We start from the raw sequence: 576,716 nt of genomic DNA, 5'->3' as shown, positions 1-576,716 counted from the left end.
TAGCATTTATTCTTGTCATTCTTATCATTCTTATCATGCATTCTTATCATTGCAGTCTAGCATTTATTCTTATCATGTAAACAAGCAGGATTTGGGGAAATTAGGCATGTTGATGTATGAAAAATAAATTTCATCCTGACTTTTTGCAAAGTTTAGGTTTTCTTAGCATTAGAAACAGTCTAACCTAGCTTTAATTGAAACACTGAAGATATAAAGGGTATATAAAGAAATCCAACCAGTCTCAGACTTTTACAGTCTTTCATAATTAAAGGACATGAGCTCACATGAAGATAATCATAGATAAATTTCAAGCAAATGAAATGAAATATTTCCTCACAAAGCACTTAGATTATGCTGGAGGTCAGAATCAAAGAGTGGGGCTGCTCTTTTAAAAAACACCAGCAAACTTTATGATCATCCATAAAACTTCTGGCTTACCTGATAGACCAGGTTAGTCTGAGTTCATGGTTCAGAGCATTAGCTGATTACAAAATTATTAAAAAATATTTTTCTTTTCCCTATGCAAAGCATGGTCTTTTGGCACAGTCAAAAAAAAAAAAAAAAAAAAAACCAACAAAAAACCAAACACCAACTGAAAAAAATTAAATTTGCCTTTATTTTTTAGCAATGCTTTGTAGTAACAATACAGACCAAAAGAGTTATGTATTGCTAAAAGAATGATGCATGTAGCCAGGGCAATTTGAATTGATTTGACTTCAAACTGTTCTCAGAGTATATTGAAGTGACATGATGTTTTTTATTTGAGATGTCACATTCATCTCTTGTCCTGATAAAATTATATCCACATGTGTCTTGCTCTACCTTAACATACAGTTTTAAGCTAATACTTCTGTTTGTTTTCCATCTTTTTTCATGCTATTATTTCAGATTTTATTAGGGTGTACTTCTTCAGGTTTAATAGATCATCAGCATAACACTATTTTGTCACATTAATATAGAATGCTTTAAAGTATTTCCTGTTTTAAGAAACTCTGAAACCTTCAATTCTTCTAAAAGTACTATCCCTTTGAAAACCAGCTTTGTCATCTTATCCTCTTGCAATATGTGATCATACTGTGTCTGTAGGTCTACAGAACATTTTATTCAAAGATACTTTGTGTCATTAAGGTAATACCATAATGCAACTGAAGTTCAGAAATTATATGAAGTTCAGAAAATATATGAAGCTGAAGGAATTGGAAATAGCCTGTTTTGCCTGGAGCACATCACCTCTGATGTCTTCCCAGGTTCACTAAAATCCAGATTGTTTCACTGTATGTATGGCTGCTAGAGCTGGGTCAAAGAAGGTCCTAGGAATGGGAATGCTGTGTGGAAACTGAATGTCAGTAAGGTTGTGAAACAAGACGTGGATGCTCAAAGCCTTTTACTCAGTGTAAGATAATGAAGAATAATTATCAGGATCAGTTTCCAGAAATATTTCTAACGGTACAAAAGTCTCCAAAAATCCAAGCGATCCCTAAGGTCCTATAAATAGACCGTGGAATCACTGTTGACTCAGAATAGTTGTCAGCAGGGAAAACAGTGGCAACTGCTGGTGAAACTGCAATTACCTTGATGGAAAGGATGCAGTAATATCTGAGACACCTTCGCTGTTGTATGGCTGGAAACACAAAAAGGGGAATTGTTTTAAGTCTTAGGACACTTAAACTAATCAAATATTGCTTAGTTCTGGCGACACTCTGATGTTCAACAACAATCTGTAGCAATTCCTGTGGGGTTGTGGTTATTTCCATCAGAGTACCCTCAGGAAACTTAACTTTGGGCTCTTACCTGCTGCCTGTATCCTCCACTTGTGAAAGAGATGCAACTCCTGGCTGCAATGAATTCCACTGCCTGCTTGGAGAGCAGTGACCTTCCCCATTGCAGAGGTGACTCCAGTTTGTTCCTGTGCTGTAAGCAATAGAGGATGTTGCAAAGTGGAGAAAGGAAAGCAATGAGGGAGGGGGAGCCCCTCAGATGCATACCCAAGGTAAAAGGTTGACAAGGGTGCAGAGAGCTATTTTGTTTCATACTGGCAATTTTCAATCTGCAGGACGGCTGGGTAAGTGGGAGAAAAGTGACCCATGAGTTTGAGACTGAGCAGTCTCTTGTTCTGGGGTTACCATTTAAACCCTTGAAGGAAAATTTAAAATTGTGAGTTCCTCAGCTAATTCTGCAGTGAGGAGGGAAACTAGGAAAACAGCATCTTAACATGAAAAGATCCTGATCTATTTTTTTCTCCAGGCGTATTTGTTTGATCATGCTGGAGCTTTGAGGCCAAATAGCCTGCAAATTGCTTTCTCATTTCAGATGTTTCCATTGCTGCAAAACAAATACTTTGTTTTGCAGCTTTTAAATGATCCTCCCTAGCATTTCTCCTTAGCCCGTTTCTCTTCCTTGTTTCAGCGTTTTCACTGCTGCTGCCATTCATCTGCATTTCTTTCTTCTTTGATATTTATGAACTCAGCTTCAGCAGCAGAGTTCACAGAAAACATTCCCTCCTTCTCTGTGCAAGACAAGCCATGTAAAAATAGTTTACTGAAATGAAGGAAGAAGACCAAATTTCTTACTGGTAAATCAGGCCCTCAGGCCAGATTTCACTGTGATGTGGGGAGTATTACCTAGTTATCTCCCAGGGGAAGACGTCTGGAATTAACCCTCCTTCCTTCTGAGATGTAGAAAGATGTGTCAACCCAATTTAAACTCTTCCCAGGAGGAACGGCCCTCTGGGAGTCTCACAGGGAGAGCAGGACAGGTTTCAGCAGAGTGAGGGGTTTCAGTGGCTGAAGGGTTCTAATGCATGAGGCCTTCCTGCTCTCTCATGTTCTTCTAAACAAGTTCTTCCATCCCTTTACCACTGTGTTGTTTCTCCCACTCCTGTTTCAACAATATACTTTGACAAAAACTTGTGAAGAGGTCTGGGTGTGAGTAGTCCTGCCTTAGGTCTGCCTTGAAGGCAGGTATTAGTGTTGTTGTAGCTATCATTACTTTCATTGCTGAGGTGCCTAAAAGACACCCAGTGTCCATGTTTGTTTGATGTATGTTTAGAGATCCACTTGATTATTTTTCTTCTTGTATTCTTTCTTTCTGACTGTGGGATAATTTTCCAGCCCCTAATGAAAACAAACAAAAAATATCCTAGATTTGCATGGGCAGGAATCCATATTGGAGCTAGAATTATGAGAAGGAAAAGAGAGAAGGAAGTTTCAGAAATTGGAATAGGACAATCTTCTCTAGTTTTGTTGTTGTTTGGTGTTGTGTTGTTTAAATTAACATTCACAGTGAACAGGCTGAGCTCCCAGAAAACATGAGTGTGACAAACATTCCTATCTCTAGGTAATAAGATCATTTTCTCTGAAGCACCCCTCCCCTAGCTGGAGGGCTGGAGGCATATGATGCATGAAGGGAAACTGGCAGCATTTTCTGGCAATTCTTCACTGATTTTGTTTTTTTTTTTCTTTCTGGATATTTGAATTATTTTAAATATTCTGGATAGCTAATTTCTGAGTTTGTGTATCTGTGTGTGTATGTGTGAATATGAAATCTTGAACACTTTATTTATGCATAAGATTTTTCTTTTTCTTCCGCTGCTAGAGTTACTGCATGAAATCCAGACAAATGATTCTGTTATATGAGACATCAAAATAAATAGTGTGAACAATCTCTTGCAGCTTTAAACATCTATGAATCAAAATCTATTTGCTCTCTTCATTGTTATGTTCCTACATCTCGATTAATGAGATTTCTGAACAACAGTCTGGGAGTAAGAGGCTTTAATAGAGTAGATAAACTGAAAAAGTTGAAAAGAAAATAGCCTGAGTGGGAACAAAAAGGGACTGTCTCCATCTCTTGGATTGTTAATATGCCTTTCCTGTCTAACTTCTTCAGACATTCTTCTTGAGATCAATTAAGTTTCATTTTAAAGTTCACATTTCCTCACATTTCACTTTTCTTTCTGGTTAACACTTCACATTTTCAGACTTATTAGCTGTGTCCTGAATAATCCTGTGTCCTCCTCTTATTAGTAATACTGCCATGAAAAGAATGGTTGGGACTTTTTGTCTGTAAGATATTTAACACTTTCATTTATCTAAGGGTGTATTGCAAGATTAAAGACACAGCAGAAATCAGCCTGGACTCTTACCAAGCCACACAGGACGGAACTAGAAGGAAAATAGCATCCCCATCAACCAGCAGTGGGCTGGAAAGGGGGATTGTAGGTGATGCTGGGAATCACAAATAAACGTGCAGGCTGGTAATGCACAGTATTTGATGGTAGACAGCATTTCACTCTTTTCAGTTTAACTTCATAGTTTGCTTTTGTGTCCAAACATCTCGCAGATGCTTTGACTTCTTCCTTAGTCTCCATAATGTTGGCTGGAAGGACTCCAAGTGCCTGAATGCTTTATCAATTTGTGTCCCCTCTATCAATTACTGCTCTGTGTAAGGGCACAGAGCAGCACAGAGAGTACTCTGCTCTTCCTGTTCAAAACCACCACCATAGCTATTACTGTGCTAGAGGTACTGGTTTAAGCTGAGAGCAAGTTAGGATTTAACTCTGTTAATGTAACATCTTTCCTTTCTCTCTTTGGAAATTCCACAAGCTGAATGTATTGAAATAGTTGAAGTCCTTTTGTGTGTTTCAGAGTGTGATGGGAATGGGGAACGAGCTCTTCATGACCAAACTTTAGGGCTGGAAGTTCCCTGAGCCCTCTAACTTTTAAATTTATCAGTCAATTTCAATAAGATACAGCAGATCCACAAGAGAGTAACTTCCTACAAGTTTTCTGACAATCAGGTGCTAGAAAGACAAGGGACACCTACAGAGAGAAGTGTACAGGCAGGTCAACTCTCAGTGATTCTAGTTTGCTTAGTAAGAATGGCCAATGCACGAGTCAAAATGCAAAAACTCAAGGCAAGCCAGAGCAAACTGGGCTTATTTTTCAGCTATGGTTGTGGGGAGGAGATGACAGGGAGGGGGTGAGGTCCAGAGATCTTAACAGAATCTTGGGTATTGTCAGGGGTGCTTTAGTGGCAGCAGTCTGAGGAGGAGACTGCAGTCTGCAGAACTTGCTAACAGGTTAATGGATATAAACAACACAATTTTAGGAAAAAAACTCCAGCTTTTCTGTGACCAGTGTAATAAGTTGTATTTGTGGCTAATCATTGATTGTTGTGTATCATTTTCACTTCAAACCACGATGTTCAACTCTTATGGGTAAAGATGAATCACACTGCTTTTATTTCCAGATGGTTTTACAGCAGGCAATTAGAGAGAGTATAAAGAAACAGTAATAAAAAATACAGAAAACTGCAGGCACAGAAGAATCTGGAGGATTAGGTATATAATTCATGTGGATATGTTTCTAGGACAATCATTCATTTCTTTAAAATATTTTCTGTTGTTTTAAACATTTTCTGATATTCAGTGGCTTACAATGGGGCAAGTTTTTAATTAAGATTTCTAGCTATAATATTTTCACTGTAAACTCCCTTAGATTGCAGCTTCCGTTTGTTATTGAATTTCAGAAACCGTATTGTAAAGTGGTGCAACCACCATTTCTAGGACTAAAATAATGAGAGGCAACTTATGAAATCCTGTGACATTTCTGAATCTGCTAGAAATTTACTGAAAGTGAAAACAATTGATGTCAAGATTTTTTTTCTTTCCCTTAATACATTTTAAAGAGCTATAATTTCAGATTGTTACAGTATATCTGGAAGAAAGGAGAAATGTGACTTCAGATTTCAGCACCACCCAAAACAAGCATAGGATAATTGTTAATGTAACTTAGCCAATGATCAATCCATACACAAAATGATAAACAGCCCTCTCTGGAATGGTCTCTGTTCTTCAACTACTTCCCCTACCACCCATTTGTTTTATTTGCTTCTCCCAACAGTCTCATGTTTTTCTGCCTGTGTGACAATTTCTATCTAGTTCATACCTTCCTTAGGTTTCAAGGTTTCATCTGATTTTTTTTTTTTTTTTTTTTGCTTCTTCCATCTGATAAATACTATATTCAGCAAATTTAAAAAAATCTAACTTAAAGCTAACCCAAAAAAAGCAAAGAAATAGGTCGGAAAAAGTTGTTGGTTTGACTATGTTTTGTTCCAGCATACTGAATTCTATGAATTTTTTTAAGATTTTGGAAGTGCAGGATAGAACATATTCAAAAATAAGAGCAAATGCATGTGCTGTGGGAATTGTTTGTCTACTTACCTGCTTTGAGCAGGGAGGTGATTCTGTGTATAGTCACAGGTAAGCACATGGCTGAGCTCTTGTCATTTGTATAGATTTCTTTTTTCCTTCATTAACTCTAAAAAAAAAAAAAAATCAGGTTTTTAAAAATCTGTTGCAATTAACTGTCAAAACATTAGAACTTCCTAATAAGGTGCAATTGGTTTCCAAGTAAACCTAACTTGAACTAGGTATTGCTTTAACTCAAAAGCAAAATCTTTTTTTACCCCACAGGGCTATCTTGCTGTTACATAGAATACTGGTAGCTATGAAGGTAATCACAGATTTTCACCCAGGAAATCAATAAAAAGCTTTTTAATCAGCTATTGTGTACTGACAAATAGTTAACTCGAGCAGCCTGTTACCACCCACTGACTTCTATTTTTAAGAGGAGTACATCCTTTGTGAATATTTTCCTGGGGATAGTTATGTCTAGATTCTTCCTGTAAGGCATACAATAAATCCTTCTAGTCTGCAGTCTGCCAGCATTTGATTTCTGCATACTCAGCCCAACCCAGCCCCTGAAAGGTGAATGCAAAACTATGAGCTAATGAATCAAACAGACGTTCAGTTTTTGTAGGAATTTGCATGGTGGTAATATTGGAATAAATTATAAATTCCAAATGAAATTCAATGAGACTGAATCAGCCTTTCTGAGATTTATCTGTGTTTTTCTCCTTGGAAAGTATCTGAGAGCAAAGTGTTTATTCTTTTTTTGTTATGTTTGTTTGGATTTAGTGTTAGACTGGATCAGACCCAAGCTCTGCACTGGCCAATATTTTGTCTTCATCATTGACCACTGACATCGACTTCAGAATAAGGCAAAAGAAATCTGTAGGAAGCTGTCATGGGAGTTTTGCTCCCTGTTTTATGACAAGGTTATCCCAAGCTGCAGATCACTGAGGCTGCCCCTAATTATATATTCAGCTGTGTTCTTCACTTGAAGGTGTCCTCCACAAGCAGAGGAGCTCTGGAAATCCCAACATAAATGAAGACATTTAGACGCTGCCTTCTAAGCTTGTTCTATGGGCTCTCTTGCTGGTTGATAGAGAAAGATGGGCTCTTGTAGGATGCAGTTTATCTTGCTATATGGCAGACATCCAAGAGATCTGTCTTGTGCCTAGGAGAGACATTCAGTGAGCTGTATCTTAGATAAGTCCACTTCTTTCTGCTGATTGCAAAAGCAACCTGTAAAACTAGCTCAGAAGTAGACAACTACAGCTGTGTGAGATTAGTCTCACTCTTGTCAGCTTGAAATATGTAGGTAGGACGTGGTGAATTTTTCAACTCTAAAACATATTTTATCCTTTCTTATAAAATGCTGTTAGTTTAGGAGTTCAAGAGTTATTAGAAACAGCGGGAGAAGATGACCGGAGATCTCCAGGGCTGAGAAGACAGTGATAGCAATGAGTATTGATGTGCAGAAAAAAGCCCAGCTATTGACAAACACAGGAGTGAAACTGTTCTACTGTTGGTTGGTTCAGTGTCTGCTGCATGTGACATGCCACACCAAGATAAAAACAAAAGAGGACAGGCAGGACACAAACCATGGGAGGTGATGAAAGTATGCTGGAAACCCTACCCCTCCTCCTCCCTGATAGCAAGATAAATGTGAAGACAATGGAGAAAGCAGTGGCAAAATAGTTCCTGGAGATGAGCACCAAGGGCCAAAGATCAAATGTAGCAAATACTTGGGTCTGTGTGGAAAGTCAAGCCTGGTTTCTGAGAGAAGAGAGATGTCACTCCTTTAGGCAGTATATATATAAATATCTTAGCCTTTTATCAAAGCCTTTTGTCACCTTATTTGGAGGGAAATTCTTTAATGGCAAGTTACCAAACTGCATCTGACTTGTTGTGACTGGGTCACACTTGCCCTAGGTCAGAATCAGAGGAAAGTTTTTTTCCTTCCTTTTCCATTTCTTCTGTGTCAAAACTTGTATGTGTCTCTAAAGAAGGTATTTATGTGGTTGTTTCCACATAAATGGAAATGCTTTCCATTTTCACTTTCCTCTTTTCACTTACCAGATTTATTTCAAATCCATGTTTGGTAAACTTGGAAAGAGAATCTGCTTTATCCAGGGAGATACTTAAAGTACTTTTAGTACTCTTTCTCTTCTCTTTTCTTGCACTGGACAATGCTTCCAACAGGCAGAGAAAAAGATACTTCGGGCTTTCTATAGAGAAAAACTTGCTGGATACTTTATGTAACACTTCATCACTGCCTGTGTACACAGAATTCAGCTAACTTTAGGAAGCAGCATTTTGGTATCGTTTTTTTTCTAACAGGACATGTCCAAATAAGAAAATAATTTATCTTTTCAATCTTACTCTCATGTATATTTTCCATTTTGGTTTAGCTTTCCATTCATCATGTGGCACTGGTGCATATTGTATTAGGGTATTAGATCAAACTGTCAAAAAGCTGACTTTTTTTTTTTCCCCTAAGCATATGCATTTTTGGAATAGTAATTAATTCAACCAACTGGAAGTAAGTAATTAGTGGCTTTTTTCCTTGTGGTTATTGCAAATTTTGATATTAAGTATTTTTAGTAGGCTTCAGTTTTAACATCTAAAAAGCCCTTATTTTTGGGTACCTTGGTTATACAAGATGAATGTGTGATCTTAGGGAGTACATTAGCACATATGATGCTAAGGATGGTTTTTGGAGTGAGAAATGCCTAATGACCTCAGAGAAGAGCCTTGTGGATGATCAATGGCTGTCTGCATAGGTGGTTTGAATATTCATGACTTCATGTTTCATAATTATAGCCAACTACTGTGACTACATGTAGGATTGGTGTGTTCCATTCCTGAAGTTCTATATGCTGTAGGTGACAGAAAAGTTTCTTTAGATGAACCCCATGAAAAGCCCAGCTGTATGGGACCAGTGAGATTGTGACTGATAAGCAGCAAGATAATAGACTCAAAGGCAGAATGTTCGTGCTCCGAAAGGACTGGAAAGCTGTGCACAGGAGGATAATGCTGACAGGACAATGTACAAATATGGCAAAGAGATGTACACAACATAAACTGAACCCAAAATTATTTAAAAGATGGACTTGAAAGTATGAAAATTATGCAGAAAATCACTGACCTATTTTAAAGAATGTCTAGTGGAACAATGGCAGATAATGGCTGGCAGGAGAATGACTAACACTGCAGAAAAGGGCCTGATTCATTGTGCATAGGAAAGGAGCTGAGGTTTGAATTCAGGATGCTGGGCACTGAATGCCCACTGTGGGCTTTTCAGCCATACCTTTGCAATGCTGAGCTTCCTGCCTGCTGGCCTGAATAGACAAAGTTGTGCATAAATCCAGCATCCCATTATGTTGAGTGAATGTTGGTACTGGGAGTGAAGTATAAGGCAAATGTTTGAAATGGTTGCTAGATCCAGAAGGTGTTCTCTCAGCTTAGAGTACTGAGTCAAGTTACTGGGAATGCCTGGAGGACCAGGAGTCCTGGGACCAGAGAGAGTACAGGATGGCCAATGTAGAGTATTGTTAAATTGTTCAAGTGATGCAATAAATAAGCAGAGGATACAGATCTGCTCACCTCCACTTCCATTCTGATCTATAACTTTAATAAAGATCCTTTAACCTACAATTGTCTGGGCTGAGATATGCTCACCTCTCTTACATTGTTTCAACCTGTGACTTTGGTGTATTTATACAATAATGTGAAGAAATAAATTTAAGGATGGTGAAGATGAGTCATTATCCATTTACTATAAAGGGAAAATTTGTGACCTAGATAAGATCCATTATTTCATTTCACATGACTTGAGGTTGCTTAGTTTTCTTTAGCGCAGCAAAAGCAAGAAAGGAAAAGAAAAGCTTTGTTTAGGGGTTTTTACTGCTATTATTCCCAACCATATGATATTTGTTTCCATACCACACGATGTGGTCCCCAAACACAAGGCTTCCTTTTCCCTTTACTTTATTTATTGAAAAAAAGGATTCTTTTAAAAAAAATGTTACTAATCTATAACCTGCTGAAATAATTTCAAATACCTGTTTAGGCTCCATAAATGCTGAACAAAATCCCCACCCTGTTTTACCAGTTTGGACATGGGGTGAAAGCTTCTTTGAAAAGGCTTTTATTTTCATGTGATATTTACCTGACCTCAGACCATTAGAGTCTCATCCTTAGTGAAGAGCCGGACAGTTCTTTTATGTCAGTCTAAAGACAGTTCAGTTTTGTTTTTTTTTTGATTGGTTGGTTTTTCGTGGCTTTTTTTTTTTTTTTTTTTTTTTTTTTGGTATTTTTTTTCTTGGTCTATTAAAGATCTGAAATAAACTGTTAAAAGAATAAAAGGTCAAACGTGTTGTTTCCTTTTACAAGGAGGTGAATTAAAGGGAATGAGATACCTGGGCTTCAAAGGGCTAGATCTTCCAGCTGCCTAGCTGGCAGAAAGTAGATAAGCTGTGGTCATTTATGAAAAAAGAGAAGAGTGAACCCAGGGCTTTGTCCACCACTGTGTTCCTCATTTGACCCCCAGTGAGTTGCTTCATGTCAGTGGGATTGGGATAATGGGCTATTCATGCTTTTGTAGGAGAATGGATTATTGACTTCTTTCCCCCCAGTATTCAGGGAGGCATGTTATTGATAAGAGTAAAGCATTCATGCATGCAGGTATATGTGTGTGTCTGTGTAGAAGTATGTGTATTTGTACAATATAATTTCTGTTAATATCTATGTAGTGTTATTCTTCCCATATCCCTTGTGTGACCTAGTCTAGAAGACAATAAATATAGTATTAACCTTGCTGCTTCTGTGATTTTTTTAAACTTTTTCTAGCTGTTTTAATTTTCTTATTGTTAATATCTCCTGTCATTCAGGCACAGTGCTACCCAATTGCATGGCAATTTGGAGCAGGGGGGAAGTCAGGCTCTTTAGTGACCTTTTCACTAGAAATTCCTCATGAAAGCAACTGTTAGCAAGTTTGGATGTGCCTTTTTATAACCTTTACAGTTCAGTGTGTGTCCTTCTAATGAGCTATTCAATAACTCAGTGCCTCAGCTCTGCTAATACTAGTCATATTTAACACGTGGTTGTGTGGCCCTGAAATTCATTCTTTCTTTTTCAAAGCAGAAGTAAGCAATGCTGAGAGTCTGGCAAACAGTTTGTACAAAGAGTTTTGTTGCTGGGAACACCTAAGATGCCTCTGATTCAACTTTTGAAAAGTAGACAGTAGAAAATACCTTCACATCATCTTAGCATATGAATAAGGCAAACAAATAATGATTCTTACATTCTCTCCCATCTAATCTTCCATAAATTTTTAGAGCTCAATATCTAGTAGAACTTGATCATGGTATTTTTATCCCATGATTTTATTAAATTAGGTTTGAGACAATATAAGTTTTGAAAAATTTCAGAATTATTCTCCTAAATGCATGTCACCTTAATTCTTTTGTTGGTTTTGTACTAATAAATAAATATGTTGGAGATTTCCCACCCCCACCTGATTCATCTTTTTAGCCATTACAATACCTGGTTACAGAGCCATATTTTTTATCATTTTGTGTGTGGCTGGTTCTGCCCAAGGGCTCTTTCTGAACAGAATACTAAAAGTCTTATCCTGATCATCTCAGAAATATTAGTGTGGCAAAATTTGCTGCTTGCCAGTTTCTTTCTAAATTTAATGATTTGTGATGTATTCCAAACTACTGTCTCTGGTGTGATTTGAGCCTGTTTTTTATGTGGGAGCACTGCTAAAGAGAAAAAAATTCTTTTGAACTTGACATTTAATCAGAGGTTAAAATGCTGACCTGTGGCTAAAGAAATTTAGGTTTCATTCCTAACTTTAAAACAGTTTCATTATTTGATATGAAATTTGTTTCTCCACCTGCTTTATTTGTTCCTAGTGGGCTGATAGCAGTTCCTTAACCTGCAAGGATATTGCGGTAATAAATTTCGTAAAACATCAAAGGAGCTTGGATAGCAGATTACTGAGGGCTGATGAAGTATCTAAGAAGAGCAATAGAAATCAGTTACATGCATGCTTTTTTCAGCACCGTACTACAGTACTTTTATAAAAGTGTAAAAAGCAAAAATTATTTTACCAAGTAGTCTTAGTAAGTTCATGTTTCTCCATCATCCTTCTCTGCATATCCTATTGTGTGTAACAATAATTTCAAAGATAAAAAGACCCAGAAAAGTGCAACTCTTAAGAATTGTAGCTTCCAATCATGTTGGTTTGGTGCTTTGTAGGCTTTTCTCTTAGGGTGTTTCTGTTCTGAATTGCAAGCAGCATGTCAGATTCCCTACATGCTCATTTGGACCTGCTGCTGTCTTTGACACAGCCTCTGGTCCTAGCTGAAGAGTTTCATGGCTGTCTCTTTTTTTTCCTTTTCTTTTCTTTTATTGGGGAATCTTGCTGGTGTGAAGGCTTTCTTTTGATGAAAAGTAACACTTTGAGATAATATGCATCTGTGGGTCCCTTATCAACAATAACAGCCAATTAATAATCAGGAAAAATCATTACTGAAGCTACAGTCCAGCTGTTGAAATAAAGCTGTTCCTCTCATCCGTTCCATTCAGGAGAAGGAAAAGATTTCTTCCCCCATTGTCTGCTGCTGACTAGGGGATTCATTTGTCATTCTAGATGCATCATATGGTGAAAATGTGGCCTGGGGCCTTTATTCTGGATAGTTCAATGACTTTGACGAAACTGGAGGGTTTATGTTTTGTGGAGTACTCAGCCAGTAGAAGCTGTGTAAGACCCATTACCTCCTGATGGTGACTATGCTCCTGTAATGAGGGAACATCCTGATCACAAGTGCAGAAGAGAAGAACCAAAGGCAGGATTTCCACTCAGCACCCCTGCCCCCCTCCTTCTCTTGTACAGAACTGATCAGAATCACTTCCTTGAGAGGGAACTTTGCCATTCTAATCTCATTTTATCTGTAAAACTCTCCTTTTGCATTATTTATTTGGGGTCTTTATTACAGGAGTAGGCTGGGGATGTTCATGAGTGATTACAAATAGAATATAATTTCCTAATTGGCTGTTGTCTCTCACTTGTAAAATTCTTTTGTATTTCTTTGGAAATACAAAATGTCTCTCAGCTACTTTTCATTAGAGGAAAGTACAGGTGCTAACTCTGAAATAGAAAAATGTATTTTCCCTTATAGTTTTCTTGCCATTTTTGGATTATCAATCCTTCGGGGTGAAAAAACAATCTGGATTAATTTAGATATTTTATTCAGAGTAGCTAATGCAAAATAAACAGCTCTATCATCTTTTCCCTCTTTTCCTGGAATCCAGCCAGATTTCCAGCAGAAAATAATTGTTGTCAAATAATATCTACTCTTTCAATTAACATTAGATACAGTGCTTAGGCAAACTAGAACTAAATTGCAGTCACCCAGTCTCTTTTCTCTAAAATCAGAAAACTGCAATTTAGAAACTAACTTCAGGCAGAAATTGTTTTTAACTGTGGAATGATATCTGTGTTTTACAGACTAGCCACCAAGATAAACACACGCTTTTCTTTATTCTGTCTGTGGGCTGTCAGGGTGTTATACAAGCTGAAAACCAGGTATGGGGTCTGGTAAATGAAGACAACGCAGCTGGAACATGAGCTGTCTGGAATGCTATTTACTGTAATGCTCTTTCTTTAGTAGACTTGCTATTTCAAGACTACCTGTAAACCCACAGATACTGAAATTTAAGAACAACTTGTGGTTACACCTGTTACTAATAAAGCAGACCCATTTTGGTGGTGTTTTCAGCCTAGGTTCTAATCATAAATCAAATCCACTGTGCATCTGAATTTGCAGGTGCAAAGTTGGCTTGCTGAATGTGAAACTAGGTGGAATCTTGTGTAAAATAAAATGTCTCACTGCCCCTCACAAAGAAGAAAAAACACTAAGGTAACATGAATTTGTTGTTGACTTAGCCAAAAGCAGCACGGAAATCTGTAGTGATAAGTATGTTCACCTAGAAGCTCTGTATGCAAAGGGCAAAGTTGCACAGTTGACAAGCTGGGTGTTTTGAGATGAGTTTTGCTGCTGAAAAGCATGAAGAGTGTTAGGGCTTGTTATATTTTTTTCTGAAAAACAACTGGTGACACACTCTAAGGTCAACATGTAATACCTTTTCCATGCTCTTCTAAAAAGTCAGATCAGTCCTTTCAGCAGTAACCTTTCTCACATTGAGTATGTTTGCTTCCCTGCCTTTAAAATTCATCTTCTCTGTTTGTGATTCTGACAGCTTGTAGGATTACACTGTCCATATATCAATGTAGATGTGCCCTCTTTGTCATATTGTGATTAAAAGAAGTATACTTTTACTTATGCTAAGATAATATAGTGTACAGCAGATATATAACCTTTTAGCAAAACATGTTTTTTTTTCTTTTTTATATTTTTAAAGAACCTTCAGATGCCATTTAACTATTCAAGCTCAATATAGTAATCCTGAAACAGGATTTGGTGGGTTGAAGAAAAGATTGTCACTTAATCTTTAGATAGATACAAAGGAAACCAGGGAAATGTGAAATAGAAAAGTCCTTGGGAAAACTTGAGTAAACATATATCAAATATTTCCTATATCCATTTTAGAAATGATCCAATAAAAACGTGTTCATTGCACTCATTGCAACTTACTTTATAGTAGATAACACTTTTCATTTTGAGGGCTTTCACATCCTAGCACAAAAGCCATGTCTGCACACAAACATGTTGTTCTTGGAACATGAATCTGAAAGAGACCTCCTGGGCCACTAAGTCCAGTATATTAACTTTTTTAGGCAACTATACCATTTATATATCTGTTTATTTTTCAAGTGATTATCAAAAAGAAAAAAAAAAAAAAATTTGTTTACTCACCCAGCACAATATGTTTAAAAAACCTATAATAATATATTGTATTCATTTTTATTTAAATATAAAATCACCAAAGTGAGACACGGTTTAATTATCATTACTCTGAAGAAATTTGTTTATCTGATTTTGAACACTTAATTATCTTTTTTTATTTAGTTCTTCCAGCTGAAGGGAAAAAGTGTGATTATATGGTGCGAATGATAAGAAATCATCCTTTGTTCTAAGCTAATTTATAAAATATGTCCTAGTTCCAACGTATCACTGTTTGTTATCAGTTTTACTAGGACTGAATGATATTACTGATGTTATTTTGCAAAAAGACATTAAATATCTAAAAGGAAAGTAATTTCTCTAATTGTACCAAACAAGGTGATAAGATACCTCACTGGAACCAGCCATCCCCATAAGCAGTTGTGTCCCTGTCTTTTGGGCAAGCTGCTTCCTTTCTGTCTGCTTTGCTCAATGTCTTGTATTGAGTTCTGTAGGAGGTTTTCAGTCACATGAATCGTTTTTATTATGGGGGGCTAAACAAACAAGGCTTACTGTGGGTCTGCCCACTCTCCAAATATTTTTGAATCTATTGATCAGCTACCACTAGATTTAGGATTAGGTAGATGTCAGCAGTCTGTGGTAACGTAGGATTGGGCAGGACATACATTATCCTGATTTTACTTTTTTTTTTGTGGGATTCTTACCACTAAGTGACTGTTTTCTGCCTTAGAATGAGCTTTTTCATTTTCTCTATACTTTTCATTAGGTCTAAGCTGTGCTGCTTTATTTCCTCACTAGCAGTGACCTTGAGGTTTCAAAATTCTTTTACCTTTCAGTCCTGTGTAGTATCTGAAGAGAGCTCTATTATCGCCACTTTCCTGGCTAATCAAGGTGAGATCTTTTAGTCTCTACAATGGTTTCTAAGTTCCCATGGGTATCCTAATGGCCGGTCTCTTCATCTGTTACCATTTGAACAAATTTTTCTCCAATATAGGTGGCCAGAATTATGTTCAATATTCTGGATAGAGGCTTTTAGACATCGTTAGTAACTTGTATCACTACTGGAATTACCTCATCTTTTAGATCCTAGCAGTGATCTAAAGATCCTAGCAGTGATTTGGCTTTTTCATGATCACACCAAATTAATTGCTTCTCATCATCCTCTCATTCAAAAATGCACATCAGGTCTTTCCCCTCTATTTTTTCTAACTGATGAGACATCAGCATAGATCAGATAGTCTTGATATTGGTCCCTATGAGTATGACCTTGTACTTTATGATAGCACAGGCTACATAGAGCTTATTAATGCCTCAGTTTCAGACCATAAGGACTATTAATTAGCATATGCAGGCCTGGGTTTGCTGGGGAAGAGGGAGGAAAAGCATCTCTGCTCCCATCTTCACTAGCACCATCTCATGCTGGGTGTGCTTTCACATCATCGGCCATGAGGCTGCACAATCATTCTGCACAGACTGTGATTGTGTTAGCACTTGCATTCTTACTTGCAAGGATGAGCTACAGCTCTCCTATCTTCAAGATTACATGTTTTTTTTTTTTTTTTTTTTTTTTTTTTTTTTTTTATTATTATTATTATTTCAGTTGCTCTCCTATGTTACAATCAGGATCATAGACCTTGGAGTAAGACTGTTCCCTTGAATCCCTTCAGATGGGAGACACCCTCCAAGATGTGATTCCTTAATTATAGGAGAGGGCTGTGGAAAGACTGCTATATATTTGGGGAAAAGCTTAGGAAAATTCAACAAATCTATGCAATGTCTTATGGTCCAAATGAACTAGTCACATTTTCCTGATGAACTGTAGGCTTCTAATGGGCGCCAAAGTGTTTTCAATTTCACTGGATTTTAGCATTTGTTGAGCTTTCCCTGAGTATTCATTAATCTAATTGTGAGGCAAATGCCAACTTCAGACTAAAGGTGACCTAAATGTCGCACCACTTTTAGCACTAAAATAAAGAGTGTTCAAGAATTAATGAGTGTAGTGGCCACATTTCTTATGCATAGCAACTGGTGAATCTCAGCTGATGTCTCTGACACAAAATGCTCCTCAGTCAACTCTCTGTTTCCCAGGTGAGTTGCTTCTCTTGCAGTTGTCAGATAGCTGGTTTTTATCAGTTTATGACAAACCACAGGGGCTGTGGATCATAGGAGTTGGGGCTTTTGATTAGTTCTATGCAATATTAGAAGTTTCCTTTCCTTCAATTAAATCTGTTCAGCTTTCTTTTTAGTGTTTTCTCCAAAATTACAGGATATACTTACCTTTCCCCTGAGATACTTGAGAATAGCAACCTGACTCCTTTCACTTTTCTTTTCAGATACAGTATTTCTATTTTCTTTCCTCTTTCATCTTGCTTTTTATCCTTTGTGAAATTGCAAAGGACAGCACTATGACTAACAGGGTAGCAAGAAAAAAAGGAGGAAAAGACATTTTGAAGAGTGATGTGAATTACCCAGTTAACAGGTCATAGATTTAGAGAGGCTTATGTTGGAATAATAATAATAAGTCTTAAACGTTTTTAACATGTCTGTGGTGTATATGAGAATTAGGAATTTGGGTACCTGCAATTACAAGAGACAAACTTTGGCTGGAAAGGGCAGGGAGCTTCTCACTTGAACTGAGTGTCTGAGTAGCCATTGCTAGGGGGCAACTTTAACCAGTGCTAGGTAGGAACACAGCTGTAGGGCAGCACTTAACAGGGACCTGAGCAGTTATTCCAGAAATCTCACTCCTTAGTGGAAATGAGCAGTCATCTCAGACCCTGTTGTGTTTTTGGTGAAGCAATCACAAGGTTCTTCAGCACTTCCATGGAGTCTGCCATTTTTTTTTACCACAGGATAATTTTTATTGGCAGAAAGCTCTCTTGGTTTGAAAAGAAAGGTGTCTGCTAAGGAAGGCAGGAGCCTCTCTTGAAGATGCCTATGGAAAGAAAAATTACTAAAGCCAGATAAGTGGATAGCTAGGACAGCAGCACAAACTGTGCTGATCTGGGTTTGTGCAAAGAGGTGGAATCCTGTCCCCAGGACCTGTTAAGAAGTGTATGGAGAAAGTCTAGAAGATATCACATGGTGAGGGTTTGAGGACTGGGAAATGAGGGCAAAGACCAAAGGGACTGATGTCTTGCATGAATAAGGGTGCAACTTCCTATTGTAGAGAGGAGAGGACTAGGAAAGAATGATTTGGTCCAGAAGTGTCAATGTTTTTGGACCTGACGACATCAGCAAGTCTTGAACTCTTTCTGCTCTATCTCACAGTTACAGCATCCCCATGGTATTTGTAGTCTCTTCTTGGCCATCATGCTGTGACTGCATTAAACAATTGATATTGCTGATTACTAACCCTCTCACTCTTCTGTCATTCAGTGCAATTCATATGTGACAACTTCAACTTTTAATGTCCTGTGCCACGGTTTCATTAATTCTCCAAAACTCCTTTCACATCCTTGGAAAATATACAGTCAAACTTTTGGGGCTTATTAAGGGTGATTTGCCACTGAAATTCTGTGTGCAGTGGCTGTCCCATCTTCAGAAGAATCTCTGACAGGCAGCCATATTTGACAGATGTAGGGCTTAATGTGTATAAGTCTCTTAATAACTGATTTAAGCTTCAAATTCTAACACTGCCCAGTGATGTCAAATAAGAAAACAGCTTTTAACTTGTCATGCTGAATAATATTTGACATTATTCTACTATTTTCTTCCACCTTCAGCCTGTCAGCAAAGAACAGTGATGAAATCTAGCCATCCAGTTTTAACGTTACTATCAATATAATCCATTTATTTTCCATTTATAATACATTTAATTTCTGTCAAATGCATATCATAGCATTTTGCAGTTACTGAGGCAGTTATAGCATCACAATATGTAACATTGCAATTAAAATTTAATACAGTCTTTTTTTGATCTTTGTTGAGGGAGAAGAATGTTGATGATGGTGAACTGCAATGATACAGTGAAGAGTTAATCTAAGAAAATTTTTTTCTCAATCTTTTAATAATTTTTCTTCAAATCTCTGTGAATTCTCTCATAATATATATGATCACATTGTAAAATAAACATTAAAACATGTGATAGAGACTTAATAGTACATGGCCTCTATGCTAATGAGTGATGATAAAAAGTAAGAAATTTCAATAAATACATATACTCACAGATATCTAGAGAAATAGTCTAATCAGTCCGCAGTCATTTTGAGTAGCATGCTCTAACTTGTAAATTTAGGGGAATATGACAAGGTCTCATGCTTTCATAAAATTTGGATACTACTTCCTCCCTACAAGTGCTTAGCTTAATAATTACCATATCATTACTGAAATGGCTGCCCTTTCAAGGTCTGTCTTTTTATTAATGTGCTTTTCTGGTAGCTGGCCATTTAAATGTGGCCAGGATGAGCTGTCACGCAGTGCAGTAAGTGGATATTGCAGTTTTCTCCCTCCCATCTATGCAATACTTTCCAGCTAAAGAGCATGTGAGATCGAGAGGGATTCCTCAGCAATGAAAAATGAAATAATGGTGTCAGAAGGATTTTCAATTTATCAGAGAAAAGGCATAATGAAATCCAATAGCTGGAAGAGAAGGCAGAGACAGACTTATTAGAAATAGGGTGTGCAATGAAGGATAGCTGTCTATTGGAAAAGCATATCTAAAAATGCAGCGAGATCTATGCTACCTGGAATCTTGATGTATAAAAATTGATGACTTTTTAAAATATACATTTTTACTTCAGGAGAAAATATGAGCCTCTTGTCAATTTTTTTTAAGTGATATCCTCTGTTCTGTTCAGTAGATGAAAAAAATAAGTGATAACAATAACTATTTTCTCATTTCCCAGCTGATAAATATATGTTCTACTGCTTCTCAAAACTTTCAGTTTTGAATAAAATGAAGAGGGAGTGGGGGGGAAACTGTAGCTGCAGTATATGTCTTTATATTTTTAATCTTGTTTTAATCCTGTCTCTTTTTGATACTTTTTGCCTGCTGAGAAGGAGATAGAGAACACTTCTTCACCCAGAAAAAAATTATTATATTGGGAAGAAAAAAACAAAAAGGTGATGACATTTAAAATAAATTTTCATTTAGAGGTGAGCAAGGAAAACAAAATAGAACACCCAATCTGTAACTGTTTTAACTAGTCTTCTGTTATATTATTTTCAGAATGAACCAGCACAAACTAATCCTAAACATGTGGTAGGTGGCTGACTGGCACATCTTAAGCACCTAGTCCAGCAACTTCAAAGAGAAGTAATATATGTTCAATTATATCTGAAGCATGTCAGAAAAAAAGGTGCTCACTAAATATTCACACACCATTTGATGAGGCATGAAGATGGCCTTTCCTACCACTAGTTCAGGATTTTTGCTGGAATAGCATTTTTGGATGGAAGGTTAATAAGGAGACAGGATGGGTTTTATCAGTGGTATTTAGCTGCTTTTTTTTCCCATCATTTCACATGTCATTCCTCCAGTTGACTGTGACTGTTTGAAGGATTGCTTTATATGTACAAAATGAGTTATCTGAGTTTACCTACCCTTCTTTTGTGTCAAGAGATCTGGTCAAGCCTTTCTCCCTTATAGAAATTTCCCATTGATTGTGATCCATAGTCCATGATGGAAGGGAGTGCCATGGGTCTAGTGAAGAATTTTCAGGCCATCACTTTTCATGGTAAATTTAGAGATTGCTTCCTATAAGAGGTGTATCTATGTATGAATGAACCTGTGATCTTTAATTTTTGATAGGTAAACTCATCCATCGAGCAAATAAGAGAGACTATTGCTGATGACATAGGCCACCTACACTTTTTTTTTTTTTTTTTTACTTAATGGCTCCATATGCTGGGCAGAAATTTTTTTTTCAGTTTTCTTTGTCCCAGATATACATAGTATCACCATTAATATGTATATGTACTTTTATAAAAGGAAACTCCAATGTCAAAATGACACATTTATTGATATAAATGCAACAGGCTGATATTTTTTCCCTTACTGAAGTGCTACTGCAAAATTTATGTGTTTCTGTAAAAAGAAACATTTTGGAATTTGGAGTGGTGAGTCATGCCCCTCTCTCCCAGAAAGGGACTGCAGATAAAGGACATTTCTTTAATTGCAGCTTCAGATAACACTTTTCAAGTGTTAGGTACAGGCCAGCCAGGCTAACATGGAGCTAATAGCAGGTGGCTGAACCAGCTGGAGTAGAACTGCCACCTGCTGCGACATCCACCATTAATTAACTAACTCATCATTAATTGCATGGCCTTCTAACTAAGACCACGTGGAATATCTGTATACTATCTAATGAAATCTATGCTTCTGAATGATAAATCTGAACTCTCAAGGGGACTGGTTATGACCTAATGCTGGAGACACTGGATGTGTGTTTAGAGAGAAGCCAAAGTCCCCAGAAATGTGGAGTTCACAGAGCCAGATCCCAAGCTGTTTTGTTTGGGCACAGTCCCAAGTCAGCTGCCCTTTGGGGTCAGTGGGGCAAAATCAATTTTGGCTTTCTGAGAATCCCCATCTGGAGGCCTGTGCTGAATGCAGCTTCATCCCACTATGGATGATCTACTTCTCCTGAGACAGAAGGTGATTATCAATCACAAAAGGACCTCAGTGCTCTGCAGTTCTTTACTGTAAATACTAATCAATAGCAACTCTATTGTTAGCAACCCAGAAACTTCTGGTCTCTTGGCTTCTGTCAGATGGTGAGGCTTCTGTATTTTCCTGTACCAGTTACTTAGGTTACACCTCCTTTTGTAATGAGTGTCAGTCATTTTGAAGAGCAACATAAGTCAAAGAAGCAGGGGTCAAAGTACCAGCAACAGGCATAGCTTTGAAGATGCAAAATAACAATTTGAAATTAGTTCAGGAGATCTCGCTAATTTCTAATACAGCTCCTTACATTCTATCTAAAAATTAGGTTGATTTTTCCTTAAACATTTTGTTGATAGAAGGCCAGGGAAGATCTTCAGAAACCCAGCTACTGAAGCAGCACTAGTAGTGACTGAAGACAGAATGTTTAATACTTTTATCTTGCCAAAAAGGAAGATTTTTGGCACTTTGAGTAAGTCCAGTGTTCACCTACTGTATGAGCAGCTGAGATTTCTTGTGTGCAGCACTTATGAAAGAGCAATCCAGGGGAAGGGAATTTTCTCTTCTGTGTCTATTTAGGCATTGAAATCTTAACCAATATGGTAGCAAATTGGAAACTACTCAAGTAAACTACCAGTGTAACCTAGTATGTTTGGATGTTTCAAGACAGCATTTCTTTTTTACATTGAGTGTGCTTGATGTAAAGTCAGCATTTTTGGGTCCAATTCTACTGCCTATGTAAATCAAGTGTAAGTGGGAAGTTATTGCTAGGGGCACTTTATGCAAGTTTTCTGCTTGACAATTTCTATGATCTTTTTTGGCTCACAATCAAAAGCAAACATTGTGGTTTCACTGGAATAAATAATACAACAAGCCTGATCAGCTCGGGGAAATGGCAGGTTTCTGCATTTCAGGTTAATCTCAAGCCAGTAATTCATTCTGATTCTTAGCTGCTGTTCTTGCTGTCATGCCAAAATACCAGTTCCTAGGCAGATATATTCACATTCTAATTTTCCAGTAATTAGTGTCCTCCTGAAAATGGGTTCTTTTTTCTTTATTTTCAATCACAATGTTTAATTGAAATTCAGAAGGGAAATGCTGCATCATATTTATGGATTGAAGAGTGTGTGGTAGACAATTATTATGACTTTAAAATACAGCTTGCTTAGAAATAAAAAATAGGTGTTCTGAGTTTGATTCATTCTTTGAGTTTGAAATGGAAATTATTATAAATATATAAATAACTTGAGAATGAAATGAAATTAGTTTTCTATTTTTGTCATTGAAAATGAGGAAAAATTAAGCTCAGATGTTAAATGTAATTATTTTTAATCATTAAAAAGAAAGTAATAAACAATTGCAAAAAGCAGAAATTGCAAAAGAAGTTGATCAGGAAAACCTCACAAATCCAGGGCATAAAGAAATTCTACATGAAAGATAGGAATTTTAATATGTTTATTTAAAAATTCTTTAAATCTACAGAGCCAAGGACAGTGCTGCTCACTGCAGAACTAGTTCGAAGAGAAGAGAAAAGCAATTGTCTTTATGCAGAGCATTTTAATGCACATTTCTACACCTTTTAGTTCTGATCTCAGGTAAGTTGACAAGCAAGATATTGAGACTGTTCAAAGCCCTTAACATGGGGCAAAGGAACAAGATAATTATTCTGATTTGCGAATGAAATAGGTGTTCAGACAAAAACCTGGTGTTTCATATTAAATGGTCCTTTCTCATTCTCACTAAAAATGAGCTTGTGTGTCTTTCTCTTACAGGAATGTGCAACTTTTTTTTGAACAGCAGCAGTAGCAATACTGGTAACATGTTTAACACATTAAACGTGAGCCTGACCACTGGTGGTTTTGGAGTAGTTTTTTTGGGTTTTTTTTTTGTTGTAAAATGAATGCATTTTTCATAAGAAGAAAATGATAAAGTGGGATGTGTGGAATGGCATTAAGCTGTTTGCTCAGGGTTGAATGACATGACATGGTCATCAATAGGAGATTAGTGGAGAAAACTTTCAAGAGAAATAATTTTTTTTCTTACACTACAATGCCCTAGTATTTCTGTAGTTAAATCATAGAAGATCTAAATGATTTTAAAAATTGATGAATAAAAATAATTCTAATCTCAACTTGGAATTTTTTCTAAATGTCAGAATTATAGCAGAACAGGCAATCCCTTTGGGAACCATTGCAAATCTGAACTCACCAAGATATATTTTTTAATCTCAAGATCAAGAAAACCCCCCAAAATAAATAAAACCCCCATCCTAATTGGAATAAAATTGTCTTTTGATTATCATGTTTTGTGATATTCAACCTCATATGGTCCCTGATTAGGTCCAAGATTGCCTTTTACTCTCAACATGGCCAAACCTTGCTATTTTGTTTTCAGATTTCCATGCATTATGCCATCTTTTGTAGCTGTAATTTATAATCCAGCCTTGGATCTTGCCATATTATGGCATCTCCCACCTTTCACAGGGATGGGATTTATTTCCCTGAAAAATAAGTATTTTCAGCTTTCCTGGTGATCTAACCTTCACACTGATACTCTAAAATTTGAGGAATAAATATTCTGAGACACGATTTGAAGATCTTTATGGCTGAGGTTGCTTCTATCTAAAAGAAATCTCCTTCTTTTCTTTTCCTAGACCCACATAGCACCTAGGAAGTGGCAGCTTTGGAGTACACTGTGTTTTATTGGAAAAATGTGCTGCACTACATCTATGCACAGGGCTTCCTTTTATCGTCATTCAGACTTGTCTTGCTCCTCTCATTTAAAACACTTTGAATTCTACTTCTCAGCAATATGATTAGGCATATATTATTATGAGACAAAATGTTAATAGAAAAATAAAGGTTGTTTAGATGACATGGGACTAATTTATTCCATTAATTAGAGTGAAATTTTATGCAGTTATTCAAAATAAGTAGACATGCAAGTTATTCACATAATAAATTGCCATAAAGTCTACTCTAAATCTAATATCTTTCAATTCCTCTAAGATGAACATTCTGATATCAATGACTTCAATAAATTCTACACAGGCAGCTTCACTTTGGCATAAACACAAACAGTAATAGAGTTAATAGGAAGTATATCTCTACATCAATTAAGTTTGACCTTGAGGACCAGAAAGTCAACTGATATGATATGGTGTATAGTCTTTTTAGGATATTTCATAGTATTAAATCCTATGATGATATAAATGGAGTCTACAGGGAATTAACTTTTTTTAATCTTTCTAAAACCACACTGAAAAATGATTAGTTCCACAAACCTTCCTAAAATTAGTTTAAAAGTTTTCATTCAGGACTTTTGTTTTGACAGAAAAGGACATTGTAGGGTACCTTGGTTAGATACATTTTCTCAAATTATTTTCTGTTAAAAATGAGATTTTCATAATATGTATTTTCAAAAATCTCCTTTATCATGATTTAAAACAAAAGAATTTATTTTGTTTCTGCATAAATGACTTATTTTGATCTCTAAATTAGAAAAAGATTATTTCATTCTGTTCTACAGAGCAGCTTCATCTAAGAGTTTTATATACAATAATAGAGGACTTCAACTACTGCAGTCATCAAACATTATTGCTGTATCATGTCTCAAAATTGTATATCAGTAGTATATGTTATGAAATAAATGTAAAAATAATTCTATATAGGAGGTATTTTTAAATTAGTTCATTTTTGAAATGTCACATATTAGCAGCCAACTTTTAAGAAACTAGGATTTTCCACAACTTCCTGAGTTGTTGTTTTTGTTCTTGGCAATTTGACATGAAAATAAAAGTTTGAATCATTGAGATTTTCAGGAGAAGGCAGGGTTTGGTTATGTTTTGTTTTTTTAATCCTCTGATCTTTCTGCAAAGCTTTGTAATCTCACAAATCCAGTTTGGTTGTCAGTGTGCAAATAATCACATAAAAGTTAAATTAAGTGTTTAACACTGTTTAAATCTTGTGCTCAGGTAGTGGGTAGCTGCTGTTTCTTGTGACAATGATCCTTATTCATTCTTCTCTCAAAGACCAGCTCTTGTTTAGCCCAGAGCCTTAGCGAGCCCACAGCAGCAATGAATGAGTGGGCCTTTCCAGAACCTCCTGAGCTCAGGTTTCCTCAGCTTCTTCTCTTTCCTGGATGGTTACAAGTACTTGTCTGATTTCTCCTGAGTCTGAGCTGAGCATCTGTCTCACAATTAAATGGTAAAAGTCTTTAATAAATTACTGAAACATAAATTAATAAACACGCGGCACAACACTATTGTCTGGTGTTAAATGTTGGTCCAGCTATTTAGTTAATGAAAGCACGTTAGCTCTTGCCAGCTTATTAGTGTCAGCTGATTGCTTTCTGGGTTCAAACCCCTCAGGCATTCAGTCTGGAAAGCAAGGACCAAGGCAACAACTGGATTTAAACCTGAATGCTGAAGACTAGACATTATTTTTATGCTGCATGCCTTCATAGCAGTAGGAAGACAGCAACAGTGGTAGTTAATATACACCCTTCTCATAGTTTTGAAATATGTTTTAATAATCAATATTACTTCAATATTTTAACGTGAAATTTTTGTAATAATGATATCATATTTTTCCCTTACTTGTCAAAATTAGTTGTTTATATGTTTTATGAATGTGCCATCCAATTTAAGATGAATTATTTAGAAATACTCTTATATAGTATCTTCTCTTGTGCTAATTTAATCAGAAAAACTGATTTTGCCTAAATCTGAGCTCTTCAGAGAAAATAACATTTCCTGAAAAAATTGGATTCAACAACTGGTATCACTTGTGTTGTTATTAATGTTTCACTGGACTAGTATTATCTGTAAAGTAATAAGGGCTTGTCTGTGAATCAATACTGAGGATAGGTCTTTGAGAACAAGTAAGCCTGTTCATTTCAAAGTGTATTACTAACCTGAATTAAGATTGTGAAATAATACTATCAAAAAGAATTAAAGCCATTTTAAATTGCTTTAACATAATTCACTTTGGGAGACAACAGAATTAAATTTTGTTGAATTCAGACTTCTTTATTTATTTAACGTGGACAGGCCTGTCCAGAGCAGGTCTCCAGTGACAATGGCTGTTAGATATGCTGTGATTTAAATGGGCAAAGCAAAATGCAGAGCTGGGGCAACCTGCCCTGTGGGTGCTGAAGGCCAGGGTCCTCTTTGTCCTCCCTGCCTGATCTTCCAAGGAAGGAACTCTCTGCCCACACTGGTGTGCTATTACCTTCACCTGTGGCTCCAGCTATGGAAAACACATGGAGGGAGGTGACCTTCCCAGCAAGACTGTAAAGCTTTCCTTTAGCTGTGTGCTTGGATGACAACTGGATACATAACTCATCCCATAAATTGTGAGATCAGTGGATTTAGGTACTCCCTCAAATTCACCCAATAAATCAGTGAAAGCAGCTTTCCAAGATGCGTGCTTCTTGCTCTAACAACAGGTTGAACGCTGGCAAAGTAGTTAAATGTGGATGGTCCGTGTGAAAGGGGAGATGCAAACAAAATGTATGTGATGGGAGAGGATGGCAAGTGGGGTCCCAGCCTGCTCTAAGGGCGATGGATAACAGACAGAGATGGATGATAAGCAGCAGAGCTGTGAATGTTCTTCCTGGCCAGGATAAATAGCTTGGGAGTTGTGTATTGAGGGCAGCCAGAGTAGATATAGTGATAGGAGGAGTGAGTGAACAGTAGATGCACCACCTACCCCTCTGAAATGGCAGTAGAAATTTCACAAAATTTCAAGCTAAAGCCACAAGATTTTTGAATTTTTTTTTTGTAGAAAGAATACTTTTTAAGTGTGTGTGTATATTGATATATATATATATATATATATATATATATATATATATATGTGTATGTATATGTGTATATATATATATATATATAAAAGTAGAATCCCCTATATATTCTTCTGGAACTTTGAAGTTGGTTTCAAATGGTAATACCACAACTAATTTTTTTTTTTTTTTAATTTCCCCTCAGCTTTCCTGTCCTCAGAGGAAAAAAAAAAAAGGAGCAGGAAGATACTAAGATTATGAGTGGTGAAGGGGCTCCTTTTCCCAAAGCAATTTTTTAAAAGCTACAAAAAATAAAAATGTTAATAGTGTTGAAGTTAATAGTGTTGATATTTATTCTAGGAGAGAAAAGCCTCCAAATAATAAGAACAGCAGGGAGTTAATTCCATTCAAATTCAAATAGATATGAATAAATAAATAAGCCACAATATCAGAGTTTTAGCTATTGGACGAAACTACCAGAGGAAATTGCAGGTTTTGTAGATTTTGAGTCTGCAGACAAGGTTTGTTAGCAAAGTTTTTGATGATCTGTTCTATAAGCCCTTATTGCTTTGAAATAATTGAATTTCACATTGTTCTTAAGGTAGAAAGTTTTGGAAAGGAACCTGTCAGGTGCAATCAAAACCACCTTGGCAGTAGCAAGCAAGTGATCAGGCAGCAAACAGGAATGCACTTTCTGAATTTTTTACCAGTCAAGTCAATGCCCCTGCCTCTATCCACAAATTTCTTGGGCAGAAAATTACTTGGGTGGCGGCAGAGTAGGACAGAAATTGAGAGGGGTGGGGGGTAGGAATGGCAGGCTGGGTAGCTGCAGAGCAGATGATCAGGGATGTGCCTTTAGAAACTGGGCAAGAAAACAGCCTGGAAGTCATGCAGGAGGCTGCAGTACTGTGTAGCACATGCTGAAATTAAATTTTTCACTATCTGTGTTGCTTTTTTGTTTCTTAACAAAACCAGCAAGTTTCCTGCAAGACTGGGTGTCTGTTGGGAAAAAATGAGTTTCAGTGAAACATCAGGGTCCTTCTTTTTCTTTTTCAGCTCACTGAAGGTAACACAGTAAAAGGTAATGTTTGGTGAGGCGTCCTGGACCTAGGTCCTGCAGGGAAACCCGCCGGTCGCAGGTCTGCAGGAGCCCCAGATGACTAAAGCTCGAATCCACCAACAGACGGGTCAGCACACGGAGCGCTGCGGTTCTCAGAGGTTTATTCAGAAGCAGGAAAAGGCAGGAAAAGGTAAAAGGAGCAAAGGGAGACAACCTCTTGAGAGGAAAGCTACCCTGAGCGCCTGAACTCCGAGGTCTGGGTAACCAGAGCCCTCAGAGCCCCCCCCGAAGGAGGGGACAGGGGTTATATCAGGGAGAGAGGAGGCAGGGTTGGGATACATACCTCCAATATGGTAAGATCTTGTGGGAGGGATAAGGACAGCACAAACCAATGGGAGACAAGGGAAGGAGTGGTTATAAGGAGGGAATCAATTACAGAACTTAGAACAAAGAACCTTCCAGAACCTGGGATGGTACCATTGCTTAACTGACATTAACTGAGGAGGCTACACCAAATGATGGACATGGGGGAACGCGGGAATCCTATTACCATGCCCCTACACCACAGTAGTTTCCCATGGTAATCCCAGCAGATCTCTTCCGAGGCCTCCTCCCACAGTTTGGCATGCTAGATGGGAAGAAAAACTTGATGAACTAATGATCCCTTCTAGCCTCAAATCTATGAATCTATTACCGGCTTGACTTATCAAGATTAAATGTTTGTTTGCCCTCCTTTTCTCTTGTACAACAAGAACAGCAAGGAGAATATTCATTGTGTTTGGACTGCTGAGGAAAAAGTGTTACAGAATTACAATCTTACTTATCTTTTAATTTGCTTTATCCCAGATTTTTTTGGAATAGTGTCTTACTCTAATTACAATTAATAGTGTTCTGAGGTAAAAAATGCATAGCAGCAACTAGAATTCAGGAAACTGTAACAGCAAAAGCTTGTCAAGTGATTAATGCATATGTGGAATTTAGGATGGCACATTTTTATAACCTGTCTAGGAAGCACTGACACTGGTGGATAGCAAGCTCTCAAAGAGCAGTAGAAGATGATTATAGATAGGGTCGCCATTGGTTACAATGATGGAAGTACCTGATTAATGACTTGCAAGTGTAAAGAAAGACCAGAGATTAAAGTTGGCAAGGCAGTCAGCCTGTGCTGATGGAAGACAGATAGTTTCAGGAGAGGAGATGATTTTTGTAAACCAAAAAATATGTGAGTGAATATGTGTGATAGCAAAATTGTATAGAATTAGATTTTTTTGTGTTATGAATGATTTGTGTCTCAACTATGACCTAATGAAAGATCAATTAAGGTAACACAAATAAATATATCTTATTTAAGAAATTGTACTTTCTGAAAATCAAGCTGGCATCCTATAGGAATCAAATGTTCACATGCTGGAAATCCCACAGTTCAGTGGGATAATGTTTGCTCATGGCATTGAAGAATCTGTTAGGGGCTTAAGATTCCTTTAGCAATGACATGGTGTTTTCTTACCCTCCACCTGAAATCAGCATCCACTAAGTAAGGTAAGCTGGTCTCTGAAGGAGCTGTAGAAGCATTATTAACATCAGCACCACAACTTTTACCTACTTTGTGATTTTATTATCAATGACTGCGATATTCACCATATTTGCTTAGCACCTATTCTAAGCAATTAAACTCCCTTCTGCTTGTTGCTCATTCAAGAATGGTTAAGTTTTTTCTTCATTTCCATAAAAGCTTATGCTTCTCTAAAGTGTTTCAAGAACTTCCCTCTTCTGAGGAGTTTCTGATCCATCATGAATAACAACTTTTTTAGCCTAATTGTGTTCATTATTTCCATTACATCTAACTGGAAATATATGCCTATAAAAAAAAGGTGTGTAGCTCCTGCTCTGACTCCAGGTTGTTTATGGCACTCTTTATTTTTGCTATGAATTTAGGATAGGTCATTGGTAAGCTCCATTCATCCTTGAAAAAGTAGCTTGTGCATTTCAGTGCAAGAGCTATGACACAAGGCCGTGACAGCTTTGCTAGGAAAGCAATGTGTCAGGGACAACCTTGTCAATTATCCTACAGTCTTTACTGTAGGATTTTCAAGGGGTGAAACTTGAACACCTCAGGAGTCCTTTGCCTTCTCTAGATCTGATTTTAGCAAAGATAAATTATCGACCATGTGCCAGACATGCTTTGTGGTAATGACAGAAGATAAAAGCCAAGACAGTGATAGTGATTTCTGCTTGTGCCTTCAACCCTTAACAGTGGTAACAAAGCTCTCTATGTCAACGGGAGATTCTGTTTTGTAAAATTTGTAAAACAATTCCATTTTTCTGTAGGAATCTTGAAATCACTGGAAATCCATTTAGTTGGAAAACAAAGATCAGTATTGCTAAAAGGTTTTCTGGAATTCAGACTGAGCATGGCTTTTGATTTTCTTTTTTTTTTTTTTTTTTTACTTTCTCTTTTTTTAAGCTATTACCACTCGTTCTGTGGGGTAGTTATTACTTTGCTGTGCCTTAGTAGTTTGATATATTAGATCATAGTATGATCTCAGGTCATCTCCTGCTGAATGTGTGCATGCTTAATATCTGTTTGTAACCTCTAGTGTTTGAATAAGGGTTATTTGGTTTTTCATATGACCTAAGAATTTATTTTGCATTTCCAGATGCCTTTCACTCATACACACAGAAATAGTTAACTAGTAAAACTTACACTGTTGTTTTAATAACATAGGTCTTTAGAGATGAAAAAAAAAAAAAAACAACCAAAAACCAAACATAATTGTAAAAGCAGTGGCAGCCCTAAGGTCAAATCCAGGAGATTACATCTCAAGGATGGTGTTGGACCATTTTTTGGATACAAAACCAGGTGTACATTTACCAATACATACACTTTTTCCATTTCACAGAGCCTCGGTACCATCTTCAGTGAAGGCATGATTAAATGGGCTAAAGGCTGGGAGAAGAGCAACAGGTATGAAAGAGTTTACTTGCTTTAAGTGATAGATCAAAAATTATAGTTGGTACACACCTACAGCTGCTTTCTTTTGAGGATCAAGAAAAGGAGGTATGGCAGGAGAGAATGGTGAGAGCAGTATAATTTTCAGTATTAAATTATGTGTATTCAACTGATGCAGAGAAGTTGAAGAAATCCATTGGCCCATGTTAAAAGAAGTAGTTGCAGTCTGCTGTGGAAAATGTATTGATGTGCCTGTGCTTTGAAGCAAAACCAGGGATGTGCTTTTAGAGCTCTTTATAATATTGGTTTACATATGTTTCGTAATTCCTTAGATCTTTAGCAAATAAATTCCACAAAGAAAATGTGTTCCAGTCTAAGGAGTGCAAGAGCTGCAGCCCCCAGGGATGCTGAGACCATGGTGCACATGGGCTTAGGCACACTGGATGAAGAACACAGTCTCTCCAGCACTCTGTAGTGCAAATTTCAGAGGGTGACGAAACAGGCCAGGAGGATTTTTGTGCAGAGGAAGAAGGAGGCAAGATCAGGATTTGAATTTTACAGCATAGGTTTGAAGAAGGCATATCTGAGATTCATTATTATAATTCTTTATTTTCTGCTTTGAAAATTCATCCAAGCTTTAGGTATTTGTCCAAAGCACCTGCACACCTATCAATGCATCATTGTCTGCCTCCAGTACTTCTGTTGGATCTTGCCAGTTCTCCAAGCATATGCAAAGCAGTTGTGTGTAAGAGTGACAATTCCTGAAAGTGTGGGAGATTTGCCTTCATGTGAACTCTTCTGTTGATTAATGTAGGTGTTAACAATCTGATCTTTCTGAGGATCACTGTGTTTATTTAAGTGCGTAGCTTGTATTTCTATCCAGGAAATTCAGTGCAGGCACCACGTCCAAAGAACTATTTCATAGCTCATGTTGTCTTTAGTTTCTTAAGAGCATCCAAACTCTCACAAACATCCTGCACAAAGAAACCCAGCAATTCATGATTATAGTCTGCCATAAATCACAAATGCAATGAGACCACTAGCTTCTGATGGAAAGAGCCTTACATGATCTGCCATCAGAAAGGATTTTCTATTTTCTGTAGGTATCTACACTGAATTGTGCTTCTGATGGGAAGGTTTTCTTTGATCTGACTCTGAGCTTCTCCTAATGGGTGATTTTATAGAGCTCCTCCAACCTACATATCAAATAAGTATTTAAATGAGACATTGGAGATTATTTCATAAAAAAATTTAAATCTTAAGGCACCAGTTATTTGAAGTACAGACCATAAAGTATGTCAGAACCTTCAGCCTTTTGCTAATAGAGGCTCTTTGCCTGTCTTAAAGTCTGGGGTAATCTATATACTCTATTCCAGCTCAGGTCATTAGTAGCCATTTCATCAGCAGGTTTTGTGCTAAAGCTTTTGAGAATGTTTTGTACTTGTTTAGACTGTTTTCTTTCCCAAGCCTGTCTCTCAGGCTTGGGAATGATACCAAGGTTTATTTTCTTTGGTTTGGGGTGGTTTTTGTTGCTGTTTGGTTTTGTTTGTTTATTTTGTAAAACAGCCACCTCACCAATCTAGCAGTTAATTTTTATCTAACCAAGAATAATGCCAAAAAATTAGCCAAAAATCTCATTAAATGAGATCCAAAACACTTAGCAATATCCTTTGAAGCCTACCTGCATATTTGTCTCCATTTTACTCATCTTTCTCATTAGATCTATTCACAAGCTAGTACTGTATAATATATAACAAAGAGAGCAATATTATTCTGGTCAGACTAGCAGGCAGAAGTGAAAGGTACTATCTGTCCTACCAAGTTACTCAGTTGAAAGGATCTCTCCAGCCTAACCTGTCTTTTTCTCTTTTCAAGTGATATCAGGTGATGTCTGCAAGGTTGCTGTACACCCTGGTGCTAGTGCCTACCTCTGAAAACTTCACCAAGCAGAATTTACAGCCTTCCAGAGAGATAAGACCAGCCATCACTGCAATCTTTAAATTATGGTTTTAGCTGTTTCAAATTCAACGTTGTTGGTCCTTTGCCAACCAACACATTAGCACAAATTTTATGCATTAGGTGTTTGCAGCAAAACAATTCAGACTTGAAATGTATAGATCTTCCAAGAGGAAGTTTCCCTGATATTTATGTTACTAACCTTTGCAATTTTGTTTTGCTCTTTGAGAGAGTGTAGTCTCTATAAATAACAGAGGTAAAGTTCTAGGCTTGTAATCAGTCAGCTGTTATTTAAAGGAATTGAAAAATGCTGGTTTCAAATTCAGCCCAAAATAAGTATCAGTGTCTGACAAAGCTGCAAGATTTCCTGTAAAGCAAGATTAACTGTCTTTATTTAAGACTGTAATTTCTGAAAAAATCTAGACACAGCTGATCTTAAAAGACCACAATTAATTTGCTGATGATTTGCAATATTCTCAGGGACCCGTTTCTCTTCTGACTGTGAGTCTATTTGGGCGTATCTACAGCACCTTTAATATAATGTCATTGACATGGAAAAAGTGCTAATTTGACCTTTTATTTTAGTGAGAAGTATTTCTGACATATCAGTGAAAATTGAATAAGCTTTCTCAGTTTAATACAGGCAGATTCATAAAGCTGCCTGTATTTCTCAGCTGTATGATAGCTGAGGCTGGTGCAAACTTTTGCAGATAGCTTAGCACTGAAGACACTGTCACTTAATGAATGAAACAGAAGAAACTATTAATGTAGTTTATACAGAGGTTTTCTTTTCCTCCTTCCTAAACTAAGTGCTTAAAATGGCCTTAGCAGAGGATTTTGTATATGTGTGGCAACAGCTGCATTATTTTTGTCAGTGGTATTGTTTCCAACCAAACAAACTCCTTTTTTTTAAAATCAACCCAATCAACCACTTGGGTGTCTCTGATGTCCTGACACTCTGCTTTCCTTCCTTTAATTGGGTTTGAGGATACTTATCAGACATGAATTTAACTCACAGAAAAATGACTGAAATTAATTCTACTTTTCCACAACTTCTGGCTCTCACCAGAAATGCTTTGTCTCTAACTGTTGCTTTTGCTCTGAGGCAAAGCCTTGGAAGCCTGTTTTTGTGAGGAAATCAGAACATGTAGTATGCATCTAATGGGGAAAAAAAGTAAAATACTTTATTTTATCCATTATACTTCTGATATAAGTCTTTTGAAAAAGCAGATTGCTGGAAATGCAGATGCTTTGACTCTACATTAATAACATACATGCTAAAATGCAGATGCTTAATTAAATTACCATGGTAATGGTAATTTAATGGTAATTAAATTACAATGGATTAATTTAGGTGGAGATGTGCCAGTGGAGGTTATGTTGTTCACCGTGCTTCAGCTCAAACAGACCCAACTAACTAGGCCAAGTCAGGGTTCTGTCCATGTAAGTTTTGAATATTTCAAGGAATAGGGTCTTCTATTTAATGGCAGACATTTGGTTTGATTCTCCTTTGCATTTTGCCTCCTGCAATTCTCAGTGCCTGAGCAAAAGTGACTATGGAATACTTCAGGACTGGAAGTCATTTTGTACAAGCACTTTGTAGAGGCCTTAAAATCTGCAGTTAAATCTCAAATCTTCCCTCAATCTCAAAGTTTAGACACATCTGTGGCATTTGACCACTGTAAGCTCCTCAGTGGAGGCAGGAACTGTGGAGTTCCTGTTCATCTTGAAAAATGCTTCTCTTTTTTCTTTCAAAAATTCTTCTTTGAGGAGTTGGTAGTGGCCTCTTGACCTGAATATATCTTCCACTTCCATTTTAAGACCTATAATCTTTCTTCTAAGTAGCCTAGCTGTAAGGCATCTGCTTTCTCTGATAAAGGATCTACCATTTATTTCATTACACTGCTGCTCTGTCCTGAAGGTTTGTAATTGTCCTGGTGATGTCAATGCAAATGCCCTCTGAAAGTCTCAAATTGTAGAGATTTGTGGTAAGGAGAGGCAAGATGAAATAGTGATCACACTAAAACAGGGTATATTCCACTATGGTTCAGGCTTATCAGAAAGCAATTTTGCTGGTTTTAGAGCCATGCTGCAAGACAGTTAATCCATTGGGAAAATGTTAGTTTTCTCTTTGATGCTTGTAAGAATTAAAGGTGCTAAGCACCTTCCAGGAGGAAGTCTTTAGAAAATTAACTCTTAATTTACTCTTGTAATGAGTCACCCTTTATTATATTAAAGTAAAAGTCATCATCTAAAAAAGACACATTGGGAGAATCTAGTCTCACATTTTGAATGAAAAATATTTTACTCATGTTTCCTTTTTTGAAATAAAATTAACATTTCACATGTTATATCTGGAGATATGGTTCAGCAGCATCACAATTTCTCCTGTCAGATATTTGCATGACTCTTGGCGCTGGTCCATATATAGCATGTGGGCTAAAGCCGTGGATTGTGAGGACTGGGGAATCTTGCAGCCTGCTCCTGGCAGTCACTTCCCTCCTACTGCTCCTGTCTGCCCCTCCATGTCCCTTCTCAAAACTAGTTTGTTTATATTTAGGGATGGCATAGGTTTTTGTAGCTTTGCTATAAATCAATATTTCGCAATTTCACCTGCAGTGCTGATCCTCAGAAAAATGTCAAAGAAGTGGAATGTGCATTTTGGAGCAACTGAAGATGGAATGGGAGTCCCAGTTTTGAGGCAGAGGGAGAAAATATTTATTGGGTAGTTTACATTTGTTTCAGTCAATTACATGGATCCAAGCAAGAAGGAAAATTTGCCATGGTATGGATATGTCCTTCTGGGAAAGCCATAGAGGATTTAAGATCCAGGCTTCCTCTTTTGTCTGTACCTAGAAGTCCAGCCCCTCCAATAACACCACTGCTGTAAGAGTTTGGCTCAATGTAGTCCTGGAGGGCAGAGCACTACAGTCTGCTCCCCCTGTCAGCATAACCTAATGTTACCAGCTTGTCTCCCATGAACTCAGATGTGCTTGACCTTACTTTGTAAACATAATATAGCAAAAGTCATGGGGATAATGTTGCAGGCTGAAAATAGAATGAATAGGTGCAGTACTTCATGCTGTCATTTTTTAGTACCTCAAATGTCATGTCAGTCTTCATTATATACAGGACTAAATGCATCCTTTCTTGCCTTCCTTAGTGGCATTTTCTCCCAGCCCTCGTTGTTCTATATTTCTCATCTCCTAGTTCTCAGCAGCTTCCAGCATGTTTAGTGCAGTGATATTCCTGTCATTTTATGTAGTTTAGCAGGCCAAATGTATGAGTCACTATTCAGCTTTATTGTGCTTAAACCTGTGTCTGTATTGCAGCAATGAATTGATAAATTCTGGGATATTATTTCTAATATGATGAATCAAGCCAAAAATTTTTTGCAGTTTCCCCAATTTACCCAGTCTCTGATGATTCAGCCTAAAAAAGTACAAGGAATGCATCATTGCATCTTCTATTTCAACAGTTTCTCTACATTGATTTTTTAAGTTTTTATATCCTATATTTCAGTAATTATTTCTCCTGGTTTGTTCTCTTATATTTTATTGGTATCTCCAGTCTTTTAATCACTTTGGGATACAGAAAGCAGTTCACAAATGCAATTAGAGATAAAACATGCACAATGAATAAAGACATCATAAAGCATTAATGTAAAGCTCAGTGGTCTTGTGACTGGAGCCATGGGACTATATTAGAATCTTGTTTCTTCTTCAAAACTTAGTCTAGGCTACAAATCTGTTTCATTGAAGATAAATGCTTCTGTGCTGGAATGCTGAAGCTCAGGACAGTGGGGTTCACTTTCCAACTTTACAAAGAATTTCTTCTTAGGCTCCCACCTGAACCCATCACCAAATGAAATTCTCTATCTGATGGACTATGGCAAGGCCCAGAGAGGATGGCAATTAACTCTTTTGCTGCCTCCTTGGTCACAGCCTAAATTTTGTGTCTTGAAGCTATACTATTTTGTAATAAATTGCAGAGTGAGCCGTATTCCTCTTGGCTACATGAGGGTGTCTTGCTTTGCCAGTTCTTCTTGAGTGATTTCTGTTTCTAGTATGTATGCAGGAAACCCCCAGGCTGAGAGAACAATTTATCCATCTGTCCTTCCTGGCACCTGCCTCCTGCAAGCCTCTCCATCCCTCTTCTGTCACTTAGGTGGAAACCTGTCCTATTAAATACAGGAGATGACTAGATTCTTGTCACACACTGATTAAACTTCAGTTTCCAATACAAAGGAGTACTCTCCTAGGCTTCTGTGCGAAAGGATCTTGCCATAATAAACAGATGTAGTGAAATTCTTTATTTGAACAATATTACCAATCTAATCTGAAAATCTAATCCTCTTTAATCGTTATTTCATATTTATCCTAAATGGCTTGAGAATGCAAAGCAATAATTCTCACTATCATAGCTTATTGCCAGTTAGTGTTTGGGTAAAGGAAATTCTTATGATTTCCTAGTTGGAAATGTGGACATGATTTCTTTCACAGAGTTGAATAGGTAGAAATGTCTTTCAGTTAATGTGTGCAATTCAGGTTTCTCATACTGCATTATGCAAGAAAGCAAAGCAGTGGAGGAAGAAAAAGACAACCTGATCAATAAAAGACATTTCTTGTTTAAACCTTTTTGAGGAGTAGGGAGGTTTGTTATTTTCTTATCCCTACTCATTCTTTTGCATTGCAGTCCAGCTAGATAGCATCTTAAAATGGATTATATCCACAATGATAAATAGAGGAGGTTGTATTGATTTACTAAAATCACACTATGATGATATAATTAGTCTACTTATGAATTGTCTCTACTGTGAAGTTAAAAAAAGGACAATAAAGAAGTTCCTTCTTGCTCACTGAATACTGAAAAAAACAAAACCCAGGCAACGCTTCCACATGATCTTATGACAGAGACTTTGAAAATGCTCTTTTTTACTTTCTCCATGGTTACTCATACAGATTTCCATTATAGAGTTCCACCTGTAGAGTTCTTTGACTCTTATTCAAGAAAGCACTTAAATATTTAGTGAGCATTTCTGGTTGCTGCTTTTTTTTTGACACCCAATTCTGTTTGGGTGATTAGGCCACCTCCTTATCACAGCACAGGGCTAATGCATCTACGGGTGTGCTCTATTGTGCTGGGACAAACCATTCCTTCAGTTTTTTTACAGTAAAATGCTATGGGGTTTAGTATCCCAAAGAACTGAGAGCCAAGCACAGGCAGCACTGAAACTCTAGAAACAATGCAACTGCTCACTTTGTTCTCCTGTGCTACACCAGCTTGAACTCATTTGCAAACTGCATGACGGTAACGTGAATCCTCACTCATGAGCTAATAGTAGGTGACAGCAAGGAAAAGAGGGCTGCTTAAAAATAAATTTTAAAAAATAGCAAGAGAAAAGGGAACAAAAGGCTGTTTGATCAATTGAGGAAAAGCAGCAAATTGAAATAATGAGGCAAGCTTTTTTGTAAAGTCCTGAAAATGTGTCTTCAGAATATCCCTTTTGCCTTTTCCCTTTATTAAAATAATGCTTACCTGGAAGGTGATAAAGATAACCCTGGGAGTTTTTGAATGAAAAATTGAAGTTTAAGCAAGCCCTTAGGATTTATCTTACTGAAATTCTTGAACCTTATACTCGTATTTTAACCCTTGTAATTGTAGCCTGATAATACAATTTTCTAGCTAAAAAAACACAGTGGGAAGAATAGAAAAAAGGAATAATAAATCTCCGTACATAAATACTAACAATTTTATTATTTGTTGTTTTTTGAGGGTTTTTTGGTTTTGTTTGTTTGGGGTTTTTTAAATTAGTTAATATGTTTAACAGGTCTGAGAATATACAGCTTCTGTTTATGGCACTGACTGTCATTAGCTGATTTAGGTGGTCAATCTGAATTCTGAAAATTATACCAGAAAATTCATCCAGCGTAGAATCCAGGTATGCTGAAAAATGAAAAATACTCAGTGATAACTGAAATTAGGACACCAGTGTCTACTCTTCCCCCAATTACTATCAGATTGTGGCACAAAATATAATTCCACTGTACTCCATTCTCCTTGAAATTCTGTCTCCTTCACAGATCTGAATTAAGTAGGAGAGGCTGTATTAAGTGCAGAAAGCTAAAAACAATCCATGCACAGACAGACCTATGAAGAAAAGCACATTTCAGAGATGAGAATCCCTGGAGAATTCATTCTTCTCCCTTTTCATGAAAAGACCTCAGTCTTGTATTTGTTCATAACGATAATGAATGTTGCACTGTACATAACCCAGACAATCCCTGGCTTTTCTTAGAAACATCATTGCAAACATAATGATATGGAAGGGGAGAAGTATTTGGGTATTTGTGGGTTCTCACTGACCTGTGTAACCAGCTGTCACTAGCTAAAAGCACAAAACAGTGAATATGGATCCCTTTTTGCCTCTGCTCAGAGGTGTAAGCCTTAAACCATGACCTAGTTTGGAAGCAAGAAGCTTGTAAGGAGGAGATTCTGATTCCTGATTTTTATAGGCACACAGCTGGCAACAGTGTGTCCAAAGTCTTCATAGGGAGGTGATGTTCCTCAGACACTATATAGCCCAGTTTGTCATTTCTGGAATTTTCTGCTGGTCTCACAGTTTCAGAGTTCATGTCTCTGCTATGAACCTCAAATCCTTGTGAGATTTGCCCATAACAAGGGTAATTTCTTTGCTGTTGTTCATGATTTTTAGGCAGCATACTGAGAAGTGTTTTAATGAAGACATCACTTTAAAGTAAGCTGCTACCATCTGTTCTGCCCTCTAATTACAAATAGGGAAAGGAGAGAGAGAGAATAATTTGCAATTGCATCATAGAGACAGCGGGGATAAAGAAGTGACATAAAGGTGTGCAAGTCTCCAAATATGGCCTGCATCACTTATGCTGCTTTCATGATTCATATCCAAATGGAAGATGAAACTGTTCCCTTGTGAAGGGAAAAGCTCCCTATGATAGTAATTTGTATTCAGGATATCTGAAATGACATGTCTGCAACAATGTATACCAGCGTGTTCTGTTTTGGTGTCAGTTACTTAGTCCTGGAGAAAGCCATAGATGTGAGCTGTGTGTGTTTGAGGTAAAATAAATGTTGAAAAAGATGATCTGGTAGGCAGTGGATTTAGACTCCAAAGAATTGAGTTGAATGTCAATTTCTGTCAGGGCTCACTCCCTGATTGGGGTGGCCCTGAAAGGTGGAAAAGTCTCTCCTCCAACCCACGTCTCCAAAGAAAGACTCAGTAGTCTTCAGTCGTCCGGTCTCAAGGTAGTTTATTGTATGTTATCTGAAAGGTTTCTCCCTGAGCTGCTGCGGTCCGTTCAGCAGTCAGGCACAGGCACACTCTGACACTCAGGGGGCTGGTGCCTTCTTTTATATCATGCATTACGTGTTAAATGTTTATGGTTTTTCCCCAATGCCCATCACCTATATTGAATAGTGACTTTCTACTCTAAACCAATCTGTGAGTGCCAACATCACCAAGAACATGGAGGTTAGGAAGAAGAAAGAAAAAGGACAGTTCCCGCCCAAGTCCCTCCATCTTAGGACTTCTGACCCCCATGTACAAAACTCAGACCCCTCTGTACAAGGCCTAAAACCCCCCTGTACAGCACTCAGAATTTCTTTCTTTCACTTTGTGACTACTTCTACTATAATATCTAAATTTTTGTGATTTCTTGTTCTTCCTGCAGGGTTGGTAAATTGTTCCATGGGTCAGATTCAGAGCCACAGGGGTCTGTGGCTGCATGCCAGGGTCTCAAAAGCTTCTGACCTGGACCTGGAACATCCAAGAGTGTCCAAGGGGCATTATGGGTTCCGACAAGTTTCCATTTATTTCAACCTAAATAAACAACAACTAGGTGTCTAATTTCAAATATAACTCTAGATTTGATGTTCTGTGAGCCTTACATAGTACTTGCTTGTAATACAAGAATAACAACTCTATATTGAATAGGAGTGTTGCCAGGATTCAGTCAATTTAATGTTTGTGAGACAGGAAGGCTCTTGCCTGACAGGAAGCATGTAAGATACAAGAGCGTTCATTTGATTCCCTGCAGCCTTTCCTGCCATGCCCATGGCAGCTGTATGTGCTACTTTTACTTATACCTTTGCAGAAAAGATGTGCTGGGCTGACATAAGAATTCTCCTCAATTCCTCAGTGGTGTTAAGATCCTTGTTCCCAGAGGTGCTGCCCAGCGTGGTTCATGCTGCTGCAGTGGAAAAACTCCAGTGGTTGTAATGTTAATCAGAATCTTCAGACATGAGAGGGGTGGCTAAACAAGGAAACATTACCTTGAAGACATGTGGCGTCCGGGACCTAGGTCCCGCGGGGGAGCCCGCCGGTCGCAGGTCTGCAGGAGCCCCAGATGACTAAAGCTCGAATCCACCAAATAGACGGGTCGGCACACGGAGCGCTGCGGTTCTCAGAGGTTTATTCAAGGCAGGAAAAGGCAGGAAAAGGTAAAAGGAGTAAAGGGAGACAACTTCTTGAGAGGGGAGCTACCCTGAGTGCCTGGACTCCGAGGTCTGAGTGACCAGAGCCCTCGGAGGCCCCCGAAGGAGGGGATAGGGGTTATATCCGAGAGAGAGGAGGTGGGGTCGGGGTACATACATCCAATAGGGTAAGATCTTGTGGGAGGGATAGGGATAGTACAAACTAATGGGAGATAAGGGAAGGAGTGGTTACAAGGAGGGAACCAATAACAGAACAAAGAACTTTCCAGAACCTGGGATGGTACCATTGCTTAACTGACATTAACTGGGGAGGCTACACCAAATGATGGACATAGGGAAGGGCGGGAATCTTATTACCATGCCCCTACACCACAGTAGTTTCCCATGGTAATCCCGGTAGATCTCTTCTGAGACCTCCTCCCACAAAGACACTTTCTTCTCCCTGCTCATCTCAGAGGTGTGAGGGCTCAGAGTCTCTCTCTCCCTCTCTCTCTCCCTGCACTGTGCTGCAGCTCCTGGTTGGCTATTATGTGCTGCCTTAAGCTGGAGAAATGATGACCTCCTGAAGCAAATTCCTACAGGTCCTGCAATGTGTTTATTGATTTAGTTAATCAAATTATTAGAGAATTTATCTGAAAGTGTCTGAGCACACTACACAAACTGAGCAAAAGCAAATTCCCATTTGATGCAGGAAAACAAATTCAAAAACATGTAGCAAAAAGGAGACTTGGATGATAGTTAATGAATCCCTCCTGTCAGGGAAGATCAGTTGGTATTTGATCAGTGTGGACAATCAAATAATTAGGTATTCATGCACCTTTTCTTAAATATCCATTGGTGATTAAGTGGTAGGAAGCATGGTGTTCAACAGGAGGAGAATCAGACCTATAGCTCTTCCTTATTTTCCATTTCTCTATTTCCAGCGTGAAAATCTGAGAATGTGTATCTTGTCTCCTACCTGTGAAAGGGTTCATTACATCCTTTACCAAAATATTTACAATGAAAAATGGAGCAGAATTCTCTCTTGTCTTCTTCCCCCCACCAACCCCAATAGTAAAATGAACAAAACAAGTTGTTCAAATACATGGCCATTTACCAGTGTGCAAATGCAATCAAGTATTTGCCACACTTAGGGTTCCACCAATATCACTAAATTATGTTTGAGTAAAAGAAGGCATAAAATTCAGACCTGCATTCACCAGTAATAATTTCCTGCAACCATATGGTACAAGAGGATTTCAGCCACACTGAATGCTCTCACGTGCTTGTTTCAGTTAATGTCTCAGGCTCAGAAGGGATTGCAAGTCTGCATTTAATCATGTTTCTAAAACTAGTTGAACTCTTAGGCACTATAGGAATGCAAATTATTGTTAAGTTTGAATCCCCAGCATAAAGCTCAGAGGGAAGTGTGCATTTCTCTATACGTAATTGTGGCAGATAAAAGATGGTGCATAAACATTCTCTGCCAGCACATAAACATAGATCATTCAGCTTTTCATTCAATTATGGAAAAAGCAAACTCCAGGCTAATCTTGTAAAAATACGCTTACCAGGAAGCACTGGAAATCTACCTCCATTTGTAATTATGATTTTGGTTCTTGGTGACTAATAGGCCATCCTGGGACAGGACACAGGCAGATGCTGTCCTTCACATTCCTGCAGACAAAAGATATCTGTATGGCTATGAACTCTTCATACACAGATCATTGTTGCTTGGAGGAAAATCAGTAGACACAGGGCATTGTTCTGGGGCTAGGGCAAGGCTAAAGTACCACAGAATGCATGAGGCTGGAAGTGATGTCTGGAGCACATCTGGTCCAAGGTCCAAATGTACACCAAGCTCTCCAGCTGTACATTCAGCAAAAGTGCCCAAAATTTGGTTGTGTATTGGGACCGGGGAAAAGGAGAGGAATGGTTTCATAGCATTTCTGACACCCTCCTGCAGAGAGATGTGCTCTAAGTCTGCCCCATACCTCCCCTGAGACAATGTGCTGTCTCTCAGAAGAGAATGCACAGTCTGAATATTAATGTCATTTTCTAACAAAGGTTCTTGATTGAGCTGTGTGAGCAATATTCCTTTACATAGCTGAGAAACCTTCCCAGTCATCCCCAAAATGGAGATTGCAAGGTCAACCTGCTTCGAACAGAAAATTAAACTAGTATTGAAAATAAATGTAAATGATAAATGATCTTACAACTTCCGTGTTGTTATATTTTTCTGCAGTCAGCAGACCATAGTGAAGAAATAACCTTGGATTTACTTTCTGGTTCTCTGCAAATACAGAAATTAGTTTGTGAGACAAATACTTCCAGGAGTCTCTAGTGTGCATATACCATGTCTCTAATCTAAAATATTTTCATTTATCTGCAGTGTTCCAATAAAAGAAGGAAAGACATTTTATAACTTTCTGTGCAACAAAATATTTTGATGGTCAGCAGTGACACTAATAATACTTCAACACTCCAGGTAGTGGTATTAGCAGATTTTTAGTTCTAGGTAAGACATCAAATAGGAAAAACTCTTTCTAAAATGTAAAATAATCACATTTTTTGATTGATTGTTTGGATCTATAAATTATGTCAAGGAATATAAGGTCCACAGTAGAAAGTACAGCATTTGTACTATTATTATTATTATTGTTATTAATTTTTATTATTTCTGCTTTTTGCCAATATACTTATAGAATCATAAGAAGTATTTCCAATAAATTATTTTGAGGTTGCTTTATTTGTTTCTGAGCTTGCTTAGAGCTCAGGAAAAAAAAAGGAATTTTGAGATGGTTCATGGTAATAAAAATATTTCTATTCCTTTGTTAAGGTATGAAACTCTATTTTGTTTTGTTTCTTTTTTTTTTAAATTTTGATGTCTATTGGTTGCTAAGCATAGCATTGGAGGAACATTATTTCAAGGTCAAAAGCTAAATATTTCTTTTGTTGAAGAAGCATAAATGCTAATTAGGTTAACAAGTTTGTGAGTTGGGTATTCGAGCTGAAATAATTAGCTTGAAAATTATTGCAGGAAATAATGGCATCTTATTATTTAACAGAGCAGATCCATATGTTTGTTCAGTCATAGTATATTTTTGCTAGAAAGAGAAAAATAACCTTTCATTTATTATTTATTTTTCTATTTATTTTTCTATTAGCTCTGCATACTAGCTCATTTTTGCACAAACTAAGTTGTCTTCTACTCCTCTCTGCAATAGCAAAATAATCCCTCAAATATCACCTACATTATTCCTTTGCTTTCTTGCTGCTTTGAGGCTCTAAGAAAGCACATAGACAGACTCCATACACAGTTTATATGAAATGTTTTTGTAAATACAAATTTCTGTGTATTATGCAGTCACTTTTGATTCCTAGGTATGAGGGTTTGAATCATTCACTGTCATGAATCTGTGCTCACTTTCTTCATTATACAGCAGTCATAAATGTGAAAAGAAGTTATACTATCGAGACAGGACAAATGAAAATGGAGAAGGGAAGATAGAAAAATTCAAATGTATGAAAGAGTATACTCTAGGGAAGGGCATAGTTGTAAGAATAGCAAAATGGGTTTCTCCTCAAATATTTCTGCAAATACTTAATGGAAAGTAATAGCAGTTGAAAGAATATTACAGTGAGAATAAAGTAAAATTGGAAGCATTTTAAGAAAAAAACATCCTGACTTTTTGAAAATAAAACCTCTTTTCCTTCATCATTCTAGAGCTGCTTGACAAATGGAAGGTTGTTAATATTGGTGTTTCAGCTTTTTTCAGTATTTTTCTAACCCTCACATTTTGACACAAATACTTCCTTTCTAAATGTGGAAAGGCTAAACTAATGGGTTTAGTTTGGTTCCTTCAGCTATAATGAAAAAAAAAAATCAGGCTTTGGAAGCAAGGAGAGAGCCATAACTGATGGATATTGCCCAGTCTGACCAGCTGCACAGCACAGCTTAACATTTCATCAGGGTCTGGGAGGGAATAAAATGTGGCAATTGTCTTCACAGGTGCATTGACACTGGTAGTTCCAAAGCTATTCCCAGTACTATTCTTCCTCCTCTGCTTGTTCAGGTTAGGAAGAAATGAATAATTTTGTTCTCAGACCCTGTTTGATTTTTAATTAAGGGCTATGTACTCTCAAGAAAGATCCATGATTATTAATCACAGATGGGGGGAGTCACGCAGGCTTTGAACAGTGGGTGAAGTTCAATATTTAGAGGACTTGCCCTGGGGAAAATCACCCAGGTCCCTCTCCCTGATTCCTAACTCCTCCCATGCATCTGTGAACATCACCACAAATCAGGCCCTGGGGTACTTTCGTGGGCCAACCTCTCTGTTTAGACACTCGGAATTTTTTCATGAAGCCCAAGAGCCTTTTTCTCAGACCTGACATCTCAACATGATAATGAGAACCTCGTGTATTTCATCTGAGAAAGTCCAGCAAGGAATTGAGACATCAAACAAACAGGAAAAGTTTTCATGTTTGGAAAGCTGACTGTTCTAACACACATCTTCATCATATTTTCTTTTTTTCTGCAGAAAAAAAAGAAGCATTTGCCTCTGCAAGAGGGTTAATTATATAAATGAAGCGCTTTCCATTCTAAGATACAGGATTAATGAAATAAAATCTTGGGACCTCTTGAAGTCTGCTCCAAGGGGAAATAAAATGAAACACAACATAGGCCAATTGACTGAATATAGGTAAAGATAGGTAGAAAAAAGAGAGAAAATTTGACAATACACAGAAGTTTGAATAAATTAAAAAAAAAAAGCAAATAGAAGTTGATGATGACTGAACATTCATATTTCCAGGGTGCTCCCAAAGCAGAATGCAGCTATTGTGTGGCATGGAAACAGTTTGTGTAAAGTTGACAGGCTGAGTTAATTTAAGGGGCTCAGAATGAAACAATAAGCAAAAGAAAAGTATAAAGACAGGTAAAGGTTCTCCTAACTCTTGAAAGAAAAACCCAAAACCCAACAAAATCTCTTTTCCCAGATGTGGTAAATGCTTATTCTCAAACTAATTTTTGGTATTGCTGGGAAGAGTTCAGTATCCTGTGCACAAGTACTTCTATTATGTCCTTTGTACCCATTTGAGGGCTGCAGAATAGAAATTGCTCTAAGCCAGAGTTTGTTTGGGTCTTTCCCCCTAGATGAGGAAGTGATGAACAGGAAACAGCCATTTTTCTATTAGATGTGTCTATGACAATAGCAGCCATTCTGAGGGGAAAAAAACCCCAACCCTGGAGATTCATCCTGTGTCTATTGGATCTACCTTATAAATCCATAAAGAAATCCTCATTCAAATTCATGACTGCTTTCCACAGCTTTAGTTGTGAAATTATACAGGTGCCCTGAACCTCCCCTGTCATTTAAGTAAACATTGCTAGTGAGCACTGCATTGTGCTAGAAAACACAAATCCTGAAGATGCCTAAATCATGCTGAGGACATAAAAAGAACACCAAGTGTATTTTATAGCTTTTGTGATCTAACTGATGCTTTTCAAGCCCTTGTGTTAAATTTCACAAGGGCCTGGTTCTGTTGGTATGCATTAAACTTGCTGTGATGAGATCTGACCAGAGCATGCCTCAGTTACATGGATGAAATCCAAGGCTGAGAAATTTCTGGATCCCTTCCGTGGTTTGAGACTACTCTGCTGTGATCAGCAAAAGCTGCCAGTGCCTTTGGCTGTACCAAGGGAGATTTACCCAAGGACATAATTCGTGTGACCAAGGGAGGTCACAAAACTTCAGACACGAAAGGACTGAAGTCCTCTGGGATCAGGACTGGATTTTAATTTTCAGTAGGAGAATTTCATGTGCAGATTATGTCCCTTTTGGTTCCAAAGAATAGAATGATGAAACCAGGCAAATCAGGCAAATAAAATAGTTTTGTGTGCTTAATTGCACCGTCAGTAGAGTTCTCAGACTGAGAACACTTTTTAATGCATGATTTTCATTGGGTTGTTTTGTTTTGGGCTAAGTTTGCCTGGTGACACTACACTTACTAATTTTTTTTTTTTTTTTTTTTTTTTTTAATAAGAAGCCTTTTCTTGTGTTCTGAAGACTATATTTAAGCTTCTTGAAATCACGGGAACAAAACCACGAGTCAACATCCTCTCTTTTCTGGCAGGGATGGATTCAGTGCCCGTGTCCTCTGAGAGCAGGTCAGGATAAGCATCTCTAGCTGGCTTAATTCTGCAGAGGATTTTTCCCCCTCTGTTATGATTGGCAGCACATTTCAAGCTGGTTTATGTGAACAAAGCCAGTGAGCAAGAAGCAATAGGGCACGGATCATCTGAGGCTTCAAAGCCAAGTTTTTCCCACTTAAATGTCAGTCAACTGCTGTTTGTCAGCAACATGGAAAGCCCTGACAGAAGGAAATTGAGTCTTTTCTGCTGGTTTAATACCCCTGTGGCAGCGGGCCATGCACAGTGGCACACGGGAAATGCAGCGTGCCTGGGAAGAGCACAGTGAGGAGAGGCTCCAGCAGGGAACAGACACTGCAGCAGTGCAGGGCACCCATCCCCTCTTCTAAATACTCACCTCAGGGGCAGGGGGAGGCTTCCAATCTGCTTGGGTTTTGCCTGGAAGAGTGTGTCCTAAATGCTCTTTCCATCCCTTACCATGTGTCTCTTTTGATGCTTTCCAGAGTGGATAATTATTCATAGAGATCCAGGAACAAGTGAGCTCTTCTCCAACAGCCTCTGGCCTTGTGTATGAATTTGTTCTCTGGCCCAGCACTGGCAATGTGGGAAACACCAGCAAGGCTCTGTCTGGTCTCGAGGGGATGAGAAGTGAGGTATTCCCACAGGTGAAAGGCAGTAAGGTTAGGGTTTTAAGAACAAGAGTCTTCAGTCCTTTCTTCCATCTCTGACTTTTGAGGGGTTTCCCTGGAAATCAAGGAAGATGTTTATGTAAGTGAAGCTGTTTGGGAGGAGAAGGATTCGGAATCTGCTTGTCTATAGCTGTGCTGAAATAATAAATTATGTCTCTGTCATAAAAATATAAATTACAGTCAAAAGGCTTATTCTGATAAAAATTTATATTTATATTTATAAGCCAAGTGCTGCAGATGAGTCACTGTTGAGTGAAGTTCCTACTGCAGGTATCACTGCTTCAATAAATAATGCTATTAATTGTTTGCGTTTAGTTCTGTTTGTAAACTCTCTTGGACATGTTATTTGCACTTGTCCTCAAGATAAATTTGCACCCTGCGAACTGCAAACAAGGACTGCCTTTCCCACCAGTTTATTCATGCCAATGTTTTCAATTATTTGAAATCTGAAATACGTCAGTCTTAGAAGTACCATACCTAACAAGTGTTATTTTCTCTGTGTCAAAATAGCAATATCACAATGACGGTCTGATCTCAATGACTGGAATAGAATTATGAATAACAGTATCTAATCAAGATATTAATTAAAACTTGTAATATCATCTTAATGGGAACACGTTGCAGAGCTAAATTGGATTTTTTTTTCTCCTTTTAAATTAGCACAGTCAATTAACAGGTGTTCTCCATATGTAATTATTTTCCATGGAATGAAAAGCTGAGTTACATTACAGCTATATAGGAGTAGATTACAGTCAGGCACTTTAAGAGAATGAAGGCTGAGAGGAGAGAAAATGTGGACCAGGATGCTCTGGCTAAGTTCCAGCTTGCTAATCACATCCTACTTTATCAAAACTGCCTGATACTTTCAATTAGTTGTTGCATTGTCCTCATATTTCCTTGGAGGGCTAGGTGCTTTGCAGTATAAAATTGAAAAGCTGCTTCTTCCCATGTGTGCCTGCCTTTAACTCTCAAATGACACAAGTTTTAAAAGCAGATCTATTTCAACTTCATTTTTGTGCAGGAAAGGCTTCTCAATTTCTCTCTCTCTCTCTCTGCATACGGATATATCTATGAACACACTTATGTATGTTTTTCTTTAAAGGCTACCTACAAACTTAGCCTTTCTGTGAGTAAAATAGTGCTTTTGATCTTCCCTTGGAACATTCCTGGGTGAAAATTTGGCACATTGTTTTTGCTCAAAAATCTGGTTGTATATTTTCCAGCTTTCTGGTTGTACATTTTCCAGCTTTCTGGTTGTACACATGATAGCCCCACAGGCTAATTCAATTCAGCTCATCACCCGGGCTGAGTCGGAGTGTTTTGCCAGTGATGGTCAGGTACTGAGCTTCTACAGCAGGAAGGCTTTAGATTCAGTAGCTTTTGATGGGCGTGTGATGACAGGAGATAAAACAGGGATACCGGGTCTGAAGACATGGATAGAGGAAAAGTTTTGTTTCTCTAGGTGAACCCAGATATTTTGTTGTCTTGGTATTTGTAAAGTAGGCTATTGAGCATCTATTGCTACCCACAGGTAGAGTCATCAGTGTGACTTGTCCGTGTGATTTATGTCCCACAAACCTGAAGGGATGGATCTACTCTTCAAGTAAGACAGACGAGGCCCTTCAGAATAAACTCTATTTACCTTATACATTGAATATTCAAGTGAACAGAATCTATTTCATTCAAAATCTAAAGCCTGCCAAAATCAGTGGAAGATTTTCCACAGTCTTCAGAGAACTTTAGTTATAAGTGAAAAGAATTAATTTTGCAAGAATAAAAACTTCTGAGCAGCCTTTACAAGTGAAAAGAAAATGACAGAACCAGTTTGTATTTATACAGAACTCTCCCCCTAAGGATTCCGTTCTTTGAAAATAGACTCCTTGAACAAGTTTTGACTCTGTTTAAATATGCATGCATATAGGAAGAGATTATTTTATTTAAAAAGGTTTTTCTTTACCTCCACCGAGCATAATGTCTTAATCATGCATTTCTCCCCTCTTTCTGGTTTCTCAGTATTTTTCACTACCTCTAGCCAGACATTAGATTTCCTAAGACAGCGAGATCCATGTCTTGACAGGTTATTAATTATCACAGCTGGAGGTAGGGTGTTGTGGCTGTTCTTTGCTTTTTGTCATTCGACAGTAAAAACAGATGAAAACTAAGGCTTTGGAAGGAAATAGAAATAACCCCAACATTTGTATACAGTGCACATTGGCTGAACAGCTGCTGAGTTATTTTTCAGACCATCAGTGATATCTCTTATCCTTCTTTCTTGGACTTCTTGTCTCTGAACTCAGAGATATTAAAACAAAGAAAAATGTGATAGCAGACTAATACAGAAGGCAGTAAAAAGTTTCTGAAAATGTCATGTCTTACCTAAAACTATATTCTAGAAAACTGGGGAGCGAGGTTGAAGTGGAGTAAGGATGAGAGGATACACTCAAAACAACAGAAGGTCTCTTCCAAGAAGAAGGCCATTTACCAGCAATCATTTGGGGATCTTAAATTCCCTACCTCTCACTCTTGTCTGAAATGCCCCACTTGGGGGAGGTTGATTTGGTTTGATTTGATTTGATTAGATTTGATTTGAGGTGGTCTCCAATTTCCTGAACGCCAGCAGTAGTGCTGGTGGCTGGCTGGGTGACGTGGGTGTCTGCAGAATGATGTTGTTTGAGTTGCCAGGCAGTTCACCTGTGCCCCTGTCACATTAAGGTGAAACAAGGCTCTCCCAGGAGCATACATGGACCTCGAGGAAATTTAGCCCAGAAAAGGAAAGTTCCAGCACCAGTGCCAGGAGGTGCTAAGGCAGCCATGCTATCCTACGTGGAGCACAGAGCCTACAGAAGTTGTCCTTTCCTGAGCTTTTGAGGCACCTCTGGGAATGCTGTCAAGCAGGAGCATAGAGAAGGTGCTGGAGGAGTTTGTACAGACCATGCTAGGCCATCTCCTGAGAAATGTGAATTTATATTTGTGTGAATTTTCCCTTTTTCCCGGACGTTACAGGTTTAGCTGCTGTAGGAAAGCCCTGAAGAGCAGTGAGCATCCAGGAGAGGGCAGTGCTGCTCTCAGCAGCTGCTGGAAAGCCGGGACGGGTGTGGAAATAATGATGTGGATTGTTCTTCTCATGTAATCGGTTCAATTAATTAGGGACAAATTCTTCTGCCAGATCTATATTAATTTTATTTATGTATCTGGTCAGTCCCTATCATAGAAGTCATGAGATATTGTCAAGATAAATTGTGACAGCAGCATTGCCTTCTGGTTTTATTATTTTTTTTTCTAATTTGAATGAGATCTGGGAGTAAGAAAAGGATGGATGGTCATCTTAAGTTTTTATTTAATAATAGTGCCAGCAAGTAAAGAATTTATTATATGAGAGAAACTTTTCAATGTTTCCTGAAAGGGAACAGTCTGTCTCCTTTCCCCTTTCTCCAGAAGTTTCACCGTGCTCAGATCCCTCAGCCTGGGTATCCATCACTTGTAATTCACTTGAACAGTGTGCCAGGTTTCCTGTTTCATTTCATCTCAAAGGACCCCAGAAGCCTTGACTATACTCAGTTGTAACTAAATCAGTTGAGATCAGATCATTTTGTTGCTTTGCAGCATGGTACCAAGGTCTTAAATTGTGGAAGGAGGTAGGGACTGAGCTGATGACAGAGCTCCTAAAAGATGGAAGAGACAAAACATGTGTTTGAACCAACTGGAGCCAGACAGTGAACTGCAGTGATCCACACTGGACATGACAAATGCTCATCTCACCCTGGCCTCCATCTGTAATAAAGGGAGAATGACAGATACACTTTGGCTCTCAAGGAAAGATGTATCTGTGATCTGAAGTGTCCCAGGAGCCACAGGACGTGTCTTGCTCTCAGTGCTGGAAAAGAGGGTGTTTTATGCCCAGAAAGCTGAAAGACTGGGACATCAGCCTGTGTTTGTAAAATGGATGCTGAAAGTACCTGCAATTTATCTCTTCTGTACTTGATTTCCAAAACAGCTACTTTTTTCCTGTCTGAGTTTCTCTTGCCAAGTGTCCAGCTCCTGCACTGAAATGGAGAACTGGACAAATTCTTTAAAATGTATCTCTTTCAACTCTGAAAATATGTAGTGTAGAAACTAAACACAGTTTGGAAAGTGATGCTCTGAGCAGTCTCCGTTTACCAGCCTTTGAAAGACTTCTGTTATATAGGCAAAAAGCCTCAAAATGTTGCTAGCTAGTTGAGTTTTCATCTTCATGTAACCCAAAACTCATAGTGCTAATTAGTTATGTTGCATATTAACATCAACATTCAAATAAGAATTGTTTGCAAATTTCTCTTGAGGACAACCTAGCAAAGATGTTCAGTAAATGACCTTTGTTTCAGTTCACCTCCTCCCTTAGGGCTTTTTGGAGTCTGAACAAGTCTGAAGACATGCTACTTGAATGATGGTCTCAAACTCTGCAAACCAGGCAGGGTAAGGACTGGGACATATTTAACTGGAGAAACTTCTAAGACAAATCCAGCTACCCCCAGGAGGTGACATGAGAATTTCAGGGCTGAACCAATGTCACTGGATGATCACTGTTACTGACCTGGCTGCATTTTTACAGAACCTCACCCTTAGGTAATCCACTTACCTACATATAAGGATATTCAATGATGCATTTGTAATTGGAACTCCTTCCACCTTGTGGGAAAGCTTTCACATGTTGGTTTTTAGTCAGAAAGCTCCCACCAAACCCAGAAAGGGGATGAAATTTTTAAAATGTTAATGTGGGGAGAGGTGAACATGAAGGAAATTTCACAGAAAATACATTCTATTTGCTTGACATCTGCTGTAGGATCTGAAGTGAAATTATACCCAAACATATCAAGAGTGCAAATAACTGTGATAGAAAATAGCAAAGTATTTCTTATGTCAGTGACAAACCCTTTCAAAGGGAAGGTCTTACTTAGGGCCTTATCATAATTCTGATTCATGCTTTCTGAGAGAGACAGTCATTTGGGGATTGCTGAATTGTTGCTATTTTGAAATTTCAGAAGAGGAAAGGCTGAAATCTGAGCAGTCATCATCTGATTACACCAGTTCCTCCTGAAATGTTAAGTGTATATAATGCTTTTTCCTTATGGAGCTTAAATTGATAAGTCTTACTGTTAAAATGCTATATTGTGTAATGGAAGAAGCTGATGCTTTCTGCTGGGTAGTGCACTTTTGTCAGTGAAATTTCTGTAGAGGTGATGGGTTCTTTAATATGTTCTATCCAGGAGGTTCTCTTCCTAGCTTGAATATTTGCAAAGTACAGACAGGTGTGTCTGCAGTGGGGAATAAAATTCCCTCCCCCACCTCACTGCTTTATTGCACTGAATCTCAGCAGCAAACACGTGGCTGGCAGCCTTCTATTTACCTATTTTATCTACGCACGAAGGTCAGTTGGTACCCCACCAGTTTTCATTCTCCCTCTGTAATTGCTTCTCACATTGAAAGAAATATTTTTTTAAACCTCTCTGCCAGTGTGTGTTCGTGCATAGCTCATGTCATGGATTTATTTTCTCTTCCAGCTTGCTGGCATGGCCAATTTTAGTTCATCTTCTGATTCTTTTTTCAAGGAAAGGTTTTCTTAAACCATATGTGTATGTATAGAAGGGATGCAGTCTTCAGTTTGACAGTCCTCTCTTCCTGCTGGCCCCATAAGTTCAGCTACAGTTGGGTCAATATTAAAGAAATAAAGCAAATTAACTAGGTTTGTATTGCAAGTTTTAGAGACCATTTATTGAGTGGCAAAATATTTCAGTCACTTGCATTTACTACTTCACATTATGTTGCATGAGTAAAGTATGCTTGTAAAAATTCCCTCAGAAAGAATAATCTGGGAAAAGTTTCATTTTTGTTACTGTGTTGCACAGCTGAGAAAGAGGCTGCCTTCAGCCAGAAATCAAAGCTTTGTCAAAAAATTCAGATTTTTCTATAAGAAAAGAACAAGATATTTGGGGGGGATAATAAAGAAATTATTGCTTGATTTTTAGTGAAAAATCCAGTAGGATGAGTAATAATGTGTTCCTATGATTAAAATCAGGGGACGGTATTCTCAGTGAACATTGCTCAATGCATGATCTAATAGACACCAAATTTTCAAGCAGTCCCAGTGTGCTTCCAAACCAGGCCAAGGGAGCTGTCATAGATACGCTGTCATGATAGATCCAGAGTCAAACTAGACTTAAAAATGCAAATATAACTTTGCATAAGGCTGGACCATCTTGGTCATCAAGAATGCGGTCCTTGCAGCTCTGGTTTTGGAGCATGGAAACTGGTGCAGTGCTGACCTTCCTGTGCTCAGAGCTCACCCTGCCCTGTCTCTGCATCTCTGTTGGAGCAGGCAGTGTGTGGCCAGCATGTTTTGAAAGCTTCATTTTACATGCTGATGTAAGTCCAGCTTCAAGAGCAGCATAAGGTAATATGTTTACTCCTGACTCTGGTGTCCAGCCTGTAAGCACACAGTCCTTTACAGTCTTTGGGTGTGATTACCACTGGAAAACCACCTTGTACTCCTGAGTTGGATTGCAAAAGACTGTAGTGTCTTTGGTCCTGTCTTCTACCTGTAAAATGGGTTAGGAAGGTATATGCCCAGAGCTTCCACAGTGTGCCATATCAAAGATCACAAATGTGAACAAAGCCAGGCTGAATAGATGACTGGTGTCACTCTTAGCATTGAAAATTTCGGGATAATCTATGTCTGTTATACTTTTCCTGGTTTTCCTTCTATAGCTAGTGTACCAAAATGCAAGTTATTTAAAGGATCAATAATTTATTCTGCCATTGCCAGTGTTGAAATTCCTTGCTGATATGTTGATGAAACTGTACTCAGATGAAGAGTCTAATTAAGAGCACAGCAGTTGACAAAGCTGGCTGAATTCAGAGACCATCCACTGCAGAGCAAGTCTGACCAATATAAAAAAGCAGGTTTTTCCTGTGGTTTTTTTTCTGTAAAAAATTAAAAAAAAAATAAAAGTACCAGTTAGATATATATTAGATATGTATTATGTATAGGTGCATATACATACATGCATATGTAAGTACATATATAGCTATATGTGTTACAGAAAAAAAATTGGGTTGGTGTGATTGTCAAATTGAGTGAAAACAAATCCCTTGGCTTTTGCTAAAGTGATAAAGATTAAATATCTCAGTGGCTTTCCAGAAATTTCTCTTTTGTTTGTCAGATTTCTAAACCGTAAAATAATAATTTTGAGTCTTAGCCAAACCCTTTCCCCACCGAGTTCACAGAGATCCCTTTTGCTGAATCAGAGCATAACATTACCATGTGTGTTTATGGTAACAGCTCTACAACCCCTTTTGGCTGGAAAATTAGTGAAACTGCTCATGCTTTTGACTAATTGATGAGTAATCAAATATCATCTAATATCCAATTTCTTCAGAGAGTCCACTCATTAGGACTGAATTATAGAGCCGAGAGATATAATTTTCTTTTCTTAGCTATCACTGAACTGATATTTTGCTGTTGGCCAGTTTTATTTTCCTGCAGCCTTTTTCTGTGTTGTTTGTTTTGTTTATTTGGTGGACAGATAGAATAACTGAGATTTGAATTGGATTTCACACAGTTAAAATCCAAACTATTCATGAGAAGGATGCTGCTGCTTCTCCTTCCGTCCCAGGCTATCAGTTTCCTTGTTTGCCTTTTGCCACACCAAAGGAAGTGTAGATCACTAAAGAGCCAGGCCAAAGAGCTGCTTTGGGTGAAAATGAACTTAAACTAAAAATCTGGAGAGGTTTATGCCAGTCTTGAGAACATTGTCATAACATAAATGGAAAAGGTGAACTCTATCCGGCTGTAGAGAGCAGCAGATAGATTTGAAAAATCCTCAGTTATCCAAAACTCATATTAATCATAAATAACCGACTTTGGTCATGTCTGTATAAAAATATTCAGTGTTGATGGAGCATTAACGGGAACCAGAGTTCAGAAATACTTCATGAGCAGTTTAAGATGTTCAAGATGGAGATGGCTCTGGTCCTTTCCCACAAGTCTTGGTTCAGTATAATTATGTCTCACCTGCTAGCTTTGCAAATCCTCCAGAGATGAGCAAAATTATTTGCTATTAAATCTTACTAAATTAATTAGGTTATTTTGATGGGCTACATTTGGTTCATTTCAGAAGCAGCACTCCAGTTTCTGCAAACCACATCACCATTCTGAGTGCATAATCTTTGACAACATATGTTCCTTTCATGCAGATTTTTATAGCCTAAATTCAGCACTGGGCAAAAAGCATTTTTTTTGTTCAGAAATGAAGTTTTTTAAGTTTTGTCTTTAGCATAAACCATTTCTAATTCTTGTATTTTGCTTTGTGTAAGGAAACTGGAATGAATGATTCACAACATAATCATTTGGTCATAGTTGTTATAAAGCAATAAAGATTTTGCTTTCTTTTTAATGTTCTATCTGCAAAGTGGGGATAGAGTTTTTGTCCTAGAGAAGTGTTACAAAGATTTGTTGGTTAATGCTTGGACTGCATTTTATCTGCGCTAAATACCATATAATTTTTTAATGTCCCAGTTACAGATGGCTGACACTGTGTTGTATCCTTGAAGTATTGCTCACTTATTTTATTTTTCAAGACTGAAAGTCTGAATGCTAAATTGTAAACATAAATGAGCGCAATGTTTCAAACATCAAAGAACAAATGTGGTGTTTTTTAATAATGCTAAGAATAATACTCCAATGCATAATTTTTTCTGTTTGCTCCTAATACACAGTATGCTTCAATCATTTGTACAAAACTGACAAAAATTCTTGCTGTACTTGTTTTTAATCTCAAGAAGGCTCTTAGATATTTTCTTCTTCCTATGGCCTAGATTGTGACATGGTTTTATTGCAGCACTCACCTTTAGAGGATAGAGCTATTTATATGATCAAATTTCAGGTGTGCTCAAAAACACGAGTGCAGTGTTGAGGAGTCTAATAAAAGCTCATCACTCATTAATTGAAAACTAGTTTCAGTATGTGCAGCTGAGCACAAAAAATAGCGAGGCTGAGTCACTAAAATTGCTGGTAGAAGAAAGTCTCTGCTGTTTGTAATGGGTCGAGGGCTTCAGACCTCAACAACACACACTCTCTGGTTGTGGAGCCACTTGTAATGAGCACTGTTATTTTGAGAGGGTTACATTTATTTGATTTCACTTGCTGGGGTCACTAAGCCCAACGCCAGACAGCCCAGATGCAAGTGGATGGAGAGCAAAGCAAGCAAGAGCAAGTCTCAGTGATCTAGAAATTGTGAATCTACTTCACATTCATATTTGCTGGATTTATAAAAGAGATATACAGAAACATTTTAAAAAATGCCTGTATGACTCAGTAGCCTTTGACACTCCCTCCTACATGTAGTGCTCTGACTATGGCACTAGAGTGTCGTGTTCTTCCTTTGGTACATTGGAGGATCTCATATTGCTGAATTTGTCCCTGGGTGTTGGATTACTTTCTCTCCTTCCCTCACAGTGGTGGGACACCCTTCAGGGAAAGGGGCCTGACTTCTTGTTGGCTTTGTGGTGAGTCTTACCCTGTACTTTAGGGATACCCCAGGCTTTCCTTACACACAGGCTGGAAAGCAAACAAACAGCCTCTATGGTCATGGCTTATAAAAAAACCTGTCCTAGGAATTTTTGGATCAAAAATACAAATGCCTGATGACATCAGATGCTGCTAAAGTCAATTGCTAACTTGTGTTATAATATGCTGTAAGACTTAGAAATTAAGACATCCTTCAAGTCTGGTTTTAGATGTACAAGTTTTTTTTTCATTAGACCTGATCTGTGAGTTTTGAAGAGATTTGCCTCCTTCAACAGTTCAGGTTGTATCTGCATTTTCATGGCTTTCTGTTGTTGGTCCTATGACTTCTTGTTGCCAAAGCTGAATCACAGATGAATTTCAGAAATTCAGCCTGTAGACAGTGATCCAATTTGTCACTAAAACACATCCTTAAAATAAGAGTCTTCAGGTGTGAGATACATTTGTCATGTATTTACTTACATTCTCTGAGATAAAGAGTCTTATGGAGGGACAGACTTCACAACACTTCATTTAAGGAAATCCCCACTTGGATAAGACCTACCTCAGACTATACTTACAGAACCTGCATCCCCAGAAAACAGCACCCCAAACTTTTAAATACACCACTGTATACCCACATCTTTCTCTATCTTTCTTTAACCTCTTGGAAGATATGATTTGTTCTGGATGTATTTCAATCTGCTGTCTGTGATCTCATCCAGCTCCCAATTCTCTGCTGTCCAGCTTTCTAGTCAGTTGGTGACTAGCTCAGCAGAGGTCCTTTGCAAGTTGCTACCCATTATGCAGTAGAAACTGCAAGGAACAGAAAATTTTTACCTCCCAAAGATCAGCTGCCATGCAGGGTCTTGTTCCTGCTTGAGGCAGTAGCTCCCAGCTCTTGAGCTTTGCAGATCATTTCCATACATATTGCTGTCCAAATTTAATGCCTTTCACATTTCAGCATGCTAAAATATGCAGTTAGAAAACCAGCACATTTGATAAGCAAGCAGATCATGAGCTGTTTGTGAGACACTTTTTGGCCATTATTATTATAGTTAGATAGATAGAGAAAAACTAGAGAAAAAGTGCCCATAGTATCTAAACATGGCAGCTTTGAGAAAGAAATTAACATTTTCTTTATCTTTTGACAACAGAAAATAATGTCTTTGTCTCTCCTGAAATTCCACCAGAGGTACAGCAGGGATGAATCTGTTCCATAAAAACAAAATTACACAAAAGAAAATTAAACTAATAAAAAGAGAGAGAGATTACAATAACAATAAAAAACAATTGGCAAAAGGGAAAACAACTCCCCCTCCTTATTGTTATGCATTCAGAATCAGTGTCTTACTCATTTGTTAAACTTTTATGGCACTGGCAGTCTCAAATACTAATTTTGTTCAGCATGAAAGTGCCCTTTTTAATGGGATGAATATGATGCTTCCAGTGCAAGCAAGAGCAGGCATCTGGGAGATGCTAATGGTATATTCTACTCTGCTGGAAGTTTCTGGACAAAACACCTTTGCCTTTTTTTTTTTTTCCTTCCACTGTTGTTCCCCCCTAACCTACTGATGCTGCAAGAACATATGGTCAAAACCCACCTGTTAAAAACAGCTGTAAAATAATTTTGATATCAACACGTTACAATTTTCATTGTCAGGCTAAAAAAATCACTTTTCCAGCAAGCAAAACCTTTTGCCTTGTCCCTGTGGAAATGACATATGCATTCCTCATGGGAAGAGCAGCCAGGTGATGTCCTGCCATGGTTGTCCATGAGCCACCAGCCTTCCATGGGACATCATGGTGAGAATGTCCCTTGCATTCTCCTAAATGGTGAAGCATAGAAGGGTTTATCTTAAGGACAGGGAGAGAAAGAAGCACTGTGAGTGATATTTATTTGAAATAATGGGAATTCCTATAAGAAAAAGAATGTCCTTCATCCTTCTGTGAAAAATGAAGAACTAAAGTTTTACAAGTGACAAATTGAAAAACCTGTAGACAATGATGAAGTGATGAAAGGCTTTGCTTCAAGGTCTTCATATGGGTAAGCATAAGCTGAGCTCAGCCTGACTGGAATTTCAGCATCCATAATAGAGATAATTAGCTATACTGGTTCATTTGCACAGGTTTTCATTATTTGCTGAACTTTATTTAGTGCCACTGTGTGTATCCTAACAATACACACAGCTCTCTAGGACTTTTGAAAAAGTAGGCCATTTAAACAGGCAAATATCACAGAGTAACCTTAACTATTGGTAAGAAGATAGGCCAGAAATTATGTTCATGGCCATACTTGCAAGACTCTGATGATAATAACAATAATAATAAAAGAAGATATCATGCCATTGACAAATAGAAACAATTTTATATCTAATAGGATTTAAGTAATAAAGGCTGAAGGGCTGCAACAGCTGCAAAGAGATTAGATACGTTATGTTTTCTCAGTGTAATAAAACTTGTCAAATAAAGCTGAATAAAATCTTCTTATCTGTGTCTCTGGCTTATTTTTCCTGCAGCTTCTTTCTTTTCAGCTGATTGCAGGAATCACCATTTCTCTAGAATGGTTACACACACGACAGTTCAATTAGAGTCAAGTTAGTGAAAGTTATTGCTGGATTTGCTTTTGGTCACACCTTTTCTTTAAAGTAAAAGACATCTTCAGCATTTGGAAAGAATGAAGCTGTTCAAAACCAAACTCTGCCAATCTCTGCTGATATTTAGTGGACAACTGGACTAAAGTGTGCATATCAGGGAACTACCATTTAATTTTTTATTGCTTTACACAAGATCTGGTTCTGCTTTAAAAATAAACCCCATCAGAATAGCAATCACACTTCCCCAGTCACACTTGATGCTGCCTTGGCTACCCCAAGGCTGCCCTTGTAAGATCTCTCTTTTCTCACCTGTCTGCTCCCTCCCCTGGGTGTCCTTCTCCATTCTTGCTGTTCCTCCTGCCTCAGTTTCTCCGATGCTTAAAGAAAGTGTCATGGTTTGTCTTTCTAGGGCTGGTGTGTTAATCTTGGCTGAGACCTTTAGGATGTACAGGAGGAATTTGCATTCAGAAGTGTGAGTTGTTATTGTTATGGGTAATTAGATGTGACAGGCTGACATTCTGCTAACGTTCTCCTGAAATCCAAGGCCAAACTTTTGTCTGGATTGCAAACATGCTTGGATTTTCCATGTGATCCATCCTTCCATCCAGGTCAGTATTTCTGAACTTAACCTGTGTGTCTGATTTAAATTGCACAAGCATCTAAAGCAGGGATGTTGTTTTAAATACTGAATGGGAAAAGCAAATGATGTGTATGTTTGATCAGTGTTGCTGTTGCCTTTGGCATGTATTTGAACAAAGTATTTACTTCCCAAGGCAAAGCAGTGAACCTAGTAAGAAAAGCCAAGGGATCTGTCCAAGCTGATGTAATACGTAAAGACACAAACATCATCCATAAATCAATAGGCATTGATTTAGGTAAATGAGAGCTTTGCCCTTAGGTAAAAAAAAAAAAAAAAAAAATGTATGTGTTTAAAATATTTCATGCAGAATTTCTGGGGACATATATCCAATATTAATTAAAATTTAAGTGTATCGTGTCAGTGCCCACAAACCCATTATTTAGGATTTTTAATTTTCTTTTTTTCAAATTAAAGCTTTTCTCCTGCATTTCCCCCTCCAGATAGAAAGTTCAGGAAACCAATGCATGATGACAATATGATATCTAATTAGGGAAAAAAACCCTGAAACCAGTTGCTAGTGCTGAAACTGCTGTCAGAATCTGCTGTGTATCTGTGCTAAAACAATTTCTGGCCACCTTTTTAAGCATATTTCTTCCTTGGGGTAGAGGGGGGAAAGAAATTTTGGTATAAATTTAATCTAATAATTTAAATGTGTCACTCCTAATTGCATGGAACTGGGAAGACATTGGAAAATAAAGGTGAATATAAAGCCTATGTCACCCTGCAGAGAAGCGCTGCAGTCGGTTCTGAGTGAGCCAGCATGAGTCCGCAGGGAGGTAACTGCATTAACCAGAGTATTCCCAGCCTCCAAGCTGGCATCACAGAGCCTGGATGTGCAGGTTTATTGGAAGCATGGGGGAGATTCAGATGCTTCTCTTCTTTTAATAGCACAGGAAATCTGATGATTGGAAGGATGCCTTACTCTGAATTTGGAGACTCTAAAGCAACGAGACCAACCCATCTGTCAGCAGGATGTATATGCACATCACTGTCATCTTGCTTGTCTGATCACAACTGCAGCCCTGGCCTCCGGCATGGAGCAGGCTGAAACACGAACATGCACCGTGTCAGCCCAGTGCTCAGCATCTCAGAGGGTCCTGGGCTCTCTTCCCCATCTCCCCATTCTCCACCTGTATTAATACTGCTACTGCAAGAATAGTTTTCGTTCCTCACAAGGTAAGGGAGGAATTTTATTGGGAAATTCTTTTCACAGGTTTAATTCAAAAATGACTCCACTGATTTTAATGCTGTTCATAGAATCATAGAATATGCTGAGTAAGAAGGGACCTACAAGGATCACCAAGTCCAATCATTGTCCCTGAATAGGAGAAGTTTGATTGGTTTGTTTCCAGCTGAAGTTGTCATCCATTTTTTCAGAAGACCTTAGGTATAGCTAAAGGTATATGATAGTATTATGATAGTAGTTATATATAAAGGTATTATGATAGTAGTTAGTGGGAAGTAGTAGTTAGAACATGCAAACATTTTCCACTTTTTTCCTTATTCTGTGGTATCAAGTTGTTCACAGTCGTTCAGGTATAACTAAACATAGGTAAGAGCCTACAAAAATTGTCCAAGGAGGCCAGTGGCATCCTGGCCTGTATCAGGAATAGTGTGGCCAGCAGGACCAGGGCAGTGATATTTCCCTGTACTCAGCACTGGTGACACCACATATTGAGTGCTGTGACCATTTCTGAACCACTCAACTCAGGAAGGACATTGAGGTTCTGGAGTGAGTCCAGACAAGAACTGTGAGGGGTCTGGAGCACAAGTACTATGAGGAGCAGCTGAGGGAGCTGGGGGTGTTTAGCCTGGAGAAAAGGAGGCTCAGGGGAGACCTTATCCCTCTCTGAAACCACCTGAAAGGAGATTGCAGCTAGTGCAGGTCGGGCTCTTCTCCCCGGCAGCCAGGGACAGGATGAGGAGGATACAGCCTCAAGCTGCACCAGAGGAGGTTTAGGTTGGATGTTAGGAAGAATTTCTTCACAGAAAGGGCGATCAGACATTGGAATGGGCTGCCCAGGGAGGTGGTGGAGTCACTGTCCCTGGAGGTGTGTAAGGAAAGACTGGAGGTGGCTCTCAGTGCCACGGTGTGGTTGACATGGTGGTGTTTGGGCATAGGTGGGACTCGATGATCTCAGACGTCTTTTCTAAGGTAATTGATTCTGTCATTCTTTAAAGCCATTCCTTTCCCTCGCCTGATCAAAGGCTTTTTCTAAAAATCCCTTCCCACCAAGCTGCAGTTTTTCCAGTTTGATAGGAGATTTTAAAAGGCACCTGTATGGCTCGACCCTCTGCACACAAAACTCTTCATGTAGGTACAAAGCAATCTTTTTTTTCTAGGAATATGAACATGAGTGGAGAGAGCATAGATACTGGAGAATTATGTCCTCTGCTTAAATTTCTCCCTCTTCCTCTCTTCCTTTGAGGTTATAAAAGAATTTTGTGTGCAAGTAGAGACTTGCTTTAGCTCTTGTCAGAAGTTCACATTTTAATATTAACTTCTTTCTGTTTGTTTGGGTTCTCTCATTTTCTTTTGCTGGTAAAAACTTAATGAAAGGTAGCCTGACAGAAAATGCCGTGATCCAAGCTGTGGGTAGTTTACTGCCACCAAAGTCCTTTGAGCCTTAGAACTCATCCTTATCACTGCTATTGGATATAACAGCATTTTCAGATTACTTTCTGGCATCAGTTTTCACACATGATTGACAGATGTAATAAACAGGTAGGCAAGAAACTCAGCTTGTTGCAGGACAATGGATATGTGCATTAGAAGCCTTCTGAAATGCAGAATGCTACTAAAAGCCATAACCTGATATCAGCAGTGAAAATTGCTGCAAACCACTCAGTGCACTTGAGTTCTTAATATTTCATTTTTGTTTGTTGCTTACTTTTTGAAATAGATCAGTACTGATATCCTCAAGGCATTTTTTGCATACCAGGGGCCCCCAGGACATGGAAACCAATTAAAGACATTGATATTCTTGCTTCAACATTAAGCCAGGGAAAGAACTGACAGGAATTTCAAGTTCACTGTGCATGCAGGAGCTGGTTATCATTTCCATATGGCTTTCAGGCTGTCTCACACTAAAACCCACACTGGAGGGAGACCCAGAAGAGCCTGGGGCATGATTTGCGTGAAACTGCTTTTGATTCCCACCAGCATAATTTATTGGAAACATTCTGCTTTTTTTGGAAACATTCACAGCCAGTCTGGGAGCTCCTGAAACATATTACTACATTGTAGAAGTGATTTTGAAAGACAGAGCTTAAAGTAGCCATGGCTGGACAAAGTACCTTGTGACTGTCCTTGCAGCAGGCCCCAGAGCATAAATGCACTGATGTTTTCAGTCACTTGTTTTTTGGTTTTGGGTTGGAATTTTTTTATATTGGACACTTAGAAGTCCCACTGCCAGGCCCAGCTGGAGTCCCAGTATCCCAGCCTTGCACAAGCAGGATTTAACCAAACTGAACAGCTTCTGCTCACATTCCCCAGCTGATGCTGTATGGAATGCTATGTGACAGTGTCCAGGGAAGAGAAGATGAAGGAAGGAGATCCTTAAGGACTAGAGAGGGGATTATCCATATGACCTCTTAGCTCAATACACTTTGCAGCCTGGCCATATCCTTGGGCTCTGCTCAGAAGCATGATGTCAGCTCCAGTGTCATTATGTGAACAGCTTTTTCCTTCCTGAAAGAGGAAAGAGGCATAGAGCTACAGATCTCAAGGATCTCTGGGGAGTAGCTTGGTATTTCTAATTTTGTCTTGCCTCTTTTACCCTCACCAGCAGCTCCTCAGTTTTTAAACACACAAAGCTTGCATAAATAGGAGCACTGTATTTCTCAGGAGGAACCCTATAAATTAATGGAACAAAAATATTTTATAAAAATGTCACCCTTCATTTGATATATGTGTAAGGTCCAATAGCTGTATTATAGATGACAACTTTATGTAATTACTTTCCTGTTTTACCTGTTCTCATCCCAGTGGCAAATCTCATTCCCAGCAAGTTCTGACTAAATAAAAGGGGTTGCTCAGATGACTTTCAAGGTGACATTATAGTATGAGCCACCCTCTTCTTGCATCTTTTCAGTCCCCTATCTATTCCCATTTCAGCCCTAGGCAAGTGAAGTCTTGTGACTTGCTCTTTCACCAGCAGTTTCTATGTATGATTACATGGCTGCAGTGTTCCTCTGCAAAAGTCATTGTGCTTCAGAGGTGAAATGGTGCTGGTTATACTGCACTTTGTATTTTGAGGTTGCCCAGATACATGTCTGAGATAAGGGACTAGGAATGTTTCTGATGAATACTACCATGTTCTGATGAATACTACCATGTTCTGATGAATACTTGCTGTCTGTGCAGCAGCAGAGATAGACCTACACTGCTCCAAGTGCAGCAGGTGCATCTAATGAGAGCCCAAGGCTATGAAGAGTGAGTAGGCAAACATTCATCTTGCTGACCTTGGCTATCTACAAGATACAGTTCTGATCTGACTGCCTTGTCCAAGCTCCTTCTCTACCTGGTGGAGAGGTTAATAAGCCCCTCCAGTTTCAGACACCTCTCTCAGGCTGAGATTAATCATCTCAGATGATAATCATTCTCTGTTGGCTCTAGTGGAAGCTGATGTGGCTAACATGGATTAGTTATGTTTCAGATGACTGATTTCCTTATGTCATTAGGTTTGGTAAACTGAAGTCTTCTGTACAGAGGGAAAAGAAACAGCCAAAGCCATCATTTCATGATGCATGGTGCCAGATAGTGTGACTGTCAAGTACTCACACATCTTCATTTCTTGTACACCCAGCTTGGGAACAGGAATAGGAAATTGGATTGTGATTATTGCTCTTCTGTAATTTCTTCAAATAGCAGATTGATAAGTGAGCACAAAATGGATATTCACAAACATGTAGTAAATCCATTATATAGCAAAAGATAATGAATGGATTCTGTTGGTTGGGGTTTTCTTATATTACATAGCATATTAAGTCTGTTTTTAATTGTTGAGGCTAAAGGTACACTTAGCAACTGATTTGCCTCTTAATGACTGAAAATCTAACAGCACTGTAATATTGCCGATTCCTTCTGAACCTGTGGAAGAATAATCATAAAAACAACAACACTCAGGGCTCAAGGTGAGATTATCTGTCATTCTCAGCAGCAGGAGCTGCTCAGAATGTTAATCAATGCTGTTTCCAAGCTTGGAGCCATTTACTTCCAGAAGAAAGCACCTAAACTCTTCAGTCCTAAATTAAGTTGTCCCAGTGGAACATCTTTTCTTCATGCCTTGCTCCTTGTACCACTACAAGCTCACATGTAACTGTCAGGGGCTTAACAGCCCCTCTTCAGTCTCATCATTTACATTTACTATCATTAAAACAATAGAAAAGGTTGTTCAGAGAGGTGGGAGATGTCCCATCCCTGGTAACATTCAAAGTAGATGGAGCAGGACTGTGAGGCACCTGATGTAGTTGAGGATATCCCTGCACCTTGTAGGGGGTTGAACTAGATGGGCTTTAAGGGTCCTTTGAATCCTAAGTGTTCTATGATTCTATGAGCAGTTATCATTGTCAAAATTGACAAAATTGAAATGAGAAATTAGGAAGGGTCATTTCTGTGCTCTGGCTGGGAAGATGTATTGGTATTGGCTTGGATGCCTCCATGCTATAAGGTCCTGGTACTTAGCATTAAAGGTTCTGCCACAGTATAGGTGATGTATTCATGCCCAGTAAATAACCAGTAAATATTTTTTTTAATTGAAACTGAAGCCTGCAAACATGAAAAGATCATAAAATCTGGCATAATCTTGTGTGCTTGGCCAGTCTCTAAGCCAGTCCTTTCCTTCATGGTTTGTTCAGACACCAGCTGCTGTAAAACCTCCCATACCTCTTTTGGGACATTTTAATATTCCTGTCACAGGCTCTGCTGCACTACTACACCAAAGAGCACAGGGTGGCTCCTCCTTCCCAAAAGGCTCCCTCCAAATATACAAGAGCATAGCAGGAGAGCAGATTCTCTCTGTGTGCTCCATTCAAGGAGTAAGGGTCTCAAACCAGGAGCAGCCATTTGCTGACTAATTTATTTTCATAGCACAGCATTTAAAGGAGGGATTTGACTTCACTTGGAGGAAAGTACCAATATATAATTTTTTTCCAACTTTTAGAATTAAAGCCTTGTTTAAAGACTTTAATGAGGATTAAGGATTAAATTAAAGACACTGGTATGAAGAAATGTTGCAGCATCTGCATTTTCATCACCTATGAATAAAACCAAGCAGGAGGACAATGGAAAACCAGCATGAAAAAAATCCCAAAAATAGAGTGTTTTCCAATTTAATTATATATATTATGGACAGGAAACTGCTTATTTTTTGGGAAACTGCAGTTAGAATTTACATATTCTGTTTTTTGGGCAACTTATGTCTGTTTACAAACAACAGTTTCATTCTAAGTATTTGCTGTGTTTATTGAATGCCTGTGTGATAAACACAGGTTAGAGGGCATCAAGACTCCAACACTGCATGTGTTATTTTCCATTTTTCTCCTCCCCTGTGTTTTCTTTGGTTTGGGTTTTTTGACCTCCTAATGCCTTTGCTACCTTACCTGAAATATCAAGAAACATATCATATCTCCATAGGGAAAAGTACTCCTTAAAACTTGTTTTGGTTTCCAATGCAGCAGCAGCACAAAGTTGGGGTATTTTTTGACACAAATAACCTCCATCTGTAACCTGCAGTGTTGCTTTACGTAACGTTCAGTAGTTTTGCCAACATGTCAAGGAAAAAGGTATTCCTGAATTTTTCTTCTTTGGGGCAAATAAGAAAGCATTTGTCAAGGAAATGCATTTAAATAGTAGAACTTTTTCTTTTTCTTTTCTTTTCCTTTTTCTTTTTCTTTTTCTTTTTCTTTTTCTTTTTCTTTTTCTTTTTCTTTTTCTTTTTCTTTTTCTTTTTCTTTTTCTTTTTCTTTTTCTTTTTCTTTTTCTTTTCTTTTTCTTTTTCTTTTTCTTTTTCTTTTTCTTTTTCTTTTTCTTTTTCTTTTTCTTTTTTTTCTTTTTCTTTTTCTTTTTCTTTTTCTTTTTCTTTTTCTTTTTCTTTTTCTTTTTCTTTTTCTTTTTCTTTTTCTTTTTCTTTTTCTTTTTTTTTATCTTTTTTTTTTTTTTCTTCTTTTCCTTTTCCTTTTTCATCTCTCCTATTTCTGTCACTTTAGCAAGATACTTGGTTCTAAGTGTTGGTGTTTGAAAGCAGAGTGTTTTTAATTTTTTTTTTTAATGGATGTCCTTAGCTGTAAGAGTTCCTGGGGGACATTTTCAATGTGTGTGAGTCTTACTGATCTCACTATTAGAGATGCATTCCTGAACATAAACTTTTGGCATGTGTCATAATGAGTCTTTCTGTCAAAACAGAGATGAGCTGCTCCTGCAGCAACCTGGGACCAGGGCCTGGGAAGCACCAGCACTTCTGTCTCTAGGGGATGTTGGCTGCCTGTCACACATCCCCTTTGTGGCCTTGGGCAAGTCATTTGAGAATGCTCCAAAGCCAGGGAGTTTCACAGGTTTGTAAATCTGCAGGGGGACTGTGCTTGTCAGCAAGTGCTTCCTGCTCCTGTAGGAATTCCCTGATTGAATTTATCTTCAAACTTTGTTATCTCTTTGAGTAAAACTCATGTAAACCTGTCTTACCTTTAACGTGCCCTGTAACATTACAGCTCTCGGTTCTCATTCCCCTGGTTAATTACTATTCATGTCAAAGAAACCTTGGTGTTCTTGAGGAAGCACAAAACCTGGAGTTTACGTATTTATTTGCCCTCTATAATATCATTACATAAAGAATACAATAGAGGAAACAGGATTTATTTTCTGACTCACAAATGCCACTACCTCAGCAATACAGCAAAACCTAAGCTGGTTGGATGCGAGTCCAGATCCCAAAGCAGTTTAATTGGATATGCTGATTATGAGTTCCTGCAGCCTGAGCTGTCAGTCAGAGTGGAGCTGCATTGAACAGTGGCAGTGACCAGCTTGTGGCTTCTCCCCCAGGTACCATAACACCTCTTCACAATTCCTGTTGGTGTATGCCAGGTTTACAAGGCAGGCCTGTTTGGACAAGCTTTTGTGTAGAGCTCAAATTTTGCTTACAGACATCTGGAAGCCCTGGGGAATAATAACACAGTACTGACACTCAGGCCAGGCTTGAGTCTAACCAGGTCCAGCATGTGGCCAGCTTTTAAGTGCTGAGCTGTCATTTAGCCTGTGCAAGAAAGGGCCTTGAAGAGGCACACTCACATCAGGGATGCTGCAACACGATCAGATGAAAAGAATTGTGACAGACTAATTCTCCATGTAGTTTGAGCAGGATTAAGGTGCCTAAACATAAGCATCTAGGGGACCTCACCATATCTCAACTGCTGTTTTTAGTGAGTGTTTCTTTTTGTGCAGAACAAGCAGGAAATGCTGCTTGGAAATGTCCAAGGTAATTGGAAAGGGCTCTAGACTCAAAGGTTTGGGTTTTTCAATAACAACAACACTAGCTGAAGAAAAATTAAATCTACTTGAACTTGATCAAGAAGTGTGGTTTACAAACTTCAGTGATCTATTAAAACATCTGCTTCACAAAGCTAAGCTGTTTATGTAACTAAATCCAAACTAATCCACTGTAAATTTAGTCTTTTTAGACAGGGTTAAGAACCTGTGCACCAGTGTCCCTTCTGTGGTCAGACAAATGAGAGGTACATCTAAGATTTTATCTAAAGTCTAGGAGATCCTACATGGGATTATTCTGGGATTTCCCAGCTACAAATTCTTGGCCAGGTACTTTCTTCACGGATACTTATTTTGATCCACATGTGATGCATTTTTGCTCTTCAACAGCAATTTCCCTGAAGTAGAAGTTCTGGATTAGTCCAAGCTTGTAAGTGACTATCCTGCAGCCTTTCAGCTACATCTGCTCTTGAAAATGTGTGAGAGTAGAAGCAGGTGCCCCCATTGTTCAGAGAATCAATCTGGGTTTCAGATAAGATCCAGCATTTGTCTACCTGAAAGTCCCTGGTGCACCTGATGAAATGTAACTCTAGTTAGGTCTTGTTACCCTTTTGTCATACAGATCAGAACTAGCCAGATTCAAAACAGCTCTGCTAGGGAAAGGGAGAGGGCGGGGGAGAGGAGAAAACTTAGTGATGTGTGAAATGACATTTCAATGAGAAATTTGCCATTGAGCTGACAGCTGAAATCTAAATTTTACGAAGATGAGGAGCATGGAGTTACATGGGCAGCCCTTACCTGCTGTAAGGGCTTGAATTTTTGAAGTATGAACTGCTTTAGAAATGACAGTTTTACAGGGCATCAGACCCAAGTGGTGGGAGGAATGGCCCAGCAAGGGGAATATCCATAGATTGTTCCCATGTTTTGTTTTATGATATGAGCTTTTTTGAATGCATTTGTGTGATAAATAAATAAATGAATGAAGTACATCAATGTCACCAAGGGACTTTTCTGATATTTATCAGAGAGACATGCTGGTTTTTTCTTTTGAATAACAATGCTTTTCGCTGATGACAGACTCCTGTAGGAGATTCTCAAATTCTTAAAGGAGAAATGAATAGATTTTTCAGAAGAATTAGAACATAGCAAGTGACATATTACAATGTTTTTGCTGACTTAGCAGCCCCAATAAACCAAGAAAGTTAGATATAGAAAAAATCCAAAGTCTGTCTGAAAGTCTTGGGGCAAGTCTAATTTCTGAGACATAAGAATCAAGATGTATTACATTGTCATGTCTATTTTAATTGGAATGGTGTGTTTTATACCACTGAATAACCATTGAAGTAGCTTTGATATTTATAGCCCTTTTTATACCATTTTATTGGGTCTTACTGCTGATAACTTTACATGGATTTCAGTGGTCATCACATTTTTTCTTGTGGTCATGGTCTGATCTCTAGTTTCCGATAATATTTTTTTAGGAATCAAATACTGTACTATTCAGATTTCTTCTGACATGTTGTGCTAAACTGACAGTGCCCTGCCCTGCCTATAGATATGCAAATAGAGAGGCAACACATGGGTACTCCAGACTGTAGAACTGTTGGTAGCACAGTGAGCTCCTGTTACGTCATAAAGTTCTTCAGCGCAGCTCTACACCAGCTTCCCACCAGCAATCGGCCTGTATTCCTCAGCTTTGCCGGCAAACTTTCCTGCATCTTTTGCCAAGCTTTCCTGCCTTTAGTGCCAAAAAATTGTTGGGTTTATCCTGCAGAAAGCTTTGCTTTCTGCCATACAGCAGCACTTCTGTCTCAAAGGAACACAGCCATGCAAGTGCCTTAGAGAGTGTCAGGCCGTGCCCCCTGTCCCTCTCCCCACCCCCCCAATTTCTATTCTTCACCTTCCAACGTGGGAAAAGGAAAAGGTGAGAGAGTTGAGGTGTTCAAGCATGAGTGAAAGGACAGAAGTTAAAAGATAAGACTTGTATTGAGCATTTTCTGATCAGCCAGGAATATTGCCTTAGAGGAGACAGACTGAAAACAAATGGGAATAATCAACACTAAATAATAAGAAGAGATCTTTAACCTTTTTCATCACTACTTTGTAAAATGATGCATTGGGCAAATTCCTCCCTCTTTTCTTTCTCTTTCCTTAGTCATGTTCACAGTTTTGTGTCTGCATTTTGCAAGCTCTTACAGGAGATTTTAAAAAGCAGAGTTTTCTATTGCATGGTTGTAAAGACTGTTACATACATTTTCTGATCGGATATATCCAAGGATCTATGACATCTGAAAGGATCTGAAAGCCTCAGATACTTGGATGTAGCCTCATGGTTCTGAATGCCCACCATCCAAAGATGATAGAATGAGGTGTAGTTCTCCATCAGCTGCTCCCAGTTTACAAATTGGATAGGTGATGAAGTTAAGGATGTGTTTCTGAATTAGGTTTCGGGAGATGTGGCTTCAATTCCCAAGCTGCCCAGCAAAGTTGTTGAGCTGTCATCAAGGGTATTTAGAAGTGTAAATGTCACAATGTAGAGACATAGTTTGGCGGTAGATTTAACAGTTGGATGTGATAATTTATAATTATTATCCAAGATAAAAAGTTCTACAATGCAAGATTGTAGTTCCAAGATAAAAAGATTACAATCTATGATTACATTGTGGAATTTTAGCAGGACTGGGAAAGTAGTTTATTATAATGAAGCCTCAGTTGACCATTGTTAATCTGTGTGATGATGCTGTCCTGTGCTCCAGGAACGTTACTGTGGCCTAGGTCTATCACTGTGTATAGGTAGTTTAATAATATAGGTTATGTGGTAAGGCTCTTTTTTCACAGAACAATTTACTGGTCACAGCATCAGATGAAAACTCAAAACGTTTTATATTGAAATAATTTTCAAAAATAAAAAAGTATTTAATCTACTTTTTTCTTCCTTGGGTTTTCCATAAAAACCCTACACTTTTCAAAGAAAAAAGTCTTCATTCAAAACATAATGTATGTATTGGCTAAAATCATTGCTCATTGTTAAGTAAACTCCTAACTTTGCAATTTCTGAGCCCCTGACTTCCCTCTTTCTTCCCTGTTCCATATGTGTAGTGATTTCTTGGGGTGTGTATTATGCAGAGAACTCATTTAATCTTCCCAGCTATTTTAGAGCTTCACTTAGATCATTCTCTTCCATATCAACGTTATTTTTCTTAATCAAATTGATCAATACTAACAGAAGGTTGGTTCCCTCTCACCCTTCCTTCGGGTATACAAAGGAGAACTTAAACCTGTTGTTTATTCCTGCTTCCCAAAGCTAAATCTTCAGTTCAAGCAGATGGCATTTTTTTATATTTGGGGAGGGTCAACCTCTGCACACAATGAGAGGGGATAAGGACAGAAAAGTGATGGAAAAGCTGATTTACATCCTTGGAACAGTATTATCCTCACTGTGTCTCAGTTTGCAGAAACTATGAAATTCAGTAAGAAGCTTGTGAGCAACTCTTCTTTATTTCCTTCACTCAAAACCTCTTTCCTCCTTGCTTTTGCTTTTTAAATGATCTGGGTTAAAAGAGGTCAGGCAGAACATTTCTGCTTCACACTGCCTTAGGACAGGAGAAGGCTTCAAGCAGTGTCCAAGGGACCCATTTGTGGTGGATTGGTGTGCTCAAATCCACCACTCTCCTGCTCTGATAAACACGGTGGTCATTTACATGCAAGTGCCAATCTGGTTCTCATTTAAAATTCTTCTGAGAAGTTTCTAAGTTTCATTTGCTGTAAAACAGAAACTCCCTTCTTTCTCTGCCCCTTCTCTGCCTCTAGCTGGCTGGTAGGTTGCTGATTTCTTGTCTTTCACTGTGATGGATTTATACCAGCAAGAATATAAATACTCATTGTTTAAGTCTTGTTTGCAACAAACTAGCATCAAAATGTTGTGACAGCATTAAGGAAAGAGAGAAACAGAGACAGGAAACTTAAAAGTGAAATCTCCCATCAGAGTGTAATTAACCTGCTTCTCACCCTGTCCTCCATGGACTGTCAGAAGGAAACTCCACTGTTTAATGTCATGGCAACATAAGCATTTCTTCTTTCTTCCTTGTCATGTGTCAAGATCCAAACAGATTTCTGGTGCTACTCAGCTGCTGAGTTCAAAAAAGACCTTTCTCTGAAGGTCACTGTAAGCTAGGAGAGTATTCCACAGAACTATCACTGTAGGATTGTGTTAACTCTGTATTTGGCCCTTGCTGTTTGCTTTTGGGGCAGCATCCTGTGGTCAATACACAGCTGGGCTGATGCTGCCCAGCTGCTGCTCTGTATCCATGGGCTAAAGAAGCTTTCAGTGCAATGGCAGGAGCACAGTGATTTTGTTTTACATGGGTGTCTGTATCTCCTGGCAGTGGCTTGCTGCAGGTCTGGACCTGTAAGAGTTTTGATTTCTAATACAAGTGACACATTATAGTTAGATGCTAAATAAGTAGTTCTGAGAGATCAAAATCCTGTATTTCCTATCCAGTGGTGTGGAAGGACTGCCAAATATGGACACATGTTCTCTTTTCAGATCTAACGTTGAGACTGAAGAAAAGGAGCAGAAGAGCAAAAGCACATCAAGGCTGGCCTGTATAATGAGGAATCATATGGATATATGAATCCATTTCCTTATTCCTCTGTTTCTGGTCCCTTCTGATTTTTTAAAAGTGTAAAGAATCAAAAGAGTTAAAAAAGGAAATACACCCAGAAAGGTAAAAAACATTTTAAATTAAATGTTTTAATTTATGATTATATTATTAGGGTTTTGTACAACATTATTTCCTGTGTTCAGGTGAATTCAAACACAAACATAGAAAAGTTGCCTTTTTTATTTTTTTTTTCTGAAGTCCTCCCATGTAAATATAAGAAGAGACTATATGGACAAATTCAGTAATAGGAAAATGCAGAGGAAAAGCATGTCAAAACTGAGTAGCAGGTTAAAGAACTTAGCATTTCAACATATTCACACACCCATATATTTTGGTTATTTATTCTTTTGTAAAGCAGTTTTCTCTAAAAATACATGCACACAGAAGAAAAACTATTTTTCAAGATCCTTTTTTTTTATGATAAAATTGCCACTTGTCAGCTCACAAAACCTCAGAGGGCTCTGCTAATTCCACTACTGATGAACCTACAAGGCTGAGCAAATCTCTTAACTTCTTTTGCCCTCATTTCAGCTTGCAGAAGTGGTCTGTTGCTGATAATTCCAGTATTTGCCTCTTGGTCAAAGTGTATCTCATCTACCTCCTACTATGCTACATGTCTGTGCAGCCCTCGGGGAGCTGTGCCCCAGTCCTTTGCTGTCATTGTAGTGCTAAGAAAAATAATAAACCAGATTAAGAACAACTGTCAGCAAAGCTAAGGTGAAATTTTTGTTAACCACAATGCTACTTTGTGGGCTACTTATACTAAACTGGATTTTGACAGACAAAAAACAGAATAATGCTATTAGGTCCAAAAACCTGTTCCAGTTTACCTGACATAATACGTAAATTTCCATGCTGAAAAAATCTTAAGCACACAGTTTTTACAGCTATGAGGTTTTTTCCTCATTTTTTCCCCCAAAGAACTGGAAGAAAATTTACAGTCTACCAAGAGGACATCTAACATATTAAATTAGATCACGGACCAAATATATTAGATCAACATCTGTGCTCCCAGAAGAGGCTTGCATACTGTCAATAATACAACCCGACAGCTTTAGGATCAATCATCTTATTAAAACTTTCTTCTCTCTCTTTTTCCTCTCTCTCTATCATGAAGGAGCTTGGCAAGGTTTATTTTTTTGGCTGGTAGCTTGCTTTTTTCTGCTTCAGAATTTCTCTCACTAATGCTTCCATAAGAAATAGATTTGCCTCAAATAGCTTGCATTAATCTGGGGCACAATAATGAATAAATATTTGGAATAAATAATGCATAATGTCTAAGTCTGATAATTATTGTAATGATGACTGACATCCTCCTAGCACCTTCCAATCCCAAATCCCAAGGCACTTAATTGAATGACTAGAGATTTGGGGGCTGGGGGAGAAGATGGAGAAAGATCCTGAGCTGCAGCAAGCTGTCAAACCTCTGATGTTGCTTGGGCCTCTTTACCATGCACACAGTCTGTTTTTGTTGGCAAAACCCTCACTATTAGCTAAAAAATAGGATGCTATTTATTATGAAAATGACTCCCTAATTTTTTTTTTTTTGGTGATGTCTTACTGGGCAAAGAGATGTAAAAGGACTTGGAAGAATTTGCAGGGCAGTACGAGAGTGCACCAGAATTCAGGGTACCAGAACCTCTGGGTTCTACTTCTTGATGTAAAAGATGTTCACTGTGGGTTGTGTTTTTTTTTGTGTTTTTTTTTTTTTGGTTTTTTTTTTTTTTTTTTTTTTTTTGTTTTTGTTTTTGTTTTTGTTTTTTCCCTCTCAGCTGGCAGCCTTCACAAGTAAACACATTCTGTTTAAAGCTGGCAGGTGTCACAGTGACTTCTGGTCAGAGTAGCACTGGTCATCCCTTTCTCAGTAGCCTATTCAGCACTGTCAATTTTGTGATTCTTCTAAAAGTACCATGGAAATCCTTGAACCTTAGGTCTCAGGGATATGTCAACTATTTTAAAAGTCTGCTTTGTCCCCAGCTAAATTCTAATGGAAGAAAATCTTCCAGATAATATAGGGTTGACTCTGAACCCATATGTTCTGGAGCAGATCTATACCAGAGGAGCACAGCAGGGACATGTTCAGGGAGATGTACAGATTTATCATCAGGGTCACAGCCTTTGACAAGTCATACACATCCTCCATTTCACAAATGCTTCAATGGAACTGTCCACAGGAGGAAAGATAATGCAATGATTTGCCTATATAAGCATGACAGACAGAAACACAATGTGCAGCTGGAGAGCGATAAGGGAAATTGATTTCTTTTTCCTATTCCTTTGCACTTTATTTCTCCTGCTTGGCAGAAGCAGTTCTGTTCATCAGTACATTTCCTCCGTCTCAAATATGAGAATCTTCCAATGGGCTTGAGCCTGCTGCAGGTGTATATATATTGAATAACCTGCCTCTTTAAAATAGAACTCAGTTTTTATGAAGATCTGCTCTGTGTTGTATAAGTTAGTAGAACATTTTCCTTTTTTCTTCATTTTCTTCACCAAGCTGTAGGACTCAGAGCATTGCTCTGGCTGTCATACAACTGTCCTCATCAGCTGCTGCTTTGGAGAGGCACGTGTCACCTAATCCATGGGGCTTCTTGCCAGCTCTTCTTGGTGTGCTAGACATGGTATTAAACACTTAACCACCCATAAGATTTCTGTGCAGCCTCTGCTTGTGTTTAGGCTGCAGATGAAGCAATGTCAACACAAGCATGATAAATTGGAGGTTTCTTCCCAGAGCACTTGCACTCACACAAACAAACACTTCATTAGCAAGACGATAAACAAAACAAAATCCACAGCAGTCCCCACGAATGTGTCAGTAAATTGCTTCAGGGTGAGAAAACACCCTCTGCATCAACATTAGGATATCCTGGGATGTGCTGCCGGGCTGGGAGCATCTCTTGGTGTGCTGCCCCAGTCAGAGGAAGCTGCAGAGTGGAAAGTGGAAATTCTCCCCATGCCCAAAGGGCAGGTCCGTCCAGCTGGCGCATTTCTGGCACCTGCAGCTCTCCAGGATTTGGTCCTTGGCCTGTAAACCAATCCTGTGGAATTACTCCAGATGGAAGTATTTGGAATTGGTGAATTCTGCCACATGTGGGCTCACTCTGAGGACCAGTGTCCCCCTCCATTTTAACTTCAAGGTTCGAAATTCTGCTACAGGGACTGATGCCCCTTAGGGAGAGAGGAAATTTTGGGTTCTTTTAGGTGCAAGAGACACAAAAGATTAAAACAATCTCCAATTAAAAGTTTCAGTGCTGTTTATACTTCTACAATCACTTTGGAGAGAAGGGCTTAAGAAATACACATAAAAAAGTGCCATTATGAAATATACTTTTCCCTATAAGTTTTCTTCTTTTCATTTTTAACTGTAATTTCAAATGTTAACTAATTTAACAGTTTTTGCTATTGAGCACAAGAGGAAAAGTTGTAACTATGGGATTCAGCTCTTTTCCCCACTTATGTATCTATTCAGCTGCCTTGACTTGTTAAAAGATAAGGAAAGTAATTTTATTTTTTGTTGCCAAAGTGGTCTAAGATGCATCTTGATTTTTTGGAATATGTATTTTTATATTAGTTTTGTCTCAGACTGTGCAGCTATTGATTTCAAAGGTTGTAAATGTAAAGAAAATTAAATGCAAGAGAAGAGAGGAAAAAACCCTAGGTCTGAGACTTATTCCTACAGGAGAATTTGGAGCTGAAAGTGGTAGAAGGAAAAATATTGAGCTGCAAGTATTAAAAAAAAAAAAAAAAAGAAAAGAGGAAAAGCAAATTACATGTTAAATTTCATGAAATAAAAATAATACCATATTGCTAGGTTGTAAGTATATTTCCTTTAAGGGTATTTTGAAAGGATTGAAGCTGGATATTTTAAGAATAATTTTCACTGTGACTTATCACATAACTGGTTGATATGCTAACTTTAGACAGTGTAGAAGCTTAGGCTATCTTGACTCATCCTTTTCACTTGCTGATTCAAATTATTTCATTAGGAGAATTCAGTGGAATTAAAAAAAGGCACACTTCCTGCAAAAATTTTTTTTCTTCATAAGGGCTTGAACAAATTTGCCACTGCTGACAACTTTAAATGTTTTATGTTACATATTATTTCTGAACCAATATAGCAAGGTAGGAACACTGCCCTTTTTGGAAATATAATCCATATACATTTGTGTTCTTCTGAAAGTTTTTTGTTTTTTTTTTAACCCTTACCCTCTGCTGCACACTTGAGTGAAGCTGCCTTTAAATTGGTAAAGGCTTACAGGTGTGGTTTTTGGTTTAGCAGCTGTGCCACAGTGACCTGTTTCTGTTTGCCTCCTTCTACCTAGTGAGTATTCTATTTCATTTTATGGGGTTATTTCAGTTTTGTTTTTGTTAGTGCTGGTTTTGTTGGTGTTTTTTGGTGTTTGTTTGGGGCTTTTTTTTCTGGATATTTTAATTCATGGTACTTTGGTGGTTCTGAGCATGTTGTTCCAGAGTATGCAAACATCCAACTGAGTTTGTTCTGGGGTGAAATAAGTAACTGCTTGAAGTGTACCAGTGTTCTTATTGCATAAGAAGCTTGACTCTTTCACTGTGAGTGAGACAACCTTTTTGGTTTTAGCATTAAAGGAGACTAGTACTTAAAGATCTTGTGTAGTATGGTTTCTTGAAACAAGGCATTGAAATAAAAGGCATGAATTCAGGAAAATGTATGTTGGACCTGTAAAATATTCCCTTAGACATACAGTTGAATTGTTTGTCTTGACAGGTAGGCTTCAGACATTTTACTATGTGGTTGCATATGCTTTCAAAGACTTCCTCTGAATTTTTAAGCTTCAGTTGCTTTGAAGATGTGCTTTATACTATGCAGTCCTATATTAGTGGTACAGTCCCTTTGGTCTTTACTCAACTAGATATTTCTCTTCCCTTTTCCATTTCTTGTCTCTTTCTTTATTTCAGATTCACAGAAATTCATGCTTCTTATTGCTGAAATCTCTTTTTTTCTCTTTGTATTTTTTAATCTTATGTATGTAATCCTGTGTCATGGGTGGGACTCAACTAATGAGGAGCCTGGAAATTTGAATCTGTTGTAACAAATGTTCTAAATTTCAGATAGATTTTCTTTCATTCATTTTTCTCTTCTAAAAAAGATCAAGTGTTACCAGGAAACCATATCACTTTTCTTTCCTATAAAAAAATATTTGAGAGCATTATGTGGGGTTCTCATAGGTTAATAAATTAAATACCTGTAATAAACTGCAAATAATATGGGAGTGATCACATCAGAAGTGTCTGCAGTTGTAGCCTTGTACTGGAGAAGTTCAGCACTTTGTACCATTTAGCTTCTTGTTTATTATATTGCTTGTATTAAATCTAATTGTTTTCAGGCATTTAATTAGTCACTATGCGTGAGAAAATAACAGTTCCTTTAATTTTACGTTTTAAATATCACCAAGACGTGTCTCAGAACTCTGTGTATAGAAGTCTGATGCCATGACTGCTGTGTATTTACATCACAAATAATTATAAAATGAACTTTAGACAGAACTTTCTATGTCAGATGAATTAATTCCACAATGTTTTGTATTCCATGTGTGAGTAATAGTTCAACAACATTCTTTTTCAGTTTTTGCCAAGCTTTACCTTCTGTGTTTGCATTTGGTATGATGTTGGAAGTTCACACCATCACAGTCTTTTTCCCACTCCCCTCCCAACAATATGGTAGGATTTTTACAGGGATTTATTTAGCACTTCACTAGGAACCTGACTCTTCTGTTTTATCACTTACTTTTCTTACAGTTTTTGGTACTTATTATTGCCTGAATAAAGACAAGGTCTCTTTCATTTAACATACAGAAAACTGTGCTTAAAATAACATTACTGTTAACACACCAATAAATCCTGAAGAATTCATTTGAAAGCTGAAATTATATTCTTAATTTACTTGCTTTTGCTTTCTCTTGTTAAGAACAGTGGTAATGAAGTGTCATCCTTAACTTGGAATTGCCCAGCATCTGTTGGTCTGTGGCACAGCCCAACCCTGGCATTATTTAAATGGTTTTTTGTGCATCTGAATATTAAATGGTGCCCTGAAGATTCAGTCGAGCAGTCAGGACTATGGTAGCTACAACATTACAATTTCTCTGTGCTCTTTTTGTGTTCATACATCTATCTAACTAGTTCAGTAAACAAACAAACAACTCAACAGCAAAAACCAACAAACAAACCAAAAAAGCAAACAAACAAACAAAAAAAACCCACAAAATCTGAAAGACACCCTCACCAATAAAACCCAGGGAGAAGGGAATCCAGGTTATATTTGTGGACCTTTTTTATTTTGGAAGAACTGTTGTTTACAGCCAAATGAGCTGCTTTGATAAAAATCTGTGTAACACTGTGTAAAAACTTAACAGGTTTTTATGCTTAGATTTTGTATTTGTGCCATTAACCAAGTTTGGGGGTTTTCTTATTTTAAAAAGAGATTTAGAATCACCAATTAGGAAAAAAAAAAAAAAGCTAATACAATGCGGAAACTAATAAATACTTTTTTTCTGAAAGTATTGCTTCTTTTGAATGCTTGTCCCATATTGCATTCCTGGTAACTTCAGCTGGCTTCCTCTCAGGACAGCTGCTAGTTTTTTCAAGGGGAAGAAAATGCCTTGCTGAGGGGAAAAGAAATAAGAGCAATCACATTCTTTCTTCACATTCTCTGCATTTATTAATGTCTCTTCCTCTTAATTTTTCATCTTTCTTACGTGGCCTGGAGCAGAATCTCATCTATTTACAATAATGGGAAAAAATATTGAAAAATAGTAGATCCTTTTCAGGGTCCATTAACTAAGGAATATGATGCATGTTGATGAAAGGTGCTGACAGCCTCTCATAATTCAGCTCTGGAGAGTGATTCCATAACCAGTGGTGGCTCCATTGCTCAAAGCTCACCCTCAGTGCTACTGCTTAAGAAGGGCACATGTGGGATGCTATGCTTTACCTGAGCTGACGTTGGCATGAAGCCTGCAAGGAGCTGGATTCCACACCTGGTTCTCTTGTGCTGATTTCTTGTTGGTTTCAGGGCAGTGTCTTTGCAGACAGAGAGCCTCGGGACCCCCAAGTGCAACATTATTTTTGAGTTCCTTTGAAATTTCTAAGCATCAAGGACATGTGAGAAAATCATAGGAAATGGTAGAACTGCTTCAGCACGGCACCTGCAGGCTTTTGAATGATCACTGTGTGCTCTGGTTTACAACAGGTACTGTTGGCTCACCCAGCATTGCCTTGTTGGACTCAATTTCTTTACAATTATTTCCTTGGCTGCTTTAGAAACCTCTTTGTGAGACCCATCTGAGTCCTGCTGGTTGTCAGTGGCATCCACAACTGAATCACTGCATGTAAGCATGAAAAATGTAAATGGCATTTGAAATGAAACGAAATGAAAGAACTGAAAGTGAAACATATGCCTAGAATGATGTAAGGGCAAACCAGGGAGAGTTGGTATGCCACACAAGTACCTACACTAAGCCAAATGGGAAAATTTGCTCCGGTTTCCAACATATTTTCATCCAGAAGAAAGAGAGAAACAGACTCAAACAAGTATGTTTTTCATCCTACCTAGGTTGTTGCTTCCCAAGGTGTTATTCTATTATGTGAGAAAGATGTGCATAGCATAGCTGTCAAAACAGCAAACAGCCACATCCAGGCAGTTGCTGAACACCTGCAAATCCCACTGAAGTTGTAGAAGGTGCAGCTGCCAAGCTGTAGCTCAGCTCTTTGAAGGGACTGACTAGTGAGTAATAACAAAAGCAATTAAGAGGCACAACTACCTTGCAATGTCTATTTTAGGGAGATTGGTTATGTACTGCAGAAAGTCAAACTCCATTTCTGTATTGGAAATAAAAAGAGACAAATTAACTGTTGTACACCAGTGACTACTCCAGTTGTTATCCAGAGCCTGTTTAGGATTTTTTTCTGCTATTTTTTTTTATTTCATGGAACTTTTGGTGGTTTTGCCTCAATAGCAGTTATACCAAGTTTGAAGAACCTGACAGAAACTCTAAAAAGTACCTTATATAAATTGTTCAAATGGATAGTGCATAGCTTTTAAATAAAAAGCAGTATTGCAAACAGACTGCCATACCTTATACCTACAGAGGGCTTTAGCCAGTGTAGCACTCTCAGAATCTGAGTGCTAAATTTAGATCACAGCATCAGCAGGAGATTAGCAAGCAGTCATCAAACTGAGATAATGAATTTATGATTAAAGAAGCAAAAACCACCTTTCCTCAAGAAGGAGTGGCATGAGGGCCTTGGGGAGCCCAGTGAAAGTCAAGCTGTGTGTGGCTTCTGAAGGTGTCAGTAATGATCTCTACCTCCAGTTGCCTCAGTGCAGTGCAGACAGGTAGGGATTTGCAATATTTGCAGTCTGTGTGCAGTGAGATGCTCTTTCTCCAAAACCAAGTAAAGAAAATGGCTCAGAAGGCTTCAAGTTCTACTTCTTTAGAAATATTTTACCTAAATAGGAAAAGGCTGTTTGATTCTTCAGAAATTGCTTTACTGGCTATGTTGACCAGTTGGTAGATTGCATTCACTTCAAATCTAATTCATGTACACCTTCTTAAGTAAATCCCGTGTTGTTATATCCATTTTTGTCTTTTGGAAAGATGCAGGTGGTGTTTTTTGAAGAAAATATAGATTGCTGTGCTTCTGGACATTTTGCAAGCCTCTCTGTGGGGCTTCTGCCTTTCATTCACAGAAAAAGTCATGGTTGTGAAATACCTGTTTGAGATGCCCTTTTAAACTTCCCCTGTGGGACAAAGGAGGACTGCATGAGTCATCTTCTAGCTTCATTCATGAAATTCTCCAAGTAATTTCAATTTTACAATGGCTTTGCATGACTCTGTGTGTGATTTCTTCTAATACTTTCTTCTACTTTTTTTAAGGCCACACGGCACACAACAAAAAATACTGCAGTTATTTTATTGATGGATGCAGGGGAACTGCCGGGAACTTAGAGACTAGAATTGATTTTTTGACTAACTTTCCCTTTGTACCTGCCTTTAAGACCATCTTCATAAAGTAGACAACTTCAGTAGCTGTGCATGAGCTTCAAAAAACTAGAATAATCTTTGTGTAATATTTTCTTTGAACTGTCATCATGTCCTTTCCTCCTTTGGGTTTTTTCTTTTTTTTCATGTTGGATTTTTTGATTTTGTTTTCTTTTCTTGTTTTCCTTCCCCTTGATTTTCTTTTCTGTCTTGGGCCTTTCATATTCTTCAACTTCAAGTTAAAATTACCTGTGTGTAGTTTGCAGCACGAACACAATTTCATTTATATTTGACAATTAGCCAACAGGGAGCAAAGCTCAATGTCAAATTAACACTACTTTGCTGTACAAGTCCCCAGATTTGCCCGAGTCTGTATGTGCATGTGTGTTTGGAGGGCAAGTTGCTTTTATTTTGTTACAAGTATGTTTCCTCTTTTTTTTTTTTTTTTAAGGAGTGCCAAGAGCTAGAAACATCACCCTCAAAGCAAGTGAAACAGTCAATGTTTTGTGTCTGGTTTAACACACCCTTCCCATTATGGCTTGACTGTATTCTGCAGAAGATACGTGGTCTGAGTGCTGCTTTGTCCTGAGGACAGGTGTGACACTGGTGGAGCTGCTGGCCACATCTTTTTGCTCAAAATACAGCAAATGTGTGTGCACACACACAAACACAGCATGTCTGTGTGGCAGCCACACTGCTCTGATCATGGCCATGGGATACAGCAGGTTCCTGTGGCTTCTCTATTTGGAGCCTGTGGATGCAACAGTCTGGCAGCTCAGGAACTCTGTAAAAGCAAAGGGGTTTGTCATGTCAGGGTTTTTTGTAGCATTTCTCTGGAGGAGGGCTGTGGACATGTAAAATTTGTTTAACTCAGTGTCTCTGCTGTAGTTCCCTGTGCCCATGTGCTGACTCCCCTGGAGCAGTCGGGCACACATCTCAGGTTTGTGCCCAAGGAAACACTACTGCAAACCTGTGTGCTCACCACAGGGAGGCTGAGGAAGCTTGCTTTATATCCTACCAGCTTACACTGCAGGATAGCAAGGAAAAGACTAAGGGCACCAGGCGACAACAGAGTGCATTCAGTTCTTAAAATCCTATTGGCTTCATGGATGGTGATTTTTGCTTTTTAAAAAGGAGTGGAGTTATGGAAGTAAATTTCATATATGCTTTTGGAAAATATGGATGTTGATATTCATAAGAGATTGTTTCTTTGGTGAAACAGATCTTGTTCCCAGTTCCTTTCCTAGAGCTCTGGTATATCACAAAGTGGGAGCACTGATTAAACAAGGTATTAACCACTTAAGGAATAAAACATTTTCTTTTCCTACAGACAGGCTATTCAGACTCAGCAAAATATTTATGTCTTGTCTCATTTTAATACATTCAAGAAAATAATGTTATTTTCAATTGTTTTCAAGGTTGGGGAAGAAACTTTATCACTGCCTAATTTGATCTCTGGTTTAATGCATTCTGTGGGCTTTTTCCCTATGACTTCTATTTCCATTATGTCATTATGTCATATAGTTTAGACAGCTTTTAGCCTTTATTCAACTGTCACAGATAATGAAGACTTTACCACATCTATGAGTAGTTTCTCCTAATGGCTAATCACCTTGGTGTTAACAGATTGTTTTGTAACTTTACTGTGATATTTTTTTTTTGGTCTGCTTTATGTTTCCAGCCATTGTCTCTCACTATCTAAAAAACTCAACTTGTCAGTTGTGGGCAAGTTGCTTTACAATACTATATTGTTTAAATGATATTGAGAGGATTTCTTTGTTTCTGCTGTTTTACTGCAGTTTTACAGAAGTGTTGGTTTATCCTGTGGCTCTCACAGCCCTTCTCTGACTCCATCCCAGCCTGGAGATGCAGTGTGATTCCCAAATAACTCTAAGCAGGACCTCAGACCTTTTTTCTACTCCCCAGTGTGTTTTCATTATATCACACCAACCCATGTATCTATAGCATTATACTGTGGGCTTGTTTTGTTTTTCACCAAACCTTACTCAGATGAATGGTTGCCTCTGGGATTTGGATAAGCGTTGTGCTACTTCAGGGTTCCCCCAGACGCTTCAATAGGTTGTGGGAAAAGATGTGTTTGAAGAAGCAAAAAATATTTGATGAGAGTCCCCTTCTCTCGAAATGTAAAATGAGCATTAGTGGAATTGTAAAACACTCAGACTTCTGCATTAGTGCTATGTTATCCCAAGGCTCTGTAACTCTCTCTCCTTTGTGCCTCCCACCACAAGTAACTTTTTTCAGATACAATTCTTTAAAAATATAATTATCTGAACACTGACCTTAGGGTAAGCTGACCCATTGGCTCTGTGCATTTAAAACAATTAAATCTCTGCTAACATATCCATTAGAAACAAATGAAATAATGATGTGGATGAAGCTAAACCAAAGCACACAATTAATTAGATTTCATTTTATATTGTGATGGATTCCTGGAGCTCTGTGGGCACTGACCAAAGATACATTTGCTTTTCTCATGCAGGGTAATTGGATTACTAGGTAGTATGAGTCTTTAATCTTTGCTGATAGAGTGAGATAAATGTCTGCTAAACACACTGAGCAAACAAGTGTAGCTTAAGAAAAGAACGACAAAAAAGGTGTGAATATAGAAACTTAAACAATATTTCTTCTGGTGATGGAGAGGAAAAAGCAGTTCTGTTGTCACTTGGCTGGTTAAACACACTGTGACAACAGGGATAGCTGCTTCCCTGCATACTTTAATAGAGTCTCCCTATATGCATTGAATTTTGAAATGGGGTGTCTCCTTCTTGTGTCTGCATAAATGTCTTCACTTTTCAGGGAATGGGTGTTTGAAAATACTTGGAAATTTGTCTCTGTGAGGAACTCAAATTGAGGTGTTGGTAGTCATTTCTAGGGCTGAAAATGAACACCAGTTTTTTATCCTGATCAGGAATGAAAATACAGAGTGTGCTTTGGTAATTTGGAGTTGGAATATGTGTTTTATTTTTTAAGGTATTAGAACAAAAAGAAATATGACAAAACTGAAATAGCTTCACAATTCTGGCAATTCGTCCTACCAATCACCACCCTGAAAAAAACAATGTCACTCATCTATGACTAGTCAGAGGCCTGCATTCAAGTGAAAACAGAGCACAAAAATAAAGATTATGAGCTGTACTGCTTGGTAGGGAAAAATAAATAAATTGGTGTTGGGCTGCTTTGAGACTGGAAACAATTTCCTGTGGAAGACCTTTCCTCCTGAGTTGCAATTTATGCTCTCCTTGAATACTTAGGAAGAACCTGATTTCTTTTGAATATCTGAGAAGCATAGGAGGAAGCAATTCCCAGCTGTGGGAAATAACTGAGCTCTGAGTGCCTCTGCAGAGCTCCAGGGCCGTCCTACACTGCCAGAGAGGGACTTTCAGAAGGACAGTGTGTGGTCACCTTTCCCTTAGAAGCCACCTGGGCAGAGTGTTCAAAGCAGCCAGGGTGCCTGGCAAACACATCCCTTCAAGGAGCAGGTCTGGATGACTTAACAAACAGCTTGAAATCCAGTCAGGGGGCAGATGTCCTCCAGAAGTGCTGATACCCTGAAATCCTGACTAGAAGGCAACTCTGGGCTGTCAACGAGCTCAATTGGCTGTTCCCATTCTGGAGGGGTCAGATCACTGCCAATTACAAATTCCACAGGAACTGATTAGCAAATTCACCTGTTAGAGCTTGTTTGAAGGGGTATCCTGAGTTTGCTCCATTTTAGGAATGCCACAAAGATCCGACACCCAGATCACACTCTACAGATGAACTTCCCTTCTTTCTGGGTCATTTTGGGGCTGTAGGAGTGTGGGGGACGTGGAAATATATCCTGAACTGTTTCATAAATGCCAGAGAGGTCAATCATCTTTCTTTTCTGTTTCAAAAGAAAGTGATTGATGCCTGGCACTTCTGTATAATAATAAAACATTTCCAAAGCTTATGGTCAATAAATTTGTGTAATAAATATTGCATCCCTATGCTATTATAATTCATACTTCAATAACTTTTCCAAGTTATTTTCTAAGGCTAAGATAATGGAAATTTTAGTCATGCTTTTTTTTCCTTTTCAAAAAGCAAAGACTTTGAAATTCCTTTTAAGCCTAGTGCATGTTAAGGTTACTGTCTCCTTGAAGTAGTGATTTCTGCTGGAGTATAAGCTGTGATTTTGATTTGAATTTTCTATGAGTGTCTGCAAAATGGTATGGTCTGTGACTTAAATATGTTCCAGATATCTTCATGTTTCTTTTTGTTCTAGACACTTCTGAATACACTTTTATGTTTTAGTGAAGCAGCCCACAAAATTGGCTTTCTGTTCAAGTATCTTTTATGAAGTGTTTTGACATCCATGATCTAGCCCAAAAAGTGGTTCAATCACTGGTTAACTCTTCACTGTCTCTACTGACATATGAATAAAACCATCAGGTAAAGTGATAATGTAAAAGCACTCATCTTTCTTCAAGGCATAAAGTTTAGAAGATCTTTCTTTTGTTATGTTCTTCTGTTTTCTCTTTTTTGATTTTTTTCCCTATTTTACCAGCAGTCTCTTCTTTTCCTAATTTTGGTTTCAGATAACAAGAGTAAATATGGCTGATAAAGGAGGACTCCAGTCCTATTTCCACTGATGAGGATGTAGGTTTGTGTTAAGAACTGTGCAGGTTTTCATGAGGAATGTAATAGAGATTGGAGACCAGATTAGTGACATCTTCAGTCACACAAATCCCTAACTGTTCCAGAACCACATTTCAGCCAGCTTTAGAAATCAGTTTAAAATTCTTAAATTGCCTTGGTTTTCGTTTCAAGACCTCATATCAGGTTTTGTATGTGTTAGACCGCTTTTTGCCTTTGCTGTTTTCCATGCAACCATGATAATTCAGCTCCAATTCAGTTGCCAGAGCAAAATACAGAGAAAGGGGCATATCCAGGCTCCTCAAACCCTGCAGAAGGGGACAGTTGCTCTCTAGATCCTGTGCCATACCTGGTAGTCTCACTTGAGCCCCTCACCTGAGGATCTGCAGCAGCACTAAATCTGCCAATGTTGAGACAATGGAATTGATATCTTAATGTTTGTTTTTGCTTCCTTTTGAAAATGTGACAGAAGAAATAAAAGATAGTCTGGACTGGAAAAGCCCTGAATTTTCTTTTATTAATAATTTGGAATTGAACAAGTTTTGGGTAGTTATTATTGATTTAACCCCTCTTTTCTCACAAAACTGAAGAATTTGACTAATAAAATATTTAGAGTATGAACTAGTAGAGAACAGAAGTTGCTTGATTTTCTCAAGTCCATCTTGTAATAAGCTATTCTCTAAAAACTGCTTCTGAAAGGCAGTTTCAAGAAATCAGTTTCCTGTAGCAGGTATTGAGGATACATACTATTCTGGGATATTTGTCTGTTTGGGAATGTCTGTTCTCTGTTAGGTTGCTCAGGTTTGGTGGGGAAATTGTGGAGAGACCCAGAAGGAACATTAAAAATTAGAACTGAGACTGAAGGAAGGTGTCAGTGGACAGCGTTTCAGACTTTGCTTGACAAGGGATTCACCTTGCCAGGCTGAATTTAGCCAATTTATCCAGGTCTCCCTGATAGAAAAGAATGATCTCCAGCAAACAACTTCTCCCATTATTCTGAGAAAGGTGTTAACAAAACCAGAAGCCATGTGAAATTGATCCTAACCTACCTCTTTACCTTCCTCTCAAGTCGACTTTGTGATAGGAAAACTATGACTTAACACCTTTGCTTTCTGTTTTGATAACATTTTTGCAATGTTTTCTTCAAGCAGTCTTTTCAGGAGCTAGCACATGATCTCTGCTATGTCCTCATGCCTTCTGTCACATTTTTGCTGTACTTCTGAATGCTGAAGGCATATGATATAGTTTTTTCTATCCAAAAAATGTAGAATCACATTTCTAGAATTATCCAGTCCTGTGCAGTAGCTGATATCTCTGTCTTCTGTCTTTTTGTACACATTCCATACAGGCCAGGGCAGGATTCTGTGCATGTAGACAGTCGTTCAGCCTCACTGTAGCTCTGGCACCCCAATTTATAATCTAATGCCAGCTGTTTCCCCACTTCTGATTTGCCCCACAACAGCCACCTGCAGGGAGCATTGATGCCTCCAAATTCATACTTGAATGCCAGGGATTAATTTAGGCACACAAAGCAAGTTCATAAGGAGTCCTCAGTGTCAGTGTATAAAAATACTACAGTAGAATTGCAGCTTTTGAGGAGCGAGTTTAAAAGAAGAAGGCACAGCAACTGATGGACAGAAAGAGACTGCATGGGGGAGAAAATACATGGTCACTTGTAAGCTGCAATCTGCTGAAACCCAGAGGGTTCTTTTAAGTTTATCTTTTCTGCTATCGGTGCTTGTTTATTTTAGCAGAACATGTTTTTGTCTGGAAGATATTTTGTGCTTTGAATAAAGCATGCAACTTTGCACAAAGAACTCTCTATTTTAAACTGGTATCAACCTTTTATGAAGTTCATTGTGGAAACTGCAGAAATAGAAACATGAAGATTACAGATTTTAAGGACAGGCTTTTTCTCTCTGACTGGGTAGGTCATAGTATTTATCTCTTTTCCTTGTAAAATTTGTATTTGCAAATAAAAGAATTTGAGGCCTCTTTCTAGCAGATATGACAGTTTTTACATCCTGGGACTTAAAGCCATTTGTGACCATATTCTGTTGTTACTTTCAAGTAAAGAACTTGGGCTTAAATTAGAAGTATTTTTCTTTGTATAGGTCCTCTCTTTTTTAATTTATTCTATTACAGTCAAACTAAATATTGCTGCAGAAACTGAATCACACTGTATGCAATGCTATAAGTAATGCTATACTTTCTGGGCTGAAGAAACAAACAGGCCAAAGAGAGGAGAGGACACAGAGGGGGAGTCAAGAAAAATCACTCACTTTGTAATTGTTGGGGACCTGAAGTTCAGAGCTTATTCAAGGTCACTCAGGGACTGAACGCAAATGATGAGATTTAACCAGGCTTTCCCAATCTGAGGCCAGCCTTACAATCATTGAAATAGCTCTTCATCCAGAAGTTTGCAGTCACTTGACATTTGTGTTAATGCCTGACACTTGACTTCAGCATTTCAGCTTTGATAAGGCCACACCAGCTTCACTTAAGATGAAAAGTGTTTAAAAAAAAAAAGGAAAAAAAAAAGTAGGGAACAGTTTGTTGTGCAGGCTCCTCCATGGAGTGTGAGGAGAGCTCACTCACTGTCACTGAATTTGTATGAGAAACAGTCAGAGTAAAACCTTACTGTAAGGATAGAGCCTCAACAGATGATTATGATCTGAATAGTGGTTGCTTGTACTGCCACTTGAGACAAAGGTGGCATCTTCTCTTTTCAGCATGAAAAGCTTAGGGATAGATTGTCAAGAAAAAACAGGGTTGTTTCTATGCTTTTTCCACACATATTTTTTAGGTCTTTATGCCTTTTCACGCTTCTAAAGTATTTTTATCTTCAGTCCTTTAGGGGAGGAAGAGGGATTGGGGTGAAAAGCAGGAATAAATCTGAACCTACAGGACACACAGCTTGTGCAGGGGTGTGACTGCAGGGTAAAATGATTGGCAGAGGCCACCTTGTGGAAGCCAATAGCACAACTGTACCTTTCTGCAAACCAGGGGGAATTTTCTGGTTTTTTTTTTTTTTTTTTTTTTTTTTTTTTTTTTTTTTTTTGGCTGATTATTAGCTATTACTCACTAGGCAGGGAAAATAGGAGCCCTATTTTTGAGACTTCTGTCACTGCAGTTTCATGAGATGACACACAGAGTGCTTAAATTGCAGCATTTAACCTAAGGGAGGCAAAGAGCTTTGCAATTTCAATATTTTCAAGAATATCTCCTTTTCTTTTCCTTCCCTTTTTCTTGTATCCAATTGCCAATTCCCTAATTACTACTGTGAATCTGTCTATTTCTAATAGGTTTTAAAGACACAGCTTGTCATAATATCGGCAATGACTCTCCAGGTTTCTAATTTGTTACTTGTTTTTCTAACACTGCTTGCCTCTATGTCTGTTCTTTTCCAGTTTTCTCATAGCTGTTAGTTTTCTGTTGGATTATATTCAGAAAATTGTTTTTTTAAACTATATAGTTACAGCCACTTCCCAGTTTTTATAGAAGGAAGAAGGGACAAGCAGCTATAAGCAAAGAATGGCTGTTATGGACCAAAATGACATTAAAAGGGTAGTCAATGGCAGATTCTGTGAACAAACAGCTCCTGCCAGGGTACACAGGTACCTATCCTAGGGACAAAGCCGCAGCATTGAGGCAGGACATTGAGTGCACAGAAAACTTGAGTACAGTGCTCCCACATGTTTTGGGGTGAGGGTATTTCTCATACCTTCTATTTTCCTGTGGTAATTTCCTTGTATTATCGTTCTGGCACATCAGGTGTGTGAGAGTGACTAGTGGCCAGGGTTTGCCTTGAACAAAGCAAGGCCAGAGAAGGCAAATGGTGTATGGGACAAAGAATGATAAATAATGATTTGCTGTGTTTTTTTTTTTTTTCCTTGTTATAGTAAAAGTGTAAAGCACCTATAATCATACAATGGGATTAGCACCAGCCTGGTTTCAGAACCTAAAGAAATAGGAACATGCACAAAACATTAGGAAGACTAGTTTATATTTTTCTGCCTGAAAGGAAAGGTTAAAAAGAGAAGTCTTGTTAGAAATTGCAAAAACACCTCTATTCAAGGCAGTTAAATTATTTTGTTTAAAAATGTTTGAAGTAATCATACAGAATAGAAGAGAGGGATCTGTTTTTAACTGAAGAGGAAACATGTCAAATGAATTGTAAAAACGCTCATTGAGTTTTCCATTTGGGAAGCCAAAGACAAGTTGTTTTTAAAGTACCTAAATGAGGGTTGAGTTGTTATATGACATCTAATAAACTAAAGGCGTGACAACTTGTCTCCTGAACGATTCCTTACAGTCACCCCTGCTGGGATCCTAAGAGGAAAAAATATTAGATCGAGTCTTTCTCCTGCCTGGCATAGCAGTAATGTGTTACAGCAGAATGCAGAAAAACAGACCAGTAGAGTGGTGGAGCCTCCAAAAATAAAGAGAAACCAAACAAAAGATGCTCTCAGTCAAGGAATCTGATGGATGATGGCAAATGATGCCTCATCACTGTGCAGAGAGGACCAGGAGTTGTTTGCCTGAACACAACCTGCATTAACACAGCCTGTAAGTCAGTGTGCTCTCCATGAGAGGACTGGTGGGTAAGCTCGTGTTAATGTCAGATTTATGTTAACATGCACTGAGGAAATCAATACAAGGTAGCACTGTTTGCACAGGGCAAACGGATTTCTGGCATGCTTGCTGCTTTTGATTAGCCAAAACTCGTGTGCGCAGAGCTGAGTCTGCACTGCATTGTGCAAACCAGAGGGTACTTCTGTGTGAGAAAATAACACATTTCAATAAAGCATCAGAAAGGGCTTAGAGCCAATTTCCCTGTTGCTTGGCACAAGGGTAGGGGCTGCCCTTTACAGCAGCGTTTCTCTGGTCTGAATTGTATTTGCTTACATGTCGACTCGTTCTTAGAGCTCTTTAACTCTGCCAGGAAAGTGTAAACTGAATTGTTTGTATGATGAGGAGAGCATGTGGGAAATCTCAGACATAACCAAAATTAAAGGACTTAGAAAAACCTGTTCTAAAGGAAAATAAAGTGCATGCAAGGATGCTCAGAATGTTCCAGCCTTCACCAAGCAGTTACATCTGAAAGGCTGTGTGCAAATCTAGTCAGAAATTGTATTTGATCCCAACTTTTTCAGTGCTTTTTGAAATCCTATTCTGTTCTCTCATTAGTGGCTGTAATTTTTATGAGCTACAAGCTAGATTTTTAATAAAAGTTGGGAGAATTTGCATCTCTGCCGCTCTGATTTTTTTCCCCTCATGGAAGGTAATACCTGTTTTATATCTTTAATATCCAGTTGTTAGTTTATTGTAACTTCTTCCTAGGAGAGCTTTTAGTGAGCCTGGTCTCTCACCCCTTAATGAACCATGGATTGTTTACTGCTAATGAAGCTCACAGTAGCCCACTTTAATTTGAGGCTAATTTTCCTGGGCCCAACCTATAAGCCATAAAGAGTGTAAGTGGGACCTGACTGAAGGCCTGAGGTTGTTCAGTCCTCAATTCCCTCTTCTGCTCTCATGCTGCTAGAAGTTATTTCTTTTTGTAATGCACCAAGCATGTGACATTCCCAGTAGGATGGTGCTGTGGGGAAGCAGGGAGCTTTTGCCAGCTTTTAGTTGCTGCTACTGCACCAGGTGGGATGGACTGGGGTTTTGGGCTCCAAACAGTGCTTTTGTACCCCAGAGGCAGGACATACCAAGCTTCATGTACTGATTCTCATTTTTCAAGAACACCAGTTTTCTTTTTCATACCCCTAGGTCTGGAGATGCTTTCAGTTTGGGAGCTGGTAGGTTGCATCTGATCCTTTTGACCTGTTTGTGACCAATTTCTTTAAAGCAAAAGCTTTCTCAGTGAGAGAGATACAACACCTCTTCACTGAGGAGCATATGTCCTTCTATCCCTCTCCTACCTTGACTGAGCAGGTTAGTTTTGTACAGAAAACTGTCAGGATGTGTTTCCTTTTAAAAGGATCCATCTTGCCGATCTCAAAAGTGCACAATGTCTTTTTGTGATGGTAGACTTCTGCAGAGATTCCTATTTAGGTAAGAAAAGTGAAAAAAAAAAGTTACTCTTTGTTACAACTTCAGTCCAGACACAGCAGCATCTGTATAATTTAATTCTAGACTGTGTGACACTTGCTTTCTGCACCACAGGATGGAAGACTGATTTTCTCCCTGCTTGTCCCCATCTCATCATTATTAATAATCCAAGTAATAAATCTAAAAAGGACTCCTCAACTCCCTCCCTTACAAGAATAGCCTCTGTGCGTTGTGTTTTGGTTCATATAGTATTTTTGCTTTTTTAAATTCAGATGCATTTATTTTTCTTTCCATCATTCATTTTACTGCATTAAGTTAGTGGTTCTGTGGGGATTCAGTTGATTGATGACTAATTTCTATTTTATGTATGCTCAACAGGAACCTACTTTCACAGTACTTCCCTCCAAAATAATATCATCTTGAGAGAGGGGGAGCAAAACTTTCAAGTGAAAACAAAAACCTAGTAGAAGTGCAATGGGAAAAAATGGGCTGAAATAAGAACATTTTCATTTCAGCAGTTTCCTGAGTGCGACAGAACATCTCTTGACCTAGATGCCTGTAGTCATGCATTCCTTTTTGACTGCCCCAGCAGCTGAAGATGTTACTGTCACCTACCGATTGGTGTCGTGACCCACTTGGAGGTTAAACCTCTACTGGCTTAACTGACTGTCTGAATTCTTTCCAGCTTATTTCAGTTTCCCTCTTAGAGATAGAAGAGGATGGGTAAACACAGAGTCATGATCTTTACTCCCCTGAGAGGGAACTGAAGCAGGGACAGAAAGTGCATTGCTCTAGGTTTTGCTACAGAGTGGTGGCAGTCAAGAATTGGTCACAAATCCAGTTTTCTGCTTAGCTTTTCACATTTGCACTTGTGGTACATACATCCCACTTCCGGTCTGAGCTTCTCTAAAATACCCCATAAATACTGCCTCAATTGCTAAATGTATACTCTGAGACATTGAAACCCAAGAAATGAGCAGTCAGCTCTCAGTGATGATGGAAGATCTCCAAAACTCCATCCAATGCTTGGAAGTGTGTGACACTTCTGAGTGTCTCTGTCTGTGCAGAGAAGATGATGGGGTCTTTCTAAATGAGCCTGGAAGTTTACAGAAAAATTCAGCCAGGTCCTGGTAAGCCTTCCTTTGCAGGAATATCAAATTTTTTGCTTGCAATGATCTGAATCCCATTGTTTTGCACATCACAGGAGCCATAGTCATCTATCTGGCAAAGGACACCAACAAACTCATGTCTGCTTACTTCCTCACGTTTCCTCTGAGAATGCAATAATCTTTTAATAGGTATTGCAATGCAATCATAGATTATTCTTTCTGTTTTTTTGCCTTGTTGGAGATGAACCAGATGCAAAGCTCCATGGCTAAATTAATTAGAAAGAAAACCACAGGTGCTCCTGCAATGCTGCTTGCAGGAAGGCAGATTTCCTGATAAATCAGTTTGTCTGACACACTGTTAATGAGAAATTAGGAACCGTGTTGTATTCTGTTCCTGAGTTTGACTGACTTAAATTTCTTTTCTTTCCTATTTGACTGTAAAACACTGTGGGGAGGGAGAAGGTATAGTAATTCCTAATGCAAGGTAAATTTTTTTCTCAATATGTACATTTATACATGAGTCTAGACACACACTGTTAATATCCTGATAGGGCTTTCATTTTCCAGCTGCCATGGTGCACAAAAATTGTTCTCTGATTATTAGCAAGTAAAGCATCTTGTCAGTGTTCTGAAGTAAATGTGTGAAGTAAGATATTAAAATGATTATGTAGCATCTTACTAAAATCAGAAGACAGGAGAGCTGTAGTGTACAATCCATCCCCAAAGAGAGCATTCCTGTTTTGAAGTGTCATGTTCTCCTATCTTAGACTTTGACCCTGTGCCTGTGAGCTGTTTTGTGAGTGAAGTTTTGGTCAACTGTGTTGGATAGACTAAGCTATGGGCATTTAGGTTCTGATCTCGCAAAGCATAAAGTGCCTTGTATGAGCTGTGCAGTATCTAGTGTCAGCGTGATGAGAAGTGACAATCTTCAAATGCTGTATCTCTAGTTATGAATGGAAAATATATGTTTTGGCAATAAAATGGTTCTGTTTTGCTGTTATTGGACCACATCAAGTGAAAAACATGTTCAGTCTCCTAAACAAAGAGCAATGCCCTCACCTCGCCTGTTTTCCTGGGGAGCTACCATCCATACTAGCATGGGAAAAAGAGAAACAGGATCTTTTAGCTGTCATAGTTCATAGTCACAGCACAAACATGACTTCCCCAGGCATTAGACATATGATGCCAGACTGAAATATAACAATGGAACCGTCAGCACTGATTCCCTTGTGTTAACCTCCACGCACAAACTGGAGATTGCAGCTGGATCTGATAAGGTGTTAAACTATAGCAGTAAAGATATTTAGACCCTCTCTCCATCAGTGTCAGCAAGAACTTTTCTTATGATTTTTTTTTTCTTCAGTTTTTCTGAGTTATTTTTGGGTTTTTTGTTTTGTTTATTTTGTTTTGTTTATTTTGTTGGGGGGTTAGTGTTGGGTTTTTTCCTGGTACTGAGAGCAGTGAGCAGGTTGTGCTGGCCTTAGTTGTCTAGAATGTCTCTCAATAGAAGATAAGCTTCATGCTGGGCTAACTTACGATGCTTATATGTCGCAATTTTATAATAGTGTGAAATTTGTTAGCTCTGCATGGGCAGACTGGTCTCAGAAGATCATTTTTCTTCTACAGATAATTACTTTTCCCCATGAGATCTCACAAAGGCAGTGCATATGCAAACATACACACACACACATTCTATTTAAAAAACAATCTGTTTGCTGTTTCATTAGGATGTGGGTAGATAATCTGCAGGTCTCTAGTGATATATTCTTTGTGTTCAAAGTCTGTTGATCTCATGTTTTACTTGGATTAATTGCTTCCTGTCTATCCTTTTTTTCTTGGTATGTCTCTTTGAAAAGATGTTTTTTGTGTTTGACACAGAGTAGAACCAGAATATTTTTTGATGCAATAGCTGTTAAAGGCAGGATTCCTCACGCGGCAGGGTAGGTCAGTAGTCAAAGGTGTGTTCATGTTTTGCTAATGTAGATTAGAAGAGTTCTGCTGAAGCTATCAGAAAGGAACCAATTTTTACATAGAGATGTGGTCAGTAAATTTAAGGATGGAGTGAGTGCTTTTACAAAAATGAGTTAAATGGATTTTTAATCTGGTGACTATTTCTGTTGGTCTCACCTCATTTGCAGTTAATATTTTCATAGTAGACTAAACCATACTGTGTTACCACTGATATCTACGTGGACCTGGGTTCATGGGAATTCCAAGCTTATGGATATTAAACACTTTTGTCTCTATTTTTGAGGTAAAAGTTAGGAGCTGAAATGTTAGATAAATAGGCTAGTATTTAAATAACAGCCTGTCAACACAAAGTAACAGACCAGTCAACACCAGCTGGACCCCACCAGAAATTGTGTTCTGTGCTTCGTGATAAATTACATGAATTCAAGACAATCTGTCTGATCTTCGCTAGTCAGTTATGAGGAAAAATCACAGATAAGTCTGATTCTTCTTCTACATCAATTGCTGAAAGCTGCTTTTTTGTTTGTGGGTGCTGTTTTGTGCAGTGCTAAGGAGGCTCTCATTGTGTCCTTGGTGATTTGAGAGAGGCTGCAAGTTCTTCTCTCCATAAAAAGGGCTATCGAAAAAAATGAAAAAGAAAATAAGTGTTGAAAAACCCTTCCAGGACAATACATTAACCTGAGAGGATATATTAATGAAAGGCTGTGAACAAATGTATAGATCAGCCCTTCTCACCTCTAGATATGTGAGCTGCTAAGCAAGATCAGCCCTTTTGCCTTTTCACTCCGACACCTGACATGGTATCATACTATTCCCACCTAGCTGGTAATATCCATTTTATCTTCTACTTCTCTGCCTATGCCCCGAATAAGTAAAAATTGCAGTAATTAAAGGCCTGACATTGACCTGACTGGTGAAACCTTCACTGACATCAGTGGTATCAGATAAAACCCCAAATAATTGCATGTGTTGTAATAAAACACCCAAGCCTTGTTTTCAAGGGCTGCTTAAAGAGGGATTCCCTAGGACCAGAACAACAAGGTCCTACCAGTCCTCATATCACCAGCTAAAAGCCCTTTGGCCCTGGAGTCTTTTACAGTGACTGCTCACCACATTCACTTGGACCCAATGATTGTGAACGTTTAGTGTTTTGCAGGAAAACATGCTTCCATTTCTACCATGGGGCAGGTTAGATGCTGAACTCTTTTTTATCTTTTTTCATTTTTATCAGCTGCCATACATCCTCCCTCGCCAAAGAATAACTGCATACAATAGCAAGGCACTGCTTACAATAATTTACTTGTAAGCCTTTGCAAATGGTGTGTGGTCACAAAAAACACAGTGTTATACAAAGCAATGCACCAGAGAAAAACAAATTCTTATCAAAGAAAAGGAAAAGCAAAGAAAATCAGAATGTGTGTTAAAGATAAATCTTATGTCACGACCTTAAAAAGCTCCAGCTGGGATCCTGCTATTCAGAATAGCCCTCGGAAATTATTTTCAAAGGTTAGCTGCATGTAAAAAAGGAACAAAATAAAGTTTGACCACCCAGGGATTTGCAAATGTGTGTGGGAGCCACCAGAAGGCCCTGATGAAGATGAAGAAATAGCACAGCTTTCCAACCAAGCAAGAGGGAGGGAATGTTCAGTAAAAATTTGAATATCAAAGGAGGCCATTAAAACCATAACCTGACTTCACAGAGAGCCAATTTAATGAACACATACCAGAAAAAACATAAATTGCAGGACTGGAATACTTGGTAAGGTCATACCATTTTGATGTCTGTCATTTTCTGAAGATTCTTCTGTGCAGGTCAAGAAGAAAACTCTCATCTAAACCTTGTCATATGACTGGTAGGGCAAGACAAAAAAGCCTAAGTTCAGAAAGGACCTGGATTAATGTGTAACATTTGAGAATGCACCTGGAGCCAGCTGCTACTAGAAAAACAATAGGCACTTGGCATATAGTAATCCTTTCAGCATGTTTAATGAACCTTTGTCTCACAGATAGTCCCTTCTGGCTTATAATTCATTATTACTTATTGCTGACGAAAGAGAACTATCTAAAGCTGTGTTGAATTCTGGGCTTGGTTTTTGAAGCATCTTTTTAGGTGGACAAAGGTACAGAGAAGCCTTAAGCAGCTGTCATATGGATGGGCACCTTGAGGGGAACAGTTCCAGTGTGGTGAAGGGGAAACGACATTCCCATCAGTTTGGTACTACATAGCCCTATGCACCAACAACTTTCATTTACTTCCTGTAAATTAAATGCAAAAGCATGAGGAAAAAAAACCAATAAAACCCTCATTCATTTCAACTTCTTTCATTTCCCCTTTCTGGAACTCATTTCAAAGTATCAGGGCTATTTTGAATCTCCTGAAGCTTTACATTGTAACAGACTGAAGCAAAGAAACTCAGTGTCCATGCCCACCCTATGCAAGGTTTCTTACTGGCAGAAACAAGAAATTTTTTTTTAATAGTGTCAAAAATACAAACAGGTTCACTGAAAGGTTAGATAAATTCATGTCTCTTCATAGTAGCCTAGTTGTTACTTCCAACTCCAGATGTCTCTGTACCACTAATTACAATAAATCAGGAAACTGTACTGACAAAAAAAAAAATTGTTCTCAATATGTCCTCATTATTACATTTCTCAATTAGCTCTAGACTCCTAGTGGAGCTGGGAGGCTGAACTCTATGGGCTCAGCTCCACCCCAGTGTAATGTTTATGTTCACCTTATGTGTAAAACCTTTACAAAAATAGTCTGGTTTAGCTATAGAAAGGCTGACAGCTGGCAGCAGCAATGTAACTAAGCAGGAAATACAGGATCAGGAACACAAGTATGATCAGAGATAAAAAGGAAGAAAGAATTCTGTCAATATAGATCTACTGACAGCAATGAAAATGCGCTGGTTTACACCTCCTGTAGTCTTGACTAAGGTAACAGTATAAAGGATCTCTGGGAGTGTAACAAATGTTTCTCTCTGGGCCCAATGGATCACAGCCAGCCACGGCTGCAAGCTGCGTGTGCTTACACGGGGGCTCAATTTGGCACAATAGCTGTAAGCATGATGTGGCTTAGCAACTGATTTATGCTGGCTTTGTAGGCAGCTGACAGCAGACACCTCCCAATTAAATCTTATCAGGGAGTTACAGGAAGAGAAGTGAATAGAATCTTGGATGGTGTGGCCACCCAAATCTGTACGATATTTGTGTTGTCTCGGCACACCTCTGTGAACAAAAGACGCAGAGGAAATGAATGACTGAGCCACAAAATCATTGATCAGGGGTGGGCAGACGATGTCATATTCCCCTGTGAAGAGTGTTAGAAGGGGTAGTTCTCCAGGGGTCATCGGGGGGGATGTTGTCCCCATCTATGGGGGACAACCCCACTGGGTTTGGCAGAGAGATCAGAGTGGTGTGTCCTTAGGTTAACAGCTTGAGAAGAGATGGTGGGGAAAATCCATTGCTCTAAGAAAAACTGTTACAAACTGGCACTGTTGTGTTTTCCCTGGGGTGTTTAGAAATGAGCTACCAGAACAGAGCTATTTGGTCTCATTTGACATCCTGGGAGGGGGGGGCAGGTTTACGGGAACAGTTCTGTCCCAGCACAAAGTAATGAAAATTGAGCATACCAAGGACATTGTGAAGGCACGAGCAAACTGTGCATCCCTGAAAATGAGTATGCACAAAATAACAGAAGTTCATATCAATCATTAATTTGAAAAAACAAACCCCAGCCTTTTCTCTATGGTAAAGGATCCATGTGCCTGTTACATATCCTGGCTGTTCTACACAGAATTTGATTTGTTTGCAAGCAACAGCACTGCTTTGGAAAATACCATTTGGAAATACTGTTCTCCTTTTGTAAAAGAAACTAGTTATGAAAATATTCTTAAGACAAATATTCAGGAAAAGGTCATATTTTAAAGTTATTGACTCTTTCCATATTTTATAATAATTAGTGTCTGGCATGTGGCCATAGGCAGAAACAGGATTATGGTTTAGGGCTATGTGTTCCTGGATTAGTAACTCTGTCTTTGCCTTTGAGTGTATCAACCAGGGCAAGAATGATGACTGAACTGTTCTTCAAAGACAAAATTTTATGATGTGGAGAAGTGAAGCTGTAGTGTGTGCTTATATGAGCAGAGGGAACTTAAAGCTTCTTCCTTTACCAACAAAGCAGATATATAAGGATAGATAAGTAAATATAATTGTTCCTAATATGAGGAGGTAGAGAAGAATATATGTTGAGACTATTTACCATCATTAAACCATGCACTGGAATAAAAAGTAATGCTGTGATTAGCGCGCTGTGAACTTCCACTGTTTTACCTCTGAAGCTATTTGAGATCACTCCTCTGTTCTGTTCTGCATCTGGCTGCTCCTTGTTCTGCATCCCATCAAAACATAACTTAAAATATTAGCTTGCATTTTTGGCTGTCTCTCCAGCATGGCCCATATAGGCAGATGCCAGCAAAGGATTCACCCAGAACACGCAGTTTCTGTGCTGTGAATGTAAGGAAACACATTTGGCAACAAGAGCAGGAGTTAGATTATTTTGGTTTTTTCCTTTAATTTCTGATTTTTTACCTTTATTTTGTTAGCTGATAGAAAGGGAATAAGAAGAAAAAATGGCAAGTGAACCACAGTGTTCAGTATAAATTCTTTCCTTTTGACTTGTGCTGGTTGCATTTTCGTCTGCATTGGGTGAAGCTTGTCTACATGTCTCAATAGTGCTGTTTGCTGAAAACTTTCTCATATAAGATTCTGCTCTTCCCATCTACTCTATAAAACATGACCATTTTGAGGCCAAATGGTCTGTGTTAGGCAGAATTGTTAAAGTTCTTGGGGGGATGAGCAGGGGGAATATAAATCTTATATGTAAAGAGGAAAAAGATGGTTGCTTTTCTTCCTAGCAATGAGAAACCAGAAATCTGCTCCCCATGCTGAGGAAGGCAACAAGACCAGGATCTTCTGCATAAATTTACCCTCTAAGAATTCTACAGGATGATAACGTTTTGTTCCAGTCTATTCTGGTTTTAGGGAGAAAAATACTAAAGCCTCAGCCAAATTATAATGCCCTTAAAAGAACTGTTTGTATTTTTTTCTTAAGCATTAGCTGAAATCCTCAGATTTACACAGAAGTAGATCAAAACTAAAATCCAAATGGGAAGTCACTAATGCAAGGGCAGTTACAAAGCACCTGAGGAATTAGCAGGCCATGATTTGGTGGATAAAGTTTTTAAAAAGTTTTCTCATGTGAAGGATTATTTTGTCATAGTTTGTGTGAGACAAACTATGTGAGTAAAAGATACTGGGGGAGGATGATCAATCATGCAATAAGAGGAATTATTTCCTGAAAAGAAGCTTCCAAATCTCTCTTTAATCTTAGCTTCTCTCCTGTGTCCTCTGTTACTGCAATGCCTTCCGTCCTCTGCCTCCTTTCCATTCTCATTGATCTGTGCTGAGAAGTTGATTGAGAAGAAAAGACAAGACTCTGCAGAAGAGGGTTTGTCTGTGTGAAATTATGAGTTAGTGTGCCTGGACCACAAGCAGGATCTAATAAACAGCTTCTCTGAACCTGAGATTTGTATCTCTGCCATAGCACCAGCCCTTCCACATCCTTTGGGATCCTGGTATTGGATTTTGTCTGTGGTCTGCAGTGCAGGTGAGGAAGCAAATTTTAAAAAATCAGTAAATCCATCTAAAATGCAGAAGATCAGAAGCCAGCAAAGAGTGTGAAAACTGTATACAATCCTGTAATCATCCACCTTTGTTTTCTTCTTTTAGAGAGGAAAAATACTTCCCTACTTTTTTTCCCCTCTCTTTTAAAAAATGCAAGAAAAATTGATTGTGGTGTTTTTTTTTTTTTTTTTTTGTGTATGTAGTTGTTCATTCTAATTTGATTGATATTCCACTCTACTTCAGCAACTTTAATTTAATTTTATTTTTATCTGATTTTTCAAGTCAATATTTTCTTAAAATCAGTGTTAGTTGGTAATCTGAGGTACATTTAAAGATCTGAACCCAGTTAATTTTTTCAGAGTGGCAGGAGAGTTTAAGATTTCATCAAGGAATAGAATGCAGGTCTTCCCAGTCTTAAAAAATATCCTAACTTCCCTATCCAACAAAGAAATTAATATAGCAACCGGGCTATATTAAGCAAGACTCTCTTAATGATTCTTTGTCCAGCTTTTCTTCTTTCTTCCCTTTCCTTATCTTTTAGTAGCAGCAAGGACTAGATTCTTTTTACTTCTGCAGTGTCATACAAATATCTTCCCATCTGAGACCATCACCAGTCTTATTAGAACTGAGGGTTTAATTTTGGTTGCTAGTAGGTATAAGCATTGTCTGACGCTTGTTTTCTGATGTATTTTTCATCTTATCAACCTTGTTTATATTCTTTCTCTTTCCCACTAAATCAAGATCCTGCCCATTCTGTTAATGGCATGTTTGTTAGTTGTAAAAACTTTAAAAAGAAATTTAAAGAAAACCCCAAAACTTTAAAAAAATATTGATAATATTCTCCACTTGTCTCAGATTCAGTTTCAGCACCAAATGTAATGAGGAGTGCAAATACCCTTCATTTTGATTTGTGATGTAGCAGCTCCTGGAAGTGCTTGGTGGGTGAGATGCTCTGCATAGGTTTAATTAAGGCCCTAAATTGCAAACACTCTCAACAAACAAGACAGAGTCAGGAGGCAAATGAGGGTGTGAAGATTGCATAAAACCAGATAGTAGCATGCTCTAGGTCATTAGGAACCCTGCTAAATGGCAATCAAGATTTGGCCTCATCTTGCCTCAGTTAAGAGTGGCTATCCTCTGCCTCATTTGAAAAACCACCATGGAACAAGCTGGAATTAAATAAGTACCGTAATTCTCATCCCATATCTCCTGCACTAGAAAAGTATGTTTATATAAGAGCACTTTTTACCATTCTTACACTTTCCCACTCTCAGCTAAAGATATTAATGTTATTCTCACTGTATTTATTTATAAAGAAAATTTATTCTGTTGGGGGGTGGGGGGTGTGACATTTATGCTGATTTTACCACAGCCTTTTCACTGCCTGTGTCTTTTATTAGAGCTGTATTTCTTTCATAGCCTGATGTTCATCCCCTCTTAGAAGTAAAATATTTTATCAAGCTGACCATCTGATGAAACATTTTTTCTGCTAGCTTCAGAATATATTTACGAAGTAGCTTTGCAGGAGTGAAGGCATATAACATTTCAGACAGTGTGCCACAGCATAAGGGTGATAGAGGTTTATGGGACATATAAGAGAAAGGAGGGGATCACTTTCTTAGGGTGATTAAGCAGATTTTATTTACAGCACAAACTGGAAACATGAAAATTGTGTCTTTATTAAATACAACGCTGCTTTAGAATTTAAGGCAGGTGGAGATGAATGCTTTAGTATTAATTTTCACCTAGTATACAAATGTTAGATCAAGTTAAGGTTTAGGATGTACCAAATATTTTAAGTTAAAAAGAAAGGCATGAAAAACTGGGATTTTGCAATTACCCCTAGAGAAACCATTGCAAGTACAATAAAAAAGAAAATGAAAAGTCAAAATGTCAAGGTAAGTAAGACGCAAGAGAAAGAAGTGCAAAACTGAATCATAAAGGCTATTTAAGGTCTGCTAGCCTGTTTTTTACCATAGTTCTTTCACACCATTGCAGGGACTGGTGCAAACGGGTAGAAGTTAGGTTTCTTTTCCTGTCTTGCCTCTCCCTTCATTCTCAGTCTTGATTCCCAGCAGAGTAATCTGTGCTTCCCACTGCTGCTGCTGTGTGCAGAAGGGGAAAAACTGGGTTCCCTTCCTGGTGATGTGCAGAGTGCAGCCTAGGAAGGAGGCACACACTCCAGAGGGGCTGATGGAGGCCCAGGAGGTGCAGAGAGGTTGAGACCACCTGGCTCTGGCACAGAAACTGCTGATTAGAGTAAGTGGGAGAAATTAATAAAAGCCAGTCTGGACCAGACCCAGATCAGTGAACAGTCACGGTGCCAGCTGTTCCCCCAGCCATATTGTGAAACTGCTTTTTCCCACTTCAAACTAAATTGAGAAAACACAGCATGTGATTGTGACTTCAGAGTGAATTTCCTTGCATGATGATAGAACAGGGCCTAAGGAACCTTTCCTCTGGTGGGCCTCAGAGCCGCCCCTAGCTCACAGCGTTTCTTACACAATAGCTCGATGTCACTGCCCCGAGCTGCTGCTTTCCATGAGGCTCAAATCCTGCAATACCAAGAAGATCCTGCTCTTGCTCATGCATACATGCGTTGGGTGCATTTCTGGAGAGCTGGACCCATGCTTCTGACAGCCAATAGGTAAACATAAAGAAGGCAGTCTCATTTCTTTCAGTCTATACCATGTGCTTTGCACATATTCCCCCTCACCTGCTTCCCAATATTGTTTCACAGGAACAAAAAAGATGCTAACATGTAGGAGATAAAAAGCTCACTGATTTTACAGGTTTCAATTAAACACATATATTAATATTATTCTCATGTGCTTATTTATAAATACAGTTTATATTTTTCTGCAAGTCATTCATGGAGCTGCTATGAAAGTGCTTCCCTTGACTGCATCTTTTATTATCAGCATATTTTCTTAGCTACTTTCCTTTCTTTCTGCCTTAGAAATAAAATATTTTATTGAAATGTCCATTAGATAAAATATTTCCCTTTAGACATATATTTATTCGAAGAGTATGTGAAAAGTAAATTTGTGTAGTATTTAAGGCAGGATGTGGGGCCAGCAGCAATAAATTAGCAGCTGGCTCACCTGCAGGTTTGCAGGCATTCTCTTCCTGCAATCATATACACTCTGTCATTGTTAGCAGCAATGCACACTCTTCTATAGATCCCAGTTCATGAAAGACCTACGCACAGGATTTAAACAAAGTCAAGGGCTCCAGTTATCCAAACTGAAATGGGGTTTAAGTACGTATTTGGACTGCAGAGTAAAGCTTCCCTGGGAAGTCTGGGGGTTCATAAGGCCATGTTCTTTATGAGTTCCCAAATTAAAAGAGCTTTCAGTTAAACACTGAAGTGAGTACTTATTACATGTGAACACAGTACTCGTTATAAGTGTAAGCATGGTTTTTAGTTTAGGACAGGCTGCATTTTTCTTTCAGAGTTCAAACATATCCCAAACCCCTCGGTAGAATTTTCCATCAACCCATAGATTTTCCACCAGGGGCTGAATGCAATTCAGTGCCCACTTTCAGCTAATTGTGAGTTGTCCTTCCCTTTGGCTGTACTACAAAGCCTGAAGTCTGGTTTGTTCCCCACTCACTGCCCAAGTATCAAAGAGCCAACACACACACGTGGCTGAGGCACGTGTTGCTAGCAGTTCACTTTACACAGCTCTGCAGTGCACAAATTCCTGGTCTAGCTCATCCACTTCCTCTCAAACATCTTTCTGGAGTCTCAATCATGTGTCCACCTGGTAAAAAATGGTGTAGTTCCTTGGCTTAAGCATTCCAAGTTCTTCTCCCTGGAAGGTTATAATAAGTCTTCAGTGTGACTGAACTCAAAGCTCATAAAAACTTTAATGTCCTGAATGGGATATGTAATGAATTATACAGGCCAGAAAACAATGCAGGCAGGGATTTACCTCACTATATATGAGTCCATTTTCACAATCTCCCGCTTAATGTGTTACATTTGCTGCCCAAGGAAGCCTTCAAACACAAAGGTTCTGAGCGTGGGGGAGAGCCCCAGAAACCAAGTTAATGGAACAGGGAATTTAAAGGTCATATTTGTGTAGTACCACTCAGTGTGGACAAGGTACCTTAGGTCCACATTTTTTCAGAGATCCTGCTTTCCCAAATCACTTCTCTTTTTATCATAGTAACCTCAAGGTGTGCTTTTAAAGCCCAAAGATACTGGAATGCCTAACGTGATCTCACGGTTTTTTCTTTACACTGGTTTTCTCAGCTGTTCTCTTGTATAATCCCAGTCCATGACCTGGTGGGTTAGATCTGCATGACGACAGAGCTGCCTTCCCAGGGGTATGCTCTGTTCACCTGTCTGTGCCCCTGCTAAATGTGTAATCCTCTGTTTCTGACAAATTAATCTCTTTTCTTTGCAAGCACTAACCGTGACATTACAAGCTGGGGATTATGCTTGCATGCAGTGAAGAAACAGCAGAAGAACATGCACTTTAAACACTCCTTGAAGTTCCTGTTTCCTGTGTTTCTTAGCAATCAATATCTATGCAAGGGTGAAAAATAAGAATTTCTAAGATTAATATAAGCTAGTACATCCAACATGCATTTTAAACATATAAGCTAGTACATCCATCATAAATTCTTCTTTCTGCTATGCAAAACCCTTAAGTAAATGAATATTGCGTATTTGAAAATCTGGTTAGGAATATCTCATTGAAACAGATTTTGAATTTTGAAGGAAGTTTTAGATAAAAAGCACAGGTTTGAGTCTAGAATGAGAAAGCGGATGTCCAGTTCTTTGGGATTTGTCAGTGCTTGTTTGTCAGTGGTCAGCTGGAGTGACATGGACACCCTGTCTGCTGGCAGGGTACATCCTTTCCTGTCACTGGACTCCAGTGGCATATGACCTGGTGTGGCTGGGGACATTGGCCAGATTCAGAGCCCTTCCTCACATTTTTCTTTCCTTTTCACCACTTTGCCTCCAAATTAGGCATTTAGCACTCAGCTCAGCTCAGGAGAGGCTTCCCACAGGGTCAGATCCATGGTTTTGGCACAAGGGCCAGGTGAGATGTCCACTCCAGCAAGTGCCATAGGAGGGAGCTAAAGCATGGCTGCAATCAGTCTTTCTCCTCCTCCTCCTCTCCCCTCTCCTGTGCTTTTTGACATGGGAAGATTAACAGGGTTTGCTGCAAGATGCATGCTGATCCTCTTCCCACTTCTGCAGTTCTTATGAACTTCATAAAATCCCTGTTTTTCTTGCAGCCATAGCAGCTGTTCACAGAGGGTGGAAGCAGGTGAAACTTACTGTCTTAGATAGAAGTTTTACAGCATTGGAGTGTTCAGGCCATAGATATCTTTAGCTATTTTGTTTGTGTGCATTGGTGCACTACTCATGCCCTTGATGCTGTGGAACCCAGAGTTCAGGCTGTAATGTGGTGCAGGATGACGCAAGTATTAGTAATTTTTCATCCTTGGCCTTTTCTTTCTAGCTCTTCTGTTAAAACTCCTCTGAATCATCCCAGACTAAAAAAAAATTTGAAAAACCATCAATTTAGTACCTATCAAATAATTTACATTGAAAAAAAAAAAGAGGATTAAACTTCTTTTTATAGTAAAACCTCCTTATTTTATTTTTCCCCTACTGAAATGATAATCAGCATTTGTTTTTTGTGAGGTGGGATGAAAGAAAGATAAAATATTGAATAGGTATAGGCAGCATCTAATTAGTAAAAAATATTTGTCCTTGAGTATAGCTGGATACATTATAGGGTAAGTTTGGGATACTTAAAATGAAGGAGAGAATTCCTGCTGGTGATCCCAATGATGCAGAACACAGACCAGCATCTATAATGACTGATACAGACAGTGAGTAAAGTAGAAAACCAATTTTCAGCTGCCTATTTGAACTAATTTCTAAAATTTTCTAAAATATCTCATATTTGGGATGGCATATTTCTACGAAACTTTGGAAAAATTCCCGTACTTTGTTTTAAGAAGCATTTTAATTAATACCTGCTTTTGTAATAAAAACCTTTGTCTTCAAGCAGTGAAAGAGAGAAAAAGAGCCACCACAGGTGATAAATATATTCACAATGCTATGGTGCATTAATAAATACAGTTTTTTCTAATAGAGTTTATGATTATTAAAAATACAAATTGTTTGATTAATTATAAATTATAATTTGATTTATAAGATGGTGTTACATATTAAATAATGCCAGATGGTGCCATTAAGGCATTAGCTCCCTGTAATAGATTCTAGATGACAAGGGAATTAAAAGAGGACAGAGTCCGGGAACCAAATTAAGCAAGCACTGAAAACTCTGCCAGAATAAAAATAGTTTCCAAAGCATTTCTCTCTCTGTCTCTCTCCCTCTGTTTTAAAAAAAATAAAAAAAAAAACCCAAAACCTACTTTGCCTTCAGCACTTATGATTGCAGCAGTACTCCAAAGGCAGGAAACCATGGATTAAATTTTCAATAACTTCTAGTGCGTTAAGAGCTTTAATAGTTTTGCATTGGTTAGTAAAATATCTGTTGCTATGTACCACAATTTGGAAAATGCGTCTGGATTTAGAGCAGCAAGGCTTGTTTGTAGTGCTCCTGGGTTATAGAGACCCATGTCCCCACCTCAGGGTGGTGGGTACACTGGTGGCTGAGGTATATCATTGTCTAAAGGTGCAGTTCTTCTTCCTATGCAGGTTTTAGCCATGCACTCACCACATTGGCTTTACTTGTAAATAGGACTTCCAGGGAACAAAATACATGCTTCTACACTGAAAGCTCCAAGTACTACTAAAGTGAATAAAAAATCTTCCTTTTCCAAAGGTGTGAGGAGGGTAAAAAAGCAGAGGATGCAAGTATATAGATTAGGGCTACAGTTATATAGAGGTGTTTAAAATAATTTTCCACGTTGATTTTTCAATAGGAGTTGCTTTTTCCAAGTCATGTGTGGAAGAGGATTCTGTTTCAGCCCTTGCCTTAATATGTCTCTTCTCCTGGCTCTCAGTTCTGACTTCTTTTCTGTTCATCGTAATTAAACACCTGCCACTGCCTGTGCTTTTTTTGCCATGGTTAGTTCCACAATGTCTTGCCTCTTAATCTGGAGTCAGCTAAAACATGCATCTTACAGTGGCAAGCTTTATACTGAGAGGTTTTCATTAGGAGTTTGCTTGTCCTTAGTCCAGTGCCCTATTGATGTGAGCAGCGTTTGCTGGTGCAGTAATATCCCCCAGAGCATCATGTTTGCAGCTGCCCCATCAGGTGTATTCTCATGTGCTTCTAGTTTCAAGTTTGGTGTCCTTATTTTGGTATCATTTTTCAATATCTACACAGACTTTTCCATCCAAGAGTACCTTGATGCTTCCACACCTGGAATGCAGGGTGAGTGTATGAGACTGAAAGCTCTGTAAAGAGATCCTCTCTAGGAGCTGCAAGAAGCATCTACAGAGCCTGAGAAAGTCCTTAAGCCTAGCAAGTGCCACTTTCCTCTGGGAGCTGGGAGCTTCCTATTTGCATCCTTTTTTTTTTTTTTTTTTGTGAAAAACCAGTGAAATAGTGAGGCTATCATTCTTGAACTCAACCTCATGTATTTTATTTTGAAGTGTCTGATTCAAGAGCAGCAATCTTTTTTCTTGTACTCTTGAAGTTCTTGTCTTGATATATCATCTTTCTATTGAAAAATGACTGATGACTTCAGGCTCTGCCTTACAGGCAGTGTTTATAAATGGATCAGAAAAGCAATGTTGCATGTATTTGCATAAGAAGATAAAGTAATGGAATTTAACCAATTTTATCTCTGAAATTCCCTATTTAAAGTGTACTGGTCTTCAGTGTAAGATGGTGCATAAAGTGTTGAGTCTGGACTTCTTGCCTTAAACTTTGGATTTCCACTATAGATGATTCCAGCATTTCCAAATCTCTTTGATATTGAATAAATAGAAATGTTACATTGTAATGCAAGTTAGTTATATTATAATGTAAGTTATGAAGAAAGGTAGAAATTTTATTTTTAAACAACCTGAATAAGCTGTCCCTTCCTGATAAGGTTCAAAATTTTTATTTCAGTGTTTTGTTTTGATATTTATTTTATTGTTTTAATTCAACAGTCAATTTAAAGATGAAATTATGAATTTCAGTCACTGAAAAGTTCCATTAGTTCTAGTACAAATATAGAAAAAAGTGACCTCTATTTCAGTTGAAATATTACACTATTTCTGAAGTATTTACTGATGAAAAGCACTTTTTCCCCCCATACATTTTAAAGAAGTATGTGTTTGCAAGTTGTTAAGTGCTAGGTTTTATTTATTATCCAAAATGCATAGAAGTAATGTATTTTTACTTTGTCCCTGTGTACGACAGACAGTAGCAGAACTATCTGAGTCTCTTGAATTTCACACAACATAGTTTTTAGCAACTTGGAAAAAAAAAATAGATTTTTCAAATTACTTCTAGTTCTGCTAAGCTTCAAGTAAAGACAACAAATTTCCCTTTAACACAGCTGGACGGTGTTTTCTGGAACTCTCCAACCTCAGATTGTGTTCTGGTTACGTCTGTTAACAATTATGCTACTTGATTTAGTGTGGAAGAGAAGTTGCTCCCAGAAAACCTCAGAAGCAGGTGTATATAGTTTTACATACATTTTAATATATATAATCAAGGTAATTGGTACTTTGAAACAATCCTTTCACCAAAAAAAAACCCAAAGAGAACCACTTCGTTTCAACAGCAAAGAATGATGGTATCTATCATGTAATAGGAAGTTGAATCCATAGTTTCATTCCTCTTGGAGTCTCATCTCCTCATCATCATGAGGAGCTGTGATTTCCTCGTGAAATACTCTCTTTCCTTCTTCAGCTTTCTGCCCCTAACTTCATGAGGTGAAGGGTCTCTGTGACTTAACTTTAAATATGTATGAATTTAAAGAATTACAAATCAGCTAAAAAGAAAAAAGGAAAATAAAGCCAATATTGGTGGCCCATCATTTGATCCTCTGCTCCTGACCTATATTACTGAACAACTGTCCCTGCCCAATTTCAGCTGGACTGCTCGAGCCACAGTAGGAAACAGGTTTAACATCTGTTGTGGAGTTCAGAGGGACTGGAGGCTTTGCTTTGCCTCCTCCTGGATGTGTGGCTGTATCTCTGCAGCACAGGGAGCCCCTGTAGCATAGGCTGACATGGGCCAGCAGCAGAAAATGGCCTGGAAAAAGCCTCTGCCTGATGTAATGCTTGAGCATTCCAGCTGCTCTTCAGGGCTATTGCAGCAGTATTGGGTAAGAATAGGGGAGTAAGCAGGATATGGAGTCTGAGAATGATTCAGTGCAGAAGGAAATGGCAAGTTTTGAAGGAGTAAATAAAAAAGAAAAACTAAGGGACAGTAATAGATTTCCAAAGGAAGGCTACCCAGTTGCTTGTGTTTCCATTTTCTTCTATTACTTAATAAAGGAATAATTAAAGTCTCCAGATAGATACTTAAACAGACTAAAGGAAATGTCTGTCTTCTGTTTATTTATTTTTTTATGATCATATTAAGCATTGTATGACAAATTTATGAAATGCTATCCTGAAGGGAGGGATGGGAGGAAGGAAGCTTTTATCCGAATCATTTGAACTGGTTACATTGTGGATAAATCTCTCTTAAAATGTTCAACTTCTTAGTTTTCAGGACTACTCTTTTAGTCAGCTCAGGTTAGGAAGCTTGTTTCCCTTGCTCTATGGAGGTACCTTTTATAAAAATGTCTATGAATTACTTCAGTCTGGCTTCCCATTGAGGAAGACTATTGATCCGATTTGCAGCTTCATATTGCTACCTCTTTAAACAGCAAGGTAATTTATCGGTGTATATTTCCATGGGTGTGCATTTGAGACCCAGGTAAACTGCAAGCTAGGGAGAAGTTGGGAGAACAGAGAATTTACTCTTATATAAAATATAATTGCCTGATTTTACTTACATGAATATCAACTGTAGAGGTGAAGCACCTCTGAAAGGGTTTGCTCAGGTACATGACTCCAATAAGATCATTGTTCTTATAAAAAGATTCATCTAGGCTGGGACTTTAAAAACAGAAACTTGACAAAGCATGAAAGATTGTTGAAATATATGTACAATTAATTTAACTTGTGTTTCTAACACACACAATATGAGGCATAATTTTTTTAACCACCCCTGCTCTCTCTCCCTCTATTCATTGCACATTTAAATTCATTATGGAAGAAAAAATAGGAAAAAAAATACTGGTAGTTATTTTTATGATCAAATACCTTTTCCAATTAGTCTTGGCACCTCACTATAATCACGATGAATGTTATTAATTCAGCAGTCTACATCCTATTAAGGGTTTCATCATAGCAGTGTGTTCAGGAACTTAATGGCTTTTGCATATTAATGCTGCAGCCTGTGGTCTTGTGTCCATTAGTACTGTGTAATATGATGGGTTTGCACTCATGTATAGATATTCAAACATAGAAACATATGGTTACACACAATTCTCAATCAGGCAAATGCCAGGTTACAAAACAGTATTTGGAATTCACACAAGCAACTCCTTTAAGATTATTGCACATTCAAAGCATTCTTCACGTAACAAAAGAGGTAAACAGATGATAAATCAGTAGGATTTCAGTACAAAAACACACAAGACAATAGTAGTAGTTGTTGCCAGACATGGTGTACATGGGGATGGTGATCTTTGAGGTCCTGGTAAAAGTACACGTCACATGTGCAATATTACCGTCAAGGTTTTTTTAATAAAAGAGTGGTTCAAAAATGGGGACAAAGTGCTTTTTGAGAAATTGTGAAGGTTCTCAATGATTTGTGGGGCAAAAATTTTGGTAACTAGGTAGTAACAGTCTGACTCTCTGCTTTGTTTTCAGTTGACAGCAAAATAATTAAGAAAATATTTGAACTATCCAGCCAGATCCAAATCCTAACGTAACACTGCCTTTTGTGCTCCTTCTTATTAAGAAAGAAGAAGGCAATATACCCTGATAATGCCACTGTTGCAAGACCCCTAGTGCTGGGCAGGCCTTAGACTTGGGAGGGAATGGCCCTATTTACTTCCAACCTGAGCTCTTCCCTTGTCTTCCAAAAGGAACACCACACAAGATCTATTTAGGTATTATGCCCTCATCAGAAAGTGCATTTAGAGCTGAGCAATGAAACAGTCCTTGTATCACTAATTAAAATTCAGTGATGAGGTTGCTTAATTACTCCCTCCACTGAAAATTCTTACTTTACTTTTCACATTTATTCTGGTAATAATGTGTTGAAAAGCTCATCAGCCGCTGAAGGAAGGCAACAATTTTTCTCATGTACATAATCATTAAACTGACAAATAGGCACAGCACCATACAGTTATCAGTATTAGCACTGCAGACCCTTCACTATTAAAACTCTTGGCAGCAGAGGATTAGGTGCATAAAGGGGGTGTGTGGGGAGGGGGGAAATGGTAGGAAACAACCAAGTTTGAAATCCTTCTCTTCCCTTTTCTGTCAAAAGAGTCACCTCAAATCAATTCATACTGAAATTCTTCCTTCCTGTAGAAAAGCAAGATAACAGTGCATTTGATTCCGTAAAAAATTAATGATCTTATTTGCTTTTTCTTTATGGTTTAGAGTAAAATGCTTTTCTCTTTTGTCTTTATTTTTTTAATTCATGTTCATAAGATCTTAAAGCTGATGGATGAGTATAACTGCCTGCTGCAGGCTGCTTTCTAAATCAGTCACCAGCTCTGACAGTGAAATAAGTGGGGTAGAGGGGAAAATTTCTGAATTAGCTTGTTGAAAACTAACTTGGGTAAAATAACCACTTTGCAGCTCCTCAGCCATCTTCTCTCTTCTTCAATGCCACCAGGATAGGAAATGGAAGACCCAGAAGCTTCCCTGTGTTGTCATTGCCATTCTCCCAGGCAGCAATGCAGCCTGTGTGGGGCCTGGGGGGCGTGTGGTGTGATGCTACCTGCAGCTCTTCCTTGCTTCTGCTAGTGCAGAACTCTGGATCCAGAGGTCCCTATACACTACAAATAGGCATGGCAACACTGCCAAAATACATAGTTTAGAAGCACTAAAAAATCTCTTTGAATAAAGAAGGAAATGATAGCAAATTTAAGCTGCTCAGGAAAACAGCAGCATGATAAATAATGTATGGAAATAGGATGCTTCCTTAAGAGATGGAGGAAGAAACTCTGAAGCTTTTATTGAGCAGTTAATGCCCTCTCTACTTATCTTAGGAGTTTTTAAACCTTATGGCAGTCAGACATTTTAAAATTGAACAATTTAATCTTTTCTACTGTGAAAAAGGGGGACCCAAAATGGGATTTGATGTTAAGTTCCAGGATGTTGGTTTAATTTTGCAGAATCTGATGTTTTCTTTTGGTTTGTTTTCTTGGTATCATTTTACTATGGGTCTACAAACAGGGAGATAAAGCTCAAGACATATATCTGCAGTGTGTTGCCTACTTTTCACAGGCATTTTTTGCCTTGGAAAGGCAAGTATTTCCTGTAGAATAAAAAATTACTGTGTTTCCAAGTTTGCTGGTGATAATGCAGGTGAAGCAAAGTCCAGGATTTCTAGGAATCACATCTTGGGCTACTATTTTGAATTTAAGACCTTTGTTCATTGTGATGACCTCGGACTTTTACATACTCGACTTTGTTCCAATTCTTTGAGGTACATAAAGAATGATCAAAAGTAGACAATCCACATGGCTTGTATATTTTTGGCAGCATTATCCAATCTTTTGATGCAGTCTTACAGTTGAATATGCAGGTTTTTGTCCAGAATCTGTCTGTATCCAAATTTCCCTATTGCACCATGGAATTTGGAGGCAAACCATTGAAATACTGTGCTAAACCTCTCCGTGTGGATCAGACCCTCTGAAAAGCTTAGAGTATTTACTCTAATACAGTCTTTATTTTGGATGAATGAGTAGAAAAAATGCTTGCAGTGGATTCCAGGAGGATAATATTTCAGGTAATGGAAGACAGGCTTTCTTTTGGTGCTTCCAATTGCTCTTCATTGCATTGTAGCCTGTCAGAGCCACCACTGGATGAACCCTCTGGGAGGGAATGGAGGTAGCCTTGCCACTTTGAGTTATTTAAGGGCAATCTCTTCAAGCAAAAGTCATTGGGTCTAATGAGGTACTAAAGCAACATATTATAGGTGCAAAAGACCAGATGTAACTGAAAACTCTCACATCTCTTTTTTTCATAGTCTGAGTTACATTAAATGGAGTTGAGGAGAGCAGCAGAATCAAAGGCATGGCCTCAGACGAGGGCTTGGATAACTCATGCCCAGGCAGAACACACAGTTTGAAATTATGTTTTCATCTAGGGAAATGATTTGTCTGAAAATTAATATTGTGCTGGATATGTCATCTAACAATTATACAGTCTTTTATGTTTTCAAATCAAGAGATGACTATTTGCTATTCTTAACCTTTCTGATTTTTATTTGGGGGGAAAGCAAGTGAAAGCCGTTTTCCCCAAATTATATGTTCACACAGCAAATTAAACAAGCAAAGGAATCATTCAACAAATGACTTGTGGTTGGCTATGTCAGAAATGCTTCTGTTCAAAAATTATATATAGCAGCTCCCCTCCCCAAACCTAGCTGGGGTTAAAGAGCTTTCAGAGATTCCAAACTCTAATTTATTGTGCTGTGTAACCAAGGATCTCAGGAATTATTATACTTTGCAGGATTTGCTACGGTGTAATCTTCTTGCTAAAAGATGTTTTCTCTTTTTATGTCTCTCACTAAGCACTACTCAGAATGCAACAAGGATTTTTATTTTCTTGCTCGTTAACAAAAAAGAAAAAAAAAAGAAAGAAAAACAGAAGAACAAACATCACCTCACATCCCAAACATGCACAAAGCAAAGAGCCAAAATAACCCTGTGCTGAACCCTAGTCTTTGCAGTGACAAAGTACTGCTGATTAATAAGATGTGATTATCTTTCATACTTTCCACCTACAGTGTCAATGATGGCATGCAAAGCTTTTTGTGACTGGAAAGAGCCTTCCCTCTGAAAGTATATTGAGATATTTAATTTGGAAAGAGGGTGGTGTAATCAGTTACCTATCAAAATGAAATAAATGGAAGTGACATTTTGCCTGAACTCTGATATCTTTCTAACGAAAAAAGTATTTATGGCTGTATTTTCAGAACTACACCATTCGTAGAATTTCCATTTGGGAAATCATTTGTTGGAAGGATACCGAAAATTCAAGCTGTAAAGGGACAAGAAAATCACAGCTCATATGTCAAAAAAATGTACCTGGTATTTTTTTTTCTTTTACTTTTTTTCCTTTTTTTTTTGTAACAGTGGGATATTATTACCTTTTCTGTGTCATTTTTGGACCAAGAAATATATCTCTAAACATATTTAGATATTGAGTTAGCTTTGAGAAAATCCCTGTGGTTGAAAAGTGCAGAGGAATTATCAGCTCAGCTGGTGAAATTGTAAGTGTCCTAATCACGGGTCCCTGAAGCTGGAGATGTGATGAATCCTCTCCTGTGTCAACTTTTTTCCTTTGGTATTGAACATACCCTCACTGGTGAAGAGGAGAGAAATTTCCTCAGCAGAGTATAGTTTGCCTCACAAGTATGAGAAAGAAAGGTATAGCCCAGAGAACTCCACATGTTGATTAGGAAAATATTCTACTTGATCAGTAAGGGATTACTGAAAAATTAATAACTGAAGAAGATCTGAGGGCTTCAGTGTAATAAATAGCTGTAGCAGAAATATGTAAAGACCTCTTCTAAGTTAACTAAGTGCTAAGACTCCTACCTTTGCAAGTAGAATCTACAGGATCTAATTTATATACTTGTCCACATTTTAGAGCACAGCAGAAATATTCTTAAAACAACTGCTGGAGGGGTTGTTTTTTGTATTTTTTTTTCCTTGCAAACATGTGAGACAAAATGCTCTGTATCTATTTGAAATGGGAAGTAATGAGCTTCTCAGCTGATGAAGCTGGAACAGTGACTTTGCATTACCCCAGCAGAGATGACGAGCACAAACGAGCTCTAACTCAGTGCAGATCTCAAAACTGCCAAGTATGCCAAGCAAGGGGCAGAAATAATAAAAGCAGATGTCCATGAGTTTCGTTCTGGTGTACAACTTTTGGAGTCCCAAGTAAGTCTTGAGCGCTAATTAAATATTTTTCAGCTCGTGGGCTATTTGCAACATCTGTTTTCTTTTCCAACTATCAACTAATAACATTTGCATTCATAGTGCAGTTTTGAGGGACTGGGTTTTCTTTTATGTTGTTCATTTTTTTTTTTCTTTCTTTCTTGTGAGATAATTACAGAGTCTTGTTCCTTTAACTGGTTGCTGCTTATTTTCATGTCAAACTCCTGCTGTCAAATCTGGTTGATAGAGGCCAAAGAGCTAAAACAATTTTTAGAGAAGCACATGCACAGACAGTATTGGTAACATTTTCTGAGGAATTAAGTGCTTCTGGTTCCTGGATCCCTTGACCACCAGATGCCCAAGAATGCTTTTGTTCTTAATGCAGCATGGCAGAACAGAGCAGAGGGATGGAGCCGGGGTCAAATTGCCAGCCTGTGAAATTAATTTCCTTATTTTATTTCCTTTCAAAAAAAGAGAGTAGTGTGATAGGAATGCAGGATTGAGATGTTCAAAACTGTTCACAATAGTAGCTTTGGAGTTCAAAATAGGGCAAACACACTGAAAACATTATTGCAAATGTTTACTTTCCTCCTCCAAATGCTGTCATATCACACTTCTTTCCTGGAAAAGGAAAATGCAAAACTGTAGAGTATTTTTGTGTGTGAGTGCATATTATAACCTGATTTCTCTTGTGATTGCAATTTACTGACTAAAAGTTTACAAAGATTCCCAGGTACCAAATGTTTTACTGGGTCACCAGCTGGGTCTGCAGTTTTATAAGCTGTCTTGTTGCCAAGCTGTTTTCAGTGGACACAGCACTGCTGGGCGTGAGGTTATAAGGATGAAATAGTGAAAAGAAGTAACCAGCAGAGGAGTGAAGAAAGGCAGAAGGCAGAGGGGAGTGGGACAGGTGGTTAAGTGGAAGACACTGGTTTTCGTGGAAAGCATTTGTACAGTGCTCTGCACCCTGAGGTTTCCCTGAACCCAAACAATGTAACAATGTAGGGTTTTGGATTCAGCTGGTTGGTCACCCTCCTGTAATGCTGAACATTCCTTTATTCCTTCTTTCTATCTGTTTGCATGGTATATAAGTTTCCTCTGTGTAATACAAGCATGTGACATTATTTCTTGAGCTGAATCTCTTTGTACTTTCTTTTGCTCCTTCACGGGATTCTTTCTTACTTCTCTCTTGAGGGGTGTTTGAAACTTCTCCTAAATTTAAATTATCTGTGAATTTAAATAACATGAAGTTTGTTACTTCTGGAATGTAAATTATTACATTAAACAATCCAGCCAGATCCTTTCAATTTTCTGCATCACATTATACTAAAGCATGGTGGTAATTAGTTAATGAACCCTTCTTATGAACCTTTCATTCTTAGACCAGATCTGTAAATTAGCATCAGCACAGAGCACTATATATTAGCTTGGCTCAGTCTCTGCTTAGTCAGAGAGGGCAAAATGCAAACACTGGATCGCTGAGTCTGCTGAATCCATGTGAATGGATTACTTGAAGAAAATAATCTCCCTGATTCAAAGACCACACTCCATCTCACCACAGATAAAAGAAGGTATCAATTTGTATTTGCTTTAGTGGGGATTTCAGCAGATTTAGCCACAAATTAGATTCCTACAAACAAGGGAGTATGATTGGCACAACTTTATTCTATTTGTTTTCTCATTTTGCCTTTGAAACTCCTCTTCCTTTCATCAATACAAAGAACAAGCAGACACATCAAATTAATGATCTGGAATGGGAGGATCAAATAAATCTTTCCAGGCTGAAGGAGAGAAGAGAAATTATATGAAATGTCCAGTTGTCCATGTCATAGTTTCTCCTACTCAATGATAAAGGGTCAGCTAAAGATTCTGGAAGAATATGGATGTCTGCTCTAGCAAACAAGCAGGAGTTCAGGTTTTTTGAAGCTTTGACCTCACAGCAACCTTGGGGAACTAAGACACAAAGAGATGAGTGATTACAGCAGGTAGAAGACCCCTCACCACTGGTTCTCTGAATTCCCTTTTTTATTAACGAATCCCATACCTATTTGTGGACATCAAATATATTCCATTTTTTTAATGAAAGGAGAAATACACTGATTTGCTTTCTGAAACATTTGGCTCTTTATAGGTTTGGGTCACCTTTGTTTCTTACAGCTTGAGTTAAGATGCAGTAATTTTCAGGATTTCGTACTTAATTGTTGAAAAGGGTTATATTGTTGATTCCTTTAGAAGCAGCTGGTAATATCCATTTTTAAAGAAAAATAATGAGGTTGCCCATTCACTTTCATCTATAAAAAGAATCTATTTGCACTCAGTCTTTTATGTTTATATTTTAACATAAATATTGCAAATATGTAATGTGTGGGACTGAAAAATGCTATCGCTTTTCTATGGTACATTTTGATGTTCTGTCTACAACTTCAAAGCATTCATTTCTTGAATTATTTGTAAAGAAAGAAATTCTTTGTAAAGAAAGAAATATATGGTAAGAGCCTATAATCTATTTGCGTAAGTTGCCCATGGTCTGTTGTAGGGATGCACAGGATGGGATGTGTGTGTAATGTAACTTAGTCACACTGGCAGGGAGAGCTGAAATGCACTGGATCTGTTTGAGAAGGCCATCTCGTTCTGTGATCTGTGCAAGAATAGTCTCTCTTTGTCCAAAATGATTTTAAGAAATCCTGGGGGAATGTTGACAGTGACTTTTAAAAACTGTGCTATGAAGCTTTGGCTTTCTAGTTACATTTTATGAAATAAGAGAGAACAGTTTGGGGAAATTACACAGACACTTCTGTGCCCCTTTCCAGATGAAATGTGGTTGCCTTTCTTTTTATTGAAAATTCCAACTGATCTTGTAAAATTTCTCTTTAAAGATCAGCAAGAGACAAGAAATTACATTACTGGTAATGGTGAATGAAACTGGAATAACTCTTTTTTCTCTGTATTTAAGTCCCAGGCACACCTTATCTCTGCTTTGTAACTTGTTTTCTCCAGTGACTTCTGGTGAGCACCCAGTTTGCACACTAAGATTCTCATTGCAATAAACAACTAAACCCTTATGAACATGCACTAAGTTTTCTTAGACCAGCTGAGATAACTCTGACAGAAAAAGACTGAATCTGTTTATTGTCAAAAGATGTCCAAGTAGAATACTTTAACTGAAATAAGATCAATTATGTTAAAAGTTCTGTTGCCCACTAGGGGATCTCAGAGTCCCAAAGTACAATGAAATTTGTGGATTGAATTATAGAAGTGTTTCCCTTCAACGTACCTTTTTCAATTATTTTCTTTTTTTTTGCCTGCTTAATTGCTTCTTCTGTATTTCTGCTCTGTGGGAGAGTTAGAGAGTGACTCTGAAACAGGAGGATGTCATATTTATTCTGTAGGCATTAAGAGTTCTAATTACTCCCTGATGATTCTCATACACAAAGCATTATATTTATGATGCTTTTTCTTAAATGAATAAACATGTATTGGTTAAATGTTTGCTAAATATAAGAGCATCACATCCTTGATGCTGCTTCCCAGTAGGAAAATAAGAATAAGGAAATAGTAGGTAGCTGTTATAGGAAAGTCTTTCCCAATAGACAGTAGCTATTCATCAGAAAGATATAGGCTGTCCTGGTTTTAAAAATATATATCTAATTATAACACATATTTTTAATATGTGGTTCCACCTAAATTGTTTTCTTTTTGTTGTTGTTGTTTATGATTTTTCCTGTTTCACATCTGTTCTGTCTGCTTTTCATCACACAAATAAAACCTTTTGAGGTTTGACTTTGTAAAATATATCTCTGGTAACTCATTAGAGTCACTTCTTTGTTTCCAAATTGACAACAACATTTCTTTTAAAAGTTCTTGCCTTCAGCATGCTGGAGATCAAATGGAGTGTGTGCAAAGCAAACACAAACTGAAGGACACAGAGTGGAAGTTAAGCAGGGAAAAGCCCTGAGTGGCTGCCCTAGGGATGCAGGCCTCGTAGAAGTCGTCTCTGCATTTCCATTTTGTTTGGGACATGTCCTTGCCTGCTCCTTTTTCTCCCTTCTTCCTTATTTCATATTGACTCTTGGGATTCTCTTTATCTAATTTGTTCTTACCTTAATTGACATTATTTCCCTTATCCCTTAACAGCTCTGCTTTCTTGCCAGCTCCCCCTTCTCCTTTTCACACACAGGCTGCATGTTGAGATTGCTGCTATTGCCCTATTCCACAGCATTTTCAGCTACTTATTTCCTATTTGCAAGCTGCCATCAGTGGGAGGGGTGACCCTGGCATCTGATGCAAAATTCTGCACCTGCACATCAGCTCCCATCCTCTGTTCAGAACATGGTTGCTAATAGCCTTGAATGATACTCTGAGTGTGTGTGTGTGTGCCAGCACAAGAAGTACAGTGGGAAGAGCTGGCAGAAAGCATGCAGGAGCATGCTTGTTAAAAGCACTGTCAGTGGGGAGATGGGTACAAACTGCTCAGTCAAGCCCTTCTTCCAACTCTCAAACAATTTGTTGAATCTCTCTCTCCATCCTTGGCTGGTTTGTCATATTCTTAATTTTCGGTAACTTCTTCTGTGCTCTCAGTGTGAAATATATGCATATCCTAAAATGATGTTACTTTTATCTTGATGTGAATAAGGAAGAAATGATGTATGCCACTGTCATATCTCTTTCCTCAAAGCAATAGCTTTTAGGAAAAACAAAACACAGAGGCAGCAACATAAATTACTCTTGGTAGTGCATAAACTAGGTGAGCTAAAATAACCATGATCATCATGGATATTTGATTGTTCCAGTAGAACATGTCAAAACAAAAGGGACAAAATACTTAAGCTGTAAGTACATTACAACATGTAATGAGGATGGAGTGAAGCTTTGAGCCCCACAAGGACTTAGGACCTGAGGTTTTGTAGACCAAGAAAAAAATGCTTTGAATAATGCTGTCCTTCTTGGTGTAGTGTAGAGAGGCATTCTAAAGATGTATGTCAGTGAGGGAATAAAATGAAGTTCTGTGGGCAGGAAGTACAGCTTCACCATGGCATTTAAGGCTGAAGCAGCTGTGGCTGTCTGGGGAAGCAGTTCACTCCTTGAAGCAGCAACTGGGTAAACACCATTTTTCTGAGATGTCATATTTCACTCCTCCAGTCATTGACCAAGTCTTGAGAGCTGAACATCACCAAGAAATGCATTTCTCAGTGCAACGTGTTTGGTAAATTAGGCAAGCCTTAAATGTGTAACTCTTTGTATGTCAGGAGCAGGCTGTGTGTGGCGCTGCAGATAAAAAGACAGGATGAAATGGATTTCTTCAAAGCATTTTTATTTCCTGGGCCTACTGCACCGGATAACATGTGAATTCAGAACAGCTGCACCAAATCCAGGGCTGGATGGCATTTACTCTGCTGTGGCTGAGATCAAAGTGAGTCTGGAAGATCTATGCATTTTACTGCCTGTAACGTTATGTATTATGCACACAAACTGACAGCTCCTGAGCTCAGTTCCTGCTGTTAAGTGCCTTCCTCAGAACCTGCAAAGGCAGATTCTTTAATTAACCTTTAAATGATAATTATTTCACTGGCAGTGCACCAACCTAGAATCAAAGTAACTCAGTTCATCCTGTATTAGGCTTATATCTGGAAGATATGTTAGATTACCTGGAGTACCTCGGTGAAGCTGAAGACTGCTTCACCTACCTGTTTTTTATCCTGGTGGATCTGTGGGCAAATAGGATAAGAATGGGAAGATATATGGGGCAAGGCAGATGATTTGCTTTCCTGAGAACATTACAGAGTGGAAAAGGCAGAGTGCAGAGAGGAGTCCTTGGGGAAGCAACATGAAAATGTACTGGGAAGTCCAAGGGAAAACTGCCCACCTTTGTGACTTCAGAAATTACTTAAATTTGAGAATTTGGAAATTACCTTACTGTGATAAGCATTGCTGTGCAGATAGGGAAGAACTTATTATGGTATTTGAAAGATATGCATCCACTAAATAAGTGATACCACTTTCTGTCACTTTGGTGAGCTGAGCACGGAGCGGTTCTGTTGCACGGTTGGCCGGTTCTCATGCCTGGCCTGTTGGGGCTACAGAGAATAATAGGTAAATTCCTCTCAAAACAAGGGAGGTAAATGATTTCCTAGGCATTCATCATGTTTAATTTCTGACCATTCCCTCATTCCTTGCTGAGTTTTATGCATTAAGTCTATATATATCTTGATACTTGTGTGCAATCAGCTGAACCAAACACATGAAGAAGCACTAAGTAAGGAAAGAGATGAAGGCAGATGTTGCCTCTTTAGGCCTCTCATAGTGTAGTGTCCATAAAAGCTATGGTAAAATTGTCTTCCCCAGCCTGGGACAGAGATGCCACTGAAGAGGAAACATGTCTAAACATGTTGATATTCACTGCAGAGCCATCATTTTAGGGAAGCTGATGATGTCAAGACAAGCAGCCTTCTCTTTTCCCCACGTGTTTCCTTGCATGTTTCCTCCAAGTTTTCAGGAAGAAGCTACCATGAAACAAAAGGGCAGAAATGGTGGGTAAACCATCTTCTGCTTTCAGGGTATTTTTTTTCAATCTGATTGGAAATCTCCCTAAGAGTGATGGTACTGCCTTTTGTTATCTAACTCCAAAATGTCCCAAGAAGCTTGATGCTCCCATCTTCACCTTTTTGATTCTGTCAGCAGCACGTCTCTGGAGGTGTGCTTTACTCTTCACTAAAGCCACATTGTGGCTGTGCACATAATTCACTGGTTCCCATTTATTCCCATGTGCTCATCAGCAAGTCTCTCATCTGAATGACTGGAATATATTGCTGTCTCCAGGCTAGTAAAGTAAGAATAAATGGATGAGACCACATTCCTTATCTCCAGACTGCAGAAACTTTTGTCAATCCACAAGATAGACTGGGCAGAAGCAGAATGCATAACAAGATCATTTGGGGTCATGGTAAAATGATTAGATTCCTGCAGCCTGTGTTAGTGTAGATTAGTACTCTGACTCCCTGGAGGAAAAACAAATTTGAAATTCTGTGCTGCAGCCAGATGCCAGGCAGGCCATCATAAACAGAGTGTGAACTGGGGAAAAACTCTCGTCCTTTTAAAGGTACTGAGGTCTTTTCCCAGCAAACTCTAATCTCAGTCCTGAAAGGAAAGCTCAGTTCAGCTTGCAGTGCTGTACTCAAATGGGATATTTCTGGCTGCTTGCCTGGGTCACAGCTGTGGTTTGGTAAGCTTTAGGGGTGGTGCTTTTTTCTTGAAAGAGAGAGAGAGGTCAGAAATGTACAAAAGCTCAAACTGACAGAATGTTTTCAAAAGCTTTGTGGTAAGACCTAGACAAAACTGACCGGGGATTACCTTTGTGTCATGGACTCAGTTATGATATCCACTGAACACACGAGAGAGAACACAATGCACTGCTTAGAAACAAAGGAGTACTGGGCATGGGACAGGGAAGGGAGATGGTCTTTATTCAGCCCTGGCAAAGGGAAGTTTTCCAATTTTTGGATGTCTGGCTGTGGTTTCATAACATAGATAGTGAAGGGCATTCTCCAAGTCAAAGCTGATGTGCATTTCTAGTCTGTGCATTTGCTGCTGGGACAGGGATTTATTTAGTGTTCCTCTCTCACCTGACTTTTGCAGAACAGTAGCTGCTTTGGATATGGTTTGGCTTATAGAGAAAAAGGGTTTAATCCTGATTTAGATGAAGCCTCTTAGAGAGCACTTGAGAGCAAGTACTTTTGTCCAAAGTCTTGGCATCATGTAATGAGAGAAGTTCAGATTGCTCTAGACACATTGCATACCTTCCATAGAGAAATACTGCTGTGGGAAGCTGAATTTCTAATACAAGCATCAAACAGGGAAATATAATTAAGCCTCATATCATAAGAAGAAAAAAAATAATTCTCTTAACAGGGCACAAACCCAAACAACTCCCCGATCCTTCCTTTTTATGTGGCAAAAGAAAGAGAAACATTTCATCCTGCCAAAAACCAGAAAACAACAACAAAAAAGGTGTTAGCAAATGTGATCTTATTCCAGCAATGTCCAACCTAAGAGAACAATTTGTGCTTCTGCCAGTAGATACTGCAATTGGATACTATTTTGTGGCAGCAGAATTGTAGTAACTGCTGTGAAGGCACAGCATGCTGCTAAAAACCTGGCAACTTTTATGAATGCCATTTATATTACTGTAGGCTTTCTATAAACAGTGGCAATAAAAAGCTAAACTGTTTTAGGAATAAGATGCAGATATTAAAGATGAGCTTTTCTGCAACAGTAATGCCTTTTGGCAAGTATGCTGACATTTAAAGAAAAAATAAAAATAATAAAAGTATCTCTTAGAGATACAGACTTTGTAACTGCAGCCTTGGCAGCAAGCAGAACCCCTTCCCCAAGACAGAGCAGCAGCTGCCGAAATTAACAGAATTAGATTTATTGCTAATCTTGCAAGACCATGGGGACAGAGCACTGCTCCCAGGTAGCAAAGGCATTTATTTTATGAATGAATATTCACAGGGGAAGGAGCAAGTTTTTTTGGCTAATGCATGTCTCCACTAGGTAGAGCACAGCTTTACAGATATTTATGTTGACCGATTTGAACTCATATATTAAGAATTTAAGACTAATTTGTTTGTTTGGCTTTGGTTTGATTTTGGTTTTGGGGTATTTTTTCAGCTGTTGCATTCTAGGGTTTTCCTTTGGGTCAGTGGATTTTCCAAGGAAGCCCTCGGAATGCTTATTTATAGGCATCACTGTAACAGGCCATCCTGATGTCACAGTTATATACTGAAAATTAAATATTCATATATATATATTGTCACAGATATGTATTTCAAAGCTTTGAACTACATCAGCTTTGTTAGTTTTCATCCTAGCCATAATTTCTGTTGGTTTCTAGAGTTAGAGAGGTTTCCTTTCAGTCAGGTTCAAAATTAATTGTTTCCAGAACATCCCTGAGCCAAAAATGGCTGGAGGTTAAGGAACATGCATAATCTAGTTTTATAATCTTCACCAGCCATGTCCTTTTGGCCATTACCAGAGACTGGTTACTAGGCTTTGGTCTGAACTATTGAAGATGTTCCCCTATTTGTATTTTCTTGCATACTGGTGATGTTTTCCATCAAATAGATGCTGGGCAAAAAGAAAGGGGAACATAATGGGAAATATCTTGCTGTTTTTAAGCTTCAGGATCCTTTCATACAAGAACAGCTGTATACTAGAAAATCAGTCACTGTTCCACCTCGCAAGAATGATCCCTCTACCCCAGGAGCCCTCCGTTTTAAAGAGGGTGTGCATAAGTCTGTTTTATGCTTTCCTGCGTGATTAAAAATATTAATAGAATCCCACTCATGCCTAACCACAGAGAATTTAGAAAATTTGATACATTGTAAACTTATGGGGTACTTATAGCCATTTACACTTAACCATGGGCTAATGGAGCAGCGTGGGAAGAGTGTGTGCAGCTTTCCCAACAGAAAGCTGTTGCAAATCCATTGGGAACCTGCTCCCAAGCCCAGCAGTGGGGCTGGGGTTTGCAGGAGCGTGTCTAAGATTAAGTTGTAGCTCATTGTCTGCAGCAGTAAAATTATGCCTACCCAAGCTGTGTTCAGTGCCTGTTATTTACCTTACCTGGAGCAGGATAACGAGAGGCCATGATATCAGTGCCTACTCTCCTGATCATAAGCAATTATTTGCCTCCTGTTGTAGGAGGCTGTGAATATAAATATAGTTAAATATAGTTTTACCCCTATTTCCCTATTTTTCCACAAAAGCTTGAATTCTCTCTGCTGCATTTGGTATTAGCTGTCTTGCAGAGCTTGGTACAATATATAACACTATTTTTTTGAAAATGAGACTTTATTCTCCCTTCTATTTGTGGACTTCTGGTGAACAGATCGACATTTTCTCAAAGTTGTTCAGTATGAGAATAATTAGGGACATTGAAGCATGAAGTTTGAGGGAAAATGGAAAAGGAAGGCTGATTCACTGGCTGTATATCACTTCTTTAGGGATGCTATTTACTGAGTGCTGAGATTCAACATCCAAGCTCTGTGCATTCAATTCTCTAACTTCAAGGCTTTGTTTCTCTTGTTTGAATTGTAATGAATCAGGAATCAGCATAGTGGAGCTTTTTTTTTTTTTGAAAATAATTGCTCTCTGCATTAAATCTAAAATATTTGCTTACAATGACATTTTGAGTAAAAGTTTAAGCCCACATGAATTTGTGAGAATTGGGTGATGTGACTTAAAAGGTTTATGAATAAATCTTAAGAAACTTATTTAAATCTTTCCTGAAAAATGTACAGAACTTTTTTTTTGTTGTTGTTGTTGAGGCTAATCCCCTGGTTTTTTTTTCATTAAATAAATGTTTCTGCAATTTTCAGTTGCTGAGGAAACAAATCCAAAAACTACCAAGAGTCAGTCTGCCATTAGTAGTAGTATCAGTAATTAGATTTGCCAAATCTGTTTGACAAGAGCCTCCATAACCCTCACATCCCTTCCCAAGTGAGCTTTTACAGCCAGAGCTCCATCAAGTTCCTGTGGGATTCTTTAGAAATCTGCTTTCAAAGCTGAGGGAGGCTGGGCAGGGTGTGCCCCTCCACACACAGAGGTGTCATTAGGGCTCCTTTAGGGTACCAGGGGTCTGTGGGCTGTGAGCTGAGGGTAAACAGGGCTTGCAGGGTACCAGAATCCCTCTAGAGGAGCAGCTGGATGTCACTGAGCACATCCTATAGTTCTGGAATGACCTTAAACATGTTTTTGTAGAATCACAACATTGCTGAGGTTGGAGATCAAACCCCATGATTACAGTAGGGACAGCTAGGGCAGATTGTCCCCAGCCATGTCCATTTTTTTCTAACCATTCCCAGGGATGGAGACTCCATAACCACCCTTTGCAACCAGTTCCAGTCCCCCACACACTAAAAAGGTTTTTTTCCTGTATTTTGAGGTGTTCGGATGCCAGGGCAGCTTAGAATATCAATCCTGTTATGTCTATCCTGTGTGCTGTGGTCACCAGCCATCTTTCATGGACATATCCAGGTCCTTTTTTGAATAAGGGTAGGAAGTGCAGGCAGCTGTGCGCAAGGCTGGGATCAATGTGCCAATGACAAAAGATATTTCAAATCAGCATCCCTTTAGTTGCTAAAATCAGAGTATATTACATTAAATTCACAGTGGTCAGATTCGTGTGATGGGGAACATGATGTGACTTTAATTTATCTGATGCTCAGGTTTCCTTGTGTCCCATCAGGACACCTTATATTTCCCAGTATATGCTGGGATATTTAGAAGTACGCTGCACCTGTCCCATGGGGCAGAGTGTCTAGGAGGGAAAGGAATCATAACTGTCACTTTCCTGCCTCCACCAGGATGGCAGGAGCTGGGAAATCTCACCTAACTTCCATCCAAAGGAAAGAACATGAGCATCATATACATAATTTCTAAAATTTGCTAGTGGCATAAACATGCAGGGGTAATTCACAAGGCAGGGAGGAATCAGTTATGCTATAGGAAGGCACCCTAGGCAAGACCACATTGATGGAGCTTTTTGCAAAGAAATAGAAAAAAAGCAAATAGCTTTGCTATTCCGTGCAGCAGCCCAAGGATGTGAGCTGCAGGAGCTGATGCATCTGAGGAAGGCAGGGTGAGGATGCAGAGCGAGCAATCCCGCGCCGGAGTGTGGCGGAGCGCGGCTGCTCCCGGCAGAGCCACTCCTTGTGTTCGCTGCTGTGCCACACACCCACGCCCAGGGCTGCCTCAGGAGCTCACAGCCTCACAAGGAAATCCCTGTGTCCACCTGGCAGGCTGCTTTCAGACCTGGAAACCTCCCAGCTGAAGATGGAAATCTGCCAAGGAATTGGGAAAGGGCCCAGCCCCGGTGAGAGCATAGGAAGGGTTCTGCTGGGTTGAACCAAGGGGCTGCCCTGCCTGGCACTGCCACCAAAGGGGTCAGTGTGGCTGTGTGAGCCTGGGCACCGTCTGTGGGTGCTTCTCCTCGAGCTTCCCTGCAATGTCAGCTTGCATATCCTTGCCTATTCCCTTCAGTGTCTCTGCAGAGCTGTTTGCCACGATTTATTTTATTTATTTTGAAGATGTTGGTATTGCTTTCTGCCTTCAGCTTCCTGTGGCAGCAATTTTTGTGGACTTTTATAATTTAATGGAATATTTGGGGTTTTTTTGTTTGGTATTGCTATTATTATTATATGCAGTGTAGCTTTAGGCCTGCTCAGAAGATCAACACTCTGTCCAACACTCACCTAATGTAATAGCCCTTGGTACCTTTCCAGTGAAGGAAGCCAGGCCAACAGTCATTCCCTTCTAGTCATTCTCTGCCTTTCTTTCATCTTTCTATGACAGAAGCAGCAACAAAACCAGATTTCACCCAATGGCAGGATAAGGAGGGTTGCAGTATCTCCTGCTCCAAGGTGGAGCTGCATGCCTGCTATATGGAAGCAATTAATAACATCACTGTTGCTATGGTCTGAGAATTTTATTGTGTTGATTGGATACTTGGGAACTTACTGATTGTGTCAGGTAGGACAAAGCTGGGTGAAGAAAAATCCATACACATTAATAATTTGAGTCAAAATCTGAATATTTCTCTACTAATCATTGCAGATGTGGTTGTATAAGCCTAGGCTATGGTTCGGCATGACCAAAGCTCAGATAGGACAAAATATGTTCCATGATTCTAAATCCTTGAGGACATGGACCAGTATCTTTCTCTTCTAGAGACAAAATATGCCTCAATTATTTAAGGACTTCACCCTATTACTATCTACAGGAACTTCACCTTGTAGTAACACCTCACCTAGTAACAGCACACCATTCAAGTTTTGCTAGCATGAACAATCAAAAAAGAGAATTTCAGAACCATGCAAGTGGTGGTGGATTTTAAGCTAATGCCTCAAGAAGGAGAGTGGAAACAGAGCTATGTGATTTCCCTGACCCTTGGACCAAAATGATAGCCAGCTCAAATGGCTCATCATAATCCGTAGGCTCAATATCTGAAACAACAAAAAAAATCAATGTAGAAATCTGAATAATGGATATGTTTGAGGAACTCTATCCTCCCCAGTGATAAGCAAAAATAAAAGGTAAAATATATCAGACACACTATTGGGAATTCATTAAAATCTGTTCTGTGGGAAGTGTTGTGGGCAGATATCTTCCCCCTGCAGATCCATAAAGCAACTTTCATAGAAATAATTTAAACTTGTCAATTCCATGGCTACCAAAAGAACTTTGCCAGTTTTTACAAGCTAGATTTGGTGAAATTCTGCTGTTTGCTATTGCAAGCACTTGACCAGTCCCTTTGAGTGGAGTTTTTTTCTGCAGCCACAAGCAACTTGGGTCCTTCACAACATGAATCAAAGCATTACATCTTGCAGTTAAAATTAGATGATTTTTTTTCTTCCCTTGAGAGGAGCATAGAAAAATAAGAATAAGGTTTTTGTTGACATATCCTTGATTCTTTTTTATCCTTTCTCTTTATGAACATTTTAGGAAACAAAAATTGTTTAGTGAAAGTGGGTGTCTCTATGGAGAAGAAAGGTGCTGTAGAAGAAAAACATTCAAAAAACTATTTATCCTCAAACAACCTGATTCTGAGATGTAGTTCATCCCCCTGAGAAAACTTAATTTTGATTTATTTGGCTTGAGGAAAAGCAGCCTTTGGAACTCCCTCGCTTGCTCTTTCAATTTGGGATGTTGCTAACATGGCTCCCATGAGATTTGCTGGCCATTTCTACAGATACCTGAAGTGTAGACCTGTTTTGGAAAGAGCAGATCTAGAGAATGAATTAGTCTTTTGAGGTGCACCTCATACTCTTTCTTTGCTTGAAGAAAATTTTCATTGAAGGATGAAAATAATGTTTTTTTTCTGTCAGCTGGCACCAAACACAGTGTGATCTGTCTTGAAGTTGTTAGGATGATTCTCTGCAATCTCTTGTCCTGGGTGTCAGCTTGGAACAGGGCTGCAAACACGGAATATCTGTTCTGGTTTTGTTCTCCATGTGGCTGACACTTTTTCTTCCTGCCCTAGAGAAATCTCACTGCCTGTATATAAAATACTTCACTGATTTCTTTGAACTTCATTTATTTACATTCTCACAAATCCTTTTTAATCAGGCTATTTACTAAATTTGTTTTCTCCAGAAATAGTACAGCATTAACTTGTGACAAATGACATTTCAGCTTGTGACATCTCTCAAATTAGTTTCAAGTGATTTTGAGTAAATTTGTGATTACATTAAGCATGGGTTTTAAAAGAATATTTTGCCATCCGGTATTCCACATAGTATTGAGGTAGAAACTCTTTACATCTCACCTTCCTCTGGCAGTATACAATGAGCTCAGTGACTTCAAGGGCTAAACCCTTGAAGGTTTTGCACAGAAGAACAAGAAGAGTTGAATCACAGAGCATTAAGAAGAAAAGATGACAGAAGCATGTCACAATAAATCCAGGTTCTTAAGGACGTTAAGGGGAGAGGGAGGGAAGATCCCAAGTAATCTCTATATATCTGACAGGTATCAGAGGGAAGTGTGTATCAGTGTATCACTCCAGGGCTCTCTAATCCTGCTTTGGAATCTTAATAATCTGTAGGATTTTATGTATTAAGTAATTTCCTCTCTATTGTAGAAAATAATGTTTAAAAAATATAAAAAAATCAGCACTTTAAAAGTAAACATTAAAAAACGAGAAAGAAATTGGTTGTGATTAAGTAGGGAGATTCTGAATTAAAATATTCATTTTCAAAAGAGGTTAGAGAACAAGACATCAACATGTCTCCATTTCTCACCATGTAGGCAAAAGGAGGCCACTGGAAGGGCTAAACCTAAGAATCTCTGGCGTTAGATGTTATTAAAACCCGTGTGTGGCCTCTGTGTGAGCCGGGAGTGACCCTTCCTGCGAGGTCCAGAAGGGAGATGTTTTTCGCCCCTCTCAGCAGTGAGCGTTGGTCTCCTCGCAGGCGCGCAGAAGTCCTGGTGGAGGGGCAGCCCCTGCAGCCTCTGCCAGGAGCAGGGGGGACACGAGCCCTGCAAGAGCACTCCTGGGAGAGAGAGGCTGAGGCTGACACTCCACCTCTGCTTTGTGCTGTGCCTCCTGGACAGACAGACAGACACTGCCCGAGCGCCCTGTGGCAGCAGTGGGCTGGCAGCTTCCCCCAGCCCCCAGGGTGTGCAATTCAAGCATTATTTCATAGCAGAAACCTGCTGCATGCTCTCCTACCACTGGCAGCAGGCTCTCAGACTGCCTGCTAGGTGAACAGGGAGCTTTATTTAGCCCAGACATACAGAAATAGAAGGTCTTTCCCATTCCCCAGCACTGTAGGTCTTCTACTGACTAAAATCTCAGGAAATTACTATTCAAGCTATTGATATTCTACTATGCAGGGTTTCAGCTGTGTGTCGCTACATATATCAAGGGTTCTTAAAACAGATGTGTTAAGAAGCAGCTGTGGTGTCTACCTGAAAATTTTGTAAAAGTTTCCAGACCCCAAGAGATTATGAGAAATCAGAGAAATGTGAGGGTTCTTTTAATAGCAATAAAAGTCTAGTTTGATTTTTATTGATTTTTTTTATCACTTCAGTCTTCAATTTGCATTTATGTCATATATTCTGTCTTTTCTCCAAAATCGCACGGAATGAAATCTATTTGAAAAACAGTGAAAAAGCAAGAAAAGGAATGCCAAGGCAGAAGTGTTAACTGGTTTAATGTTATTGAGCTTAAAAGATCAAATATTTTGAAAGCCAGAAAGAAATGTTATGCTGTTCCCTTTGTTTGGAAAAAGAAACACTTCCTATTTACCAACAAATAACTCAGTCATTTAATAAATAAAAGTGATTGTTAATTTAAAACAAACAATCACTCAGGAAAGAAATAGTGAATAGCAATTAACCATTCTTATTGCATTTGCCTGTGGTTATTTCTTTTTTTTTTTTTTTCATATATACTCTTTTTATAAAATTATTGAGTTTAATTTGAAAGAACCTTAAAAATTAGTCACTTTGTCAAATAAGCAAATAAGCACCAGGGAACAATTAGGCTGTGATAATGCTTTTTTATACTAGGACTTCTGACTTCAGTTGCTAGAAACCCTTGTTGCAGCTGTTTTTTGTTCTGATGAATCCATTTCTATCTTTCTTCTAACAGTATAGCAAAATGGCACATAATTTTAGACTTCAAAATTATTTCCAAACATTTAAGTTTGTTTTGGTTTGCTTTTGGATTTGTTTCTCTGTCCCTGCCTTTGACAAGCAGTCAATTTTCAGTACAAGCTTTATGATTTATAGCTCATACAACTGGATCAAAAATGCTTGTGAGGTTCAGGTTGTTATATCAGTCTTCTCCAGAACTACAGGATATAAATAAACATAGAAAATTTAGGCTGAATATGGTAATAAAAGGCCACATATCTTGACTTCTGCATTTAGCTACTAAAAGGCAGGAAAAAACATTGAATATGCATGGAAATTTTAACTCCAAGCTGGAAACTTTATTTATCAATCCCCTGAAAGCCTTCTTAAGACTATTACAAGTGTGAACGAACAGAAATAATACTGAAATCTAAAGCTATTTGCAAACTCATTTGGCAGGTGAGGCACTGAAAAGATTCTGAGTAGAAGGAGGACTTTGCATGTTGGAAGAATCCATAGCCTCTACTAGCTTTGAGGCTTGATTTGCACTTTCTGTTTTCTGTGCCACAGTGGTTCTGCTGCATTCTTGGGATCTGTTTCTTACAGAAAGGCTGGATTCTGCCCTCTTCCCCAGGCTGCACAGCTATGTGACTGCTGCATGGTGCCCTGACAGTAAATAGGATGGTACTGGTAGGTGGCAGGGATAATTTTATGACTGAGATCATATGTATTTCCATGCATTTTTTAAGTAAAATGAATAATCTGATAAGAAAAGAAAAATCAATATAAAAGGATATACATCTACAGTTATTTGTTTGGGAAATATATCCCAAAATATGCTCACAAGAACCATATTTCTGTCTCATTTTTCAAATACAGTTAAATTGAGAGGGGTAACTATATTGCTATTCTTCTCACATGATCGAAGTTCAAGTGAATTTTCATAGTTATATAAAAGCTTAGAAATAAAAATGCATCAAAAATGTTATAATATGTTGGCAGTGAGAACAGAGGAAAAAACCCCTGAAATTTAAGCAACAGCTTTAAAAATATGTGTTTCTCATAGAGAAGTCCCAAGAAAAATTCCACCCTGAAAGGCAAAACAATGATTTGTTTTCAGCTTGCTCCCTGCCAGCATGTCAGGTACATATAATTGACCTCCTCAACCATAGACCTTTTCAGGCTAAAAAAAGCTGGCTGGGTGCAGCAAACTGCTCTTTGGAGAGGCAGTGAAGCTCATGTGGTAGGAAGAAATTTATCACAGGCAGGTACCTGCACAAATGGCCAGAAACCAGCCAAGCTTTTTGTAATTCTTATCTAAACTTCTGACAAACCTGATGGGAGCTGGCTGGCCATTCCCAGCCAGTGTAAACTATTCCATGTTCATCCAAGTTTTCTCTGGCTTGCAGTGATGTTTAGGTGACTCATGTTACAGCAGGAACCTCCAGGGAGGAAAGTGGAGAGGAGAAAGAGGCTGAATGTTTTCATCTGGAAGTGTTTGGAGGGTGTGCGTGAGGTGGGAAACATGACTTCATATACCAGGCAGAAGTGAGCTTTTTGAGGATTCTGCTTATTTTAAGATATCCAAATTGCAGATGAGCAGAGTTGTTTTCATTAAAATTATTTAATCATATGAGTCTCAAAATGTATCAGAAATATAAAGAGATAAAGAAAAAAAGGAGTCTGGGAATGAAATACTAAAGACTGAAGATATTGATCATAAAGCTGTGATTAAATATTTTTCTGTCAAAACATCTCTGTGGACAGAATAGCTTTTTTTTACAGAACATGTTTGTCCAATATATTTAGTTTTCAGTGTTTTCCTATATCTTATTTTTAATAAAAATATAGCTAAGAACAGAAAGTGATTTTAAAGTATTTTTTACTCAGAAGTTAATCTCCAATAAAATAATAAGTTCTGTGAGTGCAGAGGAAATTTCAGTGTTTCTTAAATAATAGCAAAAAATAGATCACATTCATATAAATTGGGGATTTTAAAACAAAATCTTATTTTCCACTACTGAAAGTGTTTTCAACTTTGTGACTTTTAAAATTGAAGAGCTGTCAAGAAGAAACACCTTTAGGAAATGCATTGCATTTATATCTCTCTAAAAGAGGTTGAATTCAGAGTATTGATTTACGTAGAAAAAGAAAAAAGCCCTTGCAGGGTCTCTAAACCTTTTACTTTTTCAGCTTTCTAACTTCAAGGCTTTATTGTATAGCAGATTTACATCTGACATTTGGAGTAAATTTCAAGAGGTCTCAGAAGAACCTGTGCTCTACAAGCATGGAGTACCCTTTAAAGTCTAACAGCAGAGTTGCTCTAGTCCAGACCTGCATTAGAGAAAGCAGAGCTGGGTAATTTGATGCTCTCAGACCTCAGATTTGTGGGCTGTTATATCCAATCAGTGTAATCATTATAGTGTTATGCTCAAAAAAAATGCTCTTCTACAGCACCATCTCTGCCTCACTAACATAATAACAAATATGGGGCTTCAGTGATGTGGTGCAATTTGAATTACTTTGTATAGTATGAGTATGCATAAACAAATATACTAATCTTTTAATGTAATCTCTTTCAAGTAGGAAAAATAGCAATATGTCAACTTATGCAGACTGTAAACCCACTAAGTAAGCTATCAATGTGTTTTATCAGTCCTGCCTCTTCCTATGAGCCATACAAAATTTTGTGACCCTTCCAAAACCCTTCACAGCCCTGATGTATTTATCCATAGAAATCTCTGTGAATGTCCATGTGCCTTCTTATCCAGAGTCTGCTCTCACACTTGACTGGAGCCAGCATTTAACACAGGAACCAGAGACAAACAGCACAGACACAAACCTAGCTTGTTACTGATTTTACTTAAAGCTTTCCCTTATCCCTTTCCACTTCTCATTCACTTATTGTTGGACTAATCCCAGTGCCTCTGAATATTTTTCTTTGCTCTGACAATAGTCTCAGTTTCCTGTAGTTCCCAAGCCAGTATAGCTGGACTGCAGATATATATGCTTCTAGCTACATGGTTGCTTTTTAATCCTTTTTCATTCATCTGATTTGTGACTCTGCAAAATGAAGAGACATATGTCTTGTTTGGGCTTCAGAGAGGGAAAATGCTATAAGAGAAGTAAAAATTTTTGGTGACTGTTTTCCTGGCCTCTCTCCCATTATTTTGATTGCATTACACTTTGGAGTTTTGTTTTGTTTTGTTTTGTTTTGTTTTTGTTTTTTTTAATATCTGGTAAACTATCCATTTGCAAAAATTGAACTTGAACTTGAACCTTTCAAAAGCTGAATAATATGTCCTTCTTGGCTATAAAATACAGAAATGAGAGGAATATTAGTTTTTATTGTTTTTAAAGAACTTGTTTCAGATCAGGAAATATCTCTTCTGGTTGCCTTGACTATCACATTGTCTACCCTTCATCTGCAGTTTTCTTTTTGTTCTTGTGATAATTGCAATATTCAGTGTGCATGTGCATCTTTGGTGAATGTTCAGCTGATGTCTCACTGTGCAGCAGAGAGGTAAGAGGCTTCTCTCTGCAGCAGATTGATAATTTGCAGGTCTCTTGGTTATTATATTGGCATGGTTTACAAAATGACAAAAAAGTTTTAATAAGTTACCATAATCAATTACTCCTTTTATGAGCAGTGTCATGAGAATGACTAGTTGTGACTTGGGGGAAAAGAAATTCAAGAGTGAGTATCAAAACCATGATGCTTGAGGTGACATAAGAAACATTTGCTTTTATCCTGGTGTGATTGTCTGTGGCTGGGAGCCTGTGTGTCTACTGGCAGAATATATGAGCAACAGGATGCTCATTCCACCTGCTATGTGAGGTTGCAATTTCTTCCATCAAGACAAGTCAAACACAGGTTACCAGCTGCCTGACACTTCCTTCATGAACAAAGAATTGGATCCCCCAGTAATTACTTTTACTGTGACTTCTATGAGCCCCTTGTCAGGCCCAAAATTTGGATTAGAGTCACATTTCAAAGAGCTGAAGGGCTTACCTGAGATATGTAGGATGTATGCTGGATGTGTTCATAGGGATTAACAGAAAAATGAATATCCAGGTCCCACAGAAGCAAGCACAAAAAATGCCACTAATGTCAGTAGAAACTGGATAGGACTGCTAAAAAAATTCTAAGTGAAAATAGGACATTTCTAGTTATACCTACAAGTTAAAATGTCTCTGGAGAATTCCTCCCTGTAAAATAGTGATATTTGGAGCTTTTGTATTTCCTTATTTCACACTCTGTATCTTACCTGTAGTTATCATGCACAGCCAGATATGTACTAGTTTTGGAGCCTTGTGTAACATATCACTATGTTGTTTGGAAAGCTACATTACTCTGTATGTATATTTAGGTCAAGAGTTTTCTCACAGTTTTGCAGTGAGTGTAGTACATAAAAGGATAATGTAGATGTGAAAAAATAGTTCAGTCTTAGGTGATTTCAAAGAGAAAAGGGCTTTGTATAAATCACCAATATATTTCAAATGGTCTTCATCTTATGCAAGCACAAAAATATCTAATGCCTTCACTTGGAATGGAAGAACAATAGAAATAGAAGAGTTTCATAGTTTTATTAGTACTTCCCTGATCACTCAAAACAACCATCAGCTACTGGGAGAAGGGATGAAGGAAGAATTCTAAAGCCCCTCAAAATCAATTGAAAGATTTTAATACATTCTGTAGATGTTGAATAATTTGGAGTGAGCAGTGAAAGGAGAGTGGCAATTTCTCTGAAAAACTTAAACTTGCTTGGGTAAGTCCTAGAACAGGTGTTACTTTGTAAAAGTGCCCAGATCTCCTTCATGTTCAAATTTGGCTTGTTCTCACCTCAACACTCTCTGAAGCAAAGCACTTAATATGTCATTAAAACAGGAAAAGGGATAATACATTTTTTCCTTGTTCAAGCTATCCCTATATAGAGTAGGTGCATAATGAGGACAGTCCAGAAGAGGACAATGATGTAAAAAGCAATAAATTAAGTAAAGATGAGAGAAATTGGAGGTTTTCACTTCAGAAAATTCATAGGAATTTGCTGTGGTGTTCCCTAAATGTGAAAAATATCACTGAAAAGACAAAAATACTAAAATTATTTCTGAGGATAATGTACTGAATTCAGCTGCATGCAGGTGAGACACTGAAGAAAGATTTCTAGTAGTGGGAGTTGGGAAGCAGCCAGGGATTGCCAGAGTTGGAACACACAGGGTCCAAAAATGTTAGAAAATGGCTTTCAGGAGAGCTGGGTACAGACAGTCTTTATCCTGTGTTAACTGTCTTATCTCCTAAATGAAACTAGTTATATCTGTTCACTTGCAACATAGTTCTCCTTGGAGCACTAATTACCTACCACCTGCCAAGACCCCAAATTTTAAATGTGATTTCTTTTGTTATTATCATGTTCATCTCCAACACTCAGTTCTCTGCCTGTGTATTGGTGATCCAAATCCTCATTAAATCAGTGATTTCTATTTTTTTAAAAATCCATGTACAAATCTCAAATCTTCTTTTTATTAAGTATTCACCCTACAAATTTGGAAAAGTAGTAATTTTGTAAAATGATCTTTGCCTTGCTGAGGTTACTGCTTGTTGGTTCTGGATTTGTTTGTATTGCTGTTCAGTGCAGACAGTTGACCTGATTTTTATCAACTTATTCCCAAAAAAACTTTTCATCTAAAATTCTAAAGTAATTCCCATTTAATTTTATACACATTATTGTCTTTGGCTGCTAAGCATCAGACAAAGTAAGATTAATCCTCTTTAAGAAAATGAGTGGGGGAAAAAAAGGAAAAAATGTGCACTTGAATCTATTATCAGCCAACATGTGTATTTTTCCCAAACTCTTGCCTCTCGCATTATGCAAGCTCAAAAATTATAATAGTATCTAATGTTTTCTAACAAGAATGGGCTGTGCCTAATGCATCAAATTATCACAGTGGAAAGATAGCAAAATTAATTTTTTCTTCATTATCTTCCATAGTGCTAAGTATTTTAAATCCATCATGTATATGAATTGATCTGAATTCATGTTTTAATGCTTTATGTAGACAATTGTCTCAGATCCTCCAAAACACAAATTGAAAAACAGTAGTGAATTAAGTTTTGGTCTTCATTGACCTGAAATTATAGCCTCATGACAAGTTCTTTCAAACATGTTTTTAAATATTTTCATCTTAACTTTTGACAAATTTTCAAAGTTAAGTATCAATGTGGGCAATGAGTTTTCAAACATATTATTTAAAGCTTCTCTAAGTAGGTTTATTAAGCCCTGGGAAAAAGAGCTTTTGGGAAAAAGACCATTCTGATACATAAATATTGAATTTAAAATTAAGCATCCCTACATTTTGGATAATTTTTTATTGTTGTTTTGGTGGTTTATTGTATGTGTAAACTTGATGGCAGTATTAAACCTAGGTATGGAGCATAACTCATATCTTATACTTCCTCTTTTTGTTGGAAATTATTTTTCTTATAGAGGGTACCTTAGTCTTTAAAAGTGGTGTCTGAATTGGTACTTTAAATCATAATTTAGCTTTATTAACATTAACTATCAGACTATTGTCTTGAATTCTTTTATGTTAGCCTTTTTTATATAGTACAGCTTTCTATCAATTTATTTTCCTTTTCATATCCTGGTGATGCTTTAGAATCATAAATAAATAAGAAATTAATTTTTTAATTTATTTGTTTTATTTAGTTGAAAACATGTGCTCATAGCTTATGGGAATTAGTACTCTAAAAATAAGTAAAAATCAAATTGTTCTGATTCCTGATATGATATTTCAGAGGTTGAAATCTAATTTACCCCTACTAAGAATCCAGACCTGCAGTGACATGTTTTCGTATCAGATTACCTAAACATGGCAACTCAGCAGCTGAGAGCCACCATAGACAAATGAGCCAAAATGTGGTCAGGCAGGTCATTTCCCTGGAGAAGCAGTGCTCTGCAACTTCATACTTCCTTCACTCCATGTATTTTTTCATAACAGGGTATCTCTTGTACTCTTTTGACAGATACTGCCAAAATTGCTGTTTGTGTTAAGTATAATAAATTTTACCCAACCCATAGTGCTCTGGGACCTGTCACTAAGTCACTTAAAAATCCTTTGAAAAGCATTTTTTACATGAGAGTATTTGGGATTTATCACAGACTAAGCAACCAAATGAAAATAAAATGTGTGACTTAAGTGAAGTAATAACTTGAGAATTTCTAAATACCATAGTTATGTCCTTTATTGACCCCAGGCATGGGAATCAGAAATACTGAACTTGCTGGATGATCCTTTCAACTCTACTGGAATCCAAATTCCAGTGTAAAATATAACTTAATTTTAGAAGTGAATTTTAAAATCAATTTTCTTAGGAACAACACTGCTGTGACTGACCTTGAAAGATTTGTCTCTTTATAAACTTGCTCTAAAACATCCTGCCACTTCTTTTTTTTTCCCAATGCCTGAAGCTGAGATGTATTGATGTCAGTTTTCAGCATTATTATTTGTTCTGCAGAGTGAACTTGTTGTGTAATTATATCTACCAGTACCAGTAGCTACCCTCAACTGTCACCCAAACAGAATTACTGGGTAAAACAGTTCTCCACAGAAGACTCTTGCAATTATTCTTGTGTTAAATCACACTGTGTCACTCCCAAAAATATCCCACAACCAGTTGTGTGCTGCATCCTAAGGAAAAGGGAACTGAAAATCACAATGGTTTCTAGATAAAACAGAAATGATGGCAGTATCATCTTTCCTTCAAACTCATTCTGGGCTCCTCTGATCCTTGCAAAGCAGTGACACATTTGTGTGGTCCCTAGCAAGTGCTGATAACACCTTGCTTGCAGTACAAAGGTGCCACCGGGAAATCTCAGAGATAAGCAGCAGTTAAACTCAGGCTGTTTATTGAAGGGTCACACGTGTTAGGTGTATTATCCACTGGCATTTGGCCATAAGCCTTGCCTGTGATTACTGCATCAATCAGTTGTACATAAAAGGGAGGATTGCCAGGTTTTTCTTATTACCTACCAGTGCAGTGCAAAAGCAAACAAACAAAAACACCCAAACCATAAAAAACCCCCACAAAAAATCCTAAAAATAAAAAAAAAAAAAAAAAAAAAAGAAAGAAAGAAAGAGGTGGGAGTTGATTTTGCACTCCATTAGAGCTCTCAAATTGCATGTCTGCATGGCAGAAAGAGGCTCATGCAGGTGCCAGCCCCAGCCCCAGGTCTCTGCCTGGCAGGTGATGGTGCACCCACCTCACGAGTGGGACACTCCCGATGGCAACTGGCCCATGGCTTTGTCTTGGGCACACACCATACCTTGGGCCTCCTACTATAAACATGAGGCAAATTTACACCTAGAAGGTGCCACTTGAGCACATCAAAATGCTAACATGGGTGTTCCAGCCTGCTCCACGTGCCAGCTGTACTCATTCACTGTCTCATACCAGCCCTGGATTTTGCCAACAAAAAGCATTCCACAAGTAAAATCCTCATGGGAGAACAGTTCCCTAAGAATTTTTCTAGAACTTCTTGAACACTGATAGCAGTGGAAGGCTCAGTGCACTCAGCATCTGAATGCCATATAAAGCACTAATGAAATACTGAGCAAAACAATTCCTGTCCACAGTCAGACAGCAGCACAAGTACTGGCAGCACACATTCCCTGTGGCAAGGACCTCGTGTACCTTGAAGTTTCCTATCACACTGTTCTGCTTTGATTTTATATGAGACACGCTTGTTCCATCAGATATTTTCAGGGATGGGAAACTTATAAGAGTGCTTGTTGTTCTGTGTGATAGCAGCAGGGTTTTGTTTGCTTCCATGTGCTTAAATAGCCTGAGGAGTTTACAAATGTGTTTGATTTGCATTGAGTGAAGAACCTTAGAAACAGCTGGGAGGAATGATGAGAAGCACAAGTTAATACAGCAAGCAATTGTTTGGTGTGCAACTCTCTTTCATTTTTGGAAAACTAGATGGTTTTATTTAGTTCTCCTATGATATATTCTTGAGCCGAGATCAGAGACAGATAATTCAAAACATCTTGTAGATTGCAACAAAGATCTTACAGGTCCCTGGAGTTCATCCTTCATTCCAGAGAGGGTTTGAACCATGGGGTTTTTCAGCCAGACCCACCTGCAGGTGCTCTGAAGACATCTTCTGCATACAGTGTCCAGTGCTTGATTTATGTACAAATATCTGGAAGCCCACACACTTCACTCTCTCATTTCACGACAAGGCATGGAAAAGCAGTTCTTCCAGTGGGAAATTAAATGTAACTCTAGCCCAGTCTCTAGAGTATTTATTGACAAGTATTTATTGACTGTCCTCTGGGCCTTCCAGAGTCTCACAAAAGATTCGATAGGGACCTCTATCACGTCCTTGGAAATGCTGATTGAAAATGGTGACTCAGAGATTATACTGAACATGGATAAAATGTAGTCATCTATCACTGGTGGTTAATTTCTTTTGCAGAAAGGAGACCATATTGATCAGAATCAGAATACTTGAAGTTAGGTACGCTTTAAATGACAGTATTGGCACCTAGACATGCATCAATAAGGCTATTTTAATGTGTCTTATATCATTCTGCTCAAATTATTTCATTGGCTCTTCTATCATCCTTCTAAAAACTTATTGATCTCTTATTTTCCTTTCTAGATGTTTTATGCCAGGGTGTTCTTTGTTGCATTTGCAATGATGTTGCAGGTTTCTAATGCTGTTTTATTTTCACCTAGATTCTTGTTTGTTAAGTTACAGAGTGTAAATAGGTAGTGAATCTAACGGACTTGCTTTCAGTCTGTGTCTCTCAGTCCCTGGTTCTGTTGTTAAAGTAGTCTTACTAGGAAGTTCCAGGATTATTCTTAAACTGTTGAACAATGCTGAAAAGAAGTCAAGGATAATTTTTTCTAGTTTTAGAGGAATGAGAGTAGGGGAAAACAAGAGTAATTTTATGCCATTTTTTACTTTCTTCTTTCCTTTTTTTGGTAATTAACTTCATTTCAAATGGTGAAATTTTCTCCTTTTCAATCTTATTGCTCTTTCCCCTGATTAACATCAAGAACATGATGAGAAAACGGGTTGTGTATGAGTTTCAAACAGCCCTGAGTGTTAGCTAAGGATAAATGTAAAGGGACTACTTTGATAGATCGTCACCTCTGACAGAACCCAAGGCAACTATAAACTGTTGAAAAAAACATAACCCAATTTTCTACTTTGTTTATTTCCTTTCTTCCCAGTAAAAGGGCATATAAACACTGTCAACATTTCAGTCTCTGGAAAATATCTCCAAGACTTCACACAGGAGATGAAATGTGCTGGAACTTTCTCCTCTTGCTGTATTGGCAATATCTTCCTGGAACCAGAGGTCATTCATAGTTAAAACAGGGGTTGGCTGAACGTGACGTATTTAATAGGCCAAGCTGGCATGGAATACATGATTCATTTTGTAATGAAAGTTAGCCTTTTTTATTTTTTCTCCCCATGCTGGATGAGTGATGGAGCTGTTTTCTCATTTGGCTTGTTCCATTTAAAAGTCCATTTGTAGATTTCTCTTCAAGGTAAACATGTCTAGATCATTAAACATATCCTGAAAACACCATTGATAATAAAAAAGCCTGCTTGATTCCACTCACAAAAAAAAAAAAAAATATTTTGCACACAGGCTATACTCCTTTTAAGCAAATAAGTGAAGGGAGTACACATTACTGGCATTACATGAAAAGCTTGACAAATTACTGCTTTGGACTTGAAGAAGAAAAAGACCTCAGAACTTACTATTTTTAGAGCAAAAGGATGAAAAGAATGGTTCACAGTTCACCATAAGTACTTGAAGAGGTGGAATTAGTCTTTGTGTCACTGGGAGATTCACAGCTAGCACAGCCAGTTGTAGCTAGAATTTGCAGATTATTAGGCTGGTAGGACACTGGTTGCTGATTCTGCATCAGTTCAGGCAGTAATCTGCACTGTGGCAGAATGGCAAAGAGTCAATGTGACATGTGTGATGGTATGTCTTGCAGCAAACTAGAAGTCTTTGGATATGAAGTAGGTTCCAGTGTAATTTACAATCTGCTCCTGAGTTGCTTTCTTTGAAAAAAAAAAAAAAAAAGAAAATAATAAAAAAAATAAGAGTATTCACCGTTCTACTTTCTGTGCCATGTAACTGAATGTAATTGATGTAATTTCAAAAAAGCATTTTGGCAATCAGGACCATATGCTCTGTAAATAGTCCATCAAAATCAGGATGCTAATATGAGTTGTTGTTTGCTGCTGCTGGTGCTGTTTATCCCAAAAACAACCTTTCATGCAGAGTCTTGACAATTTTGAAGAAATCAGAAGAAAGCACAGATTCTGTAACAAGTTCCATTTTAAGAGCTGTTTCTTTAATCTGTAAAACAAGTCATAACATACTCTGGAGTTATGTCTTTTAAATTAAACATTTGGCAAGATGCTGTGCTAAGGTACTCCATGATGCTAAATGAATAACAAATTCTCTGGGACTGCCTTTGTAATTGGATAAGCAGACTTGCACGCCATCACAAAGGCCTTAATTTACTACATTTTGTATTGGGTTCAGTCATGACCTGTCAATTATTTGCGCTGTGGGCTGTTTTTCTCATTTTCTTCGTTGTTATCTGTGCCTCAACTGTTGTCTAGAATTTGTGACACATTTGTAAACTTCTGGCCTTTTGGAAAAATCGTCATTGAATCAGCAGTTTCTGCTATCTGCTTTCAGGCTAGATCCTTCTCAGTGCCAAAGGTGTGTGTGTTGGTGTTTCTTTATGTCTGTTGCACATCCTAAAGTCTTCCCCCACTACAGCTGCACCCATTCCCCTAATCAACTGTGCTTCCACCTGTTGATAACTTTTATCTTGGAATTTCTTTTATAAAGGCAGAAATTTAAATCCACCAGTGACTTTACAGGAACTGTTATTATCTCATTGCTTGTCTCCTGGTAATGGGCCCAGCAAATTGTACTTTGCCATTTCCAATGTCCAGAAAGCAGCTCGCTTTTCCTTACCATTGTTGTCAACATTATCCTTTGTTTGCTAAACATAATCTCTTGCTTCTTGTAATGGTTCCCAAGCAAACAAGGTCATAGGCTAGAAAAGGGCAGTTGTTTTGCACAGCATTGTTATTAATCTACACAGGTTGTCCCAGCACACGTGTCAGGATCTGCCTGCCCAGCCAGGCCTGGGCTCAGTCTGTCCTCATTGTGTGCTTCCTCTGGGTGTGCTGGCAGTGATGAGCCTGAACCACAGGGCTTCAGCCCTCACTTGTTAGTGCATTCCTGCGCTGACAAATCTATGACTGTCTGTCTAATGCTAAAATGTCTGGGAAAGCAAAGAAGGACCTTTATATTCAGAAATTTCTCCTTTGAGCAGCCTTGTGTGATGAATGCTCTGTACTCCTCTGCTGTGCTCTAACTTGGGTCACCAGCTGTCCATCTCCTCAAAATATTGTTATCAGTGAGGGAATGCTGCACATGTGTAGCTGTCACTGATACTGCTACACAACTACTTCAGGGTTTACAATATTTTCATGCTCCAGCTTTTCAAAGCTTCAGAGGAGTCTTACCAGAAGGTATGGAGCACCTTCTTGTCTGTTGACTACATACCCTGGTCAATGACTTGGCAAAGATGCAGTTTAGGAAAATTCCTGTAATCTGGGTAGAACTGAAGTCAAGGGATGGAATCCTGTTGCATTAACATTTGGATTAGATCTCTACTGAAGAAGATCTTTAGCTGTACAAACAAATACCAAAGTTTTCTGTTGACAAAACATATTGCAAATCTCTTGTTGCTGTCATTTGTAGATGCTGCTCAACAGAAACAAAATGCAGACTGTCGAACATGTTTTAGAGGAGAAGTGCTAGGATAGACTTCAGACATTTAGTCAGGAAGTGGATGAAAAGACCCATGTCGTGGGGTTAGTTCAGAGTGTGTGACAGACTTTATCACATTAAAAGGCAGAAAAAAGTATCACAGATTTTAAGGCCCAAAGATAATGGTTTGATCCCATTATTTAACCCTTCTTATAATGTAGATCACATAGTCACCCATTTGTTTATCATATATATTTATCAGCTATTTATTAAGCTGCACAGATGTGGATTTGGGATAAGAGGAGTGTAACACAGTCTCACATCTCTAACTCTATTATCAAAACATCAGATGTAGGTGTCTTCCTCTCTTGCACCAGAACTTCACTAACTAATGAAGGCTTTCTTTGCCTGTGGCTACCCAGTCCTCTGTGCTTCTCTTTATGTTCTTGTATATCTTTTCTATTTCTACAGAAATCAAAATGCGCAGTGACTGAATGTAATTTGCATACTATACATACTGTAATTTCTCCAAAGGTGACATATTGACAGCATGTGTAAGTTATTTATCTGCAAAAGGTGTGAGCTGAGTTCCAGAGGAGTCTGCATTGCTAGGAAATAACTCTCCCTTCAAACACACACCAGCTGCTTCCCCTTTTCACCGAGGTGTTTGCATCATGTCACCACCTGACATCATTTGCCCTGGAGGCTCCAGGAATGAATAGAATGGTTGCCATGTTAATTAGAGGAGAGTGATAAAACCTGATGTTTTATTTATTTTCTTTAAGAAGGATTTGTGTTTCTTATCTTGTTTTATGGTAATATTTTATGATGAATTTTTTGAGGTTTAGATCAGAGTCAGTTCTCCTGAGGAACAAGGGATACAGCAAATTACAGAGGCCTTCAGTGCTTCAGATTTCTCAGTAAAATTAACCCACCCGTGACTGCAGTTAATTAACTGTCATCACATGCTCAAGGACCCTAACTTAGCTCCTGATGTTATAGACAGAATTAGACATGTGCACTGTTAAAGCATTTATCCTTGATGACTGAGATGGACTCTGTACTGTGATTAAAACCACTAGTTTACAAATACCTGACAGTTGCAGCAAGTTATGCCAGAAAGGGAACAGAGTTGTCTAGGTCCATTTCACAGAGGTTCAAGAGCTGAACACCTTTGTGGATATTGGCTCACAGTGGTTCTTTTGCCTTTGGAGTAATTGGGGTTTGGCAGAACACACAGAGTATGGTTATTGCATTGCTGTAACTACAAGGATAAGTCTGGATATAAGAGTGACCCATGGCAATTAAAAGAACACAACTTTCCTCTTGGAACAGAGCTGGACTAGAAAGCCAAGCAGACAGAGAACAATAATTGTGGGTTTTTTGGTCTCAGATTAGTCAGAGTTCAAGTTTAGTCTTCAGATTGTGCTGTCACACATAATGAAACCTTTGTTGAAAATCAAAGTTTTAATCCTTTCCTTGTGAATTTCCAGAGGAATTATTTAAAGATCAAAAGGCAAATACCTGACTTCTATGGCTATCTTGCTTTACAGATCCATTTTACATGAACAATTTGACTGGATTAATCCACACTGCAGTCTTGGTATTTATATTATCTTAGTTTTTAAGATCTCCAAGCATGCACATGGTATCATCTTTCTAAATACTGTGTATAGCTGAACTAGAAGATACAATTTCCAGAAACATCTATAACACAAAAGAAAGCTTAGATGCTGTCCTGGTTTTGGCTGAGAAAATTTTCTTCTTAGTAGCTGGTACAGCACTGTGTTTGTATTTAGTATGATAATAATATTGGTACCATACTGATGTTTTAGTGGCTGCTAAACAGTGCATGCTCTATGTCAAGGACTTGTCAGTCTCTCACGTTCTGCCAGTGAGGAGGTGCACAAAAAAGCTGGGAGGGAGCAGGGTCAGGACACCTGACCTAAAACAGGCCAAAGAGATGTCCCATAGCACAGAACAACCTGTTCTGTGTATAAACTGGGGGAATTGGGTGCCTGGGGACTGACTGGGCATCCATCAGTGGATAGTGGGTGATTGCATTGTGCATAATTTCTTTTCCTTGGGTTTATTTCTCTCCTTTTAATTACAATTATTTTTATAATTGTCATTATTGCTATTGTTTGTTTTATGTTGCTTCAATTATCAAGTTGTTCTTATTTCAATCCACAAGTTTTGCTTATTGTTCCAATTCTCCCCACCATCCCACCAAGAAAAAGGGAGTGAACATGTAGCTGCGTGGCAATAAGTTCCCAGCTGGGGTTAAACCACCATGGGTGGAGGAAAGAAAAAGGTCCAGTAAGAGAAAGACCATTTAGTTCACACTAACTTCAAGCATAGATTTAAATCAATTGTTGACTGGGGCTACTTGAAGCAATTGCAATATGAATGACAAAAAAAACACTAATATTTTTCATTATTTAGTATCACATAGCAACAAAAATACCTCTGAAAAATACCTTTCTTCTTCTAGACTTTTACTGTTTTTTGTAGTTGCTACTGAAAATAACTTTTGGGTTTACCTTTGAGCTCTTTGTCCTGGCTGTGATTTTAACAAGAAGGGTTTTTTTTTTGTGCAAATAGCATATTATTCACAATTTTTCAGTGTCTTGTGCTTGATTACATTATCAGCTTGCCTTCTGTACTTGCTGTCTTGCTGCTAATAATGTTACAGATCATATAATGAAGTTAATAATGAAAGCAACTGTGTCACTTTCATCATCTGTACCACCAGTGTACGCAAATTAATAGAGACTGCAATGCTGCAATAATTTTGGAGACTTGATAACCCACCATGTGTGAGAGGCTTAACCCATCAGGTGTGTGTGCTTTTGGCCATGTTGCACCATTCTTCTCCAAGTTCATTTCTTGCTGAGAAAAAACAGAAGAATTTTCATTCTGTTTCCTAAGGTTCTAACTTTAGATTTTATTGGAATTATTTGCAAAAAACAAAACTTGTCAGACCAAAAATAGTACAAAGACACAATTTTTTCTCTAATTGTCACAGATTTGAACAATATGTTCTCGCCTACAATTAAAATGCATCACTTTAGAAAGCTGTTTATGCAGCACGTGAATTACTTGGAATAAGTTTCATTATGGTGATTAATATGCATGACACTGCATCACAATATGAAACCTATCAAGCCTGGCTTGCTTATTTTATTGTTGTTGTTGTCGTTCTTTTGATAGAATGCCATTTAAAAGCAAAACCACCCCCACCAAGAAGATGTCTGTGTCTTTTCAGAGGCTCAATCTCAGTTCATATTTCCAAGATGGGATTGTGGTTTTGAAAAGCTAATTTATATGCATAATACCTTTGTTACATACACTTCATAAAGAGCAGTTGAATTTACAATATAAGTGGGAAATAATTTTCGCACATTTGGGGTTTTGAGCTTTATGATAGACACTGTAGAGTTTCCTTAGAGGACCTTCAGTTAAGGCTGAGGATATGTACCCAAAGACCTGACTTGGGTTTGCATCTGAATAGCCCTGACTCCAAGTGAAAAACAATTTGAGCTGGAACTGGCTAGATTTGCTTCTTCTCAAAGCCTTGTAGTGCTGTGAATGCTGCCAAAACCTTGACCCCAATGTATATTTATATCCTTTGAGAAACTAGGAGGAATCCAAAGTATGGTATAAAGCATAAGATCTAGGCAATTTCCAATTGGTTTGGGTTTTATTTAAAATGTTCCTGTGAGTTTTGGTGAAAAGCACCTCAAAAGCATCATGCCATAAAAACCTCCTCATCAGTCCAGTTTCCATAGATGTAACCTAGTTAAGTTTCTGTGAAGCTTTTCATATTTTTCTGTAAGAAAAAATTATTGACTAGGATTAAAAGGAACAGAACTACTAGAAGCCTGGAAAGATGCATGAGAAACTGAAATACAACTAAGGAAAATATTGGGTTGAAGGAAGCTTTTTAATTGAGATCCTCCTCTTGCTTCATATGCCCATCACACTTTTCACTGTGACTAGTGTGATATGCAATGCTTTTGAAACATGTTAATATTTCAAAGGTAAAAAGGATAACAATAAAGAGTACAGATCCAGGTACTACACAGAATTTGCTGAGTGATCTTGAGGTCCTGAAGTAATGGAAGGAGAAGGTCATACATACCAGAACTAATAAAAAAAATTGGGCGGTATTTAGCACTAGAAGGGAAGGAAAATACATCTGGTGTTTTGCTCAGTCATGGTATGACACTCCTATAGAAAAAAGAGAATATCATTCTACTCTGTCTCAGTCAAAGTGTTTACAACAGAAATAGCAAAGTATTAGCAGTGATATGCAAAGCCTGTGCAGTTCTTAATTCCTTTACTGGGGTTGTGTGACAAGTGGGGGCTACTGTTTCCGTGAGAAACTGCTTTAATCTTCTCTGGTGTCTGTTCAAGTGAATGCCAGATGGCTCCAAGGTTGACCTGCTGATGGTCAGGGTCTGTCCCTATCTCAAGGCACAAGGTTTTAGTTTTATTTTCTCTCCCCTGTTCAGCTGAAGAGGGCAGTGGCTTTGGTGGGCATCATGTTACCAGCCACAGTCAACACACCACAGTTCCTTATATACTTTTCTACTCACTTGTGTAAGAAAATTATTTGAAACTGAGACAAGTGCAGAGAAAAATAATGGACTTAGAGATATTATAAAGGAGAATTAAAGGGTTTTTTTTTTTTTTTCTTTTTTAACTTAATAAACTCAAGTCTATTTCTCCTCTCTAATTTTCCCAAGAGAGGGAATCTGAAGGATGGATATAAGATAAAGGGCAAGGTGGAAAAAGAATAAAGTACAGTACATATAAGTTAATTATATTGGAATTATATAAATAAACCCCATATTTTCAGAGCTATGATTTGGTATCCTGTATGAAATGATGAGAAACCTGCCTATGAAGCACAGATCAGCACACTACATTAAGGGCAGGAATTAAATGATGTGCCAAAAATTGACAGGACCTTGATAGCCTGTGAAGGGCCTGGTGACTCAGCTGAATCCTGCCGAGCCTTACACATCCCTCTCTCCCCAGCTGAGTGTCATGCTGTGAATGTGACTTTCTCTTGCAAACTTTTATATTTAACGATACATCCTACCATCAAAATGAGATGTGAAAAGGGATATTTCTACTACAGATTGTTGCCTTGTAAAATTTTGTGCTTCTGAATTAAACAGAAAAGATTGCTCTTGATAGAGCAAGTTCCAAAGAAATCATAAGCATGTTTTTTTTTTTCTTTTGGTTTTGATTTCTCCTTAGAAAACCAGTCAAAGGAGTAGAGTATTCTTAAGGATAAATTAAAAATAAAGAAACTGAGGCAAGGAAATGACACAGCTAGCATTGTCTTTGTCTATAAATGGTGCCCTGGGTTTCAAAACAGCTCCTCGAGTCCCTAGGTATCCAAAGGGGAAAGATCACTCTGCCTAGCAGAAGGTAGAAGTGGTGATTTAAATTTCTTTTCCTCAATAGCATAGTTAAGCTCTGGCACACGTCCACTGATATACAAGGAAGGTGAACTGTCAGGGTGTTGTGACTCACTAGAAATATCTGGTGTCAAATCTTGTAAGACTAAATAACACAGAATGTATTAGAGGCTAATAAACAGCCATTAACCACCCAGCATTCAGATTTACCAGTTACCACACTGTTCTAGGCCATGGACCTGCTCACTGTGGCTGACAACATCACATTAATGAATCTCAAGTCTTAACCTCCTTGAATTCATGAATAGCAATTTGACTCCATGTAACTTGATTACTACGAAATGGAAACTTTAGTTGAGTCTAAACAGTGGTTATGAGGTTGAGATGAGAGAAAGACAACCCTACTCCATCACTGGTAATTTAAACTCATATGAAACCGAGCACCTGTCACAGTGATAAATGGGTTTTCTTGTTATCTTGCTGTCGGTATCATTTCCCAGTCAGATTACTATCAAACACCCAGACAACACTGTGGAAACCAAGGTACAATTGTCTTCATTTTATTTCTCTTCCAGAGAAACGGGTAAAGGTTACAAGATGCTTATAAATGTGATTGATTTCATCTTTGAGTCATTCCCAGAGCACAGTTTAATTTACTTGTATATGCAAATGTAAGGTTTTTATAGGCACCACAGAAGAGAGAGCTGCTCATTGTTTACTGATGCCAAGCAAAAGTTGTAACCACTCTGAATCAGGAGATGCCCCTGTGGGTTACAACTTTCAAACTCCATTTCACTGTGTATGATTAAGAGAAATAAATTTTTAAATCTGTTTTGCTTTAGATCAGTGCCTCAAAAATGTAAGTGTCTTCAGCCTGAGGAATGAGACTGAAAGTATAATGTGGACAAGCTCCTTCCTTGCAACTCCAGTGTGTTTTTCTTCCAGGCATGTTATTTTTATTTTCTTGACTCAATTTTTTGGTAAGTTTTTTTCTTGTTTTAATTTTTTGCAGAAAAGATGTAAAAAAAATAAAGGAAGAAGGAAGGAGTAAACCTCCAATATTTAAAAATATTAAACTTGGAATAATTGTCTGTTAAAGGATATGTCTGTATAGACAATCACTGTGCTCATTTCTCAGTGTAGAAACTGTGCAGAAGCTGTCACCTGGTATCCGTATGAATAAAGATCTAGCTGATGGGTTTAGGATTAGCTCCATAATACTGCAAAGTATTTTTATTCTTTTACAACTTCAGTGCCATCCATCCAACATGATGATAGTAAATTTTCATTCTCTTTTGCTGGGCTGTGGTTCTAAAATATGTATTTGAATGTTTATGGATTTTCCTGGAAGCTGCACAGAATAGCTTGTAAACATGGAATGAGCCATGAGCCATAACCTCCAGAGTTTAGAATAATATTATGGATTTCTTTTGAGTTGTAGCTGATTTTCTCTCTTTTATAAAAAACTTGAAATAAGCAGAAGAGTCAGACTCTTTCTGTCTCTACCTGTTGCTTTTCCATATTCTCTCCCTAGAATGACACAAGTAGCAGATTGTAGGCTGGTTGTTGAAACTACCTCTGTGTAGAAAAAAATATTTATATTTCTTGATTGTGAAATAGGAGGCGAGAAGAGCGACAAATTTTGCCTGACAATTAACAGTTTTCTCTCATTTCATGAGAAAGGAGCCTGCTTTTAGAAGATGCTGTAACAAGTGGTGCTGTATTTTAGCTGCTAGTAAAACAAGTAACAATCCTGGAGAAAAGAATAGAAGGATCCTTTTTAAGAGTGGCAACAGGGTTGTTTGTATGTTGAAAAACAAATAATCCAACGATGTGTCCTCAGGACAGTCTCCTGTGAGGGGCACAGCCCAAGGCTGGTGAGGTGCTGGCACTGCTTTCCAGCAGCTGGCAGAGCTGTCCTGCTGCAGTCAGGGCAGGCAGGAGAAAAACCCAGCAGCAACAGTCAGAAGAGGAGATGGGGAAGTGACGATGTAACAGCATGGCAATTGTCAAAATGTTCCACTGTAGAATTTCTCTGAGATGTGAAATCGAGTTCTGTCAGATAGAGCAGAGAATAGAAACCACTTCTTGGGTGAGCCCTCATCTGTTAAGTCTCTGCGTATCCAGGGCAAGTACGTGATACTTCCTCCTCCAGTTACGTGTGGAAAGAAAGGACTGAAGTGTGCTAAGCTCTTTGAAAAAAAGAGGTCCTGCAAGCCAGCATTTCAGGAGCATATTTCAAGCTTCTTTCTTACAGCAAGGGGGATAAAAGTTGGTTTTGTCTTCTCTCCTATTGCATACTGGTTAGGTGTAAGATGCTCCTCCTCAGCTGCTGCCTGCTTTGGATACAAACTCCTTTGGATACAATCATCTGAATTTTCCATCAGTTCTGTGCATGGGATCAAATCCAGGTTCCCACTCTTAAGCTTTTACTGTACTTCTTGTTTGGTCATTAGTGAAATATTTTAATTGATTAAGAACTGTGTGCTTTATGACACTGCATAAGTCATCATAAAGAATAAAATCCTTAGGATTCTTACCTATTTCCTCAAGTTCCCCTTTTATCAATGGCCAGGCAAAAGATTCTGTGACTCTTTGGGATGTAAAAATGGAACCTAGCTGGAAATGTGTAAAGTTTTGTATTTATTTAAGTTGAATGTCATCCTTTCTTCAAAGACAGCTAAGAAGGCAAGGAAGAAAAATACAATTTATTCACTGTATTGACATTTGGGTTTGGAAACTACAAAATTACGTGAGCTGCCCATACTATTAATATTAATAAAGTTTAAAAAAATCCTCTCACAAGGGCTTTGTGTTAATCTTACATGATTCAGCTCCTGGCTGCATAATGAAGATCTTACATATTTAATAAGCAAATTGAAGTAGTCCCAAATGAGTGAACAACATAGCTCTGTAAAAAGAAATGGGATGGAGGGGAGGGGGAATTCTTGTCAGATGAGGTGGCTGAAAAAACACTGATCTACTGGCATTTTTATGTCTCCTATCAAATGTCATTGTGAATTGAAATGGAATGTCTGGAAAAAATAAGAAGCAGCAGGTTTCTATATAACCTGATGAATGTAACTCCATTGTTTCCATGAAATCATATTAAAAAGGTCATCACTCTATGTATGAAAATACCAAGGCAGCTATTCTGTTGCTCTTTCAGTTTGGAATAGGCACTTGAATATCATCAAAGAGAAATAGCTGATATTCTATAATTAAAAGTAGATTTTGATTCACAGTGGGGAAGATGATAAGAATGGATCCTTCCATGCCACTGATGTAGACACGCATCTTACTCAGGAATAAAAGAAACTGTCTGGAGGATGAAAGGAAAATATGATTAAATTTAAATGTCTGGGGTATAAAAATGTGCATGTGAAAAGAACTGAAAAATTCCCCCTTCTTGTAGTGTTCTACAAGTAACTCCTTTGGGTAAAGCCTTTGCCATAGCAACAGATAAAACCTTTATGAGGTGCAAAGTTTTGCTAAGAAAATGAAGGCTTTCCATTCCAGTTCAGTTGATGTCTTGAAATGATAATAAGTCTGGCATAAGATTATCATCAGTTTAAAGATGCATTTTTAAAGACTATAACAACAAAGAGTCTGTGGTGCTTTTTCAAAGTAAGATACACATGTGTTCTGCTGGAGATGGAGAGAAGAAATCAGAACTCAAATGAACTGTGGCTGTGCCCACTGTCCTGTTACCTGTTCTTTTTCTTTAATGTTTCATCAGTTTTCATATCTTCATTGCTATCTTTGCTTTTAACCTCTCTATGTCTTGTACATTCTATATTTTAAACTTTTTTTACAAATGGTTACAAATACAAGGAAGCATTGGGAAAGATCTTAACATTAGGGTGTAACTTTTCCTTGAACTTCTGCTGGCTCAGTTCTTTGCATTGCACCCCTTTCTACCTCCCACTGTATTGTCTCTTTCTTCTATGGAAAATCAGAGATCCAGGCCTTCCCTCATGCCTTGTTCTCGATTTTGTTTTTCAGTCGGCAACAGCTCTCCATGACACCTGCTCCTTCAATAGGTTTTTGCTTCTGTTCATGGTGAGGCTCTCAATGCCTTTTTTTCCCTGGATTTCAGCTCTTGCATGTTCTCAATATTGCCTCTCTGGATAGTCTAAAATTTAAATTGTCTCATTATGTGCATTCTTATGAAGGCTCCTAAAAGAGCTACCAAGGTTTTCATTATATCATCATCCTCTTCACTGAAGGACCCCTGGCTCTTCACAAGGTACAGGCAGCTATCTCAGAGGATTAGGGTGACTCATAAGAGGATCATCTGATTGTCTGACAGCACTGTGAGTTTCTTGGCATTTGTGCTTTTGGAATTTATATGGTGTCAATTATACCTTCACATGGAGCTTTTCCTCAAACTCTGCCAAAAACCACATCTTGCCTTTTTGCCTCTACATCAGTTAGCAGAGTGAAAATTCTCTGAACACTTAAACACCCCCTCCCCTTTTCTATGTTTTGTGCCCTGGGCTTCATAGTTATTTCCCCTCTTTTGTCCCTTTTTCATTCCTCCTTGCATGAGGGATCTGTCCTAACATTGTGGCACTGGGATTGCAAGATTAGAATGGAATTGTGTGAAATGGAAACATCTGTCTATCACTTTGCAATCAGCACTTGCACTGCTCTTTCCTGGCTGCTATCAAAACTCTGAGTTACGCTTTTATCTGCTGGTTTGCTTTTATTTTTATTTTTATCATCAGCTGGGTCTTCAAGTGCTTTTTGAAAGCTGGAAGGGCAGCTGAGTTTCTTCATCCTTATCTTTGTCTTGAACACAGATGCTCAAGGTCTCAGAAGTGTGGGACTAGAGAAGGATTGAACTGAGGATCAGAAGCCAGGGCCGTGCTTTGGCACTGTGTCAGCAGTGGTTGTGATCTGTGCTGAGGAGGATTCCCACTCGCTGTTCGTGGGAGCAAAGGAGCTCTGAGGAGAGAAAGGCAAAATGGGGCAGCACCTGGGGGTCACCTCATCACCCCACTCCTTGCATCACACTGTGACTGAGGCCTAAACTGCAGTGCTACCCTAGTCTTAAACTGTTCTGCAGAAAGTCATACCACAGGAAGGAGAGCCGACCTCAAAAGTAAAATAAAATTGTAAAAATGAAAAATGATGTTTTTAACAAAAAAATTTCAGCCATTCCAACTGAAGGCTTTTCTTCCTTGCAAGCAACAAAATATTCTATGTATTTTTTTCTTTCCGAAAAACCTTGAGGTAGGTGATTAAACTTACTTTTCAGACTAATTTTGGTATTAACGCACCTTGTTTACTGCCTCTGGCACTTCATTCAAAGAGAGGAAGTAGAAAGAAAAGTGAAAGCCAAATCAATTATATGTGGGGAAATCAGTCTATTTTTTAGAAAGCTGATTTTTTTTTTATTAATTCCCATATGATTTATTTTCCTCTAGCTGGTGTGTAACAGTGGGGAGAGTAAAGATGTTGATTCCTGTATCTTTTTGTCCTTCTGGTTCAATGAAGACAAATGCAGTTTGTTACCCACTTGCTTCCATATGTGGCTGCCTCTTTCTTTCAGCATATGCACTGTTTTTGTTGGATGATTTGGACTGCATTGGGATTTGTATTGTTATATATATTAATAATTTGACTTTGAATTGATAATTAATTATCTTTTGTTTAGCAGTGATTTTACTTCCCAAGTGTTCTGTATGCATTAAAACCTCCCTGAATTATGAAGAGCACAAAACTGCCTTTTGAATTCAGTACAGTTTTGAATAAACTGTAATCTGCTGATGTCCCAGCGCAGGAAATCTTCCCATCTTCCCCCTTTCCATTTCTCACTGAAGTTCAGAGCTCTGAAAAAGGGCCATGTCTTCCCCCTTCCTGCAGGCAATTCCCAGAAACAAAGTGAGATAGGCAAAAAACACATCTACAGGTGTACATTCAGTGAAAATGTCAAGGCTGTTCAGAATCTTGTTTTCTATAGCAATTAGAGGCCCTGCATGTTAAACAAAGACTTTGCCACTCAATCTGCTTTGTCAGCATTGCACTGTATGTAGATCTCAAAATCCAGTGTCTTCCAGGATATCCAGGTCAACAGTGAACAAGGATGAACTGTAAAAGTTCAGGATCCAGACTGCTGCTGTTGCTTTTTTCAAAGTCCTCAAGGTGACTCACTTAGGCACTTAGGCAAGTAGAAACAACTCTCAGTCCTTTTTTTTAAATGAGTCACAGAGAGGTGTAATGAGTATTAGCACAGACTGGCCATGCCTGAGCTCCCAAAACTGACCTGGGAGGATCCTGGCTGGGATCCCTCAAACCTAAGGAAAGCTAAATGGTGACAAGGCCTCCTGTCCATGGTTGGGCAGAATTCTTTGGAAGCACTAGGATCTGAAGCCCAGTCTCTTCAGTCTCAGGACACTACTTCTATTTCTCCTTCTGCACTCATCATCCCAGGCTTTATCAAACGGCTCATTACCTGTTATAGACTAAGTTGCAGCTAATGGCTGAAATGCTTTCATTGCAGTTTATCTTTAACCACACCGATTTGGCAGTGTTTATGCAGTGGTCACTGCAACAACTTCATAGCAGCATTTGATGTTTAGCAAGCTCTGAGCAGAGCTCAGCCCTGACCAAGATGTTCAGCAAAAAGCAGGAATTCCCACAGCACTTGCCCGCCTGTGCAGCATACCTGACATCAGTAATGACTCAGTTTACTCAGTTACCCAAAGGTACAGTATATCTCTTTGAGTAATGCTTGTGAGTTCATCACTTTCTATACGGTACAGAAGAACAGCCACCTACCAGGCTCTGAGTTTTGGTATCTGAGTATTAGAAGTAGCAGAACTGGAAATACATGGGTTTGTATATTTATTTAATTTTCACTAAGCGATGGTTTATTATGAGTGATGACCTTATATATTTTCTGTTCCAGATGAATTCTTTGTGAGCCTCAGATAATGAAGAGTTCATCAAAAAAACAACCTGAAGTAAATCCCCTTTTATTCAGGTGCCTCAGTTTGTGTCTCACCCAAAGGACTCCTAATCCCAATGGTCAGGTTAAACTGAAAATCGAAGTGTCCTCTACATCTTCAGGCCTTTGAGATTTTTTGGCTTTGTTTTTGTTTGCTTTTGCTCCACATTTTCCAATATTATTCAGAAAAGTGAAGAAGAAAAGACAGAGTCGATTTTGTCTCTCAAATGAAAATCCCTCAGCACTGACAAAACCTGCTCTGCTTATGCCAGGTCTCTAACAGCTTGAAAATCAAATTAGGCCCAGAATTATTGCAGACACCGTTTTCTGTCAACAACCTGGGGAAAAAAACCACCAACCTAACAAAACCCTAAACAAAGAGGAAAAGCTTTCTTCTGTAATCTCAGTAAGTGCCATGCTTCCCAATCCATTAGAAGTGTTTCACTCCAGCTCTGGTGTTCCCTGTTGCCAAGTGGCTGGAAACAGGGGCTGAAAAAAATGTTTTAAAAAGTCATTTGAAAGGGAGCAGAGAGATTGCATGCCAACTCGAAAGCATGACAGCAAGAAATCTCTGAACTTGCTTTGCCAGTGATGAGAAAAACCTTGCCAAATTCACTCTAGGTTGAGCTCACTGGGGTGGAGGAGGGGGGTTTAATCTCAGTGTTTGTTAGTTTCTCAGTGTAGTGATTTGTACCACTGATGGCATTTTTTCACAGGCAAGATGAATGCCAGTGCTACCTTAGCTATGGCCACCCTCCTTGAATGTAAGAGTAGATACAGTAGGCCAGATTAAAAAAATTCCTTTGGTCACAAGCAAATGTCTAGAGTAGATTAAGAATAGCACAAGCATATATGACACTTCTCCCAGTGCACTCTGAAATGCCATGTCAATAACAGTAGTTGATGGGTTCTCTGTTATGAACTTAATTACTTTATTGTTCAAAGCATGTCAACTATTAGCTTCTACAACATCCTCTAGCTTCATGTTCTATGAGTCTCCTACACCCTGAGGGGCAGAAAATTCCTGTTTTTGCTGTTTGTTTTATTTTCCTGTTTGTTTTGAACTTGCCAACAAGAAACTTTGTGTAGCATACCCCATACCTCGTACTCATGAGGACATGGACCATGAGTTCCCATCCTAACTCCCCATACTCTCCACAGTCCTCATGTTTTCAATGTCTTTCCTCAACCACAGGAATTTCTGTATATTTGCTAAGCATTGCTGTTCCTCTCTGAAATTTTTCCAATTCCAATATGCGCTTGGAAATAAATGGCAGAATGGGATGTCTTGCTGCACAGTCCCTGTTTTTAGCAGAGGCTTTTGCAGCATTTTGCTGCTGATGGATTTGTGCAGTCATCACCGTTAAAGCTTGAGGCTGTCAGCAGCAGCAGGTGAGCAATTTCAATTTTAAAGGATTTTTCTTTTCTCTCCTCCCCAATATTGCTTAGCCAACTCATCATATCAAGCTGCTTTTTTTTTTTTTTTTTTTTTTTTTTTTTTTTTTTTTTTTTGCTTCCAAGATGTAAATGTAAGCTTGCCAATGTGGGGTAACTACTTCCCAGCAGGCAGGTACTGCAGGCATTGTGAATCAATTCAGACCTTAGGTTTTTGTATTGTGGGAAAAAGGGGAAAACAAACCCACCACCCCCTCCCCCCCCCCCTAAAAAAAAAAAAAAAGAGCAAATACAAAGAGCAATAATTTAAAATCAAGCAAGAACTTAAGAGAAACATTTTTCAAACTTCACTGTGCCTTCTTAAGGTACTAGCCAAGATTTCTATAAGCTACTTCTAACTAATCTGAAAGGATATAAAGAGATGGAACTTCTAAGTATGGATAAATTTTGTAATTTCATATTGTCACTCCCTCTAGACATTTTACCTCTTTTCATTGTATCATGTTGAAAGGAAAGTGTTTGTTTGATCTCAGCTTTTTTCAGCACAGTGTGCAGCTTGTTTTTGTGCTAGTACTTAATGTCTTCCAAGAAATCCTGTTGAGGGTTTTCAAATGCCTCTTGTTTGCAGACAATAAAAAATAGAAGTGGGTGGAGAAAAGATAGAAATTATTTGAAGGTGATGAAAATATTTCTAAGAAGAAAGTTGCTAAAACTACAGAGGAATATTGAATTTTACACTCTGGGTCAATTAAAATTGGACAGTGTAATATATCCATTAGAATGTGAATTTGTGTTGGACTTGAAGGGTAGATTAGACACTCTGGTTGGATTTGGGGATGAGATTTTCAGAAGCAGTCAATCTGCTCTTTCTATTTAAGTGATAATAGTGTTCAGTCAGCATTCAGCACATTTTGAATATCCTAGGATTCGGCTCTCTGGTTTTATAAGCTGAATCTTCAGTTCTTTATCAAAAGAAAATACCCTGCAACTCAAAGACACATTTTCCTGAAATTAGATGTTTTTTCAGGCTCCAGGCTGCTAAAATGCAGTCTTATTTTGAAATCCTATAGAGGAATCTCTTGGTTCTGCAGCATCTTGGATCACTGTTGAACCTTTTTTACAGTCAAGTGTCTCATTCCCTCAAGGGTCCTTTTGTATTATCAGCTTTTGGAGTAATATTATCCTAATAAATCCATCACTACTACAGTTGTGTATCCCAACCTTTGTTATGTTTAACTCTGACAGTGGAAGAGTAGAAAACCTACATTTAAAACACCCCAATTTGATCAGCCTTGGGAAGAGGAAACTAAAAACCTTACCAAAACTCACCTGATTTTCTTTGAGGAACATGTGGTAACCATCAGCATATGCTGTATCCATGCATCCTCATGTGCAAAGCAGGTCTTAGTTGAGGACATATCACAGTGTTTCCTGACCCTGACAAACTGCAGGTGCAATTGCTCTTCTTGAGATAAACATGCAGCCTGAGCCAGTTGTAGCACCCACAATTTTGAAGACAACTTTTCTGGAGTCGTAGGCTGAGCTCGATATCTCTAGATATCCCTTTCAACCCAAGTTTCCCTATGACTATGGTTCTGGAAGTGGCAGTACCTTCTCAGCTGCTGTAGGTATTCACTGAAATTATTGTTCATCTGTAGTTTGTGAAACTGCTGAGGACAGGGCACTGTCAAGATATATTAATGTTCAAGGCACAGCTTCACTTTCCCAGCATGTGTTCTAGGCTCCTTCCAGTCCTGGAGGATCCCACTATTTCCATGTTTCTGCACACGTTTCTCTTGAGTGGAACCACCAATAGATTTCCTGCAATATTCCTCTCAGGTTTACATCTTGTTGTCACAATTCTGGCTAAAAAAAAAAACCACAGTAAAGTTTGGTGAAGCTAAAATAAGATATGTATGATTCCTTAGACAGGTTTCAGGTCACTGAGAATTCACAAAAAACAATAATCAAGTGGGAATGGTTGGAACTCACCTGTAGCCCAATAGATAACACATTTCAACTTGTAAACAATCTAATAGCAAAGCTTAAATTAAAACCACATTCATCCCTGTGCTCCTTCTTTTTCTTTTTCTTTCTCTTTGTCATTCTTTCACATTCCCTAAACTGATTATTTGTTTTTTGCTAGGTTGCCTCTGGAAAGGGGACAAGCCTAAAGACTTAAGACTAGTGAGATAGTAATCATTGGTTCACACTGTTTCCCTTCCAGCTATTTGCTGTAAGCAAGAACAAGAACAACAAAAAAATAAATATACAAGACAGAAAGAAACAGAGCCTGAGGAGAGAACATTCATATTGTCATTTAGATGAACTATGCAGCTATCTCTCTTGACACACCTATTCCACCAACATGCTTCTTCTCAACCTGGTATTCATTTTCTGTCCTTCTTCATTACATTAGTTATCCTTTTCTCCTCTCCTGCTCTGACTACAGCCTGAGCCACTCGATTATTTTTTGGCTATATTAGCCAGGTTGTTTGTATTGCTGTCCCGCGGGTGACCTAGCAGCTCAAACTAGAAACACATATTTCTTTGTCAACAACATTTTACTCTCCAAGCTTGTTGAAGACATTTTATATGTCCAAATTGCAGTAATGCATTTTGGGGATAATAACACAGAAGTGGAATTAATGCCTTTTGGACCTTTCCTTTCTAGCAAGATTGGACTGGCCTGGATAAATGGTTTTCTCACATAGCCTTTTTTGGTTTTCTTTTGTTTCAAACCCCCTGAATTTTGTAATGTTGGTTGTTTTCCTCCAGACCTCTTCATAGAATTTTTTATGTTTGTTTCACTCTGTTCTGGAAGAGCAGGATCTTCGAGTTCTGTTTCGAACTAAAAATAGAATAGATTGAGACATTCTGATATCATGAAGGTGAGATTGGTTTCATTTACATTGCAGAAAGCCTGGGGCATTTATGTATCTGTGGAGTATCTATCGTAATGAGGTTTCCTGAGTAGAAATCTGGTGTGTGTCTAAGATTCCTGATACATGATTGAGACAATGTTCATGATAAAGATAAATTAATTTCAGAAAGAAGGTAGAATTATTTTTAGTCTCCCTCATGTATATCATTAAACTCGAAGGAACATTGTAGCTTCAAAACTGTGACCAATTTTGTTGAAAATGGCCAGTCAAGGCAGATGGGCACATAAATGTCAGATGATCACAGGAACTTTCTGTGTCTTGAGAAACAAGGCTAGAGAAGAACTGGCAAAGAATAGTTATTTCTTAACTATGCAATAGTGCAGAGAAACATGCTGTCAGAGCACATTGCAGGTAAGGCACAGCAACCCACATTCCTCAGTAAAACACTGACAATAATAATTTTTTACAAGCAATATCCACAGGCCTTATGAAGTAGAGATAAGGCCTTAGGAAACAGAGAAAAAGTTTGATTCTCCTGTAAGACTCCATCCACATGCAGGAGCAAAACTTCCTGGTCCTACAAACGTTAGGATATGAGAGGATAAAAAAGCAATGAAAACAGTAGAAGAAAATAAATTTACTGTATTTTTAACACTTGGAGGATTTACACATGTTTTAATTTAATTCCAGATCCTGACAGGAAGTTAGGTGCCCTAGGGATTTCTTGGGAATTAGATACATAAATCCTTGCAAAGTTTTGTGTCAGTGACTTACCCAAGGAGATGCACATAATCTCTGCAGGGTTGAGATCTGAATGAGACCACATAAATGTCACTCCATTGCCTTACCCAGCTTATTTGTGCAAGGTGGGGTTGATTTGACTGTGTTGTATCTCACATGGCTGTGGTTTCTGTGTTTTCAAAATGCTACTGCTGGACACAAGTACAGCTTTGATTTGGTCTTTACAGAAACAAGTTCTAGTCATATGTTCATGCAAAAAAAAACCCCCAGAACAAAACAAAACAAAGTCTGAAATTCAATTATAAACCATTAACATATCTAGTCTAACTTTAGGGTTATAAACCACAGAAATTAACCAGTGAAGTTAGGACCTGGTGCTGTAGAAAGGATGCTGGTTTGTTTTGCTGCAGATTACCACCAGTAGCTCAGGCTGCTTATTCAGTTCCTCTTCCAGGTAAGGTGTGTGTGACCATGTTAGTTCAGCTGCTGTGCCTCACTAGGTCATTAGCCAGACTCTACAGTGTGGCTCCCATCTGAAGCATCCCAAAAGTGGGATGAGCAATCTGCTTGTTGGCTCCACCCCGCCCACAGTGTGGATACAGCTGGCTCCATGCATTGTCTCTGCACGCTCAAACAAGCTACCAAAGACAGTGTAGTTCCCTGAGGCTAGGGATATCATGAAGAAGAAATGGCTATTTCATCACAGAGATCAATCACACTTAATTTATTGAGGTTGGCAAAAAAAAAAAAAAACGGTGAAGACTCAGAAGGCACAAAGGCAGTGGAAAACCAGGCATGTTAATATCATTAAAAATGGGCATAAACTGGCTATAATAGAAATTGGATGATAGTTTCTGACCTCTAGAGGTCACTTTAAATAGCTGAACAATGTTTAAAAGACCTGTCTTGTTTTAGGACAATATGGATCCCTTTTCAAAAGTACTCTGTCCAAACAGCTTAGTAATTTCCTTCTGTCTGAGAACTTACCTCACAGGGAACATTGTGAGGGAAAATGAATGGATAAATGTAGGATGCTAAAAGAGCTATTAAATACTAGATAGCTAGAGAGATTTGGCTGTGAATATTGACAATAGCTCAACATGTAGGATTCAGGATGTCTTGTCTTCCAGGCAATCCTGAAATTTATCCTACTGTATCCTTTCAAATTAGCCAGGTTCCAGCAATATGTTCTGTAACGTACATAAGTCAGAGTGTTGTGAAGGGAAAAAGAAATAATAGTTACCACACTCAAACAGCAGATTCATGCTGCTAAAACGAGCCACAGTATTTGACATGTCAAAATTGTTAATAGCTTTGCACTTGTCTGGGTGTTAATTTGTATTTATAATTGAAGCAACAAAGTGTAGAAGAAGCAGGTGACATGCTTTCACCAAAGTATCTAGTGCAATCATTTCTTGATGATAAAAGCATTTAGAATATGTCTAAGACATAAGAGCCTTTCTGATCAACTGAACCAAGTGTGAGGGGGTAACTGTCTTCCCATGTTCATGAGATATATATTTATATACAAAACTCCAAAGAAGATATACTCTAAGCCTTTGTCACGAGGCAGATTTTTATACCCTGTGTGTATTCTGTCAATCAAAACTCTTCTGAAATGTGTAAGGCAAACTCAAAGCATTAACACTGGGTTTCAGGGATCTCTGCTGGAAGTTGGGGACCTTCCCTTCTCAGTCAGTAAAGCTGTTTCTTCAAGTGTGTGTCAAACAGCCAGAAGGGGAAAAGGAAAAAAAAAAAAAAAAAACAAAAAGGAAGTGGTTCTACAGTAAGGAAACAGTATTCTTAACACATGTAAAGTGATAGTTTCAACACGCACTGTGATCACAGCCCAACCTGCTCATCTACTCCACAGTGGTTACCATTCCTACAGGTCCAGCTGATTTCCTATTCTAATCTGAGGAAATAGCTCAATGCCAGGGTAAATTTTCCTACTGTGCTGATTTTTGGTGACAGCTTGCACTGAGGGCACCATCCATTTCTGACTGCATGCTCTAGAAAGTAGAAATAAAACCAAGTTATCTCACTTGAGCACTTATCCAACATGAAATTTTCATTTCATCAGGCACAGTGTTGGTGCCTTGAATTCTAAGCATTTGGCCTTCTGCTGCTGTAAATTGCTATGTGAGCTCTAAAGCAAACCAGTGCACGTTTTTCGTGTGTCAATGTTCCTCTTTATTCCCATACCAAGGTAATTCTTGGTGAGGTTGCACAATGGGCTTTTCTGCCTGCAAGCTGCTGCTTCAGAGCTCTCTGCAGAGAGCTCCAAAATCTGAACTTCAGCACTAGTTCTTGCTATCTCAACAACAGGGAAGGGGAGCTACATGAAAAGAAAGTATATATTTTACTTTTTCTTTTTTTTTTTTAACTTCCTCATACCTTGAGCAGTACTTGGTATATCTGTGTGCTTATGTACAAGTATGCAAGGGTGAACACCTATTGACTTGTGACTTGTATAAATTAGACACATATTTAGTTAGCATCCTTGTCATAAAATTCCTTTTATAAGAGTAAATTGCTGTTTACTGCCCAGCACTTCGGCCCTCACGAGAGAGAATTGGAATCTTTTTTGTTTCTTTATTATTGCTGTTGTAACTGCAGGTTTGCTCATCTCTGAGGTATTGAGAGTATATTATAGACATCATTAAATTTATGGCTCTTGTGTTTAGGAAAAAGAAAGAAGTGGTCATACTGCTGACAAGTTTATATCAACACCTGAGCATATAAAAGTTTAAAAGGTAAGCTTAAGAAATTTTTGCAGTTCCCTTCTAAGTACACTTCCTATTACTGGCATTTGATATTTGTCTCAGTTACTCATCAATCATCAAACTTTAGATATTTTGCCAGTAAGTAAATCAAGGTTTTAGTATGGATAGACTGGTACAAATTTAGACAAATTTTCTCTTTCTTTCTTTCTCATTGATTTATACTTTTGAAAAGAGTTGTTAAGTGTGAAGCACACAAATGCTTTTGAAATTCAATGAAATTTGAGGCTGTTTCTCTGAATAAATACTCAGAAACTCTGAAAATAATGTAAAAAGAGGAATCTAAAAGGTTCCCTGAAGTCTTAAATTTAGCTTTAGATTCTCTTAAAGAACTTTCAACTGTGCAGTTGCAAATAATATTGGATAACATAATGTTTTTCTCTTAATCAGAAAGTGCATTGAGGTATCTTAGTTGCACTCCATGTTTATAGAATGATGACTGCCTTTCCACTTAGTCACTTCATGCACCAATATCAGGAAAATATTAAAGAAGCCAAAGAAATATGTATTTTTTTTCTTCTCTCTGTAGCTTTAGAGGCAAGTCTGCCAAGAGCCTGAGCTCCACTGCCTTCCTTATGGATGAGGGTAGTTATGCAGCAAAAGTATATTCACATCTGTAAATTTGATCTGTCTTGCTCTTCTCTTGCAAGAGAAGGAGGTTTGCCACCTTTGCTTCATGCGCACAGGCTGAGATCTGTGGAAAAGCCTGGCAAAGCTCTTATGCCTTTGGACAGAGAAGCAAAAGGAGATTTTACCCACAGGCTTGATGTTGACTCTAGAATGGGTTTATGCAGAAAGGTGTCCTGTCCCTATTACATCTGCACTGAACAGCTCCCTGTGGACAACAAGGGACTCACTGGTTGTGTCCTTCCTTGCAAACATGCTGAGGCAATATTGAGGGGCCAACAGTTGAACTATTAATATTTTTTCAGCTTTTCAGCTTTTCTTCACAGCTCAACTCTCCTCCTATGTTGTCAGAGTCTCCAAAGCAATTTTTCACGCTTTTCCTTTTGAAAAATGTCTGTGTGCCAGGGAAGACATGTGATTAGCTGTCCAGTGCTTCCTTCATCAGAGCTGCTGGGAATTCCTTTCTATTGCATTAACAACCAGAAAATTGTGGAGTTTTTTGGTTTTGTTGTTGTCGTTTGTGGGGTTTTTTAAAGTAAATGTTGCTGCTGTGGCATTTCATGTATGCAATCCTTCAAAGTTTACTAAAGGCGGTGGAATGGCTAAATGATGAGCCAGCTTCCCTGTTGTCAAACCAGAGCACAGCCATACAAAGTGAGCCGGGTGTTGTTTCCTCTCCTGTCTCCATTGATTTGTGAATCCATACTCATCAGAAAGTGTGATTTTGTTCTTGTTTCTCACACTTCCCCTGAGCTAACTGTGACTGTTATTGTGTTTTGGATTTGCCTTCAGGTTCCAACTGAGATTTTATATCTTTGATGCAGAGTGTGAATTTAAAAAAAAAAAGTAGAAAAAAGCTGTTTTATGATGTCTGTGAGTCTTCTTGTACTTTGAGGTGGCTTTCTAACCTGGTCTACACACATGGCTTTCCTTCCTGATTTATGTCTTTTAACCCCACAGTAACTATTGCAATTGTGCACTTCATCTCTTGAGCACGGAGGTAAAGGTGAGTGGATAGGAGAGTTCATCTGCTCTGTAACCAAGCCCATGGAACAGCTCTTCTCTCACTGAGCTGCGTGCTGGGATGTACCTTTGGTTCACCACACCATAACAGATCTTTTTGCTTACAGAAAATAAAGAGGAGTGAGGGAGAGATGGAGGAAAGATTAAATTCAGGAACAGGAATTTTGGGATTGTTTCCTACAGGCTTCTTCTGTTTGATGTCTCTATTTCTCTACAAATATGGAAAATATTGTAGAAAGAGTGAAACTCAGGTAAGAGCCAGGCTTAAATCTCCCTCAGATGTGGAACTTAAAGAAGTCTCTACATTTGGGGTGGTGAACTGTTATAGGGGAAAATAAGGATTATACAGAATGGGGAATGATCAGATATGGGACTTTAGGATAACCATAAGGTTTATCTTTATTAGTCAAAAAATTACATTTATACTCTGTATTCAACCTGGAAATCCTAGGCTCAATTCAGATCTCTAAGTATGGGACATAAAGAAGCCATAATTTCTTGTCTAGTTTCTTGAGCTGACACAGGATCTTCACTATTCCAGTTCCCTTAGTCTAAAATTGAAATAATCTATCTTCTAAGAGACAGCATGCTGATTATGTGTTTCATATCTCACTCTAAAAATGACATATTATTATGAATCCAGCCCTTGCAGTGAGTGTGTGATGATAAGGAATCACTGTACCTTTAAAGCAAAGGCAAAATGGGAAATAACAGTTGCTTCTTTGGAATTGATGAGTTAACCTGGATTTTTTTTTTTTTTTGTATCCCAGGCTATCCAGACTGCAGAACTCATAATAACTTGCTACCATTACATTTTTCTGAGGCTTCTTGTTACAGAATTCCTTTGAAAGGTTAATTGTCAAACTTTAGTTTGGGACTGTATAATGTACTTCAAAACTCTATAACTTTACTGAAGTATTAGCATAAATATGGTGGGTGATAAAATGAGTTGTTCTTCTTATTTTTTGAAAGGTTGAGCTCATATAATTATTCATGATAGAGTAAATATGTTTTTATTCCAGGATACAAACAGCACTATAAATACTCATTTTAAAGCTTATGAATCTCACTTGAGTCCCACTAAAGTAGATGGAAAGGTATATCTTGATATACATGTTCTTTGGATAATATTCTTAACCTGGGATGACTATAATTCACCTTCCTTGGTCGATTAGGGCAGTATTTTCAAAACTCTCACAAAATAATTAAGTATGAAAGCAGATGGTGTTTAAGCAAATGCTTGTGTTCTCTTCTTCTCCCCTCTGGCAAAGTAATGGATGAATTGTACAAACTGCACTGATTGTTGCCTGCCCTGCCCCATCTATTAGAAAGGCGTTATAAGACGGATCTTTTTTTATAAAGTCCTTGGAAATCTATCAAGGGAAAAGTGCTATGCAAGAATTAGATGGAAAAAGTATTGCTGTTCCTATATTTTCATTTTTCTTTAACATTATATACAGACTTGCGTCTTCTGAGCTCAAGAACTCGGCTGGACAAAGCCATCTCCCGAATTTCATCCTGTACTGACTGCAACACAAATGTTTTAAAAAGTAAGGATAATAAGGAGCATTGACTCTGAAAATGCCCTGGAAGATTGCTCAGAAAGGCTGTGAAGGTTCCATCATTGAGCATTTTGGAGAAAAGGTCAGGGAAGCATCCATCACAAAGGAAGACACTTTATTGGGAAGGGGCAGCAGAGTACAGAGAGAGTTCCTTCCTAAAGGGGGATAATTTTTTAAAATTGATTTCAAGCATAGCTTGAGGCAAAATAACAGCAGGTTAATAAACAGGGCCCCTCTTCAAATTATGTTATTTTTGATGGTACCAATTCCAAAATTTGGGAAATATTTGATGGCTGCTCTTCCTGTGGAATAACATAGCATTGCAAAGGGTGAGCCCACAGTCTACTCCTAACAGCAATGATAATCAGTCATGGTACAGGGTGTCTGCTCTGCTGCTTCTCACCAGGTAGAAGGCAATTACAAAGGATACAGAGAAGAGCCCATCAGGGAAAGTCACGCCTCTCAGTTGCCATGTTCTTTTATTAGTCTTTGCAGAAGCTAGGAGGTTGTGTGTCTCTGAATCACAGTGATGCACAGCACTGAACACTCAGCAAGAAGGAGTATCTGGGCACTTACAGCACTGCCAATTCCGCCAGCCATGCAGCTGAGGCTGGATGGAGCCTCAGTTCCCCCTTTGCCTCATGTTGTGTCCAGCACAGCTGTTACCACTGCCATAGGACTGAGCTGTGGCAGAGGAAGACCAGGTGCAGTTGGGTTCCCTGAGAGAGAAGTTATCTTCAACTTGGCCATTCCTTTTTGCTAGGAGTTGCAAAAATTTGTCTGCTCCTTTGCTTGGACCAGACAGTAGGGTGCCCTAGATAATATCTAAAATCAATTAAGAATGTAATATATATATACATATATGGGTGTATCTATATATATGTGTGTATGCATGTAAATACATGTATATTATATATATATAATTATTATGTGTATATATATATGATATACATATGTCTACATATAAAATACAGAAATATATTAGTATGTGTATCTATGTATACCTACTGAAGACACAGTAAAGAGACGTATAAACCAAGCAAGTAATAAGTTTATGTTAGTTTTGGACAGTGCTTTCCTGACAGGAAAATTCCCATAGATCATTCTGTCACTGGACTGTGGTTGGGAGTTTGCTGCATCTCTGAAAAAGTCCTCTGCAGAATATTGTCTTCTGCAGATAAAAGTTGAGTGGCTATTTCTGTAAAGGAATTTTGTCTCTCTGAGCACAGTTTCAGGACACAGCTGCATTTACGTGAACCTTGTTATAGCATTTCTTAGATCATACCAGAGAGACTTATGACCTTCATAAAGCCAAGAAGGACAAACATTGCTGCTTTAAAAGCTTTTAGGAACTGATCATTTTTCATGCCCACTTGTCTCTGGCAGTTATAGTAAATTTGCTTTTCTCTACATGGTTCCAAGATACACTTTCCCTTATTACAGAACCACAACAAAAAAATACTGTAGTAATTGATGACTCTGGCTTGAAATGCAGTTGTACTGCTTTGGTTAATTTCTATTTAACTTAGTAGTATTAGCTACATACCAGTGGTTCCTCTGCCTCTAAAAGGTCACATCTAGAAGTCCACAGAAAAGGGGTTGTTTTTAATGCACATCTTTTTTAGATACAGATGTCCCTAGAAGTATTATTTTTGCTATAGTAGTAGGTAATAGTAGCTCACTATAATCCAGAATCCTGTTCTGCTCTGCTGTATGTATTTCCTAAGGAACAAGACCATTCAGTCTCAGTGTATTATTTCTACTGTTTTCATAATTATTATTATTGTTAATGAACTAAGCAGCACAGTGATTCCCAGCCTTAGGATTTATCAGGCAGAAGTGAATTGATAAACAGAAAATATTACTGCCACAGAAAACAGGAATCCAAAGGATTTACCTGGACTTGTTAAGTTACATGCTATACAAACAGAAACAATGATCTTTTGACACCAAATATCATATTAATTAAATGTGAGACAAGATAAAAGGTGCAGACTTTTTGGAAACAAAGGTAGTTGTGATAGACTCTCCTGAAAGTTCAACCTCAAGGAGAGCTAAGTCTTGTTTGATCTTTCTTATCAGTGTTGTGATATAAATAATTGATATTTTGCTAGAAAGTGTCCTTCAGGTAGAAATATACAGTCAATTAAGCTGTCCTCAGTATTGTTATTCTCTTTTTTTTTCTAATAATTTCCAAAACCAGTATTAGTGTTGCCTTTTTTATTAAGGACAAGAGAGAATTCACCAGGCAAAAAAGCACAAGGTTAACTGCAATAATTCCTGGATGTTTGTTTTGAGATGATTTGGCATGTTTCAGTTTGTTCATGTAGCAGTGGAATATGTTTTTTCCCAGGTGGCACTTGCAAGCATTTCTGGCATCAAATCTGCAAGGTGATGTGTACCCAGGTTTCCAAAAAAATGGCTCAATTTCTGAATAGAGCTTAATAGCTGAAAATGGAGATTGGAAAGAGAATATCCTCCTGTGGGGATTTTCACAGATCTTGGTTAAAGGCAGTAACATTTGGTTTTATTTATATTAACCAATTAGACAAAGATATTCTCCCTCTGGAATAGAATTCTGTAGAGCACCTAAAAATCCCAATTTAAAAAAGGATCAGAAAGCAGGTAATTTACTTTTAATTTTGATAGCAGTTATCCTTAAAGTTTTTCTAATCCAGATATATCAACATTAGAAAATAATAAAATATGCTAACTGAGACACAAGAAAAAAACTAAATAGCTCATTTTTTTTTTTGGGAGAAAAGAAACGACTCACAGGAAAAACAGTAAAAACTCAAATTATTTAGGAGACCTGTCTCAGCAGAATAGAGGGGATGAGATGCAGCTAAATCACTAAATCTCACATGAGAATATAGTCTCTGTGTTCACAGTGCTGTGCTGGTTGTGAGGGATCTGCCCACAGTGGTGGGTTCCTGGGTTGATCAAAGTCTGAAAAGGAAGAGGCACCCCCTGGAGAGCCATCACTGTAAGAGGGTCTTGCTAGCCAAAGATGTAGAACTGACTCAGGCAGTGGAAGTCAAGATCTAGGGAATTTATAAGACTTCATGAAAGAAAAAAAACAAGAACAAGATGCTAAACAAAAGAGCCTCAAATGTGCAGGCACTTTTATTCCAGAAACCAAAGCTGAGCATTTCTATGAACTGAGATGCTACAAATACTGCAAGATTCATGATGAATTATTGAGAGCTGGTACGACTGCAAGTTTTTGGAGTTAAAGGAAGTGAGACCTATGCCACATGAACACTCCCTGACAGCTCATTGTCACTGACACTGTATATACATCACCAGGGAGGAGAAAATATCTTGGTATTTTTGCCTTTTTTTTCCCACAGACCTATTCTTTAGTTCAGTGATGATGATTCACAATGTGGTATCAAACATTAATGTTCTTTACAACATCTGGAAAGTACTGACTAGAAAATTAAGAGGAGATTAATTTTCCTTCAGATGTTTTTATCCTCTTCACGCCTCATCATCATGCCCACTGTACCATGAGATCAACAAGATTAGATATCTTTGAAATATGCTCACCAACAGAATGTGCTATTTGGGCTGAGGTAAGAAGATAAGAGGAACTGACCTGCAAGATTAAGGTGACAAATTAGACATCCAACAGGACATCTTTGTTCCAAATAAGTGAGGTATGAATCCATGATGCATAGTTGTGTTGAATTCTCCTCAGCTGAATTGTAATTCATAAGAAATATAGACAATGTTTTGTTTCTGATTGTTCATGGTTCAAGTGACAATGAATAACACTGGTCGACACAGAAGATGGAGGGAAAGAAATAAAGAACTTTGAATAAATAAAATGAAAATAATTAAAAATAATGTATATGTAAATTTCATAGTAGATAATAATGTACATAAAAATAATATCTATGCAATATATATGTATAAGTAATATATATTTGATAGATACTAGATTTATACATGCCTATGCAATACATTTATGTATATACAATATATGCATACAATCTATGTAAAGCAGAATATTTGCATATAAATTTATACATATGTATGCATAGATACATATGTATGCATAGATGTAGACATGGATATAAAATGTACATGAAAATCAAAATAACCCATTGTCCATCTTCCTTGAGAAGTAGCTCAAGAAGCAATTGGCTCAAAATGCAGCTTGATGGGTTAGACCTTTGGAAGAATCCCAACAATTACACACACGGATCATATGGAACAAAATAGTTTATGTTGTCAAAAATGAGCATGAACATCTGCTGGTCATGGTATAGATCCATTTTATCCTTAAGATTGCCTTTCAGCATCTTGCCAGCCTTATGATACTCTATCCTTCCAAACTTTGAACATCAGTAATGTGTTTAACTGAAGTGTTGCAGCATTGAAAGGACATACTGCTTCTTTGGATTTATGTATTTTATATATATGAAGGGGCTATCTAATGAAGAACATGCTCCTCTGCCTAGCAGAGAGTGAGTCATTGTAGGATTTATCCTACAATGGTTTTATATGATATAAAACAGCACATAAGCTTAAGTGACAGTGCATTAAGAAAGTGAAATTAAAATTGAAAATGGTCACCATTTCTGGGACAAGGTGGGGAAGGGGTAGGAAAAAGCCAAATAGCCAGGTGTATTTGTGCTAGTGATTAAATGTTCCACTCAACACAGGTTTTAATATGACAACGGGAAAAAACTACAAATTTTTCTTCTTTCTGTCAATTACTTGTTATTTATTGCTCAGAATTTTTGTTATGTAAGCACATAGAGGGTAACTAATGCATTTTTTTTATGACAGCCTCTAATATTTGTGAAGGAATTTTCCAGGACTTTCAGGATCAGATAAAAAGGAAGTGGTTTGGAAAGGGCACTACTAAAAAATGCATTCTAAAATAAATGTTGAGTAATTCAATCATCAGAATGTATGAATAGAGTAAGCTCCAAAGTGAAACACAGTGACCAAAGAAATTAGTGGAGCCAAGTTGCTAAGCAGAAATAAATAGGGGTCTAATTGGTTTTATACATCTCAATTGAGGTACTTATTCATGTGCAAAAATCTCACAACATTAAAAATAATTTGATTTAGAAATTGTTTTCATGGAAAGCATTTGGTATGAAGCTCTATCAATGTAATATAATGACAGCAGAAGAGAAGATATTTCCAATTAAACACTTGAAAGCTTCATAGCCATAAATTAGTTGGTAGGCAACAGAGTTTGTATGAACTGTGACTCTGAATGGGAAAATATGTTCTCTTCAAAAAAGTCATGCAATTGAATGGCATAAACATGATCGAAAAATTCTGATAGGTCAGAACTTACATTTGTAGTTAAATGAGAATTATGCTTTCTAATATATTTAGCTGCTATCTTCTACTGGAGGACATCAAAGTAGCTTCAAATATTTGGGTGCCCACATGACTCAGAAGCAACAGAAGCATCAGAATCACAGAATATGCTGAGTTTAAAGGGATCCAAAAAGATCACTGAGTCCAGCTCCTTGCCCTACATGTCCATCCCTCATTAACTATCTCTTTGGAACTATTTTTTATCAGTCAAAATTGATTTGGACTTCCATTACCCAGGACTTTCCAACCTCAGGCAGATGAAACAAATAAGCTAGTAGCTAGATTATCCAGTATTATGCCCTAGTTTTTTACTCCTGTTTTGTTCTTACCTAATTCTTGCTGCTCAGTGAGACAAGATGGGGGAGAGCAATGTATTTAAAAGCAAACTGACATATTCCAGCTGGTGATGGATGGGAGCTTTGGACCTGTCTAACTCAAGATGGAATTTCACATGGATGTCTGACCAGATGGGGTCTTTGGTTGCTAGAGTTTTCAAGGTGACCTCTGCTCTCTTACATGAGGAGTGTCAGCTGGTCAACCTTCCTCAAAAAATTCACAAGGACCAAGAGCACTGGTTCCAACAATTTTAATGCTGTTGATTGGTCCATGTGGGCCACATTTCTGATGGAGGGACATGCCCAAATGAGTAACTTCAGACACTTAAACCTTAGGGCAGGTCTCATAATGAATTCAAACTCCAGCTTTGGGCTATAGGCTTCCAACCTGGCTGCTTTTATTTCTCATAAGGAATGCTGTGGGCACAAGAGCCCTGTATTTGTTGTGGCTTTGTGAAGAAAGACACTTAAAAATACACAAAATTTGGCCAGAATACTGAGAACATGCTTAAAGCAGTAGCTCAGTAATGCATTTGGTAGATTGGTCGAAGACAAAATCAGACACTGACCGTCTATATTCTTAGAAGGAAACAAGAAACTCATGGGCACTGCTGTTTGCTGCAATTTAATGAAACATGTATAATTCAATGAAAATAAAAGAAAATAGTCTTCTGTCTGAAAACCACGCTTTCAAGACAAAAAGATATGTCACATATATAATGACATCACCAAATTAATTTTGAGTTTTGAAATACTAAGCTTTAATTAAAATTGTATTTCTGTAAATGGAAGGTTGCAATAGTTCAGATTAAAAAAAAATAATGTAGAAGGCTTTTTCCTAAGTGGAAATTAAGCCTGTTTCATACCCTTCTAACAAAGCTCTGGAATATGTAATTTGTTTCTCAAAACAAGGTTTTGTGTTTTAACTGACATGATGGTCCTTGAATGTTCTGAAAATACATGTGATAGTGTTTATCTCATACATAATTTTCATCAAACTTAATGTCCTAAAGTCCATTAGTAAGGAAAAAGAGTGAAGAAAAAATTCTGAAAGAGCTGTGTAATGAATGCTGAATGACAGCTACTCAGGAAAACAAAGGATTTCTTGTTTTTAAATGAAAATCAAGATCATCAGATTGCTAGCTTTGCTAAAGAGGGTTGTCATTTATTACTCAGCCCAGACAAAAAGGATAGATATCAAGTTGAAAGTTTTGTGATTGAGGTGAAGATGTGGTCTGATTCACCACACCTCACTTTGGAGTTTTGGATTCTGAATAGCAAAGATTTTTTCCTGAATTATGAGAGTAAGTATTTTTGTGAAATGAACCCACCGCTTTCCCTAATAGGACGTATCCAGGATTAGTGACTGAACTACTTCCCTGGGCATCCTGTTCCCATGCTTGAAAACCCTCTCAGTGAAGACATTTTTCCTGATATCCAATCTAAATCTCCCCTGGTGCAACTTGAGGCTGTTTCCTCTTGTCCTATTTCTTTTTACTGCTGGGAAGTGATGATCCTCACCTGGCTACAACCTACTTTCATGTGGTTTCAGAGAGTGATAAGTTCTCTCCTTTTCTCCAGGCTAAACACCCCCAGCTCTCTCAGCAGCTCCTCGTAGAATCTGTGCTCCAGACCCTTCACCAGCTTTGCTGCTCTTTGGATGTCTTCAGGAATGGAGATGAAACCAAAGAGCAAAGAAAGCCATCTTCTCTGCTGAAGCACTGCAAACCTGTTCTCAGGAAGCCTGAGGGAGGGAATGTACTTCAACCGGGAAAGAGAGGAGGGAAGAAAATAATTGGGAAAAGTTGTCAACTCCCATGGCACAGCTGGTGACCGCTCTTCTTTCTGTCAGGTAGCTGTTTCAGGAAGGTTTATCATCCTGGTTGGAGTCAGTTATCAAAAATTATCAGTTTAATTTTTTAAAAGTGTTTTTATTACATGTTCCCAGTCAAAGGCAGCAAAGGGCAGAGACTGTCCTGAAGCCTGGAAGTCAGTGCAAGAATTTCAACTTTCCATAGGTTATCTTTGATATTTCTCTTCCCTCTGACTTCAGACCAGAGAAACAATCAGCAGAAAACCAGCCAATTTGACCACAGAAAGAAATAACTCAATACTCTAAATTTTTCTAACCTGTCCACATTTAATTTCCAGCAAGAAGGGAGTGTGACTCCCTTTGGGAGTCTGTTCCCTTTGGTTGAGTTAACACAATACAGTCAATTTTCCCACTCACATTTCACACAGAAGGCTATTTCCCAGCTGCAAGAAGTAGATACTTAGCTGCTTTTAAAACTTGAGGTGTTCTGTAATTGAAACACTAAGTTATTCTGTGCACAAAAAACCTCCATCAGTTGCTGCTCACAGAACAGATGCCAAAATTTTGGGTTTGTGTTATTTTCTTTCTTTTTCTGTTGAAAACTTTACAGAAAACTGAATTTTTCTTCAATAAGAGGAAAAAACCCGCATTTTTTCCTAGTTTCATAGTCCTAGAGGATATTTTTTCCCCCATGATCATGTTGAAATGACATGGTTTGGTCTATTGCTTAAAATGAGCAGATTTTATGTTGAATGTATTCAACGGGATCAGAGTTATTTTGAACTGCAATAATGTTGTATAGTATCTGGAGTTAATACTAAACATGCTGTTTACCAGAGTTAATGCTCACAGCTAGAGAAGTTTACAGCTGAGTTAGTCCTGTTGTATTGAACAGGGTACATACTTTTTAAAACTTCTCTTGAAATACAAAATATCATTATCAGGTTTGTATCACATCAGGTTTGTGTACATCACATTTGTATGTATATTTCTTCCAGTGTGTGTGTTCTCCTGATCTCTGAAGCTCGCTAAGAAATAATTAGATAATGATTTTAGAAAGTGTGTCTTGCTTTAAAACTTTTCAAGATATTGAAATAAATGAGCCACTTATAAAACATAATGCATTCTAAAGCCACTGACTTTTGAATATATCATATCAAATAATTTATAATCTTTCTTGAGGGTATATGTTAATTTTCTTACAAGAACTACAGCCCAACTTCTTAAAGGTATTTTACTTTCTAATTCCCAGGGAAATCAGTGTGGATTAGGGACTTAAATTGGCATTAGACTTTTAAATAATTTTGAGAATCTGGATATAGTCTCTTAACCACAATGGCATTTATAACAATTAAGAAAAATAATACTCGAATTATAAGTATTAAGTAGTTTTCATAATTGACTGAAAGATATCTGTCAATACACCAAAGGCAGTCCCCCCAATATAGGAACACTGAGCTGTTTATTGAAATTGTTTTATGTGAGAAGCAACAGGACTGAGCCATGGATCCAACACCTGGATAGAGGTTACCTGTTAAAAAATGAGGAAATCTTTCAGTTGCTGTCTGATCCCTCTGCTGAGGGATCCAGTGAATGTCACCAATGCTGTCTAGCCACAGACCTTAGCACCGTGTCTTATCCCCATTAACTAACTTAGGTCACTTGTCCTGATCCCAGTACAGGCCATCGACTTGTCCCATCTTCCCATGACTTCATTCAAATGACGCATTCCGTTTTGCTTTTGCGTTCTTTTCTTGACCCTTGAAGTATTTACTATATGCTACCAAATGAAAGTTTTCTTCTACCCCAAAGGTGACTGCATTCATCTCTGTGGTGGCTGAAATCATCCCTGAGCAACATTCACCTTTATAAAACACTCATGGGCACTCAGATGAAGGTGGTGGAGATGGTCTACAGGGAAGAGAATATTTCCTTCTTGCCCGGCTGACACAGGTGGCTGAATTATGTCAGCTGGTGTAAGTATGCATATACACACAGCACTATATTTATATAGCTTTATATGGCTTGTAAAAGCACTGCATTCTCACCAGGCCATTGTGAGTTTTTCCATTTCTTCTAACTTGGTGCAACACAGCATTCCCATGCATTTGCTTTAACAGTCTTTTTTATCCTGAAACTGTCCTTTCAATTAGCTGCTGCTAATTAAAAAACCCTAACAAATATCCAGAGTGTTCTGAAAATTGGTGATAGTCTATGCATTAAATGAATAAGGACAAGTAGAAGTTAAGCTCATTAAGGCTTACAGGGGTTAACGAGCAGGAACATTAGTTGAGCATTGCTCAGAATTTTAAAGAGGGACTTCACTGGCATATGAGCTAACACAGAGGTTGGACCTGAAAAGGTGTGTGGGGACATGAGCAAAATATCACAGAGGGGGGCAAGGAGTTACAGACATCAGCCCCTCCAGAGCTGCTTTTATGGAATGGCCAGTATGTTGTGAAAACACAGGCTAGGTTTCCCTCTGATGAAAGAAGGGTGAGTGGCATTAACTGTGTCCTGCTGTGGCTGAGAGCTGTGAGACTTGTTGGAGAAAAAACTTTTGCATGGAGGCCAAGCACAACAGGGCCAATAGTGCAGCTAATCATAACCACTTGTGTCTGTCAGGAAAGTCAGGAAGCCAAGGCTTTTGGGGAAGAGTGTGGCCAGCAGGAGTAGGGAAATGATTCTTCCCCTGTACTCAGCACTGATTAGGCTGAACCTTGAGTACTGTATCCAGGTCTCAGCCCCTCAGTTTAGGAAGAATGTTGAGATGCTGGACTGTGTCCAGAGAAGGGAAATGAAGCTGGTGAAGGGTCTGGAACACAAATCCTTGTGAGGGACAGCTGAGGGAGTTGGGGGTGTTTAGCCCTGAGAAAAGGAGGCTCAAGAGGAACCTTCTCACTTTCTACAACCCCCGGACAGGAGCCTGCAGCCATGTGGGGGTCGGGCTCTTCTCCCAGGCAACCAGGGACAGGATAAGGAGGACACAGCCTCAAGTGCACCAGGTGAGGTTTGGGTGGGACATCAGGAGGAATTTCTTCACAGAAAGGGCGATCAGACATTGGAATGGGCTGCCCAGGGAGGTGGTGGAGTCACCATCCCTGGAGGTGTTTAACGAAAGACTGGAGGTGGCACTCAGTGCCATGGTGTGGTTGACATGGTGGTGTTTGGGCATAGGTGGGAGTTGATGATCTCAGAGGTCTTTTCTAAGCTAATTGATTCTGTGATTCTGATTGCAGAGAGGAATTGCTATAATATACTGAACTCTGTTACTGCAGAATATGTATTATATACATGCATATATATATATAGGTAAAAGGCATGTGGTGTTTTATCTAACTGTTGAGCCTGTGCTCCATACCACATTCTTACACTGCAGCATTCCCAAACAGCTCTCTTCATGTCCAAACTGTCAATTGCAATCATCTCCAGGCCAGGTTATTTAAAATAAGCAGAGAAAAACCCCGAACCAAACCAAATTAAACAAATTTGTTTCCATATTATTTCAAACAGACCCAAGTAGTTAATGCCCATAAGTTAATAAATGTTTCATAAATTGGGTTCAGCCACACAGATGCTGTGATTGATGTATCCAATAGAATTTGTATTCTGCAGTAAGGTGGCCACTATTTTTGTAAGGCAGCAGAAGATGCTTGCATTGGCAGGAGGAAGGTAATAAATGTCATTGCAATTCTTCCAAATGTGGATGATAAGGGGTAATATGAGGATGACTGGGAATAGGAAAACCAAATCTAGGTAGAATCATAGGTGAAAATGGCAATTAGGCAAAAGAAAAATTGAGCCAAACCAGGCCTAACAGCAGCAAAGATAATTTTTTTTTAAATAGAGGACTTAATTATAAAAGACTGCATTCCTCATGTACGTACAGAGAATTCACTCTTGAATTAGGCATTTACAAAAGATGTTTGCTATTGGCATCCTCTCTGAGAAGTCGCTGATGGTTTTAAGGTTCTCTGTAAGAGGGGGCTCGGCTGATTTTAGATAAAGAAATGGGCTTGCTTTGCATAAAAATACTAAACTCCCTGTATTAAAGACTTGAACTCTGAGATCTCAGGGGAACCTGTGACATTTACCTCAGGTGTTGACCATGCTTTAAGCATATTTGACTGCTCCCTGGTACAAATTCTGCTAGGGGTAGAGTGCATTGATTATTTTAGAGGAAGCTTCCCCTAGTAGTCAGCTGAGAAAGAAAACAAATCCCTAATGACTTGCAAAGGTCCTGATATTTTTAGGTAGGCTGAAGTATGAGGTCTCTGAGCTCAACAGTTTCATCCTAGCTTCCCTGGGACCCAGAATCCTGTATTACAAACAATCTAAACAGGACTAGCTCTTTTAATCTTATCTGAACTTTGCTGCACAGATGTGCTTTTGTAATTCTTCATTGGTGATAACTTGTCTGCACTACATTCTGTTGGGGGAGAAACCATTAATAATAATTTAAAAAATATCACCTGAGTTCTCAGCAGAATGGTTGCATTTGAAATTATTCTTTCCTTTTTCTTATGTCCTGTACTTTAGGATCAATGAGTAAATAGAAGTAAATTAACCTTAATCTAGATCTTTTGTGTGCATTTTATTAACATCCAGTATGTAAGGAAATGTATCTGAACAAAGATGCAGATTATCAATATTAAAAGTTCATTTCCATTATAATTAATATATGGGAACATAACAGGAGTACTGAGGGATGATGTGGTAACTATTTTTGGTAGGGGCCAAGGAAATGGAAAGCAGCCAGTTTGAGTAGCACAAAAATATTACAGGAAGTTCCTTTGAAATGGTGACTTATTGTTTTGAATTGCAATACAAGGTCGGGGCCTCCACAAGTGGCACCATCTTTGCACAATATAAAACCAATCTTCTGCCCCCAATAGATGGATCAAAATGGGACAGCCAGCAAGTGCTTTACAAAGGCCAAACCAAATGCCAGAAAATCTAATCTGTCTGCAGAAAGATGCCACACTTCTGATAAGCCTGGGCCATGACCCAGTCTATCTTGAATCCTGAACTGGACAGTTTGTCAGCCACAGTCCAACCCTCCTCTGGCTCAGGGTGTAAGGGAGGATTAGCATTCATTTCAGGGGGCTAAAGGCCACATTGCTACATTTTGTTGGCTTTTTTTTTTTTTTTTTTTTAGTAGTAGCTGGAATTTCTCACAAGTAACAAAGCACATGGGGTCTTGGATTTGGGCAGGGTGCTGTGGAGGTCTGCTGCTTAACCTTTGGCGCTGACTTGCACTAAGGTCTCTTTCCTTGATGGGGAGATTGGTTCCTGAGTCTGCTATTTGAGGCACTTTATTCCTGATTTGTGATTTATTCTTTTCCTTCATGGGAAATTACATCAATTTGTTACAGATCAGGACCATTACAAGTGCAAAAATCCTCTTTTGAGATTTGTACAGACAGTTTTGCAGATATTTGATTTCTTGAGTAGGGCAAGGTTTCTGCATAGAAGCCTCACAAAAAACTGAGGAGCTTGTAACAAAGAATGTGGTGACATGTTTATTTCAAGTCTTAATTTCTTTAACATGATTTGAAAACCACCCCATCTTTTTTGGTAGGTGTCTAGCTTGTTGGGTGAGAATATACAAAGGAATGTTCAAACTAAATTTTGCAGACAATGCCTGTAGATATTTTGACTGCTGGGCAGGGGATTATATTTTAAACTACTTCCAAGTCTATTATAACTGAGGGGAGATGGAAATGTGTAATATTTTTGGTCCTCTGAAGAAACCAGACTCCTGATTCATATGTGGGAGCAGTGGGTGTACAAACATTCTGAATGTTGCCCACCAGCTAAGGGCCATTATGAATTGGTAGTGGTGGCCAACACCACTAACACATTCCCTGTGGGTCAGTCCTTTCATTTAGGAACACTTTGTCTTCAGGAATCAGGAATGCATTACCATAATGACTTCTAAGGCAAGTGCCACTGAGGCTCTGAATACTTTAGTAGATGCTCTGAGCTGCTTCAGGGTATGAAAACCTCCAGGTGAGAGAGCTAGGATGATATCTTCAAAGAACTTCTTCAGAACTGAGAATATTCAAAGTTGCCTTGAAGATATTTTTAAGTCCACACTTTTCCTAGTAAGTAGTCATCCTTTGCTTAGGTATCAAATATTTTAGCAAATTTGCTTGAAATTCAACAAAGTTTTGACAGAAAAGAATAAAAGATTATTTTTTAAAACTAACTATAAAAAAGAGGGAAGATAATTAGGAAAGAAAAAATGCAAAATAAACAGCGCTTAGTAAAATTGAAAAAAAAAATATTTTTAATTAGTTCTGCTAGTGAAACTGATAAAGAGTTACAGAGTCAACTTACGTTTTGCTCCACTGTCTGTCTTGAGAAAAATACATTATTCAGAGTACTTTTGTAGAAAATCATCTTGAAAGCTCTGGGGATTTAATCATATAACCTAGGAAATCTGGGTTTACTGAATATGTTCTTTCAAGACTTTTCCTTACACGAGTGAAGAAATCAAAGCACAAAGAAGAAGAACAAACGAGGTCCAGTTTTGCATGGCTTTGGATGTTCCGATTGCATTATCTGCTCTCATCTAATGAAATCCAGGATTAAACTTTTCCCGGAGCTGGTTCTAGCAGCTGTCTTTCCCCAGGCGCAGAGCAGGAGCTCTCTTTTCCTACCTTACACGTCTCTGTGCGTTCTTGAAACTCGGAGGAGCACAAACGTGCTGGATCCGTGCCCTGCCGAAGGCCAGAAGGAAGGATACTCGTGCGCCTGGAGGCGGCTCCCAGGTGGAGTACCAGTAGATGGCGCTGGGAATGTGCAATCTGCGCACTCCGGGGAGAAGTGAATTATTTCTGCTTCCCGTTGATAAAGGATAACAGCTGAGACATGACTGTCTTAAAGTAAAACCATGGTAACACGATGACCCGTAATTTCCTTCAACAGAAAGAAAGGCAATTTTTTTTTTTTTTTCCCCAATACAATCTGGACATATTAGACCCATTGTATTTCCCCCTCAGCACAGAGATCCCCTGATGGCTCATGGCTCTTGGAAGACTGGCAGTGTTTGTCTTTGGGGTTCAGAAACCTTAGAGGAAGATTCACCTGGATAATGGGACCTCCCCTGAAGCTCCATCCCCTCTCACAGTGGTGTTTCCTCCCCTCCTGGTCAAGGCATCCCCTGCAGCTCCTGCAGGAGAGCTCTGCACAGGACAGGCAGCATGAGCAGAAGATGGTCTTTGGAGAGCGGCAACAGCAAAAGAGCTTTAAATTAGGACTATTGGTGGTGGAGGGAATCAACGCTGAAGCAGCTGTACCTCCTCCCTGTGCTTTGAAGGGATCACAGCTGCCCTGCAACAAGACACGTGGGATGATGCTGTGCTGAGTGCCAGGGAAGTGCCTGCTACAGAAAGTGTTTTCTACCTCTCTGTGTTGCCTGCTTTAAGGGAAGGGTAGTAAAAGTCTGCTGACTTTGATGACCTGGTCCCCACACTTTGTCCAAAGCTCTGCTACCAATGCTGTAGTGCTGAAAGGCTTTTAACTTAGCTTGGATTTTTTTCATTCCATTTCTGCACTGCAGAGGTCTAGTAAGTTAAATGTCCCATAGCCAGCTGCTCCATTACACAACAAAGGCAAGGCATTTGTTGTGACTGAACAAATAGCAGAAACAGGAGAAAAATGTCAGGTGTAGGAGGGTGTGTGGAATTTATGCAATTTTTCATAGATATGAGTTACCATTTTCCTAGCAACTTTACCACAAGGACCTCAGAGCTGTAGATGAAGGCAAACATAAAGCTTTGCTTTAATGTGAGAAAGAAATTCCGCCAGCACTTTGCCAGAGTAATGGGCAAAATTATGCAGCTTTGTCCCCTGAAAAGGCTGGCATTGCAAAGGGCCTTTTTATCCCAAAGGAGCAGCTGAATAATATTTTTGACAACTTATTGTGAAGAAAATGCACAGTGTTTTTGAGAAGGGGTTTATTTTCCTTTCACATAGTTGCAAACAAACCTTTTCTCCATTGATGCATACTATACCTCTGAGCACCCCTTTCTAGCCTTATTAATGTGGCATATTTCATATCGTGTGGAAGATTTTGAATAACTTACTCATGGAAATGTTGACAAAATCTTCACATTTCTACAAATTTTATATATGCAAATAAATCACTGCTTTTCCATTAAAACTGCATCCAGAATTCTTATTATTACCCAGACTTACATTTGTTTTCTATAAACCTTTCCCTTCCAAGTGGCTTCAGAAACACTAATGCATAAAAACTTGCCGCCAGTCTTGATGACCCAAATCTGAATTTCTATTTTATAATGGCTTAGAATATTGGTTCAAATACAATTATATCAGTGAGAATTTTTCCAAGAATCGAAATCACACAGAGATTCTTAGTGTACAAGTGTACGTGTTTGTTTTCTATTCCTTGAAAGAGGCAATATTCGTACTGTTTTCAGTTCATATTAAAGCAGGTTCTAAACCTTTTGGCCAAATTGCACAGTGAGTCAGTTTTAGTGGAACAGATTTCAAAGGGTTTTAATACACTGTGAATTATTCCTGCATTCATATAATTTAAATCCTGAAGAGAGATCAAATCATTCATTAACCTCCCACAATTAGCCCTAAAATATTTTATCAAATTTAGAGCCTTCTATGCAGAGAGGTGAAAAAGGTAAATAGAGAGAGAAGAGTGTGGGTGAGAAAGGGAGGGAATATCTCATTTAGGTCTAGTTGACCCTTGAGCACAGATTAAATGGATGAAGAAGAATAATGAATAACTACAAAAATAAGAAAACAGAGAGAATTTGATATTTCTCTGGAGGATGAGGGTGAGAATGCATGCATTTTAGGATGCTTGACAATTCTCAGAATTCAGAGCAAAGCTAGCTACCATTCAGCAAAACCAGAGGACTGTACAAAACTGCAGAAGTGATAATCTTTCAAAAAACAAATCTGTGGGTAAGATAAGAAATTATCTAGGGAAATTCCCGCTGAGATATTGTGGTAATGGTTTAGAAGATAATTCAGTAACTGTAATCCCATGGAAAGTGTGTATTAATAACAAGGGAATTTAGTTCTGGGAGAAATGTCCTAGCTGGGTTAACAAACTGCGTCACTATCTATTACCTGGTAGAGAAAAATATAAGCAGCTAATTAATGCTTTGGGGACTTAGGAGGAAATAAAAACAAGAATGAAAAAAACCCAAACCAGAGTTCTCTTTCCCCAGGAAAAAGGAAATTCAGGAGGTAGAAAATGATGTATTATTTTATTTTTTTTTTTCAGCCAGAACTTTGTCAGAAGACTATGAAGTGTAACTCAGCTTTAATAAGTGTAAATTTGGAGCTTGATTCATTTCTGAGTAGCATTAAATTTCACTGGGTTTATAATCATATAAATGCAGAGCGCTCAAGGTGATCTAGTCCTTAATAGTTACTAGTGAATTTGGCCCAGACCTTGCATTAGTTAACTGTACCATAAGGATGCTAATGAGGAGAAGGGTAAGTCAGTAATTCTTTGCTAGCATAATTCTAATGAACTCTGAAGGAATTTATTATGCTGTAGCTTGTTTCTTCTGAATAGCATAGTCTGTAGCGCAAAATAGCAAAAAGAACTTTGGTTGGGTGGAGAAAGTTAAGACACATATTTAGCAATAGAGGTTATTTATAGATAAAGAAATAAAAACCACCAAAATACGCACACAAACCTGAACATAAGCCATGTAAAAATAAAATTTTGAATATAGGGTCTCTCAAAAAGCAGTTGTTAAGTATTTTTAATGGAGGTAAGCTGTAAAAATGTAAGGATAGTGAAAGAGAGGACATGGACTGTTTGACAATTCTGGGTAATGATAGGAAAGCTGCTGGAACAATAGAAATGGGAAAAGTAAGGTCCCTTCTGACTCACACAGAAGATATTTTTGACCTATTGATGTAACTGAAGAAATTCCTGCTGATCTGCCAGGGAATGAGGGATTTTGATTCAGGTACTGATGAACTGTTTAAAGGCTCCTGAGCAGCGATGGGGTGGAGTGGGAAGGCAGGGGACAGTTTTGAGTTGAAATATCAGTGTCCTGACATCCCAGATGTAAGATTTGTGGAAAGCAGTCTCACCATTTCACCTGAATGTCAAAAGCCGCAGCTTTGTATATGGTGAACAATAGCTGGGAAAAACAGCTGTTCAGTATTGTTTTTAATATGCTGATTATTTTTAGTTCAATGCCTCTTTAAACCTGAACTGCTCACTTATCACCATGCCTCTGAGAAATCTGCCTTCTGGCAGAAACCTTTTGACATTTGTTTTTTTCCTATGAGTGGCAGATGCTTAGCAGAAAGCCTGTTTTCCTTCCTTTGCAACCTCTTTCCCTGAAAATAGAAAAGGAAACTTTATCCAGATTTCATGCTGTCGATGAAACCAGAGGGTTATTTGGTAGACTCATGACTTCACTGGATTATGTGCCCATGTGTGAAAAAAAAAAAAAAAAAGATTAAAATGGGAACTTGTGCTGCAAAGCTCAGCATATTGATCATGTTTTGAAAGGCTACTAAGGTGTGTTGTACTTCAGCTGGCAGTCTGCACGTTCTGTGTGTGTGTCTGTGCTCAGGTCACACATGGACACACTTGTTGCAGCTTCACATTGTGTGTGGGGGACTCAGCTTGAAAGCAGGATGTCAGCACCTCTGTATTGACAAGGAAGTTAAGAGTGAAATCTGATTGCCTAAATACCAGCATCTGGTGCTATCACAGACATTTTTGGTTACACTTTTTCTCCGTTATCTACTATTCTGGTACTTCACATGAAGGCCTCCAATGTGTCTGCCAACCATACATTTTTGTTGCATAGTGAAAATGACATTAGGACTGTATTTTAAGGGAGCAGATTGAACCCCTAAATTAGGTTACTCACCATGAAGCTGAATCCCATCCTTGCCAATCAATTGTGATAGATTTCAGCCTCACATTCACTTAACTTTTCAAATAGAGGACAGTATCTCACCTTAGAAAGACATCAATTTCTACCTAATCATTAGAAGGATTCTGTTCCTGTCGTTTTTATTAATGCTCAGACAGCATTAGCACACTGTCTGTTACCTTCTCAATAGACATAAGTCCTTTTTAGTCCTGGCCAGCTGCCCAACCTTATGGGTCTACACATGTTGGAGGTTTGTGTTTGGACTCTCAGTCTGGTATTCTGAGTGAGAAAGTAGCAGACAAAGTGCATGAGAACAAGACTCAGAATATATGTGATATGATTTTCTAGCTGTGTAACCTTTTCTGTTTTTTTCAAATATGCATGGTGTTAAACCTGTAAAGTAACACTGATAATGACACTACTGTTTTTGCGTATTCTGCCTCAGGCTCTTTTGTGGTGCTAAGCATCCAAAAGCCCATGCAAGTGAATTATATGTTTGTGTGGTTCCTGCCCACTGATCCTGCCCAAATGAATTGAATTAGTGCAATATTGGAACTTTAAGCTTTTCTGAACATAGCTGTAAATTCCTCTGCTCCAAATTCTTGTGGATGATGAATAATATTTTTAGTCTTGGTTCTGGATCTCTTTCCACAATGTATGCAAGGTAGTTTATGTTTGAAGGCAAGGACAAGCTTGTTGTATCTTTCTATTTTGGTGATGACAAGTAAGCCTTCATAGTATTTCTCTAGAGACTTTTTCTTATACTAGACTAAAAAAGAAATGAAGAGACATTCAATAATGAAAGCTCTAGTCTGAAACTAGCAGATGTTGTCAGTTTTTTGCATAAGATGGAAAGTATAAATACATAAGAAAACATCATGGAGATTTGAACTCCAGAAGTATAAAAGCCTTAAAAATATTCACAAGTCATTTACAAAGATTTTAGTATATTACGAGAGCACTGTCAAATCAAATGCAAATTTAAATCTAACTAATTCCCTACAAGGGTAGCAAACCCTTCAGCTGTTTAGTTTACATGAATATGTTGCTAGACTGGACCTGAAACATAATCCTTAGCCAGAAAATACACTTAGGAGATGGCTTCAGATCCAGAAAGCTCTTCCTTGGTGCATACAGGTAGTGCTGCTGTGAATGTTTCCAATTTCCCATCCTGGGAAGTAGTTTCTGTAGGCCCTCCCCAGACCCAGGCCTGCCACTGCTGGGGTGGAACAGCAGTGCCCACAGGGCTGGGGAGACCCACTGGCCCTCAAAATCCCAAAAATGCTGAGTTCAGGAGTCCCCTGAGCCTCTGCAGCTCTCCTCCAGTTGGGCTCCCTTTCAAACACAGCTCCCCTGTCTACCAAAAGCAGTCTTGCTGCTGGACCTGCCAGCCCCAGTGGCAGGAACCTTTCCATTATCCTTTTCATGGAACTCCCACTCAAAGAAAAATTTTCCCAAAGCTCTAAAAATGATTTCTCAGAGAGTGTTTTGTAATGAAGTTACAATTTATTCTTCTTTGCCTTGAGATATCTGGTCTTTTCCTCTTTTCCTCTAAGATCATCAGGGTTTTTTTTTGTTTGTTTGTTTTTAACAACAATCTCTCATAAGGGAAGGATATATTAATCATTGTATTTTATTATTTATTTTAATACCATCAAAATGTATCCTCACCAGTAGGCAGCAGCCATTGCTAGCCCATGAGGGGCTGAAGCAAATATAAAGGACTTTTTTGAAAGCACTATGATTATTAAATTTTGGCCAGTTTGTGGCTTATTATCTCCTGTAGCTTTTAGCGGATCATAATACATTCCCTAATTGTCCTCCGTATCCCCAAGTTTCAGTTTCGTCAGGCACACACCACACTAACCCCACGTGTCACTGAGATTCAAAGCAGAGCCAGTGCTGCCCTTCACCTCCTTGTGCATGCAGCCAGCAGCTCAGCACTTGAGCTGTGGTCCCAAATGCATGAGCCTTGTGGGTATTTTGTGTCAGTCAACAAGTGGGATTTAGGATGTTGAATACCACATGGGATAAGAGGCAAGAAGCAGTGCAAACTTCTTTTGCCTTAGCAAACTCCAGTCCTCCTGCTTTAAAGGAAGGGATTTATTCCAAAGAAATAGCGATCAAGGGCTTTTTTTTCAATAGCTGAGAAGTGGAAATGTATGCCAGAGAGGCCTTACACATATAAATATATATAGATATACTCCATTATAGGTACATGTTGTATTTCAGTATAAGTATTTTATCTGGTGTGTGTATATATATTGGGTGGGTGGGTGGGTGAGTGAGTATATACATATGTATTTGTATATGCACATATAAACCAATATTGAGGAATGGCTGATTATCTTTTTTTTTTCAAAGTAGTGCCTCAAAGTGATATGTTTGGTTTCAGATGCCCGGACCATCACCTGCCCTAACAGATACATGAAGTCCCTTTGGACTCTCCTTTTAGTCTGCAGTGTCTTGATGGTTTTGAGGAGCCTCTGGATCACATTGTAAGGATCCTGCACAACAGTCTGCTCTTAAAAAAAAAAAAAAAAGTCCTTTCCTCCTGCAATAGCTTTCTTATTGCAATATTTACGGAACCCTTGGCAGCAGTGGTGGGGGAAACAGAAATCTGCTTCCAGCTGGGAGGAGACCATTTAAAAAGTGACAGGGAAGAGATGGTGTTGGAGCTCTTTCTTCACAACAGCTTGCAGCCTCTTAGGAGGATGGGGTAAACTAATAAAGGAAGATTTTTGCCTAACCATTTGGGGCTGAGGTGCCTCTCCATCCTGGGCACCAGCAGTAATAGGAAACAGAGCTGATGTTTGTGCCAGGCAGCTCCTTTCTGATGCATGAGCATTTGTAGCAGACTCTTAAATCATACTATGGATGCCCCATCAGTCTTTTGGTTTGCAGGGTGGTTTGGCCCCCATCACTGCAGAGGGCTGAGAACATTTTGTTAGAGAAGAGTGCCTAAACAGATGGTTAAGATAGTCAAACAGGAACAGGACTGCTGCATGGCAGGAAGGGATTGAGCTGCTCTTTCCATTGCTTTGGCAAGAGGACAAGCTGTAATAGGTTTAAACTGAGGCAAAGGCTATTTAATTTAGGCTTTGAGAAAGAGAGAAATTATCTCAAGCTAAGAAGAGGTAAATACAGACATGGCCGGCATGGGGTTTGAAAAAAAAAAATGACCTTGTATGGCTGCTTTTTATGATTACTTGGAGGCCAACAAGTACAGAAAAACAAGCACTGACTGCAGCTGCCTAGTAGTTACACTGTGGAGAAAAAGCAAAAAAGTGCCACAGCTGACTCCAGCAGGGCTCCTGCCTTTCTTTCACAGCAGCATTCACTTAATGGTATTTGCCTGGATACATTTGCCCATGGGCCTTTGGTTGAAGGAATAAAGCTTTAACATAAAACACCTGCTAGTCATGTGGAAGTTGAAAAAGAGGCTTTTTTTTTCTCCTTAATTTTGCCTGATGATAGAAAAGGAGAGCAGGTGCTGAGGAAGAAGGAGATTTGATGATAACCCACAATGATATCTTGTCCCTTCTTCCAGACATTGCTAACTAGCCATAAACTGCAATATATGAAGTTTTGTCAGTCTGCCAAATAGATATAAGCATTCCCATTACACGAGTGCAATTATTTAGTGTAACCTCTGAATAATATCTTTAACTTATTGTGATCCTACTCAGGAAGAAAGAAGCATAATGCATTGAAAAAAAAAAAAAAAACAAACCAAAAAAGCCCAAACCACCCCAAAATCATGGGGGAGACTAAAGCACCCACCTAAGCTGTTAAAGAAAAAGAAAACAGTTTTTCTCTCTCCACTCAGAAAAATGAAAGTCAATTAACATTGACATTTCCAGACTGTAAGGCATGCAAAGTTAATTTTCAAGGTCTGGATTAAAAATAAAATTGTAGAAGATTATACTGTCCTTACACACCTTTGTAAGGTTATTGCTCCCACTATATTAGCTATGAAGAAAGTCTGAAAGATCTATATAGTTCTGTCTTGCATTTTTTTTTTCTGAATAAAGCAACTCAATGTAGAATTAATTGTTACTTGAAGCTTTGTCTAAGACAGGTGATACCTAACCTCACCTCCTGCAGCCACCAGGGACAAGGGGACACCAGGAGGGCTCTGTTGGGTAGGATGGCTTTGGTGCCTGTGTTCTGCATGGCTGGTTGTGGACTGGGATGCCTGAATTAGGCTGGATCAGCCCCATGAGAAGGGCACTGTGCACCACAGTCTGTAGAACTCCAAAGTAGGCAATACAAAGCTGTCCTTCCAGATAGCCCATCTCCAGGCAGGACTACAAACCTGTGTTAATCCTGCCTTCTGAGTCACAGGCTATCCAGAAATGAAAGGGAAAAGCAAAACTCACAGAAAAATTCCTAAGACAAGGGGACCCACGTCTCCTCTGATAATAGGAGAATCTTTGGCTGACTGAAACACAGAATATGTAAGTACTAGAATGGTGAAAATTGCAGCAGATCCAAGCATGTGAAACTCTTGAAAGAGTGCTCCTATCTGTACTTCCTAGGATGTGCTATTTTCTAAGTCAGTGTCAACTGGTTCTTGGTTGATAGTATCAAACACTGTGATTTTCAAAAGAGACTAGGAAATTTATGTGTTCAGCTTCCAAGAAGGGGAAAAAATAATCAGAGCAAACACCTAAAGCTAAGACAGAATCCTTGAGTCTGAGCCACGTCCCATTTATCATGCCAGGGACAAGTGTGAGGGCAGCAGGCTGTGAGTGTGACCCCCATGACAGCCAGCAGTGCAGCTTTGTGTGAGGGGACCCATGGAAGGAACAGAAGCACTGGATGTTACTGCATGGCAGGCTGGGGAGGGAGCAGGTGTGTGCACACATCTGTGAGCGTGGGCACAGAGCTACAGAGCTGTGACCAGGCAGGTTTTCTAGCCAGAACCAAGGCATATCTGCAGACATGACTTCTAGTCAGCCCACCAGCACTAATGAGTTACATCAGGGATGTGGGTGATGACCAGATTTCCTGTGACATTAACTTTTAGCCACAGCTGAAATCAGTAAATCAATAGTATCATCCAGTGAGGTCTGTTGGCTTGGAGTTAACAGGTAAACACCTGAAAATTTGTTTTCCCACAATCAGCATGTTTTAATGTTCATTCAGCTAGAAGATAAAATAAAAACACAAGAGGAGGCATTTGTCTTCGACACAAAATCATACAAAAAGTCTTTTTTTATTAAATATACATTACTTACAGTTTAAGTCTTTCTTCTGTACAACAGTAACCATAGAAAACAAAAGAAGCTAAGGCTAATTTTTTTCAATCCCTTAACAGGGTATTAAGACATGTTACATCGTCTACAAAACTGACTTAGACTGAGGCAACGTCCTGTGGAATTCTCTTTAGAAAACCAGATAGTGAAAGGGGAAGAATCTAAATCTCCATTTCGCTTTTTACTGTAACTGAGAGACTCTTGCTTTACCCTTGGACAAACCATTAAAAAAGTTCTTTTTTTTTTTTTTTTTGCTTTGCTAATAAAATGAACAGAGCTCTGAGAGATTTATTTAATAAAATTTGAGTAGAACAAAGTAAAATGAATGATGAAGGGCTCATATGTAGAAAGAACCAATTTTTTATTATTACAAATACTTAATCTTAGCTGCCATTTTTTTCCCTTTTTGTAAATTTTTAGGGTGCCTTTGTCCATTATAATCCCATAAAATCCTTCCAGTGTTAGTGTGCTGGCTCCTGAATTGGTTGACAAGACACCATCCACAGACCAACCTTCCCAAAACACAAATTCTTTTAAACTCCTGAGGGTGACTTAAGCCATATAATGGGCTGTGTGGAGCTGAAGTTCTTTGCCTTATCCCAAATTTTATCCACAGTTCTGCTAGAAAACAACACAATTTCAGTGAATGCAACTCTCGTTGACAGCAGTAAGGGATGACAAACATAAGGTCCTGACTTGGATTCATGTATGTCAGCCCCAGTTTGCAGGAGATCATCAAAGCAAGAGCAATATGAGGCTAAATTCAGCTGTGATGTATCTGCATTGACTTAAACAAGATTACAACCAGGTCTGAAGCTGTCTCTTGTTTCTTTTACAAAAGGGGGTTTCAAAGTAGGTCAGGTACGACAATGTTAAGGTTCTCACTATCATTTAGATATAATGGTCTGTGTTACAGATTTGCAAAAATCACAGAGTAGAGATTTTTATGACTGGATGTCTGAATTAAAAAATGTACCTGTTTGCTCCTCAGCTCCTGAAACTTCAATTCCACTGTGTTGTGAATGGAAAGTGAGGCTGTGACTGGCTGTATCTAAGCTTTACCTAAGAAACAATTCTTCTTCTTTCTTGACAAATATGGGTACTGCATTGGCAGCAATGACAAAACACATCAGGAAAGAATGTGCCTGAAGGACACAAGAAGGAGCTGTAAAAGGCATGCAAAAATGGATAAATAATTTCCCATGCAGAATTACTTACAAATGGACTCTGTTTAGGGCTGTGGGATTGAAGTTAGTGAAGAGAGTTATGCTATCATATCAAAAAGTAGTGTTTCAATGTGAACAGCAGTCAGTAGTTTAGAAAAAAGCTGCCACAAGCATCCTAAATGAGGGAGTGGAAGGTCTCTCAGCAAACATCATTCTTTGGATTACCTGTTGTACCCAGCATTTGATTAAATGTTATGATTGTTTGAGGGAAACCACCTCCAGTTCTCCTTTGGGCTACCTGGGAGAGTTCCAGCAATCTAACTGGGGAGATTCAGATCTGTTATCAGCCAGGGCTTCAAAATCCTCTCCCATGTTTGAAGCACATCTCTGATACTTTGCAGATCATCAGGACAACCAAGACTATGTTTTGGCAGACTAAGTAGCAGCAATTCATTCCATGGCAAAAAAACCTAACACTGAAAAATACCTGAAAGCCTCATATCCACCTGATGGTTACCATGCATGGCTTCAAACCGTGTCCATTTTCCAAGAGCTTTTGCCTCCTTCACTGCCCCATCACAATGGCAGTTTGAAGTATTAATATCCTCTGTTCCCCTTAGATGTCACCACCTCTAGGTGACTACATTTCCACGGTGCAGTGCAGTCTACATTCTGGTTGAACACCCAGCTGACAGTTTCTGTGACTGCCGGGAGAAAAATCATAATCTTAATTTGAATTGTGAAACAAGCTCCTCTGACTCCTACCAACAATTTGATAGCTCCACATGTTAAAGAAAAAGGAGGGATGAAGAAAACAGGTGAACTAGATATGGAGTAACACTGTCAACACAAACCGTTGCCTTAATACTTCCTTAGCTCGGCTTGTAGACTCAGCACATTACAAACAACAAACAATGAGCTTACAAATTACAAGAGTTCACCAGAAAGTGTGCTTTTTTTCCAATTTTTGTTTTTTGTCAGAGTAACTTAGTGCAAAAGATCACAAAAATAAGCACCAATACACTGAAATATTCAAACTCTCTATGTGCATGTCTTTAAATAAACAAAGAAAAAAGCTAATTCAGACCCAAAAGAAGGATGTGTTTAGAAGTTTCAGGTACAAAAGTAGCAGGGAGGAGGGGGCCGCCTACACCGAAAGAGGACATGAAGAACTTTCCACTGGGAAAGAAAGTGCATCAAACTGCAGAACCCAAGGGAACAAATCATGCTGTGAAGCTGTGATGGCAACCTGCGAAGAAAACACCCAAAAACTTCAAGGGCATGGTGCAACTCCAACTGTAGTTAAACAAGAGGCCTCCCACCAACCTCTAAAGATGCTGGCTAAGGCCCTTGGTTTGGCAGGAGTATAATTATAGCACTTGGCTTGTTTAGTAAGTAGGCATTAAAAAACTGCATGAAAGCTTTGAAATAGCACTCACAAGGTCTCGGACTTTGCTCAAGTCTTTTACAAAGTATTGCTTTCTGAAAAATAAAATAGAAAATACCCCCTTTGTGTCTGTGAAAAAACAGCAGTACAGAAGAATATTTGAAACTAGTCTTGTTTAGGGTAAACTTCATTTAGGTGAGAGCAACAGACAACAATGGCATGAGATGGTGGACCACAAAGCTGTCAAGTTCTGCTGTCTCTACACTCTTGTTAATTTGAAGTGAAGCATGCATGTCAATGGACTGGCTTCCTTACAGAAGGAAGGGTGATTTTGTTCTGAAGATGGGATTTATTTTTTCAGGGATTTATCTCATTGAGAACTTAGGGTTCCTGGATGGGTACTTATTATAATTTGAAAAGCCAGCAAGTATCAGACATAGCTACTTGGGATTAACAGATGCCAGGATATGATGGACAGGAGACTTAAACCCATCCTGGGGCTGCAGAGATACCCAGTATCATCTCAAATGGCACCAGACATGTAGAAAGGCATCTGAGAGGGATGAGTTAGCTTTAGATACAGAAATGTGTGGATCTAGCTTAATGTATGCTATCTGCCAAAGCTCCCATGTGAGGCAAAAAGTGGATGTTGGATCTAGAACAGACTGAAAGAAGAATTATCCACTTCTCCACAGATTACTGATCAGATTGCCACTGGCTCAAAGCGGTACTTTGAAACTCGATTTTCATGTATTTGGCTACAAAGAGATGTATACATTTACTAGGCAGAGATGTTTAGAGTAATTTTTAGAGTAATTTAGATGCAAGGTGTCCTTCCTTGACCCCAGCTGTTACCTCAGTAAAAAAAAAAAAAAGTCACTTGTAATACCTGTGGAGAAGTGTCTACTGGATCTTCAAAACTATTGTAAAATTTGGATTCATAGGCAAATTCTGCTAGAAGTAACTTCTCTATTACCAGGAGACTACCCTGTCTCTATAATCAATGGAGAAAAAAGACATCTCTTGTGATTCATTTAATCTTACAGGATGTTTGAGACATTTGCCCTATCCTCACTAACAACAGGGCTGGATAGGACTGGATGACAGTTGTGAAACAGGCAGTTGGTAAAACCAAATGCAAAATGAAACAAACCCAAAAGACTCAGATAAAAGCAATATCCAAGTGCTTCACAGGTCTTGGACTCAATCTTATCGTCAGCAAAATCAATAACTGACTTCATTAGGAAAAAGATTCATAACCCCTCACCATAGTGAAACAATATGATATATTGATTGCTTCTCACCCAATATGTGAAATATGTGATCAGCTAAATGCTAATATAGACAAAGATCTCATTAAAATAAGGGTTTGGATTACACTGTAAAAATTGAGCAATTGATAAATAGGATGAGTTAAATCTAGCTAGATCAAAATAAAGCCAAAAGAAAGCATCTTATTTTTGTAATCTGGTTATAGTTTTAACTTAAATATCAGGGGCATCTCATGACTGAACACACTCTGATAACCACACAGCTCTGTATGTGTCATTTTTACAGTCATATTTACCCAGGTGGAAATTCTGGCTTACCCCATATGAGTTAAAAGTATGTCTTTTATTTGGCTTTTTCACTGCAGACATAACCTAAGTGTGGAGCCATGGCAAGAACAAGAAGAAATAAAAACAGTGTACATTATAAAAATTGACCCAAAACACTCACAATGTCTTGTCTCTAGTAAGTGAATATGGACAGATGAAATACTAACCGACAATTACATAGGTAACTTACTTAGGACCAAAGTTTTATTTCCAAAAGAGAAATGGGACTCAATTTTCAAAGGTATTTAAATGTCTTGTAGTATATTAGAACATTCCACAGCAAGGCAGACACAGAAATTAATTTGAGTTAAATGCTCATTTTGTTTAGTCACTTAAGCATTGATCCACACCCTCAAGAGACTGAATTCCTTGTAAAACCTATCCTTCACCCAGGTGGCAGCCAAGTTAGTTAGCTTTCTAACATCCAGCCTACCTTTGTTTACTTTCCCTGGCATTCACAGAGAGTCCTTCTGGGCATCCAGCTCAGACTGCATGACTAAAAATCTTTGTAAGTGTGGCTATTATTGGTCAAGTATTTTCTGGAAAACAGGAATTTGCAGCGCTGAAATCCATATCAAAGATAGTTCATAATTTCACAGCCTGCCTAGCAATAATAATTTTCATAGGTTACATATTGTATCACCAAGAGAAAAAAAAGAGACAATATCCTTCTACCAGTCCCTTACTTTTATTATGAAACCCATCTTGGGGAAGGAAGAAAACCCAAACAATGCCTACAAATAACTCTCTGACAGTCTCAGGTTTTCCACTGGAATGAAATCTGAAAATTCATGTATAAAAAGTATTATCCTCTGCCTTTACTTAAAAATATTATCTAGAATGACAGTTTAAAGAAAAAGGGAAAACAGCTCTTTAAAAAGAAACACTAACAAAAATTGCAGAAATGGCTTTAAATAGATGGGAAAATTAATTTTAGCTCTAGTAGATTTTTTCAAAACTATATTTCTTTTATAAAAAAATATTAATTGCTTTCAACTGGTATTGAAGGAAGTCCAATTATGTCCTCACTAAAGAAAGCATTAGAACAAAACAAAAAATAAAAAGGAGTTTATATTTAGAGTACTTCTTTTAGTATATTTTAGCTATATTTAATAAGAATAATTTTGACATCGTGATTTAGAAGTCCTTACAAATGTGTTCATTTGTTCAGCCCTGCAGCATAAAAATCTTCCCATCTCAGTACATCCACAGGTATAGATGCACATCTCTGTATACTCATGAATACATTCATATGAAGTTCTTTCTTTTTACAGATGCACCCCAACCTAGCTAGATTTTCAGTTTTACCTTCCTATTCCATTCTTCATGTAGCCAATTAAGGACATTAGCACATCAGAGAGGTCTCATACAGAGGCCATTTCAGAAAAAACAGAGGCAGAGGGGCCCATGAATTCTCCTAGTCCTCCCTTCTGCCACGCCAAACAAAGTAGCTTGATCTGCAGGAAGGAAAGAGAAAAGATAATTGCTTTGCCAGGATTTTACTGCCAAAGACAAAGCAACATAAAGAGAACCCAGCTACTCAGTCCATCATTCCAATACTCATCACATAAAAACATTGTCAAATAATTGTCACCCAAACAGCCAGTGTGTGGCAAAATGGCTGCAGTTGACCATGGCTGAGGAAGAATGGCACCAAACTAATTTCAATATAGACAGCTTTATAAAGTTGCTCAGTGAAAAGTTCTGGTTATAGGGCTGCCCTCATATTCCTCTTCACATAAGAATAATGTCACTCCAAGAGTGCTTTCTCTTCTCTGAATGCTCCAAAGGAAGTGGCAAAGAATCACCACATCCAAATAAATTTATTTATTTATTCTTCCTTGTCTGCTCTCTCCTCTCATAAAAAAACCTCAAATAAAAAACTTGAATAAACACCTACAAACCTTTCCAATGGACTGCCTAGAAAAACAAACACCTGTTGCAAGTGTAAGCTCATCTCTAGTTTGGTGTGGGTTAATACCTCATACTGGGACTCCTTAATTTTTAATCTATGTAAAAAGAATCATGTGGAAACCCCAGGATGACTGCACAGGGCAAAGAAGGAGATTTAGCTGCACAATCAATTGTCTCAAATTAAATTAAGAGTATTGCAATGAATAAGATTTTTCTTCCCCTTAACTTTAGGCTTAATTGTACCATCAGCAAATTCTACATCCTCTTTAGAAGCCCTGCAAAGGCAGATGTCACACTAACACAACAGGGTGTTCAAAACCTCACTGGTTGGGACTCCTTCATTTCTTACCCTTAGGATGTTTTTGATTGAAAAGGAGGTTTTTCATCCTCACACTGTGACCATGCAGCACAAGTAAAATGGGCAGAACTTGATTCTTCAGTAGTGTTCGCAATCAGGAAAGGACAGGAGACTTTAAAGAAAAGGAGTGAAGATTAATTTGAAATAGAGTCTTTGTGATCTCTTTGTTTCCCTAATGTTCTTCCTTATAAAGACGGTTTATCAAATATTCATCTTTTTAGACATGACCGCAGACCTCTCTCTATTTCGTTTTGGAGAAGTTATTCCAATTTCTACAAACAGGAAATACCAATCAATATTTCATTCAGTTTTGTGAGGTTTTTTTGGATTTATTATTTCTTTTTTTAGAAGAGCTGGCAGAAGGTGTGAGTCATGTTAAAGATTAAACTATTTTGTTTTTTTTCCTCATCTGTGTTCTTTTTCTTTTCCACAGGGGCAACAGCGTTTAACCTCAGTGTGTGATAATCCTCCATGTGGCATGAACAGGCATATGCTGCATTTCTAAAATTTCAGACAAATATAGAGCACCTAAATCCTAGCAGCTTCCTAAACCCCTTGGAGATTCAAGCTACTAATTTCCATGCTTCAGCTAGGGTTATACTAGTGTATGCTGGGTCTACGTAGCCAGCCTTATGAGATGAAGGTGAAAGAGGTGCATGGGAATGATATTTATTGTTGATACATATATTGTTGGAAAAGTACTGAGAAGCCTAAAAGTTACAGTAAAAGGACAGGAGGTTGGGGGAAGGAGCTTAATGAGGACAGTTTTATTTTCCTTTACGTCATACCAGCTTTTCAACTGGTAAAATTAATTTAACACCATTTAAATGAATAGACAATATATCAATTAATAACATTTGAGAATTTGGCTGGTTCTTTATGAATATTGTAAATGAGCCCATGAAATAAATCAGGTGTTTTGATTTCATTCTTTCCCTCTATCCTGTCCCAGTATCTGCAGAGCTATGTGTTCAGCTACTTTACCTGTACTTTACATAGTCCAGATGCAGTGTAAAAGCAATGACTTAAATGGCTTGAGAGAAAAAAAAAACAACAAATAAATGTAGGGACTTTGAAACATCCAAGAACTGACAGCAGAAACCAGGTGTGCATGTGGATCTTATTTGTGTAGGATGGGATAACAGGTCTCTTGAGCTGCAGAAGTAAAATGTGATTGCCAGGTTCTTGTGCAGAGAATGAGGCACTGTGATTGTTCTCAGTGTTTCCTGTGCAGGGCGGTCTTTTCCAAATGAAAAAGAAGCTAGCAAAAAATGAGTGTTAAAAAAGAAAAAAAAAATTTGAAAAAACTCAAAAAGGAAGGGAGAAAGGAATAAAGAAAGGGAGGTTAGGGGAGGAAGAGTAAGAATAAATTGCATTGTCCATCAGATAAAATATTCCCGTTTGCACTCGCTCACTGTGTTTTGCAAGTCAATGTCAGCTTTAAAGGAGCTCTCAAGGTTTTCTGGGTATTCCTTCTCCTTTTTCTGGATATTTCGATGTGCTTGTTTGTGTTGATAGAGGAATCTGCTCATGATGGCAATGATGCAAAAGATGATGAATATCACAACTGCTATTACACCTGTAAAGGGGTAAAAAAGGAAGGATAGAAAGAGTGAAAACCAAAACAAAAGGCTCAGTTACCTCAAAAATGTGTTACCAATGCACAGCAGCTAGTTGGTATGATAGATCAGTTCATCTCAGTCCATACACAACCATATGCCTCTATCAAACCCTCCCTGGTAGTTTTTATTTCTATTTTGTCACCTTAAGAACTCCAAAAATAGAGCATGTATTGATATAATTGACATTTCTGTAAAATTATGCTTTCACTGGAAATAAAGTTAGTTTAGTGTGTTTGCTTTTAAAATACTAGATCTGCTTTCACAAATTCCTGCTTTTGTCACATTTTCTTCTGTGTTATCTCTGGGAGCCTTGCACGAGCCATGTATACTTTGGTTTATAGCTTCTACATCTCACCAAAGGCAGCTTACCACAGGGCATGCTATAAAATAAACAGAGATGTCTTCTAGGCCATTACAGGAAAATTAAAACCATACATGAAATGATGAAGACAATGTTCCCCAGTATATATATACTTCCATATGACCTGGTGAGTTCCATTACTCCACCAGATTACAAAGAGCGAGCTCAGGAAATATGAGACATGTGAATACTCTGCAAAGTATTCACCAGGGCAAAAATTGCTACTTAGCTGGGTCTTAGAACACAGACTCACATGGAATCAGAGAACACCTGGAACCTCTGGAGATCATCTTGTCCAGATCCCCTGCTCAAGCAGGCAGGCAGGAAGAGTTCAGTTGTATTTTAGGAGACTCAGGTTCCTGATGATCCATGTGTGACCACAATAATCCACAATGCAGTTGCTTACCTAGGTAGCTTGACACAGATACGTGCTAATAAACAGAGCAGATACAAGACCTGCTTCAGATTACAAAAAAACCCCTTGGACTAGGTTTCATGGAGCACAGATTTAAAGTCTCCTAGATTTTTGCCTTGAAAGAATTGAGTTTTGACTGTAGTCTTTAAAAATGAAGTTACCTCCAATCACAGCTGAATCACTTCTGACTGCATTGGTGAGAGGTTCTCTTTCATCTGTCTTCCCAAAAGGATCTGCAGTTGGTTAAACAAAAGAGAACTTATTTTCTGTATCAACTGTTCATTTTCCCTGTGGCTTAGACAGAAGTGTCCTCTTGCTCTCATGGATTCTATCTGTTTTCAGAAGATGTAATTTGGGGGATTGGAGAACTGAACCAGAAGGGTCTGAAAAATAAAGTGAGTTTGCAGAACAATTTTCTTCTACACCTTCAGGAGCAAATTCTATTAAGGGTATATTTAAAAGGAAACAGAAAGTTTCACACTAACAGCTGAAATTGTTGTTTCAGTTCACCAGAAGAATCAGAGACATTTCAATTAAACAGTCTATTGGGAGCTTTTCTCAGTCAGAGATGTTTTATTATCTTTTTTGTTGTTACCTAAGAAATGGTATCAGACAGAAGCCAAAAGAAAGGGATGCAAGGCAGATTTAGATCTGACCTATACTTGTAGATGAGATATACAACTTGAATTCAATCCCACGAAGAGAAGCAATCTCTGCTTGGGACAGCTTCTTGGAAGGGATGTTTTATCTCCGTTACAGAAATGCAGTGGTTGGGATCAGAAATTAACTCATATTAAAGGCTCCTTGATGTTTGAGCTCTCTTGTACTCTGTCTCTAAATGACTATCATAGAAACACTGAACCAGCATGTCAGCTATTTGACTCAAATTCACATCCAAATCTGAGAGGTCAAGGCCTTCCTGATGTCAGTGGAGTTAGAGTAGTGGACTTACTTTTTAGTCCGGCATGTTTCAGAAGATGCCCTGTTTTCTACTGTTAGCTGAATCCAGCTTTTTTGCACCTTCACATTAATCTTTTCTTTTCAGCTTACCCTTTCCTTTGAAGGATTCATATTTGCGTGTCTCTCCTTTTTACAAGCCTCCAGGCTATCATACAGAGAATGTACATAGGGAGAGAGTCAGGGATCACTGTCTCTGCTATGTATTATGTAATGCTCTGCCAAACTGATCTTTCTGATGCAAGAGGTAGAAGTCTGACTGAGAAATTTTGTGTTGCAAGGTTTATTGTAATTGAACATGCTCACCTTAGTAACCGACTCAGCCCCATTTTGGCATGTCATTGCTGAAGAGGATGTTTTTTTATTGAAGCAAGCAACGATTTCATGTTTGTGCATCAAGATACCCCGAATCATAATGCTGATGAGTTTGGACTATTTAGGTTCTTAAAGGGGACACTTTTTCCTCATTATCTATGTCACTGAAAGCAGCCCCAAGGGGGTGCAAAGACATGAGCCTAAAAAAGGCTTTGATGTTTTAAAAAATGCCTCTCTTCTTGCAACTTTTAGGGGTGGAAGGATTTATGTTCAATCACACTCATACTGAAAAGATGCAGTCCACTAACTGAGCTACAGACACAAAAGGGATTTCTGAGGCCAAAATGAACACCTCCAATACACCCATTCCCACATGAACGGTAATCACCATTCCCAGACTTGAACCCTCAGCTTGAAACCTGTTGACAAGTGCCCCCTTGCCTCGTTCTTGTGTGCACAGAGCGACACTCCCAAGAAACAAATAGTCATGGCAATGCTTCATCTCATCTACTAGATTTGTGGGACTGGAACAGGAATAAAAATATACTTTTATACACAAATATAGAATGCATCATAGGAAAGATTAGACTAGAAAGGAAATTTGAGGTTATTTAGCCTTATCTCAGGCCTCTTTGATCACAGTTGGTAATAATTTTGTACATCATCAGTAGATTCATCTCACTTTATTTTTCAGTATACATGAGTTATATAAATCAAAACTAGTAATTTTTTTTTTAATTTAGTCAAAGAGAAAAACCTTCAATTATTTTATACCCTAAGATGGCTGTCAAAGATTGATAGGGTGACTCACTTCTTTTCACAAACTAGAAGAGGAGAGCATTCATTATTTCAGACTGAAGATGAGTTAACTTTCTGTATAATGGAAGTTTGGTGAGATATTTTTTACCCCATCCCTCAGCTGAAGCCAGTGAATTCAGCGACAATTAAAAATTTACATCTTTTCTACAACAGTTCTCCTGTACTAGAGAAAAAATTGCAACTGGTGCCAGTGCATGGCACTAGTGAAAAAGAGTCATGAAAAATTATTAACTATGTATGAAAAATTATGAAATATTTTTTTTAAATTAAAAATTATATAAGATGTTATTTGTGCCTAAAATATTATTTATGATTGACACCTAATGCAATCAGCACTCCACTATTTTTTGGCTACCGGAATTTAAGCACCGAGAAGAAACCAGAAGAAATGCTGAAGAGCAGTTTCAGAATGGAGGCCAACAGCCACAAGCCCCAAGAATTATATTTTGCCTGAGAAATAAAATCAGGATACAAGGAGAGGATGGTTCATTACAGTGCAGCAGATGGCCTGTAATAGCAGAGCCATCTCCACTGGGAACACAATACACTCCGAAGCCAAGGAATAGCAATACTGGGTCTCATCTAAGACCTCAACAGGACATCCTCCTCCTTTTACATAAAACTGATGGCATTACAGCTTGATTCACTGAGGTTGGAAGCCCTGCGGAGGTCACAAGACTCTCTAGAGATCATCTAGTCCAAACCCCTACTCAAATCCAAGTCTATTAGAGCAAGATTTCAGAGCTGTATCCATTTGGGTTTTGAATATATCCAAAGATGAAGACTTTACAACCTCTCTGCGCCTCATACCACTCTTCTTACCAAGGCTGTATCCTGTGGATTCTTCCCAGCAGGCCCGTGAGAAGGTCAAAGTTTGCAGTCATGCATTTCTGCTTTTCCTTCCTCAGAGGATCAACTTCACCATCTCACAGTTGCTACAGCCAAGGCTGTCCTGGCATATCCCTAACCAGTCAGAGCTTGTTTGGAAATACCAGGTTCAGCACAATTAGCACAGAGAGAGAACTTCACTGTTTAAGGTGCCTTTCAGATGTAAATCTTTTCTGTGTAGCTCCAGATTTATGAAAGTATCTGACACTTTTTACTTTAAATGCTTGAAGAGCTGCTTTCAGAGGACAGGCAGCTCAAGACTCCACCATTCACACAGCTGAATCTCCTCTGTATTTTTTACAGCAGTTTAATATTAAGAAAGAATACCACAGGAAAATTCTATTATCTCTATACCATCAATACAGAATTCAAAATAATAAGATCTTTACAACTGCCTCAGAGAGGAAGGTGATCTGCAGATCTTTGTTAAATATCGAAAACCACAGTAAGTCACCTCTCATTTTGTGCTTCCTCATCAGAAAAAGTGTGTTCAGATAACTGTGTGAATGGATTTTATTCCATATCTGTCTGCGAGGAAACTTTTTTGAACACAACTATTCCTTTCTAGAGAAAACAGCTTCAATTGTTTTCAAGTTGCAAATATAGAAAGCTTTTTTTGCACACTTTAAGAGTTTTCCTAGTGGGCTTTTTTGTTGTATCTACACATTAGAATATTGACACAGACATGTACAGCCTCCTTTGAAGTTCTGTTTTTCTTCTCAGACATTCAATAATGAGAAATTGGAAGTGATGAATTGAGATATGAGCACTAAATTTGAAAGTTAATCCTTGACTCTGTTTTCTTTTTATTTCTTAAAATGTGTCCTTTGCATGTAAAAATGTACTGCTCAAGTACATCTATAGAAATTATAATTTGCTACAAATTGGATTTTTTTTTTAAACAAGAATCAACCACCCATTGCTTTTACTTTAGCATATAAAGACATGAAGACTTCAGTGCTCATTTGTTCTAAAGATCTTATTCAGACTTTAATCAAATCCAGTGTGAATAGTGAGACTGGAATGTCAGATAATTCATCACATTGCGAGGAAATCGTATTTCAGAGCACAGAGTGCCAAGACAGGCATGAGTTTTTATAATAATTCTGCATTTCTGATGCAACAGTGCTTAACCTTAACAATAGACTGAAACTGATTGTATGCTTTAAATATTTAAGTTCGAATGTTCTGCTCTGTGTTCTGCCCTGAAGTTCCAAGCCTCAGGTTTTACTGCTTTCTAAACTCCTTAGAAAAATTAGATCATTGAGGTGACAGATCACAGGGCAACGAGTTCATATTTTCAGTATCATTGCCCATTCAGGACTCACAGGACACATTTGTCTGTGCATCAGAGCAGACACCTCAGACAACTCGAGGCAGTTAGAAGGAAGTGGGGGGCTGGGGAGGAGCACATGCACACTGGCAGCCACTCTCCAGAGTAATCAGCAGCTTTTTTCCTATGCAGAATGCTAATAGCATCATTTGTTTTCTGCTGAATGTCTTAGGCAGAAGCTGCAGGAAATGGGGATTTGATCTAAGTACAAATGTGAAAGGAATTGTATTATGATCTAAACCAGAGTTTTATTATTTATCAAAAAAGAGAAAGTAGCTTTATAGGTCAAGGGGCAACAAACAGCCTTTAATTTTTACCCTTTTCTGATCATTAATAATTCTGCCACATCCACTGGTGACTAAAGCAGCAACTTGATAGTCCCTGTTCATGGTGACAACACTTCCAGCTGCTCTCAGTTTCCTTCTCTGCATACAAATTCACATATGCAAAATACTTCAGATTCCCAGAGGACAGCTTCAGGATTGCAAAAGATACACAAACGATTTGGATTATCTTGCTGGTACTGCTCAAGTGATGCTACCTCTCTTCAGTCTAAGGATGAAGTACAAGCATTCAGTGGAAGTCACACATGCCAAGGGGTTTGTACAAGAATTTTTGTTCATTTCTGTTAGGGTGGGAACAAATTTGAATTATTTTTATACGACTTCTATTGCTTTATCACCACTAGAATACAGAATCTGTGTAACATTTCTGTTCTCCTTTGAGATCTGCAGCACTGGAATTCTCTGGAGTGGATAGGAAAGACAAATCGGCTGCATAACCAAACTTTCAAAGCTTTTCCACTACAGCTTAGGGACTTTTTTGTTTGTTCTAGGTAGGCATATTTTAGGCAATCCAGGAACTCAGTCTGAAAACATTGTTTCAGAACAATAACTTTAAAAGGGGCCTTGGCTAATCTTGATGCCCATCCTCAACACTCCTGATTCTGAGAGAAAAGGGAACTTCCCAGTTCCACTACTCATACTGTCACAATTGCATTACAGCAAAAAGGAAGGAAACCTCATTCTACAGTACCCTTTAAACTCCCCAATGCCTTCCCAGCAGGACATACCTGATGAGGAATATATTGTGGTTGCTGTGTTCACATCAGCTTCCATCATGGATGCACAGCTGGACTCTGTCAAGGAACCTTTGACAGTCACGGGAGCAATGCTGGGATGGCGTAAGGCAGCTTTCAGGGGAGAGATGTGGTTGTACTGAACAGAGGACAGGCAGCCAGTGAAACCATAGGCATTTGCCTTGGAGACTTCAGGGTCCAGGGACAAACTGTCTGCAGTGCAACAGAAAAACACTCTGGCAATTGACCGTTTTAGGAAGGCATTAAGAAAATGAATCCTCTTTTGCCTCACCCACCCCTTTTACATCTACTATCCAATTTCAACTGTTCAGGTTCTCCTTCAGCAGCCTACAAATCCTCCCTGGCCTGACCCATGAGGTTTCCAAAGTCTTTTCTCTATTATGCTACTTACCTTGAATTGTCTTGCACATAAAAGCCTGCACTGCACTTTTATCCTCATCCATTTTCTCTACTAATGGAAAATATCTAGCATATTAATCACAATAATAACAACAAAAACAACAACATCAACAGCAATAATAATACTAAGTAAAATAGCAACACTAAATACCATAGAATTCTGGGGCTGATCTCTTTAACCTTTTTTTCATCTGCTAACAGCATCAGTTGCACATATATGGACCATATCTTCAAGGCATTCTACCTCCTCCACTCTTTGGATGAAAGACCCTGCTCTTTATTTTCTGTCATAAAATGCTTTATGTGGCCTGTCACTGAATGGCTTGTTACCTCAGATTCTCATCCTTTTTGAAGAGTTTATTATTCAACTTTTCTGAAACACCTATTCATGTTACTACTTTTTTGCTATCAGAATTCCTAGGAATCTTCCTAGTTATTAGACAGGCTCTCACTCTTACTAGCCCTATTTCACTAACACAGTAAAGAGTAAAAATATACCTTTTTTTATCTAAATCAAAATTAAAACAAATATCACTGTGTTATTTTCCAGCCTGTAGATAAAACAGCACAAATAACTTATCTATTGGTATGTGTTCAGTTAAATTTCACAAAGAGAAAGCAAATCAAAGGCAAGGTTTTTTTTTTATATAATCATAGAATGGTTTGGTTTGGAAGTGACCTTAAAGATCATCTCATTCCAAGCCCCTGCCATGGGCAGGCACACCTCTTACTAGTCCTGGCTGCTCAGGGCCCCATCCAAGCTGGCCTTGAACACTTCCACGGATGAGAGTCCATAACTTCTTTGGGCAGCGGGTTCCAATGTTCCACCTTCACAGTAAAAAATTTAGTTCCAAAAAGTTTTATATCAAAGTTTTAAAATCAAAGACTGTTTGGGAAAGTCAGAGAAGGACAGTGAAGCCATTTTCTATTTTCTCCAAACTCACATTATTTACTTTCCAGAAACTGAAATTCATGCTGCTCAGAGGTCTCAAACATGATGCGCTTTATATCTAGGTCAATCAAACAAGAAAAAGCCTACAAATGCACACAGACACAGTATCAAAACCTATTCAAAGTCTTAAAAAATACCTGCTATCAGAAAAAAACCCAACCTTCTAGCATTGAAAGTTTTGGGAATACTTCCAATGGCATTGGGAAATAAGGGTTCCTAGCTTTTCAAGTTTGTTTTCAAATCTTGAAAGAATAAGATGCTAAATTTTAAAACAAGGTCCAATTTTTCCATTTTTATTCAAATACAATGGTTCTAGAAGTGGTCAGAATTTAGGAAAAAAAAAGCCTTCTCTGAAAGCTGATACCACTATTTTAATTATATAAACTTCTTTTTTGTACAAGAAAATACAGGGAAATCTCGAAGCCAGCCCAAATCACACATTATTTTGTGCTCAAGGTCTGTGACTGTTATGCCATGCACCCAGAGGGGATTAGCCGAGAACGATTTCTAATTATGTTTGAGTGTCTTTGTGAAAGTATAACACAGAAGAGTGTGGCTGTTTCTCAGCACAGCAAAGTACAGTACCAGCCTCCTCTCCCAGGGGCCTTACAGGAGAGATGCTCAGTTTGCAGATCTGTCAGGGGCACAGCCTCTGAGCTGCGAGATGGGAAGGGATACAGTAAGGATTTGCCACTGGAAAACCTGCAATCTTGCAGAAGTTCACGTTTGCTCTCCTGAAAGTATGTAGGAATTGACTGCATTCAGATTTTTAATGAGATTTTGGCTGAGATGTTATAAAACAGACAAAGAATTGCTTCCAAGTTCCTGCAAGAAGGTTTATATATACTAAAAGACTGATTTACTGTATTTGCCATCTTTGTTGAATTTATAAAACCCTTTGTAAACATTCCTACACTCAGCCTTTATTGTTTTCTTAGCTCTGACACAAAAGGTGAATTGGTCGCTATCTTTTATAACCAGGCAATCTAAGTTGCTCTGTTCTACCCCGATGTGCAAAAAGTAAAGCCTAAGAAATAATGTGTTCCTCTCTCATGGTACAGTAGTTTGAAAAGTCTAAGATTCAGTACTTTTCTGGGCATTTTTAAGAGTTATATTAAGGGTCAATTCCAAGAGCTTTTAGTCAAAGTAAGCTTTGCATGAATAAGAACTCAGAGATTTGTGGTTGAAAGACTTTGAAATTTGGAAAAAAAAAAAGAAATCAAAAGAACAAACCAAAACCAACTCCAGAGTCCTCTGTTAAAATTCCACATGCAGAGATACAGTTTGCTTTATCATACAGCTTAGGGTGTGTGCCTAATGTCTGTCAGAAAGGAGGGCTTTCACTGTTTTCAACAAGAAAGCTGCACATGTTGGTTGTGAATGACTTGTGCTGCCCTCTGAATTCTTCAGAGGGTAATGTAAATCTGTGATTATGACACGGTTAGCTCTATGAAAGGCTTATGAAAGGACTCTCTGTCCTTTGGAGGTTTTGCATCACAATAAAATGTTTTTCCAAAAGGTGTTTTCACTACATGACACAGTGCTCAGTAAGAAAGCAGCTCGGTGAAGTTCTATGGTCTGTGCTGCAGTCAAGGTCATAAGAAACTTCAGTGGCCTTCCTCTGACCTGGCAATGCTGGGAATCTTTCCATGCATTTCACTGGTCTGGAAAATCACACTGAATTGCTGCTGATGGCTTGGTTTGATCTTCTGATATTTTAATATTTCATTTCTGTTCCCAGCACTAGAGAATAAGTTATTTTGGCTAATTTCTACATGGAGACTAAGAAGTCAATCTTTTTCAGCTTTTAGTAATTAAACTGTTCATTCTCCACAAATTAAGTTTACCCCTACATTTAGGAAGTAATTTTTAAGCTTCATCTACTGAGTTGTGCATAATTTGGCCTGGCTTCTTGTTGGGACCTGATCCCTGGAAGCTGTCTGCAATGTCACAGCTCAGCAAGCTTTATGTTAGTTTTCCATTTATTTACAATAGCTTTCCATGATAATGAGGATTAAGTCTAACATGTGGTTGTATTTTTTAAGCTTTATAGATTGTATCTATATTATATGTATTAACATAACTTATGTGCTGATTTCTTCCTATTCAGAAATTCAGACATCCTTTTCCCCTGCTGTTTCATTATACATCTCTGCCACATACAACACACTTGTTTTAAGATTTTAGATAAAGCAATTTTAAGTCTTCATATCTCAGGAATGGGAAATTAATTTTCATCATGAATAGAATTCCATGAGAATTCTCTAGGACCAAGCACCAATCTGCTCAGTAATGAAACAGCAAATTGACATAGTAAATAATAACAAGTAAAACAGGTAACTGGAATCAAAGAGAAATCAAAAGTGTAATTTTTGTTCAGGGAGAGTGGGTAAAATACTCTTTTTCTAAAGGTATCAATGTGTAAAACAGGACCATAAACATTTTTCAATATATTTTTGTTATTTCTTTATAAGCATTATTTTCATGTCACTCAGAAACTTAAACCTCATTTTGCCAATGTGCTGAACAGGACTTGGACATTGTCACCAGATTTGAAGCCATGACCTTGAGATAAAAGACACTTGTAGTCTCCACACACTGCACCTGTCTCAGAAGAGCTGACTACCAGGCACTGTGCAGGTACCTTGAAAAATGTGCTTCTGTGTCCATCAACAATCTCAGTACACATTGCTGACATTAACCATCCAGTTAGAAAGGGCAGAAAGTGTATCTTGGGTTAGCCCGGAACCCAAAAACATAACTTTGGAATAATCTCATTTCCTGGTGTCAGTCTGCCACAAAGACAGTGGAGTGAAAACCACGTAAGTTTTTCCTGGTTACAACTGAAGTCAACCAGTTCAACTGGTTCAACTTTTGCTTAATGAAAGGATGAATGTGGACAGGGAACAGGCTTCAGACATCCAATGCCCCTCCCAAGCACTTCTGAAAAAGCAAGGAACAGCAAGAGCAAAGTAAAGGCACTTCTCATGAGGCTCTTCAGGAATGAACAGAATGCCCAGACGAGCTCAATGAGCCTGGATTTGTTTTGTTGCAATTGAACATTTTGTGCCAAGCGTAACATTTAAGGATTTTTGTTTCATTAGGCTTTGCAGAGATAACTTAAGGCATGCATTTATTATCTTTTCTCAAAGACAGTTTATCATTGAAAATGAGGCACTTGGAGTTGCAATGTGAAATTTGTTAACATGTCATATTTGACATGTGAATCCTAATCTGTCACAACACAACCAGTCCTATGTGATTCTGCACGGGCTGAAAACATAATCTATCAAAAGAAGAAAATATGCAAGAAGATGGAGAGATGATGTACAAAAGCATATATTGATGTACAATATATGCTTGTCCCAGAAGCAGACAGCTAAAATCAACTCAAGTAGCAAGAGTTTAGTCTAAAAATAAAATTTCTAGGTAGAAGCAGATGACCTTGGACTCCTATTTAGGCAGCACTGTCATCAAGAAAACAGGTACTTAAGCATGATGTTATGATCACAGGGAAAAGGATATTGCTGGGGAAAAAGTTGGACTAGATCTGGCCTCTTTTCAATAGAGATTTGATGGCATTATTAGCTGACGCCTTGGATTGCTTGGACTGCCTGGGGTAGACAAATTTTGCTTATTTTAGGTCTTGCTATCTTGGTATTTTATCTTATGTAGTAATTTCCATTTTCCTTAATGTTTTACTATGCTACTAGGAGGAAAACCAATGACTTTTAAAGGCACCCTAAAATTCACCTAAGAGATCTTTATTCACAATATGGTCTAAGAAATAGGTATTCAAGGTAAGAAGAGTCTGAAAAGAAATTATCTTTGCAGTCACCAGAAAAGTTCAGCCAATATCTCTTGCAGATATTATTGTATTGTTTAAATTGTAAATTGTGATCTGGTTAGCTTAAGAAATGGACTTAAGCATTTTTCATAGAAACTCTCTAAAAGGAGGTACTTCTTTAAGGCAACTTTTGTATTTCAGAGTTAATGACAATTTACCCCTTGTGATTTAATTATCCCATCATCATCTACCCCTATATAATATTCTTGCATGAACTGCTCTGTGATCTCTTCAGTGTACAGATTCCAATTTCTCCTCATGAACTTTTAATAAGAAAAGCTATTGTAGAAATCATAAGAATTGTACTGCACCCTACATAATGATTTTAATAAAATTACTTTCTACATAAACCTTCTTTTATGTACACTTTATATCAAAGCTGAATGACTCAGTGGAAACTTGAGTGTGTTTTAGCTCAGGCTTTTAGAGATAAAAAATATCATGTTCCTGTGGTAGAATACACAATCATTTATGCTACCAGTGTGGGAAGGTCTGCTAATTGATCACTTTGAAGACACAAATAAATTAGCTCAACACTAATAGGTTCTAAAGAAATACTTGCAACCTTTTTCTTCAAAATCCTCTTGAATCATTTCAGTGCTTCCCTTTTACTCTGGTATTCCTACACAACTACTATATTAAATTACTCAGACACAAATACACAAACAATGAAATTCACTTCTCTGCATCAGAGATTATTTTTCCCAAGGAAAATAATGGTGAAAAGACATTGTTAGACATGTTGGGACACTGTACAAAGTTTTCAAGGATTCATTAAAGTAAACCCGCAAACAAATAAATTGTATTTTCCACTGGGATAGCAGCTTTTTTTAGACAATATCTTAAACACATGCAAATGTGTCTCTGAGATCAGAGAATTACAAAATAATTTAAGTTCAAAGACACCTCTGAAGGTCATGCAGTTCAATCCCTTGTTCAAAGCAGAGCCAGCCTCACAGTCAGGTCAGAATGTTCATGTGGTTAAATACAGCAGTATGATCTCTGCAAGGAGCACTTAAAGTAAATGAACTGGGACTCTGGCTAAAATTTCACTGAGGCTTTGCCATAAACTGTATGACCCACTTGGGGCCTGAATCCAGTGCTCACTAAAGTCATGGAAAAACTCCCGTTGATACCAATGAGCTTTGGATAGGTCCTTTTGTGTTCTGACTCTATATTTGTGAAGTAAAAATGACAACAAACTACAGGATAGTAATGTTTTTCTGTTGCTGTTGGGTACAGTGAGGATGAATTCAACAGACGTCTGCTGGCTACTTGAATGATGCTTCCTTTTACTCCCTTGTCTTCAAAGCCACACTTATATTTAGATTGATCTTTCCAAGGCAGCTATATGGTCCCATTACTGTGTATCTGAAGAGCTCACAGCCTTTAATGCTTTTATCCTCCCAGCACCCCTCTGATACAGTGCTGTTCTATTATCTATGCTTTACTGATAGAGAAGGGAGATAGTAAAGCTCAGACTGGTTCCAGTGGGAATAAAATGCCTGCTTACCTTTATATCTGCACATAAATGGCTTACCCAAGGTCATTCAAGTAGTCTGTGGCAGAGTGAGTGTCCCTATGTTTTGAATTTCAGGTGGGACGACTCTGCCTAAAACTGAGGGTTTTTTTCCCAGAATTCACAGGTGGGTATAAGGCGGCCATTGGAAAAAACATAGCCAGTTTGAAAAGGAGAAAAAAATATTAAAGTGTGAGTGCCTAAAGAAAGTGTAATGGGGCTGGGTTGGGGAGGGGTAGAAGCAGGGGAAACACTATTATTTAAAAAGCTAGTCCTTTTATAAAAGCACACTTTTCAAAAGTTCCAGCTGTGCTGAAATGCCTATCATAAGAAAATCTGGTGAGGAAAGAGTTTCAAGCAATCAGGCTGTTAGAGCAGACAAATGAGCAGTGTTATGACAGGAGAGAGACAGATTTTCAGAAGATTATAGCATGGATATGTAGGACATGAAGAAAAGAGAGTTTTTTACATGGTTCTCTTTCAGTGGACACTTAAATTTCCTAATGATTGCCTTTAGGTGTGTAACCCCAGTGGCATCCAAAATAAACACTACAGGAAGTCTAGGTCTACTCCAAAGCGTCAAATGCCTCTGGAAGTTTAAGCTTTGCTGAGGGCATGAGCAATGAGAAGGAAAAACTTGGCAGATACTGGTTTAAGTCACCTATATTCACCTGGTGAGCCATCATTAAAAGAAGCTACAGTCAACATTTTATCCATACCACAGGATAAATAATGATTTAACATACTTATGTCAGTTCCACAGTCCCAAAAATGACAATGTCTATCTCTCCTCTTTGTACAACAAAGCAATACTCTTAACATTGTAGCAGGAGGAATTTCTGGTTTGGTTTTGTTGCTTTCTGTCATGGAATAGTGAGTAAGTTTGGAGAAGGTAAAAAATGGTGGAGAGCAGTTAGTAGCGTGGATGGTTGTGTCACCATTTAGAGGGATGTTGACAAGCTGCTGGAATGAGAAAAGAGGAACTCTGCATTTCAGCAAAGGAAATGTGAAGATCTGCACTTGGGTAAGAAAGAACCCCATCCAGCAGCACTGGTTTGGGGCTGAGCAGCTGGAAAGCAGCTTTGCAGAGAAAGACAGCTTCCCAGTGGGAGGAAAGCATGGACTTACAGGAGTGAGTTTGCTGAAGGGTTGCAAAGATGATTTAGGGACAGAGTATCTCTCCTATGAAGAGAGGATTGATAGAGCTGGGACTGGTTATCCTGGAGGGAGAAGACTGAGGAAGGTCTGTGATTTTCTGAGGGCACAAGGACTCTACTCAGCATAGCTACAGCTGTGGGATAAATCCTGGAAAATTAAATCCCAATATAGAAGAAACAGTTTGTGGAAATTCACTTAACATATGAAAAAGAAACCGGAATTAGGATTAGGCTGGAATTAAAATGACTTGCTGGGATGCATTGTGTCATTTCCAGTATGGCAATAGTATTTCACTACCTGGAAGGCCAAGTTTATGGCTTTAGTGTCATTACAGAATATGAGCTATTGCTATACTAAAACAAAACCCCAATAAACTTTGGGGCAAGAGAGAAATAAAAGAAGGATGAGTGTTGATGGTGTTCAGTGGAACTGAATGCCTGACCTTTGGAGATACATCTGGGCTTTCTGGCTTTGCAACAATTTGCACTTGTGAAGTTAATCATATTTTTGTGACTAAATCTAGTTTCTCTCCATAATGCTGAGCTGCACCATGTCAGCTTTCTGGCTACATTTTTGAAGGTCTTTATGCTACCTTCCATCTTTCTGGTTAAAAAAATCCTTGCCTTATTGATTTGGTGTCTATAGCTTGAGTTCTAGGTAGAGGTCAGGATGAGTAATGTTCTTTTAGATTTTTAGCAGTACAGCTAAACATTGACAAAACGGGAATTTTAGCTTAGCTCTGAATTGGACTGAAAACTGTCAGGTTCCCAAACCTGTCCACAAAGGCTTGGAAGATGGCTGCATTCTGAAAAAAAACAAAACTATTATATATAACTAAGGGGATAATCAGGTCCTGCTCTTAATCTACTTAATAAAACGTGATGCAGAATGCACTGTTGTCATTCTCGGGAGTTACACTGCACAAGCAGGCACCAGGGGATGTCAGTAGTGCCTGTCTAGCTGCCAATCCCACAGGCCTCGTGTGCTAATAATGAAACATATAAAATTGCAATAGTGACTCAGATGTCAGGCTTGATATGGAGGTCCAATTTGAACAAAGGACTGAAATGTCTGTAAAGAAGGTTGTATTTAGAATCTTACTGGGAAAGAACAAGACTCTTATAAAAAGGAATATGACATAGTTGACAATAAAAAAGAGCAGTTCTATTTTCTAAATTTCAGGCAGCGTTTTCCTGGTCTTGTAATGGCTTTGTAGTGTGGAGGTGTAAAGATCAAGAAGGTCCATGTGCAGAACATGCAGAATTGTGGCCTAAGTGCTATATGCAATATTACTTGCAGAATTCAAGTGGAAAAAGGCTGGCAATGAAAAAAAGGGCAGAGAGGATGAAGGCTCCATTGTGCTGTTCTTATCATTAGGAAACAGAAATGGCTGGAGAGGAGGAAGCTGCAGTCAGCAAAATGGTATAATTAGGCTAAGATACTGCCCTGTGCAGCCACAGAGGCTGTATGAATCACTTCACTGGAGGGAGCATTTGGAGCACTTAATATTGCTATCGATGCAAACAAGTAAAGCTGCCAAAGTTTTGCATTGATGTGATATATAAATAGAGTACTGGAATGCTCAGGCCAACTCTTACAGCAAAAACCATCCCAACAAACCCCCAATTCTATCAAAAACCCAACACACAGCACAGAGTAATTCCAGCACTGTAACATCTCATGAATCAGGAGTATATTTTGTAGAACCTACCTGTGACCTTGCCCAAGGTGAGCGACTTAATGGCCTTAAAATCAATCTCAGAAAAGTTGTGTTTGAGTTTCAGAACTTGATCAACCTGGAAAAGGTCAATAAAATTACTTCAGTACAACAGCACATGGACACCCCAAGATCTCATTGTACTGCAAACTTCTGGGAATGTTCTCAGCTGCCAATCCGTTAATTCTGCCCCCAAGCGTGATTCAGTTTCTAAAGATAGCAAAGTGGATGTGCTTTGATTTTAGCATGAGAAGCTGAAAGGTATACCAGAATAGTCATATAAAGGACTTTGAAGAAACTTCCCCTGCAGAAAAGCTTGAAATGCTTGACCCTGAAATCCCCCTGCTTCCCAAAATCTATGTCTAGTCACTTCAAAATACACTCAAAGGAGGCCACTCTAGAAATGTATTGTCAAGAATTAGTTCTGCACAGATGAAAACCACAGAGCAGCAGACAATAGAAGACTGGTACTTGAGGAAAGCCCTGGCTTTTAGCATAACCCTTCTTCTTAGATAATGAGGCCTACCCATTGTAGTTGTGTGATGTGTTATTTTATCACCCAGAGATGGAAACTGTAGAGAAAAAAAAAAAAAAGGAGTGCTGTGTGTTTCTGTCTTTTCATTCTATTCCTTAAGATACAACCTCTCTATAGACTCTGACACCCTTCCTGGTTAAATTATTTTTGCCTAGATCTAGCAAACCTGCTTTGCAATATGGATGGCTATAATTAGTCTCAGAAGAAAAGCAGAAAGAGCACCAAGATGGTCCTCTTCTCTCTGCCTTGGAAAAACAGGTGATGCAGGGGAACAAGGCAGAGGATGGGTTTTGTCCCTCATGAGGTTGTCACACTCAGCATGGCTTGCTTCTAGTTTCTAGGATTGGGCACTGCCATGTACATGGTGACTGCACCCTGCATTCCCTCAGCTTTTCCTTTTTTGTGAGAGGATAAGGCAGCTGGGGTCACATTCTCCCTTGGGAAACATACCCTAACCAAAACAAAATTCCTCAGCCTTTTTCTCCCTTTTGCAGCTTTTCCATGATCCATACTGTGTGTTTCAATGGAGACTACAGATCACACAGACATTCCTAAGCCCCAGAATCACTTCAGTGGTCCAGATGAACTTCTGGCCAAAGGTGTTTCCTAATTCACAGTTTGTCAGAAGCAATGGAAGGACCCTTCAGTGGAAAACACCACTGTTGGGCACTCTTTGAATAGGGTCCAGATGGAGCTCTGCATGAAGCTACAGGGCTGTTCTGCTGCTGAATCAGTGTGATTCAGTCTCCTCCTTTGCCTCCTGCCAGTGATGAGGCATTGAGATCACGGAGTCTGATTCCCAGAATTCATAAATCATACAATGGCTTGGGATGGGAGGGACCTTAAAGACCATCTCGTTCCAGCCCTTTTGCTGTGCGCAGGGACACCACCCACTGACAGACCCGGGTGCTCAGAGCCCCATCCAACCTGGCCTTGAACGCTGCCAGAGATCGGAATCCACAACTTCTCTGGGCAACCTGTGCCAGTGTCTGTGGCCTTAAGTGTTATTTAACACTCAGCATAAGCCATGGAATACCTGAATGACGAGCTCTCTGCCTTCCCTGTTAATCTTCACACGGTGCAGCTCTCGGTTGGCAAAATTTCCAGAGTCAATGGTGAAAATGAGGAGCCCATCCTTACTTAGCTTGTATCGGACCTGTAAACTTCCTTAAAAGCAGAGAAAAATTGTACATACAAAACCTGTGTCAGTAATGTGATATCATTCAATAACTTTACACAACAAATAACTAATTTTCTTTTTATTGCTATGGAGTAACAAGGTTAATAAGTCAAAAAGAAGGTCGAAAGAGTTCAAGCTGTAATGAAAAGTGTGAAGAAAATAATGCACTGGAGGAGCTTTCCTTCCTACTGGGTTAACAAACTGCTATGGAAACACATAATGAGTAAGTAAGTATATCAAAGGTGAGTGTGTCTGTCTGCAGGTCAGACATTGAGCACTGCCATAGCTGATCTACATCATCCTGCAAGGGATCACTTCCAGCAGAGGGCATGCAGGGCTTGCACTGCTCTGCTACACTAATAATGCTGGGATTTTATCATTTCTTTTCATCCAGATGTAACAAACAACACAGAAGACAGTGACAAGTGTAAGAATTATAACTTAAGTTATAGACCTGTACTTACATTATCATTAAGGCCTCTTCTTACATTATCATATGAATAAAGAAGTACCTTTACTTCTAACATATTTGAAGGAATTACTGTAATTCATATAAAAACGAATGCAAACATCTCATTCAATCTTGCTATCAAAAAAAGCATCGTGAGTTCTGATAAATAACAGTACCATAACACATCAAAATGCACAAGGAAATGAAAAGTCCAGTATGAATTTTAATCCTTCAACAAATGACTACAGGAAATGTGTATAGATGATAGATATAGATTGATATAGATGATATAGATATACACACACATGGAGATACATATGGCATAATCTAAAAGAAAAAGGATCTATTCTGGAAAAATCCTTTCAAGCATACTTTTCTTGGGGGATTAAGTAGCAGAGAAAAAAATCTGAAATTTCTGAACTCTTTTTATGCATCAGCAACCAAAATTCATAGAACTTTAGTACCATCGAATTCAAAAGCTTTTCTGGTGCTATTTTTAACTGTCTCCAAAGAGAAAATAAATGTTGACAGCCCCCCAGCCCTGAGAAACGATCCTGCATTTATTCCCTGTTCTGAAAATTGTCAGGAATTTTTCCACCTCTACACACCTCACAGTGAAGCTGGTAGTCCTTCAAGATGGAATCCCTAGTCCAGTTAGGATCATTCCCCCTCCTTTTCCCTTGCCAGGATGTTTTCCTCCTAAGAGTTGTACTTTAAAAACAAAAGTTTTACAAAATTCAGTATGTCCCAGATGAGCACTGACATTCTCTGGGATTTGTAGGATAGAAAAAAAGCTTTCAGAATCAAGAGGGAAAATGAGAATGATCTACTAGGATGAAGGCTTTTTAGCTGATTGAGAAGTCTGCTGGACCAGGAGAAATTTTAAAGTGAAAATAGAAAAAAAAAGCGATAAAAGACATTTAAATTCTCACACATAGCTATGGACATTAGAGGGGAATTTTTGAAGACATCAAGGTCAGTAAAAACTGCTAAATTATTCAGTGTGATATTATAGGTCCCAATTCAGCTGCCCCAAATCATAGTGAACAGCTCCCAGCTCTCATTGCATAGTCAGGGCAAGGAGGTGCTGTCTATCACTACGACTGTCACACTCAAAGGTCCAAACCTAAATCACCGTCACATTATCTGGTACTGAGTGGAAGATGCATCAACAGGGATTAACAGTGCAAACATCTTAGAAACACTTTAGAAATACATGAGAAAAGAAGCCCAAGTGCAAGGATTTGCTCTGGGCAGTGGGAGAGCTGATAGAAAGTAGAAAGGTTGACTGGCCCTGCACACCACAGCCAAAATGACCACACAGAGTAAGCTGGAACTAAAACATGGTAGTCTAACAGATTGGTCAAAACTAAAAATGTCTCAGCAGAAGCACTTTATAGGCTGCCTCTTATCTGGGGCCTTTACAAGGGATGTAAAGTAGAAAATGGACCCTGGCCTGGGCATGGTCTGTGACTTTAGTTTGTAATGTGAAAAAACCTTTGCTCTTTTTGAAGGCTATGTACACACGTGTATATAAAATTAAAACTAGTACCACTGTATGCAGGTGATCAACAACAACAACCAGCACATCTATGTTCAAAGGGAACCAGCATGACAGGTAGTCTATCCAGGCTCTCAGCTGCAGCAAACAGGGATTTACCCATTGACTTTGTCAGGGAAGCACTGATTTTAAACCAAAAACCATCTGTTCTATTTTTGGGAGACAATGGAGGAGGCTCTTGTCATCCATTAAGAATAGAACTTACTTTCTAAAGTGGTGCAATTTCACATTAAATCATTTAAAGAGATCGGTGAATGGAATTTTATTTTGTCAAATTGCTTTGAGTTCCAGTGGTAACTCTTTTTATGGACAGCTGCTCTTCAAAACTATTGAATTCAAGCTGGTATTTTGCCTGGGGTCAAATTTGTATTAATATAAACCAGAAGTACACGAGCTTATCTACCGAGGAGCTTTTAAATTTCCACCATTGTAAATGAGAGCTAATTTTGCCTTGCTTTCAATACTAAAACTTCTGTGTTCAGATTACAGAATAATTTTCCTGGTGGACTAAATTGCTATTTTATTATTTGACAAGTAAAATAAATTGATTGTTAATTAGGATTATTATTAAAAAAATTATTTTGTCCTCTGAATTTTGATTATCTGGTCCACTGACTTTCTCCATCACATCAGCCCAGTGTCAGTAACTGCAAATGAAAATCAGTGCATAAACCAGCTCTATTCTCCCTATTCTCTATTTTGCATCATTTTTGCCTCACAACAGGGGTTCACACTAATCATGAGCAGTGTAATTTCTGTCAGTCTTGTTGTAGTCATGCCTGTCATCCTCTTTTCAACTCTCCATGTCTGAGCATGCACACCTGGAGTATCATAATGCTCAAGCAATGCACAACCAGTTGCATTCCTTCTCTATGTTGAATTGCTGGAGCAATTGTTAAGTCAGTAAGGGACAGAGAGAAAAAGGAAAAGAACGATATCCTTCTTTTGGCCTTGGGCTGAAAAATTTTAGTGGGCACATTACTCCAGCAGTATTAGGTAAGAGAGATTCACACGATTATCGTAGTTATCCATCCCCTTCAGCTTAGCCACAGAGTTAGCACAGCATGGCTTCTTTTCAGCACTTCCTGAGGAAATGATTCCATGTGGGCTGCCATGCTGCTGGGATGAGACCACTGCCAGTGTCAAAGCTGGCTCGCTGCACATCGCTGTGCTCTTCAGTCTGCAACCTGCAACACTAAAACCCACGATTGTGGGGCTGAATGACAGCCCCCTGATGGTATCAAACAGCTAAGAGCCATTTTAACAGGATTCCTGGGGGTTCCCTTGTGCAGAGGGAAGTCCTGGGAAACAGAGACCAAAGGGCAGTGTTTATGTCATCCCATGCTGGTGACTAAGTCTGAGGTGGCTTTTCTGAGACAAAACACTCCCAGGACACTCTTTCAGTAATGATGGAGTCCAGCACTTGTACTTGCTAGAAGAACACTAATGATCAGTGCCAGCATAACCAACCTCCAGGCAGCTACAGGAACAGCATGGTGCCTTCAAACTGCTTCTTTTTTTCTGAGGATAAGCTGCTGTAGCAGCTCTTATGTCTAGTGGTAATAAGGATACAAAACTGATTAGAGATTTCAAAGTGTTCAGTCTGAAGAACAAAAAAAATATTCCCAGACTGCACAGTGTGAAGAAATAGTGTGGCCATGGTGTTACATATTTTGTGTCCCAAACCTGTGCTGATTGAGCATGTCAGCAGGAGAGCTGCCTTTCTTCTGTCTGTGTCTACAGCAGGGTCTGAGTGGAACATCAGAAATAATCTGTTGGCTTTGTGGCCTATGCCCACCAGCTTTACATTCATTCTGGACTGCCAAAGCTTGTGTTGAAAATCAAATAGTAATTTTTAAATCATCACCCAGAAAAGGGAAAATGTTACACAGAGTGTTCCAGCTCAGAAAAAGACTCCCTTGTTTGAAAGACCTCAGCCAGTGCTAGGTACTTGGCAATAAGATTGAAGCAGCTTTGCAGAAGCTGCAAATGGATTATCAGGAATTTGGTCTGTAAATCCATCATTCTTAAGTCAAATTCTTGTCACACATGTCACCAGAAGCACAGGTCTTGTGTCATTTCATCTTGAAGGACCAAACAGCAAGGAAGGGAATGGCATCTGTGTGAGTCCGAGACTTCTCTGCAGGACCTTTATTTATGGAAACCGGTTTTAAACGAGCCCAAATTGAACCCAATGACTCTCGCCAACTTCAACGGCACTTTTTAATGACTCAGACTGGCTAGAGCAGCTGGTGAGACATCTTGCTCTGCTCAGAGAAGCTGAAGTTAGTTCAGGGAGCACATATGGGTGGCACATGTAAAACGTACAAATTTATCACCATAGTGTAACATCATTTAAACCAGGGCAGCTGACAACTCTGATTTGGGGTAAATGTGTATGCATTAAATAGTGAAACACTGCATTAGATAAAAGGGCATTGGACAATCCCTGCATTTCTTGCTGCCTCAGAGTCACCCAGTAAAGTGTTTAGGAACAGCAAAACTTGTTACAGCTGTCTCAAATTGGCAGTCACCCTTGTTTGACTGCTAGACTTTAACTACACCACCACATGCATTCTCCAGACTAACCCAAGCTGTAGCTAAAAGAGGCAATAATTAAGGAAAGCACAAAGTAAACAAAAGGTGGAATATATTAGTGAGGCTACTGATGTTGTAATTATAAAAAAAAAAAAATTAAAAAATCTAAAGTATTGGTGTAGAAGCCATTTGCAGCTCATGAGGTATAAATGTTTGTTCATTCCTGATTGCAGAACACATGCCACTTTTCAGTCATCTCTACCACAAAATATATCTCTGGGAACTTGCACAGTTTCAGTGTGGCAGTGTCCCTCTTCATAGCCTAGATATTTTAAAATGAACCACCGTTTTCTCGGTTAGGAGCAGCTGGCTTAGAAACATATTCCTTAATTAGCAGCTTCTCCCCAAGGATATTTACTCAGTAAATTTACTCTCCATTGGAAGTGCCGCTGGTGATTTTAAGAACAGACCTCATCTCTTCAGTGTCCAGTGGCACTTAACTAAGAAAGTACTTGCATTTATTTAGGGGGTAGCTCTTGCTATTTGTTTTGCATGGAAAAAAATGAAAAAAACTGTTGAACATGTTTGCTGGTATCACTACTCAGCTATTACACTTGCTAAGACATTACTGTTTCATAGGGTTTAAAAGAAAAATCCACTACTCAATTTTTTGCAGTCTCTTCCTGTAATAAAAAAAATAGGTGGTTATTTGAATGCTTCTCACTCAGTGCTTGAGACATTCAGGACTCAAGGATAATACTCAGGCCATCCTATATTTAAGAAAAAAAAAAAAAAAGAAAAACAACACTTGCTCTTCACATTGCATTTCTTCAACTTAGAAAAAAACACACACAGCAAAAGGAGACTATCTGGAGGCCCATGACCTCAGCTCACTTTACAATCCTGCTAGACAGCTGGACCCAGATTGAGATTGTCACTTAAACATCAATAAATGTAGCTGGTTCCCTTACGTGACTGAGAAATGTGTTTAACCTTCACAGACATCTCATTCCCACCAGCTGCCAGTTGGCTGAACACAGACTGACCAGCAATTAACAAGGAATGGGCAGATGCTTCTTGCTTCAAAGGTAGAAAATATAGGAAAATCTAAAACATTACCCAGAGGACCACAGTCAGAGAGCTCATGATGCACACACTGAGTGGCCTAAATACAGAGCTTATTGCAGTGATTTTAAGGGGACCTCTTATCTGAACAGAAAAGCTCGTGGTGATGTGGCTGGGTCTAAAATGGGAATAGGGCTAACCCGTGGATGTGGGAAAATAATAAACACTGTCTCTCCAGTTCAGCTCATGGGGAAGCATACACAGTGGTGCTCTTACGTACCCTGGAGGCAATAGAGCGCTGCCGCAATTTGAGATCTACCAGCTTGATGGCTGCTGTCTTCCTTCTTTATGCCACAGTTTATCCACTGGTAAAATATATGAATGTTCATCCATTGGAAAATGACAAGAAACCTCCGAGGCAGGAGCAATTAAAAAAACCCACTATTAGTCATTATCATTATCTCTACATTCCTAGGTATTTCTTTTTGGTGAAGGAAGTGTTTACTGTTTCTTTTACAAAGTGATGCAACATTAACTACCTTTTTTCCCCTGAAGGTGATTGAGTATAATGACGAAGAAGAGAACTGAGGGTTTCAGTTGCAGTTAAATCTCTGTGAAACCACCTGATATCTGATGGTAATTTTATTCTAGTAAATTTTAAACCATACCTTTTCTAAAGACTCTTTGAAATTTTTAAACACTTTCACTTTAAGACTCTTCATTAACAAAGGCTATCACAGAATCATAGCATGGTTTGGGTTGGAAAGGACCCTAAAGATCACCTAGCTCCAACTTCCCTGCCATAGAGAGGGACATGGGAAGGGGCACCTTTCATTAGACCAGGTTGTTCAAAGTCATATCCAACCTAGTCTTGTACACTTCCAGGGATGGATATCCAAAATTTCTCTGGGCAGCCCATTCCGCGGCCTAAGCACCCTCACAATGAATTTCTTCCTAACATCAAATCTAAACACACTCTCTTTCAGTTTGAAGCCATACAACCTTGCCCCATTACTCCATACCCTGGTAACATGTCCCTCTCCAGCTTTCTTGTAGACCTCCTCTAAGTTCTGGAAGGGGTCTAAGTCTCCTCAGAGCCTTCTCTTCTCCAGGCTGAACCCAAACTTTCTTCAAGCCTGTCTTCACAGGAAAGGTGCTTCAGCCATCTGACCATTTTTGTAGCCCTCCTCTGGACTCACTCCAACAGGACCATGTTCTCCTTATGCTGGGACCCCAGAGCTGCTCGAGTGCTCCAGGTGGGATCTCACTATGGCAGAGTAGAGGGGGAGAATCCCCTCCCTTGACTTGATGGCCATGCTGCTTTGGATACAGGGACCATGAAGGGTCTGGTTGGCTTTCTATCTTGTGACATCATACTGCCAGGTCATCTTGAGCTTCTCATTAACCAAAGCTCCCAAGTCTTTTTCCCCAGAGCTGGCCTCAACCCAGCCTATACGTGTGCTTGGGATTGCCCACAGTCATGTTCAGGACCTTGCACTTAGCCTTGTTAAAGTGCATGATATGAAGCCTCTGTGTCATACCTTTTGACCTGATACTCATATTTCTGCTCAAATCTCCCATTCTGTCTTTAAACACACACGGGATGCTAATTGTCTCACACTGAGACATTCAGGAGGCCCTATGGTTTACTCACCTTTGTATGAAGAAGAATCTTGAATCTTCCATCCCCCTCCATACATTTTACTTAAGACTTGCAGAGCAGCCAGGATGGCAGGAAGAGTTTTTATTCTTTACCCAGATAATGGAATATAAAGTATTATCCTATTAATTTTATTCCAAAAGTTCAAACTTACTTTGCATTATGCAACATCATTAATGCTGTGTGAACAGCTCTTGGGAAAAAAAAGACAGACCTGTTGTTGTGATACCCTGAGAAAGTCATCCCAGCCTGCCCTCACGGAGATTCTGGCTCATAGTTTCCATTTTTCCTAATATATTTTAACCATTCTTCTTTCCATTTTGGCAGTACAGATGCCTGTTCAAGCAAGGGCTTGTGTCATGCCGACCTAACAAATAGCCATTATGTTCAGCAATGAGAATACAGAAAAAAGATGGTATGAACAGGAAAAAAAGAAACAATTTGAGCACTGCATGATGCCTGAGCAGAAGAGCGAGCAATAATCTTTTAGACAAAACTAGTGAAAAGTAATCATATGCTGCTTCTAAAATGTCCTTTTCCTTCTTAACTCATAATACAGGCAGCACAGAACTTTGTGGATTAATGGCTTTCTGAGGTTAATGATGCTTGTTTGTGTTGAGCTCTAGAGGAACTGCCTGGCTGATCAGGAATCTCTGGGAAATTTTCTGCTCCTCTGACCAGCAAGTCAGTCTAAGGATTGCCTATTTCATGGGTTATGCCAGTCACTGTAAATGGAGATGTTGGATCCCTTAGTGAGTGACCTCGTGATTATATCAGCCTTTCAAAAACTAGCTGCAACCACTGGGATACAAAAAACTGACTCACATTCTTAAGTCATCTAGCAGGAAAAATTAGAGGAAGAATTAATAATCAACCTAGTAAAAATCCTTTTGCAAGAACCATATAATGGTAGCATTGTAATGACTTTTCTCTAGTAAAACATATGCTTATACATATTAACTTCCAGTAATCTACCTTCAAATGCATAATTTTGTGATTTTTCACAAAAGATGGGATGGCTGAGGTTGTAAGGGATCTCTGGAGGACATGATGTCCATCCCTGTCCCATAAAAAGACTCTTCAAGGGCAGGTCAGCCCTCCAGGGCCATGTCCAGATAGCTTTTGAATACTTCCAAGGATAGAGACTGCACAATTCTCTAGGCATGATGTGCCAGTACTCAGTTACTTTCACACAAAAAGTCTCATGTTTTGGTTTGTGCCCATAGCCTTTTGAGTGGCCTTGCAATGACATCTTCCAGTTCTCAGCCCTTGTGGGTGCATCCCACCAGAGCCCATGGGTTTATGTGAGCCCAGTTTGCTTAATCCCCATTCCCAGATCTGATCCTCTTTCACCAAGTGTACATCTACCTAGCTCCAGACTTTTGCCCTGCAGTTCCTGAAGGCCACTCTCACTTGCAAAAACTAGGACATAAACACCCAAATCCACCAAGAAAGGGAAGAAGGAAGGAATCAGCTGTTCATGATGCAGACAGAATAACTGATATGCTGATACTAAATGGATACTATATGGAAAAATTAACATCTTAATAGGAATACCACATACAAGACAGAGGAGGAGATTTGTTTGGACCCAGACTCAGTCTTCCAAGTATTGGGCTCTCTGTTGTGTACAAAGAGCTACACTGCTCCAAGACAGCACTTAAATCAGTCGTTCTGCTGAACTACAGTGCTTAGTACACAGTTCAGTCTGCCCACAACACAGACAATCTTAAATTAAAAGTCACTGAAAATTGACACCTATCAATTTTTGAGGCTAAAGCTTTCAATAAAAGGAGTCCTGAATCCTGAAATACCCTAATACCCTTCTTTCAGAAATACTGGAGAGCGCATATATATATATATATATATATATATATATATATATATATATATATATATATATATATATATATGCACACACACACATATATATATATACATATACATACACGTTATATATGGAGCATCTATTCAGACAGGACCCTCTGCCCTTCCTCTCATTCATTTCAGGACAGTTCCAGGGAAATCCAACAATAAAAATTACTTATTAGCTGGAAAATGTGAACTAGGAACTCAAGTCATCTGGGAGATAAACACCTCCTATAAACAAATGGGAACACAGGTTTTCTTCCCAGCTGACTATCCGCAGCCAGTGGTCTGGAGTTTTATGCAAGGCAACAGTAAGTTCAAAGTCAGTCTACATAGCCAGAGCACAGATCAATTTTTCAGCCTGTTCAACCTTTCCTCTACGTAATCTAATTACAGTTCCCTTGTTTTCCCTTGTGGGTCTCCAGAACATCTATTGGCCCTCCAGTATGGCAAAATAATCTTCATGAGTACAAACATGCCCATGAATTCAGCTAATGAGACAGATCTTTCAGTTCTCTCCTCCTGGAAAGCAGAGATAGAGATCTGCCAGAGTCCTTGGCTGAATTTTATGGCAGCTTCTTCTTTCAAGTTAGTTTTGCACACTTAGAAATTTAAAGTGCCATATGCTAACACAAACATAAGACAGAATTGGGTTTGGGTGCCAAGTCCACCTCTTTCCTCAAAGACTTTTTAGTACTGGATTTGAAGTGAAAACTCTAATCAGCACTTCTATTTTCTGAGAGGTGTGCTTACAGCAAGGAAACATCTAAGTGACCAGAGTGATTTCTAACAGAAGTCTCTCTTCTTTAGATAAATAAGCTGACAGATCTCCTGCCACCCCAACCCTGCCTACTCATGGTACCAAAGCCAGCTTCTCATTTAAGGCTACTGGGGAAAATTCTTTTATATTCATCATCACTGATCAAACTGTCTCTGGTCCCTCACTAAGTAAATATCATAAGATTTCAGAGGCCAACTGCAGCAGTTGCTTGCAATTATATTTAGAAGACATACATGCTATCTGCCACATAATGGCTGTGAACCAGAGCTAGACTGGGAAAAATCCTCAGTCACTCAGTTATTTGACTCCTCCACAAAGCTGACTCCCACACTTCCCAACATGACTTTTTTTCCTACTCCTGATCTGTTAAAAGTAGCTGTACCTGAACCGTGTCACCATTTCCCACTTCAGTCACATAAACTGTGCAGGTTGTTCAATGCCTGCTGCAAGTCTGTAAGGCACAAAGTGCTCTCAAAAGAGAAGACAACTGCACAAGCAATAGAGTAGTTGAGAGGGTCCTTCTGAAGCAGTTAGTTAATGTCCCAAAACTAAGACAGGAAGGAAAGTAAGGAAAAGGAACCAGAAGAATCACCCTCTGAAATTAGCCCTAGTCCTATTTCCCGTTTTAGTTTTGACCCATTAAACTTGAAAGTGTACATTGTGAACAGGATCAAAAGATTCCTTGCCTCAAAGACTGAACTGGACTTTTTGCATCTCTTTTCTACTGAGTGAGAAAAGCTTTGCTTGTTGGAGATGCAGCTCAACATATTTGAATGCAAAAACAATAAGAATTTCCATGCTTTCATTAGAAAAGCTGTTTCTGACTCAGAGAGAGGAGGAGATTACAGGAGATTATTAGTTTATAAGAAAAAATTAATCAGTAGCTTCTCTGACAATATTTGTTTCTTTTCTTTTTTAGAGTGTTAACTCAGCTTACCTCTGTTACACATTGTGATTTCCTTTCCTATTCACTTGAAATATCAGCTGATTTCAATACTTTCTAGGTCAGGGAAGTGGAGCTGATATAAGTCCTGCTACTGTATGCTGAGTATCAGAGACTTAAGAATTACTTGAGATGTTTTCATTTGTACTGCTGTTTTTAACTATGCCTTTTTCCTTGTCTTTAATCTTTCCTATGCAAAATCAGAGTCTTGCTTTCCAACAGAAATGGAGAACACAGCTCAGTGTGATGACAATAGATGCTGGAAAGGTGGAAAAAATAAAAAAGGACTCAAATTTTTTAATTTCTTATGATATTAGATAATAAATGCAGATAATTTTTCAATCACTCTAGCATAGTTTGAGATTCTATCTCTCTTCTTTGATGCTAGCTATCTGCTTTTTTTTCTAGATTAGGAATCATTTTGTTTCCATGGAGAAAGACAACAAAACTGAGAATCAAAGACTTGTTAAAACATTTTCTAGACAATATATTTCATCATATTCATATTGCATTTGATTATTTGCAGGGGGTTAGGAAAAATTAAGAAAGGACAAATAAAGTTTATTTCAACACTATCTTAAGACTTTTCTCTCTGATCATTTATTACCTTTAGGGAGCAAGGCAAAGACAGTATTTCAAAGGTACTGGTTACTTTGTGAAATCATATGACTGCAAAAATGTACAGTGAAAAGCTAGCTTGGAAAAGAAATAAAAATACTGTTTTCTTGGTAGCATCTTCCCATGATATGGATATTTTCTGTGGATTGACACACTGAGAAGATGTTTACCCATATTCTGTAGCTTAGTAAGAAGCACTATAATTTGAAATTTCTACAGAAAGAGATATTAAAAATGCCAATCATTACAGTACTGCCAATCTCTTAGATGTGGGGCCAATGGGACTACATGAGTTTTTCATGCACACCCACCCATATATGTGTACATGTATATGCATATGTACATATACACACACCCATCTATATACAATACATACACATACTTATGTAGCTGTAATTTAAAAATCCATGAAAGACTGGAGAGGAAAGGAAGATGCTCTCATACGCATACAATTTTCAAATCACATGTATGATTTCAAGGCATCAGTATTAACTAATGAAGGAAACAATCCCTAAGTCATCTTTAAAACCATCAGCTTTTGAAACCTGTAAGCTTCTAGGACATGAGTCCATTGATCAGAGGTAAGAACAAGCTCTGAAGTATGGAATATATTCTATAGGTGGAAACTGCTTCTAAGTATTATATATATAAAAATTTACTGAAATCAATAGGTTTTAGGAAATGTTTCACACCTGACTGAATTAGACCACAGCTGCCTATACAAGGTCACTTTCATATAAGCCCTTTTAGTATGCTCTAATTATGAATAATCCTTGCAAACAGTTTCACTTCTTTAATGTCAAATATTTAACATGAGAAGTCAGAAGTAGGAAAAACATTCTTCTCACAGTCACTTTTATTAACTAATACTTTGCCTAGTTATTTTGTGCATAATAGAAAAGAGGAATAACATAATACATGAGTAGTAGCTTCAAAAATAGTTACAAAAGGTGAAGTATTGAATTATACATAGACGGTTCTACATATTTTTTTAACAAGTGGAAAGGGTCTTGGGATTATGGTAAGGAGTATTACTCCAGAGTTTGTTCACCTTCTAAGCGAGAATGCCCATTCCCATTTCCCCAGAAGCCTAACCTTTATTTAACCAATCAGCTATCCAGCAGGGACCTGCTTATGTCCTACTATACACTGTCAGACTCAGCAAGATTCCTTGAAAGTAAGCCAGTAAGAGAGAAGGAATCACACTCGCTTTTAATGCTACAAAGGACATTGATATTCATAGTCCAGTAACTTTATGGCAAGCATAAACCTCTTGGAGGAAGAAAGAGTAACATATCTGAACACTATTTTCATTGGAATAATTTCAATTCCAACAAGACTGAAAAGCAAAAGGACATGAAATTTAACGAATTATTCCATTTGGGAAAAAAGGCAGAGAATACACATGACTGAAATGACTGTCTTGTAAAAATGTCACAGAAGCATGCACTGAGTAATCCTGAAGGAGACTTGCAGGAGTTAACAAAGGTCAGCTAGTTATCTTAATCATTCTTTGCATATAGCGCTACACTTTATAGTCCAGAATTTTGGAGCCTGATGTCTCACCAACCCTCTAAACAACTGTTACCACCATATTATAAGCGATTAAAAAGAGGTGCAGATCTGAGAAAAGCACCATGGTTTGTACTGCCAGACAGTGGTGAGACCTGCTCCACCTAATTTCCACAAGTACTGAGAGTGCCTGTTTCCATCTAAGTCAAAGGGAAATGATGGGACATTTGCAGCTGACAAAAGGAAAGGTCATTTTCATTGTCTCAAGCCCTGCTCCTGCTGAGCTGCTACAGGACATCTTCATGTCTTGGTCCCAACCCCAAGCACTATTAGAGACCCCCTTCTAGAGCTCCACAATTATAGGTTGCTTATAGTGTATTCCATCAATAAAAGTCAATTGGCTCATGTTTTTAAGGTCATTTCAGACTACTCTGGCAGCAATAAAGGTGATTTAAATGGATATTATACTGTGATTAACTTTAGGGCTATTTTCAATTGCCTGAGTGGCATCAAGAGACCTGAGTGAAACTGAGAAGCAGATTCCAAGGTTTTACCACAGCAGGGGCTAACCTCCATCACCCTGGAGCTCCACACTAGAATATTCATATATCTGAAAATCATAAACACATGTCTACAGGAGCAAATTAGAGATGAAAATCTGGGACTGGACAGGAGAGGGTTAGGGTCACCTCAGGAGTCCCACCTCCCTGCCAAAGCTTCACTTGAAGTAGATCTGTTCAGCCAGTTACTATTCCAGTGATCTCTCCCAGGGATTAGGGTGCCAATCCACTATCCCATGCCAGCCTCAATGCTAGCCACATGACATAACCAACAGAGAAACTACTGCAAAATCCATACCGAGAATAAAACCTTTTTTTTTTTTTTTTTTATTTTCTATGGTTTTTATTTGACAGTACTTGAAAGCTTGCTTATTTTGGAATTTTCAATGCTTCAGAGTGGTCTTGGGTCATTCAGTCAAATCTACATATTCAGCCACATTACATTAACTTTCTATTGTTCTGCCACAGGCCACTGAGTCACAAATAAGCTTACTCATCACTTGCAGTGCTCCAGTGCCTGATAACTCTTGGAAAATTCAAATTTCACCATTTGTCTAGGATGATGTTTGTCTGGATTGAGTTTTTTGAAAGCTCTGCAAGGACTCAGGAGCCCAGCTTTTACTAAGAAGACAAAGGTGTATGCCCCTAACATCTTTACACATTTTCAAAAAGTACCCACATTAGGTATCTTTAAACAGGAAATAAGTTTACACCTCATGTTTGGGTCAATTAACCTAGAAAATTTTGACGTATCCTGGCTTTAATATTTAGACAAAATGGCTTTATTCCATTGAAACAATCCAGTGAGGAGCAATGCATGTCCCAAAACAGAATGCACAGGATAAAATTATAGTATATTTCTGCACCAAGCGCCCTTGTACATACATTGTATTTCTCATTCCCTTATCTTGGTGGCTTAATGCATCTCACTATGGAATAAATAGCAAGGAATTGCTATTGTAAAACCTTGCCAAATGGAAGTCAAAGCACATTTTAAGCCCCAACAACATGATTACTCAAAGACTGAATAGGCAAGTGTAGCACTGAATGCCAAATAAAGGGACATAAACAAGAGTGATGGCCATTTCACGAACTGAACACCATGAAGTTGATAAAGTTGAAGACACAGAAATGAACTTAAGTGCAGAATTCTATGCTATTCTCCCACAAGAAAACCCTACAAACAAACAAACAAACAAACCAACCCCTGAAAAACTTCACAGAGTTGCACAGGTCTCCCTTGGGTAGCAAATCAAGACTACTTACCATTCTTGGAGAGAATCACAGCCAAATATTCATGAAAGTAGGTGTTGATGTACAGCAGAAGGCTTGGAGTGTGTGCCGTGAGAAAGCTGAATGCAATATTCTCCTTGGACACGACAGCATCCACATAAATGGCAGAGCTTGAGGTGCTTGCATTCTTCGTGACAGGATAAGGTTCTTGGAAAGTATAGGTAACAGAAGTGCCAGCTTCAAATAATGCAGACACCTCTGAAAGCAGATATAAACCAAAGGAATTATTTCAGCTACTGCATTTTCACATGTCCCAGGCAGGAATGGACCAGAACTAACTGCTTCAGAAGTAGAACACTGCAAAACACCCTTGATCCAGCTGATATCACCCTTCCTTCACTTGTATAACAATGTGTCCTTCCTTGCAGACTGTTTGGCACAGAGATAAACAGTATATGGAAATATAAACTCAACTATTTCAGTGCTGGAATCAGAATTCCACAAGATGGAACAGCCCAAATGTCTGTCAGGTAAATAAATGCTTTGTTCACCATCTTCTGACAGTGTCACGAAAGGCAATATTCTCTGTCTTGTCCCCAAAATAGATTTGTTCTTTCCAGTCTCCGTTTTAATGAAATTAATTATGAAAGCAACACTTTGACCAAAGACAGCCAGTAAGGGAAGCTGTCTCTGGGAGCATCAAATAAAGAGAAACATCTACCTGTGCATCCTCAGATCCTTAGAACTTATGCTTCTGTTTTCATTAAACAACTAAGCCAATTTACACCAGCAGATGATGCAGCCCATTTAGCAAACCTGTTGCATTCGTGAGGTGGGATACAGCCATGGAAATTAAAAATTCACACTGCACCTTGCTGTTACTGAATAGTGATTTTGTTAGTTCCAGAAAGCATGTTCCATAAAAAATTAGATGTTCCATATTTGCCCTGCTTTTTTTTCTGGTGTTGACAGCATCTCCTGTAAGCCACCAGAAAGTTTCACTGAGGACACATTCACCAAAGACTGAACCATGCAAATCAGTTTTCTCCTGAATGCTTCATGCTTATTTTAAAATTTTCTTAACGTTTGGATGGGTTGTTGCGGGAATGGGAAAAAAAAAAGCATAAAAAGACTACCTCTTTTTTGGCACATCAGTGCTCTAAAACTTTGTAAAGAAAAACCTTAAGGATTTGTTAAGGTGAAGAAAAGAAGATAAGGTTTAAAAAAAAAAGCAACCTAAACATTCAGACATGGTCAAACACTTGCTATAAAACATTTCAGCCCTATTTCCTAATGTCTGGGGACAGTTACATGCAATGGAATACAGGAATCATAGTGGGAAATAGTGGTAAACTATGGTACAACTAACACCATTTTCATTTCTGAGGCCAACAGAGAAGTCAACAAAAGGAGGCGATGGAGCCTGCTTAACAGAAACATTTAAGAACACTGAAGGGACAGCTGATTATAGAACATCTTGAGATGTGGGGGACACCAAGCTGAGATGAGTGAAATGGTGCGGTAATTCAGAGTTATTGCACAAATAACTGGGATCAAAGCTTGCTGCCTACCCTCCTTGCAGAAAGGTCCTTCATAGGCTGAGTTGGTACAGTCACAGAAGTAACCATTATACTTTTCCACACATTTTCCTCCATTATGGCATAGGTTCCCATAACTGCTGCAATGTCCTGGGCATCCAGGTTTTACACCAGGTGTCATTTTAGCTCTCTCCTCCAGGTCAAGTTTCTGTCCATTTAAATGCAGAGATCGAATACATCCCAAAAAACCCTTCCGTCTGGAAGCTGTTCCCCCTGAGAAAGAGAGAAAAATGGACATGCACACATTGATGAGTCTGAACAGTAATCAAAGCCATGAAGCTCAATCCTGAGGTACAAATATGAATCCACAAATAAAAAAAATACTATATATCAATGCATACAGTGGTAAAAGATGACAGATTGACAGCCCTGGAAAGTAAAGGTGTCTCTATCATTATCAAAGAACAAGAAAGCTGTATGTGACACTTTTTTGCCATTCTTCTCTTTTTTGGCTTATCTACTGCCCTGTCTGGCACTGAAACCACAAATTCATTTAGGAGAAAGATTAGCTTCTTTATCTTATGTCTGCATATCACCAAATACACAACAAAACCAAAGCGAAAATGTTGGGGTTTTGTTGGTTTTTTTTTTTTTTTCCTATTTGCTGCCTTAGTACAAACAACACTCTAATCCCACCAGCAGGAGAATTATACATGCTGATGAGTCCAGATAGCAAGGATGAGTCATGTTCAGCACCAGGCCTGCTGGCTGAAGGGAAATTACTTGCGTCTGAATTTATGCATGACTGCCCAGCCTGATGTGTTGCATGTCAATGGTTGTTGTAGGCCTGAAACACAAGTTCAGTTCACAGATGTGTTATTTAGTACAATGGTTAAACATAATTGCATTTCTTCCTGGAGACCAGAGCTGTATGCAAGAGGGCAGTTCAGTCTCTACAAGCTAACTAGCATCATACCTGTCAAATGAAACTGCTAACAGTGTTACAGTGAAGGCACTTTTCCATAAGAGGTAATCTCTGAGAATGATAATAATGATGATTGTTGAAGTTCTCTATGAAAATATAACCGTTTTTCTTATCACACACTTTTTCTTTTTGGCAGTTGCCAATGTTTTGCTTTTGAAGATACTGCAGTTTTGATTGCTGCTAGGAAATCTAATTCTGTTCAGGAGTTATCAGCATTTGCAGACTCTTAAAAGCTAGCTTTATTGGTGATTCTCCTGCAAAAGTAGTCTGAAAAGTTATTATTCTTCTGTAGAAACTGGCTCTCTTTCATAGTCTACGACTTAAGAGATTACATCACTTGATAAGCCCCAGCAGAAGAGCATTTTTTTTTTCTATAAATTAATTAAAGCAAGACTTCTGCAAACTAAAGAGAATGCAGCAACAGTCTGAAAAGGCATGGTGTTCTACTACACCATTCTGTCATACTTTTCTTTCTGGAACACTAACAGCAGAAACACTAGATGTGAATTAAAGCAATTGAACTATAGATAGTATGCATGAGACGCATTTCTTTCATGCTTATTTTATAATGCCTTCCTCAGAGAAATAAATATTTTCAAGTTCCTTTTAGCTAGCTATTGTTTTCAGGTGAGCAAATGTTAGCTCACTTATGTTAAAGGCCCTCTGAGGACAAGAATCAGGCTTTCTGCATTTGCAACACTGCACACACAATCCTTTTGTTTGAACAGTAATCAAACAAAAGTAAGACCCAAAACAAAACATACCACACACATTTTTCAGTAAAGTCTATATAAGTTGAAATGGGATTTTTCCCTTTAAGACTAATGGTTACTCTCTTTTCTTTTGCATTGGAGGCCACCAAAAATATTACAAGGATGAATGACAGTTTCCTTGCCTCCTCTCTGCCCACACGCCAATCCCAGCTGTACCATGCAAAAAATGAGTAAAAACTATTGCTAACTGTTCTACGGATGTCATGTTTATTGCACTACTCATATTCTTACTGCCCTCTAAAGCACTATGGAAAGCCTTGTAAAGTTTTTCACTCTTCTTGTCTTCTATTTTCTTGAAAGTATAGAGCTTAACACAGAGCAGCTATATGATCCAAGACCCACACAACATTGATTAAGCAAATATATTGCTTATTTTGGGCAGTTTTCTTCAATTGACTAGACCTATTCTTCATATACATTCCTACAAAGCAAAGGAAAAACTTAAACACACAAAACTCTTCCCCAAATTAGGCTTTGCAAAATCTTCCAACTCTTATACAAGCCTGATGGACTAGAGACTTTAATGGATGAGACCTAAATGTTTTATTCAAGAAAACATATTTTAGGATAAGTCTAAGGACCATAAATACCAAAGTTAAGGGTGTACTTTGCTGAGTAGAGGTGACAGCCAAATGAGCCAAGGTGTTCCCAGCAAGGTGTTTATGCAGCTGAATTTTTGTGAGGAACCCTTGGGAAAGGAAGGGAGAGTCTGAGAGGAGAGGACAAGAAGCTCACAACTGAGCACTCACAGCATAGCTTGGTTTTACAATTGGCTAAATAATTAACATTCTAGCAATGAGTTGAGGATTTGCTTTAAAAAAAACAAAGGACTTTTTGTTAGTAGAAACTGGATTAGGGAGGCTGAAAATAAGTATTAGGAGCATTTGTGTAACTGATACAAAGAAAAGGAAAGGGCAGAGAAGTACAGGAATCACAATCAGGAGTAGGAGAACTTGCTATGGTGTTCCTCAGAAGACCTTGAAGGCACACTTTTGGTCTCAAGCTGAAATATATACAAAACATACAGGATACACAAAGAGTTAGGCATTTATTCCTCCTCTTAGCCTCCAAAATATTCCAAGGTGTCTTTTAAAACCAACAGCAGTAAATAAGCTCCTTCTTTTCCCATAATTCCTTCTCTCTGTCTCCAGAGAAAGTTTCTCAGATGTTGACTTTCTCTGGGTTTTGTTGCCTTTGGACTGTCTACAACAGATATAGGAGATTCACCCAAGGATTTATTCCTTGCTCAACTCCTCCCAAGACAAAACCAGGAACACAAACACTTAGCTTGCTAATCTCCTGAATGTACCAAACAAAAACTTCTGACCAAAGCTTTGTACATCAGATTACTTTCTCAGGATTTTTACTTTGCTTCTGTGATGTTACCAGTCTGAGTTCAAGTCCTATCCTCAAAGTGGTCTGGGAGGACTGCCTTTCCCATCCCCATTACGGAATCTTATGCTCATGCCTTCACCAGTAGGTAAGACAGGGCTTCATCTCAGACCACGCCACAATGACACAGCTACTCCAGGACTACAGGGAGAGCTGCACTATACAAAACCATGTCACACATACTGAGTGCTGAAAACGACTCTCCATTGAAAGGAATGGTTTTTGCCTGCCCCATCTGAGCAAGTAATTTGCTGAATTGGCCCATTACTGGACAGTTTGGTGCAGTTGATGTTACTTATCCTGCACATTTGTTCGGGGTTTGCTCCTTCTACTGCACTTTTTTCAATTTTACAGAAGAAATCTGGCAAGGTGCAAGGATACCCATGCTCTGACAGGATTATAATGCAACCACAAGCAGTTAGCACCCAAGAACCACTAAAAGAGAGAAATGGTTTGCTAACTGCATTAAAATCCAGGCTTGTTTGAGTGTAGTGGCAATGCAAAGTCACTTTTCTCTTCCACTTCACAAACACACAGAGCTATCTCAAAAGCCTGCCACACATAGTCATTAAGGCTGGAAACCCCTTAATCACTGTCAGTATGCAGAATACTGCAGAGACAAATATATTGTGGATTATAGGGGGAGTAGGGAGCAGTATTATGTGCTGCTGCTTCTGTCCTTTTTACCATGGTATTTATACATTTATTTTTCAGATGGGTTAAAACTCTCTCTGCATGGCTAAGGTATTAAATCAGTAGCTTTTTATTATGAGATTCAAATGAGACTTTCAGTAGAGACAAACCATATCACATGTGTGTATTGCTGGATTTCTGCCACCTTTCCCTGGAGCACCCAGGGACAAATAGTGCCAGAATCAGGAGGCAACCCAGGTTTCCAACTCTTCTGACAGCTCTCAGGAAAACTTAGCAAGTCACAGATAATTCTGGCCTTCAATCTGGCAGAGTTAAGGCCTGAAAAAGCACTCCCAAACGTTTTTTTCCTGTCCCTTTTGTTCATGGTTCAGTAAAAGTGTGGATGGACGACAGAATGCAACATTTATTGTGCAGTGAGTACTTTTCACCTCTTGGCTGAAATAAATACCTATATCCTACAGTTTTCTGTAAACACTCACAACAGAGTACAATGAGTTGGAAGTCCCTGCTGGTATCCAGTCTATTCCTTAAAGCATAGCTACATTCAGATGAGATACAAATTCATTTTTCCACCAAAACCAACGGGACCTTTTTGGCAGAGCTGCTCCCCATCCACTCAGTCCCCAGCTTGTGGGGATGCTGATGCTGTTCTGTGTCAGGTGCAGGGCTTTGTCTTTGTCTTTGCTCACAAGGGCTCCTGTTGGCACGTTGCTCTGGTGAGGTCCTTAACAACTATGGATTTTCATAACACAATTCATCAATTATGTCACTTTAAAACCACCATGAAATTCACACAGGTAACCTGTTTATTTTGCTGAGGCAGAGCAGCAAGCTTACAGGCAGATACTGCTTTTCAGATGTGAGATGGTAAACAGCTGATATATGTGACATATCTAATAGATGACCTATGATAAACCCATCATATTTAGTCATTTAGAAAGAAACAACCAAAAAATCACGAAGTCTATTCAGTCACAAAATATCTAATTTTCCTAACTGTAAACAGTATGTTGGCTAAATTTCTCTGATGTTTCTGAGGTGTCTGGCAGCCCAAGCCTGCTGCCACCAGGCCTGGCCTCCCACAGAACATGTTCTTAGGATCAATGTAGTATTTGAAAAACAAGTGATTAGCAGCATGCTTCATACCAGAAAACAGAAACTTTGCACTGTGACAGTCTTAAGCCTCCTTTCTGTGTGTTCTCCTCTCCAGCTGAGTCTAACAGAGATCATTTTAGGTATAAATCAACAGCTGTGTTGGAAGGACTCCTGACATCGATGCAGCCATATGTATTTATTAACAGATTAATTCTTTATGTTCAGAGCCCAGTAATTACTGCACACATACACAATAAAAAGCTCAAATGAATACCCTGAAAGCTACTTAAGTGTAAGGGCATGAATATAGAAGTAAACTTTATTAAAATGCATTGACAGATTGAGGTTTGCTACAGCATTTCAGCTAAGTAAAAAAAAATCCATTTTAGGGAAGGAATCAGAGGTTATGTGAATGGCCCTGCATAAGAACAGTTACATCCCACTCCATCACTGAGCAGATTACTCAGAAAGGCAGCATGTGAATATAAAAAAGAGGTAATTCCCTTCATAACCCATTATCATCTTATCAAATACAAACTAGTTCCAATCCAGGTTTCTTATGTGAGGGCAATAAGTAAACAAAATATATGCAGAGATTTTTCTTTTCTTTTTTAATTTTCTTTTTTCCTCTTTGAAAAATCACTTTCAGATAAAACACCTGTATTTGCTTTGACTGTGCTCATACTTCTCTCACTCATGGACTCTCCAGCCAAATAAGGGTTTTGGTGGGCATGCTTGGAAGAATAGAATTTAAGGACCATACTGTCTTCAGGCTTTGCCTCAGAAATTTATATGACAAATTTTTGACTTTTAAAATGTGCCTAAAGAGACAGGTCACATTTTTTTACAGCATTTTACACAGCCAGTGCTGCATAAGAAGAAATGTTATCAACTCTTTGGTAACAAATACATTTCAGGAGTTTGACCCCAAAAATACCATCAATTATAGTATGGTTAAACTACAGTTCGTGCTTTATTGTTAGAATTGTTTGGGTTTACTGCATGTTGCCTATGCAGGAGTAGAAGAAGAGAAAGCAAAACCAAGCCACCACATGCAAGCTCAATGGTGAGATAAGAGCATTCATCACCAAAGTATTTGAAATACTGTTATCTACAGGAACCCTTGGATTGTCCCTACCTACAAATAACTGGCTGTTGAGCTGCAGGCGGAAGTGTCCCTCAGCAAGGGCCTCCAGGACCTTCTTGGGGAGGTTGTCCACCTGCAGAGAGGTTTGCTTGAGGTTCCTCTCTGCCCGGATGTAGTGCCACTGGTTGTCATTCAGGGCTGTGGGAGACTGCACAGTGGCTTCAGTGGGGCCATTCCCAACATCTATGGAGAAGGTGATCTCCTTGGGGGCTGCAATAGATAAACAGATGTGAAGAGGAAGTGGAGGTCTGAATTAAATTGTGGTTTTGACATCAAGAAATCTTACATAAATATAGGGTCCATTAACTTTTATGTCAGCAAATAGTACAGGATCATTTACCTCCCATCTCCTACACAGCAGCTTATACATAAATTTAAGCCTGCAGCCTCACTGTTTGATCTCTGCTGTGATTAGGCTTGGTTGTGGGTACCCATCTTTTTTTGCTATAAAAATCACAGTGCTCTAGAAATGGCACTCCTCTTTTTGAAGTAAAAGTGCCAAATGCTGCACAAAAGTCACACAATGGTCCCAGAAAATTTTAGACAAATAATGCTAAGATGGGAGAAAGGATGAAGATATTTCCAACTAGATCATTCAAAAAGCAGGCAATTAACCATTACATAACTTGGCTGCATGTGGTGCAAGAGAATCCTACAAGCATTTGTTTGCCTAAATCTGACTCAAGATGCACAAAAAAACAGATGAGCAAAACTACTTAATAGGTGATCCTAAACTAAAGCTGCATATATAACACACATCTAGAAATAATAAGGCTCCTAGAAACGGGACAATAGTTGAAAAACAAAAGCGACATAAAAGCTCCATAAAGGAGTCCACCTTGCTCTGCTGGAAGCCTGAAAGGGGTTAGAACATTTTAACATTCTTGCTACTGATTATTTTCCTCTTCCTAAAATGCTAGATGCACTACGAAGACAAAGAACCAGGTCCACACATCACACAACCAGACGGTTGTGGACTGAAAATTCCTAAAAATCATGTTATTTCAAGTCCAAAAAATTGGATAGGTCTGGTTTTGGAAGCTGTTTCTTAGATAGTTAAGATAAGAAATGCTCCATAGGGATAGACAAAGATCTATTCTGAGCACCTGCATCTGCTAAAAAGTTGTTTCCCTTTGAAGCAGCTGCTCCATGGAGCTTCCTTGATACAAGGCCTTTAGGCTGCAAATTCCATCTGGCAGCAAGAAGCACAACAACAAACTAATGATGAGAAGCCTAAGTCTAAAAGGTTTTTTCCCAAACTGTTAAATAACTCATTTCTCTAGGAGTATAGATGTAACACACGTCAGAAGCTTTCACTGACCGATCCTCTTAGCTTACAGTATTTGTTATATTTGATGCCATTTTTACTTCTGTATCCCTGAGAATAAAATGCACTACCCTGAAGTACAATCAAATTGGACCTTGATGTGCAATTAACAGCAAATCACACCTCATTACCTTGTGATAATCCACCATGACATTTACCACTGGTTTAATGAATCGAAGGGCCTTGGGGCCCTGTTTTATTAAATTTTATTTTGGGGTTGTTATAAGCATATTATCAAATGCGTAGCACTCAGTTTGTTTTCCCTAAGCTTGACAGAATTTGGAATATACATGTCATATTTCATGTCAAAGCTGCTGTACTCTTTTGTCACTAATAAATACTTGAAGTCATCGCAACAGGAGTGAGGCAAAATCTCACTAATTAAATTCCCTGCTATTTTCCTTATACACTGAGTAGCAGTTACACTGCACTCACTTAATAGATTTTGAAGTATTCAAGATCCATTACAACTGTGACTAACTTGTATTGCATTAGTGTCCTGTCCTTCATAAATTCTCACCTCGTAGCTGTACCATACATACTGAGTTCCTTTGAAACACTGGGGCTGCATCAGACTGGGTATGTTACTGATATGGAAATAAAAGTAACCATCAGAAGGGCTACATTAAATTTTTCAACTTTCAACTAAAAACTGCCTATAGGTACCAGTAGTTTTTTCTCTAAAGAGTAAAAAAATAAACATTAGTGTTGAAAAAATAAATTCATACTCTTGTTTAAGAAAGAGAAATCTAGCCATAACAAGATTAAGTGTAATGAACAAGTCTATACAGGGAAACTCTGGCAGGAGAGGTAGGTAAGCCTCGATAAAAGAGTCTTTATGTCTCCATCTTATCATCTCCAGGCACTCCCAGACATCTAAAAATGGCAGAAAATATGTTCTTCCCAGTTCTCTGCATCTGTCAAATTGGGCAAAACCACCAAGATTCCCGAGCAGTGAAACTTACAGCTTATTTCAATTCGTATGAAGTCTTTAATCCCAAGGTTTTCCAAGAATACCCCGGAAACGGCGGTAGTTTTGAAGAAGAAGGAGATGTCTGCGCTGACCTCAGCGTGGAGCGTGGGGAAGTGCAGGTAGGAGGCCTCCGTGTTGAAGGAAGCAGCATTCCAGAACTGCCCTGCAAACACAACCCCCTTCTCTATAGTTAATTGGCACAGGACAGCAGCTGCAGGCTGCATGTGGAAAGCCACCTTTTATCAAAGAAATAGTATTTTTATAAAAAAAAGACAAAAACAACAACAACCACAACAAAAAAGGAACATTCTGTACCACTGGAAATTGGGAAGAGCTAGTACTCACTGTCTCCATAGCAACGCAAAGGGCCGATTTTCCAAGCAGCCTCAGAATTTGATCTGTTTGTGTCAGTGATCACAATCTGAGTTACAGGCAAATGGTCTTTGAAAGCAAGGAGGCCGGTATCGTTTGTCCTGGATTTTAATACACAAGCACAAAGAGACAGATTAACCACAGACAAACCCCCTCAGCATTCGTCATGCAAGACAATATTTAAAAGATGCTTACTTAAAGAGCTTTTGCAGAATTACCTGGAAGAATTATGACAAGTACACACTGTTTAAGATAAATGTGTTCCCATGTATGTTCTATGTTCACATACAATACTGACCACTGAAGACGCCATTTGGATACACGATACCGGCTGGGCTGGGCTGTAAACCTGCTTCAGCTGTGCAGAACAACACTGAAGCCAAGGAAGAGCCCTGCCATGCTGACTAATGGGCATTAATGTAAACTGGGCTCTAAGGGGTTTCCTCAGCAGGATGTATTTGCTGTGGATCAGGTCTAAGTCCAAGTCTGCATTTCTGTAAAGTTAGCTGGAGACAGATAAGGGTGTTTTATGCTGGCTTTATGCTTTACCTGAGCAGGAAGAGGACAGGTGATGCCTGATCCAGCCTGCTGTTAGCAAGGGGAAGCCAGACAATTACTGATCCACCTTCAAGATGGCTGGGACACGAGTGACCCTGCACACTGCAAAAACAGCTGAATTGGCAGAGTGAGTTGGACTGAATTGATCCTTTGCACTGCTCACTGGGGACATTTTGGTTCAGCAACTGAAATACTCAAGGCAGATTTACTGCATCGTCAAACTTCTCATGTTTGGTTAGCTGGGCTTTTTCTTCAGCTGCGACTAACTTACACATGGCTGTTAGAAAGGAAAAGGAAGTTTGATTCTTAAAGGATAATTTCTTTTTATTCTGAGTCAGCTGGACAAAAAAGTTGTCCTCAAAATGCAGTGTGATGTTTTGTGGCAGGTCCTTAAGCTGACCGAGTGGCTTTGGCTCTGGCAGAGTACACAGATGTGCATTCACCCCAGTTCACTTCATAAACCCAGCTGAGCCCCTCAGGTATCAACCCTGACCTTACCAGAGCAGATCTGCCCTTTTGAGGTCTCTCTCTATTGATTGATAATAGAGAGATGAGCGATACTGAATCTTATCTCCACAGTGATGTGTTTTTTCTTCTCCTTTTCTCAAAGTTAAGGTTTGCTGTACATCTGGGCACGTAAGTGTGGCAGAGCATCCTTCATGGAACCAAATCTCAATAGCTTTGGAGAAAGGATCTCTACCTTTGTGCAGCCCAGCAGCAGGGTTTGGACTCAACTCACCTCTCTGCTTGTAGGTGAAAGACTACATCCTGCACATGGGGATGGCAACGCATCCAAAATGCCAGTAGCCCCAAATTTATACCCACTGCTCTTCCAGGCAGGTGTGACACAATGCCTCAGGAAACACATATCACTAATTGAGTGATGACACTATTTGAGAGTCTAACATGCCAGGCAGGATCCCAGACCTGCCCATATCCTGCTTGTAATGCCTGCTTCCATAAACTCTTGGTGTAGTTCCAGTTACAGGAACAGACACAGACTTCTAGCAAAGAAATAATGAGGACAAACACTGCAGCTGTGCTGTGACACACAACCTCAAATGTTTGCTTGGCTAAGTGCTCCACTCTGATTAATGTTAGACAAAAATAGGAGCATTTTGATCTTTTTCATAAAGGCTGCACACATTGCATTTATTTTTCATTGCTTATAATTGCATGCAGCATAGTTAATTGTCTCATATTGCCAAGGGGAAAAGGAGAGGTACCCTCTCAGACGCTAACATTTTCTTCTTGCTCCAGTGGGTGTCTGACATGCAAATAATTACAGACAAAGTGCAGCAAGATGAAATTCCCAGGCACGAGGCAGAGTGAGGCCTTGAGTACAGACTCAGAAAGAAAACTATCACGTGTGAATCAAAGGTATCTGGTCTCCAAATCTCTTCAGGGCAGACTCTCAGCATCACACTCACAGCTTATTGTATCAATATTTGAAAGTTAGCGTAAATACTCTTGACAGATTATTAAACTACTGTGATGAAAGCTAAATTATTTGAGTATTTCTTAGGAAGATAATTAAACAGGGTATTCCAGAGATGGAGGAAGAAGAGTAGGCAAAATGAATGAAAAAAAGGCAGAAAGATGCATAGCAATGGGACATAAAATATTCAATATACACATGAGTAACTAAGGTGGTGTTTTCTTTTTTAAAATAAAATTTTTCAAAAATTGCAAAAATATTTAGGGAGGTTTCCTGCAAATTTATTTAAATTTAGAAAATGGTGCAGTCTTTTTACTAGCTATGATCATCATTAAAATAAAAATCAGTATCTTTCTACAGCTAGCACTCAAAATATCTACAAAAAACCATGAAATGATGACATTTTAAAGATATCTATTCCACATCTCTGAAAACTGCATTGCTTATTAGATATTCTGCTGTACTGCATGAACTTCTTTTATATCAAATTTTATGACTGAATTTTTACTACTTATATGCCAGTGTCACAGTGAACTTTAGTAGCATAGCTCAAGTGTGAGAGAGAAATATATTCTAGAATTAATAAAAATCCTCAATTCTTTGTTAATGCCTTGAAAACTCAATCAAGCTTCTCTTCAAACTCAAAAAACACATTTTATGCATTTTGTTCTCTCACATATGGAAAAAAATCCTCATATAATGATATGTATTTTCACACAAGCAGACACTGAAATGAAACCTATCAGAAAAACATTCTGTCCTTCAGAGAACATGTCAGTGTGAGGAACAACATATCTATTGTTGCAGTTAATTATTATTTCATAGTAGGAAATCAAGTTTTTGGTGAAAGATGGACACCTAAGTGATTTCAGCTATGAAAAGCAGAAAAGAGTGGAAGTCACTGCAAGTGTTTCAAATTCCTGGTATTCCTCAAATTGAACTTATTTCAGACTCCATTTCTTACAAAGCACCACAATTCCTCTTCTCTATGTGCTACACACCATGGCAGCCTCTCAAATACAATGTATTATTCCTGAGAGAGGAGCAAAAGAGCTTCGTGTACCTGTACAATAACTTCCTGGAGGCACTGCTGTGGCACTACAAAATACAAATATACCAGGGTTTGGACAAAACATTTGAAATTTTGCCTGAAGGGAGCTTGGGGATCACTTTTCATGTACTACATTTTTCAAATAAAATGTCTATTTTCTGATAAAAAGCATCTGCACTCTGATGTGCAAATACATTATTTTGTCTTTTAAACAGAAGAAAAACCTTGTTACATTAATTATTTTTGTATTTGTTCCCAGAGATCCTTTTTACTTATATGCATTTTAATTTACCACTTCACACACTTGACACCAGATTATATTTGCTCTTCCACAGCGGCTTCTCAGCTTAGCCACTACTTTTTTTTCTCCTTTGTGGATTTGATATAGCACTCTGTGGCTACCCCTGTGGCTACCAAGCACACCCCTTGTAAGTTAAGTCCTGATTTCACAAAAATCAAGGCTGGTTTTATCACTTTCCTAAAAGAAGTCCTCTGCTCACAGAAAATGGTATGAATAAATTAATAACCTCAGACACTGACCTCCTGCTTACCGGACTTGGCACTCAATTTGGCACAAAACCAGATGAAAATCTGTATGTTTTGAGGGTGGAAGCAACACTCAACAAATAGATGCTTCTCTGAGCTCTTTGCATAAAGGATAGTGTCAATTTGTCCTTTTCACAAGCAAAACCCAAACCAAACAAATCCAATAATGCCCTTTAAATTAATCACTGAAAATTTTTTGTTTATGGGTATTAAATACAGTTGGATGTCATTTGTTTATCCATGTCTGAAGATTAATGCCTACATCTAAACAAAGGTCTTCCTCAATAAGCTATGAGGCAAGTCACACATCAAACAAATGCTCTATGTATGGACCAATTCAAAAAAGATGAAAATAATTTCCTACTAAAGGTGATAGGGCAACAGCTGGGTCCTTCAAGGTGTAGTAAAGGCAGACTCACATGTAAATGACAAATACCTATTTGGATTATAACATTACAAAACTATTTTTCTTCTTCCTGGCTACTACTAAAAGTGTGCTAAACAAACCCTTGCTCGATGGTGTTCTAGCAGTGTGAGCAATCATAAATTGCTAATCTCTAGGTAGCCATTTCCATATTTTTTGTAACAGCTGGAAGAACAGTGCTGCCATTAAATATAATTTATTCTCATATGATCCCCTATTGGTATGTTTTTCTCTTGCACATTAATGGAAACTCTGGCAGGATCTGAGCCTCAGTAGCTCAGATATTCAGTACAGATTTTCAGGAATACCGTACATTTGGGGAAAAGAATACTATCATCAGCAGATGGCAAGGCAACTCAAAAGGAATGGGCCCATGACACAGGCTTCCATCAGGAAAAGTTTTGAGGCCTGTGCAGGACATATAATTAATAATCCAAAGGAATACATTTTAATTGCTATCTCATCCTTGAGCCATATCCAAAAATGCTTTATTGGGTAAAATAATGTACACTCACGATAAACTAAAAAGCACTAGCACAAGGGGACATACCTAACAGATGAAGGCAAGATGTACTGCCTATATTTGGCTGAATTAGAGATACAGAGTTTGGTAATTAGTGTAATGAACTGATTCTCAACACCTCAGGGACCTGCTACAGTCAGCTCTCTGCAGGCAGCTCTTCCCAGTTGTTGACAAATGTAGTCATGAGGCAGATATCCAAGACAACTCTGTACAGGCCCGGTCACCTCTGCCAGGGGTTATTTATAAGCTCACAGGCGCTCTGGAGTTGTCTGCACTGTTTCTCAGGGAATGGATTCAGTGTGGGATAGTGGTTGAGCAAACAAAACCTGTCAAATCCGGGCTCGTCAGGGTTTCTCTGCCCTTTCAGTTTTATCACCCTAGCTCTGGCATAGCTTAGCACAAATATAGCTCATCCAAGCAGGGCTTCATTCACTTGCATTTGGCTTTGCTCCTCCTCAAACAAAGCTCAATGTACTCATTATACCTCTGGGAGACAAAGTGGGTCTGACAATAGTAATATCCACCCTTTATTTTGTTCCCCTTCTTATCGTGTCCTGTGGTTTTCCTTACTCTTTTAGTGCCCCAAAGCCACGATACAGAGGTGAATGCATGTTACTTTGGAAATGGCAAGACTCAAAGGTTTAGTTCCCCAGTGAAGAAGACTGTTCTGGAAGACAAAAGAGGAGGATACTCCTCCACTTTAATAAGGCAACTGCATAATAGAAATAGAAGATGGCAAATCACCTAATTATTTGAAGCAACACCATCCACCACACTTTGCTAAGATGCCTGAGCTTCTTGTACAAAATGATTTCCAAAGATGCTTCTCTTTCTGTACAAAATAAAAAGCTGCAAAGTTCTCCAAATTCACAAGGTTTCCAGGTGAATACCGTCAGCATGGTTTGGTTTTATGACTGGCTTCAGTCAAGAGTCTGCATTTGAAGTGGAAAATGGATTCCAGATAGAGAGACCAAAGTAGCAACAGGACTTCAGGACAGTCATGTGCTTCACCTTAGCATGAAAGAGTTTCCTCCCACTTAAATGCGAGGTTAGGTTAGCAGTAAGACCTTAACTGCCAAGGCAAGAGAATATTGCTTGAGATGAAAGACAACCTGGGAGAGGTATTTGAAGATCCAAAAGATCTCATAACATTATCCCGTAGTGTATTTCTGTAATGCTTTATTCTTTTGGTCAGTTTAACACATTTCCCCAGTCAAGAATGCATTTTTGTTTGAAACAAGGTGTATATTTTGAAAGATATGTCTCATCTATATAGAACTTGTCCCAATGTTTAACTATTGTCAGTGTGGAGGAAGAGAAAGACAGAAAGAAAGAATTAACATTTTCTGAACTAGGTTTAGCTTCAGCTTGAAGCCACTGGATTTTTATGTATGTTTCCACCCACTAGCAAATGCTTTCAGCAGTCAGAAATCTTTCTTTTTTTTGGCAGCATGAAGCCAAGGCATGTCTTACACTTTTTCAGATCCCTTTCTTGGGTCAACAAAAAGGGTGCAGTTGCAGGTGCCTCTGCTTCCTCCTCAGAGATCTCCCATTCTCCAGAAAGCACCATGAAGATGCTCCACTCTTCTGAAGTGACAGATTTCACTGTCATCCTGCTGTGGAGTTTGGAAGCATCATAAGCCATATGGAAAAAGATACTTATCAGTACAGTGCTTTAGTAAAAACAAAGGTGAAAAATATAAAAGCCTTCCTGATCTAGAATGCTTAATTATAGATTCCTATTCATGTGGCTGGTGGGACTAACTTGATGTCAAGTAAAAGCCCAAAAATAGCAGCTGGCTCAGGTGTCTGCTCAGATATAATTTAAAAGTCAGCATGCCTGGAAGTGCATATTGTGTGCTGCCATATTGCTGTTCCTGGAACAGGACAGGACTTTGTCAGGTCTGCTTTCCATTGTTTATAATTTCTTTTGCTGCTTCTTTTGCTGCTTCTTCTTCACTCAAGATTTAGTCTAGGGAAAACAAATCAAAGCAAAATCCTAGGACTGTCTCCTCTTCAGGAGGATGCTTCAGCTGCTCTGAAGAGTTCCTACCTTGGAGCAGCATGATTTATCTAAAAGCAGCAAAAATGATTTTCTGGTTTTCCACTCTGCAGCACCCATTTTATTTCATGCTGAGGCAAATAAATGCATCTACTGCTGTCTTGCTCCTTCCACTATAATGTATAGCAGGTTAAAGTCACAGTTCAGATCTCAGCAGGTTTCAGATTCGAATGCTCGTTATATATCAGGGGGTCAGTGTTCTAGCAGGGAAACACAAAAGCAATCTTCAAGAGGCATGAAAATTCTTATGTTTAGAAACCCTTCATAAAGGTCAGGGTTTTTTTAGCTTTTATAAAGCCAAACTTCAGCTTAGAATAAAATTTTCTCATGGTTTAAAAACCTAAGCAACTGAATCCCCAAACCAACAAACAGTAGGCAGTTTATAACTTGTAAGCATATTCTGTTATTATCATGAAATTAGGAGAAACAAGTAGCTCTCTGAGCTGCCAAGCTAACAATGCATGATTTCCAACATCTTTCTCCCATGAGGGTTTTCCAAAATCTAATAAAAGTGTACGCTTCCTTAACTTCCTTCTTGTGGGCATTAATTGGCTTTTTCCTCTCAGCCTGGCATAAATTTTCATAGAATGTATAATTTGTAATACTTTTGAGACTTCGCCTCTGTCCAAGATGTTTGAAACATGTCTGCTTGTTCAAAATCTTTGGGGAGGTGTGTGGGGAGAAATGGAGATAAACACTCACACCATAACTTGTTTAGGTTTCATTTCCTGAGGAAACTCAGCTGAAATATTATAAAACTGCATTTAGCTTTTACCTTGCATTGGTTTGTACAACCTAGTGGTGCAGTGCTCTGCAGTCTGAGACTGCAACCCCAGTGTCTGCCAGCATAACACCCTGTTCTGCTTGAGCAGTGAAAAATGGAACATGGATTATGAAGAGAGCCAAGCACCAGTAAAAACAGATGCTCGTGATGCTCATGTGCAAACCTCGTCAACAGCGCATCTGATAACCAGACATTAAAGAAAAGATAGATTAACATGCACAGCCAGGCTATTCAATACTAATCACATTCATAAGCCAGTATTTACATAAACATCTTCCTGAAGAAATCTCCTTGCAGCTATAATTTTTGAAAGTGAATAGTGACCCCAGGGATTCAAAGGGTCCAAGCAAATAATCACACTGTCTAGAAATCAACCACACAAAAAAAAGCCCAGCACTTACAGTGACAAGTAATTTCTGATTTTTTTTTAGGACCCCCTACCATTCCTTTCTACTCATTTTAAGTGAAAGTTTCAAAAGGATAATTCAGACAGTGTTTCAAACACAGCAGCCTATGACATCAAGACATTTCTTGTCTATTTCCATTATTCACAATTTCTAAACTACTCAAGGTTAAAATATCTTTTTTTTTTTTCAGATAAAGGACAGCAGATCCTGTCAGTGAGTGGTCTAGAAAGCAGACTGAGTGAGCAGAATTTTCACATGTATGTTCAATGTTTCAAACTGTACTCCCAATAACACTCATCTGGCATTTCAGTTCCCTCAAAAACATTTGGAAAGTTCATCAACTAACTCTTAGTGGCTGGAGTGTCTCTGAAAGAGCAGAAAATGACAGAAGACTATGAGATGGCCTTCCCAGATTCATGCAGCATCAGATCACAACAAAGGTCAGAACACAAGGAAAGTTTTGAATTTTCATGCTGTGACTCTAAAACTTCCTATGGAAACTGAACCAGAACCTACAGAAGCCAAATAACTCTTCCTGTTGACCTTAAAAAGCTTGAGATCCAATGTAAAAGAAGATTAAGGTACATTATACTTTTTCATAAGAAAAATATGAGATTGTTTATTAGTACATATTTCTTGTTTAGCTGTATTTGAATTTTGCTCTCTAGGCCTCAATTTTCTGCTCTGATGTACACCTATGAAACAACCTCATAGAGCCTTTATTCATGCAATGCTCCAGTTGAACCAAACTTCTAAGCAAATAAAATTACCTGATTTGGCATTCAACAAAAAAGATTTTTTTGAAGACTACCCATCCCAGCAACCTGCTTCAGCCAGATGTCTTTGTTCAAAATAGGAATTTAAGGTGAAATCAGAAGTCCAAATTCTAGTTTCATTTTAATTTTTAACAGATTAGACTCAAGCCATTCAAGCTTCCCAAACTGTGAAGCAGGAAAGATTTAAGCCTTCTTTCCCTACCTCCTATCCCTAACTCTTCACACAGACACTGCTATACACGTTAAAATTATTACCATTCTTCTCTATCTGCGTCACAGTTGCAAAAATATCTCATATCCAGACAACTTTCTTCCAATCCACAGGCACACTGTTGAATGCCCGGAAGCGATCCTCCCCAGTAAAGATGCTTTTCATTGGCACGGCCAACCCACCAAGCAAATGGCACTCCATCTGGATGAAAGGGAAAAAAGAGAGGGGGAAAGAGAAAAGAGAAAAAGAGAGAGAAAGAGAACTTGATAAGCACACTGGATTCTCCCGAAAATGCAAAAGAGAATGGAGGTGGACGTGTTAGACAATACTCAAAGAAAAGATGCAAACTGCAAAGTAATAAACTGCAAACTTTGCCCCAAGTGCCACTTTATGGAATACATGTTGAGAAAGCAATGGTTCTGTTGTAATCCCATTTGGTTTGAGATGCAGCTGTTCACCTTTGGGCTCACGTGCCAGTTACTCACAGGAACCTTGGCCCCTTTCAGCTGCAAATACTTTGGAATGATGAAGCTAACACCAGTGTCTGCACCAGCTATGTCCAGTGGTTTTTGTGTGACACTGGGGTGTAGATCTGATCACTGAAGGAGACTGAAAACAATTCTCCTGCCACAACTCACACGGAACAGATTGTGCTGTACCACACAGTATTGGACAAGGACTTCTTGTAGTGCCAGCTGGTTTTGCAGGAGCCTCTAGCCCTTGATCAGGATTTCTTACCTTAAGAGTCAGATATAAAGAACAAAAATCTAAAGAAATAACACACTAACTGATATATTCCTATGAACTTAACATAGTTCCTCTCAAAACTATGACTAAAATTTCTATTGGTTTCTCAGGGAAGAGAATTAGGAAGATTAAGAATTTTAATGTGTTGTCCATGGGTGGAATTTGCAAATGTAAAGCTCAATAAGATATTAAAACAGGTAGGACATAGTGGGAAAAAAATATTTCTCTGCTTGGGAATCAATTTATCTCTGGGAATCAATTTACCTTCTACCTACAGGAGCTTTAAGATTTATGTATTTATATAAACCGAGACAGTTTTTTTGTTCACATTTCAGAATCCATTATGCATCAAGCATTAAGTATTAATAGTCAGATAGAGTAAGCAGAATCTGATGTAATGAAATTCACAGATGACCATTTTCTAAGACTAACTTTGTCTTCCAGCTCAGCTAACTTTTTCATTGACTCCTTAATCCTTAAATCAAGAAATGTAATCAGTTATATGTACAGGTAGATGGCAGAATTTAACAAAACTGACATATCAAGATTTTTTGATCAAAGGAGCTTGGAAAAATAAACTGTATGGCTAATGAAGAAAGATGCATCAATTTATTCTTCTGCTTTTCTAACATTACTAGTAGGGAGTATTTCTCATTATACAAGGCAAGAAAATCTAAATTATGAAATGCAATCAAGGTTAACTGTAGAATGTAGGAGACTAATTAAAATGAGTTTTAGAATCACTTGGCAAAATTAATTCATATTTATTTTTCCTCTAAGCTTAGACTGCTGAACTGTAAATTCATGAAAAAAGGAAAATAAAAATAGGAAGAGCAATTCCATTCTCATGATACCAACAATTAAGACATGAGGAATTTGACCAATGCCCAGAGGTACTCATTAGAAAAACACAATCCAAGTACATCTAAGGATTCATCTTACAAAAAAATGTACACATTCATTTTAGGCCTCCTATTATTGTCAACATATTTGTATTTTCTTTCTTTTCTATTCAGCTGATTTTCTTACAGAAGTTGATTGCTGCAGCCAATGAAACAGTTCTATATTACTGGGAAATTACTCAGTAAAGCTTGGAATAGTAATGTTAATTGAATAAAAGGGTGATTTGTCTAGGAGTAGAAATAGATATACAGAAGTGCTTAATCTAATTTTAAAAGTGCCCATTCTGGAAAAAAAAAAATATTTAGATAAACATAAATTCTTCAGGCCAACAGCAAATAATGGTGTTCATTAATCAAATACAATCTGTGTCAGTTTCCTTTGGTGGAAGCCATTATATACTTAAACATAACAGTGAAATAAGCAATCCTTTGTGTGTATTAACAATAAGTAATTTCCTGACGTCTTTTTCAGATCTGTTATTATTTGTTTCATTGAGCAATACCAAGCAAACACATGCACATTCAGATTTATGGTATAGACTGGAGAAGTGGTAGAAGCACCGCAGTTTGAGTCATTTACAACTAAAGTAAATACAGTGCTAAAAAATAGAGCAGTCAACATTTTAAGAAACAATCTCAGATTGTCAAGGGAACAGGCTATAAAAAACCAGTGTATTTTCCAAAATTCTATTTATTAGGCAGAGTTCTGCCACCTTTACCCAAGACAAGTTGATTTTTTTCACTAACTAGTCCCCTAGAAATCAATTGTAGTATTAAGGAAAATTATGCCCTGATTCTTCAAAACTCTTTTCCACATGCTTAGTTTTTAACACATGAGAAATCAGAGCTTTTCATCAAAGCTCTTCCGAATTTACAGTACTTCATCAACACTTGCAGAGTTTAGAAATTCTGAAACTTACATTGTATGTCATATAACTGTAATGTAGAAGTAAAGCAATACTTCACAAACAATGCCAATCAATCTGAGTTCTTTCCAGAAAGTTTACACCAGTATACCTTGGCAGAGCTGGAGGATGTCTTGCACTGAGATTGAGTTTGGCCAGCTTGTGTTGATTAAAATTCTTTCTTCTAAGTCTGTCGATTTGTTGCAGAATCTTCACTTCTGTAATCATGGTACTACAATTTTTTTAAGAATTATCAATTCTCCACAACCTCAAAATGAATTAATTTCCCTTCTCTGGTGAAGCCACAGACAAAATCAATGACATTAAGCACAGATTTAAAATGACCCCATCACCTTATGGTAACATAAGTCAGTAGAGTTCTACTTTAATATTTCTAAGCTAAGAAGTCCATTAATAAGAAGTACTACTAATTCTTCATTATGTGCTTACACTGCTCCTAGCAACGCATCATTTAGTAAAAAATGTTGTCAAAAGCCTACTACACAATTAAAAGTATTCTTTTCAATGCATTTTTTTTTCTATGTATAATGGAAAAAAATCCTCTGTAAGAAAATTTTTTTAATGTTGTCTTTGAACTCCATGCAATGTAAAAAAATATCCCAAACCAAGCAAAATAAGCAAGTGCCAAGTGAATAAATTTACCAATGGTAGAACAGTGATGAGTTTCTTTCCAGTGATTTTCTTCCACACTGCTTAAACTGCCTTAGGAAGATTTCAATTTTGATAGCAAAACCTTCAAAAAAGGCAATTTTTGGGTTGTATTTTCTGCAGTGGACAGGATGACAATAATGTCATTGTCTGGAAGCCTCTAGAAACAGCTGTGATATTTACACTGCTGTTTTTTACCATAATTTAATACAGTATTATAATAAATATAAGTATAATATAATAATATGAACAATATAATGATAACAATATAGAATTATAATGAATTATAAAATAATATAAAAGAACTGAGCAGGCAGACCAAATTTTGTATCAAACCAAGTACTGCTTTGTACTGTTGGGCACAGACTATATAAGGTATTGCTGGCACAGATCTTCTGAAAGAATAAGGGGTATCATCTTCTGTGGATTCTCTATTCAACAGCTGGGTGTGTGCATCCAAAGAGCCAAGTAAGACTCTGGAAACCCTGACATACACAATACTGCAGTACATGGACAAGAACTCAGTTTGTGTCCATCCAGCAAGGCAGGGAGGGTAAGGCTCCTCTCCGCTGTCAGTTCTCTAGCTGATTTCCCATATCTGCTCCACCAGTGTGCTTAACTCAGCTGCTCATTGCTAGCTCCCTGTATGGAATCTGCCTCAGCAGCAGCAAGGCTGGCACCAACTGTATTCTTCACCAGCACAGAGGCTGACGACTATGCAGAGCATAACAGACACGTGGAACTGGTTTCCAGAGATCCTTAGGAGATGCAGCTTGAGATCAAATTCACCTGCACTGCGTATCTGCCTCTTCTAGTGACAAGAATGGCTGAATATGTAGCTGGTGTCCTTCTACCAGCTTAAAAGAAACTCTTTTCTTAAATTTCCCTTATACTGACAGTTCCCTCATTTTCACATTAAGAGGCACTGATATTTGCTGCAATACAAGTTATTTTCAAAGGTTCAGGTTTGCTCATGTTTTAAATGGCACTTTTTCAAAAATTATTTGCTTAAGCACTCAGAAGCTGAAGGGGTGGCAGAAGCAGCACATTCCAACAGCATTTATATACATTATATGCATATCACTGTGTGTATAAACTCCAAGCAACTTCTGTGGACTCAGTTTGCCTTTATACAGGCAGAAGGTCTTAGTACTGACTTCTATGTTTATATAGTGTGACTTAAAACAAAGCCATGCATTTTTACAAGTATTATATTTAAAATATTTGTAAAGATTTCTCTGCATGATTTGTCAGTTTGTTCTTGCTATGGCAACAAACAAAAGCTTAATTATGGAAACTTAGCAAGATAAATTGGATCCCGTGTTAAACTCCTGTGCTGTATTAGCCTAAAGTCTGACACAGTACTTACCCCTAAGATAGCCAAGATTTTTGGGGTACCCAAGTTATTGAAATAGGTCAGCTAAAGGTCTTTTTCACAACCACTTCACGTCAATTTATTTGCATTTGTCTTTTGAAAGACTGAAAGCATATTGTATTCAAACAACATTGTCTTGGCAAACTTCACATTCATTTTGTCCTCCAAATTCAAATCAAGTTAAGAAGAACTGAATTTGTAAAATCTTACATCTATAAATTTTACTCATGAAAATGTAAACTAATTTACATCTATGCTGTTTTCCCTTAAAAGGAAAGATTCACATATCAAGAGGTAATGAAAATTAGGAAAATACTGATTGCAGAATTGCATAGAGCAATCAAAGCCAATTCCTTGAAATCTCGCTCAAAACCATTAAATATCTGTTTGCACTAACCACCTCAATAATATCAAATCCTGCAAATGGCTCACCTGATACATTGAACAATATGTGAAACAAGCAGCAGATTTTTTTCATACAGATGTCTGTATATATACACACACCTATGAGGCAATTTCAACTGAGTAACTGAATTCAGAGGCTAAGTCAGAGTACAAATTACCATCTCAGACAATAATTTTTTAAAAGGCTCTTGAATAAATGGACAAAGCAGTGAGAAGGGAAGACTGACTTAATATTTTTGCAAGGGTTTACCAAGATCTTGTTTGTTCACACCAAATTTTTTCCCATCATAACATTTTTATAGCCTTTTATATTGGAATTTTTAACATTCAATTGACATAAAACCAAATTCTTCCCATTTGGCCTTTCAACAGGAAAAAAAAAATACAGTTTTGATAAACCAAATAAAAAGTATTTAAAATAATTCTGGACAAAAACAGGACAAATTGGAGAAATATTCCATACTTAGTTGAAAACACATAGTTAATACCTTCTTAGAGGCTGTTTGTTCAGTGAAGAAGTCTGTGGTACTAATGACTCAGGATCTGTATTGGTTTAAGCAACAACTCCCACCACATTTTCCAATAAACTGATAACTCAAAGCAGGGTGAGCTCAGGCTGTGCTGCATTAACCACAACATGCTGCTCATTCTCTGAAGGGGATGCTGAGATTTAACAGTGAAAATGCTGCTCTTTGCTTTACAACCCTCGGTGAGGGTCTCGTGGCTCTGCCCCCACCATGTGGAAGCAACACCCATCCCCCGAGATGTCAAGCTCTCTGCACCTCATAAACAACCCTGCTTTTAAGTCAAGATCAGGTTACCTTGGGAAAAAATATGTAATATGGACCAGGAAAAAACGAGAATCCCCAATGGCATGGTTCCTTTGAACACGATTTACTCAGTGAGCCACCAAGTCACCCAGTTGGCTTTGTACACTACTCTGCTTGCATGGGGACACACACCTGTTTTATGCCTGTCTCATTTTTTTTCAGTACAGACATAATGACTATCTAATACTTCCTTCCTTTACTTTAAATCTTCCCCATGGCAATCATACCAGTTTCACAGTCCTTTTTCTCTCTTAAAACTATAACCCACATATCACTGCCCTAATTTTCAGAGATGACAAACATAGTTGTGTTGGAAATCACAGTCACTTTTTGTATTGCGTACCAACTGTGCCAGCCAACATTGCTAAGAAACTCACTGAATTTGATTAAAATTTCTGGTCAGGTTCTGTCATTATTCAAATCAGCCATCCAAAAGTGATGTAGTCCTGCTAATGCCAGTGGAACTACCCAATGGACAAGACCACAAAGTTTGCTCCTCATTCTAAAATTATTTTGTTAAGTGTAGTTAGGAAAAGGGGGGGAAAGGCAGTGCTTTGCTGACATTTTGTTTCTTGTTATACAGCTTTGCTGCCAAGGTGCACTGCTTTCACAGACTCGCAGGCTGAAGTAATTGCTTCAAAAAAAAAACAAAGGAAAAACCACATAGTAGCATTTGTCTGCTCCTCTTAAGCAGAGAAACTGCTCTCCCTCTAGAGCAGCTGTTACCACAGTGTGCTCTGTTCTTTTGCAGTTGTTAAGATGCTCTCATAGATGAGAATGGCAGAAAGAAGGTAAATAAACATGGACCTTTGCTTCTTCTACATTTAACAGGAGCCTAATGAGCCAAACTGCTGAGCTGCAATGACAGAGTTAATGTCACTGCACACTTGGAGTGCCTCAGCAAAAGTAAAATCATCATCAAGCATTTAAGAGTCAGATTTGAGGATGAGCTTAAGGATTCCAAACCCAAATACTTCTAGATGCTGAGAAACATTAAATCTACCTCCAAACTAAAATTTTGTGCCTTCTGAATGTCCCAGCTAATGGCCTAAGAAGGCTGAAAATAATTATGAGTACTTGCATTGTCCCCTGCCAGCCCAGGCTGGGTTTTTTTCTCAATAAATTTCTGGCCAAGTAACAAGTTTCCTGAAAGATTCAAGTGGGTCTCCAGACAACAACAGAAACTATATGAACAGCTGAAGGCATGCAGGTTGGGAAGGACAAGCAACAACAAATAAACAATTCAAAGAAGATTTTAGCTTTTAGGGACAAATGACAAAACAGGAAATGGCAACTTTGAATCCTCAGCAGTCTTGCTGAAGATGAACTGGATATTCTGCCCCGCTGAAACAAAAAAAAAATATCTAATTTCCTTTATTTTCTGCATTCTAGCTCACCTTCACTTCAAAATTGTCCCTCTTGCTTTCAATTCCTTTTCCTCTTCCTCATTCCCCTTTTCTTTTCCCATTTTCTCTGTTTAGCCTAAATCCTCCAGGTAAATTCAGATAAACAAGCCTGACACTGCCTTAACAGATAAGCCCATGACATTGATACATGTCCTGCCACATCCTTACTCTGTACTGGGACCAGAAACCCATCAATGCTCTGGATTCAATTGCAAGTGAATAATGGCCATGGATAAGCCACAGTGGGCTCCAACGCAATCCTGCCTAGGCCAGAGGAGCAGCTCCTGCTCATCAGATGTCTGGAGTTTTTCCCCTATGTCACAGGTATACCCAGTAGGAATAATGGCAGTAAGATGAACCCATCATTTATTGAACTCACACTGCTCAACCATCTCTTCTGTGTTCGTTCTCATCCTCATTACCAGCATCCTCTCACCCATTTCCACTGGAATGCCACCTTGTGAGGCAGCTCAATACAGTGCCCAGGAAATGGTCTTTCATTCTTAATCAGCTCTTCTGCAGAAGTATAAAAATGGTTAGTGAAAACAAATAGTAGCAAGTGCTGAATTAACAGATTAATAAAGAGAATATAAATCAGATTATGTGATTCCAGTTCTTGTGAAAGTGCTATCGGACACTGAATGATCATGTTTGATTCTGGGGCTCTCTGCACCTGCAGCAGATCAACGCTCCTCAGTGGTTCTTTAGGGCCTGAGGAAGACAACAGGAGTGACATTTGCAGCCACCCTGTACTCAGACAGTAACACAGCCCACTCTCTCTGTGTCCTACTAAAGTCTTACCCACATTATCTTATGAGCTAACTGGATGAGGTGCCCACATGGAATGGAGAAAAGCATGGAAGAGATGAGTGAGTTTATAAGTTTAGACACATCATATGCTCTTCAAAGCTTTCTTTTTAAAGCATTTTATAATGGATATGAAAGAGCCACAGGGAAAGGCCGCAGGAAAGAGAGCACTGAACTAATGCACCTTATAAAATACTGCAAGGTGAGAGTAGTAGTTTATCACAGCAGTTTTTGCTCTTAAATGCTATTTAAGTTTTCATAGATGAAAGCACTTTCAGAGGCTAGAAATAAAATTGCAGAGGACAGAGGGGAATAGTTGAAGCATCAATGACTATGAATGGTGCATCAAACCGTAAACCAATCATTTCACCACAAGTGAAGTTGGTATTCAACTATTGTTCATGGAAATGTTGAAGTGAGAAAACTTTACAGAACAAGGAAAGCCACATTAAAAGCAACTGTCCCAGGAAAGACTTCCAGGAAGAAACACTTTGTAGCTTTGTAGCTTATTATATATATTATTTCCTATTATTTTCCAGGAATAACAGTGGACAGAACCAGCATCCAGCACAAAGCCTCCAGCTCCAGTGAAATCAGGGTAGCCGTGCAGATTTGCACTCACTGAGCATCAGGCTGTTCATGGGAAGACTGAACAGCTGAGGCTGGCCAGGACCTCTGGAGACAGTTTAGTTCTCTTGCTTCTAACTGTTCTGAAACAGATCCAAGATGTAAGAATTCCTTAGAAAACCTCTGTGGTTGTTACTGAGGGCAAAAGCACCATCTGCAGGTATGCAGCAAGTGATATGCAGGCCTGAAGGACCTGTTTTTAAAGGGGGTAAAAAAAAAAAGTTATATATTTATGCATTTACTCTTGAATTATCCATCTCAGACTATTGGGACTGGGCATGGATGAAGAGTAATGACCTTAACTGTAGCACTTTGCATCTTGTGCACTCCACCTGGTACAACAATGGAGTCCCCAGTTCTGCACAGCTCCCAGGCTCAGGTGCTTTCACCTGCCTACAAGCCCAAGCCTTTCACCAAGAAAGCCCAAAAAACCCCAGGGCAACAGCCTGGCCTAGTAGTGGTCTGAAAAGTCAGGGTATAACTCAGAGCAGGCAGCTTGTTTATGAACATAAGCCAGCTGGAGTAAAGTTGAGTTGAATTAAAAAAAAGGAAAAATTCAATTCTTGCTAGAAATCATGGGCAGTTGGCTGGATTATGCCCACAATGAGATGTAACTGGATAAACTAGAAAAAGAAAATAGATAAAATGGGGACATTTGGGACATTTAATAGCAGACTGGATAAGTTACAGAAAAACATGCTGTGGAAAGCAATCTTTGCTTGGTCCTTTGGGAGAAACTACATGCAGTAATAACAGTTCTTCCCCACTCCTTTCTTTTGAAAAGTGTCTGAGTAAAAATGGAATTAACTTACTCGACAGAACTGTTTCCTGTATATGCAGTTTTAACTATCGGCATTAATAATGAGAAAATGATCCTGGTTTTTACTTGTTTTACCCCTGCTCACATTGCACCAACACAGTCACTAGTGGCTCAAATGGACTGTCCTCAGACTTGACAACCCTCCACAAAAGACAGCCTAATTTTGTTCCCATTGCACTTGCAATGGCAGCTTCTAGGAATAATAAAATCTAGATGCAGGTAGAGAGAATCTTTATTAGCACTATCGATTCATGAGGCAACGAGAACACACCTTGTCCTTCAGCTCCCAAGTTAATACAGCACAGCTGACAGTTAGAGAATAACATCTATTTACATGGGGTGAATCTGACCAGAAAGTCATTAGGACAATGTCATTTCCACAGTGTGCCTTTTTGGAGTGCAACCACTGACTGGGCTGGCTCCTCTAAGTGGCTGATAATAACTACTGAATTTCATGGCTCAGATTGATCTTAAAGAAATCAGAAAATATCATCAGTAAATATGCTGAATATCTCAACTGGAGTAAAAATAGAAAAAACAGTCTTAATAGAACATAAATTAGAAGAGATAATAACATATTGCTAATCCATTTAAAGCTGGAATCCCTAATTAAATAAATGAGAGGATTTTCTTAGAACTGATAGAAGCACTCTCAGATATTATTAGGATGGTGTTTCTGTTTTGAAAAGACGTCTTTGGAAAATGAGATCACATTTCAAGTTCTTTATCGCAAGTCCTGTAATATTACCTGAGCATTTTGGGTAAGAGGGAAGTCCAGTATCTCTCCCCATGCAGTTGTAGATAAAAAACCCTAAGTTTGGGGGTTTTGTTTCTTTTGCTTTGGTTTCAGATTTTTGTTTGGTTGGGTTTTTTTTGTTGAGTTTTGTTTGTTTGTTTTTTAATGGCAAAAAAAACTGGGAAGTCCCTTGGAAGAGCATGTAATATATCCATTGTCTTCTACAAGACAGGCATTGTAAACAACTACAAAATGACACCAACACCCAAAAGAGAGCTTAGAGAATAATATAAGCACACTTCTGAGCCTTACACCAATTATGAGCCAGCAAGGCCGCTTGGACAGCATAGAAACCACACTCAGAGCCTCTCCTCCTACCCTTTTGTCACATTCCTACTGAACTGAAATCTCACAGGGCCAGTTGAACTGGATTGCTTATTTTTTATTCTTAAAGTGTGTTAGTTGGCAAAAGACAACTCTGAGTTGTACTTCTTATGATCAAAAAGTCCTGCAGAGCAGTGCAGAAAGTCTGGTTTTAAGCTTTATTAAAAAAAAAAAAAAAACCAACAACAAAAAACCAACAAACCAACCAAAAAAGTGAACAAAAAACCTCCCAATAACTTGTTGAACTGTGTTCCAGTATCTCTGAGAGGCATTACTGAAACTCATTAAACTTCTTTATAGTCTGATGTGTTACAACACATTACAGAGCAATGGTAAATAAATAACTGCTGATTTGACACTGCTTTCAACTGCAGAGCAATTCTGCTTTCCTCAATGTTACAATTAATGTCAGCAGTTAATGCCTTAAGTGGTGGAATCGGAAACTCAGCTACAATAAACACATGCAGCCAGATTTCAACTTAAGGATATACCCAAACTGCAGCATGGCGTTAGTTCAGCTGTCCCTGTCTCAGGCTGCAATTACAGTTCTGTTGGTCAGAGCAGCAGGGGCACCATTTGTCATCCTAAGGAAGGCTGGAGTGCTGCGAAATTGGGCACTTTGGAAAAATGCAGCTGTAGCAGAACATATGTACAGGCAAGACCATGAAATGAACTGGCTCCAAGCCAGCACGTAAAGGCAAAAACAAGAGAATGTAAATGAAAAAAAATCATAAAACACTGTACTCAGAAGATGCTTCTATTGATATATCCTGACCAGCCTTAAAGGTCAGGATGACAACAATCTGTCTTCTCTGTGGGACTGCTTAATCAATTTGCAGCTCTTTTTTCTTCACCCTGTTAGCAACAGGTTCACATCTTTCAAATAGATCTTCTATTTTTGCTGCTTAATTGGTCTCAGGTTCCTGTGTATCTCTCTATACAGCTGTAACAAACAGTGGTGTGTATTTACATTCCTGCACAGACTATAGTGGATAGAATATGAACTGTTCAGCTCTGCTCTGTAGCTCTACTGTCACTAACAGAGATTATTATGCAGCTGAAGACAGTTTTCTGCTCCTGGAGCTGAAGGAAGAACTGAGCTGTACTTTAGCACTGCAGTGAATACTGGAATGGGCAGAGGCTGCAGAAGAATGATAACCATGCAAACTCAAGAAGCCCTAGTCCTTCCTCTCTCTCCCAAAGCTGAACAGGCCTATGTGTCTTCTGTATTTAATGGTGACAGAAAGAACCAGCACGGGAGCCATTCTATCTACAAGCATCACAAAGTGAGAATCAAGGACTTTACATATGAAATAACTCTCTACCACAGGCCTTTATGCACAGCTGATGAGACGAACCCTTTTGTGGGCTGCATCAGTGCTGTGAATCAAAAGTCCATAAGACCATCACATCCATACCAGCTTTCCTTCCAACAGTAAGGCTCCTTAGTGGAGTAAACTTTCCTCTAGCCGAGTACAACTTACTACAAATCCTGTCAACTACTGGCTTGAAAAGATGCAGGCATCTCTGTCAGGTAGTGGTGTTTGGGTGGAAACAGCACAACTGAGGCAGTTAAGCTTTTCTCTCAGGCTGGTGTAGGATTTTGACCAGGTATTAACACATTAGAGTTCTTCAAACACTGTGCAAGAAGCAACAGGGATCAATCGCTTCCTTTTAACTGTCTACATCATTTGTCTGCTTTCTTTTCAAATATGGAGCCCTAGGGGGACAGGCATCAGGGGAAATGAAGTCGTGAACATGATCAGACCCAAGGCTCATATTTAAAATATAAATCCCTGAGGGGCAAACTTCTTTTAAAAGCATATGAGAGTCCCTTCCCTCCAACCTTTTCTCTCTACAGATATGCTCTATGCATATGTACACCTCGATAATGGAAGTTTTTCTATGCAGATTTATGTTAGGAAATTAATAAATATGAGTTATACATTTATGGCTGTAACACATTTTCTCCCATCTGAAGAGCAGAACAAATGCAAAGGCAAATATTACCCTGATGCACTGTTCATTACAAACAGACTGCAGAAACAATCAGCAATAAGCCATCTCCTGCAAAGAAAAGGGACAACTTCCCTCCCCTGATCTCAGTGCTATTTTTCTTCCCTCAGTCAAACAGCATTTGGCAATGTTGATGTTGTGCCATATATTTTCTTCCACCCACAGGCAACTGGCCAAGGTAAGGTGCATTTGCCCAGAGGTTTAGGTAAGAGGTATCTGTATGATGCTGTAAATTCAGAGATACAGAAAACTGATGGTTTAAAGGAAGCCACCTGTAGCACAGGAATAAATGCATTTGTCTGAATTTAGGTTTCTTTTCTCTTCCACATTGTGAGTAAAAATTTTAACCATAAAGCTTTGCTTTTAAATGGAATACATAAATGACGCCCAAACAGCTGTCCTACTTAACACTACTATGTAAACATCTGTTCACGTTCCTGCATGCAAATAAGAACATTAGCTTGCAAGTCTCTTAGACTCAGATTAGTCTTTATCAAGTCCTCACAGAAAACAAGGGGGTGGAGGCCAACAACTGCATGAAGTGTAAGGAAAGGAAATTCTTGAGCTTTTTTAGAGAATTGATCCTTGGAGAAAAGATGGATGATGGAGAATACAAAAAACCTAGTTACATGCAAAAACCCAGCATTTTTCAGTGTGATTTCTTTAATGGAAGTTTCCATTCCTATCTCTTTGTGGTGGTTTCCTACTTCATCATGTATTTTAACAGCTTGTTTTATACTTGGACTCTGTGTCAAATTTGTATCCCTCTTTATGCAAACCGTCCTTTGAAAGTTCCAGGGTCCCAGACCTGCTCCTGCTGAGGTAAATGGGATTCTTGACATTGAGGTGAATGGAAACAGGACTGGGAAGGCTGTACGCCTCATTAGATACATGATTCCACAGCACCCTCTAAAATTCTGCTGAACTCTCCCTTTCAAGCAAATAAAGCTGGTAAACTCAGAGGCCATGAAATGTCACTATTACATTTCAACACTTAAATACATACCTGATGAATTAGCCATCTTCTTGCCAGGCATCTTAGAAAACTGCAGCCCCTGAGGGATTTCCCCTGGCCGTTACCACTTATTGCAAAGTCAAAGAGAGAAAGCTAAGGTTATTGTTTTGCCTGTGGAATCAAAATATGCTGAGAGGGCATGTTAATCCCCAGACTTGGAGGTTTATTGCATTTCTAATTCACACCTAAGGTCACCATATGTCAAGTGAGTATGCATTCTGCTACCATGGCTACTTCCATCATTTTAACTTTAATGCTAAATAGTTCTAGATTGGAACAATACTGACTTCGAAACAGCCTAATTTAGTGCTTATAGCAGAAGACCGGTCTTCTGATTAACGATGGAAAATAAAATGTTCTGGTTCTACCTTTGCATTTGTCAGACTCTCCAAAATCACACAAATGATTTAATCACTCAGAATCTTCGTTTCCATATCAGAAAGTCAAAGAACGAAAAGGCCTGAACAAGAGTAAACAAAGCTAGTACAGCAACAACTGCGTCTTTTTCATTGAGAAAGCTTAATAAATTAATCAGTCTTTGATGAAATTTCATTCAGCATTTAAAAATACAGTATGAGGTTTGAAATCTGTTACTTGTATCCTGACAGCATTGCACTATAGTGGAGATGCTTCCCTTTGCATAATGCATTAATGTGAATTTGACCACACAATTGTCATTCCTTGTCATTTAAGTAGTCTTACAGTTAAGCAGCCATAATTGTCCTTTGGGTGTTATCTTAAATACATTAAAAAAGAAATTGAATGCTTTCACCACATTATAGCTGGGACACTTTTTCAAAGCTAATTTCTATGTCTGTGAATTATTCATAATACACTTCAAACAGGCTCTTCCGGATAAGGTAATTGACCTTGTCTGCATGAAGCACCTACTACCTTGCCTTGGGATAATTTAATCTACGATGTGGTCCATTATTCAAACGTAATGTCTTTTCATTAGGTTAGGCAATATATTATCACTCAACTAGTCACCTAATTCTGCATTTAGCGTATTCAAGTTTTCACTTTTTTTGTCATAGGTTACACTCATCATAGCAATATCTCACATTTAAGTAGCATGGTGCAACAGTAAGACATTCTCTTGATAAATGGAAGCAGGACTTTGAGGACTCTAATTTCAAGATTTACTTGTGCATTTTAAACCTCGGCTGGCTTTGTGTTTTCCATGGGTGAAAGCAGAAATGGGTATTTATTCAGTAAGAAATAGTTAGTGTAAGGTCAAAACACAAGTACAACTAATGCACCCGATGGCAGAAGTTACATAAGCTCAAATACTGTTCAGTGGAAACACTTATGTGCTGATAAAACATATGCTAAATCACATGTATGACACATATATAACACTTGCACAGTTTTATTTTGCTGTGTAGAGAAATCCCTGGTTGGTCTGCCACGCGAGGAAACAATTAACAATGCTGGCTGAGGTTTGAAACGCTCTGAACCATTGCAGCCTTCTCTGTACCAAACCATTATTAGGACCCAATTGCCTGCTACATATTCCCTTGAAAGACCTTGCTCAGTGAAGACCAAAGTAACTGATTATTTTTTGCATATGTATGGAGTGAAATCTCTGAGAGAGAAAGCTAAACAGTTGAGCACACAGCTCTCTCCTGTGTTCCAACTACTTTGAACCACTTCAGCAGAATAAAGCAGCTCCGAATCTGTTTTAGTCAGTCACTGACAAAGTCCTCCTGCATGAGTAAACTCTTGAGTGGCACAGTGATCTGGAGGAGCTTCTGCATCAATCCCACTCCTGGCTCCAGCAAATGGCCAGAGTTGGTATTTTAATTTATATTGCACCACTCCAGTAACCAGGCTTAAAGATGCCTCTCCACCCCTCTCTACTTCAGTATTGCAGGGCAAACCTCTGCAAGAACAGAGTGCTGGCTTTTTCAATCTATCAGTGCTGAAGTGTATAGGTACTGATTGTAAATACTGCATTAACAAGCTATGGATGAACATGTTAGCTCCTCTAAATATCTGAATATTTTTAAAAGTTTCTGTGTTTTTTAGTTTGTTTTATACTAAAGTGGAATTCAATGAAAGATGTAAAAACTAAGGAGTTAATCCACCATTTCACTTGCCTAAATCAGTACAAATATACTGAATCCAATGGATCTGATCCTGCATATCTTTGAGCTTTGCAGTTTTTCAGTTGAATCATTTGTTATTGTAGCTTTCCATTAATAGAATGTTATGATTCTGTTAGCTATTCAAAGCTTTTTAATTATGTTATATAAACACAGTTCAATCTCTGAATTGTTTATCCTGATTAGATATTGTTTGAGTGTTCACTTAAAATTACAAAGTATTGCTTTAGAGCAGAAATAAAGGCAAGGGTGTCAAAGATTTCAAGGTGTTAGAGTGAAAATTTACTCTGAAGGTCATTGGCTGAATTCCTATTTGCATGAACATTCAGGAACAAGCTGTTCATGCCTTGGAAAATTTCTGCAAAGGCTAAAATCTCAGCATCACTGTCCAGAATGATATTAAAAAAATAATTATGAAAATGATCAAAATGAAACTGAAATTCCAGTGGAATAGGAGTGAAATAGGTGATATTTATAATTTTCCATCAGCTAAAACAAACCAGCCAAGCTAAGTGTTGTTTCCAAGCAGGATTACCTGCAATTGGCCTGACTGCTAGATCATATTTCACATCGGTCGAGTGCCTTCCATTGTGTAACCACAGTTGTGCACACTGATGACTCCTGTCACTATAATATGGTTATGTTTACCCATTAGTTTCTGCTTTTTGTGCCACAACCCAGCAACTGTGCTATTACAATTGTTCTAATGGTCTGTTTCACTTTGTTCATTTACCTATTAATTTTGGCAATGGCATATTTCATGGAACATAAATTTCATCCTCTGAAAACATGACAACCTGTAGTGCAATATGGTCAGACAGATTCTGGAGCTTTGTATGGATGTAAAATGAACTGTCCAGGGTGGTATTTTGGAAAGGACATACCTCCCTCTGGAGGCATCACTTGTATGTAAGGTGATTACTTCAGCACTAACGGGATGCAATTATTCACTCAGTGAAATTCTTCCTCTATTAAGTAGGTACATCTAATGTTCTGCAGATTGACTAGTGGCCCTAGAATGTCTCACAGAGGTAGTAAACAAAATGCAACACAATCTCTTTTTATGAATCCAGAACATAAGTATGCACTGGGAAGGAAGTGACAAAGAAAGCTGCAACTGCTTTGAACGTGGAGGCTCTGGGAAACAGGACCCCAAAGCAGGACCTAAAAAAATGCTCACTGCAGGAGAACCTTTCCCAGTTCAACAGCAGATATCAGAGATGCAAAAAAAAAAAGGATCAAATTGACTTTGCATTGCCAGAGAAAAAGCCAAAGGGACCTGAAATAGAGCCTACTTTAGAAGATAACTTGTCCTAGAATCCCATCCTCTACCGTTATCTTAGCATTCAGTCATACAGATTTCTTTCTGAGAAACAGCCCCTAAACTTCTGCCACACCCCAAAGTGTCAGTCTTTTATCAAATTTCATGTGGTTTCATATAGATAACATCTGAGACTTGGAAATCACAGTGACAAATGGGAGGCAAACAAGTTCTAATATACAGAAAGCCTTTACCTCAAAGGACAAAAGAGTAACCAACACTACTTTGTCTTGCACCAGGCCTGACAATATCCATGTGGCCCAAAAAACGAATTACAGCCAAATTCCACTCTTTTTCCTCCTAAAAGGAGGAAAGAGGATTTACACATATCTACATAAATATAAAAACATATACTTTCCCAAAAAGAGAGAACTCTATCTGTATGAATACATAACTTTATGGACTCTTCTAAACATTTGAATCATCAGATGAAGGAAAAGTTAGTATTTAAAACAAATATATCAGGAAATTGATGTTATTCTTTTCTCAGAACCATTTTTCAGATCTCTGGTCATTTTTTAAAACAGCCCATCATAGGCTTGGAGTCATCAGTAAAACAAACCTGTCAGACCTGAACTAGGTTAAGTAACACAGAATTGAGAAAAAGAACAGCCAGGAAGTATAGCCTCCTAATACCTCTGTTTTCCTGGACAGGTCAAACCAATTCAAACAAAATCTAAGCATAGGGGTTCCATCCCATCTGATTTTCTGCAAGTGCCTTGCTATGCACCTAATTTCTTCCCCAGGTCTAAAACAGGAGTCAAATGAACCCAAAACACACATAGAACTGAGAAATTACAGTCACAAATGCTTTTTTACCCTCAAAAGTATTGTAAATACCAATGAAAATTACTATTGCCATTTACTATTGCCACTCATGTGGCATCTCGGTGGGAGAGGTTAGATGCTGAAATTTACTGCTGAAATTTACATCTTCTGCTCTGCAAAATCAAAAAACATCACTCTCTGCACTGGCCCAAATTTGACAGACAAATTAGTTTAATGTCAGTAAGACAATCTGAATCTAATGGAGCCCAAGATGTTTAAAGTAGGACAGCCAAAAGAAGCAGACAAATGGGAAGTGTGATGAGAGCACACTCCCTGCTGTGGCTCTAATGAGGGAGAAGGCACACTTTTCTGCTCAGGCAGCAGTCCTACTTTCTTCCTTGAATGCAGGACAGGTTGCTGTCATAGCTAATGACCCACTAATGTAACAAACCATGGATTAGCTGTTTGTTTCTAATCACCATTATTTATTTGTTGTTAACAATATGCTGAGTCCGGCAAATTAAAACAACAACAAAAAAAGGAGACTATTACTGCTCATGCTTAAGGGAATGTTGGCTGAAATAGCTTGAAAGAATTCTGTCCTTCTTCCCTTCTTCAAACTGTGGTATGAATAGTTTATACAACTGGGTCTTACAAGCCAGAGGTATCATTAAGATGTGTTTGGTTCTGGCACACATGTGTGCCTCATAAAACTATCCATTTCCAAACTCTTATTTTGACTGCAGAATTCCCTGAACTCATCGTTTCAGCATTTCTGAGCTATGAGCACTTACACAATCCCACAGGTTTCACAGGTTGAACGAAAGATATTATTGACTTTACTCCAAACCAGAAGTTCTTTGGGATCAAAAGGCCCAAACCAACAGATTGTAGAGGTCAAGCAAACATCTTGCAGCATCAGTTCACACCACTGACTTCCTCACGGAACCACCAATAATAGTGTATGCAATTATTTCCAGAATTCAGGCTCAAAATCTGTAGTCTAGATTTACATTTCATTTACATGCCCTATGCACCTTCATTAATACCCCCAAGTCAAGCTTCCTGTATATTGGAAAAGATAATTTCCATATCAGTAAAAGACAGCAGATCTATTTGGTTTGGAGAGCAAGTATATTTTCTATGTAAACTGTAAAAGGCCTTAAAGTGAAATAAAATAAAATAAAATAAAATAAAATAAAATAAAAATTCCAAAATTGCTCCTTAGACTTACAAAAATAAATTCATTCAAGGAAGGGAAAAAAACCTGAAACAAACACACAACAAAAAAGCAACAGAAATACCCAGTGACAGCAGAAGTATGAAGGATGTATTCGATAGAAACAAACAAGAGTTAACCATAGAAGCTCTCTCCTCACTACTCCATCAGTCCTCACTCGAAGAAGTGTTTTTTTAAATTCACCAGACAAGTTGTGTCTAAAGCAAACACAGATAATGGTGCTCCAGTGTTTACTGGAGCCATCCCAGGAGATTCCTGCCCTGCTGGTGTCACTGCAGAATTATGTCAGGGAGCATTAGAAGCCTCCTCTCTCCTGCAGTGGGTTTCAAGGAGGGAACATGCCTTCCTTCCACTGTGTTAGAAGCCATCCAGTGCATGGCTGAGCAAGGATTCATTCCCATGTTTTTCCCATCATTTAGCCTCTTGGCTGCATTTCAATCTCAGGGAAACACATCAAGACTGGATGAGAAGTAATAGCAGTAAGTATAGCTGCCTTGCTTGGCAGCTATAGCACACTCTACCTCCCTGCCATCCAGGGAGGATAGTAGAGGGAAAGGGGAGTAAAGGGTCAGAAACTGGGATAATGATATTTCTACTACTCACAGGTGTGTGCAGGCTCCATGCCAAGTTACTTCTGCCATGCCACAGGTTTTGTATTCTGCTTAGACCTCCTGCATTTTAATCAGCTGTACACAACAACCAAGATAGTATCTTTAAATATGCCTCTAAATCTCTCCCTACAAATAAAGGGGGGGGGGCATTGCATTACTATGTTGAACTCGGTTCCAAAGTCTCCAAATATAGCACAAGTTGTCTGAAAGTGTGCTTGTGAGAAGCTGTCACTGCCACTCTGGGGGGAGAGACGAGGTATGGTGATGGAAACACAGATGGAAAGTCAATCATTCTCAAGAAAGGGATCCTATTTACCCAAGAATAACTGCAGCACACAATCCACACCTGCCACCTATCCACCACTCCTTCAACACAAGCCACTTTTTGAGGGCAGACTGCCCTGTTCTGTTATTTTGTGCAATGAAAAATAGCCTCCTGGTAATGCAATAACAATTTAAAGTTATTTTGTACAAGAACAAATAGTCCCCTGGTAGTGCATTAACAATTGAAAGTACTGGAATGATAAACTGGAAATTATATTTAAAAGGCATAAAATACTAGTGGACAAAACCCCATTGGTAAATGACTGCTTGCTATGGGTCATTTTATATCACCTCCTGATACATCTATGTAAATTACTCCAACAGAACCCAGGCTTCAGACTCCTTTCTTCAAAAAACTCTAAAGCAGTGAAATCTTGGTGCAAACCATATCTCAAAAAACTGTGGGCACTTCAGGTGAAAAATATTAGAGTTAGTGAAAGTCTTAGACGAGTAACTAAAAGCACTATAAAAGCTCTGGATGAGCACAAAACTGTGTTCCACTGCATCCTGTAATACAAGAACTCAGTGCACTGAGAAAAACAGTTAAAAACACATTTAAAAAATGTAGTTCTGTAAAACAGCAAGTGGAGAACTCCTGGAACTTGCTTTCCTAGAAGGCCACAGGGCAGGCAGCCTAATGAAGTTCAAGAAGTGATTAGACAAGTTTATGAACAACAGATCCATAGGGGATACTAAAAGGGATTGGCAATATCATAAATGCTAATGCCCTTATCTGAGCAGCTGTGGGTGATGGGGACATATTGAGGGACGTGCTAAAGACATCAACTTGTGTGCTCACCTTAAACTGCATCTTTCCAGCAGGCACTGCTGAAGGCAGGGCCCTGCAGGACATTTCTTAGCACCTTTTGCTCTCACATCACTGGCCTCACCTGGAGCTAAGGAGGGAGCCTGCACAGACAAAGCTCTAGCAACATACAGGGCATTGATAAAGAAAAAGGAAAGTTGACCTGTCTCAGCAATGGAATTAAACCCAAACTAAGAAAATTATGATATGTACCCTGCTGTGAGGCAGCACTACATCTTTCCCTCCAATAGAGAGTTACAAAATGCAAATGCAGTGATTCACTGGTGAGGGCAACCAGCTGCCTGGCATGAGGGGTCAGACTGTGGGACACACCTGGTGCAGCTTGGCACTGAGATATGGGCCTAGCTGGGAACCAAAGTGGAGGAGAGGTGGTGGAAGCCTGGGTGCAAGTCAAATAATAGTGGGACTTGACAGACCGTTAGTTCAGGGAAGAGGTGTGTAGTTTAGGATCAATGTTTGACATCAAAGCTTAAGGTGATATGATGTAGGAATTCTACTGGAAAGAGAAAAATAAGAAATAAGTCAGGAAAACCCCACTACCTACAGACATTCCTGTTTCTTTGATTTTGCTGTTGGACTGATCTTTTCTCAGTCCCTGCCTACACAAATGTACTATGAACTTGACAGACTGTCAGCAAAGTATTGTAAAGCAAGCTATGCTGCCACTGATAGAGCCATCACTGTGCTAAGTCCTTGATAAGGTGGATGTGAGGAAGCTTCCCAAGTGACAAGCATTTGAGTCCACCCACTGCTTCTAGAAAACTGAGCAAATTCAGTCAGGAGCTGGGGGGCTGTTCAGTTAGTATTTTCATACCTTCAAACATCTTGTGTGTTAACAGCTTAATTAAACATGCATCTGCACACATGTGGCTATCCTTGTACACATACTCTTTCCTTAGGTATTGCTTGAGATGCTCCATAAAGAAAGGAAATCAAAGCCCTGGGGGGGCTACATTTCCTTTCATATTCTCAGAATACAGAGAGCACATTTAGAGGCAGCTCAACCTTCCTGCCCACCCTGCTCCTCTCCTGCTTGCCTGACTTGGCCTCTGCTTGTAAGGGTAAGTCTGCAATCTTTTTCTAAGAGTGTGGATTACTTTCCTAATTAATGCCAACTGTCAGATTTGCTCTGGCTATGTGAGTGTTTCTTCAACACGTCTGGGAAAGTCACAGGAGACTTGTGATTTCTGGTCATACAAGTTTCCTTTGCCACCTTCTTAAGAAAGCCAGCTATGCCTTGATGAACAGACATCTATTGCAGTGTTGACAAACCTCCTGAAAATCTGTCTGATGGCAGAGATGTACAAAACTACAGTTTAGGGCAATTTAATTTTTGCTTTCAAAGACACACTTGCAGCTAAACCATAGCATGACAGGGAGAACCAATAAGGCTGTTCCAGACAGCAGGAGGTGGAGATGAGTAAACTCCTCTGCCAACTGCCAGATTGCATGTCTGACACATTGCAGATGTAAATCCAAGAAACTCAAGGGGGATACCACGCTCAGTCACACCCGCTGAGGATGTGCCTGTGTCTTTAGGGCAGGAGGGATTAGCAAAAGAAGAAAGAGAAATTCCTTGATATAAACTGAAACAATTTTAAGCAAGCCAGGAGCCTCCCTGTGCTTCTCTCTGAGGCAGCCCAGAATACCTTGCTTGTCCCATTTGCCCCATGTCAAAGCTGTGAAAGCCAAAATTTCTATGTAACAACATACATCTTTGCACTATCACGCAAAAGGAAAGAGAAATGTTTTTATTGCTTCTCTGTGAAACATGATAGTATTTAGATTCTGAAGACAAGGAATTGGTGTGTTGGTGCTACCAGCTGCTATATCCTAATCATGTGTTCCATGTCCTTGTGGGGAAAAAAAAAAAAAAAAGAGCAAAGCCCAGAATGAGAGTAAGCTCAGCAATGGATTGGATTTCTTTGGAAATTCTTTTGACTGGATTACCCCTTTGGAAGAGGAACTTTCATACCTTTGTCAAGATTAGATATACCTCTGGAAGATGCCCTTCCATCAGGCATTCACCACTGGGCTCAGTCCAGAGGTAATATTGAGTGGAGACATTTGGCAAGCTGGATTAGGTCAGGTAACAGTTCCTGCCAGCCCACAGATGCAGTATTGTCATTAATACTGCATGGGCATTGCATATTGAATTCTACAGTCAGGTCTGAAGTGTTGCACACTAACAGCAATTACACATTAAGATAGCCTGAAAACACAGAGGGAACACAGTGCTTCAGGCATCCAGAAGTCCAGGTCAAATGAAGAAACAAAACCCAAGAATTTTGATCTTTGTTCTGTTTCTCCGGCCCCAAATCTGTCAAGAACAACACAGGTGAGAACCTTCTGCAGCAGGTCCAGCAAAATACCCTGAGGTCACTCAACTTGTAGCTCATTTTCAAATTTAGGAGTGGAAATTCCTTAAGTCCTAGAACTTTTCAAGACATCTATAGCACTACTTGGTCTCTAGGTTCCTCTGTAATACAACAGCATTTTGCTACAAGATTAATATCAATTAATAGAGCTTGGGGAAAATAATGCTTTTCTACAAAAATACTTAATACACAGGTAAGAACGAATTACCCTTGTCTTGTCATTTCAAGAAATGAAATCTTGTTTTTGAGCATGTTTCACTTCTTGCCAAATTTAAAGCCTTAGACTACTGAGAAAGCTCAGGATGAAAAAAGGAAAATTTGAAAGTGTAATTAAAAAGCATACTAAAGGAAGAAAAAAAGAGGGAAAAAATAATGGTATCTACTACATGCACTAGATTGCAATTTTAGTTTCTTTTATTTCTCAGCTGAAGCTGCAGAAAAGAATAAATGAGTTGTGCAATTCTTGTGGTTTAACTGTCAGGACCACAGTGGCACTGCACCAGCTGCGAGAACACAAGCCAGACTGCTGAACACCACCCCCACATCCTCTCCCTTGAGGACTCAGCCACAGCTTTGGTCCTGGACAAGCATAGGATGAGCTGCCTGTCAGGAGCCCTCTTAGCCCATCTGCCTGTTGTCTGATAGCTTTAGCCCTGAAGATGCATGGTTTACACACTGTCAATTTACACAAGATTATCTTTACTTTTTTTTTTTTTTCTCAAAATTTTTGGTTCTGAGGAAGTGTCCCCAGCTTTAGAGAGGTCCCACATACGAGAGGCATCTCAAAACCCATTCATAGTGTATATTCCTGCATACACGTGACCAAGTGCCTCACAGAAATGTGCAAAAATAAACACATGCAGACCTTCTCTAATATTGTGGCATTCATCCTTGAAAGAATATTTTGGAAATAGCCTCTGTGGGGTTTTATCTTTAAGCCATATCAAGTGTGTTGTGGGATATAGAAGCCAGCAACACTGAAAATACTTGGAAGACATCAATTCCACTTCTTTATGAGCAGTTATGCCCACAATTTGTTTTCCCTTTGTGCTCTAACCCTGGATGCTGATATTAACATTTCATTCTTTAAAAAAAGATTAGCAATACAAGCAATTGTTGGCTGGTAAATCTGTTTATAACAAAAGACATAATTCACAGCTTTTAAAAATAAACTGACTGTAAGGCATTTGATTACTGGATCCATAAAAATTCAGTGTAAAGAGTAACTATGCTGGAACCAGGAGGGTTTTGACACATCTCATTAGGCAATATGGTTTTAAGACAATAGAAACTCCTACTGCAAACTTCCCTTCAGGCTTTCCATGGTCTTTCTTCTAAACTACAAACAAATTTAGGAGTTGCTAATAATCAAATAATCACCAGGACAATACAGACATTATAAGTAACAGAGATGACTTTGAAGTCATACAGAAGTCTGTCCTTAATGTCATTCATCTCTCCAGATAAACAAACATAAAATCCTGACATCAAGACAGAGTTGACTGGAAGCCAGACATCCTGAGTAGCCACTGGAAATTTGGTGCTGCAGAGGAACACAAACTGATGAGACCCTCTGCTTCCTTTTTTCTGTTACATTATGACAAGGGAAAAAATGTAATCCTTCTATTGCAGGGGGAAAGTCAGTTTTGCCCCAGGAACTGTATTACCAAGCACTTTGAACATCATATTCAGGGCTGTGGGACTCAGAAGAGGTTACAGCCCTCCTCTACATAACATTATGAGTCTGGAGCAATCTAGATGCTTTTTATCTTTAATATACAGGTAAAAACTGTAAATGAAGAAACACATCCATTTGCCATCAGCTAAATACACTTCTTGTGGTTTCTAGGTAGCACTTTCAATCGCAAAATTTTCAGAGTCTGGGCATGCATAAACTTACAGACTAAAAACTCCTCTGCAGAGCTCAGACCCTCTTGCACCAGAGCACAGGCACTGCACAGTAGAATCCAAAATGGTAAAAGGTTTTTCACTCTATTCCATATTGCTACTATTAATTTGGTGGTTTTTTTTTTTTTGGTTGTTTTTTTCTTTTCTCCTTAGCTGCGGCGTGGCCTCTACCTGCTGTACAACCAATAGGAGTTAGGAAGGAAAGATTTGGGATGGTGGCACTTACTCGGGGTGTTGAGGAGCCGTGACCTCCTGCAGTGGTAGGCTGCCTCCTGCTCGCAGTACTCGGCACTGTTGATCACGGCCTCCAGCTGCTCTGCACTGCTGCTGTAGTTGAGGGATATGGTGTAGGGCTTCCCTGGACCAGCTCCTTGCACTCTGGTCAGCCCTGTGCTGTTGTGCTGCACTACAGTCCAGATCTTATCTTCTGTTAAATGAAAAATGATTGAACGGGACGTTAACAGCAAAACACTTCCAACAAGCAGGCATCACAAAAAACTGTAATGTAACCTTTTACTGCAGTGGACAGACCATCAGCAGGATCTCGGGCTACAAAATGGGCACTTTGTGATGAACACCAATAGGTCTGTCTTCATTAAAGGTCAGTGTGGCCCACAAAGATGTCTCTCCCTGAACCAGCTCAAGCAAACACTACACTGCCTGCTGAGCAAGACAGAAGCTACAAGCTTCCTGGGAAGCACAGGATACCTTCAGCTTCTTCTATTACCAGATATCTGTACAAAATTAGATACTTTTCAACTGTCTTTGTCCCTGAGAGAAAACACACAGTAATATGGCTCATGGGGCAACATTCACCTTTTGCCTGAGAGCACAGCCCATGCTGTTGTAACAACAAATGGAAGCAGAGAACTGCAGTTGATGAGCTTGCACAAACTCACTGTGAGCAGAAAGCACAATCTCTTGCCAGAAAGTTAAACTGAGAGTATGTTCTTACCACCCAGCTGGAAGTCAGATCACTCATTTCACTCAGTTCTCAGATTTTTTCTGCATATAAGTTGAGCGATGCCCTACTTGGACGATGGTACAGAACGCCATATGACTTGGCATCTGTAGTTAACTCTAAATATTGATGCTTTTCCATGCTGGGGAACCCATTCTCATTTCCTTCATTGCGTTTACTGGCAGAGCAAGGGATTGTGTAAGTGACAGAAAGCAGAATCTAGGCTTAAGCACAACCTGCACCCCATAACCCAGCTCACTATCAGCATTGGGGTTGGCATAATGAGAACACCACACTTAGAGGCAATTAGCTTCCACAGAGGCTTTTTCCCAGCTGGTTCTGGTATAGCAATGGGCAAGGTAGAAAGGACAACCTGAACGGTCAATTTGCTGAGCTGAGACAGAGTTAAAGACGAACTCTTCAATGAGGATTCACAGGACTGAGCCCTGCACATGCCCAAAAATATTAGTAAAAGTCACAACCAGCAAATTTCCTCTTTATCAAAGACCCTGCTTGCCTAGGAAAGATAAAAGATACTGACAGGGCAAAAATTTAAGGCAGCAATTTTCAATCATTTGATGAGAAGGAGATTTCAATCTCACTTGCAGAAACACGCAGACAGCTACAGAGGAAGAAGATCTAGGCAATAGATTTCTATTTTGTTATTTATGCTTCATCAGAGAAATCCTGGATAACAATGAATCATATCTTTTCTAAACTGATCTTAAAAGCTGTGCATTTAAGGATTTGGATAGTTTTAGCACACTACCTGGCCTGAGTTCTTGCAGAGCCTGAGATTTCCAGTAACTCCCCAACACACTGGCATGATGAGCCCAATAGCTCTGTGGACACTACAATGCATTGCAGTCAAAGTATTTTTTGTTGAGCTACATATATGCCAGATTACTTCAACAGAATGCTAATAGGTGCATACAAATCCTAAATGGACTATTTGTGCAAAGACACAGATGACTTGATGGATTGTCATTATGGAGGCATTCAAATGACAGGCAAGTAACAACAACCATCTGGAGACTATCTAAAGAGGTCTGTTCCAAGACCTGGCTGCAAGTGACAGAGAAATTAACTTGCATTAACTGTAAGGACAGTTTACACACAGCAAACCACACATTCACTCACAACCCTCTCATCATTTCTGTGATGGTAGGCAGAAAGTTTGCTCATATGTCTGCAATTCTGTGCTTCTTACTGACTTCAGGGAGCTGCTTGTGGACCCTTGGAGTTGGAGCTCAAAGAAACATTGCTGCAATGTGCGATACACAGAAGTCAGATTAAAATAATATGAAATACTACAAATGTATTGCTTGTAATACTTGTCCCAGTGGTTGTAATCACAGTGAACGCTGTAGCACAATACCCTGCACTGTCCTGCACATATATTGCTTCAAACACAATATACTTCAATGACTTCGTAGCAGACATCTTGTACATCTTAAAGCAGCGATCCTTATCAGCCAGTCCCTCTGTTTTCTTCTGCTCTCTCAAGGCAATATTGACAAGAACAGAGTGGGTTTTTCAGAAGCAGCTGAAGGTGAGTTAACTTTCCTGTCACAAAAGCTTATAGAAGCTTAACTTCTGCCTTAACAGAAATACCTACTAATAAGACAAACACCGAGTTGCTGATAATGTGAGACATAAAACCAGGAGATGATGGAATATACTGGTTGCTGAAATTCCAGGTGGGCTGCCAAAAACACCTCCCCACTGAGAGTTCTGACCATAATTTTAAGAAAATGCAATAAAATCAATGCTCACAATAATGGCTACAGTGCTGCTCAGGAAGTAAAGCAGCCTAATGCTCTAGTTGTAGAGTGGTTAACACTACTGTACTTTCCAGGCTGTGCATCAAGAAAGGTGCCATGTGGGTGCCTGAAAAATCAAAAGCATCAAGAGCTAGCAATTTAGAAGCAAAGAAGGAACACTAGGAGCAGCTGATTAAAAATAGTATTGCACAAAGCTGTCTTCCCAAAAAAAGTGTTGGAAATATAATTAATTGACATGTTTGAAATGAGGTTGGACAAGGTATCAGCAAATATACTGTAAGCAGCCAGCACTCATTAACAGGAGTGTTGGACAGGCAATGTGACAGGTCTTCCTCTTATCTTCCTCTAGGATTGCTCATTAATTTTCAGCAGTCTTGTTATCATTACAGCTGCACACAGCTGTACTGAGATCTGAACTTTGACATTCTAGACCTGCTTTTCATTTAGAAATAAGTTGACCTATTTTCCATCCTCTAGTTTACAAAGGGAAAGGAAAAGCAAATCAAGTTTCTTTCTGTATTCAAAGTAATTATGATTTAGCAAGTACATCAGAATGGAGTTAAAAAAGTTATAGCAGAACAGAAGAATTTGGAAGTTACATTTCAGAGATTTCCTAATCTACACATGCCTTGTCTTTTAGGCTTAATACTTCTACAGATCAGATTTATGCTTTAGTGGTCACTTCAAAATTTCCCTTTGTGCTTCACCTTTGAAGTAGAGGTGCCCATCAGTTCAGCTTCTCAAAAAAGATCTGTGTTTTTCTCGTTGATCTAGTGGCAGGAAAGTCACAGCCACCAGCAAGCAAACCTCGGATCAGAAGGGCAGCTCAGCACAACACAGAGCTGGTAGAAACAAGGTGAGAGGAAGAAAAGGAAGAGAAATCTATTCCACCATCTCAGTCATGCTTCTTCCCACTTCCCAGGGAAAGAGTAAGTACTTCCATTTTAGAAAGAAGCACATGAGGTGTAGAGGGGCTAGGTAATGCATACAAAGTCAATCACAAGCTGCTACAAGAATAAAGGATTACATTCACATCACAGTAAAAAAACCTCAAAAAACAAACTTCCTTCTTTCAAAAGGACACCCTTTTGTTTAAATGCAGCAAGTGAGACTGAAATTTAAACTTTCGATTGCTTTGGACAGAGTAGAAGAGCCAACAGTGCTCCCCCTCCTGCATCGCCACTGGTTGAGAGAGAAGTTACTAAGAGCTAGAGGGCAGAAAGTCCTTGAACCATTCCAAGACAATAGCAAGACTATTGCATCTGTTTCCATAGATCAGGAAACCACACAAAAATAATCTCAGCATTTCTTCTGAAGACCATCACCTTTCAGATCAGCCCTTGGGGTTTATTCAAATCCCAGTTTCTCCACCTCAAACTTGGCAACAGTTAGAAAAATATCATTATATTTTCTCAAATTCACTTGCACAAGTTTAGCTAGGGCTGCTCCCAAAATATCACTGCCTGATTCAGTATGAGGTCAAGGCATCCTACCCTCACTACTTGAATGGCAGGTCCTCTGAAGCCTCCTGACAATGATCTGTGATCTGGCACTTCAGGCAGGTTCAGAACCTGTGTGAGACACGTAGCTGCCATCTGAACGTGCCCACAGATCACTCCAGCAAGCAGTGCAACAGCTGTCTGCACCTGAGCTCTGGGTTTGGCATTTGCCTTTAGAGGCACACCTCTACACCAGTAATGCCCACAGCTTTTGAAAATGGGGCTTCAAATACTTGTTCCTGTTTCACAATGCAAGGATTTTTATTTATTCTTCACTCTACTTTGTTTACATTATATTTTTATGCAATGACACTGTAATCACAAGTGCAAACCAAGCTGAGTGCCATCTCCTTCCAGTCATTTCCATACCTGGAAACCATTAAACTACACAGATGAAGCTTTCTTCTCATGTATTTCAATTAAGAAGTTATTATGTTTTTACATCTGTCCATACTACACTTCTTTTTCCTGTTTACTCCATTTAATGAGCTCTCCTTGCACTTACAAATCTGCAATGATAATTAAAAAGCTGTTGTCCAGGCATAGGTTACTGTTAATTTTTATCTTCTATTATTCTAGTCTACTCTTTTATTACTTTCTTAGCTTGGTAAAATTTCAAACTAAACACAAGTTGGAAGTCATTCAAAACCAAGTAGAAGACTGCAGCTACATCTTCTATTGTATAATGTGGAATAGTTTAATGCAGCCCTGAAAAGCAGATTTCCTAAATGCTTGTTAAATTATTTCCATAATTCAAAGGTGACAATGCTTTAATTTCAGGGTAATGCTACAGCTTTATGACTTCACAGTTTTATTTAATGGTCCAATTCACTAGGATATTATGCTGTCTGCATTTGGCCTTAGGAGATGTTTTTACAGCATGGGACTGCAATGCATTAAGCACATTTTAGACTCTCTGTTTAGCCTAGCCCATAGTTCTATCATCTTGCTGGAAACCTCCAAGTTGCTTTTGATGGCACACAAATTAAATTGTGGGAAATTAGAGCAGCTGGAAAACTGGCTTTCAATGAATTCTGTATTGTCTAATTCTCATTTTTATTCTTCAACATGAAATATCCCTGTAGAGCGCATACCACCCATTCAAACTGCATCATTCCTTTGTGATTTAGGAGGTTTGTCACAAAACAAGATTATTCAGACTGATTAAATTGCCAACAAGCCAAACATACGGTAAATGCTACATGAGAGAAAAAAATAACTCTCAGAGCTCATACGATGCCTTTGTTTCATGGTGCTCCACACTGAATGCCAAATTTTATCCTGAATGCTGTACCTATAACTAAAAGTACAACCACAAAAAAGACAAGAATTTTCTTCTTAAATACTCTACTGCTCTAAACTGCAGTGGCAGGTCAACCCAGCTACTCTAATATACACTCCCCTCAAAGGATATTAAAACACCAATTTCTTATCACAGACAGGTTAATTCACTCACTCCAAAATGTTTTCTAAGTCTTCTCTGAAAGCAACCCATGGCTATTTTTGTATCTACTTTTTTTTTTTTTTTTTTTTTTCTGGTGGCTGACCCAGCAGTACATGTCTTTGCAGCTTGTTTTCTGCTCATCAGCTTCCTCCAGAGTTCTGATTCAGCCACATCCATCCAGTGCAGAAACACTGCAAAGCATTCAAGGCAACTCTCAGCAGAATGACTGTGCCTGATGTCTCTAATGGATGACAACAAGATACCTCTTGTGTGACATCTTGCACCTTCCTCCCCCACGTTTTGCTGAAGCCCAGAGCAGGCAAACCACTGTCATGCCAGCCTACTTCCCGATGCTCCCCCATTTCAGTAGCTCCTTAATACAGGGTATCTTACAACGAGCAGTGAGAAATATTCCTCTCCAAAAACTGGAGAGGCAGTCACTGATCTACTTCCTAGTGCCAAGTGGACACTTCTCCACTCACTGTGCTTCTGACAACTCTGCAGTCCTCTCTGCCTCAGTTTCCTTCATCTAGGGATAGTGTTGAGAGACTCAAATCACGTTTCTGCTGTTTCAGATAACTAGTGATGGCTCAGACACCTGCATGAGTCTGGCAGACAAGAAGAACAGCCCAGAGCAAACCTGCTGTTCTTCAGCTGCCATACTAGAAGGGTGGGCATGACACCTGCAGGGGTGAAGCACAGCAGGGAACACCTGTGTCTGGGGCAAATGGATCCACCCCTTGCAACCGAGACAGCTGGAGTGATTTGGACAGAGCCAAAACTTACTTCTGAGCACTGCAGATGTGGCAGGAGAGGGATTAGGTTGCAGTAAACTTCTGTTGAAAAGTAAAGCCTAGAGAAAAATATCTAGTTATGTTCTTCAGTACTAGAACTTCTTTAGGGGCCACCTGAAAATGTGACAGTGAAGGTGGCCTTCAGGACTTCTGTCATGATGCTCATCCAAAAAACAATTTAATTGAAAGCAGCAAGGCAGCTGTTGACAGCACATTACCTTTGACATAATATTCACATTAAAGATTTTTTTCATTCTGTAATGTTCTGGAAGAATATTTACTGAAAATTCAAAAGAGAAACATATCAACTGTCAGAACTACAGTGTGCCAAAAGACCTGTAGTGTTTGAGGGATAAACTGTAAATCTTTAGGGGCTGCCTTTAATCTAAACAGTAGTAAAGAATTTATAAGGAATTTCCATTTATTGTTTTCTTTTATGATAAAGTCAATCATAACTACAGACAGTCAGCAACAGGGTAGAGGGAGTTTGACCATTTAAATTGTTGCTCCAAAATCCTGTAGCTGCAGGTGTTAAAGGCAGAATTAAGGGCATGGCCTCCTCCTATCTGTTCTTGCTTCAGCCTGCCTGAAGGGCAGCCCTCCTCTTCACACAATAATTTCCCAAGTCCATAAAAAATGCAAAAAGGGCTGAGTACATGGTGTCTCCTGTATCCGTGTAATTGCTATACAAAGCAAAAAGGAGATGGTTTCTTATGGAAAATAGATTAAGGAATTCTATAAGCAGATGAGCTGAGATTCACATGTGGAAACAAAGGGAAAGATTCCATAGACAATAATACAACTGATTGTATTAGGAACATCAATGGGGATATGTACTATATGGAAGAATAAAAATCTTAATCATTGTTAGCTGAATGAAAAAACAAAGGACACAATTTGTAAAAAAAATTGCAAATTTGATGATCTACTTCACATCTTATTAGAATCCCTTACTTTTTTTCTGAGATTTAGGCAGTTTCTATACAGTCTTTTGAGACAGAGAAAATAAAACTTTCTTCTTCCTGCATCACAGAAACTAGCAGTATTTGCAGTTTAAGATGAGACTTCAAAACAAAAATTATCTGCAACAAGAAGAGATGTATTTTTGTTAATTAATGATTTTTTCACTGTAGCAGTTTCAAAAACAGATCTTGGACCAGCAGCAAGACCTGAGATAAGGTTGCATTTTCCCCCAAACTTCAATCCTATTTTTCTTCCCTGGAAGAAAAATAAGGGAAGAAAGGAAAGGAAAACTATTTGAGGACTGGAAAAATATCTGGCAAAGATAAAATGAACCATTGATCTAGTCATGGCAATTTCTAAGCATTATTGATGTGATAGTCCAGGGTCTGAATACTGTAAAACAGCATCAGTAGAGAAATAGAGTGACAGGATGACTCAAGTGTACTGCAAGTAAATCTTTCAGATTTCAAGGGTAAAATTTACTCAGAAGGAGATGAGAAAAAGTCATTTCACTTTTCAAACAGGACAGCAAGACAAGCACATGGATGTAGATTGCATGTCTATAGGCTTTGTCCTGGAGAACATGGTTATTTAGCATTTACGTAGTACTCCATACAGACCAAGAGATTTCTAGGCAGCATGAAAAAAATAAGCCTCACAATGATAGAAAGACTGCCAGACCTGAGGTTCAGAGGGTCTATCAGTCATCTTTTCTACTGACTGTTATGAATCTTCAATTAGGATTAATTCAAGTGGGCTGATTATCAAACAACCAGCATACAAGGAAAATCTTTCCCAGCCCCGGTGGCTGTTCGCTACCCCAAAGTATGACACAACACATTCCTTCTGCACTTCATGTCAAAAAGGTGTGGCCATAGACCCCCATGGATGACTGGAGACCCAGGAAAAGTGAGCATACCTAGTTTAAATTCCCATGTCGATGGCCCTGGAAACATGCCAGATGTGCTCCCAAAGCACTCAATGCACCGACCCTAATTTAATAATCCCTGCATGGACCTATTCACATCCTCATGGTGTCCTTCATGGCAACCAGCTGCATCCAGTCATGGCTTGGGCACATACATTTGGTTCACTTCCCCACACACAGATGCATATTTGGTGTGGATTCCTCAGTGTTTCTTACAACTGATCAGTTTCCCTGTGAAAGTGACTTTACTCTGTGTACAACAGGTATATAAGGTGAAAACAACATTATGTTAATAAGGTGCTGTCTTTTCCTTTTAGATCTAGTTTTGAGGTTTTTGTCTTTCACTGTCATTGAACTGTCTCTCTTCTCCTATTGTAAGAAAATTAAAATGAGCATTGCTTCTGTCAGTGAGCCCCATTCACTTGGAGTCTTCCCATTCTAAATAGCTCTGGATTATTTACTTTTAACCTCTCTTTGTAGAGATATCTTTCTATGCCTTTGATTAGGCACATTAGTGCTCCTGACAACCTCCTATTTCAACAACATATTTTACCTTTAGCAGAAATAAACAGCCCCCAAGGTAAAATCCTTTTGAAGTGCTTCATATGCTCTTCTCACTTCTCGACCAATAAGTATGCTATTAAATAGTAGCATGTCATCAACAGCTTTTTGTCACCTTGCTTTGTCAGCCACTTCTTCAGACAGTGGTTAAGTACATTTACCCACTCTAGTATCAGCTATTCATCAGATATTCTGTGACACTACTGTTAAATTTCTTGCCATGCTGAAAATTGACTTTATATTTTTTAATACTTTTTTCCTTTTTTCTCCCTGTAACATTTCCTTTCCCTTATCTCTCTTGCCCTCTTTGTGTAACTGTCCAATTCTCTCTCAACACACACAATCACAATTTTCTGCTTTATTCAGAATTCCTATACAGCAGTGGGCTCTAAAGCTGACAGGCTTTAGAGAAACCACTGCAAAAATAAAAACAGTAAACTAACTTGTAATGTTGCTATTTCAACAAAGAAAAAAATAGAACTTAAATTAGAATTAGAAAAACCTTAAAAAAGGTAAGTGAACATTAAAAAACCACTTTTCTTTAAATGCAATGATGCTGCTCATTTCTGATGGTCTGATTTCTTCCTTGAATTCATCCTTTACAGATTAAAGGCACTGTAATTCCCAGAAGGCATTGGCTGTCTGCACCTCCACTTTTAAAAACACTAAATGAGTCATTGCCCTGATTTTTCCATTCCACCTCCAAATTCTTCAGCTTGAACACATTTTGGGCATAAGGAGGTTACTGCTTCTTGAACTGTATTCAGAAAGAACTGCCAGCCTGTGTAAAATAAAAGCTTTATTTAGCCCAGGAGCCCGCCTCTGCCTCCGAGGGTGAAGAGATATCCAGGGAAGCCAAAAGGTTTTCCTGAAGCTAATTCCCATTTCCCAATGGTCTTTGCCTCACAGCTGCCTGAGTGGGAAGCTGCAACTAAACCTCCATGTTTACTTGCACCTTCTGAGTCTATCAGACAAAACTGGGGCTTTTTCCAGATGGGTTTTACTCCCTCTCTTGATCTATCAGTCTCCTTGCTGTCCTGTGGTGATTTCAAGTTGAATTCATTGTATCAGGAAAAAGCAAGCAGAAAACTCCCAAATCCCATTATGTAATCATGTAGGTATCCCTTAGCTCATATATGATGAAAAAGAATCAATTCCTATGTGTTTTCTCTATGCCACACATGATCTCCAAGCTCTCCTGTGACAGTTCCCCCCAACTATATTTTTAATTTGTTTAGTCCCCCCACACATGAAAGCCATCCATGTTTTTCCATTCACAGGAGGTGTGTTACAGATTTATGTCACTGAACAATATTATTTTTTCTGTTCCTTGTATGTACCCAGTGTAACAACACAGAATTTCGTATTTTGCCTTCCCCTGAATATGGAGCACTTTCAGAAAACTAAGCAGAAGCATCATCTGAAAAAAGAAACAAATTGAGAATCCATCTCTGTGTACACAAATTAATTTTTTTCCTACTTTGCGCTTAATCAATTACTGTAAACAATTTTTATGAGAATGACGATAAAAGAAGTTCCCAGAGAGAAAAGAATCTCTTGTGAATAAAGCACTCAAACCATATTTAGTTGACCCAGAAATATAAGTTTGCCAGTTTTCCCCACCTCCACCATTCTCATAACCAATTTTATTAGAATGTCAGCAAATTCATTACAGAGAGAAAATCAGGTATATTCCTTCTGGATTTCTGCCAGATAAGGTTTTTTTTAGGAAAGCAAATGCAAGGTATTTGTCAAAAATCCTACTTCTTCAGCAGAGATAAAAAGCACTGACAATGTTTTGATCACACATATTTATATGATAAATAATAAAAATGAGCACATTTCCCATATTGAAGATCAAGGAAGGATATTCAGACACAAAGGTGAAACTCTGTTTCAATTCTTAGGAGATTCAACAGCAAAGGAGACACATCTTATTAAGTATTTGTTACAGTTGAATAAAAAACATACTTAATAATTAACTGTTGTGCATTTAATTAACATAATCACTTCCCAATTAAATAAAAATAAAAATTTAATTTGAGGCACTTTAAGTACAAGGAGATCAAGAATAAAATATGAATATCCTGAGTCCTCAGTTTTCAGACCTGAGTGTGGAAGTGATATGTGGCAAAGTAGTTCAGCCAGAATTAGCAATTTAGAAAGGGTAATAAAAAATTCTTTCTTCCGCACCTGGCCACAGGAAGCAAAAAATACCAAACAGGAGACAGTGTGGGAAATTTCAGCTCCATTTCAAATCTAAAAAGCAGAAAGGAAGCCCCACCATCCATCCCTATCCACAATTAGGGCCGTGTCATCTTTTCTCATACTCGTGGCGACAATCCTACATACAAAACGGGACCCACTTAAGGGGAGAATTTGCCAGACAGGTATTTTTCATTTGAAACAATTAATCTTTAAAACTTACAGAACTGTAAGTCTGAAAAGCCTCACCCAACAGGTCACCCTGCCATGCTCTTGCTCTGCTACCCATCTCTTCAGTGTCCCCTCTCCTAATACAATCGTGCATTCTCCACCATACAAACCCCAGGGACAATCAAGGCTTCCACTCCCTGGAATGCCAAAGGCAGCACACTTGTATGAGGGGATGTATTGCTGCCTACATCAGATTAGAAGGGTTTATAGATAGCTCCGTGAGAGGAGTTTAATAATAATTCCCAGATCTAGTTTTCTAATAAAGCAGAGAAACCATTCAATTGCAAAAAAAAATGGTTTGGATTCTAAGTTTCTACCTCTTTAGTAAAAAACAAACATCTCATCCAAAGTTATGATATCATGGAGTGCCCTTTTTAAGGTGCAGACACTGTTGTATATATCACTTGTCAAGGCAAGTCCTTCAAACATTTTTAAAATCACTTTTACATGGATCTTATTTAAGGAAATGTCCCAAAGTGAAACCTTGGTTACAACTTCTGTGCTTCTTCCCCACTGCTGAACAGTGTTATTGACATCTCTACCATTTTACTAAGACCACCTCAAATCAAATTAGACCTAACATCAAGCAGCCAAATCAAGGTTAGGTCATTACCTGTTATATTGCAAAAAACACGGAGTGGTCCCAGTGGTCCACTTCCATCAGAATCGATGTAGAATAAACCTGATGTCTTCCCTTGGTGTCGGTAAGCCTCGCAGGATTGTTCATAGACAGCTTTAAAAGAAAGAGAGAGTGACTGCATCACAGACAGGACACAGACAGACATGTTTTATACATGAGTACTGTGTTAATTATTGCCATAATATACCCTGTTAGGACCCAGCTGATTAGCATGTGAAATATTACTGAATCTGGGCCCGAATCCATGCTCAAAATCACACATTTCTTTAACTAATTCCTTGAACTTAATGCATGCTGGATTTGAAGATACAGATACTTGCTTTATTTTGGATTAAAGTATGTAAATAAATAAAGGGACATGATCTTTCAAATGTGACATATCCAGTTATGGAGTGGTACATATATTCACCATGTATGGGATTTCAAAGACATACCTACATATACACAGGTACACATGATTTACTACCGAGGCATGCACTTAAGTCTTGCCAACACAGATGACAGATACTTTTGCCAGTCCTCACCTTCCCTGCAGGATAAGGTTAACAGGAAGCATTAAAGCCCTACAATCTATTATCCAAATGAAGTCCATTGTTCCCCAGCAGAAAAGCTCAAGCTCAGACATGGTCTCCATCCTAGGTTACGTTTTTGTGCTTTAGACCTAATTTTATACAACCAACTCTTTCTCTCTGCTTATCAGTATTCTTCCCTCAGAGTACCAGTGCCCATGAAAATCCAAGTGATTAACAAAACAAGTACAGCAGGTCACCAAGAGCAAGAAAAGAAGGAAGAAAATCCCACAGATCAGTACAATCTTTGTATTTGAGGCATATATTCAGGACAGTTACAACTGTCACTTCATATGAAGCAAAGAGAAAACTCCTGCAGAGAGGCAGTCCAGAATATCAGAAAGTTACATGTATGATCCTGGACCTTGAACAACAACCTTAAATCTCATTTCAGGAGAGTTGATTTTTTTCCTCCCCACCTGCTTAAACACTTACCTGATTATACTGACCAAATTATTCTCTGTAACAGTTTATAACTGCTGTGTTCCCACTGCAAAGTTCCCAGTGCTTTTCATCTGAAAGGAACTCGGGGAGCTTTGCAGATTAATGGCAGGCCCAGCACTTCCTCACCACTTCCAAACACAATCCCTGCAGAGGACAGCAATTGCTCCACAGCAGCAGGAATAGCTCCTTGCTCTCACTCCTGTGTACACATGGATTCACATCACTCCTTTTCCCACGTTCCCTTAAAGAAACTTCTCTAATGAAACTTTCAAAAAGGCATATATGGTGAGCCCTGAAGTAGCCTTGTCTGAAAAATGCTGTAAAATAGTTCACCACTTAGATATTGGATGTGTCTTCACTTCTGCCAAGAAAACAGAACCACAGTTCTAGGGGCTTTGGTCCAAATTGGCTATGGATTAAGAGTCTCATATTTCAATCACTTGTACAGTCACCAAAATATGCTTTCCCCGTTGCACATTTCTTGCCTGACCAGACAACTTCAGCAGACAGAACATCACTGAGTGCTAAACAAGCACAGCACTATCCTTCCCGGGGTTAAGAAACTGCTCAAGGTACTCAGCACCTGACGAGACAGCACCTTAATTAGCATCCATCCTATAATAAATAGAATTAAGAAAGCTTTTTCCTCACAGCCTGATGTATTCAAGCATGGTAGGAGGCCTGAATATCTCTAAATTCCCACTGTGATAGCTGGCCAAGAACACATATTAAATGCAAGTTAAATAAAATCCCCAAACCAGAACCTATTCTTCCAGTGTTCACAACCTGAGGGGCTGACAGAGTCCCTGAGTTGCAGAAGTGCTGACAGAAGCAGTGGGCATATGGAGGTCAGGAGAGAGATGGTAACAGGCAATTAAGTAAGCAACCAAGGAATCATGGTTTGATCAATTTGCAAAGTTCTTAAACTGCAGTTCACTTAGTGAATTTGCTGTCATCATCGTTACAGGACACTTCATCTTGCCTCATTAGGGAATATGCCAATTGCTTCCTCTGAATTGTTTGCTGAGTGTTTCTGCAGACAAAGGATGGTGCGAGGGGTACAGACATAAAACAAATTTGTTGTCAGTGAACTGGCACAGCAAATGTCAGTCTTCATCACAACTTGCTCTTTCTAAGAAAGAACTTCTTGATTGTGATTTTGGCTGGAGCCCAGATCTACTTTTTTCAAACTAGTAAGGAAAGATGTGAAGATTCTGCTATTAATAATGTGGGCAGATTCAAACAGAGATGATCTACTCACCTTTAGATGGCCCCGTTGTCCCTGTAACTTTAGGGGAAAAAAGGGCTATACAGAGCTAGAAATCAGGCTAAGGGTGCTCAACTGATATAAATCTGAAAGGATACACAAGCTTCCATAAAACTACAGTTATGTCTGCCAGAAGGAAATCCATCCTGGTATGTTTGCTTCAGTTATATGAGAAATCCAGCACTACATACTGGGAAGCAGCAGAAGAAATGGGAAAAGGCCATAAACCTCGAGCTCTGGCACATAAAACATATTCCATCATGATTAGTGAAAAGCAGTTTTGGTGGGCAGTTTATTTCGTACCTGCACACAAAGTTTCACATGCCTGTATCTGTAGCACTTGGTACTGCACATTTCTAGACTAGAAGCAGATGGGCCATTGATTTTAATTTTCTTTTTTCCTATTTTTTCTATATATAATGCATCAAGAAGAAAATTATGGTTTTTTTTCAGTCACTGGCAGATGCCCATACAGACATTTTGAGTGCACCAACCACTCCAAGCTCTGCTTAACTCCTTTGTGGTCTGAGATGATTGCTTGCTTCAGAATCAAGTTATGCTATTCCATTTGCTGAAAAAGGCCCTATTATGCCAGTAACAACAACTTGAAGCCATCTTTGTGTCCATGAAAGACAAGATCTCTTTGCAGTCATTATTCTCTTTTTGCAATCAGAAATATCATATGAAAGTAAAAAACAGTCAGTGAGCTGTGACTGTTAAGACCCCAGAACCTCAACTTTGAAAACTGCCTTCATATTTATGTTCTGTTTTGTGTCAGGCTTCTCTGGTGTAGATGGAGTTGTGTTCATTTTGGGAAAGCTAGGGAACCATTATTTTAATTGTCATTAAAGAGTCACCAACTATTTAGGCATATAAGGTCCCACTTTCAAAAAACAAGCACCAAAGGTAATGATGGAACTATTGACAGGTAAACACATTTTAATGGCAAAGAGCATTTATGGTAAGTGCACCTTTTTAATAAAGGAGAGGTATTAATCAGTTCATTCAGAGTAGAACCCACTATGAATTTTCAAACATTATTTTTACCAATATATAAAAAATTGTAGGTAAATAAAAATTGAAATAAAAATTAGTGATTTTATTCTTTTAATGAAGTATTTTAATAGTCTTTACACTTTTCTTCCTTCATTCTCCTAGATTTGTTTTCATATTGTAAAACATTCACCCAAATGGGACCAAAATAACAAAAACAGCATTCTTGATAGGCTGTTCATGCAAAGCTTGTTTTCTCATTAAAATACTTTTTAAAAAGCATGATTTCAAAAATGAAACCTTTAGCTTGTCTTTTGTCTCATAGAAGCAAGTTCAGCTTTCCTTCTCCAACCCTCCCGGTTGGTTTTTTTTTGTTTGTTTGTTTGGCTAATTTTGATAAACACCAGCCACTGAAGATAAAATTACGGTTTTCAGCATCATTTGTTTCAGCGGGCTAGAAACACTGAAAATCACAGTTTAGGACTTAGAGCCCTGCTGTGTTTCCTCGGGCTCTTCTGGGGCGAGCTGTGCTGCCACGCAGCAGTGGCACTGCAGCTCCCACAGGCAGCAGGGTGGAGCAGGTTCAGGGAGCTGCATCCACAGAAAGCGATGTCAGCAGCCCCAGGAGCCCACACCACCCCCTGCAAGCTCAGCCCGGACCTCACAGGCGGGTATGGCGGGTAAAAGCATTAGGGTGAAGTAAAGCACAAGGCAAAAATCAGTGTAAAAGGTGTCAAAAGGCTCTTGCTGGTAACTGGCTACACCACGAAGACCAAACAAGAAGCAGCTTGACTCCAAGGTCCCAGATTTAGTAAGGGACACAACATCAGAAATATCTGTTTTACTTGGTCACTAAGAATGTCTTTTACTGCTTTTTTTTTTTTTTTTTTTTTTTTTGCCAGAATCACTTGTAAGTTCTATAAGTTATAACATTGGGTAGACCCTATGCTGACATTTTTGCTCTATAAGGATTTTTTTTTAAAGGTGCTGCTGTGTTTCACAAAGAAATTTAAAATCCTCCCAGAGCTGGCTGCTGAAAGTGATGCAGCCTGAGAGCCTCATTCTTTAGAGCAAGAGCTGCTTCTCTAAGTAAGTGCTATCTGTGCTCTTGCCTACCTGCTAGGATGGGCTGTGCTGGTGGTGTGCAGGCATGCACTGCACTGACAGAGTTCAAGGTATCTATCTCCCAGCCCCTTATAATCCTCTGTAAAACAAATACACCAATTTTCTCCCTCAGGCATCTCTTTCAGTCTCAAGTATCTCAAGCTGAACTAGCTTTTCAGATAACAGCTCATCACATCAGAACATTAGTTTACAGCACTGCTTTACTCACTGATCATAATGCCTGTCTTTTCCTTTAGTTCTCACTTTTCATCTTCCCAGGTGCTTAGGAAATATTTTGTCAAATTTTGATCAGCATTCACAAAATAAACACTTTATCCCCAGTCAGAGCAACATCATCTAATTCTATGTTTTCTCATATTTTCTGCTATATAAACAGTCATAAGCTCAAAAATCAAAAACTACATTCATAAGCTCCAAAATCAAAACTATGGCTCTGAAATGTATACATACCAAGTTTTTTCAAGCCATACACTACACCCCCCACAGAAATATCCTAGCAAAACTATAAATATTCACTTTGATTGGTCATGGTTCATGATTCAGACTTCAGTGTCAGAAAAGCATTATCAGATTTTAATATTATTGTAATAAAACCATTTTTTGACCTTTTGTGCATAAAAACCATACAGAATTTCATTTCCTAATTTCTGCATCAAGACCCTTATGGCTGGTTAGCCACAGCACATGCAGGAGCTCTCTGTTACTCCACAGTCAGGTCTGAAAGGACTAGGATCACTCTTGGTTTGGGTCTGCACTTGAAAATTCAGCCTTTATTCAATCTGCTTCACAAGCCTGAAAGGTTTTAAATATGAGCAATTGTGTCACTGCTCAGTTCTTTGAAGTATCCTGAACCTGATAATCCAACTGCTCTAATTACAGTCCTTAAACCAGAGGTGATTTTATCCCTGCCACAGCTGAAATCTGTAACAGTACATGGCTAAGCACAAACATTTCCAAGGTCAAACTTCCAATATAAACTTTCCGATATAAAATCTTTTTTGTCCAGTTTTCACAGACTGCCCCTTGCTATATTGATATCTGGCTTCCAGTCTTACTTTTGCCCTATGCAGTTCACCTGCAGTCTCCATGGCAGCCTTTGCTAAGCACAAGCTTCCTGTTTTACTGTGGGGCTGCTCAGCAGATCAGCCTTTAGATGATCTCAGTTCCTAAGTTCTTAGCCCTGTTTCCTTTGCCCTTATGTTCCTAACTTATGAAACCTCTGCTCTCTTTCAGGCCACTTTTTTGTTGTTTTTTTTTGCACCTCCAGTCCTACTTTGGCTAAAAAAGGAAAGGCCATTCTTTGTACAAAACCTTGAATTTCTGCAAATAACCCTCAAGGAGCAACATATTTAAAGCCCCTTCTCTTCAATGGGTGAATGAACCTGCTATTCACCCAGTAAGATGCACCTCTTACCCCACATTTAAAAATCTTGCTTGCTGTTGGACTCAATGTAAAGGTTACAACGACGCTGTTCAGTTTTGCTGCTGGGAAGACCAGGCAAGGTAAACACAGCAGCATGTTATTAATGTAGATATCACCAAGAATGTTAAGTTCCAAGTAAAAAGAAATTTGATTCTTTGTTGTTTTTTTTTTTTTTTTTTTTTCCCTCAGTGGACATAGTCCTTTTCAGATTTAATGGACAGCAAGATAACTTTCCCCAAAAAGTAGAAATAAACCTTAAAATTCCCCATATTTTGTCCTGACTGTATTCGCAATTACTTTGGAAATTGATTTCATTGTATGAAATGTGATCTAGGAGTTCAGAATTTGAGCTGTACTAGTTATAATTACTGAAATGAATCCTGTAGTATTCCTGCTTCAAGATTAGATTCTCATAATCTAATAAAAGTAGCTGATAATTTTCAATTTCTCAGAGGGAGAGACAATTTTATGGTGATAAATAAAATACATTAAAAGGACCTAAAAAATTTTAATTCTTGATTTCATTGGGAGGTGCTGACACTGTCCACTTCTCAGCTAAATGTAGCAGCAGTGAGTTGCTTTTATCATCTCTAAAAATTGTAAAGTCATGAAAAAATGTGGACAGAATACTTGCAGCAACATCATTTCAGACCCATTTAATTCTTTGCACCCTAGACAAAAAGAGTAATAATAACCCCATAATGGTAATTATTATTGTATTCAGAGGTGAACTTATGTACTGGTTAGACTGGAGAGGCCAGTAAGAGCTGGGGATTCTGCCAGGATATTCAACCAGCCCTGACTGACCTTGGGAAAACAGATATACACAAATGCTGAGCAGGCCAAATTAAGTATTCTCAACAAAATGCTCAGAGCTCTTGGAAGCAGATCAGAGATGACTATTTCAATCTCTGCTCATGTACCTTAGGCCTGACAGATCTGCTCTTACAGACTTGGAGTAATGAGCAATGAACAAAAGATTCTTCTAAATAAAGAAGAAAGCAATATGTAATGGCAGGTTTCTTATTTCAGCAACAGAGGGATTAGTACAGCAATGAACTCAGGGAATGATCATCATTCTCACACCTAAAATACAATTGTCCTGTTAAATGCCAGGAAAACGTACTCTTAAAACCTGGATTGTGACAGCTCTGCTCTTGACAGAATAGTGCAGTCTCTGCTGTGATGTGCCTGGATGACAGATGGCTTATTTTTTCCTTTTTAAAATATGTACTTATTCATCTGGTAAAGAATATGTTATTTCCATAGATAGAATTAAAATGCTTTTTACCACAGGGTCTCCTACGTGGATGTTCAGGAGAGACGCTCCCATTTCACCTGGTTGTTAGACAATCTCCTACCATCCAAGCTTAGGCTCCCCCTGGCCATGTTCGTGTCAAGCCATCCTCCTTTGTCACTTCCCTGCTGTGGCTGGAAGGTGGCTGTGACAATCACAGAGCCCAGCCTAGCGCTGTTGCAGGGTCACCTGCAAGCCCTGCTGCTGCAGGAGAGCAGCCAGGGAGACCCAGAGCACTGTAGGGGCAGTGTTGGAGGGACAGAGTGACCACAGAGGTGAAGGATGCTGCACAAAGCTCGGTATTTTGGTCCTGCTGGAAAGTCCCTATGTCCCTCGTGATGGTCACACCTGAGGATGGCTGGCTTCACACAGGACTGAGTGAATTCCCCACAAGCTCCCTTCTGCAGGAAAGTCCTGAAGGAAGCTCCACATTCAATGGGTTATATATAAGAAAATCTCAGGGAAAGGGAAAAACTTCTTTTAAATGAACACCACTGAAGGGAAAGCATTAATAACACAGTATGAAATAAACAATGAAAATTCATATTTCAAAAGCATGGTGTGAACAAAAATATGCAGGAACACCAAGTACTGTACTGAAGATTTGATATAAATATTAAATATGTTTTCTTTAGTCAAAGAAAACCAGTGTGTTTAAGCACACATTGAAAAAATCTGTTCAAGAACCTCAGACAGGAAAATTGTCTACTCAGGACATGCAAATTGCACTACTAAACTCACTAGTAGTAGTCTATCAGACTGAAACTCTCAAAACCTCATTTTCCCATCCAGCAAACTGTACACATCTCCCTACCTTGGAACACAGGAGAATTACCAAACCCCCAGCTGGCATTTTAAGATGCAGCTCCAGTAGTGCTAACAATCTGGCTGAAGCTACATTAAGCTTTTCAGATAAAGAAAATGATATATGCAGTAAGCATATTAATATTAAAAAATACACTCTCAAAGCCTGAAGTTATGTTAAGTTTATGCCATATCAATGACTATATGACATTTCCATTATTGGATGACTCTTTCCTCCAGCAATTACCTAGGCCAATAAGACATATGCCTGTATGTGTGAGATAGATCACACACCAAAGCAAATACCCAGAATTAAATTAAATCCTGTTAATTATCACCTTGCAAAGCTTTGGGACATGTTGACAGTCCCAAAATACGGGGAATAAAATCATTATTTTATATTTCTCAAAATCTTTTGTATCAATGTTCAGCACTCTTTGGAATTAAAAAAAATAGTGCTAGACTAAAAACCACCTGAAAACTATAATAAATAAAAATAATAGAATTACAGAAGGGTAAGATGAGGCTTTCTAAGGGACTAGGATAACTCACCAGAAGATAAGATTACTAATCTTTATCTTGCAATAAAGTTATAACATCCTGTATCTCAGGGCCATTTTACACTGGTCTACTGCTCTTACTGTCACATGATAATTAGAAGAATTAATAATATGAAAGGAATGACTACACAACTTTTAAACTATTCACATTCAATTAATACATATATTAATTTATATATATGTATAAAGATATATAAAGATGTATAAAAATTAAGATTTGTAATTCACTTACCTAAGATTCCTCCTATCTCTCTTCCCACCTACAATTTTGATCTATCCTACTCTATGTCTAAGCTAGGACAGCCTCCCTCAACAGATGACAGACTTCAGACGTGGCCCATGAACTTCCCATGGACACCCTAGCTCACAGTGAGTTTAGTTAAGCTCTGAAAGCAGCTCACACTCCTTTTTACATATAGAGAGAGACCAGACCACTACCTTACCCTGGATGTCACAGTACCAAGACAGCAAAAGATAGATTAGCTGAATCCCACCCAGGCCTTTTCCCAAGCTGAGTACTAACATCAGTGTTTGTATCTAAAGGAGGAAAAGAGAAAATGAACATTACATTATTATCTGTTTTGCTATGGTTTACACATGTAATGGATCCTTTCCTATCTGGATTTTATCAGACTACTCCAATACCTGACAGATCAGCAGGCTACCCACCACACTGGAGAAATTGGGAAGGTATCTATCACTAAAAGGCTTCAGCTGAGCTCCTCTTCCAACCTATCTGAATGCAAGCTATGTGAAGCATATTTAAAAGATAAAGCAAAAAGCAAAACCATACATTTTAGAGATTGAAATACGATTGTATCCTCAAAGCACTGTCTCAGCTACAGATAAGCTCAAGCAGCAATATGTTTCAAAAGAAAGAGCCCACACAATTTTAGTGGATGATATAGATCACACACCTCTTAATATATCTGCAAATTGGATCCTATTTCCAACAGAGATAGACAAACCAAGGCACAGCAAAACTTTTACACAATGAAATGTAAATCACCAATAGCTGGCTTTATATTCTGTAGGGTTATTCCATGACTCCTGGTTTCCCCAAATTATGGGCAGTGAAATGGGCATCTGGAGACAGCAGCAGGTCTACATTCACCATCAAATTGCACAAACTGCATTTGTGAGAGCAAGGCAGAGAGTGTGTGTTGGGGTTTCACAGTTACAGAGAGTACAGAGATGGAAACACAAGTGCTCATCAGTGCTGTGACTAGCAAGGGAGAAGATGTGAATTGCACTGGAAGATGTAATGATGAGAGGTAAATCCAAAAGGGGAAAAAAACCTAAGGCCAAAACAAGCCACAACAACAAAAGACTTGGAAGGCGTCGATTACGTTCCATGTGGCACCTAGCAAAGGAGGATTAACTGTGACTGAACAAAGAAATGTGCTTATGCAGCAGGCAATAAGCTTTGCAGGAAACTACCTGTTAGAAAACACTGAGACTAGTGAAACCCAGAATACATTGACAGGTTTTAGCAAGATTTTACTTGCATTTACATTAAAGTTCAGAGAAGAGTGGAAGCAGGACCAGATGACACTTCAGTGTGAAACTTGTCTGCCACAAAATAAGGCTTTAAGGGGACAGGACCACAGCCTTTTCAGTAGTGGACCCTTATCTGGACCAGGCAGATTGCCAAACATCCTGTGGCAGTTTAGGAGCTTTCAGGATCAGAAGGGGTTTGGAGTGAACAGGAGGATACCTGAGGTTTGCAGGCAAGTAGCTGCCTCTAGTAAGATTATATTAAAGCCATGTCTAGAGCCAAGTAATTCTTTCCATGTATCTTCAGACGCATGCTTTTGCTTCATACACACATCTTGAATTTCAACTACACATTTTCAGACATGCCAGACACAATTTTGTCCCACATATCTGACACAGCCTTATAAACACTGTCCCAGCTGTGCCTTCTACCAACTTACTGTTCTTTTCTGACACTGTCTAATTCCCCTATGTTGCATCAAATGCAAATGATTTATCTTTGCTTTTCATGGCACATTTCCAACCTCTTTACCTGTCATGACTCTGACATTTGCCTTGTCAAAAATGTCAAACTCCTCTGGCCACAGCCTTATATTTTTCAAACAAGCACATTATTGCTTTCTCCCATGCCACTAAGCACTCGATTTCTTCCTCTTTTTAATCTCTACCTTATGACTATTTTGCTATAAGAAAGCCTAGAAATAATTATGCACCTGGTAGACTGAAAGTGTCACCTGTAATGCTGATGAAGTCTTTCAAGCATTCCATCACCTGTGCCAGCATGTTTTTATACCCTCAGAAACTTAACTGCAAACTCTTTGGAGAAGAGATAGTATGTATTGTTAGCTGTTGCTCACAGCAGGATCCAGTGTGGTCTGTTAATATTTGGAACTAAAAATAAAACTGCTTATTTACTGACCATAAAATGTATTTCAATACTTCATATTTGATGACAGTAAGTTAGGGGCAATTTCTCTCCAGATGTCAGTTCTTGAAAAGATCTCCCAGTCTGAGGTGGTAAGACATAAACCAATTAAATCCGGCTTGCAGATGCATGCCATGCAGTTCTTCCTAAAGGCATGACAAACAATGGGTCTTTTTATTGTTTTCAACCAGTGGCACCCACGTTTTACCACACCAAAATGAGGTAAAACCTACGGTGATGTAACTCAGACAAAAAAGAAATCCAGGCAACACTGAAACAATTCTCACTGTTTTACTTGCAGTAGATTGCCAGCTAAATCTTTCCCTTGCTGCTGCATGGATTTGGGTCTGAAGGGCAGTTTAATAAAAGAAATAGCCTCTCCAAAGTGGTAAAAGTTCAATTTCAGGCCTGTCAGCATCAGTGTTCTAGAAAAATAAAAATCTCTTGAGGTAATGTTTCAAACCATACAAAATTAGATGTTTTACTTTGATAGAACTACGCTGAATTACGTGATTGGAGAGTTTCCTATACATTGAGGATATTCTGGAGTTATGCTGTGATCAAATCTGTGCCTTTCATTCACCTGCTAAAAGGTACTCCTGCACATCAACCACTATCAGCTGAAAGTGATAACGTCTCTTGTTCTGCAAGTTTCGTATCAACAGTCTGCATTTGCCCACCAGCTTTGAGTTGGTGTCATTGCATATTTCAAATAGATGAATGTATTTCTCCAGACTAATGCTGTTTATCAGCACTGCTTGGCTCACAGGGTAGCTGGCTTCACAATCTAGCTGGAATCAAATTAGCTGTTGATAAATCAGTTGTAAATAAGCTGAGCAGCTGAATACTTGTACATCACAGGTGTGCACAGCTTAACACAAGAGCTTCCTGAGAAACTTTTCAGGGTACTTTCACATCAGTGAACCTTAAATAACTGCAGCTATGTATGTGTCTTTGAAGGGCAAACACGAGCTGACAGAAGCAGGAGGCTTCACTAGTTCCATGTAAGTGTCTGTGGGGAAAACTACTCACGAACCAGTTCTCTGTGGTATGAGATGGTCTCCTTTGGACAGGAGCCACACCGAGCTGGCACAGACATAGTGAGCCTCAGGCCCCAAACTAATAAAACAGCACAGATATAGCCCAGAGTTGAGTGTCCCTAATCACCTTTGACAGTCAATAGTGACAGTTCTCTTCCTTCCCCAAGGAGCCCCTCCCTTCTCACCACCTGATTTGGCCACCTAGTTCTGTACCAGTCATCAGCTGGTGTGAATACTCTGCTATGGCCTCATGAGCTTTGAAGAGTTGTGATGCCTTTTGGAACAACAAAAGCAATGGACAGAAAGTAAGTCCTCTTTTTAAAACTATAAAGTCAGCCTTTTCCTTCCCCCTCTTCATCTGGCTTGGTGTTATTTCTGCACAAGACCCTTGGCTTCCGTTGTGTTCACAATGGAGAGTTCAGGTGACAAATCTATGAACAGATCTCTCTACAGAATCTCTTGTCAGCTGCATACCCCACAAATGCTTTCACTGTTAACTAGCAAACCATTAAAGTCTCCAGAATGACAGTATGGTTGCCAATATTCTCAGCTTCAAACCACTAAGTACCTTCTCTCCTGCTTTTTAGTTAAACAGGGAAAAAAAAAAAATCCATCTCACCATTGTCATCCTATCTGCGGTCCAAGTGCTCATCAAACATCCAGAGTGGTTACAGTTGTATTCCTGGAATTGTTATTCTTACTCACAGTTTTTTCCTCTTTATTTCCTTTGTTAGAACTGGAAGTTTACCTTCATTTTCTATTTTCCCTTTTAGTCAGCTGTATGAAGAGGCTTTATTGTGGCTTTTCCTTTCTCTATTTTTTACCAGAATTCACAGCATTTTGTGCCTCTACTGTCTGATGGGTTTTTTTTAACCTTTAAAACACCTAAATATTCCTTTTGCTGTGGATTTCAGTAGCTGAATGTTTCTGTATTCTTGTTAATAGTAGCAGCCCAAAAAATAGTTCAGCAAAATTTTGAAATCATAAACTGTTGGAAACTGGGTTCTTGCTACATGGACTTTCATATGATCTAAAAACAAAGCCCAGGGTGGTAAAATTGATCTAAAACACCAAACACAGATTAAAATCAGCCAGCTCAGGCCAGCTAAATTCTACTAAATGTCTAGTGACCACTGTGAGTATGATGAGGATATAACACAAATAAAAACTGCATGTGGGTTTACTTACAGTTGTGACAGGTGGCTCCCATGTAGCCTGTATTGTTACAGTCACAGTAAAAGGTGCTCCAGGACTGGGAGCATTTTCCTCCATGTTCACAGTAGTTGGGTAAACATCTAAATGGAGACATTAAAAAAATGTAATTAATTATAAATATTTCTCCAAAAATAATGTGCTGGGGGAAAAAAAATCAAAACCAACAAAACTATCTCAACTCCTCATTCAGGCAAGAGGTTCCTAGGGCTGAAATTGCTGTGTAATGGAAGAATTATTTTTTTTCTCTGTGATTCACGTCCAAGCACTGAAGGAAACAACATTTAAGCTATCCAGAAGATAGGTAAGGATCACTCTAAATAAAAATATACCACTTGTTAGCAATTAAAGTGTCATGAACTTTCTGACCACAGAGCAAGACAAGTAGCAAGTGAAAATGCTACTAAAATCTTGTTCCAAAGGAGAATCCTCTGTTCTCTGATTGAACAGGCACCACTGTTATCAAAGTTAGGCTAAGTTACATTTGTGGTAACACTAACAGCATGCAAATCTCTAAAGTGAGAGGAAAAATATGCTTCAATTATGAGTTCTGTATTCTCTTCCTCATTTTAGTTGGTGTGCCTCTGAAGTATTATTGTGAAACAAATTATTAAAAGAAGAAAGAGGCACAACAGCATGCAGCTCAGGAAATGAAGAAAAATAAAAGCTGTGGGAGACAAATTCAATCTCCAGGACAAGAAGTGAATGCTGATCTGAACTCCCCTGGTATAAACGTAGGCAGTGCAATGGAGTTACACCAGCTTAAATGGAAACAGATTGTTCTTTTATTTGCCTTTTTTTTTCATTTTATTTTTTCCCCTCTTACTGTATATTAATCTCTTTTACACAGTATGTCTGACTTTTGAAAAATAAGTAACTTGTTTATACTGCTGATTCAATTGTGATGGGTGGGTGAAGAGGAAATAGGCAATCAATTTATCCTTTACATTACAGAACTCCATTAGGATTTGCTTTGCTGTAATTTGAGCTTCAAAACTCTTTCAGTGCCCAGATCTTTCCAGGGTATTAGTGTGAAATCACTGATGCTACCTTGATTTTTTCTAGCTGAAGATGTGGTTTTATTGCAGTTCATCTTATCCCTAGGAATTTTTTTTGCATTCAAGTATGTATATTGCCCTTAGCAGCGGCTTTCAATCTGTTTCTTCTAGATTACTTACAATTAAAACCCATTCCATGCAAGCAAGCAGAAAACCTGTATGTTGCTAACAGCCATCTTCACCAGCCTTCTGAGTCTCATCAGCCAAGTTTTCATCAATTTACTTGAGTCCTAGGCTGTTTGGAGCTGCCAAACCTTGACAAGCCAAAGGAACCTGTTCATGTGCCCAGAGGCCTGTCAGAACAACCTCTTGTCCTCAATATGCTCCGTGCTCATTCATCCAAACTTACATCTATTCATCTCTATCAGTGAGTCTAAGATTCATTCTGGAACACAGGTTCACTTGATCACTATTTATACTATTATACATAAGATTATAAAGGTCATATAACAGTATTAACAAGAAAGATTATTTTTATTAATGCATGCTCAATTACTGCAGTGATTACTTATTATTCAAATATGAGAGAAATAAGGAATTCAAGAAGAAAGTATGTTACTTATAACTATCTGCAATATTCTTTAAAACATTTCTATGATATTGGTCTTATAAAAATCATTGTCATGGAGTCTGTTAATCATTGAGCTCAAATACAAAATGAGGACAGAGTATGAGAACTACATTCCTAGTTTTCTAGCTCTCCAGGAAGCTATTTCCACTGCTGTGGGAGAATGTCTTGTTTCTAAAACAAGAAAGAAACAATGGGAAAGGCCAAAACCTCTGGGTTTGCCCTACCCTTATAAGGTAGGAATTCTGAGAAGGGAGGAGATTTTGGCTTTTAATGGTATGCTGGGCAATCATCTATCATTCCAAAGCCTGCTGGTACAGTGAGAGCCCAGCCAGCCCCTCTGCCATAACACCTACTCATGGCAATACTGAAATGAGATTTAAAGCTTTGGGTCGATGCTGAAGAGAGCAGGAGCAGTCCTCTGGGATGGTGCAAACAGGACTGTGTGGTGTGCCCTGCACCCTGCTGTACCCTGCAGGATCCTGCCAGCCACCTGAACCAACAGCTGCCCAGCAGCTTCATTCCAGAGGCAAAGCACAGGAGTACAACAGCTCCGTGGGGCTACATGTGAATTTCACCTGGGGGGGTACATTTACTCATATTTGTACTTTGGTGGTGCCTGCCCCTGCCCTCAAGCACACTGCCTTTAATTCCACTTGCTATTCAGTGATAAACATTCCTTTATGTCACCTGTACAGCAGCAGTTCTATTCACATCACAGGGAGGCTGGTGAGAAGCATATGATGTTAATAGTGCTCTTTGGAGAGATAAAAATAGTGCTGTTTTATTATCATAACTTACATCATCAGTGTAATGGACAAATGTGCTTTTTGCCTACTTTCAACTACCTTTTATTAATTAACCCAATGCAGTAGAGCTAATTACTCACCATTTGTGGTTTGCCAAAGGCCTGTATTAGAGGCTTAGCCACATTTATTCCCATGAAACAGTTTCTTTTTAACGACTTTACAAAGTTGAAGGTCACTTATTCCTACTTGTCTTATGAGTGCAAACACTTTTTCTTCTCCCAACAATGCACAAAATGCAAGTCAAACTAACCCTGTCAGCTTTTAATGATATTCATAAATTCAGAATTAAATCTTTTTTCATTCCTTAGCCTATTTGCTTTAATTAACAGCAACTGCATTGATCTTATTTTTGGTCAGATAACTAACCCTTCTAAGAGCTTATGAAACAAATTTCTTTGCAACTCTAATAATTACCATAATCCCATTCTAGCTGAGCAGTTGTGTCTTAATTAGAAGCAAATTTTTTTCCTAATTGTGAGAGAACTAAAAATTAAGAAATACCTACAATTAAAATTAATCAAGAAATGTATAAGTCACAGCTGTTGCATTTATGAACTGTCCTAGATCCTCATGTTGAAGGATTTAAACTCATGTAATTTAAAATATAAATTAATATTTGCATTCTAGTAGAAACAAGCACTTTCAGCAAAAAATGCAGTGGTATTACAGAACACTTCCTAGACAAAAATTTGCATCAGGCAGCCCCTGACCTATTTGCAATTGAAACGAACAAACAGCTCAACTCCATTTTTGCAAACAACGTAAATGAGACACTTGAAAGTTCATGGATTTGCCTAAGAAAGCTTGTGACAGACCAGGCACTCTCATCTTCTCCATTTATTCATACAATATATATCACAGTGAAAAATTTTTATTAAAAAAAAAAGTGAAGCAAGTAAGTTTTTCCCTCATTCAGCCAAACTGGAAAATGCACACCTTAGCCAACTAAGTAAGCAATATGCAGAGCCTGCACAAAAGCCTTCAGTGTCCTTGGATAAAACATTCACCTCCAAAACTGTAGGTGTGCTTCCTTTGAAATCAAAGGACAAACTACACAGACATTAGAGGGGAGAAATTCGGGCCTTTGATGGGAATGATGAAGAAGTAACAATGGCAAAATTACTTGAGTGGGAAGGCTGAAGGAGCTCTATACATTTCATGTTACACTTGACTGGAAATAAACCCAGTGTACTTGCAATAAGCACCTCTGAGATTTTGTTACAGTCAGCACAATACATTCAGCACTACCCTCGATTCCTCCTAAGTAAAGAGGAAGGAAAGAGAGACATCACAGAGAGAAAGAAAAAAGAAGCACACCCCCTAAATATCAAGACTGTATATATACATGGTTTTCAGATGAGCACTGAGTCCCTAAAACTCAGTAATGCTGTAACAAAAAAACCACATGAAATTTTGGAAGACTACAACAAAGCATTGCCTTAAATATTGTATCAAATTCACTTTATTTCAGCATGTTTTCCTATTTACAGCCAACAGGTATTTAATTTATAATTAACAACATTTAACATTAAAAAAGATGACTTCATACAGTGGACATATAATTCTGATGAAACTCATGGTGTTGCTGTAACAGACTGTATTTTGCTTTAGTAAAATAGTGTCTTTCCACTAAACTCAATAGATTGAAGCCAATTGCAACAACATGGATTTCAGCCCTGCTGTGCTGAGCCGTAAATCTGGGAATTTCCTTGCCAAAGGTTATTTTTGATACTAGAAATGGCTTCAAGGGGAGACCAGACAATCATTTCAAAGAGAAATTTAGCAATGCTTCCAGACAGACAATGTGTAACAACTTCAGAGGTTTACCAAAGGGAAAACTAATGAAGAACCGAGAGCATCAGAAAAAATATTGCAAAAGTACATCCCACTCTTATTTTGCCCTGGATGTCCTTTTGTGGTAAAATGGTGGGCTAGGTGTCCTTAACTACAGGAAGAAAAAAGAGCTACCAGAACGAGAAGAAAAGAGAAAAAGTGTGAAAAGGCAATATTACAACAGGCTGCAAAATAATTAACACTCTTCAGACCTCTGGTTTTCCTCAGCAGACATTTCCTCCTCATCACCAGACATTCTAAATTCTCTTTCCTCTTTCAACTTTAGAAAACTGACCAACACCTTGCTAAAATGTCTTGTGGCATTCTTTAATTTTTTATTTTTAAGTCATCTACATTTTCTTTCCTAAATTTATTGTTATGAGAACTCATGGAGTACAAAGAGTACAAGTCTAATGTGAACAGACAATTCCTCTTTTCCATGATGGAAATCATCTAGTCTATCCTACTGAATTGATGCAAAAACCAACCAAACAAAACAAAACAAAAAACCCTCAATAGTTTATAACAAAGGTAGGTTTTTCTTCTTTGTGAGATTTGCAAAACTCAGTGAAAGAACTTTTAAAATATATTATTATTTCCACTGTTGATCACCTTGGTTCTCAGACCCTGCACTTGCATACCACTGTGAGACCAGCATTTAGAAGATCTGAACATGCCAACAGCCCTCGGGCATGTGAGTAGCACAGAACTGTGGAAGAGGTTGTGCTGGGACTGGCACTAGTGAAGGAAAAGCCTGTTATCTGTGCCTTAAATAAAACACATTTTTTAAGCTTTGATTGCTTTGTTGTTAGAACACCTACATTTTTAATATAGGTGAATGTGCTGACAGTTTGGCTTAGCATCAGCAGAAAGGATTTTATATAAATAAATTTGAAAAAGAAAAAAGAGAAACAAATAAACCATCCTGTACAGACAGCTGTTCCATTTAGAACTCATCATTTTACAAAGCAAAAGCAGAAAAGCCATCTGCAAAAACCAAACAAACAAAGAAATATATGATATTATATTCTACTTGCTTCCCCATATCTGGCCTTTAATTTACCGTGGCATTGCACATCCCATGGATTTTTACTCTAAAGGAACAGCAACAGGAGAGAACTCTATTCAGGTTCCCCCCCCAACTCAATTCCACACTCAACTGGGATTTCAAAAGCTAATAAATTAGCCCCTTACCTACTTTCAAACTGCATTCTTTCTCCACAGGGGTCTCATTCAGCACAAATCCCCTCTCCCACCCTAGTGAGAAGTTCCTACACTCACAGGGACAAAGCTAACTTTCTCCAATTTCAGCACCTTTCCACATGTAGAAGTCACTGCAGGGTTAGGAAGGCATTCAACCTGCTCAAACCAATTTTTTACCTACCCTCGACAGGATTTACTGAATGATACTGACAAATCTGAAGCATCTGTCTTTATTTTGCTCTGAAACACAGCACTTATACAGACTAGTGAACACTTCATGGGCCTGGATTGTCATTTTCTGCAGCTGGTATTGCATGTATGAAACAAGGACAGGGAAAACACCATTAAGGAAGGGCAAACAAAACCAATTTATGGCATCATCCAAATAATGTGAGCATTCCTTTTCATTCTCATTAAAGAAACACTACACCTAGAAAACTGCCCCCTCCTCAGAGATAGTATTTTCCACTGTAACTGCCTATTTTTTTCCAGGAATTTGCTTTGTACAATTATTGTCTTGTTGCCTATCACAGAGCAAGAGCATCTGACAGTGTGAAGATCATATCCCAGTCCAAGAGCAGGAAACTGCTACATGGTTTTATTATACTTCATTGTCAATCAGCCCTTAAGCTATTGGAGAGAAGCTCTGCCATTACCAGTATTATTCAGCTGCTTTAAACATTAGAACAGATATGAGGAGATGAGGGAATGCTCCTCAGAATTACAGGGATTTTAATTCCAACACCCAGGCTTTAGATGCCTGCGGGTTTGAATTTTTTTAATCTGGTTCTGTTTTTCTGCATCCTGTCCTTCCATCTAAAAATCTGTGTAGTATTGAGAGGATTTCCAAGATCACACTTCAAAATGCTACAAGAGTGAAATTCCAGTAATTTAGTTCCATTAGTTAGCATGTCTAATTCGTGATTTAGGTGCATACTTTAGGGAAGCACCTAAGAGACTTCAACTGTCCCAGAACATCATGCCCTCCTCTATTTCTAATACTATTTTCTTCACTGTATAGTGATCTTTACAAGGCATTAAGTCATTAAGATATATTTTTCCCTTTTTCATTTCCCATATTATAATATAGCTTGGATTTATGATACATTCCCCATTCAATTTCCACATCCATTTTCCATTCCCCAAACCTCATTCCAGTGTTCTGCTCTGGTTCAGTACTCTTTGAAAACTTCCCATTTTCCTTAATTAATATATAAACTAGAATAAGACATGAAACTTTAGTAGCCCTGAGCTATTTGTCCACTGAATCCTAAAACAGGCAACAGAGACAAAAGATAAGGAGAAAATTTTCACTCACAAGACTGAAGTCGCCTATTTAAGGTGAAACAAAACATCAGAAGAACTACTTATCTGGACCATCAGACCCCTATAGCTAGCCAGGACAGTCTCTCCTGCAGCATTTAAAGGAAAAAAAATCTAGATCTGGGTATTCCAGCAGCTGAAGGTGTGCAGTCCAAATGCTTTGTTTTGGCTGACATAGTTGGGCAATTCTCAAACCAAACTTGGGATTTACACAAAATCAGAAACATTTTGAAAAAGGACACAACATCCCCTCTTATGTCTTCAGCTCATTTCAGCTATGATAACCATCCAAATTCAAGGAATGTGATGTAAAAACATCCCACTCGTTGCTATAAAAGCAAGAAGGGAAAACATAAGAGGATTTCCTGCAAAGAGAAAGTAATGTGCACTATAAAATAATTGTCATTTCTGCAGAGAAGGCACTAAATACTGAAGATAGAAAAATTATAGAGAATGAAAAGGATGGATGCCAAATTGGGGGTTGGAGTTTTTTTAATTATTCTTTCTGCAATGCACTTCAGATATTTATGTGGGGTTAAATGCAATACTAAATGATTGATTTTTTTTAATCCCAGCCTGGGACTCTAACAAAAAAATTAAAATTCACTGGACATAATTAGCCAGAGTATTTTTTCACTTGCATGGCCAAGCTAGGGGATGAAAGGATCATATGAAGTTTGGCTTCTGCTGCAAGGCATACATTAAATCTAAGAGAAGAGTTAAGAAATATAAAAAACTACTATGCTTTTATCAGATTTATCCTAATACCATTCACCTGCAATAGTAATTAATTTCCCAAAGGCCCATTTTGACAGTACAACACACAAAGCAATGTTAAATTCAGCACTAAAAGTAAAGGAAGAAAAAGTAAAAAAAAAATTCTTTCTTACAAGTAAAAATTGATAATAAAATATAATGGAATCTACAAAGGAAATAGGCATAAAGCGCATTTTAAAAGGTCAGCTCTATTTAGCAAGGAAAAAGAACACTTTAAGTTAATTTATTTAGAAAATACTATGAAGAATTTTCACAGATAAAACACGGGTATGGATAAAAGAATAGGGACTAAGGACAATATTTGTGCTCCACAGCAAAGCAGTTGAGGGAAGCCAACTCATGAATCAACTCCATATATTTCTCCCTAATGAAGTAAAACTGTAAACACCAATCCCATCACAGTGATTATTATGGATACCACATGCCCCTCTCTCCATTTGGATTGGTTGGGAGAATTGGAATATGCAGATGAATCTTGGTTTAATGAGGACAGTAACATCAGTGTGCCTGTGTCTGCTTGCTGATGCTACAGAGATGGGACCCTGCCAGGATTCAGAAGAAAATATCTGAAGTCAGGTTTGTGTTCCTCGTGGCACATCACTGGAATTCCCAGGATGTCCTGTGCCATCCATCCATCTGCTAAGGTGAATTCAACATGAATATTTTTTCCCTCCCCCTCCCTCCCAGGTCACTTAAGGGAACTGAAGTCCCTGGTGTTGTCCTTGACAAGTACTGTCAGTATTTGCTAAAGCAAGGGCAAGGTGCCAGCCAAGTAAAAATAGGACAACCCAGGCAGAGCTTCATCAGCGCAAAATCAACATGAGCTGCAGCAATCAGATTAAAGTACCTCAGCAGCTGTAGGCAGGGAGAGCAACACATCCATTATCAATGCAAACTTGTGAACCTGAGCCTAAAGAAAAGCAGGATCTGGATACCCCCACAGTTCCTTTATGGATAATGACAGGCTTAACACATAAAAGGCTTTCCTAATCCGAAGACAACCCAGTCTAATGTATTCAAGTGCAAATCATGTATAGAATTTATGACAATAAAACTATGGGTGCACAGTACCGTGCTTCTCCATCTGCTTCAGCCTCACCTCTCTCCAGGGAAACTGTCACCAAAAAGTCCATCACTTCAAGGTATTTCAGTTCTGGCAGGATTGACAGAATCATAAAATTCTGTCACTGGGCAACAAAAATACCTCATCCTTTGTGATGGGGGGCTGAGGAGTTAAAAACATGAATGGAACCAAGGTCATCATTATGGGTATGTTCCAAGAGTATTTGCCTCAAAAGCCTGGTCAATGTAAACATTTGTCCAGCACCACATTGTGGGGCAAAAGAGACTATTTCCATATGAGATGCCAATTCAAAGGAAAAAGAGACCATTTCTCTACTCACAACTGCTCTTCAGCTCAAGTTACCCCAACAGCAATGCCTCCTAAGCACTTTTCCTTATAGACTTTGAAGGAGCTGGTATGGGAAACCACACCAGATCTCACCTGTTTGTGTACACACATCATGCAAGAACTCCTGCAAATTGAATTTTCTTCTCTGAGACTAACACCTCAAAACAGTCTGTCCCACTGCATTCAAGAAGTGCATGAGATTAATCAAGCCATGCCTTCAGGCTCCAGGCAATACTGCAGCCCTTGCTGCTCTATTCCAAGGGGTCCATCTGTGGTACGAGCAGTCAGCCTTGCTCAGCCCAAAGGGAGCATCTGTGCCGTGTGATGAAGGACTGGGAATCCACTGCATTTCTGGACTGAGGTTTAATGATTTTCTGGCACATTTTCCTAATAACCATGGTAACTCTTGAGCCGCAATATCTCTTGAGCCCACATTCCTGCATCTATTCTCTGAACAGGATGCCAACCACAGCAAACAACCAACTCAGCTTCAGGACTGGAGCTAGTATTTCTAGTCACAAAATCTGGCATTCGAGCCAATTGTTGAATGGGAAATCCCAGAGCTTCTCAACTCTGTGGCCAAATTCTCAGCATCTGCATCTTTGTTTTCCTACCCATTTCATTTATTTTTAAATGAGAGGCTGACTGAATTTTCCCCAGGCTATGCCTTCCATTGTTGGCCCACACACAGACAGACCCACACGCCCACTCTTTCCACTGACACAAAGGAAGAGAAAACACGGTGCAGAAGGTATTAGTACTTAACAAAATGCACACTGAGATTCAAATGTATTTTGAGATTAACATAGCTATGATGCAATATATTTTGGTTTTGAGCAACTGAGGTACAGAGAGCTGCATACAATAAAAACAATGTTTTAGAAACAGTGAGGGTCTTGGATTTCCTAGTCCTAAATTTATCATGTCCCTCCAGACTTGCTTTAGATCAACAGTGCCTCTCCTTCAATTTCCTTACTCTGACAATGCCACAGCAAAAATGCTGATGAAATAAGTTCAAGAGCATCCCACTAAACACTTTACCAGCTTCCAGCCATCTGTGGCTTATGAATTCGTGTAAGCTTTACTACCTTTTTCCTTTACATTTGACCTCTACAGTATCTAACAACATCCAATTTGATGTTGTGTGAGATTTGAACTTGTGAGAAACTGCACATTCTTTATTTTTCACCTGCTGTTCCTCATCACACAACCCTGCCCAGCTCTCTCTTCTCCAGGCTGAAGACTCCAAGCCTATTTCATCTCTCCTTGCAGAGAACAGTCTGTAGCACACCACAGAACAGTGTCAGTTTTAGAAACAGCCATTAGGGCTGGAATGACAGACTTACAGACTGTGCAGTCAGAGCTGCACACAGCACCTCCTCTGAGTGGCCCAGAGAGGACACACTTCCTGCAAAGGCCTGGTCAGGCCACGGAGCAGGTCAGTGAATACATCCGACTGGATTTGCATTTCATCTTTTAGCAACTAAAATAAAGGGTTGTGAAGGCATCCATACAGAGCTGTTATCTTGATTTACTAGGGGGAAGATGCTTCTGTAGTTATCCAGTGCCTTAGTCCCTGCCTTCTCTAAACTTCTCACCCTCATTTACACCACATCTGAAAGAGAGACAGGCACCTCCAAGAAGTCACAGGACCTCAAGAAAACAGAGAGACAAGTAGAAGGGAATCAGGTTACTTTACATCAAAGAAAAGAATACCACTAACCATAATGGAGTTTAACCACTATTCTAGACATCGTGGAATTTGCAAAAGAGATAGCCCAAAAAAGCCCCAGAGCAATAAATTCTGCAATCACATAGCTTTCTTCTTCTTGCAAAAATGAATCATGTGTTTTTTAGAAGTAAAAAGAGCAAATCAGGACATATGAATAGGATCTGCTGCTCCTTCTCTCCCATTTCATATATATCTATATCTATCTATATATATCAGGTTATTTAAAAAAAAAACAACATAACTTTGGGCTTCACAGTCGCTCCTCACATCTGCAGTGCTGCCTTAGATTATCTAGAGATACAGTGATTAAAATGAGCTTTCTCACAGGTCTGAGACTTTGTGAGCTGAATTCATGAAAGATTTTTCCCATTATTTTGGTGGATTTTTTTTCATTTATGTGCTGTTATTGTTGACATTTCAGAACCCCCAAAGCAAGAATAAGGCACAGCTGTTCCAGCTGCAGGAAAAGCCAGAGAGAATGCAACAGAGCTGGAAGGAACTTGGAAGATCACTCAGTCCATGCTCACACCCCAAGGCAGGATCACCCACACCCATGTTCATTATTTCTCACAGACTCATCTAACTTCTCCTAAAGCCTCCCAGTGACAGAGGCTTGACAGTCTCCTCAGACAGTCTGTGCCACAGCAGCTCTCCTATGCATCCTGGGCAGAAAGGATGATTATTCCCTTCAGTGCTGCAGCAGCCTTTGAATATCTAAGACACTTATGCTGCCGCCCCTCAGCAATCTCTTCTGGTTAAAGAATTTAGTCAATCTGAGCTCTGTCAGTCTTGGTGCTGTGACCACTTCCCCGGGGAGCCTGTTCCACTGTCCAAAAACCCTCTGGGTGAAGAACTTTTTTCTAACTTCCAATTTAAACCTCCACTGATGTAACTGCAGGCCATTCCCTCAAGTCCTGCCACAGGTCACCACCACAGAGAGAGAAAAGGTCACACTGGTCCCTCCTCTTGCCCTCACTAGAAGCTGCAACTGAGTGAAGTCTCCCCGCAGTCTCTTTTTCTCCAGGCTGAACAGACCAAGTGCCCTCAGCTGCTCCTCACACAACTTCCCTTCAAGGCCCTTCACCATCTTCACTGCCCCCCTTTGGGTGCTCTCTCAGGTCCTTCATTACATCACACATAACTTTTTTTTTTTGTCTGTGGGATTGATATATTTAACAGGAAAGGTGGCATTACGTAAAACAACCCCACTTGTTTTATGTTTGGATCTTCGCCCTAAATAATTTTATGGTATGATCACAGACTAATGCTTGCCATCCTTGGGACACTAAAGAGAAGGAAGATATTTTCAGTAGTACCACTGAGTTGCATGTAGCCTGGACTTGGTGACAGTGAAGGCACTGGAGATGTCCCACAGCATCTCTGCATCATACAAGAAGAGTTCTTTTTTCTTTCAACATACAATCACACAAAGTGCTTTTGAATGGTCCACTCGATCTTAAATAATCTGTTTTTCCAACAAAACAGCAAAATTCTCACTCTCAGTTCCTAGGAAAGATGACATTTTGCTTCCTTTTGTAAAACTAGCTGCATCTTTTTCCATTCAGCCTTGGAATGGTAGAATTCCATCTACCATTTCAGACACACCAAGTGTGAAATTCACATTCCCCTGAATTCAGTGGAAAGAGATTTGATCAACCAAGTCAGTAATTTCTCTATTTAAATTAACAAAAATGAACATACAAAGATAAGCACAAAGGTCTTGCATCACAAACGTTTTGCCCACTTATCAAAAGATGGCAGCTCCAGCAGGCTGATCCCTCCTACAGGAAGGAATAATGAAAATCAGCCGTCAACTTCATCTAAGTAACATGTCTGGAAAAAAAAACATTGAATGCTTACAGTCCTAATGCATTTCCAAAATATCCTTATTACTCCCCTAACTATTTGAAGCACATGAAATTTCCAGCTGTTTAATTTCTACTTTTTACAACTTGGGTAGATTCAAAAAAAAACCAAAACAAAACAAAACAAAAAACCCACAAAACCCAAAACACACTAAAAACAAAAACCAAGAAAAATTGAAGAACCTCCTATTCCACATACTAGCTTCAAAGTACACATTTCCATAAATGATTCAGAAATATTTAGACACTAAAAATCCATAAGAAGCAAAAGCAATTTACAAAATACTTTTAAAAAATTGGTTTCTTATTTCTTATTTCTTATTTCTCTGCTGTTTATGGGAAAATCTGGGGCTCCTGTCAGGTTACATCTTAGGAGGGTTGCAGATCTCTATTTAAATGGAAATGTTTCTCTGGCAGATGCAGACATTCCATCATTATATTGTCCCACTGAATGGGCAGTATTGCACATGAGATGTACCATATCCTCATCATGAACGTGCTGTAATGGCTAACAAGAAAAATTGTAGATGATTTATTTAAGCAGAACCAGCTTATATATTAAGGGTATGACATGTTCTGATGAATCAACTAATTTTTCCTTCTCTTTCATTTCCTCTAGAACTTCAAAGCAATCAAATGTTGTTTATGCATAAAATTTAATCCTTTCACCAATCTATAGTTTGATTGAATTTGCATACTCTATTTCCTACAAGTCAATGTGAAGAGAGCCTCATGTAATTGAAACCATTTCCCCTCCAGTCCTCCTATCTTTGTTGCAGTATTTTCTATTAGTAGCTCTATTATACCTAATATCTGTAATGTTGGCAGATTAGAATTTTCCCTTAATGCACCCTGTATTTATAAACCACTAGGATGAAAAAAGAACAAATACAAGAAAGAGGAAATAATAATTACCTGTCTTTGATGCCACACAGATCAATGTGTAAATCACTAAAATTCCCCAGGGAGCCTTGCTGAACTAAAATGAGGTCCTTGGGCTGGTTATCAATAAAGATGAGCCTCATACAGCCTTGAAAAGCAGTAATGGGATTTAAACACTGGGAATCGGTGAAATTGCCAGGGCACCCTGTGGGAAAAAGAGAAGAGGCAGAGAAGAATATTGGAATGTTCAACTATTTCTGCTGGGATTTCCTGATGCAAGAACTCAGAGGCTTATTATTCCAAATGTTTTTATTCCTTCTGCTATGCAACCTCCTGTGTTATAAATTTTCCAGTTAGGGGAAAAAAAGAAAAAAAGAAGAGAGAAGCCAGCCACTGAAAGTATCACAATATGAGGTTTTCACCTTGTGAAACATACCTGTGTTGAGCAAAATCAAAATGTGATTTTTTTCATCTTCTTTAAACTTCACAGTTGATAGCAACTAAAATATGAGTGGTTAAAATAATTGTACAAAATGTATGGGTTAAATTCTGCTGCTGAAGCAATGTGCAGATGAAATCTTGTGGGCAGCAAGAAACCCATTTTTATCTGAGTTTCCCCAGTATTTAGACAGCTCTGAGATCCAAAGCCTCCTGTACATTTTCACTTAGCGCTGCATCCACAGGGTTTATCAAGATCAGAACCATACTACAGTAAGCACTACACAGAAATATATTAGAGTCAGTTAATGACATTAATGTTTGCACTCCACTTTCTAAATTGAGCTAAACCTACCTTCATTTTCCACAGGAGTTTTGTACATAAATAGCTTTAAAGATTTGAGTTGTATGTCACTTAAACTCCAAAAAGTCACTGAGCCTGATCAGAACAGTGGTATCTATCTACAGGATTGCTGATAACATTAATAATTCTAAAGCCTTTTAACCAGGGAAAAAAAAAAAAAAAAAACGAACCAAAAACCATGGTTATTATAACTTTGTAGATTTTGCATATATTGTCAGATACATGTAGATACCCATTGACTACAACCACCAGTAGTCCCCTTTTACAGCTCTGCTTGCAGTTCTGCTTGTTCTCTCTCTGCCAGGCTTGACCAATACCCTTCAACCTGTCCATAGTGCTGAATGCACTGCAATTTATTCAGTCCTTACCTTTGCTCTTAGCTGCAAACAGTGCACCTAGGGAGAGCTCTGTGGTGAGCACCTGAGGATCTGCATCACGAAAACCTCCCTGAAACAACCTACCTCCAAAATAGTAGCTGTTCCCAGAGTAGATCCTAGAGACAGTGGTTGCATGGCTGGCGGTGGCAGCGTTGTTGTCCAGCGTCAGGGTAATGCGATGCCTTCTAGCATTGATGTTAACAGAATGCCAAAGCCCATCGTGGAGATTAGTGCCTGTCCAAAAACATGTACAAAGTGAAAAAAAAAAAAACATCCAGGAGACAACTGTGTTCTTCAAATCTCCTCTTGCTTCCAACTTGTGACCGCAAATATGCAGCTGAGCTATAGGAAGTGAGAACTCTAGCTGAGAAGAACTCATTACCTCTGGAAACAAGCTGGCATGGAAGAAAGGGCCCAGGAAAAGGGAAGGTTTGAGAGAATTTAAGTAGGTCACCTAACATTTTGATCTAAGCTTGTACTACTGCAGGCACTCATCAAGCTAGCCCAACCCTTCACCTTTGTGGTAACACTGTTACCATTTGGAGGGGTTTATGTCTATCTTCACTCTGTTGGTAAATGCTTACAAATCCAAAAGTGTACAGAGACCTCTACTGAACTTCTGATAGTAAACACATGCATGAGGTTGCAGAGGATTACATTCAGTGAGACATTCATAGCCTGTTCGCAGGCTCCAACCTGAAACCTGACTGATTCCAGCAGGTATCAGTAGGATTTGCGTTTCTTAAAACCCTCCACCACCAATGCAGCACACGGTTCTATTAATGGATGTACAGAAGTTAGATTTCTGAGAACTGGGATTGTTGCTCTGTCCAGGAACCTCTAAAGTTTGAGGGATATACTGTGCAGTCTCCTTCTCTTCTAGACACTCATGTGAAGTGGGAAATTACCTGTCTTGTTTCCTTATTCTGAAAATCAGTGCTGCATTGTGTGTCTCTTGAAATACCACTACCGAGCTACAAAGAAACTCCACATCCTCTATTCTGACAGCCATGAGAATCAGTGGGCAAGCTTCTGAACCCACACACAGAGGTGCAGATCAAAAGCAACCTAATTACAGTTCAAAATATGATACCATCAGGCTGAAGTCACTGAGATCAGGCACAGACAACTAGTATTTACTTCCCACTCTAACAGAATATTTTTGTTAATGTTGCTTTCAGAGAAAACAAACAAGCACTTAGGAACACAAAGAGGTGTGAGAACAGTTCAAAACAAAATAAAAAAAAAAAAGATGGTGTTAGGTGTTTGTAAAGCCATTTCATCATGAATTTCAAAATGAAATTTACTCAGTAATGGCTGTTAACACGTGCACAATTACCACAGAATTAGAGGCTGGTTTTCCAAAAAACGGATGATTTTTCAAATAGAAGTGCAGTTTGAAGTGGAATATGTTATTGAGGTTTGAAACAATTACAAGAGGAAATAGATCCCATTTGGGGGAAACCAGGTCCATTCTTGAGCAAGCATGAGTTTATTGTGAGTACCTGACATCTGCAGAACATGGTATATGCACTTTCTGCATATTTCTCATGTCCAAATAAGCAGTCTAGCATGTTTGGACAGGCTCGACTCAGGTTCATTATTTCAGAACTACATAAAAACCAAAGCACCCAATCAAATATTGACATTGTCTCAGCTTTGTCAACAATTTCATTAGGACTGCAAAAAAGGCTGGAATCTCAGTTTTCAGTGTTCAATTGCAGCAAGCTATGTCTGTAGCAATCTACATGAGTAAGGATAGATGCAGAGCTGCCTCATTTTCGATCATAAAGGGGAATGAAACATGCATACAGAACAGCTCTGCTTTGACAACTCTGTCAGTTTTTTATCTCTGCTTCTTTTAATAGATACATCTGCCCTCTTTTAGTCTGTACAGGGAATATTTTAATATTACATGTTTTTAAACATCTGCTCTTTTAGAAAATTTATTATTATTGTTGTTATCATCATTATTATCACTATTATTCCCCCAAATTTTAAATCAGAGAGGCAGCCCTATTTTACCCTCTTGCATCCCACCATCTTCACTTCACAAAGCAACTTGTAAAGTGAATAAGAAAGCCTAGGAGGGGGTGTAAGGAGAGGAAGCCCATGGTCAGCCTCTCTTCTGAGTGCAGCATAAAGGAGAGTCCAAATCTACAGTCAGAGAAAGAAAATCAGCTTTGAGCCTGCCTTAACTTCTGCTGGGGAAAGATGCTGTGGCTGAGTTGGGTCCCAGCTGATTTCAGCAGAGTCTGAAGATGGGAACAGGAAGGGCTTCATGAAACCTGACTGAAGAAAATTGAGTGTGACTGCTTAAGAACACAGAGGCTCAGCTAACTGTCAGTGAGATTGAGTCTGGAGATTTCAGGATGCCAATTTTCCAAGCTTAGATCAAGCTGTACAGAGCAGCTTTACCACTGGAAAGCAAGAGAAAATTTAAAAGAGAAGGGAGGATTGGGTGTTTCCTTATTGCATGATCCTTTCATCCCATGGAGCTGAACCTTTGTTCAGCTCTCCTTTTAGAAGGAGACAAGTGAAAGTAAATAAAAAATAAACACCTTCAGAGATTTCCACTGGGTTCTCAGTCTCCTTTTGAATTAGTAGCATCAATCTCCCACCATGGAGGTAAACCAAGAGATGTCCTGAGTTTTCAGACAACTCAGTGAACAGAAGTAAGCCATCTTTATTCCACGTTCGGAACTGGAAGCTGACTGACAAGCCATCAATTTGAGCAGTGCCGGGCAGCAGCAAGTAGCTTCGACTGGCGCTCACAAAGGTGATAGGAACAATTTGTGGTTCTGAGCAAGAAAAGGTCACATTCCCCTGAAAAAAAAAAATCAAACATAATCAGCGTGACTTCTTTTTCAGTCATCCCAAAACATCTTCAGTTAAATAAGCTCACTGGATTTCTAATCACCCTCAAGGCTGAAATAGGTATTATTATTCAGACGTATATCTTTGGAGATCAACAGGAAATGTATCTGTCCATGCCGGGAAAACATATCTAATTTCAAAATTTTGCTTTTATCCCAAATGCTGAGGATCATAAATCAAAACCTTACTTTTTAGCAGGATCTAAATGTTACCAAATGTCCTTATCAATGCCACACCTTAGTTGATTATCTCAGTCACCCAGCCCTTAAATCAATTTGCCATTTCCCCAGAAGAGAAGCACATTTACTGAAAGCAGTCTGCAGAATCTGCACTAGCTTGTATCACTGTAGTTGATGGAAAAAATTACTCCATCAGTTTGCTCAGCTACTGTAGATCACCCCACCAGGTTAATCAGGCCATGTTATAAAACCTTAACAATATATAAATCCAGGATGCACTTTAGGAGCCACGTCTTTCAAAGCTACTCCAGGAGAAGACTGTTGCAGCCAGCTGCTTTGAACACGGCTGCTTTGTAAAATAACAGCTGTAATCTGATAAAAACATCAGAGTGTAAAGCTTTCTCCATGATAACACTTCTCATCAGAGCCTGTACCTCACTCTAACTGGATAATTACAACGAACAGCACTTGATGGATGTGCGGGAAGTTGCATAGTGCTTGGGGAATTCCTGCCTGCAGTCTCAGACAGATGATGAAACTGCTCCCTATCACTTTCAAACATCTTTCCAGTCTTTATTTTTTAAATGGAAAATAAGGTGCCAGAAATAGACAAAGTTATCACTGGATGAAACAATCCTTGATAGATACTTATCTATACGGAGCTATCTGCACAGAAGTACCTGTTAGGTTCAGAATGCTACCAACCACATGTGGCAAAATAAATCCATGGGTACATCATATTACAATGTGCTTTGAGATATAATCCAAAGCTTATCTGAACTTCACTGAACATTAGTCAGGTGGGAAGTAGGATGGAAATTTAGTCTTGGCCTTTAAAAAGTTTCTACTACCTGCTGGGATTTGCTGCATGAAGAGATGGCACAAACTTTTTTTTGCTATTGTTACATTTCTACCTCAGTTTTTAATCAAAATTTAGGCCAGAAGTCCTGTCCTGAGACACGATCAGCAAAGAGACTGCAAGGCCAATGCTGGGACATATGGTCAGAAGCTGCACATCCCTTCCCTTGTTTAACCTGGTCAGACTTCAAGCTCTGAAGTCTGACTTCAGCTTCAGCCTCCCATTGTCTAAACTGAAGCAGAACAGGTGTTATTCCACCCACCATAACAACAGACTGCTGGAAATGCACAAAGGTGGTGCTGAAATATTCTGTGTAAATGGGATTAAAGGTGCATTTGGAAGACAGACAAGAGCTGCGTCTGTCTTTCGGGGGGGCTCTTTTCATGAGGTATGTTTGTTATTCAAAAATTGAGACCTCCGTGATTTAAGGCTGATAAGTAATTGCAGTCAGGACCAAAAACTAGCCAGGACTTGTTAAAAAAAAATAAAAAAAAAAAAAAGTTGAGTAAAACAACTGATGCCACAAGAACTTACATCAATTCAACTGACTGATTTAGGAGGGAAACACCTTAAAGCAGCATTCCAGAGCAAAGCCAGATGACATAGTTAATACACAGCAACAACAAATGCTGACATCCTTACACTGACCAACCTGTCTACCTTTCTAGAGAAAGGAACATGAAAACCTGAAAAAATACATACAAAACTGTTACTTTGAAAAATATTTGTCAACTGAAACACAATAGGTCCCCTCTAAAAAAATTGTTAAATTTGCCATGAGTGTTATTCTCAAACGAATTATTCCAGCAGGTTTAAGTCAGAAAAGTAAACAGCTCCCTCTAAACCTTCATCTGATCATGAGCATTTTGCTTTAATTGGCAGCAGTTCTGGAACTCTCCAGGGTATATGCCAGATTTCTGGAAGACACTTGATTTTATAATTGAACCCAATTTAACTGAAAAGTAAAAGCTCATTGGCTAGGAAATGGGATATAAGAATGGTCTAATCCCTAGAGAAAACAAAGGAGACGCTCAGCTCTAACCAGCTGCTGGAAACTCTAGCTATCATGTGGCATTTGAGAATTCCATTGAGTCCATCTCCAGACTGATTAACGACTCCTCTAACAAGCAGTGAAATCTTAACAAAATAGCTGTTATTGTTCTTACAAGAGAAAGCTTCAGAGCCTAAAAATACAATGAAGATACTTGCAATTTTTTCACTGGCTGCCATGACAGCTGTCTTAAGAAAAGAGCAGAAGCAGCCCAGATTTCTGCAGGCAGGGTACAGCTTTAGAGGTGGTTGTTGTTCAAGTGAGATGTTGAATGAACAGGCAGCAGCATGTTACAGCATTTTAAAGAAGAACCAGAGCCTCTCCTATTAAAAGAGAATGGAAGAACACAATTGCTAAGTGATGAGGATAGAAGTGGATTACATAGAAAATCCTCTGAGCCATAAACTTCTTCCAAAACTGACTGGAAACTTTCCAGTGAGTTCTGTGGGACTTCAATAAAACCTGTATAACTTTAATGAAACATTTCAGTCTTTTCTGGCCTTTCTTCATGTAGTATTATGTATTGTTCAATGAAGAGAGAAGACAACACCACAGTCAGGGCAATTGGTAACAAGTTCCTTATACATCCTCCTTGCTCTCAGAGAATACTAATCAAAAATAATATGCACTTGGGAAATTATTCAAACTGACAGCTGCACTGCAATTCTCAGCACTTAGCCTACCAGAGGATCCAGGCCAAGATCACAGCTTGAAAAGAAAGAACAATAAATGAGTATTTCTGAGTTCTCATTCTACCTGCAGGTTAGAGCATCAAATGGGCACTTAAACTTTCCTCATTAATCACTCTGTGGATACTGTCCAATAAAAAGGGTATCTTGCTTTCTGCAGAGGATTAGAAAGGATGATTTCACATGACAGGTAAAGGGACTAAGGTCCCAGGCCTGGCTGAGATGCAAATGTGGTAAACTGGCAAGAATATCTCCAGCTTGGAAATTGGAGGACTGCTTCTAGCTGTGAAGGGACTGAGTTTGCAGATGAATACACAAGGAGAGTAACAGAAGAAAAAGGTGACCTTTGATGCAGTTTTAAAAGGATATGATGAAAAATTGGCATTCAACTCTGAGAAACTCGATTTTGAGAATGAGGGAGGCTCCTTCAAGGCCTGTTTTTAAATTACCTCTGTCTAGAAGAACAAATGTCAGCAGACCTACATATTTCAAGTACTTCTCAAGACCACGCTGAACACCACATGAAAAGCAAATCAAAGTGAGATACCAGCTCCAGCCTTCTGAAATGCTGCTACAAACTGTCTTCAAACAGGATACAGGAGCACCAAGGCGCACAGTGTTCCTGCAATTAGGATGGGTCCACTGAGTGTGCAACCAGTCCATCCCAAGAGCAGGGGACCAGAAGTTCCTGTACTGAGATGGGTTTCTGTTTCTCTGAGAAAAAAATTCAATATGGAAATCTGATAGCTTTCCTGATCCAAGTTACACTGAAACTAATATGGCCCTGTGATAATCAGTCTCATGACAGAGAACTGTCCTATCTCCACTTACTGCAGGTATCATGAATTCCAATAAAATGTTAATTGGTTATCACATTGATTTAAGTTGTTTACATAAAAATAATATTCCCATGGAGAGAAAGTAACATTGAACAAAAAAGAGAGAAGGCTTAGAAAACACTGAAACATTGTGATCATGAGGAAATCAGGGATTAGATGCTTGGTGGGACCTTTCCGGATGTTCTTTATCTCAGACTCCTAAACTGTCTATGTCCCTGGCCAGAAGCAGAACAAAGGATTTTAGCATTTTATGCCCATACTAACTGTACATTACTGTTGCATTTCATGGTGCAATAGTTAAGAGATGCTAAAAATAGATGAGAGCAAATACAGAAATATTTTGGAAACATTCTACATGGTTCTTCTCAGAGAGACAGGAAAACAAGGAAAAAGACCACAGGAGGAAACACCCATACACAAAAAACAGTGACTATTTCATATTTTCTCTCTATGGTGTATTGACTTAGTCTGGATGCTAGGAAGAAAACCCTCTTGTGTCAAGAGAAAGGCAGTTCAATAAAGCAAAAGCAAAGGCTGCACACAGAGGCAAAGGAAAACAAAATACTTAATCTTTACTTTCCATGAGCAGATGATGCCCAGCTACTTCCTAGGAAGCAGGGCTCCAGCATGTGTAGAAGTTGCTCCACAATAATGAATACCTCCTCCCTTCCTTTTTCTCTTGGCTTTTATTGCTAAGCAGACTCAATTGGTGTGGAATATCCCTTTGTTCAGTTTGGATCAGCTGTCCTGGCTATGCCTCCTCCCAGGATCTCACCCACACCCATCCTCTTGGTGAGGGGGAATATTCACTTTAAGCAAAAAGTAGGAATGAAGCCAGCCTTTCAAATTCACCTTGCTAGAAGTGAATAAGATAGATGTCTAATATCAAACTGGCAAATTATTACAGTCCAAGTCCAATTTTTGCTCCACTTCAAGGTAAAGTGATCTACAGCTTATTAGTTTTTATTGCCTGGAACAAAACACAGCAGCAAAGAGATTTTTTTTTTCTTCATTATTATTATGAAAACAGAACCACATCTACTTTAAAATAGAAAAGTGTATAGAAAGCAATTCCTAACAGCTTTTTTCTTTTTTTTAATGTATTAGTTTTCTTTAATAGATTTTCCTCTTTTAAATCCTAATTATCTGTGTATTGTAGCACAACACCAGCTTAAATGGCTGGTGTGAACTGCACACAATCCAGGCTCCTGCTTGTGATGGGCTCAGCTTCTGTTATGCCAAGTACCAAAGAGTTCCTAAGGCCTTACCAATTGGAATAAGACCTTAAAAATATACTAAAGACTTGGCATTGCAGAAAATGACATTTTCTCCCATTTTCCTTATCCCCTGCTAGCTCCTATGACAATAATTAGCCATCTCTCTTCCTCTCCTACAGGGACTAACAGCCTTATCACCTCCCACCTTGAAACATCCTCCTCTGCTCAGCAGGCACTAACTGCCCTAGTCATTCAATTTGACTATCCAGATAATGTAATAAATGAAACCCTGAACAATCGTTTCTAACCTGTAATTTGCTGAAGTCTGATGACTCTCAAAAAAGCCTTGCTTGCTCAGAAACATGTCATTTTTTTCTGCATGTCATCCAGTCTTATTAAAAAATATGGTCTCCCTCCCAAAAGACTTGCTTTACTTGTTGTCATCACAACTATCAAAATCCTAACACAAAGATACTTTTATATCAAGAAGAGTTTATTAATGCAGCTATGTGCTGGATTATACATCTGCATGCTGAAACTCTTTAGAATTGTGGACAAAACCAACTGAAATCAATGGGATAGATGTTATTTAAATAGACTTTATTTCAAGACTTCAATTGAAGTGACAACTTAATTTCTTTCAAAATAATCCTGTTATACCCTTCAGCAACAATAAAATAGAATCTTAGAATGAATGCTATTCATATAGACTTCCTTGCTATTCCACTCTGCAGGTAGAATGCAAAGGAGACTCCTCTGAAGACCCAGAGACCACATAGAAAGACAGAAGAAAATATAAAATCCTATTTTTAAAATAACCAAATATTTCTAGAATCTGAGTTCACCTGCCTGATCTAAAAAGTAACAAATTCAGTACTCTTTTTAATCACCAACACTTCCATTAAATAATTGAATAAAACTTTTTTCCAAAATTCAACTTGGTCTACAAGAAGTTGTGAAAAATGTCACTAAAAACTTCCAACATTTTTTATGTAGGATTCCTATAGTCTTGTTGGAGCGCAAAAAATAGGAAAAAGAGTCTAACTTGTGATTCTCCAAATCCTAGGAGGGGCCTCCACAAATCACCACCCTGATGTTCAGACAGATCAACACTTGCCAGAGCACTTTGGTAGAACGAGACATTCACAGACAAGTAAATTCTTCTCAGGATGAAGGTATCTCAAATCAGCTTAACAAAATATCATGTTTGGATACTCTATAAAGAGAATGAATTATTAGTTTACATTCTCCTGTCACTAGGTATCTTTCCTTGCTCTTTGATGCTGGCAATTGGTTTTTTCCCCCAAGGCACTACAGTGATACATTTACATGTCACCCCATCCCTCACTGTGCTGAGCTGTCACTCTCACATTCAACATGGCAGGCCAGTGTAGAAATTCAAGTGTATCTGAGAGCGGAGAACTTCTGCTTTACAGTAACCTGCACTCCTCTCGAGCCAGCGCAGGGTTTGCTCTGCTAAACAAAAATGCAACTCCAACTTCTATTAGCCAGAGCTAATGGAAGAGAAAGGGAGTGTTTTTCTCAAATTCAGTAAATAGGGTGGAACATAAGACCAGACACTGCATCTTTTCCTGACCTCTTAATTTCTTTTCATCAGCTAGACAACTTCCTATTTTGGCATCACAAATCAGTGAAGCACAAAAACAACTTAAGACTCAGGTCACAGCTCACATTCGAGCTGTTTCCAAAGGTGCAACCAGAATCTAGCATTAAATAACCACTGGTGGAAAGGACTCTATATTTTCAGGATGATATAGCTATTTTTTCTCTTATCTACTCCCTCAATCAGATGCATTTAGCAATTCTCAATGATTTATCTTCCTAAAACTTGCCCCATCTCTTCCTACATCTACACAAACTCTTAACAAGCACAAAATCCCTCAATAAAGACTTCTCCATCACAGATATCAACAGAACAAATTTACTTCTGTGAAGAACAATTTCCCTTCTGCTTCTTGTAAATGTGGCTCTTGCATATTTTCTTGCCCCTGCTTAATTGCCCAAGAAGTGTAACTGCTGTGTGATTTCTCATAATGAGCAGTCTGCACTTCTCTTGTGCTGAGAAGACATTTTGTAAATAGGGCAAACCTTTAGATTACTATTTTAAAGCATTTTATGAGGTTTCCCAAGGGTCCACCCTAGGACCATGACAATGGTTAATTAGAGGAATTTGGCTTTTCATAACCTTTTGCAGTAATCACTTGGAAAGCACATAAAAGATTCCATACCATTGCTCCACATTCAATGATCAAGGGAAGGGAAAACAAAATGAACCAAAAACCCCAAACAAACAAAACAACACACCTTCCCCCACCCCCCCAAAAAACCCAGTCAAACAAAAAAACAAACCAAATAACCAAACCAACCAAACAAAAAACCACCAAACCAAAAAAACCAAAGAAACTAAACCCAAAAAAACACAAAGCCTACAACATGCCACCAGAGACAGAAGGAACCCCAGGGAGAAGAAAGATCGCCTGTCCAAACAGAGTTGCTATGTAGGGAGGTTAGGTATCAGGCAATACAAAAATGGAATTCTGAAGGCAAGTTCCAGTTCAAAGAGACAGGCTGCCTCGTTATCTTGAGATGCCTTCTCAAGGGGATTCATTGAAAGTCTGAAAACTGCAAATGAGTTACAGAAAAGAACAGGCAGAATGATAATCAGAGCCACCACCCAAGAGTACAATACATACTACAGCACTCTGTTATTGACAGCCTGAAGTTTCTTCCTCTGACTTTAAATGCAGCTGATTTGGGACTATTATTTATACGGGTGAGGAACTACATCATAAGAGGAAATCTATACCTACAAAACTGGTGTATCATTCTCCTGCTCATGTGAAAGATGTCAAAAAAAAATCCCAAAGCTGATATGTATGAAAACCCCCAAGTTTGGCTCACTGACTGTGGCAACATTCACAAAGGCAGAGAGTGAAGCAGAGAGTGAGCGTTGAAGTCTGCCTGCCTTTGGAGGCAAAAACTGATGTCTCTAAGCATTAATGGCTTTCTAATCCCAAACCAACCAGTTTAGCATCAATTATCTTTTGCTAGGAGACAAAGGTGTTTTGGGGATTAACAACGCAGAACCATCTCAGGTGATCTCCAACTTGTGGGGAGAGAACGTAAATATGCAACATATTTTTGGAAAGAGTAGTTCCAAGTCCCTGTTACATTTAATTATTCTTCTGTGCTGATCCTTTCATTGCATTTCCACTTCAGACAATCTTAGTGACTACAAAGACATGAAGCAGAGAGGCTTGCAGCTCCCTGCAGATAGAGCTTGTTGCTTGAAAACCTCAATGCACCTTGAGTAAAAGCACTTAGTGCAGAGTAACTTTGGCAGGCAAAAGACTACATTTAACAAGAACAAGTTATTTTAATTTGAGGAAGTTATTTGCTAACGAGTGAGAAAGAGTAGAAAAGGGAAACGGGATCAGCCTGAATAACCTAGAAGTACCTGAGAGTTGCTAGAAATAGCTGGGATGCAAAGAATGTTGGAAAACAGATTTACAGAGTCCATTTCCAATAGAACAGTGTTCATCTAAGATTATGAGGCACTCTGAGCATGGCAACCTTTCCATGCACTTTGCATACCCAAGTGTCACAGACACAGCACAGAGAAGCTCATAAACCTTGAAAAATGCAGTAAGCAGCCTGCCTCTGGAAATCATGGCGTTTAAATCATCACTTATGTGAAAGAGATTGAAGGGTGAAGGCACATCCCCGCTACCTTAAATTGAGAAAAGAGCTGGATCCCTGGACCTTTCATCTAGCATTGTCTGAACCAAGTGTAGTGATAACAGAGTTTCACTGCTTGGAGCCACCCAGACAATGCCCTTCTGAGAAAAAGTGCATTGCAAAATTTTGCTCTTTCCCTTTAAAAAGGGCTTCCCATTATCCAGCCAGCAAAACAACCAGCTGTTTAATGACCTAAGAAGCAGGCAAGGGCTCTTTGCTCCCCCATTAGAAAGTAAGCTGAGGGGAAGAGCAATTTAACACAGTTCATAGGATTTCTGCCTTTGAGTCCTCAGTCAGAACAATCTTACTCAAGATTATTAAACCAAAGTCTCTCGGTCCCACGGGAGTATCCTGGAGGCAATCTTGACTGCCAACAACACAGTGAGGAACTTCTCACCCATCACCTTTCCATTTTCCAGCTCCCTGCCTATTCAGCCTTGCCCTAGGCAGGGAAAGCACAGAAAGAACTGGTTTGGTCTTCTGGCTTGCTTTGTTTTAGGTTCAGTGTATTCATACACATTACTACAAACTAGAAGATGCCATGGGAGCCAGAACCAGTTTCATCTCCATGTTCTCCAAAGACACAGTGTTAGCCAAAAGGCATTTATCAAAGCACAGTGTAGGAGTGAGATACAAGCTGAACAGAGTTGAATTATATACAGTTTGTCAAGGCTGTGGGAGTGTAGTTCACTCTTCTTACAAAATAAAATGTTTGTGATATACATAAATATATCTGTAATTTTGGACACTAATATGTGTTAAGCTATATTTGTGGTTTATGTTATCAAGCTGGAAAAGACTGTAGTTCCTCTTGCTTTACCTCTACCATTCCACAATTAGAGACAGTAGTACAAAGTCAACAGTTCTCAGAACTGCCAATACATTGAATATAAGGAGAAGCACAAAGGAGACTATTTCCAGTGATAACAGGAGTATTTTTCTCCTCTATAATATGAACTGAAGTATCAAAGTAGAATTCTGCTAGTGCTGTACTTCCCAACAGTGACAGAGAATAGTTCAGAAAATAAGATTTTATCTGAGTTAACCAGGAAAAAAAAAATCTATATGACTTATATCATGCCATTAAATATGCACATTTTTATCTTGAAAAAAATAATTAAAATGTTTCCCCAAGCAAATTCTATTACACCGGGAAAATCAGAGAAATGCATTGGTTTCCACATATGTCTCTCAATAACTCTCTCCACAGGAGCCAGTGCTGGCTGGTGTTAACCTCAGCAATATCATTTTAACAAGCTAATTATCCCCACAGCTATCCAAATCTGAACTCTGCTCATTCAATGCAGCCAGCAGCACCAAGAGAGCACAAAAAGCATGGAAGCAAAGAAGGAAAGCACATAGTACTGCCTCTTACCACAGTATAGATCTGAGGTTTGCGTCTTTTGGCCAGGTCAATTATATTGACTCCGTTGTAGTAAAGGTTCTCAATGCACCCATGGAAATTTTTCCTCTGAAAGGTTCCTGGCTTCCCTGGGACAGGAATCCCTCCAAAACTGAGCTTTTGGAAAGAATAAGAACAGCATTAGTTATAATATTAGATATATGTATGTATATGTATACATTACATTACATTGTGTTATCATCCCAAAAGCAGGAGAGCAGAGCTCCACTCCATACATCCACTTGGGATATTATTTAAGAGCCAATTCCCACCAAGAAGATCACTGGTAGCATGAGGCAGAGCCTGGCCACCTCTCAAGGGAAAGGACAGCCTCCCATTGCATTCCTGCTGCTGGAGAAACACTTCTGGCACAGAGAGCTCACTGCTTTGGGAGCAGCTCTGACGTGCCTTGGCACACCAGCCTAGAGCCACCAGCTGCCCTCCCAGGAACACTCACACACAAGGAAACCTTCCCACGGTGCGCAACCCACAGCCCCAATGGCCCAGGGGGTGACACCTGGCTGCAGCCCACAGAGCTCAGGAACCTCTGAGCAATAGGGGAATAAATTCTCCCTGCCCTCAGAGCTCTGGGTTTGCCGGGGAGCTGCAGTCACTCCTTTCCACCAGGCAGGTGTCAGAGCAGTTCTGGTTTCAGCCAGGGGATGGTACTATCACATACACAAGCACCTCATTTGCACCTTGCAATTTCACTGTGCTTTGGTCTTTACAATTGTCACATGTGGCATTGGGACTGAGCTTTGTTCTGCAGGCTACACATTTGCACAAAACTTCTGCTGTGCTGTTGTCTAAGTACTGGAAGCTGTTAACACTGTGCCGGTTACAGCTCCTCACTCAACTGGAGGGCTGGATGTCCTGGGAGGACAAAGAGCCTAAGAAAATAAAGCTGCTCAAATACAGCATAATTGTTTAGATTCTGAAGAAAAGGAAGAGAATAAAAAGAAAGAAAAACAAACCCCACAACCCCAAAAAATTGTGATAATCCTAGCTTCATTTTCCAAATGTCACAGCTCATTTCTAATAAACTTTACTGACCTTTCTGGCAAAGCATTACTGGTGGTGCCACTAAAGTTTTACTCATTCTTCGCATCACGGCCAGCAGCATGGTGAGTGATATAATGTAGGTGGGGATCCTGCAGCCACCACACTTGATCAGGACCTGTGCTGCAATCCTGCTGCATCCACTGCAGCAAGAGCATGCACTGCTGTGTGGCACTGCTTACATGCTGACAGCTCCTGGAACCTGGTCAGCCATATTCCCCCTGTCATAATTCCCAAAGCCTTACCTCAGTTTATTATTACAAAAATAAAGGGCAATTTGGGGGTTATTTTTCCTCCCATTTCACCTAACAAGCTGGGATACCTAAGCAAGTGAAACCTCCCTGGGCAACCTTGGAAACACTTACTTGAAAACAAGTTCTTAATTAACTTGCTTCTCAGTTGTTTTAATTGATCACTTCAGAGAAATAGAGAGTGAACAGACTGCTACTTTACGTCACTTGCAGGTTTGTTATTGGCATAAGGGCTTATCTGGTAGCAATGTTTTGTTTTGTTTTTTTTTTTTCCAGTGAGAATCATTAGTTCTTTCTAAAACATCAGACTTTTCTTCTTTCATGTTCTATTCTTCAAGTCTCCTGCTTAGGGACTCTGTACTGGGGTTTCAAAACCAAAAGAAAAATCAATATCAATTACACCAATGCATTATTAAGGAAACAGTTTCCTTTGTGATTGGTAATAATTTTAATTATGAAAGTAATGATTTTATTACCCTCAGTAAGGCCTTTAATCCCTAAAGTGTGCTGAGATAAACTTTCAGTAGACTGCATTGCTGCAATGTTTGACTGAAATACTCTCAGTGCAAATGGAGAAAAAATACACTGTGAAAAACTAAGCTCAGGGGACAAGGTGTAAGTGCCAAAGTGGTTGGTGGTGATGCTGATTTACAACACCTGAAGATCTTTTCTACCATGTTCCCTATTTTGCAACATCTGGAAAAATGTTCTGCAAATTAGATTGGAGCCTGAGTTTCCCATAGCTGGCACCAAGCAAGAGGTAAGAAATTTTATTATTTTGAAATTAGAAAAGCTGATGACTCAGTTATTTGGCTTTTCTCATCTCCATCTTAAAAACATTTACAGTTTTGGCCCCTAATAGTTCAGTTTAAAGCTGTTGCAGAATCCCACTGTTCCAAGTGCTGTCCCTACTAAACCTGCTCATGATTTGGTAGAGCAGTGCCAGGGGACAGGTACCACTCTCTCCACCCTGCTTTGTGAAATGCAAAGAAAGGAATTTCATCTGGAAGATGAGAGGAGAGAGCAGGCACCTGCCACTGCTGAGCCGTCTGCTTTTTTCCCTTGGGTGTGTTGGAAAATGATCCTTTCCAGAGAAATGAATTCAAAGTGCAAAGGGGGAACTTGTGGTCTCTGAAGCAGTGAACCGTGCCAGCTCAACACATCCAGACAGGTTGATGGCTCTGTGCAAGCACGACCCTGAGCCTTGTGGGCAAGGAAGACTTGGCAGACAGGCACAAGGGGATAAAAACGAACATGGGTAATTTGCACACAGGTGTGCGTTGGTGGCGAACAGATGAGCAGCTGCCTTGCATACAGATATGATGATATATAGGGCTTTAAGATATTTTTAACAACTATCATCCATAAGCACTGAACTGCTGGGGTGATACAAACTGCACTCTGCCACACCTTGGTCACATCACAGGGGAGCACACCAGGCTCGGGTTTATGGGCAGGCAGGACGTTCCCTCTGCTCAGTTCTTCCCTGCTGAGCTGCTCTGGCTCCCGAGATCAGCATGCTCTGCAACATGCTCAGATGTTAAGGGAACTGCATCAGAGCTGGTGGTTGTGAGAGTCATAGAATCACAGAAATACTAAGGTTGAAAAAACCTCTAAGATCAAGTCCAAGCCAGCACCTTCATGTTCATGACTGGACCATATTCCCAGGTGCCACTTCCACACACCTTTGGAACACTCCTTGGGATGTTGATTCCACCACTTTCCAGGGCAGCCTATTTCAATGTGTGACCACCCTTTCAGTAAGGAAGATTTTCCTGCTATCCAGTCTAAACCTCTGCCACAACTTCAGGCCATTTCTTCTCATCCTGTCATTTGCTACCTGGGAGAAAAGACAGACGCCTACCTTGCTAAAACTTCCTTGCATTCTGGAGGTCTTCCATTCCTAGTGGGAATACAATAATTTTCATCTGTTCATCTCTATGTGGAGAGCTGTAATTCAAGCAAGTGGTGTCTGGATAGAGGAACTACTCAGGGCTGGAATCCCCACAGTCATGCTCAATTCAATGCAGGGATGGTACACAGTGATACCATTAAAATCATATTGGAGATGATAACACAGCTGCTCCCTGAACATTTGATTAGAACCCAGGCTATGACTTCTCATTTATTCAAAGTCTGCCATACTTTGAAGTGTAAACATAATGCAATGCCTATTTGCACAGAGATTTGCCACTTTCTGATGCTGGCATATGTGGAGTTACACTGACATTGTTTATGCTGGTAAAGTATGAAAACAGCTCTCTAGAAAGAAAATATTAAATGATCATCTTTGCTGGAAAGAAACAGCTCATAGGGTGGCTGCTTTCCATCATATTCATTTTATAGCAATTCATACTTCAATTCACAGGTTATAACCTAAAGGGCTTCACACACCTCATAATCAATATCCAAGTGATCTGAATCCCCCTTTGTTCGGAAGTGTTGGGTGTGCTTGTCCACTGTGAAGTTCACTTGCTTGTTGAAGCGTTCTATGAGAACTGAGTGCCAGTGCTGGTCATCCAGGAGGCTGCCCAAGGTGACAGATGTGTGGCTGTTACTGAAGTGCAGGTTGGAGTCCCCTGGAGTGGCACAGAGAGGCAGAAGACACCAGATTTACCTCCAGACTCTTAACTGGAGCATGTTGACTCAAGGAAGGCACAAAGTAGAGATCCAGTATGCAAGCCAGAGCTCTTGGAAACAGATCCTTTTCAAAGACTGCCTTAGATTCCTTGGATCTCTTCACATACACATGTGTATAACCCCCTGCCACACACACATTTTTTCCCTGTGAAATCCTTGTGATGAGACAGGAGGTGTTACAGATGCTGCACTCACACATTGCAGCAGGCAGGGCATTACTGCTTTGTCTGTATCCTTGGCTCTGGCAGGCTTTTTTGGTCCTGGTGGCTTAAGAACTTCCTTTGGGTAACACCAAAATCTTCTGTCTAATCACATCAACAGACCACTCCTGACACTTCACTGTCAACTCTGTGCTTTCTGCATTTTAACAAGAAAATTGTTAAAAAAAAACCACAAAAAAACTAGTCAGTGAAGCAATAAGAGTGTTTTGTTCAGCTCAAAGTAATTCTTAAACCAGGCCTAGCTCTCCAAAAGTATATGTCACAAATCATAAAAATATTTAGGCTGGTAATTTTAACCCAGTAATTTCAAGCATTCTGTTTTCCAAATTGCTACATGTCTGAACACTTCAGAGCTTCTCACTGAAAGGGAGTGTGCATCCTCTTTTACATTCCCACAGAATGGAGAGAAAAAATGCTCCAAAACTGCCATGCAAGATGCAAGCAGATTCAAGAGAAGTCATCAAAACCTAATGTAATATATTCTTACCCTAGCACAAACAATTTTTAAGAGGACAATTCAGTGGGGTAGATGTAGTTTTTTGGTCCAAGTAATACCCAAATCCCAAATCAGAAAATGATGCATTATCATTTCCAGTCTTTACTGAAAAGGAAAGAAGGAAAGAAAGAAAGCACAACTTGGGGACTCAACAATTAAGGAGCTTATGTAAAAATGAAGTCTAACAGCTGTGGAAAATAGTTACTGATTTTTAAAACAAACATAATTAGGCACAAGGGGGAAAAATGCCCAACTTAAACCCCTCAGCATGAGAAACATGAGTCAGCAGAGACGGCCAAGGCCAATGCCATGGGACACCCACAGATGAAGCCAATGAAGATTTTGCAATAAGGCTGGGAGAGGGAGTATGATCACTCCTACTGCAGTAGTCCCTACCATTATCAAAGTGCTTCAGGGAGGAAAAAAAAAAAAAAAACAAAAACAAACAAGCATCCTTCTACAGAAAGAAATTAAGCCAGCCTTTCCTCTGATGCTCTGATCCAACATGATTGTACAGTGATAGCCTTACAGATATTGAAGAAGGAATATTCAGTTTTCAGGAAGGAAACATAACAGCAGTGTGCTCAATGTTTTGACCAGAATGTTATCATTGAAGTTCTGTATTCTCAGCTCAGCTCTGAATCACTGAGTGAATGGAAAAACATTAGACATGAACCAAAAATAAACCTTTTCTGCAGTCCAAAGACCACTTCCTGAGAATGCTGTTCTTAAAAATAAGACCACACATACATACAAAAAAAAAAAAAAAAAAAAAAAAAGAAAGAGGTATGTGATGAATTAGAACTATCCATTGAGCAGCTCTGCCTTGCTCAGTCAGCACTAGTTAGAGAAGCCAAGGTCTCTTCTTGGATCAGCTACCATGTCCTGCATGAAATCAGCACACAGAATGTTCTGTTGATATCAGCTGGAGTTTTCAGGTATTGTTGAATGTAAATAATAGATTTATATGCAAACCAGTAATCACAATTACCCTTACCCAGGCTGAGGTGCAAGGAGAGCTTTCCTTTCTGCAGTTCCAAGGTTATGTAGTCTCCACGCTGTCCTTCTCCATGGAATAAGACTCCATCCCCCTGCATGCTCTTGAACTTCAAGGAAACTACATCTTTGAATGTGCTCATAAGCTTCTGATTGAACCTGTAGAGAAGTGAACTTCTGCCATCAAAGTCTGCAATATCTGACTCTGGAAGAAAGAAAATGGCAAAATGGCAAGGAGGGGCAGCATCAGAAGAGGGACTGTATTTTTTCAGGATCTTTTCAAATACAGTTTAGAGACAGGTATTGTCCTGAGTGTACATCCACAGGATGCACAGGTCATTTGGGCAACCACATTTCACCCATTTCCAAACCTCTGCCTCTGCTGGAGAAAAGGAACACGAGGATAAAACCAGAACCCCTCTGCTCTTGCCTTCCTCATACAACACTTCTCTTTCATTTAACTTTTGAGAACAGAACAGGTGCCTTCCATCATATTCAGATCTCCAGAACATCCCTTGCCACGTTTGCTGTTCATCTCAAATGCATTCAGGATGTTATTCATTACTTTGAACACTTCAGTACTCACTCCACTTTTGTAGCTTCACAAGTGTCTGTTGAGCTGTTCCTGCATGTCAGCCATGCCTGCATCAACCTCTGCATTCTGATAAGGATCCCCTCAGCCTCCGAGGGCTGGCTGCTTGCTTGAGATGGGCATTTATCAGCCATATTTCTGCATGCAAATTGACTAGGCTGGCAGGAATAGTCAAATATCAATTCAAAAAGCTTTTGAAGAGATTTCATGGGAACTGGGCATCTAAACTGATTATACACCTTTGAAAATCCTATTAGAAACATATTTTCCCCTTCAGCCAGCCTCTAAAATCCCAATCATTCTGGTAGGAAACAAGCTTTCTGTTCCTCACTTGCAATTAATATTTTCTTTGGCAGCAGCAGCTGCCTGTAGTACTCTCTCTACTTTATAAAGTAGTCTTTTAAGCAAAACATATTTTTAAACAAAATTCTAAATGTATCTATAACCAGAATGTTTCAGGTAGCTTTAAATACTTTTAACTAATCTGTTGTACACAAACATCTGACTGCCACACATTATTTCCATTCCAATTTCTGTACAACTGCAATTTGACATGATTTATGATTAAAGTATCAATTTTGTCAATTGGTATTTTTTGTTGTTAAGAAAAATATTAAAAATTACTAATATCAGACAATGAAGAATTTCAACAGAGGTTTACTAAGCTACATAACTACTGAGGCACATGCACAAGTTACACCTCTCTAGTGCCCAAGAAGAAAGAATGTAGAGTATCTTTCTTTGCAAACCATACACTTCAATGATAAACTAAAGCTATCAGTTTTCTATTTTATTCTGAAAAATAACTGAGATCAAGACTTCACGTGATCAAGACTTCCAGTCAGCAACTGTATCGTGATTCAAGTCAGTAATTTAAGTCACCTAAACTTCATTGAGAGCTCTTTTATTCTTTTAAGCATTAACACTAGTTTAATCTGCTCCTTTTCAAAAACCAAAAATAAGAGCTTGGGGGGGGGAGGATTTTAACCTTTTTTTTCCTTTCTTTTTAGCGAAAAAATTAAAGAGGTTTGCAATTAAAAACTATTAAAAGCTCAGAAAATTAAACAGCTGTTAACGATTTGTTACCATGGAAACTACCATGAAAATTTCTATCTGTCAGTATGACAGTTTGTACAGAAGTTTGATGGCACGCTTACAAACTTGCAGGGAGCTCAACGTTCCAATTTGATGCAAAATTCTGTAACTCCATGGCCAACTTCATTCCAAATCAGAAGGCAACTGGTTTTTTAATGAGAATAAAACAACAAAGAAACTCAGTCTTGAGGAAAATTCACTCTTGAATAAACTAAGACCAACTTCTTATCTCTGGAGTCAGAATTATAACAGGCTGTTTCCCATCATTTGTGGAACAGTTGCTAGTTTAAGAATTATCACAAATACAAAAGTATTCCTGCCATCTGTTTTTAACTTCTGAATTAGGTGTTATGAAACAGCTTCTTCAGAATTGCTGACTTCTCTCTATTGACACCTTGACTGCCAGTTTCTATAAAGGGAATTAAATTGGTAGTTTAGTTCTTGTGAATTTCCACTAACTACATTAAATACTACAATTTGGTTAAAGTAAATCACAAGTGTCTTATAAAAATGGTTTCATTTCAACACAGGCAACAATTAGGAAATAACTTATAAAGAATTTAGTCTTTGATTTACAGAGCATTTTGCAACTAAAGCTGATTTTTCTCCTAGCTCTTAAAATCAAAGGTACTGCAAGTGCAAAGGTGCACTGATTCATTGCTGCTCAAAAAGTGGCCCTTTTTAATTTTTTTTCCTAAGATCCAAGGCTCCAGCCAGTCTGAATTCACACTTCAGCTCTTGTTCTTAACTCTCCACCAAGCCACAGCATAACACGATTTCTTGAAGAGCTCTACTACTGACATTTACAGAGTATATCACAAAGGAAAACTTGTTTCTGAAAAGCTCTGCTCCACTAATTATCAGTTGTGAGCACATTGGCCAATAAATAGCCCTGAATGAAACGAGAATATGTCAAATAAATGCTAACACCGGCAGCCAAAAGTCATTAGTGGCAGTTTGCATGACAACAAATCATTGGTTCCTGTTAAAAACAGCCACTCAAGAAAACCTGCTTAGCGTTTGCTCAGTGTTTATTTAGTCCATGTATGTCCATAACCCTCTTGCAGCAAGAGAATAAGGATCCAAAATGTTTCAAGTCTCAGAAAATCTGTAGCAATAACAGACTAAAACACAACATGTGATTTCATCCAGCACTGCATGCTGGTGTTCTTATGCTCCCTAAAGACAGATTTTACTCATTCTGGGCTCTTTTCTACATTGTCCTCATCAACAAGGCTGTTGACAGGCTGGCAGCAGTATGAGAGCACAGAGCTTACTCGTGCAGCAGTCTGCTCCCAGCAGCAGAGAGGATATACAGCCATACTCAAGAAGAAACTCTTTCCTCCTGGTGACTTTGGGAAAAGTGAATACTTACTTTACAACGATATTCTAAACCAAGAGTAACTCGAGGAACAGTTGCCATGTGAGACAGGAACTTTCAGTCTTGCGCTTGCACCAATGAACAGAATCTTTAACTCCTGGCAGAAGGGAAGAGGACAACTCCTGGTCTGAACAAATGTGTCCCCTGGCCAGTCAAAGTTTACTGGCTTGAATGACCCTAAAGCCATGCCCACCTCCCTCTCAGATGTGCAACCCTAGGGATGAATGTGGATGACTACTTCAGAGGCGACTGGTCTGCCATGCAGCTTTTTCCCTATCAAAAATCTCTGCTTCATTCGAGTTAGCAATCATTTGGGTTTTTACTTTGTGCATTTGATTACAAACACGACTGGTCAATGACCATCAGACATAAAGCAGTTCTCTGAAATGAGTGATTTTCTATCTCATAGGAAGACAAAGGAGAGGATGAAGGAAGGTGGGGGGAAAAGAAAAAAAAAAAAGAGAGAAAGAAAGAGAGAAAAATAATCCAGTAAAATATAATTTTTTAAAAAGGCACAATATCAGATCATATTCCCCAAAGCAATGACAGCAAAATATAAGAAATCAGAGTCCTGAACTGCAAATGAAGAATTCTGCTCTCAGAAGACACCCTGTCTCACACCCTATCATTGTTTCTTCTGTGGTGTCCCAGCCTGTTAACTGCACATACACCCAATTCTTCTGATGCACCTTGGGCTGTTAACCAGTTATAGAATATGATCAGCATCTTCAATGCAGCTATAAATCTTGCCCTATGAAAGCAATTGTGCCAGCAATTTTCTCTTTTCTTGTGCTAAGCTTACAAGACTTTTCCCTAGTATAAAGATACACTTCTTGCCCCTTGCCACCTCCAGCATCAAAAGCAATTGGTTTGCCATTTGTCTGAACATGTCCTCTGCTGCAGTTCTGCTTATCTGTACAAATACACTGCTGGAGCCACTGCTGCAAAGGGATAGCAAGGGCTTGCATGGAACTTTCCACAGAACTCATCATCAATCCTTTTCTGAACAGGAAACATTAATGTATGTTTTCAGATCATCATCTCCTTCCTATTTCAGTGCCTATTTTGAGGATACCAGATGAGATATTTACAGGAATTTTAAAAAAATTGTAATCAATTTTCATTTAAATACATACTTTCTGAAGAAAGTAAACATTTAGCAGGCTATCTGTGAATTACACCTTGTATGATGGCTTTGGAGTCCTTTATTCATAGGAACTTCAATATGTACGGGATAGGATCAGGTACACTCATAATCTGAAATAGCTTTTCTGTTCAAAACATGTTTTTATTTTTTCAAAGAAACAATGTCAACTGGCAGCCAAATAGAGGGTAAAGAAAAAGGGAAGAAAGAAAAAAAAAAGACAAAAAATGAAAGCTCTTTTGTTTGACAGGGAGACTTGAGGAATAAATTCATAGTAAATTATTTCTAGCAGAAGCAATAAACAACAGCAAGTGCCATTCGGCAGCAGCACACAGACGTAACCGTCACAGGCTAAATTACCCACTTTGGCATCCAGTGCACACAGCAGGATTCCTCAGTATGTTTTGTTGCTGTGTCCAAGCAAAGTGTCACCTGGCAGGGCAGGTGACCTACAAGACCTGATGCCTTCCATGTGCCCCCTACTAAACAGTCATCATGAAAGCTGCACTTGCAACAGTTAGTACAGGATTGTGTTCCTGGGGCCTCTCGAGCAGACAATACTGCATAGGAGAGTCACACACCAAAAAATGATGTAACAGAGCCTTCTGCTGCCACAAGACCATCACATTCACCTAAAAAGGCAGCAGAGAAGCCATAAGTGGCTCTTAGAGATGGATTTGTGTCACCTGATGCTGTTTCTACTCTCAGCATCACATCCCTTCTTTCATATACATACAGACACATGCATGAAGATGATGCACATTCAATATATTTGTTCTTCTAGTTCAGTTTCCTTCCTGGTTTGTTCAATAGCCTGTCTCTAGAAACTTAAGCTTTATAATTTTTTTTCCCAGATTATTAATATTTTTTGTGCTACAGCTGAACACGGGGGATGAGTCTGTCTGCTATCAACTTTACAAAATGCAGCTATGTAGTTGTACACCAGCTCAGGATCTGCAGCATATATTCTGTCAGTATACCACTAAAGATGACATTTTATAAATGATCAAACATCTTTCGTACATTGCTGGTGTGTCTGGGTTAGGAGTAGCCAAGTCAGTAAAACTATATAAGCACAACTTGTAGACAGGTATTGCTTGGCATATGCAATTTGCCAGAGAGAAATGTGAACGGCACATTTCTATAAATGGAATTAATATTTCAACACCCTGTAAAAGTTTTATGAATCCCTTTATTTCTTTTCTGGCTCACTTTAATCTCATACCTTAATTCTGCACAAGCACTTTTATTTCCTACAACTGCAGGGTACAGGACAAAGATGAAGACTTAGATGATAACACAAGGCAGCTCAGCCTGCAAGTGATTTTGAAATCTTCTTTGTATCATAGAAAATACAACTACAGTCTGACAAGAAAGTAGTGCTCATGTAGTACATCACATGGACTACCAACAAAAAAAGGAAAAACAGCTAAAAAAATTTCAATCTTCCCAAAGGTCAAGTTCTAGCTGTTAAACAACTGTTTGGACTATACTCTTCACTGCAGAGGTTTGGAAAAAGAAAGCTCTTGAAAAGAGATTAGCTGGCTGTTTCAGAATTATGTCACCAAAGGCAGTCGATTTTGAATTTCAGATTTCAGTTTACATGTTCACTAATATACCTGGAAAAGGTCTCTTGCCCTAATGACTGTGCATCAAGACCAGGCAGTTGTAGATCAGTCCACAGTGCCTGTGCAGGTGGAGAAACAGCATCTAGAAGAAGCTGAATGGATGTGGTAGACCTATACAAAGACCATAAGAATCTTCCTGTGAAACCATGTGAAGCAGTCCTAATATCCATGAGCAGTGACAAGGCCCCAGAGAGTCCTGGAGTTGTGTCTTTGTTCAGTGGGAACATGTGAACCAAAAACCATAATAAACTTTTCCTTCATTTAGCTTAGATAAATTTAGGTTGTCTTCCAAATAGTTTTCATGCTTATTCTGCTACAGCCCATTACCTGAGGAACAGATAAGGACCTAAGCTAAATGGGGAGATGTACCAGTACAGTGGTGTCACATGATGGTCACTTCTACCACACCATGCTGAATTTATCAGTAAAATGCTGGCAATCCCCTGAACTCTCCACAATAAAATCTCCGCCATTTTCAGCAGCATCTCAAGTCAGAAAAATGAACACAAAGTCACTTGAGAAACAAATACTGGACTTGTATGTCCTCATGTGTGGACTTCCATTTTCTGCAATGGAGCAGCATCAATCCTTTTGCCTTACATCCACAGTCTGCCACAGTCTGCAGCACTACGACAAGATTTGTCACCAAAACACCCCAAGCCAGCAACATTTGCAGGCTGCTCCAAAGCCCAAAACTCTACAGACCTTATCTTCAAAGACCATCTCATGTTAAGAGTGGCCAAAGAAAGCTGTTGTGTAAAGGCAATTAAATCAGCAGACAGGTTCTCTGCACTCTGAAGCTATAAAGTCATCAGCCCCAAATACAACCAGAGCTGCAGAATCCACAGCAGTTCACAACTAGGTAACTTGCCTTAAACTGACAAATTAACTGTTTAGGCAAATACAGTGCTATAAAGCTCCCAATTAGCTTTGTAACCTCCAGACCTCCAGTGGGCAGGAGGCTTTGCAGCATCTGACTGCCTGGCACTCCCAAGAAGCAGCAAATTGCTCTGTGGTGGGCTCAGCCCTGAGCCCACCTTCACCAGCTGAGTGAGATGGGCAGCACATCCCTGGGCAGAAAGGCAAGAACAACTGCTGGAAAAAATAAACAATGGCAATGTGTTTCATGTTACATTTTAACTCATAAAACTTTTACTGCACTCTTTCCACAGCACCACCAGCACCAAGTAAAAGCTCTTTGACAAAATGTGGGTTAAGATGCAGTCACTTACTGTAAGAGCAGCCAAAGACCTCAACTCTCAGTCCTATCCGCCCACCAACATTCCACTTCAGGGGGACGAAGCGCAGGAATCGAGCTTTCATGGAGTGCAGCAGTTTGTGGTGAACCACACTGTCAGCATTGCTGTTCCCTGTGAAAACCTGGAAGGACAAAGAGCCTTGGTGAGATATTAAATACAAGAGGTGAACGCAGCACTCTGAACAAAGGCTGTGAACTGTCATCCCTCTTCACGATTCTTAGTCTCAAAAATTACTTAAAAGTATTTAAATTGATCGTCAAGTTTTCTGCTAAGTGCTGCATCTCTTATGAAGGGAAACAAGGGAGACAGCAGCACCTCAGCAGACTGGGGGTTAGAACAGCAGCTTGTAGATGGGGATGATACTGAAGATGCTGCACAATTTCTCCTAACCCAGGCTATTCCCGTACACTGTAATACTCCATCAACCCCTAAAATAGTCAGAGTGCTGTCAGCACAGTGAAGGACAAGGCTTGATTTAGCCTTTGGTGCACTCACGGAAGCACTATATGATAGACACAAGCCACTGAAGTTCTTGAGAGACTGGGAAGAAGAACAGAAGAGTGTACTTTCAGATACCCAACAGAAAACTCAAGCAAGGAACAGGAAGAGATAAAAGCCTGAGTAAGTACACAGGAGAATCAGCATTTTGACTGTGTTTGCGCCCAAGAGAGTTAAAGCATGCAAACATAATAATTTAATTTCTTTCCTTACCTATATAATTAATTGCCAGCAACAACAAGCCAAAATTAATGGCCCTAGTCAGAATTATAACTCAACAAGAGGAAATTCTCTCATGTATGAAGAATGACCGAGTGATTTCAAAGACAAACCTTCAGAAAAACTTCAAGGCTGTATTCCTGCCTGAAGCATTTTCAATTCATTTTTACACCCTTATCTGTAATATTGGCCCAGGAATATCAGACTTCCTGCAATCCTCAGAACATTTCAGTAATTCAGCTAGGATTGAAATTTGAAGCTAACAGTTTTGTAAAACATGAAAAGCAAAGAGAGAACACACAAAAACATAATCTCAAAGGAGAGCCATATTTGTAAAAGAGGTCCTGCATTTTGTAAGCATAAAAATTCATTACAAAAAGTTGTACCAGTTTGAAATGCTTCTGCAGTTCAAAAATTGGCACCATTCACCTACACAATTTAATTGTTAGCAAAACTGGAATAAGTCCATTAAAGCAGACTTACAATTCATTTTGATGGTTGAAGGATGTGTTAAAGAGATTAGGGGTTTATCTACACTTGATTTTTTTTCCTCAAATACAAGCATTCCAACATTTTTCCAAATGTTATTATACATGGTGAAAACCTCAAATTCAGTGTATTCTTTTTTACTAAACTCAGCATTCAACTGTTTTATTGGAACTATATTAAATAAACAATATTCTGGGACATTTCTAAGGCACAATCCTTTGAAACCATACTTTGTTTATTTCATTTCACCTTAAAAACTGTAACTTGGGGAAATTCTCTTCTATATACAATAGGCCTTATTTTCCACTCAGTCATGAATGCAAAAGACCACATATATCTCCCTTCCTAAAACATTCTTTGCATTTCATTGCTGTTATTGCCTGCCTCTGAAGATGAACAACATTACTGAAATGATCTCTCACAATTCCAGTTACCTCCTTGAAAAACCACCCTTCAAAAGATGTGATCATGTGCTAGTTTTGGCTGAAGTGTAGTTAATTTTCTTCAAAGTAGTTTGCATGGGGCTGTGTTTTGGATTTGTGCTGGAAACAGAGTTGATAATACAGAGATGATTTAGTTATTGCCAAGCAGTGCTTGAACAGTCAATGACTCTTCTGCTCCTCATCCCACCAGTGAGGAGACTGGAGGGCATGGGAAGATGGGAGGGGTCACAGCCAGCTGAGATCACCCCAGCTGGCCACTGGGATATCCCGTCCCATTGGCAGCATGCAGCACAGCACACAGAGCTGGGGGAAGAAGGACAGGACAGGGCGATGTTCAGAGTGATGGAATTTGTATTCCCAAGTCATCATTACGTGTGATGGAGCCTGGCTGTCCTGTGAGTGGCTGAACACCTCCCTGCCCATGGGAACTGGAGAATGAACTCCTTGTTTTGCTTGCAAAAGTGTGGGTGGCTTTTGCTTTACCCATTAAATTTTCCTTATCTCAACTCAGGAGTTTTCTCTGAGGTGTTTAATCTTACAATTCTCTCCCCCATCCCACAGAGGGAGAGTGAACAGCTGTGTGGGGCTCAGGTAATGGTTGGGCTTAATCCATTACAGATCTGTATAATTATTTCCACAAGGAGCTTATCAGGCTGAAAAGGGGAAAATTTTGGTTATCCCAGTTGTCCTCAAAGCTTTGCTTTTCCTATACTTCTAGTTCTGAACTTTTTATGCACCAGGTCTTGTTTTCTACAAGTATTATGTGACAGTTAACTAACCTCTCATAAATTAAGCTATATTATTTTTTAATGGAGATTCTTGTTGATGTTAATTCAAAGTTAACCAAATACAGCAGATATGTTTTGAGGAGTGGAACAAACAGTAGTTCTATATGTCCTGATCTTATTCATACTGCTTTTCACATAGGAACCAATTTCAAATTCCAGCAGAGAGTCTTTCCAAGATTTTTTTCCTTACATTTCAAGTGAAAAATCTTGTTCTTCTCAGTAATGAAACTATCAGGAGAGAGTAAGCCTCACAGTCATAGCTGTGGCAGTTCCCACATTTTTAATAAGACACGTATGGATATATAATATGCATGAAGGAGACTGTTGTTTTCTGTTTGTTTGCTCCAAAGGCTCATGTTCTTGGAGTCCTGTGATTATGTAAATCTCTCACCTTTAATAAGATAAAAAAGAAAGACGAAAAACAACAAAGGGGGAACAGAGGGTTTCTAGTCCTCCCAATTGTGAAGAAAAGCTTAAAAGGCACTGACTAGAGTGAAAGTAAAGGTGAAAAATATGAGACAAAAGAAAAAGTACACCTTAATACTGTGAAACAAGCTGAGGTGTCCAGCAGACTTTAGGGACTGTGCCATCAAGGAGGTTGAAGTTTTGCCAGGGAAAAGATTCACAGCTGTACCACTCCCCCTGCAAGCTGATCTCACTGCCTACCCACTGGCATCTCTGCTAGGGATCTTCCCTCAACACCTCAAGCAAGAGCCAGAATTATTCACATCCAGCCTCCAGATCAATTAGTTCACTCGAAACCTGATGGGCAACTATGTAAAAACATCCTTCCCACACTGAAAGAGCCACACTGGTAAAAATACACTATTCAGAGGCCCAATACTGCCCTTACAGCACTTTTTTTTTCTCATTCTCCTCTAATAAGCAAAGAGCTAATGACCCTTTTGGAGAAAGGAAATCCACAGGCAATGCTGTACCCATTGACCTTTGCCTACGAGATGGTTCTGGGTGTTGCTGGCACATCCCTGCTTGCTGCCACCGATGGGACATCACTGTGTGTGTGCCTTCAGGATTGCTCTGATTTTCCCTTCCAACTCCCACTGCTATACAGATCACCTTTTGATGCTTTATGGACCACCTGTGGGCTGTAGACCATTGATTGAATAACACCAATTGCCACAGACGGTCACTTGAAAACTTAAGATCCACAGCTGACAGAAAAAAATCCATCCATTAAAGGAGATGAAACTAGGATGCAGTACCAGATTTCACAGCCCTGGATGTTCAAATATTGATTAACAGTAAAGCTATCGGTGAGAATGGCAGAAGTCCTCTTGAGAAATGGCCTCTATTACAGTTTGTTGTTGATAAGGATTAATTCCCAGGACCAAAATGACAAACAAGTGCAGAAAACAAAGCACTTGCATTTCCCATGCAACACAATTGCTCTGGGAGGGAGCACAGCCCTTCAATCTGTGTCTTTTAACAAGCCCTGTAAACACAACAGACGGATGATTTACATGGGAAATTCTGCCTCTGGCATTCTATGGGGCTTATAAATCAAAGACCTCCATTAGTGCCAAATTTTGCCACCAGCTTCTTGAAGGCAAAAGCTTTTCCCCAGTGCCAGCGGCAGCAAGGTTAACAGCTGGCCAGGGCTGCCCCTCGGACCAAGCATGTCTCACAATGCCTGGCTGCACGGTGCTCTGCTGTGACACAGACCACAGCACCACAGTAATATTTTATGAGGCTTTTTTATGAGCCAGCAAAGGCAGGTCCCACTGGCATGAAAAGGTGAGGGGAGAGCAGCTGCAGTGGCTTGGAGCAGGGTCCAGCCGGCTCAGTGCTGCCTCTTGGGCAGCAGCTGTCAGCACATAGGGAAGAATGGCAATGAGACAAGCATACACAGTGCTCCTCCCAACACTCAGCTCACCTAGTTCATGGATTATAGTGAAAAGGACAAAATGGAATTCCAGTTTAAATGAAAAAGAAAATTTCAAAAAGAAGCATAAACCTCAAAACTGCTGTTGTTGCCTGGAATTTGCATGGATGAGTCCCTTAGGAAAACAATGATCCAACTAAATGGGCTATTTTCACAACTCTTCCATTCAGAGGGATCCCCAAAGCTTTTCAAGGGCAGTTCAGGAAAATGTCACACAACTGCAGTGAAATATGACAGTTGCTTGATAACCCTGAAGACATATATTTGTTTCTTTACCTCATGCATTAATTCAGAGCTATGCCAGATCATGCCAGTGAGACTTAATGAACTTTAGATCATCCTTTGGCCAAACTCTTAGACTGGTCTCCACCTCCCAACAAGCAAGTGGAAATTGGGTGCCAGTGTCTTCTCATGAAATCCTTGTTAATTCAAAAGATAAGATCAGATGCAGGACTTTATCTCAGCCTCCCCCAGCACGAACTCTCTGCACACCAAATGGCAACTTGTTTACAGACTTGCAGAAGGTGGTTCTTGTAATGGCTCTGCTGAATACATTCTGCTCTCCCACTTTGTCAGACGGTAATGGGATGGGTTCAAAATGAGTATGCAAGCAGCAACATCGGCACAATCCTCAGCCCTGTACGGTGAGCAGGCAGACCTGAGGTTAACTACCTTCTAGGGGAGACATATGAAAAACTCTCATTTTTGCCAAAGTAACTCTGATGAGCTGAATTGAGGGGAAAGAAATAATCAGATTATAAATGTGCAGAGGGCATACAACACAGATGTTAACAATTTACAACATTTCAACCCTCAGAAATACAAGCACAGAAAAGAGCACTCCACCTTCAAATCTCACTTGTGACATCAGAGTGTGCTGTCTCCAGTGCCTGAAGAACAAGGACAAGAGGGCACTTGATGCAAGCTATCCAGAGCTTAGTGAGGGAACCAAAGAGAGACAAAAAGCAGCTAAGACTCTCATAAATCCCAGAACTGCAGTACTTATGAGTAAAACAATGTCATTCTCCCCTTTAAACTTCCATAGCCAGATAAGAAAGATCACGAGGTAGGAATTTGAGCTGTGATACAGAACATGCTTCCTGGGGAATGACTCCCAAGTACTTGAGTGTACATGCACTTTAAGGAAAGAATGGATTTTCAATGAAGAAACAACATGGAAATCTGAAAAGAAGGAGAAAGCATTGCTTAGCTTTCCACATTTTTTCAGGCTGAAACAAACTCTGACTTTTACCTTCTCCAAAGGCAATGGGATTTCAGTTCTGCTGAAGTTTTTCTTACCTGGACTGCAACTCAGTGGGGCTATTGGGTGTGGGTACTAAATCCAGGTTTGGAGGAAGCCAGTGACTAAAACCAAGTTATGGCAGGGGTCCTAGGTCTCTGCTTGCATACGTAGAAGAGACCAAGGGCTACCATGACAAAGACACAATACTGCCATAAACACACCATATGGAAACGCAGCACCCTCTGATTTTAATGGGATGCTACAGGGTTTCTTTTCACAGAAAAATTATACTGCATCAGTGTTTGCTAACTGCACCTTAGGCCTGGACAGGTTTGTGGCTACAAATTTCTGCAACATGAAATATTAAAACATATATTTCCTTCCTGCTGCAAAACAAAGTAACTGTCAGTTCACGCAATTGTAGAAACTCGCCCCTTTCAACTCAGCTCAGCCCTAAAACACAAAAAGATATAAAAACTAAAATATAACTTCAAAGTCTAAATGTTTGGGTTTTTTTCACATTTTACCATTTCTGCATCCTGTGAATGCCAGCGGTGAAAAACGTTGCTTTTCTTATGCAATGGAAAAAGTCCTGCCTAACACGTCAAGCCAGAATTGTTAATATCTTGTCACAAAGCAACACAGTGAAATTGCATTGCTGTCATCGCCATCGCCCTGTGCCCAGACTGGGAGCTGCTAAAAGCTCCTCCTTGTTTGGAGGGTAAGTTCAGTGCAGCTGCCCAGCTCAGGAGTTCACAGCAGGACCTGGCCCCTGGGAGTTGTTCTCTTTCAGCATCTAGCCTTAATTTTTTTTTTTTTTCTGTTAGAGGGGGCAAGACCATGGGGACAAGGAAAGGATGATGAGGAGTGCCCAGCTCCTTTAAGAGCTGAAGTTTAGAGCTCTGTTTTCAATACCACACAGCTACATTTGGTACATGGATGGCAAACCTAAGTACCTTGCTTTCCTACCTCTATTTTCTCAAAAGGCAAGTAAAATTTTCTTTCAGTATTCTTTCAAACCTTCTGTAGAGACAAAGTAAATTTACTTGGAGGAACTTGCTTGCTTAGGAGAGTAAATGGGAGATTTTTCCACCGATTTAAGCAGGTTTCAGCCTGAGCCCAAGAGAAAACAGCTGTCAGCTGGTCCAAGGACCAAAACCTGGAGGGTAGGTTGTGTCCACTTAGCACATCAGTCACCTCTGAGCATCTCTTTCCACTTCATGTCTCTTTCCTATAAATGCACCGCAGTCTTCATGACAAAAGGTAAACAGTTATTTCTGGTTAACAGCCTTCTGAACTGATTTGCCTGTTTCCAGACTCATGCTTCAGCTTCCAGCTTCAATACTATGACTCAAGCCAGTCTAAACCCTATCCTACCTTCATAAAAAGAAGCCTCCTTTCTGCTTATGTTTCTTCTTTCCCAACAGCAGCTACATTTTTCTTTGTGAAACACCCATCCTTGACAAGAACCTCAGAAATAATATCCCCTGGCACACTGTCAGACAATAACCTCAGAAACAATATCCCCTGGCACACTGTCAGAGCTGCTATTAGGGAGGAGCAGGGGGGGAAGAATAGAAGAGGCACCTGTCAAAATTCTCCTCCCATAACATATTATCTGAGGAAGTGACAGCTTTCAAACTCATCCCTCTATACCCCCAAAGGGAAAAAAAAAATCATCTACAAAGAGGTAGTTAAACTTCCCTACACAGCAAGGATTAAAATGACTCCTGATCAAGCAGGAGTCCTACTGGGACTGCATTACACTTGTTACTTACTGAGGGGCTGACTGCTGTGCTCCAGCAATGCAGTGTCCACCTGGGCTCCTGAGCCTTATTTAGACACCTCTGAGCTACCGGCAGTTTCTGCACAAGTAGGGGAGAGGAGATGCAGTAATGTATCAGGGTCCATACTAATTCATCACTTCCCTAAATGATCTGCTCAAGTGAGAAGGTTATTTGCTGCTAATCCATCCCATTACACTGTGTTCATACCTTTCTGTCTGGTTAGTTGCTGTCCAAATACAGGAACAAATGCTGTTAACAACATCATTAACATCAGATAGATGACTGGCCAAAGTAAACTACATTTATATTAAGGATGCTGCTTATTATACTTTCCCTGACAGTTGGTAGAACTAATCACAGCGTTTCCAATAAAACCCATCATTTTTACATCATCAAAATATTTTACAAGCAAAAACATTAAAAAAAAAAGACTAGCCACTGAGAAAATCTATATAATATTATTTTATAAATTGGTCTGTATCAAAACAAAAAAATATGTGAGTAATGATGGTGATATTAGAAAAATGAAGTTTCTTGGGTCCCTTAAGGGCAGTGAAACACTTGTATTTAGACCAAATAAAATGAAACAAAATATCGGAGAACTTCTTAACCTTTTGCACATTTTTCCCCTGTTCTGATTCACCCCTAGAAAATTCTAATTTATTTTCTTGCTTTGTTCAGCACCACCTTTCTATACTGAAATGGACAGTTTTATCTTTAAACAGTTCAAATTAGTGTCAATCTGTTTCCAGAGTCTGCCAAACTGTATCTTGGCAAAGTCTGAGATTCTGTATCTGCCAGAGACCTTTCCCAATGGGCAACGTGGGTATAGTGATCTCTTTTAAAGAAAAGCAAATTTACCAAATGGATAATACACGAGTTACTTCACTTGACCTCAGGATGAGAAAATGGTCTCTGTGTTCTTCCATTTCCTCATATAGATGCAGCCCAAATGCCTGATCCAATCCGTAGTTGGGCAGGTTCCCCTTCTTCTTCTTCCCAGCAATGAACCAAGTGCAATTACCTTACCCTGCTGAGATATCCTTTGCATATATATGTGAAGCTGCATCTCACAAAAGTGTATTACATTGATGGAGAATGGATCCCTAACTTTAGATTTTAGAATCAGCTTTGTCTTTGGAGCAACCTGGAGGTGAAGCTGTTATCACTGTTAATATCATCATTGCTAGATAAATAAATAATAATAGAAGCAAGAAGCAAGCAGCAAAATTAAACCTGTAAATTACAAGTCTAAGCTAAAAGTCGGCAGCTAATTCCCGCTTCTGTTCAGCCTCCTGCACTTTATCTTAAAGGCAATCCTACATAAAGATAGTATTTTAAACTAAATCACAAGAAGGATAAATATTTCCCTAGTACCTTAACTACATTAACCTTAGCCAACAGACTGAAACTGCTCTTCTGCTGCCAACACTAATCATAGATTTCAGCTGTTCTGCATAAATCTCATGGAGACCCTCATGCTTTACATTAAATTAGTGGGATTAACAATGCAGTGAATGTGTTTATGTCTGGCAGTGTTGGGGAGCTCTGGGAACCTTCCCTGTGTTTAGCTTCATCAAAGTACATTTAAATAGCTGGTACTGTACACTCAGTATCTCTCTGTTTGTAATTTGCCAGACGGATCCAGCAAGATGACACCAGAGAGGTGTTAGTTATTCCATGCAACAGTGACCTCAGATGAATACTGTGCTTCATTATCTTACATTATTTTGCTGTTATAAGGTTCCATAGCACTTGTATTTGGATCAGTAAAGTAATATCCTGTGAAAGAAGAAAAATAGGTAGGCTTGATTTTCTCCAGTCTTCTATAAAGCACTGAAATGCAGGTGCTCACACACGTACTTTTTGTTATACCCTCCTCCCCATGCCCCATAGAAGCTTCCATAAGGAAGAAAAGACAGGTTATAGTAGTAGGCAACTTCCTTCTCAGGGGAACAGAGGGCTCAATACACTGGACAGATCCTTCTCTTATGGAAGTCTGCACCCTTCCTGGGGCCTAGGTTAAGGACATCTCCAGGAAAATTCGCAGCCTGGCACGGCCCTCACACTATTACCCATTACTGCTCTTCCATGTAGGTGGCAATGAAGCCACAATCCCACCCCTCAGAGCTGTGAAAGCATGCTCATGTACATCAGCCATAGGCTTGGCCCAGTCAATTACACAGACTTGTCTCTACCACAGGAGGGCTAAATTTAATTGCCATATTTTCCTCCTACAAAACTGTTACTGTAATGCTTGCAGCATCCTACATTTGAGTCTTGTCATTGCACTTGCACATTGAGGTCCATCACTGAACCACATTAAATTAATCTTGAGGACACTAAAGCAACTTAAAGAAACCACTTCTCTTCCTCTTGCAATAAAGTAAGATGAGCTTTTGCAGCATCTTGGCAGGCAAATGTGCAATGTCTTCCAAATGCATGTCTACCCATTAAGTTTCAACCACACATTTCATTATGCCAGCCACACCAAACAATCCTCAGCAGTAGGCTCTGAAGATCATGATGTTCTCTAAACTATAGCACAAAAAAATAAAGAAACTTTCTGTTAGTGATCCAAGGAGGAGGCCCAAAATTCTGACTCTGAAGTGTACTTTTTTGTCATACAAATAACACCTGTTACTGTTGTTATGGTAGGACATATGGGGAGTCATGATACACTTGGCAGGCCCAAGATCACATCAGACCATCAATAAAAACTGTTCTACTACTTTTATTCTAGAAATTAAAAGATTATGAGAACTTCTCAGTGAGTTTGAAATTTCAGCGCTTGTAAGAAACAGATTTTGAAATGAGCATTACTCCCATCCGGATGAACGCAAGAGAAGGAAGGTGGAAATAATTTCTTTCAACAAGAGATGCAATAGATGTTTCTGTAAATGTGCAAACTGGGATGCATCATACTGGACTGTCCCTAGGACCTTCAGTAACAGTTTCATTCTTGTCCTTTCCCCAAGGAGGATCATCCTAGAGAACCCGTTTCTCTCTAAGAGCAAGGTATGTGATGCTGCTTTTTGTAAGCTGCCCTTTTTCCTTTCCATTCTGCAGTTTTTCCTTAAATCATAGCTAGGAAAACACTTAAAAACTAGAAATCTTCGAAGCTTCTCCAACAGTGTCAATATTTCCCACTTAAGTATGGCAAAAGAGGTGGGAGTTGAGGAGGAGGGGGAAGTATGGGAAAAGAGGAAGGAGTTGAGGAGAGAGGAAATCAATAGCTCCTTAACAAGCCCTTCTGCTGAGGTGTGAAATCTAGCACACAGGGCTCTTTTATTCTTTTTATCTCCTGATCATAGGTGAAAGAAAGGATCCATGAATAGTATCCATGAAAGAGCTCGTCTTTAGAACAGAAATAAGAACACCTAACATCTTTTGCAAATATTAAGATGAAGGCATTGTGCTTAAGGTGTTTTTCTTTTTATCTTGAAAGCAGTATGAGTAGCTACACCTTGAAAAGTAACAAAGAAGGGAAGAAAGAAGCAAGTGTTTTTAGACAATGCAACCCACAGAGAGGAAAATTAACCTATTACAGGATTTCCTTTCAAACCCTTTGCACACAGCAAGGCCTGAATAATAGGCTGGGCTAGGATGTACGTTCACAGTTCAGTCTTCAAAGATGAGCTGGTTCTCTGGGAAACAGAACTGTGCAAATATACAAATTTAACTTCTAGTAAAGAAAGACACTGATATACCCTCAAGTGCTTCTGCATCAATGCTACAGTCTCATGCACATTTGAACTCACAGTTCTGCAGAACATTCTGCAGTACAGCATTAATGAACACCTGAACCAGTACCCATGTGGAGAGAACACACAGCTTTGACAGCAGTTTCTTAAAACACCACTAACTCAACACATTATCAATAAAGGAAAATGCAGCACTTCTACAGGCTCCCTGATCATTTATTATATGGTATCCTTGGAGAGTGTCAGATTAGCGTTTTCAAAGAGTCCAATTTCTCCCCATACTGGTGTTCGTGTGACTTCCTGAGGAATGAATTGCGCTAAAGTCCATTGATTACTTTTGATTACAGGAGAGAAATGGACAAAATGCACTCATTTTAACCAGTAAAGCACAGCCTCAGGAAATTTAGGCTGAACCTGTCAATATAGGTCTCTATGGTTATGTCAAAGGCATATGTGCTAACTCTGGAAGTGTAACTAACCTGGGTGCTGCCTTGTGTGCTCAAAAACACATCCCAGCAGACATACGAGTGGAAAGCAGGCACATCGAGGAGGCAGTAAAGGGTACAGAGTTTGTAAGGATGCAGTGGGAAATGCTGGTAAAAAGAAAGGTGCTATGTTTAAAAGAAAGGCTAGAAGCTAATAGGGACAATGAGTTACTACTGACCATTCTAACATCCATATGGATTGAAATTCTTCCACATTAGTGTGTTAGGTCTGGGTTACCAAAACATGAACACGTGATGTTATTTCACTCGGTGGTACATAAGACATTAAGAAAAGATCCTAAACTACAAAGAGAGAGAAGCCCGTTTCACCTCTGAACAGGGAGTGTAATTGTCCTATGATTTTAAACTCCAAATTTTAGAAAATGGAAAGGCATAATTGCTGGAGTGGGCAGGCAAGGTACCCAAGACACAGACACAATGGGCTCTTTAAACTTAACCAGCACTCAGGATGAAAACACTGCTGTTGAGGAGCTTCTCTGCAACACTGTCGACACAAAATTGTAATTCAACACACAAATACAGAACTACACACAAACCTAAAGTATTATTTTAAAGCAGAGATTAACTTCAAGAAACAAAAGGCATAAAAACTAGGATTTGCTAGTTAGAAAATAAAAGTAACAGCACGATAAATTATTTTGAGAACCATATAAGTATTTTAAAGTCACCATATTGGACATTTAAAATAAATCAAAACCACTTTTGCTGAAAACAAATTTCTTTAAAAGGAAAGAAGTAAAAACCATCTGGTAAAATCAGACTGAGAAGCTATTTGAAGTAGGAAGACTTTCCTCTAAAGAGGTCACAATTAAATAATAAAAATGGAAATTAGGATCAGCTCTGTAAGTACAGAATGCCAGCATAACACAGAACTTTAAAATTTCTAAATAATTTGATAAAATGCATAAGAACCAGTAACAAATACCTTTCTGAACATGTGATAAGAAAAAAAAACTGATAAAAATGCTGCAAGACAGCCTTGAAAAAGGCAAGGTCACCGCTGAGATGGTGAATTAATTCTTTTCATGAGAGCAGAGTACAGGATACAGCTTAGGCTATTTCCAACTCTAAGCTCTTTTTCAGTTATGGGTGAGAAAATTATTTTAAATTGAAGTACCTAATTAGCAAATAAAAGAAACAGAGAAAATCCACGAAGATCAGTTAATATTCTTCCACAATTTAGAAATTCAGTATAAAATTGCTCAACTGTTGGCTGTGATGGCTATCCTATCAAGGAAATTTACTTCATTAGCAGAGAAACAGAAGGTGGCAAATGCAGGAGCATGTTTTAAGGGGCTTTAAGACAGACTGTGGTACCCACTTACAAATAAATCCATAAATTAGGATAAATTATTTTAAAAACCAGAATAAACAAACAAGAAGATCATTATGTAATGACTAAAAGACATCTTGTTTTTTAAGAGGAAATACAGACCTTACAGTTGTATTATTACCCTTCAAAGGGATCAGTTTATGGATTGATAATGATGCTATAATTGATACCATGCACTTGCACGTCCATCAACATTTGTTGAAAACCACAGCAAGAAGAAAACCAACCAAACCAAGCTCATATATGACAAAATAAAATGTGCAGTTTTGGGGATCTATTCTGATCTATGCTATTTCTGGCTTCCTAAATGTCGTATCAAAGAAAACACAGAGTACAGAGAACTAGCACAACTCGGTGATAACACAAAAGTTGTTGGCTTGTGAAAATAAAGACTGACTGAAAAGTTGCACAAGGACCTGACTGATATGGAATGACCAGGCAATAAAATGGAAAATAAAGAGGATCAGAAAATGTAAAGCACCACACCACACAAACAAAATCATCCTCATCACATAACCTATCTGAAATAGCTTGAAAATCTTGTACTGTCATTCAGGAACCGTGAAGCCTTGTAAACTGCTGGATGCAAACATCAGTTCTAGACTCAAAAATGGCCAAAAACCCAAAGAAGTTTTTATGAATTGCAAGAAAGAGAACAAGTCATCCAGAAAGCACTAAAATTGCTTTATATATGAACAGTTATTTGACCCCAACTTAAAAACTGTGATGCTTTTGCCTCTCCATTTCACCAAATATATTGTTGAATTGGAAAAAAAAAATATAGAGAATAGCCATAAAGTAGGCCAATGATATAAAATATCTTCAGAACATTGAAAGATTAAACAGACGGGGATTTTTTAGCCTGAAAAAAATTATGTCTGAAGTAGAATACAACACGGAGCTATAAAATCATGAATAACAGACATAGCAGGAGATTGGGGAATTATTATTCATATTTACTAGAACATGAAAGCCTAACCCCCAACATAATTTTCAGAAAACATGTGGATCCAGTAGCTTTTGTTTTACTAGGGATTTCTAGATGTGTTTTCTTGTCAGATATCTAGGTCTATATGAATTGTCAAATCTATTGCTAAATTTTACTGATCTCTTCACCAACCCTCTAAAGAAAAAACAAAACCTCAGAAACCACAAAACTAATAAAACATATAAGCTGTTAGATAAAGGGGTATATTGAGATTCATAATTATTCAGTGTCTCAAAGCATATGCTGACAGAAGAGTTGAAAAACATCTATTTCTTTTCCCCCAGTGAAACATATTAAGGAAATTTCTTATTTGAAGCTGGTGACATTTCATAGGAAACTGTGAATAAATGGGGAAAAAAACGTGCAAAAACCGAACTAATTTCATTTGTGAACTATTTATTCATTGGCTTATTTTCCAATAACTATTCTGAACAGGAGAACTCTGAAAAACAATAAAAATCTAATTTAATTTCAAAGTTTCTCTTTGAAAAATGTCACAAAAAATGATCTTTTTCCTTGAGCAAAACACCCAGTACTGACGCAGGTAGTTTTTCAAAGAGGAAATTTATCCATAATTTGACTGGTCAGAACCAGGGATTGGAACTGCAAAGTTATCTGGAGATCAAACACAGACCTGGTATTGTGGCCCATCAGTTTCCTTCCCCTCCCTCCTAGCCAGCCAGCCTTACAAACTCTTATCTCACTTAGGAAGATTCAGTGTCTGAATGGACATCTACACTACTGAAAAAAAGATATTGTTAGTGCCCATTTTAATGACATCCTAACTTCTCAGAATATAGTTATTACTTTAAACAAACATTTCTGCCTCGAATTCATCCAGAATTAAAGAATTGAAGATTATTATTTGAGCATTTTCAGACAGATCTTACAAAAAAAAAAATCTTTATCTTTGGGCTGGACGTATCCTGCAGGTGGTCCCTCCTGGGGTTGAGGGCATGGGGGATTCCCCAAAAAGCTGCCAATTTGCCCAGGTGGCCCAGTTTCCAGCAGCATTTTAGACCTTTATGCCAGCCAATGTGCACAAAGTCAATTGTGAACATCTTGGCTCCCCCATCTCTGGAATACTTTAATTATGCTGCAATACCTACCCCATGTTCTTATGTTGGGACAAACCAAAACACTGCCCATCAGAGAGAGCAGAAAGGGAGAGGGGGTGTGTGGGGTGGGGAGGATGCACGAAGATTCATCCATCATCACCATCACATTCTGACTAAACTGATGCTACAAAAGCAGCACCTTTCTTTAATACATCTAATTTTAAGCCATTGTTCTGCCACAGCTTAGACAAGTTCAGCTGCACCCCAGCAAGGACAATTACTTATTCATCCTCCAATTCTCCAAGATGCAGAGCTTTATCTCAGCCACCAGGAAGCACCTCTCTTGGCAGCTCTTGGGGATTTTGCTGACTTTCTCCAAGGTTCTCAATCCAAATGCTATTTCCAGTTCCAAATCCAAACAGATGGAGAGGGACAAACTGGGGAACGCTCCAGCTTCCAGGCCTTACAGCTACACTACCAGCCTCCTGTACCCAGTGGAGAACAGCTGGCAGAAATCAGGAGGGCCAGGACACACTCCTAATATTCATGGGAGCTCCCATTATCTATAAGGAAAAGAGAGCTGAACATTTGAAGCAGATAAACTCTTCCTTCTTTCATTTTGTGCCATAAAGTTCAATAGAAAAGACACGGTGTTTTTCTAAGGGTGTATTTCATTCACCCTAACCACTAGTTTTCATCACAGTTGGGTCAAAAATCACAAACTCTGCCCCTCCTTAGCATAATAACCCAAAGCACAATCAGACCACCCCAAATACAAACTGCTTCAAGCACCTTCATGTGCTGCAGAGAGCAAGTTCCATGCCTGGTGCTTAGGACAATGTGTGAGTTGATTTGTGCCTCACTCTAGAAGGAAATAACGACACAGGGCCAGGAAAACCCATCTGTGAGCTCTGACAATTAAAGAAAATTAAATTGAAGTGGACTTGAAAGATTTTGGACCCATTGGCTAACAAATGTTACAAACCAACCTAACCTGTGCTGATGATCCCATTAATTATGTATTATTTATTAATTAATTTCTCTTTCAGTGAGGTTGATTAACTAGTCTGAACTACCATGAAACTGAGAGATTTCTATCCCCTTAGACAAACAGCAAAGGCTTTGCCTGCTGACTTGGAGGTCTCTTTAAAGGAGAGACAGTACCATTTAACAGCTTTGCTCTGTCATGATTTGTTACAAAATCAAAACCTCAAATCAAGGTTCTACCAGGAACTTCACAAACCATCTTTATTTATCTCTTGAACAATGAACCATTCATAACTGGATTGAAGGGGGGTTGAGCAATCAATCTTGTTAATTGCCTTCAATCAATTAAAACAGATTTCTGTTATTTCAAGCAGGAATGCTTGGCTTTGTTTGTTTGTTTTTAACTCAGAAGTAAAATGTTTTATTTATGTAAAACACCCTAAGAAACTCAATCTTCTGATGAAATAATCCTGCATTTGTAAATAGAAAAATAAAATTTATGCCCATATAATGCAACAGGATTGAGAGGTGAAAGAATTGAAGAAAAAAGACAAGGCAATGAGAATGTTTAAAACTGAGACTCAGTCCTTTAACTCATAGGATTTCATTTGTCTAGATGTGACTTTTTAGGACCCTGTCTTCATTTCTGCAGCTTTGGCTAACACACACTCATCCTGCAGACGTGTAAGCAAAGGGTTCTCCATGTTGACCCAAGAAACTGGAAAGGGCTGTAACATGACTTGTGTTTGTTTGTTATGCTGATGCTACAGTGGCTCTCAAATAGCCACTTGGACTCCTGCAAAAGACTAACTGCAATATAAACAAATCCAGATGGCTTTGTTTTGACATATGTAAAATCTTGAATCTGCCATTGGACTGATGTGGAAAATCTCTAGCTTTCTACCATCCAATTAAATAAAAATAGAATATTTTTACTGCTCAGGCAGATGAGCACACAGCTCTCACCAGGGTAATATCCAGGGCACTTTAAACTCTCTCCAAAGATCTAGAAACCCTAAATGCACACATTTTTGTATCCCCATTCTGGGAATGCACATAAGCCCTAGTGTTGAAAGACCCATAGCAATTAGGTTAATTGACATTACATACTATTGCTCCTTCCTTCTAATCTGGCAGAAAAATCATCTAGCCCCAAAAGGAGTTAATAATACAACATTACAAAGTGCTTTGTGTCTGTAATAATATATTTCCTCAATGCATCATGGGAACAATGTGCTTAATTGGATTATGTAAGTGGAAAGGTTCTGTGAGTTTTTTTTTTTTTTTAGCCTTCCAAGTTTCCTCTGCGTTCTCTTGTGCTTTTTGTTTTAAATATTAAATGCAGGAAATAGATTAGAACAAGAAAAAAATGAAATAGGTAAACAATAATGCAATTGTATCTTGTTTCTTAAATGCATTACTAACTGCCCCACTATGAACTATCAGAACATAATTAATGTCAACTTGGAAATATGAGCTTTTTTTCCCCGTTTTATGGGGGAGAGTGGGCATGTGTGGGAAGTGGTGTACAGCTGTCATCAAAGCTCCTCAATTCCAAGCTGTGAAAACCTTACCTAACCTACACTGAGGAGTTGAAAACCTTTGCTGAGGAGTAAAAGTCTGCCCTACTGACTCTGTGCAATGCTAGTTTAGGTCACTGAAAATTCTGCCCATCAGACTCCCCCTGATGACTGACTCTGGCATTACCCAAGACTAGAAAAGCCATTTCAGATGTGCCTGCAGCAACCACTGCCAAGGCTTTTGATGCATCTACTGCACCACTGACTTGTCTCAGTGATGTTAACCCAACATTCTCCACCAGCCCTTCACAGAGGTTCTGCCAGTCCTTGGCTTTCTGCCTGTTTGCCACAGGAGGCTTTTGCAACTATTTTCAATCCAACTCTTGGATTTGCAAGGCAAGATGGGTTGAGAAGGTGTGAAGGACACTGTTCAGCAACAAACAGTGGTTAACACACTGCTGGGAATGTACAAAGCCAGCTCACCTCTCAAGGTTTATACTGATCTGGACAACAGTTCTCACAAACCCATGCTACAGCTGCTGAAATATGTACCACCTTCTGAGAACATGATTAAGGAATGTCACTAAAACGATTCTCAGCAATACATTCTTTCATCACTGAAGTTCTGCTCATTTCACCGGGACATACTTTAATCTACACTTGAATTTTGGTTTCATAGAATGATAGAATGGTTTGGGTTGGGACGGATTGTCCATTACAAAGATTATCTAGCTCCAACCCCACAGCCATAGGCAGGAACACCTTCCACTAAACCACATTACCCAGAGCCCCATCCAGCCTGGTCTTGGCGTGGCATTGCTGCAAACAGAAGACAATGCATTTGCAGTAATCACAACTCCTGTGTATATATGCAGAATGAAAACTGGTGTCACTTGCATCTAAACCCTTGTGCATTCCACTTTGTGATCCAGAACTGTTTTCTTCAGTCACAATCATTATGTTTTGGGTGGACGCGGTTGTTAAAGTAATATGCAATTTACGAAATGATACTGTAGCAAAGCAGTTCCTACTAAAACAATTCACACTGCAGATACCAAAGATGTTCTTGCAGTCTATTTTTAGAAAAGAAGCAATACTGCTGAAACTGCCTTTAGTGATGAAAAGTTGTATTAAAAGGCACTCAGGTAGGTCAAGGGGATGGACAGCAAACATTTTTTAAAAATGGAACAGCTTAAATCCTTCAATGTGCAGAAATGCAGATATATTGTATGAGTTTTTCCACAACTCTTTTACCCTCCATTGTCCCTTGAAATTGTGTACAAGAAAATGCATCTAATTTATTGCAGTAATATGACATCTTATAGCACCTAAAATTCTTTCAGGCTAGAGTCTGGCACCAAAATTTTCAAGATAGCAGCATGCTCATTCCACCTATCCCACAAACTTCCTGCTTTCTGGTATCTATGATTTTACAATTTCTTGTGCTTCAGTGCTCGTGTATCTTCAGTTACTCCGTTTTGTCCTTAACAACTTGCTAAGTCTGCATAATACTCAGCAATGAATATGAATATGAAAATATGAATTATATTTACCATTATTAGAGACAGGAAATCGTATTTCCTCTCAGAAGTGATCTCCACTAACAGCCTAGCCTGTTCTGTACACATCCTGAGGTACCCACAGAAATTATATTCCTTCTATGCCATTGAACTGCTTCTCATTCTGACACTACAATCACTCAGCTCCAGCTCATCCCGGGCTGCACAGCAGGAGGGCTAATTCAGCATTCCTGTGTAGTGCACTTCCAAATGAACGCCACAAAGTGACATGCTTAGTTGCTGCTTCCCCAGCCAATTTCAAGTTGCTGTGATCCCACTAAGGTGAGGAAAAGCACATGAACCCCCAGTGTTGACTGAACTGAAAAAAAACCTGTCTTTCTTGCAAAAGCATCATGTTATTCTCCAATCAAATAACAATGTTTTCTTTTTTTTCTTAAAGAAAAAAAAATCCAGCATAATTTCCAGTAACATTAAGAAAAAGCATTTTTTAATAGATTCTGTTAACTTTGGCATTTGTCAGTTAAAATGCATTATACAACCAGACAGAAATATTTCAGAATTAGCCATTACAGCTATTTAGGAGGTTAGATATTAGGAAGAAAGTCCACCAGTCTGTAGTTTAACATACCTGGGCTGCTCTCAGGGTGGGCCCAGTCTCTCTGGTGATACCTGAAGTGCATCTACCGAGCTCACAGTTTAAGTGGATATCTTGGCCTTATCTCAAGATGCTACACTGACTGCTTACCCATCTTTCCCCTGGCTCTACATCCACTCCCATGCCAACAGAAATGAACTGCATAAACCATGAGGCATTTCTAATATTCTCCAGATCCAACTCCCTGGGCTGAACAATAGGAGGACACCAGGACTCACAAAGCCATTTATTTTTTTGCCACTTAATCCAGGCAGTCCCTGGGTCCTGACTTCTCATCTGTCAAATAGGGGTAAATAATACCTTGTCAGTCTTTTTCACCTACTTACAGCTTCTCTTCAGGACAAATCATCTCACTTGATGGATGTTCCTGGTGCATGGCAGCCCACAGCTCTGATCTTAGCTAAGAACTTGTTCTACACTTTTTTAAAAATCCTATAAAGTAATAGCAATGTAGAAACATATTATCTTTCTCTCTTGCTAGAGAATCATTATCCAGAGTCCACCAAGCTATTACCACTAACTGCAGGTGTCAAGAAACTTGACATCACTTGGAAGAGCTAAAAACTGAAAAGAAGGCCTATAATTCAATTTTAAAATGGTTTTCAAGGTATACAGAAACTGCGATGGCTAAACAGAGGGTGACAAAAATGGATAAAAGGAGTTGTGAAGTTAGTAAACTTGTAGAATATAAATAGCTTGTGAAAGGAAATTAATGGATTTTGATAAAGGAAAGAGAAGAATGCAGACAGGCAGAAAGAGAGAGAAAAAGAGAGAAAGAGAGAGACCTCTAAGAACCCTCTTGGATGTTGCATAATATTTTTATAGAGGCCATTTTAGGGGGAACCTCTCACCTATAAATTAAATAAGCACACAGTGATAAATCCCAGTATCCTGTCTCATTTACAGTTAGAAAAATTAAAACAAACAAATTCAGAGTCCAACACATCAACTAAAAGGTACAGAATCTTTACTTACTTGAAAAGAGAGACTTCAGCAATTTTTGCATAGGGTTAAATAAAATAAATATACTGGTTTCAAAGGATATATGCTTATTTAAACCTGGGGTAACTTTTACCTCTTTGACATGCTGCCTCCCTAGCTAGAAGTATAAATTACTGACACACACTGGAGTGTCATATTTTAGGGGATCTAAGTTATATTATTCTGTTATTATTCTTCCTTGTAGCTGCTCCTTTGATTGAAGCATAATTAATAAAAATTTGCATGTTAAATTCTTTATCACAGACGCAACATTTCCTTCCCCAGCAAACAGAATTTATGTTTGTAAGGATGCATCCGAGGGAAGATAAGGGCACCTCCAGAATTACATTCCCCTTGGGATCTGTCCTCTTAGACCTTGAACATTATTCAAATAGTTTATCCAACCTAAAAGATTGCAAAGTTCATGGAGCTGACCAGGAGAAACAATATCAATTTTACTGTGGCTGTTCATATTTCAAAATTATCACCTTGCTTCCGACGTCTTTCTGAAAAAAAACTCAGATCTAGGTTTTCAGGGCCTTTTACCAGTGATCAGACAAGGAAAACTAGGTGATTCTGCCTGATGCAGACATGCAATAGCAGCAAATGTGGACCTCTCATCCTAGTTCTGAGCCATGTAAGTCTCAATAAAATCACACAGTCAGGTTTGCTTATTCCATTCTTACTTGGTTTCTTTAAGATGCCAACATGGTCAGACACTTACACTAACACATCCATTCATCCACCATTCTGTGTCAAAAATATTAAAGCTGCCAGGCAGGTGTTCAAAAGCTGGAAATCATCAGGGTGTCACAGTAAATGAGGAAGAGGGGAGGAAGCCACAAAAAAAATAACAGTTTCATTCATAAGGCCTATGAGAATACACTTTAAGCCCACCTGCACTTCAGAGATGGAACTACTAAATATGAGATATCAGTTTTGTGGAGACAAACTAAAAAGACAGAGTTTTTCTATAATATTGTTTACATGTCACCAAAAAATGCTGATCTGTAGGAAGAGTTCCTATAGTCTATGACAGCAAGGCAGAGAAACTGATTTCAAGGCTTTCAACCACAATTTGAAAATTTGAGGCTCAAATCCTTATTGACCCTTATGCACACCTGGAACGTGGGCATTTAAATAGAAATCTGTAAACTTGTTTTGAACTATGCCTTAAGGGATAAAGCTCTGGCTCACTTCATTTAGTGCTGGTACCTCGCTCCACTTGCTTAAAAACACTAATCCTCTTATCAAGAGATTGATCAGGAAGTGAGAGAGTGGTCTTAGTGACAGGTCACTCCTGCCTCTCAGGTAACTACTTTGCCTTAAATTATTTGCAGAGGCCATCTTGTGGACAGGGTATGAGGAATTGCTCATCAGCAAAAGGCTCAGGCTCCAGCTGCCAGGAGTACGCCTGTACACCACCCAGTGACCTTAAAATGCAGAGCAAGTACCCATTCCTGGGAACAGAGAAGGCATTTTATTCCAACAGCTACCTCTCACTATCACCAGGGTTGGTCTTTCTGATTCACAGCAACAATTTTAAATGTAGCTTTCTGCCAGTGCCAAGAGAGAGGCTCAGTGCCTTAACGACACAGCAAGGGAGGCAACAGCTCTCCTTGGCACCAGGCATGATCTTGCTCTCACTTGATTTTGTCTTTTAACTGGTCAAATTCTTGTTTTCAGCCTATGCTGTGGTGGGGGTGAGAGGGAGGATAAAAAACTATTTAAAATGCTGAGATCTGATTTTTTTTCACCAGTAGTATATGCAGGTTAAGTAAGTTGAAATTTTTCTTCATATGCATATAAAATAATGAAATAGTTTTATTTGCTTTAAGATTCCAAATTAATTTATGATTTTTCCCTGTGACACAATTAACTTCAAAAAAATAATAACCCATCATCTCTTTTGGATGGTATTAAAATAACAAATATTTGTAAAATAAATTTTCTTGTGAAGTACACTTCATAAGAATTTCCCATCAAGAAATGAGTAATTATGGGTCTGGAGCTGGGTTTGAAGAGCATACAGTGAGTAAAACTTAAGATGGCATATTGAGGAGAAAACAAAATATTGAATAGTTGCTCATTAATTAAAGACTATCTGGTTTCTATGCTGAAAGGAATGGAGGATGCTGTGCAAAAAATAGTTTGTGATCAGGTAATTAAAGCCCTTCACACTGCATACACATTAGGGGGTCTAATTAAGTTTGCAATGACATTTTCTATCCTTCAGGTTTCTAACTTCATAGCTTAATAATGTTCTTTAAACATTTATTTTTCATTTGCAGTAGCTCTCTGCAATACCCCAACAAACTAGTTATGCATTAAGATGTTACATATAAATGTATCTGCTTTTGATCTTTCTTAAAAGAATTTCTCAGTCTTTATACCACAAACATAAAATGAAATATGTAGCACTTTCTTCCCTACCAGGAAATTCAATATCTTATTTCTTTTTTTTTCCCCCCCCAGACACTTTGAGCCCATAGAATATGCTGTGGGATCTCCATATTCATTCCACTCCAGCTTTGGAGTTAACAGCCAAAGAGCTCTCAGTTGCACAAGAAACAAAGTTGATGACATCTGTACCACAGATCTATAGATAAGGTGGGATTACCACAGAAAACAGCCTTTTACAAAATTCTCTATCATCTACAGAGTTCTCAGCTTTTCTCTATGAGCTGGGTAAAAACAGGGAAATCTTCAACCCTGGATTGCTTCTTTCCTCACTCTTTCACTGAACCAATTTAAAGCAAAAGTTTTATTGTTACGTGTGAAGTATGCAGATGAAGGAATCTTCCAGTGTGTGAAATACCACTGGCCTTCCTTCGCTTCTTTATCCTGACAGAGGAAGAAGCTTTTAATGCTAAACTTTAAAAGCATTCAACTATAACCAGTTGTACCCTAAGAAACAATCAGGTGGGATTTCCTGGGCAGAAACTGATGCAGACGAAGTTCCACCTGAAAATGAGGAAGAATTTCTCTATTGTTCAGTGACCAAGCACAGGAACAGACTGACCAGAGAGGCTGGGAGTTTCCCTCACTGGATGTACTCAGGAGCTGTCTGGACACAATCCTGTGCCATGTGCTCTGGGATGGCCCTGCCTGAGCAGGGAGGTTGGAGCAGATGAGCACTGTGGTCCCTTCCAGCCTGACCCATGGTGTGAAACAGGACACACACCTAAAAACAGAGGCATCACTTAGTGTTGTGCTGATGTACACCGCCTTGCAGCAACATACTTAAAATCTTTCTCTCTTTTCATGAGCTCTGCTTTGCTCCAGCAGCCAACATGCCCAGACCAGGTGCCTTTTCCTCTGCAGCATCTGGGGGTGCTGAAGATGCCTGGGGGTGAACTGCCCAGCCCCACACTCAGTGCTACTCAAGAAATACAGAGTATTATAACTAATATCCACACCCCTTCTGCAGAGCCTGCATCCCTCCCCTAGGATTAATAGAACCAACCACAAAGTATAAAGTACAGGTTACTTATACATTAAAGAGAGCAATGCTTATAAATTACCTCTTCTCTGCAGTGGACAGTTACAGCCAGCACATCATCTTATCACTAAGATTTTTCTCCATCTAATTCTATTTGCTGTTCCTCAGTGAATATCAACAATAACTCATTTAGCTTTAATGACATTAAAAGTAGAGACTGTCCTTGAGATAGCATCTAATTTTTCTTTATGAAAGCCAACATAAATTCTATGTACGAGGTCTCTGACAGCCTGGTAATAGAGGTGTTGTTAAAGTGAGCTAAAAATACAAACCAAGATAAAAAAAAAAAAAAAAGTATCTTTCAGAGGAATCATTAGAGAAATTGATGAGGTCTGTTTGCTTTCCTTGCAGTCTCTGAGGACATATTATGTATATAAAGCATGGAGCTAACACTAAGTCTGCCACACAAAGATACTAGTTGAACAGATCTTGACCTTTCCTTCTATCTATGCAATAAAGATAAAGGTTATTACAGGAGTTCTGCAAGAGCCCCTTATTATAATTATCTCACACTTAATATGAGAGTTAGTAAAATTGTAGCCATTTTTTTCCTTTCTAGGTATCCCTGTGCAGGGGGAAAAAAGTAAATAAATATGGCCCCTGAAGTCCTAGATCAAAATGCAAATACTTAACCAGACTAATGCTGCCCAGGAAAATAGTTCTACTATTTCCTAACTTCCTAACTTTCTGCTTGGCTTCGTAGCCTTGCTATTTGTATTCATACATAGTTGTGTGGATGAATGCAATTATTAATAGATTTGCAAGTTTGGTATGTACAGCTGAGTGTTCCCTACTGTGAATAACAAAATTACCAGTACAGTCAGGGATTTGGGATCTGGGATTTGGCCCCTCTAGTTTCCTTCCATCCATGACCTCACAACATCCTGAGTTGCTTGCCATTTTTCCAAATGACATAAACTTTCCTTTTTAACCTGAGCTACAGACAAAGAGAGAACAGCAGCTGAAAACAGAGAAGGTGCATCATAATAATCAAACCACAGAATTGCTTAATGCAGTGTGATGACAACACCAGAGACATTCCCACTGCCAATTCCATCAAGGAAATGCCAGTCTACACCTGCTCTGAAGAAGACACCTCAGTCCTGGTCAAGGACATTCCTCCAGGTTGATTAAATATGGATGGAAATTTTATGTTCATATCCCAAGCAATGCAAACCTTCAATTGCTTCATAATGGAAAAAAAGAAAGTATCCGCTGAGTGGAGAGTTTTGTGGGAGAGAGAAAACACCAAAGTTGCACATTTCTCTGGAGTAGCTACTACCAGAAGGGAAAGTATAAAGGACGCACACACCAGGCTGTGCTTCGAATGATATCAAATGATATCACTGATTTTACTCAGCACTTTTATGTGTTTGAATTACACATGTAGCTCAGGAATATGAGGTCAGCATTTCAGCTTGTCCTGTGTAGCATTAACTTGGAGTAGCAAGAGGAAGAAAACTCGATGTTCATGGGACAATTTTCTTGCAACGCCTTCTTGTTCTGCCATCTCTAACTGCTCTCCTCAGGGAAAATAAAATACATGTGTAGAATTCTTTTCTAATATAGTTTGTCAAGGACATTAACTACATTCTTATTTTTACTGTCTGTGGGAAAAAACAAAATCATCCTATTTACATAAAAGGCTGATGTGAGACGAGCTGGTTCCTGGAGCAAATCAAAATCTTGTAGCATGCCAGCAGTATATTTCACCATCATAAATGCTATGCATGACTTTATAGTTTGCCACACACACATCAGCCTGCAATAAGGAAAGGGCATCTTTGAAGTTACCAGTCATGACTGCTAATAGACTCTTTTTACAGAAATCCCCACTGGAGTCTGAAAATGCAAATTCAGATGCTCTGCCTGGACTGCAGAACAAATGAGCCTCAGAGGCAGCCCCACTGCCCTGGCCCTCCATTTGTGCCCACTTCTTTCTAAAGTGCCTGTGCCCCTCCAGGCCAATGCATCCAGATTTCCAGTGGCAACAAGCACACCATGAAAGGTGTCAGGGAGGAAGATGGTGTGGCTCATACTGATATTTGGGCTGGGAAAGGTCAGGGTGCACAAATAAATGTGCTTTACAATCTCTCCAAAGTCCTGCATTTAGGGTGGCTGAAAAACCCTGGGAAACCTATTAGTTCACATCTCTCTTAAAAAGGAATCAAATACATCAGTTTCTTTCATCATGAAGGCCTAACCTATTTTTAAGAACAGTTTTCCTCCATTCTGTTAACAAAAAGCCAAGAGAAAAGAGAATTAAGCTTTGTGCAACTATCCAGCCAAACTGTGATAAGACATGGAGTGGTACACAAGAGTAAATTATTCCACAAATAAACACTGAATTGTGTTTCTGTATTTGACTTCAGCTTTCTGTAAGTCTTCATGTAAGTCTTTTTTCTGTTTGTGCTCCAGTTTCTCCAAGTTTGGTTCCTGTTGCTTTATTACTGGGTAAGGACAGTAACAGTGTACTGAGCTTTACAGTAATAACTCTTACACATCAGCATAAAACAAAAGAATTTTTGTTACTTCAAATAATTGGAGGGAAAGCCAGTATTCCTGAAAATGCAACACAAAACTTTTGAAAAAAATAATGATACACTGTAAAGTGCACATCAAAGATAAAGTAGCTAATTATCTTGAATAAAGATTTGGTGCACCATCAAACTACCACCGCAAAACATGACTTTCATAAATGTTATCCGGAGAAAGCTGGTAGGAAAGACCTTAAAAACATGTTTCTAATTTAGAGTGAAAAAAATTGTACTTTCTGACTGTTCTGGCTTGCTGGTTCTTGTTCTGCCAAGAGACAGCAATTTTCTCTGAGTCTGCAAACACTAGCATTTTAATAGCCCAGATGAGTAGTAACCTTTGACAGGTTTGGGCAGATAAGGTGGAATTAATGTCAAGTTCTTTCTGAAGGGATTTATTTACCCTCTGTTTTGTCATGGATATTAAAAGGTCAGATCCAGCCCTGATCGTGAGCATCATTATATATCTCTTAATGCTTCCAGGACACTTGGATCATGAAAGCTAAGAAAAAAATTACAGCTAATGTGAATATTAATTGTGAGGGTATCTGATAGCCTCAGGAAGAGGAAACATCCCCATTGGATACCTGGAAAGAATACATTAAAAATCTAGACTTACATGAATCCAGGCTAAAATTCAAGCAAACTTTGTGAAGTCATGCTGCAGTGATCACTTACACAGAAGAATATTAATTTGAAACTTGGTGATTAGCCAGCAGTGATGCAGGAAAGTTGAAGGTCATGATTTTGGCCAAAATGAATAGAAAAAAAAAACAACCCAAAAAAAAAATATATATAAAGGCTCAAAAATAAAAGATAGCACAGAGAAATTTCTGTACTACTAGTAAATCTTGCCATGTTCATTTTCTAAAGTGAGTAATAAAGAATTATTGGTAATTCTAGATTCATAATTTATTATTAGCACTGCAGGACTGCATGTTGAAAATTGATAAAGTATATTCATCAATACAGTAATAAATTTAAGTGGCAGCACATAACTTCAGACCCTCTCAACTGGGTAGCCCTAATATTTTGTCAGCCCAACAAATCTTTTTCTTCTCCCTTTAATTTTCAACTTAAAAAAAAAAAAAAAAAGACATAAAGCCTTATCCACAGTGTTTGCAGCCCAAAAATATACATCTCATTGAACAACTATATTACCTATTAAAAAAGTTGAATAAACCTTTTTTCTCAGTTCCAAGAATTAAATATAGTGAAAATTATTACCAAGAAACAACAAACTTTAAAAGATTTTGTTAGCATCCATGCACACAATAGGATCCTTTGAGACCAAGAACTTTTACCAGCCAACACTGCACTGTCCAGTGTACAATTCCCTCCTTGCTGCAAGTCCTACCTCTGTGGCCAGGATGTTAAGGAATTACCTTCCCTGTCCAGCTGCCCAGGAGCCACTTTGGCAGTCGCACTCTCACACCTGAGCCGGGACCGTGGCGCATTCGCAGCTGCGCACCCAACACTCGCAGCCAGACCAGGTTTCCCTAACCCCTCTTGAAATAATTTCATCTTGATCCAATAGCTAAATAACAAAATAACAGCTTGAGCTGGTGTCTCCGAGGGCAGACTCTGAAAAAAGGAACTTCTGGGCTTTTATACCCTCACACTCTAAGGCAGGAAAGTCTGGGGGCTGTTGGCTCCTGCCCCCCAAAGCTCCACCTGCAGCTGCTCACCGAGATCCCTGCACTGGATATGCTGTGCACCGAGAACTTGTCAATGCCTAGCTAAAGGCAATCCAGGGGATGTCTCACTCCAGTACCAATGGTTTCCATGATGAGAACAGCTTAAAAAATGGGACAGCACTGGTGACAAAGTTACCAGGTGTCCCAACTGATACTGGAGCAATTAAACCCCAAGCTGAAGAAAGCAAATTCTGACTAACCTACGGCATATTAAAACATGAATAGCATTATTCAGTATGTATTTCCAAAGAGGCCTTTAATGTTTTGCCCACTGGGTAGCAGGTCCAGAACTGCCTCCAACATTACCAGAAAACTGCAGCACACAAGGACTAATGAACCCTGGAAATGACCCTTGGGATCACAGAATGAAGTCCAAGGTCACATATAACAGACACAAATAAAAGCCCTACTTACAGCTTTCGTTTTGAGAACAGTAGTGGACCAGAATTTTCAGCTGTATCCTAAAGTCAAAGGAAAATGGAAAAATTCCTCTCTAGCTATGTGATTATGTTCTCTAGAAAAATTAGTATACAATGACTTTTAGAGAATTAAGTTTGATGAAACCAAGACTTTTTTTACCTTGGTTTTTATTCCTGCAATCTTGAGTTCATAGTGTTTCTTAGAGGAATGGTACTAAGGTATTCCCTTTGCTACTTCTCTGAGTAAGCAGTGAACTATATTTTTTGTATGCACTACATTAATGTTTAGTAGCTAAGTGGCAACAAAACCTGTGCTATAAAAGTTAATAAAAACACTAAAACAAATAGTATGTAAGGAAATTACATCCAGCAAAGCTGGTAGCAGGACTAAATAATATAAGCAGCAAAACTACACTGAAGAAAAAAAAATTGGAAAATAAAGGTAAAAAGAAAGAGGGAGCGGTTCCACAGAAGGAACTCTACCAGTCTCTGTAAACAGGGAAGATGACTCATTGATCTAAATAAACACTGAAATCTGCTGATCTCCATGCAAAGCAAACACCTTCATTGGGATAACCTTCAATGTACTCCACAATAGCACCTATTTTAATGCTTGCAAATTTTCTAGCTTTCTTTTTCATACATAGTTTAGCTTTTTACTGAATGAGCAACTGCAGAAGTACAGCACCTTGCCTCAAAGTATTCTGCTCATCCCCCTCAAAATAAAATCAATATTTTATAAATATGGTTTTAATACATTACTCATTATCTTCCTGCTCTCCCTGCTATTTCACTCATATGCAAGTTAAGGGAATTTTTGCTGGCTCAGGTGTTTTGCCCAGTGTCACTGACCATCTCACACCTTGGCATGCCACAATGGCCCAAGAAATCTGTGTCTACAGCACATTTTTAAGAAAAGGTCATGTCTACAATACTGAATTAGCCCCCAAAGGCACACTGATTAAGCAGCCTTTGCTCCTCTCTTGCCCCTGTCAGCCCTGCTAATCAGTAAAATCAAGCCTCGAAGCTCCCATACCTATTATGTTCTTCTCTTCCTTTTTCTGGGAAGGGCAAGGCAAGGAGTGACAGCTCACATGTGAGATAAAAACCAACAAGCAAACAAAATAAATGACTTATGTTCCCCTATACATACTTCTAAATGCTCTGATTTAACATCTATAAGGGACGTACTTCTGAAGCCCCACAGAGAAAAAGAACCAGTGACAGCTGAAGTTTGACTGAGTGCGAAGCCAACTTGTACAAAGTTACTCCAAAGTTTTGCAGTGAGCCCTGAAGTCTAAGATGTTGAAAGACACAGCTGCAGCTCCCTCGGTGTAGAGACTGACAGAGGTAACCATTTATGGCTCTTAGTGAAACCTAGATGCAATTGCTCAGACAGCAAGCAACTGAGTGGGTTTAAGAAGCAGGATAATAGCTCAGGGTGTCATTTTGATCTGAATACATAATTAAAGGGGATCAAGAAAAGGCTCAGGTTTAGAAGTGGCCTTGAATATCTGCAGCCTAATTAGGATTGATTTTGCCAATCACTGCTCAGAACATGACTCTTCTGGTTGCACTTGTTTCCAGTAAAACATGTCAGCTGCCTAGAAATCAGCATAGCTTCCACAGGCACTACACCCACCTAGAAAATAGTGTGGGTTCAAACCTGGCCTATGATGCTTAGATACAAATCCTATGGGCTGCTATCTTTTAGCTTTAGATTACTCACGACAAGTGCAATCAATAAGGCTTGTTAGCCTGAGGCTCAGAAGGGCTGCAGCTGTTTTTTCATCTTAGCCTGCACGTGTAATATGATAGGGCAGTGAGGGGGCACAGATGAAGTGGCTTGTTATTTATGACAATATCAATCAATGCACTCTATTGCTAAATGAATTAAGTAGCATTGCAATAACTGGTTTTTCTGCTGCAACTTTGGTTTTTAAAAATTGCACAGAAGAGTGATATTGATCTGCCTAAGTCTACTGCCATTTTATTTCAGTTCTTTTGCAGTGGAACAAAGTCCCTTCTACCACTGCCGAAAAATTTATGTAACCATAAAACTAGATTCATCTAAAAGCTCACAAAAGGATTTGAGCAGATTTAAGCCTTTGAAATTTAAAGGGGATCCTAAGCCTCTCAGGAAAACATCAGGTTGACCAAGGAGATTGGACACTGACCATTGAACACAAAGGTTCCCCAATTTCCTGCAGCCTTGTTTCTCTGTATGCCAGTCAGATATTTTGCTGCTGCTACTGCTAATGTTCTACCTCCTGAAGGGGGACCTACTAAACAGGCAGAGGTCACTAATGCCAGCAGTGTCATTACAAATGGAAATGGCTGGGAAAGAATACAAGATAACAAAAAACAGACACCTTGGGAATGAAACACCTATGCTCATTTGGAAGTGAAGGACTTGGGTTCAGCTCTGCATCTCATCTGAAGGAAGGCTCACCATGGAGCCATCATTTCTCTCATTATTTGCCACTAAGAGAAGAGCAATTTCATTCTGGCTCACTGGGCCAGAAGATCAGAAAACCACAGGGAACCTAAATGTGTCTCTGGGCCACAACCACTCACCTTGTCATGGGAATACCTCAGGAAATGAAGCATTTGGTGTTGATCAGCTGTGCTTTCGCCCCCAAGGGAGATCCAAGGCATACCAAGACCTAGAAGAATGACTCAAGGTAGCAAGAAATATATGGCTGCACAGAGATAAATGCTGCAATTTCAGCTGTAACCAGCTATTAAGAACATGGAAAAAGTTCAGTCTATTTGCCTAATCTGAATTGCAGTGACCCCATTTATACAGCCATGCACTTGAAAGCTAGAAGGTCTAATTGGGCCAGGAAGGTAGTGATTAGCATGTGATAAAGAAAGATATCTAATTGCATGATTTAAGACAAATTGATAACAGACAGGCCACAGCTCACTGTCTATGGCTGCTAGACATGTAGGACTGCCTGCACTGCTCCTTCATCTGTGACATTTTGTTTATCACTCTGCCTGCTGCTACCCAGACAAATAAACCCTCTGGGACCATTTGATGCTGTATTAGGTTTTGTGCTTGAATGCATAAGGGTCCCTAGAAGGAAGCAAGAGGATTCTAGTTACTTTGTAATCTTACAGACAAACAGCATCAAAATTGATGCTCAGTTTAACATGGAATTCTGGGCTAATATCCAGGAATTTGCCTGTGTATCTGGAGATCCTTCAGTTATTCTTTAGCATGCCCCTTTCTTTTCACCTCAAAGTCAATGGCATTTTTAGTTTAGGTAGGATCTGTTTTTTGTGAATGATAGAAGTCTTGGGACAAAATATTTTCTGGCTACAGAGATGTCAAAAGCACAGTCAAGAATAAAATGGCTTCATAAGTAACAAGGGCTTTGGAGGCTATGAAATCAGATTATTTCCTTGAATGACCATATTAGGATGGAGACAACCAGGGAAAGGCTTTGGTGGGCATGAAAACAAACACAAAGCCTGAATCCCCTTAATTCAATCTAATTTGACCTCTGAACATCCAACAGATAAAATGCAGATAAAATGTAGAAAAGGTGCGTTTTGAAGTGTGAATCAGCTAATTTTTGATGGCTTCTGTGTGAGGGTTTAATTGTTTGTTTTTTTTTTTTTTGTCTTTTTTTAAAAACCTGGAAGAATAAACAAGTACTGCAATCAATAATGAGGATTCTGTTAGTGTAGATCAGACTTTGATTTGGTGTATGCAGCTAAAGGAAATTTGCTTCCTTCCCCTTCCCTTTTACAACCAACGGTATGAAGTAAAAGTCTGGACTAGCTCCAAGGGACTAAACCAATTATGATAAATAGCTAAATTTGTGAATATGTAGAATCAACTGATCATTGCATAATTACTTATACTCCCAAGGCTATGGTAAAAACGTGGCAGCAGAATCATCGTTATTTTCGTCACAGTAATTATAAATCATCATCACTGCATTCTTGCAGATATGGCTGGATGAATGCCACCTGAAACTCTGCCTTCCCTCTGTGTCTCAGATTTGCTTCTCTACTGTTCTATGAATTTAAGTTATTTTTACGCATATACATACAAGTGATCTGCATGTTTGCCAATAACTCTTGAAACCTGCCTTAAATATCTGTGAGTCTTTAATTTCATAAGAATATTCCTTGCAGATAACCATTTCTATTAACCTTTATAGTGATGTATGCATAACCACATGCACATATTTCTCAGGCTGGAATACCACACATATTTTACAGGGCTATAACCAAATAATGTCCATGGACATAAACCAGTGTCCATAAACATCAATACCATTATAAGCCTTCAAATACTAAGGCTAAGCACTAAACGCTGACCTCCAGCTTGGCAGAAGGAAAAGAAGAAGCAAAGTTAGGTGAAGGATAGTGTGAAATCAAGGACTTATTTCATGGCAATGTGCTGCTGCTGCAGTTTGTTTTAAAAATCAGACTGCAGATATGCATTTACTTCTAATGGCTTTGGCCATCCACAAAGTGTAGGCAAGAAGAAAGCCCCTCAAGATGAACAAATTGTCAGAGAAACCGTTTTCCAGGGAAGAAAAAAAAATGGAGAAAAAACAAGCTCCAGAGCAAATAAGACAACTAAGTAAGTAACTTTCAAGTTCAGCAAGTACATAATTGCAAAGCCCCAGTCTACAATAACTTATGTTGAGCACCTAATTACAGGTGTGGGATGAAATCCTGGAACCACTGGAAATTTTATTACAGAGTTACGTGGAATCAACATTTCAGATTTCCTCATTTCTAAATTGCTATGTTTCACGGCTCATTCTGTAAATGTAAATGCATGAGTTAAGTGCCCATATGTTTGCCAGATCACGGGCTAAAACCTTCATTCAGATGAGTAGTTACTTGCACCTGAATAACGTCACAGGGTTTAGAAAGCACTGTTCAAAGTCAGTTACTATTTGCTTTAAGTAGAGGTATCCAGAAGTGTCCCATTAAAAAGGAGGTATTAAAAACTTCTAGAATCGCTGTAACTGTCTTTAGATCCTTTTCCCCTTGATAATTCCCACTGAGAAATTAAACATATCACTGAATTCTATAAATAAAGGCTATCTAGGTTAATCTCTGCTATCCTCTTCACTATAATATATACTCCAGCTGGAGAAGCAACCAAAACAAAAGCTGTCTATTGTGGCCCAGTCTAGTGGGACAGAAGAGTAGTTAAGGGAAAAAGTAAAATGAGAGAAGAAAAAAAAGAAAAAAGAGGGGAAATGGCATTAAAGATGCCTTTTTCATTCCTGCAGTACTCAAAACTTCCCTTTTCCTGTGAGGAAATTCAGCCAACACATCCAGAAGCTACTAGACATGACCCCCACGGCCATCAGATTTCAAAGAGTCAGTTTCTTAAAGGGTGACTATCTTTCCCTTTTTTTGTGCATATTTTCATGAGTCCCACAGGTTCTGCAGATAGTAGGATAGCAGAGTACATCAGAATGTTTTCTCCTTGCTATAGTATCTAAACTTGAGATTTGCTGCCAACAAGGAGTTGCTACCTGTAAATGTGTCAATCATGAACAACGTGACTGCGATACAAATCACAACTACTTGAAATTTCTGAAATCTTTCTATAGGGATAGCCCTGGCTTTGGCTGACTGAACTTTGTTATAGTTTGTTGGGTGTAATTTGTTAATACTAAGTGCTCTCTACAAAAGTCAGCTGCACACTTCAGCTGTCTGCACTGATGTAATAAGAAACTTGGGTTCTGACTCTGGGATCTAACTCTGCTTTAGACATTACAAAACTGTTCTCAACACTAAAACCAAGAGTTTTGATCTCCCTTTCAGAGGCAACCAAACCAAGAAAAGGCTGCACATTTTAGTGCACTAATCTCAAACCTTCTTCAGCATAAATCATTAATGGATTTGGTAGTTTGCTGGTGAATTTGTAACAAGAAATAAGCAGAGGTTAGAAAGTGTAAAGATATTAGAGAGTGCTTATGAAGGATCATATATTGGTTGTACATATTGTATAAAAGCCTGAATACATACATCTGGAACACAAATTATAAGCAAGGAAAACTACCCATTGTGAAGACACATAATGAACAAAGTGACAGATGCTTGAACAAGGATTCCATTCCAAAAGAATGTAGAAGCCATGATGTGGAAATCTCTCCTAAATCTCTATAGAATAGTTTTTACCCAGAGACTGCTTTATGGGAGCAATACCAATGTGTGCCCTCTTCCTTGGAGACAAAGTCTTTTCCCTGAAGTACTGTGTGACGCAAGAAGGCAGGATTTGTAAGGTATCCTTCAGGAGCATGATTGTTAGTATCTGCTCTCCTGATTAAAATCTATCTTTATTAACTTACTGAGTAACAGATCACAGAAGGCTTCTTGGGAGACGTGTTTTCAGTATTTTTCCTTTCCTTATCCTATTTAACTTTTTTAACTGAAGCCTAAACGAGAAAGCATCTGCTGAGCATATGGAATTTACAAGTATTACCATTAATTTATACTGCTAACATTAAGATTTTTCCACCAGGCACACACACATCCTAACTGGCATACAAACACTCTTGGTCTGAAGGACTCAGCAAGGAGAGATGAATAACTGTGGACCAGCTCTGTAGTGCAGCATGAGCATTTGTGCCCAGAGGAAAACAGAGGTTCGGATCTGACACAGAGGATGTAAAACACAATTTAGATGTTTAGAAAGTCGCCCTGTGTCAGCAAACTGTAAATTAGAAATACAAAATCTGGATCCAGAACACAGACTGCCATTTTCTTTTGATACTACAAGTAAATTCTTGCTCTGCAATCTAAAGAATCTCAGTTTTTCCCCAAAGCAGCCAGAGAAAAGATTTGAAAGCATCAGCCAAAATTGGCTACAATGCCATTGCCAAAAGGACCTGCACCTCTTGGATCCATGGGGATTTATGGAAGGAGAGTGAATAGAATTGCTAGTCATTGCCAGAATTGCTTTAGTCTTTAAAACAGTTCCCAAGCAAAAAGTGTAAAGTTCCTTTGGATCACCTTTCCTAAATTAACAAGTTTGGATGCTTTCTTGACTTTCTATCAAGACAAAGACTCTCCTGAGGCAACCATGACATGGATTTTCAAATGGTAAGTCTAATTTCCAAATGGAAGTTACTGTAAATGAAATCATTATTTTTGTGAGCTGAACCTAAACTTGAAATACTCCAAGGCAAAATCATTCCACACAAATTCTCCAACAAGTCTAACAAACCTCATCTTGAGACAACTAGAATCTTCTCCAGAGAAGATTTGTCCATTCTTATCTCTCATATGGAAGTGCATATTTAAAATAGAAATGTGGCTCACATTTAGTTTCTCTGAGCACAACAGTTGACTAGTTTTTTATTTGAGTCAAATCTCACCTCTCCTTCAAGCTCTAAAGGTGTCTATATATGGAACCTTTCATCACATTTCCAGAGCTGCATTTTTACCCTCAACTCTCAATATATAAGAATATTTATTCCCAGAAGGGTAAAAGTCCCTCAAGTACTGCTATGTCAGGATTTACTCTTTACTTTGATTTGCTGAAGTTTATTTTCATGTTTGATTACTAACCCCACAAATGCTAACTAACTCCAGTAGAGCAGGTGTAGGCAGCTCCCCTAAAGTGTCAGACACACATAAAAAAATTTCAGTTACAATAAATTTCAAAGGAACATGGACAGGCTTATTCATTCCACAGATAAATTTTGTTCTTACTTATTTGTAAGGGATCTTCTAAGGACTTCTATCTTTCCCTATTCCCTGAGAAAGAGCTGTGAGAGTCAAAAGTACAATTGGTATACTAACCTTCAAGATTAATGATTATATAAGTGTTTTGAAAGTTCTCATGCACTAAAATTTGGGAGTCACCGAAAAATGCAAAATATGCACATCTGGAAAAGCAATGTTTTAAAAGAGGTCCTTCATAACAAGAGTAATAATTGAGTATTTTTTTAAATACCACTATTTTCACTAATTGTTTTATAAATAGGGAAAAGATCTAATAAAATATTTTCAATATTTATATTGTTTCTATATTGATCATTAGAGAAACACTGTTTCCAGACTTGGAATATCCCAGCACAGGCATGGGCAGTTAAAAAATAATAAATCTCATAAAACTAATTTATTAATGACAATGAAAACAAGTAATTTTAAAGCTCTTTATGCAAGGTAAAACTTCCTTCTTCAGCCTAAAAAAATAAATCTGTATTAGCTGAAATGATTAGGGGTTTGGGAGGAAAGAATTCTGCAGAGATCATCTTTCCAGCACTGTAAAGATGATGTCACTACAGAATTTCTTGGTTTACATAGAAGCAAAAAAATATTGCTTATCAGACAATTCTAATTGTGTGCCTACACTTTTTTTTTATTTTTATTTTTTTTAATATATAACAAGGTCACCTTAGCTTACACATCAGTTAAGAAGAAAAAGCAAAAAAAGGTATTGGCACCTGAGTTCATTCAAGGAAGAACATTTCATTATCCTCACAGTTTGGGGATCCCTGATGGGAAAGAGCCCCAGAGACAGCAACAGGCTCCTAATCAGACCATAAGGGAGCAATGAAGCAGAATTTCCATATGACCAAAGACACTTGCAGAACATGGGACCTTTAACAAATAGCCTAAGAAAATTAAAGTTTTAATAAATCAGAGTCCACCCTATAAATCTTCTGGACCTATCTGTTTTTCCTTCTTCCCATTCCTGCATTGCCATTATGCAAAGATCCAATCTTAGTCCTGAATAAAGTTCCTGTGAAAACAATACTTTTTCAAGTTTGTAGGGGCTTCTCTGCAGCTGATGGGTGTCTAACAGCAGGAAACACTGGGTACATTAACCCAAGGTGGAATACAAATCTGCTAACCAAGGAGAAAAGAAGAGGATGAGCAGAAATGAAAGACCCTTGGTTTCTGCTGCTGCTGACTGAAGATGTAATGAAACTGTTCTTCATTCCATCTTAGATACCGAAGCTCTGGCCACTGACTGTAGCTCTCTACCTCTCCATCTGTCTCTGTCTCCCCTCATCTCCATTCCTCTCCTTTCTCCTCTTTCCAATCACTTTACAAGTATGTCTCATCACTAAACCTGGTGTCTACATAAGATCGCACCGCTCTGCCAGTCCTGGGGGTGTTTGCAATGGTCTGTTCATTGCTTGCCTCTCTCTCTCATGCACCATTTTCACCAGCCACAAGCAATAGATTTCTACTTCTCTGCTCATGAGTTTCTCAGTACAGGATTAATCCAACATTTAGAAAGGGCTCAGAGCAAAATCAGTACAATCTTGTAACAGTTACTGAAGACCTGAACACCAAAACTCAAACCAGTTTATTTATTTGGATTAATCTAATATACTAGTGAATCAGTAGAAGTGAAGTGACACACTTTTTAGCAGCAGGAAATTTGTCTTATTTTACAGTACATGGCAGTACAATAAGAGTACTCTTGTTAGTTGGTTCCCCACAAAAGAATTGGTTTTTCAGACAGCTACAGCCACTCATTTACTCCAAAAATGTACCAAACAACTGCAAAGAAACTCACTGAGCTCTGCAGGCATATGGATTATATACCTATTTGTTTCATATTTATTCAGAATTTGTAAAGGCAACTATTTAAGCCTTCAAATGTCATGGAACATAATTTGCAAACAAAAATAATAAAACTTGGTCTACTGATATAAAAGAGTTGCTGGCTAAACTCCACCGTCTAAGGGGAAATGTCCCCTATTTTCCACATTAACCATCCTAGCATACCATAAACAAAAATTTCTGTCTTAGATTCCTGGAGGGGAAACAACAGCTTTCTGACTGTGGCAAACAAAACTACTGGAGATGATTGGAAGACACTTATGTTTTGGGACCAGACATCACCAACCAGACCCATGCCAACCACTCTTCCCATTCCAATCCATTAGGGTGACTCTAAGGAGTCACACCCTATAGATGCTAGCACAAAAGCAGCAGAGAGACAAGATCATGGAGAATATCCAGGATGCAAGAATGAGAAATTAGAGAACATTTCTCAGCCTTCCTGAAATGGTTACAGAAAATATGCATTTCAGGCAATTTGCAAAGGTATAAGACTGGGAAGTCAGTAACAACAGCACAAACTGTCAATAACCGTGTTCCTTGCAATTTTTTCTGGGTCAGAGTGAATTGCTGCCAAACACCATGCACAGAGAATTCCTGAGGACACTGCTGATGGATAACATGTTAATATCAGCATGAAATTATCTAGACTCCATCTTAACATCACTTTACAGTTAACCAATGATAAAAGCACATTATAAGGTCATGGAATTCATACAAAATTCAGTTAGCTTAAGGCTAACTCCAATATCTCGACAGTAAAGGGTTATTTGAAATCTATGTATATCCATTTTATTCAGACATAAATCCATACAGAGTGCACTTAACAAAAACAGATATACTGACACTTTGAATTATCCTCCCAACAGAAGAACTGCCCTGGTGATATCAAGAAAGATTTTCTGAGAATGTACTCAGGAGGCCACGTCTGCAGACAGCTCAGTTTATGAAACCAGAATTAGAAGCAAATTAGTAACATCCAAACGGCATCTCAGAATCAGGCAGTCTTAAATCTGAACAGCCCTAATTATAACAAAGGGATAATGGTTGACTCTTCAAAATCTGTAATAACATAGCAATGAAAACTTCTGGAAAACCTTGCTACCCTGCAGCAAGACTGAATTGCTTTCTTCATTCCTACTTGAAAGTAGCAATTGGCTTTTTGTTTCTTCTTCTTCTTTTCTTAGAGCAAAGGTGATGGAAAAGGAAATAATCCATAGATACTTACTGCTTAACACCTATTTGACTGGCAATAATTACTGTGCATAAAGGAGTTTAAATATATCTTAATACTAGTATAATAGGAAGCATTATAACAAGACAAGCAGAAACTCATTCTCTAGCCCAAGCAAACAATGTGGGACTCCTCATTGCTACATGTGGAAATTTGCTCTGGTCTTGCTTGGAGGGTGTTAGGACTAGGAGCTAAAAGATGTTTTAGAATAAATTAGGACAATTATAAATCTGACAAGAAGATTAATATTCTAACTATGTTCATAATAATTAACTCACCAAAACAGTTCCAGAGTCATTATCCATCTAGGGTGGAATGGGAAAGTACACAGTACCCCTGTAGATTTATAAGCCAATTAAGGGTGACCCTCCTCTAGACTTCATTAGAAAAGCCTCTGGTTCAGCAAAAGCTTACACGTGCAAGCAAGAAGTTTCCCAATGAAAGGGAATGCAAGGGATCTTTGCCACCTCTATTAAACACTTTTCCTGGTCTCCTGGAATTTACATATTCCTAATGCATCCTCAGCCTCCTGCCAACTCTCCAGCCCTTGCACAGCATCCTCGCACCTGCGAGAAGCGTGACACCACTGGGGCACTGCTCCGGGAGGGGAGCTCTGCTTTATTCCCTGCATGACCAGGGTGTCATGGGCCAACACTAGAGGAGCACTTCAGATCTTCTGATGCCGCTCTGAGGTTAGGGCTCACAGCCCCTCTTTCACACAGAGCCATCTTCTGCCTTCCATTGCAGTGGACAGCAGATTTATCAGAACGTTCACCAACAAAGTCAGCTGATACCAGCTGACCATTACTAACCAGCACACTCCTGCTCAATGTGCACTAGATGCGCATGGGACTGCACAGAGTGTGAACTATCCCCTTGCCATCTATGCCATTTTCCCTCTTCATTGCCTTTCTGCACTGATTCATTGTTCTAATACAAAAGCCTTCTCTGCTACTGTCAGAGAAGTCTCCCTTTATCTCCAATTCCACAAGTACTCCTTCTCCTTTCAAAACTTTGTATTAAGAACATCTCTTTTCTCCTTTTGTTGCAAACATCTATGCTTGTTTTATCCCTTCCTTTGTGCCTTCCTGCATAATTGTGTTTTTCAGCTTTGTAAAGTATTTTTCAATATAGATAGCATAAAAATTGCAATCTAAAATGAAATAGCATTGTATCAAAACCCAGACTTTTTTCCCCAGTAAAATACACAATTTGGACTGACTCAAGCTGTGATGTGTGCAGGTAAAGAAAATTCTGAATTATTCAACACTTAAAAACACTGAAAAATCATTTACTTGTTACAAGCAATAAGATTTATGTTTTATGTCTCCCAATCAATAGCTAGTGTGTCCACACATAGCTGATTTATCCATATTGAAAATATAATTATAAGTCTAGTTTGCTCTGAACCACAGAGTCCTTTTGTAACAAGATTATTTAAATACAAATGGGGTTGGAAAATTGGTTTTAAATGGCTAATCCGTCTTGTCTTCAACTCCAGCTGCAGAATTTACTAACATCATAAACACAAGCTGAGTGAAAACTTAAAAGGTTTTCTGATTCTCCCCGTGATCTGTCTATGCAGTCCTCATTAACAGGGAAGTTGATGGGAGCAGTATGCAAGCTGGGAGAGGAGGATAATAAGCCTTGTAATCTCTATAAAGAGAAAGGGATTTTTACTGGTGATATGTCATATATGCTGGTGTGCAAACATCTGTCTTATTGGCAGCCCAACAAAGAATTTACGTGCCCAGGTCTCCGATGCTCTGCAGAACATCTCTGCCATATAGGTGAACCAAACTTATAGCCACAACAACTCCTCAGAGTATCAGAGCACTTGCAATAGGGACCATCAGACATTCTTGGGACCATTAAGAAAAGTTTCATCTGGACAGACTTAATTGGGATTATTAGGGCCCTGCTGTCTTCCTGCTGTTCCCACCAAATGTGTCAATGGCTTGGTGATAAGCACTGGGGAAAGGCTGGGCCAAGCATGCTCCTCCAAGAGAGCACTGCAGTATCACCATGGCTTTCTCTCTGAGTCATGCACATAGGCTGGGAGAAAATGCAGATCAAATCTGACTTGGGTTGAGTAGAAATAAAGGACTGGTAACTTGCCACCTCACCCTGAGAGAGGAAAGTACTGGCTTAAATCATTCTTTGACAGACCATCCCATCCACCCTGAAAAAAAAACCAAAAACAATGAACCAAAAAAAAAAAGGGAAAACGCTGTGTTTAACTGTTAATTTTCTTCATACCAGTGTAATTGGTCTGGTTTGGGTTTGTGCTGGAAACATGGAAACAGTCTTGATAATTGAGGGATGTTTTGATTCCTGCTGAGCAAAAAACATTACTGAACCAAAGCCAGCACAGATAGAGATTCCCAAGTCTGGAACTACCACACTTGTGACAGATTGGTACAGTGTACACTGCTACAGATTGTGACAGTGGAGACTACCCTGGGGGGCTGCTTTCCCAGCCCTGTGAAATGGTCCACTACCTTAAGTCAAGGGCAAGGGCTCTTTCCTAGGGGTGTGCAATGTAGAACGTCCCTTACAGCTATTCAAAAGTCAGATGTTCAGGACAAACACCATGTTGTGCTTGTCCTCATTTCATTCAAGGGTCTGAAAAAAACTTTAACATTCATCTGGACAGCACACTTCTATGTTTCTTCTTAGCTGGAAAAAACCCTAAGGAAAGGATAACTGCCAATAAAAGAGGAGCACTGCATAATTAGAAATTATAATTCTATACATGCTTCTGAAAGCCTCTTTGGCTTTCCTCTTTGTGCTCTGAATGGCTCTCTAGATCTAATTTAATTCAGTAAAGAAAATCCAAAAGTGCCAGGGAAAAAAATCAACTTTTTCTTTAGTTAGAATAAAAATTGTACAGAAGGAATTCTTGATCTTCATTAATTCCATGGGTAGGCATAGAAGCTCCTAAGTGTTAATGAGACTTGCCAGTTTAGGTGGACTAAAGTGTCTAATGAAATGTCAAATGAGCCCACTTTGGATTTACATTATCATTTACTTCCACCAGGAAAGTTTGGTGAGGCATCCTAACAAACCTTTCAAGCCCTCTGGGAACATGGAGCAAACGGTTCTTCTGGACTGGAATTACATTACTGGCTCACTTGGTCAGCGTGACTCCTAGAAACTAAGATAATGGGAAAATTATCCAAATTCTTTGTTTCCTTTTCCACACCCAAAGTCTATTTCATTTTTCCTCAATTATATAGAAAATTATCCTCTGTAGTCTATGGTGGTTTCCATTAGATACATGTACAAAAATTATCTCTCCAGAAAGCAAGCATCCAGGTCTGCTGAGGCTTTGGAAGTTGTGTCAGTTTCTGCCCTGAATCAACTTCATGCCTGATCACTCTAGTAAAGCAAGAGAGCCCAAGTTGCTCATAATCCTAATTCATTGTTAAATGCTGCTAGGCTTGTTCTTACTCTCATGTGCCAGATAAGAAACTCATAAATTGAATCCTTACGGCATTAAGATTTGCTGTGGTAAATTCTATTTGTTGTCTTTTCAAGTCTCCCTTTAAGAAGAAAAATTTAGAAAAGAAAATAAAAGTTCAAATGTTTCCAGAAAGAAAAGGACTGAAAAGTTTGACATGTGAAAAAAAATTAAATTGTCCTAATACAAAATGTTAACAAGCCACATAATATTTTCAGGCAAAGAAGCACTTAACTGACACAGCAATGGTCAAGTCTGCATCAAAGTATTAGAAAAAGCCTTGCTCACTTTTAGTGTGTCTCCTAAATCATCCCACAACCCATGCTGCAACTCCAGCCTTCTCGAGCTGAGGAGCAATTTACCACCCATCTTCCTCAGCATGATCTCTCTTGTTCTGGCCAAACACGTATAAGGCATAGAATTAATTTTCATCTTTCCTGGAGAAAGCACGGAGGTGATTAGCCCCATTTACCCTGGTGTGCCTGAATCAGAGCCAACCAGGCACAAAAGCACACAGGTCATTTTAAGTGCCCTGATCATCCTCATAGTCTGAAAAGCAATGAACTCCTGAGGGCCTAAGCTTGTATTACACAGACAGTCGGTGACATAACCCATTTGGATCAAACACCCCGTGGAGTCGCTCAGGTCTGCTCTCTCACCACTGCAGCACTCCGTGGTTGTGAAACCAGAGCTGCTTCTCCAATCACCCAAATGAGCCTGACCCAGAGAGCTCTGGGGCCAAAGGCACTGCCAGTTCAGACCTACCCACACGGCGTCGTCCTGTCTGTACTGCTTCCAGTTGCGGCCGGTGTCGCTGAACATCAGCGCGTAGCTGGTCACCCAGTCCGAGCTCCCGTACCTGCCCTGGGTGGCCACCGCCACGATCTCCACTCTGTCTCCCAGATCAACCTGCAGCCACTGCTGCTCGTTGGACTCCAGCGGGGACCAGCCACCAGCTCCTGAAAGATTGGATGGGGAGAATTTAGATGACAATGACAGCACAAAAAAATTATGATTGCTAAAGAGCCTTTAAATTATTTCAGGTCATCACAGAGGACTCTATTTGAGCATGCAGCTGTTTTTTCATATTTTTGTATTAGGAAATACACTACATGAGGTGTGCTTCCATCAGGTTATCTCCATTAACCTAAAGCTCATGAGGAATTTTTAATTTCTAAGACATTTCAAGGAAATTTATTCTTTTTCAGCTGTACAAACATCAATGAGGTTGGCACATGCTCAATCACAAAAAAAAAAAAAAAAAGAAAATTCATATCTATTCCCTCCTTGCAGTTCAGGGAATGTGGACTTGTAACTTGCAGTTTGCGTTGATATTTTCCTTTTTGCTATGTTCTGAAAGAAATGCAAAATGTTAGTTATTTTTATTTGAGCCCTATTAAGTATTTGAAAGAATTGTTTAATTACAGCTTATAAATGCATTTCAGATAATTTGTTGTAAAGCTAGAAACAATTTGATTGAACAACTAAAAGAACTGCCTTCATACTGGAAAGCAGGCTGTCTCTGACATGAGCTTGTAATTCATGTTTGTCCTTAAAAAGTAAAGATTTGCACTATCCCTTGAATTACTTCAGAGGATAAACAGGCCTGTGGTAACACCAAGCCAATGAAACAGAACTACAACCACTGCTTGCATTTTACCACTTTGCTCACTACAATAAATGGAAGAAAATGGAAGATTATAATTAAAAAACAAGTCATTCCACACTGGAATATATTATTTTATGGTCTCCTGCTTTCTTTTACACCCTAAAATTACAGGCTATGTTTATTTTCCTTTAACTTTTTTCTCCTTGCACACATTTATTCCCTGCATACACCTGGTTGTCAATTCAGCCTCACCAATAAGCAACTATTGCAGCTCTGAAGAACACAAGCCATCAACCAAGTAGCCAAGACAGCAAATTTTGAGGCTGCCACTGCTTCTGCAACTCAACACCTTTTTGTTTTGTCATTATTAAGGAAGTTTGGAAAAGCAGTCCAGCATGTCTACAGTGAACACAATCACATTGGGAATAAAATTGAACATATCTGTCTCAAAGTTGCTCCATGAAAAGTTCATTGAAGTGAATAGAGTTGAAAAATTAATAAAAGTGGTTTCTATCAATTAACTCAATTTCAGTAACTCTGCACTTTTACAAACGTCTTTTTTTTTTCCTGGATGGTATTGTACTTTCCAACTCACAACTGAAATCCCTCTGTCCAAGAGTAGGTGTTAGAATTGTCATTATTTACAATTTATTATTATAGGATTTATCTGAACTCCTGAAATGGAACCATATCTATTCCATACCTGTATTGTTCCTGCTCCCCTGGATGACTCAGCCTCCATTCTTCTACAAGAACTCTCCAGGGAAAAGAGTTTGCAACCAAACCAACATATACTGCTTCTTAGTGCCATGATTTACCCTCTTCAATCACAACAGAAGTCTTCATCATCACTGATTATTTTACCTGCCTTAAATAGAATACTCTGTCCTATGAGCATGCCATGAAACACCTAATGAGAATACTAGGAATTTCATCACTGATTTCTTCTTCAGCTACTTTATAGCTCTTTCAACTCCATACCTATATATAGCTTATATAAGACTATAATGCCTCCTGTTAAAAGTCCTAACAAGGTTACCTCTCACACCACATTTTTTTATTTTGATATTTGAAGTGCCACATAGAAAGTATGTTGTCTACCTTTAAGGTACAAACTACAGAGCTGTATTCAAAAACAGCAAACTACAGATTTCTCCTACACACAATTGTGACTACTGCACACAGGAATCAAGGGCAAACTTCCTTGGGATTGTAATATCCAGTACTATCCAGTATCTAAAATAGACTCTGAACACAGTAGTTGCTGCCCTTTTTTTTTTTTTTCAGTTTTATTCCAGGAACTGATATAATATAAAAATCTGCTTCAGAAGTTCTGGCAAAGTTGTTCCATTCACGACTCAAAAGAGCCTATTCTAGATGTTTTCAGCACATATTAAAAGAAAGTTGGCATTTTCATCTTTCCTTCATTCAACATAGAGAATGACAACTAGATGAAGGAAAATAACTTATAACAAAAATATTTGGTGAGTTTTCCATTAAAAAAAACACAAAAACTTTGCTTTCTATGTTCTAGTTTATACATAAGTTCTTAAGCCAAGCCTGTTAGCACAGATGCTTCCCAGAAGTATGTCAAACATCATAACTAAATATCTGCTTTATGCTTTCTCCCTTCTGCTGCTGGAAGAGGCAGGAATGTGATACACTTTCAACAAAAGTGTTTGGCTTCACTGTGCACTGCTATTTTCCAGCTTGAGCACAACACCACAGGCTTGTAATTTTGAAGTCAGACAAATGATACATACTGAACAGAAATTTGGGAGATCTGTGCTGAGCTTGAGCCCTGAAATCATAGATTGCATGGTACCTCTGAACTGCGTCTCTCTTTACAGGACAAGCACATTTGTCTGCTGGGAATGTCACTCTTTAGATGCAAGCACTGCAGACACAGCACTGGCACCTGCTCGTAGCATCACATCTCCAAAGCTGGTCTTCCAACAAAGATAACAGTTACAGGCCATGACTTCACAGAACAGCAGCTGCTTCATATATTTTTTCCTGTGGAGAAGCAAGCCCACTGTGTTTCCCCTCTCCCAAACCTTCCACCATTACCATGTTCTTACTGATAGCTAGAAGGGCAGCTAAAATCCCTGCAACAGCAAAGCTGCATTGGCTGCATGACTGAGGGCAGAACTGAAGCTTTTCCCACTGGGCCTCTCTCACTTCTGCTAGTAAAGCAAAGATATAGCTTCTGCTTGCTTCTGTGGTTATCCCAAATCCTCACCAAATACCAAATACTGCTGTGAGTGCCAAAAATCAATAAATGTTCTTTTCCCTCCACATTTACTCCGTCATACAGAGCAGGTGGCACAAGGGATACTGGCACTTTTTCCAGCACAGCCTGCACACTTCTTTTATGCACATCATTCCTGACATGTGTCAACAACCCATCCTGTACTTTTTTTAGTAAGTAGAAAAAAAGCACAACCAAAGCAGAGCAACTATTTAGAGCCCTTTGCTCCTCTACACACCTTGATGCTTGCCTTGTGGACTGTTTGCCAGCACAAGCCCATGACAAAGGACAAGAAGGCTCTAATAGGCCACAAAACAGGCTACTGAAGACACAACTTAGAGGATATCAAGTCCTCTGAACAGACACAAGCATAACCCAACGTCTTTTTCCTGCAATTGGGCACAAACATATTGAAGAGGACCATATAACTTTTATTAACTGTGGCATAAACGCAAACCAGACAAAAATTTGGCTTTGACTATGCTCATCAGATCTGCACATGTGTTTTAGGTGTGTTAAGGTGTCACATTGTCTCTCACACTAAAACGAGAGAGACAGGATGCTCAGTATTTCCCCTTTGTTCCCCAGGTACCCACTGGCATCAACAGGATTCTGAATATTCTGCTACACCATCATTCCTCACAGCTCACACATTTCACATCTTCTGGGGATCATTTCAAAGGAGGCATTCAACATGGTATGGTATGGGGAAAATACCCCAGTGGAGAAACAATACCACAGGAATCTGATGTGTTGTTCATATTCTCCATGGCAACAAATCATAATGTTAGAAATATGTGGAGAGCAAAGATCTGATGGTTTCTCGGTTGGAGACCCATACGATTCCAAGAAATATGATCAAATACTTTTTTTTTTTTCTTTTTCAGACTGTTTGTACATTTTGTTGTTTAAAAAACTGCATTTAAGCCCAGTGTTACAACAGTCAATGCTTTTTGATGTTCCCCAGGGCTGCTCAGGATGCCCATACTTATTTGTAGTTGATTATTACAAAGCAAAGGGAATTTTTATTTCCACCCTACCTGCTTTACAAACAGCTCAAATGGCTTTATATACAGCACTAAAAACTCCTGGACTTCCCACTGGAACTAAGTGCTTCCCTGCTGCAGAATTTTACTTTAATGCCCAGATCAAACACTTCCTGGCCATAAAATAAATTCTTTTTGACATTATATACACTTTATATTCTCATACATAATTGCATATACTGACTACTTAGGCTGAAAGCTAATATGAACTGAAAAATCTTAGGTGATACAGTCATACTGTAGCAATTTTCTTATTATTTTTCATTATTTATTTACTGTATACAAAGAAGCTGATAAATCCCTCTCATGGGAAAATAATATATTTCATACCTCAGAATCATATTTATCAGAATTATACTAGCTCTTTAGCATTACCAGTACAGATTTATCAGCATTTTAATTAAGTGCTTTCAGCTGTTCACACAAAGCTTTACTCAAGGGTACTTTGTGTTTGTTTTTTTAAATGGCATATTCCACTACTGCAGGCCTTTTTTTTTTTAAACAACAGCCTTTTACTTATTGTTATCTATTACTGAATAAACTTGATGAATTAGAACTTTCTCTCAATAAAGGACTGGGTTCTGGCTTTATGAATTCATCTTCACTTGTTGCATTCATGTTTACATTAACAAATACATTCATCTGGCTTTCTACCCACAGGCTCTGTTCCGTGCAGCACTGTCTTATCAATTACAAGAAAAGCTAAGCCAACTCATCAAAACATTCAATACTATCAGAAAGCTACAGCCCAGTCCTTGTAAAGAAATATTTCCTGTAAAGATATCTACTATTTGCATTCAAGTGACAGTCAAAGAAAGTTTCTACAGCCACCATCTACCACTGCTTGATCCTCCAACCCAAGGTCAGGCATTGCTCTGGCAAGAGTAGACTTAGTTCTCTTCACAGTAGCTGGTACAGGGCTAATTGTGCTGGAAGCAGTGTTGATAATACAGAGACGTGTCTGTTATTGCTGAGAATTGCTTACACAATTACGCAGGCCAAGGCCTTTTCTGCTCCTCACACCACACCACTAGTGAGGAGGGTAGGGGAAAGCAAAATTTGGGAGTGGACACAGCTGGGACAGCTGACCCCAACTGACCACAGGGATATCCCATGCCATACAGCATCATGCATCATTTACAGCTGGGGGATGCAGAAGGAGAAAAAGGGGGATGTTCAGAGTGATGACTTCCCTAGTTCGGAGAGACGGCTTCACTTTTACTCTTGTGATTCTCTGCCCCATCCCACCACGGGGAGCGAGAAGCTGTGCAGGGCTGAGTTGCTGGGGTTGGTGCAGGACATGTGCCCAACGTGGACTTAAGAGGGTTCGAGATAATTACAGATTTGAATGGAATGTACTAGATTGAATTTCCAGCTGTTACTGCTGGTTAGCTATTAATCAGCAGCTTCTGTGTTTGCCATGGGGCTTGTTTCCCTTACTGCTTATTAGAGTCTACTGCTCATTAGTAGCTACCTTCTGCTTTTGCTGCTTGCTGTACTACTTATCATCTTACTGCTGGGCCTGGGAACATTTTGATAACAGCAGTGCCCATGCTCCTGGGCTGGCAAGTGGCCAGGGCATCTCTGCTGCTTCTGTGCACTGGGCAGGCTGGAACTCCAGTGTGAACTCAAGCCAAAGGGGTGGGACCTGTGGGCGAGTCCCTGTGGCAAAAGGACAGCCCAGGTGGCTGTGGCTGTGAAGAAGCCCATGCCAGAGCATGTACACCTCGAAGTGCCTGTGGCTGTGGTTACATCTGTCCCACAGCTGGTACCTCTGAAGGGATTGTGGGCCAAGGGTAAGTGCACACTGGAGGAGGCACTCCCTGAAGCACTGCGGCTGAGCATGAGGCCATGCTGGAGTATGTCAAAGCCCTCCAGAAAGCAGGGACTGCAGCCATGGGGAAGGCAGGAGCAGGTTTACCTCTGAAAGGACTGTAGCTGTGGTAAGGCCATGCTGGAGTGAGCAGCTGTGTGGACCTTCATTGTTTTTGGGGGTTAAGCCACAGCAAGTCCCCATATGAACTCTGCCAGCATGACAACTGCACATTCCTGCACAAGTCCATGCAGCAAAAGAATTAGACAAGGTAGGGTTTAGCTTCTAGGTCCCTGTGTTGGCGTCAGCTCATCAGTTATCACATAAGCATTCAAAACATGAAACATTAGTTTCTGAAACAAGCCCCTTAGTTAGGGCTTGGTTTCAATACCCTGTCTTCTGTTCCCATGACTAGTGCTAAAAGACAGCATGGATCTTACCAATGTGATTCTGGATTGCTGAAAAACTACAATATCTTACCCCTCACTACATGACAGAAGTACTGTGGGACAGTTAACTAAGACCTATTTCAATTTCTGACCTTAAATTGAAACCACTGTCATAATTTTAAACACTGTTAGTATCTCTTTAATATAGAGTACAGCCAGAGCTTGACTTGCAATACTGATTTTGAACCTCTTCCTCTTTTCTACAGATAAAATTAGCTATTAGAGCCATCTGCACAATCACATAAGCCTATATATTCACCATCTCAGTCAGCAGTTGGAGACAAAGGCAGGGCAAACTCAAATATCATGTTCAATGTTTACAACTTTTGTTTGTTGAGCAGTAACCATATGACCTCTTACTTGCTGAGGAACTCTGGCTCAAGAGTTCAAATATGATATTGTAACTCCCATCTAACACTTCTTTAATGGCCAAGCAACTCCTTATCATTAGTGTCAAGCATATAAGAGAGAGCCCTTTACTGTCTTTCTATAGATTTATCAAATGGTGTTTGATTAAAACACACTTCAGGGATGTTTAAGAATGAAAATTCTGATTATTTTAAATTAAAATCTTTTTCTCTAGTAGTCATCTTTCTAGTGTTTCCTAAAATGAAATTCATATGTAATATGATAATACAGGTCTTTCCACTTTAGAGGCTCTACCTTGGAAGTAAGATGAGAGCTGACAACCCAAATTTGCAACAGGATGTCAAATGATGCCATAAATACTGCCAACTTCTCCTTTCTGGTACTATGCTTCATATTCACAGTTCCACCTGGTATGTGAACTCATTATCTGGACCTCAAACATTCTTGATGGCAAATGTCTGCAAAGCTGTTTTTCATGTTCACTATTTCTGCAGGGCTGTGTAATCACTGAATTCCACTGGAATTTTATACCTAGTTGCTATTGTCTTTAACACATTTTAGAACAGGGTCTCAAACCTAAAGACCTTTAAACTCTTAAAATACGGGAACTCATCCAAAGCAAAATGACTGTCTGAATTTCCTTAATGATATCTCTACAAGAGGAGATCTTCAAAATTAATAGAAGCTCTCTATAATAAAGGAGGAAACAGCTCCTACATAGTGCACTCTCAGAAGCATGAATTAATGGCTCTATTCAGCTTGGCTCTGAATGCACTGCATACAAACAGCATAGAAAGTTATTCTTTGTAAAAGTGATTAAAATGAATAGTTTAGTATTTTATACTGCAACCTTACCATCTCGCCTGTTGAGTTTTGCAAAGCTGGGACTGTGAGTACTGAAGAGCTCAGAGGAACTGGTAAGGGCAGCTGAAGGTAAGGGAGATACCAATGCATCATCACAATTATCTAAAAAGGAAAACAAAAAAAAAAAAAAACATCATATGAGCAACACATATGCCAACTTGTGCTATCTCCAGGTGGTGCTTTTTCTACTTAGTAGACAGAGTGGACACACAGCATGCTTGTGCTTGAATTCACATGTGAGAACTGAAATTAACCCTCCAGAATGTCCCAGTATGGTGGGACAGCAACCACATGGGAGCTGCTGTTAAGACATCAAATGCTTGAAAAACTGGAAAATGTTGTCCTTCCAGTGAATGAGATTTGATTGTCTACCCTGCAGTTACAGAGGGCATTGATTCTTGCTGCAAAAGCCACTGGAAGAGTGCAGTAATGCCCTGGCAGACCTTAGAGAACACCCCAGGTGTTCTGTGTCCACTACAGCTTTTCCACAGAACAGGTATGTAATGTAGGACTTACAACTTCATATTTCTGTGTGGAAGTGACACACAGGAATATGCCATGGGGGCTTTTGCAACATGTAAAAGTGTGTCCCATGCTTCAGAGCTGTCTCAGGCTGCACTAAAATCTCAAAATCCGAACATCTCCATCATTTCTTCCCCAAGCTCACACAAACGTGCAGGGCCAAATTAGCTTTGTTCACCCATATGAGCAGCCTCTACATTTCTCCCCTTTTTCTTTCACATTTGCTTCTGAGGACAGATGGGCTATGCAAATACTCAAATGGAATTTTTGAGCCCATAATGTTTGAACATGGATGGAATTAAATGAAGTAAATTTTCTCATTACAATGCTGTCACATAAACACTCAAGAACATAGTGCGGGGTTTCAATAGGGAATAATAATAATAAACCCCTCTCATTTTTAATTGAATCTCCCATGGAGCAAACATGGACCTAATTACTGGAAAAGGCCCGCAGGTCACCATGATCTCAGGCCACCAAAGTGTTCTTGCACTCAGAGAGTAAATATGCAGTTTGCAAGGATTGGGAGGAGGGGGGCAAAGAAGGGCTACAAAAGACAATAAAAGCAAAACTTGCTTGATAGTTATGAAAATGAATTTAGATTATTCCAAACCTGAGTGACACCTTTTCCATATTGAGACAGATTACATTAAAATATTTCTCGTCCTTTTCTACAATGAATCTCTAAAGCAACCCAGATACTTTTGCAATCAAAATCCAGCTCTATATGAAAGAAAATCAATGTGATCAATATAATTTATATCAATATAATTTATATCCCAAACCCTTTCTATCTCTGATTCCCAAGAGCAAAAAGGCGTACCAAAATCTGCAAGACTGATAAATTAGGGCCAAGTCTGCACTGATGTTGTAGCCAGGGGGATAATTAGTTAACAAAACATGTATCATGGTCCTGAGCAGATTCCCTACGACTTACACCCTTTGAATCTCAAAGATAACTTCTGAAGGTTCTGTGGAGTGCTTGAGGTCTCCTGGTACACCATGAGATCAGGTCGTAACTATTCTATTTGGACTTTAAAAAATCCCAAACAAAACACCTATAAATTTAGTCAGTCATGGCCTGAACAGAGATTTAAACAAAGATTGGAAATGGTGAGTTAATGAGGGCACTTAATTCACCCAAAATTCTGCATTCCATAAAACCAGCAGAGGGATTGGGAAGCTCTCTAAAGAAAGTCCAAAATCCCAGTGGACAGATCTGCAGGACTATATAGCAACACTTAAAATATGAGGCTGGAAATAATTGAATGCAGATATTTCACTTTTAACACTGTCTCGATGGCTGACTCTCTTCAGCTCCCTGTGGTTGCTCCTGGGCCATAAGAGAACGCAGCACATCAATCAGCCTGTGATCCAGTTGTCCACCACTGATGCTCTAAGGTAGGACTGGATACCTACAGGACACCAAGTATCTCAGCATCACAGGAAGAGCAAACCATTTCAGAGCAACACATTTAAGGTTTTCCCTGGGACCTATAAAGGCTCCAGGCTAAGAAGTGACAATTAGCTCCTATAACTATGAGGTGCTTTGTCTAAATTTCCATATCCTCTGCTTCTGTCCCAATGCACATCCATCTGTATCTCTGCTGCTACAGAACTGTAACATCATTTCCACACTAAATTTTGGGATCCTTATTTTGCTTTGTTCTAAAAAAGAAAGGGGAAAAGAAAGAAAGAATAAACCAGCTGAACTACAGCTAGGAAACCTTTCCTGAATTAATATCTAACTATAAAAACATGTAAGTTTAAGGCTTCGGGATTTAGGACAGCATTAAAAAATTGATGATAGTTCTGAAAGCACCAGGACTAATACAGCCCAACTTTCAACAGATAAGAGAGCAACGATTGATTGACTCAGAGTACATGCAGAAATTTCTTCCAAGTGAAGATTATTTTTGAATGGATACTCTGACAAGATGCAAGGTCACTCTTATGCCCTTCACTCAGTCAAAACTAACTTTGCACTGAACCAAGAGCTCTATATGCACAGACCTTCAATGCAGAATATGGCACAGTTTCTACATGCCAAATGAAATTCCAGAGTACAGCAAAGTGCTTGGGGGGATGCACCAGTCAACTTGTACAACATGCACAACAATCCAGATCATTTGCAGAACAGTTCTGATACATCCCTTGTCAGAGACCCAACATATACACATTTGAGACTGATATTTCTTTGTAAAACTTAGCTGAAATAGGGTACAGAGTTCAAAAAGGTGAGATGTGCATGTGAAGCAAGGGTCATTCCATTAGCCCTGCTTTCATGAGAAGGCAATATTGAAAAGCAAACCAACCACCAAAGTCACACCTCTCAAGATTAAAAAACTGTCCAAGAAAGGATGTTACTATCATGTTTCTTTTTGTGATGGATGCAGACAAGAAAGAAATGAAAAATTTTGTGCTTATGCAAGGTCAAAGACCCACAGTAAAACCAAAAGCAAAACCAATGTATCCTGATTCCTACCATACAATCCCACCACACACATTTCAAGAGGCTTCATAACCCCCACTTGATGTGACAAAAAAACCCCATTATTTCAGGTGCTCTACATTTACAGCTCCTTACCTATAGTTCCTGACCAATTTCTCCATTTGCTTTAGAAGTCTGCCTGTCAGAACAGAAACTTTGATTCTTGGAGTTAAGTGCATTATACGCCTATTAAAAACATTAGTTTTAACAATGAAAAATTCTACACTACAGAACCATTTAAAACATCTGGACACTCACAAAAGTGCGTTTACTAGCCAGTCGTTCAGTTGTTTTCGCCTATGTTTTTCTTGACAAGATAATTATCAAAGAAATAATGAAAAATTGTGCCTATAAGCCAACTGTGTTATGCAAACGACACAACAATACAGATGTTGGTTTGCATTTGGGAAAAGGGTGCTGACCTTGAACATGCCAGCTTCTGAAAAACAAACTGTTAGTGACAGCATTTACAGTGTTATGAGTGTTACTAGAACTTTCATAAGCAATCTTGCTTCTGGAATCAAGAAAAAGAGTTACATATATCAACCTGAATTTTCTGGGGTTTATTCACTAATGATTTTTAGAAAAAATTGAAAAAAATAACAAATAAAAGAGGAAAAATTAAACTATTATCTTTTTTATTTTCATAATATGAAGTTGTTTCCTTGACTGGTTTTGATTCTTTTCTTGTAACTTTAATTACCCTCCAAATAAAACCAAAGAAATATCTTCTCCCTCTTTGCCCATGTATTTTAATTTTTTTACAGAATGCTTTGGACAGTCCCAGATATATAAATATTATCAGTTCAAAATCATTTAAGTGAAATTTAGACACTAAATCTTAGGCTTCTTTGAAACATGTCAGATAATACCAGGTTTAGCTAGTAGTACACAAAATGGAATTTCAGAGAAGGCCTTTTGCCCAAATACCTAATTAAGCTTTGTGTGTTGTGAAGGCCTTCAACATCTGTGACATGTATGAAAAAATAACTGAAAAAAATGTATCCAAGGCCTAGAGAGACAGTATTTCAAATGCTTCTGAAGAACAGCAGGTTTCTCAAATACAGTTACTATATTATCAAAACAGAGTTTGCAAAGAAATCAGAGGTTCAGACTAACTTTACTAGTTCTTCCAGGACACATTTCACACTGGTGTTGGTAGGCTTGGCATGATCCAGTTTATAACCTTCTTTAAGGCTGAGACAGCCTTCAGCAGCAGCAATTGATACAAATTTAGAAAATTTCTGATTAGTGAGCACTGAAGACATTTAGAAAATCACAAACCCTAGAAACCCATCATGGTCACACTACTGCTTCTTAGAGCAGGTCCTCTGAAGGTCCTGGAACAAAGACAGGGTCATTACAGGTCTAAATTGAGATGTGTTAACAAACCTGTACTGCTCTAATTTCCCTCGTTCACCTGAAAAGCCAGTGGGACAAAACACATCGATTTCCACTTGTGAAGGCCATCCAGAAAGGTCACTAACATTTCCTGAACAAAAGCTTTGATAAAGAGGACACCATCAGTCAAACATCTCCAGTCCCTGGGCTCCACAGATTTTCCAAACATCAGCCTCTAACTGCTTTTGGTACTGCTGTACCTTCAACCAGGACAAACATGCAGAAAATCCTTTACTGCAAACTTTGCATTTTTTATGTGGTAGTACATTGTTTGTCAACATCTCTTATCATTATAATAAGTAATTACTTATAGTGGTACTTACACCAACAATCTCATATCACCCTCAATGCAAAGTATCTGACAAGCCACAGTAAGACTCAGATCTATGCTGCAGCTACTCTATTAGCAACCACAAGCATCACAAAATAATTAAAAATGCCATGAAAGCAGCCCTCAGAGTAGGAACGTGGGACTGGTGTCACCCAATTATGCAACCGAGGGAACAGTGGGGGACAGGTCATAGCATGCAAACTGTTAACAGAGCCAAAATTGCCTCTTCTCTGCAAAATACAAAAATTGAAGATGAAAAAGGAGAGAATTACAACCCAGAGAATGGAGTGGTTAGGTGCCATGACGAAGTCAAAAAGACAAATTCAGAAGAGGGCAATTGTCATGCATCCTGCTCTATCACATGGTAATAAAAGCATTTTAAGGGAAGGTGCCTCCTGTAGGTGCTCCACTTCAAGAACACAGGGCCTGGCACATCACCAAACAGCTCCTGCAATAGACCTTGCTCATACATCTCTGCTGAAGCAGATGCAAGAGGTGCAGTGAGGGCAGGAGTGCTTGTGGCCAGCTGTGCAAACCCCTGCTTGAACCACAATCCCTGAATTTCAAAGGAGTTTAACAAAAGCTTCACAGAATCACAGACCTTTAGCACACTGATAGCTATTTAAATACAGATATGTCCATTTTTTAATAAACATGAAGGAGATTTCAGGGTAAACCAGAGGCCTTGTAGCTTAGTCTTAAGAGGTCTCACTTGGAAGTTAAAAGTATATTATTTCAGTGAGACTTCTGTTGCCAAGATATAATTTTATTCATTATTAAAATACCAGCAGAGTTACAGATGGTACTGAAGTTAAATTGTGTGCATCATTTTGATTGCAATTGTAAATTGTCTCCGTACAGGGATTTGAAGTTGAAAAGATTCACTGGTATTTATAGGCTAGATAAAATTCCTCTTAGCATTACCCACTTAATGGCATACTTTGTTTTAAAGATGTAAACCATGCCCTTTTGCACCATGCCTCTTAACAGTCCTCAGGAGTGACCACTGATGCCTTTCACTTCATCTGTTTTTCTCCTGCCTTCTGTAGGTACAATTCTCCTTTGAAAAGGCAAAAAATACATACTTGGACTTACTGTGGAAATTACCCTTCACTGTAGTCCAATGAGATATATGTGCATGGGAGAAGGACGAGATTCTGTGAGGGGTAAAAAAAATTCCATACACAAAAGACACAGGAAGTGCAGTAACATGGAGTATGGCTACAGATTTGGAAGAGATTGGGAGATTATTTCCGCATCAACAGCCCCTACAAAAAGCCTCTCACAGGAACTACCACCTACAACTACGTTCTACTACAAATTTAACGACCTTAGTAAATAATGCTTGAAAACATGATGAGAAAAATAAAATAAACCACAAACAACCTGTTTTTCTGTAAAAAGAAATTCCTTATTTTCTCCTTTTTTTTTTTTCTAGAGACTGGCTACACGTACATGCACAGCTGTGAACTCCATCTGTTAGCTGAAATGCATGGCATATTTTTCAAGATATAAGACACTAGAGAAAGTACTTAACAACACAATGTTCCTTTTTCTTTTCGCACTATACTGCAAATAAACGTCAATAGTTAAGCTAATCATGATCTTTTCCTAAGCAACTGTAAATTACATAAGTGTTCTTTCATATGCCTGTAAAGACATAAAAGTATTACTCAATCAGTGCATTTATAGAGTATCTTTTATGTTACAGTGTGCACGTATAACCTTGTCTCACAAAAAGTGGTCAAGTCTAATTTTGAATGACTCAAGGGGCTCTCATAAAACTGATTCAATACTCGGTCTTATATTTTTACTGAAACAAGCATGTCTGCCATGTAACTCCTACTTACAAAAATGAAGTAGAATTGCATTTGAGGAACAGAGAGTCAGGGCTCAAACTATGAATTTCAAAAAGCCATCAGTGCAGTTCCAGTAAACTAATATGCAGAAGCAATTCTTGTTTTGAGGGTGAAAGAACATCAAACTAAGCCAATTACCAACAAAATATAGTTAAGGAAGAATGATCTGAAGTTAAAGGAAGAAGTGTTCTCCAATTTCAGCTCTGTCATAGTCCATGTCATTTAGGTGAGTCATGACTGCAGCTACAAAATGAAGGTACCATCACTTTATCTTATACCACATGCTTTTCATTACATCAGAGGCTCAATGTCAGACAGAAATAAGCTGTTGTCAATGAACAGCAAATCCATCACAGAAATCAGATTTTGACACTCAAAAATTACTGAAACTGCTCTATATGGAAAACAAAAAAGGACCTTAATAAAAGGATATGCTGACCCAGCCTTCCAATATTTATATTTCAATGAACAACCTGCAAAAGCATATTATTGTCCAAAGCTGTGATTTACTCTCAGCAGGTGTAGCAGCAGTTGCCAGAGATTCTTACTATTTCTTCTCAGAATATAATACTTCTTGTGCCCATTTGCCTCTCCTTTCCACATTTCTGATATCCTGTTAATGTAAGAGTGCTTTGATCTTTGACCTGAGAGCAGAAACCTAGAATGCTGGCACAACAGATGAAGCGAGTTTTATACCTGAAATCTGCCCTTTTGACATTCAACACACTTTAGAGAAGAGGCAGTATAAATCCCCTCACACTATGGTAGGGAAATGTATCCTGAGATTACCTTTCTGTACAAGAAAACACAGGCAAGTGACTTTGTCACCACAGGGCAGTTTTTGCTACATTATAAAAAAAAAGAAAAATCTAAGAACATGGAGGCCCTTTTCTCTGGCCACACAGCATCACGTTATCACAAGCATTCTTTTTACCTTGGCCTGGATGAGACTTGTTACTCATGCATTTCAAACTAAGTTTGAAAGTTTATTTATACCAAAGATCAAGACTGTCTTTTAACATTTCAGAAGGTTTAGCAGCACTCACAAAAAGAGAAACTTGATGCCTTTCAAAAGCATCAGACTTTGCTGCAAGCATGCTCTGTTCACCAGAGGTCATCACTGGAGGAGTTCAGGGCGTCATCCATTAAGCCATGGATTCTAAAAACAGAATAGTATATGCTTTAAGATACCATAATACAATTAAAACAACACTGAATTTGCAGGAAAAAAATGTTAATGTATGTGCACCCATCAGCAAGGCTGCCAGGATCATTCTTAGAAGAAAAACACAAGAATGATCAGAGCCAGCTGGTCTGAGTTCTATAGTCACCTACAGAAAATCAAAATGCAGAGGGGTAGGGTAGATTTTCTGCTGATGTTACTCAGTGTTAAAATTGTTCAGGAATTCATTGGTGAAGCAGTTTTTCTAAGTTTTCCAAATGCAATTTTTTAAATGGAATGTAAACACCTGTTTCACTGAGAATAAGGTTTATTGAGGAAAAACTCAAACAAACAAGCAGGAGAGAACGAAGAAAAAAAATCTGCACGAATGAAGCAGCACATAGGTTATCATGACTAGAACATGAAAACCAGTTTGGGAAACACAAGTGCTTTATTTTCAGGTGGGAGAAAATGACCATTTCAGATAACTAACACCACTAATAAAAAAATATCCATCTTCTAGTAAAATTTGGAAAAATAATTGTTTCAATTATTTATGTAGAGCCATTACATCTTCTACCACTTAAGGTTCAGCAAAATGAGGCAGAAACATAGTTCTGACTACTTAGAAACACAGAAGAGAATCACCGAATCATTAAGGTTGAAAAAGACCTCCAAGAGCATTGAGTCGAACCTTTGACTGAACATCACCACATCAGCTAAGCCAGAGCAGTGCCATGTCCAGTCATTTCTTGAAAACTTCCAGGGATGGTGACTCCACCACTTCCCTGGGCAGCCCATTCCAATGCTTAACCACCCTGTCAGTAAAGAAATTCTTTCTAATGTCCAACCTGAACCTCCTCTGGCACAGCCGTTCCAGGGGATGTTTCCTCTTGTCTTGTTACTGGTTTTCCTGGGAGAGAGGCCAACCCCCACCTGGCTGCAACCCCCTTTCAGGAAGCTGTAGTTAGTGATAAGGGCTCCCCTGAATCTTCTTTTCTCCAGGCTTTTCTCCCACCTCTCCAAGCTAAGGAATATTTCCTACAGATGGACATTTATGCTATTCTTCATATTTTGAGTCACCTTAAAATTCAGAGTGCTTGTGGCAGCGCTGCTGCAAACTTCAGTGGAGCAGCTCAACACCAACTGCTTATCACCATCACACCTGTTACTATGGACCCTAAGATCAGACCTGTAAGTGAAGACTGTTGCCTTTGTAGAGATGCACAGTGTAGCTGGGGTACCTTAGAGAAGAAAAACAAGAATCCAATTACCATGACAGGCTTCCTTTTGGGAAGTCAAACAATTTTCACTAATTCACAGATGACTGCAAGAAGAAAAGTTAATGAAGAATCAGCTCTTTGTAAGTTCTTGTCCTGTCCTCTTCCCCAGCACAGTACCATAGTTCACATACTCCCAGTTTTTTTGAAGTCATACAGTTTACCCCCACCTTGGAGCAACACCCAGGAGTATCTGCATGAATGTGATGCCTCATTCCCATTCTCTCTCTTTTTAACCCAGCTACTGTTTCTGAAGAGCAATGAGGCTGGACAACATCCATCATGTGGGAAACTCAATCAGGCCGCAGCTTTTGCCTTCCTAAAGATGATGTTTCTGCTCTGGTTCCCATGGACCTCTATGGAAAAGGGCTCATTTATACAGGCAGACCTTGCAAAGACTTTCAGACTGCCATAACTTAATGCCATAACTTTGTCTGGTAAGGTTATATTGTGCACATCTAAATTTAGAGCTGCTATCTGTAAGCAAACAACAGAGGCAGATTGTGGAATGCTGATGAATTTCACAGGCATGCACAGCTAACAATGCAGAGCAATTTAAAAGCCATCAATAACCAAGAGGTTGTCCCCTGAATTTTCAAATCAATCATGACAAAATAAATTCAATTTTTATTTTCCCTTTGAATCTTTAGTGAACTCATGGATAAAACTGGTTAAAGGGGAAAGAATACACAGCATGGGATTCACTAAATTTGTTCTGTTTGGAGGGGTTCACTAAATGTTTTCAGTTTGGAAGAGAGTCTCTTCAAATTGTGCAACATGCAGGATGGCACACCGAAAACCAATTATAACTGTGAGAATTTCAGTGCATCCCATAAGGCTGAGAGAATGTTCAATTTGCAGGCTGTGAGCAAGGATTAACAGAGATGAAGGTAGCGGTAAGTGCCCATGTACTACTGCATTTAAATGTAATGTCATTTCAAGGGATGATAAGTAATCATTTCACGTCTCAATAACCTCCAACAAAAATGCCTTATTTAGCCACAAAACACCAATTTTTAAGACTCTCCTATGCAAGTTAATGGTTTAGATAAGGGACAGGATTGAAAAAAGTTCAAAATTCCCATTTTAAAGCAAGGTGAATGCAGCTTTGATGTCAGTTTAAAGATGAAAATTTTCTTCCAGGCATTTCTTAGGGCACCGTGTTCTCTCTTTATCAGTCACAGTGGTGTTTTTTAGTGCCACAGGAGAAAAGCAGCATAGAGATCTCTTAGATTTAACATGATAGCAAACAAGCAAGACAGTTTACACACAAATGTTTCTAACTACCTGTGATTATTTGAGAATCAGTGTTTGATACTATATTGATGCTACAGTCTTCATTACAAATTTATGCAATCTTAGGCTCTAATCCCATGTTCTAAACAAGACTCATGGCACTGTATGACCACAGTCCTCAGCCTTTACATCTCTGTAATTCTGGCCCATAACTCAAACCCACTTCAGCATTTCTGTCATTGCATTTTCTTTGAAGTGGAAGGTATTTCCTAACCTTCTGCAAAACATATCTGCTAATTATCATGATAATTTGAACCCATATAGTGTTTTCTGCATTATTTTTCAGAAACAGACAGTAACTCCTGGATTTAACACAGAACACTGAAGGTGGAGGAGAAAACTCTCATCAGCTATGTGAATACAGAGTAAGAGAAAAAGAAGGGGACATACCCAGAACAAGTAGGACTGTCCACATGAGGATTATGCAGAACTTTTTCTGCAGCAAGTTCACATACATTAATAACAGAATTAATAAATAACAGCTATAAAATACACTAAGGGTTGCAGTGCAGTATTTCTTTCACATGGGAGTAAACAAAACCAGAATTCTTAAAAATTCTTTAAAAAACAGTGAAAATTCAAGCAATTAAAAAACCAAAATGGCAAAATTCAACAAGATGGCAGTTTTGATTTAAAGTATTGATAAATGTATCAGTTTGAACACCAGCAGAACTCTAGCGGTCACCTACCTTTTGTTTTGCCTAAAGAGGCCATTTTTCATCCAACAAGGCAAAAGATTCACTTTCTATCAGTATTCCTCCTTGTGAGGAACTTTGCAAACAAAAAAAAAAAAATTAAAATTCTAAATTAAAGAAAAAAAAAATCAAACCAACCAAACTCCTATGTTTCACTGTCCCCTTTCACAGTGTACAAACCTGAGCCATCTTTGCAAAGTTACCATAAGAAGCCTTTCTAGATACAGTTGTCAGATGTGGAACAATTTGGGTAATAATTTGATAACTTTATTTTCAGATATGGCAAACAGACAACTCCCTCATGCTCCCTAATTGCATGTCATTTTGTTTAGACAGATCAAATTCCTTCAATACCGAATGACTAGCTCAAATACTTTCACATATAATTATGGTTCAATCCAGACACAATTTTTAAAAACAAAGCAACTGTATATATTAGGGTAATAATCTTTTAAACAACAGAGGAAAGCTCAGATGTGTACTTTCTTACTCACTTAAATTCAGATCCTGCTTGAATTTCTGCTGGTTCACATCCCATTTTAATACATAAACTTCCACAGGTTTTATCCCTTCAACAAAGCAATTAATAAACTGTGACTCAGGCCATTAAAGGTTTGCTTTACGCCCCTCTCAATCCCTTGAGATAAAAAGAAATTGATGTTTATTTTGAGCCTTTTGAAATACAAATAATTTCTGCAAAGTCCTGCAACCCTGAAACTAAAATCTAATTACCTGCAAGTGTTTGCAGATGTAAGTATGCATTCAAACTCTCTCTTCTATGTGGCAAGCTTTTTAAAGACCAAAGAGTTACCTCTAGCCTTGAGGCTCCTTATTTGAAAATGCACATTAACATTTAATGGTGTCACATTCCAAAGCCCTACACACAGCTTTGAAACATCTCTCAGTGGTAGAAACAGCTTTCCCTGCTGCTAGCACTAATCAAAGGGACAGGAATATACTTTCAGAAGATCCATGGCCAATGCCTTCAACACAAAAAATGCAAAGCCTGGTTATCTCACAAGCAATTATTTGCAGCATGGTAACCCAGAACACCAGCCCAATGAAAAGGTGAAAGAGATCCTTCCCTTCAATTCTGCCCGGGAGGAGTCAACAAGCAGATCTTACTGCTTTCCTTGCCATTGAAGAGGATCACTCATGAAACTCAGAATCAAAGAGTGGTTGAGGTTGGGAGGGAGCCCAGGAGATCACACAGGGTTCCCTACAGCAGCTTGCCCAAGACCAGGTTCAGACTCACGTTTGTCTGAGCAAGGCTCTTCCCTAATCACTAGGGGCAGTTAAACTAGTTTGAACATGTAGATTCAATAAGTCTATCCTTTCATACAACAAAATGTGGTACTCAGGAATAAAAGTTCTTGTGGTGTCCTGATGGGCTTTAACTTGGAGAAACTCTATGAAAACCTTCCTTCTGCATTTTACTAAGCTGAATGGAATCAGGTGAACTTCAGATAAAGTATTTTTCCAGGACACAAGAAGAACTTTAATATGATAATAACATCTCTAAATTTGTGTTTATATGATAATGTAGAGCATTAAAGAAATGATTTTGTGGAACTCATCACATTTTTGAGGAAGAATTAAGCAACTATGCTAATAGTTGCTTATATGTAGATGTTTATCTGTGTAGGTTTGTTCATTGGAAAGGCACATCTAAAACATGGAGAGATTCAGGGATATGATTAAAAAATTGAGTGGGAGGGAGACATATAATTTGTTTTTTAACCTCAGGATGTTTCAAAGTGCGAAAACAAAGAAAACAAACATCTCAGAATGTGAATTCTAAGGCATATTCTCTGTTACACTTATTAATAACTGTATGAATCCTGGGTTACCCAAACAGCACTGAGGTTGGACTACGTTATTAGAGACCACATAAGACATCACACTGGCTTCTGCTACTGTTGAAATTGCTCCTTTCACCTACATGATAATAAAGGGAATAACGAGGGAAAAGTATAGAAGCCCCTCCCAGCAGACTCATGAAGCTCCAGAATGACCTGATAGCCAGTCCCTGTCACACACTCATCCTTGGAAGGTTAAGTGGATTTTGATGAAGCCATCAGCTTCAACTGCAAAGAGCTTGAGCCAATGCCAAATGAGGTCAAAGGGATTTTTTTCCCCTCCATTAGCTTCAATGAGCTCTGAATAAAACCCAGTGGGCTCCAGTGTGCCTACTAATTGTTAAGGGAATTAGAATTCCAGTAAATCATTATAACTGTGGTCACTTGAAACCAGAATGACAAAGGGAAATTACATGATCCCCTGCATACCTCTGTGTGAACCACTAAATTCATGCTAAAGCCATGATAATGTAGGAGAATTTAGGAATATCACCTCAGGTGATGCAAACCAACACCTACTACACCAGGTTAATTCCTCTTCTCTTGCATTCCAGAGCAGTAATGCCTCATAAATTCAAGTGACTATTTATGTGCCCACATCAAACCCCCTAAAGAGCCTCTCCTACTCTCAAAGGTACTTTTCACAAAAAGATTTTGAAAAGTCATGTCTATTGGTACAAAGCAGAGGCCAAATTCAAAGAACATGAGACTATATGATTTATGAATGAAAAATGTCAAGTGTGCAAATTTTATAAAGATATATGTTTATTATATTATTATATATAATATATACTAGTATATAATATATACACACAATATTTTATTTTTTAAATAAAGCTAGGCCAATTTGTTAATCAAATTCACACCACAGTGACACAGAAGCTGTTGCCATTCAGATTTCCCGCTGAACTATTCTTTAAACATTGGAGACCAACATGATGCTACCAGCCTTTATTTAGCTATTATCTGGAGGATGTTTATAGCATTCTGTCATTGCCCTGCCTAATGCTGAAGCACGATCAGAGTCGTGTTGTTCCATTTCAGTTTCTTGCCTGCACCAGTGTCTCCACAACAAGGCCACATCCGTGTGACATTCACGGCCATGCTCTGCAGCCGCTGCCCGAGTGAGGCAACGGCTGTGGGCTGCACGCAGCAAACCAAGACAAGCCTGGTTAAATAAACAGAAGCAAGCCCAAGCTTGTTTGCTATTCCAGCTGTAAACAGCAGTCCTAAGTGCAGTAGGGACCACACGGGGTAGCAAATGCAGACAGCAATGGACCCCTTTGGAATGGTGCTTTATATGACATAAGGCATGGCTTCCCTTCCTCTGGCAGGGCATGTTACTTTATCCCCATGCTGCAGAGATGGAAATGAGGCAGGAGACAAGGTCACACAGAAATCATTTTGGTTAAGTGGGAACTGAACAGCCTTCCAGAGTCCCTCAACACTGAGGAGCTTTGCTTCCATTACTCTTTTTGCTTGTTCTCATAGAACAACAAGTCATTTGAAGCTCAACAAATGCATGAAAATTGCCAAAATTGAGTCAGGGAAAAGGATGGGAAAACCAAAGGAGAAAATTAAGAATACAGGCATTAGGAGAGTTGAATAGGACAAATACAACAAAAAGATGACAATCATGGACAGTTATAGCCTTCCATTTTTTAAAAGATTTCAGATCTGTTAGGATGATGTTTGAGTAAAGAAAAATTGAGTACTATAAGGATTGGTAGAGTGGAAGCTAATTTAGGTATATGTCTGGAGCTCAGGTTGATTAGGTCATTCACAGCCTGAAGCTTTCTGGCCATAATAAAGGCTATTCCAAACCATCCCTGCTGTGTCTCACTTCTGTTTATTTGACTAGTTCTGTTCAAGGTCCAGATTTGGCAGAGCTTCTGTTTCCCCCAAAGTGCACTTCATTTTCAACCATCTGCTAAAGACTCCAAGCCCCTTCTCTGAAATTTGAAAGATTTAATGACAATTAGCACGAAAATACTCTTTTTAATTTTATTAACAGATTGTAGAATCAAGAAAATACACAGGGGAAAAATGTATTAAATAGCATTGCCTTTCCCCATCACTAGACCTGCCTACCAAGTGGTACGTACAAGGCACATGTGGGTAGCTGCAAAGCACTTTGCATGCAGAGCTACAACATTAATCCTGTAAGAATAATCACAACAGCCAACTCGTGCTATCATATAGCTTTACTGATTCCAGTAAGACCTTGTAGAGATGCACTAAGCCATATGCAAGTCATTCAACAGAATCATGTTATTTGGTTTCAAGTCCCCTACCTCTGGCCCAATCTGCCAGCTCCCTGCCTCCCCCTCTAGGTATCAAATTCAGTAAGTGTTAGAGGAAAGGATGTTCTCACACTGCTGGTCTGAGAAGTTCAAGGGAATAAAACTTCATCTGGAAAGCTTCATTGCTGCATGACACATGCACTATAGGGGACAACTTCTATATTTTGGATAATTTAAAATTAAAAAAAAAAAACAAAAAACAAAACCACTTAAGTTTCCTGAGAGATCCATAAATTCATGACATTTCTATATGGTCAAAGGCTTTCATTTCTTGGAAACTGCATTTTTTAAACAATACTCAGTGTCAATGCAGACTCTCAGCTTCATATTAATTTATGTCATTGGCAACCTTTAGAAACTTGACTTACTCTGTTAATGCAGTAAAACAAGGCAGACATGTAATTATGCCCTGAAAATAAAATCTTTTGTAGGCTTTAACAGCATCTCAAACATTAGCTGAATTAGTTCCACCTGTCAAGTGGTCAGACATGCATTCTTGAGACATACCTACTTAAGAGTGTATGTCCAACTACTTATATTTCTTGCAAAAGAGAAATTATCTCTTTTGATGCACTATGAAGCTAAAATATTTAATTTTCTTTCCAATTAGGAAAACACAATGCCTTTCCTTCTGCAAGCTGGTACCCAACCCTGCCTCATAGCCTCAATGGAAAAGTACAGCCACAGTTTATGGCCAGATGTATTTATGACTCAGATTCCACAGTGACCTCCCTATGCACAAGCCACTGATTCTGCACAGGACCATCCAGATCAGTGCAGCTCGAGTCTGCTCTCAGAAACAACTTCATGAAAATAATACAGACCAGAACTATTCAGCCAGAGCTGGAGGAAAAGCAGCTTTTCAGAAAACTCAGCATACAAAAACAGTCTAGAATATTTTGGGAGTTCTGTTTACTTTCCAGCCCTCTGAGTTATGTAATCTGAAAACCTTATGTTTCAATGGGTTACCGATACAAATCAGAAGGTGAGTTGCCTGTGTTCAAACAAGATACATTTTTACTGCATTCTTACTGCAAGCACAACTTAGTATTTTTTGGAAGCACCAAGGGAGAAGGTTGGATTTTGGAGCTAATGGGAAAGCAACAGCTAATAAGTCGAGCAACTGCAGCATGAAAATACAACTAGTGCAAAATTAGCTTCTGTATTTCCATGCCAACCAGAGTGTGTTTACTCATTCATAATCAAGTTTTTCACACTTTATGTAGCTGAAATGGATTTCTGGCAACTTTTACTATCATAATACTTTGCTTAATAGCAGAGACCCTACTAAGAAGAAGTGCCTTTTGATCACACAAACAGGGACTAGGTCTCCAGGTCCTGCTTTCATATTTTGTATTATTATTAAACTCCTAGCAAACAGCTTTGGTTTTAACTTATTCTATTAGCCAAGTAGGCATTTCATAGTTCAACAAATACCCTGTAAAAATATAGGCCATTTGTACAAGAGGAAAAGTTTTATAATTTTAGAACTTTTTTTTATTTTGAAAACGAGTACATTTCCAATCCTGCTAACTATTCTTCCTCAATACATTCCACAAGTTTTGTACACGCAGTATCAGTAACATTTATTTTAAACAAACTCACATATTGTTATATTTTTCATATCAGCTTGGCATGTGCAATTAGGTATACTTATATCTCCCTATAATTCAGACTGGGTATTGAAAAAGCTTCAATCAACAACTAAGAAAAGTACTGCAGTCAACTAGAAGTATTCAACTCTTGTTTGAACAAATGTCAATATACATATCTGCATTCCCCTCTTGGGGAAAGAGACCTGAATAATGCATTATTAAATCCCACAGATATTCTAGAAGGAATTTTCACTTGAATAACTTATTTTAAATAAATATCTTTGTTGACTCTTTTTTTCTTGATATCTCATTTTAAGACCTTACACTGGAAGTCTGAATTACTATTTTCACCCAGCTATGTGATGGACCTGCTATTTACATGTTTGACATAAGAGAAGGTTATTTTTATCATTTCATCATCTGGCTCAAACAAACTACAAACTGGAATCTATTTTCAGTTCAGACCTGGAAAAACATAGTATTCTAAAAGCAAAGTTTGATTTTTAAACATGATAAGTTGTGGGGTTTTTTCTGGTGAAATATACCAAGCAATGTCATTTGCATTGTTCTTAAAGGTTCTCCAGGACTGGACTATGTTTTATTCTTACTGAATTCTTATTACTTATCTTTTATACTTGAAGGTGTTTGTTTCTGTTCTAAATGACTATTAAAATTTCTAGTCAACTGTCTTCTCCCTTTTGCAATAAGCCACAGGTCCCTCCAAACCTCTGGAACACAAAGGTCTTTTACATCCTGTTATTCTGATGCACTCTGCAGCCCAGCCACATCTCAGCATGTTCTCTGGAGAGAGATGACACTCTCAGAGTCTTACTCAATAGCTCCTTCCTCCCTTCTTCCCCAAGGATCTGGGAACAGCTGGTTTCACAGTGGAAGCTTATGAGACAACAGAAAGCCTCCTCAGAGAAGCAAGTCCTACCACTACTGCTTCTGGCTCGTACTTTCCCTCATCCTTGGAAAGCAGCAGTGGAAGCCCTTGCACAGTGCACTACAGCAAAGCACCTTTGTTGCCCACCTTTGCTGCCACTGGGATGGGGAAGCCCCTGCCAAAAGCCCTTCCAGGACCTCCAGCTGTGTCTTTACAAGGAGACACTGCAGTGCAGTGCAGACTCTTTGCAGTGCAACGAGAGACCTCTCTCCATGACAATGTGCTCCGAGCCAGAGCTCATCTGCTTTATCTTTTAGTCCTCCACTGTAGCACACCTTCATTTTTGCTAGACTTGCTAAAAACTGAACCATCACATTACACTCAAAGTAAATTTGCCTTTAGGCCATTTCTTCATTATTTTGGAAGTTTATTATTATTTCATCAACAGCAAAGGTCTTATTTGCTGTATTAGCACCAAATACTGTCACCAACTTTTTCAATCCAGGCATTTCACTGCAGGCTTCGTTTCATTACCAGCTCAAAAAGACACAAACCCAAATCCCAGAGGATGAATTTATACTTGGGATTATTCACAGCTGGCTATTAATGGAGGCATGGTGGCATGGAAAGAAGCTCCTACTATTCCATCTTTACACAGTCTAGCTCTGTATCTAGATCTGTGGATTTCTGAGGATTGTGTTACCTTGTTTAAACTCCAGAATAACTCAGGCTCTACAACTCTGCATTGTTATCCTTACACCAAAAACAACAGACTGTTTTGTATAAAGTACGAGAAAACTGATTTGAGGTCTGGGTTATTTTGGTTTTTTTAATTGATAATTTGTCATTTTTTTACTTGCCTGTTTTTTTTTTTTTTTTCCCTAAGAGTATAGGTGTGTTTCTTTAAGAGAAAAACAAGTAACAAAAAAAATACAAGATACAATCGGAAGAATTTGTAGTATTTTTAAAATGCACGCCAAACTACTTTTTTTATGTGCAATCTTGTGCTTCCTTCCTGCACTGTGAATTACTGTAATCCAATCATTATTTTCATCTCTGCACATTTGCAGGGTGAGCACTGACTATATCTAGCTCCCCTAAAGGCAATTCTGAAAATGTTCCTTCCTGTACTTTTTCTGCATAAGAACCCTAACAAAGGTGTTATTTAAAGATGCCCCCAAGCCTCTGAACAGCAGTGCTACATAAAAGTACAAAAGTAAAGCTTTGCTGATAAAATGGGGGGGAAAAAAAGTTGAAAAGGGACTTGTGTTCATGATTCAGCCTCTTAAATTAAAGAGACAAGGCATATCCCTATGAACCTCATTCCACATCTTCCATTCAATCCATATCAATCAGGATCTCCAAACACTGACACGCCTGTGTTGCACTGCAGACTCTGGACTACTGCTCATAAACAGCCAGGAAAACAGGACATAAAGAGATGGATTAAGTAAAGTATTTTCAATATTAAAATTAAGCTATTATATTTGGCTGCTATTTTAGGGAGGGAAAAAAATGCAGACAAAAATCCACCGTGGTGCTGCTGCCACACAAAGCTGAAACCATCAGTGAGCCATGTCAATTCTCCCCTAGCAAAGCTAGCAAGGTTTACTTTTAAATATCTTGCAACTCTGGAAGGATGAGGTCTGGAACCAAGCATGGAGAGTGCTGCTATCTGCCAGCACCAGTAGAAAGGCAAGTAAAGAGGGAAACATTGAGAAATGAGCTTCAGATGAAGGATGTATTTTTTAAAAATGAGTGACCTGAGACCCCTCTGCTCTGACTGCAGCACACCAGGATAGAATTTTTTTAGAGCATTATCACATGATTAACCCAGAGAACCCAGTGGCTCTCTGCAAGCCTCACAGACCAGACAACAAGCAATAAAAGAGTGATTTGGGTAGAGGAACAGCTATCAACAAAGCAACCTGCTTCCTTCGGAAACTCTTCCACGAGGCCCAGAAAAATGATCAGAAAACTGCAGATGTGGAGACCAGAGTCAAGAGGAAGTTTTCTCTCAGCACTCCATGGATCAGACTGAACTTTAGAGAATTTTATGAGCAATATAAAGGTCAGATAACTGCACAATAATCTTGATTATTGCCCCACTTCCAAAGAAGTCATAAAAAGGAAAAAAAGGAAACACCCAATATATTTTACTTTTTTAAAAAAATCAAAACCAACAAAGCAAACAAAAACCCCACATTTTCTTCACATGTGAAATGCATAAATCATCTGCTTCTCTTAAGCAGTATTTTTTCCTTTAACTCCTCATCTCATTTTTCTCAGGAATATGACTGATATAGTAAATTAAATAAGCAAATTAGGAAAAAACAGTGCCTGACTATTTTGAGAACAGAAGATTGTTAAAATGAAAAGGAAAAATAAATTGCCCACCAACAGAAACAAGAAACACACACATTTTAGAACAACTGAAAAGTCTAGACTTCCCTTTGATCCAATATCATCAAGATGCAAACACCTGTTCACCCAACAAAGCAAAAGACTACAAACATAACCAACAAATACTCTAGGTCATTAATCATTCCTTTTTCTTTCTTTTTGCCTGTATCCAATAGAGATATGATGCTTCTCCACACAGAAATAGCAAGATGTAGCAGAAGGTACAATTTTTTTTTAATTTTAGTATTTTCACAGAGAACAGAAAGTACTTTAAAAAAAAGTCAAAAAAAGCACAGCCCAGGAACTCATTAATAATTAGACACATTCTCTGCTTAACATTGCATCCGCCAAAATGCAACTCCTCATCATAAAGTTATTTTTCACACACCTAACTTCTGGACTTTTGAACTCAAACTCAAATGCAACCATCCACTTTCTCTTAGCACAAAATCAATCATCTGTCACTCCCAGCAAATTGCACATAGCCCCAAGAGTTATACAAGCCCTGTAAAATGCCTATAGAACCCACACGTTTCTACCTCCAATTTTAAATGAAAACAGTTTAAAGGGGTTGAGCGACATTATGACACCTATTTCCACCACTACCATCCCCCACCAAGAATCCTTCAGTGATTTTTAACTGCTCTGCTATTTCAGTTGCTGGGTTTTGAAGACAAATGCCATGGAGAGGCTTAAACAAAGAATATTGCAAAAATTGCTCCTGGCAAAAACAAACAGATACCAGTACAGTGGTCAAGATGTCATGAGGGTTAAATTAAAACAGAAGATACAACCCATCCTACAAGATTGTTGCGTGTAGAGCTACAGTCGAAATTCTGTACATTACTACTAGCAATAAACTCTTGGGGTAATTTTCTAGCAATGGCTTCTCTTTCAGCCAATATAGTTCAACATAGCTTAGCACAGGGAAGAAAGTAACTGGTTTTGCTGTATCAGTTTATATTTTAATGTTGCACATTGAATTTAAGGATTTTTTAATGTTACCAAATAGGAAGCTATAACAATCCCAAAAGAACGTTCAGAAGCAACAACTTACTGCATGCTTGGCCAAAAATGCCTCTGGGTTTGTTTTCATTTGAATGGTTTCTCTTCTTTTCCTGACAGGAATAAGCATTCTGGGTGCTTGAATGAAAAGAAGGATCAAGTTTTCAAAAGGTACTTTGCAGTAAGAGGTTACCTATATACAGCCTAAGCAAAGGGCATAGCAGTACCAAGTCTTTTGCCAAATGATCACACAGTTTTGTAACAGAAATATTATCTAGAGGTTAGTGTATGAGTGAAGCACTAAAAAACAGCACAAAGCAAAAGAAAAAAGCCTACACTGATAGTGCAGGACCCCATTCCCAGGACAACAGTTCTAGAAGAAATACAAACATCATCTTCTGTCACAAGGACAAAGCCATAATGGCAAGAAGGTTGCAGCATATCATATATACCCACCTCAGTTCCTGCTAAACAAAATGAGGGCAGAAGTCCTCCATATTCAAAATTAGTCAAAAAAAACCAGAAAATAGGCAACAAGCCAGATGATGATTTATGGAAACTGTAGTCAACAAGATTTGGAGACAAAGGGCCACACTGTAAGAGTTGAAGATTACAGAACACCATAAAGTACATCTCCAGAAATTTGTTTATCACCATTATCAAGAGGTATCCCCTCAGACATGAGGAGCCATTGTCAATTTGTGTCCTTTATTCTCTGCAACGAGTCCACTTGGATGTGCTCAACTTGATGTTTGCAAATTCAGAGATGTGAGAGAATGAAATCTATGACTGCAGAGTACAGACCCTTTAAAAATCAACTTGCTTAAACATTTTGTAAATGCCACCTTCCCCTTTTGTAAGATCTTACTTTGCTTTTTATTACACTATTTCCCCTACATGTTTAGGACTTAAAAACACCTACTGGAGTCCTTCTAAGTGCTAGGGAGAACAATTAGTTCTCAGGGGAAAAGGCAGGAGAGTTTTAAGATCCTGTATCTTCCTGGAGCACAGGCATATGGTTAGCTTGTATATTAAGAACAAATACCAAGTACCAGCTGAGTAAAGAAGAGCTTTCCCTCATGCAGAAATCAGTTCTTTTCTTAAAATAAGCCTCAACTGAAGGCAAATAAGACTCATTTTCATGTGTTTTGTATCAGTGGCTCAAAACCAGGCATATTACTGCTACTCCATTGTGATTATCAGTTCTTGCGGGGATGATGCATAGTACACAGTAAAACACAACACAGTCCTGCCTACACGGAGTACATCATACGTAGAGTATGACAGGAAAAACTGGTAATGATTGTAGAGGAGATGTCAGGCCCAGTTTTTATATTTACATTTGGGTAGGCTCAGGGTAAGCAATGCCTCAGGGAATGTGAACAAAATGCAGATCATTCAGGTTCATCCCAAGAGTGTTTCAAGCAATGCTGGAAATAGAAGCTCTACAGCTGCTACTATTAGGAAACCACAAAGGTCTTGAAGTGCCAATGAATATCACTCTTGAGGGGAAAATACACCTCTTTTTCCACCTGGGAAACTTTTTCAGTTCCTTAAGGCTGAGTGCTGTGCCCTGAAGGACGTGACTTATGTGCAAGGACATCTCAGGAGATGAACTCTAAGGAAAAGCCATGCATTAATAACCAGTGCAAGCCATTGCACTCAGCAAACATGTCCTGTTATCTTCCCTCTTACTGGGGAGCTCCCCAGACAAGCTGAGCTTTCACTGCAAGCTTTACTGCCTACAACCAGGCCCAAATATTCTGTCCATACCTTTCTGACTTCCGCCCATAAGAGAAACCTCAAAAGCTGGGAATTTGTCCTTCATTTCCCTACAACTAAGCTTGTGAAAATCTACACCCTTGCTGAGCTTTCTTTCGCTTTAAGGTCAGTTTATAATTTAGGGAATATTTAATTTTAAACTGAAATATGATAGAAAAAATTCCTGTGCAGCCCTAAATGTGATGGGGTGGGGGAAGAGAAAAAAAACACTCTTAGAATATATGAAACAAGATTTTGCTTTTGCTTTGCTACCTCCTTTCCCTACTATTTTCTACCCACTTTTAGAAACAGAGGTGTTTCAAAGGGCAGTTACCCCAGTTAATATTTTTTTGAAAGACTTTATTTTCCAAATCACATGACTGGGTGATAAGCTCATCAGAAATAGCACTTTTACTGTGGTTCTATATTAAAGAGATCATATTTATGTCCAAAAATTCTTCTACAATGCTGTAGGAAAGAGCAAGACCTATTGGTCCTAAAATACCTGTGGTCAAAACTGCAGTATGCATTTTGTTTGGTCACTGCTTTAATTTATTCTGGCATTGAATAGGAGAACAGAAAACCCGATTTCCTCACTGAAAAAACTTCAGTGCAGCAACAGATAGAAACGTTCATCTCCATCAAACTCACCTATATACCCTGGCAAATCAGCTTGCCATAAAGACTGTCTTTGCTAATTTACCTCTGTGCACCAGGTATTACCTATAGATATTAAAGAAAAAAGAAGCTGCATCTCGACAGTATTGAAAGTTACTGCATGTGCAGGAAACTGTGCCCTCTCTCTAACTTATGCTAGCTTAAAATGTATTTGCTACCACAAATATTTCTGCTAAAAAGTAACACGGATCTCAATTATTTTAAAGCTTACTTTCACTTAATACAAAATTGAACGCAGAGTTAAGGAGAAAAAAAAAAAAAAAAACAAAAGCAGTTGATTTAGACTTGTACACCTCTTTAGGTCTGAGCAGGAACTAGATGCACCACATCACTGTCAGCACAGCAGCGAATATTTTCACAGTGAACACTGAGTGGCGAAGTAGAGCTTCCCACAGATAATGAGAGCAATCAGAGCACAGGGGGCTGCAGGCAGGGAACCAGCTCACTGGAGAGCACTTCCAGGCAATTCCTTGCTAGAGAGAAGTAAGTAAATTCAGAAACACATTTAGAGCTACTAAAGATGCTATAACCAACCAGCTACTGCGCTTTTTTAAACCAACAAAAGGGGCAATGTCCCAGAAGTGCCAGGATAAATATTTGTGAAATGCCAGTTTCCCAGAAGTGCCAGGATAAATATTTGTGAAATGCCAGTTGAACCCTCCTGGATCTGAAGTCTTTCATGACACAGCCCCAGGATCCTTGGCTACAGAGGGGCTCCAAGCCACTCCTCTCAGCAGAGAAGAATTAAAGCCTGGGCAATGAAGTCTGTAGGGTGGATGACACAAAGGGTCATTATCCTCAGGAATTCTCCTACAGGACCACTCATCTTCACTCATGTTGGAAAACATGTAGTGAATACAGTAGAGAATAGAAGAGAAAGGCAGTTTCAACCCTTACCCGGGAGATCTCGCAGCTGTCTGAAGAAATAGCAAGACAGTTTCTAACAGGGATTGCTCTGCAGAAGGGTTAAAGCTTACAGAAATTCACCTGCTATGTGCAGAGAGAGGCTCATCTTCAAGATGAGGAAGCACAGGGGTTTTGAGAAGGGTGGCCTCCCTGTATCTGCCAGTCAGCAAGGGATTTCCTCACCTTTGAGTATGTAAAAGTAGTTTCTATTCTCACCTCCACATTCATCACTGACCAGCCTCTGAAGCCATCACCACTTCTCCAAAGGAATCTGAAGTAACATCGTATCATATTAGCTTTTGCTTGTGCATGTCAGCACCAGCTACCACAAGATCCAAGCTTTAAGGACTTAGTCCTGAAAACACTTTAGTGTCTTCGCTACCCTGGAGTAGTAGCTTTTAATCCAGATTTTGAGCAAAGGAACTGCAGAAAGAACTTAATTAACTCCTTAGGGGCTTCCCAGCGTGAAGATGGGATACAGACTAGTGTCAGCTCTGAATTATCCCTGTTTTCAGTCTCCTGTGTACAAGTCATTAAGTTATGAATTTGTTTAAAAGCATAATTTGGACAAAAGAAGTAAGAGTATAATTAGTTATCATAATTGATTACATTAGTTTAAAAGACAGCTTTGGACCCAGGAAATTTATTTTTGTTTTTACATCATCTTTTTTTCTACTTAATTGCTGCAGAAAACATTTTCATCCAAACAGCTGAAAGCATGTGTTCTTTAAAAATCACAGCAGGAACAATAATGAAAAAAAGATTACATTTTTATTTCTCTGCCAAGATCTACCTAACCTGGATGAAGATCTTAAAATGAATATTCTATAATATGCATGTCTGCAGGGAGGGAAGATGAACGAAGCCAGTCTGAGGTAAAGTACCAGCTGTTGAAATCTAAAAATCAAATTTATCACAGATACATCAAAGTTCTGTTAATCCTCCAAAAGCCATGAAGGTTTTAGGAGGGTTTTAGTGAAAGGAAATTGAAGCACTCCTGCCTTCAGACAAATTAGGACAGAAAATCTTCTCCTATGTTTAGTTGCTCTTAGATTATCAGATTCAAAATGGTATCTAAACTTCTATTGTCACTCACTACCAAGGTCTGCAGAAGATGGTGTTTCAAAATGCTTTATCATTTTTGCAAGCATTATAAGCACAAGCACACCTGAAAGCCAAGAGATTTTATATTTCAATATTAGTAAAATTCTCTGCTAACTTACATGCATGATGCTGATTTACACTAATCTTTTAAGTGAGGACTAATAAATATGTATGACATTCCTCAACAGAAACATGGCTACACTTTCTTCCAGATTGCAATTCACTTCAGCAGTGAGAAATATGACTTAAGGCTTTTAATTTCTTCTTTTTAACAATAAGTTATGCAGAGGTAAACAAATCAGATGTCTGCAGTTTCTAGTCTCAGCTCACACTGTAGAAAGAAGAAATTGTGTCATGGTATTGTACAAGACTTGAATTGCCTTGTATTTCCAGTTTCAACCAGGACCTTGAATCATCCAAGCTGAATGAAGCTAGGAATACCAAGAGTACGCAGTAAAGTAGATATTTAATTATTTTGAATGTGTTTTTATCTCATTTTAAATGATAATGCTGTTCTTTCTAATAACAGTGTGAATCCCATGCAAAATATCAATATATTTCCACATTTCCTTCAAAGACAAGCTGTGTTGATGGGAACCCGGCCTGGCATATATTTTTATCTTCATGCCAAATACTTCAGCCAAAAGACTTACTTGACAAATTTGGGAAGGATTTATTTTTATTTAATGTTCAGCAAGCAAACAAGGACAAGTCCTGAACAATGAATGAGATAGTAGAGGATACTGAAAAAATATTAATTTTTTTCACAATACTTTGAGTCAATAGTACTGAAGTTATCACTTTTTTTCTTCTTTGAATCTATTTCCCTTAAGGTATAATGCTAGCAAATGGAAGATAAGATCACCTTTCTACATTTCTAGAGCTGTCTGGAAATTTTCTGTCATGATTTCCTGCTTATCAAAGCCAATTTCTATAGACTCTCAGTTTTCCATGGAGTATGTTTTCTCTGATTGAAAACTGACTGCATCCTTTAAACTCACCAATTCTTTTGTGTCTATTTTCTTGTTCAGCAGACTAAACTCAAAACTTGGAGACTCAAACTGACCCTTGCTTTCTATCCAGTTTGCACTTAGGTTACTTCAGTATAAATTAAGAAAGTAAGAACTAAAGGATGTGACCTTTAGTTTGCAATTACAGAATTTGAGATTATATCAAGAGCCCTTTTCACATAGGTTTGCTAGTTCTTCCACATAAATACCCTTCTTGTTAAACACAGCAGAAGCACCTGGTCAGACTCTTCAGCTGGCATTTTTCAAAACTGCCCCTGGGGTTTTGTGTGACTGAGCATAACCACCCCCTTCTATACTGAGATGCTGACACTGTCTGTTAGACCTTTATGGCTCTCTGAGAGATACAAATCATCCTAGAGAACATATTCTCAGCACATTAGAGGTAGAAAACATTCAGTGAAAGTATGAGGTATGCCTCGGTCAAGTAAGGGTCTAGTTGTGAAAAGGAGAGAAGATGCCCAGGTAACTAAATTTTCCTTAAACTGCAACAGCCAACACCAGGCAAATAAGGTTAACTTGACCTCACCTCAAACAGTTCTTGGGTGTGAATATATCCATTATGTAGGCACAACTGCACAAAGCATATGGGGGTGAAGCAATAGTTCCACATTTTCATTCTTGTATTTATCACTAAATGCTATTTGTGACCCACTAGATGTATGAATACAACTTCAGCTCACTTACACTACTGAACACCTATCTCACAGGTCTGTAATTTCAATGCTAGCAAACTATCTGCAGCCAAGATATGTATTTAGAAGCAGCTACCATTCACTTGCATCTCAGCTGTAATGCAAGCCCACAAACTCTTTGCTCCAGTCTTCATAACTGGATTTAAATTCAGCTTTTATTACAGCTATTCTGTAAAACAAAAGCATTTCCATAATAGCAGGGAAAAAATGAAAGCACCTGAACCTGTAACCATGTACATGCATTCTGTTTTATGTGGCTGTTGTTGTTCACGTGTAACATGATGATGGACAAATTTTACAAACAGTTCACATCTGGGGTTTTGGGGGAGATTCATATTGAAGGGCACAACAGTGCCAGGCTGAGTCAGAATGCTGAAATGCTGAAAACAGCAGCAGACCAGAATTAAACCTGTCTGACATTTTAGATCAGCAACATTTGAGGACAGCAGCACTGAGGAAAATTTTTTTAAATCAAATCCCGGGTGATACTCAGGAGGGGAGGATGAGGACATTATCAAGCCAATTCCTCAGCAAAAAGAAGCTCAAGGTTCCTCTGACTAAGATAAGAATATGACACACTAAATTTAAATTTTTAGAGCAATGGTAAATTTTAAGCTGGTAGAAGGAGAGTGATTGGCTGCAGTGAAAATTAATTTTTTCTCTATACTTAGAGAAAAAAGTAAAAGATAGTCAGAGCAGGACTAATTTTCCCCTTGTAGAGGTTGTCCTGCTGACATTATTTTCACCTTCACCCTGACATTCAGTCTCAAAGCTAAAAGACCGTGAATAAGAAGGGAAAGATGCATGAAAGAGAATAAAAATCTCAGCTAATCTGCGACTTTAAAAATGAAACAACAAACAAAAAAAAATTTCTTTAATTTCTTGCAGGCTGTAAGAAAATGCTAAATTGTCCTACAGGCATAATCTACTTTCTAATTGAAATATATGCAACTGTTACAGTGCATTGAATTATTAAATGCAACTCAGTAATACAATTTGCCTTAATGATAACTGTATAATAACTACAATGAAATATCACATATGATGTTTTAATGAGGATTATGGCATGTTAATTTTAAACTGAACAACAGGGCGTGTAATGTAATCCATGCCCTGCGTACAGTTCAACAGCTGCTAACGTGTTGGACTCATTCGTACTTGTGCCTGGCATAGGTAAATAATGACCCAATTACAGAGCTGCTTGGTACAAATATTTATGAAGTCAACTACTTTTCAGAACACTGAAATTAAATTCTGACGGCCCCATTCTACCATTTTCTTGATCTTTTGTGCTTCTACCATGAGGACAACATTAAAAGCCCCAGTGTTCTTCCATTTATCTATTTTAACTTGGGAGCACATAAATCAACTACTCAATATGGACTATACTGACTGGTCTAAATAAAAGTTTTCTTTTCATCCCACATGTAAAGTTTCAAAAAAATTGGTATTATTCTATGCTACTGCACAGGTCTGAAACCATTTCCCCTCAGCCATTTAATCAGTGATGGTTCAAAGCTATAAAGGCAGGCAATCATTTAATATAATCCAAGTACAGTTTTTGCTTCCACTGCTAATATCATCCACAGCAAGTATTTCCCACAATGTACTGGACTCTACAGTGGAAAGACAAAAGCATGAAACACAATGAACTGCTGCTCCTGAGTGAGCAGGTGTTGAAGGTTCTCACTAAAGTACTGCAGCACCAAACTGGCACATTGTCAGTTCAACAAAATCAGTTCAACACAATCAGTTCAACAATTCCAGCAGATTCCAGGGACTTTGAAAAAGTAGAAAAACCACAAGAAAGGTTATCCTGAATTACAGGCCAAAACAGCCATGCTTTCTAGAAAAACCTAGAAGCTGGAGGTTCAGGTAAAGGAGTTGTATGCATAAGATGACCTTTTGTTTAAGGAAAAAAAAAACCAACAACAAAAACAAAAACTCAAAACAATACAAAACAAGCAATACAAAACCAACCAAAAATCCCCAAACCCTGCCAGGAGCTCCCAGGAAAGCCATACGGAAAAGAGTCCTTCCCTTGCAGCATGGTCACACCAAAGTGCCTTCTGCTAGAACTGAACCTTGCTCTGCAAGGCCCTGGCCTTTGGGTAAAAAACAAAGGAGGCTGCAAACCTTGCCAGTGTTGATAGTTTACTTCCCTGTAACCCAGATGTTTGAGCCCCTCCCTTTCAGCAAGCCCCTTGAAGGAAAACAGCATCAACAGGGCTTTTTTAAAAATACTTTATTTATTAAAAAACCCCCAACTACCATACACCCCTCTCTGTCATTTAGAAGTAAATTAAGATCTCTTTCATCACAGGAAGGCTAAGTAGCTGAGTTTTCAAAAATCAAAAATCCTTCCCTCTCCTCTGCATTTTCAGATGATTACATGAAAAGCAGCAGACTAATGTAAAACAAAACTTTTTCATGCTAGGAGGATATTTTAGTAGGGCTTATGACATATCCTGTTTCAGCTGAAAAAAAATACCAAAAATATCATTAAGCAGCACACACTCAAAAAAAATCACAAACAAACACCTATCCCCACAAATACATAAGAGGAATAAGAGGAATGACAGACATTTCTCTCCCAGCTTAACTGTAAGATAAAAAAATCTAAGAGGGTTTTTTTTCTGTTTTTTCAGGATAGAAATATTTTTCCAAAAAGGTGAAACATTTTTACATGACTAAATGCTTTCTTATATCACTTCAATTCTAAGTTCTAACATGTCTAAAAACAAGAAAAAGTAAGAGGGGGGAAAAAAAATTTACATTCTACCATGGCTGAAATTCAGGAGAGGTTTTTCCATGTTTCTGCCCATCCTTCCCGGAAATACACATCTTTCCAAGATAGCATCCACAGAAATACCACCCAAACCCAGCAGGTTAATTACAGTTTTTTTTCCCCATGCCAGTATAAATTGCTTTAATTGGAAAGGAAACTTGAAGCTGTAAAAGACTTCAGCCTAACGTTTAAGGCAAAGAAAGCTGAATTCACAGGAGAAATAGAATTTAAAATACAAAATTCATTTACATGAATAATTTTGAAGAAGCAATAATGAATCTGGTGAAAAAGATACCATTATCTTTCAGAGACTTGATTCTGATATATTAATTTTTGGTGGTCTTTCTTTAATTAAAAAAAAAAAAAGAAACAAAAACAACCAAACCCCCCCAAAAAAAACCCACAAAAGTTTTATTAAAAGGTCTAACTCAAAAAGAGAAAAAATACCCTTTAACTGATTGTTTCCATATCCAGCCAACTGCTTCCAAACTGTTACAGTAAAACCTACAGTACCTACTTATTTTTTTCCCTTCCCTTTCCAAAACTGCCTCCTTTCTCTATTATTCTAAGAGGTCACAAATTGATACAGGGATGTGCAACTTTCTTCTCCACGCTGCCGACAGCAAGCCAGACTGAAGAGACATTTCTACAGGGAACAGCACTGGAGGTAGCAAGCTACCAATTTACCCACCTCAGAGCCACAAAGATGCTGAGCTCTTAGCTCAGCACAGCTACACAACATCCCACCAAAAACTCCTAAAAACACCCCAAATACATCTGGGTTGTACATGGTGGACACAGTACAAGATGGCTTTCTTCCACTGCCAGTCCTGCTTCCACTTAAGGCTCTGGCTGGTGTTCAGAGACAGCAGGAGCTGTGTTCCTGAGAGACCTTCAGCTCCCCCAGACATACTGTAATGTGCTCAGGCCCAGCTCTGAATGAACATAATGGCTGTTTTAATTATTTAGGATTATACAAACAGGTCATAATGTGCCAGGAATGAATATGGCAGAATGTGGGTTCCTATAGACTTCAAAAAAAAGGGGTTGTGTGAATGTTTATTATTTGTTTCAGCAGCTGATTACTTTAGAAGAGAGAAGTTAAGCTCCTTGGAAATATGCTTGACTTCTTTTACAAATACTGAGCAACTCCATTACAGAAACACAAATGGTACTGATACGGTCAATGCAAGAAGTTGAGTGTCCAGCACAGCAGATTTTCTTTTGCATAATTCTGAGAGCAAGTGTTTTCTGTTAAAAATCTATGACCAGAAAATAGAATTCAAGGGAACCAGTCCTTTTGGTTTCCTCTCAAACACAGTTTCCACCTTTGAGGCTTGCAGGCACTCAACTCTATCACAAGTAACCGGCAACAAAAATAATCTGAACTTTCCTTCACTACTTGATTTCAACCTTTTTGGAGCATCTAAACCTCCTTTGACAAGGGCAGGCCAATAAGGAGCAAGTAAAATAGGAACCAGACTGACTGAATATTGTATTCTCTTCACAAGCACCCAGCCTTTGGGAAAGAAACTGCAAAAAGACATCATCCAGGACTGGAAGGTAGGGAAGATGCATAGGCAGCTCCATAACAGAACACCTTTTTTAAGAGGAGCTTATTTCCAGATGAAGCATATAACAACATACATGACAAACATGATACTGGAATATTTTATGCTGGGCAGAAGTTGTTTTCTCAATCATGCTACATGACCAAGAAAACTGTTTTCCAAAAGGTTTCATTTCATTTTTAAGATATGCAAGCCACTGTTACAACACTCACAGAAGTTGTTATTGACATAGGAAACAAAACTTTTTCTCCTCACTGCAAATTCCCTAGTAATTATAATGTAAATCATTTATCAACCAAACAGAAAAAGAACTTTTGCCTTTCTCTAGATTCGGTGAAAAAAACACAAACCAAAACCTCACGACTTCACTGTGGAGACTGTCACCAATTTGAAACTGTTTCAAAAGCACTTTAAAAATAAGAATTTTAAAGCACACACAATAAGGTAACACTTGTAACAGCTCCGGAGACAGCCCAGACAGACTTCAACACAGTAAAAAGGAGTGGGTTATTCTCTGTAGTAGAAGGAGAACGCAGTATTTATGTATATTAAAATTTTGCATTTGCTCTTGAGGCATTGCCCTGCATAATGCAAAGGAAGAGTGACAGCCATGGAAGGCAGCCATGGATGACATCAGGGAAGAGAAGCATTACAGAAGTGATACATGTTTAAATGCTTCAGAAAAAAAAAAATCCCCTTTTAAGAGTCAGTTACTATAATTTTAAATGTTTAAACATGGAGTACAACAAAATTCACTGAATATTTTTTTGCAAGTCCCATGTTGCATCCTCAGTATTTCAGAGCATCTCACACTACAGCATCTAATCCCTAACTACAGCTGTTCAGAATTATAGACTATTGTGCTTTGAGGATTTCACAAGTGATTTTCCTCTTTGCATCTCCTTTCATTTTGCAAGTTGATAATTCTGTATCAGTGTGATGGGGTTTGATCCCATCTTACCTTTTGTCACACAAAGATTGTATTCTCTGTAGATCTTTTGACAACTGTCCTTAAGCTTGCTTGGAAAAGGATATTGACAGTCAGGCACAAATGAAGCAAGGCTTTACTGTATATCCCTTGTCCCATCAACACACTTTGAGACTGAAGGATTTGAAATATATGAAACAGTAATAGGATGCACACAATTCACTGAGCTAAGGGCCTGGCTTGCTGTAGTAACCCAATCTGGAAGGAATAAATGTAATAAATAAATGGTTATCTGTAACCAGATCTGAAGTGTGAGGGGGAGAGAAGAACACACCTTCAATTGTAGCAGGAAAAAGATGCTGCTCCACATAACATCTATCTTTTACTTTAGAAGATTAGCTGGTGACTTTCTTTCTCAGTCTGTGCTGGATTAATTTGGGTGAAGGAGCAGACTTTTTGCTTAGAACAAGAACTCAATACACACAATAACCAACAGCTTCTCTTGACAAGCAAGCATTAAAAGGGCTGCATGCTGTTTAAAGTAACAGGTTAGAGAAGCAATAAATACTTTTGTGAGTAGCTGTATCAGAGGCAGGAAACACCACTGTTCCATCCCTTTCAAAATATTTCGTATATTTCCGTGCTCACCTGCTACTTCCTCACTCTGTGGTCTGGATTCCTTTCAGCCACTGCTTCAATAACCATGGTCCAATACCATCAGATACAGCTTCCCATCAGTTAGCTTGTGTGCATGCTTTGGGACCAACCCACAGCTGCAGCAGGTCAAAGACACACATAAAACAGTACGAGATCTGGTGACCAGGCACAGATCTGTGTAACTGAAGTTCTACATAACTCCTCCCCTAAACAACAGACATGGCCCTTCAGAAGTATCTTCCCTTGGGGCACCAATAAAAAACACTAAGCAATGAGCAATCATCCTGAAGCTAAAATAGTTACTGCTAGCATAAGAACAATTTAAGTGAAAATTTAAGGAAGGAAGTGTTATTAGTAGCTGCCTGGTTTTCCTCTTACCCAGCTCAACAGCTATAGCAGCAAGGCAGGTATTTTTCTACATTTCCACCATGATGGGACTATCTCCAACTCACAAATTAACTAGCAAGGACTGGTCTAACAAGCACTCACTTTAGGTTCCAAGTGCAGCAACAACTACATAAATCAGCCCTTAACTCCACTTCTCAGAAGAAAACTAACCTAATTACACTGTGATATTTCAGCTGAAATAGTAAGAGGAAAAATAAATTAAAAAGGGAAAAAACTTACCTCATAAACAACTTATTTCATAGACAATACTTTTTTTTCTTTGCTTAATGACATTCTACTGCAACAAACAAATTCAGATTCTCTTCCTCCCTAAACTAGTAACTTATCTTTTAATCTTTGTGACTTCTCTTTTACTAATAAATACTGCAAAATTTCTCTCTCTACTGATGCAGCTCACTTATTGCCTTACTAACTTTTATTACAGCTGAGACTTCCGTAATTCACTTTATTTCTACTCCTGGTTCCTTTAGCTAATAGGCATAATTTCCCCTTTTTCTTGGGGCAGCAAACAGAATATCTTCTTAGCTTGCCTCATTATTTTTGACACCCATCTCTTCCAGTGACACATACTCTGCAAGTCCATGCTCCTGCTGGTTTTTTTAGCAGCACTATACATTTGAAGCCTCTTTGGGCTCTGGTACGTGCACTGCAATCTCTGAAAAATTCATTAAAAAAAAAAAAGAAAAGAAAAAGTATACACATGGGCAAAGAAGTATCTGCTGTTTGTCCAACTTGTTGCAAACATTCAAAAAGCCCCTAGCTCCCAAGTAATTATGAAGACAACTTGAACAATTTAAATATTAAAAATGCATTTTATTATTTAAGCATTTCATAAGAGGAGCATGGAATCACTGCAGCAGACAAAATCAAGGTACAGTTGGAATTCCAAGTGCATAGTATGCTGTCAAAAAGAAATAGAACTTTCCTGTATTTGGTACAATATAAATTTACAAACCCTGCAGCACAAAGAGGGAAACTGCCTCATGTTAACCTTAAGCACAGGGCTCTGTAACAAAGCTTTGGTCACAGCTTGTGAACTTCCTGCTTTGTAGCCATCATAAATTCACTGCCAGTGTCTACTGAGGTACCATTCTGTTCAAACTCTGATCTGGTAGGAATTTTGAATTATTTTACAAAATAAGCAAGTGCATCTTCCCCACCTCAGCTAAGCCTTGGCGTGTATTGCCTTGAGTAACTGTGTCACTAATACAGTAGTTCAGGATGAAAAGCAGGAGTTTGGTTTAGGGGGTTTTGCTTGTACTGGGTTTTTCTGAGATGAGAAGAAAGAATTAGGGCAAAAGAGATCAAGATGAGCATCCAGCCTCCTTGATTCCCCCAGAGATTCACATGCACACAAACACCAACTGCCAATTTATAGTTAAAGAACATAATCTTTTAATGATGGAACAAAGCTACAGCACCAGGACAGATGCATTTGTTTCTCAAAACATACATTACTGAAGCTGTGCCTCATTCCTTGAGAGCTGCTATGGTGGCACTGCTCTCAAAATGCTGCTGCCTTCCTTAAGAGCAGCAAGAGCAACAGGAGAGCAGAGATAAAGAGGATTGCTCATCACATCTTGGTCAATCCCCATAGTGACTTCAGTCCGGCTTTGGCTTCCCTATCGCAGGTGAAACTGTCTCTGTTACCTGGCCTGTTCACAGATTAACCTTAGTCAAAAATCTTTCCTACTGTTTGATAAGGGCCACAGTTTCCAAACTACTTCACTTCAAATATATTTTCCTTTACACAGCATAGAAAAAGTGTCAGTTCCCCTTCCCTCCTCCTGAAAAAGGCTTTTAAAATTCTAGAATTCTTTTGACCTTCTAGTCTTTGGTAAATTAAGGCTGGTAACCTATTTGAAGCTGAAGTCAAGAACATAGACGTTAACAGCCTCCCTCATTGCTTTCTGAGCACCACAATGTCTTTATCTGTAGCTATTACAAGCCTGTCTTGATTGGGTTTCACACAGATCCCATTAAAAGTTACAGCACTAAGCATTGATGCAAGATGTGCTTAATAAGAGACCTGTAGTTAGATGAGCTTTATTTCCTCAGCAGATCCCCTCCAGACCCACAGTTACTGTATGTTATTAGTCAGAGACCAACACTTCCCAGCAGCTGCACAAGCTCCACAAACTTCATAATGTGACTCCACACAGAAGCAAGATCTAAGCAGTTCAAAGCTTCAGAGACTGACTAAATAACCACCTACTGAAGAACAGCCCAAAACCCATCAAAACAGCTTAACCAAAATGTCTGTTATTTGTGTCATCATATCAAACTTCAGGTCTAAATCATCCCAGGATAAGAGAGCATTTCCAAGATGCCACAAGACTGCACTGAGACATAAAACACTTTCCAAACAGTGATTGCTGGAACCTGGGGCTCCTTGCTTCTGAAAACCACCACCTTTCCCACCAGGTGCCCCACTCAGAAGAGAAGCAGCACATCACTGATCTTGTACAGGTACAAGTCTCTTCTTGTCCTGTACATGGACTCCATGTTCTTACTGGTTTCTCAGTCTGTGTCTCACTGCTGCATCTCAGCAGCTTTCTCTCTAAGGCTTTTCCCAGGCTAAGTGTTACCCAGCCTTCAGGCTGTGAGCTAAGCACTCCATTACTAACTATACCACTATTGCAGAAATGGGTGGAATGCAAAGAGGAGCTCCTAGGGACAGTCTGGGGAGCCCTGGACAGCTAGACACTTGAAGAATCAAGTGAAAAAATACAGATGAAGAAAACTTGTTAGCAATCTATCTTCCTCAAGCACTGGGCAGTACTAACCAGGTGCAGTGCTCCAAATGATTCCAGCATACGTATCTGAAAATAAAATCCTGTGCTCTGGACTACAATGCAGCACTAGAGAGAAGCAGTCTTTACTTTGCAGTGCCCTATCTGCAAGCCAACATCTCAACATCAAATTTAAAGCTTTAATACAGAATCAAACCACTCCAGAGGCTCCTGTGCCAGAAGAAGAGACCACAGAAATCTGGGTCATGCAATAGTGTGAAACCTGTTCCAGAGGAATGTTTCTGCTTGGTCTCCATGTCTCTGCATACTCAGTGAGCTTTTACAATAGTTCTCTTGGCTTCCTTTTCCCCCATGCAGCCATAATCAAATTTACTAGACTTTTCTTATTTCTGCATTACCTCTTACAAGATGAGAAAGGACATTTAACCCTGGATTCCATCCAAAAACACACTTAGGCATACTTGAAACGTGAAGGACACGAGTGGTTCAACTGTAGTCAGTGAAACAGAGCATACACTTAATTTTCATAACACCAACTGTCCAGCAAAGTCCCATCTTTTTCCCATTTATTTAATTAAATTTTAAAACAAAATGAAAACGTTGGCCCTTCTTAAAATTATAAAATTTTGTTATTCCTTTGCAAATAAATATGACGCAAGACAAAGCTTTTGGACACAACATCTGACTTAGAGGAAAGTAGAAAATCTGGCTTACTTTCTCTCCTCTAAATCAAGCTGGACCACTTGAGTTGTTGTAAGATTCTTTCTTTTGACCCTTTTCTTCGCAGAGCCACAGACCCTGTTATAAGTTTCTCTTTTGCGATGCTCTGTGGTGGGATGAGAAAAGATGCAGACAGCAATACATTATGTGTGATATAACTGAGCCAGAAAGCCTTATTTTGGTAAGAGAACCAGCACACTAAAACCATGAAAAATACAGGTTTTTGAAGCACCAAAGCATCTCCTATATTAGTATTTAATAGATCTAAAACATTTGGAATGAAATGGTTCACTAAGTGTTCCTGCAGAAAGAAAATTATAAAGATGAGCTTCTGGGCAATCTTATTTTACAGTGAAAAAAAAGTCTCAGACAAGGATGTTTCAGTCTGAAAATATTGGAAACATACAGAATATATACATTAAAAAACCCAGCACATCCCAGTCAATCTTTAAGAGAATTAAACAGGTGAAAAAAATTAATTAATTTTAAAGAAACACAAAGGCCAGGAAACTTAGTGATGTCAAAAGGCTGCAGCAAAAGGCTAAATGCATTTTATTTGCAGTATGTTTGACTGTGCCCAGCTCATTCTAGATGTGTGCTATAAGAATTTTGGTTTTACCTGATTTACATGTATCAGTTATGGTAATTACCTCCATGACACATACACGTACTTTATAGCTGGCTTGGCTCCCAAATTTATGTCTGATATTTATGCAATAGAATGGAGGCAAAGGGAAAAGACATATGCAGCTTGAGATGGCAAAAACATACGTTTTTCTGTAAGAAAATTTTCAATTGTCTTAGTCTGCAGTTTCTTATCCCCTGTACTTCCTATGGCACTGAATTCTTGCTCTCTTCCCTTTATCTGAAAGCTTTTTGAGAAGACTGCTGTTGGCTACAGATTTTCAGGGGTTTTTTTGGGATTTTTTGGTTTTTTTTTTTAATTTTTTTTTGGTTGTTTGTTTTTTTTTTAGCTTAGAACTTTATTTTTCTTTCAGTTGCATTTGTTCATTATAAAATTCAGGTTTTTCTATTCTTGCCCTCTTCCTTTCCCTGCCTTCCTTTCCTAATTACAAGCAATCCTGCAGTTTTAGATCTGCAAGTGAAAGAAACCATCCTCAGTTAGCAGATACTTCCGTAGTAAAACATTGTTCAGATGTGCTTTGCTAGGTTGAGCTACTGATTGTTGTAGCTCCAGAATGTGTCCTAATTTTCTGAATAATGCTCCTGAAACACACATGCATTAATATAGATGCAGGAAGAAATTTTCACACTCCTGCAGTGATCTGTTTCAGTTGTGAAATATGGTATTTGTTTATTTACAGAGCAAAATGATCCCATTCCAAACACGAGTTTGTTCCTTCAGCTCCACTGCAGTCACTGCCTGACTAGCTATAAATTAATACATTTCACTGCAAAAATATGTTATGTACTTCCTGGTGACACTGATAGATGATTTCTTGATGTGTTAGAATGTGTACCTAATCATCTAGATATAATGGAAATTATCATATGGCCTTTAACTCCTGTAAATTACTTTCTTTATAACCAGAAAATAATCTTCCTGGTCATTTCTCATTCACTATGGGACTCTGAATTTTGCAGACCTTACTATTCCGGATCTGTTTCCTCTCCTCTGGGCTTTAATTACAGTATCTCAGACATTTTATATGTGATAGCTAAGTAGGACAAAGATGTCTCTACTCAGATTTGTCCATATGTTCCAAGAGCTACAAAGTTGTGCCTACTTTGTGATGATCAGCCTCTTTCAGAAGATCCATCTTTGATCTGACATAGCATTCTAGAGATTCATATTTATTAAGACTATAGGTAGAATATGAACAACACTGAAATTTATCAACAACTCTCTGGTTTTGGATCTTAACTGAAAAGCTTGATTGCAAGTGGAATAAATCTATTTTACACTCACTCAAGAAATCACTGTTGGGAGATGTAATACAGCATAAGGAAGAAGTATCCATTTTTTTGAAACGATTAGGCGGTGCACTCAAAAACATACTTTTGCTTAATGCACAAAGGGTCTTTTCCATCAAAATACAGACAAAATGTAGCCATGCTGAATTAATTCTCAGTGGTGATACTCACTAAGAAAAAAATAACCAGAGGAGGAAAAAGGGACTACGCTATTGCACGTGGCAAGAGCACAGCTGAAACCACAAATCTGGCCCTGCTGGACCACCTGTGGTTCTGTTTGTTCCATTAATCAGGATACTTGCAGAGTCAAAAGATAGTTTCTATATTTATAACCTAGGAAGATTATTAGTAGTTAGGCAGTAGCAAACTTCCATAAAGGAGAACAAGGTAGCAATTTCAGAAGGTTGTGGTGTTTTGTTTGATTTTGCACCTACTTCTGAATTTTTGGCAATATTTCCTACTGACAAGCCCTGGGTGTCTGTTTCATACTAGTTATTTTCATAGTGTACAGTTATTCACATGGACTCTGCAATTATTTCCTTGGTGAGCATTTCTCTGATCTTTTAAAGAAGGAACAATACTCATTAATAACTCCCTATTAAATTTGAAAACTTTTAGTTTTTCAAATGAGCACTGCACATTGCCAATCTGACTTTATTAATGAATCTGAATTATAGAAGGTATTTTCACTTGATTGCTACTCTATCTCTACTGCTGCAATGTATAGAGACTCTTCCCTGCTAAAAGTGCAATGGAAACTAAAGCTAAGAAGTACACAAGTTTTTTTTTTTTTTTTTTTCTAAGACAGCAGGAAATAAATGTACAACAATTTGACAGGCAGTAATTGCTCTAAAGAAACATGGGAAAAAAAAGAGTCAGTTAAAATGAGTAGTATTTACATGGACAAGATGTTTATTTTTACATTGAATTATTTGCCATATGCAGTTATGTGAAATGGATCCAATTTCAATTCTCTGAATGAAGTCAACCCACACATACTGTTCAAGATCATGGTGAGTTTTCCACTGAAGAAACCATGAATACAGTAATACCATCTTAATTATGTTGCTGTAGGACATGAAAATATCAAAAAGATAAATTTAATCCTTGCCATGCAGCTCGAATAACTGCACTGAGGAAAGAGGAAATAAGTTTAGGGAAGAAAAGCAATGCCCACACACATGCACACACCCACATGCACTTGTTGCCAGTCCTTTGTCTATCTCAAAATCACACTTGCCTGAAATGTGCATGACCCAAAAAGCTCTGAAATTATGCGTAGGATGTAGTCATTGTGAGATTCAAGTGTAGGAGGAAACACAGGGAAAACACTGAGACTGACTCTGAAAGAGAATCTCCCCCTGTTTGATCAAGCCCTCAGTGTCTTTGGACACTCCAACAGCACAGCTGATCCCTTGATCTGAACCAGCCCTGAACTAGGCAGCAGGAGTTCTGCCGTCTTAAAAACACAAACATCTAATAGATGATTATCCAACTGATGAGGAGATATGTATTTCTTAAGTACTTCCGTTTTTCTACTGGTTTATGTCCCTATGATAGTTCGTAAAATAAACTTGCTGCCTTGCAGTATATTTAAGTCAGAAAATTATATGATCTGCAGAGGAATACCAAGAGGGAGCTAAGGAAAATAAAAAGGGAACAAAGACAGCAGAAAGCAAATAGTTCTGTGCTCTGTCAAAGTGGGTTTGCAGATCCACATCTACAGCAGAAATCCAAAAGCAAATACAGAAGTCCTAGAATGCAATTGTCTATTTACAGTTAGAGTAGAATGAGAAGGGATTTGAGACACCTTGCACAAATGTACTTCAAGTGAACATTTTGTAGTCAATTCCAGACATTACTCTAGCTGCTTCAGACATCTACTCAAAAACATTGAAACAACTGAAGAGAGGTAATTACAGGTATAAAAGACTTGAATAACAGAAAAGAGATGTTTGGCATTGTTTGCTCTCCTTGCATTTGGTGACATTACAAAAGCAAAGCACCTGAGATTATTAATAACAGGTAGCAAGACCCCTCAAAGGCCTCCATATCAGTAAACAGAAAACCACTCTAGGAGAGACTTTTCTAGGGAATGGCAGAATAGATCCTATCCCACTGTTCACTGAGAATGGAGTTAATTTATTGGGATTTTACATAGTGATTTTCTCATTCAAATAACCTTACACAGACTATCCTGAAAGCCACTCAGAAGTCTAATGGTGCCAAGTGTGGCTGCCTTGTACTGACTCCAGACTGAATGTCTCATTTGCACTAAATTTTTTGCACTAAACTCCATAAATCATCACAACTTTCCAAGTAAGTGAGCTTGCTCTGAACCTAAAGATAGACATAAATGGAGCAGAAGTTAATCTCTCTATCTTCACAAAACTCACCTCTACTGAACTGTTATGAGTCTTAAAATAATGCCATCTGTTCCTCCTAGGAACTTTAATAGCAACTCACTGTAACGTAGTTAAAACCAAACAAGTTCTTGCTGAAGCAAATGTGTCAAATACAAAACTAGGAAGAGGAAATAAAACAGGTGCTTAGTGCATTGCTACTTTTCACACCTGATAGATGAGCATTGAAGAAACAGTATTTCTTAATAGGTTTGTTATTTACTGGTAAAGTTGTTAAGAACTCAATAGAAAAGAATTACACTCATGACCCAACAACTGGAATCTGCTCAATGCGTACTCAAATATAAGCTGAAGTTAAACATGCATGGGAAAAAGCTTTACTGTTTGGCTACAGCAGAGCACATGTAAAAGACCCATTTACAAATGGGACTCCCCTGTGCAGGGGTACCAGGGCTGTGCTTCATAGCAGGTCCCTCGGGATAATCTGTGAATATCTACCTCCTCAGAGATAAGCAATCCTATGACATTGCCAGTGTGGCAGTTATGGTATTTTTTTTTTCTATATGATCTTTATGTATTTTTAATGCATATCTCCAGACAGGTTCTCCCAGTGTGGTGAAGGAAAAACTCCCTCAAATCCCTCCAGCAGCATGAACAGGGGGCATCCCACATAGGGACCCATGAGAAAAGAAAGGTGCTGATGTCACCAGCTGGCAAAGATGTTTACCTTAAAAATGGCAATGACAAACTGAAAAAACTGATAGGGGGTTATGTGTGAGTAATAAATGAGATTCTGTTCCTGGCTCTGCCCCTTCTTTTTCATAAGGGTCAAGGCAATCCATCCATTTCCACCTGTATAAAATTTGGATTAGTAACATTTATTAATTTACCTTAGAGTTACAGAAAAGATTAGTTAATATCTGTGTGGTGATGTGAATATGTCAAATGGGCAATAAAGATTAAGTATGCTTCCCACCTCCATCAAGAGGCAGCTCACACCCACTGTAATGTGTGAATTATCTATTTAACATTTTAAAGCTTCTTTCATAAATCACTCCCATTTGTCCAGAGGAACACAGATGGATTCTTGAAAAGCCCTTACTGGCAGACATGCAAAGCACCCAAATACAGGCACAGATGCAAAGCTTGATACATTCATGCAGGAAGTTTAGATTCCCATGGAATTTGCTGGTATGTCATAATACTGAGAAAAAAGAAAGAAAACATTTAATTTTTTAGGCTAAAACCACTAAGCTTCTCCAACTGGAGAGAGGGTTGCGTTTTTTTTCCATCTGTATGTCTCATATATTTCACTTGCTAAGTGTTTGGAGTTTTTTTTACACACACACACACACACACAAATGGAGCACTTTAATTATGTATTGTACAAAATGTTGCTGAACTTGTCTAAAGTCAACCTTTGTCTCTGTGCCATCATTATAAGATTCATTTTATGGCTAGCCAGCTAATAAATAAATAAATTCAATGCAGTAGTCTTCCACGTAATGAAAGCTTCCTATATATTGTTCTTAAACTACTTCTGCATTAATGAAAACATTATTACTAGCCACAGTCTAAGTGCAATTAATGTAAATGCCATGAAGATTCTACTCTTTTTTTTTCCCCACAACTTAATTGGGATGGTGAGAGTTTTAGTAGCTCTGCACCTCTTTCTCCTAAATGAAGAAAATCTCATCGTCCTTGTAATTCTTACTTTCATTACAACAGCAGCATGAGATGGATTAGGTCCCTAATGAGCCTTCGAAATAACAGCCCTGTGAACTTGCTAAGGCATTGTAGTGAGAAATGTACATTAGTTAGGCTTTGGCCTTTACAAATTAGCAAAAATTCAACATGAAAATTTCCTCCCTTCATTTTCCTACCACATTTTGAAATGCAAGATGTGGAGAATAAAACAGACCCATGAGCAACTGCACCAAAGCCTGGTATCTGTTGTCCACTAAAAAGCATCCTTTTTTCCCTTCATATTTTAAGATCACTCAAGCAAAGATCTGAAACCTCAATAAACTAAAATTATGCATTAAGTATCTTCATGCCATTCCATTTTCTTTATTTATTCTGAAGGATAGTTTTTCTCATGTAGCCACATAAGCAGAAGCTAAGAGCAGGGCTATGAATGAGATGGGTTCTATAGTAGTGGAACTTGTGCCCTTGTTAGTAGTTAACACTGGGGCAGAACCTTTAATTTGCATTGGAAAACTACATAAATGTGTGATTCAGTATCTGTCAAAACAAAAAATGCTGCTTTATCTGAAAATCTAGCCACTGGAAAGATGAGTCATGGTCTAGTGACCTTGAAGTAGGAGTCTGTCTTACAGAGTGACCCATGAAATCTGAACCACCCAGTGTTTTTTGCCTGTGCACTTTGCTGGGTAAATTTCACTGAATCATGACACGTGCGACGACTCCATCTCCTAGCTAAAGCCCAAACTCGGACCTAAAAATTCTTTTAAAATTTGATAATGCTTCAGCTTTTCTCTAATGCTGAGGGAAACAATGTGTAGTACCTCTGACTACACCTGTTCATATTATAAATATTCATACTGCATTGTTTACCTTAATACTAAAGTAGATGTGTGAAAAGTAGATATGATCAGAGGTAAAGATATGGGGAATGTACTTTAAAATATAAGAACATTTATTCTGACAGGAGAAACCCCTTTATACTTCTCCAACCATTCCTGGGTATGTGTGTTCAACAAAAACAAAGTTTTTATCCTGAAGTAGTTGCTGCAGTGAGAAAGAACAAGCTTCATCTTGGCAGAGAAGACAAAATAACAAGGGTTTTCCTGGGGCACCACTGAAGTTGATTTTCATGAAGCACGGACTTTTCCACAAGGAAAATACCAGGGATCAGTACAACAACTGCCAGACTCCCTGCCTCCAGCCTTTCTTTTTGCATTTCTAGCCCCTCTGTGCCAGTCCCTATAGACAAGGGCAGGGCCCATTTCCAGTTCAGTCCTGACCATTGAAAAGGTACAACATGAAGATGAAACACACAGGAATTTGTTGTAAAAAGACATAGGTAGGCCCCATGAGACTTTTAAATCTACGCAAGGTCAAAGTCTTCTTGCACAGCCTTAGTAAATCTACTCTGAGAGGACCCCACCAGGATGAGAACCAGAGGTGAACCTGGTGGAATGCCTGCCTCTTCTCACTAAAGTAATTCCACAATTCTAAATGTGCTTCCAACCGAAAAAAAACAAAACAAAAACAACATTTTCCAAGCAGATAAATTAGAATAAAGAACATTTTAAAGTAAAGAAAAACTTAAGAGATAGTGATGAACAAGTCTCCCCAGGTTTGAATGGCATGTTATTTCCCTAGGCCTGTTGTCACTCCAGCACATATTTAAAAGATTAGCAGTCTTCATGTTGCAAACATTTCTTCACTGTCTGTCTCAGGTCCCTAGAAAAACTATCCTACATTCCCACTAGGGCATGGCTGTGTATCTGACAAGTGCTCTTCCAGTGGCCTGCAATGTTTGCAGGTATGTCACCCTGCTTCTCTCTCATGTTGTCTAGCTGCTCATCTCTCTTTCTTTTCCTCCAGCTGGCCCAGATGTGCTGCAGGAAGTTCCACCCCCTCTCTCTTTCCTCTTCTAAAGTGCAGAGTCAGGACAACAAGCAGCCTTCAATACCGCTGTCAAGTCACACTTCACAGACCATCAGAAAATCATGCATAATCCTTCTACAGGATTTGAAAGTTCATTGTTTTCAGGCAGAGTAGGGTTTGAAAAAGTTCTAACAATGACCATGTTTTAAAGTGGCTTTGAAAATGGAAGATTAAATGATGTAACAGCTGACAGCTGTTTCAAAATTGTTTTCCAAGCAGCAAGCCTGTATCAGAAGAACCAGTTTTTAATCAGGGAAAAATAATTTGCTGTTGGGGAAAGGTTTCAGAAGTGTAATCACCACACTATCCATTTACCCTGATAAAGGCTTCCCAAGCAATACAAGATACAACCTGGCAAGACAACCTCATTTTTCCCTGAGTTTGAGATTATTTCATAACGTAGGCCTGTTGGAGAGAATCCAGAGGGACACAAAGATGATCAGAGGACTGGAATCCCTCTGCTGTAAACCGAGAAAGCTCAGTTTCTTCAACCTGGACAAGAGAAGGCTCTGGGGAGACCTTAGAGCACATTCCAGTACCTGAAAGGAATGACAAGAGAGCTGGACAGAGACTTTTTACAAGGGCATGGAGTGACAGAACAAGGGGCAATGGCATCAGACTGAAAAAAGGCATGTTTAGGTTACATACAACAAAGCAGTTTCTCACTATAAGGTGGTGAGGCACTGGAATTGGCTGACCAGAGGAGTTGTGGATGCCCCATCCCTTCAAGTGTTGATGGCCAGACTGGATGGGGCTTTGAGTAACCAAGTCTAGTGCAAGGTAACCCTCCCAATGGTCAGGGAATTAAAACTAGATGATCTTCCGACCCAAACCCTTCTATATGGAATTTAATGTGTAAAAAGGGTGCTTTAGTGCGCTTTTAGAATAGAAATGTCCTGTTGGTGTCCTGTTGCCCTCTGGAAAGGAGATGGTGCATTTTAGAATGAAGGCATGCACTCTGTATCAGGGAATGAAGAATCATATGAGGGGGAAAACACTGTATTGTGCAGGCAGGCAGTGTTAAGAAAGTTTCTTATCTCAACAAAGTTAAAGGCTTTATCTCAAATACCTTGTAATCAAGTCTGTGAGAATATGCAATTTAAACATAGTTACAATAAATAAAAGTTTAAAAAAAAGGCTGCATTCATATGATCTCAGCCATCTAAAAAAGTTTCTTAAAGTACCCAAGTTTTGGTTAGATAAATGCCAGCTCTCGACAACATTTCTTCAGCATTATAACACATCAAATAGTGCTAGCCAGACATCTAACAAGAAAGATGGAAACACAAGGTCTTCTCTTTGAAGATCCTCTTCAAGGAAAGCTGAAGAAGAAGCAATTCATATTCACATCTGCTAGGACATAGATTGTAAAATTCAGACAAATATTTATTTTGATAATGACACATATTTGTGTGTGCTCAGAGAGCACCCTAAGGCTGCTCTGTCCATACATGCAGAGAGACACAATGTTCAGTGTCCTCCAGAGAAGGGAAAGGCACCTGACATCAGCTGTTCCAGGCTGCCTGACCCCTCCTTAGGGCACCTCTTGCTCTCCATATGGCAAACAATGTCAAATTACTTAACATGGCATGGGGAAATCCAAGCATCAAATCCCTTCTCCCAAGCCTCCCTTCCAGGCAAACACTCGTGGTCAGATCTCAGCCCACTTCCACATAAAAGCAAAGTCAGAGACTCTCAGGAACCCCAGCTCTAATCACTCATTACTCAGTGTTTTGACTGAGATACTTCATTATGTAAAATTAAAGCAATTTGCAGTATTTATAATGCACCACAGTTTAATTACTAATATCATCTCTCTGGGCAACCTTTTGTCAATTTTATGTTTTGTAATTCAGTTTGTAGCTGTCTAAACACAGGTCCTTCATGAGTTCATGTATTAGACATGAATGAAGTACACATTTATATGGGGGGAGGAAACATCATTATAAACTTGGTTAGAAAGATGTTCAGCACTTGAGATGCATTCAAAAGTGGCTGTAAAGGCTGCCCCATTTTCTGCATTTATTTTTCCTCGGTGGCTTGCATGGCAACTATCCAGATTTTTCTAAACGGCTGCTCACATAGTGATTTGGAATCTGGAAAAAGCTAGACCCCTCTTCCTCCACACAGCCCACTGCTAGCAATTTTCCCATGTATATAAACTCTGAAATGCATGGAAGCTGAGAAAAACCCAGGTACCTTTCTGCATCCACACTGTCTGCACAGTGCTGACAACAGTAAAACAAAATACTCTCCTTGGCAGCAAATCTTAACAGATATAACCTGGAAGATATCCAGGAAAGTGATATTAGTAGCACCAAAAGTACAGCTCTGATGGAATCATTCTTCTGATCCTAGAAATGCTTTTGAACCTGCTGTTCATCACATTCCTCATTTGTTCTGTTAACATGGGAGTAATTGAATAAAATCTGCTTGTTTTGTCAAAAGTGAGAGCATTCCTTCTAAGTATCAAGGTAAATCAGAATCTGTATTCTAAATCTTTTGCCAGAGTTTAGGGTTGTGATGAATTTATCTTTTTCTTTTGGAAGTAAAAGTTAGATGACAAAGTACTGAATAAATGCAAAAAATACTGCAGTCTGGAGAAAAAAAAAAAAATTCCCTTCACCTGAAATACTGCTGACTGGTATTTATGGCCAGTTCCTGGAAGCAGTGGCCTGTGGATCAACTGTGGCCCTTTATTCCAGTCATGCAGTTCACAGAAAGATTATTTTTCATCATATTATTGCCAAGGAATCCTAACATATCTCTTAATGTGCCCTGTGAAATCTGTTTGAGAAACCTTCAGAAAGGGACAGGTTTCCTTCCAGCCCAGATGGTGCAACCCAGAGCTCACAGTACAACCAGTGCCAGACAGTGACACAAATGGTCTCTCCTTCCATCAAAAATGTGAATTAGAAATAAATGTCAACATGGATATAAATATATGGAAATGTGTAACGTGAAAAGTCTTTTTCACATCTCAAGATGTTTTGGAGACAAGTTCCAAAACACAAAGTCTAAGAGGAAAAAGTATAGGACTCTTTTTTGTAAGCATACAAGAGAATTCCTTCTGAGAGTACCCGGGACCCCTGGGACAGCCAGTTTGGAACTTTCCTTTGTAGCTCCTCAAACCCTGTCCCTGCCAGCCATCATTCTGTAATTGCTTTGTATTTCATGTGCACCACCCCTAAATACATTTCCTAAAACCACTCTTACTTTGTTTCTTTGTTTGCTCTAAGGGACCTTTGTGAGTCTTACAACAGGAGGGAAGATTTAACCAAACTCCTAAAGGATAATGTCATCTTTAGATCATGCTCATTATAATTCATAAGCACTTCTCCACTTGACAGCTCTTCAGTTGCAGTTTCAATCTTGTGCTAGTTTTCCTGAGAGCCCTTTTCAATTTTCCACATTGCTAATGGAGCCTGAGGCAAAGCTAAAAATCATTTGGGCTTCTTGAAAGGATCAATAATTTTTGTGTGCTGTGCATTTTAGAATATATCGCATCGCTGACACAAGCGCTGTCATTGCAGTGATAAATATAACACATCAAAGAATGTCAGAAATTTCCACAAAACATTAAAAAATATTCAATAACTACCTGCAATCCCATGTGCAGCAAGCAGCGTTAAGTATATCAGAGACAAAAAAAAAGACTTAAAATAAAGTTATCAGAAGACTGATTGCATAAATTCTTTGCCAAACATTGTCATTTTCCCTGTGTTTTGGCTTACACGAGAGACTGTGCAGAGATAGAAGACCTAAGAGATTCACTATTTTTAAGTTTATACCAGAACAAAAGCTGAATGAACTTTTTTCCAACACCTTCCCAAGCAGTCAAGGATATCTGATCGAGTGCTAAGACATGCTATACTCAGCTCAATAAATTATTTTTTCAGCATCATACAGAGCAAATTATATTTTAGGTGGACAGCATTTTGTTTACAGTTCATCTACTTACAAGACAAGCAAAGGACTGCAGTGAAAGAAGGAGAAGGAAAGCACCACTAACACAGAGCTGTGTTCTCAATTTAAAACTTCTAAAGAAACTGCTCATGGAGCATGCTGGGGCTCACAAACTGAGTGCTACTCTGCTCATGTCGATTTAACCCTTGCCAAGACCATGTTACTTAAAACAGGTTGAAGCCTCAAACAGACTAAGTGGAAATTATTCTTTCTCAGGGAAAGCAAGTTTGAAGCAACAGTAATCAGACCATATAGCAAATGTGGTTTTTCATAAATGATTCTCTCATAAAGACACTGCAGGTTCAGAGTATAAGGAAGGGAAGAAATATAGCAAACATTCTTTACTGCTCAAAGGCCTTTCATAAAAATATTCATTTTGACCAATTATTGTTTAGGCATGCCTAAGAAACAACAAATTATTTTTAAAAACGGTGCTATATCTCCCCCCAAACTAAATTATCAAAACATGCCTAAGAAACAACAAATTATTTTAAAAACCAGTGCTACATCTCCCCCCAAACTAAATTATCAATAGCTTCTTCTTTTCCCCCTTCCAGGAATGAAAGAATGGGGAGAATGGGGAGAAACTGTAACCTGTTCTCTGTATTCAGAGAACAAAGTGTCACCGTTGTATTGGGTCCAGTTCATTTGGAAGCATAAATTAAGCCATCTTATTGTGAAAATATGTGCAAAATACAATTTTTTTTTCTTGCCATGAGGTTGGAAAGCCTATTACCCTCTCCTCCCAGCTTTTCCAACGTGCTGTACAAGCAGTGAGAGACCAATCCCCATCCTGAGGGAGGTGTTCTGTATGATAGGACAAGCTGTGCTTCAGTTTTTGGATCCAGAATTTTGGAAGGATTCCCCACCTGGGAATGTCTCTGGTTTTTGGTGTTGGGAGGAGACTGAGAGGCTTTGTGTGACAGAAAAGGAAGCTTTCCAGTGGGAGAGGGCTGGCATTGAAGATGGGAAACACAGAGGGTACTGCCCACACAACCTAGAGAAAGGGCACAAGTGGAGCTCTGCATGAACTGGTCTGGGAGCACAGGTGGAAGTACTGAGCAGGAACTCACTCTCTTTCATGCCAAACGATGCAGAGAGGCTAAATAGAGGGTTTATGTGCTACCTTGAGATCCACTTAGCCTACAATTAATGATGATTCTACTCTCCCTCCAAAGGCAGGTGTTATAACTCTTCATTAATCTGACTGACAGGTCTCCTTCTCCCTTTTGATTTAAATAAAATTTGTGATGTAAAATATGGTATTAACCTATGGCTCACACTTGAGTCTTTTTTCCCATCTGTAAAGGGAAATTGCCTCAGTTCACAGAGGCAATTTCCCTTTACAGGGAAGTCCAAGCAAACATCTCCTATCCAGTGGCTTCTTTTTCTCTGGCTACATATTTCTTTTGCCTACTCTGTTCTTTTGCCATAAGCCTAAATTGTTGCTTCGAAGTTTTAAGAGATGTGCCTTTAATAACTCCCACATTTATTCCTCACTTACTGTGCTACCACCCTTTCATCAGACCAGCTCTCTTTCATCGTTGTTTCTAAGCTAATTATTCAACATTAGCTGAACTGAACTGCATTTACAATTCATTAGGTATTTCTGAGCCAGAGATTATAATAAGATCCAATACATCTTGGATTTCCTTGTGGCTTGTTATGTGCTATGTTCTCATAGTTTAGTAGTATGTTTAAATTTGGCTTTGAATACCATCACTGGGAGCAATTTATACAAATAGCACAAAATGCAAGACATAAAAGATAATTAGAGCAGCAATAGGAATCTTTATAGCATCACCTGATCAAGCCCGCCTGCTAAAATGATGCTGACAAGTCTCCAGTCACTTTGGTGATACAGGATTGAACCCACTATCTGATAAAAAGGGGTTGAGTCCATTGCAGGCTAAATGGCAGAGATTCCTAGTGGGATGCATTACAGAGACTATAAAAGAAGTGTTAAAGAAAAGAGCAAGAAAAAAGTCTGACACATCCCCAATTTTTTGACTCATACATTTCCACTTGCACTGAAATTTCATTTTTATGTTCAAAAAATGGAAACAGGTTTTGGAGAGAAAAACAATTATCAAGTCTCTCCTTCCTGCTTCTTTATTTCTCTCCCTTCAAATTGAGGGACACACTTTCTTTCTAAACTACTCCAGCTCCAGAAAAAAATTACAAAGGTAAGAAATTAAATAGGGGAAGGGAAAAAATCAGGGAAAGAAAAGGGGTAGAAGAGGAAGTCCAACTGTTCGTCTCTTTGAACTAATAATAAAACTAAATGAGAAGCCCCCTTTTTATTAACAAATCAAACTCATTTCTGAGTAACAAAACTTTTCATTCCAACTGTCAAGCCTTTGCATATGGAAACACTTTGAACATTCTTAGCCCATTTCTCCAGTGGGATTATGTGCACTGCATAGATCATTATTTCCCTGCAGTTTTTCTCTGCATACTTTCCCTCTGTTAAGGGCTTTTGGAGTCTATGTCCCTATGAAAGGGTAAAAGGGGTTTTAGAACTCTTTCTTCTTCGTGTCTCAGATTACCTCTGAGAATTCTCAACACAGTTACAAAAATCTACACTTCATTTTTAAACAAAATTTAACTTTCACTGTAAACTTCATCCTTCTCCTCAGTTTTCTACCATGATAAATAGTGCTTTGAGACCCATCATTTTCTGGGTATCTTCAGCTACAGTCACAGACACAAACTAGAACCATGGAGTAATACCTCCCATTCCTAAAGCTCTATGCACTTTAACATTTGTCAACTCCCATCCCTCAAGTCACAAAGAGACACTAAAGTCTAAGTCTGAGTTTTGTGCTGAAAACAGAAGTTAAATATTGTACAGGAAAAAAATATTCCATCTTCACTATTGATTGTTTTCTCTTATTTAGAAGGCAAACAGTTCAGTTGCTCTGTGAGGACTGTTTGACTTCACAGAGAAAAAGTTTTGGATATGCTGCCACAATGCTGTTTTCTCCTTCCCAGACATTTAAAAATAAAACAAAAAAGCTGCCATCACTGCCCAAATATCGCACTTGTATGCCATCCCTGACATGGTCAATCTACCAAGACACATGATATAGGAATGAAAATTTGACCAAGGCCACATTAAAAATGCTAACAAAGGCATGTTTAAAAGATGACTGTGATACAAAAAGATTTATGGAAGTACCAATTGAGAAGTATGTCCCAGTTATCCTGCACCAGTATTTTTCTGGATAACACATGTGTACACGAACCACTGGAGAGAGATGCTATAACCAAAATCAAAATAGTACAAATGGGTTTGTATTATTGGCAGAGAGAAGCCTGCTGCAGCTCCCTATGGAGAATGCAAATCAATAAGATTAGTGATGAAAAATAAGACACTGTACAAAGCCAGAAAAGCAAGCATGAAGACACCCGAGGTTAGCTGTGGATCATTGCCCTTAATCCTCGTGTTTGCCAACAAGAAGGAGCAGAGCAAGCCATGGGATATTTACATCCAATACACCCATGGACACAGCACAGGAGGGGCCGGGCACAGGGCATCCACGGGGCTGTTTGGAGGGACCTGCTTGTTCCTTGATACAGAGTGGATCTGTGTTGTTGTAGGCACATGTGTGCTTATGAATATTCATGGAAATCTGCTTATTTCATACTGCATTTTGACTATTCTGCTTTAGTAACCGCTTTCCATCACGCAATAGGAAAGTTATGTGGATTTTGAAGATGACAGTTCAAACTTTTTATCTGTTTATCTTCCTTAATAAGTAACCTTAATTATATTGTAGGTACTTTCCTATTTGTGGCTAACTGTGCCTCATTATCAGAAAATTATTCTTATATTTGTCTTTATAAATATGATAAAATATATCTAATACTTTAATCCTGAAACAATTGCATGAAACAAGAAAACTAGTATGTTTTATAAAACAAGGTAGCTACATCAGAGAACCAAAAAACATGTCCTCCTATCTTGTGAAAATTTTAAACTTCAGTGGTTAGTTGTGGTCATTCCATTCTCCTCCTACTTCACTCTAAAACAGAACATAAATTAAAATAATAAAAACTGTATGCAAAATAAGCTAGGATTTGGTTCAGATCATTAGAAGATAAAATGAACAATAAAAATACCTATTAAATAAATGGAGTATCTTTAATATGTCAAAACATCCCCTGATAAGTATTCTGTGGCTTAACTGACTCAGCACTTTTGAGAAGAGAACAATAAAATTAAAGCACTACCAATCCACTCTCCCTGCTTCTGTAGAGTATGCAAGAAAATCCAGCAAGATGTGGGGTATAAAGCTGGCAGTCTGCTCAAACCCACACAAGAAATCTTTCTTCTTAATGACACTGCCCAGCTGGCTAACTAGCTGCAGTAATTTACAACTCTTATTTCTGCATTAAAAAACTATATAGTTTTCAGAGAGGACATGTCTGTAGACTTATCTAGGCTTGATATATATATATATAGATATTTATGTCTTAAACTGCAAAACCTTTTAAACCATTCTAATCTCATTAATTCAAAATTTAGTATCTGATTTATTTTTCAGATGTGATGCTAAGTGCATCCTACAGAAATGCTCAGGCTCTGCTTCATATAGAGGCAGCAGATAAGATGTAAAGAAACTCTCCTGTCTCCAAAGAATCACATGATTTTTTTTAATATAGCTCTGCACAGGCTTTTCATCATTTTTGAGCATGAACATTTGAAAACTGCTATAAAACCTACATGTATGTGTTTATAATTTACTTTTGTGTACTTATACATATATACATAAAGTATAGATAATTACCTTTGAATGTTTATATACATAAACACATTTATACTTGGCTGCAAATATAACAGCATTAAAAGGAAACAGGAATGAACTTTGAATGCCAGGTTCCACAAAAGTTTGGACCTTATGGCTTGGAAGAAAGGACTTTCCAGATCCAAGGAAGTAATAATGAGAGGAGATGCTAGGCTGGAGCAGATAAAGCAGACTCTGCTGTCTCTGAGCTCCTCATTCAGCCTGAACATTTGCAAACCCCAACTGCAGTTTCAGATAAAATTATGTGTTTTCTTGCTTCTAGCAGGGGTTGTGTCTCTTTGCTTAGAAGGTAATTTTCCTGAAATCAGGAGTATTTCAAGCATTTTTCAGTATTATTATTATCATTATAATATTAAAGGACCCTTAGTTTTCCTCTTCTTTATACTTTATGTACACTTTCACCATAAAACAACACTTTCCATATTATTTACCACTTCTAATAGAAGAGAGGCAGAATTGCATCTATCAGCATGACACAGAGTTGTAGAAAAATGCATTTAATCTTGAGGAAGAAGTACCAAGATCTGGACACAGGCTGGAGTGCAGAAAACCAGGAGAGCCTACAGCGGTAAGGCTGAAGGACAGGGAGGATCCTGAACTTAAAAGTGGTGAGAATTAGAGGGATCATGGGAGAAAAAGCAACTCCCCCTTTGGTTTTTTCTACTTTGAGACACAGATTAGTAATTGAATCAGAAGGCTGAGCAGAATAAGCAAGAGGAGAAGAAAAAGGGAGGAAAAAGAAGAGGTCAAGCACTTGCAGCGTGACTGAAGACAAGTTAAAAGCTAGCGAGAGAACTGACTAAATGGCAGAGACAGAAATCAGAGCACATCGCCTGCATAAAGGTCCTTCTGGATGTACTCTTTCTTATCAGAAACAGCAGCAGGCTCTTGAGCAGAGAGCTTGAAGGTGTAAGGGTAACTAATGATGCCCCTTTCTAGGCAACTTCTTTGGTATTCTTAAAATCAGACTTAATCAGTACAAAGAGTCCACCTCTGACACCACAGAAATATTTCAGTGCGTGAACTGTACAGTGAAACAGGGGAAGTTTAATCACAGAGTTCCTTTAGCTCACCACAATGTCTTTCTCTTGGTAATGCAGAGCACCACAACCTCACTAACCATCATTAAAAGAGAAATAGCAAATCACAAATTAGAGTAATTCTTGGAAGGGATTGCATACAAGTCAAATTCCTAATGACTCATCTTCAAAAAAAACTGTAAATGTCTAATTAACCAGGATATTGAAGCTACTCAGTCTTAGAAAATTATTCTCGTCTCCAAAGAAAAAGGGTACAATAAAGGCAATAACAAAATATAAAAATTGAAATTGATGGAAACTTTCAATACACCACCTCATTTTTTTTTAATTGTAACAAAATGGATGTCTATAAAATCAGCAACATCTAAGATACTATCCTGCTCTATATGAAGTGCTGACAGCTTGTACACCTACAGCTTTTTTGTTAAAATATAAGTGTACATACAGAAGTCAGTAGAAGGATCTGGAGATATTATTCAAGATCAAATTTCCAGTGAACTAAACAGTCGGCAGAATTTAGGAACAGCATCTTTTGCTATCTCATTGTCAGAGCTGAGCATTCATTATTTGATTTCAAGATGGAGGAACTAACGTTTAGATGACACAATGAAATAAATAAAAATAAGTTAAATTCTTTTAAAAGAAGGGGAAGAGAGAACTTACATCCATCAGCTCTACATACTTTTTAATATTCCCTGTCAATTAAGATTTTTAAATACTTTTCTTACATTTGAGCCATTCTGGTTTCTGATCCTGTTTACTGGAACACTGGACTTCAGTGAGCACACAGAATACTCAGTTCAGTTTACCACTGCTTAACTGTGTCATTGCTTTTCTAAATGTTAAGCTAAGAATGAAATCCTCTGGACTGAACTGAAACATGTTTATATTGTAAAACACAACCTCGGTAGTCCTAATGAGATTCTGTAGCCATTTACTTTCCAAGCTACAAAGGCAGGTATTTAAATGTTAAAAAACAAAGCATCAGCCACAGAAAATGTGACCTGAAAAATGAAGATAATTTCCCCAAAGATTCATAGAAATAGCTCTTGAAGTGCTTCTTCACTTGTTATTCCATGAAAACTGACCAACAACCTCAGAAAACCATGCAGCCTTTTCTAGAAGACATCTACTTGAGACAAATCCTTTACTGACCTGAAAAATACCAGTGCTTGCCTGTTTATAGGGAGGTCTTTTCTATTACCTTGCTGATTTGACACACTTGATTCTACCAGAATTTCAATATTTGAGGGACTCAGCTTTTACTCTACCTGAAATGATACCACAATGCCCAAGTAGCTGAACGTTGCCAGATCTGGGGTCTTTGACAAGTAATTGAAATTGCTTTACCCAGAAAAAAGAAATAGAGGACAAAGTAGGGGAAGAGAAGCCATTGTTGAGTCTCCTGCTATCAGGAGGGAGAATCTTGAAAACAGTACTTGTGCAGATGGGAAGGTCCAAACTCGTGAAGGAGGTGGTCCTATTTCTCCTATTTCTTTCCTATTTGCACCTCAATACATTCCTTCAGAAACCACCCCATTTCCAAGGCTCTGGCAGAGGAAAAATAGACATGATTTATTATTCTGAATTCTCACTGAATCTCTTTTTAATTAAACTTTTCCTTCCCCCAGGGAAGCTAAAATATATTAAAAAACTCAGATTTCTGACTTAATAGAGGCAGATTCACTTTAAGCCTGGTTTATTTGCATAACTCAGGACTGTTTCACTTTGTTCTGATCTTCTTGGTCACTTCAGTGAATGAAGTGAGGCAATGTCTTATGTGCTATTTATTCATAACACACTAAGTACAACAAGATTTATTTGTTCATACATGTAAGAATATTACAGGAAGCAGTTTTTCATAATTCTGACAAAACTATCATGAAGTGGGATAATCACAAGGCTGCATTTGGCTTTAAAAATACTGGTGCTAGCCTCAGACCCTTTTTGGTAATGTGCTTCATACAAGAATGACCTCAATGAAATATATGGACTTATTGATTAATGTAATGCTTTGGAGTATCATGAATTAGTCCTGCTTTCTTTCATATGTTTATGAAAGAACCTCAAAACAGACATGGAAAGGAGGACAGCTTTTCCATCACCATTATTTCCTAGCTGAAGAAAATACAAATATATGGATGGTGGATATCTAAAACTACTGAACTCTTACCTTCAATATCAGCTGAGTGAGTTTCCTGTTTCTTAGTTAAGGACTATGCCAAAAAAACTTCTCATTCCTTGAGAGCTGAAGGTTTAGTTTACTAGTTCCAGACTACAAAGGTCTGGATGTTCCCGTCAAACTAGCTTTAAAGACTGCCACCAGTCAGTGATATACAAATTTGACAAAGAAGCAGAATATACATTTGCATTCATACAGAGCCTTCAGAGCAGAGACTTTGCTGTTATCACTGGCATAAAGAGATCCCCCCACTAGGATAAAGAACTTGTGCTTCACACTCGCTAACACAGAAAACCCATTCCTGTCCTGAAGTAGTCTAAATCAATTACCCTTCTCTGTGCATCTCGTGGAAGAGACAAACAGGCATTTCCAGCTGTGAACTGTTTTTCTCCCTGCCTGAACACTGAAATAAGTGCATGTCTTTGAATTTACAAAGCTTAGCTTGAACATGACTTTATAGATTTGCTCTGAATTTGCTCTAAGCTAAGATTATAATTTCCCTTAATGTAAGAAATAAAAGGGATAGCCCTTCTCTTGTGCAGGTCTTCTGTCTATCTTAGGACGGTATTTTATAACTATATTTAACTGATACTATTCTTCAATTTTATATGAATGCATCATTTTCATCACAAAATTTTAGTTTCGTATCCAGGCAAGCAACTTGGTGCACACTTACATGCTCTCATAGGGAGATGCAAGTCAGCTCTACCTGCATGCCACATAGAAATGACTGGAAGGACACACTGCTCAAAAAAGATGTTTTGCTTGTTGTCAGCCAACGAGCCCAAAGCTCTCCAAGTGAAGACTTCATAATTACCAATTTACATCCAGACCCTGTTAAAGTTTCTGCATGCTGACCCCACTAGAAAGGGACAGCACAATCACGTCGGTTTGGAGACTCCATTACTCATGGACGCAGTTGGGAATTTTAAAAGAAGCATTATTGCTTATATTAAGTTACTGCCTAGCAGAAGAACCTCTTTCTCCAGCCCCTGTTGGCAGGTGAAAGTCTGCATACACATGAACATTTAGCCCTAATGAAATAGAACAGGTAAACTCAAGCTCAAAACAATTATGCACATCACCTAATGATGCCTGGGAAAGCTTTCAAAAAGTCAAGCATCAAGCCCAGGCCTTGCAAATTTGAAGAAGGTGCCTCTTCCTTAACACCCACACTTTCATCCTAACAGTTAGGAGGACTATGTTAATTTTCACATGCTACATTTTTCAGTGCAGCAAAAAAACAGATAATTTCACTTGTAATTGTGGTGTACCCTGGTAAAGTCTGTCAGGTGTTAGAATACTGACCTCAGTGTCTGTGCTAATTAGATGAAATTGAAAAAAAGCCCAGTCTCTATAAATCAGATTCTGCTAAGGTTAGGATGGGTGCAAGATGGAGAGGGTAGGAGGAAAATCTGTTCTCTTATAGCTCTGACTCATTGTCTGCTTGCTATCAGAGAAAGGTTTTCAAATCAGGATTTCCTTATTTAATTCACAGAAGCCATTAATACCTGGACCAACGGCAAAACTGGTGATGTTTGGATCAAGGCTGTCAAGGCAAGTGAAATAACACGTATTTGTGGTGAAATGGGATGAGTCATGGCAGGTGACACCACCTCCTTACAAGTTTAAATGAAAAAATGACTTGTGTTCAGCGAGCAGGTCTTTTCTTTCTGTCTCCTGTTGAGGTCTCAAGGAAGGAAGCAACTTCCTTTGTACAGGTTGGCCTCATCTAACAAAGCCAGCCACAGCTCCTATGCAAAAGCACAGATGAAAAGTACATCCCCACTGCTTGTCTGAAAAACAGTCTGGGCATTTGCAAACACTTGGTTATGAATGTGGGCATGTGAAGGAGTTTGTAATCCCAACTCCTAATGGAGCACTAAAGAGACTGCTTTGACTCATGTGCAGTCTCTCTGGAGGAGGCCCCAGAAAACAGAACCAGCTACCAAGCATAGGTTTCAAAGGAAAATAGTTTATAATTTGCAAAAAAAAAAAAATTAGTTAATTTTATAGTTAAAATGTTTAACATTAGTAATTTAGCAAGCACATGTACCTAACATAACTAATAAAAAGCTACCTATGTGTTTTCTAGGAAAAAAATTCTCATCTGTGGACCCAGGAGCATCAGCACCATGAGCTGATATTTGCCAGGAAGAAATACCATTGGACTATCAGCTTTTCTGAACACCTAAAATGTTTTCTGTAATGCTTGTAAAACGCTGCTATCACAGTGTAATCCTATGTATTACAGTGGAGTGTATTCAACTCAAAAGAACGGGAGAGTTCTGAAAATAGAGCAATTGTTGATAAAAAATGCAAAGAAGTGTGCAAAAGGATGTGCAACTTTAACTAACTGTATTTTCAGTAAGTTGCATACAAGGGTGGCACAGAATGTGACAACAGAACAGGTCAACTCACTCTCAAATGAGGAGCTCAAAAGAAACCATTGGGAAAAAGAATAGTTTTTCCCACTGCTGACGGGTACAAACACAACTTGTATTGCATACATTGGCAGACAGATTTTAAGGAAAAATAAACTTTGCAGGAGAACAATAAAAGGGATCTGCATGCTGAATGAACAGGCTTCTGAGGAAAAGATGATCTGAAATTCAAGTACAAGTCATTGCCTTAATTTTCTTGAAATTTAGACCAGGTCCTAGATGAACTGAGTCTGCTCAAGAATTCAATGAATAACTGTCTAAGAATAATGAGAATTAATATTACATATAAGATGAGCTCTGTACTTAAGAAGCAGAGCTGGGAAAAGGGAATTTGATAATCCATAAATATTTGAATGCTGCAAGCTACATCTGACTGAAATTCATCAAATTTTCATTTTCTTTTCCAAACAAACAGTCTCTGTGAAAAATGCCATAGCTGTTTAATCTTCCTCAGGGTTGCTGAAGGAGGCTCTTCCTCTAAAATTAAAATGCAAACTATCTTCCTACAAAATTAAAAATAGTAAAACAACACAAACCAGCCCCTCTGAACTTTCGGGGGCAGCTGGAAAGCAATCCAATGGCAATGTTCTTTCTATGTAAGGTTTCTCCCTTCTTTCTGATGCTCTGTTTGGTGTTGACATAGGAGGTGCACCAAGGATTGGGCAGCCTAGGGGTAAAGAGCCCACCTAGAATCCAACACACTCAAGTTCATATTCTGTTTTTCCAGAGATTTCCTATGTAGCTTTACACAGAGCACCTGGGCTCCACTGGAGCACCAGTCCCTGTAGGGGCACTGATCTCTCCTCCCTAGGGGCACTGATCTCTCCTCCCCACTGACATGCCCATCCAGGAGGAGAGGGGCAGATGGCCACCAGGATCATGTGAATACACACATCACAGCATGTTCCAGAGCATGTGCTCTGCCCAAGAAAGGCTCACTTAGTGTTTTCACAGGCATGTGAAGACCATGAGACTTTAGAGTCACTAAAAAGCCTCCATCATTTTCATTTGAGGTCGTTTGTGCAGAATTACTAAGATTTAGGATTTATAGGATTATGTAGGTGCACTTATGCAATTTCTCCCAAGGCCAGGTCTGGAGGACCATATCCTGTGAACAGAAGCTCCTTCTCCATTGTGTTTGCCATTTCTATTTGGTTTAGCTTACCCTCCGCACAGTGGAAAATGAGCATTCCTTAGCTCTTTATCCTGGGGGGCAGGTGTTTATCAAAATCTATTAAATGTTTAGACCTTTATATAGCAAGTAATGCTGCCACCTTGTTTGACTTAAATTATACCCCACAGGCAAATCAAATTAGAGAAGATTTGAGAAAATCTACCTTTTAAAACAAAAGCTGATTTTCTCCATGTTCAGCCATTTGTGGGATTAACTTTTTAAATGGGTTTTTATGTGCACAGTGTTTTTGTTTTCATGGATACTAGGAGAGGATGAATTATTCATCAAGGGAAAAAATACATCTACAACATGCATTTTCACATCTTATTTGGTCCCTTTTGTCCTATTCATAAATCAATCCTGATTACTACAAATGAATGTGCTCCCACTAAGGGTTCACTGATGACTCACTTGGACCATTAATTTAGACCTCTTCACTGAGTGCATTAGGAAGCTGCCACTGGTAATAGGAAACTGGAAGAACATTCTCCGTGAGCTCCTCTCTTTGCCTGAACACCCCAGACTCCTTCTCCTGCTCCTTTTGTATAATTTTATGGTCACAACACATATTCTCCAGTTAGAACACGCCATTTCTCCTCCTGCTCCAAAGACAAATTTGTATGAAGAGAAGAAAGAAAATTATATATTAATGCCCATCAGATTGCTTTTATGACCTAGGAGGAGAACAGAGAGCAGTGGCTCAGTATCTACATCCTAAGTGGGGGCAACTGATGCCCAAACATAAAGACATCACTGAATTGTTATGGGAATGACTACAGATGTGTCACTGGTAGCATAGATCACAAGGCATTTATCTCTGTTCCTGAAATGCTGACGAGCTGTCATCAGTGAAGAACCATTGTCATCGAGGAACAATGCTTCACCATTTAGAGCAGTAAATGGAACAAGCCAATTCTTATCCAGGCAGTACAGAATTTATCAACTCCTTATTGCCCAGCTGGGAACAAAGAGAGGATTCTACCCATTTGAAAATTATTATTATTATTTACTACTTTATTGGCAACACAGTGCACTGAATAGTTTTTAGAAGAAAAATTTATGCCCCAGAATTCCTAAGGGTCAACACTCAATCTTTCTCAATACACACAATAAAAGATAGAAGGAAAACACATTTGTTTCCTTCCCTGTCCAATTGCTGCAGTGCCACGGTGGTTAGCATTGAACACCATTCTGTTTCATGCGCTGGGGCTCTGTGCTGAACCCTAACTGCCAATGTCAAAAGAGAAACATTCCTCAGAATGATACCAGTTATTCTTTGCAGCTTCCACTGCTGTGGTTGTTGCTGAATATCTTTTGAGTATTTTCAAGTACCAAGCTGAACGGAATGCCATGCGTCTCACTGCAACTCAATGCTCTTCATGCCATAAAGACATCACAGATCCAAAGCAATTAGCAGTTTGGAAAAGAGTACATTAACACCAGCTACTAAAAGCCTTTTATAGTCTTGAGTGATATTCACTGAGCAATTGCAAAGTTAGCTTTTTCTTGTTACTGCTCTTAGGAATTCACCTAACAGTGATGCTCATTAAAAATACCCCTTAACCTCAAATTCAGAGTTGTATTGTCCAGCATGGGAACAGTGAAGGCATTTTACAAGTTTATCACTGGTGTAACGTGCTGGATGCTGACTAAGACAGGAGGGAGTGACAGAGACTTCCGAGCAAACCTCCAGCACCTACATCCTACTCATTGATAAGCCAGTCTCTATCAGGAATCTGGGCTACCTGTTCCAATACAAGCACATCAGCACAATCGTGGAGCTGAAACACCCTCCAGACCATGAGTCACAGTAGTGCTGGATGCTACTTTAAATTTAGTTACTTGGATAATCTCCATTCACATAAAAACAAATTGTTAAGCTGCTGTTATCCAAAGCCTGTTTCACCAGGCTCAAACTGAGGGTTCACAAGAAGCTTCCTCATACCTGCTACACACCAGCACACAGGGCTCCGATTCCACGCCTCACCCCTCTCTGATCTGGCATGTGCAAAATGAGGACAAAAGGTGGGCTGCCACTGATAGAGAAGAGACTAGTTCTCCTTTTGTGACGTGAACAATTTCTTGACTTTTTTTTCTAACACTTTTTCTTCTTCTCAACCACAAAAAAAGTCTCCAACTCCATGTATGTTTGAAAAAGAGTAGACAAGCATCTTTCTGCCAAAATTATTTCCACAGACAACTTCTGCCATAGAAGAAAGAAATTTTTTATCACAGATGTCCATGAATTCATTACATGCTGTTGTTCTGGCTGCAGCACACTCATGGTAACTGGATTATTCAAGGACTACACAGGTTGAGATCCCTGGTGTTGCATTAGAGAATGCAAAGTTAGAGAGGCCTTTATTATGGTACAGAAACACTGGATAAAATAAAACCTGCCATTTCCACTTTGTGCTCTGCACTTTATTTTCAGTTTAGGTACTACAATTGTACATTCAAAAAAACCCAAAAGATCAGCTCTGAAGGCCTCTAATTGACAGGTTACAAAATACAACAAAAGAGAATGAATGTAAGAACCCAGACTCTATCAGAGTCCAGGACACCCCTCTGGCTGCCCTGGCTGTCTCAAGACCCTAGCAGGGGGCTCCAAGACCTTGGCACGAAGTCAAAAACACCTGTGACTTCAATTCTAGCCCATGCAAAAGTTTGCCAACTCTGTATGAGGAATTACAAGCCACAAGGGTTTGAGTAATGCAATAGGTGAGTTGACACAGGGTGAAAAAGTGGAGTTTTAGGGTTTTTAGAATGTGATTCAGGAGTACAAGATGGAGGGATTTGGGCGTGTCCTAGCCTTCTTCGCCTTCTTCTTGTCCTCCATGTCTTGGTGTGATGGTGACACTTTTCTATTGGTTTAAGGTAGAGACACACTGTCTAACATAGATGATAGGTATTGGCACAATATTGTAAATATGGTACATGTAATTTTGAGTATAAAACGTAAACACCGCCTGAGGCGACAGACTCTAATGCCCATTTGGTATTGTAGAGAGGTGGGCTCATACAGACTTCCATTGCTATATTCTGAACTTGTATGATAATCTCTGGGCACAAAGTTCTGCAGGAGATGAACCAAGTTATCCAAGTTCCAGCATATGTTTGTAAGAACATAGAGAAAGAGCTAGCATGATGCAAAGGAAAAACACAGCTAGAAAAATGGGATTTCTCCTCTAGAATACAGATGAAGCAAGATCCTTCATGACATTTACAAATGGCTTCATGCCCTCCCTTTACTAAGCTACCGTCCTTTATTTTTTGAGAAAATACCAGCTAAAGCATTAAATATTTTTTGCATATATCAAATTATATCTGTGTAGAAGGGCAGTTAGATCACCACACTATGAACTACCTATTTTTTTTTAGCTGCTTAACAGAGCAGATAATTAAAAATACGAAGATCTGTGCTTTGCCATCTTTTTTTTCCCCTCTAAGTTCTATATTGAATTACTTTCATCATTTACAATATCAGTTGCAGTCATCTAGAGAAGAAATAGTATTACTAGCCCCAGAGAACCTGCACAGGGCACTTAAAAGAAAAAAAAAAATCAGTGACAACATTAATACAAGGAAATTAATAATCAATTTTATCAGCCCAGCACTGTGTAACAAGAAAAATTAAAAATACTGTTTTTCTCTAACTCTACAGACATGACAAAATGTCTATTGATGCCTTCTGCCTTACCAAGTGATGCCTTCAAAACCTTCCAGAACTGCCTGTGATTTTAAACCTTTATTATATCATTATTATATTATTCTCTTCCTCTTTCTCTTAGTTTGAGCAGAGGGAGCTTAGTTAAAAGCAGAAGAAACCCAGTTCATGTCCCTTAAAGACTTCACTGAAAGAAGAAGGAAAGTGTTCATACAAATCTACCAGTTCTTTTCTCTTTTGCACAGACCCAGAAGAGATGAGTCCAGCAGGAACTATATTCTACAGAGACAATATTTGTATCAGTAAGGCCAAAGAAAACTGAAAATGTAGATGCTACAGAACTAGAATATCATTCCTCTAATTCTGAGAGTGGAAAAACACAGCAGAGTTCTTTATTATTTAAAAAAAAAAAAAAAAAAAGGAAAAAAAAGGCACAGCAGGTTACCTGGTGCCCTGTACAGACAGCCCAGGAATCCTTGGTAGGATTCTGGAGGCTGGTAGGCAAAAGGGAAGAAGATAGAAAGAGAGCCTGGCACGTGTGAGCTGGCACATACACCTTTCCATCCTGTTTCTCCCCTTGTGTCTCTTTCAGAGGAGGGGGTAGGTAAGACTGTAATTCAAGTTTGCCAATAGAGTTGAAACCTGTCATATCTACAGAAAATCCATTTTGGGGGATAAAAATAAATAAAAGCTACCTCACACTCCCACTGCTTTCAGATTCCTATTTATTTCAGTTTTCAGATATCCAAACTCAACTTACTTCAAATAGCAGCAGAGAAAGGAGAAGGAGGGGAAGAGGAAATGAGGCTAGTCTATGGATTTAGAAACTACTACATATAGCAAATATGAATATGAATTTACAACAGAGAATAGGACACAACCATGCCAGATGGGATCAACTCAATTGACCCCTAAGGCTTTATTTTACCTACTTGGATTCTCACATTGATTGTACATTCATCTCTTGTTTATATACACACCTTCAGTTTCCCATTGGTAAAAGAATGATTACAGTACTTAAACTTCACCAGTCCTACACGGACTGGAGTGCTGGCAGAAGCCTGTACATGGCAGGTGCAGGGAGAGCTTCACATGTAGGTTGTTCTACCCACCATACTTTACACTTGAAGTCTATACTTTGTACAAATGTACCAAACACATTTGAAAACAAATTGTTCTTGCCGTTAATTTATAAGGAAAAACCTGCTGTATTTGCATGACATTAAGAGGGAAAAAAAAAAAAAAAAAAAGAAAATGTCCAAGCAGATAATGTACTGGATGCTGAGATAATAACCCTGGATGGATTGCTGTAGCTGGCAATGCCATCTGCCTGGTGGATGCAGAATCCAAAAACCTTTGTAGTCCATGGAATGACCATCTTGAGACTGATTCACAGCCAAAAAGTGCTAATTGAGTCCAAGGGATTGAAAGCTAGATACTGACAGGTATGCAAAGGAGGCACCCACCAGCTGTGGGACATTCACAGCTTTTCTCTCAGGAAATTTCATTGCTTTGGACTATTTCTCCATTGATACATCTGAAGGCATGAAAAAGCTAACATTTGTGTTCTGCCCCTCCCCTGTAAGAAACTAAGAGGAGAAAGGCATGTCTGAACATTATTCTCTTGTTAAGAATATTTAAGTTCTGGAGGCAGAGGAAAAGCCTGAGATTTATCTGATGCTCTTTACTCAGCCTGCAAGCACACAAGGCACAAACCAACGATCAATATTCTACCTTATTTCAGCACAGCTTTTCAAACTTAGCATTTCTGACCACACGAATAAAAAGGTCACTGTTTAAGAGACCTTTTACCTTTGCCACAGTTGATACAAAGGGTCTCATTTGTGATGTTACATAAATCCCAAACACACCCTCCTTATCTTGATGGCCTCAAATATCCACAGTCAGATTTGCTCCTGTAAGTTTTCACTTACACTTGGCTGACTCTTGCAAAATTATCACCACTGCAGAGAAAAGAAGGCTAAAATCAGAGTGAACACTGGTTGCCTAAAATAAATAAATAAATAAAATATATAACTTCCATGCCAAAAAAATTGCATTTTCTTTAGTATTTTTTCAAAATACTAAAAAAAACAGACACACGTTGCCTATTTTTAACTGAACAGAATTATTAAAGACAGATGTGTCCTGTAAGGCCACATGGAAATCTACTGCAGAGTAATGGACTGTACCTTGACCATACATTTCTGCAAGAACTTCAGTACACTATCTCATTCTACTAAACATTGAATTTCTGCAGCTTTGACTGACACTTATGACTGGGTTTAAGTGAAAGGTTTGAAAGTCTCTCGATCAGCTAGTAAGTGCTGGTGAAAAGGGATAATAAATGTTAGTGATGCTGTAGGTGGCAGAGGCAGCTGTGTTCTGGAACAGAAACAGGTAATAATTTGAGAATAACTTTCACAACGAGAGTTAAAAGGTGCCACTTGACCAGGAGGCGTTTTAATCTGCTACATCTTTTCAGGCCATGTGTGAAAAGTCAGTCAGGAAAGATACATTTAAGGGGGAGGGAGGCATAAGGTGTAAAATAGCATTAGGGGACATTTTTAAAGATACACAACACTAAACTGGGTGGAAGATCACTAATGGCTCCTGCAATTCTTTTCTGCAGCTGTGCCCTGAACTGATATAGAAAAGTGCTCAAGAAAAACATGAGTTCATATCTCCTTTCATTATTTTACTACTGTTCCCTCCTTCCAACTTTAAAATGAAAAAGGTAGGAAAAAAAAAAAAGGGGGCTCAACAAATCTAGACTTAAAGCTACTAATGTTTTCAGATCACAGAATATGCTGCTAAAGGGCAACTAATTTGTTATATAGCAGGCAAGGCTTTGTGTCTCCATGTCTATCTGATAAATGCTGAAGTTTCAGTTCTCCCAGACATCATAAGCAACACATTTTCAGTGTTACATACATGGCTATTTATTCATTTTCTAGTAATTAGTATCCTGGGGAGAAATCCGATTGCCACTCTATTTACCTAATTTAATAAAAGATTGCAAAATGCAAAGTGGGAGGAACATCTAATGTTTTATTAGCATTTGGCAATTCTGATTTTTCTAATGATGTCTACTGACCCCTAGCCTGTAGCTGTGTTTCAAAGCAGTTTCTTCACCAATTCTTTCTTTAATTAAAAACTATTACCAAAGAGAAAATTAGAATCAAATATCTCAGTGACAGAGAAGATTCTTACTTACTCAGGACTTTAATTTTACAGTAAATTAAGTAAGTGAGAAAATAATAATTTTTAAGAGTTTTATAATTTAGAAGTAAGGAAAAAAACAAATTAGATTAAAGACATGTCAGATATTAGGAAGAAAATTAAATGAGCTGCACTCTCACCCCCACTCCCAAGCATAGTCCTTTTCAAATGTAAATACGGTCCCCAGTTTTGTTCTTGTTCACAAAATCTGTCAGAAACAAACCTGCTGAAATCATTGCGAGCATACCAGTACTGGCATCCGAGTGCAACTCCTTTGGCCAAAGTATTCAAATTGAGGAGGGTGCAGAACCCAACCTTCCCATTTGCCTTTGGGCTTTCAAGTAGAAGCTTCTGACAGTTGCCTGCACCAAAGCTTCTCACATGTGGAATTCAGTTATTTCCTTTGGTTACTGGCACCTGGAAGCTCAGTAACCCTTTAAAGCAGCAGCACTTTCATACAGTTACTTGAAAATATTTCAGGATACTGCTTTGATATTTTAGCCCATGTATAAGCTTTCTTGGCCCAAAACTGAGTAAGAGTGCACAGCCTCCCCAAGCTCCGACATAAGGAGATGATTTATTTAAGCAGGTGATGAATTTTCATACCGGGTGCAATTATTGAGGTCCGTGCGAGCACACATAGATCTTCACATGCAAATCTAACGAGGTTTCTAGGGAACTTGCAGCTATTACAGATTCACAGGCTCTTTCACTCAGCTCCTGGGAAAGCACTTACAGCTGATTCCATGCTAATTCATTGCTCAATGAATAAGTAAAATCTGTACAGTATAATAAAACCATTGATCATCATGCTTTAAGATTGACTCCTAAATATTTAGGAAGCAGCGCATATTCAATGGAAATGTTTATTGGCACTGTGAAATTAAACTGTCACCCGTGAAATAGTAAAACTCATTAACGCGGAGTTTCTTTTTAAGTGTTAGGAATTAACTTTATGGCCGCATCCGTAAAGGCAAGCCTCAGCCTTAAATCGCCTGCCATTCAGTAATCGCGAGCGATATTAAAACGTATTAACCGTGATTTAATTGACTGGAAATTAAAAAAAAAAAAAAAAAAAAAAAAAAAAAAAAAAAAGACAGAGGAGGAAAATACATATACAGGAAAAGAGAAGAAAGAGGAAAGAGGCCGGGCCGGGCTGTTGGGAGGAGGCGGACGGACAGACGGACGGACAGACGGACGGACGGCGCTGCCCGCGGGGCTCGGCCGGGGCAGCGCCGCCGGCGGGGCAACAGCGCCCTCTCGCGGCCGCCGCGCCCCCGCCCGCCCCGCTCCGCCCGACGGGCGGCGGGGGAGGCCGTGCCGGGAGCCGCGCTCCCAGCCCCGCCGGCAGCCCGGGGAGCAGCCCTCGGAGCACCCCCGCCTGCTCTGCGCTCCAGGGAGCGCCGCACCGCCGGTACCCGGCTGCACCGGGCTCGCCCAAGCGCGCCCGTAGAGCCGCCGCTGCTGCCCGCCCACTGGAGCGCCGCAAAGCCCGGCGGCCAGGGATGTTCCCGCCTGCGGGGACCGACCCCGCAGGGCCGGCAGAGATACGTGGCGAACTTGCAAGCGGATCTCCCGGGGAGAAAAAAAAAAGGGGGAACGGCGATTTCCCAGCCAGGAAATGGTGGGGCAGCAGGAAGGGCGAGCACCACGCCCCGGGACACAGCCGCGCCCGTGGGAAGCGCCCAGGGAACCGACGGCACCGCCGGGCCAGGAGAAAACGCTCAGCGCCACTAGCGCCGCTCCGCCAGGCTGGAGCCAGGCTGCGCCCGCAAAATCACGACATCCCCCGGCCCCTGCCGGAAGGACTGACCCTCCCCGCCAGGCAGAGGCGCGACCCCGGCCCCGTCCCGGCCGGTGGCCCGCAGCCGATGCACGGCGATAGCGGCCACCGACCGCAAAAAGATGCAGCCAGCGGAAGGACAACAAACCGCGCGGAAAACCCCGAGCGGCTCCTCGCAGGCTCCAGCGTCTCCCGTTCACTCCCACATCCACACCTGCAGGACGGTGGAGAGCAGTCCCTCCATCTGGCCCCAACTTTGCATTTCTGAGCTCCATTAGCAAAGCGGAGCCGAGCTAAGTTTCTCAGAGGTCATGGCGCAATAACCCCCTTTTTCCGAGAGTTACTCCCCATCTCTTCCTCCCGCCCCCGACCCAACCCCAGGCAACTCCTCGCACTCCCGTAACTCACAATTTGTTGCAGTTAATCCCAGATGCCATAAAGTGAAGAGCAGCAGAGTGAAGCCCCCGAGGGCTCGGGAATCCATCTTCAGCCCCGGAGGGGGAAGCCAGCCGCCCGCCTGTCTCCCCTGGTCCCGGTCTCCGAGCGCCTCTCAGCCTCTGTGCGCTCGCTCTGCCTCCGCTCATTTACTCCATACAGCATCCAAGCACTCCGGGTGAAGGGAAGCCGGGGCCGGCCGGGGGACTCTTCGCAGCCCTTGGAGGAGCCGCTCCAGACGCCGGTAGTGGTGCCCGAGCCGAGCCCGCTGCCCCGACTGCCGCCACAGCGATTCACCTTGCGAGCAGCGGCTGGGTGGGAAGCACCAGCCGCTCGCTGGGCACCTCCTTATAGGCGAGAGCTGCGCTGCACTCCACCTCCTCCCAGCCCCCTGGAAGTTGCTCCTCCTCGCCTTCCAGGGAGGATCCTTACTGCAATCTTCACGCGTTGTTGATAAGCATCAGAGTCACGGAGTAAATCAGATGCCTGGATGAAAAAAAAATAATTAAATCTTCCTTTCCCCCCCGCCTTTAGATAGCACTGTAGCTGGAACATTTTAAAGATCCGCCGGCTCTGATGTTTGTTTGCTTATGAATACATATGTTATATACACATACATAAAATATACATGATATCCTGGCATGTACAGAGCCGACAGAGCCCGACGAGCCCCAGCCCCGTTGCCGAGGCTCAGCCTCACGTCCGGGGGTGGGGGGGATGAGCCTCGGACGGGACTGATGCTCCACCTGCTCTTATGTCAAGCCTGGTCCAGAGCTTCCCTGCCTGGCCCTCCCAGAAGGCGATCAGAGGTGGCCCCAGGGCTTCCAGAAGTGACACGGGGAGCTCTCGTTAGCGCCCTCGGCCTGAAGAGGAACATGGTCCCCGGGATAGCGGACCTGGACCCAGACCCGGACCCGGACCCGGACCCGGACCCGCACCCGCGGCGGACCCGCACCAAGGGTCTGTGCCCCCCTCCCGACTGGCGAGGGTGATGCTTGCAAAAATCAGATTTCCTGACTGATTGACTGATTGATTACCCGACCGCTCAGCAGCTGAACAGGCCAGGATTATCTTCCCGAGGGGTGTACAAGAAACTAGAGCTGAACACGCATCCTGCCCTCCCCTGGCGGGGTGCGCGCCGGCGGTGGGAGCGCTCGGAGCCGGGCCCGCTCCGCCCCGCAGCCGCACGGGGGGAAGGCACACCTGAGCCCAGGGACTCCGGCTTAATCACTGCCGAGGTCTAACCCTGCTGCTTTGCTGCGGCGTCACGCCACATCAATAGAGTGCTGCATCACAGTCAGGCCAAAATTGCATTAGTGATTCCGCTGTAATCTGCAAGGAGAGTGTGTTTGGGTCGTCTTTGGGGCTGGGGAGGGGGAAGCCGCTGGTGCTCGAAAGCCGCTGGTGCTCAGCCATAATCTCTCACAGTGGCAAGGAATAATCAGAAGAAATAGACTGTTCCCCAAAGCCATCCCGACCTGCCAGCGGAGAGCGGAAGTTTAAATTGCTGGCGTGCTGTAAACCTCATTTTAAAAAGCAAGGAGGGTAGAGAAAAGACATTGTGCTTAGCTGTTACGCACTAACTATACCAGAGAGGTGTCAGGGGGACATCTTATCTTTAAAGAGGTAGTCAGCTTGGAAAGCAAAAGTCCACATTTAAAAATTGACCTAATTATTTCAGTTTCTGTTGTTGGAAGTGACACAAGTGATACAAGGTTAAACAGGAAGGTTACTGCTTAGCACCAAGGCTTTCAGTCGGAGTCTATAAAGGATTTAGTCAGACAAAACTAAGACTTAAGAAGAACTTAAAAGCTTAATGAGCTCTACAAGTGTTTAATGTTTGACTTCTAACACATCTGAACACACCAAGGTTTCATCTTTGCTCATGCAAAGACCTGACCCAGTTGCTCTACACTTGAGCAGAATGAGATTTTGGAAATTAGGGGTGGCAGTCAGATCAAGGCTAAGTCATCTACATGAAGTGTCTGCTTTCCCTTACACAGGCCCTGGTGGAGATATTAAACTGATCACCCAGGAGAGCTTTGTGCAAGGGCACAGACACCCTTGTGTCTGAGCAGGCCCATTTTTGAAGGTAGTGAGCTCTGCTCATTTCCCTCAGTGGATGGGGAGAGAGAGGGTCTCCTATTCATGTTTTCTGATCCTAGTCAGAAACATCTCATCTTCTCCATACCAATCAAAATTGGTGACTCTGGCCCAGGAACTAAGTATTGCTTTGCTGCATTAGGCCAGGAGGCTGGAGTACTGAGAAAATTATGCTATTAACTTGACTTTTTCAGGTGAGTGATCAAGTTTTAGAAGTGCTAGCAGTGCTTCCAGAGCTACCACTTGAGTAAAGCTAAGCAGTAGAATACATCAGAAATCTTAAATCACAGTGGGTTTTCTCTAGAGATACAAGTCTTTGACACACTCACAACCTTGCAGCTATGTATTCTGAAATTAGCGGTGTTCAAAAAAAGAAAATTAAAAATGGGGAGGGGTGTTTCATGCTTTTCTTTTAAAAAATAATTCAAAATTATATTGACCGTGTTTCAAATCTTTTCAGTGTCTCTTTAAACTCTCTGGCACATTGGTACACTTTTTAACTGACTCACAGAGCTAATTAGTGGCTTGTTTATAGGAAAACAGATGTGGAAATGAATTATGCAGGCTAATTAAAAGCTATCAGTAAATATGAGCCCCATCCTACAATGCATCCCAGTGGTCACCAATATGGATCTGACTGCAGAATCTGGACCCTGTTATAGTATTGGTTTTCAAATCACCTTTGTGAAACACACCTCTTCCATAATCTCCTTTGTATCATAAATGCCAGGCATTGCTTTAAGATTTGTGAATGTTTGGGTGCAGGAGTACTACAACTGAGAAGTTATGACCAGAGTGGAGGGCTATGCAGCTGTTTGTTGCAGGAAATTATGTAAATAATGTCATGTTTAAGGGCTTTTTGCCAGCAAGATTTTTATTAGAGTAAATTTATTAATTACTATTAAAGCTGTTCAGACAAAATCTGTGGCTCATCATCAATTACAGATCTGAGTACCCTGGATTTTGGGAAAACTCAGTTGTTTATTTCATTTTGGTGTTTCTGGATATTATTCAAAAGCACGATGACGGTTGCCACTGCAGGTGTTTCAAAGCCTTGGCTATGAGTGGAGGCTTTATTACACCTATAGTTATTAGTCCTCTCTAACTCACAGTTTTTAACTCCTTTCCAACTCTTGCATTCACCGTGGCACATTTTCTTCTCCTCAATGAAAGCAAAACTGACCTTAACTGAGAAGACCCTTATTTCTTTCCTTTCTGTGTCTGCCTCGTCTTTGATACATTTCATTTATATCCTTTTGCCAGTCACTCGATGTTCATTGTTAAACAAGGGGAGCACACCAATACCTCCTCTTGTCCATGTGGCAGGAGGAGAAATATACAAATGTCTGGCACCTGTTCAGAACGATCATAATTATGGAGACAATGCCAATCATCATTAGGTCATCTGGGGCAGTACTGAAATGGCTGTGTGAGTTCTTGGTGAGAAAGCCCAACATGGGATAGGAAATCAGGTCCTTACTCTCTGCACCCCCATGGCAGCTGAGTGCCCCTGTTAATGCTGCCCGGGACACAGGCAGGACATGACCTGCATGATGGGAAGAGGAAGACAAGCAGCATTACACCAATAGCTGGTGAGCCACAAATTGCTGAAATTGAGTATTTAAGTTTTTTAGCCTCAGTGTCCTCAAGCCTATTCTACCAGTCTGGAGCCTTGTTATTTGAGCTGAAGGAATCATTTGTGGGAATTAATGAATAGGAGAGCAAAGGAAGGACATGAACACACATGGAAGAGCAGGAAAAGCTGGCTGCCACCGGGAAGTTAGTGAATGTATTTTTGCATTTTGAAGGAGAAAGCTTTTTTATTTAAATATTTATCTGAGGAGGTAAGTATATCTGTGATCAGATAAGCTTGTTTTCTTTCCTAGAGTCAGTAAACAGCATTAGTACTGCTATAACCCATGTTGAGTTTGCCACTAGAAGCAATAGCAGTTTAGTCCATGAATACAAACAATCCAGCTGTTTGGATAATTGCAGCTGGAAGCTTTATCTCTGACCCCGACTGTACAGAATCCATGGAAGGAGAATAACATTACATATATGAAAACTTAATTGTAGATGACTTTGGGATCATATATTGCAGTTTCCTGTTGATAACTAAGAATTTATCTGAAGAATATGTTTCCCATCAAAAACTCTAAAGGTCACATAAAAAAAACCCTGAAGGTCATTTATTTCTTTTTCCCTTTAAATATTCTCCTATAAATAGAAATAACTCATTCATTAAAGAGAATATGTGGAAAGCTTTCATAAAACACACCGACCCCAGCCAGGTGAGTGCAACAGCAGGCTGCTCATTATCCTTGGATAGATCCACAGCATACCTAAGTCCGGAGCATAGGAAAATGTAATGATCTGCTGGGATAATCTGATGGCCAGTAGCATTTTTGAGATGCATGCTGAGATTAGGTAAAAGAAATCAGATGTCAAGCTGTGCAGCGATTATTGGAAGAGAAAGAACTAAAATCACCACTTCCTCCCCCTCGCCTTCCCCCCATTATTTTACCACTGTCTGCTGGTATTATTGCTTTCATTACATTATCTTGTCTGCCTATGAAGACACTTGTGTCAATCATGGCCAGATACAGCTACCGGTCTTAAAAGATCAATAACCTCGGTAAATAATAGTTCAAATGACTATGGCTACAAATTACCTAGGGACTGAAATAGGCCTTATTTGGGCCACACTCCTCCCTGGTGTGATTCCAGTGACATTGTGCGTTGCAGTGCTGGAAGGAGTCACAGAGGACACAGCCATGGTCTGCTGTCTGTGCTGGTTCCCTACCAAACACAGTGGTCAGCTCTACCAGGGCCAGTCACCGTTGTCTCTGAGCAATACTGCTTTTTTACTGAAAAGCAGCATAATCCTGGTGCAGTTATTGTCCCAGGACCAGCTTTCCACCAGTTCCAGTGAAGAGATGGACTTCATGAGGTGTTGGCATAACTGCAAGCCCCATTCCTCTGGTCTCATCAACCACAATCAGTCCTGATGAGAGAACTCATACACAAACTAACACATTTTTTTCCCCTTGTTCTGAAGCCATACAAATTAGAATGAAGAAACCCCTAAAAAGTCCCTGGACAGTTAGGTGTCACAGGATGGATGTAGTCCTTGGAGTACAGCTGGCTAACTAATGGGAACATAGTGGAATACGGTCTGTGAGTCTCCCAGCTGAGGTCAAAGCCCAGCATCTGTCTCACAGTACTTAAAAACTTCAAGGCAAACAAGGCAAAAAGAAATTACAGAAGCTGGGGAAGCATTTAGCAAAAAACTCTGTTTGATAGGCACCCCAGTTCAGACTACAGAGTTGGAAGAGAGGAATGTTTTCTGTATGAATGCCTTTTTCCATACATAAAGAAGACAGCTTTACTTGTCACTCATTGGTGGCTATCTAGTCTCCGTTTTGCAGAGATTCAGTCATTCAGTGATGGAATTATAGTGTCTGCCATGTCACCAATGTAATGACATGTAATGAATAGACACTGGGATAGATTTTCAGAAGCGATTAGCAATTCTGCATGAACAACCAAAGTCTCCTTAAGGGGCATTTTTTTCAGAATGATTTGGGCCTTTACTTGCTCAGTGCCATGATCTGCCTGTTCAAAAAAGACAGCTAAAAGGAGAGGCGTCCAAAATCATTACCCTCCATTGAACATTTGCACCTCAGTCTACCACTAATCCATAATCTCATGCTCTAGGAGAGAAACATTCACCTGGGCCTATATACATAACAAACAGCTTTGAATGTCTCCATGATTTTACTGAGGAAGTTTTCAAGGAGTGAAAAAGAGAGCTAATTTCATCAAATAAATAATTTGTGACAAATGGCTCATCCAGTGGTTGCACTCAGAAAATTATTATTAGCAACAGCTGGGCTGGGTATGACATCCTATATTCAGATAGTCTCTTTACTTTTCTGCCTTCTGTCCTTCACTAATCTCTCGTTGTGGATGGAGGTCAGAGAGGAGTGAAAAGAGGAAAGTTGTGTGGAAGCTAATGCAATCATTAGGTCATTTTTAACCTTTCTGCAATTATCATACAGAAGGAGTCAACTGAGAATAATGAAAGACAAGATGGTAATTTAGACTCCCTTGAAAAAGAGGAAGAAATGAATATACCTTATCTCAAAAGCCATCAGGATTTCTAAATTCAGTCCTGTGGGAATGAGCAGCTCCTGAGCACTCCTGTGTTGCTTCCTTCTCAGCTTAGGCACAGGATATTCAGAATCTTAGGCCCATGTTTTTGCAGATACCTGCCTTTCTAAAGGCCGATGCTGTAATTTCTTTGATGCAGACATTAAAGGACATGGAACAGAAAATGAAATTAATAGAGGTTCTTTAGTCACTGTACCACTGACCTGCTTCTAGACAAAGAACTTGCCGAGGACTGAGCTGAAAGTTAATCTGGTCTAAACTATGAAAATTCCCATTTAGTTATGTTGTGTATGTGTGTGTATATCTGTATACACACATGCATATATACACATGTATTTGTACATAAGTATATACAGACACACAGAAATCTGTGTAAAACAGGAAATCAAACAAGGTAAACTCACCCCTCGCTAGGAGATCCATTTATTTCCTACCTACTGACTAAAAATGTTTATTTCCTCTAGGAAGTGAATGCATTTGCATCAAAACGAAACAGTTCCATGTAGACCTACCACTGTCTTTTCAAAGCAAAGTGATTTTAACTCAGTGAGAGAGAGATGATTATACAGTAATGTGTAGGTCTGAGTCAGACACGCTCATCTTACTTCTGACTGCAGCCAGCTTGAGGTATAGGAAGCCTCTGCTTTCTGCCAGTCTGGATTGCACACTGCACTGGAGATAATGAATCCCTCCTACTCGCTAAAGATCTGCTGACAACATGAGAATATTAACGTATTGTAACTGACTACAAGGGTGGATATTCAGGGGTTCTCTAGCAATCAATGTATTTTGCTTTTGTTATTACAAAAACAATAAGTGATTTGAGCAACCGCTATCAAAACTAAGCCAAAATTAGAAGTCCTACTTATTTTTTTTTCTGACTCTCAAGGTCTGTTTTTTGCTTGTTATAAGGAAAGTTATACTGGATGGTGTTGTAAATTCCAGGATAAGGAAGAAAATCAGACTCACTGCTGAGAATTTTTATGCTCAGGATTTAAACTAGAGCAAACAAGTCCCATCATGTTCCCATTAAGGAGGAGGAATCCCAGGAGGCCAAACTTCTGTGCACTTACTAGTTGTGTGTTGAATCAGTTGAGGTTCAGGCAGAAAATGTGCACAAATAGTCCAGATTTCACTGAGCCTTCATGAAGGGAGCTTTCTTGGCTGTGTGCAGGGCTGAAGACCAAGGGGTGAAGTGCAGTAAACTGTGCCCTGGAGTTCAGCTAAACCCCTGACTTTAACCTGCAATCCACACAGTGTGAATATGAGCTAAGTTTGAGCTTGAGACTGGATTCAGACTCATTTTCAAGGGTTGCAGAGATGTATCCAGGATCAAAAGGCAGGATCAAGCCACAGAAAGAATGTGGCAAAGCTAGGAGGCTAGCCCGGGTTCTCTTTGTTTTCTTAATTGGATTCATTGTCCCATATTATCTCTCCAGTCTGAAAATCAGGTTCATAAATGTAACAACTCAAGAGAATTATAGCCATCTCTGGCAACAGCATAAAACTCTAATCCTATCTGAACAGGCAGCAAAATACAGCAGAAATATTTGACTTTGTTTCTTCATCTTAGGAGTTAAGATGTTCATTGCAGGCAGATCCAGGTAGCAGAGAATCTCAACAATGAAGGAAGGTCACAAGCATGCAGCTGTGCTCCATAAAAACCTTCAGCATTGTCTAATATGAAGAATCAAATGTGGAAATGAGGAATATGTATTGACATCTATGTGTGTTAGTACTAATGTAATTGAATTTATTATAAGCAACTTAATTCCCAGAGTGCTATTATAACAGATGGATGAACAAGATACAATATATTGTTCACTTTATGACAATGATCACATAATTCCAGCCTCAATGCTTTTACTGTTTGCATGAAACACTGATTAATAAAGCTTTGAAAGGCTGTCAGACAAAGATATATGAATGTGTGATATGAGTGAAATTACTCCCCAGTATAAAATCTAGGGAAGCTGTATCAGGGATGAACATGACCTATTCTGTCCACTAGGTTTTCCTTGACAAAGGCTGAGCAGTGACTACTACCAGCTAAATCGTTATCCTCCACTTTCATTCTTTTTTAATCCACTTTTTTGTCCATTTACATCATGAGCCTTTGAGAAACAGCCACCTTCCTCCCTATCCATGTCAACACGTGCTGTAGTTCTGACCCCACTGTGAAGGTTGTAGAATCACAGTATTACCATAGGTCAAGGATTACACAAACAATTAGCACTCTGCCAGCACAGCAGTGAGCAAAAGTCACAATATCAAAAAAGGAAATAAGCACCAAGAGCTTAGGAGGATGAAGGGTTAATTCATTTACCACAAACCCATGTCACTGGAGATGCATTCTGTGGATTAACATTACTGATACATCCATTTTGTTAAGTGGATACAGTTGTCTGCTGACACTGCTTCACTGGAGATGATTGTATTATTGAGGTATCTCACAAGAACTGATACCAATTCCCGTTAGGGATTTTAGCAAAACTACAACCCAGCTTTTGAGATTTTGAGTATCTTGAAATTAAAGAATGGACCGTGTAACAATCATTTTGGTTCTGAATTAGAAAAATTTATTTCTTAATAATTGTGTTATTGGTCAGTTTCAGAAGAAATGGGATGCTTAATGAAAGATCACATACCTGGCTGTTTCTAGGTGAAATCTTTCATTATCACCTCGAAGATGATTGAAATGAAAGGTCAAGGTTAAATCTGTAATTTTGAGGTAGTTAGGTGATGTCCCATGACTGAAGTTTATGCTTCTGGTACATAAGATTTATTTTTTCTGAGAATTCTTTAATTCCCAAATCTGCTGAATATGCCCTATTGCCCTATTACCCTCGGGAACTTCTCTTTTGAAAACTGCTGCTTAAACTTTCTGGGTTAAGCATCCCCTAATGCAATTGTATGTAGCTCCACCTAATTTTAATGCTCTCTTACATCAGCTGGATGTCACATGGTGCTAAAATGAAGTGCAGAATCCAAATTCTATAGGTTTCATATAAGGTTTTATGTAATTTTAAGCTATCTGGAGAAATTGGGAGTGTTTAGCTTTGGGAACTTTGTGTTACCTTGTCTTACACTGATACAAGGGAAGATAACACCAAATGAAGTGGACATGGAGCAAAATGAAGAGGACATGGAGCAAATGGATTTTTTTAAAGTCTGTGCTAATGTTCACAGTTTTGTTTTGTTTTTTTTTTTTTTTTTTTTTCTGTTGGGCTTGGGGTTTTTTTTTTGGTTTGTTGTTTTTTTTTTTTTTTTCATAAGCTCTTCCTAAAGTGTAGATGATAAGTTATTTACTGGGAATAATCCTATTAGGAGGATAGTGTTGTGCACATCCATCTCTCCATAAATCACATGCTACAGGGACACCAACATTTGAAATCAAAGAGTGATATCTCGCTATCTAGCCCTAAAGAGAGCTCAAATTTATTGCATTCCATAATCTGAATGTGTGATGTCAAATCATGAAGCATAAACTGTAAGGCAGAGGTGAGAAAAACACTTAGAAAAAGAAAAGTTTTGTCTTTTTGATAGCAAGAGATTTAGGGTGAGAGGGCATCATACAACATTCTCAGTAAGATCTCTACTGTTTGGCTTTTAGTCTGCTGAAAGACTGAACTACATGTCTCCCTTCTCTACTAAATACTTTTCTGAAGATAAACAGTTATTTTATTGGAACAGGAGATTGCATAATCATTGTGAAGTCCTTGAGCTTTCCGCTGGCTGCAGACTTCTCTGTTCAAGTCCAGATGAGTTATACAATATAAAAATGTATTTGGTAAGTTTTTCATTGACATTACTAGGAAGGTGTAATGACTGTCGCTCTGATGTCAGCGGGAGGTGCTGTCAAGAAGGATAAGGGAAAAAAACCCTTAAAACCCCCTGCAGAAAATCAAGAAGAAATCTTGTACTCTTGAGTAATTACAATTCTCAAGGAAAAAAATAGACTTGGATAAACCTGGAGGCACCTTTATATTTTTCCTTTTGAAACCTTCCATCCCCCTGACATTACACTTTGCTGTTCTGTCATTTCTGTCATTGTGTCATGCTGGGATAGTTCTTTCTTCAGGGGGGAGGGAATATATTTGGTCCAAATACCCCACTGTGCCAATATTTAAAACAAAATCCTTGTTGAGACTTTTTAAAGAAGTCTTTTAATGAACAAACAGATATATTCTTTGTCTGTTGGAAGAGAAGCTGCAATTATCAGGGGAATTTCATTTCAAATGGCACGCACATTTTTCATGTGGGTGGTGAGGTAGGAAGGCATCTCAGTGGTAGGTTACAGTCATGTTTGTTATGTACTTTGAATGTTACTTTTCTGCTTTCAGCATGGTGCTTTTTTTTCCTGAGGTGCACAGGAAGCCTGGAGCAGTAAAGAGCCTCCCTTCCATGCCATTTTCCCACTTGTAAAGAAATTATGGCTGAAATTGCAGTTGTGAAGGTATGCAGTCAAGTAAATTGCATCCCAGGGAAGTGTCATGTCTTGCTGAAAGTTACTGCTGTCCCTTTATCTAGACAGAAAATGGCTGAAAAACTCTCTTGTGTTACTCTGTTCCTTCCGGTTCCTTCCCGTATGGATAGTTTTCTCCGCTTTCTTTCTCATTCCCTGTCGCACTACGACACGAAATAACTCACGCGCTTACTTAAGATGTAAAAGAAGGAAAAGAGTAAAAGGAAGTAACTTTTATTTCTGACTTCACAGTATATAGAATTCTAAAAGTGACAGTGGATTGGAGGATGAAATTGCCACCTCTCCAACCACACTGGTCAAACTAACAGTCTATCAAGTCTCTCTTCCTACAAAGAAGAAAGCAAAACAATCATTATTTACATGAACAGTGCGTGAGAACTCTAGTAGAAATATGTAAACATCAGAAGGAATGGAAAACTTTTAAAAGAACTTTAAAACTTTTAAAAGAACAGGGCAACAATTTTCTTTCTTTTTATTACTTCATCCACATACTTTTTCTTCTCAAGTAGTTCATGGACCAGTCAGGTCATGTGCCATCAGATTATGCTCTTCCTTATGACCTTTTTGGATCTTATATCATTCTCAAAACCATGAATGGTGTGGTTTGGTTTTGCTTTGTTTTGGTTTGTTGGTTTTGTTGGGTTTTCTTCACGTTTGAAATTGATGTTGCCTTTAATTACTTCTTCCCTGAAAGTCCATTGTACTGTCTGTATTGTTTCTATCTCTGCTTTCTGACTCTTCCATTAGTGTTCCTCCAGGCTTGGAGAGCTCCAGTGAGAGCTCTGCTATCTTTAGCTTTGCTTTCTGTACTCCAGTTTGGGAGAAACACTTTTATCCCACTAGCAGCAATTTCCCTATTCACTCTTTTTCATTGCTTTGCATGTTGCCTTGTTATTCCTATCATTACAAACCTATCTGCACCTTCCCTTGATTTAAAAAATGGAGGGCAGGCCGTGCATCTTGCTGCATGGAGGAAATGCTGCTGATAGAAAGCTGGAGGGCTAAAGCCAATGGCTAAAATGCTCAAATGTTTCTGTGCAAAATTTCCCCACAATCTCGTCTTCTTGATCTATGGCTGTTTTATGACAGTGAAGCAACCACAGATTAGATTCATCTGGCCTAGTGCTTGCATATTTCATCTCTGTATGTGTTGAAATGAATTTGCTATTTGCTGCATATATTTGCTATCGCTCCTTTGTATTTGATGAAGTGTTTATGCCATCTTGCAAAGGCTCTTTGGGTGGGACTCAGCAGTGTGAGTACAGGCACAAAGTGTTATTTTAACCATAGTGGGGTTTCCTGTTTGGCCACCAGGAAAACTTCTCCAGAAGGGTGTGAGGCTGTCTCAGGCTGTGTGCTTCAGGCAGATGGCTCATACTGCTCCAGGATGCTTTACCCTTCTGCAACTGAGATTAAATGGCTGTCACTGACAACGCAGCATCTCTCATCTTATCTTGCTATCTTAAGCTTCCCCTGGAAGCTCCTCAGGAAGTCAGAGGAGTCACACTTATGTGGAATCCAAAGGGACAGACAATAGCAAATGGGAGACAAACCCACACTACAGAGCAACACTTTCCTAGTGCTAATACCTCTGAGTGAAAATGCAGTCAGGCATAGTAATGAAAGAGAAAAATAGAAAAAGGTAAAATAGAAGTAAAACAAAAAAAACATCAAATGTAGCCTTATCAGAAAGCCCTGTTAAACACAACATTCGTAGAGGTCAGACTGGACTGCAAAATCCCTCTCTATGGCTTTTGTTAGCTTAACCCTCACCTTGAGAATTCGTGCTCTATAGGTCTTCTGCATAATCTTCTACTGGAAACACATTTCCCCCTTTTCTCTTAAATGTTTTTCCTGAATCCGTTTATAGTCTGTTTTGGAGTAGTGTTGCTCTGTGCATTGAGACTGGCATACATTTGTTTACAACAGGGGAAAAATTATTTTCACCGTGCCTCTTTCAAAGATCTGAGACTCACTGTAATTCCACTGAATTAAACTCATTAATATGAGGTCTTTACCCATATTTATGTCTTACAAAAAACCCCTAAACATTATTGCTGGATAAATTAGAATGTGAAATATATCTCCTTTTTACCATATATTTCCTCCTTCCTTTATGGACTTCATATCCCACATGGAAAAGTCAAGACAGAAATTTCCACCTATCATTTCTTAAAAACAAACTACCAACAAAATTCTCTATAATTACAGGGGGTCTCTAAATGTTAGAGGTAATATTGAAATGCTGACAGGTGTCTAACTTCTACTGGTGAGGAATGAGCAATTTAGTTAGGATGAGATAATCATGCATTTCCAGTGGAAAGCAACAGCTCTCCATCCTGGATAAAAATGATTATTTTAATAAGGCTTGAAATCGCAGGCATGATATGTGTTGTGATAGTACACAGGATGAACTAGTATGCAAAACCAAAAACCCTAAATGGAGCTTGAGCAGGGATTCTCTGACAGATTATCCAAGATTGTAACAATAGTCTTTTAGCCATGGAAATAAGATTTATGATTTTGCATAAAATAATTATTTGCAACCTGGGGGAAAAAACTAAAAAAGCCTGAAGACATTTTCTCCTCATGTCTTTTTCTGTCTTTTAAAAATATTTTGGTTTTTAATATTTGAAATGCCTTTTCACACTTTATTGGTTTTTTTTTCTGTTATCAAGGATGATACACAACTCAATTCTACTACTACTTACAGGCTTCAGGATATATCTCAGGCTATCATGCTAATACTGCAGGAAAGTCTATTTTTCTTAGGGTGCAGGCTGGGGTTGCTGTTAATGTCCTTGTTGCATTTTATCAGCAACAACATTAGACAGAAACTACCCCTGGAAGAGGCTCATTACAAAGCAGTACCTGTGGAGAACCACAGCTCTCCCGGTAGCCAGCCTGGTGAAGGGTGTATCCATTTCTTCCCTTTCTGTCTCTGTCTCTAATTGTCTCCTCACACCCTCTGTTCTTTGTAAGCTGAAAGGTCTTTTGGGAGAAGCTGACCAAATCTACTGCACAAGGCTGTGTTTGGCACAACAGGACACAGATCTTGGCTGGAGCTTTTTGGCAACGTAGTGATCCAGATACTGCACTGACAATTCAGGTTTCACACAGAAGGATCAATAGGGACAAGGCATAAGTGCTTTAAAGCCTCCTCTCTTCTATGATTAGTAGAGAACAATTCATATATAGTCCATCATCCTTGTAAGAGTTCTGTGAGAATTAATTATATAATGTTGGCACAGTGCTTTGAAGATGCAGAGGCAGATCCCTGGCTGTGTAGCAGTTCAGATAGCACAAATTATCCTAACACAACCAAAGCAAAAATTCATCTACTGCTTTTCTTGGCTACTGGACAGCAGTTATGGAGGTTATTTCCTAGCCTGGCTGTGAGGGTGAGAACTCTCCTGCCTCTCTATAGGCTCACAACACCTCAGAGATGGGCTCAAGACAGCTCTTGGCAGAGAGGAGCCTGAGGATTCTGAAAGTTCTCCTTCATGTGATCTGGATACATCAGGGCATTAGAGAAAAGCACAAAACAGCAGCATTTTATGTGCCAGATCTCACCTTACTCAGACCGTTTGTGTATGGAGCTTTATCATTGTAATTCTCTGTCTCTGTGTCATGTTGCCATTTGTCACAATGTTGAAAATAAGTGTGAATGAAAGTGAAAATAACTATATAAAGCAAAGCCTAACTAAAAAAATGGATAAGAAGATAGCCTTTTTTAATAATGTGCTCTTATTAAGGAAAAAAACTAAGGAATTCTTGGTTTGGTTTTTTTTTTTTTTGGTGGGTTTTTTTTTTTTTTTGTTGTTATTTTTGACTCATAGAATTGTTAAGGCTGGAAAAGACCTTTAAGGTCATTGAGTCCAGCTGTTAACTCAGTACACCAAGTCCACCGCTAAACCATGTCCCCAGGTGCTACATATCAACCTCTTTTAAATACCTCCAGGGATGGTGACTCAACCACGTCCCTGGACAGTCTATTCCAATGCTTAAGAACAGTTTCAGTGAAGCAGTATTTCCTGGCATCCAATCTAAACCTCCCCTGGTGCAACTTAAGACCATTTCCTCTTGTTCTATCATTTGTTACTTGAGAGAAGAGACCTCATCTCAAACATTCACCTCAATACAGTCTCATTTCAGGTGGCTGTAGAGAGAGAGAAGATCTCCCTGAGCCTCATTTTCTTCTGGCTAAATAATCCCACTTCCCTCAGCTGCTCTTCATAGGACTTATATGAAGAGAACTTTTGAAATAGCAGAAGCACTTTTGAAACACAACAGGACTGAAGAACTCGTGTTCAATTCTGCCCATTTAAGCTTTTTAATGGGTCTAGATGGACACCTTTCAAGGCTTGCATAGTCATAAAGCAAGGGAAACTCATGCATTCCTGAGAGTGCTTTTTTTTTAAGTCTAAAACAAAGCATTTCTTGGAAATAGAAGGGAGAACATTTCCTTCTACTTTAGAATAAGCCACTAGAACAACCTTCCTACAGAACTGTACTTGTGGTCTTCTGATTGTATTTGGTGCCTTTATAACAGAAGGGATTCAATGCCAACAGAAGTTATTAGCTTGTTTTAAGTCACTTCACAAAATCTATTGCTTGTATAATGGAAAGGGTCCTAGAAGCTCATATGTTTTGGCTTAAATATTTATGTTCATTAATATCTTTATAGAAAATCACACCTCAGCATCAGCATTCACCTGTTTGCACGGCACAGCTGGAAACTGGTCTGGGTCTTTTCTACCTCTGGAAGCCTATGCTACAATTTTGGTGGGGTAGACATGGAATAATCATTTCATTCACCATCAAATAATGGGATTCAATGTACAAAAGTGATGGAAGTCAGGACAGAGAGATGTAATATTTTTTTCAGAAGCAGAAAAAAGATTCTATGAAGAGTGGAAACCAAGCATTCAAAACAGCATATGAGTGCTTCAGATGCTCTGATTTTGACCAAGCATAAAAATGTGAAGAGCTACTTCACAAGCACTTCTTGTCCTCCATTGACTTCCATTAAGAATCACAGTTCTTGCAAGCCTAAATAATATATTTTTCTGTGTGTGATTGTGTGTATGTATATACACAGGTACAAGTCATCAGGGAGGATGGCAAGATCTGATGGAGATGTTTCTTCAGAGCACCCACAGAGCATCTCCTGGCTTTCTCCTATTTAAAACCTAAGCACTTCTAGAGAAGCTGCTTCTTCCCAGAGAGTTAAGAGGCTTTATTCTCAAAGAAGTGCTTTATGAAACACTAAAAAAAAAAAAAAAAAAGGCAAACAAACAAAACACTTCTATGAGTAATTGCACAGAAGGCATAAGTCTGCCAGAGCGAGGCACAGAGCACCTTCACTGTGAACACAGAGTTGTCCTGGGGCTCTTAAATAAGCTTTAGTGTCAGGTCTATTCCTTTTGCATTCAGGATTCAAAACAAACTTTGCTGTTCTAGATTTCTGTTTAAAATATACATAGGAGTTGCTCTAAAAATAATCAAACCAGAATGTTTCTTCTGCCCAAAATGTCATGATTTTTATTGCTTTCCATTTGCAGGAAAAAGGAAAATTAAAAATTAATTTTTTGTATCAACACAGAAATTGGAAAGTTTTGAATTGACGATGGTAATATGGAAACTTTTGAGGATGCTTTCGAACAGAGGAGTTTGCCTCTTCAAAACAATTTTCTTTCCCATAAACTAATTTTATGAAATCTTTGAATGTTCTTTTCAAGTGAGTGTGAAAGAAGTAATGTGAGATTTTTTTGACAGGAAGTGTTCTGACAAGTCAATGAAAGCCTCTTAAGATCTACAGAAGATACTGAAGAAGTAACGTAAGTACAACCAGCACCTGGAAAGGAGAGGGTGGCACAAGCTCATCCTATTTTGGGTCATGGGCCTGATGGTGCCCATGGGAGGAGTCAGCAGCAGGCAAGAACCCACAGGTCAGAGCAGCTCTCTGTAGTTTCTGCCCTTGACTCCTGACAGGCACTATTTTCCAAAAAATGAGCACTTCTCATGCCACTTCTAGTTGCTATAACTGCAGACATCAGCAACTTTAAGAAATTTCTCTGCTTTGTTTGGGGCCAGTCTCAAACCTTTTCTGATTAGAAGTTCAACCATTTGTACAATAGAACTAACGTTGTTGAGCAGACACAGGTAATAGATGAGACATGCAAATAATTTTGAAAAAGTGTGGGTTTTTTTGCAGAAAGTTATTCTAGTAGTGGGGAAATACTGTTTTAGTACCATTTTTAAACAGATTTTTGAAAGGTAATTTTAACTGGAAATACTGATTTAAAAGGCAGGAGTCTATTTTAACACTGCAAAGCCAGTGGGGGAAAAAAGAAGATATCCTCTCCTTTTTTATGCTGATTATTTGAGTTGGTTGCAATTTTTGTTCATAGCTATTTTAAAAACAAAATGTAAATTGCACAATTAAAGATTTGGAACAGCCTCCTTTATCATTGCATAATTTACAGTGTGTCAGGGACATCTAATAACATCCTATTACGGATCACTTATCAGATAGTTGTTGAGTTAACTGCTAATATCTTCTTTGCCATCCCCCATAATTTGATGTGAATAGTTTCCGTTGTTTGCAGGATGGTAATAATCTTCCCACATTGTTATGAAGCCCTTTTTCTGTCATGTTTGTAAGGTCTCATCTCCTGTTCTCGTTCTTGTCTGGTTTGTGTTATCACCTGGAGGTAGCACTATATAGATTTTACTGCTCCATGCTCGCTCTTTCCTTGCACTCTGCAATTGGCCGCTGCTGTGGATATTGCTGCTCTGGTGTGATGGGGCTCCGTTTCTATCTGCAGCTGCTGCTGGTGCTCTGTGTGTGTTCTAATGCAGATTTTCCCGGGGCGGCTGAGAGCACTAAAGCTCCTGCATTAGCACGGCCTGCCTGCAGTGGACACTGCAATTGTCTTTGTCACTCCCACCATCGCATTATTCCGGCTGCGGCTGCCTTTAGTGCCTGGCGCTGGCTAATGCTTCGGAGATGTGGCTGAGCACCGCTCGTGAGGGCTCACTCCCCACTTCCCTTCCAGGCCCCTTCCAGCTAAAGGCCAGCTGCTTGACCTGTCAAATGCTGATCACTCTGCCGCTGCTGCCTGGGGCACCCAGCAGCCTGAAGGGCTAGGAGTGCTGGGGCAAGGTGTGCGCATCTCCCGTCCCGAGGCCAGGCAGCCTGGATCCTTGCTGCCTACCAAGAGCAGCTTCTGCTCTTCCGCTCTCCTGAGCACCCTCTGTGGAGCAGTCACCCCAGATTTGCTCGGAGAAGATGTCTGCAGACAGCATGCAGCCACATGTAGGGGAGGGGGGAAGAGGCAGGAGCCACTGGCTCTGTGATCACCGGCCAGTTTCCAGCTAGCTTTGAGCCTTGCAGCATTTTTCAGGTTTTGAGTTACCAGACAGGACAGCTGTGGTCAGGAAGCCCAGGTGGTGAGCTCTGTTCGCTCTTAGGAGGGAGGTTTTGTGCCTATGCAATATCTGATAGCAGTCAATGCAGGCAGAAAGTTCCAGAAAGCTGACCAGGGTCTTGAGAATTATAGTGCAAACATCTTCATTTTTATTGTTCCCTTTCAGTTCTGATTTTTAAGCCCTCATTCTCTGGTCCTTCAGGACTGCAGGCTTTTCAGCATACTCTGGGGCATGTTGTGTCAGTTATAATGCCCAAATATGCCCCTGTTGGTTAAAGAAAACTTTAACTTTTCCGGACTTCTTTTACTAGAGAAATTTAATTTTTAATCAAGTGGCCAAGCTTACTAAGCAGTGTTTTTATAATACTCTCTAACCTATAGACTTCAAGTTGTAATGCTTCATGCATCATTAGTACTGCTTGCTACAGCAGCCTCACCTTACAGTGTTAATAACCCTAACTAGAAATACTCAAGACTTATGGGATAACCATTGCTTCTCTTCCTGTGAAACACTCATGAAAAATGCTTGGAGGGTATTTTGGAACCATTCATAGCACAATAACAGAATGTCTTGTGGTGCATATCTTTTTTTTTTTCTCTCTCCAGATACTAATTCAGCACTCAGCTCAAGTGACCATAAAGTACATGAACACATAAAAAGTGAAGTTTCCCTACAGGAGCAGTGAGCTGTCAGCTATCTTTCTGACTCACTTTATTTATTTTCTGCCTTTCCTTTTTGTTAGCTCTTGTCAAATTATCTGGAACATTTTTTCTTTGCTATTCTGCAAGAGCAGAAAAAAGAAAATTGGGGGAAAAAAACCTAGGGGCTTTAAAGTTTAAAAAATAAACACAATTTGGGAGCTGTAGAAGCAGCTGTTAGTTGCACAGGCCATAATTTATTAGAATACACATGGCTGTAGTCAGCAAAATTAGTGTTTGCTTGAGTTTGCATTTCAGGCAACTCACCACTTTTGAAACTAGCATATAACAAAGACATCAAGGAAAGCAAAGGAAAAGGGAGTTTTTTTGTGTATTTCTTTTTTGTTTCTAGCATACTTATTCTCCTATAAATTACCTTTCTGCAAAAAATCCCATGTAATTTCTTTCATTTTATGATCACCATCATCATTCTATGAATATCACCAGCCAGTGTAGTTACCAGCAGCCCAGTCTCATGGAAGCCTGAGCTCAGGATAGGATAGGAGTGACTGTAGATGCAGGAAGTTTATGAATTAGGTGAAAAAACTACACTTGTTTGGCTTCACTACATTTCACTTCCCTTTTAGCAATGTGTATACCAACAGTAAAAGATCTTGGTGAGAAAAACCTCCCTTGCAGAATCCCTCTCCAAGGACTGTCCCTTCCTCTGCTTATTATTGCGAAAAAAAATCACAGTTCAAATGCTTCGAAATTCAGAGGGAAACAAGCTGACGCCTTCATTTCAATTCAATATATCAGCTAACAAAAATAAATATGGCTCAGGGGATTCTTAACCTGTTGTTGAATCCAAGTGGACCAAAACGTGACTGTGCGTTCCTCCATTCCCTCACATCATTCCTTGTGACCTGGCCTGGCACTCCCTTTGAGGGTCTCTGCCAATCCCACAAGCTGTGACCAGGGCAGGACAGTCAGAGCTGGGAAATCACAAGCCAGCTCTGATTTTGTGAAGCTGAAAGGCCAGTGCTGTGCCAGTTCTCCCACGTGTGAAGCATGCACACAGCTGAACATGGTCATGCTTTGTTTATAGATCTGGAGTAGAAGGGGTAAATGAAGATGTTCCTGATAGAACAGAAACTGCTAAAAAAGTCCAATTCAAAACACAATCTAACTTAAAAATGGTTTTGCCCAGGAATTTGATGTTTCCAGTAATGGAAATTCTAATTCTTTGGAGGGCCCAAATGCTTAGCAAGAGTCCCATGAGACACAGAGGCGTTCAAATGATCTGGTTCAAGCCTCTGCTCAACCATAATTTTTTATTTAATCTTGGCAAAACTCTGAAGATAAAATTAAGAACTTAATTAAAGGCTGAAGGAAGTTAGGCCCCCTAATTACTGCAGTACTTTTGGAAATGTTTACTCTTTGACCTTTTCTATTTTCAAAACATGCTTCAAAGTTCTTCCTTATAATGTTGCCAACATAAAGCCATTAAAAACTGTGATGCTCACAAGAAAGAAGATAAATAGCTGTGGTACCTCAGTAGCAAAAGGCAAAAAAAGCCCAAAAAACTCACTGTTGTTTTATGCTTGCTACTGGGTTCCTTTACAAAATGAGATATAATAAGAGACTATGAAACAAGTAGCCCTTAAACAACTGTCAGCACTTCAAATCTGGCCTTTCTTCTTGCTTTAATTTTAAAATCATTGTATATGTGAAAATTAACCCTACTTGCCCTTCAAACCACTGTTCATTACAACATTACCTATCAGTACCACACTACCACAGAAATGTTTGATTCAATAGATATTCCACAAGCAGCACTGACCCCAAATAATAAAAATAATGGGAGGAAACAGCAACTAAGATAAATTTTCTGATTAAATATTGATGTAGAAATTATTATTTGTTTCCTGACTTTCCTACATTTAGTACTTGTTAGCAGTGTCCCTCAGTCATGAAACATTAATGATCTATTTTTATAGCTTGCTTTTGTTCTTAATCTAAATTATTTTATGAAACTACTTCTTTTTTATGTTGCTGAGGATTGAGATTCTTTTTGCTTATTGAGCTACACCATTATTGTCACCCCAAGTGTAGCAAATTTTTTAAAAACTATTTTCAGAAGTAAGGAGAGTTCTCTACAGATTAACCATTGGGAGAAATTTGAGTTTGCCGGCGTTCACAGGCTGCAGAACACCCTCCAGACACATTTCATTAGGTGCTGTGCTTCTGACAGAGAGGCAAATCCTGTCAGCCCCAAAGCAGGTGAAGCACTGACCCAGTGCAGTGTCAAATGCACGTGATGTCAGGCACATGAGACCAAAACCAGCACGAACATCAGCACAGGCACAGCCAGTCCCACTGTGCTCCCTTCAGCTCAGCACCCACTGCCCAAGCAGGGCTGGTGACAGATACTTGAGGAAGAGTAGACAGTGTATCCTTAAGAAAAGGGTAATATTTTCCTACTGTGTCTTTCCAGATTTCACCTAATCCGCATCTCAGAAATTTCCTGAGTCAGAGGTAGTATGTGTTTGACAACCTTTGTGTAGTTTTTTTTTCCTGTATTTGTCAAAAGCGTTTTGCGGGATGCACATCCTTCTGCAGCATGAGCTGTGCAAACCCATCCTGCAAAATGTTATCTGCTCTTTGTTTGGAACACATCACTCGAGCATTTAATTAGATTTATCCAAATTTTGTGTTTTATAAAGCAGTGAACAATCATTTTTCACTGACTTTCTCTACTCATGATCCTGCAACCAGTGCTTCTCTTTTTGAGGCTTGACTCCTAGTTATTTTTGTCACTCCTCAAAAGTAAACTATTCTTTACATTTGATCAGCTTTAGAGCACTTTGGGCATTTCAGTTTTTCCTCAGGAAAAAAAAAAAAACAAAAAAAACATGGAACTAGTGGCTATGATTTTGCACATTTCTCCTTTTCTCTATCAGTCCTGTTACTACTTGTCCCAACAAAGTCTATGAGGAAATTTCACTTTAAAGTAGCTCTAGAATAATTAATAATCAATAAAGAAATTTGGATTTCTAAGGTCTTAAAAAACTTCTATGATCTCTGTTAAGATTCATCTTGCTTATGTGCAGAAAAAAATGCAGCAGTTCAGAGCAGATCTTCTGCTGGTGTAAATTTAATGGCTCCCACAGCTGGTGTATATTGATGTTGCTCTATTGATTTACAGACTCCTACACTGATTTATATCAAGCAAGGACCTGGGGCTCTGTCCCAGCAGAACCCAGTGATAAACTTTGTTTTAAAACAAGTTAGGGGGAGTAATTCTGTTGAAGCACATCCTTGTGCCAGGTACACCCTTCCAGTGAGCAGTCTGTGCCTGCCGCTGGCCGCGGCTGGGCTCCCTCTGTGCCAGCAGCAGCAGAAGGAGGAGCAGGAGCAGCAGCAGCAGCAGCAGCAGCAGCAGAGGTAGGAGCAGCAGCAGCAGCAGCAGCAGAGGCAGGAGCGGCAGCAGCAGAAGCGGCAGTAGCGGCAGTAGCGGCGGCAGTAGCGGCAGTAGCGGCAGTAGCGGCAGTAGCGGCAGCAGCAGCAGCAGCGGCAGTAGCGGCAGTAGCGGCAGCAGCAGCGGCAGAGCTGCAGCGTGGCCACACGGTGGCCGCCGCATTTCTGAGCGCGGCTTCTCGGGAGCGCTCCAGCACAGAACTCCATTTATCCCGTTCACATGGGAAGGCAGTCACCGGCGACGGTGCCATTGTGCTTAAAGCGCTCGCTGTGTCCCAGCTGCCTGTGCTGCAGCACGGAACACAAAAACCTGCGGGAATCGGCAGATGCCGACATGCTTTAACATAGGGAAGCAGCCTGGAGGTTGGAGTTGTGGGAACGGAATGTAGTTCCTAATACCCCACAGGTGACAGACCCCTCCCTTCATCTGGCTGTGCCAGATTATTTCTTGGTCTAAAGACACCATCCAGCCTCTGCCTGTCAGGCACAGCAAAGTGGTCCCATACAGTTTGTGGCACCAAGAATGGGATGCCGACAGAGCATAGCTGGTGTGTCACTGCCTGTCAAAATGGATGGAGTTAAGGCATAACCTGTCTGCATTTTGGGCTTGAGCCTGAAAGCGTGATGTGGCCAAGGCAGTGCTGATCTGGTAATTTGATCAGCAATCAATTCACCACCATGGCAAGGTGGTCATGGGGAAATCAGATTGATAAAGCATAACTTTCTGGTGTGTACCACACATCTAAAGTTTCAGCATTACAATGGAGGAATGCTATTAATTCTTTAAAGAATTTTTTCAATAAAATAATTCCTCCATTTTACAATTAGAAACTGCAAACCGCTCATTAACCTCTCAGTGATTAATGTCTGAAGTTTGTTCTTTATTTGTCTATTTTTATCAATTTACATTTTATTACAAACATCAGAGGTTCATGTATCTGTTGATTCATTGATGTGTCCACTGACTCATTCAACAGTGGAAGAGGCAAGAACAAGAATTGAAAATATAACTTTCCTAGAAATGATTTAACTGAATATGTCTTTTTCAACTCCTGCATCCATCCTTCACAACTAAATAGAGAACATCACCATCTCTCTGTTTATCTGCACATGGGTACAGTGCCCAATTCGGCTCATGGTGGATTAATCTAAAGAAATCCCACTTTGACTTCACTAGGAATAGGGTCAGTATAGAAGAAAAAGAACAGGCTTGCAGTAACTGCCTCTATTCATGTGACAAATTAGATGATGAACTTTTGACACCTAATCTAGTTCTTCAGGTCTTACAAACTTCTATTTGGCCCCGATTTAAGAGTATATACTTAACTACACGAGAACTTCAGGAATGTCACACAACAGGACTACTTACGAGCTTATATTTGTGCATGTTCTCAGGTATTCTGCTAAAACTCTGTTCATTCTTTGGGATATAATTTTTTCCTTTTATTTCCTACAGCATACTGAAAAGACAAAAAAAGCCCAAACAAAACAAAGCAGGAATCCAAGCAATGGAAACTGAAATGTTCACTTGCAAAGCAGCTTCACAGATCATTGCTATTCTTTTATAATTACAACAGAAATAATGAGATCATCAATGAAATAGGTTGTCTTCATTGCTTATGCCAGGCTCAGTCAGGTCATAAAGTCTGTTTTTGGAGAGGTCCTTTGATATAAATGGTTTCATTGATTGAAAAACAGTGATACCAAAATACATATGAGACTTACTGAGACCTCAGACAAGCATTGACAAGAAATAATGTAGCAGGAACATCCTTCTGAGCTGCTACAAAGCTTCATCTTCAGCAGTACCTGCCCAGCAGTCTAATTGGCATCCTTTTCACAGAGCTGTTCTATATATAGGCCCAAGACCAGGAAAATCACACTTTCTTATATTTTAGGAAAATCTTCAATTTTATCAAACAGCTCTGAAAATGAAATGTTTGCAGGAAGAAGTTTTTGTATGTCAGCAGGCTGCTATTATAGCACTATACAGATTCCTTATTTAACTGTAGATAATTGGAGTATAATTTAAAAATACACATACATCATAATGCCAATATTTTAAAAGAAGAAGCATAGCAAATATTAAGGTGGCATACACCTATTATTTTATCTGTGACATTTGGAATTAAGAAGGAATAAAGCAATTTGCAAATGTAAGTTTGAATTAGTTCAAGAGACCATTGAATATTTTAGCGTTGTCTGCCAGAAATGCTTTCTGAACAGTCCAGCTGTCATGAAAAAACAACTGGAACATCAAATACAAGCAGCATGTGAAATGCTGACACTGTTCTTCTGGTATTTCCATGGCAAGGTCCCAGGTGCACAAAGAATGTTTGGTATGGAGCATTTCATGCACTTGTGATCATTATGTGGTATTACCACAGTCTTCATACATTTTAGATTTAAGGCAGGATTTTGTCAACATAGAATATGGAACCAAAAAAAGTGTTCATTCCAATTTCATGAGAAACAATAAAATAAGAGAAAACAGGTGAAAAGCAAAACAGTATCTAATAATATTTGACAGAAGGATAAATCATAGACTAACAATTTATCTATTGTGTATATTTTTTGTATCAGACATCCAAAAATATTTCAACAGATGAAGTGACAGGGGACAATGATGTGGCTTTGTGTGTTCCTTGGGAAACATCTCCCAGAGAGCAGGACAGAATGACAGAAAAACTCTAAGTGCTTGCTTGTAAGTTTATCAAGTAAAGTGGGGATCAGGACACATTGGGAACAATGAGTGGACCTCTTTGCAGTTCATAAAAAATATGATATGGAGAGAAAATAGGAAAGGACTTCACAAGAGAGGCAACTCCTTCACACTGAAATGTTTGAATTAAACCATTAAAACTGTTATTATGAAAATGACTGCAGTCCTGAATCCCCTTTTTAGGATTCAGACCCTGCTCAGCACATCAGTCAAATAAATGCTTATTCTACAAATCATTATGAAATATTTCTTACTGTCCCTGTGCTCGACACTGAGGTTCCATGACCTTTCCTTAATCTGCTTCAAAAAGACCCATTAACCCATTAAGGAAAGTAGATTGAAGTTACCCCACTCATTTCATGTGAAGCGGATTAGGGAATGCTAATCCATTCCCTACAGATTAGAGGTTACTAAACTTTCCAACTTCACTATAATATCTGGAAAATCATATTTATTTATGACCACATGAAAATTAAAAAAAAAAAAAAAGCTTAGGCTGGACATATCCTATAATCAAAGAAGTGATTCGGACTTTTACCCAGCCCTAGTTTGTGACATGTTTTATAACAGGACATATCAAGGCACTGGAATGTTCAGCATAGCTTGTATGGCATATGCTCCACACAAAAAGATTTTAAATGGTCCCTCCAAAAGGAGGGATAATAACATACATGAGGCCAGAAAGCTCAACACTGCCTGCTTGGACTGCATCTCCTGGAAGTTCTTGTACCAGTCAGTGCTGGAAGCAATGCTAGCAGCAAATCCTGCAGGAGGCAGAATTTCACAGGATTTCACTAAGCATTGAAAAATCTCCTTAGTCCGGAACAGATTTACAGTAAGACTATAAATTTCCCTGCCCCCCATCCCCCCCCCCCCACCAAGACTTGCTGTTTCTGGCTCTCACAAGCATCTGCAAAGACATTGTTAAACTTACACTTGTTTTCCAGCTCCTCCATAAGAATATCTGTCATCACCATTACACTGGGAAACATGTTAATGCAGTCACACAAAAAACCCTCTTTTTAGAATGGTTTGAATTGGAAAGAGACTTTAAAGGTTGTCTAGTCTCACTTCCAACACTCTTCCCATGAACTAAAGTAAAGCAAAGCAGCCAATAAGCTGCAGTGACTTTCCTCTCCCCAGTCTCAACATGTCGGTAAACAGCATCGCCTAATGCTCACCTGTGTCCTGGGACAAGCTAAAGTTCATCTTTGAGCCTGTGGCTCATTCTTTGCCAGCTTTAGAAAGCTGAATATGGGGGTTTATTCTCAAGGTGAAGGAACTGAGGCCTCTGCATCACCCTACAGATCAAAAGAAAAAGACCATGAGAATTGCATATCTTCCAGAGCTGGACAGGATAATGGGAATAAAGAATGGACTTTGACACCCACCAATTCTATTATCTGTCAGCTCTAGAACCTAGAATCATATTATATGTCTATCAAAAACCAAGTTCAGCCTGTCTTTGCATAATTCAAAGATTCAAACCTCTTGAAGGGTTCAGTGGACTGAAGGAGCCCACCCCTCCCAACTACAATAGTGGGACTGCAACCCAGATGAGCTGAGGCAGAATGGACAGCAAAGCAGCCTTCTGGCTGCCCCTCCTGCTGACCCTGTCTCTGTGACTTAGAGACATCCTCCACTGTCTTATCTGTGTTTATTTCTTCCCACCACTCTCCTGGTCTGAGCAGAAAAGGGTTGCTTATAATTTTTGGCATTGTCACATAGTGGTTCGATCTTGTCAACAAAGATGGTACCTGGATGTGTCCTGGAAGGTTTTGGGCCACCAGATAATGGGCGTTATTCTGTTTCTATTGCAAAGAACACAAAAAATTTCAATGTACTATTTTGCATATTATTTAAGAAATTTTAGAATTTGAAAAAAACAGCTTTACATGAAAAGTCCCCAGTTTCAGCTGTGACATGGTTGGTATTGCCAGACCTGGATATTTTCTCATCGGTGATAAACTGTTTAACAGCACATGATGCAGAACCAAAATTAGTAAATTACTTTTTGAACTTGGTAGAAAAATCCAAGGATCATCCTTTGCAGAGGTCAGATAATCTATCAGGGGGAGAAAGATCATCAGATAGCCATCTCCCTTTTTAAAAGGAGCACCTGATTTTTCGAGTTGGGTTTGAATTGTCTCCTTTGTACGAGTGAGGTGTTATTCTAAAATTTGTTTTAGAGATTGTACTCTGCATTTATAATCTCTATGTATAATCTTCTTCTATCTCCTTTGTTCTTGTCAAACAGATGAAGGAAGGGACTCCTGCCAATTTTTTTGTTTCTCATTTGGTGTATTGTTACGAATCGTACACACAGACCTTCATAAAAGATTTTATTCACCATTTTTTATTAAGGATCCTTATGCAAGTGTATGTGTCTGTATTTATAATCATCTATATTTGCATAAAATGGAAGAGGCCAGAGACTCAGAATAAAACAAAAAAATAATTCAAACCTTAGCAGTGAGAATTCAGAACTATAAAATTGTCAGGCTCATTAAAAATTTGTACTAATTCATGAGAGGTTTTGTCTTTGAAACTTCCTTCCTACATGCATTTGCTTATAGAAGAACAGCACATCGGTTAATAAACCAGAATTCTCCAACAATATTTCTTTTTTTTCAAGCAGCTTTCCAAACAGTCTGATATAATGAGATGTTCTACATTAGAACTGAATGTGATTCTTTGTAACTATTATTCTGAGCATAGTTATATATGCATAGTGCACTTTAGAAATACAAGGTAGCACTATCTAAGTGCAATGTATTTATTCAGTGTAAATATTCATGGTGCTTCCCATGTCAATAGAAAATAACAAATTATTTTGTGCTTTTGGTTACAATGATACTGATCTCTGATTATTCCACTGACTCAACAGTAGTTTCTAGACTTTAATAAGTGTAACTAATACAGGGATATGGCCTATGTAAAAAATATGTAAAGAAAAAAAAATAAAGCACTGAAGTACAAGGCTTTTCTGTCTCTGTGTTCGTTCTGCTTTGAATTCTGACCTAGAGGTAAATGACAGGCATTTTGCAGTCAGACTTGAAACTGAAACTTGCACTGCCTACCTTGAGAGAAACTGCAGGCATACAGAAAATCTCTTGAATGTTGTTTGTAATTTTTAAGTACCTGACAAAGGCTGTTACTAAGAAAACACTGTTTACTGATCTGAGCTCTAAACATTCAGATAATTACTATGATAATGGATACTGCCTGAGTTAAGATAGGTAATGTCAATATGACAAAAGATGGAAGAGGACAAAGGAGGGAAATAAGTGAGATTTTGCTCAAACTATCCAGATTGTCCAACGTTGTCATTTGCATAGCTACAGGTGAGCCACACTATTGGTTTGTTTTTTTTTTTTTTTCAGTATCCCTGCATTTAATCAGAAACTCTGGAGAGATTTTGTATTTTAGGTATTGGAGCAGTCATCTGGTACATGGCAGATGGAAAGTCTGAGTCTCGGTGTGAATGTATACAGCAGGAAAGTGGAGGTTTGCAGTAAAAGCACTCTGCAATACCTGTGACTTAGCATTTTTGAAATCAAATAGCCTGATTATGGCTTTAAGAGTAAACAGTGCAGATCTAAAGCTTGCTTCTGGTACCCAGGTGATTACAGGACACTGGAAGAGCTGAGTCTGGGCACACACCATGGACATCTGTTCTGGGGGTCTTTGCAGCAGCGTAAGATGAAGTTACATCTTGCTGCTCTCCTTTTTTTTTTGGAGGACAATTTTTAAAAATTTAGTTAACTGAGAAAAAGATTAGAAATTTTTTGTTCCCTTTACATTTTGAATGTCAATATGATATCTCACATTTCTTAGAAAAGAAAATCATCAAATGAGATTTCAGTGCCTTCCTCTTAGATGGGCATCTTAACCTTCACCAGCACATTAATGGTTCTGGCTCTTACTTCTTTGTTATCAAAACTTATAAACATTGTACTTTCCTGCTTCTGAACAAAAATGAAAAACTGAAACTTAAAGAAATAGTCTACAAATTATGAGATTTGTAATAATGAGCAACACCACTAGGTTCTAATGTAAATTATGTTACCTGTGCAATCAGTTTATTTAAAATTGTGTTCTCACTTTTTAATAGATTGTGATTATTTTTCTTCTCTGAAAATCAGAGATATTTTTGCCTACCATAAACTAGGATTGATATACTGAAAAGGCAGACCAAGGGTATAAATTTCGCAGATGTTTTATAAGTGATTTATGAATTAAAACAAAATTAAAGGTTCAACAATTCACCTGCTTGTACCCCATTATAAGCTGACCTGCTGCAGTAAAGTCACAGATCTCTCTGCTGAGTGCAGCCCAAGCAGGAATTTAAGGCTGTGTCAGACACGTGTTTCTCTCATCTTCAAAGCTGACGTTAAATATTAACAATATTAACAATATTAACAATATTAACAATATTAACAATATCATAGAATCACAAAAGCATTTCAGTTGGAACAGGCATTTAAGATCATCAAGTCCAACCATTAACCCAGCACTGCCAAGTCCACCACTAAACCACATCCCCAAGTGCCACATCTACACATATACAGTCCGAGGATGGCAACTCAACACTTCCCTGGACAGCCTGTTCCAATGCTTGAAAACCCCTTTAGGGAAGAAATTTTTCCTAAAATTTAATCTAAGCCTCCTCTGGCACAACTTGAGGCAATTTTGTCTTGTTCTATTGCTTGTTACTTTACTCAGGTAGTTGTTGAAATCGATACAGTCTCTTTTGAGCTTCCTTTCCTCCAGGCAAAACATCTCCAGTTCCCTCAGCCACCCCTCATCAGATCCAGATCCTTCCCCAGCTCTATTGCCCTTCTCTGGAAATGCTTCAATGCTTCAGTGTCTTTCTTGCAGTGAGGGGCCCAACACTAAACACAGCATTTGAGATGCAGCCTCACCAGTGCCTGGTACAGAGGGACAATCACTGCCCTGGTCCTGCTGGCCACACTATTGCTGATCCAGGCCAGGTGCCACTGACATCCATGGCCACCTGGGCACAGCTGGCTCATGTTCAGCTGCTGTCAATTAGCACTCCCAGGTCCCTTTCCTCTGGGCACCTTTGCAGCCTGTAGCATTACATCGAGTTGTACTGACCCAAGGATAGGACCTGACCTATCCGTATTTCACCTTATTGAACCTCACACTCTTGACCTCAGCCCATTGACCCAGACTATCCAGATCCCTCTGCAGAGCCTTCCTACCCTCCAAGAGATTGACAGTCATGGAGCAGATCAATGAGCTTGGTGTTGTCTGCAAACTTACTGAGATTACTGGATCCCCTACTCCAGATCATTGATGGAGACATGAAGCAGAACTGCCCCCCAACACTGAGTTCTGAGGAACACTGCTGGTGACAGCTGCCAATTGGATTTGATTCCATTCACCACCTCCCTGGGCCTGGCCATCCAGACAGTTTTAACCCAGCAGAGAGTGCACCTGTCCAAACCATGAGCAGCCAGTGTCTCCAGGAGGTGCTGTGGAAAACGGTGTCAAAGGCTTTACAAAAGCCCAGGCAGACATCCACAGCATTCCCTTCACCCACTTCATGGGTCACTTTGTCACAGGAGATCAGGTCAGGACGTGCCTTGCACAAATCTACATTGTCTGGGCCTGATCCCCTGGTTGTCCTGTACCTGACGCATGATGGCCCTCAAGACGATCTGCTCCATGACCTTCTCCAGCACCAAGGTCAGGCCTGTAGTTCCCTGGGTCCTGCTTCTGGCCTTGCTTGTAGATGGGCACCACATTTTCTGACTTTGAATCAGCCGGAACTTCCCCAGGTATCCAGGACTGCTGGAAAATGTTGGGAAGTGACTCAGTGAGCACTTCTGTCAGCTCACTATGTACCCCTGGGTGAATCCCATCCCGCCCCCCTAGACTTGTGTGTCTCAGTGGTGTCGTAGGTCACTGAACATTTCCATTTGAATTCTGGGGACATCATTCTGCTCCCTGTTCCTCTTCCAGTTCAGATCTAAAGGAGTGGTACATGAATTATGTATTTCCTTCCCAAAGTCTTTTTCTTCTGATTGCTTTAATGGTCATAAGGCACATGGGCCTTAGTAGGTTTCAGAGCTTTGTCCTGTGTTTGTTAGGAAGTATTATAAATGTTTCTATGTTTTGTCACTGCCTGCTGCCTCTCAGCTGGTGAAGCACCTTTGGGATGCAAATATATGATCTGGTCTGTGTCCTTTTAGGCTTCTTTACCAATGGGGCACCTGTGCATGCTAATATTGATGGTGGTTTCAGTGACATGGATCCAGAGATCTCAGCCTTTCCAGTCCCTTGACATCCTCATTTCTTAAAATGTAATCAGAAGCTTATAAAGACACAAGATAGGTCTAGTTGGTAGGACCAGTCCCCTACATATTTGTTTGCACCTCTTTGAAAAATTAATAATCCCAATGACTTGAATTTAAACTGCAGTTTAATTTCACCTTGCTTTAGGCAATTTTAGCTGCCTAAAGGGAATATATCTGGTCATAATTACAGATTCCAGCATGGTGTGGGTAAACAGAACTGCCAGGGCTGGAGTAGCTTGTAATAAATAAATGGAGATCCCCCACATTTTCTGGCTGTTCTGCTCACCACCATATTTCTCCTTCTCCATGGCAGTATGTTTATACTGGCCAATTTTGTAAGCAGCAATTTTGTCTTGCCCTCAATATCTTGAGGCAGTGAGCCCCAGAGCGTGCTGTGGAGCAGTAATTTATCTGCTGCATTTTACATCTGGACAGGATAATTTCTTTGTTCTGGGAAAGTAAATAAGAATGTCAGATTTACCTTCCTCAGGTCACATCTCTCTATATTGTGATTTTTTCCAACTCTGCTCCTCTTTAAACGAAACAATTCTATCATTAGCCATAATGGACTTTCAGAGCTAAAAGAGGTGAGACTAAATATGAGAAGAGATCATTGGGTTTTTTACAGAAATCTGATCATATAACTTTTGTTTTACACAGCTCTCAGCTGTATACTTATTTCTTGATTTAGCAGAGGTGTTGGAATAGAAATTATGATGGAGACATCAATAGTGAGAGGGCACCATAGCTAAACCAGTTTGTAGAACAGATTGGAAAGGAAGAAGTGAAATCACTTATCAAACAGCACAACAAAGACTGTAGAGTGTGATCAGCATGAAGGACAGCATGACAATGGTAAAAGAAGGGTATAAGGGGCTGAACTGAATCACCCACAGGTCCTAGCACTAGCCGAAATATTTAATGACATTGTTGGAAAGTGTTGTCATTCTTGAACAAATTAAACCATGTGTTTTCAATAGCTGAATTGATCAATTAAGATATTAGAGACGAATACCAAGCACAAAGATGTGCATAAGGAAGAGAAACCTAAACATGAAGATTCCCTATGTCTCTCTATGATAACTTGTCATCACTTTTTTGCTAAATGTCTTCAGATTTTTGGTTTTTTGGTGTGGTTTTTTTTGTTTTTTTTTTTCCTCTTTTTTTTTTTGTTTGGTTTGGGTTTTGGTGTCTGGATTATTTATTTTTTCAATCTCCTATGAAGAACACTGGGGAATTCTGGAATTCTCTGTGTTTTGATAAGCTGTATATTTTATAATCACTAGAGAAGAAGATGATGTTCTGAAAAATCAGCTAATCTCTATGTTATTGTATTTCTGCATCAAAGCTGTCACAACAGTTTCTCCATAGGAGCCCTTGAAGAAACTCCACAACAAATAAGACTGAAGAAAATATCCTACATATTTTTTTTTTTTTTGTTTGTTTGTTTGTTTGGTTTTTTTTGTTTTAATGAACTAGTTTAAACAAAAAGGCTTTGGGAACTAGCTACAGATTTTGCTGAGAATGAACAAAAAATATGAAAACTCAGTTTCTGCTCCCTTATGCTGAATTTTGTCAGTGAAGTGGAATTAAAAACTGTAGCAAAAGGCAAAAAGCAGTTTCCAGTTCCCTTCAGACAGCAGAACAAGTAGCATTTTGTCTGGTCAGGTCACAGAAGCAGTGAGTGATTTGAAGTTTCAAGCTTAATAGAGTTAATAGGACATTTGGAAGAAAAAGAAACCACAGTGTGCCTCCTACCTTACTTTGAAGTTACAGTTTTTGAGAAAGGGCTTTTTAGTACCACTTTCGCAGCTCTTCTGGAAGAACTGTGCACAAAGGGATGCTTATTACTGTCATTTAATCTAGACAGTATTAAAATCAAGGGAACACTCAGACATTTAACAGTATATTTTCGATTGTTACTTCATCATAAGAAATGGAGCTAGAAGTAACATACACCAAAGCAGTGCCAGTCACATTGGAAGCAAAACTGGAGAAAATTGCATGGATTTGAAGGACAGTTTAAAAACCTGCGAGGAGAGTCCTCTCAAAAATCACATCTTTCTGTCTAGGTTTAAATGAGTATTTTAGGGGAAATTACATTATCATCTGAAGCAGACTATGAAACAGAATTTCTGTATTCTCTGCCTTATTCCTCTGCTATACAGACTCAGCAACTTGGTCTGTTTCCTTCTCTAGTCATCTCTCTGTGCAGCTAGGTTCTTTCTTAAGGGGTTTATATGCACAGTGTTGGGCATACAGAGTCTGATTGCAGTAATTGTTGCTACTATATAATTTTTTAACATCAGTGCACATGAAGGCACAGTGATGTTTTGTGACATAATTGTCTCATGACCCTTAGAAAAAAAGATTCTCTAAAATATATTAACTGCCTTCTCCCTTCTCACTATAATGACAGGAAAAACAGGAGAATAACATGGGTATGTTACCATGAATTGAATGTTTTTCTGGGATGGGGTTCCAGGTATTTTTGTTGTTGTTTAGAAATCATGCCAGATCATTTCTCTAAATAAAGGCATGGAATAATTTTACTTAACATGTCACAGCTACTCTAGGTTTGCATCTGCATGAAAAGCAGTTCAATCTCCCATTCAGATAAGTAGAATAGTAAAAGAATATATTAAAAAACAACAACAAAAAAAAAGAAGGCTCTAAAGAAACTTTTAGTTTAATCTCTTGATAACATCACTGATACTTGTTTGTTTCTATGGAGTCCATCAACATTTTGGAGCACTGGAAAGGAAGCGACTACCAGGAGTTCCATTCTCTATACCCATTTCAATCAAAACAATGTCTCAGGTGTATGAATCAACCCAAAAAGTGGGTCAGTATCAGATGAGAGGATTGCATGCAGCTTATTCTGAACCCAGTCTGGCAGGGAGCTTTGTGCAATCTGTATGCCCTGATCTGGAACTACGTGTGGAATGCACAAACTATTGCCAGTCCCTTCAAAACACTTCTGTGCTCTGAAAACCAAGCGCAATTGATCCTGCTTCACAAAGATCTCTTTACTTAACCCTTTCTATAACATATGGATCTGTTATTTCTTTAACTTACGTGAGCCAGAAAACTCTCCTTTGAAGTAAATTGTCCTGACTGACTTTAAATTTTAAGTTTGAAATTGAGTTGCCTCAGCGTGAAATTTGTATAAAAGAAGACATGGTTAATTCCACTGAGCTAAGGCAGTGTGGGAAGGAAAAAGTTCCGTGGACTTAGAAGCTCTCTTTGCATAAACTTTCACATATCCATTAGTTTCTGTGGACGTATGTGAACTAGGGCTTGGAATCTACTACTCTGCATAATCTGGGAAAATACCTTTCAAGGAAAGGACACATTTTTTTTTGCAAGCAAGCAAAGAGAAAAGTGCCAAACAAACATTGTTTGTCTGTTCTCAAGGAAATAGGAAAGGTCTGTGGCATTTTCCTCTTCACTTACCTGGGGAAATTCTGCAGCTGCTTAATCTGTTTTTTCTAGGGACTCGTGGGAGAGGTCATGAATCCATGCAGAACTCTAATGATGATAATAATAACTTTCTCAAGAGCAGACAAGCTAAGACAAGGAAGAACATGGTAATGAAGTGCCAGAAGACCTGGCAGTGGATTCCCACTGTACCACAGTTCTATCACTACTTCGCTAACAGAGCATTTAGTGATGGAGGGGAATGCCCAGCTGACAGAATCACAGAATGGGCCAGGTTGGAAGAGAGCACAGTGGTCATCTGGTCCAACCTCCCTGTTCAGGCAGGATTATCCCAGAGCACATGGCGCAGAATTGCATCCAGGCAGTTCTTGAACATCTTCAGTGAGGGGAAACTCCACACCTCTCTGGGCAAGCTGTTCCAGTGCTTGGTCAGTGCAAAATGAAAAAGTTCTACTGGTAGCTCTGGGTGCCACAGATCCCATAAGACAACTTTGAGCAAGTTCCCAAGAGCTTTATTGCTTCTTCTTTGACTTTTAATTTCTCATTCCACATACCATATGAGATTCTAATGAGTTTTCTGTGTTCCTATATATTCCATGAGTGATGTCCTGGATATTTGCTCTGCTCCCAGTGGTTATCACTTAAAGAAATCCTCCCTTATAGAGTAGTGAATGACTAGGGGTTTTCCTGGCTACATAAACTCTTGCAGAAAATAAAATGAAGTTTGCTGATTTGCACCATTACTTAAATCTCCTTAGAACACCCCGTCCACAGTTTTGTAATGACCCTGACAGCCTCTCAGCTGGTCTCTCACCTCAGCTACAGTATTCTGAAAACCTGGGGGTAGCCAATCAGTTTTTGTGGCAGGGATAATTTTATTAAAAAACTTAATATCCCATCAGCTTAATATTTTCTATCTAAATCAATGCTTAATATTTTCTATCTAAATCAATGCCCAGGTCAATCCAGCTTTCTAGTACTCCTCTATATTCAGTGGAGAGAAGAAGGAGAAATTCAGAAGGTTTTGCTGAACCTACTCTACAATCAGCACATGCACTGGTTTCTGGTTAGGAGCAATCACACCCTGAGTGATTAATCTGTGCTCTTCATTGGCTCAGGGCAAGTTGAGACAAGATGCTAAAGCTTTACAGGGCTGAACTTAGCACACATCTATTCCTCTAAAGGTCTGTGAGGACCAGGAATACAGTCAGTTCCACTGTCCTGTTTCTTTGTTTACTCTTCCTTTTTTCTTCAGGAGTATGAAAAAATAATGATGTGGTTCCATTCAAAGCACTTATTGCAACTTTTAGATTTTGAATGGGATGAAACAAGGTTTCCTTCCTCCAAAAGACCATAAAAAAATTAAGATATCACATTTGAGCAATCTAAGTGTCTGACCTGCATAATTTAAAATTCATTCTTCCTGTGAATAGAGGCAGGCTCGCCTGTCCTCTTCACCACAATAAAAATATTTTGTTTTATTCTTAGACTTTTCCACAATTATGTGAAAGAACAAAACACTTTCCTAGAGCTGTAGAAATCAAATTCTCAAGTATTTTCCCCATGTTCCTTAAATGTATCAACCTTAAAATGTATCAACCAACCTAATGTTGCCGCTCTTTGGGAAGGGTGCTGATTCAAAGGCTGGTTCACAGCTCCAAAGACAGCCCTGGTGCACTGTGGCATCAGCCCAGGTGTGCCAGGGATTGGGGAATGTAGGAGGGGACAGAGAGGCTTCAGCCAGTCCTTGGGATAAAAGAAATCTGATTTACTGCAATGAGCTTTGGTCTGGCTCTTAGTTTATCTACTTTTCTGCTGCCCATTCACCACAGAACATCATCACTTAATAAGGCTCAGTGCTGCCCTTTATTGAGCTTAGAGAATAAGAAATAATGGAAAATTAATGGTGACGAGGGCTGGAGGGATATTAGGGCCTATATTACCAATGAATCACTGATTTTTTTTGCCCACTGGCACCAGAATGGACAAAACATTGATTAAGTTCTTTATTAGAGGTTGATGATGATAATCAAGGGATATTTTAGGTCATCCTCCAGTTTAAATAATGCTCTGTAGCCCAGGAAGCAATGTAAAGTTTCTCTCTTACTGTTGGTCAACTTTCAGACAAATGATCTCTTTTTAAAACTGAAGAACAGGCTATTTTCTTTTTGTCTGAGAAGTGAATGATATTGAATCCACTGAAATTCTTTATTTTCATTTCAATACAAGTATTGTCTGCTTTCCCTCCCTAGAGCCTTAAATTCTGTTAGAAAGAATATAAATTTTGGCAAAGATTTGTTTGGGTTTTGGTTTTTTTTTTTTTTTTTTTTTTGGTTGGTTTTTTTTGGTTTTTTTTTAATTCACGTTTTGGTGAGGGAAAAGGAATTTTTACATGTGATGGAAATTCAATTTTGTTATGGTTGAAAATTCTTAATAATAACTAGCTTTAAGTAAAAGCTATTTTTTATTAAAATAATGCATACAAAATACTACCATTCATCCATCCATTCATTCTTGTATTTATTTTTTTTATTTTAAATTTTAAATAAAGTTTATTATAGGAATCCCTGAAAGAAATAATGCAATCTTTCATCATTGATGAAATCCCATCTTTAAATGTATCACTCCCTTCTGGCTGAATTATATTGTATTTTGGAATTTTACTTTGATATAAAGCTGCCTGATGTGTGACTTTCTATTCAATATGGTTGTTAGAAGGGTTTATCTGCAAAGCAATTGCTTCATAGCATACCTGTAGCACAAGAGGCTTGGTTTTGGGTTTTTTTTTTTTTTGTTTGTTTGTTTGTTTTTCCATTTTCAAAGGAAATCCACTTTGTTTTCCTCATTCCAAAAGGCAATGCAAGGTTCTGAATGTATGTAAAACTCTCCTGGCACCTAATGTATGCACAAAAAGCCTGCCTTCAATTTAGCTGGTTGCTTGCCTCATTTCAAGCTACTGCAGACTATTAACTCCAAAGTAAAGCTTTCTTATAGCAAGCTCGTGACCTTGCTTTCTCTCCCAGCCGTCCAACCATAGTTTACTTAGTACTTGTTATTACATGGTACTTTGATCCCACAGGATAACACCTTGTCACTGGATACAGTTTTAACTGGCCTTTATATGCACCAGAAAATGATGCATCAAATACAGATGTTTGAAAGCACAACCTGACTTTTCAAACTACTGTTTTCATGCCAAAGCCATTATTGCTCAGAATTTGACTGGATACCAAGTCATCCATTCAATCTGCCTCATCTTCATGTCAAAAAAGCTGCAATTGCAGGGAAAACACAGAAGTAAAAGTATCTTCAACAAAACAGACCCCTTGACTTTGGTACAGGCAAGTTTGTCTCCTTTATAGTCTGGCCAGTGAAAGAGAGAGTGTACAGTGCTCCTTCCCAAGGACAGGTTATATCAGCCTTGACACACTGCTGTGCTAATTTCCTTTCTGTTTTCTACATTAAGAATTAGCTAAGGCACTTCTATGCTGTGCTTCCTAAATCTCAATCACCTTCATATTCAAGAGGTGTTTCTCTTGAACAAGAGAAAAATATTTAATCCTTTCTCACAAACAGATGTTTTACACATACTGCAGGATTTGTTTGGGTGGAGAAATTCCCATTCCTATTCTCCAGCATCAGATGAGCAATCCCCACTGCACCAGGCAAGGGGCTGAGTAACAGTTCTTGGCTTCTCAGCAGAAGGACCATATCCTCACTTGAATGGGAACACTCAGTCTCTGAAGTGAATGTGTAAAATCTTTGAAAATCAGTTTTAAGAAGCTTGGGAACTTGTTCATGTGTCACTACATATTTTGGCTGAAAACACTCTTAGCAAAAAGAAAGTCAGTGCCAAGAAGAAATCATTTTCCTGCTGTGCATAGCAACATTATTAATCTGTGTGATTAATTCTGTGGCTATTATAGAAACAGCAAGGCACTCTCTATTTAGTTAATATCACTAACAAATACACATCTGTCACTCAAAATACCGTGTACTCAGCAATGTTTTTCTTACAATATTAAATATTTACTATTTATTATGATTGTTACTTTTGTTATTTATTGGGTTGTAGCAGCCAAAAACATGCCAGGCAGCCTGGGGTGCAACTAGAAAAACATTTTTAAAACAACCTGCCTTAAAGTGAGGCAATTAAATACAGCGTTAGCTATTTTGGCTTTGATTAACAGAAGTCCTTGTCACTGGGTGTCCAAATCCCACAGGGTGGGTGTTAAGGACATGCTGGAGTCATTGGCTGAGGAAGGAAGAAGCTAAGAGGAGTCTTGCTGGATTATGCCAGTGGCCCATGGCTAGAAGCACCCTCCCACCTCTCACTGAGCAAAGCTCTTTTCTCTTAGCACTTAAAATGGGAGTAAAATTTGATGGAGATTCACAGAGTCTTTTTCTATAGAAACATTTCCAACAGATGGATCTTGATATTGTATTTAAACTTATTTACTTCTGTTCTCAGCCTGAGGCGTTAGAAATGTTGAGACTTCCTCTGCCTGAGCTGTACCATTGGTCTGCAATCCATTTGCAGAAGACCCCACCAAACCATTAATGCATTTTTTAGACTTCACAGCCTTCATATCTCTTTGGATCTGCAATTCTGAAAGCAGAAATACTGTGAATAAGAAGGAAGCAGTGAACCAGCTTACAATAGTTATAACTTAGAAGAATGCTTCTGATGTGACACACTAATTTCTGTCCAAAATACATGCATCGGTTTTTAGGTGGCTTTTATGCAAGGGCTATTACATTGTGGATGAGTATAACTATAGCAAATACTGCTTCTTATCATGTCATCATCTCCCTTTTCTTATGATTCTGGAGGAGCTGAATGAAGCTATGATAATAATTGCAGTGATGACAAATTTCCATGCCTCAAAAACCAGCAGAGTTTTGACAGGAGGGACGTTTCTTTTCACGTTGTAAAATTGTTTAACTTTTCAGGTTCTTTGCCTTGCCTGTAAGTTCTTACTCAGCTGTCATTAAGGATAGATTTTAGAGAAACAAAACACACTAGATATAACTAAATGAACATTTATTCAAGCATTTACTATAAGTAAGGAGTTTGCAAATTGCTAATGAAATAGGGAAAGAAATTTCAAGTGCAGAAAAAATGTCTTTGAGTCATTGTTTTTTGTTGTTTTCTGCCTGGTGTGACTTTGTTTTTCTGCCATATTTGTATTGCATGGTTTGGGTTATTTTATACCTTGCAAAATGAAGTCAAATTGTGTTCTCAAAGCATTTCCTTCTCGGGGTTTGATAATTGACTATATTTCCATTGACTTCCCTGAATTGTCTTTAATTGAGACCATTTGTTATGAGACAATATCAGAGCTCAAGACCAACGGCTGCATTTTCTCTTCACAATGTTCGCTCCCAGCAAACAATCAAATTGGAGGCTGCTCAGAAACATAGAGCCTTTTTTAACTAGCAGTATAACTCACTAGAAAATACAGAAGGTTATAACATCTTAAAATAATTTATGGTACTGTCAGGCCTGAAGAAGAAAAGACTTCTCTTGGGAAGCAGTTTCAGCAGGAACTTCAAAACTTGTATGTTTGATAAATAGCACCACAACTAACAATGTTCAAAGTGCAAGGATCAAGGGAACTTTAAATTAGGAATTTAGACTCAGGTCCACATAAAACTATTATGGAGGAAGATGCTATGACCAAGGGAAAGACAAACATTTAATGTGTCAATGAAATCAACAAGAGAAACATATCTACTGATCTTTTGGGATCTGAGTTTTGTCTTGTCTGTACACCAGAATGTCACTGACAAAAAGTGTGAATTTTTATCCTAAAATAGTATTTTCCGGCTATTTAAAATTTTTGATAATCTAAAACATTTTTCTATGTCATATTTAGTCTTTGTCACTAAAAAGAGTAAATATAAATATAGCAAACAAAAATGAAATATTACTGTTATATGATTTTGCAGTTCTCATAATTGTTGTCTTTCTGAGATGTATTTTAGCTGATATTTAAAAGAATTTAGTTGCTTCATCTGGAAATGGTTTCAAAAAGAAATGCTCATATTTGAAAATCTAGATTTTTTTTAAAATTAATTTCATCATGAGGTCCACAAAAACCCATGAACCCATGAAAGTTTTGTTAAGGCTCATTTCAGCTCCTTTGGCCATAACCACTCAGTATTCTGAGTTTAGAGGACATCTGCATTAGGCTACTGTTATCTTGGTTCCTTTGCTAGGACCATATGCTTTGACAGCGATAAGAAAGAGAGGATTTGCTATTTGTGAATACTCATTATAACTGTAATGAATGAGATAACGCCAATTAACAAAGATATTAGGAGTTCTGTTCTTTGGATAACAAGGTACCCTACTCTATGAATCCCTTTAAGTACTCAAGATTAAACAGGTGAGTTGTCTACTGATTCTAGTTTCTTAGAGTTTAAACACCTGTTTTAGTGTTTTATTAACACATGGACCCTGCAACAATTCCATTTTTAATCAAAAATTTCTTCTAAGAATAATCAGAAAAAGGAAAAATATGTTTTGACAGATTGAACACAATCTGTTCATATCTTGATGTATCCAAACAGTTGCACAAAATATTTTCTCTATGTCCACGCCTTTGTCTGTTTGTGCACCACCAGTCAATGTTATGCTCTCTCCTTTGAAAGATTTTTCACTCCACATTGTTTAGAACAAACTTTCCAATTTCCCATTTAAATTACTATTTGAGTCACTGCACTGATTTAATGTTCTTTCTAATAAGAATCACTGTGTTTTCACAGAGAAGAAAGACTGTAAGCAGCATCTCTGAGCAAGATACCTGGGTAGCAGAGAAGGGAATAGTAGTTTCTTTCATTGATAAAGAGGTTTCAGGCCTCATGAACAGGTTTCAGGGAGAAGCCCAAATCTGGGCCACAACAATAGTTTCATACTGGAATGGCCTAAATAACACACAAAATTATGAAATAGAAAAAAAAAAACCAAACAAAAAAAAAAAAAAAAAAAAAAAAACAAAAAAACAAAAAACCAAAAAAAAAAAAAAAACCAAAAACAAACAAAAAAAAAAAAAAAACAAAAAAAAAAAACAAAAACAAAAAAAAAACAAAAAAAAAACAAAAAAAAAAAAAAAACAAAAAAACAAAAAAAAAACTACACTCTCCTGCTATTCCAAAGCTTTCAGGTTCAACTAGTAGCGTGTATAAACACCCAGATACTCACACAAACACACTCCCTTCTATGCACTTACATCTCTTACTTCTGCAGTGAGTCCTACAAAGGTCCAGACAGCTGTTCTGCACATGGTTTGTATAATAGCCAGTCTAATTGGGACTGCTACTGCTGTTCTGATTGCAAAACAAAAACCTTGGAATTTGTCTTTCAGCCTCACTCTTGAAAGTGGATCCAGCAACACATCTGCCTGCCTGTCGGTCTCCTCATATTTCTATTGAACTGATCACTAAGGACAATTTTCCCAGATGTACAAAGGCAAATTACAGTGATGGGAAGTCTCTGTGTTGAGAAGGATGTGGGCATAGCAGCAGCCCTTGGGAAAGAAGTGCTTTGATGTGCTCTGTAAAGGTGTACTTCAGCAGCAACAAGTTGTGCATGACCCAACTTTTCAAAGCCTCTTCTTTATTACCACAACTTCCAAGAGTCTGGGACAACAACTTGTCCCACACAGGGCTCTTTTTTCATTAAGTTGTTACCTCCCCAGTGCCTCTGTTAGAATGTCTTGCTCTCTCAACAGTTGAAAACCATCACAGATGTCTAAAACATTTGCCAGGTCCCACACTGCGACACATGCAATCTCAAAAGGCAGCCTGGCTTCTGTGCTATTGCTGCCTGCTTATGGCACAATTGATCTTATTTATACTCAAAGTTTTACTCTCTTTAAGTTCCTTTCTCATATCAGTAGTTTTAGAAGTTAACTGCATGGGGTAAGCTGTGATACAAAATGCAATGTCAGGGAGCTGTTTCACCCAAGCTGGAAGAGCTGCCACATTTTAATACGTTACCTTCCTGTGCTCCCCCTGAGACCAGGGCAGGCTTCACCTGAGAGTGGCATTCAGATTCACGACTTTTGCTGATGTGATCCTTTGCCAGTCGGATAATCACCTCTTAAACCAGGCAGGCAAGCAGGCATCATTGTGAGACGAGCACATTTCATGATCATAAAGTGCCACCTTCAGAGTACTTGCAGACCCCACACTGTGATTGCAGGCTGCCTGCCCCCCTTATCCCCCTTTAATTAAGAAGCCCTCTTGTGCTCATGCTGGGACTGTTGAAAACGTTGAACCTTGGCATTTCCAGATCCATTTCTCTTCTTTAAAGCCTTATTGCTTCTACACAAACCGCAGAGACTGTTGCATTTCAAATGCATCTTTAATGCATTCATTTGTACATAACTTTGCCCCAGAAAAATTCACAGCAGGAATATCAAGCTGCCGTCAGCTTGATGTACACATGAGGATCAGACTTAGTCTGACTCCAGGCAAGTAGCCATAGCCTCCAGAAAGTTTCATCAAAGAGATGGCAAAAAAGAGAAGATTTTCAGCATATTTATTGTACCCACTTCCCATCTGCAACATTCAGTGTAGGTCCATCAGGCCAGGTATGAGGGAGGCTGTGGCACGTTGCACTTTGTGGTGTAATATTTCTACAATATTGCAGTCATTGAATCAGGGATGAGGATGAGACACATATAAAATGAGATGGAAGAGGAGAAATAGAGACAATCTCAAGAGCAGGCTCAGCCTTATGAGAATCTTCTCCCTCTTCCTCCCCCCTACCATTGCAGGAAGGTTACCCCACCTCCTCTTTTGAAGTGGTTAAATTCACTTCTACTGATAGAACTGAGTGCTTGGAAGATTTGGAATCCAAAGAGAGTCAAAGTCAATCTCAAATAATCTTAATGTAAATTTTCTACTCTTGTGGTAAGATTACCTCATTATTCAGGGATTCAAGACATGTCTGCAGCTTTTTCAAACTGGAATAGCTTGACTTTCTAAGGCTGATCTATTCAGCTGCCCATGGCCTTAGAAATGAAGAAGATAAATCACATTTTTATAAAGATCAAAATAAGGTATGAATGTACATATTCGTTATCAGATTTTGTTACAGTAGGCATTTTTTCCTTTAGTTATTTTCCAATGAACAGTTGAATGTGTAATGGGAAATTATTTATGCATCCCATTTTGTCTCTTGATACCATTTTATAGAGGGCTAAATCTGATGTAAAAAAGTGGGGAATTGGTTTGGGAGTTTGTATGTTTGCTTTCTGTTTTGTTTTTAAACAGTCAAATATCAGCTGTAGTGGCTGCTACAAAACAAGATACAACCTTAACAATTTCTACAGCCTTTGAGAAAAGAAGGGATTAGAGTGATGTGTCCTCAACCTGGAAATTACTATTGTTCAGAAAGAATAATAATAATAATGAAAAAAAGATTAAGTGTCCATATCTAAGCTGGAATTGCTACAGTAAATGAGGCTGTAGACAGAGGAATTGACCCTCTTAGACAGAACAGCTGAATCCTTCTGTGAATTATGGGACACCCCGACAAGTTAGCATCTTTCTACAGCCTGTGATGTTTCATAGTAGCTAGAGAAATTATGTGCTGTGATGTGGAGCTTGCCACATATTAGTCCACAGTGTTAAATCTGTCTGAAGTGTCCCAGACAAACTGTAGTCCCAAGGAAGTAATTCTGTAATGCCAGGACTCCAAATCTATGCTTTCTTTCATCTTAGGGAATCAGAGAGGAAGTCCCTGCTGCCATATTCAGCCTATCACCCTTTCACAGCAGTATGTTTTCTGAGATGTATCTTCATCTGCTTTGCTTTGACTTCTAATGGTGGAATAATCACTGTTCCTAGATTTTCTTTAGGAAGTCTGAGTTTTTGGGAAATCAGCTGCCTCCAGGAGGCTCTTTTTAATAATCCCAGGCTAAGTCTGCTGGAGTCAATGCCTGTAATTCTGACACAGGAGCAGATATGCAGCGAAATGACATTTTTGTAGAATTATCGTAAGTCACAGTCCTTGCTTGCTTTGGACAAGCCTGCAAGGCAGGGGTGAGGAAACACTTGCTTTTCTATCCATTATGGAATGGCATTCAGTGAAGTATTCCCTGGAGGCGGGATGATGACTTGGGACATGGAAGATTCAGGTTCAGCTCCCTGGTTCACTGCAAAGGCAGCAGATAGGAAGAAAACGTGCCTGCATTTCACCTGCTCTAGTTCCCAGCCACGTATGAGCACAGAGGCTCCTTCCTTGCTCGGCTCAGCAGACAGAAGCTGTTAGCTTGAACATGGATCAGTTACCACAGCATTGCTCAGCCTGCCTGGCAAACTTAGGTGCACCTTCAGTGGTTTGTGAGTGTCACGACCTAAACTGAAAAGCAAAATATATTCCCACTGAGCTTGCTTAGATGGTAATATCTGCATTATTAAGTACTGCTCTAGTATCTTCACTCTTTGATTTCTTGTTGTGTCTTCAGACCTGCCTGTAAAGCACCGAACAAAATTTTAACAGTAGATAAATCATGGGAAAGAATAATGGTTTCTGATTGTTTACACTATATGATATTTTGTTCTAACCTGCCCTTTCTGACTCTCCGCAGATTCCAGGCATGGATTTAGATGCTGTTTTCAAATTTATGTACTTTTGACTGCAGCTTTGATGTCTCCCACACAGCTAAACAATTATTTGACTATTGGTTCTCTGATGTTAATACCTACCTTTTATTGCTTCATCAATACTGAGCACAGGGTGAAATAGCACCAGCTACAACTTTTTAAGGCATGGAGATTGTGGTCATGAAGATGACAGAATACAATTCAATTTGTCTATAGTTTATGGAGTTTGTGCTATTCCTCACACCAGTGACATATTTTTGGCCACAAAAAGTGAAATACTAAATTCACTTAATGCACCAAAAGAGAGAAGATGCAAGTCCTCCTATTGAATAAACATCAAGTAGGCTTAAAAGACTTTAAAAATAATGAAATTAGATGTGTAGTTTTTCTGTTTTGTGAAGGAAAAAATATTGAGCCTTTCCAAAAACACATTCATTTTCATTTTTCTCTTTAAAAGATGAATTCCCTTTTTTATATATAAAATTTTGTACTATTTCTATCCAGATTCTCAGCTGAGAAATTTGCAGCTGCAAATAAACAAGATGTTGAAATGTTATAAGAAAAGCAATTTGGTCTCATGTCAGTAACTGCATGTGTTTCCTGATCTGGAGATTTAGTTGTCAACTTTTAAAAACAAAAACACGAACACTGAAGAATAACTTTATTCCTTTAGGACCATCTTGGATTGTAGATAGCTAAAACCTGTTTGTGTGCTTTTGTTGCCTGTGTTGCTTAAATGAATATTAATTAATGAAGCATAAGAGATCGTAATTACACAGTAATGCATGAAGCCAAAGATCAGGTACAGCAAAATTCTCCGGTATAAATCCTGTGTAAAGCTGTTTTAAATGAATGTAGTTGCCTGGCACCTCTTGGGCTACAGCTGTGTAAGATCAGCTGAGAACTCAGAAAAATGAGGTGCAAGACCAGGGAATGAAAGAAAATGACTTTGCAAATTTGCCTAAATCAAGCACTGCTCGCCTGTCAAGCCCTGCTCCTTTGTCATCCTTGTGCAAAATCATTTACATGGAATAGCTGGGGAAATTGTCAAAACAGGCTGAGGTTTCCCCCTCAGAAAAGGTACCCAAGTCACAGAATAGATAGATTGGAAAGGACTTGAGATCCTCAGGCCTGACTTCCTTGGCTGGTTGCACAGTCAATAGCCATTCTCAGTATTTAATAAAGTCTGTCACTCAAATGAGAGAATATGGTATGAAAACATAAAACAAACAGGGAAGGGTGCAAAGAAAACACTGAAAACTAATTATGATTCCTGGTAAATGTTTTTTGTTGAAAATATTTAGTGTATAATGGGTTTTGATTAAAACTAATATTTTTGCAAGTAATATTGACTTTCTGCAATTCTTTGCTTTTTTGAGAGAGCCAACTACTTGAAAGGGCTTTCTTTTTAGTCTGAGGAATTATGTTTCTAATAAATACATCATTAAAATGTTATAAAATACATACATATGTATTTATTAATATATTATACATATTTATCTATAATATAAATTAAAATGGAAAATACTTCCCAGATAACCCTATAATTAATGATTAACCTAGAGCTACTTATTCTACTTTTCCCACAAAAATTCCTGTTCCTTATATGTCCCAAATACAGTCATGTTCTGGAAATACAAAAGTCCTCAATCAACACAAGAGTGTATTTAACCCAGTGGCATGGTGACTGTCCCTTTTTTGGGACACTCTGTCAGCAGCACAGCTTCCCATGGCAAGGACATATGGCAAGGGCAAAGGCAGCCACCTGTGCCCAGATCCCAGTCACTTAGCAATATTGCTAAATGTGAGAAAACAGAAACTTCTGAAAATAATTTGTAATGCTATTATAGCTTAGGAAAGCCTGAAGAGGATTAAATGGTCTGTCCTACAGGAAAGAGAGATAGTCAGTTCAAAGACACCACCAAAGGCAGTCACAAATGCCATGTCCCATCCTTATCTGTAAAAGCCTTCCCCTCAACAGGTTTTGATGAAGAAAGATGAAGGCAGAGTTTATTTTCCAGAACTTCCTCATATCTATTTCTCATAACATGAGGCATTTCACTGGCCTGTCTCCTGGTGAGTTACTCCAGACATGAACACAGCACAGAGCTGACTCAGCTGGCCATGTTTCCTGCCCACACTCACTACTTGCCTGCCTTGAAGGACAGCATTTGCAGCAAAAACTAGAAGCACTACTTGGTTCGGGAACCAACAGCTGAACCATGGAGAATTAGTTTCAAGGTGCAAGCAACTTAGCAACACCATTATTTGTCTTTTTACAATGTTTACAATGTCAGGGGTTTGTTGATTTGTTCCCATGCTTATTTTTGTGATACCCAATTTGATTAGAATGAACCTTCCCTTTGGGTGCATTGGCAAACCGTAAAGTAAAGAAACATTGAAGCCTATTATAAAGACAGAATCTCTAAATAAATTTAGAGTTACACAAAATGATGCTAGACACACTGAGCATTTTTATTATTCAATATGTCTTTTTGCTAGTGGCATATCTACTTAATTCGGAGAGACCTTTGTTTTACTAAGCCCAGCAAGCATTTAATAACTAGCACTTTAGAGCGACTTTTGTATATGCAAATATTCAAAGGTGCTCCTCAAAGATCCTAGATATTTTCTTCAGTAAACAAATGGAAATGTAAAGCTCTTTGAAAGGTTATGGGCTATTTCTAGCTCACAAATGAAAAAAAGAAACTTGTATCAAAACAGCTCAAACTGAAACCTATGCCTGCTTTAGGTGGAGCAGAATGTTTTTATACAGATGCATCTATAAATTTACATTGGTTTTGATATCTAAATGAAATGTTTATGCTTCCTAATCCAACAACAGAGCTCTCAGTTTACTAAAACTAGTGGGTTTTGGCTATTTTTTGTACAAATTAGCTCAATCCTAATCAAACACCTTAATTTAGATGCCTAACACTAGAGGATGTCAATATTGTATTCAGTTGAATTCTGGTATGGCATCTGGGTCTCAGAATTCTCTAAACTGGTGGCATTCAGACCTTGCTATGCAATCTTTTTTGGAAGAGAAGTTGTCCACTGAGACCTATTCTCTATTGAAATCCACAGCTATCTGAATGCAGGCAATTTAAATTCTAAACCATTTCCCCAGTTTAAACAATGTTTTCTTGATTCACATGAAAACCAAACCTCTATAATGAAATGGATCCACTCTCTGTATACTCGAAGTTAAATAACTAATTTGGAAGAGGTCCAACATAATATAAGACTTCCTCTATCACAATAATTTTTGAGCTACTATGTACAAAATTGAAAGGCAGACACTTAATGTAATCTCAGAGTTCAAAGATGTTAAAATCAGTTTATCAGAAATAAAATGAGGCATCAAAGGTTTAATTTCAAAGATCAGTATTTTCACAACTGAGCGTCCTTAGTTAAGGCCTACTTTTCAAGTGGACTGGCAACAAACAAATAATATTGAAACAAAGGGATGGGATCAATGCTCAGGACTTTTGAATGCCTTGGGATTTTCTACATATCAGAGGCCCAAGTGAAGCAACCAGTAAGTTCTCTCCTCTGGTGGAATGGGGGTGACATTGACATTTGGCTGGAGATCGGCAGGAATTAAATACAGTCATCCACATGTTTTTGAGACATGGCTTAGTTGAGCAGGAAATCTCTGCCTCTTTTGAGGATGGATAACACTGGTCCTGGTAATTCCATGAGAAGAGGAGAGTTCTGTATCTAGCTGCAGAGAACCTGAGGACTGGGGTCACGCTGTGTCAGCTGAGAGCTTGCCCTGTGGATTTGACACTTTTTTATACAGCCTGAGTGAGGGCAGAAGTTCCCTCAGTCAAAGAGAGTCCAGCAGAATTTCTTCTGAAGTTAAACAAATCGTTATCCACATCAACTTGGTAAGAATTTTTTTAACATTGCAGTATATGCAATGATTGACAGAATCTATAACTGAAGGTATATTAACTTACTAATTTCAAAGCCTGGTAAATGCCAGGGGAAGATCAAATAGAATCCTCTGTCAAATTTCAAACACGGTGAACAAATGGTTTCCCAGGTAGAAGAGCAGTTGAATATCTGAATTATGCTTGTGTTATTAGTATTCCCAGTTAAAACTGTCTTGAGCTCAGTAGGTTTCCCTTTGTGAGCACTTCGAAACCCAAATGGCTGAGCGCTAAAGCTAAATATATAGTTGATCCATAGGTCATGTTAAACACTAGACTTGAAATTCTTAATTAACTCATTTTGATAATACAGAAAAAGTAACATTATCAGCAAACCATCAGCCTCCACAGAGGCTTGTAAATGCCACTGTTTTCCATATTTAACACTTAATATATGAAAATTTGTTTAAAAGTCAAGTAATGTATCTTATTTGCAATAATTCAATTAATTGTATTTTTTCTCTTTATACTTATTAAATCCATCTCTTGCAGCATTTCCAACTTTTAAATAAATTACTATTACCCCTTTTAGTCCTTACACCTAATAGAGATAAACACAATTCTCTCTTCTCAGAATGCTACCATATTTTACAGATATGGTGTATTCATTGTGCTTATTGTTCTGTATTTAATTATGCATATTTATCTTTAAATCAAACACACCAAGCCACATGCCATTAACATACAATCAGATATTGTAAGATTTTGAAAGCATCAGCCCAGAGGTTACGTATGGTCTACTGCAGAAAAACCGGAAAAGTTGTTAATACAAACAGTGATAATTGAAATTTGATATTTCGTACTGATATTTTGTAAACCAAAGTCCTGTGTGGAAGAAGACAGAAGGAAAGAGAATTCCTTTATAGCAACGGTGCATTCTGTAGAATATAATAGTATCTACCATCCATCGTATTTTTGTTACAACTCTTTGGTTCTCTGGCACCCTACAAGTCACAACTACAAGAGCTTTGGTTGCTGCAGTAATTTATAGTGATTGCTCAAGCTGCAGTTCTCATGGCTATTGCTATCATTGTGTCTGGATTTGTTGAAGAAAATTAAAAAGTCTCAAGAGACAGCTAGATTTCATCAGAGAGGTTAGTTGGTAGACTGTAGTTCCATTTTCTGCTTCAGGTAAGGGTCATTCTAAAGACTGGCTCTGCAGCACAAGCTGGGTAGAAGTAATGATAGTCCTTGCTTCCTACCAAAGCAATTTGAAAAGAGATTTCCAAAGCACTGCTGAATAAAGATTCTGACCTTTCCCTAAGAAAACAGAAACATTTAAATGAACAGCTTCCAGTCTTAGCGTGTCTTCATGACACTTGAAATCAAATGCACTTGGCTGTGTTTGTCCCAGGGTTGGAGTTGCCTTGGTATACTTTTTTCCCTGAGCCTAATGATCATTAGATCAGATTAACAAAGGAACTGTTCAGCTATGCTGACAAGTAAGTATAGCTACAAGTTTATAAGAGAAAGAAAACAAAGCTCATATGCCAATCCTGTGAGGACTACCTTGCCACTGAATAAATCTTGCATTACAGTGGGATAAGCACTGAGAAAAGTTTGCACTTTATTTTGAATATCTGTTTACTGTAGTTTTTTTGGTTGGTTGGTTGGTTGGTTGGTTGGTTTTTGTGGTGTTTTTTCTTTTTTTGTTTTTTGTTTTTTTTTTTTGCATAGGCAAAAAATAAACAATTGTATCAATTCTGTCATCATCAGTGAGACAAATTTTCCAGCCACATGAGCAGGTTGAACAGATTATACAGCCCCTATATGTCCCCTCCTCTAAGTGCTCTGCTATAGATAATTGGCATCCACATTTAAAGACATCTGAATTCTCTATTCTGTTCCTCAGGCCTTAATGAATTAGAAAATTTTTTCTGTTGCAAAACATGAGCAAAACACCTCATAAATGTTGTGCCTGAAGCCAGCAAACTTGCTGAGCAAAGTGTATAAGGAGTTGTTTAACACTGGGTTTACCTAGTGATTCTCCTCAGTCAAGAGTCCTAGGTCCCTTGTTTTCCACCACAAGAGATATAAGGAACTGGAGCCTTCCCTGGTGTGTGACAGGCTCTGTTGCAAAGGTTCACATGTTCCAAGGATTTCTAGAAAGAGAAAATGGTCTCCAGTGTGTTCACAATCCCTGTGAGCATCACCTGCCTTGCTGCATCGTTAGGCTGAGATCAACTCTCTCCATCATCTAATGATTTTGCAGTCGGTAGTGACAACATATTCACTTAGTATCCACTGGGAATCTTGCCATGGACTTGCAATCAAGCCAAGATTTTAAATTAAGTTGTCAGATGGTGAGGAAGGGAGATACTGCTTGGGCTCTCAGCAAAAATAACACAGAGACAATGTGATCCAGTCTCACGCTATAACCCCACTGTGGCCCTGTGTGGTCTGAAGTGGCTCCTGAGATGCTCATACAGGAGAAAACTTGGCAGTCCTGGCTAAGAACTGCTTCCTGAAGTGCAGGCTGTGAGTGCTCAGAGGCTGTGCACACAGGAGGGCATGGCACTAAGTGAGGACATTTTGAGGCAGGGGCCTCAGGCATCATCCCAACTCCCTCCCCTGTCTGGGGACGGGACAATGGGACTTACAGACCCCCAAGGCTGTCTGAGCTGAGCAGAAGGGCTGACCCACCCAACCAGCCCAGGCTGCCATTGAGCCTTGCCTTTCCCTTTCCCTTTCCCTTTCCCTTTCCCTTTCCCTTTCCCTTTCCCTTTCCCTTTCCCTTTCCCTTTCCCTTTCTCTCCTCCAGCTGCTCTGCACCGCTGTGGAGGCTGTGCAGCTCTACCCAGAGACAGAAATGGTTCGTGTCCACCTGATGGCTGGTGTGGTTGATAGGTTTGCTGTCAGGGACTCAGTGATGTAGAATGACACATCTCACACAGTGCAGATAGTCACTGGTATCTGGGTGTTTATGTTCTTTTTCCTGAAATAGCAAAAATTCATCCTTTTATAGCTTCTACATGATCAGAACACCGTGTTCATTGGCTTATTTAAATTCAAATGACATGATATTTTTATCTCTAGACCCATGCATTCTTAACCTAGACTTCCTTTTTGTGATTTGGGCCTTTTTAAAAAAATTGTTGTTGTTGTTGTTGTTGTTGTTTTCTTTTACTTTTGACTGACATTTAGTTCATTTGATAGTATGATTTAATTTAATATCTAATAGAAGTGTGACTGATAATCTAATGCTTCACAGATAACTCCAAATTGCTATGTATCACTGAAAAAAAAAAGGTTTTAAAATAGTGCCAACATGAAATAGTAATGTCAGGAGAAAAACATTACTGCTTCCTGCCTTCAAAGAATCAGATCTTGTCATCCCAGTATCCTTTTATCATTCTTAGGTAATTTTACTTTTTACCTATAATTTATTTTTTAAGCATGTAAAAAATGAGGTTTTAAGAACGTTCATATTGTCCTATTAAGTCAAATCCTTACATTCTACAGCCTAGGTTTTATCTTGGAAAAAAAGCATTTAATGAGTTTTTGTGAAATGTTAGATATTATTCATGCAGGTACAATATGAAAAATTGTTTCCTACATAGCTTATAAGCAAAGAAGTTCACTTGTAGGCATGTAATTTCTGAAGAAAACACATTTATTATTCACTTAGTGAAAACCTGAAGGAAATTTGAAAGGAAAAAAAAAAGAGATAGAATAGAGCTTTTGGGAAATGCTGCTCTCATCCTCTTCTCAGAGGAAATTTAAATCAAATTAGAACTAGCATATTTTTATACAGAATTTATGAGCATGTCGATTTGGGGGAAAAATGATGATCTGTTTTTACTAATTATCAAAACTACTTTGATTTTTACAGCTGTTTACAAAATTCAATGCACCACATTCAGAATTACCTCTGGGTAACCACCCACCCCCTGCCCAGATGAGTTCACACTACTGGTCTTCATGTTGATCCTTACTGAAGCAATTAATCACTTTTTTGGACCATTTTAATCTTTGACTTGATCAGCTTCTCAAAAATTCTCCAGTGCTAACACAAATAGGAAAGTCAGAAAGCAGCAGCTCAGATTTAAATTGTCTGTTGGCCTCCTCCCCAGAGCAAAGCAGTGAGGTCTGGTGAGCAGGTCACAAGCCCTGAGACCTGGAGGAGCTGGGCAGCCTATCCACTGTTAATGTAAAGACAGGGAAGATAAGCAGATCATCATAGTTTAATAGAAGAGCCAAAAATTGAAAATTATATCAGTTTACAGACTGCATTATATGTAGTTTCTATTTTGGAGGAGAGACTTTCAATATGAGAGGATGAAGAAATGCTGAAATTGAGGCCCCACCTAAACAGTGACCACAGCCAGTGGATGTACGTCCTGATCACTCCATAAGGGAGCTTTACATTTCACCAGAGCATATCAATTTCTTTGTTCCAAATAATATTTTAGTTTTTATTTTCTTTAAATCCTACACATGACCTGGTTGGTTTCAACCTTGCTATCTTCAAGTCTTCTGCAAATCTCACCTCTTTAAAGAGGTCAGTGGGCTCCCACTTTAACAGAACAAGAACAAGAATGCCATGCAACAGCTGCAAAAGGGAAAGCTATGGGCACAATCACATTGAACTCCTTTCATGACTTCATTTTATATGAGGATAACCTAGAAAGTTACAGATAGCTGTCAGAACTATGTTCTCCTGTTCACAATACAGGTTAGCTCCTTTCTCAAGGAGAGGGAATAATGGTGTTTCTATGGAAACTTCATAATTAACAGCTCACAGTGTTAAGCCTTTTTCATTTGCAGATTTCTAAATATCTTCCAGTGGAATTGCAGACTTCTGTGCAACAAATACAAGCCTACTAGATACAGTTAGGCCTTTCCCACCTTCAGACCATTAGGAAATATTACATGGAAGAAACCTGACCCACTTCCATCATGTCCTTGATTCCAAATCAAGTGGCTTAGGACCCATTGGATAAATAAACTATGTCCCATTAAATAAACACAGTCAATTATTTTGGTTTCAAATATAACTTCTTATGTCAGATGCCATCATGTACTGATAGATGGTTATGGATTAGGGTATCAGCTATTAAAATCTTTAAGGCATAACTTCTGTAATTGCATCACTTTCATGGCAGAGTCTGCTGACACTGCAGAAAAAAGAACAAAAAAAAAAAAGGGTATTGGGCATTCCTAATTTTTTCTATTCATAACTGGAGCATACTTGCATGCATGAACATTTCAGATTTCTATTTCAATAAATTAAGAAGAGAATATTTATACCAAACATCACTGGAAAATTAATTACCTTTAGAGGTCCAATTAAGATCTAAATTATTCCTGCTTGTCTGTGATATCAATGATCTTCATTTAGGTAGTAAATTTAATTTGCAATATTTAAAACCATTGTGCTGACATTTTTTTTTTTAATGACATGACTAAATGTAGAAAAAAAATTATAGATGTTCTCAAAAAATTGCTCATTTATAAAACTGAGCTTATTAACCTTGATTAGCTCCATTGCTCACATGGTCCATTTGTCTCATACTGAATTCTTATGAGACCTGTGACAAAGAGTGAGTATGCAGGGGTGCACTGTGACACTAAACCACACTAAACCCCAAGGAATAGCCCCTTGCAGAGGATCATCCTCATGACAGTGAGATTGTTCACTTATCAGCCCCTTATTCCAGGACTAATATTTTTTAATTTTAGAAAACAGACATGTCTGCCTAAATAATTTATTTAGGTTTGTTTTTATTCTCATAATAACAGATATAGAATAATTCAACCTTATTTTGCAGGGTTTAGTGGAAGGTTTTAGGTTTCAATGGTTTTTCCTGCATCCAATTAAAGAGCAGGTGATAAGACACTGAATAATTGAGGAAGAGAGAAACATTATAAAGAAATAATGTTAGGGACTTCCAACAGTGGTGTACAGAGAATAGCATATTTTTCTGTCCTTATAGTCTTTTTGCCATGGCAGTTTTAGTAGGGACTACAGTTCCTGTTTGAGAAACTAAACTAAAAGGGTTTCAAATCCTTTGAACCATCACTGAAATGCCAGAAAACAGCCTATCCTACAAATGCGAAGATATTTATTCAAGGAATCCCCAATTTGCAGCCAGATCACTTCCACAATGATATTTTTGCCTTAATAGTTGCTTTTATACTTAGATATATACATATTTTTAACATATTTTCAACTTTAATGATTCATTACCATAATGCATGTGTGTTTATTCAGAAAAAAATATTCTCCAAGTCAAATGCAGCTTGCAAAACTACACTCTCCAAAACTGGAGGGTTTTGGAGGACCTCACATTCTGTCAGGGTCTCTCACTTGGTTTAATCGTGCAAATAACTAATGGGGTTAGTGTCAGAGGAAAGTTCAGGCTGAGTATCCAGAAGGGAAAAACAATAATCTGGACAGCTGAATTGTGCTGAGCCATGAAATTAGCCTCCCTGGGGGACGTGCAAGAAAATAAAATTCTACAGTACTAGAAAGTTGCTGTGAGGCAAAGAGCTTCAGGGATCTAAGATCTCTGACAGGCACCCTCTGTCTGACTCCTGGAGTGATTGAACACGCTGCTGCTCTCCTGCCAGATAGGATCACCACCAGAGCAGAATCAGAACGGAAATGGGAGGTTTATCAACTTCAGAACCCAGCTGTACTTTCTAGGTTGAACAGCTGATAAAAACGGGGTTAAGCTCATGGTTCAGGCTGTCAGTCAGTGAATGTGACGTGGAGGCTCCTTCCGGATCGTGTCCTACATAGTGTGGGGGAGGAGAGACAGGGCAAACTTAGGAGAAGGAACATTTTAGAACTCCCTGGAAAGACTTGTCAGAGGACACCTGTCAGAGCTCTGACAGTTTTTGCGGGTTTTTTCCACTTTTGACACCCAGAATAGCTTAAAACTACAAAAAGAATAGTGTGGAAAAAAATAGGTTGAGACACACATCTCCAGAAACAGAGAAACAGAAATAGATTTAAATAAGCCAGAGTAAATAAAATCGTTAAAGGCAAATTTACACAAATTATCTTCCACCCACTTCTGAGTTAGTCTCCATATTTAAAGACTTTCTTCCAACCTAAGTGCTCTGGTGATGGCTAGGACAACTACTCTTGGCTCTATTTCCTTCCTTCACACATCTTTTGGGGTAAGAAAAGCTGCCAAAAAGTGGGAGTTTTATGAAAGCAATCATAAAATGTTATGGGTAATGCTAAACAAATTATGTGTTACTCTACCAAAATGGCCTTTTCTTTGGGGAAGAAACAACAGATGCCTGAGAGAGATCAGTTTACCTCTCTCAAAGCAATGATAAACCTACTGTCAAGGGCTATAGCTGGCAACTGCAGAGGCTGTGGAGGGTCAACATTATGGAACCTGCTTTCCTGACAGTTGTTTCTGAAAAGCTAATAGTGATTTTATATCTTGATGTCACCATTTGCAAAAGGTATTTCCACACATAAATGATGTCAGTGCCCTACCCTGGGATCCAAGACACCTCAGTTCATTGCTTTTTACTGTCCCATAGCTGCTGTACTTAGACATTTTCCTCTAGGTCTATCAAATTTATTACTGCTTTACTAAACAGGAGTTACCTTTACTCTCCCCTCTGTATACTGTCTGACATGATGGGACCAATTATCAGGACCATTACACAGATATGATAAAAGTTGCTGTTAACAGTATTTGGGCTGCTGGGCATTACAGTTTTTATTTTCCCCGTTTTCCTTGTTGTTGTTTTCTTTACTGTATGTTATTACTGTATATTACAGGCAGTTTCTGAAAAACAGTCCATCTCTGACAGTCAACATAAGCCCTTCCTACAGCCAGCCTGTCATTCTCCTAGACCATACCTATGATGTCACCATAGACAGTTCTGAACACAACGGAATTTTAGAAATTGAAATAAGATCTTCGTGGTATTTAAAGTACCTGGGTGAACAATCTTAAAACTTCCACTTAGCTGGCATCGAAATTTGGATGCGAAGTGCTTTGGTTGCCTTAAATTCTGTTTCTCCATATGCTAAGGTAAAAAATGTTTCTGATCTGACTCACACAAGGGGTATCTAATTCCTCAGCCCTTTGAAGTCTATGCCTTGGGCACTTCACATACCACACCCAATTCAGCAAATGCTTGTGGGACCCCCTATGACACAGCAGGACACAGAAAATTCATCCATCTAAAGTACTCTGCAGCTACACCAAGCAGCTGAAAAGGAGGGGACCTGGATTTAACTCTTCTTTTTAAGATGCAAATCCACTATTCTGGAGAGTGCAATAACTACTAATCAACTGACTAATGTGAGTTGGCATTTTCAATTTCTCCTGTAAAAACCTGTTCCGCATTGCACAAAAAGACTGGAGGGAATGGGGAGAAAGCACCGCAGAGCCTAACTCCATGTTCTCATGATAGGCACTCACCTGGAAACAGAGAAATATGGCTCTCTATCTACTCTAATAGTACTGTTTATGCATTTCATTCCATGACTATCTAATGCAAAAGATATAAAATTAAGAGTCCATGAAACATTAATTAATTTATAACCACTGTTCACTGTCTTTCATCCTCTGAGAGTAGAACATTTTGTGCTCTGGAATATGAATGGCAAGTGCTGCTTCTCTACCCTCTCTGTTCCCTGTGTTTTCGGTTTCATCAGATCACAAGCTCTTCTACCTACACTCAAACCTTCAGAGTTCTTCAAGGCTGCCTTGTTTCAGGTTACCCCATGAAAGCCAAATGTGGAAAGCAAATAGTGCACTAGCATGGCAAATAAATAAAGGGAGCTTCCAAAGACAATACTTCTAGTAAGTGACTTTTTAGAAGCACCATAAAAAAATTCACAGTTCCTCTTAGCAAATATAGGATCTAAATGTGAAGCTATAAAGCTGTAACAGGGAACATACCTGTGGAAAAGGTGAAATTTTGACAATTATAAGAAGAAAATGCTGTTCTTTTCCAATTTTTTTCCTTTTTAATTTTTTTTTCTGCAGGACTAGTAAACTAGCCTCAGTGCCTCAAGGTTAGCAACATTTAAATTCAGAAATTCATGCATATAATCCATAATGACAAAGGACTGTAGCTGAAACTACTTCTATTAAGAGAAATTTCAAACACTAAAATCATATCCACTAAATAATTCTGATTAATATCTTAGGTATCCTGTAGAGATTGTGAACCTGTTACTCATTTAAACTGAACTGGATAAACCCCTCTGACAGCTCTGCCAGTGAATTTGGAAGTCAGAAGTCCAAATTCCTTTGAGAGTCCTGGGCAAATTTTCTTAATGTTGGAGACAATAAGATTCAGTTTCTTAAAATGTCATGATTTTAATAATTCAATAAATGTCATAATTTACTTTTTTGGCATAAGAAAATACTTAGCAGAAGATATACTGCTCTTCCAGGTCTCTTTTGTACAATAATGAGCAAGAGAACTCAGAATGACACTACTCTAACCCATGTATCATAAATTACCAAATAGGAATAAAAAAAATACTCCAAAAGCTCAAAAAATATACCATGCACAAACAAAGCCACAATATTACTTGCAATATGGGACAAGGGGTGCATATAAAGATGTCCTACAATGAGACTGATATGATATCTTAAATATTTTATTCTAATGTCTTTTTTAGCATTATTTTTTTCAGGTTTTTGCATATTTGTCAAGGAAGAATTTGTTGCATTTTAAGACATCCTGAAAACACAGCAACTGTGCTTATTCTCTTTGTTCAATCTCTATTTCCCACTTTCCCCTCTATTAATTTCTCTGCAGCTATGAGCAAACTTTCAATTCTTTCACAGTGTACAGTTTACTTGTAGAATTAGCCAAATTTTGCGAGAGGGAATGGGAGAATTAACAAAAAAAAAAAGCTTGTGGCTGTTTCCATGGTCATAATTTGAAAACAATGCATTATTTTGTTACTGAAAAGAAAGGAAACAACTCAAAATGCAGCACATATATTTCCATATATGCATGGGTGTGGGTGTGTATGTGTGTATAGTGTTCTGTCTTCCCATTTCCCCTGCATTTTAAATTTTAAATTATATTCTCCACTCACTGTTCATACACAATCATGTAATGTGAATATATTCTTTAAATGTGTGATATTTCAATTGAAGCTAAAAGGTCATGGGTCTTTATTTTTCAAGAGAAATCTTTTGTGTAGATAATCAAGCAATAAAACCTTTATTTCCTTTCCACTACCATTGACTAGACTGGTGTGGTTTAACACTCTGACATCTTCAAACACTTTTGCATTTTGTAGGGAAAAAAAATTTCCATCCAGCTCAGTGAAGGTGAGGAAGTTTTAAGGTAAAAGCCTTGTTTGACTATTGAAGAGAAGTCTGCAAATGGAGAAAATGCTAATGTAGCCATTCAAAAACCCCAAAATGCAGTGTGCATTGAGAAAGACAATCTAAGAACTTTTCAGAGTACTCAATTTTGGGTCCTGACATTAGAGATTCATGGTAACAATTTTAAGAACAAAGTTACAAGAACAGACTTTAGATAATTCAGTACTCCAACACTCTTGCGTCTTTCCCCTCCCTACTTTTCCTGCCATGGTGGAATCAGATGTTTCAGGTGATCTCTCAGCTGAGAATATAATCAAGAGAGACATTCCTGGATCTGATTAACTTCAGTCCAAATAGGAAAATGACAAAAGAGCCGAGTCACTTGTCTGAGTTTACACAGAAAATCAGAGAGAAAGCTGGAAACAAAAGTCCATTTAGATCCGAACCAGTTTGTGTTGATAACCATTGGACAACTGGACAGTGCATCTTCCCATGTGACATCTGACAGCAGTGCAGAGAGGAAATAGTGACATTCAATCATCAAGCTATGCCAAAGAATTCAGTATTTTTTCATTTCAACATGTTTCTTCTTTTTTTCCTTCACAGGGCATTTGTGTGCCTTTTGAGACAGCCCCTGCAGATGAAACTAGCTGCACATAAAAAAACAAAAAAAGCCAGCAGCCTATGGAAATAACCTGCACCATTGTGTTTCTTACAGTGAAGAGCAAGGACCCTTGATCCCAAATGCAGCTGAGCACTGAACTCAGGTGATGACAGTTCTGAGGAGACTGACCAGAAATAAGGAGGCTGAGACCAGTTATTTATTCCACTTGCCAAATTTGCATTGGTCAGAAGGTAAAGATTTTGAGCTCCTGTATTTCCTCACTATTCCTAAACTAGCCATAGTGATGGTTTCTCAACTACTGGGTCAGAACAGATGATCAGAGACATAAGGTATTGGAAATATTATGAATCTACAGCAGAATGAAAATCTCATTTCCAAAGTATTCATATCTTTCAGGGCCAAGTGCTCTCTGTAACCTCTCATAAACAGAGTTAACACTGTTGCCATGGACACTTTGTCTTCTCCTTTTAATAAGAAATATGTAAATTTGGAAATAACTAGAAACAGAACAATATGATGTTTTTTTCCCCTGTTCTTTTGTTTTTCCTGTTGTGTTGTGGTTGGTAGTTTTTTTGGATTTTTTTAAATTTATTGCCATAATTTCTAACTGAACATTAAATACTTTCCCTCCCACCTCTTCCCATCAAAGATAAATGAATACCAGTTAAGAAGGGGAAGCATATTAAGTCTATCTCAGTAGTTTAGTGAAAGAGCAGTCTCTTACCCATATTGAGCAGCACTAAAACCTCCATATGAAACAAGATAGAAAACTGAAGAAACACCAAAACAAGATGAAAGGAATCTTGAGATTGCAAATTTTTCTTCTGTCATGGCAAAAGCCAAGCTATCCAGGCAAGAAAATCATGTTTGTTACATAAAAGCAACTTATTCATTTATAATGAAGAAGTGGGAAAAAAATAGGAACAAACAACAACAAAACCAATAAACATGCAAATTTCTAGCTCTGCCTTCAAAACATATTCAACTTTAAAACCTGTTTATCCTTCAGAATAGCTAAAGAAACATGAGAGAAGAAGAAGAAAAAAGTGTAATCTCTAGGTTTAAGAAATGGCTTATGTAAAAAGCTTTAGCTGATGAGACTAGTGAGAGAACAAGATGATTTCATAATAAAATTTGTGCCAGTTTGGTAATGACACTAAATATGTAGAATAAAAAACAAGAGCAATCATCCATCATTTAAGTCACAGCTCATTTATTTATCTTTAATATTTTTTTGCTGGTGCCAGATTTCCTTCAGAAACTAGCTGGATTGCTTGAAGCTGGACAGTGCAGAGCTTTAGCCTAAGAAATATTCTGATGCTTAAATTATGTTCCATAATGTGTGTGCTCCATTTTTATAGAAGTTTGAAGGAAAAATTGTTCAAGATGTTTTCAAGAGGAAGCAGTGAAGCAGGTTACAGACCGCTTTCTACCTGAGATCTGTAAAGGGACCTTGGCCATTGTATGAGATACAAGGCAGGAGGGAGTATGGCGTATGAACTTGATGTATGTACTGAAATAACAAAGATAGATCTAAGCTGTACTCCTTAAAGACTTCAGAGAAAGCTGAAAGACAAAGATTTCTTTTGGCTTCTGAGCGGGGTGGACCTGCTTTATGATATTGATGTCTCCCAAGGGTAGAGAGATTCCATTTAAGCAGTCTTGGTTACTTTTCTTTTGCAAATTCTGAAGTCTGTTGTGGTGTGGCAAATGTTTCAGTAGGAATTCACCCCATCTAAAGGCAATTGGTTAATAGGCAGCCACTTTCTGCTTATTTATTGACTGATTGATAGAGAGTCAGTTGAGTCATGGTGGGAGAGTCTTTTCACTGATGGCAGATCACCTCATTTAAGATGTGACAGCTCATTTTCTGTAATGCCTTTCTCTTTCCACAGACAGGAGCCTGTTTGACACACTTGGACTGAGTCTTTGAGGCAGACGATGAATCCTCCTGCCCTTTGGCTCAGGCTGGATGTGATTCATCATGTCCAGCAGTAGCCAAGACCTCACTTCGCTTTCTCCTTGCTATGACTTGCACCTGCTAGAGAAAGCTTGCTGGGAGAAGATGAAACCTAGATGAAGAGCTGAGGGAAGAGTCAGTCCAGGTTTCATCACAATTCAATGGTTTGGTGTTCATGCACTGCCTGCATAACTGAAAGCTTTCCTCTGATACTTTCATCCCTCCTTGCATTCTGGGGCTTTGAAATGGTTTTCAGAATGGAAATTCATACCCTGTTGGAGCTGATCGATGGCCCCAAGGGCTGATGCAGAAGAAAGATTGCTCTGGCTACAGTCCCAGGGAAGCCCCAGGACCACAGCTGTAAGGGTAGATATGATCACAAAACTCGTCTAGACTTTATGTCTAGCAGTAGGTGACATCTGTGTAAAATAAGCTGGTACTGGAGGTAAACAATATAACATACTGATTATCAATAGAGGCACTCAAATGACGCCACTTAGAATCCTGACTAAGAAAAGCTACAGCTTAGATGTGTTGGGAGAGCAATCCTTAGCTCTACAGCACCAATACTAAGGGGGCAGATTATTTCTGATCCTTTATGGGTACTCCCTGAGGCCAGCATTCCAAATTAAACTGTTTATACTCTGTAGAGTTGAATGATTTGAAAGGATAGGTAGAGTGACTATCTGCTTCAATATTTTTTAATAGCTTTTCTATTAAAAGATAAGCAGAGAGGTCTGTGAGAAAGAATACAAAAGTGGAAATCATACAGTCCTGGAGTTTAGACCTCATTCTTCCATTCTTCCACTGACTTTTTTTACCTTTGGTTTTGGGCAAACCACTTCTATTGCATCTCTTCATATCCCTAATTAGAAACTCTAAAACTCACAGAGCACACAAAAAAGTGTTTTCCTGCTTTTCTTGTTTAAACATCAGTTATTAATTGTATAGCGCATTGAACTTGAAACATTAACTTTTATCCTGTCACAAATAGTAGGTCTTAATAGTGATTCACTGAAAAGGTTAATTTACAGCTGATATAGAAGTTTTGTTAGCTGAAATCTCTCTGCATTTGGCTTTTGTGCATTCTCTTGTAATGCCTTAGGTTCATTCAGTTAAATTTAAATAGTTCATTTCTGTGTCTGAAAGCATCTATTTGAAAGGTAGATTGTCTCTGAGTTTGTGAAAAAATATGCTTCATATACTACTGGCAAGACTTGACTTTTGAATTCTGGGTTTTAAATTTTTCCTCTTATGCAGAACTGTAGTCCTCACAACAATCCATCAAATACAGATTTTTGGGTGTGTTTTGCCAGACAATGTACTTTAAAAGGGGCTCATACTTAAATCTGCTCTTCAGACTATGAACAGCTTAATGGATTGTTGACAAAGAATGTAGAGCTCAAGCAGGCTGTGATAATACCAGGTGTTTTCTCACTCTTATACAGTTTATACAACTTTTATTTTCATTTCATGCCTGGCTGTCACGCAGAAGAATGCAGCAACAATGATCTTGGTACTAAAGACTAGAATTAAAAGATAAAAACAGAAAGAAATTGTAGAATCAGAACATATATCAGAGATAACAATGGGCTTCTTGTAGCCAAAGGAGATCATATATCTGTGACCAATTGCAGTATGAAGGAAGTTCAGGCAATGGCTCCAACTCCTTTCAGTGCCCAGGCCTGCAAACAGACTTTTTAGTGTTTATAGGGAAGGATCATCTTTGGTTTAATAACTGAAGTTACTAGGCTTGATGGTTACCCTATGAAATTTCAGCAGATGCTATTTACAGAAGGAACAATTAAATGTCTGTGTTAACCAGGGACACTCACAGAGAGGTAGACTAACCTCTTGATTAAGTCTGCCAGAATTCTCTTCTGGCTTTTTGTTTTTCCCCTTTGGTTTTGTGTCACTGTTGCTTCAGTGGATCACTTTCCAGGAAAATTCCTAATCCAGCAGAGACGTCATTAATCAGGAAAGGTTTATTTTGTGGATGTACACCTGGACACTGCATGTACATTCTGCATGTACACCTGGACACTGCATGTCACCACCAGCTTCCTGTTCCCTTCCAAAGAGCCCCTGTAGGGATATGGTGGCTGAAACACAAAGCTATATATCCATTCCTAAATTGATGCAGACTATCCCCTCAGATGATGCCCAAAGAAAAGGTCTGTAAATTATCTGCAGAGGTTTCCCACAATTATATGCTATTTCTGTAAAAAAGATAGAAAACAAGAAAAGGAATAGAGACAATCTGCCAGTCCATCTCCCTATGAAATTTGCTCTCAATGATGACTTTATAATCTTTCCAGTCTTTTCTCCATGCATTTTCCAGGTTTGTTCATACTAAATCATAATTACCTGAAATTGCCACAAGAGACACTCTAATACCACTAGAAAAATCATCATCTTACCAAGCAAGAGAAATGTAAAATACTGTAGCAGTTGTTGAGAAATAGTGTTTCTTTGCTTGTTAATTTAATATTGGGTAAAGATGGGGGAGAATTCTGAGGAATTGATTATTTTTAGGATTTAAAATCAGGTGAATTTATAAGTATCTATATAAACTTTGGCCATTTTGTATTTATTTACCTTGGTAACAAACACACAAGAATGTATCTTGTACTCACTGTCTGCATTTTCTGTTTCTTTGGAATGTCAAGCTGACAGCTTACAGCCTGTGCAATCAAACCAGTGCCTGTCAAATAGGGAACTGCACTTTCTATATACTACCTCTGGCATGCAACAAAAGGCACCCAGTCACACAAAGAATCAGAAATGTTTTTGTCAAAATATTTCTTGTGACACTGGGAATTAATGTAATAACAAAAGTTATCAGTCACAGAAAGCTGCAAATCCACAGCTGGAGTAAGAGTTCTGTTTAAGAGAAGGAAACTGGCTTGTTACTAACAATGGAGCTTCTCAGTTCTGGCCTCTCTCGCTTTATATTTTAGTTCAAATGTATTTGGATTCCCAAACATCAGTTTTACTAAAAACTGAGTTAAGAAGACACTACAAGGGGTAGGTTTGCAGCAAGTCCAGTTGGAGAAAATGAAATACTGAGTCTTTGTACTAAAATTAGTATTACAATTTTGCTGTATCCAAAGTGGTCTTGAGTTGACACCCAGGCCCAAATTTGCAACTGCTCACAGCCGTGAGCAAAGCCTAAATTCATCACGCCTGAGTGTCGCTTTGGTGGATGGGGGTCCTCTAGTGACACCACATCAACATCAGGTGCAGGGCTGGCTGCATTGCACAGCTTGTATTTAGGACTCCTTGTTAACGGGGTTGTTCTGATTTCTGTGCTTGTCCATTGGGTTCAATTGCAGCTGGTCAGATGTTGACCATTTTAACACCAGCCAGCACTGAGAGATGTTGAGAATTCAAGCCCACACATGAAGGTTTATAAAGTATCTTTGCAGTCACAAACTGTGCGGTCTTCTATTATCACTTTTCTCACTAAGGTTCACCTAAACCATAGTCCCCAACATAAGATGGATGTGGACTTGTTGGAGCAAGTCTGGAGGAAGGCCTTGAAGATGGTCAGAGGTCTGGACCACCTCTCCTTTGAAAAAAGGCTGAGAGCATTGGGGTTGCTCAGTCTGGAGAAGAGAAGGCTCTCCTAGGCACAGGTTAAGAGTGCTGCCGACAAGCAGCGCTGTCTAGATCTCTCACTTGTAAACATGGGTGAAGATTTCACACAATAGGGAAATAAATTACAGGCAGTTGTTTGCTTGGGTTTTGGGTTTATTAAATTATTCTAGGAGATCTGAGAGAAATTACATTTTCAGTGTTGGATCTTTAGGTTATTGCAAAGAGACCTGAGAAAAGAGTGGAAAGAGGCATCTAGAAATTACCTGGTTTCACAGTAGTGTCCTTGCAGACTTGAAGCAAGATAAAGATAAGGGAAGAAGGAATTCCAACCTGACACATGATTTAGAAGACAAATCAACTTGTTGGCTTCATGTCAGCAGAAAATGATGCAAGACAAATGACAAATCTATTCTTTGCTAGTAAGTCCCTCATTTACTAACATTGTCTTAGCCATTGGGAACCTCTGACCAGGGAAAGCCCTTCAGTGATGGTTACTTGTATCTATCTATATACATACACATAAACCCATCTTTCCTCTCTTCCATCAAGATGTTCTGAAGCAACTTGTAGTGAAAGAAAACAAGCCCAGAATTTCCAGCTAATATTTATCCTTACTTCTACACCTCTGATGGAGTTAGAGGATTGAGATTCAACAGTTCACCTATTCAAACATGGATGGAATACAATAAAGGTCGTGAAATCTCATACTTTGGAGACTTCAGGTATGCAACCTATGTTCTTAGAAAGCAACTCTCTTCCTAATGTAAATAAGGCAAACGCTTCTGACTACATTTCCCTGTATTTCCGGATATTTATCAAGTGCTGACAAATTTCCTTTTTTTTTGCCTTCATCGGGGTGCAAGACTCCTGGAGACCTCCAGGAGCAGATGTGGTATTTGTGATTTTGTTCTGAACAATCTGGCTGTTTTGAAAATATTCACAGTAAAGCCTGTTACAACACCAGATGTGAAAGTAGTAAAGCAGCATCTTGTGTTTACATTTTAATTTCTCCAGCTAGGAAGGCTGGAGTGTTTATGCACTGGAAACTCATAATACAGGCTGCCGGCTCTAATAATCTATTACTTTTATATGGTGCTGCTCACCTCACAGTGGTGAGCAAGCCGCCTGTGCAGAGGACCCACCCACTAACAAAACTGAGACTCCCACAGGTCTGTGATACAGCAGCTGGATATTAATTCTTAATAGTAATAACCCTAGGAGTAAAGGGTAAATGAGAGCTGCATCTAACAGCAGCTGCTGAGAGGGCTTAAAGTTGGCAGGTCTAGGTGCTTGTGTGTGCGTGTGTGAATTTTACAGCCTTTGAACACCTGTAAGACTCACCAACTTTATAGTGCTGTTTAGAATCAGGTCCCAGGATCCGAAATTCAAGGCACATGGAGTGGAAATCCCAGCTCATCTTTTGCCATGGAAGAGGTGGTTTTTTTTTTGCATGTTCGAGGGAGCCAAGTAATACCAAAGCAAGAAAAAAAAATCTGGCATTGTTGTAGCCCATTTAACTCAGTGCAGGCAGTAGTCAGATAAAGAATCTGACTCTGAAACTCATGTCAGGTTTGAAGTAAGGCAGAGATACTGCTCTCTGTCTCAGAGGGAAGGGATGACATGTCATAGAGCTCAAATCTCTGCATTTCCTAACAGTGGTTTCAGGGTACTGCTCAATGTTTCCAGCACACACAAACCAGAAAACTCAAGCTGCTGTTAATGGGATAGAGTGAAGGCAGAGCTGTATGATGATGGACAAGGATCCAGGAAACAAGGTTATATGCCCTCCCAGAGGTCTCCACAAGTCACCACATCTGTCCTTTTATGTTTGTGCAATTAGATGGGAGAGGGTTCAGCTTTGGGGGTTTATAATCAGCATGTGGCTAGTAAAGGCAACAACCCTACAGTCAAAGATACACAAGAGCTATTTATTGCTAAACCCCTTCTGTTAGCTGAAATAGAGGCCTGGCCATGACAGCTCCTGCTATGAAGCCCAGAAGTACCACTAGGCCAGGAGAGGAGTGCCGCCCTCAGCACAGGAAAGAACAGACCTATGGGAAAGAACAGAAACTGCAAAGGCAATATCCCTGCAATGCCAGTCTCTGAAATGCTGAGCAGGCCACCAACACCCTCATTTCATCCTGCTCTTCTCCACCTCAGTCTTCAGCACAAATTTTTCCCTTTTCGTCAAGATATTTAATGACAAGGAGGAGTAAATTGAAAAACTTTCTGCCTGATTAAATCAATGAATTCTCACTGTGGCTGTTAGAATAAATGTTCAAGGAGCCATAGAGCACTACGTCATTGAAAATAGGCTGAGTTTACATGGAATTTATTTGAGCCTGGTATTTTATGACTCCCATGTGGACTTGATGTGGCCAAATTGGCTCTCTCTGAGGACACTTTATCAGGCAGTTATATCTGTTGTCTAATTAACGTGACTCAGCACTAAAAGACTGTATAGAGGATTTAATGTGAAGGCTGCAGTGGCAAAGGAACACTTTGCAGTGTACTGCTACTTGAGCAAGAGGCAGTGGTGGTTTTAAGAAAGCCGCTCAGGGGAAAAAAATGAAAAAAAAGATCCTATCCTGTTTTTCCCGACATCATATCTATCTTTGGAAACTTCCTCCCTAAATCTTTAATGAAGGCAGAATGGGGTTTGAAAAACAGCTGGAGGACATTGATCTACACATTCCAATTTGTTTATGTATAAAACATGCATAAAGGATTAAATGCTGCTTAACAGGTTGTCTGCTTTCAGCTGCTTTCATGCCTCTGCTTTGCTATAGCACCAATCCATGTCAGAAGATACCCTGGGGGGCTTTTAAATAATAAATAGGTTTCTTTGGAGGATGTCTTTTTTTTAATCTAATATTAATTGGCACACAAAATGGTAATTATACCTGCTCTGGAAATACGCTGTGCCACTCATTCTTCCCTGGTCGATGGCATTTGCCCTGTCTCACAGTAGCTGTAGGACCATGGGAGACCCAAACTGAGGCTGGGGAGTGATATCAGACTAAATTAAGGGCTCATGCATTTATGGATCAGTATAAAGCGATGTGAATGCATTTATAAGGAATGAATGATTTATCAGGAAGTGATTTTGATGCCTTTCTGTTGCATGTGACTAATATGGTGAACAAGTCAGTTCATTGATTCAAGTTCAGGATCCTGGTTCATCTCTCATTATGAAGGGGCTACTTGAAAATCCTGACTTTTAAACACTTTTTGGGGCTTTTTTCAGTCTATAGAGGTTGGCTCACCTCTATCAATCTGAATGATTTGTTAAGCAAGAAATATGACTGGCTGTGCTTAACAGTTAAATGCTGCAAATGATCTCTTAAAATAATACATTGCATTTCCTACTCTTCTAATCCTATTTTACACAGAGGCACACAAAATAGACTGGAGAGGCTGGTAATTTTAAAAGATAGGCAGCTATCCGTGCTGCTGGAGGTCACAGGCACAATCTGTGCATAAAGAACCAAATAAGTTACCTGTCAATCTGCTCAGCAGGGGCAAAATTCTACTTTGTGATGGCCTAAAATCCAAATTTCCAGCTGTTCTGCAGATATGGCACTGATAACTGACAGCTCTGTGGCATGGCATGGGGATAAGTTTGTAGATAAGATCAAAACAGTTCTAGCAGAGACGTGAGCTTTAGTCTTGTGTCGGATATGTGAAATTTGTTATCTCCCAGCGATATATCTGTCTCCAGCATTCTTGGTTCACAAAGTGAGCCATGCCAAGCTACACAATTGCATCCTATAACATAGAAAAGCACCATATGGTCACATTCGTTATCCTTATTCCAACTGTCACCATGACTCTAGGGTCTTTTATGATCCAGTATCAGGCAGTAAGATCAGCAGAGTTAAAACTGAGCAATCTAATATCTCTAAAGGGGTATGTTCTGGCAGCACACGTAGACCAGGATCTCATCATAATGATACATCATTACTAGTATCAGCACACTCATAGAGAAACTTCTAAGGAATCAGGAGCATAAACTCTTTAAAAATCTATTTGTTTAACATTCTGTGTTATCTTTCAATTGAGGACAGAAATTCTCCTATAGTTTATAGTACTGCTAGAAAAAGCCACAGAATACTTTAAGAAAAAGAAACCAGGTCTTCTGGGAGATATTCCCCTAGGTATAAACATAAGAGTGGAAAACTGGTGAAAACCACAGGCTGCAAGAAAGAATTGCTAATGAAATCCTCAGAAAATCCCAGCACAGACCAGATTTCTCTTAACTCAAGGCAGAACTAACTTAACTGCTCAGATGTGCTGTCAAGCATTCAAGTTACCCACACAATGGAAACAAATGCTTACCAAGTGACTATGGTTTACAGTACAAATCTTGTCTCATCAACTCTTTTTCTTATTTCCAGTAGAATGCTATTCCTGTCAGTTCAAGCCAAAAGTGTTTTGTTTCAATTAATTAGCAGAAGAAATGCACATCCGTCCTGTTAAACACCCTGACTAAACATAGATTTGAAGTACATAAACAAAGAAAATCTTAAACTCCAAGGGACAAGAATTCACTTGGTAAATATAAATTAGTATATTAATTTTTCTAGAATTACAGGGGCATGCTCAAGAGCTATGTTGGTTCAACCTATGCATCTTTCAAAATCTTATGGTGCCTTTCTCCTCCCTCTACCAAATGCCATCTAACACATTAGTCACAGAGAAGTGAAATTATTTATCCCGTGTCAGCAGAAAGTTTGCAGAGGAACTCAGAGCTCAGGTCTTCCCACGCCCACAGTCCATCACCAAGTTACATAAGGGCTTTGCCTATCCAGAAAATAGCTCACAGTATTACATCTGGGTCAGAAAAGAACATGAGTGTTGTGGTTTTCCTTTGCTACAAAATGATTAATTGGAAACAAGTGCTAGGTCCTTTCCCATGGAAAGGAGATGACAGGTGTCATTGCTTTCTCATTTGCATTATGAGATTAGAGTTTCTTTAGTCTAGTTAGATCCATAACTAAGCTACAAAGAGAGATTTTGGTATCCTTCCATATCTGTACACTCAACTCTTTCCAGCTTCAAGCTCCATCTCCATCCCTGCCTGAGAATCTTTCAACCCTGTCGTCTTCTCATCTCCATCCATTTATCACGCCTCACTTGCACAGTATCTGAACCAATGCCTTGGCTCACAACCTAAAACAGCTACTCCTTGACTGCAGCCCTCACTACTCCTGAGCACAGTTCCCACAGGCTTTTGTTGCATCTGCCAACCTTCAGCAGATGCTGAGGGCACCTAGAACCTGAATCCATCCTTTGAAAGAAATTCAAAAGAGGATTTTAGGATTGTTGGGTCAGTATTAGTATTTAAGGAATATCAGATTTTTACATAAATATCTCACCCTAAGGGTGGTTGCAGCCCAGGTTTTCTACTCTGGTAGGCTTTGGATGTCATCCTAGGTTCATTCGAAAAAGAAAACAAAATAATTATCTTTTCTTTCCTCCTTCTTTTCAATGTACTAAATATAGCTGTATAAACAAAATCCTCAGCTAGATAAAGATAGCAGCACACAGATGGTATAAAAAACAAAGCATTTAGCAAGCTCTGAGACAGGCTGTTCCCATATACACTTTGCATTACAGCTTGTTGCCAGCTAAAGTATTTCCACAATAGTTAAAAACTCACTCAAACTTATAAACTGTCTCACGTTAATAGTTAATAAGTACCTCAAATAGATCTCTGTGACTCTTTGATGAAATCTGAGTATGTTTTTTTTTTAGTTGTCCTGAAATATTTACATTTTATTTTGTGGGCAAATGGTTTCCTGCTTTCAAAATATTTTGCTGGATGCTTTCCCTTTCTGATGCATGCATCCAACCAGTATCTACACCTGCTAGTCCCAGGAATGTGGGGACTAGGGGTGCTGAGGTAGCAGATGTTCTCAGTCTCTTCTGCCAGGCAAATATCGTTATCCAGAGTACATCTGGCATTAGATGAGGGAAAGAGCATTCCTTCCAGGCTTTCCAGAACTGCTGAGCTAAATTCTCCTATTCACCAACTAAACGAGCTACGCTTTTCTTCATCCAAGCAGACAAAAATGGTTTTCAGAGAAAGGTCTAGTTCTCTATGTCTGTATTAAAAAAAAAAAAAGAAAAATCTTGACATTTTAATGTCAAATTTTAAAGTAAATAGTTTATATTCACATTGTGAATGTCAATATCTATCCAGATTACTTAATGGAAGTTCCATTAACTTAATGGAAGTTGAAAGCAGAACTTTCAAGATCTTTATACTGAAAAATAAATACATATCAAATATTTTTTTATTATACATATTATGGGCCTTGTTATTTTTTGCTTATTCTCTTTACAGCTCATTCTCTACAGTAAATTGAGAAAAAAATTCTCTTTTAAAGGTTAAAGAAAAAATCCTGAGAACATGTGAAACATTTCTACTTTGCAGACTTTTGCTGTTTTTGTTGTTGTTTTCCTTTTGTTTGCTTGTTTTTTTGGGTTTTGGGGGTTTTTTGCATATTTTTCAGAAAGCTCCTGAAGCTTAAAAAAGACTGGTAGGATGCCACTATTTAACAAATGTAAATTGAATTATTTGCATAATCACAGGTCTATCAGGTTCACATTGATCCTGGTCAAGTTACTAGAATACTGGTACAAGACTCAATAAAGAATTAACAAAAGTTGAAATAATTAATGAAAATGAACAGTTTTTCTTTAAGATTTGTGTGGCACTGAAATGAACATGAGGTATCAATGAAGTGCCATGGCCAAAAGGTAAGGCAAGGTCTGAAGCAAAAGACAAAGCATTAGCTGAGAAAGGATAGGGTATCCATACTGTGCTGCAACTGCCCATGAAAAACTTAGAGTTGAGACTCAGGAAGGATATTGAAAAATTCAAGAATGAGTTCACTGGAAGATGAATCTTATAGAGAAAAATGCAAAAAAAAATCAATAGTATATTTAAGTACAGATTGGATTTTTTTTACCCTGAAAGTTATGTTCTCCTACAGATATGAGTTAAATCTGGGTGCCTCATCAATGTTAAAAAAAGATAAACTTAGCATGTTGATGAGTATATTTTATGAAACAGATATAGGCATTTAGAAAGTCTACACTTTTTAAAATTCTGTTACATCTCTTCACTGTGTTCTGATGATTAGCTGGTACCCTGCAGCAGAAAGGAAAGGAGTCAAAAAGAAAAGTAATGGAGGTGATGTTTTAAAATGGAAAGTGGGCCAGAAGGGAATGAAAAGGGAAGAAACTTTACTTTTTTTCCCAGATCTTACCTAAAGTGTACCTTTTTACCCTTTTTGGAGTTTCTGACATCTAATAGTTAAAGACATTTACTTTCTTCCCCTTCTGGCAAGACCTAACTTTCCCAAGCACATGCACTCACTGCCTTCTTCAGGACTAAGGCCCCTCATTAATCTCTCACTTTTTGGAGGTTATCGCTTTATCTTTTTCTTGCTTATCTTCATTCTGGAACTCAATTATAATGACCACAATGGCATGCCATGAATCACACGGGCAGAACACAAATCAATGTAACTGGTGCACTTCGTTATAGTGGATGTTACAGAGAACAGAGCTGGAGAAAAAATCCATGAACAATTTCTAAAATGGGGGTGGGGAGAAGAAAGAGAGAGACTTATATTTTCCTACTACAGATCATTTTCACAGTATGGGAAATTGCTGCAAAAACCTTTTCTCAGATTTGGGATTAAGCTATCATCCTTTACAGTGCATTGCCTAGGGAGGGCTTTTGATGCAAAATAGATGATGATGATGATGATGATGATGATAATAATAATAATAATAATAATAATTAATAATAATAACAATGCTTAATTAATTATTGGATGGGATTAATTCCAGATGACAAGAGAATTCAAGTCCCAAATCAAAAATGTCCTTGAAGCACTGCTCAAGACAAAGTACACCTACAGTCCCTTTGGACAACATTGCTGATGCTACATGGATGATCTAAGTTACAAAAGCCTTTCAGCATCAGTTGCTGCTGGATAGACATGAACTCAAAGAAATGCTTAATATTAGGGTCAGACTTTGTGCCTTCACTGGAATGGCTCTGAGCAACCTCAGTCAAGTTGATAATATAATTCCTCAGCATAAGACCATGCTGTCTTATTTTGCTGAGTAAGTTGCTGGCAGAATTTGTGGAGCAGAAGTATGGTTTTCAAATGGAAATTTGAGTCGATAAAACAGCTGAATTATTTCCCTTCTTAATCTCTCACATGCTGGAACAGTAAGAGAATTTTTGATCCAAAATTGTTGCCATTTTTACTTTTACCTGAGAAGAGTGAATTTTAAATCTTTTTATTTCAGCAATAAGAATAAAATTTGTCTGCACTCACAGAAGCCTAGCCTAACTTTTCCAAGAATCACTTTTATTACATTCCTTCAGTCTCCTTTAAAATAATTTATTAGACAATAAACATAAAAAGTACATTAATTATGATGTGAGAAAAATTTTACCTTAAACTCCAACTTGACACATTTTTCTTCCATGAAATCTGCTAAATTGCTATAAAACAATTTGATACTACTTGTAATAAATTTTTAAACCTAAGTTATGTAGATATGAAGTGACAAATTTAACTGCTTTTATATTAAAGCAATTTTCTGCCCATCAGAGAGATGAGAGAATTAATATGTAAGCCATTAACTTATAGTCAGAAACATTGTGCACTGCAACTGAAATAAGTATTTTTTTATGCAATCGCATATATTTTATTGCTTTCTCAATAGGAAAATACCAAAAATTACAACCACTGCATTTAAATGAAACTCATTAGAAGAATATATACTTTGAGGGAAAGTATTCATCAATTATGGACCAGTCATGTCCCTTAGTCTATTTTTTTGTTTTTGAATTTGTTTCACTAGCCTCCAAGCAGCTCAATGCATTTCCAGGGCAGCAGTCAGCAGGCATGTATATACAGGGTTGTGTAAATGTTCTGTCATGAGCCTTCCTGCTGACCAAAATAAACCTGATATGGATAAATTAAAAAAAAAAAAAAAAAAAAAAGCAGGTTTGTTCCTTTTCCATGTCAACTGTCCCTCAGCCTTCCTCCATTCTCGTGTCATGGCATTCTTGTCAGCCTTAGCTTTGTCTTGGGTCTCACTTGTGCAACACCACCTTCCTTAGGAGCTTGACATGACTGAATGAATCAGCTTAGACTAGGTCCCAGGGCTGCACCTGTAGATCATTAGGGTTTCCACTCATAAGGGAAAATCCAACCTTTCCTGGCCTTGCTCACTACACACCTGCTCTCCTTCCAGATTTTGTTGCACTTCAGTATCATGGGGGTGAGGCAGGCACTTATCTAGAAGGTAGACAGGGTACTCCATCCTGCCCAGGAACCAATTTTGAACTGACTTCATGCATATTGAAGCTAAGTCTAGGTCTACTGCAACTTATTTAATCAGAAGTCTACTGCCAGAACGGTACTCCTGAACTCTGGTTATTTTCTCTGTGAAGACAATTTTTTATCCTCATGCCCTTCTACCCTGCTCTCCTCCCTGGTGGTGGCAACACCTTTCTCTCATTTGTGGGAAATCCATCTCACATGCACAACTGCTGCCTTATCTGTCCAAATCAGAATGGAAAATGATGTTTCAAAATCGTGGGCATCACTGCTCTGCTACAAAGTATGCTTGCTGACTTAGACTGTATTAGTCTGTGCATTGCCAGGCACACCTTTCCTTCTCCACCTCAACTTTGTTTATTCCAGATATTACTCCTTCTCTCTTATCTACTAGTGTCCTAAGACAGGAGCAGACACCAACTACAGAATCGACAGGATTAAGGGACAGTGTGTCACTGGATAACTTCAAACTCCTAAGAACAAGTCGCCACTTTCCCCTCTCATCACCACCTCGGGAGGCTGTTGCTTCTTTGTGCAGAAGGCTGTTTTCCCTCAGTACAGCACCTAGGTGTCCACACAGCAGGTGAATCATGAAATAATAAAATGATCTGAGTTGGAAAAGGCTAGTTAAAGATCAGCTAGTTCAACTCCTCTGCAATGGGCAGGGACATCTTTCACAATGACAGGCTGTTCAAAGTCCCCTCGAACCTGGCCTTGAACAATTTCAGAGGTGGTGTCTCCACGACTTCTCTGGGTAACATATTCCAGTATCTTACTACCCACATAGTGAAAAATGTCTTCCTTATATCCAATCTGAGTCTACCCCATGTCATTTTGAAACCTTTTTCCCTTGTCCTGTCACTGCATACCCTGTTAAAAAGTCTTTCTCCATTTTTCTTATAAGCTTCCTTTATATATTGAAAGGCTGTAGCAAGGTCTCCAAGGACTAGGTCCTCATGCCCAGTTTTTTCTGTGACTGATGGCCACAGAGAATGGACAACAGAAAAAACCCTCTCCTCTCCACCCCCATGGCTCAGATTTGAGACAGTCTGTACAGGTAAGCCCTTATACACAAAACAACAAGACTAGGCTTCAAAAAGGCAGATAGGTGGAAAGCTAGGCACAATCACAGAATCACAGTTCAATTTTTTGAAGATTTTTCTTACCTCACATCTGGGTGTGTTTTCTTTTCTTGCAATAATATGTAACTTCTCTCTCCATCTGGGATATCAGGCTAAGGAATAGTATTGCAAAGCAAGATGAAGTTGTGCTCTCTTCCTTAGTCTTATACCATTTGCATTGTGCTTTCTTAGCTGTAAAATATGCAGAACATGCAACTTATTTTTGCAACAAGCTTTAGTTCTAAAACATACAGCCACAGGCTGTCTCACCTTCTAGTTGTTTGAAGCCTAATTAATGGACTCCAGGTTTTCCATTTGCAAATTATAAAGTCTCTGCACTGTCAAAGTGCATGCCTTCTTTATTGAAGTGGATGTTGAAAAAACCCCAAACAGAGCAATATATTTGGATCTGTCGCAAGGGCCACTTTGACACACTGACTTCCTCATAAAAATACCCATTGGCACAGAGGTAAATTATCAAGCCCAGAAATTCTTTTGAGAAATGTTTCTTACACTGACAGTTGAGGCATTGATCAATCTTGGGATGAGGGCAATGAGAACTCCAGCAGGACTGAGTGAAACAGCTTTCTTTTTTTTTTTTTTTTTTTTTTTTTCTGGAATGAAGGGGCCGGATGACATGAATACAGAAGAAATTATAAACATATATTGTCCTGTTCCTCAAGACTGAAATAGTGCTGCTGTGCCCACATTCTATGGCAACACATGAACACTGAAAGGTACAAAATGTTGCTAGTTCTTAGACCAGTCTGCAGAGAGGTGGAAATCTCCTGGCTGGAATTCACATGACTTTTTTGTCCATGGGGAATGGATACATTGCTTGCAGGCACACAACCTTTGAGGTTCTCTTGACTTTATTTCAATGTTCTTGAAATAAAAAACAATCGGCTTTGCTCATATTTCATTGCTATTGCTGCACCTGAGTCAGATAAAGGGTTGTGCTCTCATTATCTCAATTGAATACACAAACTAAGAAGTTCAAAATGAGGAAACACTAACAAAAGTGACTTCCTATCACTCAAATGCCATTGTTTGAGTTGAATTACATGCTGATCTAATGATACTGACTCCATTCCCTCAGTTGCCAACATCAGCCATCCTGGAAGGTGTTTCTCTGACTTTCCCAAGCCCAAGTTTTGAGTTACTCTATTTTTTAAAATGTTGTTATTTTTTAATTATTTTTTTTAATTTCAAGACTGTTTCCAACTGAAAAAAAATTCACAGCACTTGTCACAAATGCATTAACTAAAACTATATGTCACAAATTACTTTAGGTTTTCAAAGTGAAGGCCTGTGTGGTGTCCTTCACATTTTTTCAGTGCTGGGGTTCTGTACACAAATGCACTAACATCCTCTTTTATCTGCTGGTGAGTCTTATCTCCTAGAGGCAATGCTGTCAAGGCCTTGTCAATGTTACCTCAATATAAGATTTTGTAGAATTGTCAGAGAGTGAGAAATTACAGTAGCTGGTGGAATAAATCCTCACTGCAGGGTAAGCACAAGAAGAGCCCCACCAACATCACCCTTCCTTCCACCAGTTGGATGTGGGCTGCCTGAATGGAAGACAGAAGAAAGGATTGGTCCCTTAGCAGGCCCTTATCACCAAAATGTTAGGTACTCCCTGCAAACTTAATCAGGTCCTGTGGCAATTCTTTACCTGCCTGCAAACAGGATCCCCACAAGAAGCTACTCAGTGCGTGAGGTAGCTGCAAACTCTCCCACTATTTACACTGAACTGCAGCACAGAGAAGCAGAGCAGAGGAGCTTGACACAGGAGATAGATGAGATATACGAATATGATTTCTCCCACACACAAATGAAGGCAGCAAATTCAGCTGCAATATGCAGCATCAGGATATTTATTGCTTGCAGGTGTTCATGAAAATATATGAGAATCCCATGAGGTTCACAGATTTTAGAAGGAATTATTGTGCACCTGGAAATTTGTTCTGCAAAGTGTGGTATTTGTTTCCTGTTGTTATTTGCTGTCCATTCTTTCCTAGTCAACATGCATTATTCATAGTTGTACTTGTAGGAGAGCCAAATTCTACAGATAGTCTTCGTCAACAAGAGGTAACAATTCAGATAGAAAATCCTCCTTGGGAAAGAATGACTTGTTTGTTTAAGAGATCCAGTAGAGAGAGAATTTACCTTCTTGAGCTTTTCTTTTAGAACGAAGTTTCTCTAACCTATCTCCAGGAAAAAAAAAATAAAAATAAAACCAAACCTGAAACCACAAAACAAAACAAAAAACTCCCAAACAAAAAACAACAACAAAAAAGGTAGGCAAATCCAGTATCTTTAATGTATCTCAGATATATTTGCTGCATGGAACATAAAGATAACTTTGTACTTGGTCTATTGTGCTAAGACACCCTTTAATAAAGATTTCAGGAAGCTGTGTAAAATTCCCTTTCCTTGAAGCTTTTTTTAAGTGCCGTGTGCTTCCCTCTCCTTTCTGAGCAAGCTGAAACATGCCCATGGTGAGGCCATCATCACACATCTAGAGTCCACACAGGTCACAGATGCATACAGTTCACAATGCACTGCACGGCACTGCACAAGGCACTTAAATGTCAAAAGTGGTGGTCAAAAATATGACAGATCATACAGATTTAACATGACTCTTTGGCAGATGACAGGATTCACAGCAGACCCTCAGGAGTGTGCAAGTGCAGCCATTAGTGTAGTCAAAGGGGTGGCTACCATGTCTGTGTTTTGGCTGCAATTTGGCATGCATCAATTCCCTTCAGCCTTTAGGAAAAGGGGTAATGATGCTCCTGGAGCTAGTTGGCCAGACAGAATAGAAACATTTTTGCAAATATTTAAAATTCACACCAACTTTCCTAAAAGTAGGACAAAAGAAACAAGTAGCAGCAAATAGGCGGAAAAACAAATCAGATAACATCCCATAGATTGCTGATGTCACCAAAGCACTGATACTGACACAATTTTTGTCAAGTAACATTTACAGAGAATTAAAGATTAAACCTCTGAATATTAATAAAGCATTTCAGCTTTTCACTTTTTTTTCAGTACTATTCTGTACTGAAATGTCAGCTTTTAAAATTTAAAACAGATTGAAAATATTGTTTGAAATAATATGCATTTTCTTGGTGTTTCTGTAAAATGTAGTGCTGCTCTCTCCAATCATGTCTAATAGCTCATTGTATTGGGCTTGCAAGGCAAAGTTTTGGTAGCAGGAGGGCTGCAGGGATGACCCATGCTGAAGTAAGGAAGGTCTGAGAGCCCTGCCCCTGAGGAGCGTTGAGCAGCAGAGACAGAGTGTGATAAACAGGTTGTAGCCCCTCTCTGCCATCATGCTGGGGCAGAGGGAGAGAAAATTGTGAGTGAAGCTGTGCCCAGGAAAAAGTGGAGGAAAGGTATTTAAAGATTTGTTTTTTTTTTTTTTTCCTCATTATCCTACTCTTATTTGATTAGCAACAAATTCAATTAATTTTCCCCATGTCAGGTCTGTTTTGCGGTAACTGGTAAATCTTTCTGTACCTTTATCTCAACTCACAAACCTTTTGTTACATTTCCTCTCCCTTGTCCAGCTGAGCAGAGCAGGTATAAAGCAGCTTTGGTGGCACCTGGTGTCCAGCCACAGTGTACCCACCTCAATTGTTTATAGATCAGTCAACTGTAAAATTGTACTGTAGAAGACTGAGAAAATTCTGTGCTGCTAACAAAACATTTTCTCTTTATCATTTTAGTTAAATGATTATAATTACAAAATAGAGTTCTTTTACCCTCTTACTACACAAGAGGAAGAAGACAGCTTGACATAATGGAGGCAAATTATTAATGAAGGAATATAAAGAACATTTTGCATGCTGGCCTTTCCCAGGGAACAGTGGGGAGTCAAATGCAAAATAGCATCACTTTAGAGGAAGCAAAGTCCTCTGATAAGGTTCTGTGTTTTCATTCAATTTTATATACTACACCATTCTATTTGAAGCACTATGCTGTTAACTGTTCAGCCTTCATCTGAATAAATCTCAGATCCATAAAAGGAGATGGTCAGAAACCCTATTAGCTTGTCTAAAGCCATTCAATATAGCTCAACCTGTCCTTCTCTCTCTCTTCCTATTGTTTTCAGCCCAGGTTCTTCTATTTTCCTTTTGAATTAGGGGGGCAGAGTCTGCAGCAGTCTCATTTATCTTCTCCTGGATGAGGGAGAGCATTTCCATTCACTGGAATTCGACTCCCATTTTTGCCCATCAGTTTCTAAACTCTGATGTACTCTCCAGTTTCATAACTTATGAGAAAAACAATTGCTCCATAACTACATTCCTGACACTAGCACAGCAAAATAGTTTGGAGGCACATTCAATTGGGTTTTCAGTCTGTTTGGAAAGGAAAGGTAAGACTGCCCCAATCTCAGAACACATGGCAAAGTGACAACTTTAATTTAAGCACTTTACACCTCTAGTAGAAATGCCTTATCAAATCTCAGAAAATAGTTATCTGATGAGTATTTCTTCTTATGCTAGAACACATCTTTTAATACTGGACCTCTCCTGGATAAATGACCATCAGGTACTATAAAAATATCTCTGCTTCTCTCTGCTGTTATTCTTACAATTTAGACAGGGCGATAACAGTCTCTCAAGATAGCTTTGCTTTTCTGTCTGGAAAAACAAGTCTAGGCCTCCATACTCAAAGCAAATCATGTTTGGACTAAGGCAGCCTTGAAACACACTGGAGTAATTAGATTAATTAGAAAATCAACAGACTTTGAAAAGCTTGCTGTGGAAACCTTTGTCTCCATCCTAAGACAAAACCCACAATGCACCAAAGCTTTGCTGCATTTGTATGTGAATCTATTAGTAGCAATAGTGTATTTCTTTAGCACGCAAATTGAAATTAAGACTGTACTGGAGTAGGTGTAAATATATTGACAACAGATTGTGCTGAAGATTTTCTAACTTAAATAGATAAATAGAAAAATAAACTAGAACTCAGAAGCCCAGAGACTTGCTTAGAACACAGGTCAGAAAAAGAGCTAGAAGCAATCTCAGATGTTTTGACCCCCAATCTAGTTATTTTCTGAATCCTTATTTTTCCCTTAATCTTTTAGACAGAAATAAAAAAAAATAAAAACAATAATGACTTTTTTACTCATTGTGGGAAAAACCCACAACATCACGTAATTTTTCATTCAATTTGCTTACATGGCTGATATTTGCATAGCTAAACCCTCTTCCTCATAAACACTATTTCACATGCCTAACTAAGAATTATTTTGTGATAAAATTGTCTAAACTTCCTCATCATTAACTTCTTTAAATTATACTGTCTGAAGATGTTTATGGATTTGCTAAGTAATCTACTGTGGAGCACAAACTGCAAACCAAAGTGAAATTGAGTTCCCAACTGACTGCGAAGGTAATTAATGATTTAACTGCACAACTGTTAGCAGATCTATAATGCAACTTAAAAGCTAATTGAGAAGTGTACAGCTAAAGGAAAGAGGAAAGCCTAGTGCAGCCACAGTACTCCTTTGAGTAGTATTTGGTCAGCCTGCTGTCAAAGAAAGTGGAAAAATAGCTATGCCTATGCCCTATAAAAATAAAGATACTATACAAAAATATGTGTTAGCTTTGGGGAATTGGCATTTTATGATCACCTCATTAAGAGGGCAAGTTTCTAGCAGAGCACTGAATTCCACAACTTCCCCTTCTCCCTGGCCAGTAGCATTAACATGCTCCATTTCTCTCACCGCTCATAATGCATCAAAATCCACCCCAGCAAATCAGCTACCCAGAAGAGCCAGGAAATGCTTTTCACTGCCATTTTATAGCCCAGTTATCTTAATTAGTCCCAGTTGACTGAGGAAGCCCAGAAATAAGACAGTAGATTGGGTTGTGTTTTACCTGGAGGAACTTTTCCAGATTCGTGGCAGCTGCTACAGAATCTTTAAGAACCAACAACTCTTTTGCCACCTTACATCTGAATAAGCGTTAATCTTTTCACAGTATGTGGGAGTATTTAGCATCCGACCAGAGCCAAGAAAGTGAATAGTGATTTAAGCTGTACAAGGATATGCTCCACTCTAGCAATGAACAATCTGGAAGGAAGGCCATAGATTAGATTAGATTTACCAGAGGAAGTGTGTGCCTAAATTTCACAGCCACGGTCCTCAAATCCTATAACATACACAGAATTCACAATCCTGAATTTTTAGATGAATAAATGTAACGGTGCTAAGGCCAACTGTGTAAAACTTGGAGCCCTATGTGTTTTTCAGTGGGAGGCACTCCTTTCAGCAGCAACTCAGGCTAGCACACATTTTCCACACCTATTAAGCAGTTTGGACACCAGCATACAAAGTAGTTCTGTATGTCCATGTCCCCTTTTGTCATGCAGTTATGTAGTTAAAGAGTCACCCAGAGGTGATGGAGATCCTTGGCTCCCTCTCTTGAAAGGACACAAACTGTGCCTTCAGCTACTGCCAAGGCGCCTGCAATAACCTGTACATCACAAGTTGTTCTAAGAGCAAGCTGGGAAAGTGAGAACATATATGTACTAACACTTCCTCCTGCAGAAAAAGAATTTCAGCTTTAACCTACACACTCCTGGCAGCTGCACTACCCAGCCCTCCAGTGCAACCACTGCAGCTCTCTGTACCCATATTGCATTGGCCAGAGAGGATACAAGTGTGTTAGTACAAGGGCTGGAGCACAGACCTGGTTCCTATTTGAATGGTGCTGTGAGGGTCATGTCTCAGAACGTTCCCTCCTCAGAATCTACTCTTGTCTGCTTTTGGTGCCTTCCCACTCCCTGTGCTGGTGTTGACAGAAATGTCCCTTAGCAGAAGCTGCTCCCACAGATTTACAGATGACAATAATTAGGGCTCTGTATTCTATTAAGTAACGAAGCCTCTAAGGGTGAGATCCACCAAGAACTGTGCATCTACCTGTATTTATTTTACTTTATTTTACTTTTATTTATTTTATTTTATTTTATTTTCAGTAAGTTGTTCTCTTCACCATAGTCTTTTCCTGGTTTGAAAAATCTATTATAAACTATGGAAGTGTTACATGTGTCAACAGAAGGACACAAGCAAGTCTGTATACAGTGATCCACAGTGTCCAGTATGTTCTTGTTTACTGGCTTCTTTTGAAACAGATAAAGGACAGAACTGGCTTTCTGCAATCAGAAGCAGTATTTAAAGATTTGTCCTCTAGTCAAGTGACAGCTTCTGGGAAGTTTTAGCAGAAAGACATATCTGCCTGATCTATTTGGTTGAAACTCATTGTAAGTTCAAAAGGTACTGGAGGTCATGATTTATTACCAAAAAATCACAGACAACAAAACCATATGAAGAGAGAACACAGCCTTTCAATATAGAAGCCAAACCACTGAAACCTATGCTGGATAAAAATCTTGGCCTTGCTAAAGTCAAAAATTACTGTATTTCAATCCTGACAGTGTTTCACTCTACATGTTCTATGAGCCAACCTATGGAATTGTATATCAAAAAGACAGCTATTTGTTTTGGTAATAAAATAGAAAGGAGATACTAGTAAATCCATCAGTGTTCTTCCCCTCCCTGATGAATATATTCTCCACACTCCCAGACTGAAAGGTTAGCTGTCTCCTAAAGGCAGGAGTAATGAAATCACAGCATATAGCTTCCTACCTTTCTGTTTCACCTAAAACGGTTTTATTTGGAGGGAAAGAATCCTAAATTTTCTAAAATCAGCATTTCATTGTATATTTGAGCCTCATGGTTGTGAGATAACCACAACGGGTCTTTGATTCAACCCCAAAGTTTTCAAGCACTGTCTCTTTGATTATGTGTCAATACATGTGTATAAGATAATCAAGCCGAAGTCTTTCCATGCTCTAACACCGGCATAAATAATAATAAAAATATTAATAACATGTCCTATGCAGATAAATTTGAAGAATCAGACCAATAGCTGTTTTCTTTTTAACTTGCTTCAATCCATTTTGCAAGCGAGAATTACAGAGCTGGACAGATTGCAGGGAGAGGCTGTGTGAACAGACAGATTGGCTAAAGGTACAGGCTGTTAATCCCCTGGAAATGGCCTGTTATCACAGTTAAATCCCTCTCTTCAGGATAAAAAATAGAAAATGAGAGAACTCCTGTGCTTATGTTTGTGTTGTATTTTTTTTTTTGGTGTTTAATTGTCATCTTGCAATGCAAGTAATGCTTTCTACCCAAGACATTCTCAGGAGATAAAGAAGGCTCTTCCCTTCCCCTAGCCCTTTATTATCTGTGTCCTGACCAGAGCTGTTGAAATGGAACAGGTTTTTGAATGAAATGGCTTTAATTTTAATGCAGTTTGTTCAAAGCTTAGAAGTATTGTTGCTGCTGCACAAGTGGAAGGCGTGCTAAGGAAGATACAATCTAATCAGGAATATTCCCTTTTGTTCTTTCCCTGTTGGCAGTATGTTTTTTAGATGAAAGAAGAAATCTTGCTTGCTCTGTTTGGAGCAAGGTGCTTGAAGAGAAGGAGAAATATTCTTCAGATCCCTGTCAAGAGAATAAGAAGCAGTTTCATCATCTGCAGAATTCTGAGTCTCTCTGAACAGTAAAAATGAGTGTCTGCAATAACAATATACTATCAAGGCATGTTACAGGTATCTTAGAGCTTTTAGTCCATATATATGGATATAACCGAACCTGTAGAAAATACCAGAGGTGCCTATATAGTACAGTAGTTATGCAAAAGCTACTTATGTGTCAGACTGTTCATTAACTGCATACCAAAATGTCTATTCTGAATTTAAGATTTCACTACTTACAACCCTCTCCTTAATGTGAAGTGTGGAGGGACAGGATGCAGAAATGGCATCTATACAATGACTATGTATAATCAACAGAATCAAGATGATGTTCACAGTGAGTTGGGATCTCAACGTATGAAATATTCAGCCTTATTGGATTTCTTACAGACATACTTTAGATCCCAGTTCAGCAATTGAAATTGTCTTCTACATCCTGACAAGTCCTGGCTCTTATTTATAATCTTTTGTGTACTCAAATGTCAACACAGTGATGTAGTTACTCTAGGAAAGCTGTTTGTAACACTTGGTCATGATGGGTCAGAGAATGCTATTAAACAATCAGAACCAAAATACTGGCATGAGAATATAGACTTTTCATACATTGCTGATGCCTCAGCCCAGAGGTAAACCAGTGAAAATGTCCATTTCAATTAAATCAGATATGTACGTAACATATTATTACTTCGCTAAGAAGGAATAAATACAGGCACGTTCCTTGGAACTTTGCTGAATCTAGGCCTGATATAGCATTTCTCCTTTTAAGCAGGCATTGGGAACAATATGTTCTTATGATATTAATATAACCCATCTGCCAGTTGCATAAAGGCTGGCAAATTACCTCATCATTTTTCATCCTACATTGCAAGAAAAAAAGAGAAAAAGAAACCCACCCCCAGTATTACTGGGATGCTGCAAAGCTGTGAAGGAGAAACTTGATGGTTTCAAAGCAGCCCTTGCTATGCTCTGAGCACAGACCTGCACTTCTAATTAATGTGCAAATAACCCCCCGATATTAAAAATTCAGGACAAACAAATCTCTGCAGGCATTAATGGTGACAATCACAACCACGCTCTTTCTGGGCCTGGCTGTGATTTTGGAAAACTGAGCAGAGACTCCTCTTGGCCCTCACTGTGACGTGCAGTTTACATTGTCCAAGAAGAGAAGTATTCCCACAGCTGTGAAAGGCACAGCAAAGCACATCTTCCTAGGCAGGTTCTGCTCCATCCCAGGACAAAGGCTACTTTACCTTAATCAGTTGAGAGGGCATTTTTGGTAAAGCTGTGCTGCTAAATGGTATAAACAAAAAGAAAGCTCTAGTTTTGTAATCCTGGGATTAAGGGTATAAGAAGAGTCCATTAAAATCCATGTACAGGACAACTGCATCCCTCAGGGCTTAACAGGCCAGGTGCAGCACTGCACTAATAAACTGGGTTTAGAGTCAAACAGGTAATTTCATATGAACTGACTTAGGTGCTCTGCTCTGCTAAGTGTCTAAATTGTTTTCCACTTTGACCTTTTTCAGGACAGCCAGTTTTTAGCCTTTTGATGCCAGGTTTTCTTGGGGAGAACAATCCCATTAATCTTCTCCATTGCTGTACCTCAGGGACAAAGAATGACTCTGTTATGCTTGCAGTTGTAAACAAATCTGAAGTGGTACCCAAATTTGGTTCTGCTTCAATAAATATGCAATGGCTGAAGCAGTGTTTTGAAATGTGATTCCCCAAGACTGAGAGAAGCTAGCAAAGAAAAGACTGTTTCATATTATTCCCCATGTGGGCTTACTTATTATACTGCTTGTACTACTTATTGATCTAAATAATCTTGGAAAAGAAATACAGGAATGTAAGAAAAATGTACTTTACTTATGTGCATGTATTCTATTCATGAAGAAGATTTTACATATAAACATTTTTTGGTATCAAACATAAACTCATCAGTTTACAAGGTAAAAAGAAAAATCATGAATGTTAATCTTGGCTGACTACTTGCAGAGTATGAGCTGAAGGCCCTTAGGGATTTGTAAGGCTGGACAGGCTGGAGAAGGTCCAGAGAAAGGTCACAAAGGTGACCAAGGGACTGGGAAGCTGCCATGTGAGAAAAAGATGAGAGAACTGTGTTTATTCAGCCTTGAGAAAAAAGGCTTAAGAAAAACAATATCACCATATTCCACTGCTTAAAGTGTGGCTAGGAAGAAGATGTAGACTAATGTTTTACAAGGAGTCACGTGGTGAAGGTGAGAGGCAGAGGGTACAAATAATTCCAGAGAGGATTCTGATTAGAAACAAGAAGAGAATTTTTCACTATGAGAACAGTCAGCCATTGGAATAATCTCCCCAGGGAAGTGGCAGATTCCCTGTCACTGGACACTTTCAAAATTCAGTTGCACAGGGTGCTGGGACATCTTGTCTAGACCATGCTTTTGCCAAGAAAGTTTGAACCAAATATGCTTAAATTCCACTTTTAACATGGTATTCTATGATTCTATGACTTCCACTAGACCCATAGTTTTTAGCTGAGCTACATGTTAAGAAAATATATGCAAATAACATACCTCATCCTGATGAAAAGGTACACAAATAAAAATCTTCCAAATGCCATACTGCATCATTCCAATGCTTAGTTATCCCAATGTAAAAATAATGACTTAAAATTATTAATTTCAGTAGAGCTATAACATATAATACCAGCTGTGCTTTTGGCTCTTGACTCAGGTTTGCTTTACATTTGCCAGGAGAAGTTCTGTTTATTTGTACCAACTTCACCACTGCTTTCATTACAAGGGCATGAATCCAGTGTAACAACTCTAGAGACAGGACCTCAATACAGAAGACTACTTAGAAAAACTGATAATAAACTTCTTTCATAACACTTACACAAGCCTGCAATAAAACAAGCAGTGGCAATGTTTATGCATATTTTTATTAGCTTTTGTTTTCTTCCAGGAATTGTTTAAAATTTGAATCAAAGCCATTCATATCATGGCTCAGAAAGGAACGATGTCATGTTGACTGAGAACTGGCTAAAGGATCATAAACAGGAGGTAAGATTAAATAATCACACATTAAGATGAGACATTCTATTCAGCAGGAAGAAAGAGACTGATCTTAGGCCTGCTTCTACTTAACTGCATTATTGATGGTCTTGAAGAAGACATTACTTATAGGGACATTATGGGACAAATGGGACATTACTTAAAGTCTGTGGATCCAACTGAATTGAGATGTTTTGCAAAAACCATTGAGAAAGGAAAAATTATACAGTGTGAGAAAGATTTTAGAAAAATGAGCAGGGATCAACACAGGCTTCACCTTGGCCAAATGCAGGTAATGAGATGTGGGAAAGCACATTTATACATAAACATAGAGTGGATGGAAATTCCCAGAAAGAAAATATCAATATAGACATGATAAAGTGAAATACAAATAAAAATATAAAGTGACAAGACAATAAGAAACAAATAAACAGGACAATCTGAAAAAGGATGTGGCAGTAAGGCCCTGACTCCTGACTCAGGAATACATTCAGCCTTAGCCACAGCTACCAGTGGAAGTAAAAATTCCAGCTTGGACCTACAGTTTGGCATGAACTAGACAGACCAAAGTAATACACCCGAGACTGACCCTGGAATAAGACTACTTTCAGATGCTAGAGATATACTGAGTAAACAACCGGAAATTATTTGTAAGAAAATACAAATTGAGTCCCTCAATGTAATTTTTAAAAGGAAGTTAAATCATAGAGCTGTCAGTGCTTACTTTTAATCTCACATCAGAGAGCAACAGGTAGAGCACATCTCTTTGGGAGATGGATCACCTTGATTGGGTTATCATGACAATTAATAATTCCTGCTTCTCTCTGATAGACATACACCCTCCATGTCAATCACAGAAACTCCACTAACTCGTTCTCTTACTGCAAAGATGAAATAGCTACAAAACGTGGCTAGATTTAGAAATAGGAGAAAAGCATACAAGATCCTACAACAATTAAAAGGAGTTAATTGAAAAGTTCAAAAGACATGTCGTGCTTTAATCCCAGCCATCAGCCCAGCCCCACACAGCCCCTCACTCACTTGTTGTCAATCAGCACACAACACAAACCTGATATTTACAGAAGGCAAGATAAAGACAAGAATGAGAGTTGCTTAAAAAGATTAAAAGCACTGAACTAAACCTGAACGATTTAATGTTCTACCATTACATGTTAACGACTTCACTTTCATAAATCACAATTGGCAACTAGTTTAACAACAAAAATCCTATTGTGACTGACTGTAAATGTGCTGGTAAGAGTAGCAGATGAATAGTAGACAGTAAATATGTATTAGATATCTCTGTTTAACAACTAGTAAATCCAAATGGCTTGAAAATAATTGTGGGAGATTTAATCACATTGTTTCTGTGCCCACCTGTTGTAAATCTGGAATGACTCCATGAAGCCTTTGTAGTTAGTGTAGTACAAATGTGGAATTTATATAACTCTGCTGTGAATAGTGAAGTTTTCCAGTTGCTCAAATGAGCACAGAAAAAAACTGTATAATTTAAATGCAAGTAATGATAGATTTACAGTTAGAGGAAATGAATATAACCTTTGAAAATAACACAAAACAGAAAAGAAATCCAAATGTAGAGCAAAAGTAAGAGTACAGTTTTACCCTTGTTGTGTTTTGCCCTCCTTGCTAGGAGATAACAACTTACCTGAGATCTTGGATGCTTCTGAACTGAGAAGAAAAAAGAAAAAAAAAAATAGCACTAGCACTGGGCGCAAAGAAGAAGTCCCACTGGTAGCACTGTGCAGAAGCCTGTTCTGTTAAATAAATCCACCTTCATGGATCTAAAATCTATAGAGGAGTCTCAAACACAGCTAAGCTGTGTTTTAAGAAGAGCAGGGAGAATATTCTGAGAAATGGGGAGCAGGAGAATATTCTGAGAAATGTTTGCTCTAGTACTGTATCTTCATTGGTTTCACTTGAACCAGTCACAGATGGGTCTTTTGTCTGAGCAAATTCTTCTGTTCTTACATTTTAAGGTCATATGGCTTTACTCATAGAGAAAAGCTGAATGATGGAAATTACTGGATTTTTTCCTGGTGTTGTGGCATGTGAAAATTTTATTTGTTTAATGTCTGACAGAGCAATCCATATTATTGCCCAGCAGAACATTGAAGCACACACTAATTTTTGAGTTGTTAGTTGTTAGAAAAAAAAAATGCCTGTGAATGATACTACAAACAGATTGAAATTTGGATAAGGATGTCTGAAGAATATCTTTTTATACGGGAACACACATACAGCTCTCTCAAAAAAAAAATATAGAGGATGACACAAGTAAAACCTGCAAGGGCTTGATCAACCCCTCTCCCCTCAATATATTAGAAAGCACCTTCATTGTCTTTTAACAGATGTGGATGGGATCAGATAAATTTGGGTAATACATTTGTTGATGATTTCACTCTGAGTAATAACGAGGTTAAAAGTCTCCTGGAAGCTCAAGTAGTTTTCTGGGTTATTGTGGTAGAAGCAAGACAATTTCTTTTGTGGGTTGGCCCTATCCAAGATGTCAGATCACCCCATTAGACCCAATGTTAACTATTTCCCTGAGAAAGGAGATCAAATTCTCATTTAAAACATTGCCAGCTGGAGGAAGCTCTTCACATAAGTACTAGTGGGCTGGAACTCAAATCCCTAGGTTTGTAACAAGATACCTCAGTCATTCTGTTTCTAACTTTTTGGCTTCTTGGGGCTTTAGAAGAAAAGAGTAAATATAAGATTTTAAGGAGATCAAAAAATGCACCAAGGGGTGTAGCTGTTCCAAGACAATTATATACTCAAGGGTGTAATGAGGGCCATGTTCCTTGAAGATATAAGAAATGTGGGTACTTCAGCTGAATAAATTCCCTGGAGTATATAATTCTATGCTGAATATGTCATAATGTACTCTTAAGTGGACAAACCCAGAAAGGCTAAGTGCTTCTGAGGTAAGTATTGTCCCATCAGACACAGATTGGGCTCTTAATTAGTCAGTTAAATCACTTTCTCTCTCCTTTTCAGTGGCTTCTTTCAGATGTTGTTTCACCTGCAAGCACAATTTAAATTTTGCTAAGGTTGATCATAACCATGTAAAATTACAGGAACTCACAGTAGTCTAATGTAACCCCCTAATTATCTGAGGATATTAACAAAAGGAATAAAATGTTACTTTACTTTCAACAGCACTGAAGTAACAAAAATATAACTCCCCCCACCCCCCCAAAAAAAAAAAAAAAAAAAGAAAAAGAAAAAAAGAAAAAAAAAGAAAAGATAAATAGACATATAGACATTATCTGTGATATCAGGGCCATGAACCCATGGTAATGAAACAAAAAACACTGATAATGATCTGAAATATCAGATACCGTAATTATTCTTTCCAGGTGGGACATCCTGTTTGACAGTTCCTTTAGTCCTCTCCTTGATTCCACAGCAGTCAGGTTCTGGCGTCACAGGTGCCAGTACAATGCACAGTATGGCACCAGGAGCCCTACCCCAACAGAGAGCAGCAGTAAAACCAGTCCCACTGCTGCTCCTGCCACCAGCAGTCCCCTGTCATCCATTCCCTCGTTCTGTAAAGGCTTTTGAAAAAAAGGCCTTGGAGATCTTCACAACAGTCGAAGGATTAAGATATTAAATTGGTTTGGGCAGTTTATTTATCCCTTCCAACACTCTGACATGTAGGTTTTTCATCTAAATTGCTCCTCCAGTCTGATTAACTTTGGCAAGTGCTTGACAACAAGAGTCCTACTGATGGGAGCATATGCTTTTTATTCCACATTTTACTAACACAAATATATGCACAACCCAAATTTACCATGTTGCATCAGATTCCCAAGGTGCAGAGTAATGTATTATACAATATACACTTGAAAACAATATTCCCAAATTGTAGTAGGCTTTTTTTTTTTTTTTTTTTTTTAATTATTAGACACAAATCAGTATTTTTTTAAAAAGGACTCCTGGAATAGTCTTCTAAGCTTAGACATGTCACTAACATGACCTAAGGTGGATGAAGTGCTTAAGTGTAATAACATGAAGAAATTACTTTTCTTTTTTGCTTCCTAGACTTTTGTTTCTAATTTTATGTTTACTTCTGTACCACATTATATATAAGATACACTTATCAGGAGGTAAAATAAGACCCCTTCATATCTAGACATGATTTCCTATCAGTTGAAAGAAAGGAAGGATAACATCTGATATGTTTTATTGCCTGAGGGGGCAAGTATTAATTTGATTCATAAGAAGAAATAATTTGTACTATAAATTTTTAATGCATAATTGGAACATTTGGACGTATGAAATGGTGAGATCTCAAATTTTAATTTTCTGTCCCTCTTTTCCAGGAATTCTCTCCAGCCTACTAAGTCATCAATAAATATTCTTGGAGTATACAGATCTGAAGCACTCAGGGAACACTCAAAAGCTTGGTTTGGCTTTCTTTTCATCTCTACTGTTTCTCTTTGTGCAAAGGGAGGATTTGTTCCATTCTCAACAGAATAAATTTATAAATAACAGTGGATCACATTGTTTTATTAAATAGGTATAGAAAAATCCCTCACAACCATGCACATATATTCCTTTTCTTGGAAGAGAATGTACATACAGCAGTAACAAATGTTGAGGTAGCTCCAATGAAGTTGCTCTTATAGTTGCCAGAAAAGGTGCCTCCAAACAATTTCTGATCAGTGTTAAGACAAAAATTTGCATGTTAGGAAAAAAAACCTATTTCAATCCATGGTGATTTTAAAATAAGAGATTTCCTATTTATTTACTAAATAAAGATGACATATGATTCTGAAATAAATTTAATTTTGTCTCTCCTCTTGATCCAAGAATGTAGAAATTGTAATATCTCATAATATGATTAATATTGTTCTTACTGTTTTTGTCACAGACGGTTCATCTACTGCAATATTGCATTTGTATCTGCAGATAATTGCCTTCCTTCAGAGAGTGGTCTGAATAATAAGCTGAAGTAATTAAAATAAACTGGCATAGTTTCAGAGTGTATTGCTACTGTACAAAAGTAACCAACAGGCACATATTGGGGAAGTAAACTTCAGTATGACTTTTTCACTCACAGATGGCAAAGGCATTTTATGGCATCATAGTTTAATCTCTGGCATAGTGGAGAATTCTGCAAAGATTTGCCTGAATGTGCAGGGTTTGAAGAGTGTGAATGAGGAAGGTGTATTGTTTAGTATTTGGCTGCATGGATGCTCACAGCAAGTTCCCTCCCCTCAAACATCTGGACATTAACCCATCCAAAAGCTGTGCATCCACTGGAAAGGGATCTTTTTCTTTAGGTTCTTAGGGGTACAACTGCATGCAGAACTAATACAGATTATTCCTCAGCCAGTTTTGGCATAAATCCAGTACATATGATAGGCTTTATTCTTCTGCTTTCTCATACTGAAGAGAAGAACTGAGGTGAAATTCTTTCTATGTAATTTTGCCTCCTAAAATCCCAAGCATCTAGTTACCCAGGCTCTCTGTGACCCACGGAGCATGAAGTATACGAAAAACATAATGCAAGCCTAACTTAAAATACCAGAAAGATTCACAAATCATTTTCAAAAGGTGGAAATTCATTCCCATTGTCTATGGGGAAGAACATACAGAAATGGCAGAAGCCTGGGCTTCAGATTTTTACACAGTTAAGAAAAGTAAGTTTCTATATCCAATCACAATACCCAAGGTATATTTTGCTTTACACCTTCCAATTACCATCCTGCCTCTTTATCCACTCATTCCAATTGATGCTGGGCACCCTTTGTAGAAAGGCTGTACTCTGAATCTGATACTAACTTGAGGACCACAAAGTTGTTTGACATTTTCCCTTACCTCTATAAAATTTTATTACTTCCAACATCTGCTCTAGTTTTGAAACAATCAACTAAAAATATGATGAGAAATAGGCATGGTATGATATTTTTTGGTATGATACTTAAATTTTAAAATAACCTTCTTATATGTACCATTTCCCAGCTTATAAACTGAAAGCACATATTATCTCAGCACTGTCAGGAATGCTTACCTTTCCACAGTCTCCATAGAATGCCTTCTGGCTATGGAAACAAGTGTGAAACTCTGATTTTTTAAAATGTATTTTTATCTAGTCCATATTTTCCTTCATATCTACCACCCTTCACCTCAACTCGCAGTTTTAGCAGCAACAGTATTACATGCAACTTACTGATGAAATGACAAAATAACATCAGGTGAACTGCTACTTTTAGCAGTGAGACAATTCAATCAGCCAATCCTTAATTAATTCAATATCTGCCCTTTTAACATGATACAGTTCTACTTTCTTTTTCCAGGATATTTTGGAGTACTTAATCAAATGTTTGAGAAAAGTTAGAGTAGTTCATCTTTTCGATTACTTCTCAAACTTCTAGAGTCATCAGAGAAAAGAAATTGTTTGATATTTATTTTCCATAAAATAACATTGCTATTGATTATATTTCTTGGCCTTAATTATTTTTTAATTGAATACTGCATCAGTTTTCCATTATTTTACTTTACTTAAGTTTGCCAGTAGACTAAAAATCCACAGTTACTCATTCCCTCCGAGGATTTTGCTTCAGGAATCAAAGTTAGTAGCTAGATAAGGATATTTTTTAAAAAACCCTCTGGAATTCCCATGGGAATTAATCTTTGAAAACATACTTTTCTCATAGAGAAAATTTGCTTTATTTTAAAGTTCTTAATTGCTACTGGAGTGGGAGTTGTTTTATTATTTTCACTTGCTGAAGTACCTTGCCCTTCTTCCCAGATACTAAACCAAATATTTATTGAACATTTCTCCTTTAATGTATTAATAATAAGTACTTTATTAGCTACAGATGTAAACGTCTTTCTCAATTTTTAATATTTTTCCACCAATATGCTAGAAAAAATTTTCTTTCTGTGTGTCTACTTGACCCACCTAAGAACTATTTACCTGTTATCTTTATCTTCCCTTATTAAAGCCTTTAATTGCTCTGCCAGTTCAAGTAGATAATTTCCTCTTCTTTACCCTCTCTGAACCACATTAAAGTGTTCTTTTACATCGTTAGACAAGACTCCTTTCCGAGGTTATGAGTCACTGAAACACCCCTCATTTTTCATCTTCCTAATATTTGATTTGGGATCCAAAATTAATATGAAATTAAAAGATAATGTTTCCATTTAAAATGATCCCATTTTTAAAGTATTTACAGGAGTAAAATCAGCCATGGTTCTAACAGGCAAGGAAGAGGACATTAAAACTATGTGGATGCTGCTCTAGCCCTCAGTATGGAGACCATCAGACACCAGTTGGTACTTATAAGGCTGGAAAATGGGTAAAACTCCCTTAGCTCTGCCAGCTCCTTACTAAAAAAATATGCCTGATTCAAAACAGGATGAAAACCTGAACACTGTAACTAAATTAAGAGGATAATTTTTAATTAGTATCAGATTTTCTTCCTGAATATGACATATGTCAAATTTTCATGTCATATTCCCTAGAATTTTGCTGTTACATTTCCAATCTGTAATGCTCACAGTTGTTCTCCAAATTTTCATGAATTTCTTGCTCAGATGTTTTTTTATCTTCCTGTCTTCTTGTATCACATTGGGCAAGATACCTACTTTATAGTTCCAAGAAACCTTCAGTTGTCTGCAGAAGCCAAACTATTTGTTGCGCTAGTTGTTTTGCCAGATAGTTTCAAACAGTTTCTGTGTACAATCCCATAAATTTCTGTGTTATTTAAATGACTTTACTTCTCTCTCCCTGGAATGGATTTCTGCTTCAAGATGCTCCTTCAGCTGCTCATAGTTCATCTTCCACATTCCAAACGTTGCTTTAATCCCTTGTTATTGATTACATATACTCTTTGCATTTGATTTGAGATGCATCAAAAAAAAAAAAAGCTTTCATGTGATCTTTTAATTAGTTTTTGTATTGGTCTTTAACCTGTCATTCATAGGTGACAAATTGCCAGAGCCAATTCTTCATTACTAGTCTCCCATAAGAATTTTAAAATCTTCAGCTGAAGCCAACAGCAAGGGCACAATCCAACACCATCTCTCTGCGCTATTTGTTCAGCATTGTTGAAAGCTGGGATCACTGCTTAAAGAAAGCTTCCAGAAAACTCTTGAATAGTATTTACCAATTCTACTTTCTATCAGAAAGTAGAAATTCTAGAAATTCTACTTGAGCCATGTTACCCATCTCTTTTTGTTTGTCTCTGGGAATTTTGTCTTCAGCTGTAGTAGATTTAGAAGGTTTTGATTTTCACAAAGCTCATGAAGCAATGATGTTTTCACTGTGTTTTAGGCTAATGTCTTATGATCCATTTGCTCCCTGATGTTGAAAGCCTAATCTGTTTATCTAAATCCATAAGAAACCCTATCAGTGCAGGTTGGAACTACTGTTTATATCATGTGGACATCTGTAAAATGCTCCTGATGATTCAGATTCACCTGAATCCACATGAAGAGAAAAGGAAAACAATCCAAGGAGCACCACTATGTTGTGAGGCTGCATAAAGTCCTTTTGGAAAGTTATGCTTAAGTTACAATATACAGATACCCTCAAAAGAGAAATACAAAACAGACCTACTTCTTTCTAAATTTTATGTTAAATACAGATGAAATTAAGTATTTTTGAGCTTAGATAACTCTGTGTCTTCAGGTTGTAAACTTGAAAGAAAAAGTGGTGGAGACATTAGATGTTCCTAAATAAAATTTGTCTTTGGAAAATATAAACTACTAAACTGTTCATTGCTCTCATGAATGACCTGACCTACCTTTTCTGTTTCACAAACAATTGGCTCTGCCCACTAAAGTCAGACTTTGTTTCAGTCTGGAAGAAGTTGAAAATAGAGAATTATTTGGTAACTGTTAATGCTCATTGTGCTTACTAATTAATTAGAAAGAAAGAAAAAAATCTTGAATCTTCGTATTGTTCCTCCACTTTTGCAATGCACTTGAATGATGTATGTGATAGTGTAATTCTGAATTAATCCCAAGAGAGCAAGCTTCACTCAGCTTCTGAGGGTTTTGTTATTCTTATTAAAATTGTTATTCAACTTATTTTTTAATAAATATAAACAAATTTGAAAATGCTTATTCAGGAAACCGGCATATATATGCAGATGCTCAGTGGAATTAATGCTTTTCTGAGGATCCGAAATTGGTTTGCAGTTCTTGTTTGACCCAGGTTTCCAGGTCTTCCTAAACCCTAAATTCATGTGCAATAATCCAGAAACCTATGTCTGTCTGCTTGCTCCAAAATGGATTCTTGGAGCAAGCTCTGCATTCTTGGATTTCGAGGAGATGCTCAAAAAACTGGCCTCAGATTTGGAAAGACACCCAGAAGGCAAGGATGACTCAACAAATTCTCACACCTTTGCTAGAAAACATCTCATTAACTGCTCTGGTGGATAAGATTAATAACTTGAATTTAAGCTTCAATTTAGTTTCACTCCTGTCTTAAGGAAAAAAGAATATAGTTTCTAAATACAATTGCTGATAAATATATATTCAACATACAAAACGCACAGATGAGAATTACTCAAAAATAGCATGAAAATCTGTGGGAAATGTCAGCAGGAAGAATTTCTTAAACCATTTTTAATCTTTCTGCACACCCACACAAAAAGCAAGCAGAAAACATAATTCATGTAGAGAAAATTCATTGAATTAAATAAGGAAATACAAAGCAGAACCAAACTTTTTTATGGAGAAGTGACTATAAAATGCATTTTTAAATTTAAAATAAGAGTTCATCCCAAACTTCTACCAGCTCTAACTCTGGGGGTTTTCATCATCTTTTACTTTTGAAATTAATACCCATTATGAGATAGGTTCTCAGCAGTGTTGAAGAAAGATGCCTGTGAGTCATTTCTCCATTCCCATGATAAAGTGAACTGTCTTTATAAAGTGAAATGTTGTCAGCTTTTGTGGCAGAGTTTCTCAGAGGAACCACTCAGTTGTAGAGGGGACCAACTGACTTACAGTGTCCATTGGCTCCACTTCATTTTCAGCCATGAAGAACAGGAAGCCCCAATGCATATACAACAATTCTGGGTTATCCCTTCTTTAGTGTTTTTGAAAAAACTTTACTGCTAAGTGATTGGGAAGGACCACAGCAGCACTTCTTCCTCTTTGGTTGACAAACCCAAGCATGCTGGTGTTGCCAAGAGATCTGTCACTGCAGTGAGCAACTTATCTCAGAGACAGCAAAATAATTCATTACTTAGGCTTGTCGTCAGTCTCACCTCGGTCATCCAATTCCGCATTCTCTTGTTCCTTGCGGGCATTCTTCTCGCTGAGAGCTTCTCTCCCTGTTGTGTCCCCTCGTCTGTCTTGTCCTGTGTCACTGGTAGTGTCTGTGTATTTGGCCCGGAGCTGCCCTGCCCTGCTGCATAGCCTGGTGTAGGTATAATAGGACAAGTCCCAGGACCTGGAAATTCGTAATGCAGGGTGTAGTTGGACTCTAGATGGGATTTGTAGATTGGCACAAGATGTCTGGAGCTGTTAAGTTATCCTGCAGTGCTCTGACTTTTATCCTAACATTCTTTCAGATGCAGCCAGATGAAATGCGTGGCAGAAGGCCCCATCCTCGGTGAGAGGGCTCCCCCAAGAAGGTCAGTCACCATTTGTCTTTGCAGGAAAAATGTAAATGGTGACTCTGTGTTGCAGCATTGTTCTTTGTCTTTCTTTTTAGGAAGTAAAGGTAGATATTAGGGTTCGGGCAAAAGTTAGGTTAGGGCTAGGATTCACATTCGGGTTTGGGTTTGGTTTAGGGTTAGGGTTAGGGTCTTGAAGTCTAGAGGTCTCAACCTCTCCAACCACACTGGTCAAACTAACACTCTATTAATTCTCTTTACCTACAAAGAAGAATGTAAAACAATCATTATTTACAAGAATATGCATGAGAAAATTAAGTTGAAATATGTAAATATTAGAAGGCATAAGAAACTTTTAGAAGAACTTTAAAACTCTCAACAGGGCAACATTCATGGGCTTTCCTCTCTAAGTCAGTCTTCTGACCCAAGACAGAGAAGGTTCCAAAGATGAACTGTGCATTTTCAAGCTCCACAGCTTTCACAGTAACCTTTGAAAGCATCGTGTATTTTTTATTTTTGCTGCAGCAAGGGTAGTATTTAATTATAGAATATCATCTAGTGGATGGGACAGTTTCCCATCTGGCCATTTCCTGCCTTGAGAGCATGGAAGTATGACCAAAGCTCAGTAGTGAAGTATCAAATGCTTCCTTCCTGCCAGAGGACAGCAGAACTTGAAGCAAGGTATCTTGAAGAATAACCTTGAGGATTGTGGGTGAAGTCAGTCTTGAAAGTAATTCCACTTAAAACCTTTCACAGCATGAAGAAAGAAAAGAGTCAGTGATAGAGTCCTGAAAGGGATCTGAACCCAAACACAGGTGGTTGTAGAGAACCAGATATTATCTAAATAGGGCAGAGTGGGCAAATGTTGGTATATTTCCAAACTGCCTCTGAGTTACGCTAAGGTTTGGAAATGGGAACATTTTATGCATCACCCCTTGCTCACGGCTGTGCCTCAGGTTGCAAGTTAGCTCTTAGAGCAGCAGCTAAAAATGTAGAGATGACTCCTGCCAGGATAATTACATAGCTCCAGTGTCACATCTTTCAACAAGCAAAGTAATACAGAGGAACTGGGAAGCTTAAGGTGCAATATTGTGTCATTGCTACTTTAGGAAGAGAAGAGGGAGATAAATGAGGGGAAAATTTTACTTCAGACATACGGTGTGTGCACAAAGGCTGCCGGGTCCTGCAGGGAATCCTAAAAACAATTTTCTTCTGCCTGAAAAGCTCAGGGGTCTGGTTAGACCTCAATGACATTTTCATTTTCCTAGTGGGAAAATAAAATGTTTCCAGGAGCGTAAGCTCACACTCTTAATAAGTAACAGGCTTTTTAAAGCACAATGTTGTATGATGACATTTTATGCAGAGATGTAACTCATAAACCCAGAGAGCAAAGGATAAAGAAAATGAAAAGCTAGATACAGCAAACATTAATATATGGCAGCCATAAACATCACAAAGGATGGATTGGCCCCTTATACACAGAGGTAAACATGGAAAATATCTGTTACGATGAATAGGGATATGCCAGTTTGGTGCTCGTGGGAAATGAAATCTGAATCAAGAACCAATAGCTCAAAACTTACTTGTCCATAATCACTATGGTTTCATACAAAGGCAAGGAACTATCAATGCCTGAACACCTGTAAATATGTTATTCAGCTGCTATGATCAAGGCAGTCATTATCAACTTAAGCAGTTCTTGCTCTCAATGTAAAATTCATTTCTCCTTGCTAAATATCTCTAAGCTGAAGATCTAAAAGAGAGCTGGGTGAGGGCAGGTAGCAAGCATTCAAAGAAATCAAAGAGAAAAGTCACTGGAAGCCTTTTAAACAAGGAAGCACTAGACCTGTCTCTTCCGACTAATATAACTATGTGTTAAAATCTGTGTGAGTGTGTTTAATGAAGACCTCAGCTGTGAGGTGAACAGACACTTATGTATCATCCCCTTGTACTGCTTTGAATTGCAAGATTCTAGTTCAGTTTGGGCACTGGGTATTTTTAAACAGCTACAATCCTAATGCAGATATAAAGGTGTGTCTGTATTTATATTTATAATGTGTATCATACAGATATGTTTATTTCAAACAAAATCGTTCTCTAAGTAAACTAATTTAGTTTTAAATGTAGCACTGGATGTCATCTCAGCATATTCCACCCTGCTTAAAGCAGGGCCAGTTTCATAACTTCCTATGTAATGCATTCATTTAGCGAGAGATCTCTCTCTAAATACACAATTTCATATATGTATATTTTTATATATGCAATGCAAATTCAAAGTACTGCATATAAAGGACAGGTCTGACCTGAATCTTGAGAATGCTGCACTGAGACAAGGAACAAAATGCTTAACAAGTCTCTGGAAAGACTCTGGAGGAAGAACCCCCTATCAACACAGCAACAATGGGACGCTGCTTCCATTCATGGGTGAGAAGTAGATGGAAATTGATCTGTTGCAATATCCCAATACTTCTTTATTGATGTTCTCAGAATTACAATTAAATGCATAACTTGGATGAGATGCTGAATATTCTTTAAAAATGGGATCAATAGAGAAATCAGTTCATAAGCTTAGAAGACTAGAAACGAGGAAAGCAACAAGACATCAAATGAAAAGTTTCTTTTGCACCATGAATCTTTTCTGATCCATAGCCCCTCACCTTGTTCAAGTTTCTTCTCCTCATCTAGTTTCCTTCTTTCTTTGTATGTTTAGTGACACCTTTTTAAAGGCTTTTGCAGAGGGCTGTACTTTATTTCTTTTTATGTGCAGTCAAGATTCCAAGGACATTTTTCATAAGAGCGTTTGACACCCATCCTGTGCTGCCTCCTCTCCAACTTTATGCACACCTATTCTCACCCCTGCAGCACCCATTTTTTATGCTGTTGTATACATATTAAACAGATGTTTTTAGAGGCTGGCAAGGAACTAGTCTCAAACTGTTATCCACATTAAAAATACTCATCACTTTTTTTAAGGTTTAACTTTATGTCAGATCATTTATATTTTTCACTTCTCTGCCCAATCCCATACAAAGTTGCTGTGGCACAATTGAAAAGAATATGTGGCAACAGGAACACAGAGTAGGTGAGGACAGAAATCACTGCCATTAGTGCTACTTTCCAGGGACATATCCATAAACCCATTCCTGGGAGACAGCTCCTTCCTTTCCCTGTTTCTGAAGATTGGTTTGATCCAGAATTGTGCGATTAGGGATAGACTTGTAAAGTTTACAGCATATCAGGAATTGAGGATGTGAATGTGGTTACAACAGAAATAAATCAATTGACAATGTAATGGAGAGAACCCACTCATCATCCATGGAAGGCAGGTGATCCACAGAGCAGGCAGAGCAGGAATCTTACCCTGAAGGATTTACAGTGACTGCTAGACTTTGGCCTGAAGAGGGTAGAACTAGCTCAGGCATCAAAGGGGTTTTTTTTAATATCATTATTTGTTCTTGTCACCCAAGGACATCAAGAAAAAGATTGGTAGATAATCAGGAGAGGTTTTTGACAGGCAAAAAGATAGATGATGGTTTGAGAGGCCTAATATGGATATTCATTGCAATAAACTTAAAATAAACCACGAGAGAATAGTTGACATGAATTCAGACATCCTGAAATAGGCACACATTCTCACTGTATGAACATGTCGACTTTTGATTCTCTTCACATATAATTAACATGCATTTTATATAATGTGCAACTTTTTTTGAGAGGTAAAATGAAAGATACTTCCAATTCCTTTATTAAGTCACTTCAAATTCCTTGGCACTAAATGATAATACATACAGTGTTTACAATATCAGAAGGCTCAAAGTGCATGCAAGGAAAGAGATGGGAAAATATATACTGAGTGTTTTGAAAAATGACTCATAAATAAATTATTCTGATTGAGTTGTTGTGACTTGAATGTTTAATCCTCCAATCTATTTTCATATGTGAAAAATTTTTGAGCAAGCCATGGATGATAATATCAGGATTTAAGTCTAGGGATGCTAATATTTTCTCACCTCATTCAAACTGTTAAAAAGGTAATTATTTGTTGCAAGTTTGGTTGAATTAATTGTATTTTTTACAACTATAGGAGTCATATATTTCTTATGCTGGTATGACAGTGGTACAAATGCAAGTGGTATAAGGTAATGATTTCTGCTGTGTTATTGTATGTAAGACCCCACTTCATCTTAGAGCTTGCTCAAGAATTTTCAAGTTTTTACAACTATTTTCCACAAAAAAGAAGAAAAAAAAGGGAATACAGCAGCAGAATAATGTCTCATTTTCACCCTTTTAATAACAACACAACAAATGCATTCTGCTGTGCTGTCTACAAAACTGCAACATAGCAATAAAACCATGTTTATTTACAGCAAATCATCATAAACATGCCTTCCATTCTTTTGTGGATGTAGCTGATGCAATTGTGTGCAGTGAACTTACACGCCTTTGGCTAGAAAAGCCTCTGAAGTCCTGTAAGTTACAGATGTGAGGCACTGCAGTCAAAGAGCTGGGTTTCCAGCCATAGCCAGACTTTGTGTACGAATGAGCTGGCATGCAGAAGTTTGGTTGACCCATGCAAAAGATAAAACACCAAAAGCAGTGTGTTATATATAACAAGTGTGTATGCACATTCACAACAAGAGGAAAATGGAAATCTCTGTTTGCAGCAAGCTAAACAAATTCATTAAACACTGCATCCAAACTTTTGAAACTTATCTTATTCCTAAATTTTAAGCAAAATAGTCTTTGTTCCACTAGATTTCAATTAACAGAACCATTACAACTCTCAGCTGAAAAAGCTTCAGAATAAATTTTTTTTCTGATAGCACTTCCTCTAACAAGAGCCTCCTTACACTGAAAAATTATTTTTCCGTTTTACTAATCAGCTCTACAACATTATTTTCTCTTCATTCTCTAAGACAGTGGTGATCTCAGCCAACACCAGCATGCACTTCTTAAGAGAGCTGCATTTTCTCCTGCTGCACAGACCTGAGTCCTTAGATAACACAGAACTGCTATAAAGCACAGACAGGAGTCTTGGGAATACACCAGAAGGTAGAGACATATTAAAACATATGTACAATTTATAAAGACAGTATTATGTGGACAGGGGAATTAAGAAGTACAAGCAAAGAAGAGAGGGTGTTTTACAAATGGGATTTGAAAAATACTGATGTTAAATGAAGATGAGAAATGTTTCTTGTAGTACCATATTTTTTAAAACCTACTGAACATTTTAGTGGAGGTGTTGTCAACATGTGTGCACATGGATGCTCACATTCTCACTTCAGGTGTGTGCACAAATACACAGCAGTATATACAAATAGTTCACAAATCTAAATACACCTGCACACAGAAAGGGAAGGCAAACTGAAACCTCATCACCAAGTCATAAAATGTCAGAGATATTACATAAAATTAATGGTCCATGTTCTGAAGCCTTCACGCTGCTAGAGGTGTTTTAACTAAATAAGAATATCATGGTTTCATGCCACTGCTTCCTAGTGATACTTGCAAAATAATTTGAAAATCTTGATAGAAGGGCATACAGAAGGTTAGAGTGTCTTTTGAAAGTGCTTCTCTTACATTTATGGATAGGAAAACATAATGACTTGAAATCTTCAGCACGTTCATCTTTTGAATAGCTTCTGACAAAAAGGGGTGTAGGTTCACCACACACAAATAAAAGAAACAGCAGAAGCCACCAGTGAGGTCTAAATTGATTACCTGAGTCAAGTTTAAGGTCACCTACAAGGCACCAAAGCCTGAAAGAAGTATTTCCTAATCAAATCAATTCAGCTGAGCTTCTGGCTTTGAAGTTTTCTTTCCCACCACATTCCTTCCTTTTTCTAACTTAAACTCATGCTCAGTCATTCAAGCATTGGAATTCTGCCTGTAGCAATTTTGGGTGAAAAATCCTGTAACACCTTTCTGACATCCAGAGCATAGGCTTGATCCTTTAGTTGTCCCTAATCACACAGCCCCAGAAGGACAACCAACACATCTGCAAATAAGTTCCTAGAAAGGCTTTTTATTCTACACATTGCAGAAGAGCCCGGGCACATCCTAATGTGCTCAAGGAATGAGTAACTGAAGACAAGTGGCCTTGCCAGGGACTGTGAAGTATAGCAGGAAAGAGACTGCTACTTGATTAATTTTTTATTGCAGCCCAGTCAGCTGCAAGCAGTGCACCACTCCTAGCTATTCCAAATGCTGGATACCACCTTTGTAACTCAGGAAAGTGAAGGGACACAATATTCCACCCAATTATCGATTCTGGCATAAATAGTCTAAATTGAGATCACCTTTCTCTGCTTTTTATTTACATTTTACACTGAACAGACACTTTTTCTCCCCTATAATCACCCTGCTCCACTCCCCTTTTTTTTTTTTGCTAACACAGGCAGGACAAGTAAGAAAATTAAAGTTTCATTATGACTATTAAGTCACAAGTGGATGTACAAATTTATGGGACTCAGCAGGCAGTTGGTGCTTCCTCTTCATCAGGGCATCTCAGTGTTACTGTATCACAATAGGAGGCTTACATTAAAAACTCTCAATGGTTTAATGAACTAGATAAAACACAATGATCATTTTTATCATATAGCTGTTTGGTGCTCCACGAAAGATGGCTGTAAAATCCTACACTGCTTAGATAACTGGCTCTCAGTTCTGACCTTCAGAGGTGAGTTTATAGAAAACTGTATAAATATTAAAATTAGAGGTGAGTCTGAACTGCAAAGTTCATACCCAGATCTCATATCAAAGTAGCCCAACACTTCAGTGTGTTGGGAATGACTGATTTGGTTTGGGACCATCTCTAATTAAAAAAAATATATGTATCTAATAATCTCACATCATTCCCACTGCTATTTTTGCTATGTACCTTGCCCTAGGTCTCTCTCACTTATTTCAGAAGCCTGAGTCATACATTTGGGCTTTGGAGAATTGAGAGTTACAGTGCTAGTAGCTCATAATGAATACATAGTGTCCTTAGGAGAGCCCATGCACAAGCAAAGAGCGAGTGAGAAGAAAAATACAGCTGCAGTGAGAATCTACTCAAAAGTTGGCAAACAGAAAATACAACTAAAGTGATCAAGTCTCTAGCTAGGACACAGAGAAAATTCAACCAAGCTGTGTTCGTGGATAAGCAAGGGAAGAAATAACAATCAACTGGAAAGGGGCATCAGACATGAACAAGGTGACTGATTTATTCAAGAAGGCAGGAGAGAGGGTTATCCATTTCTACCTGCATGAGTTTGCTGGAGGCACATCTCTTTGGATCTGAGTGCTTCTCCCCACCCTCTGAATCAAGAATGACCTCCCTCACCACAGTCCCCAGGAGCAGGGCTTGGATTTCTTCAGGGTCTGCAATGTCGTGATAGCTCTGGGTAAACCAAATACAAGTCTGGAACACAAGTCCAGAGGTATGATCCAAAGTGACAGCACAAAGTAACACCATTTTAGTGGATGGAAGAACTGCTAGGAAGCTAAACCACATAATGTGAACCCTACAAGCATGAAATCAATTGAGTTCCTTAGGAACATCTCATCTCTCCAATCCTTGCTGATGATAAATTATGTCCTGTCTGTCAATAGCCAGACACCAAGATGGGCAACAGAATCCATGACAGTCATTTGTCTTATCACCTGACCGTTCATCCAGATCTGAAGAAATAATTCCAGTAATAGTGGAGCTTCGCAAACATACAGAAATCTTCAGTAAGGAGTTTAATCTTTAGACATCATGGCTAATTATTTTATTTTCTACTCTACAGCCAAAGGTTGCATTTATATCAGATGAGACCATTTTAGGTTAGACTGATTCTGATATTCTAAGATTCACAGCTAGGATTACTACAGGCCAGAGCTCCCCAAGCAAAAAACCTCCATTTATTTAACAGAACAGAGTCTCACCAGTTCAGGATCTTCCCTGGCAATTATTTTTATGTTACCTGAAAATCTGCAAATATCACTAAAAATATTCTCAATAAGTAAGGATGTATTAAAGTCTTCAGGAAAAGCCAGTTTATGTCTAAGGAGAGTGAATTGGTCAGGAAATTGGTGCATTTTTCTTACAATGTTGAGATTACTTTGTTTATATTTCCCATAGTACACTGATTTTGTGTGTATTTGTAAACTATCCCAAAATATTTTTTATTTTTCTGCAAGAAAACCAAAACTTTCTAAATTAAATAGATACATTCTGAAAACACATGACATTTTTTTAAAAGAACTGCTTACCCTTAAAAAATTGATAAGAACTTTTCAAACCAATCCCACTACTTATGGAAAGAGAGCCAGTAGCTGGTAGGCAGCTTCTTGAGGGCTGGTTGGTTTGTTTTTTTTTTTTTCCTAAATAATGTGCAGTGTGTAAATGATCAAAAAGAATTGTAGGAGGGAGGCAATTCATGATTAGCTTACTGTAACACAAATTGATGGTAGATGAAAGGAGGAGAATGTATGGTATAGGTAATAGGGACCATAAAAACAGAAAAAAAAATAAAGACACTGAATTTCAGCAGAGATAATTTGTGTAGGCATGCAAGAAGTGTTCACTGAAATCAATGGAATGAGGCAACAGAGGTAAAGGACACAGAGGAGAAATGGAAAGTGTTCCTAGGTAAATTAATGTATACCCAAAGGGCTGTGAGCTACCCAGCAATAAATATGATTGGAGGGAGAGGAAGAAGCAAATGGATGACCTATGTAGTGAAAAGAGTAATCAAATGGAAAGAAAAGGCACATGCAAGGAGTAAAATAACAGATCTAGAGGAAGGAGATGATGATTATAAATGTTTGCAACTTTTACTTACTAAGAATATTAAAAGATGAGACAACTGCTGGGATGAATGAGGAGGGAAAGAGGAAAAACTCCAGTTTTCAAACTCATAGTTCTCTTCAATCTTCATTTGATGAAAAATATAAACTAAACAAATTAAATAAAATAAACCAAAAAATCAAAATTGTTATGAGGTCAAAAATCTCCAAAATGTCAAGTAAGGGTAATCACAATCCATGTTAATTTACAGAGATTGATACTGTGCTTTAAAGAAAAAAAAACATTCCTATTCTGTTAAATGGAGGGCTCCAGAAATCAGTGATATTATCTACTAATCCTTTCTTCAGCAAAGCATGGATAAAATGAGAGATTGAACCATGTAATATAAAATAATGTCTTCCTGTGTTTCTCAAAATTGAGACTAGGAAGCAGATTATGATATGTTACGAGTACAAATGACATGTAAAGAAAGATGTAAATTCTCATAAGAAACCACACCACAGCTAAAGCAAAAGTGACTTAGTTTTCATACTCCTAAGCAGGATATTTAATTTCCATAAAATGCTGTGCATCCAGCTTGTGTATGATCCTGTATCCCATAAAAGAGAACCTATTCATACCTTATTGCCTCACTGCAGAAGGACTTGCTCTGTATCTCTCATTATGCCATAAGCTCTCTCTCTTATGTGGAAATTAGTTTTGCCTCCTCTGATGCTAAGGAGTATAATGCTAAATTATTTAATTCATGTTTTTTGGAGGAATTTAATGTTTTGCTGAATATTTCCCCAGAACACTGTAATTGTACAAAGAGATCATTCTTTGCAAGCTCAGGTTAGACTTTGTGGGGAGGGATAAGGAGAGAAGAATATAAAAGACAAAATCAACATCCACTGATTCAATGCTGGAAAAACTATTGATCAGTTGGGTCATTCTCTAAGCTCATTTTATTCTCTGTGTGAAAGAAAACAGCAGTCTTCTAGGAATAAAGGATACTCTTAAGGCAGCATCTTAATGCTTTTCTACAAAGGGATATGCTTTAAATCCTCAAGGAGCACTTAAAATACTCATTTTTAAGACACCATTTTAATACAGCTTTGGAATAGGCACATAATTATTGCTTTATGCTGCAGTACTGGATAGAAGCAAGAAATAATGGTCAGCTGGGCTAGGTGCTGAGCTAATAATAAGCCATAGCCTGGCTTCCTACTGAGGGGCTGTCAGTGCAAATAGTCAAAACAAACTAAAAAGACAGCATATATTTGGGGAACCATTTCGCAGACATGGAACAGACCCACTGAGAGGCTGAATGACTTGCCTAGGGTAACACTGGGGGCTTGATTCCAGACAGAAATACAATGCAGATTTCCCAAGTCCATGACTAACACACAGAACATCCTTCCTTTCCACTGCAGCTATGCTCTCATTTCCAGTAGCACCTCAGGAAAGCCAGAGTTTTAGAGGCAGGCATTTCCCTTTTCTTAGGAGGCTAGTTAGAATTATAAATACCAGGCTGGGCTATAAAATTCCCATCTCTTATGTTTCTCCAAAAAACTGGAGACATCTTCAGTGCAACTGTGATGCGTCATTTTGTCAGATGGTGACTCTTGGCACTCTGGAGTAGGCAGAGGCTGCGTGACTCAGCACTGAAGCATAGAAGAGCACCTGGCAGTGCATGAAAAAAGGGAGGAATCTGCAGAGAAGGAGACACTTCATTTTAAAAGGTACTTAATACAAGCTTTTGCCTCTGGAAGAACACGTCACATCTCTTTCCACAGGAGCCATCTGCCTCCCTCCATGCCTAGGAAAGCACCCTTCTGCACAGCTGGAGTACTAATTAGAGCAGAGCTTTCAGGTCTTAACTAACCACAAATTGTGGCTCTGCCCCAGGAAGGAAACATAATCAAGAGCTAATGCTTTTGAAATGTAACGGTCTAAATTAACAATACTGAGCCATGAAGCATGAGAAAGAACAGTCAGAAATTAGCCCGGGGTCATCTAGTGGCTTTCAGAGGAGAAGACTCCTGGCCTTCAGGAAAATCCTGACCTGTTTGATCATTTTGGCCTGGGAACATGGAAGCAGAAATGGAACAGTGAGGTCTCTGTATTTCCAGTGGTGCCTCACAGAGCCTTTAGCAGCACCATAGCATAATAAAAATGCTGAGCCAGAACATGAGCTCCATGGCCATAGTGTGCACCTTGCAGTGGAAACACAGGAAGCAACACATCTGTTAAGTGTGTGGGAGGAAACCTTCCTGACAGTACTGCGCTCTTGGCTCTCCCTATCAAAAGCAGAGCAGTGCCCGAAATAAGCTTCAAAGCACCAAGTTCAGGAAAGGATATCCACTTAACAGAAGAGGAGAGGAAATGGGAAGATGCAGAACAAATGTGATGTTCTCCTTCCCTCTCAAGCTCTTCTCTTGCTGGTGCTCTCTGCAGCTATTTTTAGGGAAAGAATCTTGGATCCAATATCGTTTTCACATCCTTCTTAGGCAAGATCACTGCTCCTTGCTTTACTTTGAGAAACCATTCTTTAAAACCACAGCTAAAGAGAAAAGTCATTATGTGATCTGTCCATCAGTGCAACTCATTCAGGAAGAAACTGCAGCTTTTCACGTTTGAGCCGTTGTTTGGATATTTTGATGCCCTATGGCTCAAGTTGGTGCTTCAAAATATTATGAAATAATACGTTTTGGGTGGGTGTCTTGGCTATGCAGTCCACCCACAACTGCAAATATCTGGTTCTGATTGAAATAGAGGAGCACTATCACTCATAGGCTCTGCTGGGGAGGGAGAGATTTGGGTGTCTACCCACTCTGCAGCTCAGAGTTGAAATTACAGGACACAATGTTTCATCATTTACTTTTCAGCACTAGCCATGACAATGCAGCAATGGGGTGTGGGCTGGTAGCAAGCCAAGAAAGTACCCAGAATCCCAGTGCTGACTTTCAGACTCTGTGCACTTCTTTCATTTTTTTCCACCTGCACTTGCTAAATTAGATCTAAAGCTAATATAACTACCTGAGCTTCAAACATACCTTGGGAATGTGGAATGAGCATACCCTTAGGCAGAGGAATGTTGGGAATGAGAACAACCTTTGGTAGCAATGTTCAGTTCTAAAAATAGGTATATAACAGCCGACAATAAGCATTTTTGCAAAGTATTGCTTTCAGATCCTGTATTGGAACAGCTGGATTCTCTATCATTTTGCTTCTAGAGACAGTCTTTGGATTTCCAGAAACACCTAATGCAAAACTCATCAGCTACTAGAAAACTGACTGCTAAAGATTTTATTGTTTGAAAAAAATATTTACTAATTCATTCATTTAAAAATAACTTTATCCATCCAGAGATAGGTGAGTTTTATTCTGAATATTCTTGCAAAAATGTCTTCAGATTAAACCTGCGAAATATTGGAAATCTGACATTTTTTACTTGCTTGATCCCTTCTGAGGTTTTCAGTGTTTGCTGGTTTTGGAGTTTTGTTTGTTTGGTTTTTGGTGCTTTTTGTTTGTTTTGGTTGTGTGGGGGTTTTTTTTGTTTGTTTGGATAGTTTTGGTTGGTTTTGGGTTTTTGTTGTTCTTTTGGTGATTTTTGGAGTGTGCTTGTTTATTTGGTTGGTTGTTGTTGTTTGTTTGTCTGTTTCCTGAACCACTTGGAAATACAGAAAAAGAAAGAAAATATAATTTTTCCAGCTATGGATAACAATGCATTTCAAGCCTGAGGTGAACATTTAGATCAGCTCTAATTTCATCTGAACCAGTCTATCCACTGCTATCAGCAACCCAAGGCAGGAATGCAATTGCCAGAAGACAAGGGAAAGGGAAATGGCTATCATTACAAATAAGGCTTTTATCACAGAAACCCTGGATTTACAGCAGAGAGAGTGGCAGGGCTTCTCTGTATATGTGCTGGTGTGGTTGCACTTCTGATTGGTAAGAGAATTACACCTGTAGTCCTTGTTTGCTTGGTGCTGGATTGTGGCTTTCTTATTATTTCTCCCAGCTTGTTTGACTCCCGGACCACAACTCAGATTGCA

At 38.8% G+C, this 576,716-nt stretch overlaps 1 protein-coding gene across 2 annotated transcripts; it reads right to left on the bottom strand.

Annotated features, from left to right (window-relative positions):
• Nucleotides 1-199,376: 199,376 nt before the first annotated feature.
• CNTNAP5 (contactin associated protein family member 5) lies at nt 199,377-467,486 on the bottom strand. 2 transcript variants are annotated; one of them, XM_068195457.1, is made up of 25 exons: nt 467,384-467,486; nt 465,358-465,870; nt 395,633-395,743; nt 388,006-388,199; nt 344,170-344,317; nt 337,099-337,302; nt 335,139-335,323; nt 331,408-331,551; nt 321,124-321,388; nt 318,647-318,796; nt 317,417-317,588; nt 303,899-304,005; nt 290,740-290,859; nt 278,983-279,183; nt 253,673-253,829; nt 244,822-244,949; nt 244,469-244,639; nt 242,168-242,386; nt 236,164-236,403; nt 234,626-234,850; nt 219,658-219,788; nt 218,081-218,165; nt 208,468-208,686; nt 203,245-203,316; nt 199,377-202,264 (listed from the first exon to the last, which is right to left on the bottom strand). In XM_068195457.1, exons 2-25 carry the CDS (start codon nt 465,431-465,433, stop codon nt 202,068-202,070), a joined length of 3,921 nt encoding a protein of 1,306 aa, XP_068051558.1. In that variant the 5' UTR covers nt 465,434-465,870; nt 467,384-467,486; the 3' UTR covers nt 199,377-202,067. The 2 variants fall into 2 exon arrangements, with proteins under 2 accessions (XP_068051558.1, XP_068051559.1); XM_068195458.1 differs by lacking the exons at nt 199,377-202,264; nt 203,245-203,316; nt 208,468-208,686; ... (1 more) ...; nt 219,658-219,788; nt 467,384-467,486 and adding exons at nt 230,715-230,928; nt 466,630-466,644.
• Between the last annotated feature and the right edge of the window lie 109,230 nt (nt 467,487-576,716).

This window comes from Anomalospiza imberbis, chromosome 7, assembly GCF_031753505.1.
Source record: "Anomalospiza imberbis isolate Cuckoo-Finch-1a 21T00152 chromosome 7, ASM3175350v1, whole genome shotgun sequence".
NCBI classification, from domain to species: Eukaryota; Metazoa; Chordata; class Aves; order Passeriformes; family Viduidae; genus Anomalospiza; species Anomalospiza imberbis.
This window is presented reverse-complemented; position numbering and strand designations above follow the sequence as displayed.

Coding starts and splice junctions, on each gene's coding strand:
- CNTNAP5 (XM_068195457.1), bottom strand. CDS start 465,433: ATGGATTCCCGAGCCCTCGGGGGCTTCACTCTGCTGCTCTTCACTTTA. Junction 395,744..465,357: donor GGGATTAACTGCAACAAATT/GTGAGTTACGGG, acceptor TTTCCTTTTTAG/ATAATTGTGATGATGCATTG. Junction 321,389..331,407: donor AACCTCAGATCTATACTGTG/GTAAGAGGCAGT, acceptor TTTTTTTTTCAG/GGGAATGTGACCTTTTCTTG.